Below are 567,795 nucleotides of genomic sequence, written 5' to 3'. Positions count from 1 at the left end.
TTTTTTCAAGTGTCGCCAATTTTTTTGTCGCCGCTGGATTTTGAAATGTTCAAAATCTTTTGCCGACCCTGATATGACGCCGGCAGTCTCGCCGAAAAAATATCGCCAAGTGGGAGACACAGGCCCTTTAAGGTTATAGACAATAGGAGCAGGAGTAGGCCATTCGACCCTTCGAGCCAGCACCGCCATTCATCCCCAATCAGTTCCCCATTCCTGCCTTCTCCCCATGTCCCCTGACTCCGTTATCTTTAAGAGCCCTATCTAGCTCTCTCTTCAAAGCATCCAGAGAACCGGCCTCCACCGCCCTCTGAGGCAGAGAATTCCACACTCACCACTCTCTGTGAGAAAAAGTGTTTCCTCGTCTCCGTTCTAAATGACTTACCCCTTATTCTTAAACTGTGGCACCTGGTTCTGGACTCCCCCAACATGTTTCCTGCCTCTAGCATGTCCAAACCCTTAACAATCTTATATGTTTCAATGAGATGCCCTCTCATCCTTCTAAACTCCAGAGTGTACAAGCCCAGCTGCTCCATTCTCTCAGCATATGACAGTCCCGCCATCCCGGGAATTAACCTTGTGAACCTACGCTGCACTCCCTCAATAGCAAGAATATCATTCCTCAAATCAGGGGACCAAAACTGCGCACAATACTCCAGGTGTGGTCTCACTAGGGGTCTGTTACAGAGAGAAAGCAGGAGAATTTGGCTGAGAGGGAGAGATGGATCAGCCACGATTGAATAGCGGAGTAGACTCGATGGGCCGAATGGTCTAATTCTGCTCCTATGTCTTGTGGCCTTATGGCCATCTCTGGAGAACATGGGACCTTCTTCAGGAACATGGATACCTGTATTTGAGTTTAGTTCATTGTCGCATGTACAGAGTTACAGCAATAAGACAAAACATGGTTACAATCGAGCCATCCACAGTGGACAGATACATGATCAAGGGAATAACGTTTAATGCAAGGCAAAGTCGCTAAATTCCAATCAAAGAAGGTCTCCAATGAGGTAGACTGCGCCCAGGACTGCTCTCTAGTTGATGACCTGATGATGGGGAAATTAGTATTGCAACTTGTCTAACTTTATAAAACCTCTTTAGAACTTGAGGTTGCTTCCAATCTTTATTCCTGAAAAAGGGTCTCGACCTGAAACGTCAGCCATTTCCTTCTCTCCAGAAATGCTCCCTGTCCAGCTGAGTTACACCAGCATTTTGTGTCTATCTTCAGTGTAATTCCCAGGATGGCGGGACTGTCATGTGCCGAGAGAATGTAGCGGCTGGGCTTGTACACTCTGGAGTTTAGAAGGATGAGGGGGATCTTATTGAAACGTGTATGATTATTAAGGGTTTGGGCACGCTAGAGGCAGGAAACATGTTCCCGATGTTGGGGGAGTCCAGAACCAGCCCAGTCCAGCCACAGTTTAAGAATAAGGAGTAAGCCATTTAGAACGAAGATGAGGAAACACTTTTTCTCACAGAGAGTTGTGAGTCTGTGGAATTCTCTGCCTCAGAGGGCGGTGGAGGCCGGTTCTCTGGATACTTTCAAAAGAGAGCTAGATAGGGCTCTTAAAGATAGCGGAGTCAGGGGATATGAGGAGAAGGCAGGAACGGGGTACTGATTGTGGATGATCAGCCATGATCACATTGAATGGCGGTGCTGGCTCGAAGGGCCGAATGGCCTACTCCTGCACCTATTGTCTATTGTCTATTATCAGAGGTCTGAAGAAACGTCGCTCATTCATTTGCTCCAGAGATGCTGCCTGGCCCGCTGAGTTACTCCAGCACTTTGTGTCTATCTTCGGTATTTACCAGCATCTGCAGTTCCTTCCTGCACTTTATTCCTTCACACTATTGGGGTTAAGATGTTGGTCTCTCCCCACAGGGTCGGATTATCCCAGCACTGCCAAGGACCAGACCCAGACTCTCAGCAAGACCAGGACTGGAACCTGACCCGCACTAACCCAGGTCTGCACGCTCAGCGGGACAGATCGGCACCCAGACGGGAACATGGACTTCATCGATTCAGGGCTGGCAGCTAATCAAGGCCAGGATACTGAGCCTCTCTTCCCCGGTAAGTAACGCACTCTAGCTCAGTGCAAACGTCGCCCTGTTATAATGGAACACATCCTGACCCACTGGCAATAACACCGTACAGTCACATGTCAATGAATGAATGAATGAATACTTTATTGTCACGTGACGATTCACAGTGCAATTCTTTGTTTTGCGTAACCGGGGTATGCAAAGGGCCGCCACATAAAGGGCACCCACAGTTACAAAGTAGGGAGCTAGATAGCGGAGTCAGGGGATCTTGTTGATTGGTGAGTCTGTGGAATTCTCTGCCTCAGAAGGTAGTTGAGGCCAGTTCATTGGCTATATTTAAGAGGGAGTTAGATGTGGCCCTTGTGGCTAAAGGTATCAGGGGGTATGGAGAGAAGGCAGGTACAGGATACTGAGTTGGATGATCAGCCATGATCATATTGCATGGGCCGAATGGCCTACTCCTGCACCTATTTTCTATGTTCCTATGTTTCTATGATATGGGGAGAAGGCAGGAACAGGCTACTGATTGGCGATGATCAGCCATGATCACATTGAATGGCGGTGCTGGCTCGAAGGGCCGAATGTCCTAATCCTGCACCTATTGTCTATTGACACAAAAAGCAGGAAGGTAGACAAAAATGCTGGAGAAACTCAGCGGGTGAGGCAGCATCTATGGAGCGAAGGAATAGGTGATATTTTGGGTCTCCATAGATGCTGCCTCACCCGCTGAGTTTCTCCAGCATATTTGTCAACCTTCGATTTTTCCAGCGTCTGCAGTTCGTTCTTAAACACAAAAAGCTGCCATAGCTCAGCGGGTTGTATATTGCCCAAGCGAAATATGAGATGCTGTTTCTCCAATGTACAAATCAGTGGTTTGAATATTGATCACCCTCCATGTCTCTCGTTTCTTTTTCCCCTGACTCTCAGTCTGAAGAAGGGCTCCGACCTCACTCATTTAGATGATCAGCCATGATCACATTGAATGGCGGTGCTGGCTCAAAGGGCCGAATGGCCTACTCCTGCACCTATTTTTTTGTTTTACACAGAGGGTGGTGAGCGCCTGGAACGCAGTTTTTTGGGGCGAGGGGGGTGAAATGATAGTGGTATTTATGTCTGAAGAAGGGTCTGTACCCGAAATGTCACCCATTCCTTCTCTCCAGAGATGCTGCCTGTCCCGCTAAGTTACTCCAGCATTCTGTGTCTATCCCCCAAGTCTATGTGGTTCAGAGCTTATTGGAGGTTGTTGTGTTTAATAGCCTGATGGCTGCAGGGAAGAAGCTGTTCCTGAACCTGGACGTTACTGTTTTCAGGCTTAGTTTTGAGTAGTTACAAAGTATCGAGCACCAGGTCCCCCTTTGTCCCCCCCCCCCCCCCCCCCCCGCCCCCCCCCCCCCCCCTCCACTCTCATGGCAGCCCTCCCCATACCAGGTCCTCCTTTGTTCTCTCTCCCCCGCCCCTCATGGCAATCCCCCCATCCAAAGCATCCAGAGAACCGGCCTCCACCGCCCTCTGAGGCAGAGAATTCCACAGACTCACCACTCTCTGTGAGAAAAAGTGTTTCCTCGTCTCCGTTCTAAATGGCTTACCCCTTATTCTTAAACTGTGGTCCCTGGTTCTGGACTCCCCCAATATCGGGAACATATTTCCTGCCTCTAGCGTGTCCAAACCCTTAACAATTTTGTATGTTTCAATGAGATTCCCTCTCATCCTTCTAAACTCCAGAGTGTACAAGCCCTGCCGCTCCATTCTCTCAGCATATGACAGTCCCGCCATCCCGGGAATTAACCTTGTAAATCTACGCTGCACTCCCTCAATAGCAAGGATGTCTTTCCTCAAATTAGGGGACCAAAACTGCACACAATACTCCAGGTGTGGTCTCACTAGGGCCCAGTACAACTGCAGAAGGACCTCTTTGCTCTTATATTCGATTCCTCTTGTTATAAACAAGTCAGAGCGTGGCACAGTACGGGAACAGCCAGACTTTGTCCATGCCAACCAAGACGTCCCATCCAAGCTAGTCTCATTCCCAGTGTGTGGTCAATATCACTCTAACCCTCGCCTATCCATGTACCTGTCCAAATGCCTTTTCAATGTTGTTCCAATACTTGCCTCAACTACCTCCTCTGGCAGTCTATTCCATCTATCCACCACCCTCTGTGTGGAAAAAGCTGCCACTCATGTTCCTGTTAATTCATTTCCATTTCACCGTGAACCTATGTCCTTGACTCCTCAACCCTGGGTTTAAAAAAAAGGCTCTGTGCTATTTATCACTTTATACACAATGGGGGAAAAAAACGTACTTTTTTGGGTTGTCTTTCACCGAGTATTCGAGTGGCACAGTGGGGCAGCTGGTAGAGTTGCTGCCTCACAGTGCCGGTTTCAATCCTGACGTCAGGTCCTGTCCGTGTGTGGAGTTTGCACGTTCTCCCCGTGACCTGCGTGGGTTTTTCTCCGGGTGCTGCGGTTTCCGCCCACGTCCCAAAGACGTGCGGGTTTGGCGTCTGTAAAATTGCCCCCTAGTGTGTAAGGGAGCGGATGAGAAAGTGGGAGAATGTTGATCTAGTGTAAAGGGGTGATCCATGTCCGGCGTGGACTCGGTGGGCCGAAGGGCCTGTTTCCGTACTGTATTACTAAACTAAACCAAACTAGACGTGGGAGTCACACATGCTTTGGGTTAATTAAGTATGGCACGGTGGCGCAGCGGTAGAGTTGCTGCCTCACAGCGCCAGTGACCCGGGTTCGATCCTGACTGCGGGTGTCGTCAATAGACAATAGACAATAGGTGCAGGAGTAGGCCATTCAGCCATTCAATGTGACCATGGCTGATCATCCCCAATCAGTACCCCGTTCCTGCCTTCTCCCCTGACTCCGCGATCTTTAAGAGCCCTATCTAGCTCCCTCTTGAAAGCATCCAGAGAACCGGCCTCCACCGCCCTCTGTGGCAGGGAATTCCACAGACTCACCACTCTCTGTGAGAAAAAGTGTTTCCTAGTCTCCGTTCTAAATGGTTTACCCCTTCTTCTTAAACTGTGGCCCCTGGTTCTGGACGTACGGAGTGTGTACGTTCTTCCCCGTGACCTGCGTGGGTTTTCTCTGGGTGCTCCGGTTTCCTCCCACACTCCAAAGACGTGCAGGGTTTGAAGGTGAATTAGCTTCTGTAAATTGTAACTTGTCCCCGGCGCGTGTAGGATAGTGTTAATGTGCAGGGATCACCGGTCGGCGCGGACCCGGTGGGGAGAAGGGCCTGTTTCCGCGCTCTTTATCTCTGAACAAAACTAGAGTACTGTCGGGGTGGAGTCTATCACCAAAGGATTGCAGACATTTGCTGACACAGCAAATTCCCACAAGTGGCAGGAAGACAATGTGGAGATGGTCTGGTTCATGTTATCAGTGAGTGGCGGAGACTGGCGGGAGCAGATGCAGACGAGGGAACAGCGGGGTGGGATGGGGGTGGGGGGTTGAACATAGGTTGTAGACTGCAGAGAATTGACATCCTACTGCGGCATACCACAGCGGTCCTCACCAGACCAGTCTGAAGAAAGGTCGCGATCCGAAACGTCACCCATTCCTTCAAGTCAGGTCACTTATATTTCTATAGCACATTTAAAAAACAACTCTCGTTGACCAAAGTGCTTTACATTGGTGGAGGTACAGTTGCACAACCTTTTATCCAAAAGCCTTGGGACCAGACACTTCTCGGATTACGGAATTTTTCGGATTTCCGAATGGAAGATTTTTAGCGTAGATTAGGTAGGTAGCGCGGGCGGCTTGAAAAGTCTGGAGCTGCTGCCTCCTCCCCGGAGACTGGGGAATCATTGTAAATCATTGCATAAATGTTAGTCCGTTAGTTTGGAGGGATTTTATGTGGTGGGGGGGGGGGGGGGGGTGAAGGGGGAAACTTTAATTCTTAGTCCCCTACCTGGTCGGAGAGGCGGGGAGCGGGCAATGCCTTACCGGGTCGCCGTGCAGTAAGCTCCGGAGCGCTGTGGCCGCCGACTCCCAACATCGCGGAGCTGGGGCTGCGGGCGTCCGGCCGCGGGCGGCGCCGGTTGGAGCTCCGACCCCGGCAACTCTACCCCTGGCTGCGCGGCGCTCCAAATCCAGCGCCGCCCGCGGCCGGATGCCCGCAGCCCAGCTCCGCGATGTTGGCAGTCGGTGGCGTCGCAGCGCTGGGATACCAGCGGGGAGCGGGCAATGCCTTACCGGGTCGCCGTGCGGTAAGCTCCGGAGCGCTGTGGCCGCCGACTCCCAACATCGCGGAGCTGGGGCTGCGGGCGTCTGGCCGCGGGCCGCGCTGGATTTGGAGCGCCGCGCAGCCAGGGGTAGAGTTGCCGGGGTCGGAGCTACAACCGGCGCCGCCCGCGGCCGGACGCCCGCAGCCCCAGCTCCGCGATGTTGGGAGTCGGTGGCCACAGCGCTCCGGAGCTTACTGTAATGGCGACCCGGTAAGGCATTGCCCGCTCCCCGCCTCTCCGACCAGGTAGGGGGCTAAGAATTAAAGTTTCCCCCTTCACCCCCCCCCCCCCCTTCACATAAAAGCCCTCCAAACTAACTGACTAACATTTAAGCAATGATTTACAGATGTTTAAGTGTCTCCCCGGTCTCCGGGGAGGAGGCAGCCGCTACAGTAGCACAGACCTGGGTTGACCGTGGGTCGTTTCGGGTCAAGTTTGGCGCCAAACGCGAGCTTTGGTGTGCAGACGACATCCTGGAAAAATTGTCCGGTTTTCGGAGCTTTTCGGTTTCCGGAACTCCGGATAAAAGGTTGTGCACCTGTACTAACATAGAAAACATAGAAACATAGACAATAGGTGCAGGAGTAGGCCATTCGGCCCTTCGAGCCTGCACCGCCATTAAATATGATCATGGCTGATCATCCAGCTCAGTATCCCGTACCTGCCATCTCTCCATACCCCCTGATCCCTTTAGCCACAAGGGCCACATCTAACTCCCTCTTAAAGATAGCCAATGAACTGGCCTCAACTACCTTCTGTGGCAGAGAGTTCCAGAGATTCACCACTCTCTGCGTGAAAAATGTTCTTCTCGTCTCGTTTCTAAAGGATTTCCCCTCTATCCTTAAGCTGTGACCCCTTGTCCTGGACTTCCCCAACATCGGGAACAATCTTCCTGCATCTAGCCTGTCCAATCCCTTAAGAATTTTGTAAGTTTCTATAAGATCTCCCCTCAATCTCCTAAATTCTAGCGAGTACAATCCGAGTCTATCTAGTCTTTCTTCATAAGAAAGTCCTGACATCCCAGGAATCAGTCTGGTGAACCTTCTCTGCACTCCCTCTACGGCAATAATGTCCGTCCTCAGATTTGGAGACCAAAACTGTACGCAATACTCCAGGTGTGGTCTCACCAAGACCCTGTACAACTGCAGCAGAACCTCCCTGCTCCTATACTCAAATCCTTTTGCTATGAATGCTAACATACCATTCGCTTTCTTTACTGCCTGCTGCTCCTGCATGCCTACTTTCAATGGCTGGTGTACCATGACACCCAGGTCTCGTTGCATCTCCCCTTTTCCTAATCGGCTACCATTTAGATAATAGTCAGCTTTCCTGTTTTTGCCACCAAAGTGGATAACCTCACATTTATCCACATTATACTGCATCTGCCATGCATTTGCCCACTCACCCAACCTATCCAAGTCACCTTGCAGCCTCCTAGCATCCTCCTCACAGCTAACACTGCCTCCCAGCTTTGTGTCATCCGCAAACTTGGAGATGTTGCATTCAATTCCCTCATCCAGATCATTAATATATATTGTAAATAGCTGGGGTCCCAGCACTGAGCCTTGCGGTACCCCACGTTATACAACAGCGGTTCATAGATTAAGTACATACATAAATACATACATATAGCCCTCCCTCAGAGGACGTCAAGAAATGGGAGAAGCCAGAGGGTAATGGTGGATGGCTGTTTGTCGGGTTGGAGGCAGGTGACTAGTGGGGTGCCTCAGGGATCTGTGTTGGGTCCTTTGTTGTTTGTCATGTACATCAATAATCTGGATGAAGGTGTGGTAAATTGGATTAATAAGTATGCAGATGATACCAAGATAGGGGGTGTTGTGGATAATGAAGAGGATTTCCAAAGTCTACAGAGTGATTTAGGCCATTTGGAAGAATGGGCTGAAAGATGGCAGATGGAGTTTAATGCTGATAAATGTGAGGTGCTACACCTTGGCAGGACAAATCAAAATAGGACGTACATGGTAAATGGTAGGGAATTGAAGAATACGGTTGAACAGAGGGATCTGGGAATAACCGTGCATAGTTCCTTGAAGGTGGAATCTCATATAGATAGGGTGGTAAAGAAAGCTTTTGGTATGCTAGCCTTTATAAATCAGAGCATTGAGTATAGAAGCTGGGATGTAATGTTAAAATTGTACAAGGCATTGGTGAGACCAAATCTGAAGTATGGTGTACAATTTTGGTCGCCCAATTATAGGAAGGATGTCAACAAAATAGAGAGAGTACAGAGGAGATTTACTAGAATGTTGCCTGGGTTTCAACAACTAAGTTACAGAGAAAGGTTGAATAAGTTAGGTCTTTATTCTCTGGAGCGCAGAAGGTTAAGGGGGGACTTGATAGAGGTCTTTAAAATGATGAGAGGGATAGACAGAGTTGATGTGGACAAGCTTTTCCCACTGAGAGTAGGGAAGATTCAAACAAGAGGACATGACTTGAGAATTAAGGGACAGAAGTTTAGGGGTAACATGAGGGGGAACTTCTTTACTCAGAGAGTGGTAGCGGTGTGGAATGAGCTTCCAGTGGAAGTGGTGGAGGCAGGTTCGTTGGTATCATTTAAAAATAAATTGGATAGGCATATGGATGAGAAGGGAATGGAGGGTTATGGTATGAGTGCAGGCAGGTGGGACTAAGGGAAAAAAGTTGTTAGGCACGGACTTGTAGGGCCGAGATGGCCTGTTTCCGTGCTGTAATTGTTATATGGTTATATGGTTATAAAGGCTTGAGAGTAAAGATGAGTTTTAAGTCTAGACTTAAAGGAGTCGATGGAGGGGGCAGTTCTAATGGGAAGAGGGAAGCTGTTCCACAGTCTAGGAGCTGCAACCGCAAAGTGCGGTCGCCCCTGAGCTTATGCCTAGTCCGCGGGGATGTTCAGTAACCCCAACTCCTTCTCTCCGGAGATGCTGCCCGTCCCGCTGAGTTACTCCAGCATTTTGTGTCTTTCGTCGGTGTGAACCAGCATCTGCAGTTCCTTCCTACGCATTTGAAAACCACAACATGCTGGAGTGACTCAGCGGGTCAGGCAGCATCTCTGGAGAGAAGGAATGGGTGACGTTTCTGGTCGAGACCCTTCTTGGTCACCCAATCCTTCTCTCCAGAGATGCTGCCTGATCCCGCTGAGTTACTCCAGCTTTTTGAGTCTATCTTTCCCACTTTCTTATCCACTCCCTACACACCAGGGGGCAAATATCACAGAGGGCCAATTAACATCCAAACCCACACGTTCAGTCTAGTTTATTGTCACGTGTACCGAGGTACAGTGAAAAGCTTTTGTTGCGCGCTATCCAGTCAGCGGAAAGACAATACATTATTACAATCGATCCATTTACAGTGTATAGATACATGATAAGTGAATAACGTTTAGTGCAAGGCAAAGCTCGATCAAGGATAGTCCGAGGGTCTCCAATGAGGTAGGTAGTAGTTCAGGACTGCTCTCTGGTTGTGGTAGGATGATTCAGTTGGGAATAGACAATAGACAATAGGTGCAGGAGTAGGCCATTCGGCCCTTCGAGCCAGCACCGCCATTCAATGTGATCATGGCTGATCATCCTCAATCAGTACCCCGTTCCTGCCTTCTCCCCATATCCCTTGACTCCGCTGTCTTTAAGAGCTCTGTCTAAAGGGCCTGTCCCACGAGCATGCAACCTGCAAGCGGCAAGCGCGACCAAACCGGAAGCGGGGGCCACGCGGAGGTCCAGTGAGTGACGTGAAGTTCGAGCGAAGTCCGCGGGAAGTTAGCGCGTGACGTACGGCGTCAAGACGCTACGTACGGTGTTGAGGCGGCTGCGGTCCGGCGGAATTTTTGGACAATGTCAGTTATTCGGAGCCCCGCGCGATGTCGGGACCAGCTCCGCACAACTCCATACGGCTCCGGCGATCGAAGTGGGACCGGCCCCGCGAGGCCGTACGGCTCAAGCGACCACGTTAGGTCGCGCTTGCCGCATGGAGTTGCATGCTCGTTTGACAGGCCCTTAACTCTCTTGAAAGTATCCAGAGAACCGGCCTCCACCGCCCTCTGAGGCAGAGAATTCCACAGACTCACAACTCTCTGTGTGAAAAAGTGTTTCCTCGTCTCCGTTCTAAATGGCGTACCCCTTATTCTTAAAAGTCTCTGGGATGTGGGCGGAAACGGGAGCACCCTGACGAAACCCGCGCAGGTGACGGGGAGAGCGTATAAACTCCATACATCCAGCACCCGTAGTCAGGATCGATCCCGGGTCCTGGCGCTGTGAGGCAGCAACTCTACCGCTGAGCCACCATGATGCCCCTAAACAACTGTCGAACACGAACATCGGAATATCAAACCCAGCATGGGAATACAGAACGGGACTGGAATGCAAAGTAGAGCGAGGGCTCGATGCCGTATGTGAGTAGGTGATAGGAGTAGAATTAGACCATTCGGCCCATCAAGTCCACTCTGTCATTCAATCGTGGCTGATCCATCTCTCCTTCCTAACCCCATTCTCCTGCCTTCTCCCCATAACCCCTGACACCCGCACTAATCAAGAATCTATCTATCTCTGCCTTGAAAATATCCACTGACGTGGCCTCCACAGCCGTCTGCGGCAATGAGTTCCACAGATTCACCACCCTCTGACTACAGAGGCAATAGGCAATAGGTGCAGGAGTAGGCCATTTGGCCCTTCGAGCCAGCACCACCATTCAATGTGATCATGGCTCATCATCCCCAATCAGTACCCCGTTCCTGCCTTCTCCCCACATCCACTGACTCCGCTATCTTTAAGAGCCCTATCTGAAAGGCAGCACCTGTGTTCAGGATCGAACCCGGGTCTCTGGTGCAGAGTTGGGCCCCATGACTGCTCGCAATGCTCCAAATGCCATCTGACCAGCGCCTTGTAAAGCAGCTTCAGAAACTACATCCCGTGTCTGGGCTCGAAGGCCTTGTGAATCAGGCGACTCTGCCAGGAACAAGGTCCTGCAACAGACCATGCAGGTAGAAGATCAGCGGTGTTGACTACTTCACACTTAACGAATTCAACGGGTTTGAAACACTGCAAATATATACGTTTAAATGTTTATAACTATCAATGGTAAGAGCAAAAATACATGCCTTCTTCAGACTGACCCGAAACGTCACCTATTCCTTCGCTCCATAGATGCTGTCTCACCCGCTGAGTTTCTCCAGCGTTTTTATCTACCAACAAAGATCCATTGATCTTTGGGGTGAGGCATCTTGGTCGGCGCGGGGCAGGGTGGGCATGTGGGCAGTTTCACAGCTGTATGACTCCATCTATATCAAACCGGTCCCACGTCCTCGCGTGGGAAAGAACGCCAGAGTTCTGTCAGCGCACCTTAAGGCAGCAACTCTACCGCTGCGCCACCGAACATAGCCACAAGAAGCTGGAGTAACTCAGCGGGACAGGCAGCGTCTGCGGGGAGAAGGAACAGGTGACGTTTCTGTTCGAGACCCTTCTTCAGAGTGAGAGTCAGGGGAAAGAGAAACGAGAGATATAGATGGCGATTAATATTCATACCACAGGGTTGTAAAATTGGAGGAACAGCACCTCATATTTCACTTGGGCAGTGGTAAGAGGTTTGATTTCTCTAATTTCAAGTTACCCTTGCATCCCCTCTCTCTCTCCATCTACTCTTGTGTAACAAGGTGTTCCAGCTTCAAAGTCGTCTTGTTCAGTCTCATTGTCTGTAACTTGTTTTCACCTAGATCACAGATAACAATGGCCTCTTTCCATTATCATTGCCACTTTTTTGCATATCTTTTATTTGTTCTATATCTCTGCATCACCGTCTGTATCTCTCGTTTCCCTTTCCCGACTCTCAGGCTGAAGAAGGGTCTCGACTCGAAACGTCACCCATTCCTTTTCTCCACAGATGCTGCCTGACCCACTGAGTTACTCCAGCACTCTGTGAAACGTCACCTATCCATGTTCTCCACAGATGCTGCCTGACCCACTGAGTTACTCCAGCACTCTGTGAAACGTCACCTATCCATGTTCTCCACAGATGCTGCCTGACCCGCTGAGTTACTCCAGCTTTTTGTGTCCCACACTAATGTGATTAGTTCATGATTGACCATAAACACAACTGCATATAAACTCTTTATCAGTGGATGAACAGTCATCCCTTTATAGACACAAAAAGCCGGAGTAACTCGGCGGGACAGGCAGCATCTCTGGAGAGAAGGAATGGGTGACGTTTCGGATCGAGACCCTTCTTCAGACTGAGAGTCTGGGGAGCGGGAAACGAGAGATATGGAAGGGTAAGGTGTGAATACGAGAGATCCCTTAGTGACTTTCTCAGAGGGACAAGTCAATGAGGGCCTTCACAAGGCTGTAGAGGCCAAGTCAGTGGATATTTTTAAGGCAAGAGATAGATGGATTCTTGATTAGTACGGGTGTCGGGGTTATGGGGAGAAGGCAGGAGAATGGGGTGAGGAGGGAGAGATAGATCAGCCGTGATTGAATGGCGGAGTGGACTTGATGGGCCGAATGGCTTAATTCTGCTCCTATCACCTAATCAGATTAACGGCATCGAGCTCTACTTTGCATTCCAGTCCCATGTTCTGTATTCCGGTGCTGGGTTTGATTTTCTGATGTTCTTGTTCGACAGTTGTTTAGGGGCATCATGGTGGTGCAGCGGTAGAGTTGCTGCCTCACAACGCCAGAGACCCGGGTTCGATCCTGACTACGGGTGCTCTCTGTACGGAGTTAGTACGTTCTCCCCGTCACCTGCGCGGCTTTCGCCCGGGTGCTCCCGTTTCTGCCCACATCCCAAAGACTTTTAAGAATAAGGAGTAAGCCATTTAGAACAGAGCTTGTACACTCTGGAGTTTAGAAGGATGAGGGGGATCTCATTGAAACATATAAGATTATTAAGGGTTTGGACACGCTAGAGGCAGGAAACATGTTCCCGATGTTGGGGGAGTCCAGAACCAGGGGCCACAGTTTAAGAATAAGGGGTAAGCCATTTAGAACGTAGACGAGGAAACAATTTTTCACACAGAGAGTTGTGAGTCTGTGGAATTCTCTGCCTCAGAGGCCGGTTCTCTGGAGACCGGTTCTCTGGATACTTTCAAGAGAGTTAGACAGAGCTCTTAAAGATAGCGGAGTCAGGGGATATGGGGAGAAGGCAGGAACGGGGTACTGATTGGGGATGATCAGCCATGATCACATTGAATGGCGGTGCTGGCTTGAAGGGCTAAATGGCCTACTCCTGCACCTATTGTATATTGTCTATTCCCAGCTGTTATCAGGCAACTGAACCATCCCACCACAACCAGAGAGCGGTCCTGAACTACTATCTACCTCATTGGTGACCCTCGGACTATCCTTGATCGGGCTTTACCTTGCACTAAACGTTATTCACTTATCATGTATCTATACACTGTAAATGGATCGATTGTAATCGCGTATTGTCTTTCCGTTGACTGGATAGCAAGCAACAAAAATCTTTTCACTGTACCTCGGTACACGTGACAATAAACTAGACTGAACGTGTGGGTTTGTATGTTAATTGGCCCTCTGTGATATTTGCCCCCTATTGTGTAGGGAGTGGGTGAGAAAGTGGGATAACACAGATCTAGTGGAGACACAAAATGCTGGAGTAACTCAGCGGGACAGGCAGCATCTCTGGATAGAAGAAATTCGTGACCAAGAAGGGTCTCGACCCGAAACGTCACCCATTCCTTCTCTCCAGAGATGCTGCCTGACCCGCTGGGTTACTCCAGCATTTTTGTGTCTTATCTTCGGTTTAAACCAGCGGCTGCAGTTCCTTCTGACATAGATCTAGTGTGAGAAAGAACTGCAGATGCTGGTTTAAATCGAAGGTAGACACAAAATGCTGGAGTAACTCAGCGGGTGAGGCAGCATCTATGGAGAGAAGGAATGGGCGACCGTTTCGGCTCGAGGCCCTTCTTCAGACTTAATGGGCGACGTTTCGGGTCGAGGGTAAATGGGTGATCGCTGGCCAGCGTGGACCAGTGGGCCGAAGGGCTTGTATATCGCGCAGTTTCGTCACACGCTCCAAAGACGTGCGGGTTTGTCGATTAATCGGTAAAATTGAGCGGCTGATGGGATTCGGAGTGAGATGCCAAACCTGGGCGGCTTCTGCTCGGAATGGCTCAGCGCCTCGTGGGACAAGGCTGAATGAAAACCAGCTTTGGTCGGCAGAGGCTGGAAGGGGGGGATGGGGGAGGTGACGAGGTGGGGGGGGGGGGGGGGACTGGGGGGGAAGGGGAAGGTAGGGGAGAGGGGATCACCTTCTGGCCCTGGGGCCAGGAACAACTCCACCTCCTCTAAGCAGCACAGATGGAACCCACCTTCGAGCCAGAGCTTAGACAGCGCTGGGCTTTGATGAGCTGCATAGTTACTGAATCAAGGCAGCATGCCAAGATGGAGTCATCTCGCTTTCGGGATAAACAATTGGAGCTTCCCTCCTAGTGAGATAATTATTCCCAGGACTTGGTTTTCAATGGAACGGCCTGTATGTATCGCCAATGCCCTGGTGTACTTCAGAAAAGTTTAGTGTAGTTTAGAGATACAGTGTGGAAACAGGCCCTTCGGCCTACTGGGCCCATGCTGACCTGTGATCCCCGCACACTAACACTATCCTACACCCACTAGGGGACAATTTTCACATTTACACCAAGCCAATTAACCTACAAACCTGCACGTCTTTGGAGTGTGGGAAGATCTCGGAGAAAACCCACACAGGTCACGGGGAGAACGTGCAAACTCCGTACAGACAGCACCCGTAGTCGGGATCGAACCGGGTCTCTGGCGCTGCATGGCAGCAACTCTACCGCTGCGCCACCATGACCCCCCCCCTTTATGGTGGTTTAGATTAGCTTCATGTACGGGATCACGTGCGGGGAGAGGTGATCAGTTTACCTTGGCACCGTGTTCGGCAGGGGCATTGTGGGCCGAATGGCCTGTTCTTGTGCTGTTCTCCCGTTCTCCCAGGGCAGTCACAGTGGCGCTGTGGTGGAGTTGCTGCCTTACAGCAAAATGCAGCGCCAGAGACCCGGGTTCGATCCCGACTACGGGCGCTGTCTGTACGGAGTTTGTACGTTCTCCCCGTGGCCTGCGTGGGTTTTCTCCGAGATCTTCGATTTCCTCCCACACTCCAAAGACGTACAGGTTTGTAGGTTAATTGGCTTGTTTAATTGGCTGGATAAAAATGTAAAATTGTCCCAAGTTGGCGATATGCAGAGTACTGCCCTGCCGAATACAACATTCAGAAGGTTGATACAGGAGCTTGAAAGCGCGCACCACCAGACTCAGGAACAGCTTCTTCCCCTCTGTTATCAGGCTTCTGAACGGCCCTTCCATAAGCTAGGGTGCTGTCCGATTCACCTCTACCCCATTGTGGACATTGGACTTTGTCTGTGGAACTGGTGCGCTACATTGCTGAGAACTATATCCTGCTCCCTGTATCTTCCCCTTTGCTCCACCTATTGTACTGTGTTGTATCTATGTATAGTGTTATCTGATCTAATTGGACAGTGTGAAAGAAAGCTTTCCCCTGTACCTCGTTACACATGGTGGTAATGACCCTAAACCTTTAGTTCTCTTATTGCCACGTTTACTGAGGTACTGTGAATAGGGTTTGTTTCGCATGTTCAACAAACAGATCAGATGATCATCTTTCTTAGGCCCCCTTCGGTCGTGGCTGACCAAGGGTGGCTCCAGGGTTGGTGGACGCCTGTGCGTGACTTTGTTTAACGTGGGGAGACTGGTGCACAGACAGCCACCACACACACGGTCCTTGACAGATTCAATTCAATTCAATGAAGTTTATTTATCCGTTAGGAACTTCATTTGTGCAACACATCAGTGCGTGGAACTTCATTTGTGCAACACATCAGTGCGTGTACAGTTCGTGTACCCAACAACACAACACAATATACCATACACATCACATACCAGCAGTCCCACAGTGGTCAGTAGGTAAAACTTGCAAAGCACAATGCATGAAGAATAGGCAATAAAATCATTAAAAGAATGTTGAAAATGTATATATGAATACATGAATAAATCAATAGATCAACTATTCATGAGTCTAATGGACGTAGGCACTAGACTCGACATGGCTCTCTTAGTCCTGAGTGTGAGTGACCTGGATCTCTGGCCTGAGGTTAGAAGACTCTATTGGCTGTGCAGTGAGTGAGTGGTGTCTCAGGCTATTTGTGTTCCTTTTAGTTTAGTCCTTCTGTTGTAAATACTGATTATTTTACTGCTCATTGATATGATTTTGTTGAGTGGGTTGCGATGGATGTTGGATAGTGACCCAAACCAGGCTGTCATATCGAAAGTTATTACTGATTCAATGAAATGTTTGTAAAAAGCTGTCAGGACTGACTGGTGAACCTGAAATCTGCGGAGTTTCCTCAGGAAAAAGAGGTGCTGCTGACACTTAGAAAAGATAGTTTCACTGTTTAGTTGGAAGGTGAGTTTGTGATCAATTATTGTCCCAAGGTGTCTGTGTGACTTGACCCTTTCTATTGGCTGGTTGTTGAGTAACAGAGTGGGGGTGATGGAAGGACCTGTACGGAAGTCAACAACCAACTCCTTTGTTTTGGAGGTATTGAGGTCAAGGCAGGATCCAGTGGCATGGAGTCCAAGACGACCGGAGACCCTTTTCTGCCGCAGCCTTCATCCGCCTTCCCAGCCGTTGTGACGCTCCACTAAGGTCAGCCATCGTCCTCCGCCGTTGAGGTCTTGGTTGGATTGTTCTTTGTCAGGGACCTCCCCCCTCGACCTTACCGCCATGGGTGGCCCTACCAGGAGCATAGCTCCAGACGGCATCGCTCTCAGGATCTCAGGTCCACACAAGCTTCTCCACCACGACAAGGTGACAATCCACGGAGAAGGATCAGAAAATAACGTACATAAATAATAATCGAGTCAAACTCAAGTACAATAGGTAGAGCAAAGGGGAAGAGCAAATGATCCAGAGACAAAGACCAATGTCCGCAATTAGAACGGAGACGAGGAAACACTTTTTCTCACAGAGAGTGGTGAGTCTGTGGAATTCTCTGCCTCAGAGGGCGGTGGAGGCTGGTTCTCTGGATGCTTTCAAGAGAGAGTTAGATAGGGCTTTTAAAAATAGCGGAGGCAGGGGATATGGGGAGAAGGCAGGAACGGGGTACTGATTGTGGATGATCAGCCATGATCACATTGAATGGCGGTGCAAGCTCGAAGGGCCAAATGGCCTCCTCATGCACCTATTGTCTATTGTCTATTGTCAATGGGGTAGAGGTGAATCGGACAGTATCTAGCTTATGGAAGGGCCGTTCAGAAGCCTGATAACAGAGGGGAAGAAGCTGTTCCTGAGTCTGGTGGTGTTGCCAGCCGGGAGCGGGGAGAAGAAGGAATGACCGGGGTGGGACAGGGACAAGTCTTGGAATATGCCGGCTGCTCTCCGGGGCAGCGTGAAGTGTCGATGGAGTCGATGGTCGGGGAGTCTGGCCCTTGTGATAGACCGGGCTACATCCACAACTCTGGAATTTCTTGCGACCTTGAGCAGAGCCGATCCCAAACAGGGTGGTGAATCTGTGGAATTCTTTGCCACAGACGGCTGTGGAGGCCAAGTCTATGGACATTTTTTAAGGCAGAGATAGATAGATTTGTGATCAGTACGGGTGTCGGGTTATGGGGAGAAGACAGGAGAATGGGGCTAGGAGGGAGAGATAGATCAGCCACGATTGAATGGCGGAGTAGACTAGATGGGCCGAATGGCCTAATTCTACTCCAATTCTACTCCTATCACTTAATGAACTAATGAAACCACGGTATGCTTTCTATGGCCAAGTCGAGTTTATTTGTCACATACACACATACAAGATGTACAGTGAAATGAAAGTGGCAATGCCTGCGGGATTGTACAAAACACCAGAACAGAACTGAACCAGTATTTACATTTTGTTTTAAATACAACAGTAAATGAGTTCCTGGTGAGATCAGAGTTTACAGTCCTGACGGCCTGTGGGAAGAAGCTCCGTCTCATCCGAAGGATATGGGTGCATCCATAGGGGTTTGCCCACTTAGGAAACCTGAACGGAAACCTCTGGAGACTTTGCGCCCCACCCAAGGTTTCCGTGCGGTTCCCGGAGGTTTTTGTCAGTCTCCCTACCTGCTTCCACCACCTGCAACCTCCGGCAACCACCTGCAACCTCCGGGAACCGCACGGAAACCTTGGGTGGGGCACAAAGTCTCCAGAGGTTTCCGTTCAGGTTTCCTAAGTGGGACAGGGGGCATTTATTGGAGGCATGTCGAATGAGGAAGTCGAGACGTTGGTGTGGCTTCTCGACTGCCCCATCAATGTGGTCGCTCCACGACAGATCATTGGTAATATTAACTCCAAGGAACTTGAAGCTGTCGGCCATTTCCACTTCGCCACCATTGATGTTGACTTCTTCCTTGATTTGATGTAGTCGGGTACCATGCTGGGGGCATCATGAGCTTCTGGGCTGCGTAGACCATTAGACAGAGGAGGAGAATTAGTTGTGAATTTGTGGAATTCCCTGCCACAGAGGGCAGTGGAGGCCAAGTCACTGGATAGATTTAAGAGAGAGTTTGATAGAGCTCTAGGGGCTGGTGGGATCAAGGGATATGGGGAGAAGGCAGGCACGGGTTATAGATAGGGGACGATCAGCCATGATCACAATGAATGGCGGCGCTGGCTTGAAGGGCCGAATGGCCTCCTCCTGCACCTATTTTCTATGTCTATGTCTATTCGGCCCATCTAGCCTACTCCACCATGCAATCCAGAACCAGGGGCCACACAGTTTAAGAATAAGGGGTAAGCCATTTAGAACGGAGACGAGGAAACACTTTTTCTCACAGAGAGTGGTGAGTCTGTGGAATTCTCTGCCTCAGAGGGTGGAGGCAGGTTCTCTGGATGCTTTCAAGAGAGAGCTAGATAGGGCTCTTAAAGATAGCGGAGTCAGGGGATGTGGGGAGAAGGCAGGAACGGGGTACTGATTGTGGATGATCAGCCATGATCACATTGAATGGCGGCGCTGGCTGGAAGGGCCGAATGGCCTACTCCTGCACCTATTGTCTATTGTCTATTGAATATCAGACACACACACAAGGAGCTGGAGTAACACAGTGGGTCAACAAACCTCTCTGGAGGACGTGGGAAGATGGCGTTTCGGTTCAGGACCCTTCTTCAGACTCCTGACCCAAAATGTCACCTAACCATGTCCTCCAGAGATGCTGCCTGACCTGCGGAGAAATACTCCAGCAGTTTGTATTTTTTCTGTAGAGCAGCACCTACATCAGACACACAGTTTTGTTGCAGCTGCTGCTGGGTGTAGAACAGTTACCTGCCTAACATTCTCAGTCTTTAGCCACTGTGTGGACAAGGTGGTTCACCCCGAAGAGAGACACAAAATGACAATAGACAATAGGTGCAGGAGTAGGCCATTCAGCCCTTCGAGCCAGCACCGCCATTCAATGTGATCGTGGCTGATCATCCCCAATCAGTACCCCGTTCCTGCCTTCTCCCCATATCCCCTGACTCCGCTATCTTTAAGAGCCCTATCTACCTCTCTCTTGAAAGCATCCAGAGAACCTGCCTCCACCGAGGCAGAGAATTCCACAGACTCACAACTCCCTGTGTGAAAAAGTGTTTCCTCGTCTCCGTTCTAAATGGCTTGCCCCTTATTCTTAAACTGTGTGGCCCCCTGGTTCTGGAAACCCCCAAAATGCTGGAGTAACTCAGCGGGACAGGCAGCATCTCTGGAGAGAAGGAACGGGTGACGTTTCGGGTCGAGATCAGTGATTTGGAATCACTTTGGGATTCAGCGTTAGAACTTCATCCATTTAATACCCCAACCTAATCTAGGCCTGCCTGTAATTAGTGGTTAAAGTACAAACCTTTATTCCCTCCCATATTGATTCTCCCAGCTGGTCCGCTGCTAATCTCTGCAATTTACACTTTTGATTAGTTTTTAGTCTGTGGTGTCTTTACCACGACCAGCATTTATTGTTCATTCCTTAGCTTTCCATGAGATGATGCAAGCGTGCCAAGGTTAAGTTATGACCGATTCGCTGGGCCAGTACTCGCTGGAGTTTAGAATGATGAGGGGGTGACCTCATTGATACTCACCGAACAGTGAAAGGCCTGGATAGAGTGGATGTGGAGAGAATGTTTCTACTAGTGGGAGAGTCGAGGACCAGAGGCAGTCAGCCATTCAATGTGATCATGGCTGATCATCCCTAATCAGTACCCCGTTCCTGCCTTCTCCCCCTGACTCTGCTATTTTTAAGAGCCCTATCTAGCTCTCTCTTGAAAGCATCCAGAGAACCGGCCTCCACCGCCCTCTGCCACAGCCGCAGAATTAAAGGACGTTCCTTTAGGAAGGAGACGAGGGGGAATTTATTTAGTCAGAGGGTGGTGACTCTGTGGAATTATTTTCCACAGGGGGCTGCGGAGGCCAAGTCAATGGACATTTTTAAGTCTGAGATAGATTCTTGATTAGTACGGGTGTCGGGGGTTATGGGGAGAAGGCAGGAGAATGGGGTTGAGAGGGAGAGATAGATCAGCCATGATTGAATGGTGGAGTAGACTTGATGGGCCAAATGGCCTAATTCTGCTCCTATCACTTATGGACATATCCATCCCATTAGAGACATTGGACTTTGTCTTTGCAACTCTCGATTGTAATCATATATAATATTATTTTTCTTTGACTGAAAAGCGCGCGGACAAAAGGTTTTCGCCGTACCTTGGTACATGTGACAATAAATTAAACTGTGATGCTACAATGCTGAGAACTATATATATTTTAGTTTAGCTTAATGATACGTGTACCGAGGTGCAGGGAAAATATATTTTTGTTACGTGCTATCTAGTCAGTGGAACGACTATACATGATTGTAGAGGTAGACAAAAATGCTGGAGAAACTCAGCGGGTGAGGCAGCATCTATGGAGCGAAGGAATAGGCGACGTTTCGGGTCGAGACCCTTCTTCAGACTGATGTGTGGGGGGGGGGAGGGAAGAAGAAAGGAAGAGGCGGAGACAGTGGGCTGTGGGAGAGCTGGGATGGGGAGGGGAAGGAGGGAGAAAGCAAGGACTACCTGAAATTGGGAGGCGGGAGGAAACCCGTTGGAAACCCACGCGGTCACGGGTAGAACATACAAACTCCACACAGACAGCACCCGAGGTGAGGATCGAACCCGGGACTCTTGCGCTGTGAAGGCTGCGGCTCACTGTACTGGCCACATTGTGGGCCGAAGGGCCTGTTCTTGTGTTGCGTTCTGTTGTATTGGATCTAGGTTGGAGCAGAAGCATTGTACCTAGGCTAGACTGGGCTGTAATGCACAGAACTGGGATAGTTCTGATATTTGGGGACAGGGTGGATTTGTTCAGCTCCCCACATCGTCACACAGATGCCAGAATTGTAACGTGTAGGAAGGAACGGCAGAGGCTGGTCTAAACCGAAGATAGAGACAAAAAGCTGGAGTAACTCTGCGGGTCAGACAGCATCTCTGGAGAGAAGAAATAGGTAAGGTTTCGGGTCGAGACCCTTCCTCAGACCCAAAACGTCACCCATTCCTTTTCTACAGAGATGCTGTCTGAGCCGCTGAGTTAATCCAGCACCTTAGATAGATAGATAGATAGATAGATATAATTTATTGCCACACAACCAGGGTTGGTGGAAATTTGGGTTGTCAGCAGCAGTACAATAATAAAGAACACACAATAAAACTGTAACACAAACATCCACCACAGCATTCATCACTGTGGTGGAAGGCACAAAAATTTGGCCAGTCCTCCTCCATTTCCCCCCTGTGTACAGGACCAGAGTCCAGTCAGTCCAGGATCGGCTCTTCCTCACCGGAGACCACGGCTTTAGATTGTTGTAGGCCGCAGGCTGGCGGTCGAGATTTAAAGTCCCCGCCGCAGCCAGAAGCACCGTAGACTGCAGGGCCGGCAGTCGAAGCTCCCCTCCAGGGGTGATGGTAAGTCCATGCCGGCCCCGCGGTAGAAGTTGGCCGCGGGCCGGCAGTGATGGCTTCTTCTTCCCCCGGGTCCCCCACGAGGGATCCCGGGCTGTAGACGCCGCACCAGCTGGAGCTCTGCAGACCGCGACTTCAGGCCGCGACTTCAGGCCGCGACTTCAGGCTGCCGGCTGCCCCGGGCCAGCGAAACGGAGCGCTCCCCTCCAGCGAGCCCCAGCGAGGGTCGCCCGCTCCACGCCGAGAGTCCACGCTGCGCCCGCCGCTTAAGCCCCGGGCGTGTCTCCGGGAAAGGCCGCGTCGATCCTTGATGTTAGGCCACGGGGGGAGGCGACCTGGAAAAAGTCGCCTCTCCATGGAGGAGGCGACCGAAGCGGTTTCCCCCTTACCCCCCCACACCACCCCCCACACAAAACACACAAAGAAACACAAAATACACACTTTAAAACATACTAAAAAATAAAAAAAAAAGCTGGAAAAACTGACGCGCTGCTGACATGGCTGCACACAGAGGAACGCCCCCTACACCTTGTGTCTATCTCCAGAATTGTGACTGTCCTGGATGAGTTAAGGGGCTGTCCCACTGTACGAGGTAATTCAAGAGCTCTCCCGAGTTTAAAAAAAAATCAAACTCGTGGTAAGCAAGTAGAATGTACGTAGCGGGTACGTCGGAGCTCGGGGACGTCTCTTAGCGGCTCGTAACGCTAACGGCAGGTACTCGGAAAACGCGGCAAGCTCGTGAAGACTCGTGAAGATTTTTCAACTGGTTCTGGACTCCCCCAACATCGGGAACATGTTTCCTGCCTCTAGCGTGTCCAAACCCTTAACAATCTTATATGTTTCAATAAGATACCCTCTCATCCTTCTAAACTCCAGAGTGTACAAGCCCAGCAGCTCCATTCTCTCAGCGTATGACAGTCCCGCCATCCCGGGAATTAACCTGGTGAACCTACGCTGGGCTCCCTCAATGGCAAGAATGTCCTTCCTCAAATTAGGGGACTGTGTGAGGGAGAGAGACAGAACACAGCGATGTTTCTGTGATGCTACTCATCTCCTGCCTTGCGCAGTGTGCTGGGGTGATCGGGGGGGGACGCAGGCTGGAGGACGCAGGAGACACACACAGTGTCCATGTTGGAAATGGGTATCAGAGAGACGGGACCCCCACAGCTGCTCCCACCCTCCCCACTGTGCTCACACTAAAGATATCAACACACAGCTTGCTTGCAGCTGTAAATAGTCTGAGGCAGCTTCAGACAGGGGTGACAGATTGGTCTTTTGTCGAGGGGGCAGTGAAATTCCTTGTTCACATAAAGACCACAGAGTTAATGGTAGACAAAAATGCTGGAGAAACTCAGCCGAAACGTCACCTATTCCTTCGCTCCATAGATGCTGCCTCACCCGCTGAGTTTCTCCAGCATTTTTGTCTACCTTCGATTTTTCCAGCATCTGCAGTTCCTTCGTAAACAGGAAATGTAGAATGGTTGAAACATATAAGATTATTGTGGGTTTGGACACGCTAGAGGCAGGAAACATGTTCCCGATGTTGGGGGAGTCCAGAACCAGGGGCCACAGTTTAAGAATAAGGGGTAAGCCATTTAGAACGGAGACGAGGAAACACTTTTTCTCACAGAGAGTGGTGAGTCTGTGGAATTCTCTGCCTCAGAGGGTGGTGGAGGCAGGTTCTTTGGATGCTTTCAAGAGAGAGCTAGATAGGGCTCTTAAAGATAGCGGAGTCAGGGGATATGGGGAGAAGGCAGGAACGAGGTACTGATTGGGGATGATCAGCCATGATCACATTGAATGGCGGTGCTGGCTCGAAGGGCCGAATGGCCTACTCCTGCACCTGTTGTCTATTGTGAGCTGAGGGGAAGGTGACAACGACACATACAGTCAGTAATATTGAAACTAGTCGGAGGACTAGGGTGGGGGAGGGACGGAGAGAGAGGGAAAGTAAAGGTTACTTGAAGTTTGAGACGTTAATGTTCATACCGCTGGGGCGCAAGCTACCATGAGGTGCTGCTTGCGCTGGGCCTCACCCTGACAGTGGAGGAGGCCCAGGACTGAGAGGTCAGTGTGGGAGGGGGAGTTAAAGTGTTTGGCAACTGGGAGATCAGGTAGGTCTAGGCGGACTGAGCGGAGGTGTTCAGCGAAACGATCGCCGAGCCTGCGCTTGGTCACGCCAATGACTGCGAAGCTCCAGAATGGTGTAAGATGATGGTGACATTTGAAGTCACGTAACCAAATGTTTTGTTTAGTTTAGAGATACAGCGTGGAAACAGGCCCTTCGGCCCCACTGAGACCACGCCAATTCTGTGCTATATCCCACTTTCTCATCCACTCCCTACACACTAGGGGGCAATTTACAGAGGGGCAATTAACGGAAAATCCCGCACGACTTTTGCAGTGTGGGAGAAAACTGGAGCGCCCGGAGAAAACCCATGTGGGTTGCCGGGAGAACGAGCAAACCCCGCACACACAGCACCCCTAGTCAGGATCGAACCGGAGTCTCTGACGCTGTAAGGCAGCATCTCGGGTTGTGAATCTGTGGACTTCATTGCCACAGATGACAGTGGAGGCCAAGTCAATGGATTTGTTTTAAGGAGGAAATTGACTCTTGATTAATGCGGGTGTCAGGGGTTATGGGGAGAAGGCAGGAGAATGGGGCTAGGAGGGAGAGATAGATCAGCCATGATTGAATGGCGGAGTAGACTTGATGGGCCGAATGGCCTAATTCTGCTCCTATCACTTATGAGTTTATGGACTATCCTACACACACTAGGGACAATTTACAATTTTACCAAACCAATTACCCTACAAACCTGCACATCTTTGTAGTGTGGGAGGAAACCCACGCAGGTCGCGTGGGGAGAATGTACAAACTCCGTACAGAAAGCACCCGTAGTCAGGATCGAACCCGGGTCACCGGTGCTATGAGGCAGCGAGTCTACTGCTACGCCATTGTGCTGCCACATCTACCAGAGATGAGGGTTCGATCCCGACCACGGGCGCTGTCTGGACGGAGTTTGCACGTTCTCCCCGTGACCTGCGTGGGTTTTCTCCGAGATCTACGATTTCCCCGCACACTCCAAAGACGTGCAGGTTTGTAGGTTAATTGGCTTGGTAAAATTGTAAATTGTCCCTAGCGTGTGTGGGATAGTGTTAGTGTGCGGGGATCGCTGGTCGGCGCGGACTCAGCGGCCTGTCACCGCGCTGCGCCATTTCTGAACTAAAGTAAGCTAAACTTAAAGATTGTTAAGGGTTTGGACACGCTAGAGGCAGGAAACATGTTCCCGATGTTGGGGGCGTCCAGGACCAGGGGCCACACAGTTTAAGAATGAGGAGTAAGCCATTTAGAACGGAGATGAGGAAACACTTTTTCTCACAGAATGTTGTGAATCTGTGGAATTCTCTGCCTCAGTGGAGGCCGGTTCTCTGGATGCTTTCAAGAGAGAGCTAGATAGGGCTCTTAAAGATAGAGGAGTCAGGGGATATGGGGAGAAGGCAGGAACGGGGTACTGATTGGGGATGATCAGCCATGATCACATTGAATGGCGGTGCTGGCTGGAAGGGCCGAATGGCCTACTCCTGCACCTATTGTCTATTGTCTATTAATGTAACGCCGATGGAACTAAGCTGGTGTTTTGTTTTCTGCTGCAGACAAGAATGCGTCGCTGGTGCGGAGAGCGGAGGGCGTCACTTTCCCCGGCACGGTGGAGCCCCCGTACAGCACGGCCATGGGGGCGGTGAACTTCACCGACTATGACACGGGCCGTGACATCATCCCCGTCTACTGCTCCCTGCTGGCCGCCATCATCGTCGGGCTGGTCATCTACGTGACTGTCAAATGGTGAATATCCCATCCCCGCTCTCTCCATCAAAGACCCTCCGCCCTCCCCCCCCCGCTCCCTGAAGCTGTGGGATCCACCCAATACTGGGGGGCCTGGATAGAGTGGATGTGGAGAGGAAGTTTCCACCAGGGGGAGAGTCTAGGATCAGAGGGCACAGCCTCAGGATTGAAGGAAAGAGATGAGGGGGAATTTCTCATCAGTCAGAGGTGGGTAAATCACAGGGATTCATTGACACAGACGTCTGTGGAGGCCACGTCACCCTATCACTCACACACACGCTCACACACACACACACTCACACACACACGCTCACACACACACACGCTCACACACACACGCTCACACACACACCCACACACACCCTCCACCTCACACACACACACTCACACACACACACACGCACACACCACACACGCTCCCACACACTAACGCTCACACACACCACTCACAGCACACACCGCTCAGCACACCACCCTCACAACACACAGATAACGCTCACACACACCACCACCCCCCACACACAGTCCACCACACCACGCTCACACACACACGCTCCACAACCCCGGCTCCACACCCGTCTCCCTACCCCCGCTCACACACCCCGTCTCACACACACGCTCCCCACACCACACGTCATCCACCCTCCCGCTCCCCCACACCCAACACCTACGCTCCCCACACCGCTCACACACACACGCTCACACATACACACACACACACGCTCACACGCACACGCTCGCGCACACACACGCGCACACACACGCTCACGCGCACACACACGCTCACACACGCGCTCACACTCACGCTCACACACCCGCTCACACTCACGCTCACACACTCACACGCTCACACACACGCGCTCACACACACACACGCGCGCTCACACACGCGCTCACACACGCGCTCACACACACGCTCACGCACACGCTCACGCACGCACGCAAAGTCTGCCTAAACCTTACACACACCTTATCACCCACATATTCTCATAAACATTCTCACACACTCTCACACACATTCTTATACGCACACTCATGCACACACACACTTACACGCACATGCACACTCACGCACACTTACACGCACACTCTCACGCACACACACACACATGCATACACACACACACTTACATGCACACTCTTACATACACATGCACAGACTCTCACACCCACCCCACTCACACATACACATACTCACACATGCACACACACTACCCCCCCACACACCCCCCCCCCCCCCCCCACACACACACACACACACACACACACACACACACACACACACACACACACACACACACACACACACTCCCACACACTCCCACACACTGCCACACTCACACCCACTCCCCCACACTCCCACACCCCCCCCACACACACACCCCTTCTCTAACCTCATCTATTACATCCAATATTTTTAACTTAACGAATAGTGAAAGGCTTGGATACAGTGGATGTGGATAGGATGTTCCCACTGGTGGGAGAGCCTAGGACTAGAGGTCACAGCCTCAGAATTAATGGACGTTCCTTGAGGAAGGAGATGAGGAGGGATTTCTTTAGTCAGAGGGTGGTGAATCTGTGGAATTCTTTCCCACAGAAGGCTGTGGAGGCCAAGTCAGTGGATATTTTTAAGGCAGAGATAGATAGATTCTTGATTAGTACGGGTGTCAGGGGTTATGGGGAGAAGGCAGGAGAATGGGGCTAGCAGGGAGAGATAGATCAGCCATGATTGAATGGTGGGTTAGACTTGATGGGCCGAATGGCCTAATTCTGCTCCTATCATTTATGAGCCTGGAAACTCGCCCTTCGGCCCAACTCGTCCATGCTGGCCCACATGCCCCGTCTACGCTAGTCCCACCTGCCCACTTTTGGCCCATATTCCTCCAAATCACAGAAACAGTCCATTTGGCCCATCTCATCCATGCTGGCCAAGATGCCCCATCTAAACTGGTCCCAATTGCCCACGTTCAACTAATACCCCTCTAAGCCTTTGCTATCCATGTACCTGTCCAAGTGTCTTTTCAATGCTATTACAGTCCCTGCCTCAGCTACCTCCTCTGGCAGCTCGTTCCACAGACCCACCGCCCCCTGTGTGGACAGATTACCCCCCCTTGCCCCTCTCACCTTAAACCTCCGTCCTCTCCTTCTTGTCTCTGGGGAACCCGGGTCTCTGGCGCTGTAAGGCAGCAGCTCTACCACTGTGCTACCCTGATATATGTGACATGTGCAGGAAGGAACTGCAGATGCTGGTTTACACCGAAGATAGACACAAAATGCTGGAGTAACTCAGCGGGTCAGGCAGCGTCTCTGGAGAGAAGGAATTGGTGACGTTTCGGGTCGAGACCCTTCTTCAGACTGAGAGTCAGGGGAGAGGGAAACATAGAAACATAGACAATAGGTGCAGGAGTAGGCCATTCGGCCCTTCGAGCCAGCACCGCCATTCATTGTGATCATGGCTGATCGTCCCCAATCAATAACCCGTGCCTGCCTTCTCCCCATATCAATAGACAATAAATAATAAGTGCAGGAGTAGGCCATTCGGCCCTTCGAGCCAGCACCGCCATTCAATGTGATCATGGCTGATCATCCCCAATCAGTACCCCGTTCCTGCCTTCTCCCCATATCCCCTGACTCCGCTATCTTTAAGAGCCCTATCTAGCTCTCTCTTGAAAGCATCCAGAGAACCCGCCTCCACCGAGGCAGAGAATGCCACAGACTGATAACACTAGCCCCTTGACTCCACTAGCCCCTGGTGCTCTATCTAACTCTCTCTTAAATCCATCCAGTGACTGGGCCTCCACTGCCCTCTGTGGCAGGGAATTCCACAAATTCTCAACTCTCTGGGTGAAAAAGTTTTTTCTAACCTGTCTTAAATGACCTCCCCTTTATTCTAAGACTGTGGCCCCTGGTTCTGGACTCGCCCAACATTGGGAACATTTTTCCTGCATCTAGCTTATAACCATATAACAATTACAGCACGGAAACAGGCCATCTCGGCCCTACAGGTCCGTGCCGAACAACTTTTTTCCCTTAGTCCCACCTGCCTGCACTCATACCATAACCCTCCATTCCCTTCCCATCCATATGCCTATCCAATTTATTTTTAAATGATACCAACGAACCTGCCGCCACCACTTCCACTGGAAGCTCATTCCACACTGCTACCACTCTCTGAGTAAAGAAGTTCCCCCTCATGTTACCCCTAAACTTCTGTCCCTTAATTCTGAAGTCATGTCGTCTTGTTTGAACCTTCCCTATTCTCAAAGGGAAAAGCTTGTCCACATCAACTCTGTCTATCCCTCTCATCAAAAGCTTGTCCAGTCCTTTTATCATTTTAAGGAGAGATATGGAAGGGTAAGGTGTGAAAACAAGAGATCAGATCCAGGACGGAGGTAATATTGGACATCCTGTATTTATCCTGGTCCCTGCCCATCTGAGACCTCCAAAATTATCCAAAAGGGGACAAAGGCCAAGGGAGATGCAGAATAGATCATTGATAGCTGAGGGGAAGGTGACAACGAGGTGTGCAAAGTAACTTATCAGTTCAGTTTAGTTTATTGTCACGTGTACCGAGGTACGGTGAGAAGCTTTTGTTGCGAGCTAACCAGTCAGCGGAAAGACAATACATGATTACAATCGAGCCATTCACAGTGTATAGATAGATACATGATAAGGGAATAACGTTTAGTGCAAGGTAAAGCCAGCAAAGTCCGATCAAGGATAGTCCGAGGGAAAAATTTAATCAGGGGGGCAATCGGACGGGTCGGAGAACAAGGATGGGGGAGGGATGGAGAGAGAGGCAAACCTGACTGTAATAAACCTGAACCTGTAAGACTCCCGATTAGTACGGGTGTCGGGGGTTATGGGGAGAAGTCAGGAGAATTGCGGGACTGTCATATGCTGAGAGAATGGAGCGGCTGGGCTTGTACACTCTGGAGTTTAGAAGGATGAGAGGGAATCTTATTGAAACATATAAGATTATTAAGGGTTTGGACACACTAGAGGCAGGAAACATGTTCCCGATGTTGAGGGAGTCCAGAACCAGGGGCCACAGTTTAAGAATAAGGGGTAAGCCATTTAGAACGGAGACTTTTTCACACAGAGAGTGGTGAGTCTGTGGAATTCTCTGGTGGAGGCACGTTCTCTGGATGCTTTCAAGAGAGAGCTAGATAGGGCTCTTAAAGATAGTGGAGTGTCAGGGGATATGGGGAGAAGGCAGGAACAGGGTACTGATTGTGGATTAAGAAGGAACTGCAGATGCTGGAAAATCGAAGGTAGACAAAAGTGCTGGAGAAACTCAGCGGGTGCAGCAGCATCTATGGAGCGAAGGAAATAGGCAACGTTTCGGGACGAAACGTTGCCTATTTCCTTCGCTCCATAGATGCTGCTGCACCCGCTGAGTTTCTCCAGCACTTTTGTCTACCTACTGATTGTGGATGATCAGCCATGATCACATTGAATGGCGGTGCTGGCTCGAAGGACCGAATGGCCTACTGTACCTATTGTCTATTGTCTATAATGGGTTTGGTTAGGAGGGAGAGATGGCTCAACGATGAATGAATGGCGCAGTAGACGTCAAGATTCAAGAGAGTTTATTGTCATGTGTCCCAGATAGGACAATGAAATTCTTGCTTTGATTTGAAATTCTTGACTTGATGGGCCGAATGGCCTAATTGTGACCTTGTATCCCTTGGTGTGTGCAGCTGGAGCACCTGCAAGCAGAAGCAGCAACTGGCCAAGGCTCGGGCGGGCGAGCTGGACGGAGGAGGTGAAGGGGAGAAGCTCCACAGTGACAGCGGGGTGTTTGTTGACACCCACAGCCTCCACGAGCCGCAGATGGCCAAAGGTACGTCCGCACCAGCGCAGCGGGTAGAGCTGCTGCCTCCTCACCGTAGCACCCGCTTCCATCCTCGCCTCTCCCGGACGCTGCCCGTTACCGGGTCTGTACGTTCTCTCCGTGACCCGCATGGGTTTTCCCCGTTCCTCCCACGCTCAGGTTTGCAGGGGAATTGGCTCCGGTAACGTTGACAATAGACAATAGGTGCAGGAGTAGGTCATTCGGCCCCTCGAGTCTACTGTGCCATTCAATCATGGCTGAGCTATCTCTCCCTCCTAACCGACCCCATTATAGACAATAGGTGCAGGAGTAGGCCATTCGGCCCTTCGAGCCAGCACCGCCATTCAATGTGATCATGGCTGATCATCCCCAATCAGTACCCCGTTCCTGCCTTCTCCCCATATCCCCTGACTCCGCTATCTTTAAGAGCCCTATCTAACTCTCTTGAAAGTATCCAGAGAACCTGCCTCCACCGCCCTTTGAGGCAGAGAATTCCACAGACTCACAACTCTCTGTGTGAAAAAGTGTTTCCTTGTCTCCGTTCTAAATTGCTTACTCCTTATTCTTAAACTGTGGCCCCTGGTTCTGGACTCCCCCAACATCGGGAACATGTCACACTGCCACCCAGCTTTGAGTCATCTGTAAATTTGCTAATGTTACTTTGAATCTCTTCATCAAATCATTGATGTATATTGTAAATAGCTGCGGTCCCAGCACCGAGCCTTGCGGTACCCCACTAGTCACTGCCTGCCATTCTGAAAGGCACCCGTTAATCCCTACTCTTTGTTTCCTGTCTGCCAACCACTTCTCTATCCATGTCAGCACTCTACCCCCAATACCATGTGCCCTAATTTTGCCCACTAATCTCCTATGTGGGACTATATGATCAGGCCGCATTTGGAATAATGTGAGCTATTTTGGGCCCCATATCTGAGGAAGGATGTGCTGGCTCTGGGGAGGGTCCAGAGGAGGTTTACGAGAACGATCCCAGGAATGAGCGGGTTAACCTATGATGAGCGTTTGTCGGCACTGGGCCTGTACTCGCTGGAGTTTAGAAAAATGAGGGGGGACCTCATTGAAAAGTACAGAATAGTGAAAGGCTTGGATAGAGTGGATGTGGAGAGGATGTTTCCACTAGTGGGAGAGTCTAGGACTAGAGGTCACAGCCTCAGAATTAAAGGACGTTCTTTTAGGAAGGAGATGAGGAGGAATTTCTTTGGTCAGAGGGTGGTGAATCTGTGGAATTCTTTGCCACAGACGGCTGTGGAGGCCAAGTCAGTGGATATTTTTAAGGCAGAGATAGATAGATTCTTGATTAGTACGGGTGTCAGGGGTTACGGGGAGAAGGCAGGAGAATGGGGTTAGGAGGGAGAGATAGAACAGCCATGATTGAATGGCGGAGTAGACTTGATGGGCCGAATGGCCTAATTCTGCTCCTATCACTTAAGACCTTATGACCTAAACTCAACTAAACTTAACTAAACCAATGTAAACTAAACTAAAAACTCAACGTAACTAAAGTAAATAAAGGTTCCCAGTGTGATAGTGCCCGGCCTTCAGTGGGGTGAGCAAGTCTGAGCTGACTGTAGCCAAAAATGCTGGAGAAACTCAGCGGGTGAGGCAGCATCATTGGAGCGAAGGAATAGGGTCGAGACCCTTCTTCAGACTGATGTGCAAAGATCCTATAGCGGAGCAAGATAGACCACTCCTGCTAAATGCAATGGCCTGACGTGTAGTACGCAACGGAGCGGAACGTGGGCCTTTTTTTCATCCATTTCCGTAACCCGACCCGACCCGACCGGACTCGCAGTGTAATCAACGTTGCGGGGGAACAGTTTGTGTTAATCAATTATAATTCTGAAAATGAGAAGAAGATTTTTACCAAAGAACTTTTATTTTTACGAGGATGTTTCCGTAACCGGCTTCCGTCTCCGCACTAGTATCTTTGCTCCGCTACGGGATCTATGGTGCGGAGACGTGAGCAAGTTACGGAAATGGGGCCGAAAATGACCCATGAATCTGCCCATGGCCGTACTACGTCTGTTTTGTCGAGTGATCAATCTTGCTCACTTTAGCATCTTTGCTGATGTGAGGGTGGGGTGGGGGGTGCGGGAAGAAGGAAGGATGAGGTGGAGACAGTGGGCTGTGGGAGAGCTGGGAATGGGAGGGGAAGGAGGGAGAAAGCAGGGACTACCTGAAATTGGAGAAGTCAATGTTCGTACCGCTGGGGTGTAAACTACCCGAGCGGAATATGAGGTGCTGCTCCTCCAGAAGTCAATGTTGATACCGCGGTCTCTGAGCTGACGTTGTCTTCTTGTTTCTCTCGCTGCCCCCAGCTGCCCGCATTGACCCCGGCCTCTACAGCAAGTTGCCGGTGCAGAAGCGGCAGGAGATTGAACGCCTGCTGGTCGGGCAGGCTGGCGGGACGGTGCGCGGCGATTGGCGTAGCCTGGCGCACCTGCTGGGCTACGAGGAGGAGCGTGTGGCCACCATCGGCCGCGGCGAGGATCCGCCGCACACCTTGCTCTCCGACTGGTCGGCTCGGTCGGACGCCACCGTGGACCTGCTCTGCAAGGCCCTGGCGCGGATGGAGAGGGAGGACATCGTGGAACGTCTAAAGCCAGAGCCCGCAGTCACCTCCATGGTGTGAGGGGGCAACCCTGCACCCCCCCCCCACCTGCCCCCCCCCCCCCCCCCCACCGCGCTGCGAGACTCAGACAAGACGCAGAAACGCACATCCTGTAAGAAACATGTGGGCAGGTACACGGATCGGACAGGTTTAGAGGGATATGGGCCAAACGCAGGCAGGTGGGACCAGTGTAACTGGGACATGTTGGTCGGCACGGGCAAGTTGGGCTGAAGGGCCTGTTTCCACGCTGTATCACTCTGTGACTCCAACTGCAGATGCTGGTTTATGATGAAACATAGAAACATAGAAAATAGGTGCAGGAGGAGTAGGCCATTCGGCCCTTTGAGCCAGCACCGCCATTCAATGTGATCGTGGCTGATCATCCACAATCAGTACCCCGTTCCTGCCTTCTCCCGATATCCCCTGACTCCGCTATCATTAAGAGCCCTATCTAGCTCTCTCTTGAAAGCATCCAGAGAACCGGCCTCCACCGCCCTCTGAGGCAGAGAATTCCACAGACTCACAACTCTCTGTGTGAAAAAGTGTTTCCTCGTCTCCGTTCTAAATGGCTTACTCCTTATTCTTAAACTGTGCCCCCTGGTTCTGGACTCCCCCAACATCGGGAACATGTTTCCTGCGTCTAGTGTGTGCAAGCCTTTAGCAATCTTATATGTTTCAATGAGATATCCTCTCATCCTTCTAAACTCCAGAGTGTATAAGCCCAGCCGCTCCATTCTCTCAGCACATGACAGTCCCGCCATCCCGGGAATTAACCTTGTGAACCTACGCTGCACTCCCTCAATAGCAAGAATGTCCTTCCTCGGTGCGGGCAAGTTGGGCAGAAGGGCCTGTTTCCACATTGTATCACTCTGTGACTCTTAACTGCAGATGCTCGTTTATGATGAAGATAGATACAAAGTGCTGGAGTAGCGATCTGGACAGTCGGCATCTCTGGAGCAAAGGAATAGGTGCCGATTCTCATCTGCAGACTCCGCAGCGTCGGAGAGAGGAGGAGAGATTCTTCAAAGTAAAAGTTTCACCTTGAGGAGATTTCGCGGGGGAGTCTGAAGAAGGGTCCTGAAGACCCGAAACTATCGCCCTCCTCCAGAGACGCTGCCTGTCCCGCTGAGTTACTCCAGCACTTTGTGTCTGTCTTTACTAAGTGGGGCCCCACAGCTTCCGAGCTCCACATAGCTTTTTCCAATGCATCTCGAAGGAAACGTCTTGGTTGGAATATTAATGGTACCATCTGGGAAACTTATCACCGAATAGAATGTAGAACAGGGCATGGGACAGAATCATACGGTGATACAGTGTGGACATAGACACATCCACCCAACGTGCCCACACTGGCCAACATGTCCCAGCTGCACCAGTGCATAGGAGCAGAATCAGGCCCATTCATCCTAATCTGCCATTCAATCACGGCTGATCGACAGTAGGTGCAGGAGTAGGCCATTCGGCCCTTCGAGCCAGCACCGCCATTCAATGTGATCGTGGCTGATCATCCCCAATCAGTACCCCGTTCCTGCCTTCTCCCCTGACTCCGCTATCTTTAAGAGCCCGATCTAGCTCTCTCTTGAAAGTATCCAGAGAACCGGCCTCCACCGCCCTCTGAGGCAGAGAATTCCACAGACCCACCACTCTCTGTGTGGAAAAAGTGTTTCCTCGTCTCCGATCTATCTTTCCCTCTCCTCCTCCTCCTCCCCGTTACCTTTGACAGCACAGGAGCAGGCCCTTCGGCCCACAATGTCTGTTCCGTACACGATGCCAAGAGCAACTCTCCTCTGCCTGCACGTCATCCATGTCCTTCCATTCCCCGCATATCCACGTGACCCGTAAACGCCACGATCGTACCTGCCTCCACCTCCACCACCACCCTGGCAGCGCGTTCCAGGCACCCACCACCCACAAAAAAAAATTGCCCTGCGCATCTCCTTTGAATTCTGCCTCTTTACATCTTGCATTTGGCCCATGTCTGTTAATTTAAGCGTGTAATGTGTGTGGAGGATTTTAATTTGACATCGAGGTATCACGTTTCTCAGACGGAGCAACCGGACGCAGAGCTCACGTTTCAGAGTTACAGTGCCGGGAAACAGGCCCTTCAGCCCGACTCACCCGTGCCGACCGTGCCTTGCCGAGCTCATTGATCACTCGTACACGAGTTCCCCGAGTCCGCGCCGACCAGCGATCACCCGCACACGTTTTATCCTACACAATGGGGACAATTTACAGAAGCCAATTAAATTCATGTCTATAAGTTATAGCAGCAGTATTAGGGCCATTCGGCCCATCTAGTCTGCTCCACCAAGTCAATAGACAATAGGTGCAGGAGTAGGCCATTCGACCCATCAAGTCTAGTCCACCGGGTCTCCTCAATCATGGCTGATCTACCTCTCCCTCTCAACCCCATTCTCCTGCCTTCTCCCCATAACCCCTGACACCCGCACTAATCAAATTAACCTGTACGTCTTGGGAGGAAACCGGAGCACCCGGGGAAAACCCACGCAGGTCACGTGGAGAATGTACAAACTCCGTACAGACAGCGCCCGTAGTCGGGATGGAACCCGGGTCACTGGCGCCGTGACACAGCCAGTCCTACCGCTGCGCTATTGTGACCGCCCCTGCCCGTGTTTGGTCCCGTTTGTGGACAGAAAAACAGTGTAGTACCAAACATTATAGATTGTAGACCAGTACAACACAGCAGCAGGCCATTCGGCCCACAATGTCTGTGCCGAACATGACACCAAAAGCTTTTCACTGTACCTCAGTACACGTGACAATAAACTAAACTAACTAACTAACTCTTATCTGTCCGCATGTAAACAATATCCCTCCATTCATGGTGGCTCAGCGGTAGAGTTGCTGCCTCACAGCGCCAAAGACCCGGGTTCGATCCCGACTACGGGTGCTGTCTGTACGGAGTTTGTACGTTCTCCCCGTGACCTGCGTGGGTTTTCTCCGAGACCTTTGCTTTCGTACAGGCTTGAAGGCTAATTGGCTTCGGTAAAAATTGTAAATTGTCGCTGGAGTGTGTAGGATAATGTTAGTGTGCGGGTTGGGGGGATCGCTGGGCGGTGCAACCCGGTGGACTGAAGGGCCTGTTTCCACGTTGAATCTCGAAACTAAACTAAAGATTCCTTGCATATCCGTGTGCTCATCGGAAAGTCGTGATTCACAGGCTGCTCAATCAGTCTGAACAAAGCCAGGGCTGTGTAAAGTTGTTACATTGGTGAAAGTAAATCAAAACAGACCGCACATGAACTAAAATGGCAGCCAGCATCAAATATTATGCAGTATTTACTAATTGATGCCAATTTGTCGGTGCAGTTCGCTGGCATTTATTTGTATTGTTTGTAGTTTTTGTCAATTAAATATTGAAGCCAGATGGAAAGGAGCCAATCTCCACAAAGGTATATGTGTAGGAAGGAACTGCAGATGCTGGTTTACACCGAAGATGGACACAAAATGCTGGAGTAACTCAGCGGGACAGGCGGCATCACTGGAGAGACAGGAGTAGGTGACGTTTCGAGTCGAGACCCTTCTTCAGACCGAGAGTCAGGGGAAACATAGAAAATAGATTCAAGTTCAAGAGAGTTTATTGTCATGTGTCCCTGATAGGACAATGAAATTCTTGCTTTGCTTCAGCACAAATAGGTGCAGGAGGAGGCCATTCGGCCCTTCGAGCCAGCACCGCCATTCATTGTGATCATGGCTGATCATCCTCAACCAATAACCCGTGCCTGCCCTCCCCATATCCCCTGACACCACTAGCCCCTAGAGCTCTATCTAACTCTCTCTTAAATCCATCCAGTGACTTGGCCTCCACTGCCCTCTGTGGCAGGGAATTCCACAAATTCACAATTCTCTGGGTGAAAAGGTTTTTTGGCCTCCCCTTTATTCTAAGAGGGAGAGGGAGACAGAGATATACAGTAGACGACAATATGAATATTGATTTCTCTAACTTCAAATAACCCTTGCATCCCCCCCTGTCTCCGTCCCTCCCCCACCCAAGGCGTACCAGCTTCAAAGTCATCTTGTTGCGTCTCATTGTCTGCAACTCGTTTTCACCTAGCACACAGCTAACAAAGGCCTGATTCCTTCATTATGGTTACATTTTTGCATATCTCTCACTCATTTGTTCTACATCTCTCTGCACCACCGTCTATATCCCCTGACTCTCTGTCTGAAGAAGGGTCTCGGCCCCAAACGTCACCCATTCCTTCTCTCCAGAGACGCCGCCTGTCCCGCTGAGTTACTCCAGCTTTTTGTGTCTGTGTCTCCAAGAAAGTTTTGTATTGGCCAATTTCATTTTCTGGAACTTGTACATAAAGAAGTGAACAGTCACAAATATTATTACCTTGCCCCTGTTCTGTAATTGCATCGTTTGTGTTTTACAATCAATACATGTCATTTAAAAAATCATCGATTTTTACATTTTGCCAAATAAATATTTGGATGTTCCATCCCTCTGGTGTGCTTGTGGTTACTTTTTGTTGTTGACCTGTGATACACAAAATTTAGTCAGTGATCAGCTAATAGGCATAGAGACATACAGCAAGGAAACAGGCCCTTCGGCCCAACTAACCTATTTCGAACAACATGCCCCAACTATAATAGTCCCAACTGGCCATATCCCTCTTAAACCTGCCCTATCCATGTACCTGCCCAAATGTCATTTTAAATGTTCTAGTCCCTGCCTCAACGACCACCTCTGGCAGCTCGTTCCATTTAGAACGGAGACGAGGAAACACTTTTTCTCTCAGAGAGTGGTGAGTCTGTGGAATTCTCTGTGGAGGCCGGTTCTCTGGATGCTTTCAAGAGAGAGCTAGATAGGGCTCTTAAAAATAGCGGAGTCAGGGGATATGGGGAGAAGGCAGGAACGGGGTACTGATTGGGGATGATCAGCCATGATCATATTGAATGGCGGTGCTGGCTTGAAGGGCCGAATGGCCTACTCCTGCACCTATTGTCTATGTTTCTAAGTGAAACTGAAATATAATCGAGTCAGACTCCAGTACAATAGGTGGAGCAAAGGGGAAGTTGCAACAAAACCTGGGTGTCATGGTACACCAGTCATTGAAAGTGGGCATGCAGGTGCAGCAGGCAGTGAAGAAAGCGAATGGTATGTTAGCATTCATAGCAAAAGGATTTGAGTTTAGGAGCAGGGAGGTTCTACTGCAGTTGTGCAGGGTCTTGGTGAGACCACACCTGGATTATTGTGTACAGTTTTGGTCTCCTGATCTGAGGAAAGACATTCTTGCCATAGAGGGAGTGCAGAGAAGGTTCACCAGACTGATTCCTGGGATGTCAGGTCTTTCATATGAAGAAAGACTGGATAGACTCGGCTTGTATTCGCAAGAATTTAGAAGATTGAGGGGGGATCTTATTGAAACGTACAAAATTCTTAAGGGGTTGGACAGGCTAGATGCAGGAAGATTGTTTCCGATGTTGGGGAAGTCCAGAACAAGGGGTCACAGTTTAAGGATAAGGGGGAAATCTTTTAGGACCGAGATGAGAAAAACATTTTTCACACAGAGAGTGGTGAATCTGTGGAATTCTCTACCACAGAAGGTAGTTGAGGCCAGTTCATTGGCTATATTTAAGAGGGAGTTAGATGTGGCCCTTGTGGCTAAAGGGATCAGGGGGTATGGAGAGAAGGCAGGTACAGGATACTGAGTTGGATGATCAGCCATGATCATATTGAATGGCGGTGCAGGATCTAAGGGCCGAATGGCCTACTCCTGCACCTATTTTCTATGTAAGATACAGAGTGCAGAATATAGTTCTCAGCATTGTAGCGCATCAGTTCCACAGACAAAGTCCAATGTCCGCAATGGGGTAGAGGTGAATGGGACAGTACCCTAGCTTATGGAAGGACCATTCAGAAGCCTGATAACAGAGGGGAAGAAGCTGTTCCTGAGTCTGGTGGTGCGTGCTTTCAAGCTTCTGTACCTTCTGCCGGACGGGAGCGGGGAGAAGAAGGAATGATCGGGGTGGGACAAGGACAAGGCTCTGATTGAATGTAAATCGATGATCAGATAGTCAGTGGTTGCTTTAACTGTGTGGGGATGGCTAGACTGGTCTGCTATATCTGGTTCTCCTTAACTTAGTGCTTTCCCAGCTGAGGTTTCAGTACAAGTGCATGTTCCCATCCATCACAAACAGAAAAATATGTCTTTAATTGAGATCAAAGTGATTGATGGAAAATTTGATACTCTGGCTAAAAAGAACTTTGAGTTGACAGAGGTGAGGGGTGAAGGGTTATACCCTCACAAGTGGCATTGCCAGCTGCCTGTGTGGAATGCACAAGCTGACAGGGATAATAATGCCAGAAGGAATAGGAGCAGATTTAGGCCATTCAGCCCATCCTTGGTTCTTGGTTTCCTGGTCCTCCATAAATATTCAAAATGGAATTTAAACTGGAGGTGGTGAATAGAATTGAATTTATTTTTTATTTTTGTCATTCAGACCTTTTGGTCTGAACGAAATATCGTTGCCTTGCAGTCATACATATAATAAAATGACAAAAACACACAATAAACACAAATATAACATCCACCACAGTGAGTTCACCAGGCACCTCCTCACTGTGATGGAGGCAAAAATCTTAAAGTCTTTGTCTCTCCCCCCCTTGTTCTCCGTCTGGTGGAGGGTGGACTTAAGCAAAAAAGGTTCAAGTTCAAGTGAGTTTATTGTCATGTGTCCCTGTATAGGACAATGAAATTCTTGCTTTGCTTAAGCACACAGAAAATAGTTGGCATTTACTACAAAACAGATAAGTGTGTCCATATACCATTATATAAATATATACACACATGAATAAATAAACTGGTAGTGCAAATAACAGAAAGTGGTTGCTAATAATCAGAGTTTTGTCCGAGCCAGGTTTAATAGCCTGATGGCTGAGGGGAAGTAGCTATTCCTGAACCTGGTTGTTGCAGTCCTCAGGCTCCTGTACCTTCTACCTGAAGGTAGCAGGGAGATGAGTGTGTGGCCAGGATGGTGTGGGTCTTTGATGATACTGCCAGCCTTTTTGAGGCAGCGACTGCGATAAATCCCCTCGATGGAAGGAAGGTCCTTGGAAAAAAGAGCTACCTACCCCACCATTCAATCATGACTGATCTATCTCTCCCTCCTAACCCCATTCTCCCCCATAACCTCTGACACCCGTACTGATCAAGAATCAACCAATCTCTGCCTTAAAAATATCCACTGACTTGGCCTCCACACAGCCTTCTGTGGCAAAGAATTCCACAGATTCACCACCCTCTGACTAAAGAAATTCCTCCCCATCTCCATTCTAAAGGAACGTCCTTTAATTCTGAGGCTGTGACCTCTGGTCCTAGACTCTCCCACTAGTGGAAACATCCTCTCCGCGCTCAATGCTGGATTCTCCTCGAATGTAAAACAAAAGCCACAGAACGGCCAAGGAAGGCACACCAATGCCTCGACTTGGGCTTTAGGGACGACAGATGGCACAATGGGCTAAGTGTTCGGCTGGCAACCGGAAGGTAGCCGGTTCGAATCCCGCTTGGAGTGCATACTGTCGTTGTGTCCTTGGGCAAGACACTTCACCCACCTTTGCCTGTGTGTGAATGTGTGTGAGTGATTGGTGGTGGTCGGAGGGGCCGTAGGCGCAGATTGGCAGCCACGCTTCCGTCAGTCTGCCCCAGGGCAGCTGTGGCTACAGGAGTAGCTTACCACCGCCGAGTGTGACTGAGGAGTGAATGAATAATGCGATGTAAAGCGCCTTGAGTATTAGAAAGGCGCTATATAAATCCCATCCATTATTATTATTATTATTAGGATGTTCGTCTCGTCCCCTAAAACTCACCGGCTGCTACAGATGCGGCGTATGAAGCAATTCATCGGGATGCATCACAGCATGGTTGGGGAACAAAGGGTAGGAAGGAACTGCAGATGCTGGTTTATACAGAAGATAAGACACAACATGCTGGAGTAACTCATCTCTGGACAAGCAGCATCTCTGGAGACAAGGAATAAGTAAGTAAGTAAGTTTATTGGCCAAGTATTCACATACAAGGAATTTGCCTTGGTGCTCCGCCCACAAGTGACAACATGACACACAGTGACAGTTACGAATGACTCAGAAAACACTAAACATTAATAATAATAAAACATTAATGATAAAACACCATTGATCAAGCATGTGAACCAACAAAATACCAGATCAAAGGGAGGCTACAGATTTTTGGCTGTTGAGTAGAGCAACTACTCGTGGATAAAAACTGTTTTTATGTCTGGCTGTGGCAGCTTTGACAGTCCGGAGTCGCCTTCCAGAGGGAAGTGATTCAAAGAGTTTGTGGCCAGGGTGAGAGGGGTCAGAGATGATCTTGCCCGCTCGCTTCCTGGCCCTTGCAGTGTACAGTTCATCAATGGAGGGAAGGTTGCAGCCAATAACCTTCTCAGCTGATCGGACGATTCGCTGCAGCCTCCGGATGTCGTGCTTGGTGGCTGAGCCAAACCAGACCATGATGGAGAAGGTGAGGACAGACTCTACGATGGCCGTGTAGAATTGGACCATGAAGTCAATGGACCATTAGAATGGGTGACATTTCGGGTCAGAAAGGAACCTGGAGATAGATTCCAACCCAGAACGTCACCTATTCCTTTTCTCCGGAGATGCTGCGATGATCCGCTGAGTTACTCCAGCCCTTTAAGTCTATCTTCGGTATAAATCAGCATCTGCAGTTCCTTGCCACACATTGTTCCCAAACCATGCTGTGATGCATCCCGATTACTCCAGCATTATGTGTCTCTGTTTTGGTTTGGGAACAGCTCCATTCAAGATCGCAAAAAAAAACGCAGAAAGGTGTGGACGCAGCCCAGACCGTCGCACAAACCAACCTCCCTTCCATTGACTCCATCTACACCTCACGCTGCCTCGGCAAGGCCAGCAGCATCATCAAGGACCAGTCGCACCCCGGCCACTCCCTCTTCTCCCCTCTCCCATCGGGCAAGAGGTACAGAAGTGTGAAAACGCACACCTCCAGATTCAGGGACAGTTTCTTCCCAGCTGTTATCAGGCAACTGAATCATCCTACCACAACCAGAGAGCGGTCCTGACTTACCATCCAACTCATTGGAGACCTTTGAACTATCTTTAGATTGACTGTACTGGACTTTATCTTGCACAAAACGTTATTCCCTTTACCCTGTACGCTGTGTATGGCTCGACTGTAATCATGTGTTGTCTTTCTGCTGAATGGATAGCACGCAACAAGCTTTTCACTGTACCTCGGTACACGTGACAATAATCTGAACTAAACTGAACTGCACAGCACCTCATCTTTCACTTGGGCAGCTTACAACCCAGCGGTATTGATTTCTTGAACTTTAAGTAGCCCTTGCTATCCCCCTCTCTCTCCACACCTCCCCCTCTCTAGTTCTCCGATCAGTCTGACTGTCCTCCTGATTAAATTTTATCTTTGCACTCCTCGTTGTCAGCTTCCCCTCAGTGAACAGTGATGTATTCTACATTTACCGTGAACTTCGACCCCTTTGATCCCTCGTTTTCACGCCTTACCCTTCCCTATCTCCGTGTCTCCCTCTGCCCTGACTCTCAGTCTGAAGAAGGGTCTCGACCCGAAACGTCACCCATTCCTCCTCTCCGGAGATGCTGCCCGTCCCGCTGAGTTACTCCAGCATTTTGTGTCTATCTGAACTAAGAGCTAAACTATGTGAGAATAATAACCTCAATTCTACTAAACAATAAACACAACATTTGGATTTCTGATTCGTCTTCTGAACCGTGGAGAGTGTTTCATATTTCAGGAAACATGTTCCCGATGTTGGGGGTCCAGAACCAGGGGTCACACAGTTTAAGAATAAGAGGTAGGCCCATTTAGGACTGAGATGAGGAAAAAATATTTCACCCAGAGTTGTGAATCTGTGGAATTCTCTGCCACAGAAGACAGTGGAGGCCAATTAACTGGATGTTTTCAAGAGAGAGTTAGATTTAGCTCTTAGGGCTAAGGGAATCAAGGGATATGGGGAAAAAGCAGGAACGGGGTACTGATTTTGGATGATCAGACATGATCATATCGAATGGCGGTGCTGGCTGGAAGGGCCGAATGGCCTCCTCCTGCAACTATTTTTCTATTTCTCTAAATGGATTCTCACTATCAGCCGTGGCCAGGATTGTTGGGATTCATCTCCGACAAAGAACGAGTCGGGTTTTATTAAAACCTGCTGTGGATCGGCAACTCTCAGCTTGGATTTCTGCTGAATTCCTTGCAGCAAATGTCAGACTGTTTTGGAAAGCAGATGTTGAGTAAGAAGAGAAGGAAAAAAAACTGGAGAGAAAAAAAAGATCAAAGGCATGAATCATAACTTCAAGTAACCCTTGCTTTCCCTCTCTCTACACCCCTCCCCCATTCTAATTCTCCGACCAGTCTGACTGTCCTCCTGATTAAATTTTATCTTTACACGCCTCGTTGTCAACTTCCCCTCAGCTAACAATCTATTCTACAATTTCCTTGTAACGTTGTGTCCTTTGATCTCTCGTTTTTACGCCTTACCCTTCCCTATCTCTGTGTCACCCTCTCCCCTGACTCTCAGTCTGAAGAAGGGTCTCGACCCGAAACATCACCCATTCCTTCTCTCCAGAGATGCTGCCTGTCCCGCTGAGTTACTCCAGCATCTTGTGTCTATAACCAGAGAGCTGGCTGCTTAAACTTCTGGCGGTTCGGCTTTTATCTGGAGTTTGTGGATCGCCCCGAATGCTCTAGGGAGGTTATGAATTTAATCACCCCTATTGTACTAAACCTCCCTGTTAGCAGTCGCTCCCAGCTCTAGAGCTGATCACACTGAATGTGCACACAAAATGCTGGAGTAACTCAGCGGGACAGGCAGCATCTCTGGAGCCATTAGGGGTGCTGCATTGAAGGCGCCTCTGCCTAGTCTGTCTGTTTTCCCCCCATCTTTTTGTAATTTTAGTTTGTCTAACCAGTTTGTTTTGGGGATTCTTTAGTTTTTCTATGTGGGGGAAGCGGACGATTTGGAGATCCAAGCCGTTGAGGTTGGCCTCCCGTTCCGACGTCGGAGTTCCAACTTCCCGGCGAGCTGCCCGTAGCGGCGACTGCGGAGGGCTCCGGAGGCCCCGACCACGGGTGAACATCAGAGGAAGAGACGGAATTTGATCCCTTCCCTCACAGTGGGAAACTTTTGATTCTGCTGTGTGGGGATGTTTTATGTTGAACTCTTATCGTGTGTTGTGTTCTTTATTTTATTGTATGGCTGTGTGGTGATCACATTTCACTGTGCCAACTGGCACATGTAACAAATAAATGTATCTTGGAGAGAAGGAATGGGTGACGTTTCGGGGGGTGACGTTTCGGGTCGAGACCCTTCTTCAGACTGAGTGTCGGGGGAGAGGGAAACGAGAGAAATAGACGGTGATGCAGAGAGATACAGAAAGATATGCAAAAACGTGATGATAACAAAGGAACCAGGCCACAGTTAGCTGTGTACTAGGGGTAAACGAGTTACAATGAGGCTCAACAAGATGGCTTTGAAGCTGGTACAACCTGGGTGGGCAAGAGATGGAGATAGAGGGGGATGCAAAGGTTAAGGGCCGACTAGGAAAAGGGGAGATGCAGCGAGACCTGGGTGTCATGGTACACCAGTCATTGAAAGTAGGCATGCAGGTGCAGCAGGCAGTGAAGAAAGCGAATGGTATGTTAGCTTTCATAGCAAAAGGTTTTGAGTATAGGAGCAGGGAGGTTCTACTGCAGTTGTACAGGGTCTTGGTGAGACCACACCTGGAGTATTGCGTACAGTTTTGGTCTCCAAATCTGAGGAAGGACATTATTGCCATAGAGGGAGTGCAGAGAAGGTTCACCAGACTGATTCCTGGGATGTCAGGACTGTCTTATGAAGAAAGACTGGATAGACTTGGTTTATACTCTCTAGAATTTAGGAGATTGAGGGGGGATCTTATAGAAACTTACAAAATTCTTAAGGGGTTGGACAGGCTAGATGCAGGAAGATTGCTCCCGATGTTGGGGAAGTCCAGGACAAGGGGTCACAGCTTAAGGATAAGGGGGAAATCCTTTAAAACCGAGATGAGAAGAACTTTTTTCACACAGAGAGTGGTGAGTCTCTGGAACTCTCTGCCACAGAGGGTAGTCGAGGCCAGTTCATTGGCTATATTTAAGAGGGAGTTAGATGTGGCCCTTGTGGCTAAGGGGATCAGAGGGTATGGAGAGAAGGCAGGTACGGGATACTGATTGTGGATGATCAGCCATGATCATATTGAATGGCGGTGCAGGCTCGAAGGGCCGAATGGCCTACTCCTGCACCTAATTTCTATGTATCTATGTCTCACTTGCCGATTTTGTCAGCGACTGCCGGCATCATTGATTGACGTATCAGATCACCGCAAAATACGCAGCTTGATGACGTACCACGTTTTTTCAAGTGTCGCAACATTTTTTTTGTCGCTGCTGGATTTCAAAATGTTCAAAATCTTTTGGCGACACTGATGTAACACCGGCGAAATTGGCAAGTGGGACAGGCCCTTTACTTGAAGTTAGAGAAATCATACCACTGGGTTATAAGCTGCCCAAGCGAAATATGAGGTGCTGTTCCTCCAATTTACAAGCCAGCGGTATGAATATTAATCACCATCTATATCTCTCGTTTCTTTTCCCCCTGACTGCAGAAGGGTCTCGACCCGAATCGTCACCCATTCCTTCTCTCCAGAGATGCCGCCTGTCCCACTGAATTACTCCAGCTTTTCAAGAGTCAAGTCCAGAGTGAAGAGAGTTGCGTTGGGGGACCAGGCCTCCCGTGTGACTGGGACCCAACGGGTCCCACTTTGTCTAGTAGAACAGAAAATTGAACAAAGAGAACAGTACAACATTGGAACAGGCCATTCGACCCCAAATATCTGTGGAATTCTTTGCCACAGAAAGGAGGCCAAGTCTGCGGATATTTTTTAAGGCAGAGAGATAGATTCTTGATTAGTGCGGGTGTCAGGGGCTATGGGGAGAAGGCAGGAGAATGGGGTTACGAGGGAGAAATAGATTGAACGGCGTAGACTTGATGGGCCGAATGGCCAAATTCTGCTCCCATCACTTAAGAACTGAACATGATGCCAAGACCATCTCTTATCTGCCTACATGTGATCATATCCCTCCATTCCCTGTGTGTCTAAGTGTCTATATTTAAGAGGGAGTTAGATGTGGCCCTTGTGGCTAAAGGGATCAGGGGGTATGGAGAGAAGGCAGGTACAGGATACTGAGTTGGATGATCAGCCATGATCACATTGAATGGCGGTGCAGGCTCGAAGGGCCGAATGGCCTACTCCTGCACCTATTTTCTATGTTTCTATGTCTCTTAAATACCACCGATAGACACAAAAAGCTGGGGTAACTCAGCGGGACAGGCAGCATCACTGGAGAGCAGGAATGGGTGACGTTTCGGGTCGAGACCCTTCTTCAGATTTAAATACCATTATCATTTCACCCTCCACGTCAGAAACTATGGCCTCACTGTACGCTCTTGGTATATTTTAATTTAGTAGTTTCCAGAGACCGCACAGAACCAGGCCCTTCGGCCCACTGGGACCGTGCAGGTCAGCGATCCCCGCATATTAACATTACCCTACACACACTTGCTCAGTTATTTCATTTAATTCACATGTTTAAGCAATAATGTTTTAATATTAATGTTTTAACGTTTTATGTGTCATTCCTAACTGTCACTGTATGTCATGTTGTGGGCGGAGCGCCAAGGCAAATTCCTTGTATGTGAATACTTGGCCAATAAACTTATCCATTCATTCATACATTCATTCTAGGGACAATTTTTACATTTACCATGGCAATTAACCTACAAACCATGTTCTCCACAGATGCTGCCTGATCCGCTGAGTTACTCTAGCACTCTGTGAAACGTCACCTATCCATGTCCTCCAGAGATGCTGCCTGACCCGCTGAGTTACTCCAGCACTTTACATCCACACGGTGGCCAGTTTAAAAGCACAGTTTAAAAATAAGGGGAAGGCCATTTAGGACTGAGATGAGGAAAAACCTTTTCACCCAGATAGTTATAAATCTGTGGAATTCTCTGCCACAGAAGGCAGTGGAGGCTGATTCACTGGATGTATTCAAGAGATATAGTTAGATAGATCTCTAAAGGCTAAGGCAGGGGTCCCAACCTTTTTCGTCCCGTTTACCCCTGGCATCTTTAATAGCACATAACAATGTTACTTCACTTATTTATGAGCAACTAATGATGAACAGATACCGGTATACCAGAACCAAACACAATCAGTCAATGAGAAAAAATATGTACAAATCCAGAATCAACAAATTTACCCCCTGGGTAGGTGGAATTTACCCCAGGTTGGGAACCCTCGGGCTAAGGGAATCAAGGGATATGGGGAGAAAGCAGGAACGGGATACTGATTTTGGATGATCCAGCCATGATCATATTGAATGGCGGTGCTGGCTCGAAGGGCCGAATTGAATTGAATTGCCTTCCGTCACAGTGAGGAGGTGCTTGTAGATTCACTGCGATGGATGTTTGTGTTAAATTGTGTTAAGTGTGTGTTTTGTTGCTTTTTTCTGTCATGACTGCAAGGTACGAAATCTCGTTTGAACAGGTTTGAATGACAATAAAGGAAATTCAACTCAATTCAATGATCAGCCATGATCATATTGAATGTCGGTGCTGGCTCGAAGGGCCGAACGGCCTCCTGCAGCTATTTTCAAGATTCAAGAGAGTTTATTGTCATGTGTCCCTGATGGGACAATGAAATTCTTGCTTTGCTTCAGCACAACAGAACATAGTAGGCATGAATACAGAACAGATCAGTGTGTCCATATATCATTATATACGTATATACACACACACATTGTGTGTATTGTGCAGCTCCTTGTTTCTACATAGAAGAATTGCGGATTGTGAAGCTGGAGGAAGGAATGTGGGCGTAGGTTTGAAAAGGAAGACTCCAAAGCAGATTTCAAACAAGGTATATTTTTTTTTTTTACTTTTAAAAATACACAACATTCATCCCTGCAAATTTCCAGCTCCTAGCACCAAGTGAAATCTCTGCAAGTTATAAATTTACAGATGCACAAGCCACTGAGCAGAGAGCACCCACTGAAACCAATTTTCCAGCAAGTCAGAGACTGTAGACATTCAGCAGCCGTTCCCGTCCCCGTCTATCGGTGTCTGAACATCTCCTCGCGCGTCTGTTTCCCAAATGCATTACTCGAGGAATTGTTCCATTTAAAAAAAAATTCATCGTCTATAGTACAGAATCAAATTGCCTTTTGCAGTCTGGAGATTTCCTTCAAAGCTTTTACTACTGGCCACTAAATAATTCATGGTTCCACTCTGCCACCTCTCTTCCCCCCCCCCCCCCCCTCCACCCCCCCCCCCCCCCCCACCACACCCTTCCCTTAGTCGGGGTTTTTAATTGAATTAATAAATTAAAAAAACAAAAATCCGTGGTAAATCAAACACTTGTTTTTAAATAGCATATTGGGTCATGCAAGGGTTAATAAATGTGGGTCGGAACTGGCGGTGAGCAGGGACGGCCAAGTTCGGCCGCTCGTTCCAAAGTCAACCATGAGGGGGAAGGCTGTAGGAACGAGCACCAACTCCCACAGTGGGTGCCGGGGGAGCTGGAAGCTCGCTCCCCCTCTCTGGTGGAAGTGGAAGTGGCCGCTGCTTTGGGTTGGGGGTGGGTGAGCGATGGTCGTGGATTCTCAGTCGTGCCGTCTCCTACTGGAGTGCTCAGAACCACGACCCCGCACGTTGCCGGGAGCAAAAAACGACAAGACCGCACCTTCTCGAAGTAAATCTGCCGTGGATGGCTCCCACTCCCCAGATCCCAGCTACCACCCCCGGTCTCCGTGCCCAGAATCTCTCCCGATTTGGGGGCAGGGTTTTTTTTGGGTGTCCCGTTATAAAAGAAATGGCGGCTCTGGCGCTGTCTCTAGAGGCCATTAACGTGCGCGGAGGGGGGGGGGACGGGGCTCTGGATTGTCAGTGCTGACAGCGTATTCGTCGGTCGGGGGGGTGGCATGCGAAGGGGGGACATTGCTAGTCTCACGTAATCTCCTTCTGGCTGAAGACGGGAGGGTGAGGAAGGAGTGCGCAGAGGAAGAGAGTGACCGAGAGCCAGAAGCCACCTCGAGCATTTGCCAATTCCTCAACTCCAATTACAAGGCAATATCCGCACCAACTCCACACCAGGGCCAGTGGAGAGGGTCCACGTTCCTGACCTTCCTCTCACCCGTTGCCTTTCGGGTTTTGAAAGGGGGGGGTGGGAAGAGAATTTAAAATATGTTTTTGTTGTGTGTGCGCGTGCGTGCGTGCGTGCGTGTGTGAGTGTGCGCGTTTAACCAGACACTTTACTTTAAGCTTTCTTTACTTAGTGAATTAACACCACCGCCTGCTCTCCAAACAGAAAAAAAACATCAACCTTTAAGTCAGTACTAGTCACAGATCATTTTTGCACAAGTTTTAAAAAAACAAAAAAAAAAACAGTTTTAAAACTTTTTTCCAAAACACTTATTGTCACAATTCTCTTTTTGCTGACATTAAATTGTAAGCAAAAAAAGTTTTTTTTAAACATTTTCTTTACATAAAAAAGTCCGTAAAAATTTAATACAGTAAAATGATTCTTTTTTTTTTTTAAAGTACGACAGCTTTTTTGTTTCTGACTGTCGGCGATATACTCAGGGCAAGTTGATCTCTAACCAATATTATAGTATTTACACAGTTAAAGAGGGAGAATGATGAAATTCATCCAGACCCCCACAACCTTTCCCCCTCAAAAATGTAATTCATCAGAGTGAATGGGGGGGGGGGGGGGGAAGTTAACTACAAGTGGTTTTTGCTTTCTCAATATATTCACATATGCATTAAAACAGTATAATACAGATAGCTATGAGGAGATTGAGAAGCTCAGTATAGATTCACATGGTTTTTGCGCTAGGTTAGGGCACACCTGTGGGAGGGAGAACTCGGGGGTTGGGGGGGTGGGGTTCACTACTCAGTCGACGTCTGGCTCTTCCTTAGGCTTGTAAATGGCTCCAAATTTCTGCATGTACTTCTTGATGTACTCCTTGGTTTTATGCTTCACATTTTCATTGCACTCCAGGTCCTCAGGGTTTTTGCACTGCTTCAGCTCTTTGTTCATGACACCGTGAGTCAGCTGTACGTGAGTGAGAGAGAGAGAGAATGAGAGAGAGATCAAGAGACAATAGGTGCAGGAGCAGGCCATTTGGTCCCACGAGCCAGCACCACCATTCAATGTGATCATGGCTGATCATCCCCAATCAGTACCCCGTTCCTGCCTTCTCCCCATATCCCCTGACTCCGCTATTTTTAAGAGCCCTATCTAGCTCCCTCTTGAAAGCATCCAGAGAACCGGCCTCCACCGTCAGAGAATTCCACAGACTCACCACTCTCTGTGAGTAAAAGTGTTTCCTCATCTCCGTTCCAAATGGCTTACTCCTTATTCTTAAACTGTGGCCCCTGGTTCTGGACTCCCCCAACATTGGGAACATGTTTTCCGCCTCTAGTGTGTCCAAGCCTTTAACAATCTTATATGTTTCAATGAGATTCCCTCTCATCCTTCTAAACTCCAGAGTATACAAACCCAGCTGCTCCATTCTCCCAGCATATGACAGTCCCACCATCCCAGGTATTATCCTTGTAAACCTACGCTGCACTCCCTCAATAGCAAGAATGTCCTTCCTCAAATTAGGGGACCAAAACAGCACACAATGCTCCAGGTGTGGTCTCACTAGGGCTCTGTACAACTGCAGAAGGACCTCTTTGCTCCTATATTCGATTCCTCTTGTTATAAAGGCCAACATGCCATTCGCTTTCTTCACTGCCTGCTGTACCTGCATGCTTACTTTCATAGACTGATGAACAAGGACCCCCAGATCCTGTTGTACTTCCCCTTTTCCCAACTTGACGCCATTTAGATAGTAATCTGCCTTCCTGTTTTTGCTACCAAAGTGAATAACCTCACATTTATCCGCATTAAACTGCATCTGCCATGCATCTGCCCACTCCCTCAACCTGTCCAAGTCACCCTGCATTCTCATAGCATCCTCCTCACAGTTCACACTGCCACCCAGCTTTGTGTCATCTGCAAATTTGCTAATGTTACTTTGAATCCCTTCATCCAAATCATTGATGTATATTGTAAATAGCTGCGGTCCCAGCACCGAGCTTTGCGGTACCCCACTAGTCACTGCCTGCCATTCTGAAAGGGACCCATTAATCCCTACTCCTTGTTTCCTGTCTGCCAACCAATTTTCTATCCATGTCAGCACTCTACCCCCAATACCATGTGCCCTAATTTTGCCCACTAATCTCCTATGTGGGACCTTATCAAATGCTTCCTGAAAGTCCAGGTACACTACATCCACTGGCTCTCCCTTGTCCATTTTCCTAGTTACATCTTCAAAAAATTCCAGAAGATTAGTCAAGCATGATTTCCCCTTCGTAAATCCATGCTGACCTGGACCGATCCTGTTACTGCTATCCAAATGTACGGCTATCTCATCTTTTATAATTGACTCCAGCATCTTCCCCACCACTGATGTCGGGCTAACTGGTCTATAATTCCCTGTTTTCTCTCTCCCGCCTTTCTTAAAAAGTGGGATAACATTAGCTACCCTCCAATCCACAGGAACTGATCCTGAGTCTATAGAACATTGGAAAATTATCACCAATGCATCCACGATTTCTAGAGCCACTTCCTTAAGTGCCCTGGGATGCAGACCATCAGGCCCTGGGGATTTATCAGCCTTCAGTCCCAACAGTCTATCCAACACCATTTCCTGCCTAATGTGGATTTCCTTCAGTTCCTCTGTCACCCCAGATCCTCTGGCCACTACTATATCAGGAAGATTGTTTGTGTCCTCCTTAGTGAAGACAGATCCAAAGTACCTGTTCAACTCATCTGCCATTTCCTTGTTCCCCATAATAAATTCACCTTTTTCGGTTTTCAAGGGTCCAACTTTGGTCTTAACTAATTTCCTCTTCAGATACCTAAAGAAGCTTTTACTATCACTGTGATCATGGCTGATCATCCCCAATCAGTACCCCGTTCCTGCCTTCTCCCCATATCCCCTGACTCCACAATCTTTACGAGCTCTATCTAACTCTCTCTTGAAAGCATCCAGAGAACCGCCCCTCCACTGCCTTCTGAGGCAGAGAATTCCACAGATTCACAACTCTCTGGGTGGAAATGTTTTTCCTCATCTCTGTTCTAACTGGCCTACCCCTTATTCTTAAACTGTGGCCCCTGGTTCTGGACTCCCCCAACATCGGGAACATGTTTCCTGCCTCTAGCGTGTCCAATCTCTTAATAATCTTATATGCTTCAATAAGAATCCCTCTCATCCTTTGAGAACGAGAGAATGAGAGCAGGCGAGAAGATGCACGCGAGGGATGAGGGGACTCTTTAGACTTTAGAGATACAGCGTGAAACAGGCCCTTCGGCCCACCGAATCCATGCCAACCAGTGATCACCACGTACACTAGCACTATCCTACAAACTAGGGACAATTTACAGAAGCCTATTAACCTACAAATCTGCACGTCTTTCGAATATGGGAGGAAACTAGAGCACACGGAGAAAATAAACTTTAGACTTTAGAGATACAGGGTTTAAACAGGCCCTTCGGCCCGCCGAATCCTCGCCGACCAGCGATCACCCCACACACTAACACTATCTTACACACACCAGGGACAATTTACAATTTTGCCTAAGCCAATTAACCTACAATACCCGCACGTCTTTGGAGTGTGGGAGGAAACTGGAGCAGCTGGAGAAAACCCACGCAGGTCACGGGGAGAACGTACAAAGTCCGTACAGGCAGCACCCACAGTCAGTATCCAACCCGGGTCTCTGGCGCTGTGAGGCAGCAGCTCTACCGCTGCGCCACCGTGCTGCCCGATACAAATCTCTACGCACCCGGTGAGGCCTCCATCACACCGATCACCGAGACCAAGCGGAGACTCGGTGACCGTTTGGTCGACAGCGTGAGCTCGGTCCGACAAGGCCTGCTGGATCTCCCGACTGCTAACCATTTTAATCCCCCTTCCCATTCCCACACTGACCTTTCTGTCCTGGGCCTTCTCCATTGTCAGAGTGGGGGGACACACACACACACACGCAAACTGGAGGAACAGCACCCCACCCTGAACTGATGGTATGAACTCTGAATTCTCCAATTTAGCCCGCTACGTCCTTTCTTTCTGTGGCCTCCCATTTCTCCCACCCTCCCAGTCACCCCACTTCTTTCCTCTGTACAATCATCTCCCATTTCTAAGAACAATGTCCCTTTCACCCCCCCACAGCCCCCCGACCCCCTGCTGCACTATTCCACCTAAAGTCTCTCCCTCCAATTTTACATTGCATTCTGTCTTTTCCATATCTGGCATCTTTTTGTCTCCTTTTCACCTCCAGCCTCTGTCTCTTACTCCACCCATCTGCCCCTTTTCACCCCTCACCCACCCCCCCCTCAACTGTATCCACCTATCACTTGCCAGGCTTTGCCCCACCCCCACCTCTTTTCCTGCTTTCTCCCCCCCCCCCGACTAAAATCAGTCTGAAGATGGGCCCCTACCCAAAATACTTGGGCATTCATTGCCACAGACAGCTGTCAGTGGATATTCTTAAGGCAGAGGTAGATAGGTTCTTGATTAGTACGGGTGTCAGGGGGTTATGGGGAGAAGGCAGGAGAATGGGGTTGAGATGGATCAGACATGACTGAATGGCGGAGCAGACTTGATGGGCAGAATGGCCTAATTCTGCTCTTATCACCTATGAACCTATCGACCGCCCGTTACCTCCACACATGCTGTCTGACCCGCTGAGTTCTTCCAGCACTTTGTGTTTTGCTCGAGATTCCTAACAAATCATTTCACTGAACCGAGGTACATGTGACAATCGAGTGTCATTGAATGTTGGAGGAATCCGGAGCACCCGGAGGAAACCCACGCGGTCACAGGGAGAACGTGCAAACTCCACACAGGCAGCACCCGAGTTCAGTATTGAACCTAGGTCTCTGGCGCTGTGTGGCTGCGGCTCTTAAGTTCATAGGTTCTAGGAGCAGGAATGGGGTCATTCAGCCCATCAAGTCTACTCCACCATTCAATCATGGCTAATCTATCTCTCCCTCTCAACCCCATTCTCCTGCCTTCTCCCCATAACCTCTGACACCCGTACTAATCAAGAATCTATCTATCTCTGCCTTAAAAATATCCACTGACTTGGCCTCCACACCCTTCTGCACCTGAGGAGGAAAGGCACAAAGTGCAGGAGTAACTCAGCAGGTCAGGCAGCATCTAGTCATAGAGTGATACAGTGTGAAAACAGGCCCTTTGGGCCAACTTTCCCAAACCGGCCAACATGTCCCAGCTACACTAGTTCCACCCGCCCGCGTTTGGTCGTTATCCCTCCAAACCTGTCCTATCCATGTACCTATCTAACTGTTTCTTAAACGTTGGTATAGTCCCAGCCTCAACTACCTCCTCTGGCAGCTTGTTCCATACACCCACCACCCTTTGTCTGAAAAGGTTACCCCTCAGATTCCTATTAAATCTTTTCCCCTTCACCTTAAACCCATGTCCTCTGGTCCTCGATTCCCCTACTCTGGGCAAGAGACTCTGTGCATCTATCTACCCGATCTATTCCTCTCACGGAGTAAAGTAAAGGGCCTGTCCCCCTTACGCGACTTTTTCGGCGACTGCCGGCACTCGTCATAGATGTTTGTTGAAAATCCAGCGGCGACCAGAAAGACGCTACGACTCGTTGGGCGACTGAGGAGACGACTCACGACCATACAGGCGACACCCTGGCGACATGTCGCGGGATGAAGGCTGCATGGTCGTGAGTAGTCGCCCAAAGAGTCGTACCTTGTTCTGGTCATCGCTGGATTTTCAACAAGTTGAGAATTTTCGGCGACCTGTAACGACCTATGTCAGGCGCCGACAAGTCACTGAAAAAGTCACGTAAGCGGGACAGGCCCATAATAGGTGACGTTTCGGGTCGAGACCCTTCTTCAGACTGAGTCTGAATCTAGTTTCACTGTGGTGCTGCTGAGTTTCACTGACTGAATCAAAGTCTTCCACCTTGTTGCCCAACAAGCTGCGCCGTTACCTTCCGAGCCAGGTGCTTAAAGTCCTCTGTCGCCACGATTCTTCCTAGTTTACAGTCAGGTTTCCGGTACGGATTCAGGCACAGGACGATGAACTGGGAGATCTGCAAGAGAAGGTAAGCGTTCAAACCGGACTGAAGAAAAAAAGCCCCCCCACCCCACCTCCCAGTCACTAAGCCTTCACAGTATCGGGTGGTGCAGCGGCTAGAGCTGCTGCCTCACAGCGCCACACACCCGGGTTCCATCCCGACCTCGGGCGCTGTCTGTGTGGAGTTTGTGCGTTTAGTTTAGAATTTATTCATGAGATCATAAGTGATCGGAGCAGAATCAGGCCATTCGGCCCATCAAGTCATTCAATCTAACTCTCCCCCTCAGCCCCATTCTCCTGCCTTCTCCCCATAACCCCTGACACCCGCACTAATCAAGAATCTATCAATCTCTGCCGTATAAATATCCATCAACTTGTCCTCCACCGCCGTCTGTGGCAATGAATTCCGCAGATTCACCACACTCTGATTAAATAAATCTCTTCTCATCTCCTTCCTAAAGGAACGTCCTTTTATTCTGAGGCTTTGAGAAGGCAGCAACGGGATACTGATTGGAGATGATGAGCCATGATCACATTGAATGGTGGTGCTGGCTCGAAGGGCCGAATGGCCTACACCTGCACCTATTGTCTACGACTAGTCCTAGACTCTCCCACTAGTGGAAACGTCCTCTCCACATCCACTCTATCCAAGCCTTTCACTATTCCAAAGGATGGAAACAGGCCCTTCGGCCCACTAAGTCCATGCCGGCCAACTGTTCACCAATAGTTCTATATGATCCCACTTTCACATCCACCCCCTACATACTAGGGGGAATTTACATAGGCCAATTAACCAACAAACCCGCACATCTTTGGAATGTGGCAGGAAACCCATGCGTCACAGGGAGAACGTACAAACTCCACACACACATCATCCGAGGTCAGGATTATACCCAGTGGGCCGAGATACCGGCCCGGAAAGTCTGCCTTGGAGGTCGGCTATGGGAACAGATCTGCCTGTTCCAGAGCCCCGGCTGCAGGGGCCAAATTCCACCCGTTAATCGGCCGCGGAGGTCCCGATGAGGTGAAGATCAGGGGCCTCACCCAGCCTGACATTTACGGGGGGGAGGGGGGATATCCGCAGGTGATTCCAAGTGCTCTCTCGTAAACTTGTCCAGATTAAAGGAGATGCCAGACCTCCAGCTGCCGGAATATCGACGGTGGACCCGTACAATTTTAGTTTAGAGATACAGCGCGCAAACAGGCCCTTCGGCCCACTGAGACTACACTGACCAGCGATCCCCGCACATTAACATTATCCTACACACGCACTAGGGGCAATTTTGACACTATACCAAGCCAATTAATAGACAATAGACAATAGGTGCAGGAGTAGGCCATTCGGTCCTTCGAGCCAGCACCGCCATTCAATGTGATCATGGCTGATCATCCCCAATCAATACCCCTTTCCTGCCTTCTCCCCATAGGGTGGAGGCCGGTTCTCTGGATGCTTTCAAGACAGAGCTAGATAGGGCTCTTAAAAATAGCGGAAACAGGGGATATGGGGAGAAGGCAGGAACGGGGTACTGATTGGGGATGATCAGCCATGATCACATTGAATGGCTGTGCTGGCTCGAAGGGCCGAATGGCCTACTCCTGCACCTATTGTCTATTGTCAACAAGATACGAGATCACGAGATACGAGTCAACGAGATTGTCAACCAGACAACGAGATAAATGACAGATTCTTTTTTTTTTGGGGATGTTTTGCAACCAACTGAAAGAGTCGTAGGGAATTTCTCCTGACGGAATACTTGGGAACACCAGGAAGCGTGGGGGCAGCGGAGAACGAGGGAGGGAGCGGAACCTCCCGCTGGGCACTTACCTCCTTCCTAAACATCTCTTTACTTCTCTTGGCGAGCTCGCTCGAAGTGTCTGCCTCTGCCGTTTTGGCCTTTATCTTGGATGACTGTAATGGGAAAACGAGCAATGTTTGGTGACTTCTTCAGCGAAAATGCAGCGGGATAGATAAATGCAGCTCTAGGTGGATTGTCAGATTACACTGGAATCACACCAGTAACGTCAAGTGGATATTTTTAAGGCAGCGATAGATAGATAGATTCTTGATTAGTACGGGTGTCAAGAGGTCATGGGGAGAAGGCAGGAGAATGGGGTTGAGAGGGAGACATAGACAGTGTAGATTGGTTATTGTATGTGAACCAATCATAGTAGAATAGCATCACTAACCCCACCTTACTGTATAATTCATACTAACACCCACTTCCTACACTGGTCAGTCTTGGAAGCGGTAACGATGAACTAACAACTAACGACCTGTTGTACTGCTATAATATGTGTACTGATTAAAGATGATCTTGAACTCCAGATTGTGCAGCTTGCTTATTTACAGATAGAAACATAGAAAATAGGTGCAGGTGGAGGCCATGTGGCCCTTTGAGCCAGCACCGCCATTCAATGTGATCGTGGCTGATCATCCACAGTCAGTAACCCGTGCCTGCCTTCTCCCCATATCCCCTGACTCCACTAGCCATGATTGAATGGTGGAGTAGACGTGATGGGCCGAATGGCCTAACTCTGCTACTATCACTAATACTTGTCAGCTGGGGGCAGAAAGGAGATGTATAACGTGCGGTATGTGTATTTCTTTGTCAGTCTATTCTGCGTAGGCGTTTCCCAGTTTTATGGGAGGTTGATATTATTGGCGTCACGGGTTTAATGATGGTCAGGATAAGTGGAAGATAGCGTGCGAGTGTTTAGCAGTGAATGAATCATCTGTAGTTTCCTTTATAGAGTGGATACTGGTAGCATAGGTGGTGAGAGCAGGAATGGACGAGGGTTGTTCTGGGACACCAGAACTAAGTGTAGAGGCTTCCCCATGTGTCGTGGGCCTAACTCAATGAAACACCAGTGAAGGGAGGTGTCCACTAAATAACCCCAATGGCATACTCCCATATACACGATTAGTTTTTACGTGCTTCTTAACATGTAGATAGCTTATTATTGCATATGGAGTTTGTTATTTGTTATTGTCCGTAGCATAAATATGTATAGGTAGTTTAGATAGTGATTTGCGTTGGGCTTTCTGTCCTGGGCCTCCTCCATGGCCAGAGTGAGGCCCACCGTTAATTGGAGGAGCAGCACCTCATATTTCGCTCGAGTAGTTTACACCCCAGCGGTATGAACATTGACTTCTCCAATTTCAGGTAGTCCCTGCTTTCTCCCTCCTTCCCCTCCCCTTCCCAGCTCTCCCACAGCCCACTGTCTCCGCCTCTTCCTTTCTTCTTCCCGTCCCGCCCCCCCGGAGTAACTCAGCGGGACAGGCAGCATCTCTGGAGAGAAGGAATAGGTGACGTTTCGGGTCGAGACCCTTCTTCAGACTAGTTAGGGATAAAGGAAACGAGAGATGTGGAAGATGATGTAGAGAGATAAAGAACAATGAATGAAAGATATGCAAAAAAGTAACGATTATAAGGTCTTCAGTTTAAACCAGCACCTGCAGTTCCTTCCTAAACTAAACTAAATTTGCACAAGTTCTTTATGTTTTAATTGTAATGTAACACCCTGCAAATAAAATAAAAAAATCACCAGTGCAAACAATGCTTTAACCCTTTGTTGTTCACCAGAACCCCCTCACCATCTTTGTTGAACAACAGACAGCCAACCATGTCATCTCTGTGTGCCCGCTCTACCACCCACCAAATGGAGCTTCTAAAGAAGAAGAAGAAGAAGACCATCTTTGTTGTCACCAGAACCCCATCTTTGATTCTAGCCCTGTAGAATTTTGAACATTTTGTTTGTGTGTGTGTGTGTATATATATTATAATTTATATAGATAGATAGATAGATAGATATGCCTTTATTGTCATTCAGACCGAAGTCTGAACGAAATTGCAGCAGTCATACATATAATACAATAAAAACATCAATAAACACATATTAACATCCACCACAGTGAGTCCACCCAGCATCTCCTCACTATGATGGAGGCAAAAGTCTTAGGTCTGCAGTCTCTTCCCTCCTCTTCTCCCTCTGCGCTGAGGCGATACCCCCCGGGCGATGTTATAAATCAGTCCCGCGGCTCAAACACCGCAGCCCGGGGTGGTTGAAGCTGCCGCCCACCAGTCCTGCAGACGCAGCCGCTGGCCCGTGGCCGAACCCCGGACTCAGGCCACCACCGCCAGAACACCGTCCCAGCCACCCTCACGTGAGTACCGTGCCGTCTTCAGCCTCGGGCCGGGCCGCCCCCGACATGGGCGCCGAACCTCCCCCGGGCCGGGCCGCCCCGACATGGGCGCCGAACCTCCCCCGGGCCGGGCCGCCCCGACATGGGCGCCGAACCTCCCCCTGGCCGGGCTGCCCTGACTTGGGCGTCGCTTCTCCCCCTGGCTGGGCTGCCCCAACTTGGGCGTCGCTTCTCCCTCCGGCCGGGCCGCCCCGACTTGGGCGTCGCTTCTCCCCCCAGCCGGGCCGCCCCGACTTGGGCGTCGCTTCTCCCTCCGGCCGGGCTGCCCCGACTTGGGCGTCGCTTCTCCCCCCAGCCGGGCCGCCCCGACTTGGGCGTCGCTTCTCCCTCCGGCCGGGCTGCCCCGACTTGGGCGTCGCTTCTCCCCCCAGCCGGGCCGCCCCGACTTGGGCGTCGCTTCTCCCTCGGGCCGGGCCGCCCCGACTTGGGCGTCGCTTCTCCCTCGGGCCGGGCCGCCCCGACATGGGCGCCGCTTCTCCCCCCGGCCAGGCCGCCCCGACTTGGGCGTCGCTTCTCCCCCCGGCCGGGCCGCCCCGACATGGGCGCCGAACCTCCCTCGGGCTGCGAGCGCCGCACCTCCCCGAGCTCAGCCACTCCAACGGGAGCCTCGTTCCACCCTCGGGGCTGGCCGCCCACACGAGAGCGCCACAGCCTCTCACGGGAGCACTGTTCCAGCCCTGAGCCGGACCACCCTCACGGGAGCGAGCTCAGGGCAAGTCCTGACGGGCTCTGCCTCCGGAGCCTCGAGGTCATCAGCTCCATTAGGCCTCAGCGCAGACGGAGACAGAGAAGGGGAATACGACAAAAAAGTCGCATTCCCCCGCAGGGAGAGACTGCAAACCCCGTTTCAACCCCCCCCCCCTCCCAAAACACAAACTAAAAATCAAAAACTAGATTAACCAAAACAAAATAAACAACACAAAAAACACAAACAAACGGGACTGCCGGTGAGCCGCTGCAGCCAAGGCCGCGCCGCCACTCCGAATATACATATATATTATATGTATATATAATATATTATATATATATGTGTGTGTGTATATATATACACAAAATATATATGTGTGTGTGTGTATATATATTATAATATAATTTATATATGTATATATATAGATTTGGAGGGATATGGACCAAACGTGGGCATAGAAACATAGAAAAATAGGTGCATAGAAACAGAAAAATTGAGCCAGCACTGCCATTCAATAGGATCATGGCCGATCATCTAAAATCAGGACCCCATTCATGCTTTTTCTCCATTTCCTTTGATTCCGTTAACCCAAAGAGCTAAATCTAACTTCCAGTGAATTGGCCTCCATTGCCCTACTGTGGAGATTCCACAGATTCACAACTCTCTGGGTGAAAATGTTTTTTGTCATCTCAGTCCTAAATGGCCTACCCCTTATTCTTAAACTGTGACCATCTCCAGTTTAAATTCCATTCGGAATGTTTTGGATGACCAAGTTCTCGACTGAACATTGGGAACATGTTTCCTGCATCTAGCCTGTCCAATCCTTTAAGAATTTTATATGTTTCTATAAAATACCCTCTCATCCTTCTAAATTCCTGTGAATACAAGCCCAGTCGACCCATTCTTTCATCATACGTCAGTCCCGCCATCCCGGGAATTAACCTGGTGAACCTACACTGGCACTCCCTCAATAGCAATCATGGCTGAGTAGACTCGATGGGCCAAATGGACTAATTCTGCTCCTATCACTGAAGAACCTATGACCATCGATGGCCCATTCACATATAGTGTGAATATTCCCATAGTGTGTCCTCATCCACTCTCGACACACCAGGGGAAATATAGAGACCGGTTCACCTACAAACCGCATGTCTTTGGGGCACGGGAAGAAACCAGAGCACCCGGAGAAAAACCCACGTGGTCACGTGCAAACTCCACCCAGACAGCACCCGTGGTCACGATCAAACTCAGGTCTCTGGCGTGTGAGGCAGTGCTCTACCAGCTGTGCCACTTTGCTGCCCTCTAAGGTTTAATAGCTCTTGAAGTTTCATATTATGAATAATGTATATTGGGAGATTGATTATATCACCATCTAAATCTCTCGTTTCCCTATCCCCTGCCTCACAGTCAGAAGAAGGACCTTGACCTGAATCGTCACCTATTCCTTTTCTCCAGAGATGCTGTCTGACCCGCTGAGTTACTCAAGCTTTTTGTGTCTATCTTTGGATTAAAAAAGCATCTACAGTTCCTCTCTACATATAAAGACAGCTTGTGGTGCGTTAAAACTATGAAATGCAAGTGAAATTAGTTATAGGAGTAGAATTAGGCCATTCAGCCCATTAAGTCGACTCCGCCATTCAATCATGGCTGATCTATCGCTCCCTCCGAATCCCATTCTCCTGCCTTCTCCCCATAACCAGACACCCGCACTAATCAAGAATCTATCTATCTCTGCCTTAAAAGTACCCATTGGCTTGGCCTCCACAGCCTTCTGTGGCAATGAATCCCACAGATTCACCACCCTCTGACTAAAGAAATTCATCCACATTCCTTCCGAAAGGAACGTCTTTTAATTCTGAGGCTATGGCCTCTGGTTCTAGACTCTCTTGAAGGAGTGCAGCGTAGGTTTACAAGGTTAATTCCCGGGATGGCGGGACTGTCATCTGCTGTGAGAATGGAGCGTCTGGGCTTGTACACTCTGGAGTTTAGAAGGATGAGAGGGCATCTTATTGAAACATATGATTATTAAGGGTTTGGACACACTAGAGGCAGGAAACATGTTCCCGATGTTGGGGGAGTCCAGAACCAGGGGCCACAGTTTAAGAATAAGGAGGAAGCCATTTAGAACGGAGACGAGGAAACACCTTTTCTCACAGAGAGTTGTGGGTCTGTGGAATTCTCTGCCTCAGAGGGCGGTGGAGGCAGGTTCTCTGGAAACTTTCAAGAGAGAGCTAGATAGGGCTCTTAAAGATAACGGAGTCAGGAGATATGGGGAGAAGGCAGGAACAGGGTACTAATTGTGGATGATCAGCCATGATTACATTGAATGGCGGTGCTGGCTTGAAGGGCCGAATGGCCTACCCCTGTGGACCCCGAATGGTCTCTCACTAGTGGAAACATCCTCTCCACATCCACTCTATGCAGGCCTTACGGTATTCGGTAAGTTTCAATGAGACTCGTGCTGTTTCCATGCTGTACGTTTCAGTCAATGAGGCGCAATAGTATGATGAGGACTTGCACACACCTGGCTGTAAGAGTTGGGAGTCCCGTCTCCACTACCGTCTGCTCCGTGACAATCCGTCAGCATCGGATCCTAAGGTGCACCAAGACAAAGGCAGTGAGATATCTTCTCAAAGATGGACACAAAAAGCTGAGGTAATTCAGCGGCTCTGACGGCATCACTGACTCTGACTAAGGATCTCGACCCGAAACGTCACCCACTCCGTTTCTCCAGGTCTGAAGAGGGGTTCACAAGGGCCTTTGTTTTGTTTATGCACTATATATTGGGCTTTTTAAATGTAACTTCTTACCTCTTTGTTTATTATTATTTTATACAATGGAGCACTGTGTTTACACCCTGTTATCCTGCCGCAAGTTCCATTATCTGCCTTTGTTCATTTTTAGGTGCAGTGAGGTACGCACACCGAGGTACAGTGAAAAGCTTTGGAAACTATCCCTGAATCTGGGAGGTGTGCGTTTTCACACTTCTATACCTTTTGCCTGATGGGAGAGGGGGAGAAGGGGGAGTGGCCAGGGTGCGACTGGTCCTTGATTATGCTGCTGGCCTTGCCGAGGTATAAATGGAGTCAATGGAAGGGAGGTTGGTTTGTGTGATGGTCTGGGCTGCGTCCACAATTCGCTGCAATTTCTTGCGGTCTTGGATGGAGCTGTTCCCAAACCAAGCTGTGACGCATCCTGATAAAACTGAGCCTGGAGATGTGGGCCAGCGGGACTGGGGAGGTCATGGTACGGCCATACAAAGGCAGTGCGACCGGATGGGAAACACACCCCATGGAGTAACATCCGTGCCGACACTAAGTGACAAATGCTTGCTGTGTAAAGTTCCCAGGCCAGGCCGTTGCCCCTCAGTGGAGCAGTGAGCGAGGTTACCTTGGCCGGATGTTCATCGTACGTGGGCGTCCCCAGGTCCATCTCCGCCTCGTGACCCACACTCATGTCATCGCTGCCTCCGTCCCACAGTGGTGGGTCCCACTGCGTTTGCCTAGGAGAAGATTGAGCAAATCCGAGTGAGACCAGATCTTCAGTAACCTGGAGATACATATTCAGGTTTGTAGTTTAATTGGCTTCTGTAAAATTGTCAATTTTGTGTGTAGGATAGTGCTAGTGTACAGGGCACAGTTTCGGTGGGCCGAAAGGCCTGTTTCCACGCTGTGCCTCTAAAGTCTAAAGACCTGGAGTATTGTGTGCAGTTTTGGTCTCCTCCCCAAATTTGAGGAAGGACATTCTTGCCATTGAGGGAGTGCAGCATAGGTTTACAAGATTAATTCCCGGGATGGCGGGACTGTCATATGCTGAGAGAATGGAGCAGCTGGGCTTGTACACTCTGGAGTTTAGAAGGATGAGAGGGGATCTTATTGAAGCATATAAAATTATTAAGGGTTTGGACACGACACGCTAGAGGCAGGAAACATGTTCCCGATGTCAGGGGGGTCCAGAACCAGGGACCACAGTTTAAGAATAAGGGGTAAGCCATTAGAACGTAGACGAGGAAACACTTTTTCTCACAGAGAGTTGTGAGTCTGTGGAATTCTCTGCCTCAGAGGGCAGTGGAGGCCGGTTCTCTGGATACTTTCAAGAGAGCTAGATAGGGCTCTTAAAAATAGCGGAGTCAGGGGATATGGGGAGAAGGCAGGAACGGGGTACTGATTGGGGATGATCTGCCATGATCACATTGAATGGCGGTGCTGGCTAGTCTGCCTTCCTGTTTTTGTACCAAAGTGGATAACCTCACATTTATCCATATTAAACTGGTTGTACTTGAGCTATAGGGAGAGGTTGGGCAGAATAGGACTTTATTCCTTGGAGCGCAGGAGACTAAAGGATGATCCTATTGAGGTGTAAAAATCACGAGGGGAATAGATAGAGTGAGTGCACAGAATCTTTTTCCCCAGGGTAGGGGAATCAAGAACTACAGGACATAGATTTGGGGTGAGAGGGGAAAGATTGAGTAGAAACCTAAGGGGCAACATTTTCCACACAGAGGGTGGTAGGTGTATGGAACGAGCTGCCAATGGAGGTAGATGAGGCAGACACAATGACAGGTGCATGGACAGGAAAGGTTTAGTGGGATATGGGGTCAATGCAGGTAAATAGGGGCTAGGTTAGATGCGGCATGGGTGAATTAGGCTGAAGGGCCCGTTTCTGTGCAGAATAACTCTGTGACTCCAAGTCTTGTGCTTCAGTAAGTGTTCTGGAGATTTGCAAGAATTGGGAATGATCAAGTGTAGCCAGTACCCCAAGCTCGACTCCATAGACCCACAGGCATCTCGTCTTGATGAATCTCATTGCCTGCAACTCATTTTCACCTAGTTTTTTTGTTGTTGTCTACCTTCTAACAATGGCCTTTCCTTTATCATCATTACCTTTGTACATATCTTTAATTCATTTGTTCTGTATCACCATCTATCTCTCTCATTTCCCTTTCCCCTGACACTCAGTCTGAAGAAGGTTTGTTGACCCGAAATGTCACCTATTCCTTTTCTCCAGAGATGCTGCCTGACCCGCTGAGTTACTCCAGCTTTTTGTGTCTATCTTTGGTTTTAAACCGGCATCTGCAGTTCCTTCCAAAATATAAAGACAGCTTGCAGTGACCCACAATGAATTCCACAGATTCACCACCCTCCAGCTGGTTCATGTTCATGAGTGTGTAAGACAGAACCGCAGATGCTGGTAAATTCGAAGATAGACACAAATTGCTGGAGAAACTCAGCAGGTCAAGCAGCATTTCTGGAGAGAAGGAATGGGCGACGTTTCGGGTCGAGACGCCTGAAGAAGGGTCTCGACCCGAAACGTTGCCCATTGCTTCTCTCCAGAGATGCTGCCTCACCCGCTGAGTTAATCCAGCATTTTGTGTCTATCTTCATGCTCATAAGCGATAGGTGCACAATTAGGCCATTCTGCCCATCAAGTCTACTCCGCCATTCAATCATGGCTGATCTATCTCTCCCTCTTAACCCAATTCAGAGCCTTCTCCCCATAACATCTGACGCCCGTACTAATCAAGAATCTATCCAACTCTGCCTTAAAAATGTCCATTGACTTGGGCCTCCACAGCCTTCTGTGGCAATCAATTCCACCCTCTGGCTAAAGAGGTTCCTCCTCGTCTCCTTCCTAAAGGCACGTCCATTTATTCTGACCCTCTCTGGTCCTGGCCTCTCCCACTGGTGGAAGCATCCTCTCTACACCCTCTCTACCTGGACGGGGAGATTCCTGGCAAAGACCAACCTGGTTATCACGTGGTAATAGTAAATCTTTCCCTCGGGATCCCGCGCCGTCTTCCAGTTGTTGGGGAGCACGATGGTCTTTGGCTTTGGCGGTGAAGGCGGCGGCAGGTCGAGAAGGTTGTTGACGATGATCAACTCCTGCGGGAGAATACAGACACAGTCGAACAATTAAAACACAAGCTAAAGACAGTCTGCATCCTCTCTCCATCCCTCCCCATCTGTGCCGTTGTACTTGTTTCAGTCTTCTTGTTGAGTCTCATTGTCTGTAACTCATTTTCACCTAGCCCACCTAACAATGGCATGTTTCCTTTATCATCATTACTTTTGTACATATCTACAATGTCTATATCTCTCATTTCCCTTTCCCCTGACACTCAGTCTGAAGAAGGTTTGTTGACCCGAAATGTCACCTATTCCTTTTCTCCAGAGATGCTGCCTGACTCGCTGAGTTACTCCAGCTTTTTGTGTCTATCTTTGGTTTCTTCCAAAATATAAAGACAGCTTAAAACTAGTGTTAAAACTAAGTAATGCAAGTGAAGTTAAAGGTCATAAGTTATAAGAGCAGAATTAGGCCATTCGGCCCATCAAGTCTACTCTGCCATTCAATCATGGCTGATCTATCTCTCCCACCTAACCCCATTCTCCTGCCTTCTCCCCATAACCTCGGAAACCCGTACTAATCAAGAATCTGACAATCTCCACCGTAAAAATATCCATTGACTTGGCCGCCACAGCCTTCTGTGGCAAAGAATTCCACAGATTCACCACCCTCTGTCTAAAGTAATTCCTCCTCACCTCCTTCCTAAAGGAACGTCCTTTGATTCTGAGGCTGTGACCTCTGGTCCGAGACTCTCCCACTAGTGGAAACATCTTCTGCACATCCACTCTATCCAGGCCTTTATTCGGTAAGATCCAACAGAGTTAAAACAGAGTGTCCTCCACCCAGTTGACTCAGAAACTGACCTCACTGCAACAGAGGAATCCGATTCCATTGTGTGGTCTGGATAGTCAGGACTCTCGCTTCTGAAGTGTGAATACGCACACCTCCAGATTCAGGGAGTTTCTCGTCCCAGCTGTTATCAGGCAACTGATTCATCCCCCTCACCAACTAGAGAGTGGTCCTGACCTAGCATCTACCCCATTGGACACCCTCGGACAATCTTTAATCGGACTTTTTCTTGCACTAAACGTTATTCCCTTTATCCCGTATCTGTACACTGAGGATTGTAATCATGCATAGTCTTTCCGCTGACTGGTTAGCGCACAACTTCTTTAGTTAGAGGGTGGTGAATCTGTGGAATTCTTTGCCACAAAAGGCTGTGGAGGCCAAGTCAATTGATATTTTGAAGGCAGAGATAGTTAGATTCCTGATCAGTATGGGTGTCAGTGGTTATGGGGAGAAGGCAGGAGAATGGGGTTAGGAGGGAGAGATAGATCAGCCATGATTGAATGTTAGAGTAGACGTGATTGGCCGAATGGCCTAATTCTGCTCCTATCACTTGTGACCTTATGAACAAAAACATTTGACTGTACCTCGGTACACGTGACAAGAAACTATACTAACTAACTAATGAAACGGTAACTCCCTTTGGAATGTCCTCTTACATGGCTGTACAACACGGCGACAGGCCCTTCGGCCCACCTAATCCGTGCTGACCAACGCACACCCACCTGTGCACGTATTATTTACCCCTCCCAGCTCTCCCACAAACCTACTGTCTCCGCCTCTTCCTTTCTTTTTACCCCCCCCGACATCAGTCTGAAGAAGGGTCTCGACCCGAAACGTCGCCTATTCCTTCTCTCCATTGATGCTGCCTCACCCACTGAGTTTCTGCAGCATTTTTGTCTACCTTATGTATTATTTAGAGGGATCCGGTCATCATTTGATGTCAGGAGCATAAACAAAGAACAATAACACGAGTGAATGTTATTCCCTTCTCATGTTTCTATACACTGTAAATAGACCTTCAGCCCAGAGACATTAGGCTAGACGAACTAGGTACTAATGTCTGACTATGGGAGTGTGTAGGGGGTCACCTGAAATGAACGGAATTGGGAGTCTGCCGGGTACCAGGCACCGCGTTTAGACCTGGGGGACCCCCCCAAGGGGCCAAATAATGGGGGCTAAAAAGATGTGAGGCACTACTTCAATCCGCTACCATGGTGTGCTCATTGCCACGCCTAGATCAACAACACAAATGGCAGACATTCTTCCCGCTGCAAAAGGCCCGCCAGACTCCCCACAGAGGGCCTGAAAAATGGGCTAGCATATAGACGAGCAAGGTACCACTAAAAAATAATGCCAAATGTACAAGATGAGTTCATAGAGTACAAAATGGGTTAGGCCAGACAGATAGCCCGCTACACTACAGGTACCAGACACCCCAAAAATGGACCCTGCTGTCCTACTAGGCTAGCCTAGATATTGTGGGAACCAGTTGAAACCAAGTTTAAATGATCTACCACACCTTGGGGGATATAAAATGACCTATGACAGAACAATTATCTGCTGCCTTGGGCCTACCAGACCCCTGAAATGGGCCCTTGGGCCAATCTAGGCTAGCCTAGATATTAAAGGTACCAGCTAAAACCAGGTTTACATGATCAATCACAGCCTAGGAAATACAAAATCACCCATGCCAGAATAGCAGATGACACGAAGCTGGGGGACAGTGTTAGCTGTGAGGAGGATACTAGAAGGCTGCAAGGTGACTTGGATAGGCTGGGTGAGTGGGCAAATGCATGGCAGATGCAGTATAATGTGGATAAATGTGAGGTTGACTATTATCTGAATGGTGGCCAATTATGAAAAGGGGAGATGCAACGAGACCTGGGTGTCATGGTACACCATTCATTAAAAGTAGGCATGCAGGTGCAGCAGGCAGTGAAGAAGGCGAATGGTATATTAGCATTCATAGCAAAAGGATTTGAGTGAGGAGCAGGGAGGTTCTACTGCAGTTGTACAGGGTCTTGGTGAGACCACACCTGGAGTATTGCGTACAGTTTTGGTCTCCTAATCTGAGGAAGGACATTCTTGCCATAGAGGGAGTACAGAGAAGGTTCACCAGACTGATTCCTGGGATGTCAGGACTTTCATATGAAGAAAGACTGGATAGATTCGGTTTGTACTCGCTAGAATTTAGAAGATTGAGGGGGGATCTTATAGAAACTTACAAATTCTTAAGGGGTTGGACAGGCTAGATGCAGGAAGATTGTTCCCGATGTTGGGGAAGTCCAGAACAAGGGATCACAGTTTCAGGACCGAGATGAGGAAAACATTTTTCACACAGAGAGTGGTGAATCTCTGGAATTCTCTGCCACAGAAGGTAGTTGAGGCCAGTTCATTGGCTATATTTAAGAGGGAGTTAGATGTGGCCCTTGTGGCTAAAGGGATCAGGGGGTATGGAGAGAAGGCAGGTACAGGATACTGAGTTGGATGATCAGCCATGATCATATTGAATGGCGGTGCAGGCTCGAAGGGCCGAATGGCCTACTCCTGCACCTATTTTCTATGTTTCTATGTTCAATAACCCATTGCCTTGGTCCTACCAGACTCCCCAAATAGTCCCTTAATTGCCCAGCTGGGGGTCTGATAGGCACGAGGCAGCAGATAGTTCCTCTGGCATCGGCCATTTTGTATTCCCCAAGGTGTGATTGATCATTTGAAGCAAACATTCAGCCCAATGGCAAACATGTGGTCCAAATTTGACATCTTGGTTCCAAGCTCATTCGTATATGGCCCAATTTATTTTTAAAGATAATTATGAATGTACTTGCATAAGGAATGATTCATTAAAGAATAAGGCTCTAATGTTAACCCAACCCCTAAGAAAAATGTACTTCGTTATGTTACATAGTTACATTAAACCTTTAAACCATTAAATCCGAAAGCTATTAACTCAAAATTGTGTAACATATTCTGTACTTCAACCTGAGAATAATTCTGAAAAGAAAACTGGGTCTACCGTTACTCAGATCTTGGATGTGGCCATTTCAAAACAAACAGTATGCACCAAAAGCACTCTGAAGTTGTCATTAGCAAAACTGGCAAAAAGTGAACAGCTGGGACATTTTTTGCAATGAGAAAAAAATTAGCTTGATAACTGTTTCTAAGTTTTATATATGTTTTAATATAGATGATATGACCGAAAGGTCTGAATGACAAATAAAGGATTCAATTCAATTCAATTCAATATGATCTTCATAACCATGTGGAAAATTTAGTGGGTTGCGCATCGAGATGTTAAGAAAAATCACAAATATGGCCCCAAAAAGCTCATTTTTGCGTTTAATTCTAGCTCATTGCATGCTATGATTTGCTGGGTGCGTAATGGAATGGTAAATCATCATTAGTTTACAGGAGCCTCCGTGTACATTGTCTTACTACTAGTACTAGCTAGGTTTGGTCATTTGCCCAGGATAATATTAGCCTGAACTGCACTAAAAAGCTTCTAATGGGAGAACAATGTGGACTAAAAATACTCTCCTTCAAAGCTTGTTCTTCCATTTGAATGCAGAAAACTTTAAAAACCTAGGTCATCAAATTATTTTATTTATTAGTTTGGTTCAGGGTGGTAAATCTAACAAACATAAATAACAAATTATCAATTTATGAATCACTAAAAAAAAATAACATTATTGTCAGGGGATATGGGGAGAAGGCAGTACTGATTGGGGATGATCAGCCATGATCACATTGAATGGCGGTGCTGGCTCGAAGGGCTGAATGGCCTACTCCTGTCTACTATTGTCTATAAAGTACAGAACAAGTATCTTCAAACTATTGCTGACCATGCCATAGATAAAACATCCTATAATGGCACAAATTAAGCCTGACAATCAACAACATGATTGAGTTTAATATTTTAAGCATAAACTCACTGCATCTCCACTGATATTGCAATTATGTCCATACTATAGGATGTCTGATACGGCGTTCCGTCGTTTTTCTTAAAGACGGGGGATGACTCTGTAAGCTTATCAAATTAAAGTCCATCCCTATTTAAGATAAATCACCATCAAATAACATGATATTCCAGCTTAAATTGTACTTAGGCCTATTAGGCATAGTTTATTGCACAAATTCCACAGGGCTTCTATATGCACTTGCTGATACTTGATCCTAACCATGTGTCTGTCATTGTACCTCTCTGCAGGACATGTGCTCTGGCCATGGCATTGCCCCATGGCATTGGTTTCAACGTAAATTATCAACTGGACACTATAACTGAATCATGTATGATATCCCTGAATTGGCCAAGATAGACTGGCGATTGATTGAGACGTGAATTGGCCAAGATAGACTGGCGATTGATTCTTAATGGGTTGACGGAAGGCATTTAAAGACTGCATGGATGAACTACAACAATTGTTCATCCCAGTTTGGCAAAAAAATAAATCAGGGAAGGTAGTGCATCCGTGGATAACAAGGGAAATCAGGGATAGTATCAAAACAAAAGATGAAGCGTACAAATTAGCCAGAAAAAGCAGCCTACCAGAGGACTGGGAGAAATTCAGAGACCAGCAGAGGAGGACAAAGGGCTTAATTAGGAAAGGGAAAATAGATTATGAAAGAAAACTGGCAGGGGACATAAAAACTGACTGCAAAAGCTTTTATAGATATGTGAAGAGAAAAAGATTAGTTAAAACAAATGTAGGTCCCTTGCAGTCAGAAACGGGTGAATTGATCATGGGGAACAAGGACATGGCAGACCAATTGAATAACTACTTTGGTTCTGTCTTCACTAAGGAAGACATAAATAATCTGCCGGAAATAGCAGGGGACCGGGGGTCAAATGAGATGGAGGAACTGAGTGAAATCCAGGTTAGCCGGGAAGTGGTGTTAGGTAAATTGAATGGATTAAAGGCCGATAAATCCCCAGGGCCAGATAGGCTGCATCCTAGAGTACTTAAGGAAGTAGCCCCAGAAATAGTGGATGCATTAGTGATAATTTTTCAAAACTCTTTAGATTCTGGAGTAGTTCCTGAGGATTGGAGGGTAGCTAATGTAACACCACTTTTTAAAAAGGGAGGGAGAGAGAAAACGGGGAATTACAGACCAGTTAGTCTAACGTCGGTAGTGGGGAAACTGCTAGAATCAGTTATTAAAGATGGGATAGCAGCACATTTGGAAAGTGGTGAAATCATTGGACAAAGTCAGCATGGATTTATGAAGGGTAAATCATGTCTGACGAATCTTATAGAATTTTTCGAGGATGTAACTAGTAGAGTGGATAAGGGAGAACCAGTGGATGTGTTATATCTGGACTTTCAGAAGGCTTTCGACAAGGTCCCACATAAGAGATTAGTATACAAACTTAAAGCATACGGTATTGGGGGTTCAGTATTGACATGGATAGAGAACTGGCTGGCAGACAGGAAACAAAGAGTAGGAGTAAACGGGTCCTTTTCACAATGGCAGGCAGTGACTAGTGGGGTACCACAAGGCTCAGTTCTGGGACCCCAGCTATTTACGATATATATTAATGATTTGGACGAGGGAATTGAATGCAACATCTCCAAGTTTGCGGATGACACGAAGCTGGGGGGCAGTGTTAGCTGTGAGGAGGATGCTAGGAGGCTGCAAGGTGACTTGGATAGGCTGGGTGAGTGGGCAAATGCATGGCAGATGCAGTATAATGTGGATAAATGTGAGGTTATCCACTTTGGTGGCAAAAACAGGAAAGTAGATTATGATCTGAATGGTGGCCGATTAGGAAAGGGGGAGATGCAACGAGACCTGGGTGTCATGGTACACCAGTCATTAAAAGTAGGCATGCAGGTGCAGCAGGCAGTGAAGAAGGCGAATGGTATGTTAGCATTCATAGCAAAAGGATTTGAGTATAGGAGCAGGGAGGTTCTACTGCAGTTGTACAGGGTCTTGGTGAGACCACACCTGGAGTATTGCGTACAGTTTTGGTCTCCTAATCTGAGTAAAGACATTCTTGCCATAGAGGGAGTACAGAGAAGGTTCACCAGACTGATTCCTGGGATGTCAGGACTTTCATATGAAAAAAGACTGGATAGACTCGGTTTGTACTCGCTAGAATTTAGAAGATTGAGGGGGGATCTTATAGAAACGTACAAAATTCTTAAGGGGTTGGACAGGCTAGATGCAGGAAGATTGTTCCCGATGTTGGGGAAGTCCAGAACAAGGGGTCACAGTTTAAGGATAAAGGGGAAATCTTTTAGGACCGAGATGAGGAAAACTTTTTTCACACAGAGAGTGGTGAATCTGTGGAATTCTCTCCCGCAGAAGGTAATTGAGGCCAGTTCATTGGCTATATTTAAGAGCGAGTTAGATGTGGCCCTTGTGGCTAAATGGAGAGAAGGCAGGTACAGGATACTGAGTTGGATGATCAGCCATGATCATATTGAATGGCGGTGCAGGCTCGAAGGGCCGAATGGCCTACTCCTGCACCTATTTTCTATGTTTCTATTATAATAGCAAATGATAACTATATAGCAAAGCAAAGCAACTCACCTCCAACAACCGTAAACTGTGATTCTTTACGGCAAAAACTTCCATCCAATCCAATGTTGATATACTGTTTGGCGGCAGCTAAGGAGAGCTTGTCACCGCACTCAGCCAAATGGGCAAATATATAGAAAGCCAAATAGGACACTCCAACAGTTTATACCCACTACTTGCCTCTTGTCCCTCTTGTCTCATTGAAATGGGTTGTTGTGGAAATGGTCAATAAAGTGGTTAATTTTTTGACGAGTCACTTTGTATTCACTCGCCGAAAGTTGTGGTTGATCATATAAATCTGGTTCAGCTCATATCTTTAATACCTAGACTTGCCTACATGGGCCCAGGGACTTATTAGGGGGAGTCTGGTAAGGCCAAGGCAATGGATTACTATTCTGGCATGGGTCATTTTGTATTTCCTAGGCTGTGATTGATCATCTAAACCTGGATTTAGCGGGTACCTGTAATATCTAGGCTAGCCTGGTAGACCCAATGCAGCAGGTAATTGTTCTGTCATAGGTCAATTTATATCCCCCAAGGTGTGATAGATCATTTAAACTTGGTTTCAACTGGTACCCACAATATCTAGGCTAGCCTAGTTGGACAGCAGGGTCTAGGGTGTCCATGTTTGGGGTGTCTGGAACCTGTAGTGTAGCGGACTATATGTCTGGCCTAACCCATTTTGTACTCTATGAACTCAACGTGTTCATTTGCCGTTATTTTTGAGTGGTACCTTGCTCGTCTATATGCTAGCCCATTTTTTAGTCCCTTTGTGGGGGGGTCTGGCGGGCCTTTTGCAGCGGGAAAAATGTCTGCCGTTTGTGTTGTTGATCTAGGTGTGGCACAGAGCACACCATGGTAGTGGATTGAAGTGGTACCTATTTAGCCCCCATTTTTTGGCCCCTTGGGGGGACCCCCAGGTCTACACGCAGCGGGTGGTATCCGGCAGACTCCCAATTCCGTTCATTTCGGGTGACCCCCTACACACTCCCATAGTCAGACATTAGTACCTAGTTCGTCTAGCCTAATGTCTCTGGGCTGAAGGTCAAAAAGGTCTGTGGAATTCTCTGCCTCAGAGGGAGGTTCTCTGGATACTTTCAAGAGAGAGCTAGATAGGGCTCTTAAAAATAGCGGAGTCAGGGGATATGGGGAGAAGGCAGGAACGGGGTACTGATTGGGGATGATCAGCCATGATCACATTGAATGGCGGTGCTGGCTCGAAGGGCCAAATGGCCTACTCCTGCACCTATTGTCTATCGTCTGATGGTAATCATGTATTGTCTTTCCACTGACCAGATAGCATGTAACAAAAGCTTTTCACTGTACCTCGGCACACGTGACAATAAACTGAACTGAATTTTCGAACCTTTCGCTCGTGTCAAATCTTCCAGAGGTTTGGGAAGAGAGGCAACCAAAGTGACTTGCCGTTGAAATCCTACACACACTAGGGACAATTCACAATTTTAACCAAAGCCAAATAACCTACAAACCTGCACGTCTTTGGAGTGTGGGAGGAAACCAGAGCACCTGGAGAAAACCCACGCAGGTCACGGGGAGAACGTACAAACTCTGTACAGACAGCAACCGCAGTCGGGATTGAACTGGGGTCTTTGACGCTGTGAGGCAGCAACTCTACCGCTGCGCCAATGTGCCGTCCCTAATTGCCCAGTCCTTGGCCTACAGTGCTCGGCATAGCCAGCATTTTCAGCTTGGGCGGCACAGCGGTAGATCTGCTGCCTTACAGCACCAGAGACCCGGGTTTGATCCTGTCTACGGGCGCTGCCTGTACGTTCCCCCCGTGACCTGCATGGGTTTTCTCCCAGATCTTTAGTTTCCTCCCACCCTCCAAAGACGTTTTTAATTGGCTTGGTATAAATGTTAACTGTTGTGTTTATGTGTGTGCGCGCGTGGGATAGTGTTAGTGTGCGCGGAGGGGGGGGCTCGATGGTCGGCTCGGAATGGGTGGGATGAAGTGCCCGTTTCCATGCTGTATCTCTAAACTAAACCCCGGGTTTGTGCGGACTGTGACGTTTTGTTCCGGGCACCGCTCCGTACCTGCTGCACAGTCTGTGGCTGCCCAGGCTGTTGGTAGGACTGGGCAGACGTGGTCACCAGCATCCCCGCGGCGGGCTGTGTGACGGAGCTCTGCGGATGAGCCAGGAAACACTGCTGCCCCTGAGCACATTCTGGACTCGACTGAGGGTAACTCTGCAACGAGCACACACACATACACAAGAAAGGATTTGGAGAGCGGCGCAGAAAAAACACAGGCAGACAAACACCACAGACTATCTGAAGGAGGACAGGTCTACATTCATATTCACCTCATCGCTTAGCGTCAAATAGCAGGGAAACAGGCCCTTCGCGTCCATGCTGATCAAGATGCCCCATCTATGCTAGCCCCATTTGCCTGCATTTGGCCCATATCCCTCTTAACCATCTTTATTTGCCAGAGTGTCTTTTAAATGTTGTTTATAATACTGCGGCCATGGTGGCACAGCGGTAGAGTCGCTGCCTTACAGCGAATGCAGCGTAGGAGACCCGGGTTCCATCCTGACTACGGGCGCTGTCTGCACTGAGTTTGTACGTTCTCCTCAGGTTCCTATTAAATCTTTCCATCCTTATCGTAAAGCCTATGTCATCTGAGTCAAGAGAGAGTCTGAAGAAGGGTTTCGGCCCGAAACGTTGCCTATTTCCTTCGCTCCATAGATGCTGCCTCACCCGCTGAGTTTCTCCAGCACTTTTGTCTAACTTTGATTTTCCAGCATCTGCAGTTCCTTCTTGAACAGTCATCTGAATCTTGATTCCCCTACTCTGGGTAAAGGACTCTGCGCATTCACCATTATCAATTCCTCCGCTTTTCCCCTTCCTGGAACGACTGACAAGAGTCATTAGCATGGAAACATGCCCCAGGGCCCAACTCAACCATTCCGTCTGAGGTGCCATATCGAAGAGTCCCATTTGTCTGAATTTGGGACTCTGCACCTTTCCTATCCATGTATCTGAGTTTAGAGTTACAGAATGGAAACAGGCCCTTCGGCCCACACCGACCATCGATCACCCGTTCACACTAGTTCCACGTTAGCCCCCTTTCTCATCCACTCCCTGCAATCCATGCTAGGTACAATTTACAGAGGGGCCAATTAACCTGCAAACCCGCATGTCGTTGGGATGTGGGAGGAAACCGGAGCACCCGGAGGAAACCCACGCGGTCACAGGGAGAACGTGCAAACTCCACACAGACAGACAGCACCTCAGGTCAGGATGGAAGCCGGGTCTCTGGCGCTGCGTAAGAATAAGGGGTAGGTCATTTAGGACTGGGATGAGGAAAAACCTTTTCGCCCAAAGAGTTGTGGATCTGTGGAATTCTCTGCCACATAAGGCAGTGGAGGCTGATTCACTGGATGTATTCAAGAGATATAGTTAGATAGATCTCTAAAGGCTAAGGCAGGGCTCCCAACCTTTTCCGTCCCGTTTGTGGAAATCTCTGCCACAGAAGGCAGCGGAAGCCAATTCACTGGGTGTTTTCAAGAGCGAGTTAGATTTAGCTCTAAGGGCTAACGGCATCAAGGGATATGGGGAGAAAGCAGGAACGGGGTACTGATTGTGGATGATCAGCCATGATCACATTGAATGGCGTTGCTGGCTCGAAGGGCCGAATGGCCTACTCCTGCTACTCTCTATGTTTCCATGTTTCTCTACCCGCTGCACCACTGTGTGCCGCCCTGTCCATGGGAGCGTGAAGGGTAACGGCGTTACCTGGACGATTTGTTGCGTGGCCTGTCCGTAGGGCGAGGAGATGCTGTAGACGGCCTGGCACGGCTGCCCCTGGTAGTAGATGGGAGCCTGCGACTGCCCGCTGGCGTATTGCTGGTGCACGGCGAGAGACTGCTGGCTGGGGTCCCACACGCCGTAGTTCTGCCCGGTGGTCGGGGGTGCCGGCACTTGGATGACCGCCGCGCTGGGGTCCTGGGGAATGACGGCGGGGGTGGGTGCCAGGTACTGCGGGCCCGGCATGTCCACCGGTGGGGAGAGGTGCTGCGCGGCGGGGTGCGCAGCGCCCATCGACTCCCCCAGCAAGGGCTGCTCGTAGCCCATCGGTGGCTGGCACAGCGACTCCAAGTTGGGCGTGGGCAGGAGCACTTTGCCCGCGTTGGGGTTGACCGGGTCGACGTACGTCTGCAGCGGGTAGCCCGGGGGGTAGAGGGCAAAGTTCTGGTGGGAGTTGGGGTAGGCGGCGCTGCCGTCGTAAGGCACCGGCGGGCCCACACCGATGGGCTGGATCTGTTGCTGCTGTTGTTGTTGCACCAGGTACAGGTTCTGTTTCTGGGCTTCCCGCTGAGCCACCTCTTGCTCAAAGAGTTTCCTCCGCTCCTCAGTGGAGAGTTTGCTCCTGGTTTTCTTCTTCTTGGCTGGTGTTGCTCCCTCGTACCTGCTCGACACAGAAAATACAATCAATCGCAGCTCAGTAACCCCTCTCACCCTGGCCACAAACGGCGACTCCGGACTGTCAAAGCTGGCACAACCAGACATAAAAACAGTTTTTATCCACGAGTAGTTGCTCTACTCAACAGCCAAAAATTTGTAGCCTCCCTTTGATCTGGTATTTTGTTGGTTCACATGCTTGATCAATGGTGTTTTATCATTAATGTCTTATTATTATTAATGTTTAGTGTTTTCTGAGTCATTCGTAACTGTCACTGTATGTCATGTTGTTACTTGTGGGCGGAGCACCAAGGCAAATTCCTTGTATGTGAATACTTGGCCAATAAACTTACTTACTTAAAACTTTGTGATGTTCACAGGGACTATTAGAACGGGCAAGCGATCAACTTCAGGAAGTGAAGCGGTTCACATACCTCAGTTTGCATTGACGGCACCAAAGTGGAGATGGTTGAACAACTTGCCAATATCACCAACAACATCTTCGGCACCACCCACATTGAAGCAACGACCAAGAAAGCACATCAACACCTCTACTTCCTTAGAAAGCTTAGGAAGTTTGGCACGTCCCCCGACAGTTCTCACCAACTTCTACAGATACGCCGTGGAGAGCATTTTATCGGGACAATAGACAATAGGTGCAGGAGTAGGCCATTCGGCCCTTCGAGCCGGCACCGCCATTCAATGTGATTATGGCTGATCATCCCCAATCAGTATCCCGTTCCTGCCCTCCCCATATCCCCTGACTCCGCTATCCTTAACAGCCCTATCTAGCTCTCTCTTGAAAGCATCCAGAGAACCTGCCTCCACCGCCCTCTGAGGCAGAGAATTCCACAGACTCACCGCTCTCTGTGAGAAAAAGTGTTTCCTCGTCTCCATTCTAAATGGCTTACCCCTTATTCTTAAACTGTGGACCCTGGTTCTGGACTCCCCCAACATCGGGAACACGTTTCCTGCCTCTAGCGTGTCCAAACCCTTACCAATCTTATATGTTTCAATAAGATTCCCTCTCATCTTTCCAAACTCCAGAGTGTACAAGCCCAGCTGCTCCATTCTCTCAGCATATGACCGTTCCGCCATCCCGGGAATTAACCTTGTAAACCTAAGCTGCACTCCCTATATAGCAAGAATGTCCTTCCTCAAATTAGGGATGCATTAGTGATCGGTTTGGGAACAGCTCCATCCAAGACCACAAGAAATTGCAGTGAATTATGGATGCAGCCCAAACCATTGCACAAACCACAATCCCTTCCATTGATTCCATTTACACCTCACGCTGCCTCGGCAAGGCCAGCAGCATAATCAAGGACGTGTCGCACCCTGGCCACTCCCTCTTCTTCACTCTCCCATCAGGGAAAAGGTATCTTAGTGTGAAAACGCACACCTTCAGATTCAGGGACAGTTACTTCCCAGCTGTTATCAGGCAACTTTATCATCTAGCACAACCAGAGAGCAGTCCTGAACTACTATCCACCTCATTTGGAGACCCTTGGACTATCCTTGTACGGATTTTGCTGGCTTTACCTTGCACTAAATGTTATTCCTTTATCAAGTATCTATACACTGTAAACGGCCCGATTGTAATCATGTATTGTCTTCCCGCTGACTGGTTAGCACGCAACAAAAAACTTTTCACATGTGGCAATAAACTGAGCGAACGTGCGGGTTTGTAGGTTAATTGCCCCTCTAGTGTGTAGGGAGTGGACAAGAAAGTGGGATAACACTGAGCTGGTGGCTCGTCTATGCCTCAGGCATAAGGAAACAGAGAAGAAGCTTGCCTCTCATCTGGGACCGGTCTCTTCAGGCCTTCTCTCTCGTACGCCGAGGGAGGAGGGGAGGTGGTGGGCCTGCGCTTCTTCCGATCTTTGCTGAGTGATTTGTCGGCATCCTTCTCTTTGCCGGAGTTGACTGGAGTCTTTGGCGTTTGGGAAGCATCCTTCTGTGACGTCCCGTCCCTGCCGCGCTCTGTAACACAAGGCACGTCAGCACAACCTTGCCGCCTTTCTATTGCAAGAGCCATCCGTAAATGGCACTAAAACCCGTCGGGCCGGCAAAGAGCTGGCATAAATATGATGGGCCGAATGGCTTCTTCTCAGGCCCGGTTTTGATGAGTAATCAGATCATAGATCTGGGGGGAGTCCAGAACCAGGGGGCACAGTTTAAGAATAAGGGGTAAGCCATTTAGAACAGAGACAAGGAAAAAACATTTTCTCACAGAGAGTTGTGTGGAATTCTCTGCCTCAGAGGGCGTTGGAGGCAGGTTCTCTGGATACTTTCAAGAGAGAGCTGGATGGGGTTCTTAAAGATAGCGGAGTCAGGGGATATGGGGAGAAGGCAGGAACGGGTTACTGATTGTGGATGATCAGCCATGATCACATTGAATGGCAGTGCTGGCTCAAAGGGCCGAATGGCCTCCTCCTGCACCTATTGTCTATAGATCAGTTTACAACAGGAACAGGCCGGTAGTAACTCAGATGCTCAGGCAGCAACTCTGGACTCATTTCGGATCAGAACACTGCTTCAGTCTGAAGGCCAGAGGAAGGATTCCGACCCAAAACATCAGCTATTCTTTTCTCCAGAGACGCTGCCAGACCTGCTGCAGTACTCCAGCATTTACTGTCTGTCTTCGGAATAAACCAACATCTGCAGTTCCTTCCTACACAGGAACAGGCCATTCGGCTCATAATGTCTGTGCTGAGCATGATGCCAAGATACACCAATCTCATCCAATAGACAATAGGTGCAGGAGAAGGCCATTCAGCCCTTCGAGCCATATCGGGGTACGGGGTACTGGATGTGGATGATCAGTCATTAACTGTGATCATGGCTGATCATCCACATTCAGTACCCCGTTCCTGCTTTCTCACCATATCCCCTGACTCCGCCATCTTTAAGAGCTCTATTTAACTCTCTTGAAAGCATCCAGAGAATTAGCCTCCACAGCCCTCTGAGGCAGAGAATCCCACAGATGCACAACTCTCTGGTAAAAAGGTTTTTCCTCATCTCCGTTCTAAATGGCTTGCCCCTTATTCTTAAACTGTGGCCCATGGTTCTGGACTCCCCCAACATCGGGAACATGTTTCCTGCCTCAATCCATTAATAATTGTATATGTTTCAATAAGATTCCCTCTCATCCTTCTGGATTCCAGAGTATAAAAACCCAGCCACTCAATTCTATCAACATATGACAGGAATGAGTAGGTTAACCTGTGATGAGCGTTTGTCGGCACTGGGCCTGTACTCACTGGAGAATGAGGGGGGACCTCACTGAAATATACAGAATAGTGAAAGGCCTGGATAGAGTGGATGTGGAGAGAATGTTTCCACTAGTTGGAGAGTCTAGAACTAGAGATCATAGCCTCAGAATTAAAGGATGTTCTTTTAGGAAGGAGATGAGGAGACATTCCTTTAGTCAGAGGGTGGTGAATCTATGGAATTCTGCAAAGAGGTCCTCTCATCTTCAAATTAGGAGACCAAAACTGCACACAATACTCCAGGTGTGGTCTCACCAGGGCCCCGTACAACTGCAGAACCCGTAGAAGGAGCCCTGGTGAGACCACAACATGGAGTATTGTGAGCAGTTTTGGTCTCCTAATTTGAGGATGAGAGGACCTCTTTGCAGAAGGACCTCTTTGCTCCTATACTCAACCCTCTCGTGATGAAGACCAACATGCCATTCGCTTTCTTCACTGCCTGTTGTACCAGCATACCGCTGGGTTGGAAGCTGCCCAAGCAATTGATGAGATGATGTTCCTCCAACTTGCGTTTGCCCTCAACGCTCAGACCAATAAAGTTAAGCGTACAGTACGCATTAAATAGAAAACTAGACGTCCGAAAAAAGGAAATATAAAAAGGGTCCTAATTGATTAATTGTTTGAAAGGGGAAGCACATATGCACAGGAACCAAGTAGCACAAAATTCTATGCTTCCAAATGTAGTGGAGAAACAAATAAATTGCAAGATGGACATAAAAAGCGGGTCAGGCAGCATCTCTGGAGAAAAGGACTAGGTGATGTTTTGGGTCGAGACCCTTCTTCAGATTTAAACCAGCATCTGCAGTTCCTTCCAACACAAATAAATTGCAGTTACAGTATATCTACAATCTAACTGCACAGAAAGCTGAAACACAGTGCCCTCCATAATGTTTGGGACAAAGACCCGTCATTTATTTATTTGCCTCTGTACTCCACAATTTGAAATTTGTAATAGAAAAAAATCACATGTGGCTGAAGTGCACATTGTCAGATTTTAATAAAGGCCATTTTTATACATTTTGGTTTCACCATGTGGAAATTACAGCAGTGTTTATACAAAGTCCCCCCATTTCAGGGCGCCATAATGTTTGGGACACAGCAATGTCATGTAAATGAAAGTAGTCATGTTTAGTATCTTGTTGCATATCCTTTGCATGCAATGACTGCTTGTAGTCTGCGATTCATGGACATCACCAGTTGCTGGGTGTCTTCTCTGGTGATGCTCTGCCAAGCCTGTATTGCAGCCATCTTTAGCCTATGCTTGTTTTTGGGGGCTAGTCCCCTTCAGTTTTCTCTTCAGCATATAAAAGACATGCTCAATTGGGTTCAGATCGGGTGATTGACTTGGCCACTCAAGAATTCACCATTTTTTTAGCTTTGAAAAACTCCTTTGTTGCTTTAGCAGTATGTTTGGGATCATTGTCTTGCTGTAGAATGAACCGCCGGCCAATGAGTTTTGAGGCATTTGTTTGAACTTGAGCAGATAGGATGTGTCTCTACACTTCAGAATTCATTCTGCTACTACCATCAGCAGTTGTATCATCAATGAAGATAAGTGACCTTCAGCAGCCATACATGCCCAGGCCATAACACCCCCACCACTGTGTTTCACAGATGAGGTGGTATGCTTTGGATCTTGGGCAGTTCCTTCTCTCCTCCATACTTTGCTCTTGCCATCACTCTGATATAAGTTAATCTGCATCTCATCTGTCCACAAGACCTTTTTCCAGAACAGTGGTTGCTCTTTTAAGTACTTCTTGGCAAACTGTAACCTGGCCATCCTATTTTTGTGGCTAACCAGTGGTTTGCATCTTGTAGAGTAGCCTCTGTATTTGTTCATGAAGTCTTCAGCGGACAGTGGTCATTGACAAATCCACACCCGACTCCTGAAGAGTGTTTCTGATCTGTCGGACAGATGTGTCTGGGGATTTTTCTATATTATAGAGAGAATTCTTCTGTCATCAGCTGTGGAGGTCTTCCTTGGCCTGCCAGTCCCTTTGCGATTAGTAAGCTCACCAGTGCTCTCTTTCTTCTTAATGATGTTCCAAACAGTTGATTTTGGTAAGCCTAAGGTTTGGCTGATGTCTCTAACAGTTTTACTCTTGTTTCTCAGTCTCATAATGGCTTCTTTGACTTTCATTGGCACAACTTTGATCCTCTTGTTGATTAACAGCAATAAAAGTTTCCAAAGGTGATGGAAAGACTGGAGGAAAGACTAGGTGCTGAGAGCTCTCTTATACCTGCATTAAGGAGGCAATTAAAAACACCTGAGCAATTACAAACGCCTGTGAAGCCATGTGTCCCAAACATTATGGTGCCCTGAAATGGGGGGACTATGTATAAACACTGCTGTAATTTCTACATGGTGAAACCAAAATGTGTAAAAATACCCTTTAATAAAATCTGACAATGTGCACTTTAACCACATGTGATTTCATTTCATTACAAATCTCAAATTGTGGAGTACAGAGGCAAATAAATAAATGACGGGTCTTTGTCCCAAACTTTATGGAGGGCACAGTGACTTCTGCAAAGCCAAACTCCAAGCTGCTTGCCACTTTCTCCCATCTCAGGAATTGATCCCACTTTTATACATACAGTAATAGAGTGAGTACAGAGGAGATTTACTAGAATGTTGCCTGGGTTTCAGCAACTAAGTTACAGAGAAAGGTTGAACAAGTTAGGTCTTTATTCTTTGGAGCGCAGAAGGTTAAGGGGGGTCTTGATAGAGGTCTTTAAAATGATGAGAGGGATAGACAGAGTTGACGTGGACAAGCTTTTTCAATTGAGGGAAGGGAAGATTCAAACAAGAGGACATGATTTAAGAATTAAGGGACAAAAGTTTAGGAGCAACATGAGGGGGAACTTCTTTACTCAGAGAGTGGTAGCTGTGTGGAATGAGCTTCCAGTGGAAGTGGTGGAGGCAGGTTCGATTTTATCATTTAAAAATAAATTGGATAGGTATATGGATGGGAAAGGAATGGAGGGTTATGGTCTGAATGCAGGTAGATGGGACTAGGTGAGAGTAAGTGTTCGGCACGGACTAGAAGGGCCGAGATGGCCTGTTTCCGTGCTGTAATTGTTATATGTTATATGGTTATACGCACCAATACTTTCTCTTTCTGTTTGGCTTCTGTCCTTCTTGGGAATTCTGTACACCTCCTGATGAACGAAAATTGCACAATTAGACACCAGCATTTACAATCAAACGTTCACATCTCCAGTTCCCTCACGCACTGCAAGTCACCAGGCTCATGGCAAGAGCTCATGACATTGGGATTGAGGACTCGTTATCGCTAGGGGCGGCACAGCACCAGAGACCCGGGTTCGATCCCGACAACGGGTGCTGTCTGTAACGAGTGTGTACGTTCTCCCCGTGACCGCATGGGTTTCCTCCTGCATTCCAAAGATGTGTGGGTTTGTAGGTGAATTGGCTTCTGTAAATAAGGATAGAACTAGTGTACAGGGTGATGGGTGGTTGGCATGGACCCGGTGGGCCGAAGGGCCTGTTTTCACGCTGTATCTCTAAAGTCTAAAAGGACACCCATGTTAGACTCCTATTTGTTGACTACTGCTTCACCTTCAACACCATAAATCCTATCCAAACCTATCTCCAATCTCTTGGACATAGGTAGACAAAAGTGCTGGAGAAACGCAGCGGGTGCAGCAGCATCTGTGGAGCGAAGGAAATAGGCAACGTTTCAGCCCGAAAAGCTGCCTATTTCCTTCGCTCCATAGATGCTGCTGTACCCGCTGAGTTTCTCCAGCACTTTTGTCTACCTTCGATTCTCCAGCGTCTGCAGTTCCTTCTTAAACTCTTGGACATAGGAATCAACTTTACTCTATGCAAAAGGTTCTTGACTTTCCGACCGGTCCCCCGCAAGGAAGTGCGAGCCCGGTGGGCTGAAGGGCTTGTGTCCGCACTGTGTGTCTAAAAGTCTAGTTTATCATCGTCATGTGTACCGGGGTACAGTGAAAAGCTTTCAGTTTAGTTGAGAGGTACAGCGTGGAAACAAGCCCCTTGGCCCAGGTCCACGCTGACCAACGAACACCCATAAACAAGTTCTACCCTACGCTCTGGGGACAATTTACAGAAGCATATTCAACTGCAAACCTGCACGCCTTTGGGAAGTGGGTGCAAACTGGAGCACCCGGAGAAAACTCACACTGGATCTCTAAACTAAACTAAATCAGATGGAAGTCAGAGTTGGAATACATGAGTCTTCTTCAGTTTGGAAGAATGGAACGTGGAGTACCCCTGAAGATTATTCAAGGCCTCTCATTGTTAACTATTGATATTAATGACCTGGAAAGTGAGGTATCCAAACCTGCTGAACCATAACAATAGGCAATAGGTGCAGGAGGTGGCCATTAGGCCCTTCGATCCAGCACCGCCATTTACCGTGATCATGGCTGATCATCCACAATCAGTACCCCGTTCCTGCCTTCTCCCCATATCTCCTGACTCCGCTAGCCCCACTAGTGGAAACATCCTCTTCACATCCACTTCATCCAGACTATTTAATAAGTTTCAATGATGTGTCCCCTTATCCTTTTGAAGAATTTGTCAATCTCTGCCTTAAAAATATCCATTGCTGGTGCCACAGGTAGGCAAATGGCCTATTGGCCTTCATTGTAAGGGAAATGGAGTTTAGGAATAGGAAGAATTATTGCAACTGAACAGGGCATTGGTGAGTTCACACCTGGAGTTCACACCTGGTTTAGTTTAGAGATTCAGCGTGGAACTAGGCCCTTCAGCCCAGTGAGTTTATGTTGGCCATTGATCACCCGTTCACACTAGTTCTGTGTTATCCCACTTTCTCATCCACAAACTAGAGAACAATTAGAGGTCAATTATCCCACAAACCCGTTTGTCTTTGGCATGTGGAAGGAAACCGGAGCCCCCAAAGCAAACCCACAAGGTCACATGGAGAAGGTAAAACTCCACACAGACAGCACCCATAGTCAGGATCGAACCGGGATCTCTGGCGCTGTGAGGCAGCAACTCTACCGCAGTGCCACAGAGCCGCCCAAATCTGCTGTATGATTTTAGCTGTAGCTAGGTAGATGTGACAATAAAGTATATTTGATCATTGATTGATTATTGATCAAGAGTGGACTCTGCCCTCTCACAGGGTATGTATGCGGCCAACACCTACCTTCAGGTCCTTCCAGACGTCGAGCAGCTTTGTGGCCAGCTCGCTCACGTCCTCCATCTTGCACGACTGCTCCTGGCTGCGTTCGCTCTCCACGTCGGACACGCCTTCCTCCTCGTCCTGCGACGGCGTCTCTGCCACGGCCCCCTCCTCCAGCTTGCTGCCGATGGCGGCTTTCACCGCCGCGTCCTGTGGTTCCGTCTCGTCCACCGCCACCTCGCTCGGCACCGCCTCCTCCTCGTCAGTGGCGGGGGCGGCGAGGCCCGGCGATGGCTCCACCGTCACCGCCGCCGCTGCCGTCGCCTCCTCCTTGGCCTCCTTCACCTCGACCTCCCCGTCGGAGGCTTTGCTGGTGTCTGACAGCCCGCTGTCCATGCTGTTCTCGCTCATGATCTTCAGCCGCCGCATGACCAGCTTCTTGGGCGTGTCCGCCTCGGCCTCGCCGCTCTGCTTCAGCCCGGAGGACTCCTGCGTGTTGAGCGGCGTCTGGGCGCGCGACGTGTTCTCGCTCGAGTAGCCGTCGGCCTCGCTGACCTGCGGAGCGGACACCTTGGTCTGGGCCCAGCGCTGAATGATGGGCAGCAGCTTGCTCTCCTCCAGCATGTTCTTGGTGGCAATCGGCAACAGCTCCAGAGTCCTCATCATCTGCAAAGACAAAAACGGTTCACCGCTCAAAACCAGGCATCCTCTCTGTGTCTCACTACACTGAGCCCGTGGGCTGAATGGACTTTGGAAATGGCGCCAAAACATGTGTGTGTTAATATGCAAAAATAATCTGGCTGTGCAGTTGCAGGTGTGACAAATAAAACACCACTGAACAATTCTACATTCTGGCTGTTTTTCGCTTTGACCTGCCTGCTGCACTTATGCACAGTTTGACTGTACTTGTTCATGACAGCTGTCCAAGATGGTGCCCAACCCAGGTGACTCACTCCGCGCGCCGTTCACAGACGTGGGTCTGCAATCATGCATTACACTAATGCCCCTGTCCCACTTAGGAAACCTCTGGTGACCTTGTGCCCCACCCAAGGTTTCCATGAGTTGCCAGAGGTTTTGGTCACTCGCCTGGAAAGCCTCGACCGAAGCGTGAGCTGCATCTACTGACCACAGATCCCACAGGACCTTTGCTACCGACCACACACACACACATCGCCAAGGTGGGGGCCAGGGACAGCAGAGGAGCGCTGTCTGCGCGATGAAGAGGAAGGTAAACGGCTGTCACAGAGCACGGTAAGTCCTTTAGAGAGTGCGGGAGGTTGGGAGAGAAGGGGAAAGAAGGGGAGAGAAGGACAGAGAAGGGGAGAGAGAGAAGGGGAGAGAGAGAAGGGGAGAGAGAAGGGGGGAGAGAGATGGGGAGAGAGAAGGGGGGAGAGCAGGGGGAAGAGCAGGGGAGAGAGCAGGGGGGAGAGAAGGGGAGAGAGATGGGAGAGAGCAGGGGGAGAGAGAGCAGGGGAGAGAGCAGGGGGAGAGAAGGACAGATTAAGGGGAGAGAGAAGGGGGAGAGCAGGGGGGAGAAGGACAGATAAGGGGAGAAAGGGGGAGAGCAGGGGAGAGAGCAGGGGAGAGAGCAGGGGGGAGAGATGGGGAGAGAGCAGGGGAGAGAGAGCAGGGGAGAGAGCAGGGGAGAGAGCAGGGGGGAGAGCAGGGGAGAGAGCAGGGGGGAGAGAAGAGGAGGGGGGGGGGGTTTAAAAATAATCGCAGGAACATAGAAGCCTCGACTACGCGGAAACCACTTGGGAGAGTGACCAAAACCTCCAGGAACCTCACAGAAACCTTAGGTGAGGCGCAAGGTCTCCAGAGGTTTCCGTTCAGGTTTCCTAAGTGGGACAGGGGAATTACTCCACTCTTTTAAACCTCTACTCCTACAGCAGCATTTTTTACTTTCACCTCTCATCGATCGTTATTCACGTTATTCTCTTTATCATGTATCTGTACACTGTGGTCGGCTCGATTGTAATCATGTATTGTCTTTCCGCTGACTGGTTAGCGCGCAACAAAAGCTGTTCACTGTACCTCGGTACACGTGACAATAAACTAAACCTGGTCCATCATGGTTAGTGAGCTCTCCGCTATTGAAGGGATTCAGAGAAGGCGCTGCCTCAGAAAGCAGCCAAATTGAACAAAGACCCACAACACCCTGGCCACGCTCTCATCTCGTTCCTGACAAAAAGAGAAGAAAGTACAGGAGTCTGAAAACCATGAACACCTAATTCACAAACAGCCGCTTCCCAGCAAACTATCAGGCTCTTGAACACTGGACAACACCAAGTTCAACTATGTTTTTTTATTAAACATGTAAATATGTAAATATGTAACCTCAACTATGCACTAGGCCAGGAAAAGAGTGGATGTGGAAAGGATGTTTCATCTAGTGGGAGAGTCTAGGACCAGAGGGCACAGCCTCAGAATCAAAGGGCATTCCTTTAGAAAGATGAAGAGGAATTTATTTAGCCCGAGGGTGGTGAATCTGTGGAATTTATTGCCACAGACGGCTGTGGAGGCCAAGTCAATGGATTAAAAAAAAAAGTGAGATTCTTGATTAGTGCGGGCGTCGAGGGTTATGGGGAGAAGGCAGGAGAAAGGGGTTGAGAGGGGGAGATAAGTCAGCCATGATTGAATAGCAGAGTAGACTTGATGAGCCGAATGGCCTAATTCGTCTCCTCCCATTTATGAACTTCCACGGACTGTCTTTGCACTAAGTACTTGCGCTAGTATTGGTTATTAATTTGTAGAATGTTTTTGTTTGTTATATCGTATCTATGTGTAATGTGTTGACAGGCCTGTGAAGCTGCTCCGTGAGAAGTTAATTATAGACAATAGACAATAGGTGCAGGAGTAGGCCATTCAGCCCTTCGAGCCAGCACCACCATTCAATGTGATCATGGCTGATCATCCCCAATCAGTACCCCGTTCCTGCCTTCTCCCCATATCCCCTGACTCCGCTATCCTTAACAGCCCTATCTAGCTCTCTCTTGAAAGTATCCAGAGAAAGGCAGAAAATTCCACAGACTCACAACTCTGTGAGAAAAAGTGTTTCCTCGTCTCCGTTCTAAATGGCTTACTCCTTATTCTTAAACTGTGGCCCCTGGTTCTGGACTCCCCCAACATCGGGAACATGTTTCGATGTCGGCACGTATGACAATTAAAGACTCTTGACTCTCTCTGCTGTAATGTGACCGGTTAGCACTCAAAACAACATTGTGTTTATGTGACAAGAATGTCATTGTTCTATCTGGGACATATGACAATAAAACACTCTTGACTCACGATAATAAACCGATATCGAGGAGAAATACAGAGAGGGGCAGACAGACGCAGAGAGAAATAGTCCATCCTCAAATCACTAGAACCAAGCGTTCATTTTTCCAGCAGAGTGCTGAAGTAACTCAGCGGGTCAGGCAGCATCTGTGGAGAACACGGATGTCCAGAGATGCTGCCTGATCTGCAGTCACTCCAGCACACAGTTGTTTTTTGTAAACCAGCATCTGCAGTTCCATGTTACTTCATTTTTCCAGCGCTGGGATACACTTTTTTTGTTGAAATCCCAGCGCCCAAAGAATATCCGATCAGCCATTTGACTTTTTCTGCGGTGATGTTGGAGCGCCAGCTGGTGGTGGAAGGCACATATTGCGGCACCAAGTCATGGTCAAAAGACTTCACTCTGAACAAAGAACGACAAAGTGCTGGAGTAACGCAGCAGTTCAGGCAGCATCCCTGGATAACGTGGAGTTTCGGATCGGAACCCTTCTTCAGACTGATTGTGGTGCGAGGGGGGGGGGGGGTGGAAGTTTTATGAGAGGCAGGGGCAGAACAAACACTGACAAGTAATAGCTGGATTAAGGCAAGGGTGGGTTTTTGATAGGCAGATGGTTGGACAAGGGCCAGAGACAAAGAGACAAAAAGTGTGAGGTATGGATAGAAGAGTAGAAAATTGTGAAGCCAGAGAATGGAATATTAGTGAAAAGGAACGAGGGGGAGGGGAAGAGGATAAATAGGTGAGGAGGAATTCCTTTAGTCAGAGGGTGGTGAAACTGTGAAAGCTGTGTAAGAAGGCTGTGGAGGACAAGTCAATGGATATTTTTTAGGCAGATAAATAGGTTCTTGATTAGTACGGGTGACAGAGGTCATGGGGAGATGGCAGGAAAATTAGGTTAGGAGGGAGAGATGAATGGTGAAGTAGACTTGATGGGCTGAATGGCCTAATTCTGCTCCTATCACTACATGAAATTGAGGTGGGGCACGGGGAGATGAAAGGATGGGTGGAGATGTTTGTGGCTTAGTTACCCAGCCTGGCTTTGTCCTGCCCCCACCTCTCTTCCAGCCCTTATCCCCACCCCCAATCAGTCTCAAGAAGGGTCCCAACCCGGAACGTCACCTATCCACGTTCTCCAGAAATTCTGCCTGACCCGCTGAGTTACCCCAGCAGTTTGTGTCCTTTTTATTGCAAGTTCACATCTGCAGTTCCTTGCGTCTCCATTTGACTCGGAACAATCCCGGCAGGAATGTAAGGCACCTTAGCACAACGTACTTCCGTCTGCAGCTTGATGTTATGGCTGGAATTCCCCCGGCTATCGCCCAGCTCTGTCATCCAGATCCACAGCAAGGACAATCCGTGATACTCCAGGAAGGACTTCAAGCAACTCTGCGAATGTGTGTTCTGCAAAATGAATACACGATGCAGAACTGTTTAGTTGTGAGATACAGCGGGAAAACAGGCCCTTCTGCCCACTGAGTCCGTGCCCACCAGCGATCCCCGCACATTAACACGACCCAACACACACCAGGGACAATTTTACATTTATCCTTTGTCATTCAGACTTTTCAGTCTGAACGAAATTTCGTGCCTTGCAGTCATAACATAGAATAAAAGAACAAAACACACAATAAACACAGATTTAACATCCACCACAGTGAATCCAGGCCCTCCTCACTGTGATGGAAGACAAAACTCTTAAAGTCCTTGTCTCTCCCCTCCTTCTTCTCCCTCTGCATTGAGGCGATCCAGGCTTCCGATGTTGCGACCCCGCCGGGTGATGGTAAGTAAGTCTCGCGGCCGAATCCGAGCTCCGCAAACCTGTACGTCTTTAGAGTGTGGGAGGAAACCGAAGATCTCGGAGAAAACCCACGCAGGTCACGGGGAGAACGTACAAAATCCGTACAGGCAAGCACCCGTAGTCAGGATCGAACCCAGGTCTCTGGCACGGTGAGGCAGCAACTCTACCGCTGCGCCACCATGCCATCCACTAAACAAATACCTCTACAGTCCATAAAAATTTCAATGGTGGACACAAAGTGCTGAAGTAACTCAATGGGTCAGGTCGAAGGCCCGACCCGAAAAGGTGTCTGAAGAGGGAGCCCGACTTGAAATGTCACCCATCTTTTTTCTCCAGAGATATTGCCTGAGTTATACTCTCAGTCTGCCCTGTTGAATTACTCCAATATTTTGTGTCTACAAAATCTCAGTGGTGCTCTCTTTATCAAATCAAAAATTATCTTTAGGAACACACCAGAAGTGGCAATGTTAACCAACTTTGTGTGACTTTTCTGCTGTTAGCTTATCCAAACTCGATGCTCAACATGCTTGTGAGATTTGAACTGGTATTCTGAGAAGTATTTTTAGGTGAATTCATTTCGAAAAGTGCTAACGAGCTGTCTTCTGGAGAAGGTACCTCCAGCGAGCTGTTGGAAAGACAGTCCAGGTATGGATCAAATGACAAAGGTGGATAGAAAATTGGCTCCATGGAAGGAAGCAGAGGGTGATGGTGGAAGGTTGCTTCTTGGAATGGAGGCCTGTGACTAGCGGTGTGCCTCAGGGTTCAGTGCTGGGCCCATTACTGTTTGTCATCTATAAGCATTGATTTGGATGAGAACATACATGGCAAGATTAGAAAGTTTGCAGATGATACAAAAGTGGGTGTTTTTTTTTGCAGATAGTGAAGATGGTTGTGAAAAATTGCAGCAGGATCTTGATCAGTTGGTCAGGTGGGCTGAGGAATGCTTGAAATGTGAGGTATAGCTCTTTGGGAAGTCTAACATGGGCAGGACCTACACAGTGAATGGTTGGCTCTGTGGAGTGTTGTAGAGCAGAGGAGATCTAGGAGTGCAGGTGCATGGTTCCTTGAAGTTGGAGTCGCAGTTAGATAGGGTGGTCAAAAAGGCTTTTAGCACTTTGGCCTTCATCAGTATTGTGTGTAGAAGTTTGGAGGTCATGTTGCAGTTGTAGAAGACGTCGGTGAGGACGCATTTAGAGCATTGTGTTCCGCTCTGGGCATCGTGTTATAGGAAAGATGTTGCCACGTTGGAAAGGCTACAGAGAACATTTACGAGGATTTTGCTAGGACTCGAGGTCTGAGCTGTAGGGGGAGGTTGAGTTGTTTGAATAGGCTGGGACTAAGCAGGAGGATGAGGGGTGAACTTATAGAGGTGTAGAAATTCCATGAGAGGAATAGATCGGATAGGGGAATCAAGGACCAGAGGACATAGGTTTATGCTGAAGGGGAAAAGATTTAATAGGAATCTGAGGGATAACATTTTCACACAAAGCGTGGAAATGGTGTATGGAACAAGCTGCCAGAGGAGGTGGTTGAGGCAGGGACTATCCCAACATTTAAGAAACAGTTAGACGGGTACATGGATAGGCCAGGTTTGGAGGGATATGGGGCAAAGGCAGGCAGGTGGGACTAGTGTAGATGGGCCATGTCGGCCGGTGTGGACGTTGGGTCTAAGGGCCTGGTTCCACGCTGCAACACTCTATGAGGTGCGATGTGGAGGGAACCTGCAGTTAATGATCTTCCCGAGTGCCAGCTTGGATGAAGGATGTGCTGTACATGCTACCCACAGCACCCATTGCCAAAGATACACACATACACCTAATCCACAACGCACATAATAGGCAGGCAGTCATCCTCTCTGGAATGAGGTCTACTTAAATCTTAGCTCTAGCTAGACTGGAGCTTACAGCATCCCGGAGCCCCACACCATCCAACCATGCTTCCAAGATGGATATAGAAATAGATAGAAAAGAAAATAGGTGCAGGAGGAGGCCATTCGGCCCATCGAGCCAGCACCGCCATTCATTGTGATCATGGCTGATCGTCCCCTATCAATAACCCGTGCCTGCCTTCTCCCCATATCCCCTGACTCCACTAGCCCCGAGAGCTCTATCTAACTCTCTCTTAAATCCATCCAGTAACTTGGCCTCCACTGCCCTCTGTGGCAGGGAATTCCATAAATTCACAACTCTCTGGGTGAAAAAGTTTTTTCTCACCTCAGTCTTAAATGACCTCCCCTTTAATCTAAGACTGTGGCCCCTGGTTCTGGACTCGCCCAACATTGGGAACATTTTTCCTGCATCAAGCTTGTCCAGTCCTTTTATAATTTTATATGTTTCTACAAGATCCCCCCTCATCCTTCTAAACTCCAGTGAATACAAGCCTAGTCTTTTCAATCTTTCCTCATATGACAGTCCCGCCATCCCAGGGATCAATCTCATGAACCTACGCTGCATGACGCATGAACCTATGCTACCTACGTGAACCTATGCTGAACCGCCTCATATCTTAGATATCAATGGATATTTTTAAGGCAAAGATAGATAGAATCTTGATTAGTATGGGTGTCAGGGGTTATAATAATAATAATAATGGATGGGATTTATATAGCGTCTTTCTAATACTCAAGGCGCTTTACATCGCATTATTCATTCACAATCCTGGATTTATATAGCGTCTTTCTAATACTCAAGGCGCTTTACATCGCATTATTCATTCACTCCTCAGTCACACTCGGTGGTGGTAAGCTACTTCTGTAGCCACAGCTGCCCTGGGGCAGACTGACGGAAGCGTGGCTGCCAATCTGCGCCTACGGCCCCTCCGACCACCACCAATCACTCACACACATTCACACACAGGCAAAGGTGGGTGAAGTGTCTTGCCCAAGGACACAACGACAGTATGCACTCCAAGCGGGATTCGAACCGGCTACCTTCCGGTTGCCAGCCGAACACTTAGCCCATTGTGCCATCTGTCGTCCCAGGAGGAGAAGGCAGGATGAATGGTGTTAGGAGGAAGAGATAGATCAGCCATGATTGAATGGCGGAACAAACCTGATGAGCTGAATGACCTAATTCGGCTCCTATCACTTATGGCGTCCAACCCAGGTGACTATCTGCGTGCTCGCCACAGAAGCAGATCTACAAACACATATTAGAATCGCTCCGCACTCTTAAATCTCTATTCCCTTATCATGTAAATGCAAATGGCTTGATTGTAATCATGTCTTGCAGAGCTGCCAAGTTTTGTCAGAGCATTTCAGTATTCTAGTACCTGAAAATCAGTATTTTGCTGAGGAAATCAGTATTTTTACGCTGTGCCATTTTGCGGGAAAATTTTTTTTTTTTTAAATGTGCGGTCATACCCATGTATGAGTACAGGAATGCATAACTTTGCTACCAATTCACATGTCTTCTACGCACCTTACTTGACAGTGCATTCATTGCCATCTCTTTGTATACTGCTGTCTGAACGGCTGCTTCCTGATCAGATGATGATGTAGAGCCATTTTGGAAGCCTCCCTCTCTCTCCCTCCTTCCCCTCTTTCCCTCCCCCTCCCTCTAACTCCCACTTTTCCTCCCTCTCTCCTTTTTTTCTCCCTCCCTCTCACTCCCTCCCCGAACAGTCTGTGACCCATAGCGCTATGTGTAAAGCCCATAGCGCTATGTGTAAAGGCAATAGCGCTCCAGCTGGTAGCGCTATAATTAGAACCCATAGCGCTGTTCGTTTAAATTCCCACGCGTTGAACTGACAGCGCTGTTTAAACCTGTAGCGGGACAGACAGATCAAAGCTTACAAAAATACTCATCCAGATCTTGAAATGTAAAATACTAATAGATTTAATCAGCTATAATTTTTAGAGTTACAGTATGACTTTTTATATCCTTGCATTTTTTAAGCAAGATGAAACAGGAAGTCGGGCCAATTTAAAACAAATCTGTATTTTACAAAGCAAAACCGTACATCCGTATTCTTATCGCATTTCCGTACAAAATACGGAAAATCCTTACTACTTGGTAGTTCTGGGATTGTCTTTCCGCCGGCTGAAGAGCATGTAACGGAAGCTTTTCACTGCACCCCAGTACACGTGACAATAGACTAAACTGATAACAGATAACCTGGCGTTCCATGGCCTTCCCATTACCTGTATGATCTTGAGGCAGGTAAACTTCTGCTCCATTGTCTCGATGCGTACCATCAACCGGGTTAAGCTGAGCACTTGGTCCGAGTCACACAAGCCGTCGCCATTTTCCAAGAAGGCCTCCAGTTCTTCATCCACCTGACAAGCAAGCAGAAAGATGGAGGTTTGACCATTTGGTTTGGACAGCTATGAGGTCCCCCCCCCCCACCTCATCCTTCTAAACTCCAGCGAGTACAGGCCCAGTGCCGTCAAACGCTCATCACAATTTGCGGGCTGTACCTCCAAACTAGACCAAAGATGGATTTCACACTATGCTCACCGAGTCCTTCTTCCGGGACCGATCCTTGTCCTTCAGCTTCACCTTGCCACCGGCGGCACGAATGCTGACCCGGTTCTCACCGCCAATGTACCCGCGGCAGTTCGCCGACCCACAGAAACATTTCTGAGCTTCCTTCCTGCGTTCGGTGAGATGACAGAAAAACTTAAGACAACTGGTGAAAAGTTAGGGTCCTTTATGCAATCATTGGTATTATCATGGCTAAGTCATCAGCAACCAGTGTGAAGAAGGATCCCGACCCGAAACGTCACTATTCGGAAGAAGACACATAGTGCTGGAGTAACTCTTAAAGACCAAAAACAACCTGGTACTAAACCCATCAAAGACAAAAGAACTTCAGGAGGAAGAGAGAGGAACCTGCTCCCTTATACATCAAAGGAGACATGGTGGAGAGAGTCAACGACTTTAAGTTCCTGGGAATAAACATCTCCCAGGACCTCAAATGGCAAATGAACACCGTCACTCTCTTGAAGAAGTCTCATCAGCGGCTGTATTTCCTGAGGTCTCTACGGAGAGCTAACGTCTCACAGCCGCTGCTGCTGTCCTTCTATCGATGCGCCGTGGAAAGTATCCTCTCCTATGGAATCCTGGTGTGGTTTGCCAGCTGTACTGTGGCTGAGAGGAGGGCGCTGCAGGGAATTATAAAAACTGCGCAGCGCATTACAAACGCTAACCTGCCCTCCTTGGATGACATATATAGGGCCCGATGCTTGCGCAGGGCCATAAATATCAAGAAGGACACATCCCACCCTGCCAACCACCTTTTTACTCTGCTACCCTCGGGGAGGCGACTCAGGTCTCTGCAGGCTCGCACCGGTAGACTAAAAAATAGTTTCTACCCATGTGCGATAAAAGAGCTTAACTCTAATAGTGAACACTGGGAAGCAAGAAGTAACTTCGAGGAATACCGCTAAATTCTTTTAAACTCTTTTAAAAATGTATTTATTATTTTACTATTAACTGTACATATGTGTATTGGTTGTTGTGTTGTATTTCTTTTAACGGAGGAGAAGCAAATGGAATTTCGTTGCTCAGTTTTGTGCAATGACAATAAACATATTCAATTCAATTCAATTCAAGTAAAGACATTTTAAAGAAGTGATTAGACGGGTACATGGATGGGACAGGTTTGGAGCTACATGGGCAAAATGCAGGTAAGTGGGACTATTGTAGTGTAGACGACACAAAGGGTGGTGGCGGTGGGTATATGGAACAAGCTGCCAGAGGAGGTAGTTGCGACAGGGACTATTCCAACATTTAAGAAACAGTTAGAGAAGTACATGGATAGGGCAGGTTTGGAGGGATATGGGCCAAACGCTGGCTGGTGGGACTAGTGTAGCTGGAACATGTTGGCTGGTGTGGGCACGTTGGGCCGAAGGGCCTGTTTCCACACTGTATCACTCTACGACTCTGACTCATCGGGTCAGGCAGCATCTCTGGAGAGATTGGATAGATGACGTTCTACTTCTGTGGAAGAGGGTCATTAATCTACAAGTTAGTACGTCTTTGGGATGTGGGAGGAAACCGGAGCACCTGAAGGAAACCTGTGCGGTCACAGGGAGAAGGTGCAAACTCCACGCACAGACAGCACCCGATGGATGTGTCACCATGCTGCTCTAAAGTGAGGAAGGCTTGCTGAAGAATCTTACCCATATCGCTGAAACTGGTAATCGAAGGTGAGCTCTGCACCAGCCGCGACTGTCTTGGTGGTAAAGAATCCAACCCGCAGTTGTCCATTCACCGTCCACTGTAAAGAAGAAATACACATTCACAGCTTCTTTATAAAAAGTACCACTTTAGTTTAGTTTAGAGATACAGTGCGGAAGCAGGCCCTTCGGCCCATCGAGTCCGCGCCAATCAGCGATCCCAGCACACTAACACTATCCTATACACACACACACACACTAGGGATAATTGTTTTTACATTTATACCAAGCCAATTAGCCTACAAACATGTACGTCTCAGAGTGTGGGACGATCTCGGAGAAAAGCCACGCAGGTCACGGGGAGAACGTACAAACTGCGTACAATAGACAATAGGTGCAGGAGTAGGCCATTCGGCCCTTTGGGCCAGCACCACCTTTCAATGTGAGCACGGCTGATCATCCCTAATCAGTACCCCATTCCTGCCTTCTCCCCATATCCCCTGACTCCGCTATCTTTCAGAGCCCTATCTAGCTCTCTCTTGAAAGCGTCCAGAGAACCGGCCTCCACCTCCCTCCGAGGCAGAGAATTCCACAGACTCACAACTCTCTGTGTGAAGAAGTGTTTCCTCATCTCCGTTCTAAATGGCTTACCCCTTATTCTTAAGCTGTGGCCCCTGGTTCTAGACTCCCCCAACATCGGGAACATGTTTCCTGCCTCTAGCTTGTCCAAACCCTTAATAATCTTATATGTTTCAATAAGCCTACAAACATGTACGTCTTTGGAGTGTGGGAGGATCTCGGAGAAAACCCACGCAGGTCACGGGGAGAACATACAAGCTGCGTACAGACAAACACCCGTAGGTCAGGATCGAACCTGGGTCTCTGGCGCCGTGAGGCAGTAGCTCTACCGTTGCGCCACCGTACCGCCCTAATTAACTAGACAATTCCAGGTCAGTAAAGTCACCAGGGATCACACTAACTGTGAACTCTTGTTGGGTTAATTCCCACCTCAGAGAATTAAACCATTAATCTATTCTGATGTCCCAGAACAGGTGGAGGGACAGGAAGTGTAGAGAAAGCAGGGACTCTGCAGAAGGACCTGGACAGGTTGGGAGAGTGGGCAGAGAAGTGGAAGATGGAATATAGTGTAGCAAAGTGTGGAGTCATGCATTTTGGCAGTAGGAATAAAGGCGTAGACTATTTTCTAAATGGGGAGAGAATCCAGAAATCGGAGGTGCAAAGGGACTTGGGAGCGCTGGTGCAGGATTCCCATAAAGTTAATCTGCAAGTCGAATAACTAGTAAAGAAAGGAAATGCATGTATTTCGAGAGGGCTTGTATACAAAAACAGGGATGTAATGCTGAGGCTCTATAAGGCGCTGGTCAGGCCGCATTTGGAATATTGTGAGCAATATTGGGCCCCATATCTGAGGAAGGATGTGCTGGCTCTGGAGAGGGTCCAGAGGAGGTTTACAAAAATGATCCCTGGAATGAGTGGGTTAACTGAATGACTGGGCGCTCCCGTGAGGGGCTGTGACGCTCCCGTGAGGGCGGCCTGGCGCGTGGCTGAGACTCTCCCGTGAGGGGCTGTGGCGCTCCCGTCGGGGCGGCCCAGCTCAAGGGTGGAATGGCGCTCCCGTCGGAACGTCCCAGCTCGAGGGAGGTACGGCGCTCCCGTCGGAGCGGCCCAGCTCGAGGGAGGTACCGCGCTCCCGTCGGAGCGGCCCAGCTCGAGGGAGGAACGGCACTCACGTGAGGGCGATCCGGCTAGGGGCTGGAACGGTGCTCCGGTGGCTGGGACGGCGTTCTGGCGGCGGTGACCTGAGACCGGGGTTCAGCCGCGGGCCAGCGGCTGCGTACGCTGGACTGGAGGGCGGCAGCTTCGACCACCCTGGGCCGCGGTGTTTGAGCCGGCCCGTTTGCGGGGTTCGGTGAGCCGCGGGACTGTTTGTGCCATCGCCCGGTGGGGAATCGCCTCAGCGCAGAGGGAGAAGAGGAGGGAAGAGACTGCAGCCCTAAGATTTTTGCCTCCACCACAGTGAGGAGGTGCTTGGTGGACTCACTGTGGTGGATGTTAATTTGTGTTTGTTGTTGTTTATTATTGTATTATTGTATGCATGACTGCAGGCACGAAATTTCGTTCAGACCGCAAGGTCTGAATGACAATAAAGGTAATTCTAATATATGATGAGCGTTTGACGGCACTGGACCTGTACTCGCTGGAGTTTAGAAGGATGGGGGGGACCTCATTGAAACAGACAGAATAGAGAAAGGCTTAGATAGAGCGAATATGGAGAGGATGTTTCCACTAGTGGGAGAGTCTAGAACTAGACATCAGAGCCTCAGAATTAAAGGACGTTTTTTTTAGGAAGGAGATGGAGGAATTTCTTTTTTCAGTGGGTGGTGAATCTGTGGAATTATTTGCCACAGAAGGCTGTGGAGGCAAAGTCAATAGACAATAGGTGCAGGAGTAGGCCATTCGGCCCTTTGAGCCAGCACCACCATTCACTGTGATCATGGCTGATCATCCCCAATCAGTACCCCGTTCCTGCCTTCTCCCGATATCCCCTGACTCCGCTATCTTTAAGAGCCCTATCTAGCTCTCTCTTGAAACTATCCAGAGAACCGGCCTCCACCGCCCTGAGGCAGAGAATTCCACAGACTCACAACTCTCTGTGAGAAAAAGTGTTTCCTCGTCTCCGTTCTAAATGGCTTACTCCTTATTCTTAAACTGTGACCCCTGGTTCTGGACTCCCCCAACATCGGGAACATGTTTCCTGCCTCTAGCATATCCAAACCCTTAACAATCTTATATGTTTCAATAAGATATCCTCTCATCCTTCTAAACTCCAGAGTGTACAAGCCCAGCCGCTCCATTCTCTCAGCATATGACAGTCCCGCCATCCCGGAAATTAACCTTGTAAACCTACGCTGCACTCCCTCAATAGCAAGAATGTCCTTCCTCAAATTAGGGGACCAAAACTGCACACAATACTCCAGGTGTGGTCTCACTAGGGCTCTGTACAACTGCAGAAGGACCTCTTTGCTCCTTTACTCGACTCCTCTTGTTATTGGCTTTCTTCACTGCCTGCTGTACCTGCATAGATTGATGTACAAGGACCCCCAGATCACGTTGTACCCCTTTTCCCAACTTGACGCCATTTAGATATTAAACTGCCTTCCTGTTTTTGCTACCAAAGTGGATAACCTCACATTTATCCACATTAAACTGCATCTGCCATGCATCTGCCGACTCCCCCAACCTGTCCAAGTCACCCTGCATTCTCATAGCATCCTCCTCACAGTTCACACTGCCACCTAGATGTTCCAGATTTCAAGTACATGGATAGAACAGGTTTGGTGGGCTCTTTCCCTCCATTGTACATTCCCTTCACTCATCTTCCTGCCCCATCCCACTGACATACAGTGCCCTCCATAATGTTTTGGACAAAGACCCATCATTTATTTATTTGCCTTTTACTCCACAATTTGAGATTTGTAATGGAAAAAAAATCACATGTGGTTAAAGTGCACATTGTCTCTGAGTGAAAAAGTTTTCCTCATCTCACTCCTAATGGCCTACCCCTTATTCTTAAACTGTGACCCCTTGTTCTGGACTCCCCCACCATCGGGAACATTTTTCCTGCATCTAGCCTGTCCAATCCCTCAAGAATTGTATATGTTTCTATCAGATCCCCTCTCATCCTTCTAAATTCCAAGGAATACAAGCATGTCAGTGCCGCCAACCCGGGAATTAACCTGGTGAGCCTAATCTGCACTCCCTCAATGGCAAGAATGTCCTTCCTCAAATTAGGAGACCAAAACTGCAAACAATACTCCAGGTGTGGTCTCACCAGGGCCCTGTACAACAGCAGTAGGACCTCCTTTCTCCTGTACGCAAATCCTCACCAATCTGACACCATTCAGATAATAATCTGCCTTCTTGTTTTTGCCATCAAAGTGGATAACCTCACATTTATCCGCATTAGACTGTATCTGCCATGCATCTGCCCACTCACCCAACCTATCCAAGTCACCCTGCAGCCTTATTTCTTCCCCACAGCCATCAGGCTATTGAACACAACGTCAAACAAGTTCTGAACAATAACAGTCTAATATTACTATTGCATTTTATCTGTTTATTTATTGTGTATGTATATGGTCTATGGTATATAGACACACTGAACTTTTATCTCCTGTTCTGTATTTATGCATACAATATTCTGTTGTGCTGCAGCAAGCAAGAATTTCATTGTCCTATCTAGGACACATGACAATAAAACTCTGACTCTTGACTTCTTAAACGATGGGATAGTCCCAGCCTCAACTACCTCCTCCGGCAGCTTGTTCCATACACCCACCACCCTTTGTGTGAAAAAGTTACCCCTCAGATTCCTATTAAATCTTTTCCCCTTCACCTTAAACCTATGTCCCCCTGGTCCTCGATTCCCTCAATTTGGGCAAGAGACTCATTGCGTCTCATGTGAAAGAGAGATTCATTTCACTTGCATTTTATGTGCAAGTGACGAATAAAACTTGACTTGAGAGAGGGACATTAGGATCACATTTGACGATTTGTTTCTGTTCTCACCTTTTGAGTTTCACAGTTGGGTTCACAGCTGTGGTTCATGAAACGAGAGCAGTTTCCTTTCAGAGTCGCATCAATGATCTAGTGACAAGTGAAGCATAAACACAAGTGAGGTTTGCATCAACAGATATAGCAAGTGGTTTTCATAATAGCCAGTGCAGTGGCAGCTGACCCGTGACTGGTTTTAGTCCCAGGCTGCCCTGCACCATCTAAGCGCACGTCACTCGGGTTAAACGAGCAACTAATAAGAGTCATACAGCGTAAAACAGGCCCATCTGCCCAACTTACCCAGACTAGCCAACGTGCCCCATCTACTAGCCCACACCAGACAACACAACCCATTTACTTGCCCACGCTGGCCAACATGCCCTATCTACTTGCCCACACCGGCCAATATGCCCCATCTACTAGCCCACACCGGCCAACATGCCCCATCGACTAGCCCACACCGGCCAACATGCCCCATCTACTTGCCCACACTGGCCAACATGCCCCATCTACTTGCCCACACCGGCCAATATGCCCCATCTACTAGCCCACACCGGCCAACATGCCCCATCGACTAGCCGACACCGGCCAACATGCCCCATCGACTAGCCCACACCGGCCAACATGCCCCATCGACTAGCCGACTCCGGCCAACATGCCCCATCTACTTGCCCACACTGGCCAACATGCCCCATCTACTTGCCCACACTGGCCAACATGCCCCATCTACTTGCCCACACTGGCCAACATGCCCCATCTACTTGCCCACGCGGGCCAACATGCCCCATCTACTTGCCCACACCGGCCAACATGCCCCATCGACTAGCCCACACCGGCCAACATGCCCCATCGACTAGCCGACACCGGCCAACATGCCCCATCTACTTGCCCACACCGGCCAACATGCCCCATCTACTTGCCCACACTAGACAACATGCCCCATCTACTTGCCCACACTGGCCAACATGCCCCATTTACTTGCCCACACTGGACAACATGCCCCATCTACTTGCCCACACTGGCCAACATGCCCCATCTACTTGCCCACACCGGCCAACATGCCCCATCTACTTGCCCACACTGGACAACATGCCCCATCTACTTGCCCACACTGGCCAACATGCCCCATCGACTAGCCCACACTGGACAACATGCCCCATCTACTTGCCCACGCCGGCCAACATGCCCCATCTACTTGCCCACACCGGCCACCATGCCCCATCTACTAGCCCGCACTGGCCAACATGCCCCATCTACTTGCCCACACTGGCCAACATGCCCCATCTACTTGCCCACACTGGCCAACATGCCCCATCTACTTGCCCACATCGGACAACATGCCCCATCTACTCTAGTCCCACCTGCCTGCGTTTGGCCCATATCCCTCTAAACCTATCCAGTCCTCATTGGTGACCATCGGACTATCTTTGATTGGACTTTACTGGCTTAACCTTATTCCCTTATCATGTATCTGTACACTGTAAATGGCTCGATTGTAATCATGTATTGTCTTTCCGCTGACTGGTTAGCACGCAACACAAGCTTTTCACTGTACCTCGGTACACGTGACAATAAACTAAACTGACTGAACTATCCATGTACCTGCCCGAGTGTTTCTTAAACATTGCGGTAGTCCCTGCCTCAACTATCTTCTCTGGCAGCTCGTCCCATACACCCACCACCCTTTGTGTAAAGGTGCTGGCTCGAAGGGCCGAATGGCCTACTCCTGAACCTATTGTCTATTGTTCCTATCCCCCCCCCCCCCCCCCCCCCCCCCCCCCCCCCCTCACCTTATACCTATGTCCTCTGGTTCTCGATTCCCCTACTCTGGGTAAAAGGTTGTGCGTTTACCTGATCTATAGGGAGAGGTTGAGCTGGAACGCAGGAGGCTATTCAACCATGGACAAGCTAGATGCAGGAAAAATGTTCCCAATGTTGGGCGAGTCCAGAACCAGGGGCCACAGTCTTAGAATAAAGGGGAGGCCATTTTAAGACTGAGGTGAGAAAAAACGTTTTCACCCAGAGAGTTGTGAATTTGTGGAATTCCCTGCCACAGAGGGCAGTGGAGGCCAAATCACTGGATGGATTTAAGAGAGAGTTAGATAGAGCTCTAGGGGCTAGTGGAGTCAAGGGATATGGGGAGAAGGCAGGCACGGGTTATTGATTGGGGACGATCAGCCATGATTGCAATGAATGGCGGTGCTGGCTCGATGGGCCGAATGGCCTCCTCCTGCACCTATTTTCTATGTTTCTATCTATCTAATAAAGTCCTAGCCTGCTCAACCTCTCCCTATAGCTCAGGCAGTCGAATCGTGGGAACACCCGATCTATCTATAGTGCTACTTTCAATGAAATATGTGCCTGCACTCCAAGATCCCTCCGCTCTTCAACACTCCCCAGAGCCCTAGCATTCACCCTGTAGGTCCCCGCTAACGTTAAGACGTCCCAAAAATGCAACACCTCACGTTTCGCTGTATTAAATTCCTCAGCCCACCTGGTCTAGTTCGTTGTCACGTGTACCGAGGTATTGTTGATGTCAAAAATTGCAGCAGAAATATGTCAGGTGACCCTCGGACTAACCTTGATTGGACTTTGTTGGATTCAAGTTATTCTCATGTATCTGTACACTGTAAATGGCCCAATTGTCATCCGCTGACTGGATAACACGCGACAAAAGCTTTTCATTGTACCTCGGTACACGTGACAATAAACTAAACTGTAAACTTTGTCTCTGGAGCTGGTGCGCTACAATGCCGAGAACTATATTCTCCACCTAACGTGCCCAGTTATTCCAGCACTTTGTACTTTTCCTTTACAAAGGAGATGGGTGTCAGGGGTTATGGGGGGAATGGAGGAGAATTGGGTTAGAGAGAAAGATTGAATGGCGGAGTGATGGGCCGAATGGCCTACGTCTTCTCCTACTACTTATGATCAAAAGGCACAGAAATAAGGGGATTGACAATAGGTGCAGGAGTAGGCCATTCGGCCCATCGAGCCAGCACGGCCATTCAATGTGATCATGGCTGATCATCCCCAATCAGTACCCCGTTCCTGCCTTCTCCCCATATCCCCTGACTCAGCTATTTTTAAGAGCCCTATCTAGCTCTCTCTTGAAAGTATCCAGAGAACCGGCCTCCACCGCCCTCTGAGGCAGAGAATGTCACAGACTCACAACTCTCTGTGAGAAAAAATGTTTCCTCGTCTCCGTTCTAAATGGCTTACCCCTTATTCTGTGGCCCCTGGTTCTGGACTCCCCCAACATCGGGAACATGTTTCCTGCCTCTAGCAGGTCCAAGCCCTTAACAATTGAGCAGGGAAGGGGATGGGAAGGCCAGAGGCCACATTGGTCATTCTCTCACCTCGTCGTTTTTCAGTGCCATAAAGTAGTAGTGGATATTCTTGTTGCGGGCGTACTCCTTAACACGGTTCTTGAACTCCTTGTGGTCCAGCACTTCCCCGCAGTACTCCAGGACAAAGCTATTCCTGCAGATACAAAGGCCACCATTATTGCAGTAATGTTTCACTGCCTTACCCCCTCTCAACCAACGACGTCTGCAAATACACACAGTTTCAACTTGAGGTTGACCAGAAAATGCCGGGTATTTGCATTTTTCCACAGTCTTCTCCTTGCGAATGAAACATAAACCAAAGGAATAGTTAGATCTCAGGCCGGGTGTTGAGCAGCCAGGTCGTTGTCTCTGTTGGCGTCAATGTCTGCCATGCCCTGACACAGCTCCATTTGGTGGGTGGTGGAGCGGGCACCCAGAGATGACATGGTTGGCTGTCTGTTGTTCTGTGTGAATGGCAGAGTCCAGTGAGTGTTGTTGAACACATGGATCACTGGTGTTGAGAGGGTTAGATCAGCCATGATTGTATGGTGGAGTGGACTTGATGGGCCGAATGGCCTAAATCTGCCCCTTGAACTTACGATCTAGCAGTGCAACCACATAGTGGCGTCACGGGTAGATCGGGTGGTAGACAGCTCTCTGCCACAGAAAGTAGTTAAGGCCAGCTCATTGGCTATATTTAAGAGGGAGTTAGATGTGGCCCTTGTGGTGAAAGGGATCAGGGGGTATGGAGAGAAGGCAGGTACAGGATACTGAGTTGGATGATCAGCCATGATCATATTGAATGGCGGTGCAGGCTCGAAGGGCCGAATGGCCTACTCCTGCACCTATTGTCTATGTTTCTATGTTTTGATACATTGGCCTTCATCAATCACGATAATGAGTATAGAGGTTGGGATGTTTTCTTGCAGTTGTACAAGGAGCTGTATTGGGAGCGCTGCGTTCACTTTTGGTCACCCTGCTTTGGGAAGGATGTCGTCTCGCTGGAAAGAGCGCAGAGAAAATTGACGAGGATGTTGCCAGGACTCGAGGGCTGGTGCTCCAGGGAGAGGTTGGGCAGGCTACGACTTTATTCCTCAGAGCGCAGGAGACTAAGGGGTGATCTTACAGAGGTGTACAAAGTCATGAGAGCGATAGGGTGAATACACTTTTTTTGTTTACACGGAGCAGGGGGAATCAGGAATCCGAGGACATAGGCTTGTGAACATGAGGGACAACCTTTTCACTCAGAGGGTGGAGGGTATGGAACGAGCTGCCAGAGGAGGTAGTTGAGGCAGGAACTAGAACAACATTTAAAGGACATTTGGGCAGATTCATGGATCCGACAGGTTTAGAGGGATTTGGCCCAAATGCAGCTGAAGGGGACTGGCTAAAATGGGGCATCAATTAATACGGACAACATTATGAAATCCCCGCCATAATTCCCTCCAGAAATGTGGTGTCCAGGCGGGTGAGGCGGCCGATCTCCACCTCACCGGGACTTCCGCGTCTGATGGGCGGGTGGAATTTGCTATGGAACTCCGACCTGGCTGGAGCCGGCAGGTCCGTTCCCATAGCCGACTTTGCGGTGGCTGGTTCCGGTATCGATAAGACTCCTCTCGGAGGCCGTGACCTCTGCAGGCCCGGCAACAGGGATAATCCAAAAAGGCTCTGGGACTAAGGGTGCCGGATCACCAGTGATGCACCTGGACCATAGAGGCAATGGACAGTATGGCTTCACTCACACTGACAGTTCTTTATCGGCTCGTAGTCCCCAGCCTTTCCTCTCAGTCAGGATAACATCCACATCTGCGTACTGCCGTCTCTGAAACCTCCGGTTAGTGCAGTACTCCCCGTGTAAGCATCTTGACGAACTGTGGAGGCAAGAACACGTGTCAGCTGCCGCTGCACAAAGATGCACGCCTCAAGTTTCCCCCTCCCCCGACTCTCAGTCTGAAGAAGGGTCGCCACCTGAAACGTCACCCATTCCTTTCCTCCAGAGATGCTGCCCGAGTTACTCCAGCAATTTGTGTCTATCCATCCTCTAGCCACAGTACTGCATTGACAATAGACAACAGGTGCAGGAATAGGCCATTCGTCCCTTCGAGCCAGCACCGCCATTCAATGTGATCATCCCCAATCAGTACCCCGTTCCTGCCTTCTCCCCTGACTCCCCTATTTTTAAGAGCCCTATCTAGCTCTCTCTTGAAAGCATCCAGAGAACCCGCCTCCATCGCCCTCTGAGGCAGAGAATTCCACAGACTCACCACTCTCTGTGAGAAAAAATGTTTCCTCGTCTCCGTTCTAAATGGCTTACTCCTTATTTTTAAACTGTGGCCCCGAGTTCAGGACTCACCCAACATCGGGAACATGTTTTCTGCCTCTAGCGTGTCCAAACCCTTAACAATCTTATATGTTTCATTGAGATCCCCTCTCCAGAGTGTACAAGCCCAGCTGCTCCATTCTCTCAGCATATGACAGCCCCACCATCCCGGGAATTAACCTTGTAAACCTACGCTGCACTCCCTCAATAGCAAGAATGTCCTTCCTCAAATTAGGAATGTCCTTCCTCAAAACTGCACACAATACTCCAGGTGTGGTCTCACTAGGGCTCTGTACAACTGCAGAAGAACCTCTTTGCTCTTATATTCGATTCCTCTTGTTATAAATGCCAACATGCCATTCGCTTTCTTCACTGCCTGCTGTACCTGCACGCTTACTTTCATAGACTGACATACAAGGACCCCCAGATCCCGTTGTACTTCCCCTTTTCCCAACTTGACACCATTGAGCATTCTACTTCTCACTCCCCACTCCACTGAACCTTTCATTACTTGCATGAATCTGCCTTAAGCATCTTCATTTAGTTTAGAGATATAGCATGGAAACAGGCCCTTCGGCCCACAAGTCCGGGCCAACCAACGATCACGCTAGTTTTAGCGTGCAAAATTAACGTGCCAATCAACCTACAAACCTGCAGGTCTTTGGAGTGTGGGAGGAAACCGGAGCACCTGGAGAAAACCCACGCAGTTACAGGGAGAACATACAAACTCCGTAGAGACAGCACCCGTGGTCAGGATTGAACCCAGTCTTTGGCGCTGTAAAGCAGCAACTCTGTGGGTGCGCCACCAAACCTCTTGACTTTTCGACACAGGGTGCTAACGTGCTTTGTTCCACCCCCTTCACTTCTGCAGCTTTCTCCTCTCTACTATAGTCAGACAGTCCGAAGAAAGGCTCTGTCCATGTCCTCCCAAGATGCTGCTTGACCCACTGAATTACTTCAGCAGTTTTGGTAAACCAGCATCTGCAGTTCATTGGTACACAAAATTGCTGGGGAAACTCAGCGGGTGCAGCAGCATCTATGGAGCGAAGGAAATAGGCGACGTTTCGGGCCGTAACCCTTCTTCAGACTGATGACTGCAGTTCATTGTCTCTTCTAAATATATTGACCAGTTCACCAGTCAATAACTGGTATCTTTTAATGTGTCAATTGAAAGTCTTATCATCAGTCAGGGAGGCACAGCGGTAGAGTTGCTGCCTTGCAGCGAATGCAGCACCGGAGACCCGGGTTCCATCCTGATTACGGGTGCTGTCTGTACGGAGCTCGCACGTTCTCCCCGTGACTTGCGTGGGTTTTCTCCAAGATCTTCGGTTTCCTCCCACGCTTCAAGGTCGTACAGGTTTGTAGGTTAATTGGCTTAGTAATTGTCCCTATTGGGTGTTGATGTGCGGGAATCGCTGGTCGGCGCGGACCCGGTGGGCCGAAGGGCCTGTTTCCGTGCTGTATGTCTAAACTAAAGATGGCATCTACTTTTGTCTGACACACCCACAATTAAGACTTGGCTTTGAGGACCTTCTTCAGCTGACAAAACTCTCGTTTTACTTTAAGAAGGAACTGCAGATGCTGGTTTAAACCGAAGATGGACACAATAAGCTGTAGTGACTCAGCGGGGCAGGCAGCACCTCTGGAGAAAATGAATGGGTGACGTTTCGGGTCCCACCACCTATTCCTTTTCGCCAAAGATGCTGCCTGACCTGCTGAGTCACTCCAGCTTATTATGTCTATTCTCCATTTACTGGCATCTCAACTTGATATTCAATTTCTTCCCCGGCTGTAGGTCACAATCATGGCAGGGTCAGATCCTTGGGGAAAAAATACTAACCATTTAATCCCATTCCTTAGTTTTCCCCTTTAGCATTGTTTCCTGGATGACAAAGGTGATTTGTGCTCGGCAAGGCCAGCAGCATAATCAAGGACCAGTCGCACCCTGGCCAGAAGTGTGAAAACGCATACCTCCAGATTCAGGGACAGTTTATACCCAGCTGTTATCAGGCAACTGAATCATCCCACCACAACCAGAGAGCAGTCCTGAACTACTATCTACCTCATTGGTGGCCCTTGGACTATCTTTGATCGAGCTTTACTGGCTTTACCTTGCACTAAAAGTTACACCCTTATCATGTATCCGTACATTGAAAACGGCTCGATTGTAATTAGGTAATATCTGTCCGCTGACTGGATAGCGCGCAACAAAAGCTTTTCACTGAACCTCAGTACGCGCGACAATAAACTAAACTGATCTGTGAAGTGGCTGTAAGTTAGCTTGATGAAAGCCAGGCACACTGAAGGCGACCCTTGCTCGAGTTACTGGGGTCGCTTCTCCAGCACCTCACCGAAAGGTCTGAATGACAATAAAGGATCTATCTATCTATCTATCAGCAAGGAAAATTTATGATGTTGCCAGGACTCGAGGGTCTGAGCTTCAGGGAGAGGGTGAGCAGGCAAGGGCTCTATACCTTGGAAGCGCAGGAGGATGAGGGGTGATCTTATAGAGATGTATAAAATCCATGAGAGGAATAGATCAGGTTGATGCACAGAGACTTTTGCCCAGAGTAGGGGAATCGAGGACCGGAGGACGTAGGTTTAAGGTGAAGGGGAAAAGATTTAATAGGAATCGGAGGGGTAACTTTTTTACACAAAGGGTGGTGGGTGTGTGGAACGAGCTGCCAGAGGAGGTAGTCGAGGCTGGGACTATCGCAACATTTAAGAAACAGTTAGGTGAAATGTGTAAGAAGGAACTGCAGATGCTGGTTTAAACCGAAGATAGACAAAAAAAGCTGGAGTAACTCAGCGGGACAGGCAGCATCTCTGGAGAGAAGGAATGGGTGACGTTGCAGGTTGAGACCCTTCTTTCGGTACATGGATAGGATAGGTTTGGGGGGGATATGGGCCAAATGTGGGGCAGTTGGGACTAGTATAGCTGGGATATGTTGGCCGGTGTGGGCGAGTTGGGCCAAGGGCCTGTTTCCATGCTGTATTACTATATGACTTTAAATAGTAACTGACCGTAAGTCAGAGGGTGGAGAATCTGTGGAATCCCTTGCCACAGAATTCTGTGGAAGACAAGTCAGTGGATATTTTTAAGGCAGAGAAAGTTAGATTCTTGATTAGTACGGGTGTCAGAGGTTACGGGGAGAAGCCCCCCGTGATTCCATGATAAGGGAATAACGTTTCGTGCAAGGTAAAGCCAGCAAAGTCCGATTAAAGACATGGGGAAAAGGCAGGAGAATGGGGTTAAGAGGGAGAGATAGATCAGCCATGATTGAATGGCTTAGTCTAGATGGGCCGAATGGCCTAATTCTACTCCTATCACTTATGACCTTAGGTAAGGAGTGGGGAGAAAGTGTTTATCCGTGGCCGAGGTATTTTCAGAAAGCCATTTACCATTCTATCATGAGTAAGCGGTTGAGGCAATCCTCGCCACAGGCCAGCTCTCCGCGCTCTCGATCCTCCCGCGGCAGCACACACTCACACTGCATACGTTTGATGTCCCGGTGAGACTTGCTCTTCTTCCTGTGAAAGATAAATCACTCCAGTTAGGGCTGAGGAAAGGCAATAGACAATAGGTGCAGGAGTAGACCATTCGGCCCATTCGAGCTAGCACTGCCATTCACTGTGATCATGGCTGATCATCCCCAATCAGTACCCCGTTCCAGCCTTCCCCCCATATCCCCAGACCGCTATTTTTAAGAGCTCAATCCAACTCTCTCTGGAAAACATACAGAGAATTGTAATACAGAGCATACAGGAATTACACAAACCTGGCTATGTTACACAAATGTTGCCGACTTTAAAAAAAAAAAAAACACAAATTACTGCAGAAAAAGTAAACAAACATTTCTCTAACTGTTTGATACAAAGTTTTTAGGACATACTTTTTGATTAACCTCGCTGGAGACCATCAGACTATCTTTAATCAGATCAATTCCTGGTCAATTCGTCCCTTCCCACCCGAACCACCCCCTCTCCAGGCACTTTCCCTTGCAACTGCAAGAAATGCTACACGTGTCGCTTTACCTCCCCACTTGACTCCATCCAAGGACCCAAGAAGTCTTTCCAGGTGAGGCAGAGGTTCACCTGCACCTCCTCCAACCTCATCTATTGCATCCGCTGCTCTAGGTGTCAGCTGCTCTACATCGGTGAGACCAAGCGTAGGCTTGGCGATCGCTTCGCCCAACACCTCCGCTCGGTTCGCAATAACCAACCTGATCTCCCGGTGGCTCAGCACTTCAACTCCCCCTCCCATTCCGAATCCGACCTTTCTGTCCTAGGCCTCCTCCATGGCCAGAGTAAGGCCCACATTAAATTGGAGGAGCAGCACCTTATATTTCGCTTGGGCAGTTTGCACCCCAGCGATATGAACATTGACTTCTCTAATTTCAGGTAGTCCCTACTTTCTCCTCCCCTTCTCAGCTCTCCAACAGCCCACTTGCGCCACCTCTTCCTTTCTTCTCCCCCCCCCCCCCCCCCCCCCAACCCTCACATCAGTCTGAAGAAGGGTTTCGACCCGAAACGTTGCCCATTTCCTTCCTGCCATAGATGCTGCCTCACCCGCTGAGTTTCTCCAGCATTTATGTCCAGCTATCTTTAATCGGACTTTAGTTTGGAGATACAGCGCGGAAACAGGCCCTTCTGCCCGAGTCCACCCCGACCAGCGATCCCCGCTTATTAACACTACCCTACACACACGGGACAATTTTACATTTACACCAACCAATTAACCGACAAACCTGTACGTCTTTGGAGTGTGGGAGGAAACCGGAGCACCCGGAGACAACCCACACAGGTCAGAGGGAGAACGTACAAACTCCGTACAGACAGCACCCGTAGTCAGGATCGAACCCGGGTCTCCGGCGCTGTAAGGCAGCAGCTCTACTGCTGTGCCACCGGCCGCCCCAACTTTACCCTGTACTAAACGTTATTCCCTTTATCCTGTATCTGTATACAGCGACTGGCTTCAATGTAATCATGTATCGTCTTTCTGTTGACTGGATAGCACACAACAAAGAAAGCTTTTCGCTGTACCTCCGTACACGTGACAATAAACGACACTAGAAAGAACTCTGATAGAAAAAGAGAGCAAACAAATATTGCCCAAAAAAAAGACACAAAGTGCTGGAGTAACTCTGTGAGTCAGGCAGCATCTCTGGTGAACATGGAATGGCGACGTTTTGGGTTTGAGAAACGCCTGAAGATTGGTCTCGACCTGAAACGTCACCTATCCATGTTCTCCACAGATGCTGCCTGACTCACTGAAATACTCCAGCACTTTGTGCTTTTTTTTGTGTAGGTGGCATCTGCAGTTCCTTGTGTCTCTAAACAAATATTATCCGTGGGTTGAACTTTACATTCACTCCACGCTGTTCTGGAGTTCCCCATCATTTTAAAGACCTTGATTGGACTAATTCCTAACGCAGAGAATACAGAACAAACTAACTAACTTCGGATACAACTTCCCTTAAAAACCCAGAGAGTTGTGAAATTGTGGAATTCCCTGCCACAGAGGGCAGTGAAGGCCAAGTCACTGGATGGATTTAAGAGAGGGTTAGATAGAGCTCTAGGGGCTAGTGGAGTCAAGGGATATGAGGAGAAGGCAGGCACGGGTTATTGATTGGGGACAATCAGCCATGATCACAATGAATGGCGGTGCTGGCTCGAAGGGCCGAATGGCCTCCACCTGCACCTATTGTCTATGTTTCTATGTAAAAACCTCTCTGAACAAACAGTGTGAAGATCCAAAACACTGACAGTACGATGCTCGAGGCCAGGTAAAGGTAAATGTAGATCATTGTCACGTGTACCGAGGTACAGTGAAAAGCTTTTGTTGCATGCTATCCAGTCAGCAGTAAGACAATACATGATTACAATCCAGCCAATTACAGTGTACAGATACATGATCAGGGAATAACGTTCAGTGCAAGGTAAAGCCAGTAAAATCCGATCAAAGATAGTACGAGGGTCACCAATGAGGTGGCTAGAAGTTCAGGATAGGATAGATTTATAGACAATAGACAATAGGTGCAGGAGTAGGCCATTTGGCCCTTCGAGCCAGCACCGCCATTCAATGTGATCATGGCTGATCATCCACAATCAGTACCCCGTTCCTGCCTTCTCCCCATATCCCCTGACTCCCCCTATCTTTAAGAGCCCTATCTCTTGAAAGCATCCAGAGAACAGAGAACAAAGCAAGCATCCACCCCCCTCTGAGGCAGAGAATTCCACAGACTCACAACTCTCTGTGAGAAAAAGTGTTTCCTCGTCTCCATTCTAAATGGCTTACCCCTTATTTGGAGGGATACGGGCCCAAAGGAGGCAGGTAGGACTAGTGTATGTTGGTCGGTGTGGGCAAGTTGGGCAGAAGGGCCTGTTTCCACGTTGTATGAGTCGACATCTCTACCAGTTCTGCGTTCAGATGGTGCAGATGATGTACATGATAAGGGAATAACGTTTAGTGCAAGCTAAAGCCAGCAAAGTCCGATCAAGGATAGTCCGAGGGTCTCCAATGAGATGGATAGTAGTTCAGGACTGCTCTCTGGTTGTGGTAGGATGATTCAGTTGCCTGATCAACAGCTGGGAAGAAACTGTAGACAGACACAAAAAGCTTGAGTAACTCAGCAGGTCAGACAGTGCTGCAGAAAAGGAATAGGTGACATTTTGGGTCAAGACCCTTCTTGAGAAACTGTCCCTGAATCTGGAGGTGTGCGTTTGCACATTTCTATACCCTTTGCCTGATGGGAGAGGGGAGAAGAGGGAGTGGCCGGGGTGCGACTGATCCTTGATGATGCTGCTGACCTTGCCGAGGCAGCGTGAGGTGTAGATGGAATCAATGGAAGGGAGGTTGATTTGTGTGATGGTCTGGGCTGTGTCCACAATGCGCTGCAAAGGTCAGCAAATGGTTTCATGTCTTTTGAAAGGTATTATGGTGACAACAGTGTTGAAGAGTAGAGAAACAGGGCAAGCCAAATATTGCAAATAAGGATAGAAATTAGTGGATAACAAAATCAGCATCCATGATAAAAAAAAACAGGTCATCTATCCTGTAGACATAAAAAGCCGGAGTAACTCAACGGGTCAGGCAGCATCTCTGGAGAAAAGGAATGGGTGAAGGTCTGAAGAAGGGTCCGACCCAAAATGTCACCCATTCCTTCTCTCCAGAGATGAGAACTGAGCTACTCCAGCTTTTTGAGTCTATCTTCGGTTTAAATCATCTTTCCTACACAGGTCAACTATCCTTGTCTTCCAGGGGTCCATTTTGACCGTGATCCCTAATCTAAACTCTCGCACTAATGGACCACAGGGGATGGGGAAGAATTGTGTCCGTTGTTGCCGATTGTCCGCTATAACCAAATAAGGGATTTTGTCTAGACACCTAGCAGTCACTCCGTGACACAACAAGTTCAAACACAAAATTCTTTATCTATATATACCTATAAAAGTCTCATCTTGTGTGTCTGTCTGTATGTTTTGTATCTTCCTCAAAACGCTACGCGCTAGCACTTCAATTTTTACATATTCTAACACATTATTGCCCACCATGCCATAATCAGGTTCACCAGATTTCATGCTGTATTTCAAAAGTTATTGATGATTAAAGCTTTAAAAAAGCCAAATTTAGCATGATTTTTTACTGTTAAAATCCTTCCTGCCAGCTTCCAACACACTTCGATACAAAGTTGCAAGACAGGAACCCTCTGAACTTTTCACCTCAATGGGATATTACAGCAACAGGAGGGGGAGGGTGAATTGGTATTGCAATTGGAACTGTTGCGGCAGGCAGCAATTGGAATCTTTTTTTAAGTCCGAAGTGCAATTGGACATTTTTTTTAAAGTCCACTGCTGAAGGGAGGCAGGGGAGTGCTGGAATCTTACGTTGGGGAACAGGTTGCGTTTAGGGACCATGCCTCCCGTTTGACAGGGACCCAACGGGTCCCAGTTGGTCTAGTAACAGCTAAAAAAAAATTTTTTGTTGCTGCAAGCAGAAAATACTAAAGGCTCTTTGTTATATTCATTAATAGAATTGGGCCCCATATCTGAGGAAGGATGTGCTGGCGCTGGAGCGGGTCCAGAGGAGGTTTACGAGAATGATACCAGCAATGAGTGGGTTAATATATAGTGAGCATTTGACGGCACTGGGCCTGACCTCGCTGGAGCTTAGAGGGATGAGGGGAGAACCACAGGGAAACTTAGCGAAGTGAAAGGCTTGGATAGTGACAATAGACAATAGGTGCAGGAGTAGGCCATTCGGCCCTTCGAGCCAGCACCACCATTCAATGTGATCATGGCTGATCATCCCCAATCAGTACCCCGTTCCTGCCTTCTCCCCATAGCCCCTGATTCCGCTATCTTTAAGAGCCCTATCTAGCTGGATGTGGAGAGGATGCTTCCACTAGTGGGAGAGTCTAGCTCCAGAGACCCATCTTCGATTCTGACTACGGTGCTATCTGGACGGAGTCTGTACATTCTCCCTGTGACCGTGTGGGTTTTCTCCGAGTGCTCTGGTTTCCTCCCACACGCCAAAGATTTACAGGTTTGCAGGTTAATTGGCTTGGTATAATGTAAATTGTCCTTGGTGTGTGCAGGATAGTGTCGGTGTGCGGGGATCGCTGGTCGGTGCGGACTCGGTGGGCCGTAGGGCCAGTTTTGGGCTGTATTTCTAAACTAAACATAGAACAGCACAGGAATAGACCATTCGGCACACAACGTTAGTTTCAACAATCATGCCCAGTTAGGCCTGCACATGATCCATATCCTTATATTCCTTGCATATCCATGTCCCTTTCCAAAAGACTTTTAAACGCCACCAACATATCTGCCTCCACCACCATCCCTGGCAACACATTCCAGGCACTCATCACTCTCAGAGTAAAAAAAAAAACTTGCCCCGCTCATCTCCTCTAAATTGTGCTCCTCTCACTCTAAAGCTATGCCCTGGTGTCTTTGACATTTCCACCCTGGGAAAAAGGTTCTGTCTACGCTATCTATACCTCTCATCAATTTATACACTTTAATCAGGACTCCCTTCAACTCTGGCATTCCGGAGAAAACAATCCAATTTTGTGGAAGTCTCTGCCTCAGAGGGCGGTGGAGGCAGGCTCTCTGGATGCTTTCAAGAGAGAGCTAGATAGGGCTCTTAAAAATAGCGGAGTCAGGGGATTAGGGAGAAGGCAGGAACGGGGTACCGATTGGGGATGATCAGCCATGGTCACATTGAATGGCGGTGCTGGCTCGAAGGGCCGAATGGCCTACTCCTGCACCTATTGTCTATTATTTTGTTTTTGTTACAAATACCCCCTAATTTGAGAGTGTCCCCTTCGCTGACTCTTTGTCTGATGAAGGGCTTCGACCCGAAACATCACCTATTCCTCTCCTCCAAAGATGCTGCCTGACCCACTGAGTTACTCCAGCATTTTGTGTCTAACCCCTAATCTGGATAGCATTCTGGTAGACATAGGCTTTCCGAGTACCTCCATAAATCTCCTCCCAGAGGACATTGGTTAAAGGTGAAAAGATTTAATAGGAATCTGAGCGATAACTTTTTCCAAAAGGTGGTGGGCGGGTGTATGGAACAAGCTGCCAGTGGAGGTAGCTGAAGCTGGGACTATCCCAACGTTGAAGAAACAGTCAGGCAGGTCCACGAAGGGATATGGGCCAAACGCGGGCAGGTGGGACTAGTGTAGCTTGGATATGTTGTCCGGTGTGGGCAAGTTGGGCCGAAGGGCCTGTTTCTACGCTGTATCACTCTGCGACTCTCTCTCTGTGACTCGAAAATGGAGGTCTCTCAGTTCTGCCATTATTCTGGCAAATCTCCTCTGCATCTTCTGCAAGCCCACCAGTAAATAAAATGCTGGCTCAAGTATTGAACACAATACTCTAGCTCCACCAGGTACGTTTCGCATACCCAGGACGTAAATTTGTTGATTCTGGATTTGTACATATTTTTTCGACTGTGTTTGGTTCTGGCATATCTGTTCATCATTAGTTGTTCATAAATAAGTGAAATAAAATTGTTATGTGCTATTAAAGTTGCCAGGGGTAAACGGGGCAAAAAAGGTTGGGACCCAATAGACAATAGGTGCAGGAGTAGGCCATTTGGCCCTTCGAGCCAGCACCGCCATTCAATGTGATCATGGCTGATCATCCCCAATCAGTACCCCGTTCCTGCCTTCTCCTCATATCCCCTGACTCAGCTATTTTTAAGAGCCCTATCTAGCTCTCTCTTGAAAGCATCCAGAGAACCTGCCTCCACCGCCCTCTGAGGCAGAGAATTCCTCACCCACCACTCTCTGTGAGAAAAAGTGTTTCCTCGTCTCCGTTCTAAATGGCTTACTCCTTATTCTTAAACTGTGGCCCCTGGTTCTGGACTCCCCCAACATCGGGAACATGTTTCCTGCCTCTAGCATGTCCAAACCCTTAACAATCTTATATGTTTCAATGAGATTCCCTCTCATCCTTCTAAACTAGAGTGTACAAGCCCAGCTGCTCCATTCTCTCAGCATATGACAGTCCCGCCATCCTGGGAATTAACCTTGTAAACCTACGCTGGACTCCCTCAATAGCAAGAATGTCCTTCCTTAAATTAGGGGACCAAAACTGCACACAACTGCTCGGGCGGTTGAAAACTTGGCGCGACTCCCATTTAAAATCCATGGTTTAATTACAGTTTAATTTAAAAAAAAACACTCAAATAGTCACCTCTCTGTCAGGTACAAGTTTTCATCAATTAATTCGAAGTAAGGTGGCATCATTGCCAACTTTGACTGCTCCTTCCACCACTGAGAGCTTTTGAATGTCTCCATCTTGCAGACGAGAGTGACCCACTCCGTGGTGGGCGTTGTGACCAGCGGATGGGGATGGGTGTGGACCTGCTCAAAGTACCGGGTGTCCGCGTCGCACTCCAGGTCCGTGTCCACCTCTTCCGCCTGCGGCTTGTGGCACTCCCCCCGCTGCTCGTCGTCAGACTTCTTCTCCAGCTCCTTGACCCTCGACTCCTTCTCCGCCGTCGAGTCGCTGGCCTTCAGCACCAGGGTGGTCCCCTTGCTGGAGTTGCTGGTGATTTCGTGGGCCTGCAGGGAGCTCACGCCTTTGGGGACGCAGCGCGGGTCGCGGTTGACCGTCTCCCAGTTGTTGTAGCTGGCAAAGTCGTCCGTCATGGAATCGGGTTGTACCTGACCTTGAGCATCCGAGCCGGAGATGTCTTGAACCAACTGGTAGTTATTGTAGATGACCGATTTCGCGCTCAGCCTGGGGTCCCAGTAAGCTGCTCTGTTGCCGTGCCAGCTTTCGCTCCTGTTTGGCAGGTCCGCCTCCTCGGTTTGGAAGCGGTACTTGCGGTACAACCCGTAGCTGCTGTCTGGCTGCTGACAACTGCTGCTGGGAGCTTCAGCCTGAGCCGGGTCCCAGTCGAGGCGTTCCAAGTACTCTGGGCTGCGATATGATCTCCGCTCCTGGGCCTGCTCTTGGGGCCACGGGGCAGCCTGCCGGCTGTCCGGCTTCTCTCCGGCACCTATCACCACCGCACGAAACGGCTGGGCGCTGTTCTGTGCCGCCGGTAAACCAGGCAAGTGGCCGCCGGCCGATTGCTGGTGCCTCTCCGCCGTGGCGGCCGCGCTTGCCGACTCCGCCGAGCCAAGTCCCTCGCTTGAGGGAGGGAGCTGGTTTTGGACGAGGGGGAACCTCTTGGGTTGGCTGGTGCTGTCGGCCTTGTCCGTCGACAACTGCTGCTTGCAGCTCTTGTGGCTCTCGCTCACCGGTGAAAGTTGGCTTGAGGAAGCTTGGGGTTGGTCCTCCGATACTGGCGGTGGTGATGATGAGGGGGAGTGGACCCCATGAACGACGTCGCCACCCTGACCAAGGTCACCGTCCAGTACCTGCGGGACACTCCCAAGTTCAACACCATTTGGCTGATGTCCCTGGCTGGGCTTGCTGCCTTCCATGCCCAAATGCCTCTTCTCTTGTTGATTAACTCGAGTGGACGAGGACGGAGAGGACATCAGGACCCTCTCCTCCAAAGTCAGGGAGGAATTCTTCGGGACGATCACAACAGACTGCAAGCGGTTCCTGGGGACGCTGCCATCGTCCGAATCCGAGCTGGTTTCACTCTCCTCGCTCTCCTGTTCGCTGCTGCTCTTGGCATCCTCCGAACAGTCTCCGTTTCCGGAGCTCACACTGTTGCACTCGACCTTCATGCAGCTACTGTCGCAGTCGGACTTGGTCTTGTAACTCTGGGAATTGCGTTCCACTTCATTCGAGCTGGTAAGGTCGGCCGGGCTCAACGGCGGCGGACCTTCAGTCACCATCTCCACAATTAAATCGTCTTCCGTTCCTTCCTCGTCTTCGGAGATGTCCATGGGTGGCTCTAGCTCGACCTTCACGGAACTGTCCGGTCTGGCAATGAAAGAGGTCTCTCCGTTATTTGATGACGGGCTCTCGATCTTCACCGCTGCAGACTCTTTAGCTTCGGAATTAAGGCGACTTGCCAAATCCATGTAGAGTCTAACTTTCTCGACCGAATCCCAATTCTGGTGGCTGGACATGGCATTCTGTAGACTCACGCAACTGCTAAAGCTATTTGTGTTGTAATACAGTTTATCATTCCTCAGTTCAGAGCCACCTCCTTCATTGACGTGTTGACTGTCCACCGCGCGGCTTTCCGTTGGCTCTCTGCCCGTGAGCTTCACGTCTCTCGTGCAACCTTCGGGGTCGGCTGTGATGATCACCGTCTCTTCCAAGTTGGAGCGGGAGACGGATGTGAACTCACCCAGGTTGGGGTAGACCAATATCTGTTCCCTCTTGGTGTAGTGTGAAGGGTGAAATTCCTCCACTTTATGGTGAGCCGAGTACTGGACCTCATCTGGGCTGGAATACGGCGGTGTCTTCAAAGTGTTATCCATGAAACGAGGTGGGGACGGCATGTCATCTGTTAAGTCATGAGACGAGACCATCAAAGTAGTCTCACGCTGAGATAAAGCTTTATGTTCTTCATCTGACTTCTGAGCAAGATGAAGCTTTTGCCCGAAGTCCGTCTAATTTGGAACTAGCCGTTTCAACAGTGGGTCTGAAGAGGCAACACGCCCTTGAGCAATCCGACGTGGGATACGGGGAAGTGCTGACGGAATTGTTAGGTTGGTGGTCAAGTGAGGAACAAACATGGTCTGATCGATGAACATGTTGTGTTGTCCCCGACTCGCGCAGTTCAGCAACTTCACCAAAGTCATCGTTTGACTCGGAGAACAAAGTCCTTCTTAATTCCCTGTCAGACGGAAATAGAGGCAAAGTCCGTATCTTATGCGGTCGAGAACTCGACACATTTATTCTCGCCTTCCGATCTGACCGACTGCATTCCCAAGGGTCTAACTCGGTTTCCGGATCAGAAGAGTCCACTTTAGTTAACGTAATTTCCAAAGAAGGATGCGACTCCGAATGGGACGGGGTGACGACTGAGTTCTTATCTGACCGACTGTTTGCCCACGAGTCCAGTTCAGCCTCCGCAGAATCCATTGCAACCACCTCCATCTCACAAAACGCACTCGATTTAGCGCGAGATCGCGTCACCATTACGTTCTTGTCCGACGTGCTGTTGGCCCACGAATCAAACTCTGGTTCGGAAAAGTCCATTCTGACCACCTCCATTTGATGACAATTGGTAGATTTAGAATTATGCGGAGATATCCGTAAATTAATATCTGGCTTGAGACTTCTCCGAGAATCGGCTTCCAGCTCCGGGGAATCGCCTGGAGTTGCTCCTGTGCCGCAACAAGTGGGAATCTGGGAATGAGATGGAGCTGCCTGTGAGTTACTGTCGAGCTTGGAACATTTCAAGTCCACCTCTGGTCCTGGGGAGGCCTTCTTTAATGAACCCTCATGGCAAGAGATTGGGGATTTGGAATGAGATGAAGTAGTCCTCGGGTGGCCCTCGGATTTGGAGAGCTTCCTGCAGTCCGATTCCAGATCAGACAAGTTGGTTCGGGCCGCCTCAGCTTTATGACAGGAAGCCGATGATTTTGAATGACACAAAGGGATTTTTGAATGACAGTCCGATTTGGACAATTTTTTAGAATCTGGCTCTAGTTCGGAAGAATTAACTTTAGAGCTTTCCGAGTCGACACACGACGCAGGTACCCTGGATACTTTAGAATGAGACTTAGTCCTTCTGGTCTCTCTCTCTGATTCAGAGCAGGATGACGTTGCCCTCACATCTCTATCTGGCCGTGACTGGTATTTCCTCAAATCTCTGTATGATTTAGAACGCAATGAAGTCCTTCTCAGGTAATTTGACCGCGGGTGATACCTTCTAGAATCTTCCTCAGTATCAGAACAAGAGGAAGCGTCTCTTAAATCGGCGCACAGTTTGGTTCGGGAAGATTTGCTCCTTTCCGAGTGAGGGGAACCGCGGCGATGTCTGTCCTTCTCAGAATGGTGCGAGCTCCTCGACCAGTCTGACTTGGAGTAGGAAGGAGGTGCCCTTGAATCTCTGTCGGAGCGAGATCGAGACGAAGTGAGCCTCTCTTCTCTTCCATACTTTGAGTGGGATGAAGTCCTCCTTGTATCTCGATCAGACTTGGAGCGGCCACTGCTTCTCCGGTCTCGCTCGGACTTGGAATGGGAAGACACCTTTTCCACCTCGTCGGTTCTGGAAGCCACTGGATGTTTCTTAACCTCTCGACCCGATTCAGCATTCTTCGCATCGTGCGACTTCAAACTAGGCGACTTCCTCAGCAAATCCACCTCAGAGTCAGAGTCGGCCGAGACTGCTTGTACAACCTCCTCTGCCTGAACAACCTTCGTCGGTTCGTCATTTTCAGAAGACGAGGAGGCATTCCTGAACTCCTCCTCGTTCTCACCTTTCCCAAGGTGGGCCGTGCCGAGATTCTGAATGGATGGTGTTGTTTCATCAGCTGCCTTTATCATAGTTTCGGTTCCTCCTGAACACAATGTCTTGATGGATGTGTCCATTGGTTCGTCCACTGATGAGCTGCACTGCTCCCTGTCCGAGACGCTCAGAGGTTTGGCTGCATCGTTCAGATGCTTCTTCTTGAAGTGCACCTTGCTCCATTCGACCTTCGACTTGGGTGACGGCGATTTTGCAGTCTCCTGAACATCGGCAGAGTCCGAATCACTTTTACTATCCTGGCTCCCTCTCATGGACAGCGGGGGCAATGACGGAGGTGAAGTCTTGACCTCGTCCAACTCGGACCCAATGGCACTTTGGAACCTATTGCGCAAAGTCTTTGTCACATTGAAGGTGAAAGACACCTTCTGACGCCCCTGGTCCTCAAGGTTGACCTTGGCCTTGGTGCCCTTCGGGAGAAAGCGACTGCAACCTTTCGATGCTTGGGCCTTGAGTGCACTCAATAGGGATAGATTGTCCGATTTGACCTGGAATGGGATTGGAGAAGCTTTAGGTACGGTTTTTGCAAAGTTCATATTAGTACAAACAAATCTCTCAATTAAATGCAAATCAAAGCAACAATTTTTAACATTAGAACTAAAGTTAGGGGGTTGGTTTTTTCCTTTTTTCTTTTTTCTTTTTTTATATACAAGTTTTCTTTTAAACATTTAACTATATTTACATAGAGACCGGGGGAGGTCTATATTCAATGTGTATTTTGACACTGGAATCATATTTAGGTTATACCTGTTATTAATGTAATCCTGATCCCTATGTATCAATATCATTGTTAGGTTCATCACTATTCTTTTTTGTTGTTGTTTTGTTTTTGTTTTTGAAAAAAAGCTAATAAAAAGATTTTAAAAGAAAAAAAGAAAAGAGCTAAAGTTAGACAACACAGGGTACAGGGTACAGAAGCTTGATAGCGCACACCACCAGACTCAAGAACAGCTTCTTCCCCTCTGTTATCAGGCTTCTGAACGGCCCTTCCATAAGCTAGGGTACTGTCCGATTCACCTCTACCCCATTGCGGACATTGGACTTTGTCTGTGGAACTGGTGCGCTACAATGCTGAGAACTATATTCTGCACTCTGTATCTTCCCCTTTGCTCTACCTATTGTACTGGAGTTTGACGATTATATTTATGTGTAGTATTATCTGACCTGATCGTGTAGCATGCAAACTAAGCTTTTCATTGTACCTCGGTACACGTGACAATAATAAACCTCAATCTGTAACCATTATAAACGGTTCTTAAGAAACCTTAAAGTCTCTAATCATTGGAAATCTATCAAAATGAAACTTAAAAGCAACAATTGATCAAAGATTTTATATAATCTTTGAAAATATGTTCCACATTTATATCAGCCTCTACATGAGGATACATTGCCCCCCTCAAACCCTTGGCTCTAACTCCCCGCTAACTGTAAGCTCCAAAATTAGCTCCTCTCGAAGCACCCTATCATTCTCCATGACATCCTAATGACTTTGAATCCAGTCTGGTATAAAATCGTCAAGAGTGTTTTAATGTCATATGTCCTGGATAGAACAATGAAATTCTTACTTGCTGCAGCACAACAGAATATGTAAACATACTACACTGTAAACAATATGATAAACGAGAGAAAAAAAAGTTCAGTGTATAACATACACACATATACACGCACACACATATACACACACACACATATACACACACACACACACATATATACACACACATATACACATATACACACACACATATATATATACATACACACACACATATACACACACATATATATATATATATATATACACACACACACATACACACACACACATATACACACACACACATACACACACATATACACACATATACACACACACACATATACACACACACACACACATATATATACACACACACACACACATATATACACACACACACACACACACACATATATATACACACACACACACACACACACACATATATATACACACACACACACACATATTAAAAAAAATAGTGTAATAATAATAATAATGTCTATTGTAGTTCAGAGCTTATTTGAGGTTGTTGTGTTTAATAGCCTGATGGCTGTAGGGAAGAAGCTGTTCCTGAACCTGGACGTTACAGTTTTCAGGCTTCTGTACCTTCTTCCCGATGGCAGTGGTGAAATGACCATGTGGTCAGGATGGTGTGGGTCTCTGAGAGGAATAGGTCGGGTAGATGCACAGAGTCCCTTGCCCAGAGTAGGGGAATCGAGGAGCAGAGGACATAGGATTAAGGTGGAAAAGATTTAATAGGAATCTGAGGGGCAAGTTTTACACACAGAAAGGGTGGTGGTTGTATGGAACGAGCTGCCAGAGGAGGTAGTTGAGGCTGGGACTATCCCAATGTTTAAGAAATAGTTAGACAGGTTCAGAAGGTGCAACTCCAGAGCCAACATGGGAGACCCCTTCCACCCCAGCAACGGACTGTTCCAGCTGCTACGGTCAGGCAAACGCCTCAGTTGCCATGCTGTGAAAACGGAGAGGATGAGAAGGAGTTTCTTCCCAGAGGCCATTAGGACTGTAAACTCCTATCTCTCCAGGGACTAACTTTACTGGACCATTTTACTGTTGTGTGGTGTCTTTTTAAAATTGCTGTTTTTTTCTGTTTTCTGCCCTCCCTCCCACAAATATGTAATATGTGAATATGTCATTCTGTTCCATTCTGTTTGTAGTTTGTTGGTTTATTTTTTTCACAATTCGCGAGCATTGCCACTTTTCATTTCACTGCACATCTCGTATGTGTATGTGACGAATAAACTTGACTTGACTTGGATAGGACAGGTTTGGAGGGATTTGGACCAAACACAGGCAGGTGGGACTAGAGTAGCTGGGACATATTGGCCGGTGTGGGCAAGTTGGGCCGAAGGGCCTGTTTCTACGCTGTATCACTCGATGACGCGCCATCTCTAAAACTTCCAAATATCAAGAACACCACTGTAGTTTGTGAATTATCTGCCCCATTGTGGACATTGGACTTTGTCTGTGAAACTGGTGCGCTACAATGCTGAGAACTATATTCTGCACTCTGTATCTTCCCCTTTGCTCTACCTATTGTATTTGAGTTTGACTTGATTGTATTAATGTAAAGTATTGTCTGGTGTTTTGGTTTAGTTTAGAGATACAGTGTGGTAATAAGCCCCTCTGCCCATGCAACTGCAGGAGATGCAACAACTGTTGCAGCTCATTGTCCCACCACCCAGCAAGTCAAATAGGCCTTTCGGGTGAAGCAGCAACATGGAAGGATGAGTGGGAACCTCACTGAAAAATGAAAGGCCTGGATAGAGTGGATGTGGAGAAGATGTTTCCACTAGTGGGAGAGTCTAGGCCCAGAGGCGGAAGCCTCAGAATAAAAAGACAAACCTTCAGAAAGGAGATGAGGAGGAATTTCTTTAGCCAGAGGGTGATGAATCTGTGGAATTCATTGCCACAGACGGCTGTAGAAGTCAAGTCAATGGATATTTTTAAGGCAAAGAGGATGTCAGGGGTTATGCAGTAGAGGCAGGAGAATGGGGTTGAGAAGGAAAGATAGACCAGCAATGATTGAATGACGGAGTAGACTTGATGGGCTGAATGGCCTTATTCTGCGAGTAGAATATATGAAATCTCTTGACTTCTAATCTAGCATACCGCACTCAGGGCGCACAGTGTGGTCTTCTCTGCATTGGAGAAATCAATAGCAGTTTGCAGTGTTGTTTTGCTGTGTGCCCGTGATCCATCCACAAGACTTGTCCCCGGGTTTGCTAGAGCTCTCCACTCTTGATTCTCCATCTCACTTCCACAACAACCCTGCCCTGCCAGTGGCCTCCCGCACGGCTACAAGTCCTTCCTGAGCTCAGACGACAACACCTCGTCCTTCATCTGAGCAGTGCAGCCTTCCCAATTCAACATGCATTAAGAGAACTCCAGGGTGCACTGTGGTGCAGCGGTAGAGGTGCTGCCTCACAGCTCCAAATCGCCCATCGTTGTTCTGAAGAAGGGTTCAGACCTGAGACCTAGTGAGACTAAACCTGGAGTATTGTGTGCAGTTTTGGTCCCCTAATTTGAGGAAGGACATTCTTGCTATTGCGGGAGTGCAGCGTAGGTTTACAAGGTTAATTCTGGGGATGGCGGGACAGTCAGATGTTGATGGAATGGAGCGGCTGGGCTTGTATACTCTGGAGTTTAGAAGGATGAGAGGGCATCTTATTCAAACATATAAGATGATTAAGGGATTGGACACGCTAGAGTCAGGAAACATGTTCCCGATGTTGGGGGAGTCCAGAACCAGGGGCCACAGTTTAAGAATAAGGGGTAAGCCATTTAGAACGGAGACTTTTTCTCACAGAGAGTTGTGAGTGTGGAATTCTCTGCTTCAGAAGGCGGTGGAGGCCGATTCTCTGGGTACTTTCAAGAGAGAGCTAGATTGGCCTCTGTTAGATCGCGGAGTCAGGGGATATGGTGAGAAGGCAGGAACGGGGTACTGATTGTGGATGATCAGCCATGATCACATTGAATGGCGGTGCTGGCTCGAAGGGTCAAATGGCCTACTATTGCATCTATTGTCTATTGACCCGGGTTCGATCCTGATGATGGTGCTTGTCTGCACAGAGTTTGTACGTTCTTCCCGTGACCCGTGGGGGTTTTCTCCGTGATTTCCGGTTTCCTGCCACACACCAAAGGCGTACAGGTTTGTAGGTTGGTTGGCTTGGGTAGTAGTGTTAATGCGTGGGGATTGCTAGTCGGTGCGGACTCAGTGGGCAGACGGGCCTGTTTCCACGCTGTATCCCAAAACTAAATTTGGGTTCCATCCTAATCTCAGGTGCAGTCTGCGTGTGGAGTCTGCACGTTAACCCATGGGTTTCCTCCACGTGCCCTGGTTTCCTCCCCCAACCCACAGATGTGCAGGTTTGTAGATTAATTGGCCCTAGTGCGTAAGGAGTGGATGAGAAAGAGGGATAACGTTGAACTAGTGCCAGCGGGTGATCTATGATCAGTGGACGGAAAATGCTGGAGAAACTCAGCGGGTGAGGCAGCATCGATGGAGAAGAGAAGTCGGCGACCTTTCGGGTCGAGACCCTGCTTCAATGTGATCGATGGTCAGCGTGGATTGGTGGGCCTGTTTCCGTGCTGTATCTACAAAACTAAAAGAGGTATTCTTTCTTTGTGTGTGTGTGTGTGTGTGTGTGTGTGTGTGTGTGTGCGCGGGCGTGTCAGTGTGCGCGGGCGTGTGTGTGTGTGTGTGTGTGTCTGTGTGTGTGTGTGTGTGTGTGTGTGTCTGTGTGTGTCTCTGTGTGTGCGCGCGGGCGTGTCAGTGTGTGTGTGTGTCTGTGTGTGTGTGTGTCTCTGTGTGTGCGCGCGGGCGTGTCAGTGTGTGCGTGCGCGCGCGTGTCAGTGTGTGCGTGCGTGTGTGTGCGCGTGTCAGTGTGTGTGTGCCAGTGTGTGTGTGTGTCAGTGTGTGTGTGTGTGTGTGTGTCTCTGTGTGTGTGTGTGGCTCTGTGTGTGTGTGTGTGTGTGTGTGTGTGTGGCTCTATGTGTGTGTGTGTGTGTGTGCGCGCGGGCGTGTCAGTGTGTGCGTGCGCGCGCATGTCAGTGCGTGCGTGTGTGTGTGTGCGCGCGTGTCAGTGTGTGTGTGTGTGTGTGTGTGTGGTTCTGTGTGTGTGTGTGTGTGTGTGTGTGTGTGTGCGCGCGGGCGTGTCAGTGTGTGCGTGCGCGCGGGCGTGTCAGTGTATGCGTGCGTGCGTGTGTGTGTGCGCGCGTGTCAGTGTGTGTGTGTGTGTGTGTGTGTGTGTGTCTGCGCGCGCGTGCGTGCGTCAGAATTGGCCAGTTTACTGTTGGTCACCCTCAAGGGTAAATCTCAGGAATCAGCAATGGGAATTTAGGAGATGGTAGAGAATTTGAACAAATTGTAACATAAATGATTTTGTGCAGCAGACAATAAAAACATCCCAACAATAAGAGGGCAGGAGGGTTGGAGGAACTTAAAAAAAAGGATGAGGCAGATGAAAGGCAGACAAATTGACTGGATTAAACTTGACTGATTCCTTCCTCTATTCCCACTGTAGGATTAAGTTGCAATGAACTGAACAGGTCTAAAAGACATACGACAGAAGAAGAACTGAACGTTTAAATCCTTACTGAATTCTCGTCTTCTCTGTTGCCGATGACGAAGCAAGCCACGAAAGAAAAGAATAAAACACAAGGTTAGAAACTTATTTTAATACTTTAATAGTTTAAGAAAGTTGGACAGGTACATGGATAGGACAGGTTTGGAGGGATACGGACCAAACGTGGGCAGGTGGGACAAGTGTAGCTGGGACATGTCGGCTGTTGTGGGCAAGTTGGGATGAGGGGCTTGTTTCCACTACTATATGACTCTGTGACTCTGAGACAAAACAAGGAACACCAAACACAGAGGGAGAGATTCATTGTATAACACAGATGACTTGGCTCTGTCACTCATTGTTCCAATGGTGCCCTCAAGGGAACAAAGTTTCTTCAGGTTGCTTTGAGGGGACGGTAATGTAGTAATATTATGGTAAAACATTCATTAGCAAACTCGAGGGAAGGAAATGCTGGCTGCCTTTCTATCTGTAAAGGGAGCAGAGAAGATTTACGAGGATGTTGCCAGGACTCGAGGGCCTGAGCTATAGGAAGAGGTTGAGCAGGCTAGGAGTCTATTCCTTGGAACGCAGGAAGATGAGGGGTGATCTATAGAGGTGTACAAAATCACGAGAGAAATCAGGTAGACAATAGACAATAGGTGCAGGAGTAGGCCATTTGGCCCTTCGAGCCAGCACTGCCATTCAATGTGATCATGGCTGATCATCCCCAATCAGTACCCCGTTCCTGCCTTCTCCCCATATCCCCTGACTCCGCTATTTTTAAGAGCCCTATCTAGCTCTCTCTTGAAAGTATCCAGAGAACCTGCCTCCACCGCTCTCTGAGGCAGAGAATTCCACAGACTCACCACTGTCTGTGAGAAAAAGTGTTTCCTCGTCTCCGTTCTAAATGGCTTACTCCTTATTCTTAAACTGTGGCCCCAGGTTCTGGATGAACATAGGTACATGGTAGGAACGTAGGTAAATGAACATAGCCTCTTGCTTAGAGTAGCGGAAACTTTTTGCCTCCCCAAGTCAGAAAAATCAAATACTAGAGGACAGCTTGAAGGTGAGTGTGGCAAAAGTTAAAGATATGTGGGGGCGTTTTTATTTTTGGTTCTGGACTCCCCAACATCGGGAAAATGTTGAAGAAGGGTTTCGGCCCGAAACGTCGCCTATTTCCTTCGCTCCATAGATGCTGCTGCACCCGCTGAGTTTCTCCAGCAATTTTGTGTACCTTCGATCTTCCAGCATCTGCAGTTCCTTCTTGAACACATCGGGAAAATGTTTCCTGCCTCTAGCGTGTCCAAAGTCTGAAGAAGGGTTTCGGCCCGAAAGGTTGCCTATTTCCTTCGCTCCATAGATGCTGCCTCACCCGCTGAGTTTCTCCAGCACTTTTGTCTACCTTAATAATCTTATACGTTTCAATAAGATACCCTCTCATCCTTCTAAACTCCAGAGTGTACAAGCCCAGTCGCTCCATTCTCTCAGCATATGAGTCCCGCCATCCCGGGAATTAACCTTGTAAACCTACGCTGCACTCCCTCAATAGCAAGAATGTCCTTCCTCAAATTTGGGGACCAAAACTGCGCACAATACTCCAGGTGTGGTCTCACTAGGGCTCAGGTCGGAACCCTTCTTCAGGACGACGATGGGCCCTGACCCCAAACAACGGCGATATATTTTCTCAAGATTCCAGCACCTGCAGTTCCTTGCGTCTCCGTGAAGACTTTACTTGACTTGCTGATTACCTGAGCAAGATATTCAGTTGCCAGCAAAATTATAAAGACCACCGCCATAATAGGACAACTAAAAGTGGAGAATACATGCCTTTTTTAAGGCAATGTTGGGTCAGATAACCATAAGGTCATAAGTGATAGGAGCAGTCTTAGGCCATTCGGCCCATCAAGTCTACTCCGCCATTCAATCATGGCTGATCTATCTCTCTCTCCCAACCCCATTCACCTGCTTTCTCCCCACAACCCTCGACACCAGTACTAATCAAGAATCTATGATCATCATGGATAATCCCTAATCGGCCTCATCCCAATCCCCCACACAGATGTAATTTTCACCCAGGAATGACAGGACAGCATTCCTAATGTATCAGGATTCTAATGTTTACAATTAATTTGGATGATGTACGTTTCCAAACTCTTCATCCAGACCCGAGTGTAACTGTATTATAATTACATTAAAAAATGTGCTGCAGAAATGTACCACGGTTGCTGACACTGTGTCTCCCTTCCCCACAGCTTCTAACATTGAGGACTGGGCATTAAACTGATCGCTTTGTAAGACAACTGCTTTCACTATGCCAAGGCAAGATGCTGAAGTCACATGCAGGCCAAGACTTATTAAAAGTGTCATATTCTCTTTTCAAAGGACATTAATCAGCGAGATGGAACTCAATAGCAATCAGCTGCTGCCTACAAGAACCAAGGTTCATCGAGGAGGCAGCAAACTGAAGAAGATTATAGTTGCAGCTGAGCTTTTAGTTTTAGAGATACAGCGTGGAAACAGGCCCTTTGGCCCACCAAGTCCACACCATCCAGCAATCTCCTGTACACAACCACTAGCCTGCACACTAGGGACAATTAATTAAAAAATATATATATGCCAGCTAATTAACCTACAAATCTGCGCATCTTTGGAGTGTGGGAGGAAACCGGAGCACCCCTGCGGAGTTTGCACGTTTTCCCTGTGACCACATCGTCCAACATCCCAAAGACGTGCGGGTTGTGAGTTAATTGGCCCTCTGTAAATTGCCCCTAGTGTGTCGGGAGTGGATGTGAAAGTGGGATAACATCGAACCAGTGGGAACGGGGGATCGATGGTCGGTATGGACTCGGTGGGCCAAAGGGCCTGTTTCCATGCTGTATCTTACAACTAAACTAAGACAAGTTTGTAGTTCAGGCAGGTGCTATAACACATTTAAAATACTCTTGGACAAGTACATGGATAGGAAAGATTCAGAGGGATATCTGGCAAATGTTGGCCACTGGGACCAGCATAGATAAGGCATCTTGGTCGGCATGGACGAGATGGGCCGAAGGGCCTATTTCTCTGCTGTGGCTCCGTGACAGGAAGCATTCATTTTAGCAAATTAAAACATCAAGTTGTTTCCAGGTTAAGGAGGAACTAAACAAGTTGTTGAGTTACCAGACATCCTGCCTATACTCATGTTACTACTTTTATGAAAGATTTATGATGGGAATTGGCAAGAGTCATGTTTTTGTTTATAAAGCCCTGCAGTGCCTCCAAGTGGGGCGGCACGGTGGTGCAGTGGTAGAGCTGCTGCCTTACAGCACCAGAGACCTGGGTTCATTCCTGACCTCGGGATGTGGCTTCGGTAAAATTCTAAATTATCCCTAGTGTGTAGGATAGTGCTAGTGTACGGGGTGATCGCTGGTCTGTGCAGACTCGATGGGCCGAAGAGCCAGTTTCCACACTGTATCTCAAAAGTTTAAAGTAAGAATTTAGAAATAGAGAGTAATTATCTTTGAAAAGACACAAAGTGCTGGAGTATTTGTTTAAGAAAGAATTGCAGATGCCGGAAACATCGAAGGTAGACAAAAATGCTGGAGAAACTCAGCGGGTGAGGCAGCATCAATGGAGCGAAGGAATAGGTGACGTTTCGGGTCGAGACTGATGTGGGGGTGGGGCGGGAAGAAGAAAGGAAGAGGCGGAGACAGTGGGCTGTGGGAGAGCTGGGAAGGAGGGAGAAAGCAAGGACTACCTGAAATTGGAGAAGTCAATGTTCATACCGCTGGGGTAAGTGCTGGCGTAACTCAGCGGGGTCAGGCAGCATCCATGGAGAACATTGATAGGTGACACTTAGGGTCGGCACACATCTTCAGTAATTATGAATCAATTCAAATTAACAATAATTGTGTTGAGTTGTTTGGTTTGTTGGTAGGATTTCAGAAAACAGAACAAATCCATTAACAAAATGACGGGCACGGTCTAGTCATTAAGCCTAGACTAGCACTTCCCTCCACTTCAGTACCCGAAGATCACTTTTAGGGCTAACTTCACGAACAAACAAATAGAGTAAACATATGACGCTGACTTACATGCCCCATCTCCACTAGTCCCACCTGCCTGCGTTTGACCCATATCCCTCTAAACCTATCCTATCCATGTACCTCTCCAAATGTTAAAAGTTCTGATAGTACCTGCCTCAACTACCTCCTCCAGCAGCGCGTTCCATGATAGTACCAGCCTCAACTACCTCCTCCAGCAGCTTGTTCCATGATAGTACCTGCCTCAACTACCTCCTCCAGCAGCTTGTTCCATGGTAGTACCTGCCTCAATTACCTCCTCCAGCAGCTTGTTCCATGATAGTACCTGCCTCAACTACCTCCTCCAGCAGCTTGTTCCATGATAGTACCTGCCTCAACTACCTCCTCCAGCAGCTCGTTCCATGCACCCACCAACCTTTGTGTCAAAATGTTACCCATCAGGTTCCTGTTAAATCTTTCCATCCTTACTTTAAACCTATGTCCTCTGGTTCTCGATTCCCCTACGCTGGGTTAAAGACTGTGCATTTCCTCAATCTCATGATTTTGTACACATACGGGTAAATAAAGTTAAGACCCATAACCCTGGAGTAACTCAGCGTGACAGGCAGCATTTCTGGAGAGAAGGAATGGGTGATGTTTCAGGTCGAGACCCTTCTTCAGACTGTTCTTCCGATAGCAATTAATATTTATACAACTTTATAGAAATAAATGCAGAAAAAAAAATGCCAGGGCTCTTCACATTGTTCTAGGTTTCATAAAGTTTGAACATCCATCCCAGTTTGCCATCCTGTCCTTTACCTCATTTTAGACATTGGACTTTGTCTCTGGAACTGTTTAGTTTAGAGATACAGCGCAGAAACAGGCCCTTCGGCCCACGGAGTCCGCTCCGACTAGCGATCCCCGCACACTAACACTATCCTACACACACTAGGGACAATTTACATTTACACCAAGCCAGTTAACCTAAAAAAACATGTATGTCTTTGGAGTGTGGGAGAAAACTGGAGATCTCAGAGAAAACACACGCAGGTCACGGGGAGAACGTACAAACTCTGTATAGAGCACCCGTAGTCGGGATCGAACTCGGGTCTCTGGCGCTGTGAGGCAGCGACTCTACCTCTGCGTCACCAACCTGCCCGTTATGCTGCAATGCTGAGAACTATATTCTGCACTCTGTATTTCAGATTCAGATTCAGATTCAACTTTAATTGTCATTGTCCTTGTACAGTACAGAGACAACAAAATGCATTTAGCATCTCCCTGGAAGAGCGACATAGCATATGATTTGAATAAATATTTACATTAGCATATATACAGACCTATGCTATGCTCTACCTACTGTACTTGGGTTTGACTTGATTGGTACTTATGGTATTAAGAATAAGGAGTAAGCCATTTAGAACGGAGACGAGGAAACACTTTTTCTCACAGAGAGTGGTGAGTCTGTGGAATTCTCTGCCTCAGAGGGCGGTGGAGGCCGGTTCTCTGGATGCTTTCAAGAGAGAGCTAGATAGGGCTCTTAAAGATTGCGGAGTCAGGGGATATGGGGAGAAGGCAGGAACGGGGTACTGATTGGGGATGATCAGCCATGATCACATTGAATGGCGGTGCTGGCTCGAAGGGCCAAATGGCCTACTCCTGCACCTATTGTCCATTGTCATAATGTTATCTGATTTGAATAGAAAGCGTGCAAAACAAAGCTTTTCTCTGTACCTTCTCTGTACCAGGTGACAATAATAACACTCAAAGCAGAATTAGAGGGTAACACGGGGAAGTCAATGGAAGAAAAAAATAAGCCGTCCATCTCACCCCATTGCAAGCAAGTCTCCCATGGTCTGAGGTTGGAGAGGCGTGGAGAGTTCTGGCGACATCTGTAGTTCAGTCCAGCCTTCCCTCGTGGGCGACGGAGGGAGTGGGGAGGCATAAGCCCTGAGGTGAGAGGAACAGAAAAAAAGTTATTACAAAAAAAGGCAGACAGACAACAAATGGAATGTGACAATGGACCACAGGCAAAGCCTTGCGCATCACAGCACTTTCATGCTTCATAATACAGCACAGCACAGGAACAGACCCTTCAGCCCACAATTTCTGTGCTGAACATGATGCCAAGATGAATCCATATCCGAAGATAAACAAAAAATGCTGAAGTAACTCAACGGGTCAGGCAGCATCTCTGGAGAAAATGGGTAGGTGATGTTTCAGTTTGGGACCCTTCTTCAAACGAGACCCAAAATATCATCTATCCATTTTCTCCAGAGGTGCTGTCTGACCCGTTGAGTTACTCCAGCATTTTGTGTTTATCTTTGGTATAAACCAGTATCTTCAGTTCCTTTTCATTACCTGTCTTAAAATTCCTTGGAGTCAATATCACCAACAACATCTCCGGCACCACCCACATTGAAGCAACAGCCAAGAAAGCACACCAACACTGCTACTTCCTTAGAAGGCTTAGGAAGTTCGGCATGTCCCCAACAACTCTCACCAACTTCTACAGATGCGCCGTAGAAAGCATTTTATCGGGAAGCATCATAGTTTGGTTTGGGAACAGCTCCATCCAAGACCGCAAGAAATTGCAGCAAATTGTGGACGCAGCCCAGACCATCACACAAACCAACCTCCCTTCCATTGACTGCATTTATACCTCATGCTGCCTCGGCAAGGCCAGCAGCATCATCATGGATGAGTCGCTCCCTGGCCACTCCCTCTTCTCCCCTCTCCCATCGGGCAAAAAGTATAGAAGTGTGAAAACGCACACCTCCAGATTCAGGGACAGTTTCTTCCCAGCTGTTATCAGGCAACTGAACCATCCTACCACAACTAGAGAGCGGTCCTGAACCTGACTGGTGACCCTCGGACGGTACACAAAAATGCTGGAGAAACTCAGCGGGTGCAGCAGCATCTATGTAGCGAAGGAAATAGGCAACGTTTCAGGCCAAAACCCTTCTTCAGAAGTCTGAAGAAGGGTTTCGGCCTGAAACGTTGCCTATTTCCTTCGCTACATAGATGCTGCTGCACCCGCTGAGTTTCTCCAGCATTTTTGTGTACCTTCGATTTTCCAGCATCTGCAGTTCCTTCTTAAACACTGGTGACCCTCGGACTATCTTTGCTGGCTTGACCTTGCACTAAACGTTATTCCTTTATCATGTATCTGTAGACTGTGAATGGCTCGATTGTAATCATGTATTGTCTTTCTGCTGAATGGTTAGCACACAACAAAGGCTTTTCACTGTACCTCAGTACACGACACCATAAACTAAACTAAGGTTTAAAGGACTATGTGCGGCACAGTTGCTGCCTTATAGCGCTTGCAGCGCCGGAGACCCAGGTTCGATCCCGACTACGGGTGCTGCATGTACTGAGTTTGTACGTTCTCCCCGTGACCTGCGTGGGTTTTCTCCGAGATCTTCGGTTTCCTCCCACACTCCAAAAACGTAGAGGTTGGTAGGTTATTTGGATTAGTACAAGTGCAAATTCTCACTGGTGTGAGTAGGATAGGGTTAATATGTGGGGATCGCTGGCCGGTGTTGACTCGGTGGGCTGAAGGGCCTGTTTCCGCGCAGTATCTCTAAAACTAAAAGTGCCAAACGTAGGTGAATGGAAGGAACTGGATGACGGAAGGAACTGCAGATCATGGGTAAATGTAATAGATATCAAACGCTGGATTTACTCGGTGGGACAGGCAGCATCTCTGGAGAAATGTAACGGGTGACGTTGGAAAATGGTAAACGGCTTAGATGGGGCATTTTTGCCGACATGGACAAGTTGGGTCAAAGGGATTCGAGGAATTTGCTGGGTGGAGGAATTTACTGGTCGCCCCCATTTGTAATTTTCTTTCGGGTGGCTTCAGTAAAACATTTTTAAGTCTGCGCTTCTTAATTTATCTAAAGCTCCTTTTGTAAAAGATACTTATTCTTGACCTTCAATAGATTCCAGTGCTCTTCTTGACTGTCTTAAAACCGGTATACTGCATTTAAATGTTGTAAATTTAGAGTGAAATAGAAACTGGGACACCAAGAATAAGTCCATTGGCCTCCGTTGAAGTGCCGCTGGATCTTATCAGCTAGTTCCGCATCTCATCTAAGCGACTCAACGGTCATTACTCTAGCATTTCGTTGACTGTCAACCTAGCGTGCGTGAAACCATCTTTGAAAAGGGACTACCCCCACGAGCTTCTGACTAGAGATCGAGAGTGCTTCTGAATCTGATACCGAAATAAGAAACAGATCTGCAACTAAAAGATCCAAGCATCCAAGATAGCGACAGACATTTATAACAGGTCACAAATTAGTTGTCAACAACATCTATTTTTAATTTGTTTCAGTATTTATTTCTCTGTATGTTTAAGAAAGAACCGCAGATGCTGGTAAAATCGAAGGTAGACACAAAATGCTGGAGTAACTCAGCGGGTGAGGCAGCATCTGTGGAGAGAAGGAATTGGCGACGTTTCGGGTCGAGACCCTTCTGAAGAAGGGTCTCGACCCGAAACGTTGCCAATTCCTTCAGAAGGGTCTCGACCCGAAACGTCACCAATTCCTTCTCTCCACAGATGCTGCCTTACCCGCTGAGTTACTCCAGCATTTTATGTCTACCTTTCATTTCTCTGTATTCAGATATGTTTTTGCTTTAAGTGCTTGACTAATTTGTGGAGAAGGTCACATTGACTGTTCGATGAGACATTTCAAGCCCTTTCACATGAACACAAAAAGCGTTTTTTTAAAAAAAGTTTAGAAATACAGCGCGGAAGAAACAGGCCCCTCGGCCCAACGAGTCCGCACCGATCAGCGATCCCCGCACATTAACACAATCCCACACATGCTAGGGCCAATTTACATTTACACCAATCCAATTAACCTACAAACCTGTACGTCTTTGGAGTGTGGGAGTGAACGGAAGATCTGGGAGAAAACCCACGCAGGTCATGGGGAGAACGTACAAACTCTGCACAGACAGCGCCCGTTGTCGGGACGGAACCCGGGTCCCCGGTGCCGCAAGTGCTGTAAGGCAGCAACTCTACCGCTGCGCCACCGTGCCCGCCCTTAATTGTGAAGGTTCCTCCTCACTATCATCCCCAGGTTACTCCTGTGTTCAATTCTCCCTGTCCATCAGTACACTGCTTACATCCTGCAGCACAGTACTTGGAAGCATGTACCCCTGGATAACATGGGAATGAAATATGAAATTGGCAGTCCCATCTACTGGGTGAAAACACTGCATTCATTTGCCACTTAGACAGGTATTTAAGATCTTACAACACGAGGTGAAGAGAGAAGAAATAACAATTATTTTGACCAATTTGTTGTATTTCACATAACGTCAGGACCTAAGGATTTAAATTAAGCTCGATGCTCACCTCTACCCCATTGCGGACATTGGACTTTGTCTGTGGAACTGCTGCGTTACAATGCTGAGAATTATATTCTGCACTCTATATCTTCCCCTTGCTGCTCTCACCCCAGCCACAGACTGTTTACCCTCCTCCCATCCTGGAGGCGCTACAGGTCTCTCTGTTGCCGGACCAGCAGGTCCAGGAACAGCTTCTTCCCTGCGGCTGTTACACTACTTAACTCTGCATCTTGGTGATTGTCAGTCACCCCACCCTCCCCCCCCCCCCCCGGACACTCCTTCCCCCAGAAACATTGCACTACTACTACTGTTTGTACATATATATATTTTACTGCTCATTATTCTATGTTCCCTCTTCTGGGGGAGATGCTAACTGCATTTCGTTGTCTCTGTTCTGTACACTGCACAATGACAATAAAGATTGAATCTGAATCTGAATCTTGCTCTACCTATTGTACTGGGTTGTATTTATGTGTAGTGTTATCAGATTGGTTAGCATGCAAAACAAACCTTTTCATTGTACCGTGATACACGTGACAATAATAAACCTGAACCATCACACGCTTTCACTATTTGTGGCTGTCTTTGGTGTAAACCAGTATCTGCAGCTCTACCTTACACACCCTACGACTTGCCGATTCATGCTACCCACCACATCTCTCTTCCTCATTCAGACACCTGCTGGTGTAAACATTCACAGAAATTATGTTGGATTTCACACGCAACGTACGAAGCTCCGTCCACGTCGATACAAACACAGGAGATTACTGGAATCATTCATTTATTTAAACTGGGTCAGGGAATATCTGTGGAGAAATACAGCCAGTAGTTTGCGGTTAAGAGAGGCACGAAATGCTGGAGTAGCTCAGCGGGTCAGGCAGATTCGTCGCAGAAAAGGAATAGGCAACGTTTTGGGACGCAACGCTTCTTCTGAAGAAACGAGTCCGCGCGGACCAGCGATCACCCCGTACACCAGCACTATCCTACACACTAGGGGCAATTTACAATTTACAGAAGCCGCAGATACGAACGTCTTTGGAGTTCATAAGTGATAGGAGCAGAATTAGGCCAAGGGAGGCCCGGTTGCACAGCGGTAGAGTTGCTGCCTTACAGCGCTTTCAGCGCCAGAGACCCGGTTCGATCCTGACTACGGGTGCTGTCTGTACGGAGTTTGTCCCTTCTCCCCGTGACCAGCGTGGGTTTTCTCCGAGATATCCGGTTTCTTCCCACACTCCAAAGACGTGGTTTGTAGATTAATTGGCTTGGTAAAATTGTCCCTAGCATGTGTGTGTGCGCCATAGTGCTAATGTACGGGCTGGGGATCACTAGTCGGCGTGGGCTCGGTGGGCCGAAGGGCCTGTTTCCGCGCTGTATCTCTAAACTAAACTAAAAACACGGGACACAATGAAAAATATGATGAACCAGCTCCAGCCTTTGGCTTGTTCTGACTTGAATGAAGATATACAGGACGGAAAGAGAGAAAGAGCTAGATAGGGCTCTTAAAGATAGCGGGAGATGCGGGGGGGGGGGGGGTGGGGGAGAAGGCAGGAACGGGGTACTGATTGGGGATGATCAGCCATGATCACATTGAATGGTGGTGCTAGCTCGAAGGGCTGAATGGCCTACTCTTGCACCTATTGTCTATTGTCTAAACCCCACTGTAGACAAATGTGCAAGTGCAGCTCTGGCTCCAGCTTCTGGGTTAATGTTCAGTGGAATACCAAAGTTCAGTGTCTGGCAGTGCCCTCCCTCCTCCTCGCTCTTGCTTTGTACAAGCTGTTGAAAGTCTGAAAGCATGCGAGTAGCACTTAGCTTGTGAGCAGCCAGACCATTAATTCAGCTTGCTACTCCTCCTTCTGTTATCTCCTTCTGCAAGTCGAATCGGCAGTAAGAAAGGCAAATGCAACACCAGCATTTATTTCGAGACGACTTGAATACACAAACAACGATGTCATGCTGAGTCTCTAGAAGGCGCTGGTCATGTCGAATTTGGAATATTGTGAGCAATGTTGTGCCCCATATATAAGGAAGGATGTGCTGACTCTGGAGAGGGTCCAGAGGAGGTTTACGAGAATGATCCCAGGAATGAATGGGTTAACATATGATGAGTGTTTGTCGGCACTGGGCCTTGTACTCGCTGACACCTCATTGAAACTTACCGAATAGTGAAAGGCCTGGATAGAGTGGATGTGGAGAGGATGTTTCTACTAGTGGGAGTCTTGGACTACAGGTCACAGTCTCGAAATTAAAGGAAGTTCCTTTACGAAGGAGATGAGGAGGAATTTCTTTAGGCAGAGGGTGGTGAATCTGTGGAATTATTTGCCACAGAAGGCTGTGGGGCAGTTAGATAGATTCTTGATTAGTACGGGTATCAAGGGTTATAGGGAGAAGGCAGAAGAATGTGTTTAAGAGATAGTTGAATGGTGAAGTAGACTTGATTCTGCTCCTACCACTTACGAACATATCTCACACTGACAACATGAAAACATTTACAATGAGAAATCTGTACGGTTTTACTTTCTGATTGCTTGCACCACTGCTTAGGAATTTATTGTCCAATGTTTGACTGTCAGTAACCCTCCCTGATGAGAACAAAGTGAGCAAAGCAAGTTTTTTCTTTAAATTGATTATACCCTGTCCAAACAATTCCTATTGCACCAACTTATGCTCAAGTTTAGGATCAGTGTTCAGAAGAATGAGAGGGGAAACCTCATTAAAACGTACAGAACAGTGAATTTAGTCAGAGGGTGGTGAATCTGTGGAATTCTTTGCCACAGAAGGCTGTGGAGGCCAGGTCAGTTTAATAGCCAATAGATGCAGTAGGCCATTCGGCCTTTCGAGCCAGCCATTCAATGTGATCATGGCTGATAATCCACAATCAGTACCCCGTTCCTCCCTTCTCCCTATATCCCCTGACTCCGCTATTTTTAAGAGCCCTATCTAGCTCGCTCTTGAAAGCATCCAGAGAACCGGCCTCCACCGCCCTCTGAGGCAGAGAATTCCACAGACTCACCACTCTCTGTGAGGAAAAAGTGTTTCCTCGTCTCCATTCTAACTGGCTTACTCCTTATTCTTAAATTGAGTCATCAGAAAAATAATCTGCGGATTAATAATCTGAATATTCTTAAAACAGATATTAAGATCAATAATCTTAAAACGACAAGCTCAATATAAATTGAATGAAAATGTGCTCAGTCCCTGCCATGCCTGTGTGGGTTGTTCCTGCCAGCAGACTGTTGCCATGGTCCTGTTTGCAAGTATCCGTGCACTGTGTACTCATAGTCTTTGTGTCTTACACCGATCCTGGCTTCCTAGAATGATCCCAGAGCATTTACTTGCGGAATGCAAACTACTGCCTTTTGTAAAATACTTTAAACTGAAGCCTCGTTTCCTCCCACTCCCTCTTCTCCACTCTCTTGTCGGGCAAGAGGTACAGAAGTGTGAAAACGCACATCTCCAGATTCAGGGACAGTTTCTTCCAAAGATCCTATAGCGAGCAAGATAGTCCACTCGACGAAAAAGACGTAGTACGGTCATGGGCAGATTCATGGGTCATTTTCGGCCCCATTTCCGTAACCGGCTTCCGTCTCCGCACCAAAGATCCCGTAGGATAATAGTGCGGAGACGGAAGCCGGTTACGGAAACATCCTCGTAAAAATAAAAGTTATTTGGTAAAAATCTTCTCCTCATTTTCAGAATTTTAATTTATTAACACAAACTGTTCCCCCGCAACGTTGATTACACTGCGAGTCGGGTCGTGTCGGGTTATGGAAATGGATGAAAAAAAGGCCCACGTTCCGCTCCATTGCGTACTACACGTCAGCCCATTGCATTTAGCAGGAGTGGTCTATCTCGAAGGGCTGAATGGCCTACTCCTGCACCTATTGTCTATTGTCTAAAACCGTGGCCTGATTTTAACATGATGCACCATTCTCAAAAAAGGCCAATAAGCAAGTATAGCACTTGTGAGACACAAGAAATTGCAGACAGTCATAGTCTTAGTGTGGAAACAGGCCCTTCGGCCCAACTTGCCCACACCGGCCAACGTCCCGTCTACACAAGTTCCACATGCCTGCGTTTGGCCCATATCCCTCTAAACCCGTCCTAAATAGTTCTTAAACGTTGCGATAGTACCTGCCTCAACTACCTCCTAAGACAGCTCATTCCATACACCCACCACTCTTTGTGTGAAAAAGTTACCCCTCAGGTTCCTATTAAATCTCACCCCCCCACCTCACTTTAAACCTATGACTCCTGGCTTCTCGCTTCCCGTACTCTGGGCAAAAGACTTTGTGCGTCTACCCATTCCATTCCTCTAATGATTTTGTACACCACCAAGGAATCCTGGGCAAAACACAAAAATCCTGGAGGAACTCAACGGGTCAGGCAGCATCTGTGGAGGGAAATGGACTGACGACGTTTCAGGTCAGGACCCGATCAGATTAGTACAACCCGATCAGTCTGACCCTAAATATCATTACTTTAAACTTTATAGAGATACAGCGCAGAAACAGGCCCATCAGCCCACCGAGTCCGAGCCGACCGGCGATCACTCCATACACTAGCACTATCCTACACGAGGGACAATTTACAGAAGCCAATTAACCTACAAACCTGCAGGGCTTTGGAGCATGGGAGGAAACCAGAGCACCTGGGGAAAACCCACGCAGGTCACAGGGAGAACGTACAAACGCCATACACACGGCACCCGTGGTCAGGATGGAACCCGGGTCTCTGGCGTTGTAAGGCAGCAACTCTACCGCTGCGCCATTGTACCGCCCCTCTGTCCAGTCCTTCCACAGATGCTGCCTGGTCCACAGGAGTTCCTTTAGCACTGTGTGTTTTGCTCAGGGACAAGTTATCAGGAAAGTTAACAGCTAGATTAAAATGCTGGAGAAACTCATACGTCTCGACCCAAAACGCCACCTTTTCCTTCGCTCCATAGATGCTGCCTCACCCGCTGAGTTTCTCCAGCATTTTTGTCTACCTTAGAGTTCCTTCTTAAACAGGAAAGTTAACAGGATGTTATTGGTTATTGCGTGAGGGACTGAACAGGAGAGAGCGCTGGTGAGGCCGCATCCAGAATACTGGAGTCTCCTTATTTAAGGAAAAATGTAAATGCTAAATGTGAATAAATTGAAAGCATTCACTGAATTACAAGCTGAAAGCTGGAATGCATGGATTGCTTTACGAAGGAAAATGAGAAAAAGCCGGTTTGTATCTGCTAAAATTTTCAGATTAGTGCAAACTTAACTGAAACACACAAGCTTCACAGACGGACGACATGGTGGCGCAGTGGTAGAGTTGCTGCCTCACAACGCCAGAGACCCGGGTTAGATCCCGACTACGAATGCTGTCTGTGTGGAGTTTGCACGTTCTGGTTCCGGTTTCCTCTCACATTCTGAAGACGTGCAGGTTTGTAGGTCAATTAGCTTCTGTAAATTGTCCCTAGTGGGTAGGATAGAACTAGTGCACAGGTGATCGCTGGTCGGTGCAGACTCGTGGGCCAAAGGTCACGTTTCCACGCCGAGTCCCTAAAGCTAAAAATACAGTCGTACAACATGGAAACAGGCCTTTCTGACAAACTCGTCCGTGCCAGACATGACGCCCCATCTAAGCCAGTTTAGTTTAGAGAAACAGGCCCTACTGCACACCAAGTCCGCGCTAACCAGCGATCCCCGCACACTCAAAGCCCTGTCCCACTGTACGAGTTCATTCAAGAGCTCTCCCGAGTTTAAAAAAAAAAAAAAAACTTGTGGTAAGCACGTAGAATGTACGTAGCGGGTACGTCGGAGCTCGGGGACATCTCTTAGCGGCTCGTAACGCTAACGGCAGGTACTTAGGAAACGCGGTAAGCTCGGGAAGACTTGTGAAGATTTTTCAACATGTTGAAAAATGTCCACGAGAGCCCCGAATACCTATGAGCGGCTATTACCGTAATTCTCCGAGTTCGAATCAGGGCAAACTCGGGAGAGCTCTTGAATGAATCCGTACAGTGGGACAGGGCTTTAACACCATCCTACACACACACACACACACACACACACTAGGGACAATTTACAATTATACCAAGCCCATTAACCTACAAATCTGTACATCATTGGAGTGTGGGAGGAAACCGGAGAAAACCCACGCAGGTCACGGGGAGACCATACATTGAGCACACTTCAAAATTCCTCTAGAACATACCATGTATTCACAAAGCACAATACAAGTTCTTGCTTTCCACATGAAACTATGTAGCTTCTGTGGAAGTGCAATGTCAAATGTATTAATAAGGTGTGGATAATGATAGTGACTTGGTTTTCCTATCCATCACTAGGAGGTGTCTCCTACATCCACAATAGTCCAATTGTAGGTTCTGCAGCTGTCTTGTAATGGCAGCACGGTGGCATAGCGGCAGAGCTACTGCCTTATAGCACTAGAGACCCCGGTTCGATCCCGATTACCGTCGCTTGTCTGTATGGCATTCTCCCCGTGGGTTTTCTCCGATCTTCGGTTTCCTCCCACACTCCAAAGATGTACAGGTTTGTAGGTTACTTGGCTTGGTATAAGTGTAAATTGTCCCCAGTGTGTGCAGGATAGTACATTTGTGTGGGGATTGTTGGTCGGTGCGGACTGGGTTGGCCGAAGGGCCCGTTTCCGCACTGTATCTCTAAACTAAACTAAGATAGAAAGTATCCCAAAGGAATGGCAAGCAATTCCCAAGTCAGAATGGGAGGCACCTGGGAGGTTGACCTTGCAATGATTAGTGCCCCATGGCTGTCTTGTACTTCCATGTGGCAAGGTTACAGAATGAGCCATGGCAATGCACTTTGTAAATGCCCCATATAATAGTCATGGTGTGTTTGTGATGAAGACTTACAAAGCAAGCACCCTGCATTGCCCAGGGTACTGGCTCACTTATCTTCAGCATCAATGAAGATAAGTGAGCCAGTACCTTCAGCAGCCATACATGCCCAGGCCATAACACCCCCACCACCGTCTTTCACAGCTTTGGATCTTGGGCAGTTCCTTCACTCCTCCATACTTTGCTCTTGCCATCACTCTGATATCAGTTAATCTGCATCTCATCTGTCCACAAGACCTTTTCCAGAACTGTGGTTGCTCTTTTAAGTACTTCTTGGCAAACTGTAACCCGGCCATCCTATTTTTGCGGCTAACCAGTGGCTTGCATCTTGCAGTGTAGCCTCTGTATTTCTGTTCATGAAGCCTTCTGCGGACAGTGGTCATTGACAAATCCACACCCGACTCCTGAAGAGTGTTTCTGATCTGTCGGACAGGTATTTGTGGATTTTTCTTTATTATAGAGAGAATTCTTCTGTCATCAGCTGTGGAGGTCTTCCTTGGCCTGCCAGTCCCTTTGTGATTAGTAAGCTCACCAGTGCTCTCTTTCTTCTTAATGATGTTCCAAACAGTTGATTTTGGTAAGCCTAAGGTTTGGCTGATGTCTCTAACAGTTTCATTCTTGTTTCTCAGTCTCATGATGGCTTCTTTGACTTTCATTGGCACAACTTTGGTCCTCATGTTGATAAACAGCAATAAAAGTTTCCAAAGGTGATGGAAAGACTGGAGGAAAGACTAGGTGCTGAGAGCTCTCTTATACCTGCATTGAGGAGGCAATTAAACACACCTGAGCAATTACAAACACCTGTGAAGCCATGTGTCCCAAACATTATGGCGCCCTGAAATGGGGGGACTATGTATAAACACTGCTGTAATTTCTACATGGTGAAACCAAAATGTGTAAAAATGGCCTTTATTAAAATCTAACAATATGCTCTTCAACCACATGTGATTTTTCTATTACAAATCTCAAATTGTGAGTACCGAGGCAAATAAATAAATGATGGGTCTTTGTCCCAAACATTATGGAGGGCAGTGTAGTGCTCAGCATGGTGATGCTTCAGTTCCACAGACAATAGAGTCCAATATCCACAATGGGGTAGAGGCCATGTCTGAACAGTTCCTTAGCTTATGGAATGGCCGTTCAGATGCCTGGGAAGGTGGGATGAGGAACGAGGGAAGATCATTGATAAAGAAGCTAAATCCAGTTGGGCAAGTGGACACTTGGAAACAAAATCTTCCTTTGAGCTCTGAATGGCAGCAGCGAGAACGTTTCTGGCAATTCCATTTTTTTCTTAAATGCCGTTTGGATCAGACGCTCGCACTTCACCTGTATAGTTCAGTTCTGCTCGCTTATCTGCGATTAGTTTAGATTATTGTCACGTGCACAGAGGTACAGTGAAAAGCTTTTTTTCTTTATTGCGTGCTAGGCAGTCAGTGGAAAGAATATGCATGATTACATTCCACAGTGTACAGATACATGATAAAGGGAGTAACGCTGAGTGCAAGCTATAGTCAATGTAGCTTGGAGCCAAGAGGCCCAGGTGGAAGTCTAAATTAGATTTGGTAAACGGGTTATTGGGTGTTAGTGCTACTGAGCAGCACTACGACCAACATCTTCCATCAAATATAGACACAAAATACTGGAGTAACTCAGCAAGACAGGCAGCATCTCTGGATAGAAGGAATGGATGATGTTTCGGGTCGAGACGAAACAACTAAACCCGAAACGTCGCCCATTCCTTCGATCCAGAGTTGCTGCCTGACCCGCTGAGTTACTCCAGCGTTTTGTGCCTCACAACTGTAACCCAGCATCTGCAGTTCCTTCCTACACATCTTCCACCGAACGGCTGATGATTTAGTTGAACAGAGTGGCGTAACAACTGCACGGATTGGAGCTGCTTTGCATTCTGTGGGCAATCTCCACAGGTTTTGGGTAATGCTTCGTTGCAGTTTATCTTTAGCAGGTTATCGGGAGTTTGAGGCTCATTGGCTTTGGGCTATTTCTTGATAATCAAAACGAGTGGATCAAAGGGTGCAGGCCGGTTCTGGTGATGGTGTGGGTCTCGGGAGATGGAGATGAGAGGTGGGTCTATCACTCAACGTATCTGGGTGATGATTGCTGCAAATACTTCAGCTTTGCAGGGCTCCACCGTCTTTGGGATCGAGGATGTTCAAGGTCAGGTCGGGGGGAGTTTCCCCCTGCCACGGGCACTCACTGATATGATATGTTCTGTATTCGTGCTTACTATATTCCGTGTGCTGATGCAAAGCAAGAATTTCATTGTCCTATCTGGGACATATGACAATAAACTCTCTTGACTTGACTTGCTACCTGCTCCATGGGTGGATAGTCGGCGACTAAACCGTCTCCCCCACCTGGTTTGCCAGGTGAGGAGGGGGGCTGTGGACCCTCAGCAGGACCAAAGACAAGACCTGTCAAAGGGCGGATGAGCTCCTAGCCAGCCAACGGCTATCCACCCTTCAGTAGAAGGTGCGATCACTGTGGTACACAGCATCGTAAGGAATGATGATAAAGCACACACACACCAAAATCCTAGACTTCCAGCGGCGGAAGTCGGCAGGAACTGGAGGACAGAGATGTGTGGTGCTTCCGTCACCGCTCCCGTTGGAAACCAGCACCACTGCATCGCTAATGTTTTCAACGACGATGAATGAATGATGAATGTTCAAGGAGCCTCCTCCTCCTCCTCCCAGTGGTCGTTTAACGCTACACCGCTGTTTATGACTGGATCTTGCAGAAGGTTGATCTGTTGTTGTGAGATTGCTTAACTCTGTACACATTGCCGCTGTCTTTGGTCTTCTGAGAGGATGCTGCTGATCAATGTTGCTTTGAGGTTGGACGTCATGGTAAATCTAATGGTAGTTTTCCCCCCATATTCTTCTGCACCACACTGTGCTAGAATTAGTCTTGGCTTGGTGACAATGGAAGACCAGCCCATGTGGTGGGATCCAGGTTATTGCTCATAGGCCTCACGAAGGTGCAGCTTTGAACTGATGTGTCTGTGTGTTGGTGACAGCGCAGCACTTTATCTCCGTAAAACCTGTGCAGTGCTCACTCCTAACCAATCAGTTGCAACAGATGTATCTGCAATCACTAGATTGAGGGCAGATAGACTGGCGAGGAGGTGGTATTTTGGTAAGGTTACAGAGCGAGCCATGGCAATGCATCCTGCCGATGCCCCGTACAGTAGTCATGGTATGTTTGTGGAGCTGCAAGAGTTCAGATCTGCTTAGTTTATCGTCACGTGTACTGAGGTACAGTGAAAAGCTCTTGTTGCCTGCTAACCAGTCAGCAGAAAGACAATACATGATCACAATCAAGCCATATGTGTATAGATACATGATAAGGGAATAACGTTTAGTGCAAGGTAGTGCCAGCAAAGTCCGATCAAGGACACCAATGAGGTAGATAGTAGTTCAGGACTGTTCTCCAGTTGTGGTAGGATGAGTCAGTTGCCTGATAACAGCCGGGAAGAAACTGTCCCAGAATCTGGTGGTGTGCGTTTTCACACTTTTACACCGTTTGCCCGATGGGGGAGGGGAGAGGCCAGCGTGCGACTAGTCCTTGATTATGCTGGTGACCTTGCCGAGGCAGCGTGAGGTATAAATGGTGTTAATAGAAGGGAGGTTGGTTTGTGCGATGGCCCGGGCTGCGTCCACAATTTGCTGCAATTTCTTGCGGGTCTTGGATGGAGCTGTTCCCAAACCAAGCTGCGATACCTGATAAAATGCTTTTTACGGTACGGTTCTTTACCACCTGCCCCATGTGCCACTTTGGGCTTGTTACTTTGTCTCTTTCCCCATAGATAATCCCAGTGACACCTGCAAGGAATGAGGAGAAAACAAAGTGTATTTATCTCGTCACCACCATTCCTTGATATGTCCAACAGCATCCCACACAAGCGATTTCCAAGAAGTGACCAGTCCACTTCCCTTCATTCGGAACAACACAGCGACCATGACAAGGCTCCACATATATCAGCCAATTTCTCCGACAACATTTATGTTTTACAATGCTGTTGTTGGGCTACAGTCATCACTGATATGGCCGGCATGTCAAAGTGATGGCTTCTCTATTTGCCCAGAGCACGATACCTCACTGCAGAAACCAGTTAAATCACATTGACGCAGAACGGAGACGAGGAAACACTTTTTCTCACAGAGAGTGGTGAGTCTGTGGAATTCTCTGCCTCAGAGGGCAGTGGAGGCCGGTTCTCTGGATGCTTTCAAGAGAGCTAGATAGGGCTCTTAAAAATAGCGGAGTCAGGGGATATGGGGAGAAGGCAGGTGGTGGAAGGGAGAAAACTGATTGGGGAAGATCAGCCGTGATCACATTGAATGGCTCGAAAGGCCTACTCCTGCACCTATTGTCTATTGATTGCATTTCCACTAAAGGCCTCGCCGGATAACGTTGGAAGGTTTCCTTTTCCAAAAGGCATTACTAAAGCAGGTGTACATTTCCAACAACCCGATTGCTTAATGATCGATTTTCCTGACGGTAGTTTCCTATTACTGCATTTTTAAAACTCTCAGGCAACAACGGCAGTATCTGAAATCAGTTCCCCTGCACTTCCAGAGGAGTAAATTAACCAGAGATAGACACAGAGTGCTGGAGTAACTCAGCGGGTCAGGCAGCATCTCTGGGGAAAAGGAATAAGTGATGTTTCAGACGGAGACACTTCTTCAGACTGGTCCGAAACGTCACCTATCCATGTTCTCCACAGATGCTGCCTGACCCGCTGAGTTACTCCAGCACTCTGTGAAACGTCACCTATCCATGTTCTCCACAGATGCTGCCTGACCCGCTGTGTTACTCCAGCACACTGTGAAACGTCACCTATCCATGTTCTCCACAGATGCTGCCTGACCCGCTGAGTTACTGCAGCATTTTTTGTTTACAGTGCATTCCAAGGTGCAGACACCTTGGTTGTTGCTACACATCTCCTGTCTTTGAAATCAGCGGCAGGCAAATCTTCAATGAGAAGGAACTGAGTGGTGTACTATTTGTTTTCAATATTCACAGGATTCAAAAGGTACATTGATAGGAGTGATTTAATCTACAAATGCATGGTGGTGCAGTCTTAAAATTAGGCTAAGCTCTTCGTCAGTGAAGTTGAGAAACATTTTTCCCCACATAGAGTATCATGGAAAATTGGAATTCCCTTCAGAAAGATTCAGTTGAAGTACGAGATTGATAATCTTTTTTTAGGCAAGGACCAGAAGGGTTAAGGATCAACGTTGTTTAAATAGATGAGGTACGGATTTAATAGAATGACACTGTACCGAGTTACTGAAACATTTGTAAAACATTGAACATTACTGAATAACAGCGCTGTCAATTGTGTTTAAACTGATTAAAAGGCAATCATTTTTTCCTGATTTACATTCGGGATATGGTGGATACGGACAAGTTTAGGATTTATTTCTCATTGCTGTGTATCCACTCAAGTGGAATTAAGATACACATCAGTCGAGATAGAGTCAGTGAGTGATACAGTGTGGAAACAGGCCCCTTAGCCCAACTTGCCCACACCGGCTAACGTGTCCCAGCTGCACTTGTCCCACCTGCCCGCGTTTGGTCCCTATCCCTTCAAGCCTGTCCCGTCCATGTACGTGTCTAACAGTTTCTTAAACGTTGGAAAAGTCCCAAGCTCAACTACCTCCTCTGGCAGCTTGTTCCATACACCCACCACCCTTTGTTTGCAAAGGTTACCCCTCAGATTCCTATTAAATCTTTTCCACTTCACCTTAAACCTGTCTTCTGGTCCTCAATTCACCTACTCTGGGCAAGAGGTGTAATGTGAAGAAGCATCTCAGACAATAGACAATAGACAATAGGTGCAGGAGTAGGCCATTTGGCTCTTCGAGCCAGCATCGCCATTCAATGGCTGATCATCCCCAATCAGTACCCCGTTCCTGCCTTCTCCCCATATCCCCTGACTCCGCTATTTTTAAGAGTCCTATCTAGCTCTCTCTTGAAAATGAGATGTCACATGAAACATGAAATGTCACATGTCCATGTTCTCCAGAGATACTGCCTGACCTGCTGAGTTACTCCAGCACTTTTTGTTCTGTAGGATGTAAGGCAATGGTGGAACAAGCCTGAGGAACTGAATGGACGGACTATTCTCTTTCTTAATTTAGTTTAGAGATACAGCGCGGATGCAGGCCCTTCGGCCCACCGAGTTCACATCGACCAGCGATCACACACACACTAGTTCTATGTTATGCCTGTGTTTGCATCCTACGCACTCGGGACAAGACAATTAACCTACACATCTTTGGAATGCGAAAAGAAACCGAAGCACCAGGAGAAAACCCATGCGGTCGCAGGGAGAACGTACAAACTCCGTTCAGACAGACAGGAAAGTCGGTTTGTCAAGGAGGACTCTCTCTAACTTCTACAGGTACACAGTAGAGAGTATGCATTGTGGCGTGGTTCGGCAACTTGAGCGCCCTGGAGAGGAAAAGACTACAAAAAGTAGTAAACACTGCCCAGTCCATCATCGGCTCTGACCTCCCTTCCATCGAGGGGATTTATCGCAGTCGCTGCCTCAAAAAGGTTGGCAGCATCATCAAGGACCCACACCATCCTGGCCACACACTCATCTCCCCGCTACCTTCAGGTAGAAGGTACAGGAGCCCGAAGACTGCAACAACCAGGTTCAGGAATAGCTACTTCCCCACAGCCATCAGGCTATTAAACTTGGCTCGGACAAAACTCTGAACATTAATAACCCATTACCTGTTATTTGCACTTTTATCAGTTTATTTATTCATGTGTGTATATATTTATATAATAGTATATGGACACACTGATCTGTTTTGTAGTCAATGCCTACTATGTTCTGTTGTGCTGAAGCAAAGCAAGAATTTCATTGTCCTATCAGGGACACATGACAATAAACTCTCTTGAATCTTGAACCTATAGTCAGGATGGAACTCGGGTCTCTGATGCTGTAAGGCAGCCAGTTTATCACTGCACCGCCCTACAAAGGACCACTGTTCCGTCTGATCTCCAAAAGCAACTGACCGCTTCATATTGCAAACAGGCAACGTTCCACAAACACCACACCGAGGGACAGAGCCACAACTGCTCAACACCATCAGGTACCAACCGGTGAAGGCAAATATCCCGATGTCAACTCTCACAATACCACAGGCAATACATGGCAAAGGACGCACGAGACTGTTCACTCAGGTGTGGATGACGGACGGCTTTGGGGGAGAGTGGAGATGGTGCAGTGTGAACACAACCCTGCTGGGCTTTATTCACCCCCTGACTCAGTGATGGCGGCAGTCGTGAAGTGCAAGAATAGGAAAGAACTAACATGGGTTCCCAACTCGGTGCCATGATCCTGTGAAAGATAGGCATGCGTGCACGTTAGGCTAAAGCTACATTTTTTAGCTATAGGTTTATTATTATCAGGTGCACCAAGGCTGAGTGAAAGGCATGGGAGGGGTCTGCAGATGTTGGTGAAAACAGAAGATAGACTCAAAAAGCTGGAGTAACTCAGCGGCTCAAGATGGCATCTCTGAAGAAATGGAATTGGGTCGAGACCCTTAATCAGATTTTGTGCTGCATGCTATCCACACAGATTAACTGTGTTAAGTGTGGGTCTTGTTTTTTTTTGTAATGTTATGACTGTAGAAAGCAATTTCGTTCAGACCACGTTGTTTGAATGACAATAAAAGGCATTCTATTTTATTTTATTAAATATATTACAGAGAACTTTTGTTATAACGGACCATACAGGCAGATGATGTCCATTATGGCTGATTGTCCGCTAAATAGGTACAGTATTCAAAACACTGCCAATAATCGTACACTAAACAGGACACGCCATAAATAGGCCTATTTCCTTCGCTCCATAGATGCTGCCTCAACCGTTGAGTTTCTCCAGCATTTCTGTCTACCTTCGATTTTCCAGCATCTGCCGTTCCTTCTTAAACACGCAATAAATTGGAAAGGAGAATGCAGACTGAAACATGATTCACTCCAAACACCTAGCGGTCACTCCGTGAACCAACAAACTTGGCCCTTCATCCCCGATACGAACATACGGGAGTGAGTAGGTTAACATATGATGAGTGTTTGCCGGCACTGGGCCTGTATTCGCTAGAGTTTAGAAGAATGAGGGAGGACCTCATTGAAACGTACATAGTAGTGAAAGGCTTGGATAGAGTGGATGCCGAGAGGATGATTCCATTAGTGGGAGAGTCCAGGACTAGAGGCCGTAGCCTCAGAATTAAAGGACATTGTTTTAGGAAGGAGATGAGGAGGAATTTCTTTAGTTAGAGGGTGGTGAATCTGTGGAATTCTTTGTCAGAGAAGGCTGTGGAGGCAAATTCAGTGGATATATTTAAGGCAGAGATAGATAGATTCTTGATTAGTACGGGTGTCAGGGGTTATGGGAAGGAGGCAGGAGAATGGAGTTAGGAGGGAGAGATAAATCAGCCATGATTGAATGGCGGAGTGGACTTGATGGGCCGAATAGCCTAATTCTACTCCCATCACTTATGATACACCTCGGTTACAACAGGCTTTGACCACTACAACCAAAACCCGTTATAAAGAGGTCTGTAATAACGAGGGTGGACTGTATACACAAATACAAACACAAGCACAGTAGGTAGAGCAATAGGGAGAGATAACAAGTGAAGAATATTGTTCACATAACCTTAGCACATCAGTCACACTGCCCTCCATAATGTTTGGGACAAAGACACATCATTTATTTATTTGCCTCTGTACATGTGGTTAAAGTGCACATTGTCACTTTTTATTAAAAGGTATATTTATACATTTTGGTTTCACCATGTAGAAATTACAGCTGTGTTTATACATAGTCCCCCCATTTCAGGGCACCATAATGTTTGGGACACATGGCTTCCCTAGTGTTTGTAATTGCTCAGGTGTGTTTAATTGCCTCCTTCATGTAGGTAGAAGAGAGCTCTCAGCACCTAGTCTTTCCATCACCTTTGGAAACTTTTATGTAAGTAAGTTTATTGGCCAAGTATTCACATACAAGGAATTTGCCTTGGTGCTCCGCCCACAAGTAACAACATGACATACAGCGAGTTATGAATGACTCATTAATGATAAAACACCATTGATCAAGCATGTGAACCAACAAAATACCAGATCAAAGGGAGGCTACAGATTTTTGGCTGTTGAGTAGAGCTACTACTCGTGGATTAAAACTGTTTTTATGTCTGGCTGTGGCAGCTTTGACAGTCCGGAGTCGCCTTCCAGAGGGAAGTGATTCAAAGAGTTTGTGGTCAGGGTGAGAGGGGTCAGAGATGATCTTGCCCGCTCGCTTCCTGGCCCTTGCAGTGCACAGTTCATCAATGGAGGGAAGGTTGCAGCCAATAATCTTCTCAGCTGATCGGACGATTCGCTGCAGCCTCCAGATGTCGTGCTTGGTGGCTGAGACAAACCAGACCATGATGGAGAAGGTGAGAACAGACTCTACGATGACCGTGTAGAATTGGACCATCATTGCCTGTGGCAGATTGTGCTTCCTCAGCTGCCGTAGGAAGTACATCCTCTGTTGTGCCTTTTTGACTGTGGAGTCGATGGTAGCCCTCCACTTAAGGTCCTTGGAGATGATGGTTCCCAGGAGCTTAAAAGACTCCACAGATGTGACTGTCTTAAGAGCATTGAGCTCCAGGTTAAGAGCATTGAGCTCCAGGTTGTTGCGACGGCACCAGGACGCCAGCTGTGACACTTCCTTCCCATCCTGGATCAGTCCAATCAGGGTTGTGTCGTCCGCAAACTTGAGAAGCTTGACAGAGGTGTCTGTGGAGGTGCAGTCGTTGGTGTCGAGAGAGTAGAGAGGAGAGAGTACGCAGCCTTGCGGTGCTCCTAGGCTGAGCGTTTGCGGGTCCGAGATGTGCTTTCCCAGCCTTACATGCTGCTTCCTGTCTGTCAGGAAGCTGATGATCCACCGACAGAGGGGTTCAGGCACAGTCAACTCGGAAAGTTTGGAGTGTAGTAGCTCTGGCACAATGGTGTTGAATGCAGAGCTAAAATCAGCAAACAGGATCCTCGCATAGGTCCCCTGGCGGTCTAGGTGCTGTAGGATGAGGTGCAGGCCCAGGTTGACTGCATCATCCACAATTTTATTGCTGTTTATCAACATGAGGACCAGAGTTGTGCCAATGAAAGTCAAAGAAGCCATTATGAGACTGAGAAACAAGAATAAAACTGTTAGAGACATCAGCCAAACATTAGGTTTACCAAAATTAACTGTTTGGAACATCATTAAGAAGAAAGAGAGCACTGGTGAGCTTACTAATCGCAAAGGGACTGGCAGGCCAAGGAAGACCTCCACAGCTGATGACAAAACAATTCTCTCTATAATAAAGAAAAATCCCCAAACACCTGTCCGACGGATCAGAAACACTCTTCAGGAGTCAGGTGTGGATTTGTCAATGACCACTGTCTGCAGAAGACGTCATGAACAGAAATACAGAGGCTATACCGCAAGATGCAAACCACTGGTCAGCTGCAAAAATAGGATGGCCAGGTTACAGTTTGCCAAGAAGTACTTAAAAGAGCAACCACAGTTCTGGAAAAAGGTCTTGTGGACAGATGAGACGAAGATTAACTTATATCAGAGTGATGGCAAGAGCAAAGTATGGAGGAGTGAAGGAACTGCCCAAGATCCAAAGCATACCACCTCATCTGTGAAACATGGTGGTGGGGGTGTTGTGGCTTGGGCATGTATGGTTGCTGACGGTAGTAGCATAATGAATTCTGAAGTGTATAGATGCGTCCTATCTGCTCAAATTCAAACAAATGCCTTAAAACTCATTAGCCGGCTGTTCATTCTACAGCAAGGCAATGATCCCAAACATACTGTTAAAGCAACAAAGGAGTTTTTCAAAGCTAAAAAATGGTCAATTCTTGAGTGGCCAAGTCAATCACCTGATCTGAACTCAATTGAGCATGACTTGTGCTGAAGAGAAAACTGAAGAGGACTAGCCCCCAAAATAAGCATAAGCTAAAGATGGCTGCAATACAGGCCTGGCCGAGCATCACCAGAGAAGATACCCAGCAACTGGTGATGTCCATGAATCGCAGACTTTAAGCAGTCATTGCATGCAAAGGATATGCAACAAAATACTAAACATGACTACTTTCATTTACATGACATTGCTGTGTCCCAAACATGATGGTGCCCTGAAATGGGGTGGGGGGGACTAAGTATAAACACTGCTGTAATTTCTACCAAACGTGTAAAAATACCCTTTAATAAAATCTGACAATGTGCACTTTAACCACATGTGATTTTTTTCTATTACAAATCTCAAATTGTGGAGTACAGAGGCAAATAAACAAATGATGGGTCTTTGTCCCAAACATTATGGAGGGCACTGTACATCTGAGCTGGTTTCTGTAGTACAATTGATTGTTAATTGGATTTATTATTGTCACGTTTACTGAAGCAGTGAAAAGCTTTTGTTTGTGTGCCATCCATTCAAATCAGATTATACTATATATGAATATAATCAAGCCAAACTCAAGTACTATACTCTTTGAATCACTTCCCTCTGGAAGGCGACTCCGGACTGTCAAAGTCGCCACAGCCAGACATAAAAACACCTTTTTTCCACACGAGTAGTAGCTCTACTCAATAACCACAAATCTGCAGCCTCCTTTTGCTCTGGTATTTTATTTCATTCACATGTTTAATCAATAATGTTTTATTATTAATGTTTACTGTTTTATGTATCATTCTTAACTGTCACTGTATGTCATGTTGTCACTTGTGGGCGGAGCACCAAGGCAAATTCCTTGTATGTGAATACTTAGCCAATAAACTTATTCATTCATTCATTCATAAGTAGTGTGAAGAGAGAGATACAGTTGTTGTGTTTTTGGTACATATGACAATTAAACACTATTGATTCTCGAGGTCAAATTCGTGCCGTGGAACCCTCAGCCAGACATGCTGAATTCCCCTAGAAGTTTGCTTATTGAAACATATAAGATTATTAAGGGTTTGGACACGCTAGAGGCAGGAAACATATTCCCGATGTTGGGGAGTCCAGAACCAGGGGCCACAGTTTAATAATAAGGGGTGAGGTGAGGAAACACTTATTCACCCAGAGAGTTGTGAATCTGTGGCATTCTCTGCCTCAGAGGGCGGTGGAGGCCGGTTCTCTGGATACTTTCAAGAGAGAGCTTGACTCTTAAAGATAGCGGAGTCAGGGGATATGGGGAGAAGGCAGGAACGGACGATTGTGGATGACCAGCCATGATCACATTGAATGGCGGTGCTGTCTCGAAGGGCTGAATGTCCTACTCCTGCACCTATTGTGTATTGCTTCTTTTAATCTACAGGCCCATTCTTTGTCACATCTTCTACATGGCAACAACATTACCTGTGAGGTGCATAGGGACCAGGTAAGATGGTGAAACGCAAAAGTTCCTTCTAAAAGTCCATGTTACACCAGGCTTTCAATTAAGCATTGAAAGCTCTCCTCCTTGACCAAGAATATTTGTTCCAAATAGTTTAGTTTTTACTTTAGAGATACAGCACGGAAACAGGCCCTTCGGCGCACTGAGTCAACGCCGACCAGAGATCACTCCGTACACTAGCACTCCCCGACACACTGGGGACAATTTACAATCTTACAGAAACCAATTAACCTACAAACCTGGATGTCTTTGAAGTGTGGGCGGAAACCAGAGCACCTGGAGAAAACCCATGTGTCACAGGGAGGATGTACAAACTGCGCACTGGAAGCACCTATAATCGGGATCGAACCCGGGTCTCCGGCGATGTAAGGTAGCAACCGTACCGCTGCACCACCGTGCCGCCCAAAGTAGTTGCAGTACTTTGCTCCAGATTAACAGCTCAAGACACAACCTGGTTCTCTGCATGGCCACAGACTACAATAGTATTGCTTGGTGAAGCAGAATGTAACAATGTGTGATAATGATAGCAGGGCTTAATATAACTGCAAACACACAGTCAATCAACAAGTAGTGCTCTGGAAAAGTTGATGGCAAATATTAGCCTCAATCTCTCAATCTCTTTGCAATTTCCTGAATACAGCTTCAGAAACCATCTGTAAAAAATGTAGCGCAAAACACAAGGTGCTGGAGTAACTTTACTCAGCGGGTCAGGCAGCATCTGTGGAGGTAATGGTCAGGCGGCATTCGGATCTGAAGAAGGGTCCCGACCCGATACGTCACTCATTCCTTCTCTCCAGAGACGCTGCCTGTCCTGCTGAGTTACTTCAGCTTTTTGTGTCTACCCTCCACTTTGTTTAGTTTAGTTTAGAGATACAGCGCGGAAACAGGCCCACCGAGTCCACACCGACCAGCGATCACCGCACACTAGCACTATCCTACACACACTAGGGACAATTTACAATTTTTGTTTACCAAAGCCAATTCACCGAAAAATCTGTAAGCCTTTGGAGTGTGGGAGGAAATGGGAGCACCTGGAGAAAACCCACACGGTCACGGGGAGAACGTACAAACTCCGTACAGACAACACCCATACCCATACAGCGTGGAAACAGGCCCTTTGGCCCAACGAGTCCGTGCCGACCAGCGATCCCCACATATTAACATTACTCTACACACACTTTGTGTGTTGCTGAAGATAGACACAAGCAAGTGCAGATGTTTGTGTGTAAAATGCAGCCTCAGTTGCCCACGTATTCTCCCCTAGGGAATTCCCCAGGGGACAGAGATGATCAGGGTAAAGTACACAAAATGCTGGAGTAACTCCACAACAGTCGGAATCCTTCCTCAGACCCTCTGCAAAGGTCTCAACCCAAAACGTCACATATTCCTTCTCTCCAGGGATGCTGCTTGTCCCGCTGAGTTACTCCAGCATTGTGTGTCTATCTTTGGTGTACACCAGCACCTGCAGCTCCTTCCTACTCAGGGCAAAGCATAGTTTAGTTCTGAACGGTGCAAGTTCGAATAGGCCCAAGACTCAGAATTCAATTCAATTTACTTGATTACAGCAAGAAAGACAATTGATCCCAATGTTATTCAACAGAATGAGCAACAGTGGTAGTGGAGGAGATAGATCAGCCCATTTCAGCACCATTTTGTTTGAACGTGTGGATGCCGCTGGCAAGGCTGGCACCCAATGTCATATCCTTTATAGACAATAGACAATAGATGCAGGAGTAGGCCATTTGGCCCTTCGAGCCAGCACCGCCATTCAATGTGGTCATGGCTGATCATCCCCAATCAGTACCCCGTTCCTGCCTTCTCCCCATATCCCCTGACTCCGCTATCTTTAAGAGTCCTATCTAGCTCTCTCTTGAAAGTATCTAGAGAACCTGCCTGCACCGCCCTCTGAGGCAGAGAATTCCACAGACTCACAACACTGTGAGAAAAAGTGTTTCCTCGTCTCCGTTCTAAATGGCTTACTCCTTATTCTTAAACTGTGGCCCCTGGTTCTGGACTCCCCCAACATCAGGGGACATGTTTCATGCCTCTAGCGTGCCCAAACCCTTACCAATCTTATATGTTTCAATAAGATTCCCTCTCATCCTTCTAAACTCCAGAGTGTACAAGCCCAGCTGCTCCATTCTCTCAGCATGTGACAGTCCCGCCATCCCGGGAATTAACCTTGTAAACCTACGCTGCACTCCCTCAATAGCAAGAATGTCCTTCCTCAAATTAGGGGACCAAAACTGCACACAATACTCCAGGTGTGATCTCACTAGGGCTCTGTACAACTGCAGAAGAACTTTGATGGAGGTGGTGGCGTATTTTCTTGACCCATTGTAATCCATCCATGTAGCGGTTGATACGACTGAAGATAGACGCAAATTGCTGGGGCAGCTCAGCGGGACAGGCAGCGTCTCTGGAGAAACGGAATGCGTGACATTTCGGGTTGGGACCGTTCTTCAGACAGAGTCTGACGGATACAACTGAAAGGCTGTAAAAAAGAGCCCAGCCCATCACACAAACCAACCTCCCTTCCATTGACTCCATCTACACTCCAAGCTGCCTCGGCAAGGCCAGCAGCATAATCAAGGACTGGTCTCACCCTGGTCATTCTCTCTTCTCCCCTCTCCCATCAGGCAAGAGGTACAGAAGTGTGAAAACGCACACCTCCAGATTCAGGGACAGTTTCTTCCCAGCTGTTATCAGGAAACTGAACCATCTCATCACCAACTAGAGAGCAGTCTTGAGACACCATCTACCTCAATGGAGACCCTCGGACTATCTTTAATCGGACTTTACATCCCACGAAAGATTGTACCTGTCATCTGTACACTGTGTTCAAGAAGGAACTGCAGATGCTGGAAAATCGAAGGTACACAAAAAAGCTGGAGAAACTCAGCGGGTGCAGCAGCATCTATGGAGCGAAGGAAATAGGCAACGTTTCGGGCCGAAACCCTTCTTCAGACTGTGGACGGCTCGCTTACAATCATGTATGGTCTTTTCTTTAATTGGATAGCACGCAACAAAAGCTCTTTCACTGTACTTTCGTACACGCGACAATAATAAAATTTAAAAAAGAGTTGTTTAGAATTGAAGTCACACACAGGGCAAAACTGATGTCCTCTGGAAAGGAAGTGTCACATAGTTATCAGCTTTAGGAACAACCCAACTGTTTAATAGACCACGTGCCAGCATCATTTTTGTTTTGTATTTTCCAGAATTTGGTTAAAACAAGTTGGAACCTGGATTCCTATTTCACAAATTAGTCTAAGCTTTTGAGTTATTTATCTGGTAACAAAGGTACAACTTCACCAATAATTAGTCAATATATCGAGCTACCGCAGATGGGAACAGCAAGTGACTGCTTGGCCAGGCCGACTCTGCAACGTAGCCAGGACAACGGGCCTGTGTAGCCAGCTGCACTTAGACCACCCTGGACTTTGAAAATGGCACCAAAAACATGGTGACTCTTTATTGTCTCAGTGGACTATACATTTTATACTTAATCCAAGGTAGATAAAAGTGCTGGAGAAACTCAGCGGGTGCAGCAGCATCTTTGGAGCGAAGGAAATAGGCAATGTTTTTCGACCCGTAACGTTGCCTATTTCCTTCGCTCCATAGATGCTGCTGCACCCGTTGAGTTTCTCCAGCACTTCTGTCCACCTTCGATTTTCCAGCATCTGCAGTTCCTTCTTAAATACTTAATCCAAGATTGTGTTTATATATTATAATATTTTACTGAACTGAGGGCAAAAACTGTACCTCATTATACGTGACAATAAAGTTATCAGGCAACTGAATCATCCAACCACAACCAGAGAGCAGTGCTGAACTGCTATCTACTTCTTTGATGACCCTCGGACTATCCTTGATCGGACTTGGTTGACTTTACCTTGCACTAAACGTTATTCCCTTATCATGTATCATTTTGTACACTGTAAATTGATTGATTGTAATCATGTATTGTCTTTCTTTCAAGCATGCAACAAAAGCTTTTCACTGTACCTCGGTACATGTGACAATAAACTAAACGGAACTAAAACCATGGAGACTTAGGACACACACAAAAAGCTGAAGTAACTCAGTGGGTCAAGCAGCGTCTTTGGAGAAAAGGAATAGGTGACATTTCGGGTCAAGGCCCCTCTTCAGACTGAGAATCAGGGGAAAGGGAATGGGGAAAGTTTCTTAGTCTGAAGAAGGGTCTTAACCCGAAATGTCAGCTATTACTTTTCTCCAGAGATGCTGCCGCCGACGACACCACTGTGGTTGGACGAATCAGATGGGGACGAGTCAGAGTATAGAAGTGAGATCGACCGACTGACCAAATAGTGCCAGCACAACAACCTGGGTCTCAACATCAATAAGACCAAGGAACTGATTGTGGACTTTAGTAGGGGAAGGATGAGGACCCACAATCCTGTTTATATCAACGGGACAATGGTGGAGAGGGTCAATGACTTCAAATTCCTGGGCGTGCATATTTCCAAAGATCTTTCCTGGACCCAACACACTGATGCAATTGTAAAGAAGGCACATCAGCGACTCTACTTCCTGAGAAGGTTACGGAGATTCGGCATGTCGAACAGGAGTCTCCTAAACTTCTACAGGTGCACGGTAGAGAGCATACTGACTGGTTGCATCGTGGCCTGGTTCGGCAACTTGAACGTCCAGGAGCGAAAAAGACTGCAAAAAGTTGTGACCACTGCCCAATCCATCACCGGCTCTGACCTCCCCACCGTCAAAGGGTCCTATCGTAGTCGCTGCCTCAAAAAGGCAGCCAAAATCATCAAGGACCCACACCATCCTGGCCACACACTCATCTCACCATTGCCATATGGAAGAAGGTACAGGAGCCTGAAAACTGTAACATCCAGGTTCAGGAACAGCTTCTTCCCTACAGCCATCAGGCTATTAAACACAACAACGAATAAGCTCTGACCTCTGTACTGCAAAAGACTATGTTATTACTGCGCTATATCTGTTATTTATTGAACTTTTTCTTTTTTTCTCTTCCCCCGTAATGTACTATGTCTACATATTCACATATTCTGTTGTGCTGCAGCAAGTAAGAATTTCATTGTCCCATCCGGGGCATATGACAATAAAACACTCTTGACTCTTGACCCGCTGAGTAACTCCAGCACTTTGTGTTTACCTTCGGTATAAACCAGCACCTGCAGTTCCTTCCTGCACTCCTTAACATACAATGAATTCTGTCTAGTCAGTGGTGCCTTCATCTGCTCTCTCAGGTGGTTGTAAATGATTTTTTAAAAAAAGCTTTGCGCAGTAGCCCTGTCCAATAGTTTTCTTTCACATAAGGAAGCATGTTTATAAGACCATGACAGGAACAGATAAGGCGAATGCATAGTGTCTTTCACTCAGAAACAGAGGACATAGGCTTAAGAGAAGGGAAAGATTTATTAGAAACCCGAGGAACAGGTTGTTGACACAGAGGGTGTATGGAACGAGCTGCCAGAGGAGGTGGTTGGGGCAGGTACTATCACAACATTTCAAAGGCATTTAGACAGGTACATGGATGGGAAAGCTTTGGATGGATATGGGCCGAACGTGGGCAGGAGGGACTAGTGCAGATGGGGCATCTTGGTGGGACGGATGAGTTGGACTGAAGGGCCTGTTTCTGTACTGTATGGCTCGATGAAAACATTATCTGGATATTTCTGTCAATGTTGTCAGATCTTGTTGTGTGAAAATTGCCTGCTGCATTACCTTATGAAATGACCATAACTAATGCTTGGAACTATTTAATAAATATATAGCCTTTCAGGGATACGCTTTGGCGATGAAATACACTAAGTGTGTTTCCTCAGAAATAAACTTAGTCATGGTCGACATGATTGGATTCACGGGAGGTGGTCTGGGAGGGGAGGATGCTCCTCAAACTGTGGAGCATCTTGGACAGTACAGCTCACCCCCTCCGTGACGCACTGGTCAACCTGAGGAGCTCCTTCAGCAACAGACTGGTTCCACCAAGATGCAGCACAGAACACAACAGGAGATCCTTCTTCCCTGTGGCTATCACACTGTACAACCCCTCCCCCTTCTGTTGTGGGGTAGACTGAGACTGACTCCCCAATGGGGTGGGAGGTTGCAACCTTCACGCGGTCTACCCTGTTTCAACAAATGCAATCAACCTGGTGTGCACAAACAGAAGATCAAACAGAACATGTTGTCTTACAACTTTAGGCTGTGCACGCCATATGCAAGAAGAAGAAGACTCCACAATCTTTGCACATCCCCAATCCTTTCCACTCGTCACTTTAATTTCATGTACCTTGTGTTTTATGACTATGGGCAGATCAATTTCCCTCCTGGGATAAATAAACGTTTTATCAGAGACGGGCATTGGGTTACAGATTCTATAACTGATTTTGTAACGACAACGTACACCACCTGAGAAAAGACTCAAAGTGCTGGAGTAACTCAGCGGGTCAGGCAGCATCCTTGGTGAATGAACATTGATGACGTTTCAGGTCAGGGCCTTTCTTCCCCCCTCCCCTCGTCACATATCCTTGTTCTCCGGAGATGATGCCTGACCCGCTGAGGTGCTCCAGCACTCTGTGTGTCTTTCCATGGTAAAGCAGCATCTGCAGTTCCTTGTTTCTACATGCATGCTGCATGACAAGTGAAAGTAGTATGCAAGAAAAGAGACAACATTTGAAAGCTAAATAAACTTTGCAATAGCTAGAAATCTAGATTATGACGTGGTAGCATGTTCAAAGATTATTATTTGCAATCTATTATTTGGTGTAATCTCCTTAACATACATGTTCACGTATGATGAAGGGTCTTCACCAGTAACACAAAACCACTTGAACAGCTATTAATGCGCTTATTATTACCAGAATGTTCCACAGGTTTCTCATTTTAAAATGATGTGGTGTCAAAATCTATAATGTGCACACAGGACTTCCTCCTGCAAAAGGGTCTCTCTTTATATGAATAACGTGTTTCCAAATGTAAAAAGTAACATTCTTCCTGTTGCACACATGCAGATTTAGAGAGGTGTGTGAGGCTGATTTGTAAAGGCAAAATGTGTGTGTGGGTGGGGTTGGGGGGGGGGGGAGAAACCTTGCTCATTATAACATTGATAATGAAAATGTTCCTTGATGGTTTGTGTGAATTTCTGATAACAGCTTTAAGTGAATCAAGATGGCATCCAACTGTCTTCATGGGTAGTGATGGTCACCACTGTGTATTTGTTTTTTTTGTGTGTGGCCTGGCTGTTGCTCAGTCTGCTGTTAATTGCTCGTGTTTCTGCCCTACTGTGTTCAATGAGATGGGTGTGTTGCTTATCTGGTTTACACCAGCACTTTACCAAGCCTGCTGAATATACTCCCCACTACTAGCCCTTCCCCGTGTTCGCTCTCCACCCGATTCTCCCTCTTTCACCCCCCTCCCCACCCCCAAACCCCCACTGCCCAGTGAATCTAACCGAGGCTGTGATCAGCGCCCTTCAAAACACCATCCCTCCCGTCGCCCTGAACAGCCAGGTTCGACACCCGCCCATTGCGAGTACGCGAGCGCCGTGGATTTCAGGCCTTCTACCGTCTCTTCCCCCCACCCCCCAAGCTATCTTGTATGTGTATGTGTATATATTTATTCTCCCCTTTTCAAAGTTTACCCGCCATTTAATCTCCCTTCGAGCCACACAAAATGGGTTTTAGTCCAAATGGGAATGAAATTAACACAGGAGGAAGAATGCCCATCACAGGGGCCTGGGCTTCCTTCAGTCGTTCAGAACCTGACGCCGAAACACAGGTTCCCCAAACAATCTAAAGTCCTCGTTTTTTAAATTAAATAAGATAAATAAAACTATACTCTTCTCCCAGGCCACATTTTAATTTTCTGACATCAAGCAAGTTTCATTGGAGTCGGGCGACAATGAAAAGAATAAACAGGTTACTTACTCGGTCGGGTGCTCGGGGTCATAAGCGTCCCCCATCTTCGGCGAGCGGCGCGACTTTGCTCAAAACGTTCAGCATGAAAAAAAAATTAAAAAAATGAAAATAATAAAACGTGGAGAGAGAAAGGGGGAGGGGGGGGGGTTAAAATGTTTTTTTGTCCTCCTCCAGCGAGGCGGCGTGGGGTCGATTTCTTTTTTGGAAGCTTGAGACTTTTAGCTCCGGGTGTGACAACTTCGACGCTCCAAAAAATCCGACCCTCTTTTTGTATCAATTCTCCCGATCCTCGATCCGATACAAATGTTGCCCTTCAGCTTCACTCCATCCTGCTCCGGCCGGCCTGCCTGCCGCTGCTCGCAGTCCCCACACACACGAACACACTATCTCCCTCCTTCTTAAAACATCCTTCCCATGTTTAAATATATTGTACCTTGTGTGTATGTGTGTACACACACACACATAAAAAAAAATCTCCAACCAGGCACGCGATCTATTTAATCCCCGCTCAGCCCCTGCAAAACAGAATGAACGCAAAAAAATCCTTCCATCGGAAAATAATGCATTTTTTCTATAGTTGTAGACATTTAAATTTGTCTTCCGTCTGGTCCCCCTTCCTGCTTTAAGCACACATTATATTTTGTGTGTAAGTGTGTGTGCGCGTCCGTGTTGTATTTTTTTCCAGCCCTCGAGAAAGAACAGTACGTCGCTCCGTAACAAACGGAAATGAACCGAGGAGGGGTGTTTTTTTCCTTCGATGCGACTGGGAGTTTCCTGTGCAATTGACAGTCACCCGGGCCAACAGAAAGTGATTTGCTTGCTTGTGAGAGTGACACCAGAACCGTTTTATTATTACTCGTTTAGGAACTGCTGCTACTGCCGCCGCCGCCGCCGCCGCGAACCATCAGGTTCCTATTTGTTTTGTTACATTTGTTTTTGGGCATAATTCCTGTTCCAAATTTTAATCTATTTAGAATAAAAATCTGCAGCAGACTTGACGCTTGCCAATAATTTGTGTGGAACACATGGAACATTAGTTTGTTAATTCGATTCGTGAAGATATATTTTTGTTTTTGAAGTCCCGCTGCAATTCTTTGTTAAAGGAATCGAGTTCAACGTGAGCTTTATTTTATTTATTCCGATGTAGATTAGAATGACGAGGAGCAATTTCATAAATCGTCAGGCACTACCCCCTGGTACTATACCCGGGCAACAGGCTGTGACCAATTGGGTTAATATATAACACGTTAGTATGATAAGGTACACGGTGCATGTTGAGTTTTAAGACACAGCAACAAGTTAACCTGATTTGGGATTCCTCCAGGATTTACTGAAAATTGAATAATCGAATATTACAGAACAGGAAGAGGCCATTTATTATTTCACGTTCGTGCCAGCTCTTTGAGACATCTTTTAAATTTAAGTATAAACATTATGAGAGGTATAGATAGGGTAGACAGTCAGAGCCTTTTCCCTGCAGACTGAAGGGCAGAGCTTTAAGGTGAGAGGGGCAAAGTTTAAAGGAGATACGTGGGGTAACTTTTTTTACATAGGTGGGTGCCTGGAACGTGCTGCCAGGGGTGGTGGTGTTTAAGAGGCTTTCACATGGATATGAAGGGATATGGATCATGTGCAGACAGAGGAGATTAGTTTATCTAGGCATCATGTTCAGCACAGACATTGTGGGCTGAAGGGCCAGTTCCGTGCTGTGTTCTATTTTCTAATGCCAATACTTTTTGTTTCATTTAGAGACACGGCGTGGAAACAGGCGCTTCAGCCCATCGAGTCCGAATCGACCAGTGTCTGTGGAATTCTCTGCCTCAGAGGGTGGTGGAGGCAGGTTCTCTGGATGCTTTCAAGAGAGAGCTAGATAGGGCTCTTAAAGATAGTGGAGTCAGGGGATATGGGGAGAAGGCAGGAACGGGGTACTGATTGTGGATGATCAGCCATGATCACATTGAATGGCGGTGCTGGCTCGAAGGGCCAAATGGCCTACTCCTGCACCTATTGTCTATTGACACTCGCACACTAACACTATCCTACACACACTAGGAATAATTTACAATTTTACCAAGTCAATTAGCCTACAAACCTGGACTTCTTTGGAGTGTGGGAGGAAACCGGAGCACCCGGAGAAAGCCCACGCGGTCACAGGGAGAACGTACAAACTCTGTTCAGACAGCAACCGTGATCAGGATCGAACCTAGGTCTCTGGCGCTGTAAGGCAGCAATTCTACCGCTGCGCCACCGTGCCCCCCTTCTTTTGCTCATAGCCCTATCTATATTTTTTGACCATGTATTTAATTTTTATTTTGAAACTGAAGTAATGGGTAATATTAGGATGTATATTCAATACTCAATGTGTAAAACAAGTTTTCCTCATCTCATCTTATTGGTCCTAGTGCCCTGTTTCAAAAATGTAATTCATAAAAACATGCAAAGGAAATACAAGAACAAGGCAGCAGCTGAGGAGGGAATGGACAGGTGCGTTTCAGGTCTAGATGCTTCTTCATACTGATTGTAGTGACTTTAGACATACAATGCGGAAACAGACTTTTCGGTCCACTGTCCGTACTAGCACTATCCTACACACTAACACTAACCTACACACTAACACTATCCTACACACTAGCACTATCCTACACACTAAAGGGCCTGTCCCACTTTCACGACCTCTGCCGAGTTTGCCCTTGACTCATACTTGCAGCATGGTCGTAGCAGGCCGTGATGCTAGTCGTAGGTACTCGTGGCATCAAGTAGGTCGGGGCGTTTTTCTAGCATGATGAAAAATGTCCACAAGTAAAAAAGGTCGAGAATTAGGTCGTGAAAGTGGAACAGGCCCTTAACTCTATCCTACACACTAGCACTATCCTACACACTAGCACTATCCTACACACTAGCACTATCCTACACACTAGCACTATCCTACACACTAGCACTATCCTACACACTAGCACTATCCTACACACTAACACTATCCTATACACTAGCACTAGCACTATCCTACACACTAGCACTATCCTACACACTAACACAATCCTACACACTAACACTATCCTATACACTAGCACTAGCACTATCCTACACACTAGCACTATCCTACACACTAACACTATCCTACACACTAACACTATCCTACACACTAGCACTATCCTACACACTAACACTATCCTACACACTAACACAATCCTACACACTAACACAATCCTACACACTAACACTATCCTATACACTAGCACTAGCACTATCCTACACACTAGCACTATCCTACACATTAGCACTATCCTACACACTAGGGACAATTTTACAACTTACCAAAGCCAATTAACCTAAAACCTGCAAGTCTTTGGCGTGTGGGAAGAAACCGATGCACCAGGAGAAAACCCACGCTGGTCATGGGGAGAACATACAAACTCTGTACAGAAGCACTTGTAGTCAGGATTGAACCCGGGTCTCTGCCACTGTGAGGCAGCAACTCTACCCTCTGTGCCACCGTGCCAGTAGTGGGGGGGGGGGGGGATGAAAGTTGGAACAGAGGTGGGGGCTTAGGAAAGCCTTTCAAGTGATAGGTGGATACAGGTGACAGGGTAGAAACAAGGAACTACAGATGTCGGTATAGACAAAAGAACACCAAGTAATAGAGTAGCTCAGCATCTCTGGAGGACATGGATAGGTGACGTTTCTGGTCGAGACCCTTCTGCAGACTACCGGTGAGGGGGCTTGATTGGCAGATGCTTTTAGACAATAGGTGCAGGAGCAGGCCATTCGGCCCTTCGAGCCAGCACCGCCATTCAATGTGATCATGGCCATACATCGGTACACGTAACAATAATAAACCCAAACCTGAAGGTTCAAAGGTTCAAATTTATTTGTCACATGCACCATAAGGTGCCCTTTAATGAATTGAACTAAAGTTGGATGAACAAAGGCTGAAGATGATGAGAAGAGTGAAATGCATTTGCTGAGTTCCCCCACTGTACCTCAATACATGTGACAATAAACTGTTTAAGAAGGAACTGCAGATGCTGGAAAAATTGAAGGTAGATAAAAATGCTGGAGAAACTCAGCGGGTGAGGCAGCATCCATGGAGCGAAGGAAAAGGTGACGTTTCGGGTCGGGACCCGAAACGTCACCTTTTCCTTCGCTCCATAGATGCTGCCTCACCCGCTGAGTTTCTCCAGCATTTTCTATCTACCTGTGACGATAAACTAATCACTTTGTGTTTTGCTCAACATTCCAGCATGTGAAATTCCTTGTATATCCTGCCATTTGTCCCATCAGTGTACACACAAATCAAAAACATTCCTGCATAGCATCAATGGTATATATATATATATATTTCCTCTTTAAATACACCTATCATGTGTTTAAGGGCCTGACGCACAGGGCCTGCGGCTCAGGGGCTTTAGACTGTGGACCATCTCCACAGCGTCAAAGATAGACACAAAAAACTTGAGCAACCCAGCGGGACAGACAGCATCTCTGGTGACATTTTGGGTCGAGACCCTAATTCAGACTTAGAGTCAGGGGAAAGGGAAACGAGAGATATAGACAGTGATGTGGAGAGATATAGAACAAATAAATGTAAGATATGCAAAAAAGTAACGATGATAAAGGAAACATGCCGTTGTTAGCTGTGGGCTGGGTGAAAATGAGTTACAGACAATGAGACTCAACAAGACGACTTTGAAGCTGGTACGACTTGGGTGGGGGAGGGATGGAGAGTGGGAGGATGCAAGGGTAACTTACAGGGGCACATTAAGATATAGTAAAGATAGAAGATACATATTTGATTAAAGTTTTGCTTGCAGCAAGTAAGAAGGCCATTACCAGGCAGTGGCATAATGAAAAAAGTCCTAAACAGGAACAGTGGTTAGAAATTGTGCGAGATCTTTAATATGGAGAAACGGACACATTCCTTGAGAGTCAAGGAGAATTCATTTGAGAAGATCTGGGAAAAATGGACCGTTTATTTGAGCCATGACACCAACTAGATAAATGCCGAGCTAGATATGGGAAGATTGTGTTATATAGAACTAGATGGTATGTTTGTGTGAATATTGAAATATCTCCAGATAATGAATCAATGTAATGTTTTTTTTTAATTTGGTAAGTGAACCACACGGTCTTATTCCATTTTTCTATTTATTTACTTATTTTTTCCCCCTATCTATTTATTTTTTTATTTTGATTGTTGTTTTTCTTATTTTGTTTATTTATGGTGATGGTGTTGCACTGTTTTGTATATATCTCTTAAAAATCAATAAACATTTAAGTGAAAAAAAAGGGTAACTTAATCAATATTCATACCCTGGGCTGTCTAGATTTCTCGTTTCCCTTTCCCCTGGCTCTCAGTGTGAAGAAGGTTCTCGACCCTTAACGTCACCTATTCCTTTTCTCTAGAGATTATGTCTGACCCGCTGAGTTACTCCAGTTCTTTGTGTCTATCTTCGGTTTAAACCAGCATCTGCAGTTCCTTCCTTCACCTCTCCACAGAGCTTCTGCACTGGGTGCATCAAGCTTCAGTGTGTGTCCCTTAGCACGGAGTCCTGCACCCTAGAAGAGGGGTCTGAAGAAGGGTCTCGACCCGAAATGTCACTCATTCCTTCTCTCCAGAGATGCTGCCGGTCCTGCTGAGTTACTCCAGCTTTTTGTGTCTACCCTAGAATGCTTCACTTGGCAACATGTGACCATCTCCATTCACTGGAAACCCAACACATGGCAGGCACACAGTGGCGCAGTGGGTAGAACCGCTGCCTCACAGCGCCAGAGATCCAGGTTCGATCCTGACCTCCATGTTTGCGTGGAGTTTACATACTCTACCCTTGTTGTCAACTTCCCCTCAGCTTATACTAAACCACTCTACATTTCCTTAACATCGTCTGCGTTGATCTGCTGTTTTCACACCTTACCCTTCCAATAGACAATAGACAATAGGTGCAGGAGTAGGCCATTCGGCCCTTCGAGCCAGCACCGCCATTCAATGTGATCATGGCTGATCATCCCCAATCAGTACCCCGTTCCTGCCTTCTCCCCATATCCCCTGACTCTGCTATCTTTAAGAGCCCTATCTAGCTCTCTCTTGAAAGTATCCAGAGAACCGGCCTCCACCTGAGGCAGAGAATTCCACAGACTCACAACTCTCTGTGAGAACAAGTGTTTCCTCGTCTCCATTCTAAATGGCTTACCCCTTATTCTTAAACTGTGGCACCTGGTTCTGGACTCCCCCAACATCGGGAACATGTTTCCTACCTCTAGCATGTCCAAACCCCTAATAATCTTATATGTTTCAATAAGTGTTCCTCTCATCCTTGTAAACTCCAGAGTATACAAGCCCAGCCGTTCCATTCTCTCAGCATATGACAGTCCCGCCATCCTGGGAATTAACCTTGTAAACCTACGCTGCACTCCCTCAATAGCAAGAATGTCCTTCCTCAAATTAGGGGACCAAAACTGCACACAATACTCCAGGTGTGGGCTCACTAGGGCCCTGATCTTCCATTATCTCTAGACTCCTTCTCCCCTGACTCTCCTTCTGAAGAAGGGTCTCGACCCGAAACATCATCCATTCCTTCTCTCCAGAGATGCTGCCTGTCCTGCTGATACTCCAGCATTTTGTGTCTATCTTCTTTAAAATAATAAGAGACTTTGTTTAGCTAATGAAAAAAAGAATGAGAAATGTACGTTGATGTTCAAGTATGAGAGAGGACAAGTTTCAGGTATACAAGGACTAAGGTGAGCACAAGGAAATGAGGTACTGATGTGATTACTCCCTCTCCCAATGTGAAGTGTAGAGTCATAGTGATACAGCGCGGAAACAGGCCATTCATCCCAACTTGCCCACATTGGCCAACATGTCCCAGCTACACTAGTCCCTCCTGCCTGTGTTTGGCCGATATCCCTCCAAACCTGTCCTATCCATGTACTTGGCTGAAGGCTTCTTAGACGTTGGGATAGTCCCAGCCTCAACTACCTCCTCTGGCAGCTTGTTCCATACACCCACCACCCTTTGTGTGAAAAAGTTACCCCTCAGATTCCTATTAAATCTTTTGCCCTTCAACTTAAACCAATCTCCTCTGGTCCTCGATGCACCTACTCTGGGCAAGAGACTCTGTGTATGGTTTCCTTCAGTGCCATTATGCGATGCTGGATGTACTACCCTTTGGATAGAATAATGAAGTGAGTTACCCCACATATCATGACCCCTATATATAAAAGATAACAGAGATTTTCTCTCTACGATCCTGGTCATTAGTCATCCTCAAGCCTGAAGATTTAACATTGTGTTACCTGATCATCCATCTCCCTGTCTTTTCTATACTTTCTCTTCTTATCCCATCGTTTAAGAAACAGTTGGACAGGTACATGGATAGGACAGGTTTGGAGGGTTATGGACCAAGTGCAGGCAAGTGGGACTAGGGTAGATAGGACATCGTTGGCTGGAGTGGACGAGTTGGGCCGAAGGGACTGTTTCCACGCTGTATCGCTCTATGACTCTCATGATTTAGTCTGAGTTTTAGTCCGAGTCCAGCGTAGGTTCACGAGATTGATCCCTGGGATGGCGGGACTGACATATGAGGAAAGATTGAAAAGACTAGGCTTGTATTCACTGGAGTTTAGAAGGATGAGGGGGCATCTTATAGAAACATATAAAATTATAAAAGGACTGGACAAGCTAGATGCAGGAAAAATGTTCCCAATGTGGGACGAGTCCAGAACCAGGGGCCACAGTCTTAAAATAAAGGGGAGGTCATTTAAGACTGAGGTGAGAAAAAACCTTTTCACCCAGAGAGTTGTGAATTTATGGAATTCTCTGCCACAGAGGGCAGTGGAGGCCAAGTCACTGGATGGATTTAAGAGAGAGTTAGATAGAGCTCGAGGGGCTAGTGGAGTCAAGGGATATGGGGAGAAGGCAGGCACGGGTTATTGATATGGGACGATCAGCCATGATCACAATGAATGGCGGTGCTGGCTCGAAGGGCCGAATGGCCTCCTCCTGCACCTATTTTCTATGTTTCTATGTTTTAAGTTAACGCACCAGGAGGTAATTGGATGGGTTTGAGCTGGACACCCATTTTAGACACTGACCGTGAAGAAAGGCACGACGTGCTGGAGTAACTCAACGGGTCAGGCACACATCTCTGGAACAAAGAAACAAAGGTGACGTTTCAGGTTCGGGACCCTTCTTCAGTCTGTGTTTTTGTGTCATTCTTCGGTTGTTCAGTTTAGTTTAGACATACCACGCGGAAACAGGCCCTTCGGCCCTCCATGTCCCTACTGACCAGCAGTCCCTGCGCATTAACACTACCTTACACATACTGTACAAGGGACAATTTTACATTGATACCAAGCCAATTAACCTTGAAAACCTGTGCTTCTTTGGAGTGTGGGAGGAAACCGGCCAACCCATGCATTTACGGGGAGCACGTACAAACGCCTTACAGACAAGCACCCCTAGTCAGGATCGAACCCGGGTCTCTGGCGCTGTAATGCCCCTGTCCCACTTAGGGAACCTGAACGGAAACCTCCGGAGACTTTGCGCCCCACCCAAGGTTTCCGTGCGGTTCCCGGAGGTTGCAGGTAGTGGAAGCAGGTAGGGAGACTGACAAAAACCTCCGGGAACCGCACGGAAACCTTGGGTGGGGCGCAAAGTCTCCAGAGGTTTCCGTTCAGGTTTCCTAAGTGGGACAGGGGCATAAGGCAGTAGCTCTACCGCTGCGCCACCGTGACCACCCTATAAACCAGCATCTGCGGTTTCTTCCTAGACACTGACCAATTTTGTCAATATGAAATAGTATATAATAAAAAGGAACTGCATATTCTGGTTTTATACTACCAAAGAAGTAAGGATTTCATTGTTCTGTTTTTGGTACGCATGACAATAAAACACTCTTGAAATAGATACAAAATGCTGGAGTAACTCTGCGCGGCAGGCAGCATCCCTGGAGAGAGGAATGGGTGATGTTTCGGGTCGAGACCCTTCTTCAGACGGAAGAATTTATTGGGGACTATAGGCTTAAAAAAAATATATATAATTTCTTTCAAGATTTGTTGTTAGCGAGTCAACTGTGCCGTAAGCAGCCGGTCTGGATAAGGTTACGGATTTGGGAAGCTCCTCGTTGCTCCATTGGGAACAAATATAATCTGAAAATAGATCTAATCCTTGAACAAGCAAAGTATAACCCCGGGCACATGCTTTTAATGATTGGGGGGGGGGGGGGGGGGGGGGTTGTTTTATTTTATTCACTATCTGTTACTCATTTTTGGTTATTAAAGATTAATTAACAAACAGGGATTCCAAGGAATTATTTGTGAGTTGGGAATTCAAGGATGGCGTTTCCAGACAAGAATGAAAAATCCCAAATCCTTCTCTCCATCACTCACAAATATATTACTTGCCCTGAAGCAAACTTAGTTGCCAAAGCATAATGTAGTTAAAATGCAAAGAATGTACATTCAGATAATGCATTTCAAGACTTTCGAGATACAGCTTAGAAACAGGCCCTTCGGCCCACCGAGTCCATGCCGACCAACGATAACCCTGTACACTGGCACTATCCTACACACTAGGGACAATGTGATAACTGATAAACATTATAGGGATAGAGTGTAGAAACAGGCCCTTCGGCCCACCGAGTCCGTGCCGACCAACGATCACCCTGTACACTGGCACTATCCTACACACTAGGGACAATGTGATAAACATTATAGAGTCATAGAGTGTGGAAACAGGACCTTTGGCCCAACTTGCCCACACTGACACTCATGTCCCATCTACACTAGTCCCACCTGCCTGCATTTGGCCCATATCCCTCTAAACTTGTCCTATCCATGTACCTGTCTAAATATTTCTTAATTATGTATGACGTTGGATTTTAAAAAGACATCTACAATCTCCAGCTTTGATTACAGATGTTGCAGAGTTGGCTGCAGTTACCCTGGCAACGGCCCTTTGCGACAAGAGTCCAACTGAATCTAGAAATTGATACAAACTTCATTAGCTGTTAATTAAATCACTGCAAGCTTTATTCTGGGCTGAGGCTGTCAGTTTTCGATATCGTACGAACCCTGGCAACAAGGCAGGTATGTTCTTTGCAAAGTAACACACCAAAGCTTCCTTTCAACATAAATGAATTGAATGGACTGAAATATTCACAATTAAGAAGTATAATTTACATATTCACATATTCTGTTGTGCTGTTGCAAGTAAGAATTTCATTGTTTTATGTAGGACATATCAGTTCAGTTTAGTTTAGTTTATTGTCACGTGTACCAAGGTACAGTGAAAAGCTTTTGTTCCGTGCTATACAGTCAGCAGAAAGACAATACATGATTACAATCGAGCCATTCACAGTGTATAACAATCTGAAGAAGGGTCTCGACCCGAAACGTCATCCATTCCTTCGCTCCATAGAATCTGCCTCAACTGCTGAGTTTCTCCAGCATTTTTGTCTACCTTTGATTATTCCAGCATCTGCAATTCCTTCTTAAACAGTGTATAACATGATAAGGGAACACAAAATTGCTGGAGAAACTCAGCGGGTGCGGCAGCATCTATGGAGCAAAGGAAATAGGCAGGCTGAAGAAGGGTTTCGGCCCGAAACGTTGCCTATTTCCTTCGCTCCGTAGATGCTGCCGCACCCGCTGAGTTTCTCCAGCAATTTTGTCTACCTTCGATTTTCCAGCATCTGCAGTTCCTTCTTGAACATGATAAGGGAATAACCTTTAGTGCAAGGTTAAGCCAGCAAAGTCCGATCAAGGATAGTCCGAGAGTCACTGATGAGGTAGATAAGTAGTTCAGGACTGCTCTCTGGTTGTGGTAGGATGACTCAGTTCTCTGACAACAACAGGGAAGAAACAAAGAAGAAAAAGGAATGGGTGATGTTTCGGGTCGAGACCTTTCTTCAGTCTGATCGGCAAGTGTTGGCAAGGGAGGCTAATAAAGGTGAAATTAAAACGCAGCCCAGACCATCACGCAAACCAACCTATCTTCCATTGACTCCATTTATACCTCACGCTGCCACGGCAAGGCCAAGAACCAGTCTCACCCTGTGGCCACTCCCTCTTCTCCCCTCTCCCATCAGGCAAAAGGTATAGAAGTATGAAAACGCAATTTCAAAGACGCTTCCTTAATTATGCCCTGATCACGGCGAAAAAACGAATACTTAAATTTTGGACACAAAAGAACAGTCCCTACTCTTAAAATGTGGATTATAAACATGTCCGAGACACTACATCGTGAAAATATCAGACTTGTCTTGGCAGAAAAACCAGATCACTTTTCCAAGACATGGACACCCTTCATTGATTTCTTACAAGGATAGTATGGTGCAACACAACTTTGGATTTAAATCTAACTATGGGTTGGGTGAGGTGGGTGGGGAGGGATGAGAGGCAGGTTTATCACCACTTTTCTTCCTCTTTTTCTTTTTGTCCTTTTATTTTTTTCTATTCTTCTTTCTTTCTTTCTTTTATTCACTCTTTGGCGACACTACTTTGGTAGTCTAGGGGTCCTATCTTTGCACATCTCACTCTTTCTTGCTTTTTCTCCTTTCTTATCTTCTAATTCAAAGCTAAAATGTTAAAATTGAAGCTGTACAATAACTGTATAATTTTATATGCCGTTGGTTCTACTTTTGTACATTTGCTTCTAATAAATAAAAATTAAAAAAAGTATGAAAACGCACACCTCCAGATTCAGGGACAGTTTCTTCCCAGTTGTTATCAGGCAGCCAGAGAGCGGTCCTGACCTCCCATCTACCTCATTGGAGATCTTTGAACCATCTATAATTGGACTTCCCTGGACTTTATCTTGCACTGAACATTATTCCCTTTATCTGTACACTGTGGACAGCTTGATTGTACACATGTATAGTCTTTTCATTAACAAGATAACACAAGCCAAAAAGCTTTTCACTCGGTACACGTGACAATAATAAACTAAACTGAAATCTATCTCAATCCTCAATTTACTTAATAACCTGGTGTGCAAAATTCCAAAGAACCAGAAGCTTCTGAGAGAAGAATTTCCTCCTCTGTTGCTTCTCAGGTTACAATCTCCAACTCTGTAATTATGTGCCCTAGTTGCAGATTCCCCAGTGAGAACCAACATCCTCTCAGCATCGATCCTGACAAGCCCTCTCCGAATGCTTCAATAAGACCACTTCTTGTATTCCAAAACCTCAATGAGCAGAAACCAAATCTGCTCAATGTTTGTCCTAAAGACACACTTCTTCAATCCAGGAATTAATCTGGAATTAAACTGGCGCCAATGCAAATATTTTCCTTTTTAAGTGAGGAGGCACGGTGGCGAATCGGTAGCATTGCTGCCTGGCAATGGGTGCTGTCTATGTGGAGTTTGCACACAGCCTACTCCTGCACCTATTGTCTATTGTCTATTGATTCCTCCCACACTACAAAGATGTGCAGGCTAAAGAGCCTGTCCCACTTTCACGACTTAATTCAAAACCTCTGCCGAGTTTAAAGGACCTAAAAAAAAAAATCAAGATCGTGATAATCTACGAACTCCTACGACCTTCCACGACTATGTTCACGAACTCCTACGAGTGTGTCTACGAATTCCCACGACTATTTCGATGCCCTCCTTACGAGTAAAAAGTTGCAATTTCTCTCATCCCAACCATTTTTTTTCATCATGGACATTTTTTATCGGGTTGGAAAAAACGTCCCGACATACCTGATGCCACGAGTACCTACGGCTAGCATAATGAGCCGCAACAATATATCTACAAACTCCTACGACCTCCTATGGACTCGTTATGAACATTCTGTGAGTTTGAATCAAGAAAAAAAACTCGGGAGAATTCGTGAATTACCTCGTGAAAATGGGACAGGCCCTTTAGACAATAGACAATAAGTGCAGGAGTAGGCCATTCGGCCCTTCGAGCCAGCACCGCCGTTCAATGTGATCATGGCTGATCATCCCCAATCAGTACCCCGTTCCTGCCTCCTCCCCATATCCCTTGACTCCGCTATTTTTAAGAGCCCTATTTTAAGGAATAGGTGACGTTTCGGGTCGAGACCCTTCTTCAACTGATGTGAGGGTGGGGGGGTCGGGAAGAAGAAAGGAAGAGGCGGAGACAGTGGGCTGTGGGAGAGCTGGGAATGGGAGGGGAAAGAAGGAGAAGGCAGGGACCACCTGAAATTGGAGAAGTCAATGTTCATACCGCTGGGGTGTAAACTACCCAAGCGAAATATGAGGTGCTGCTCCATCCAATTTACGGTGGACCTCACTGGCCATGGAGGAGGCCCAGGGCAGAAAGGTCAGATTCGGAATGGGAGGGGGAGTTGAAGTGCTGAGCCACCGGGAGATCAGGCTGGTTAATGCGAACTGAGCGGAGGTGTTCGGCGAAACGATCGCCAAGCCTACGCTTGGTCTCAACGATGTAGAGCAGCTGACACCTAGAGCAGCGGATGCAATAGATGAGGTTGGAGGAAGTGCGGGTGAACCTCAGCCGCAACCTGGAAAGACTCCAGTACTCCAGGTGTAGTTTCACCCATCACAGTAACAGTGATAGCTCTCAGTGACTTGTATGCAAGGACACACTGGTCCCTTTGAATAGCATACTTCCAAATCAATCACTATTGAAAGAAAATCCTTAGCTTTTTTTGCAAAGTAGATGAGCTCACATTGTTCCACACTAAACTCTGTCTGCATTTCTGTACAGCACCATCTGTAGCCTGTCATCATTTAAACAGTATTATGTTTTTCCGTTTCCAGCAAGATGGATAATTTCACCTCTGCTTGCTTTCATAGGGGGGCATTGAGTAGAAGAATCAGGAAGTCATGATGCAGCTTTAATGCACTTTGGTTAGGCTGCATTTGGAGTATTGCATGCAGTTTTGGTCGTCCCATTGCAGAAAGGATGTGGAGGCTTTACCAGAATGATGCCTGGATTAGTGGGGGTATTAACTGTATGAGGAGGTTGGACAGACCTGCATCATTTTCTCTGGAATGCCAAAGGGTATCGGGGAGGCCTAATAGCAATAAATAAAAGAATGAGAGACATAGGATAGGGTAGACAGTCAGAACTTACGTCTCAGGATGGAAAAGTCAAATACTAGCGGGCATAGCTTTAAGGTGAGAGAGGCAATGTTTATAGAGATATGCAAATCACGTTTTGAGGCAAAAACACATAATGCAGGAAAACTTCAAGATAGACATAAAATGCTGGAGTAACTCAGCGGGTCATGCAGCTTCTCGGGAGAACATGGATAGTTGACGTTTTGGGTTGGGACCCTTCATCAGACAGACCTTTGGGGCAGCACAGTGTCGAGGCTCATAGAGCCGCTGCCAGGCAGTGCCAGAGACCAGGGTTCGATCCTGGCCTCCTGTCTGTGGGTTTCCTCCGGGTGCTTGGGTTTCCTCCCACATCCCAAAGACGTGCGGGTTTGTAGGTTAATTGTCCCTCTGTAAATTGCCCCTAGTGTGTGTAGGGAGTGGGTGTGAAAGTGGGATAACATAGAACTAATTACAAGGGGTGATCGATGGCCGGTGTGGACTCGGTGTGCTGTAGGGACTGTTTCCATGCTGTAACTAAACCAAACTCAACTTGTGAAGAGGATAACTGAAGATTTCAATCCTCATGAGGCTTGTACAAAAAGCATTAGAATGATCCATGGTAGACAAAAATGCTGGAGCAACTCAGCGGGTGAGACAGCATCTTCAGAAGGGTCTTGACCCGAAACGTCGCCTATTTCCTTCGCTCCATAGATGTTGCCTCACCCGCTGAGTTTCTTCAGCATTTTTGTCTACCTTTGATTTTCCAGCATCTGCAGTTCCTTCTTAAACAAGTCATTTTAACCCTATTATAAGCTAATAAAGCAACCTCTAGACTTCCTTCAAAGAAGAACATTTTATTAACCATAGTACCTGGTCAATATCGATCCATTAATTGACATTATTAAAAATTGCAATTTATGGGAGTTAGCTGTGCACAATTTAGGTGATACAATTCCTACATCATAGAAACATCGAAAATAGGTGCAGGAGTAGGCCATTCGGCCCTTCGAGCTAGCACCCCACCATTCAATATGATCATGGCTGATCATCCAAAATCAGTACCCTGTTCCTGCTTTTTCCACATATCCCTTGATTCCTTTAGCCCTTTAGATTGAGTCCTTTATTCCTTTAGATTGAGCTAAATCTAACTCTCTTGAAAACGTCCAGTGAAGTGGCCTCCACTGCCTTCTGTGGCAGAGAATTCCACAGATTCAAGGCAGCACTGCTTATCAAAAAGTAGAAACCACTTTGGGACAAGAATACTATTTTATAAATGCATTTGTTTTGTTACTCATGTTTGACTCGGACACGTTGCAATTGCAAAGCCCTCATACCAATCAGTATAGCAGATTTCCACTTTATTTAATAGAGGGAACGCCACAGAGAATCAACATACACTTTATAGTTTTATTAGTTTTCTAATCATTTAAAATCAACAGAAGTGTCTTAAACCCAGCGGCTGACTCGCTATCACTTACATTGGTGTATAAACTCATGAGGTGAATAGACAAAGTAAATGTTTAAGAAAGAACTGCAGCTGCTGGAAAAATCGAAGGTAGACAAAAAATGTTGGAGAAACTCAGCGGGTGAGGCAGCATCTATGGAGAGAAGGAAATAGGTGACGTTTCGGGCTGAGACCCTTCTTCAGACTGAAGAAATAAATTAGTCTTTTCCCAGAGTAGGGGAATCAAGAACCAGAGGACATAGGTTTTCGGTGAGAAGGACAAGATTTTATAGGAGTCTGAGTAGGAACCTGTTGAGGCAGGTTCTATCGTAACGTTTAAGAAACATTTAGACAGGTACATGGGTAGGATATAAAGGTATATGAGCCAAACGCAGGCAGGTGGGACGTGTAGATGGGACACATTGGTCGGCATGGGCAAGTTGGGCCGATGGGCCTGTTTCCATTCTGTATGACTCTATGACTTTAGGAACACAAGAGGCAGCTTTTTCACACAGAAGATGGAACGAGCTGCCAGAGGGGGTAGTTGAGGCAGTTACCATGACAATAATTAAAGGGCATTTGGACAGGTACGTGGATAGTAAAGGTTTAGAGGGATTTTGGCCAAACTTGGGGAAATGGGAATAGATTAGATCAGGCATCTTGGTCGGCATGGAGGGTCTAAGGGCCTGTTTCTGTACTATATGACTCGATATTACTACGCAAACATGCAAATTCAAAGTTGATCTCACTTAAGAGGCTCACTTATAACAATGGACAAATTTAGTAGAGTAAAGATACAGCATGGAAACAGGGCCTTCGGACCACCAAGACCATGCTGACCATCGATCACATGTTCACTCTAGTTCTATGTTATCGTACCTTCTCATCCACTCCCTACACACAAGGGGTAATTTACAGAGGCCAAATAACCTACAAACCCGCACAGATGTGGAGGAAACCGGAGCACCCGGATGAAAAACTTGCATCATAGGGAGAACGTGAAAACTCCACTCAGACAGAACCCGGAGGTTGCTGTGCATGTTGGCACAAATGATATAGCTAGGAAGAGGAAGGAGTGTTTAAGAAGGAACTACAGATTCTGGAAAAATCGAAAGTAGACAAAAATTCTTGGAGAAACTCAGCAGGTGAGGCAGCATCTCTGGAGAGAAGGAATAGGCGATCTTTTGGATCGAAACCCTATTTCAGACTGATGTTGGGGGGGGGGGCGGGAAAAATAAAGGAAGTAGTAGACAGTAGGACTATGGGAGAACTGAGAAAGGGGAGGGGAATGAGGGAGAAAGCAAGGGCTATCTAAAATTAGAAAGGTCTATGTTCATACCGCTGGGGTGTGAACATAGACTTCCAAGCAAAATATGAGGTGCTGCTCCTCCAATTTACACTGGAGGTTCTGCAACACGAGTTTATGGAATTGGGTAAAAGACTTAAAAGCAAGACCTCCAGGGTTGCTTCAAGTACCTTTTGCTAGTGAAGATAAGAACAGGAAGATTGGGGAAATGAATGTATGGCTGAGGAGTTGGTGCAGGGGGCAGGGATTCAGGTTTCTGGATCATTGGCATCTCTTCTGGAGCAGTGGTGACCTGTACAAAAGGGATGGGTTGCACCTTAACTGGAGGGGGACCAACATCCTAGCGGGCAGGTTTGCTAATGCTACACGGGAGGGTTTAAACTAGATTGGCAGGGGTTGGGATCTCGTGCAGGGCAGAGGCACGTAAAAAGGCTAGATGGTGGTATGGAGGGTGGTGTGGGAAAGGTTAGTTGACAGAACAGGCAGGTGAAAGGCGGAGAGCGAGGAAGGAGGGTTGGTTAAAACTGCACGTATTTTAATGCAAGGGGCCTGACGGGTAAGGCAGATGAGCTTAGAGTGTGGATATGTACGAGCGACTGGGACGTTGTAGCCATGACTGATACCTGGTTAAGGGTGGGGCAGGACTGGCAGCTCAATGTTCCGGGGTACAGGAGCTTCAGGAGAGACAGGGGTGAAGGGAAAAGAATGGGGGGGGGGGGGGGGGTTGCATTGTTGGTTACTGTCGGTACCTGTAATCCGTGTTGGGGTCGGAACTGGGATGTCTGGAACCGGAGCTGGAATCCCCGAGGTAGAAGACGGAGGCGCAGGCAACACACGTGGGTTAAAACGTGGTTGTGGAGTCGGGGAGCAGGAAGAATCACAGAGGGGGAGCAGCAAGAAAGGATGTTGCAGAACCCTCGTCAGAGAGAGGAGGAAAACTTCTTCAAAGTAAGCATACCTTGATGAGATTTCATAAAATGTGTAGGAAGGAAGTGCAGATGCTGGTTTATACTGAAAATAGACACAAAATGCTGGAGTAACTCAGGGGGACAGTGGGATTCCTCCTGCTCTGCGACCACGTTTTAATCCAGACTTTCTACCACAGCCAGTGTTTAAGGAAGAACTGCAGAAAAAATGAAAGGTAGACAAAAATGCTGGAGAAACACAGCGGGTGAGGCAACATCTATGGAGCGAAGGAATAGGTGACGTTTCGGGTGACCCGAAACGTCACCTATTCCTTCGCTCCATAGATGCTGCCTCGCCCGCTGAGTTTCTCCAGCATTTTTGTCTACCCTCTACCACAGCCGGTGTGTTTTCTCAGTGCTTGCCTGCGCCTCCATCTTCTACGTCGGTGATTCCAACTCCGGTCCCAGTTCCGACCCCAACTCTACCATCAGGCAAGAGGTACAGAAGTGTGGAAACGCACACCTCCAGATTCAGGGACACTTTCTTCCCAGCTGTTATCAGGCAACTGAACCATCCTAACACCATATAACCATATAACAATTACAGCACGGAAACAGGCCATCTCGGCCCTACAAGTCCGTGCCGAACAATTATTTTCCCTTAGTCCCACCTGCCTGCACTCATACCATATCCCTCAATTCCCTTCTCATCCATATGCCTATCCAATTTATTTTTAAATGATACCAACGAACCTGCCTCCACCACTTCCACTGGAAGCTCATTCCACACAGCTACCACTCTCTGAGTAAAGAAGTTCCCCCTCATGTTACCCCTAAACTTCTGTCCCTTAATTCTGAAGTTATGTCCTCTTGTTTGAATCTTCCCTATTCTCAAAGGGAAAAGCTTGTCCACATCAACTCTGTCTATCCCTCTCATCATTTTAAAGACCTCTATCAAGTCCCCCCCCTTAACCTTCTGCGCTCCAGAGAATAAAGACCTAACTTATTCAACCTTTCTCTGTAACTTAATTGTTGAAACCCAGGCAACATTCTAGTAAATCTCCTCTGTACTCTCTCTATTTTGTTGACATCCTTCCTATAATTGGGCGACCAAAATTGTACACCATACTCCAGATTTGGTCTCACCAATGCCTTGTACAATTTTAACATGACATCCCAGCTTCTATACTCAATGCTCTGATTTATAAAGGCTAGCATACCAAAAGCTTTCTTTACCACCCTATCTATATGAGATTCCACCTTCAAGGAACTATGCACGGTTATTCCCAGATCCCTCTGTTCAACTGCATTCTTCAATTCCCTACCATTTACCTATTTTGATTTGTCCTGCCAAGGTGTAGCACCTCACATTTATCAGCATTAAACTCCATCTGCCATCTTTCAGCCCATTCTTCCAAATGGCCTAAATCACTCTGTAGACTTTGGAAATCCTCTTCATTATCCACAATGAATAATTATCTTGGTATCATCTGCATACTTACTAATCCAATTTACGACACCTTCATCCAGATTATTGATGTACATGACAAACAACAAAGGACCCAACACAGATCCCTGAGGCACCCCACTAGTCACCTGCCTCCAACCCGACAAACAGCCATCCACCATTACCCTCTGGCGTCTCCCATTCAGCCACTGTTGAATCCATCTTGCTACTCCTGCATTTATACCCAACAGTTGAACCTTCTTAACCAACCTTCCATGAGGAACCTTGTCAAAGGCCTTACTAAAGTCCATATAGACAACATCCACTGCTTTACCCTCGTCAATTTCCCTAGTAACCTCTTCAAAAAATTCAAGAAGATTAGTCAAACATGACCTTCCAGGCACAAATCCATGTTGACTGTTCCTAATCAGACTCTGTTTATCCAGATGCTTATATATATTATCTCTAAGTATCTTTTCCATTAATTTGCCCACCACTGAAGTCAAACTAACAGGTCTATAATTGCTAGGTTTACTCTTAGAACCCTTTTTAAACAATGGAACAACATGCGCAGTACGCCAATCCTCGGGGACTATTCCCGTTTCTAATGACATTTGAAATATTTCTGTCATAGCTCCGGCTATTTCTACACTAACTTCCCTCAATGTCCTAGGGAATATCCTGTCAGGACCTGGAGATTTATCCACTTTTATATTTTTCAAAAGTGTCAGTACTTCTTTTACTTTGAAACTCATATTATCCATAGCTACTAGTTTCCCTTACCTCACATAATTTAATATCCTTCTCCTTGGTGAATACCGAAGAAAAGAAATTGTTCAATATCTCCCCCATCTCTTTTGGCTCTGCAGATAGCTGTCCACTCTGTCTCTCCAATGGACCAATTTTATCCCTCGTTATCCTTTTGCTATTAATATAGCTGTAGAAACCCTTTGGATTTACATTCACCTTACTTGCCAAAGCAACTTCATGTCTTCTTTTAGCTTTTCTAATTTCTTTCTTAAGATTCTTTTTACATTCCTTATACTCCTCAAGCACCTCATTTACTTCATGCTGCCTATAATTATTGTAGATCTCCCTCTTTTTCCGAACAAGATGTCCAATTTCCCTTGAAAACCAGGGCTCTTTCCAATTTTTACTGTTTCCTTTCAACCGAACAGGAACATAAAGATTCTGTACTCTTAAAATTTCCCCTTTAAATGTCCTCCATTTCTCTTCTACATCCTTCCCATAAAACAAAATGTCCCAGTTCACTCCTTTTAAATCATTTCGCATCTCATCAAAGTTAGCCTTTCTCCAATCAAAAATCTCAACCCTAGGTCCAGTTCTGACCCTCTCCATAATTACATTGAAACTAATGGTATTGTGATCACTGGACCCAAAGTGCTCCCCAACGCATACCTCCGCCACCTGACCCGTCTCATTTCCTAACAGGAGGTCCAGCACCGCCCCTTCTCTAGTAGGTACCTCTATGTATTGCTGCAAAAAACTATCCTGCACACATTTTACAAACTCCAAACCATCCAGCCCATTTACAGAATGTGTTTCCCAGTCTATGTGTGGAAAGTTGAAATCTCCCACAATCACTACCTTGTGCTTACTACTAATATCTGCAATCTCCTTACATATTTGCTCTTCCAATTCTCGCTCCCCATTTGGCGGTCTATAATACACCCCTATAAGTGTTGCTACACCTTTCCCACTTCTCAGTTCCACCCAAATAGCCTCCCTAGATGATCCCTCCAATCTATCCTGCCAAAGCACTGCTGTAAGTGTAAAACACAACCAGAGAGCAGTGCTGAACTACTGTCTACCTCATCAGGGGCCCTCAGTCTATCTTTAATCGGACTTTACCGGCTTTACCTTGCACTAAACGTTATTCAATCGACAATAGGTGCAGGAGTAGGCCATTCGGCCCTTCGAGCCAGCACCGCCATTCAATGTGATCATGGCTGATCATCCACAATAAGTACCCCATTCCTGCCTTCTCCCCATGTCCACTGACTCCGCTATCTTCAAGAGCCATATGCAGCTCTCTCTTGAAAGTATCCAGAGAACCTGCCTCCACCGCCCTCTGAGGCAGAGAATTCCACACACTCACAACTCTGTGAGAAAAGGTGTTTCCTCGTCTCCATTCTAAATGGCTTACCCCTTATTCTTAAACTGTGGCCCCTGGTTCTGGACTCCCCCCAACATCGGGAACATGTTTCCTGCCTCTAGCGTGTCCAAACCCTTATCAATCTTATATGTTTTAATAAGATATCCTCTCATCCTTCTAAACTCCAGAGTGCACAAGCCGAGCTGCTCCATTCTCTCAGCATATGACAGTCCTGCCATCTCGGAATTAACCTTGTGAACCCTCCCTCAATAACAAGCACTCCCTCAATAGCAAGAATTCCCTTATCATGTATCTGTACACTGTGAATGGCTCAATTGTAATCGTGTATTGACTTTCTGCTGACTGGATAGCACGCAACAAAAGCTTTTCACTGTACCTCGGTACACCTGACAATAAACTAAACTAAACTGAATACATTACGCTCAAAACTTGAATTCCGTGTGATTTACAGGGACATTATTTTAGTATTTTATAAATTCCACCACCTCCCCCACACACACACATCTATCAGTCATTTTAATGTAAAAAAGTATTTGATTGCAGCCTGAATACTGACTGATCTTGGTCATAAATGGTTCAATCTCTATAAATGGTTCAATCTCTGATCTGGAATTTGATGCTGCCTCATCTGTAACCCATGGTACAGTTGCCTCGCTCTCTGTGCCATGGGTTCTATCTGGAGGTCAGTACACTGGTACTCCCTTTCTTTCGTTTTTGATTGAAAGATACCACTTGGATACTGCCCCTTCTGCCCACCGAGTCCACGCCCACCGTCGATCGCCTGTTCACACTCGTTCTACGTTGCCAAACTTGTTCTATCCATGTACCGGTCCGACTGTTTCTTAAATGTTGGGATAGTCCCTGCCTCAATTACCTCCTCTGGAAGTTCGTTCCATACACCCACCACCCTTTGTGGGGTGGAAGATTGCAACCTTCATGTGGTCCGCCCTGTTTCGACAAATGCAATCAACCTGGGGTGCACAATCAAATAAGATCAAATAGAACAAGTTGTCCAACAACTTTAGGCTGTGCACACCATACGCAAGAAGAAGACCACTCTTTGTGTGAAAAAGTTTCCCCTCAGATTCCTATTAAATCTTTTCCCCTTCACCTTAAACTTATGTCCTCCGGTCCTCGATTTCCCTACTCTGGGCAAGAGGCTCTGTACATCTACACGATCTATTCCTCTCATGATTTTATACACCTCTATAAGATCACCCCTCATCCTCCTGCGCTCCATGGAATAGAGACCCAGCCTACTCAACCTCTCCCTGTAGCTCACACCCTCTAGTCCTGGCAACATCCTCGTAAATCTTCTCTGTACAACAACGGACTTTGCCCCCACACATCTCCAAGGAGACGGGACACTGGTTTGTGGGACCGGGAAGGTGGAATTTGGGCTCCAGCGAGCGGGAAGGGGAGTGTGGGAACTGCAACCCCGCACGTAGGAGGTGCGCGGGATATATTGGGATTTATTTTAATGTTTTAATTTTTATTATTATTTTTTAAATCTCTTTATTTTTTATTTTTTTATTTATTTCCTTTATTTATTCTCTTTGTTTTAATTATGTATTTATAATATCATCTATCATGTTATTTATTTATTTATTTTAAAATATATGTTTATATACATAGAGGTTTTATTCAAACAAGCACAAATACAGAGTAGTAACAAGATCAAGACTGCCATTTAGGAACCATTGGGATTTCTAAATAGCGTGTTGGGTCTCGGTCGTTACTGGTTTCACCTTGCACTAAGCGTTATTCCTGATCATGTATCTGTACACTGTAAATGGCTGGATTGTAATCATGTATTGTCTTTCTGCTGACTGGTTAGCACGCAGCAATTGCTTTTCACTGTACCTCGGTACACGTGACAATAAACTGAACTAATAAACTAAAAGGTGCCCTGCGGCAGTGTTCCAGGCTCCGTCTAACAATGTGATCTGAATCCTCCTGAGGGTCACTGACGTGAAACGTTAACTCTGGTTCACTCTCCACAAATGCTTCCTGACCTGCTGTGTATTTCATGTCTTTGGCACTGTTTCTTATTAAGTGGGATTCAAGGATCACTTCTTAAGTCATAGGAGCAGTAGTAGGCCATTCAGCCCATCAAGCCTACTACACCATTCAATCATGGCTGTTCTATCTTCTCTCAACCCCATTCTCCTGCCTTCTCCCCATAACCCCTGACACCCGTACTAATCAAGAATCTATCTCTGCCTTAAAAATATTCATTGACTTGGCCTCCACCGCCATCAGTGGCAATGAATTCTACAGATTCACCACCCTCTGGCTACACAAATTCCTCCTCATCTCCTTCCTAAAGGTACGTTCTTTTATTTTGAGGCTTTGTCCTCTGGTCCCAGACAGGTCCCTGCCTTCTCCACATAATCCTTGGCAACTTTACTAAGCAAGAATCTGTCAATCTCCACCTTAAAAAGACTCGATGACTTGGCCTCCACAGCCACCTGTGGCAATTAATTCCACAGATTCACCAACCTCTGGCTAAAGAAATTCCCCCTCATCTTCCTAAAGGAAGGTCCATTTATTCTGAAGCTATTCCCTCTGGTCCTAGACTCTCTCGCTAGTGGAAACATCCTCTCCACATCTACTCTATCCAGGCCTGTCACTATTCGGTAAGTATCTTTGAGGCCCCCCTCATCCTTCTGAAACACCAGCGAGTACAGGTCCAGTGCCGTCAAACGCTCATCATATGTTAGATAGACACAAAATACTGGAATTACTCAGCGGGACTGGCAGCATCTCTGGAATGGGTGACATTTAGGCTCGACCCTTCTTCATACTGACAGTCAGGGGAGAGGGAGTCTAGAGATATAGAAGGATATGGTGGAAAATCGACAGATCAAAGCAGACGATGATAAGGAAATGAGGAATGGTTCATTGTTAGCTGAGGGCAAGGTGACAAGGAGGGATTCAATCAGTAAATTTAATTAGAAGGACAATGAAACTAGTCGTAGAATGAGGATGAGGGAGGAACAGAAAGCAAGGGTTACTTGAAGCTCACAAAGTATAGTAGAATTAGGCCTTTCGGCCCATCGAGTCCACTTCATCATTCATTCATGGCTGATCTCTGCCTCCTAATCCCATTTTCCTGCCTTCTCCCAATAACACTTGACATCCGTTCTAATCAAGAATTTGTCTACCTCTGCCATAAATATATCCACTGACTTGGCCTCCACAGCCCTCTGTGACAATGAGTTCCACAGATTAACTACCCTCTGACTAAAGAAGTTCCTCTTCATCTCCTTTATAAAAGAGCGCCCTTTAATTCTGAGGCTGTGACCTCTGGTCCTAGACTCTCCCACCAGTGGAAACATCCTTTCCACATCCAAGCCTTTCATTATCCTGTAAGTTTCAATGAGGTCCCCGCTCAACCTTCTAAACTCCAGCGAAGGTACAGGCCCAGTGCTGTCAAGTGCTGTTAGAGAAATCAATATTCATACCGCTGGATTGTAAGCTGCCCAAGCAAAATATGAGGTGCAGCCTCAAAGCTCATCATACTTTTGCCTGCTGACCAGTGTAGATGGGGCATCTTGGTCATAGGTTTAAGGTGACAATAGACAAGTTGTGCTGGTCAGTTGGTTATATAGTTCATTCCAGCAATGAAAGATCCATGCTCATGCAGATAGGTCTAACAAGCCACAAAATACTTACAGGGCATCGTGGAAATAGCTTGGTCTGCTGCACCTTGGAAAACCTCTGGAAAGAGAAGGAACAATGGTGGTTACATTGGGAACATACTAATGCATATACTGTCAAATTGATCTACTTATCTATGGTACAAGATGATTCATGTCTCAAGCCAGAAAAAATTTAGTCATCACATGAAGACGTAGAATTAATGTAGATTCCTTGGAGCACAGGAGGATGAGGGGTGATCTTACAGAGGGGTAAATTTTGAGAGGAATAGATGGGGTGAATGCACATTCTTTTCCCCAAAGTAGGGGAATCGAGAACCAGAGGACATAGGTTTAAGGTGACAATAGACAATAGTTACAGGAGTAGGCCATTCAGCCCTTCGAGCAAGCACTGCCATTCAATTTGATCGTGGCTGATCATCCCCAATCAGTACCCCATTCCTGCCTTCTCCCCATATCCCCTGACTCCGCTATCTTTAAGAGCCCTATCTAACTCTCTCTTGAAAGTATCTAGAGAACCTGCCTCCCCCGCCTTCTGAGGCAGAGTATTCCACAGACTCACAACTCTCTGTGTGAAGAAGTGTTTCCTCATCTCCGTTCTAAATGGCTTACCCCTTATTCTTAAACTGTGGCTCCTGGTTCTGGACTCCCCCAACATCAGGAACATGTTTCCTGGGGGTGAAAGATTTAATGGCAATCTTTTTACACAAAGGGTGGTGGGTGTACGGAACGAGCTGTCGGAGGAGGTAGTTGAGGCTGGGACTAACGCAACGTTTAAGAAGCTAGGGGCTAGTGGAGTCAAGGGATATGGGGAGAAGGCAGGCACGGGTTATTGATAGGGGACGATCAACCATGATCACAATGAATGGCGGTGCTGGCTCGAAGGGCCGAATGGCCTCCTCCTGCACCTATTTTCTATGTTTCAAAGCATGGATAGGATAGGTTTAGAGAGATATGGGCCAAACACAGGCAGTGGGACTCGTGTAGATGGGGCACGTTGGTCGGTGTGGGCAAGGTGGGCTGATAGGTCTGTTTCCCAAACTGTATCACTCTATGACTAGAGAAGGGTGGGTGCTGAGGGGATGGAAGGTTGGAAAGGAAAGTGGAAAAAGAGTAGGGGAGTGGAAGGAAAAGTGTGCAAGGATGTGAGATGCTGGGCTGATGAGAAGGAGAGGTTGGGGGAACCCCTGTGGAACAGGGGCTGTAGAGGGCCAGGCATGGAGAGGGGCATCTGATGGCAGGACGACTGGAATGGAGGCGAGGGTTGCAACGGGCCTTTATGGCCAGCTGCAGCTGGAATGTAAAATAGCACCTCTTGCATATGGACTCAGTGGGCTGTTCAGTGTAGACTGTACTGACCGGGGCATTCGTGTTTATGTACGGGGATAGTCTTAGAAACATAGAAAAATAGATGCAATAGGCCATTTGGCCCTTCGAGCCAGCACCACTATTCAATATGATCATGGCTGATCATCTAAAATCAGTACCCGTTCTTGCTTTTCCCCCCATATCCCTTGATTCCTTTAGCTCTAAGCGCTGAATCTTGAAAACATTCAGTGAACTGGCCTCCACTGCCTTCTGTGGCAGAGAATTCCAGTCTTGCTGAGCTGTATGCAAAAAATGTATTTAATTCCCAAATGTTATATCTGTTTGCTTCATTGTCACCTTCCCTAAGCTAACACTGATCTATCTATTCTCCATTTTTCTTGAACCTCATCCCCTTTGATGTCTCGTTTTCACACCTTACCCATCCTTATCTCTGTGTCTCCCTCTCCCCTGACTCTCAGTTTGAAGAAGGGTCTCAACCCGAAACGTCACCCATTCCTTTTCTCCAGAGATGCTGCCTGTCCCGCTGAGCTACTCCAGCATTTTGTGTCAATCAGCATCTGAAGCTCCTTCCTGCACACTATGTATTTCACCGTAGCTGGCATACATGACAATGAGGAAACTATTAGGGGTGTTACATGATATGGGAGAATTCAAGTGTTGGGTTGGTGGCCCACAATTAAATCTTCCCTCCCCTCACCTTAAACCTATGTCCCCTGGTTCTGAATTCCCCTAGACACAAAAAGCTGGAGTAACTCAGGGATAAGGGAAGCGAGAGATATAGACAGTGATGTGGATAAAGACCATTGAATAAAAGATATGCAACAAAGTAACGATGCTCTCCACATCACCGTCTATATCTCTCATTTCCCTTATCCCTAACCAGTCTTCTTGTTTTTGCATATGGCGTGCACAGCCTAAAGTTGTAGGGCAACTTGTTCTATTTGATCTTATTTGATTGCGCATGCCAGGTTGATTGCATTCGTCGAAACAGGAAGGCTGTAATCTCCCACCCCCCTAACCAGTCTGAAAAAGGGTCTCGACCCGAAACGTAACCCATTCCTTCCCTCCAGAGATGCTGCCTGTCCCGCTGAGTTACTCCAGCTTTTTGAGTATATTCGGTTTAAACCAGCATCGGCAGTTCCTTCCTACACATTTCATCTGAATTCCCCTACTCTGGGCAAGAGACTCTGTTATTTCTCTCATGATTTTGTACACCTTGAAAAGATCAGCCCTCATCCTCCTGCGCTTCAAGGAATAAAATCCTAGCCTGCTCAACCTCCCCCTGTAGCTCAGGCTCTCGAGTCCTGGCAACATTCTCGTAAATCTTCTCTGTACCATCCTACTAAATCTCTTCTGCACCTTCTTGGGGATCGTGACATTCTTCCTAGAGTGATCCAGAAATAAAATCATATTATTCCTCTCTGATGATAAAGAACTGGAAATCTCAAAAGGCTTTTCCAAAATGTAAAAAGGCCAGTCTGAAGATGGGTGGCATGGTGGCGCAGCGGTAGAGCTACTGCCTTACAGCGTCAGAGACCCAGGTTTGATCCGGGCGCTGTCCGTACGGGGAGTTTGTATGTTCTCCCTGTGACCTGCGCTTTCTCCGGGATCTTTGGTTTCCTCCCACACTCCAAAGATGTACAGGTTTGTAGGTTAATTGGCTTGGTATAAGTGTAAAATTGTACCTAGTGTGTGTAGGATAGTCTTAATGTGCTGGTCGTTACGGACTCGGTGGGCCGAAGGAACATGCCAACACCCGCCGGGGGCTGCAACTTTGAGACATTAAGACCTGGAGCGGGGCCTTAACGACGATGGGACTTACCATTGCCCGCCTGGGGCTTCAACATCGGGAGAAAAATGGTACACAGAGGAGAGAAAAGACTTTGCCTTCCATCACAGTGAGGAGGAGATTCACTGTGATGGATGTTTGTGTGAATTGAATTGTTTGTGTATCTTGTAGAAATTGTTTTGTTTGTATGGCTGTAGAAACAGAGTTTCGTTTGAGCCTCATTGAGGTTCAAATGACAATGAATAAATATTGTATATTGTTTCCGCGCTGTATCTTGAAACTAAAAGGGTCCTGACCAGAAACATTACATATCCATGTTCTCTAGAGATGCTGCCTGACCTGCTGCGTTACTCCAGCATTTTGTGTCTTGCCAGTTTCACAGATTTGTGAACTGAATTTCCATATCTTTATTAGACAATAGACAATAGGTGCAGGAGTAGGCCATTCGGCCCTTCGCGCCAGCACCGCCATTCAATGTGATCATGGCTGATTATCCCCAATCAGTACCCCGTTCCTGCCTTCTCCCCATATCCCCTGACTCCGCTATCTTTAAGAGGCCTATCTAGCTCTCTCTTGAAAGCATCCAGAGAACCGGCCTCCACCGCCCTCTGAGGCAGAGAATTCCACAGACTCACCACTTAACGCTGCTCCATGCAGTTCATGTGGCATCACTATCTAATGGTGGTGACGTACTGGTTAGCAAACAGTACAGCCACGCAGCATTTAGTGTCAAAAAAAAAGAACTGCAGATGCTGGTTTATACTAAAGATAGACACAAAATGCTGGAGTAGCTCAGCTTGTCAGGGGAGAACATACATACAGACAAGCACCCGTAGTCACGATCGAACCCCGGTCTCTGGCACTGTAAGGCAGTAGCCACCGTACTGCCCAAATGGCTGGTTGAAATGCCAATAGGTGCAGGAACAGGCCATTTGGCCCTTCGAGCCTGTATACTACACTGTATGGGAAATGATGACAAAAATCATCTCCCTCCACCACCACTCCTGGCAGCACGTTCCAGGCACCCACCATCCTCTGCCCAGCATGTCTCCTTTGAACTTTCCTCCTATGACCTTAAAGTTGTGCCCTCTAGCTTTTGGCTTTTCCATCCAAGGAAAAAAGGTTCTGACTATCATCAGAGATCTGACTGACCAACTTGAAACTTGCCACTTGAATTCAAACGGCTTTTACTGATCAGTGATCAAAAGCCTTAATTTCTTGTGAATTACATCAAACGCAATCTGATCATTCCTCTTCCCTGCCAGCTCCTTAATTCAAAGACATGGGCTTCCTTCAGTACATCCAAGTTGATTTCTCCATAATTAAATTGTACCGCACGGTGGCGCAGCGGTAGAGCAACTGCCTCACAGCGCCAGAGACCCGGGTTCGATCCTGACTACGGGTGCTGTCTGTACAGAGTTTGTACGGTCTCCCCGTGACCAGCGTGGGTTTTCTCCAAGATCTTCGGCTTCTTCCCGCACTCCAAAGATGTGCAGGTTTGTACGTTAATTGGCTTGGTATCAATGTAAAATTGTCCCAAGTATGTGTAGGATAGTGTTAGAGTGCGGGGATCGCTGGTCAATAGACTATAGGTGTAGGAGTAGGCCATTCGCCCCTTCGAGCCAGCACCGCCATTCAATGTGATCATGGCTGATCATCTACAATCAATACCCCGTTCCTGCCTTCTCCCCCCATCCCCTGACTCCGCTATCTTTAAGAGCCCTATCTAGCTCTCTCCTGAAAGTATCCAGAGAACTGGCCTCCACCGCCTTCTGAGGCAGAGAATTCCACAGATTCACAACTCTGTGTGAAAAAGTGTTTCCTCATTCTCCGTTCTAAATGGCTTATCCCTTATTCTTAAACTGTGGCCCCTGGTTCCGGACTCCCCCAACATCGGGAACATGTTTCCTACCTCTAGCATGTCCAAACCCCAAATTAAATCTTATATGTTTCAATAAGATACCCTCTCATCCTTTTAAATTCCAGAGTATACAAGCCCAGCCACTCCATTCTCTCAGCATATGACAGTCCCGCCATCCCGGGAATTAACCTTGTGAACTTACGCTGCACTCCCTCAATAGCAAGAATGTCTTTCCTGGAGACCAAAATTGCACACAATACTCCAGGTGTGGTCTCACTTGGGCCCTGTACAACTGCAGAAGGACCTCTTTGCTCCTATACTCAACTCCTCTTGTTATGAATGGCAACATGCCATTCGCTTTCTTCACTGCCTGCTGTACCTGCATGTTTACTTTCATTGACTGATGAACAAGGACCCCCCAGATCCCGTTGTATTTCCCGTTTCCCCAACTTGACACCATTTAGATAATAATCTGCCTTCCTGTTTTTGCTGCCAAAGTGGATAACCTCACATTTATCCACATTAAACTGTATCTGCCATTTTCATAGCATCCTCCTCACAGTTCACACTGCCACCCGGCTTTGTGTCATCTGCAAATTTGCTAATGTTACTTTGAATCCCTTCATCTAAATATTTAATATATATTGTAAACAGTTGTGGTCCCAGCACCGAGCCTTGCGGAACCCCACTAGTCACTGCCTGCCATTCTGAAAGAGACCCGTTAATCCCTACTCTTTGTTTCCTGTCTGCCAACCAATTTTCTATCCATGTCAGCACTCTACCATGTGCCCTAATTTTGCCCACTAATCTCCTATGTGTGACCTTATCAAATGTTTTCTGAAGGTCCAGGTACACTACATCCACTGGTTCTCCCTTGTCCAATTTTCTAGTTACATCCTCAAAAATTCCAGAAGATTAGTCAAGCATGATTTCCCCTTCATAAATCCATGCTGACTCGGACCGATCCTGTTACTGCTGTCAAATGTGCCGCTATTTCATCTTTTATAATTGACTCCAGCATCTTCTCCACCACTGATGTCAGGCTAACTGGTCTATAATTCCCTGTTTTCTCTCTCCTGCCTTTCTTAAAAAGTAGGATAACATTAGCTACCCTCCAATCCACAGGAACTGATCCTGAGTCTATAGAACATTGGAAAATTATCACCAATGCATCCACGATTTCTAGAGCCACTTCCTTAAGTACCCTGGGATGCAGACTGTCAGGCCCTGGGGATTTATCAGCCTTCAGTCCCAACAGTCTAACCAACACCATTTCCTGCCTAATGTGAATTTCCTTCAGTTCCTCCATCACCCCAGATCCTCTGGCCACTACTATATCAGGAAGATTGTTTGTGTCCTCCTTAGTGAAGACGGATCCAAAGTACCTGTTCAACTCATCTGCCATTTCCTTGTTCCCCATAATAAATTCACCTTTTTCAGTCTTCAAGGCTCCAACTTTGGTCTTAACTAATTTTTTCTTCTTCACATACCTAAAGAAGCTTTTACTATCCTGCGTTATATTATTGGCTAGCTTACCTTCGTACCTCACCTTTTCTCCCCCTACTACCTTTTTAGTTATCTTCTGTTGCTCTTTAAACGTTACCCAATCCTCTGGCTTCCCGCTCATCTTTGCTATGTTGTACGTCTTCTCTTTTATTTTTATACCGTCCCTGACTTCCCTTGTCAGCCATGGTCGCCCCTTACTCCCCTTGGAATCTTTCTTCCTCTTTGGAATAAACTGATCCTGCATCTTCTGTATTATTCCCAGAAATACCTGCCATTGTTGTTCCACTGTCATCCCTGCTAGTGTATCTTTCAAGTCAACTTTGGCCAGCTCCTCCCTCATGGCTCCATAGTCACTTTTGTTCAACTGTAATACCGACACCTTCAATTTACCCTTCTCCCTCTCAAATTGTAGATTAAAACTTATCATATTCGAGTCGGTGCGGACTCGGTGGGCCGCAGAGCCTGTTTCCGTGGTGTATCTCCAAAAACTAAAAACTGAAGCTGAGTAATGTTGTTCTTCAGAATGGCTTCCAATAATTGATCAAATTCAACAGGGCCCTTCCAGGCACGCTAGGCCCCTGAAGACCTCGCCGGGCCATTTCCGACCTCACAGTGGCCCCACCTGGTATGCCAGCCCCTGCCCCCCCCCCCCCCCCAAGTCTTCACGAGGGCCCTTTCAGGCCTCACAGGGGCCCTACCAGACATCACCGGGCAATTCAGACAATCCAGGTTCCTTCCAGGCCTCACCTGGGCCATCGCAGTCCTCACCAAACCCATGCCGGAATGCCAGGACCCTCCAGACCTCAATGGGTCATTCCGGACCTCACAGGGGCCCTTCCAGGTCTCAGCAGTAAAATTGGGACCTCCCCATGCCAGTCCAGACATCACCTTAGCATTTCCAAGCACGCGGGTCCCTCAAAGCCTCACCGGGTCATTCCAGACCTTACTGGATCTACCCAGACCACACGGGGGCCCTTCCAGACAATTCAGCTCCCTGAGGGGCCTTGGTGAAGCCCGTCTAGATCTCACCGGGCCATTCCAGATCTTCTTGGGGCCCTTCTGGACCTCTCCAGGTTATTCCACCCGGGACACTAGGCCACATGAGTCCTCAACAGGGCCCTCCCAGGCCTCACTGGGGCCCTCAAGGCCTCACTGGGGCCCATCCAGGCCTCACATCAAGGCTTCTGGGGCCCATCCAGGCCTCACTGGGCCCTCAAGGCCTCACTGGGCCCTCAAGGCCTCACTGGGCCCATCCAGGCCTCACTGGGCCCTCAAGGCCTGACCAGGGGCCCATCCACACAACCCAGGGCCCTCAAGGCTTCTCGGGTCCCCCTGAGGCCTCGCCAACCCTTGTGGTGGGGGCTCCAGGCCCGGTGACGGGGACAGGGCCCCTCTCCCCACCCACCCCCTCGACACACCCTCGCCCCGGGACACCGACACCGACCCCGGTACCGGCCCCGTGTCGGGGGAGCGGCCGCGCCTCCAACCCCCGCGTCGCGTCTCCCCCCCCCCCCCCCCCCCCCGGTACCCACCTGTCGTCGTCTCCCGCTCCCGCTCCCGCTGCCACTGAGGGCCGACGGTGCGGGACTCGGGAGGACCCGCTCCTCCCCCCCCCTCCCCCCCCGGCCCGGCCCGGCCCGCGCGCCCACCGCCGACATCATCAGCTGGAACCACGTCTGCTGCACCCACACCTGCTGCACCCACATCTGGTGCACCTACTTCTGATACACGTCTGCTGCACCCACATCTGTACAAACATGTGCTGCACCCACACCTGCTGCATCAACATCTGTAGAAACATCTGCTACACCCACACCTGTACCAACATCTGCTGCACCCACTTCTGCTGCACCCTCACCTGTACAAACACCTGCTGCATCCACACCTGTATCAACATCTGCTGCACCCACATCTGTACAAACATGTGCTGCACCCACATCTGCTGCACCCACTTCAGCTGTACCCACATCTGCTGCACCCACTTCTGCTGCACCCTCACCTGTACCAACATCTGCTACACCCACATCTGTAGAAACATCTGCTGCACCCACATCTGCTGCACCCACTTCAGCTGCACCCACATCTGCTGCACCCACTTCAGCTGTACCCACTTCTGCTGCGCCCACATCTGCTGCACCCACTTCAGCTGCACCCACATCTGCTGCACCCACTTCAGCTGTACCCACTTCTGCTGCGCCCACATCTGCTGCACCCACTTCTGCTGCACCCTCACCTGTACCAACATCTGCTACACCCACATCTGTAGAAACATCTGCTGCATCCACACCTGTACAAACATCTGCTATACCCACACCTGTACAAACACCTGCTGCACCCACACCTGTACCAACATCTGCTGCACCCACATCTGCTGCACTCACATCTGCACCAATCCAGCTCTCCCTGCAAACAACTGCCTGTCAATGAGGGCAGATGTGCCACCCTCCTCACTGATCCTGTCTTTAGCAAAGGTCAGGTATTGGAGTAAAAAAGAAGCCGGGGGGGGGGGGGGGGGGGGAGAGAGAGGGAGGAATAATTCAAAAATACCCACTTTTTTTGGAAATTGCAATTAATTATTGATAAAAAAAGACACAGAATGCTGGAGTAACTCAGGCAGCATCTCTGGAGGACAAGGATAGGTGACGTTTTTCAGGTTGTGACCTTTCTCCAGACCTCACATCTACATTCTGAAGTCTGAAGAAGGGTTTCGGCCCGAAACGTCGCCTATTTCCGTCGCTCCATAGATGCTGCTGCACCCGCTGAGTTTCCCCAGCAATTTTGTGTACCTTCTACATTCTATCCTCTGATTAAGAGCAGAATTAGGCCATTCGACCCATCAAGTCTACTCCGCCATTCAATCATGGTTGATCTTTCTTTCCCTCTCAATCACAATCCCCTGCGTCCTCCCTGTAATCTTTGACATCCTGAGTAATCAAGATTAGTCAACTTCAATCCTTTTGTCTCACACATTCTGTTTTAATCTCTCCCCTCCCTCCATTCTTCCCCACATCTCCCCTTTCCATCTCCCCGCAGGAAAGTGGGACAGGCCCTTTAGGGCTTTTGTTTAGTTCTGCACTATATTATGTTTTTTTATTTATTGAACATTTTTTTGTTTGTCTATTATGTTATCTGCTGAGTACCATGTTTACAAACCTGCGGCAATTAAACTATGTTTCACAATGGGTGGCAGGGTGGCGCAGTGGTAGAGTTGCAGCCCTACAGGGCTTGCAGCGCTGGAGACCCGGGTTCCATCCTGACTACGGGTGCTGTCTATTCGGAGTTTGCACGTTCACCCCGTGATCTACGTGGGTTTTCTCCAAGATCTTCAGTTTCCACCCGCACTCCAAAAAACGTACAGGTTTGCAGGTTAATTGGCTCGGTATAAGTGTAAAGTGTGTAGGATAACGTTAGTGTGCAGGGATGGATCGCTGGTCGGTACGGACTCGGTGGCCCGAAGGACATGTTTCCACGCAATATCTCTAAACTAAACTGTTGTTGACTCTTGTCTTGAGTACAGATTATTCCTTGAACTGGAACATAGAATATAGGAAAGTACTGTGGGTCACCCTAATACTTGGAGTATTGTGTGCAGTTTTGGTCCCCTAATTTGAGGAAGGACATTCTTGCTATTGAGGGAGTGCAGCATAGGTTTACAAGGTTAATTCCCGGGATGGCGGGACTGTCATATGCTGAGAGAATGGAGTGGCTTGTACGCTCTTGAGTTTAGAAGGATGAGAGGATATCTCATGAAACATTTAAGATTGTTAAGGGCTTGGACACGCTAGAGGCAGGAAACATGTTCCCGATGTTGGAAGAGTCCAGAACCAGGGGCCACAGTTTAAGAATAAGGAGTAAGCCATTTAGAACGGAGATGAGGAAACACTTTTTCTCACAGAGAGTGGTGAGTGTGTGGAATTCTCTGCCTCAGAGAGTGGTGGAGGCAGGTTCTCTGGATGCTTTCAAGAGAGAGCTAGATAGGGCTCTTAAAGATAGCGGAGTCAGGGGATATGGGGAGAAGGCAGGAACGGGGTGCTGATTGGGGATGATCTGCCATGATTACATTGAATGGCGGTGCTGGCTTGAAGGGCCGAATGGCCTAATCATGCACCTATTGTCTATTGTCACACGGCATCTCTGGAGGTCTGGATAGAGTGGACGTGGACAGGATGATTGCACTCGTGGGAGAGTTTAGGACCAGAGGCCACAGCCTCAGAATTAAAGGACGTTCTTTTAGGAAGGAGACGAGGAGGAATTTCTTAAGTCAGAAGGTGGTGAATCTGTGGAATTCATTGCCACAGAAAGCTGTGGAGGCCAAGTCAGTGGGTATTTTTAAGGCAAAGATAGACAGATTCTTGTCTGAAGAAGGGACTCGCACCCGTTCCTTCTCTCCAGAGACGCTGCCTGTCCCGCTGAGATACTACAATTTTTTGTGTCTATCTTCGGTTTAAACCAGCATCTGCAGTTCCTTCTTACACACAGACAAATGCTTCATTAGTACGGGTGTCAGGGATTATGGGGAGAAGGCAGGAGAATGAGGTTCAGAGGGAAAGATAGATCAGCCATGATTGAATGGCGGACGGAGTAGACTTAATGGGCCGAATGGCCTAATTCAGTTTCTATCTTTTATGAACTCATCAGTACATGGATGAGTAACATTTTGGGTTGGGACCCTTCTTCAGACTGATTGTAGTGAAGGGTAGAAAGCTTGGAAAAAATAGGTTGGATTTGTATAATTGGCCTCTGTAAATTATTCCTATTGTATAGGATAGATATAGTATATCAGGATCTCTGGTTTGCACGGATTGGGTGGGCCGAAGGTCCTGTTTCGGCGCTGAATCTGGAAAACTAAAAACGAAAACAGTGTCTTATATTCTGCTAAGGGTGCATTACTTACTTAGACTTAGTTCCTCCCGCACTGTTGAGTGCATTGGGCAGCAAGCTTTGGCCATTCTGTTTGGTCATGTGCGACGTCTTCCACCCTCGATAGGCTTGCGTCCCGGACTTCCAAATCCTACCGGAATGTTCGCCTCCATGTGAGTTTTGGTCGGCCTCTTTTCCTTATTCCGTCAGCTTGCCGTGTCTTTGCCATCTTAGGTGCACGTTCTGGTGACATGCTGAGTACATGTCCTGCAGATTTCATCCTGCGTCCCGCTATGTCCTGGCTGAGATGCTTTGTCGCAGTTTCCCGGTAGATCTCCTCGTTTGTGATGTGGTCTTCAGGATCTTCCTCAATCAGCGTTGTTGGGATGCATCCAATTCTTGTTCATCTTCACATTGATTTTCCATGTCTCACTGGCATAGTGCATACGTAGGCACAATGTGCATGCATGTGTGAATCTGTGTGTACATGTCACAGTGTGTGTATGAACAATTTTTATTTTTCTCACTTTTTTGCTGTTATTTTATTGTTGTTTTGTTATCTTGTACATTCGAGCTCCGCTCAGGCAGTGCGCCTGAATTTCGTTGGAGGAACCACTACAATGACAATAAGTTCAAGAAAGAACTGCAGATGCTGGAAAAATCAAAGGTAGACAAAAATGCTGGAGAAACACAGCGGGTGAGGCAGCATCTATGGAGCGAAGGAACAGGTGATGTTTCGGGTCGAGACCCTTCTTAAGTGTGACATTTTTGTCTACCTACCATGACAATAAAGTAATCAAGTCAAGTAATGGGCCTGTTCCTCTTAGGCGACTGCAGGAGACTTTGCGGTCGCCACATGTTCGCGGGTGGTTGCCGGGGAGTCGCCTTCATGGTCGTGAGGTGTTCCCACATTTTGGGAACTAGTCGCGGCCTCATTATAGTCGCCGAGAATTTTTCAACATGTTGAAATATTAGCAGTGACTAGAATGAAGCCGCCATGGAGAGCAGCGAGAATCTTCGTGCCGTAGGTGGGTCGCCAGGAGGTCCTAGTGGGTTGCCAGGTGGTTGGAGGTTCTCGGAGGTTCTCATAGGTTGTAGCCGGTGCTGACCGGTGAATTTCATTGGCTCATTGGGGGGAAAAAACAAGGTAAGCAGTAGTTTTCAGAACCAAGGATAACCGACCGGTAATGTTAAATGTCCGCCGAGCTTCACAGCCGTGTATCTCTGGCTTCTTAAAGGTTGTCTCCACTCCTTCTCTCCCCTTCTCCCTCCCCCCCTCTTTTACAGGACTTACCGTACACTGTGCTTTAGCCGTCTTAATTACAGCGCCAACCTTCCTGTTCATCGCGGTGTGTGTCTGGATCACCTTGGGCTTTGCACCGTGGGAATTGTTTAGACAGCGGTTCCCCCGCTTGCCCTGGCCCCCGCCTTTGCTTTGTGTGTGTGTGTGTGTGTGTGTGTGTGCGTGCGTGCGTGCGTGTGTGTGTGTGTGTGTTCCACTCTGACAGTCGCCGTTCCAGTTCCCGGTTTTTCAGGCGAGTGATGGCAACTTGATGGTCGCCGGCAGTGCGTGCGCTGAGAACTCGCCTAAGTGGGACAGGCCCGTCAAAATAAATCACGTTAAAGGCCTTTCTATTGACCAAGTTGATTTATTTAACTTTATACAATACTTATTCTAGGAAGGGCTTGGCCTTAACATTTCAGTTTCTTTTTCAAAACTGTAACTAAATAGTAACTTTTCTTCATGAAGATGACACTGGTGGGTTGCTTTTGGCATTCCTTTGTGGTAACTGGTAAGTTAGCTGCACTGCAGACTAGTGGGTGGTTTGTTTTTGATGGATGGGGTGATCATTCCCGGCTTCTTGTGTATGGTTATGGGCTGCGGCTGATTCATGGCTCGAGTATAATTTTGCTGAAAGGAAGGTGAAAAAAAAAATCACAGAGTGAAACAACAGGCCAATGTTCTGTGGCACCGAGCACTTCCATAACTTCATGGGTGGCACAGCGGTAGATTTGCTGCCCTACAGCGAATGCAGCGCCGGAGACCCGGGTTCCATCCCGACCACGGGTGCTGTCTGTACGGAGTTTGTACGTTCTCCCCGTGACCTGCGTGGGATTTCTCCGAGATCCTCCGTTTCCTCCCACACTCTAAAGACGTGCAGGTTTGTAGATTAATTGGCTTGGCAAATGTAAAAATTTGCCCTAGTGTGTTGTAGGGTAGTGTTCATATACGGGGATCGCTGTTTGGTGCAGACTCGGTGGGCCGAATGGCCTGTTTCCGTGCTGTATCTCTAAACATAAACTAATGTCCATAAGTGATAGGAGCAGAATTAGAACATTCGGCCCATCAACTCTGCCATTCAATCATGGCCGATCTATCTCTCCCTTCTCTAGCATGTTGAAACCCTTAATAATCTTATGTTTCAATAAGATTCCCTCTCATCCTCCGAGTATCAACTTCCTCTCCCCCTTCACCTCTATCCATTTATGACCTCCACCATTGGCAGCGTTAGGCCACACGCGTACTAGAGGAGCAGCACTTTATATTCCACTTGGTTATCTTACAACCGGCCCCATAGCAGAAGCGTCCACGTGGCCGGGCTGGAGACTGGAAGTATCCGGAGCTAATTCTGCTTCCACCATCATCTATTGCGACAAGTGACGGCTCCCACTGATTGTCGCCGGAAGCTCGTGTCCTTGTCAGGACGGACGATGACAGCGATGTCCATATTTGAAACGTGGAAGATGGACACGGAAGAAGAGGCTCTTACAACCCAGAGGTGTGAGTAGGAAAGAACTGCAGCTGCTGGTTTAAACCAAAGGTAGCCACAAAAAGCCTGAGTAACTCAGTGGGACAGGCAGCATCTCGGTAGAGAAGGAATGTCTGAAGAAGGGTCTCTTGACCCGAAACGTCACCCATTCCTTCTCTCCAGAGATGCCGCCTCGTCTGCCTGTCCCGCTGAGTTGCTCCAGCATTTTGTGTCTAAGCCAGCGATATGAACATTTTCTCCAGTTTTAGCTGACTAAACCCACTCATATTCCACCCCCTCACTTCCCTGTACCCTACCTAGCAATGATTGAATGGTGGAGTAGACTCATAAGTTCATGTTCAAGAGTTATAAGAGCAGAATGAGGGCATTCGGCCCATCAAGCCTATTCTGCCATTCAATCATGGCTGACGCGATGGGCCGAATGGCCTACTTCTGCTCCTGTGACTTATAAACTTGTGACTCGCACCTATTTCAATCCTCCCCCTCCATTTCCACGTACATTCCTTTCTCAGGGTGCACAATTTGCAACTTGTTTAGTTTAGTCTAGTTTAGAGATACAGCACGGAAACAGGCCCTTCGGCTCACCGAGTTCACACTGACCAGCGATCCCCGCGCATTAACACTACCCTACACCCACTAGGGAGAGTTTTTACATTTACCAAGCCAATTAACCTACAAACCTGTACGTCTTTGGAGTGTGGGAGGAAACCGAAGATCTCGGAGAAAACCCACGCAGGCCACGGGGAGAGCGTACAAACTCCGTACAGACAGCGCCCGTAGTGGGGATCGAACCCGTGTCTCCGGCGCTGCATTTGCTGTAAGGCAGCAACTTTACCGCTGCACCACCGTGACCACTCTAACTCTTCAATCCTTTTGTCTCACACCCCCTGTGCAGATGTAGAGGGCTCCTTCAAGGAATTGCTACAAAGCTTGCAACCAGAGTGAGAGTTAAAGAGGAGACCTGAGTGGATGTCACAGAAGCATTAAAGCATTAAATTGTGTCAGGTATAAAGGTCCTATTAGGATACAATAATTTACGGTATTTTATATATTCCTCAAAAGTTTCATTTTAATCAATCAATCAGTTTTATTCGTCACATTGCACATAATGTCACTATTTTTGGGCTTGCCTTTATATTTATGCGTTCACGTTCTTAGGTGATAGGAGCAGAACATAGTGGACTCCTCCCTTGACTGTGCCCAGGGACCCCGACAGTCCTTTCAGGTTAGGCAGAGGTTCACTTGCACCTCCTCCAACCTCATCCACTGTATCCCTTGTTCAAGATGTGGACTCTTATACATCGGCGAGACTAAACGTAGACTGTGCGATCGTTTCGCTGAACACCTTCGCTCAGCCCGCATGAACCAACCTGATCTCCCGGTTGCCAAACACTTTAATTCCCCTTCCCATTCCCACACTGACCTTTCTGTCCTGGGCCTCCTCCATTGTCAGTGTGAGGGCAAACGCACATTGGAGGAACAGCACCTCATATTTCACTTGGGCAGATTACACCCCAGCGAGTTGATATTGATTTTGCTAATTTCAAGTAAGTTGCAGCCCCCCCTCTCTCTCCATCCCTCCCCCACCCAAGGTGTCTCATTGTCTGTAACACGTTTGCACCTCACCCACAGCTAACAATAGCATGTTTCCTTTATCGTGGTTACTTTTTTGCATATCTCTCATTCATTTGTTCTATATCTCTCTGTCTGTATCTCTTATTTCACTTTCCCCGACTCTCCGTCTGAGGAAGGGTCTCGACCCGAAACGTCACCTATTCCCGTACTCCAGAGATGCTGCCTGACCCGCTATTTGTGTCTATCTAAAAGACTCTGTGCATTCATCCAATCCATTCTCCTCATGATTTTGTACACCTCTATCATGTCTCCTCTCAGCCTCCTGCGCTGCAAGGAATAAAGACCGAGCCTGGTCCTACGTAGCCCATGCACACAATATTTCTGTTAACTGCACTTTTTCAGTGCCTCCTCCCACGGCTACAGGCCAGTGGCCTTGCAGATTACTGTTATTTAAGTGATTGGACAGATACATTATTTGTTAATTATATGTTGAGATCTGACAACTGTATCTTGACATTCCAAAGGGAAACTAGGGATAGGCTTGGCAGCACTGCACACACATTTATAGTAGAGATTCTACTGCCTTAGAAAATAGTTTTCCCTTAGTAAATTTAATTGCAAAAAAACGTTTAAATATTCTCAGCGTTTCCTTAATTCCACATTCCGGCAGATTATAGTATAATAATTGGGAAAAAAATTAATATTGACATTTTGGAAAAACCCAACAACCCCCACAATTAAAATGTGGATTATGGAAATGTCTGAGACCTTACATTTGGAAAAAATTAGACTTGTCTTAATTGACAAATCAGAACTATTTGCTCGAATATGGTCTCCATTAATTTTTTTCTGAAAGAGTAATCTGGTCCAACACAGAAGCTGGACTGAAACTTGAATCCAGGATTGGATGAATAATTACACTCTATAATCTACGGACCTATCTCCAAAATTGTGTTATTGGTATTCTCTTTTATATATATACTAGACCAAGTGCGTGGTCCTCCAACTGAAGATGCGAACACTGAGCAGTGCGGCTGTTTTTAAATGGCATCTTTGAGGCGAGAGGCGGGCGCCAGCAGCCGTTATGGTCGCTGGCCAGCAGGAGGCGACAAAATGAGTGAGTGGGGGGGGGGGGGGGGGGGGGGGGGGGGAGAAGGATTTTATTAAAAATGTGTAAATAAAGACGACAAAATTTAATGAGTGGATACTTGGAATGAAAAGTGAAATCTTTACCGAAATGGAAAAAATCTGGGCGTTTGTGGGTCTGGTGTTGGCGTAGCAACGAATCAAAGGCTGGCACCCACAGGCTGGCAACCACAAGCCAGGCAGAAACACACACACACACACAGTTTTAAATATAGATAGATAGATTATTTTTTTTCTCCCTCCCCTCTCTACTAGCTTATAGTTTCCTTTTTCTCGTCTCTTATTTCTTTTCTCTCTATAGCTCTATCTTTCGAAAAAAAATATTTAAAAAAACAGAAGCTGTGTTAATATGTAACTGGTAAACAAATCCTGTTTTAGTTATGTATATGCTTCTAATAAATATATTTAAAAAAAAAGAAAATAGTTTTCGCTTAATAAATTTAATTGCAAAAAAACGTTTAAATATTCCCAGCGTTTCCTTAATTCCACATTCCAGCAGCAAAATCAAGGACAAGTCTCACACCAGACACTCCCTCTTCTCCATTGTCCCCTCAGGTACAGAAGTGTGAGAACACACACCTCCAGATTCAGGTCTGAAGAAGAGTTTCGGCCCGAAACGTTGCCTATTTCCTTCGCTCCATAGATGCTGCCTCACCCGCTGGGTTTCTCCAGCATTTTTGTCTACCTCCAGATTCAGGGATAGGTTCTTCCCTGCTCTTCGAGAGCCGTCCTGACCTCCCATCTAACTCATTGGAGACCCTCGGACTATCTTTAAACAGACTTTACCGGATGTTATCTTGTGCTAAACGTTATTCCCTTTATTCTCTGTATCTGTACACTGTGGCCGGCTCGATTGTAATCGTGTATAGTCTTTCCGAGGACTGGTTAGCACGCAACAAAAAAGCTTTTCACTGTACCTTGGTACACGTGACAATAAACTAAAAACACTGAACATTGGGGTCAACATGTGATATAAGGGTCTGTCCCACTTGGTGATTTTTTCGGAGACTGCCGGCATCATTGATTGACGTATCAGGTCACTGAAACAATTGCGGTGTGATGCGGCGTGATGGCGTATTGACACGCGGTGTTTTTTCAAGTGTCGCAACATTTCATTGTCGCCGCTGGATTTTGAAATGTTCAAAATCTTTTGGCGACCCTGATATGACGCCGGCAGTCGCCGAATAAAATCGGCAAGTGGGACACAGGCCCTCTACGCCACAGAGTTCTGGATAAAAACTAAAGACTGCATTATCACATTGGAAAGTTTGTTTGATGTAAATATTGTCCATAGTTGGAAAACAAAGAAATGATAATTAAGCTCATAAAGCACAAGGGAAATATAAACAATCATTATTCTGTAAAATGGAGCAGCCTCTTCTTACCTAAGGAGTAAGCCATTTAGAACCGAGACGAGGAAACTTTTTCTCACACAGAGTTGTGAGTGTGGAATTCTCTGCCTCAGAAGGCGGTGGAGGCCGGTTCTCTGGATACTTTCAAGAGAGAGTTAGATAGGGCTCTTAAAGATAGCGGAGTCAGGGGATAAGGGGAGAAGGCAGGAACGGGGTACTGATTGGGGATGATCAACTATGATCACATTGAATGGCTCGAAGGGCTGAATGGCCTACTCCTGCACCTATTGTCTATTATCTCACAGCTTTTGTCCTTTCATCCCTGGCATTTGTCCAACCATCTGACAATGAGAAACTCCCCTTGCCTGTAAACACCTAACACTTAAGGTAGACACAAAATGCTGGAGCAACTCAGCGGGACAGGCAGCATCAGTCTGAGGAAGGGACTCGATCCGAAACGTCACCCATTCTCTCACTCCAGAGATGCTGCCTGTCCCGCGGAGTTACTCCAGCATTTTGTGCCTGTCTTTGGTGACGACCAGCATCTGCAGTTCTTTCCTCCACTCGCCAGGCTTTGTCCCACTCCCACCTCTCTTCTAGCTTTCTCCCCTCCACTACAATCAGTCTGGAAGAAGGGGTTGCCTACCCATGCTATCCCGAGATGCTGCCTGACCCGCCGAGGTACTCCACCCACTCTGTCTTTCTTTACATTGTCCTGTAAGAAAGTTTTTGCTTGCTGGGGGGTAGAAAAGTCTTACTTTCCATCAGTACCTTCGGAAGCAAAGCAGGGAATTTGCAGGCTGGTTTCCTGAATTAAAGCTTGCGGATGACCTCCAGAAATGCCGCCTGACCCACTGAGTCACTCCAGCACTGTGTGTCTATCTTCAGTCTAAACCAGCATCTGCAGCTCCTTTCTGCACTTACTTACGTACTGCCTATTATGCCTCCTGGCATGTAGGGCAGCAACGAAGGTTCTCCACTCAGTAATGTTGATTCCTTCAGTTGCTATTTCCGTAACATATTTGTTTTACGAGACAGGGTTGTTAGCCCTGTGCTCAACCTCCAACCTGGAGGACCAGTGGATCGCTCTTCGTCTCCCCTCTACCCTCCACCTGTCCAGCATGGGAGACCCTAACAGGAGACGAATCTCCCGCTGGTATAGCTCTAGTGGTCACTGAGACACACAAGCTCCCCGACCACGACAATGTTGCAATCCAATGGGGAGCCCTTCTGCACAGAATACCATTATTTTCATTTTCCCATTTATAATAACGTCCACAATTTCAACCCTGTACTGCCACAAGAATAGCGGGGCTTTGTAGCCAAGCTAAAGCCCAGCAATATTAATAACTTTGATGGAAACGTGACAACTCTCATTTACTGTCTCAGTCCAAACTACTATCCCTATACTCTTGTGCTTAAGTATGATTGTGCTTATATATTGTAAGATTTTTACTGAATTGCCAAAGTACCTAAATACCTAGGAGTCAATATCACATCACACAGTCAATAACAACATCTCCGGCACCACCCACATTGAAGCAACAGCCAAGAAAGCACACCAATGCCTCTACTTCCTTAGAAGGCTTAGGAAGTTCGACATGTCCCCAACAACTCTCACCAACTTCTACAGATGCGCCGTAGAAAGCATTTTATCGGGAACAGCTCCATTCAAGACCCGCAAGAAATTGCAGCGAATTGTGGACGTAGCCCAGACCATCGCATAAACCAACCTCCCTTCCATTGACTCCATCTACACCTCACGCTGCCTTGGCAAGGCCAGCAGCATCATCAAGGACGTGTCCCTCCCTGGCCACTCCCTCTTCTCCCCTCTCCCATCGGGCAAGAGGTATAGAAGTGTGAAAACGCACACCTCCAGATTCAGGGACAGTTTCTTCCCAGCTGTTATCAGGCAACTGAACCATCCTACCACAACCAGAGAGCGGTCCTGAACTACTATCTATCTCATTGGAGACCCTCGGACTATCTTTGATTGGACTTTACCTTGCACTAAACGTTATTCCCTCATCATGTATAGATACACTGTAAGTGGATCGATTGTAATCATGTGTTGTCTTTCCGCTGACTGGTTAGCACGCAACAAAAGCTTTTCACTGTACCTCGGTACACGTGACAATAAGCTAAACTGATCTGAAAGGAATTTCATTGTACCCACATACATACAACAAACCAATACCATTAAACCATTGAATATTAACAATTGCCTTACCCTGTAAGCCAGCGCTTGTGATTCCATGTATTTCATGTAGTTAGCTTTGTTAAATGGCCTTAGTTTTGCTTATGTTCTCCACATGGAAGATCACCAATGTGCAAACTAGTCACATCATTTTAACTTGTATGGTGTTTTCGTGTACAGTTTGTGCCCCATATCTGAGGAAGGATGTGCTGGCTCTGTAGAGGATCCAGAGGAGATTTACGAGAATGATCCCAGGAATGAATGGGTTAACATATGATGAGCATTTGTCAGCATTGGGCCTGTACTCGCTGAAGTTTAGAAGGATGAGGGGAGACCTCATTGAAACACACCGAATAGTGAAAAGCCTGGATAGAGTGGATGTGGAGAGGATGATTCCACTAGCGGGAGAGTCTTGGACCAGAGGGAATAGCTTCAGAATAAATGGACGTTCCTTTAGGAAGATGAGGGGGAGTTTCTTTAGCCAGAGGGTGGTGAATCTGTGGAATTCATTGCCACAGGCGGCTGAGGAGGCCAAGTCTTTTTAAGGTGGAGATTGGCAGATTCTTGCTTAGTAAGGATGTCGGGGATTATGAGGAGAAGGCGGGAGAATGGTGTTGAGAGGGAAAGATAGACCAGCCATGGACCTAGGGTTGAGATTTTTGATTGGAGAAAGGCTAACTTTGATGAGATGCAAGATGATTTAAAAGGAGTGGACTGGGACATTTTGTTTTATGGGAAAGATGTAGAAGAGAAATGGTGGACATTTAAAGGGGAAATTTTAAGAGTACAGAATCTTTATGTTCCTGTTCGGTTGAAAGGAAACAGTAAAAATTGGAAAGAGCCCTGGTTTTCAAGGGAAATTGGACATCTTGTTCGGAAAAAGAGGGAGATCTACAATAATTATAGGCAGCATGAAGTAAATGAGGTGCTTGTGGAGTATAAGGAATGTAAAAAGAATCTTAAGAAAGAAATTAGAAAAGCTAAAAGAAGATATGAGGTTGCTTTGGCAAGTAAGGTGAAAGTAAATCCAAAGGGTTTCTACAGCTATATTAATAGCAAAAGGATAACGAGGGATAAAATTGGTCCATTGGAGAAACAGAGTGGGCAGCTATCTGCAGAGCCAAAAGAGATGGGGGAGATATTGAACAATTTCTTTTCTTCGGTATTCACCAAGGAGAAGGATATTGAATTATGTGAGGTAAGGGAAACGAGTAGAGTAGTTAAGGATACTATGAGTTTCAAAGTAAAAGAAGTACTGACACTTTTGAAAAATATAAAAGTGGATAAGTCTCCAGGTCCTGACAGGATATTCCCTAGGACATTGAGGGAAGTTAGTGTAGAAATAGCCGGGGCTATGACAGAAATATTTCAAATGTCATTAGAAACGGGAATAGTCCCCGAGGATTGGCGTACTGCGCATGTTGTTCCATTGTTTAAAAAGGGTTCTAAGAGTAAACCTAGCAATTATAGACCTGTTAGTTTGACTTCAGTGGTGGGCAAATTAATGGAAAAGATACTTAGAGATAATATATATAAGCATCTGGATAAACAGGGTCTGATTAGGAACAGTCAACATGGATTTGTGCCTGGAAGGTCATGTTTGACTAATCTTCATGAATTTTTTGAAGAGGTTACTAGGGAAATTGACGAGGGTAAAGCAGTGGATGTTGTCCATATGGACTTTAGTAAGGCCTTTGACAAGGTTCCTCATGGAAGGTTGGTTAAGAAGGTTAAACTGTTGGGTATAAATGCAGGAATAGCAAGATGGATTCAGCAGTGGCTGAATGGGAGAAGCCAGAGGGTAATGGTGGATGGCTGTTTGTCGGGTTGGAGGCAGGTGACTAGTGGGGTGCCTCAGGGATCTGTGTTGGGTCCTTTGTTGTTTGTCATGTACATCAATGATCTGGATGAAGGGGTGGTAAATTGGATTAGTAAGTATGCAGATGATACCAAGATAGGGGGTGTTGTGGATAATGAAGAGGATTTCCAAAGTCTACAGAGTGATTTAGGCCATTTGGAAAAATGGGCTGAAAGATGGCAGATGGAGTTTAATGCTGATAAATGTGAGGTGTTACACCTTGGCAGGACAAATCAAAATAGGACATACATGATAAATGGTAGGGAATTGAAGAATACAGTTGATCAGGGGGATCTGGGAATAACCGTGCATAGTTCCTTGAAGGTGGAATCTCATATAGATATGGTGGTAAAGAAAGCTTTTGGTATGCTAGCCTTTATAAATCAGAGCATTGAGTATAGAAGCTGGGATGTAATGTTAAAATTGTACAAGGCATTGGTGAGACCAAATCTGGAGTATGGTGTACAATTTTGGTCGCCCAATTATAGGAAGGATGTCAACAAAATAGAGAGAGTACAGAGGAGATTTACTAGAATGTTGCCTGGGTTTCAACAACTAAGTTACAGAGATAGGTTGAATAAGTTAGGTCTTTATTCTCTGGAGCGCAGAAGGTTAAGGGGGGACGATAGAGGTCTTTAAAATGATGAGAGGGATAGACAGAGTTGATGTGATCAAGCTTTTCCCTTTGAGAATAGGGAAGATTCAAACAAGAGGACATGACTTCAGAATTAAGGGACAGAAGTTTAGGGGTAACATGAGGGGGAACTTCTTTACTCAGAGAGTGGTAGCGGTGTGGAATGAGCTTCCAGTGGAAGTGGTGGAGGCAGGTTCGTTGGTATCATTTAAAAATAAATTGGATAGGCATATGGATGAGAAGGGAATGGAGGGTTATGGTATGAGTGCAGGCAGGTGGGACTAAGGGAAAAAAGTTGTTCGGCACGGACTTGTAGGGCCGAGATGGCCTGTTTCCGTGCTGTAATTGTTATATGGTTATATGGTTATGATTGAATGGCGGTTTAGAATCGATGGGCCGAATGGCCTACGTCTGCTCCTATGACATAAACTTTAAAGTGTGTCTGTTTTGGCTGCATGTGTTGCATGCAGAATTAATAAGTCACTGCCTCAGTGTACACTTCTACTCGAACCACCGGGTGGAGCCACCAGCAGTGCCTGCCTCACCAACAGTCTGTGTGTTGGGAGCCGGTCCCACACAACTTGAGCTGCCTTTCCTCGACACCCTTCACCTCCCTCCGAGACGCAGGGAGGCGTGTCCTGTACGGGCTCCTCCTCCACATCCTGCACTTCCTCACCCTGGTACACCGTCCAGACACCAAGTGGCGGTGGGTGTTGCCTTCTGGTCGCGAGGGGGCCCCCGGTGGGGGTCCCTCTACGCAGGGATTCTACCCCTCTATATTGGGGACTTGGGGTGGAGGGTATTGCACCGAGGTGTTCCCTGCAACCTGTTTCTCTCGCGGTTCACAGACTCGCCAGCCACCCGCCACAGTTGCGGGCTGGAAGAGTCTGTGTACCACGTGTACACGGAGTGCGTGAGGCTGCAGCCACTGATTGAATACCTAAAGGGGCTGCTCCTTTGCCTTCTGGCTGCACTTCACACCCAACATCCTCATCTTCAGACCACCTGTGCATAGGGGAGTGGGCAGGGCTGAAGATGTCCTGGTTGGGTTGCTCCTGGGCCTGGCCAAGCTGGCCATCCGCGAGTCAAGGCACCAGGCAGTGGAGGGCTCTGCCCGAGCCGACTGCCTGCCCCCTTTTCCGGGGATACGTCCGTGCCCGGGTGCGGTTAGAAAGGGAATATGCACTGTCTACGGGCACCCTGAGGGAGTTCCGTGACCGCTGGGCACCGCAGGGTGTTAAATGTATCCTCAATAAGGATTGTAACACAGTTTATGAAGTATATTTATTTGTATTATATTATGGTGGTGGGTTCTGGTTTGTTTTATTGTAGTAAAAAACAATAAAAAAAAGTCTGTGGGACCTTTCCTCTTCTTTGTTATTTTTAGTATGTGTTAAAAAGTATGTTTTAGTGTTCCCTGCTTTGTTTTATGTGTGGGGGGGGGGGGAAGAGTTGGGGGAAACTTTTTTTTCCAATCTCTTACCTTGACGGAGATGCGATTTTTTCCCGCATCGTATCTCCGTCCCCACTGCGGCCTAACATCGTGGAGTTGGCGGCCTTTCGTGGAGACTGACGGGCGCTCCAATCCACGGGAGTCTGCGGGACTTTAACATCGCGGAGCTTGTGATCCCTTTGCCGGGGATCGAAGCTCCAACCGCGGGGCCTGTGGACTTTGACATTGTGAAGCCCAGGGTCTCTAGTAAGAGGAGGCCGACTCGGGAGCTCCGTGCCGCGGAGAGTGTTTCAACCGCCCCGACGTGGGTGTTTCGAGCACCCCGACGCGGGCTTCGATCATCGGCTGCGGGGGCTTTGATCGCCCCTGACTGCGGATGGTTTGACGTCCCCGACTGCGGGAGAACACGAGGAAGAAGATGGAACTTTATTGCCTTCCATCACAGTGAGGAATGTGGAATCCACTGTGGTGGATGTTTATATTAACTTTTATGTGGGTGTGCGTCTTGTTGCTTTTCACTTAGTATGGCTGTAAGACAACTCAAATTTCACTGTACCTTAATTGGCACATGTGACAATAAACTGACCTTGAAACCTTGGATCTCAGATGCTTATCTAAGTACTTGTATATAGTTATCTATGTATACTTATGTATATCCAACGGGATCCCACTACTGACCACATCTTCCCATCTCCACCCCCTTCTGCTTTCCGCAGAGGCCTTTCCCTCCGTAATCCCTGGTCAACTCATCCCTTTCCACCCAAACCACCCCCTCCCCAGGTACCTCCCCTGCAACCGCAGAAGATGCAACACCTGTCCCTTTACCTCCCACCTCGATTCCATCCAAGGACTCAAACAGTCTTTCCAGGTGAGGCAGAGGTTCACTTGCACCTCCTCCAACCTCATCTACCACATCCGCTGCTCCAGGTGTCAACTTATCTACATCGGCGAGACCAAGCGCAGGCTCGGCGATCGTTTCAATGAACACCTCCGCTCAGTCCGCATTAACCAAGCTGATCTCCCGGTGGCTCAGCACTTCAACTCCCCCTCCCATTCCCACACTGACCTTTCTGTCCTGGGCCTCCTCCATTGTCAGAGTGAGGCCCATCGCAAATTGGAGGAGCAGCACCTCATATTTCACTTGGACAGCTTACACCCCAGCGGTATGAACATTGACCTCTCTAACTTCGTAACCCTTGCTTTCCCCCTCCATCTCCTCCCCCTTCCCAGTTCTCCCACCAGTCTTACAGTCTCCGTCTACATTCTATCTTTGTTCTGCCCCCTCCCCTTGACATCAGTCTGAAGAAGAGTCTCGACCCGAAACGTTGCCAATTCCTTCTCTCCATCGATGCTGCCTCACCCGCTGAGCTTCTCCAGCATTTTGTGTCTACCTAATGTATAGTGATACTTGCAGTGAATTGCAGACAAAAGATGAATTTCACTGCACCTCAGTACAGGTGGGAAATAAAGTAGCAAACCATACCGAGGGCCATACTGCCTCACTTCCCTCAGCCAGTACAATGAGTGGTTGCCAGTGTGAATCAGCTGCCGTGGACGATCCACCCTTTCACCTACCCGCTGTTGCAGCTTCATCCGGGCTCTGTAAAACGACACTGATTCTGGGCACTCCATCAGGATCTCCTGCTGTAGGCGTTGGAACTTCTCCTTGTCATCTTCTTCCTGAATGAATGTGATGCAGAGGACATGTCAGTGGTTGGTAGACCTGCTGTCCCACCAGCATTCTCGACAGCGATTAATTTTGATGAGGGATGAGGGCGGCGCTGAGGTAGAGTCGCTGCCTCACGGCGCCAGAGTCCCGGGTTCCATCCTGACTACGGGTGCTGTCTCATGTACACGGGTTCTCCCCGTGACCTGCGTGGGTTTTCTCCGGGGTCTTCCGTTTCCTCCCACACTCCATAGACATGCCGGGGATATGGGGGAGAAGGCAGGAACGGGGTACTGATTGGGGATGATCTGCCATGATCACTGAATAGCGGTGCTGGCTCGAAGGCCCGAATGGCCTACTCCTGCACCAATTATCTACTGTCTATTGTCACCCCGTACACTAGTTCTATCCTGCACACTAGGGACAATTTACCGAAGCAAATCAACCTTGATTAGTATAGGTGTCAGAGGTTATGGGGAGAAGGTGGTGGGTGTATGGAACGAGCTGCCAGAGGAGGTAGTTGAGGCTGGGAATATCCCAACGTTTAAGAAACAGTTGGACAGGTACATGGATAGGACAGGTTTGGAGGGATATGGAACAAGCGCAGGCAAGTGGGACGAGTGTAGCTCGGACATTGTTGGCCGGTGTGGGCGAGTTGGGCCGAAGGGCCTGTTTCCACACAGTATCACTCTATGACTAAGGCAGGAGAATGGAGTTAGGAGAAAGAGATAGATCAGCCATGATTGAATGGTAGAGTAGACTTAATGGGGCGAATGGCATAATTCTACTCCTATCATATAACCATATAATCATATAACAATTACAGCACGGAAACAGGCCATCTAACTATCCAATTTATTTTTAAATGATAAAATCGAACCTGCCTCCACCACTTCCACTGGAAGCTCATTCCACACAGCTACCACTCTCTGAGTAAAGAAGTTCCCCCTCATGTTACCCCTAAACTTCTGTCCCTTAATTCTGAAGTCATGTCCTCTTGTTTGAATCTTCCCTACTCTCAATGGAAAAAGCTTGTCCACGTCAACTCTGTCTATCCCTCTCATCATTTTAAAGACCTCTATCAAGTCCCCCCTTAACCTTCTGCGCTCCAAAGAATAAAGACCTAATTTGTTCAACCTTTCTCTGTAACTTAGTTGCTGAAACCCAGGCAACATTCTAGTAAATCTGTACTCTCTCTATTTTGTTGACATCCTTCCTATAATTGGGCGACCAAAATTGTACACCTATGTTCCATGTTTCTATGTTTCTATCACTTATGACCTTATGAACCTGCAGGCCCGCCCGGGCTGGAGCACCCGGAGAAAACCCACGTGGTCACAGGGAGAACATACAAACTCCGTACTGATGTCAAACCCGTGTCTCTGGCGCTGTGAGGCAGCAACTCTACCGCTGCGCCACTGTGAGTCCTGGGAAACTTACCAACGCTGTCATTCTGGAGAAGGGGACCAGCCCTCTTCGGATGCTGTCCCCTTGTGGAACTTGCTGAGTATCGTCAGCAGTCAGGAAGGATTCATTGTACCAAATTTCAAACTCTGTATGGAAAAAAATAAATCAAGATTGAAATTTTGAATATTTCTTTAATTTTTTTTAATTACATTTTTTTAATGTATTCTCCTCTTTCTCCTTTCATTTCTTCTTTCAATCTTTTTTGACAACTTGCTGGGGTTCCTTGTGCTTTAGATAGACACAAGTTTCTGGAGTAACTCAACGGGCCAGGCAGCATCTCTGGTGACCCTTTGCCTGACCAATCGAGATACTCCAGCACTTTGTGTTTATTTACCAGCATCTGCAGTTCCTTTCTACACATTCCTTGTGCTTTTGCTCCACTGTGCTATATGTTGAAACACTTTATCTGTGAACAGAACTGATCACCATGTGCATTTACTTCAGGATGACTCGTAACAGATTTAACAGATAATCCTCCGACATTTTCGCAACCTCCAACGGGATCCCATCACTGACCACATCTCCCCTTTCGGCTTTCCGCAGAGACCGCTCCCTCCGTAACTCCCTGGTCAATTCATCCCTTCCTTCCCAAACCACTACCTCTCTGGTACTTTCCCTTGCAACCGCAGGAAATGCTACACTTGTCACTTTATCTCCCCCCTTGACTCCATCCAAGCAGTCTTTCCAGGTGAGGCAGAGGTTCACCTGCACCTCCTCCAACCTCATCTATTGCATCCGCTGCTCTAGGTGTCAGCTGCTCTACATCGGTGAGACCAAGCGTAGGCTTGGCGATCGCTTCGCCCAACACCTCCGCACAGTTCGCAATAACCAACCTGATCTCCTGGTGGCTCAGCACTTCAACTCCCCCTCCCATTCCCAATCTGACCTTTCTGTCCTGGGCCTCCTCCATGGCCAGAGTGAGCACCATCGTAAATTGGAGGAGCAGCACCTCAGTGGTATGAACATTGACTTCTCCAATTTCAGGTAGTCCTTGCTTTCCCCCACCTTCCCCTCCCCTTCCCAGCTTTCCTACTGTCTCTGTCTCTTCCTTTCTTCTTCCTGCCCACCCCCACATCAGTCTGAGGAAGAGCCACGACCCGAAACGTCACCTATCCCTTCGCTCCATAGATGCTGCCTCACCCGCTGAGTTTCTCCAGCATTTTTGTCCACCTCAGGATAACTCTTGATCTGGAATGCTTTTTCCCAATACAGAAGACACGAAGAGTCTAGTGCGCTTATTGAAATATATAAGATTATTAAGGGTTTGCACACGCTAGAGGCAGGAAACATGTTCCCGATGTTGGGGGAGTCCAGAACCAGGGGCTACAGTTTAAGAATAAGGGGCAAGCCATTTAGAACGGAGACAAGGAAACACTTTTTCTCACAGAGAGTGGTGAGTCTGTGGAATTCTCTGCCTCAGAGGGAGGTGGAGGCCGGTTCTCTGGGTGCTTTCAAGAGAGAGCTAGATCGGGCTCTTAAAGATAGCGGAGTCAGGGGATATGGGGAGAAGGCAGGAACGGGGTACTGATTGTGGATGATCAGCCATGATCACATTGAATGGCAGTGCTGGCTCGAAGGGCCGAATGGCCTACTCCTGCACCTATTGTCTATTTCTCCAATAATCTTCATGAGGAAACATGCATGAGGATTTTCCTTCCAAGCCAAACCAGGATTAGGGAGAATAATGGTCGCAGAGGAGCATGTTTGGGAAGGAAGCATGGAGACAGGCCCTTCGGCCCAACTTGCCCGCACCGACCAACATGCCCCATCTACACTTGTCCCACCTACTTATGTTTGGCCCATATCTCTCTAAACCTATCCTATCCATGTACCTGTTCACATGTCTATTAAGCGTTGTGATAGTCCCTTGCCTCAACTGGCAGCTTGTTGCATACACCCACCACCCTTTGTGTAACCAAGTTACCCCTCAGCTCCCAATTAAATCTTTCCCTCTGCATGCAGAGTGGATTAGTTTAATCTGGCATTATGATAGGCACAAAATGCTGGAGTAACTCAGCGGGACAGGCAGCATCTCTGGAGAGAAGGAGTAGGTGACTTTTCAGGACATGACCCTTCTTCAGACTAATCTGGCATTATATCTGACATGGACATTGTGGGCTGAAGGGCCTGTTCCCATGCTCTATTGGCTACTCCCTCCTTCCCCCCTCTCCCATCGGGAAAAAGGTGTAGAAGTGTGAAACCACACGCCTCCGGATTCAGGAACAGTTTCTTCCCAGATGTAATTAGGCAACTGAACCATCCTACCACAACTAGAGAGTGGTCCTGAACTGCTGTCTACCTCATGGAAACATAGAAAATAGGTGCAGGAGGAGGCCATTCGGCCCTTCGAGCAAGCACCGCCATTCATTGTGATCATGGCTGATTATCCCCAATCAGTACCCCGTTCCTGCCTTCTTCCCACATCCCTTGATTCCACTAGCCCCTAGAGCTCTATCTACCTCATTGAAGACCCTTGGACTGCCTTTGATCGTTATTCTCTTTATCATACAACTGTACACTGTGAACGGCTTGACTGTAATCATGTATTTTCTTTCCGCTGGCTGGCTAGCGTGACAATTAACTAAACTAAACTAATGTAGTGAAGATAGACACAGAATGCTGGAGTAACTCAGCGAGACAGGCAGCATCTCTGGATCGAAGGAATGGGTGATGTTTCAGGTCGAGATCCTTCTTCGTCTTGCCACGAAACGTCCCCCATTCCTTCTCTCCAGAGATGCTGCCTGTCCCGCTGAGTTACTCCAGCATTCTGTGTCTATCTTCGGTGTAAACCAGCATCTGCGGTTGCTTCCTCAGCTAATGCAGTGGATGTCATCCCTTGTTGCCAATAGACAATAGACAATAGGTGCAGGAGGAGGCCATTTGGCCCTTCGAGCCAGCACCGCCATTCAATGTGGCTGATCATCCCCAATCAGTACCCCATATCCCCCGACTCTGCTATTTTTAAGAGCCCTATCCAGCTCTCTCTTGAAAGCATCCAGTGAACCTGCCTCCACCGCCCTCTGAGGCAGAGAATTCCACAGACTCACCACTCTCTGTGAGAAAAAGTGTTTCCTCGTCTCCATTCTAAATGGCTTACCCCTTATTCTTAAACTGTGGCCCCTGGTTACCCCAACATTCTGTGTCTATCTTCGGTGCAAAGCAGCATCTGCAGTTGCTTCCTCAGCTAATGCAGTGGATGTCATCATCCCTTGTTGACGAATGAAGCTTGGTTTTGTTTTGCCGGCGTAATGTGGGTCCCGCGGCTGAATGGGAGCACGCGTCGAGCTTACCGGTGAGCAGCCGCAGCCTGCACTGATCCACCAGCCTCTGGCAGTACTGCACCTCCACCCGCAGGTCCCGCAGGGCGTTAAAGTCGCAGCGGTACTGCCGCTTCAGGTCCTTCAGCTGAATGATCAGGTTGAACTCGTCCTCGTCAACCACCGGCTCGTCGTGTTCATTCTTGTACTCGCCTGTCACAATGTGCACAAGGGTCAAGTCAGGTTTTGAATTTAGTTTATTAGAAGCAATTGTACAAGAATAAAGCAATCGACGTGAAAGTTAATCAATTTTCGTACAGCCTGATTTTTAACATTAATACATCAAACAAAAAAGAAAAAGAGAAAAAAGGAAAAATGAAGAAAAAGAAGAAAAATGAAAAAGAGAGAAGAAAAGACCCCTAAACTACCAAAGATGTGCGAGAAGAAAGAAGAGAAATGAGAAAAAAAAGACGGAGATATGCCCCGCTGTACCCCCCCCCCCCCCACCCCCCCCACCCCCCCACCCCCCCCACCCCCCCTCACCCATCCCTAACATCGGTTTTAAATTTGTGTTCAAACATTCTGTTGTTGAAGAAATTCAGTGAAAGGAGACCATGTTTTGGAGAATTTATATGCTTTTTCCAGCCAAAACAAGCCTAATGTTTTCTAAATGTAGTGTCTCGGACATGTCAGTAATCCACATCTTCACTGTGGGAACTGTTGTCTTTTTTCCAGAATTTGAGTATGTTTTTTTGCAGTTATTAGGCCGTAGTCAAGGACAAGTTCAAGTTATTGCCACCAATTGAGGTACAGGTGAATTTGACTTACCATGCAGCCAGTCACACAATCTAAAAGAGCACAATACACAATAGAATACAACATGAACATCCACCACAGTGGAATCAACATTCTTCACTGTGGTGGAAGGCAATAACAATAACATTGCTATTGAGGGAGTGCAGCGTAGGTTTACAAGGTTAATTCCCGGGATGGCGGGACTGTCATATTCTGAGAGAATGGAGCGGCTGGGCTTGTACACTCTGGAATTTGGAAGGATGAGAGGATATCTTATTGAAACTTATAAGATTACTAGACCAAGTGCAGACCCGTTGGGTCTGTTCCCCCAACGTGCGGTTGTGGGGGGGGGGGGGGGGAGGCGGCATGCATCGTCACACACACTAATTATCCCATCCCCCCCCGCACTCACGCTAATTACCCCCTTGATATTATATTAATATTATTAATTTGCTCCTTTTACCCCATAACCACACTATCTACTGACGCACAGCCCCCAACTTGCAGTCACATCTAGAGAGGGGGGAGGGGGGGGGGGCGGGGTAGAGAGGGAGGGCAGAGAGAGAAGGGGCAGAGACAGAGAGAGAGACAGAAACATAGAGAGAGGGACAAGAGGGAGAGGGGGTGGAGAGGAGGAGAAGAGGAAGGGTGGGTGACGTGGAAAGGTTGGGGAGGAGGGGGGGAGTAGCGAGAGAGGGTGAGAGTGAGGTGGGGAGGAGTTGGGGAGCAGGAGGGGAGGGGGGGTGGGGGGGGGAGAGGGGGGGGAAGAGGGGGGGAGAGAGGGGGGGAGAGAGGGGAGGGAGAGAGGGCGGGAGAGAGGGAGAGAGGGGGGGCGGGAGGGGGAGGGAGAGGGAGAGAGGGGGGAGAGAGGGGGGGGGAGAGGGGGGGGAGAAGGGGGGGGGAGAGGGGGGTGGGGGAGTGAGAGGGGGGGGGACGAGGGGGGAGCCAGGGGGGGGACGAGAGGGGGGGGGAGAGAGACGAGACGGTGGGGGGGACCTGAGATGGGGGGGAGGGGGGGGGAGAGAGGGGGGGAGAGACGGGCGGGGAGGAGGGGGGGATACAGAGAGGGGGGGGGAGGACGGGGGGAGAGGGAGGCGGGGGGAGAAGAGGGGGGGGAGAGGGAGGCGGAGGGAGAGAGGGGGGGGGACCGAGAGGGCGGGGGGGGGAGGGGACCAGAGGGGGGGGGGAGAGAGGGGGGGGTGAGAGCGAGGGGGGGGAGAGAGGGGGGGGACAGGAGAGCGAGGGGGGAAGAGCGGGGGGGATGAGAGGAGGGCGGAGAGATGGGATCGCGAGGGGAGGGGGCTGAGGAGAGAGGGGGGGCGGAGGGGGGGGAGGGGGGGGGGGGGACGAGAGCGGGGGGGGGCGAGAGGGGGGGAGAGAGCGGGGGGAGAGGGGGGGGAGGAGGGGTGGGAGGGGAGGGGGGAGAGAGGGGGGGAGAGGAGGGGGGAGAGGAGAGGAGAGGGGGGGGAGAGGAGAGGGGGGGGGAGAGGAGAGGGGGGGGGAGAGGACGGGGAGAGGGGGGGAGAGGAGCGAAGAGGGGGGGGAGAGGAGAGGAGAGGGGGGGAGGAGAGGAGGGGGAGAGGAGAGGAGGGGGGAGGAGAGGAGGGGGGAGAGGGAGGAGGGGGGAAGGAGGGGGGAGAGGAGAGGAGGGGGGAGAGGAGGAGGGAGAGGAGAGGAGGGGGGAGAGGAGAGGAGGGGGAGAGAGGAAAGGAGAGGGGGGAGAGGAGAAAGAGAGGGGGGGAGGAGAAAGAGGGGGGGGGATGGAGAGGGGAGAGGAGAAGGGGGGGATGGGGAGAGAGGTGGGGAGAGAGAGGAGGGGAGAGAGAGAGAGAAAGGGAAAGAGATGGGGGGGAGAGAGAGAGAAAGAGAGAGGGATAGGGAGAGAGAGAGGTGGGGAGTGAGAGGAGGGGAGAGAGAAAGAGAGTGCCTTTGTACTTCAACCCAAACCCCTCAAACAACCATTTGCAGGCAGTGCTTTTTTATTTCAAACTAACCATATTTTCATTTCCAAACCACATTAAGGGTACTTACTCACAGGTGTGACGACATTTGTTCAGTGTCATTCAGAGCTCAGAGTGACAGAGACTAATTGACAGAGCTCCATCTTGATGAGAGACTGATTGAGGCACACCACTTCCTGGTTTTATAGTCCCTCCCTTTCCCTCCAGCAGGGGCAGCAGAGAGAATGGGAATTTAAAAACATTAATATCTCCGTCATTTTTCATCGACGGGAAAAATCATCGGCACACATGTGACGGAGGGGGGCTCTGAGCAAGGTGGCCAAAAATAACGGCCGTAGGTGGCGGCGTTCCCTCGGAAATCGCAGCACAGAAGGCCAAAAGCGGTCAAGAACAGAGATTTAGTAATATAGATTAAGGGTTTGGCCACGCTAGAGGCAGGAAACATGTTCCCGATGTTGGGGGAGTCCAGAACCAGGGGCCACAATTTAAGAACAAGGGGTAAGCCATTTAGAACAGAGATGAGGAAACACTTTTTCTCACAGAGAGTGGTGAGTCTGTGGAATTCTCGGTGGAGGCCGGTTCTCTGGATATTTTCAAGAGAGAGCTAGATGGGGCTCTTAAAGATAGCGGAGTCAGGGGATATGGGGAGAAGGCAGGAGCGGGGTACTGATTGGGGATGATCAGCCATGATCACATTGAATGGCGGTGCTGGCTTGAAGGGCCGAATGGCTACTCCTGCACCTATTGTCGATTGTCTATAACGTTCAGTAAGTCCTCCTCCTTTGTTCATCCGTGGTCGGGACCATGAACCCTCACCAGTCGCTGCTACGGATGGCTGCGGAGAGTTCATGGCCCTGTAAAGACTACAAAGACTATGAGTTGTTTAAGAAAGAATTGCAGATGCTGGAAAAATCGAAGGTAGACAAAAATGCTGAATAAACTTAGCGGGTGAGGCAGCATCTATGGAGCGAAGGAATAGGTGACGTTTCGGGTCGAGATCCTTCTCCAGGCTGATGTGGGGGGGGGGGGGGGGGGGGGGGGGAAGAAAAAAGGAAGAGGCGGAGACAGTGGGCTGTGGGAGAGCTGGGAAGGGGAGGGGAAGGAGGGAGAAAGCAAGGACTACCTGAAATTGGAGAAGTCAATGTTCATACCACTGGGGTGTAAACTACCCAAGCAGGATATGAGGTGCTGCTCCTCCAATTTACGGTGGGACTCACTCTGGACATGGAGGAGGCCCAGGACAGAAAAGTCGGATTCGGAATGGGAGGGGGAGTTGAAGTGCTGAGCCCCTGGGAGATCGGGTTGGTTATTGCGAACTGTGCGGAGGTGTTGGGCGAAGTGATCGCCAAGCCTGCGCTTGGTCTCACCCGATGTAGAGCAGTTGACACCTAGAGCAGCGGATGCCGAAACATGCCCTTCGGCTCACCGAGCCCGCACTGCCCAGCAGTCCCCACACATTAGGGACAATTTACAATTTTTACAGAAGCCAATTAATCTACAATCCTGTACATCTTTGGAGTGTGGGAGGAAACCGAAGCACCTGGAGAAAACCCACGTGGGTCACATGGAGAACGTATAAACTCCGTACAGACAGCACCCGTAGTCAGGATCGAACCTGGGTCTCTAGTGTTGTAAGGCTGCAAGTCTACCGCTGCGCCACAGTGCCGCACTTTACAGAGATATGGCACGTAAACAGGCCCTTCGGCCCATCAAGTCCGTGCCGGCCCACGATCCCCACACACTAACACTACACTACACACGCTAGGGACAATTTACACATACACCAAGCCAATTAACCTACAAACCTGTACGTCTTTGGAGTGTGGGGAGAAACCGGAGCACCCGGAGAAAACCCACGCAGGTCACGGGGAGAATGTACAATCTCTGTACAGACAGCACCCATAGTCAGGATCGAACCCAGGTCTCTGGCGCTGTAAGGCAGTACCTCTACCGCTGTGCCACCGTGCCGTTCAACAATATTTGAATCCAGCTTTAAAAAGTTAGGGCAATGAGATGGAGCAATGGAGCAATAATGAAAATGAAGGCAGCAGCAAAGGCAGACGCTGGTTTATAAAAAAAAGGCACAGAGTGCTGGAGTAACTCAGCGGGTCAGGCAGCATCCCTGGAGAACATGGATAGGTGATGTTTCAGGTCAGGACTCCACACAGGGAGAACGTGCAAACTCCACACAGAGAGAACGTGCAAACTCCACACAGTGAGAACGTGCAAACTCCACAAAGTGAGAACGTGCAAACTCCACACAGGGAGAACGTGCAAACTCCACACAGGGAGAACGTGCAAACTCCACAAAGTGAGAACGTGCAAACTCCACACAGAGAGAACGTGCAAACTCCACACAGAGAGAACGTGCAAACTCCACACAGAGAGAACGTGCAAACTCCACACAGGGAGAACGTGCAAACTCCACACAGGGAGAACGTGCAAACTCCACACAGAGAGAACGTGCAAACTCCACACAGAGAGAACGTGCAAACTCCACACAGAGAGAACGTGCAAACTCCACACTAGGAGAACGTGCAAACTCCACACAGGGAGAACGTGCAAACTCCACACAGGGAGAACGTGCAAACTCCACACTAGGAGAACGTGCAAACTCCACACAGGGAGAACGTGCAAACTCCACACAGAGGGAACGTGCAAACTCCACACAGGGAGAACGTGCAAACTCCACACAGAGAGAACGTGCAAACTCCACACAGAGAGAACGTGCAAACTCCACACAGGGAGAACGTGCAAACTCCACACAGGGAGAACGTGCAAACTCCACACTAGGAGAACGTGCAAACTCCACACAGAGAGAACGTGCAAACTCCACACAGGGAGAACGTGCAAACTCCACACAGAGGGAACGTGCAAACTCCACACAGGGAGAACGTGCAAACTCCACACAGGGAGAACGTGCAAACTCCACACAGAGGGAACGTGCAAACTCCACACAGGGAGAACGTGCAAACTCCACACAGGGAGAACGTGCAAACTCCACACAGGGAGAACGTGCAAACTCCACACAGGGAGAACGTGCAAACTCCACACAGAGGGAACGTGCAAACTCCACACAGATTACCACAGAGGGAATGTGCAAACCACAAAGTTGTTTTACCAGGTGTTTCAGGTAACTATGGTGCGGGCATTGGCAAAGGTGCGTACAACAGAAGAATGAAGAATTGTAATTTTTAGTTGGTTCAACAGGTCAGTGATGAGGTGTAGGGTGAATGTGGAATCATACCACTGCCATTCCCTAAGTTCACAAGTTCTAGCAGCATAATTAGGCCATTCGACCCATCAAGTCTACTCCGCCATTCAATCATGGTTGATCTTTCCCTCTCAACCCCATTCTCCTCCTTCTCCCCATAACCTCTGGCCCGTACTAATCAAGAATCCGTCAATAGAAACAAAAAGCTGGAGTAACTTAGCGGGACAGGTAGCATCTCTGGAGAGAAGGAATGGGTGACGCAACCGGATGTTCAGCACTTCAACTCCCCCTCCCATTCCCAATCTGACCTGGGCCTCCTCCATTGTCCAGAGTGAGGCCCAGCGCAAATTGGAGGAACGGCACCTCATATTTTGCTTGGGCAGCTTACACCCCAGCGGTATGAATATTGACTTATCTAACTTCAAATGGCCCTTGCTTTCCCTCTCTCCCCATCCCCTCCCCCTTCCCAGTTCTTCCACCAGTCTTACTGCCTCCGACTACATTCTATATCTGTCCCGCCCACTCCCCTGACATTAGTCTGAAGAAGGGACTCGAAGAAGACCCATTCCTTCTCTCCAGAGATGCCGCCTGTCCCGCTGAGTTACTCCTGCATTTTGTGTCTACCTTCGATTTAAACCAGCATCTGTAGTTCTTTCCCACACTTAAAATTATCCAGTGACTTGGCGTCCACAACCCTCTGTGGCAATGAATTCCACAGATTACTTGGTTTCCTGGTCCTCCAAAAATATTCCAAATTGAATTTAAACAGGAGGTGGCGGAGGGTGGACTTAAGCAAAAAAGGGTTCTTGGAGAAAAAGAGCTACCTTAAATTTAGTTGCATCTGGTTGGGTAACTAAGGTAGGGTGAAGACTATTCCATGCTTTAACTGTGTAAAGAAATTCCTCCTCATCTCCTTTCCTTGTTCTGGACTCCTTGGGGGAGTCCAGAACCAGGGGCCACAGTTTCAAGAATAAGGAGTAAGCCATTTAGAACGGAGACGAGGAAACACTTTTTCTCACAGAGAGTGGTGAGTCTGTGGAATTCTCTGCCTCAGAGGGCGGTGGAGGCCGGTTCTCTGGATGCTTTCAAGAGAGAGCTAGATAGGGATCTTAAAGATAGCGGAGTCAGGGGATATGGGGAGAAGGCAGGAACGGGGTACTGATTGGGGATGATCAGCCATGATCACATTGAATGGCGGTGTTGGCTCGAAGGGCCGAATGGCCTACTCCTGCACCTATTGTCTATAAAAGAACGTTCCTTTAATCTGAGGCTGTGGCCTCTGGTGATAGACTCTCCCACCAGTGGAAACTCATTCACTCTATCCGGGCCTTTCCCATGGACTAGCTCGTCACAGAGTGTGGAATTCAATTAAGTTTGTGCCTCGGAGAATCTGCGCGTTGTCCTTACGACGTTACCTTGAACGTGTCGCTCCCGTTTCTTGATGTTGAGTGAGCGATTGGTAATATCAATCTCTTCCTTGACGTTGTTGATGCGATCAGTTAAGTCCTTCATGTTTGCCTTCTTCTCAATGAGAATACGTTTATTCTCAATAAGGATACGATTAATCTCAGATCCTTTCTCTGCTTTGAACATGTCAAATATCTCCGACCTTCCTGGAGGAGTGCTGAGCCACGGAAATGAAAAACAGAAATCAGGAGAAAAACCAGAGCATAGAACAAACTCATGCCGTATAAAACTCTCTCTGCTAACTATTATGTTTAAGGTTCATTATGCTGGAAAGAAAATCGAAGGTAGACAAAAATGCTGAAGAAACTCAGCGGGTGAGGCAGCATCTATGGAGCGAAAGAATAGGTGACGTTTCAGGTCGAGACCCGAAACATCGCCTATTCCTTTGCTCCAAAGATGCTGCCTCACCCGCTGAGTTTCTCCAGCATTTTTGTCTACCTGCTGACTGTTATGTTTCCTTAGCTTTGAAGAATAGAAGAAAGAATAGAATGCAATTTATTGTCATTCAAACCTAGGTTTGAACGAAATATAATTTCTACAGTTTTTTACATTACAAAACAATCCAAGACCCACACTTAACATAAACATCCATCACAGTGAGTCTCCAACATCTCCTCACTGTGATGGAAGGTAAAGTCTTTATCACTTCCCTTTGTTCCTTCTCCCGTGGTCCAGCAGTCCAACTGCAGTGTCGAGGCCAACTGGGGCTCCGATGTTAAAGCCCCCGGCGGGCGATGGTAAGTCATGAGGCCGTTTAAGCCACGCCGGGCCATGTTAGGCCCTGGCTCCATGTCCTTAAACCCGCGATTCCAGCGGGAGAAGTCGTTCCATTGTGCTTCCCTTATCTCCAGAAATTCTGCCCTTACTTGGATTAGTTTAGTTTAGAGATACAGCTCTGAAACAGGGCCATCGGCCCACCGAGTCCGCGCTGACCAGCGATCCCCGCACGCCAACACTATCCGACACATGCCAGGGACAATTTACAATTTACAATTTAACCAAGCCAATTTAGGGTGACAATTTAGGGTGACTATTTTAATGCCGGTAATGAATAGAGAAGTAATTTCTTGGGATTTTGCACCCAGATTTTCCTTACAGCGTGGAAACATGCCCTTCGGCCCAACTTGTCCACATCGGCCATCGTCCCTTCAACACTATTCCCATCTGCCTGCGTTTGGCCCCTATCCCTCGAAACCTATCCTATCCATGTACCTGTCTAAATGTTTCTTAAACGTTGCGATAGTACCTGCCTCAACCTCCTCCCTCGGCAGCTCATTCCACACACCCATCCTGTGTGAAAAAGTTACCCCTTCAGGTTCCCATTAAATTCCCGCCCCCCCTCACCATAAACCTATGTCCTCTGCTTCATAAGGTCATTCGGCCCATCACATCTACGCCATTCAATCATGGCTGATCTATCTCTCCCTCCTAACCCCATTCTCCTGCCTTCTCCCTATAACCCCCGACACCAATCAAGAATCTAACTGTCTCCGCATTAAAAATATCCACTGACCTGGCCTCCACAGCCTCCACGCAATGAATTCCACAGATTCACCACCCTCTGACTAAAGAAATTCCTCCTCATCTCCTTCCTGAAGGAACATACTTTAATTCTGAGGCTGCGACCTCTAGTCCTAGACTCTCCCGCTAGTGGAAACATCCTCTCCACATCCACTCAATCCAGGCCTTTCACTATTCGATACGTTTCAATGAGGTCCCCCCGCTCACCCTTCTAATCTCCAGCGAGTACAGGCCCAGTGCCGACAACACTCATCATATGTTAACCCATGGTACACAAAATGCTGGGGAAACTCAGCGGGTGCAGCAGCATCCATGGAGCGAAGGAAATAGGTGACGTTTCGGGCCGAAACCCTTCTTCAGACTGATGGGGGGTGGGGGGGAGAAGGAAGGAAAAAGGGAGGAGGAGGAGCCCGAGGGCGGGGGGGATGGGAGGAGACAGCTCGAGGGTTAAGGAAGGGGAGGAGACAGCAAGGGCTAGCAAAATTGGGAGAATTCAACGTTCATGCCATCCGGACGCAAGCAACCCAGGCGGAATATGAGGTGCTGTTCCTCCAATTTCCGGTGTTGCTCACTCTGGCAATGGAGGGAGACCCAGGACAGAGAGGTCGGATTGGGAATGGGAGGGGGAGTTGAAGTGCTGAGCCACCGGAAGTTCAGGTAGGTTATTGCGGACCGAGCGGAGGTGTTCGGCGAAACGATCGCCCAACCTCCGCTTAGTCTCCCCGATGTAAATCAGCTGACATCTAGAGCAGCGGATGCAGTAGATGAGGTTGGAGGAGATACAGGTGAACCTTTGTCGCACCTGGAACGACTGCTTGGGTCCTGCGATATGTTAACCCATTCTCTGCCTCAGAGGGCGGGGGAGGCCGGTTCTCTGGATGCTTTCAAGAGAGAGCTAGATAAGGCTCTTAAAAATAGCGGAGTCAGGGGATATGGGGAGAAGGCAGGAACGGGGTACTGATTGTGGATGATCAGCCATGATCACATTGAATGGCGGTGCTGGCTCGAAGGGCCGAATGGCCTACTCCTGCCCCTATTGTCTATTCTCCATTCTCCTAATCTGGGCAAGAGACTCTACGTTTAGCCGATCTATCCCTCTCATGGTTTTATACACCAGTCTTAAATTGTACTTACGTAGGTCTGGCCTCCTCCATTTTGCCAATCGACTCGGAGCGTACAGAATCAATTATCGATGCCATGATCACTCTCGATCCGGTAGGTTTTGGAGAAACATCTTGTGCAGAATCTTTCGGTTGCTGCAACATTTCAGCATCTTTTCCCGAAACTGGAGGACGGTCCTTCTTGGTCGTACTAAAGTAAACACAGAGCGGGAGGGATTAGTCAACGCAGAGCAATACCTGCAGCTGCTGGTTAAAAACAAAAAAGGACAAAGTGCTGGAGTAACTCGGTGGGTCAGGCAGCATCTCCGGAGAACACAGCGCGGTGGCGTCGCTGCATCACAGCGCCAGAGGCCCAGGTTCGATCCCGACTACGGGTGCTGTCTGTACAGAGTTTTGTACGTTCTCCCCCGTGACCCGTGTGGGTTTTCTCCGAGATCTTCGGTTTCCTCCCACATTCCACACCTCCCACACATGTTTAATTGGCTTGGCATAAATGTAGAAAATTCCCCCTAGTGTGTGTAGGATGGTGTTAATGTGCGGGGATCGTTGGTCGGCGCGGACACAGTGGGCCGGAGGGTCTTTTTCCGTGCTGTATCTCTAAACCAAACTAAACTAAACAGCACAGTAGACACAGAGTGCTGGAGTAACTCAGCGGGTCAGGCAGCATCTGTGGAGAACATGGATAGGTGACGTTTCACAGAGTGCTGGAGTAACTCAGCGGGTCAGGCAGCATCTGTGGAGAACATGGATAGGTGACGTTTCACAGAGTGCTGGAGTAACTCAGCGGGTCAGGCAGCATCTGTGGAGAACATGGATAGGTGACGTTTCACAGAGTGCTGGAGTAACTCAGCGGGTCAGGCAGCATCTGTGGAGAACATGGATAGTTCGGGTTGGGAGGCTTGAGAGTCATACGCTGAGAGAATGGAGCAGCTGGGCTTGTACACTCTGGAGTTTAGAAGGATGAGAGGGCTAGATAGGGCTCTTAAAGATAGCGGAGTCAGGGGATATTGGGAGAAGGCAGGAACAGGGTACAGATTGTGGATGATCAGCCATGATCATATTGAATGGCAATGTTGGCTCGAAGGGCCGTATGGCCTACTCCTGTACCTATTGTCTATTGGGGGGGGGGGGTGAAACGTACAAACTCCAAACTGCAGGCAAGATGGCGCCCAACCCAGGCGACTCTATACGTGCTCGCCACAGAAGCAGATCTACAAACTCATCTTACACTCGCTCCACACGTAAATCTCTATTCCCTTATCATGTATCTGCACACTGTAAACGGCTTGATTGTAATAATGTATTGTCTTTCCGCTGACTGGTTAGCACGCAACAAAAGCTTTTCGCTGTGCCTCGGTACACGTGACAATAAACTAAAGTGAAACTGTGACTCCGTACAGACAAGCGCCCGTAGTCAGGGTCAAACCCGGGTCTCTGGCGCTGTAAGGCAGCAACTCTACCGCTGCACCACCGTGCTAGCCTGATGACTAGAGCGCATAGATTTAAGGTCAGATGGGTAATGTGTGCAGGGCAATATTTTTTGTACACAGAGCGTGGTGGGCACCTGGAACGTGCTGCAGGGAGTGCTGGCGGAAGCAGATATAATAATGGTTTTGAAGAGGCTTTTAGACAGGCACTTGGGTATGCGGGGAATGGGCGGAGGTGGATGACGATCAGAGAGAGACAACGTGGCATTGTGTTTGGTATAGACATCGTGGGCCAAAGGACCTGTTCCTGTGCTGTCCCGTTCTACATTCAGTGTTCAATAACCTTGTGTCGAGAATAGACAAGGAAAGTTCACAATCCATATCGCCAGCTGTTTGGTGGCAGCTGAGCATTAGGAAGGATGTTAAGGGCTGGGCGTCATTTGCACGTAATTTATGCAACATCATTTACGCATCACGACACACGGACGCGCGCATTACGCACGCATGGTGCGTGGTGACGTACGCAGTGACCCAGGATTTTGGGATGTACAAAATCTTCGTGCACAAATGACGCCCAAGTGTGACAGGGCCATGAAGGTCAGCATGAAGTTGGTGGAGAGCAAAGATCCTATAGCGAGCAAGATTGATCACTCGACGAAAAAGACGTAGTACGGTCATGGGCAGATTCATGGGTAATTTTAGGCCCCATTTCCGTAACCGGCTTCCGTCTCCGCACCAAAGATCCCGTAGCGGAGCAAAGATACTAGTGCGGAGACGGAAGCCGGTTACGGAAACATCCTCGTAAAAATAAAAGTTATTTGGTAAAAATCTTCTCCTCATTTTCAGAATTATAATTTATTAACACAAACTGTTCCCCCGCAACGTAGATTACACTGCGAGTCGGGTCGGGTTATGTAAATGGATGAAAAAAAGGCCCACGTTCCGCTCCGTAGCGTACTACACGTCAGCCCATTGCATTTAGCAGGAGTGGTCTATCTTGGATCTTTGGTGGAGAGTACCAGGGAAGCTATTTCATATTAGTTTGTACAGTTCCTTGATTGTCGCCTTTTCACACCGTACATTCTCTTTGTCCCCTCCTATCCGTCTCTCCCCTGACTCTCAGTCTGAAGAAGGGTCTCCCACTCGAAACGTCACCCATTCCTTCTCTCCAGTGATGCTGCCTGTCCCGCTGAGTTACTCCAGCTTTTTGTGTCTATCTTCATCACAGTTTATAGTTACACGACAAGTAACTTAGAGTCACCAATTCACATCCTATCTTGGGATGTGGGAGGAAACCAGAGCAAGGCAAGCCAAGTTTAGTTTAGAGATACAGCGCAGGTATAATACAGCGCAGTATAATACCAGGGACTCAAAGAATAAAATCTCATTATATGCAGACGATATACTTTTATATATTACAAAGTCACAAACGAGCATACCAAATTTATTAAATTTAATAGAGGAATTTGGGTCTTTTTCTGGATATAGAATAAACTGGAATAAAAGTGAAATCATGACATTAAAACCTCAAGAACCTACACACTTATTGAAGTTCCCCTTTAAAATCGCAACAGAAAAATTTAAATATTTGGGTATTCAGATTACTAGAAAATATAAAGCATTATTCAACACTAATTTCATACCTTTATTAAATAAACTTAATACGCTGATCAAATTTTGGAAAATACTTCCCTTATCATTATTAGGTAGAATAAATGCAATAAAAATGATCTTCCTACCACAATTACTATACCTATTTCAGTCTATACCGGTATATATACCAAAATATATATTTTTTAAATTAGACTCTAATATTACTAATTATATTTGGGACAATAGATCACATAGAATCACAAAAAAACACTTATGTAAACCAAAAGAGGTCGGGGGACTTTCACTTCCGAATTTTATGTATTATTACTGGGCAGCGCATATTAAGAATATGATTTATTCGTTGGATAGTTCTACCCAACAGACAGAATGGATAAAAATGGAGAAGGAGGATTGCCATCCTTGTAATATAGGAACGATCCTCTTCTCCCCAAAAAAACTGAATAACACAATATATAAGAAGAACCCAATTATATATGGTACAATAAGAATTTGGAAACAAATAAAATTATCTTTAAAATTAAGAGATCTATCATTGCTAATGCCAATAGCGAATAACCCTTTATTTAAACCATCTCTTATTGATAAAACATATAACCAATGGGAAAGTCTTGGAATTAGGATCAGGGATATGTACGAAATGGGAAACCTATCATTCCAACAATTACAATTAAAATTTAAACTGAAAAACAACCAATATTTTAAATATCTTCAGATTTGCGATTTCATGAAAAAATATATACAAGGATATCAAAAAATAATTCCTGAATTATTGGAAGAAGCAATGAATATTGAAGCTGACTCACAAAAATTAATATCATATTTATATAATAGTATTCTAAATATAGATCTACCATCGACAGAGGTACTTAGAGAAGAGTGGGAACGGGAACTAATGATAAAAATCACGAAGGTTACATGGGAAAAATACTTGATATATATTCACAAATGTTCGATTAATGTAAGACATAATCTAATTCAATTTAAAATTGTACATAGATTATATTATTCAAAAACAAGATTGAACAAATTCTATCCAAATATATCCGCCACTTGTGATAAATGTCTAGCCCAAAATGCAACTATAACACACTCCTTAGTTTCCTGCATAAAACTTTATAGATTTTGGAATTATATTTTTGAAATATTTACAAAATTATTCAAGGCAAGAATGGAACCTAATACTGAAATGATTATATTTGGCGTAATGGAAGATGGGAATAAATTGAACACATCTCAAAATCTATTCTTTAACTATGGTTTAATAATAGCAAAAAAATTAATACTTAAATTTTGGAAAAATACATCAATACCAACGCTTAAAATGTGGATTGCAAGTATGTTGGACACCGCTCATCTTGAGGAAATGCGATTCCTCCTAATGGATAAATCAGACCAATTCATAACGAGTTGGTCTCTATTCGTCGTTTTTTTGGAATCATATGGTGCAACACAGGGTCCCTACCTGGTCGGAGAGGCAGCTTTTCTCCGGGCTGCAGCTTTGACCCGTCCTCGCGGCCTACCAGCGGGCCTGGAGTGGCGTTTCCTGTCGGGGACCGCCCAGAACCTCGGCTTCGGCGGCGGCACAGCGCTGGAGCGCTATCGCAGAGCGGAGCGGGTGATGCCTTACCCGGGTCGCCGCGCTGGAGCACCGGTGAGCTGGAGATCACTGAGGAAAACATCACGGAGCTGCGGGACTGTGGAGCGACCAGCTGCGGGCGGCGGCGCTGACTTTACACCGGGAGCCTGGGATCTCTAGATGAGATCGCCAGTTGTGGAGCTCCAACCGGCGTGGCCTTGTTGGCTTCGGAAGCCGTGGCCTCCAGTACGGAAGCGGCCATTCCAGGGTTTCCAAGCCGCTGAGAGGACTCTCCCGACGCCGGAGCAACATCACCCAGCGAGAACGGCCAGGAACATCGGGCCTCCGTAGAGGCAACTGTGGAGGCCTCAATGGGCCCGACTATGGGTGAACTGGGGTTGGGGACTGGACTTTGTGCCTTCCCTCATGGTGGGAACCATTGTGGGGGGGATGTTCTTTATGTTTAAAACTCTTATTAATGTTATGTCTGTATTCCTTCTTTATGTGCTGCAAAATGGCAAGAAGCATTTCACTTCAATACACCTAGGTGTATGTGAATGTGACCAATAAAATACCTTTGATACCTTTGAATTGTAAAAAATAACTGTTTCAGGACTGGACGAGGGTTGGTCAAGATTATAAATAATGATCTCCTTTTTTTATTTTATTTTATTTTTTCTATTTTCTCTTTCTCAACTTTCTTCATTCACTCGTTTTCTTTCTTCCCACACTATATATTTCACATCTTTCTATCCTTTACTATCTAACTTCTTTTTCTTATTCTAATCTTTTTTCAATGTAACAAAAAAAAAAAAAAGAAGTTGTACATAAAATGTATTATGAAAATATATATTAGGCACTTTGGTGCCATATGATTGTACTTACTTCTAATAAAATAAAAAATTAAAAAAAAAAAGAGATACAGCACAGAAACAGGCCCTTCGGCCCACTGAGTCCGTGCGAGGGACAATTCACAATCTTTACCGAACACAATTAACCTACAAATAACGTATAAAAGAACACAAAAAAAGCCTAGCATCTGGCATATGTGATAGCTACAGAGAATACCAAAGCAAAACGCTTGCAAATCTATCTAGATCCAACTTTCATGAGCTTTGCAGTTTCTTAAAAGCCGACAGCATTGAAATAAGGAATTGACAATATTGAATAATAACTTTCGCAGCCCAGCCCATCACACAACCAACCTCCCTTCCATTGACTCCGTTTATACCTCACGCTGCCTCGGCAAGGCCAGCAGCATAATCAAGGACAAGTCGCACCCCGGCCACTCCCTTCTTCTCCCCTCAGGCAAGATGTACAGAAGTGTGAAAACGCACACCTCCAGATTCAGGGAGAGTTTCTTCCCAGCTGTTATCAGGCAACTGAATAATCCTACCACAATCACAGAGCAGTCCTGAACTACTATCTACCTTATTGGTGACCCTCGGACTATCCTTGATCGGACTTTGCTGACTTTACCTTGCAGTAAACGTTATTCCCTTATCATGTATCTGTACACTGTAAACGGCTCGATTGTAATCACGTATAGTCTTTCTGCTGGGGGGTGGGAGATTGCAACCTTCACGTGGTCCACCCTGTTTCGACTGAATGCAATCAACCCGGCGTGCACAATCAAATAAGATCAAATAGAACAAGTTGTCCTACAACTTTAGCCTGTGCACGCCATACGCAAGAAGAAGAAGAATAGCATGCAACAAAAGTTTTTCACCGTACCTTGTACACGTGACAATAAACTAACCTGAACTGTACAGCAATATTTAGGAGAGGTAGAAATCCTAAAGGAATGAAGATTATTGCCTCTGTGAAGCTTGTGTTTTATTGGCATTGTAATTACAAGCAATTTCCAGAGAATGATTTGTTAAACATGGAAATATAAGGAAGCATGGATTAGTTTAGTTTAGTTTATTGTCACGTGTACCGAGGTACAGTGAAAAGCTTTTGTCGTGTGCTATCCAGACTGTACATGATTGCAATTGAGCCGCCCACGGACACAGGATAAAGGGAATAACGCTTAGTGTATGATAAGATAGTCAGAGGGTCTCCAATGAGGTAGATGGAAGGTCAGGACTGCACTATAGTTGGTGACATATTGGTTCAGTTGCCTGACAACAGATGGGAAGGCACTGTCGCTGAATCTGGAGGTGTGCGCTTTTATTCTTCTGTACCTCTTGCCCGGATGGGAGAGGGGAGAAGCGGGAGTGAAGGATTTGGGAGAAGAGGGATGAGACTGGTCCTTGATTATGCTGGTGGCCTTGCTGAGGCAACTTGAAGTGTAGATGGAGTCAATGGAAGGATGGAAACCAGCCCTTCGGCTCAACCTGTCCATGCCAACTAAGACACCCTGTGTAAGGTGGTCCCATTTATCCGCGTTTGACCCATATCCCTCTCGCCAGAAAGAGGAGAGTTGAACCAGTGACCTGTGGAGGATGATGTTTCCACTACAGTCTTCCACAGTCTTCCACTCTACCAGCTGAGCCATCGAAGGAAAGACAACATTTTTTCAGCTTTCCAGAAACCCGGAGTGTTTCACCTCGTCTCTTTAGAGTCATAGAGGGATACAGTGTTGAAACAGATCCTTCGGCCCAACTTGCCCAAACCGGCCAACATGTACAGTTACATTAGTCCCACCTGCCAGCGCTTGGTCCATATCCCTCCAAACCTGTCCTATCCATGTAACTGTCTGCTTCTTAAACGATGGGATAGTCCCAGCCTCAACTACCTCCTCTGGCAGCTTGTTCCATACACCCACCACCCTTTGTGTGAAAAAGTTACCCCTCAGATTCCTGTTAAATCTTTTCCCCTTAAACTAAGGTGTGAGTGGGACAACATGGAATTATATACCAGCAAATCAAGCATTTGTTATTGAAGAAATGACACAAGTTTGTAAGTATGGATGAAATGACAGAACACTGTGGAAGGTAGACAAAAATGCTGGAGAAACTCAGTGGGTGAGGCAGCATCTATGGAGCGAAGGAATAGATGACGTTTCGGGTCGAGACCCCTCTTCAGACCGCATGGACATCGTTTCCAGCCTCAGGATTGTAAACAAGAGGTCATATCGGATGAAATGTGTAGGAAAGGACTGCAGATGCTGGTTTAAACTGAAGATGGACACAAAAAGCTTAAGCGGGTCAGACTGTATCTCTGGAAAAAAGGAATAGGTGACCTTTCAGAGTGAGATCCTTCTTCAGACCTGAAAAGTCACCTATTCCTTTTCACAAGAGATGCTGTGTGACCGGCTGAGTTATGTGTCTTTTTGTGTCTATTGTCATGTTGGATGAACCTGCTACTTTTCTGTCAAATACGTTACTGAAGAAGAATATGTAAATATGTTAACATTTTCACACACAGAGTTGGGATGCAAGCAGAAGCCTCCACGTGGCGCATCCCGGGCAATGCTGACGACAGCATCTGTACCACAGTGACCGACTGAAGAAGCCAACCACCTGCAACCACCGACCGTCAACCGTCACTGACCGACCGGAAAGACGTGATACAGAAGATGGACGGACACGAGGAAGAACACAGAGAGTTGTGAGTCTGTGGAATTCTCTGCCTCAGAGGGCAGTGGAGGCCGGTTCTCTGGATGCTTTCAAGAGAGAGTTAGATAGAGCTCTTAAAGATAGCGGAGTCAGGGGATATGGGGAGAAGGCAGAAACGGGGTACTGATTGTGGATAATCAGCCATGATCACATTGAATGGCGGTGCTGTTCCACTTGTGAGGTCCCTCCCAATCAGATTGAGATGAAGATGGAGATTGACAGACAGAGAGAGAGAGATAGAGAGGGGGGCCCGCCCAGAGTTGAACGGCAGTTGTCCTGCCTTGGCCGGAGGCCGCCTAGATTTCGAGGCCTGAGGCTTCAGCCTATGAAGCCTAGCGGTAAATCCAGCTCTGCGAGGCCCCCCTGGAACTCGAGGCCCTAAGCTTAAGCTTGTCAAGCTTATACGTAAATCCGGCTCTGCACAGCTGGTAGAGCCGCTGCCACACAGCCCCAGAGACTCGGGTTCGATCCAGAGCTCGGGTGCTGTCTGTGTGGAGTTTGCATGTTCTCCCTGTGCATCTCATTTTCACCCAACAAACAGCTAACAATGGCCGGCTTCCTTTATCATCGTTACTTTTTTGCACGTCTTTCATTCATTTGTTCTGTATCTCTCCACATCACTGTCTATATCTCTCGTTTCCTTCATCCCTAACCAGTCTGAAGAAGGGTCTCGACCCGAAACGTCACTCATTCCTTCTCTCCAGAGATGCTGCCTGACCCGCTGAGTTACTCCAGCATTTTGTGTCTATCTTCCTGTGGCCACATGGGTTTCCCCCGGCTGCTCCTCCCACATCCCAGAAAGATAGTGGAGTCAGGGGATATGGGGAAAAGGCAGGAATGGGATACTGATTATGGATGATCAGCCATGATCACATTGAATGGTGGTGGTGGCTCGAAGGGCCAAATGGGCTACTCCTGCACCTATTGTCTATGTTTCTATGCGCACTTTTCCCACCCAGTTTTTAAGAGGTTAGAGTTTAAAGAAGATATTAAAGAATATAACTCAGCGGGACAGGCAGCATTCCTGGAGAGTAGGAATCGTCTATTGTCTATTGAATGAGCATGTGCGTAGGCTAATTGGCCCTTTGTAAATGTAGGGAGTGGGTGGGGAAAGTGGGGTAACCAGAAACTAGTGTGAATGGGTGATCGATGGTTGGCATAGACCCGGTGGGCCGAACGGCCTGCTTCGATGCTGTACACTATAGTTTAGTTTATTGTCACGTGTACAGTGAAAAGCTTTAGTAGCGTGCTATCCAGTCTAAATACTGGGGATAAACTATTGGAATGCTGACTTTATTACACAAGGGTCTAGCAGCATGTTATAGAAATAATATTTTAGTTCACACCAGTGGGGAGGGAACACACAATAGATTAACACCAACAATATCTAGGAGGATTATCCAGATTAGGGCGATGTTCACAGGAATCTGATATTAAGGGGCAGTTTGTTTGATATTAAGAGGAACATAGAATAAGTAAGTAAGTAAGTAAGTAAGTAAGTAAGTAAGTGTATTGGCCAAGTATTCACATACAAGGAATTTGCCTTGGTGCTCCACCCACAAGTAACAACATGACATACAGTGACAGTTACGAATGACTCAGAAAACACTAAATATTAATAATAATAAAACATTAATGATAAAACACCATTGATCAAGCATGTGGACCAACAAAATACCAGATCAAAGGGAGGCTACGGATTTTTGGCTGTTGAGTAGAGCAACTACTCGTGGATAAAAACTGTTTTTATGTCTGGCTGTGGCAGCTTTGACAGTCCGGAGTCGCCTTCCAGAGGGAAGTGATTCAAAGAGTTTGTGGCCAGGGTGAGAGGGGTCAGAGATGATCTTGCCCGCTCGCTTCCTGGCCTTGCAGTGTACAGTTCATCAATGGAGGGAAGGTTGCAGCCAATAATCTTCTCAGCTGATCGGACGATTCGCTGCAGCCTCCAGATGTCGTGCTTGGTGGCTGAGCCAAACCAGACCATGATGGAGAAGGTGAGAACAGACTCTACGATGGCCGTGTAGAATTGGACCATCATTGCCTGTGGCAGATTGTGCTTCCTCAGCTGCCGTAGGAAGTACATCCTCTGTTGTGCCTTTTTGACTGTGGAGTCGATGGTGTCCCCCCATTTAAGGTCTTTAGAGATGATGGTTCCCAGAAACTTAAAAGACTCCACAGATGTGACTGTTAAAAGACATTTGGAAATATACATGGATACTAAAGGTTCAGAGGGCATTGGACCAAATGCAGGACTAGGACTTTAATAGGACTAACCCAGTATGCCGACTTGGTCGACATAGACAGGATGGGCCGTCGGGCCTGTTTCCGTTCTGTACAGCTCGATGATTCTAATGTGTTGGGAAGCCAAGATGCCAGAGACACCGGTCCAATCCTGAACTTGGGTGCTGTGCGGAGGTCGTAAGTTCTACCTGTGACCGCAGGTTTCCTCCGGGTGCTCCGATTTCCTCGCATAATCCCAAAGGTGAGCAGACTTGTAGGTTATCAATGACCTCTGTAAATTGCCCCTGGTGTGTGTGTGTGGGAATGAATGTAACACAGAACGTGTGTGAACAGGTGATCGGCGGTCCATGTGTATTTGTTGGGCTGAGGGACCCGTTTCCGTGCCACACCAACAAACTCAACTCAAACTCATTTTGATTGCCACATGTAGTTAATGATGTTAAATGCAACACGCGCTGATTGATACTCACCCTGCTATGTCTTTGCTCTTTTTAACTTTTAATTTTTTGGCTTTAGCGGAGGTGGGAGCCAGTCCAATTCCAAATCCTTCCCCCATAAGTTCTCCAACTTGCGATTCTTCAGAATTCAAAAGCCCCGTCTGTGAGCATCAGATGACAAGATATTAAAAATTGCCAGACAATAATAAAACGGAAAGGCTGAAGAGATGTTTTGCCCATTGTAAAATGTTCTCTCACAGCAGAATCAGAGCATTGCTTCAGAGCATCTAGTCTTCACCCCGGTCACACCCTCTTCTCCCCTCTCCCATCAGGCAATAAGTATAACCTTCCACCCTACCAGCCTTCACATACAACAGATAATCCTCCGACATTTTCGCCACCTCCAACGGGATCCCACCACTGGCCACATCTTCCCATCTCCTCCCTTTTCGGCTTTCCGCAGAGACCGCCCCCTCCATAACTCCCTGGTCAATTCGTCCTTTCCCACCCAAACCACCCCCTCCCCTGGTTCTTTCCCTTGCGACCGCAGGAAATGCTACACTTGTCACTTTACCTCCCCCCTCGACTCCATCCAAGGACCCAAGCAGTCTTTCCAGGTGAGGCAAAAGTTCACCAGCACCTCCTCCAACCTCATCTATTGCATCCGCTGCTTTAGGTGTCAACTGCTCTACATCGGGTCAGACCAAGCGTAGGCTTGGCGATCGTTTCGCCCAACACCTCCGCTCTGTTCACATTAACCAACCTGATCTCCCGGTGGCTCAGCACTTCAACTCCCCCTCCCATTCCAAATCCGACCTTTCTGTCCTGGGCCTCCCCCATGGCCAGAGTGAGTCCCACCGCAAATTGGAGGAGCAGCACCTCATATTTCACTTGGGTAGTTTACACCCCAGCGGTATTAACATTGACTTCTCCAATTTCAGGTAGTCCTTGCTTTCTCCCTCCTTCCCCTCCCCCTTCCCAGCTCTTCCACAGCCCAGTGTCTCCGCCTCTTCCTTTCTTCTTCTCGATCCCCCCACTCCCACATCAGTCTGAAGAAGGGTCTCGACCCGAAACGTCACCCATTCCTTCGCTCCATAGATGCTACCTCACCCGCTGAGTTTCTCCAGCATTTTTGTCCACAACAGAAATTGTGGAGTTGGTTAAAATTACTAAATCGTATGATGGAACTTTAGACCTGGCCCGCCCATATTGAAGCAACGACCAAGAAGGCACACCACGCCTCCACTTACTGAGAAAGCTTAGGACGTTCAGCATGTCCCCGACAACACTCACCAACTTCTACAGATGCAACATTGAAAGCATTTTATCGGGATGCATCACAGCACGGTTTGGGAACAGCTCCATCCAAGACCACAAGAAATTGCAGCGAATTGTGGACGCAGCCCAGACCATCACACAAACCAACCTCCCTTCCATTGACTCCATCTACACCTCACGCTGCCTCGGGCAAGGCCAGCAGCATAATCAAGTTCAACCTCAGTCACTCCCTCTTCTCCCCTCTCCCATCGGGCAAGAGGTACAGAAGTGTGAAAACGCACACCTCCAGATTCAAGGACAGTTTCTTTCCAGCTGTTATCAGGCAACTGAGCTGTCCTCTCACCAACTAGAGAGCGGTCCTGACCTCCCATCCACCTCATTGGAGACCCTCGGACTATCTTTAACTGGACTCTACTGGACTTTATCTTGCATTAAACGTTGTTCCCTTTATCCGGCTTGATTAATAATAATAATAATAAATTTTATTTATGGGCGCCTTTCAAGAGTCTCAAGGGCACCTTACAAAAATTTAGCAGGTAGAGGAAAAACATGTAAGTGGAATGAAATAAATAGTAGAGACATGAGTAGTACACAAAGTAAAGACAGAATACAATTCAAAACACAATACGAGGCAATTAATGCACAGATGAAAAGGGAGGGGGACGTGGGGCTAAGGATAGGCAGAGGTGAAGAGATGGGTCTTGAGGCGGGACTGGAAGATGGTGAGGGACACGGAATTGCGGATCAGTTGAGGGAGGGAGTTCCAGAGCCTGGGAGCTGCCCTGGAGAAGGCTCTGTCCCCAAAACTGTGGAGGTTGGACTTGTGGATGGAAAGGAGACCGGCTGATGTGGATCTGAGGGACCGTGAGGGTTGGTAGGGGGAGAGGAGGCCAGTGAGATATGGGGGGGCCAGATGGTGGAGGGCTTTGTAGGTGAGGATCAGGATTTTGTTGGTGATCCGGTGGGAGGTGGGAAGCCAGTGAAGTTGTTTCAGGACTGGAGTGATGTGATGCCAGGATTTGGTGTGGGTGATGAGTCGGGCGGCTGCGTTCTGGACCAGTTGGAGTCGGTTGATGTAGGTGGAGCTGATGCCAAGGAGAAGTGAGTTGCAATAGTCCAGTCGGGAGGAGGTGAAGGCATGGATGAGTCTTTCAGCAGCGGGAGGTGTGAGAGAGGGTCTGAGTTTGGCGATGTTGCGGAGATGAAAGAAGGAGGTTTTAGTGACATGGCGGATGTGAGGCTCAAGGGAGAGGGTGGAATCAAAGATCACGCCAAGGTTGCGGGCCTGGGGAGATGGGGAGACAGTGGTGCCGTCGATGGTGAGAGCGGGGTTATTGATTTTGCTGAGTGTGGCTTTGGAGCCTATGAGGAGGAATTCTGTCTTATCGCTGTTGAGTTGTAATCATGTATAGCCTTCCGCTGATTGAATAGCTCGCAACAAAAAAAGCTTTTCACTCTACTTTAGTGCCTCGGCAGGGCAAGGGGGACGTCGATCATGAGTACTTTTCTAACTTTGACGGCCAGATATGTTGCAACTCTTTGCGTATTGTACGCAAAAACAGCGAATTTCACTGTACCTAGCTAGGTACATTTGACAATAAAGTATGTATAGGAAGGAACTGCAGATGCTGGTTTAAACCCAACATCGATACAAAAAGCTGGAGTAACTCAATGGGTCAGACAGCATCTCTGGAGAAAAGGAATGGGTGACGTTTCAGGTCGAGACCCTTCTTCAGACTGAGGGGATGTAATGTTAAAATTGTACAAGGCATTGGTGAGGCCAATTCTGGAGTATGGTGTACAATTTTGGTCGCCTAATTATAGGAAGGATGTCAACAAAATAGAGAGAGTACAGAGGAGATTTACTAGAATGTTGCCTGGGTTTCAGCAACTAAGTTACAGAGAAAGGTTGAACAAGTTAGGGCTTTATTCTTTGGAGCGCAGAAGGTTAAGGGGGGACTTGATAGAGGTTTTAAAATGATGAGAGGGATAGACAGAGTTGACGTGGAAAAGCTTTTCCCACTGAGAGTAGGGAAGATTCAAACAAGGGGACATGACTTGAGAATTAAGGGACTGAAGTTTAGGGGTAACATGAGGGGGAACTTCTTTACTCAGAGAGTGGTAGCTGTGTGGAATGAGCTTCCAGTGAAGGTGGTGGAGGCAGGTTCGATTTTATCATTTAAAAATAAATTGGATAGTTATATGGATGGGAAAGGAATGGAGGGTTATGGTCTGAGCGCAGGTATATGGGACTAGGGGAGATTATGTGTTCGGCACGGACTAGAGGGGTCGAGATGGCCTGTTTCCGTGCTGTAATTGTTATATGGTTATATGGTTATAGACGGTGATAGAGAGGGATATAGAACAAATGAATGAAAGATATGCAAAAAAGAAATGATAATGAAACCATTGTTAGCTGTGGGCTAGGGGAAAATGAGTTACAGACAATGAAACTCACCAGGATGACATTGAAATTATACAACGACTAGGGTGGGGGAGGGTCGGAGAGAGAGTGGGGATTCAAGGGTTACTTGAAGTTAGAGAAATCAATATTCATTGGGGTGTAAGCTGCCCAAGCGAAATATGAGGTGCTGTCCCTCCAATTTGCACTGGGCCTCACTCTGACAATGGAGGAGGCCCAGGACAGAAAGGTCAGTGTGGGATTGGGAGGGGGAGTTAAAGTGTTTGGCAACAGGGAGATCACATGGGCCCAGGGAGAAGGTATCATTCAATCATTGAAGCTGAACATTGAAGTGTTTTTTGTGATAATATTCAGGAGAGCAAGCAGAAAACTATCTCTGTTAATAATACTCACGTCTCTTGCTTTTAGCACACGGGGAATTCACGTTTTACGCGGGGGTTACGAATTTGAAAATCAAATCAAAAATCGTGTAAATCAAACATATGCCAGGCACCGCACACACTCCGTTGCCAGGCATATATTTGAGTACGTTTAGTCCGAAAATAGGCGGGCACAAATTAGACAAGCGCGTTATTTTTAAAACGTGTAAGTCAAGTACGCGTAAAATGCGGTGTGCCTGTATTATCAAATATACTTTGAGGCATGTGGGGATATACTTCGAGTCAAGCTGGAACGGTTACAGAGAAGATTTACGAGGATGTCGCCAGGTTGGAGCAGAGGGATCTAGGAGTACAGGTGCATGGTTCCTTGAAGGTGGAGTTGCAGGTGGATAAAGTGGTCAAAAAGGCTTTGGCACATTGGCCTTCATCAGTCAGAGTATTGAGTATAGACGTTGGGAGGTCATGCTGCAGTTGTATAAGACATTGGTGAGACCGCATTTAGAATATTGTGTTTTGTTCTGGGCACCATGTTATAGGAAAGATATTGTCAAGCTGGAAAGGGATCAGAGAAGATTTACGAGGATGTTGCCCGGACTAGAGGGTGTGAGCTACAGGGAGAGGTTGAGTAGGCTGGGTCTCTATTCCATGGAGCGCAGGAGGATGAGGGGTGATCTATAGAGGTGTACAAAATCATGGGAGGAATAGATCGGGTAGATGCACAGAGTCTCTTGCCCAGAGTAGGGGAATCGAGGACCAGTGGACATAGGTTCAAGGTGAAAGGGGAAAAGATTTAATAGGAATCTGAGGGGTAACATTTTCACACAAAGGGTGGTGGGTGTATGGAACAAGCTGCCAGAGGAGGTAGTTGAGGCAGAGACTCAACCAGAGATTTGAATAGTAAAGAAGGTGATGCTAAATTTGTCTATAACCTTGTTCTACCACACATTGGAAATGCTGAACATTTTTGATGCCCGCATTACAAGAAAGAAAGAGCACTTGAAAAGTAGTCAAAGGTTTTGTGGGGTAACTCAACTGGTCAGGCAGCATCTCTGGAGTGAGGTTATCCACTTTGGCGGCAAAAACAAGGGGGCAGATTATTATCTCAATGGGGTTAGGTTAGGTAAGGGGGAGGTACAGCGAGACCTGGGTGTCCTTGTACACCGGTCACTGAAAGTTGGCGTGCAGGTACAGCAGGCAGTGAAGAAAGCTAATGGAATGTTGGCCTTCATAACAAGATGATTTCAGTATAGGAGTAAAGAGGTTCTTCTGCAGTTGTATAGGGCTCTGGTGAGACCACATCTGGAGTATTGTGTACAGTTTTGGTCTCCTAATTTGAGGAAGGACATCCTTGTGATTGAGGCAGTGCAGCGTAGGTTCACGAGATTGATCCCTTGGATGGCGGGACTGTCATATGAGGAAAGATTGAGAAGACTAGGCTTGTATTCACTGGAGTTTAGAAGGATGAGGGGGAAACTTATAGAAACATATAAAATTATAAAAGGACTGGTCAAGCTAGATGCAGGTAAGATGTTCCCAATGTGGGGCGAGTCCAGAACCAGGGGCCACAGTCTTAGAATAAAGGGGAGGTCATTTAAGACTGAGGTGAGAAAAATCTTTTTCACCCAGAGAGTTGTGGATTTGTGGAATTCCCTGCCACAGAGGGCAGTGGAGGCCAAGTCACTGGTTGGATTTAAGAGAGAGTTAGGTAGAGCTCTAGGGGCTAGTGGAGTCAAGGTATATGGGGAGAAGGCAGGCACAGGTTATTGATTGGGGACGATCAGCCATGATCACAATGAATGGCGGTGCTGGCTCGAAGGGCCGAATGGCCTCCTCCTGCACCTATTTTCTATGTTTCTATGATTCTATGAGAACATGGATAAGTGACATTTCACAGAGTGCTGGAGTAACTGGGCGGGTCAGGCAGCATCTCTGGATAACATGGATAGGTGATGTTTCGGCTCGGGACCCTTCTTCAGACACAGGAGAGGGGTCCGGACTCATCCTGTCCTCCAAACAAAAGTAGAAACAAGGAACTGCAGATACTGGTTTATACCAAAGATAGACACAAAGTCCTGGAGTAACTCAGCGGGCCAGGCAGCATCTCTGGAGAAAACGGAAGCGTCTCGACCCGAAACATCACCCATCCTTTTTCTCCAGAGATACTGCCTGATCCGCTGAGTTACTCCAGCACTTGTGTCTATCATGTCCTCCTGAAATTCTGCCTGTCTCTCTAAGTTACTTCAGCACTTGGTGTCTTGGTGGATTGTCTTTAAAATTGTTTCTATGCTGTTGGAGGGGTTTCACTTTTGGCAGAGGCTGTATTTACTGGTTCTACAACAGAATACAAATGGTTCCAGTTTGATACAGTGAAAAGCTTTTGCTGCGTGCTATCCAGTCAGCAGAAAGACAATACGTGATTACAATCGAGCCATTAACAGTGTACAGATACATGATGGGGGAATAACGTTTAGTGCAAGATAAAGCCAGCAAAGTCCGATCAAGGATAGTCCGCGGGCCACAAAGATGTAGTTCAACAATCACGTTCTGAAGTAACGTTATGTCTTATGGGCCTGTCCCACTTAGGCGATTTTCTGGGCGACTACAGGTGACTGCTGCAAAATTTTCAACATCTTAAAAAAATTTCAGTGACAGTGGCGACCATTTTTGCTGTCGTAGGTTGACGTAGGTGTCGAAGGTGAATTCCATTAAAACTAGTCCCTGGCAGTCGCCTGAAGAGTGGTCTAAGTGGGACAGGCCCATTAGGGTTCCGCACACACACACACACACACTCACCGCGTCTGCTATAAAGCTGGTTTCTCTATTCACTTTATCAATAAGGATGTACTTCTTCCTCAACGTGGCCTCTATTTCCTGTTCCTGTTCCCTTTGAGTAATAAAGAGAAAGGTTGTTTTTGACAACAAACTGAATTTTGTTGGGAATTGTCAAAACGTTCACTGTCCCAGATAGTGTTACGCGCAAGGTTAATTTATACATGCATCTCCTTTTGCTACTTGTTCCTTACCTCAACAGCGAAGCTAAAAGAATATATTTCAACAGAAAAATTAAACGGGTGGTACTGTGGCGCAGTGGTAGAGTTCCTGCCTTACTGCGCCAGAGACCTGCATTTGATCCTGACTACGGGTGATGTCTCTACAGAGTTTGTACATTCTCCCCGTGACCGCATGGGTTTTCTCCGGGTGCTCCGGTTTCCACCAACACTCCAAAGTCGTGCAGGTTTGTAGGTTAATTGGCTTCTGTAAAATTGTAAATCGTCCCTAGTGTGTGAGATAGTGCGAGTGTACAGGGCCAACGTGGACTCGGTGGGCTGAAGGTGTTTCCGAGCTGTATCTCTAAAGTCTAAAGTAAATGTAATGTCTAAAGAAGACGAGTTTACCTTAGAGGGGAGGAAACTACTGACCAGATGTGTTTTGTTTCATGTTGGCCAAAGAGAGTCATAAGTTCAAGTGATAGGAGTATAGGCCATTCGGCCCATCCTGTCTACTCTGCCATTCAATCATGGCTGATCTATCTAAAAGACTGCAAAAAGTTGTAAATACTGCCCAGTCCATCATCGGCTCTGACGTCCCTACCAACGGGGGGATCTACCATAGTCGCTGCCTCAAAAAGGCTGGCAGCATCATCGAGGACCCACACCATCCTGGCTACACACTCATATCTCCGCTGCCTTCAGGTAGAAGGTACAGGAGCCTGAAATCTGCAACAACCAGGTTCAGGAATAGCTACAGCCATCAGACTATTAAACTCAACAAACAAAATCTGAACTTTAATTAGCCTACTGCACTTTATATGCTTATTTATGTGTATATATATATATATTCAATGGTATATGGACACACTGATCTATTCTAGATTTATTTATGCCTGCAATATTCTGTTGTGCTGAAGCAAAGCAAGAATTTCATTGTCCTATCTGGGACACATGACAATAAACTCTCTTGCATCTTGAATCTATCTCTCCCTCTCAACCCCATTCTCCTGCCTTCTCCTCACAACTGCTGACACCCGCACTAATCAAGAATCTATCTATCTCTGCCTCATATGCGTCAGAGACAGCTGCAAGGACAGAAGGGTAAACAGAATAAACGGGGACAGGGGAAACTTCGGCAGGGGTGTCAGGCAGATGTGGTTGCAGCATCTACACGGACGTCTGAAGCGTGGGCAGCACATGTATTGATGGAAATAGTGGCAGGGTTAAAGGTCAGCCGTAGGCATGGAGAAATACACTAATCTATTTTAAAAGGACAGCAGTGGGTGCATAGATTCCAGGGTGAGTGGAAAGATGGGGGTGGGTGCAGAGGGGAGAGATTTTCTTGTAGTTTTTAAGTTTAGTTTAGAGATGCAGCACGGAAACTTTCCCTTCTGCCCACCGAGTCCGCGCCGACCTGCGATCCCCGCACACTGACGCTATCCTATACACACTGGGGACAATTTACAATGATACCAAGTCAATTGACCTACAAACCTGTGCATCTTTGGAGCGTGGGAGGAAACCGGAACACCTGGAGAAAACGCACGCAGGTTACGCAGAGTATGTGCAAACTCTGTACAGACAGCACACGTAGTCGGGATCGAACCCGGATCTCTGTCGCTGTAAGGCAGCAGCGCTAGTGCTATGCCACCTTACAGGGGGTGGGTGCAGAGAAAGATGGTGAGGGCGGTACGGGGGGGGGGGGGGGGGGGTGATGGGGGTGTTTGGCAGTCATTGTGGGCCAAAGAGCCTGTTCCTGTGCTGTTCCATATTCTAACTCTAACTGTGTTGAATGGCCTCCAAATAATTAATGGTAAAGTGCGCTAAATGTATCAGTGCTGTTCACTCACGCCTCATCTGTTGTCACCTTCCCCTAGCTAAAAATGGCCTATTCTACATTTTCCTTAATCTACGTCCCCTTTGATGACTTGTTTTCACACCTTGCCCTTCCATATCTTCCTCTCCCCTGACTCCCAGTCTGAAGATGGGTCATCTTCTTCTTCTTGCGTATGGCGTGCACAGCCTAAAGTTGTAGGACAACTTGTTCTATTTGATCTTATTTGATTGTGCACGCCAGGTTGATTGCATTCGTCGAAACAGGGCGGACCACGTCAAGGTTGCAGTCTCCCAAGAGGAAGAAGACTCATTCCGTCTCTCCAGAGATGCTGCCTGTCCCGCTGAGTTACTCCAGCATTGTGTATCTATCTTCAGTGTTTGCTGGAGGTTTTCCATAGCTTCCCTGCTGGAGTGTTTTATACGCAGACAATAGACAATAGGTGCAGGAGGAGGCCATTCGGCCCTTCGAGCCAGCACCGTCATTCAATGTGATCATGGCTGATCATCCCCAATCAGTACCCCGTTCCTGCCTTCTCCCCATATCCCCTGACTCCGCTATCTTTAAGAGCCCTATCTAGCTCTCTCTTGAAAGCATTCAGAGAACCGGCCTCCACCACCCTCTGAGGCAGAGAATTCCACAGACTCACCACTCTCTGTGAGAAAAAGTGTTTCCTCGTCTCCGTTCTAAATTGCTTACTCCTTATTCTTAAACTGTGGCCCCTGGTTCTGGACTCCCCCAACATCGGGAACATGTTTCCTGCCTCTAGCGTGTCCAAACCCTTAACAATCTTAGGGAACCATTAAACGTAATAAGCATGTAGTTATTAGGAAATGAGGAACATACATCAAAACTTACAGCAGAATAATCTTGAATTGTGCAAAGGTCTCACGGAGTTGCCTGATATTTGTAATCTATTTAAAAAAAAGAATTGGAGCAACGTTAACTTTCACATAATCAGCATCAACAATTACTTCATTATCTGTTTACGGTTATCATTTCATTCCCTGCCACAAATATTTTTTAAAGTAATCTTTTCGAACTGAATTCATATATTTGTCCGAAGATAGACACAAAAAGCTCAGTGGGTCAGGCAGCATCTCTGGGGAAAAGGAATGAATGACGTTTCGTGTCGAGACCCTTCTTCAGACAAAATGTGTAGGAAGGAACTGCAGATGCTGGTTTAAACCGAAGATAGACACAAAATGCTGGAGTAACTCAGCGGGTCAGGCAGAATCTCTGGAGAGAAGGAATAGGTGACTTTCAGGTCATGACCTTTCTTCAGACTGAATTCTCTGTTCAGTTCAGTCGAGTCGATCGAGACCCGAAACGTCACCTATTCCTTCTCTCCAGAGATGCTGCCTGACCCGCTGAGTTACTCCAGCATTTTGTGTCACCCTTTGGACCCCAACAAACATTTACATATTTGTGGCTGCATGGTGGCACAGCGGTAGAGCTACTGCCTCACAGCGCCAGAGACAAGGGTTCGATCCCGACTACGGGCGCTGTCCGTACGGAGTTTGCACGTTCTCCCCGTGACCTGCTTGGGTTTTCTCCGAGATCTTCGGTTTCCTCCCACACTCCAAAGACGTACATGTTTGCAGGTTAATTGGCTTGGTGTAAATGTCAATTTGTCCCTAGTGTGTGTAGGATGCTGTGTGTGTGTGTGTGTGTGTGTGTGTGTGTGTGTGTGTGTATGTGTGTGTGTGTGTGTGTGTGTGTGGATATCGCTGGTCGGTGCGGACTCGGTGGGCCAAAGGGCCTGTTTCCACACTATCTCTAAACAAAACTAATTTGTCCCGCTGCCTGTCCCACTGCCTGTCCCGCTGAGTTACTCCAGCATTTTGTGTCTATCTTCGGTATAAACCAGCATCTGCAGTTCCTCCTTCAAATATTTGTAACTGCGTTCATGGCTATATACACTTCTTTACTCATGCTAATTGGATTCACATTGGAAATGTGCGATCATTTATCCTATTCAATATTAAAGATCTCTCTTCTGAGACTGGACTATGTTCTAAAACAAGTAATAGACCATCCTAAGACAGAAAATCTAATGAAGGCTAAATCCTTTTGCATCAATGCCGTTCGTTTTAATGTCAAACACTTGTAGATTTATTAATTATTAAACATGATTTTCCTGTCATAAATCCATGCTGATTATCCAATTATCTCACGACCTTGATAACAGACTCCAGCATTTTCACACTCATTGATGTTAGGCTTAAGGACCTGTCCCACTTACATGATTTTTTCGGTGACTTGCCGGCACCCGTCATAGTCGCAGCAGGTTGCCGAAACTTTTCACCATGTTGAAAATCCAGCGGCGACCAGAACAAGGTACCACTCTTTGGAAGAGTACTCACAACCATACAGACATGTCGCGGAGTGAAGCCTGTATGGTCGCGAGTGGTCGCCCAAAGAGTCGTACTTTCTTCTGGTCGCCGCTGGATTTTCAACATGCTGAAAATTTTCGGCGACCTGCTGCGTCTATGACGGGCACCGGCAAGTCGCCGAAAAAAATCGCCTAAGTGAGACAGGCCCTTAACTGGTCTATATTTTTTCTTCTCCCCCTTCATAAATAGTGGGGTTACACTCCCAGGTTGTAGAATCGATAGTTTTGGAAGATGCCGACCACAAAACCATGGATGCAGATCTTCAGAATTTCCCAGTGGTGCTGGCTCGAAGGGCCGAATGGCCTACTCCTGCACCTATTGTCTATTGTCTACCATCAGGCAACTGAATCATCCTACTGCAACCAGAAAGCAGTCCTGAACTACTATCTACCTCATCGGACAATGTTTGATCGGACTTTACCTTGCACTAAACGTTATTCTCTGATAATTTATCTGTACACTGTGAATGACTCGATTGTAATCATGTATTGACTTTCCGCTGACTGGTTAGCACACAACAAAAGCTTTTCACTGTACCTCGCTACACGTGACAATAAACTAAACTGAACTGAACAGAGAGTTTATCAGCTTTCATACTCATTTTCACAATACTCTTGTTTTCTTGACCTGTGCTAATTCCTTTCTGCTATTCATTGACTTTAGACCATTCTTATTTACTGTGTATCTTTCCCTTCGCTCTCCCTATTGTGCTTTGAGGAGATTCGGAGCCCTCCCCCACCCTATTCATTGCCCTTCTGATGAATTTTACTGATTGAGTGCCTCCTTGTCACCTTGCCCGCAGCTAACATATGAACTATTCTGCATTTCCTGAACATCGTCTGCTTTAATCTGTCGTTTTCACACCATATCCCTCCATATCTCAAGTCTCTCTCTCCCCTGACACTCAGTCTGAAGAAGGGTCTCGACCCGCAACGTTGCCCATTCCTTCTTTCCAGAGATGCTGCCTGTCCCGCTGGTGGAGGCCGGTTCTCTGGATACTTTCAAGAGAGAGCTAGATAGGTCTCTTAAAGATAGCGGAGTCAGGGGATATGGGGAGAAGGCAGGAACGGGGTACTGATTGATTGGGGATGATCAGCCAATGATCACATTGAATGGTGGTGCTGGCTCGATGGGAAGAATGGCCTACTCCTGCACCTATTGTCTACTGAGTTATATGACCATATAACCATATAACAATTACAGCACGGAAACAGGCCATATCGGCTCTTCTAGTCCGTGCCGAACCCGTATTCTCCCCATGTCCCATCTACTTGCACTCAGACCATAACCCTCCATTCCTTTCCCGTCCATATAACTATCCAATTTTTAAATGATAAAATCGAACCTGCCTCCACCACCTTCACTGGAAGCTCATTCCACACAGCTACCACTCTCCGAGTAAAGAAGTTCCCCCTCATGTTACCCCTAAACTTCTGTCCCTTAATTCTCAAGTCATGTCCTCTTGTTTGAATCTTCCCTACTCTCAGTGGGAAAAGCTTATCCACGTCAACTCTGTCTATCCCTCTCATCATTTTAAAGACCTCTATCAAGTCCCCCCTTAACCTTCTGCGCTCCAAAGAATAAATACCTAACTTGTTCAACCTATCTCTGTAACTTAGTTGCTGAAACCCAGGCAACATTCTAGTAAATCTCCTCTGTACTCTCTCTATTTTGTTGACATCCTTCCTATAATTAGGCGGCCAAAATTGTACACCATACTCCAGAATTGGCCTCACCAATGCCTTGTACAATTTTAACATTACATCCCAACTTCTATACTCAATGCTCTGATTTATAAAGGCCAGCACACCAAAAGCTGTCTTTACCACCCTATCTACATGAGATTCCACCTTCAGGGAACTGTGCACAGTTATTCCCAGATCCCTCTGTTCAACTGCATTCTTCAATTCCCTACCACTTACCATGTACGTCCTATTTTGATTTGTCCTGCCAAGATGTAGCACCTCACACTTATCAGCATTAAACTCCATCTGCCATCTTTCAGCCCACTCTTCCAACTGGCATAAATCTCTCTGTAGACTTTGAAAATCTACTTCATTATCCACAACACCACCTATCTTAGTATCATCTGCATACTTACTAATCTAATTTACCACACCATCATCCAGATCATTGATGTACATGACAAACAACAGTGGACCCAACACAGATCCCTGTGGCATCCCACTAGTCACTGGCCTCCAACCTGACAAACAGCCATCCACCATTACTCTCTGGCATCTCCCATTCAGCCACTGTTGAATCCATCTTGCTACTCCACCATTAATACCCAACAATTGAACCTTCTTAATCAACCTTCCATGAGGAACCTTGTCAAAGGCCTAACTGAAGTCCATATATACAACATCCACTGCTTTACCCTCATCAATTTCCCGAGTAACCTCTTCAAAAAATTCAAGAAGATTAGTCAAACATGACCTTCCAGGCACAAATCCATGTTGACTGTTCCTAATCAGACCCTGTTTATCCAGATGCTTATATATATTATCTCTAAGTATCCTTTCCATTAATTTGCCCACCACTGACATCAAACTAACAGGTCTATAATTGCTAGGTTTACTCTCAGAACCCTTTTTAAACAATGGAACAACATGCGCAGTACGCCAATCCTCGGGGACTATTCCCGTTTCTAATGACATTTGAAATATTTCTGTCATAGCCCCTGCTATTTCTACACTAACTTCCCTCAATGTCCTAGGGAATATCTTGTCCGGACCTGGAGACTTATCCACTTTTATATTTCTCAAAAGTGTCAGTACTTCCTCTTCTTTGAATCTCATAGTTTCCATAGCTACTCTACTTGTTTCCCTTACCTCACATAATTCAATATCCTTCTCTTTGGTGAATACTGAAGAAAATAAATTGTTCAATATCTCCCCCATCTCTTTTGGCTCTGCAGATAGCTGTCCACTCTGACTCTCTAATGGACCAATGTTATCCCTCGTTATCCTTTTGCTATTAATAAGCTGTAGAAACCCTTTGGATTTACTTTCACCTTACTTGCCAAAGCAACCTCATATCTTCTTTTAGCTTTTCTAATTTCTTTCTTAAGATTCTTTTTACATTCTTTATACTCAAGCACCTCATTTACTCCATGCTGCCTATAATTATTGTAGATCTCTCTCTTTTTCCGAACCAAGTGTCCAATTTCCCTTGAAAACCATGGCTCTTTCCAATTTTTACTATTTCCTTTCAACCGAACAGGGACATAAAGATTATGTACTCTTAAAATTTCACCTTTAAATGTCCTCCATTCTCTTCCACATCTTTCCCATAAAACAAAATGTCCCAATTTACTCCTTTTAAATCCTTTCGCATCTCCTCAAAGTTAGCCTTTCTCCAATCAAAAATCTCAACCCTAGGTCCAGTTCTGACCCTCTCCATAATTATATTGAAACTAATGGTATTGTGATCACTGGACCCGAACTGTTCCTCAGCGCATACCTCTGCCACCTGACCCGTCTCATTTCCTAACAGAAGGTCCAGCACCGCCCCTTCTCTAGTAGGTACCTCTATGTATTGCTGCAAAAAACTATCCTGCACACATTTTACAAACTCCAAACCATCCAGCCCATCTACAGAATGTGTTTCCCAGTCTATGTGTGGAAAATTGAAATCTCCCACAATCACTACCTTGTGCTTACTACTAATATCTGCTATCTCCTTACATATTTGCTCTTCCAATTCTCGCTCCTCATTTGGCGGTCTATAATACACCCCTATAAGTGTTGCTACCCCTTTCCCATTTCTCAGTTCCACCCAAATAGCCTCCCTAAACGAGCCCTCTAATCTATCCTGCCAAAGCACTGCTGTAATATCTTCCCTGATAAGCAATGCAACACCTCCACCTCTTGCCCCTCCAATTCTATCACACCTGAAGCAACGAAATCCTGGAATATTTAGTTTCCAATCACAGCCCTCCTGCAACCATGTTTCACTGATCGCCACAACATCATACTTCCAGGTGTCAATCCAGGCTCGAAGTTCATCCACCTTTCTTACAATGCTCCTAACTCCATAGAGTTACTCCAGTTTATCTTCTATTGGACTTTGTTTGGCTTGATTATATGTATGCATTGTATTATCTGATTAGATTGGATAGCATACAAACAAAAGCTTTTCACTGTACCTCAGTACATGTGACAATAATAAGTGTTAAACCTCAAAAAATGCTGACTACAACAAGCAGGCATAGCACACAAAACAGAGTGTGCATTGGAGAATCTCTGCTTGCTTATCTTTAAGCTTTGCTGTGAGAGAGATGGTTTAGTTCAGTTCAGTTTATTGTTGTCACGTGTACTGAGGTACAGTGAAAAGCTTTTGTTGCGCGCTATCCAGTCAGCGGAAAGTTCACGTTATAGTAGAATTAGGCAGTTCGGCCCATCGAGTCTACGCCGCCATTTAATCGTGGCTGATCTCTGCCTCCTAATACCATTTTCCTGTCTTCTCCCCATAACCCTTGACAGCCGTTCTAATCAATAAGTTGTCTATCTCTGCCTTAATTGTCGTTGGGGCCTAACACCGTGGAGCGGCCTCCAGCCGGAACGACCTGGGGACTCCAGTCGCGGAGCCTGCGGACTCACCATCGTGGAGCTGGCCGGCTTTGGAGCGTGGAGAGCTGCGGTGGCGCGCTACTGTGACCCGACCGTAGCTTCGGAGGCTCCAGCTGCAGGCCGGGTGGACGGTGACATCGGGAGCTCGCAGGTCCCTGGTGGGAGACGGCTTTTCGGAGCTCCCGCAACAGCAGCTTCTCCCGCCTGAGTTGCGGGGTTGAAGGCGACCCGGAGCGGGGCCTTACATCGCCCGGCATGGCTTTAAAGGCCTCTGGACTTGCCGGCACCTGCCGGGGGCTTCAACATCAAGACCCGGGCAGGGCCTTACATCGCCCGGCGCGGCTTAAACGGCCACGGGACTTGCCATCACCCGCCAGGGGCTTTGACATCGGGAGAAGAATGGAGAGCAGGGGAGAGACAAGACTTTGCCTTCCATCACAGTGAGGAGGAGATTCACTGTGATGGATGTTTGTGTAAATTGTGTTGGTGTGTGTCTTGGTTCTTTTCTTGTTGTATGACTGCAGTAACCAAATTTCATTTGAACTTCATTTGAGGTTCAAATGACAATAAATAACATTGTATTGTATTGTATTTACTGTGTAGATAAGATCAGGGACATAACCTTTAGTGCAAGGTAAAGCCAGCAAAGTCTGATCAAGGAAGGACTGCAATATTGGTGTCATTTTTGGCAAACTATATTTAGTAGTTTTAGTCACTCACATTAATCTCGTCGACCGTCCCTTCCAAGTACCTACAGATTTGAGCTTTAATGTCTCGGATCTGATTTGCAGTTAAGGTTTCGTAGCTGACCTGCCGACGGTTGCCCTATGAGAGAAAAGGTAATATTTCATTTGACGGGATAAAATACAGGAATATTTAATTAGACAAAAAAATACCAGGATAGGGCAATATTCTGTTACTCGAGTTTATTTTGAGAGCATATAATTCGATATTCAAAGATCCATTACCCAATAACCAGCAAGAACAGTTGGTCGCCCACACGATACACAACCTGATATCGAGGGGTGAGATCGCCGCACAGAAATACTGGATATGTTACTCAATATCCAAAGAGAATTACAGGAATGGGGTCAAGGAGGAGAGCGTTCACGTCGCGGCCCTGTTTCCACCAATCTTTCCACCACCACACACAAGAAGCACAAGAAGCGCAACTTACAAAATTCTTAAGGGGTTGGACAGGCTAGATGCAGGAAGTTTATTCCCGATGTTGGGGAAATCCAGAACTAGGGGTCACAGTTTAAGGATAAGAGGGAAGTCTTTTAGGACCGAGATGAGAAAAACATTTTCCACACAGAGAGTGGTGAATCTGTGGAATTCTCCGCCACAGAAGGTAGTTGAGGCCAGTTCATTGGCTATATTTAAGAGGGAGTTAGATGTGGCCCTTGTGACTAAAGGGATCAGGGGGTATGGAGAGAAGGCAGGGATGGGATACTGAGTTCTATGATCAGCCATGATCATATTGAATGGCGGTGCAGGCTCGAAGGGCCGAATGGCCTACTCCTGCACCTATTTTCTATGTTTCTATGCAAGACGCCATTGCATGCAGATGCCAAGAAGTGTGTTCAGCTCTGGCTGAACAATTTCTAATCGTGTGAGGTGGACTCGATAAGAAGATTATAGGGAATAAGTCCACAGAGCTGTAAAGAAACATGATTTGATAACTAGATTGGGCATCCAGTGAAAACGTAAAGACCAGACATAATTACTGGAAGATAGCATTTTATATCCAGGATGTATCGTTTGTGTATAGACTACAAAGTTAAGTGGATGACACAATGCGCTGGAGTAACTCAGCGGGTCAGGCAGCATCTGTGGAGAACATGGATAGGTGACGTTTCACAGAGTGCTGGAGTAACTCAGCGGGTCAGGCAGCATCTGTGGAGAACATGGATAGGTGACGTTTCACAGAGTGCTGGAGTAACTCAGCGGATCAGGCAGCATCTTTGGAGAATATGGATAGGTGACGTTTCACAGAGTGCTGGAGTAACTCAGCGGGTCAGGCAGCATCTCTGGAGAACATGGATCGGTTGATATTTCGGATCGGGACCTTTCTCAAAGGTTTCCAACCCAAAATGTCAACCTATCCATCTTCATAAAGTCACAAGTGATAGGAACAGAATGAGGCCATTCAGCCCATTAAGTATACTCCGCCATTCAATCATGGCTGATCTATATCTCCCACCGAACCCCATTCTCCTGCCTTCTCCCATTAACCTCTGACATCCATACTAATCAAGAACCTATCTATCTCTGCCTTAAATATATCCACTGATATATTTGTTCTCCACTGTTCTCCACAGATGCTGCCGGACCCACCGAGTTACTCCAGCACTTTGTATCCTTCTCTGTAAACCAGCATCTGCGGTTACTCTCTAAAGAGAATGTCTCGAATATATCAGTCAATATCTAGAACATATCTAAAGGTATATTAATCACATGTGGTTAAAGTGCACATTGTCAGATTTTATTAAAGGCCATTTTTATACATTTGGTTTCACCATGTAGAAATTACAGCTGTGTTTGTTCAGCTTAAAGATAGCAGAGTCAGGGGATATGGGGAGAAGGCAGGAACGGGGTACTGATTGGGGATGATCAGCCATGATCACATTGAATGGCGGTGCTGGCTCGAAGAGCCAAATGGCCTACTCCTGCACCTATTGTCTATTACAGAAATATACTTCAAGGTAGTCAGTGGGATTTACCAGAATATATCATTCAAGCAGCAAACATGTAACAATAGACAATAGGTGCAGGAGTAGGCCATTCAGCCCTTTGAGCCAGCACCGCCATTCAATGTGATCATGGCTGATCATCCCCAATCAGTACCCCGTTCCTGCCATCTCCCCATATCCCCTGACTCCGCTATTTTTAAGAGCCCTATCTAGCTCTCTCTTGAAAGCATCCAGAGAACCGGCCTCCACCGCCTCGTCTCCTCGTCTCCGTTCTAAATGGCTTACTCCTTATTCTTAACTTCTTATTCGTAACAATGAATATCCTGATATAATATTGAAATGATTGAAGAAAATATTGATGTTCAAATGTTATCACACAGCTGCTGTGAGTTGTAAAGAATAGAATAAAATCAATGTATAATAAGCACTCTGCAAACAAGCTTTATTAACTTCAAAGATCATACTCTCAATCATATTGAAAACCAATCATACTCAAACCTTCTTAACTATTACTTGCACTATCAAACATGATACAGAGGCTTGAAGGATATAACGTGAAATATCTCACCAGAATGTTGTACATAGCCAGCTCATCCTGAAGCACCTGGATATCATTCTGAAGCTTATGAATTAGTTTCTGGAAAGAAAGAAATAGGGATGAGATATTACATTTCCTTCTACTCATTTATTTTAGTTTAGTTTAGAGATAAACTAGTTTTAGTTTAGTTTAGCCCACTGAGTCCACACCAACCACCAACCCCCGCACATCACCACCATCCGACACACACTGGGTACAATTTACATTTCTACCAAGCCAATTAACCTACAAACCTGTGCGTCTTTGGAGTGTAGGAGGAAGCCGCAGATCCTGGAGAGGTCACGGGGAGAAGGTACAAACTCCGTACAGACAGCACCCGCAGTCAGGATTGAACCCCTGTTCGATCACCTGTTCATGAAGATAGACGCAAAATGCTGGGGTAACTCAGTTGGTCAGGTAGCATCTCTGGAGAAAAGGAATAGGTGATGTTCTTTTCGGAAGAAGGTTTCCAACCCAAAACGTCGCCTACCCATGTTCTCCACGGGTGATACCTGAGCTGCTGAGTTACTCCAGTGTTTTGTGCCTATCTTCGGTATAAACGCATCAGCAGTTCCTTTCAACACATTTTGTGCGATTACCCGTTCACACTAGTTCTATGTTATCCCACTTTCTCATCCACCCCCTACACACTAGGGGCAATTTTAAACCTGCAGGTCTTTGGGATGTGGGAGGAAAACCAGAGTACGAGGAGGAAACTCACACAGTCACAGGGAGAAGGTGTAAATTACAATAAGACAACTTCAAGAGCAGGACATAACACACCCCAACATGCTTTTGCCTCAACTGGATCACCAATGAACATTAGATACATTGCCCTCCATAATGTTTGGGACAAAGACCCATCATTTATTTATTTGCCTCTGTACTCCATTATTTGAGATTTGTAATAGAAAAAAAATCACATGTGGTTAAAGTGCACTTTGTCAGATTTTATTCAAGGCCATTTTTATACATTTTGTTTTCACCATGTAGAAATTACAGCTGTGTTTATACATAGTCCCCCCATTCCAGGGCACCATAATAGACAATAGACAATAGGTGCACGAGTAAGCCATTCGGCCCTTCGAGCCAGCACCGCTGGCGAAAGTAGTCATGTTTAGTATTTTGTTGCATATCCTTTGCATGCAATGACTGCTTGAAGTCTGCGATTCATGGACATCACCAGTTGCTGGGTGTCTTCTCTGGTGATTCTCTGCCAGGCCTGTATTGCAGCCATCTTTAGCTTGTGCTTGTTTTGGGGGCTAGTCCCCTTCAGTTTTCTCTTCAGCATATAAAAGGCATGCTCAGTTGGGTTCAGATCGGGCGATTGACGACCACTCAAGAATTGACCATTTATGAAAAACTCCTTTGTTGCTTTAGCAGTATGTTTGGGATCATTGTTTTGCTGTAGAATGAACTGCCGGCCAATGAGTTTTTGAGGTATTTGTTTGAACTTGAACAGATAGGATGTGTCTATACACTTCAGAATTCATTACGCTACTACCGTCAGCAGTTGTATCATCAATGAAGATAAGTGAGCCAGTACCTTCAGCAGCCATACATGCCCAGGCCATAACACCCCCACCACCGTGTTTCACAGCTTTGGATCTTGGGCAGTTCCTTCTCTCCTCCATATGTTGCTCTTGCCATCACTCTGATATGTTAATCTGCGTCTCATCTGTCCACAAGAACTTTTTCCAGAACTGTGGTTGCTCTTTTAAGTACTTCTTGGCAAACTGTAACCCGGCCATCCTATTTTTGAGGCTAACTAGTGGTTTGCATCTTGCAGAGTAGCCTCTGTATTTCTGTTCATTAAGTCTTCTGTGGACAGTAGTCATTGACAAATCCACACCTGACTCCTGAAGAGTGTTTATGATCTTTCGGAAAGGTGTTTGGAGAGTTTTCTTTATTATAGAGAGAATTCTTCTGTTATCAGTTGTGGAGTCTTCCTTGGCCTGCCGGTCCCTTTGCGATTAGTAAGCTCACCAGTGCTCTCTTTCTTCTTAATGATATTCCAAACAGTTGATTTTGGTAAGCCTAAGGTTTGGCTGATGTCCCTAACAGTTTTATTCTTGTTTCTCAGTCTCATAATGGCTTCTTTGACTTTCATTGGCACAACTTTGGTCCTTATGGTGATAAACAGCAATAAAAGTTTCCAAAGGTGATGGAAAGACAGGGGGAAAGACTAGGTGCTGAGAGCTCTCTTATACCTGCATTAAGGAGGCAATTAAACACACCTGAGCAATTACAAGCACCTGTGAAGCCATGTGTCCTAAACATTATGGTGCCCTGAAATGGGGGGACTATGTATAAACACAGCCTTAATTTATACATGGTGAAACCAAAATGTATAAAAATACCCTTTAATAAAATCTGACAATGTGCACTTTAACCACATGTGATTTTTTTCTATTACAAATCTCAAATTGTGGAGTACAGAGGCAAATAAATAAATGATGGGTCTTTGTCCCAAACATTATGGAGGGCACTGGAGTCTTTTATGCAACGGCTATTTGTGTTTGATGGAAAGATCAGTTGCCTTGTGAACAATAATCACCATGAACAATGAGATGTACTTGGAAATGTTCTGAGAGAAAGCAAGAGTCTGATGGGATCCAATTATACATGTGGGTAGAAACTGCAGATGCTGGTTTAAACCGAAGGTAGACACAAAGAGCTGGAATAACTCAGCAGGTCAGACAGCATCTCAGAATAGGTGACATGACCCGAAACGTCACCTATTCCTTTTCTCCAGAGATGCTGCCTGACCCGCTGAGTTACTCCAGCTTTATGTGTCTATCCAATTATATATAATTATCCAATTATATATATGTACGATACAATACGATATTACTTTATTGTCAGAACAAAGTCTGAAATTTGTTTTGCATCGCAGCAGCTCCATTTACAGCATCACATAAAAGACAAAAGAGACTTGAAAAGTCATGCATTAAGACATCAAGACAGGACCCAAAATTACATACATTCAACACAACATTACAATAACAGAAGACAACATTTAGCATGCATATCCGATTATATATATTGGGTGCACGCTAGATATATCATCAAACGCTTGGACGGGTCAGATGAGCCTGTGCCTCCAAGGTGGACAAAAATGCTGGAGAAATTCAGCGGGTGAGGTACATATATGGAGCGAAGGAAATAGGTGACGTTTCGGGCCTATTCCTTCGCTCCATAGATGCTGCCTCAACCGCTGAGTTTCTCCAGCATTTTTGTCTACCTTTGATTTTTCCAGCATCTGCAGTTCTTTCTTAAACATCCATAAACTAGTTCTATTTTACATATTAGGGACAATTTACAGAAGCCAATTAGCCTACATATAACCTACAAACCTGAAAGAAACGTATAACCTACAAACCTGCACGTCTTTGGGCTGTGGGAGGAAACCGGAGCACCCGGAGAAAACCCATGTGGTTACATGGAGAAAGTACAAGCTCCGTACAGGCAGCCCCCGTATATAGGTTGAGTACCTAAGAGTAATAATGTTGAATAACACAGAGAAGGATCCATTGGCCCAAAACGTTTAGGCGGACATTTCTGCCCATCTACACTAATTTATTTGGAGACCATCAGCTTTACATCTCAAACCCAATTTGATCTCTCTGGGTTATCATAGTCAGACTTGTAAAGCATGTGTTCATGTTGACATCAGCGGGGCATCATAGTGGCAGCAGCACATCACAGTGTTGCAGCTGGTAAAACCCCTGCCTTACAGCGCCAGAGACCAGGGTTTCATATGGAGTTTACACGTTCTCCCTGTGACAGTGTGGGTTTTTGTGTGGGTTGCATAGGGCTCTGGTGAGACCACATCTGGAGTATTGTGTCCAGTTTTGGTCTCCCAATTTGAGGAAGGACATCCTTGTGATTGAGGCAGTGCAGCGTAGGTTCACGAGATTGATCCCTGGGATGGCGGGACTGTCATATGAGGAAAGATTGAAAAGACTAGGCTTGTACTCACTGGGGTTTAGAAGGATGAGAGGGAATCTCTTTGAAACATATAAAATTATAAAAAGGACTGGACAAGCTAGATGCAGGAAAAAAGTTCCCAATGTTGGGCAAGTCCAGAACCAGGGGCCACAGTCTTAGAATAAAGGGGAGGCCATTTAAGACTAAGGTGAGAAAAAACGTTTTCACCCAGAGAGTTGTGAATTTGTGGAATTCCCTGCCACAGTGGAGGCTAAATCACTGGATGGATTTAAGAGAGAGTTAGATAGAGCTCTAGGGGCTAGTGGAGTCAAGGGATATGGGGAGAAGGCAGGCACGGGTTATTGATTGGGCACGATCAGCCAATGATCATAATGAATGGCGGTGCTGGCTCGAAGGGCCGAATGGCCTCCTCCTGCACCTATTTTCTATGTTTCTATGTTCCTCCGGGTGCTTTGGTTTCCTTCCACGTCCCAAAGACATGCAGGCTTCTAGGTTAATTGGCCCTCTGTAAAATTGTCCCTAGTGTGCAGGGATTGGATGCAAAAGTGGGACAACATAGAATAGTATCAATAGGCAGCGTGGACTCGGTGGGCCGAAGGGTCTGTTTCCATGCTGTATCTGTAAACTAAATTAAACCGTTCATTTATATTAATTCCACACTAATCTCAGTTTATTCTATTTTTCCTAATTATCCATTACTGATCACAGATTCCACCAGTCACCTGCTCACTCAGGGAAATGTACTGTGTGGCTGATTAAGCTGCCAACCTGTGTGCTGAGGGAGGAAACCAGAGCACCAGTCACTGGGAGAGACAATAGACAATAGGTGCAGGAGGAGGCCATTCGGCCCTTCGAGCCAGCACCGCCATTCAATGTGATCATGGCTGATCATCCCCAATCAGTACCCCGTTCCTGCCTTCTCCCCACATCCCCTGACTCCGCTATCTTTAAGAGCCCTATCTAGCTCTCTCTTGAAAGCATCCAGAGAACCTGCCTCCACCGCCCCCTGAGGCAGAGAATTCCACAGACTCACAACTCTCTGTGAGAAAAAGTGTTTCCTCGTCTCTGTTCTAAATGGTTTACCCCTTATTCTTAAACTGTGACCCCTGGTTCTGGACTCCCCCAACATCGGGAACATGTTTCCTGCCTCTAGCGTGCCCAAACCCTTAATAATCTTATATGTTTCAATAAGATCCCCTCTCATTCTTCTAAACTCCAGAGTGTACAAGCCCAGCCGCTCCATGCTCTCAGCATATGACAGTCCTGCCATGTAAACCTACGCTGCACTCCCTCAATAGCAAGAATGTCCCTCCTCAAATTAGGGGACCAAAACTGCACACAATACTCTAGGCGTGGTCTCACTAGGGCCCTGTACAAGTGGAGAGTCACTGGGAGGGACTGTGCAAACAGGCAGCATCCAAGGTCAGGATTGAGCCTGGATCACTGGAGCTGTGCGGCAGGAGGTCTACCACGTGTGCCACTGTGTTGCTCTGTGTTGGGTATAAATTTGGTGTGTTATCAAAAAAAAAGGTCCTCGGCTGAGCATGATTGCCATGCTGGATTCGGGCGCTCCAAGCGTGTGTTCGACCGTCCCGACGTCGGAGTTTGGATCATCCCATCGAGAGGGCCTGTACATCCGGAGGGTTTATGGCCCCGACCACGGATGAACTAAGGAGGAGGACTGACTGAACTTTGTTGCCTTCCACCACAGTGAAGAATGCTGTGGTGGATGTTTGTGTTAAATTCTATTGTGTATGGTGTGTTCTTTTTTCAAGGGTATCGCTGCTGGCAAATTCATTTCACTGCACCTTTGGGTGCATGTGGCGAATAAAATTGACTTTGACTTTGGGTTCAGTTGTCATCATGTTTAAGAAAGAACTGCAGATGCCAGCAGATCAAAAATAGCGGAGTCAGGGGATATGGGGAGAAGGCAGGAACGAGGCACTGATTGGGGATGATCAGCCATGATCACATTGAATGGCGTTGCTGGCTCGAAGGGCTGAATGGCCTACTCCTGCACCTATTGTCTATTGTCTATTTTCTAAATGTCACCAATTCCTTCTCTCCAGAGATGCTGCCTCACCCGCTGAGTTTGTCCAGCATTTTGTGTCTACCTTCAGTTATCATAAGTTCATAGGAGCAGAATTAGACCATTCGGCCCATCAAGTCTACTCCGCCATTCAATCATGGCTGGTCTATCTCTCCATACTAGCCCCATTCTCCCCCTTTAACTTTACATTCGAACAGCTCTCCAAAAGAACTTGGAGAAGAACTTTTTGAACAATAGTCTAATTTCTTCTATTTCTTATTAAAGGTCAGACTTCTTGGCACCTTCACAGATGCCGCCCGATTTGCTGAGTATTGCCGGCAGACTTTAAAAAAAAGGAAACTAAGCATTCGGTCATAGAGTTTTTCAACTCAATATCAATCACGGCATATTATACTCATAATCAGCTTACATGGTATGTGGAAGGAATTTGAGTAAGAAATAATTTTTTGAAGGGCAGCACAGTGGAGCTGCTGCCTTACAGCGCCAGAGACCCGGGTTCAATCCTGACTATGGGTGCTGTCTATATGTAGTTTGTTCGTTCTCCCTGTGACTGTGTGGGTTTTCTCCGGCTGCTCCGGTTTCCTCCCGCACTCCAAAGACGTACAGGTTTGTAGGTTAATTGGCTACAATTAAAAGAGGTGATGCAGACATATAAATACCTTGGAGTGCACCTGGATAACAAACTGGACTGGTCTGTCAACTCTGACGCCCTCTACAAAAAGGCCAGAGCAGACTCTTTTTCCTCAGAAGGCTCAAATCCTTCAATGTGCATAATGATATGCTGCACATGTTTTACAACACTGTGGTTGCAAGTGTTATTTTCTACGCGGTTGTCTGCTGGGGCAACAGCATTAGTGCAAAAAACAGCAAGAATCTGGACAAGCTGGTTAAACGAGTTAGCTCAGTGCTGGAGGGGAGAGTGGACTCTGGGTTGGATGTGCTTGAGAGGCTTATGAGGCACAAGGTGCAGGTCATCCTGGAAAACCCCGGGCATCCCCTCCATTTAATTCTGGAGGGTCAAAAGAGCACCCGGAACAACAACCGGCTCTCCCTGCCTTGTAGAACGGAGCGGTTCAGGAGATCCTTCACCCCTGCAGCCATTAGATTTTATAATTCGGACCGCTAGGGGGATGCATTTTTGCATTTTTTAATTTTTAATTGTTTATTGTTGGTCTTTTTAAGTATTTATTGCTCTCAGGTAGTGTCAACATTGTAGTTTATGTATTTTCTGTCTGCGTTTGTTTTGAATGTGTGGGTTTGTTGGTTGTGGGCTTCTGGACATCTGAATTTCCCCGAGGGGATCAATAATTTATTATTATTATTATTATTACTGTGAATTATAAATTGTCCCTAGTGTGTAGGATAGTGCTAGAGTGCGGGGTGATCACTGATCGGACCAGATACAGTGGGGGCTGACGGGCCTGTTTCTACGCTGTAAACATGATCAACGAGTCATGCACTTACCATAGGGTCAGTATAGATATTAGCTACAGGCTCAGCTGGTATACACTTCATTCTTGATGCAAACCGGAGCGTAGATAGCTGAAATGAAAGAACAATATTGTCAGCTGCAAAGGTTAATTTACAGAGTTATGAAGTCACACAGCACAAAAACAGACCCTTCAGCCTGACTCCTCCATGCTGGCCAAGATGCCCCATCTAAGCAAGTCCTATTTGCCTGTGTTAAACCCATATCCCTCTAGGTTGTTTACCTATATTTTCAGAAAGCCATCGATAAGGTGCCGCACGTCAGGCTGCTCGGGAAGATGTGCCCGTGGTATTGAAGGGCAGATACTAGCATGGATAGCGGGTTGGCTGGATGGCAGAAGGCAAAGAGTTGCAATCAAAGGTGTTTTTTCTGGTTGGCTGCCAGTGACTAGTGGAGTTCCGCAAGGGTCGGTGCTGGGGCCGCTACTCTTCACGTTGTATATTAATTATTTGGATAAAGAAAAAATAAGGCTTTGGGTTCAGTTATCATCATGTTTAAGAAAGAGCTGCAGATTCCGTCTGATAAACCAGATCAATTTTCCAAAATATGGTCTCCTTTCATTGAATTTCTTCAACAACATAATGGTTGAACACAAATTCAAAACCGACACTAGGGTCGGGTAAGCGGGCGTAGGGAAGGGTAGTGGGATATATCTCTGCTTTTTTCGCTTTTTCATTAATTCAAGGGGTTTTCTTTTTTATCTTTCGTGTCTTTTTCGAAATTCTTTCTTTTCTTTTTCTTTGCTTCTTCCTTTCCTTTCTTTTCATTTTCATATTTTCCGATTTAGTTTTTAGTTTATAAAATGTTAAAACTGAAGCTGTACGAAAATTGTATAATTGTTATGTCGATTACTTTCTCCTTGTACAATTGCTTCGAATAAAATAAATAGTAAAAAATAAATAAAAATTTGGATAAGGGGATTGAAGGCTTTGTGGCCAAGCTGATGCTAACATAGGTGGAGGGGCAGGTAGTGTAGAGGAGGCAAGGACTCTGCAGAAGGACTTGGACAGGTTAGGAGAGTGGGCAGAGAAGTGGCAGATGGAATTCAGCACAGCAAAGTGCGGAGTCATGCATTTTAGTAATAAGAATAAAGGCGTAGATTATTTTGTAAATGGAGAGAGAATCCGGAAATCGGAGGTGCCAAGGGACTCAGCTGGTCCAGGACTCCTAAAAAGTTAATTTGCAAGTCGAATCGGTAGTAAGGAAGGCAAAATCAATGCTACCATTTATATCAGGACTGGAATACAAACATAGAGAGCGCATGTCATGTCTATAAGGCGCATGTCAGGCCGCATGTGGTGTACTATGAGCAAATTTGGGCCCCATACCTGTGGAAAGATGAGCTGGCTCTGGAGAGGGTCCAGAGGAGGTTTACAAGAATGATCCCGGGAATATCCTCATGGAAAATTACCAAATAGTGAAAGGCTTGGATAGAGTGGATGTGGAGAGGATGTTTCCACTAGTGGGAGAGTCTAGGACCAGAGGGCACAGCCTCTGAGTTAAAGAACATTCCTTTAGGAAGGAGATGAGGAGGAATTTCTTTAGTCAGAGGGCAGTGAATCTGTGGAATGCATTGCCACAGAAGTCTGTGGAGGCCAAGTCAATGGATTATTTTAAGGCAGAGATAGATAGGTTCTTGATTAGAACGGGTGTCAGGGGTTATGGAGAGAAGGCAGGAGAATGGGGTTAAGATGTAAAGATCGATCAGCCATGATTGAATGGAGGGGTAGATGATGAGCCGAATTGCCTAATTCTGCTCCTATCACTTGTGAAGCAGCTTCTCTGGAGAACTTGGATAGATGACGTTTCGGGCCGGGACCCTTCTTCTATGTAAACTAGTAGATGTAGTTCCTTGTTTCTACATTTTGACTGCTCTACTGTGAAAGCTCCTCGAGGAATGCCTGCTTTGAGGAAGTTCTCCTCCTGTCTCCGGGGATCTAGAGATGCTGCCCGACGGGCTGGGTTAGGAAAGTTATTCCAGCGTTTTGTGTCCTATTGTGTAAAGTAGCATTTGCAGTTCCTTATTTCTACATGAATTGTCAATGCTTGCCCAGCGAGTTCTCCCAAATGCACAGAGTGGACTGGCAGTGCTGCTCCTTAACTGCTAGTTCATCATGTCATAGGGGCAGAAGTGGACCATACGGCTCATCGAGTCTACTATTCAATCATGGCTGATCTATCTTTCCCTCTCAACCCCATTCTCCTGCCTTCTCCCCATAACTCCCGACACCGTACCCACAAGAACAAGAAGGCAGATTATTATTTGAATGGTGTCAGATTAGGAAAAGGGGAGGTGCAACGAGATCTGGGCGTGCTTGTATATCAGTCACTGAAAGTAAGCATGCAGGTACAGCAGGCAGTGAAGAAAGCTAGAGGATTTGAGTTTAGGAGCAAGGAGGTCCTACTGTAGTTGTACAGGGCCCTAGTGAGACCGCACCTGGAGTATTGTGTACAGTTTTGGTCTCCTAATTTGAAGTGGGACATTCTTGCTATTGAGGGAATGCAGCGTAGGTTCACCAGGTTAATTCCCGGGATGGTGGGACTGACATCTCATGAAAGAATGGATCGACTGGTCTTAAATTCACTGGAATTTAAGATGAGAGGGGATCTTATAGAAACATATAAAATGTATAAGGGATTTAACAGGCTATATGCAGGAAAAATGTTCCCGATGTTGGGGGAGTCCAGGACCAGGGGTCACAGTTTAAGAATTAGGGGTAGGCCATTTAGGACTGAAATTAGGAAAAACTTTTTCACCAAGAGAGTTGTGAATCTGTGGAATTCTCTGCCACAGAAGGCAGTGGAGGCCAATTCACTGGAAGTATTCAAGCGAAAGTTGGATACAGCTCTTGGGGCTAACGGAGTCAAAGGATATGGGGATTCTGGATGATCAGCCATGATCATATTGCTTGAAGGGCCGAATGGCCTACTCCTGCAACTATTTTAAACTAAATAGGGGGGGGAGGGGTTGACAAATTAGGAGTATAAAGATGGAGCTAAAGGGGAAGTGTGTACAGGAAAAGTTACAAAAGACTCCCGAATTAATGGGAAGGAAAGTTGGAGAGGGGATTAGAGAGTAAGGTCAGGGCCAATAGTGACCGGTGTGGGAGGGGAGGTGAATACCGAAGTTAAAGTGTTGTATATGAATGTGCGAAGAATAAGAATTAAAGTGGACGAGCTTGAGGCTCAGTTAGAAATTGGCAAGTATGATGCTGTGGGAATTACAGAGACATGGCTGCAAGAGGGCCAGGGCTGGGAACTGAATATTCAAGGGTATACGTCCTATCGAAAAGACAGACAGGTGGGCAGAGGGGGTGACGTACCTCTGTTGGTGAGGAATGAAATTCAGTCCCTTGCAAGGGGTGACATTGAAACAGGAGATGTAGAGTCAGTATGGATAGAACTAAGGAATTGTAAGGGTAAAAAGACCCTAATGGGAGATCTACAGCCCCCCAAACAGTAGTCTGGTGATAGGGTGAAAGTTGAATCAGGAGTTAAAATTGGCATGTCGTAAAGGTAATGCTGTGGTTGTTATGGGAGATTTCAACATGCAGGTAAACTGGGAAAATCATGTTGGTACTGGACCCCAAGAAAGGGACTTTGTAGAGTGCCTCTGAGATGGATTCTTGGAGCAGCTTGTATTGGAGCCTACCAGGGAGAAGGCAATTCTGGATTTAGTGTTGTGTAATGAACCGGATTTGATAAGGGAACCCGAGGTAAAGGAACCATAATATGATGCTTTAATCTAAAATTTGAGAGGGAGAAGGGAGAATCCAAAGTGTCAGTATTAAGTTGAGCAAAGGGGACTATGGAAGCATGAGGGAGGAGCTGGCCAACATTGACTGGAAAGATACCCTAGCAGGGATGACAGTGGAACAACAAGGGCAGGTATTTCTGAGAACTAAAAAGGCAATACGAGGAGAAAAGATGAAGTACGAAGGTAAGCTAGCCAAGAATATAAAACACAGAGAGTTGTGAGTGTGGAATTCTCTGCCTCAGAGGGCAGTGGAGGCCAGTTCTCTGGATGCTTTCAAGAGAGAGTTAAGGCCCTGTCCCACTTTCCTGAGTTACTCACGAACTCTCCCGAGTTTTCCCCTTGATTTGAACTCGGAGAATTACGGTAATAGCCATTCGTAGGTACTCGGGGCTATTTTTTTCACTCGTGGACATTTTCCAACATGTTGAAAAAATGTCCCAACTTACCTGATGCCCCGAGTTCCTACGGCTTGCATTACGAGCTGCTACGAAACATCTATGGACTCCTACAGCCTCCTACGAGCTCGCTACCGACATTCCCCAAGTTCGAATCAAGGGGAAAACTCAGGAGAGTTCGTGAGTAACTCGGGAAAGTGGACAGGGCCTTGAGATAAAGCTCTTAAAGATAGTGAAGGGATATGGGGAGCAGGCAGGAACGGGGTACTGATTGTGGATGGTAGACAAAAGTGCTGGAGAAACTAGGCAACGTTTCAGGCCAAAACCCTTCTTCAGACTGAAAGGTAGTTTCAGCCCGAAACATTGCCTATTTCCTTCGATCCATCGATGCTGCTGCACCCGCTGAGTTTCTCCAGCAGTTTTGTCTGCCTTCGATTTTCCAGCATCTGCAGTTCCTTCTTAAATACTGATTGTGGATGATCAGCCATGATCACATTGAATGGCGGTGCTGGCTCGAAGGGCCGAATGGCCTACTCCTGCACCTATTGTCTATTGTCTATGTTTCCACGTGTCTGTTAATCTCCACTTTAGAACTATCCAATGACTTGGCCCCCACAGCCATCCGTGGCAAAGAATTTCACAGATTCACCACCCAATTCCTCCTCATCTCCTTCCTTAAGGAACCTGCTAAAGGCATCTTGGGATTCCCCGGCAAGCAGCATTGTACAAGACGGAAATCTCACTATCACATCGCTGAAGCACAAAAAGTGAAGGCCATTACATGCTGGCTCTCAAATGTTTTTCACATTTTGATGATTAGTTTAAAAGCAAACACCCAGAGGAACAATCACGCGTCCACATTCTCCAATACGGTCGGACCTTACCGTTTCATCGATTTGAGAAGCCTCTCCATAGATGTTGGCCACCAAGATGGTGTTGCAGGTCCCACCTAGAGGGTGTTGACAAGTGAGCTGCTTTAATATGGCAGGTTAAAACTGAAAGCTTACACATTGTGTGGTAATTTATGGGCCTGTGCCACTTAGGCGACTCTTCAGGCGACTGCCAGGGCCTAATTTTAATGGAATTCACCTACAACACCTGGCGACAACCTATGACAACACCTACATCAACCCACGACAGCAAAAACTGTCGCCATTGTTGCTGAAAGTTTTCCAACATGTTGAAAATTTTGTGGCAGTCGCCCAAAAAATTGCCTAAGTGGGACCGGCCCATTACTATTGTTCTTATCCAGTCCACACACAAGATTAGAAGTTGTTCAGCCAGAGTTGTTCAGCCACTTCTCGGCATCTGCATACAATGGTATCTGTCTTGTCGCTTCTTGTGCCTCTTGTGCGTGGTGGTGGAAAGATTGGTGGAAACAGGGCCGCGACGTGAACGCTCTTTCCTTGACTCCCAATTTACGATTAGCAGGTTGGGAGATGAATGTAATTTACTGCCCACTCACTGAGCGATGAAAAAGTGGCTGAACCAATTACATAAATGGATAATAGAAATGCACAAAAATATAACATGGAGGAAGATAGTCACAAAAAGCTGGAGTAACAGCGGGACAGGCAGCATCTCTGGAGAGAAGGAATGGATGACGTTTTTGATCAAGACCCTTCTTCAGACTAGAGTCAGGGGAAAGGGAAACAAGGGAAACAAAACATGTAGGAATATTGCCTAGAAATTGACAGGTACCTACTCTGTCCAACTGTCATACTTTGCCCAACACCTCAGCTCAGTTCACAATAACCGACCTGATCTTTCGGTGGCTCAGCACTTCAACTCCCCCTCCCATTCCGAATCCGATCTTTCTGTCCTGGGTCTCCTCCATGGCCAGAGTGAGTCCCACTGCAAATTGGAGGAGCAGCACCTCATATTTCTCTTGGATAGTTTACACCCCAGCGGTATGAACATTGACTTCTCCAATTTCAGGTAGTCCTTGCTTTCTCCCTCCTTCCCCTCCCCTTCCCAGCTCTCCCACAGCCCACTGTCTCTGCCTCTTCCTTTCTTCTTCCCGCCCCCCACCCCCCCCCCCCCGCACCCCCACATCAGTCTGAAGAAGGGTCTCGACCCGAAACGTCACCTATTCCTTCGCTCCATAGATGCTGCCTCACCCGCTGAGTTTCTCCAGCATTTTTGGGTACCTACTCTGAAGTCGTCTGTTCGATGGTGTGTTACTGGGAAATTAAATAGCAGATTAGGTGGATTTAGGGCAGAACAGTGGAGCTGTTGCTGCCTTACAGCGCAAGAGACCCGGGTTCGATCCTGAGTTTCTACTTTAGACTAGAGATACAGTGCGGAAACAGACCCTTCGGCCCACTAACACCACGCCAACCAGCGATCACCCCGTACACTGGCACTATCCCGCACATATTTATTTTACAGAGGCCAATTAACCTACAAACCTGTATGTCTTTGGCGTGTGGGAGGAATCTACACTTTGGAGTGTGGGAGGAAGCATCTAATGTTGTAGTAGATGCTTAATGTCTATCACAGCTTGATGCATCTACATCCTAGGAATAAGGGGTAGGAACTGAAACTTTTTCACCCATTGAGTCGTGAATCTGTGGAATTCTCTGCCTCAGAAGGCAGTGGAGGCTAATTCACGGGATGCATTCAAAAGAGAGTTGGATAGAGCTCTTAGGGCTGGAGGAATCAAGATATATGGGGAGAAGGCAGGAACAAGGTACTGATTGTAGATGATCAGCCGTGATCATATTGAATGGCGGGGCTGAGAAAACATTAGGCTTGTCTTGGCGGAAAAAACAGATCAATTTCTTGAGACATGGACACCCTTTAATGAATTCTTACAACAATAGTATGGTGAAACACAAATTTAAGTTTAAATCCGAAGTTAGGTTGGGTGAGGCGGGGGGGCGAGGGGCAAGGTATATCTCCATTTTTAATTTTTTTTTTAAATTCCTCTATCTTTCTGCTACACTGCTTTGGTAGTTTAGGGGACTTTTTCTTGTTCTCCTCTACTCTATCTTTTCACTTTTTCCTTCCTTCCTTTCTTGCTTTTTCTTTCTTTCCTTTTTTTCATTCTTATAATTTAGGTTATAAGGTTAAAAATGAAGCTGTACAATAATTGTATAATTCTAGATGCCGGATGTTTTATCTTTGTACAATTGCTTCTAATAAAAATAAAAAATTAAATTAAAACAAAGAATGGCTGTGCTGGGTCGAAGGGCCGAATGGCCTACTCCCGCACCTATTGTCTATTGTTTCTATGAGACAGCAAATCTACAATGCCGCCCCAAAGTTCATTCCATTATTTCCCAATGTTTCTATGTCAGCAAGCTTACCGATGGAATCCTTGAGTGCGTGTGTGAGTTTGCTCTGCCTAAAGGGAATATGCCCTCTCTTCGAGTCACCAAGAGCAATAATGGTCTGCTCAAGGAAGGAGAGTGACTTATTGATGTACATGGCCTCACGCATCACCTGCCCTTCAGACTGTAATCACAAAAAAGATGTCAATGCAAGTTAAAAGCATTCTATATTTAAAAAAAATCTGTTTTTTCAATGGGAGGGAAATCAAACATTCTACGATTTTGTCATTCATAGAAACAGGCCCTTCGGCCCACCTCTTCCATGCAGACCAAGATGCACCTCCCATTCCCACACTGACCTTTCTGCCCTGGGCCTCCTCCACTGTCAGAGTGAGGCCCAGCGCAAATCGGAGGAACAGCACCTGATATTTCGCTTGAGCAGCTTACACCCCAGCAATATGAATATTGACTTCTCTAACTATATGTAACTCTTGTTTTCTCTCTCTCTCTCCGTCTCTCCCCATCCTAGTTCTCCGACCAGTTTGACTCTCCACCTGATTAACTTTTATCGTTATACGCCTCGTTGCCACTCCCCCCCCCAGCTAACAATAATAGACAATAGACAATAGACAATAAGTGCAGGAGCAGGCCATTCAGCCCAAAGATCCTATGTTCTCAACCCAACCCCTGCTAAATGCAATGGGCTGACGTGTAGTATGCAACGGAGAGGAAAATGGGCCTTTTTTTCATCCATTTCAGTAACCCGACCCGACCCGACCCGACCCGACTCGCAGGGTAATCAATGTTGTGGGGGAACAGTTTGTGTTAATAAATTAAAATTCTGAAAATGAGGAGAAGATTTTTCCCAAATAACTTTTATTTTTACAAGGATGTTTCCGTAACCGGCTTCCGTCTCCGCACTAGTATCCTATGGGATCTTTGGTGCGGAGATGGAAGCCGGTTATGGAAATGGGGCCTTAAATTACCCATGGATCTGCCCATGGCCGTACTACGTCTTTTTCGTCGAGTGGACTATCTTGCTCGCTATAGGTTCTTTGATTCAGCCCTTCGAGCCAGCACCGCCATTCAAAATGATCATGGCTGATCATCCCCAATCAGTACCCCGTTCCTGCCTTCTCCCCATATCCCCTGACTCTTTAAGAGCTCTATCTAACTCTCTCTACATTTTCCTTGAACTTCATCCCCTTTGATCTCTCATCTTCACACCTTACCCTTCCATATCTCTGTCTCCCCCTTCTCTGACTCAGTCTGAACAAGGGTTTCGACCCGAAACGTCAATCATTCTTTCTGTCCAGAGATGTTGCTGGTCCCTTTAACGGGACATTTCAGAATTGCAGGCAGTGACTAGTGGGGTACCGCAAGGCTCGGTGCTGGGACCGCAGCTATTTACAATATACATTAATGATTTAGATGAAGGGATTCAAAGTAACGTCAGCAAATTTTCAGATGACACAAAGCTGGGTGGCAGTGTGGACTGTGAGGAAGATGCTGTGAGAAAGCAAGGTGCCTTGGACAGGTTGGGTGAGTGGGCAGATGCATGGCAGATGCAGTTTAATGTGGATCAATAAGAGGTTATCCACTTTGGCAGCAAAAACAGGAAGGCAGATTATTATCTAAATGGTGTCAAGTTGGGAAAAGGGGAAGTACAACGGGATCTGGGGCTCCTTGTTCATCAGTCAATGAAAGTAAGCACGCAGGTACAGCAGGTAGTGAAGAAAGCGAATGGCATATTGGCCTTCATAACAAGAGGAGTTGAGTATAGGAGCAAAGAGGTCCTTCTGCAGTTGTACAGGGCCCAAGTGAGACCACACCTGGAGTATTGTGTGCAGTTTTGGTCCCTTAATTTGAGGATGGACATTCTTGCTATTGAGGGAGTGCAGCGTAGGTTTACAAGGTTAATTCCCGGGATGGCGGGACTGTCATATGATGAGAGAATGGAGTGGCTGGGCTTGTATACTCTGGAGTTTAGAAGGATGAGAGGGAATCTTATTGAAACATATAAGATTATTAACGGTTTGGACACGCTAGAGGCAGGAAACAGGTTCCCGATGTTGGGGAGTCCAGAACTAGGGGCCACAGTTTAAGAATAAGGGGTGCCATTTAGAACGGAGACGAGGAAACACTTTTTCACCCAGAAAGTTGTGAGTCTGTGGAATTCTCTGCCTCAGAGGGCGGTGGAGGCCGGTTCTCTGGATACTTTCAAGAGAGAGCTAGATTGGACTCTTAAAGATAGCGGAGTCAGGGGATCTGGGGAGAAGGCAGGAACGGGGTACTGATTGGGGATGATCAGCCATGATCACATTGAATGGCGGTGCTGGCTCGAAGGGTCGAATGGCCTACTCCTGCATCTATTGTCTATTGTATCTCCAAACTAAACTAAGCTAAGCTAAAGAAAGGGGTCAAGTCCTACCATCTACCTCATTGGAGACACTTGGACTATTTTTATTCGGACTTTACTGGACTTTATCTTGCACTAAACATTATTCCAGTTATCTTGCATCTGTCGACTCTGGACGCCTTGTTTGTAATCATATATAGTCTTTCCGCTGACTGGTTACCATGCAACCAAAAATCTGTTCACTGTACCTCAGTACAGGGGGCAATAAACTAAACTAAACTATATAAACACAAAAAGCTGGAGTAACTCAGCGGGACAGGCAGCATCTCTGGAGAGAAGGAAAGGGTGACGTTTTGGGTCGAGACTCTTCTTCAGACTGAGAGCCAGGGAAGAGGGAGTCTAGAGATATGGAAGGGCCAGGTGTGAAAATGACAGATCAAAGCAGATGATTATAAGGAAATGGAGAATGGAGAATGTTTCATTGTTAGCTGAGAAGAAGGTGACACGAGGCATAATAATCAGTAATATTAAATCAAGAGGACAATAGAACGAATCGGAGAACCAGGATGGTGCGAGATAGGGCCCTTGAAGATAGCGGAGTCAGGGGATATGGGGAGAAGGCAGGAACGGGGTACTGATTGGGGATGATCAGCCATGATCACAATGAATGGCAGTGCTGGCTTGAAGCGCCGAATGGCCTACTCCTGCACCTCTTGTCTATTGGGGGAGGGATGGAGAGGGAGCATCAGCAAGGGTTACTTGAAGTTAGAGAAGTCATAATGTCCATTCCCTCCCCAGAAGCTGCCTGACCTGGCAGAGTTCCTCCACCACTTTGTGTTTTGCTCAAGATTCCAATATCTGCAATTCCTTGTGTCTCCTGCGAATGGCATGTTGGCCTTTATAACACAAGGAATCGAATATAGGAGCAAAGAGGTCCTTCTGCAGGTTTACAGAGCCCTAGTGAGACCACAGCTGGAGTATTGTGTGCAGTTTTGGTCCCCTAATTTGAGGAAGGTCATTCTTGCCATTGAGGGAGGTTCACCAGGTTAATTCCCGGGATGGCGGGACTGTCATATGCTGAGAGAATGGAGCAGCTGGGCTTGTACACTCTGGAGTTTAGAAGGATGAGAGGGGTTCTCATTGAAACATATAAGATTGTTAAGGGCTTGGACACGCTAAAGGCAGGAAACATATTCCCGATGTTGGGGGAGTCCAGAGCCAGGGGTCACAGTTTAAGAATAAGGGGTAAGCCATTTAGAACGGAGACGAGGAAACACTTTTTCACACAGAGAATGTGGAATTCTCTGCCTCAGAGGGTGGTGGAGGCAGGTTCTCTGGATGCTTTCAATAGAGAGCTATATAGGCTCTTAAAAATAGCGGAGCCAGGGGATATGGGGAGAAAGCAGAAACGGGGTACTGATTGGGGACGATGAGCCATGATCACATTGAATGTTGGTGCTCGAAGGGCCAAATGGCCTACTCCTGCACCTATTGTTTATTGTCTATTGTCTATTGTCCTTGTGGGTTGATTGGTTGGTGGATCACAAATATCCACCCCAGCAAACTACGAGATGAGCCAAAGCCAGAATGATGCGTTTGATAGTCACTCACTCCTGTCTTTCCCAGCCGCTCAGAGCCTGCTAGATCAACCAAGTTGAGCTTTGAGGTCAAATACTTGACTTCTGCAGTCTGCCTCCATCGGGTCTGTCAACAAGGAGAAAAATTAAAGTATATTTTAACAGTGTATTTGATAAGACACAAAATGCTGGAGTAACTCAGCGGGTCAGGCAGTATCTCTGGGGAAAAGGAATAGGACATTGAACATTGACTTCTCCAATTTCAGGTAGTCCTTGCTTTCTCCCTCCTTCCCCTCCCCTTCCCGGCTCTCCCACAGCCCACTGTCTCCGCCTCGTCCTTTCTTCTTCCTGCCCCCCCTCACCCCTCACCCCCACATCAGTCTGAAGAAGGGTCTCGACCCGAAACGTCACCTATTCCTTTTCTCCAGAGATGCTGCCTGACCCATTTTGTTTCCAACTATCACCAGCATCTACAGTTCCTTCCTACACAATATATTTGATTGATTTGTAAAGATACAGCATGGAAACAGGCCCTTCGGCCCACCGAGCCCACTCCGACCATCGATCACCGTCCACATTAGTTCTATGTTAACCCACTTTCTCATCCACTCCCTACGCACTAGGGGCAATTTATATGTGGGGGGCGGGGGGGGGAGGGGGAAACCGTTTAAAATCTCTTCCCTGTTTGGGAGACCCGACCTTTTCCCTGTCGGGTCTCCGTTGTCGTTGGGGCCTAGCACCGTGGAGCGGCCTCCAACCTGAACGACCCGGGGGCTCGGGAGACTGTGGAGCTGCGGACTACTCACCATCGTGGGGCTGGCCGGCCTCGGAACGTGGGGAGCGGTGGTGACTCGCTGCTGCGACTCGACTCCTGGGGCTCGGAGGCTCCAGCGCCGCAGCCGCAGGTCCGGTGGACTGGGACATCGGGAGCTCGCGGGTCCGGGGGGAGAGAGAGACCGCTTCCCGGAGCTCCCGCAACGCGACTTCTCCAGCCCGTGTCGCGGGGTTTGGAACGACCCGGAGCGGGGTCATACATCGCCCGGCACGGCTTCGTGGCCGTGGGACATTACAGCGCCCGCCGGGGGCTCCAACTTCGAGACTTCTAGACCGGGAGCGGGGCCGTAAATCGCCCGGCACGGCCTAAAATGGCCGTGGGACTTAGCAACGCCCGCCTGGGGCTTGGACATCGGGAGAGACATGGAGAGCAGGGGAGAGAAAAGACTTTTGCCTTCCATCACAGTGAACCCACTGTGATGGATGTTTGTGTGAACTTAATTGTGTGTATGTCTGTAGGACATTGTTTTTGTTTGTATGGCTGTGGAAACAAAATTTCGTTTGAGTCTCACTGGGGCTCAAATGACAATAAATTTGTATTGTATTATTGTATTGTATAGAGGCCAACTAAGCTACAAACCCGCACGTCTTTGGGATGCGGGTGGAAAGCGGAGCAGCCGTAGGAAACCCACGTGGTCACAGAGAGAACGTGAGAAGAACCAGGCAGCACCCGGGGTCAGGATCGATCCCGTGCTGTCAGGCAGCAGTTCTTCCAGCTGGAAACATGGAGCCGTACAGCCAAGGAACGCGCTCTTTGGCCAACGCTGTTTGTGCTGAACATGATGCCAAGCTCCATCTCTTACCTTGCCGGAGATACGATTGTTTTCCGGGTCGTATCTCCGGTCGCTCTGCGGCCTAACATCATGGAGCTGGAGGCCTCGCTCGGGACTGACTTTGAGCCCCACCGCGGGGCCGTGGACTTACCATCGGAGCCTGCGATCCCTTGCCTTGCTCCAACAGATTTCACCATCGAGGGGCTCGCAGTCTCGGGTAGAGACCGATGTCGGGAAGCTCCAATGACGCAGAAGGTTCGACCAGCCCCGACCTGGGGTCCGATCGCCTGGTGCGGGGGAGCTGAGAATCCCGCCCCCGCCCCCCCCACGATGCAGGATCTTGATCACCCCGACACGGAGGGCCCGTCTGTCGGCTACGGGAGCCAAGATCGTCCCGTCAACGGAAGGCTCGAGGCCCCGGACCGCGGGAGAACAAAGAAGGGAAGAGACTGAACTTTTTTTCACCTTCCATCACAGTGAGGAATGTGGAGGAGTCACTGTGGTGGATGTTTGTGTTAAAATGTATTTGGTGTGTTCTGTTGCTTTTTATTGGTACGACTGTATGGCAAATTAAATTCCTCGTGTGTTGCAAAACATACTTGGCTAATAAAGTATGATTATTATTATTACGAAGTTAAACTGAACTCATCTGCCTGTACATGATCCATGTCCCTCCACACCTTGCACATCCATGTGCCTCGCTATGTGTGCCTAGATTTCCTGAATACATAGTTTAATGTGCTGCTGGTAAGGACCTACGCATAGCCTGAGGAGTTGCAAGTTGATTTGGACAGTCTGTGATTTTACGATGGAAGACAGTTCATTAATGAAGTAGTTAGAAACATAGAAACATAGAAAATAGTGCAGGAGGAGGCCATTCAGCCCTTCGAGCCAGCACCGCCATTCATTGCGATCATGGCTGATCGTCCCCAATCAATAACCCGTGCCTGCCTTATCCCCATATCCCTTGATTCCACTATCTAACTCTCTCTTAAATCCATCCAGTGATTTGGCCTCCACTGCCCTCTGTGGCAGGGAATTCCACAAATTCACAACTTTCTGGGTGAAAATTTTTTTTCTCACTTCAGTCTTAAATGGCCTCCCCTTTATTCTAAGACGGTGGCCCCTGGTTGTGGACTCGCCCAACATTGGGAACATTTTTCCTGCATCTAGCTTATCCAGTCCTTTTATAATTTTATATGTCTCTATAAAATTCCCCCTCATCCTTCTAAACTCCAGTGAATACAAGCCTAGTCTTTTCAATCTTTCCTCATATGACAGTCCCGCCATCCCAGGGATCAATCTCGTGAACCTACGCTGCACTGCCTCAATCACAAGGATGTCCTTCCTCAAATTAGGAGACCAAAACTGTACGCAATACTCCAGATGTGGTCTTACCAGAGCCCTATACAACTGCAGAAGAACCTCTCTACTCCTAAACTGAAATCCTCTTGTTATGAAGATTGTTGGGCTTAATTGTGAGGTATTTATGATTTCTTGAAATCATAGTGATACAACGTGGAAACAGGCCCATCGGTCCAACTTACCGACACCGGCCAGCATGTCCCAGCTACACTAGTTCCACCTGCCTGTGTTTGGCCTTCCAAACCTGTCCTATCCATGTACCAGTCTAACTGTTTCCTAAATGTTGGGATTTAAGAAACAGACAGGTACATGGTTTTGAAATTGGCTAATAATCTTTTTTGAACCGTTTATTACCTTGCGAATTTGTCCATTTTTATTGCAAACATTAAACGAACTGCATTTTACCACACGCCAGCCCAGCTTGTGAATTTAACCGGTTGGCTCAGGTGGGGTGGGAGATTGCAACCTTCACGTGGTCCGCCCTGTTTCGACGAATGCAATCAACCCGGCGTGCACAATCAATTAGAACAAGTTGTGTAACAACTTTAGGCTGTGCACACCATACGCAAGAAGAAGAAGAAGAAGTTGGCTCAGGTCTTGGATTGTATATCACTAACTTTTAGGATTAGTTCAGGTGGCGTTGAGGTTACAAGAATGAATATATGATTGCATCAATTAATAAAGGCTGCAATCCAAAGCGATGGCAACCCAGCTTATCTCAGCGAGACAAGCGTCATCTCTAGATAGGAATGTGTGACGTTTCGGGATGAGGCCCTTCTTCAGTCTCGACCCGAAACGTCAGACATTCCTTCTCTCCAGAGATGCTGCCTGTCCCTCTGAGTTACTCCAGCATTTTGTGTCTCTCTTCGGTTCAAACCAGCATCTGCAGTTCCTTGCTACAACAACCAAGCTTACCTCCACGTATATTGTAAAGATGCAGTGAGATCGGGAAGAACTCTTATTCATTGTGTGGGATGCAATAATCCTGTTGGTTTCACCCTGTGACGGGAAAGAATCACACATTCAATAAAGGCTCAAGGTCCACAGATTAAATAAAGCATGTCAACAATGCTGCTACATATCTACGCATACAACGCCTAGTGAAGATAATGAAAAGAGTGATTTTTAATTATTTCTATCAACATTATTTCTATCTTGAGTTGGAAAGAGCTCTTATGGATAGCGGAGTTAAGGGATATGGGGAGAAAGCAGGAATGGGGTACTGATTGGGGATGATCACCATGTAGGGGGCGCTGCTCTGGCAGCAGCCATGTCATGCAGCTCGTCAGTTTTTCAACCTTTTTTTATTTTTTTAGTATGTTTTAAAGTCTGTATTTAATGTTTCTTTGTGTGTTTTATGTGGGGGGTGGTGTGGGGGGGGGTGAGGGGGAAACCGCTTCGGTTGCCTCCTCCACGGAGAGGCGAGTTTTTCCAGGTCACCTCCCCCGTGGCCTAACATCAAGGATCGGCGCGGCCTTTCCCGGAGACACGCCCGGGGCTTCAGCGGCGGGCGCAGCGTGGACTCTCGGCGTGGAGTGGGTGAGCCCTCGCTGGAGGGGAGCGCTCCGTTTCGCTGGCCCGGGGCAGCCGGCAGCCTGAAGTCGCAGCCTGAAGCCGCGGTCTGCAGAGCTCCAGCTGGTGCGGCGTCTACAGCCCGGGATCTCACGTGGGGGACCCGGGGGAAGAAGAAGCCATCACTGCCGGCCCGCGGCCAACTTCTACCGCGGGGCCGGCATGGACTTACCATCACCCCTGGAGGGGAGCTTCGACCGCCGGCCCTGCAGTCTACGGTGCTTCTGGCTGCGGCGGGGACTTTAAATCTTGACTGCCGGCCTGCGGCCTACAACAACTTAAAGCCGCGGTCTCCGGTGAGGAAGAGCCGATCTTGGACTGACTCTGGACTCTGGACCTGACCACGGGGGGGAAATGGAGGAGGACTGGCCAAATGTTGTGCCTTCCACCACAGTGATGAATGCTGTGGTGGATGTTTGTGTTACAGTTTTATTGTGGTTGTGTGTTCTTTATTATTGTATCGCTGCAGACAACCCAAATTTCCACCAGCCTGGCTGTGTGGCAATAAATTATATCTAATCTAATTAATCTAATCACAGTGGATGGCGGTGCTGGCTCGAAGGGCCGAATGACCTACTCCTGCACCTATTGTCTATTGTCTATAACGCATATATATATATATATATATATATATATAATATATATTACAATCTACAAACAATTGATCAGTGATGACATTTAGTTTAGTTTATTGTCACGTGTACCACATGAAATGATTTATTGTAGTGTGCTATCTATATATATATATATATATATATAAACAGACACAAAATGCTGGAGTAACTCAGCAGATAGGCAGCATCTCTGGAGAGAAGGAATGGGTGATGTTTTGGGTCGAGACCCTTCTTCAGACTCTCTGGACTCGACCCGAAACGTCACCCATTCCTTCTCTCCAGAGATGCTGCCTGTCCCACTGAGTTACTGCAACATTCTGTGTCTACCTTCGATTTAAACCAGCATCTGCAGTTCTTTCCTACATATGTAAATAAACTATTCCAATCTACCGACAATTGATCTGTGATGAAATTTAGTTTAGTTTATTGTCAAGTGCACCCAGGTACAATTTTTCTTAAAGGCTCATTGGATGTCAGACACTCCCTCCTCACCTGTGCAGTTCAGCTCTGCTCGCTAAACTTTCATTAGTTTAGTTTATTGTCAAGTGTACCGAGGTATTGAGGGAGTGCAGCGTAGGTTTACAAGGTTAATTCCCGGGATGGCGGGACTGTCATATGCTGAGAGAATGGAACAGCTGGGCTTGTACACTCTGGAGTTTAGAAGGATGAGGGGATATCTCATTGATACATATAAGATTGTTAAGGGCTTGGACACACTAGAGGCAGGAAACATGTTCCCGATATTGGGGGAGCCCAGAACCAGGGGCCACACAGTTTAAGAATAAGGGGTAAGCCATTTAGAACGGAGACGAGGAAACACTTTTTCACACAGAGAGTGGTGAGTCTGTGGAATTCTCTGCCTCAGAGGGCGGTGGAGGCCGGTTCTCTGGATGCTTTCAAGAGAGAGCTAGATAGGGCTCTTAAAGATAGCGGAGTCAGGGGATATGGGGAGAAGGCAGGAACGGGGTACTGATTGGGGATGATCAGCCATGATCACATTGAATGGCGGTGCTGGCTCGAAGGGCCAAATGGCCTACTCCTGCACCTATTGTCTATTGAGTGAAAAGCTTTTTTTTATTGCGTGCTACACAGTCAGCGAAAATACTATGCGTGTTCATAATCAAGCCGTCCACAGTGTACAGATACAGGATGAAGAGAGTAATGTTTAGTGCAAGATAAAGTCCAGTAAAGTCTGATTTAAAAATATTTTAGAGTCTCCAGTGAGGTAGACAGTAGCTCAGGACCACTCTCTAGTTGTTGGTAGGATGATTCAGTTGCCTGATAACAGCTGGGAAGAAACTGTCCCTGAATCTGGAGGTGTGCGTTATCATACTTCTGTACCTCTTGCCTGTTGGGAGAGGGGAGAAGAGGGAGTGACCGAGGTTAGACTGGTCCTTGATGATGCTGCTGGCCTTGCCGAGGCAGCGCGAAGTGTAGATGGAGTCAATGGTAGGGAGGTTGGTTTGTGCGATGGTCTAGGCTGCGTCCATAATGCTCTGCAATTCGCTCTGATGCCCTGGGCTCTCATCTTCTTGAGCAGCCTCACGTGTGGCACCTTATCCAAGGTCTTCTGAAACTCCAGGTAAACAACATCCACTGACTCTCCTTTGTCTATCCTGCTAGTTACTTCCTCGAAGAATTCCAACAGGTTCATCAGGCAAGATCTCTCCTTCACAAATCCATTGCTGTTCTATGTTGCATGACACCATAAAGAACCAAATTGTTACATTCTCAATTCAAAGTGTTTCTTTCCCATAGGGAGCATGAGAGTTTAAATTGTCATATGTACGGATAATGGACAATGAAATACTTAGTTGTAGCTGCTTAACAGGTTTGTAACACAATACAGTAGGAGGCCCCCAGACTGACCATGGGTGATGCATCCTAGTTTGCGCATGTGATGTGTGGTCGGATGCAAGCCTGGGAGATGTCATATGGAGGACAGGCTGTTGCCCATGCAGCACGTCCCCCCTCTCCACGTCGCTGATCGATCCAAAGGAACAGCAGGGCCGTTACAGTTTGGCACCAGCGCCGTCGCAGGAGCTGCCAGAGCGAGGTTGTAGACAACGACAAACTGCCTTTGGGGCTCCGACTCCGGGTTTTCTTGAGGTTTACTCCTGGAGCCTTTTCCATGACTGGATATGGCCACAAGGCAGTGGAGGTTTTAATTCAGAGTTTTCCCTCTCCTAGATGGACCGCCTTCCCAGGCTGACGAGCCCCGTCTGCCCGAGACTGGTGGGGGCGGGAGCGTCTACCTTCCCGTGCAGGTCTATAGCACCTGCCCACTGCCCACGACACAATACATAGAGATGGTATTTAATAATAAACAAAAACTCAATAAATTAATAACCAGAATACTAGTGCAAAAGAAATAGCCTCAAGTCCATAGTGCATCCAAAGACAGTCAGCAGTTCAATGGTTAGTGTTCAAAAGCCTGATGGTTGTTGGGAAGAAACTGTTTCTGAACCTGGACGGTACAGTGTTCAGGCTCCTGTACCTTCTTCCTGATGGCAGGGGTGAAATGAGAGTGTGGCCAGGGTGGTGTGGGTCTCTGATGATGCTGGCTGCCTTTTTGAGGCAGCAACTCCTGTAGATCCCTTCGATGGTGGGGAGGTCAGTAGTTTAGTTTACTGTCACGTGTACCAAGGTATAGTGAAAAGCTCCTTCTGTTGCGCGCAATAGAACATGACCAGCACATTTATAGATGGCACATGGTGCTGAGCTCACAGTTGCTCTATCATTCATGAGCTGTCGGCTGGGAAGTGGGTCAACTCAGCTGAAGTGTCCTCTCCCTGGCGGTCAAACACATTGCTGTGGATAGGAAGCTATATCGCAGGAGGTAGAGGGAAGAGGAGGGTAGGGGTGAGAGAGGAGGGAGAGGGGGGATGGGGGAGAGGAGGGGAGGGGGGAGCAGGAGAGTGAGAGTGAAGAGGGGAGAGGGGGGAGGGAAGAGGGGAGGGGGTGGGAGAGGAGGGAGATGGGGGGAGGAGAGGACAGGGGAGAGGGGAGAGGGGGGGAGGAGGGGACATGGGGATAGGGGTGAGAAAGGGGAGAGGGGGGTGGGGGGAGGAGAGAGGGGGAAGAAGGAGGGAGAGGGAAGAGGAGGGGAGGGGGAGAGGAGGAAGAGGGGGGGTGGGGTGGGAGAGGAGGGGTGGAGGTGGAGAGGAGGGGAGGAGGGGACAGGGGGAGGGGGAGGAGGTGGAGAGGAGGGGAAGAGGGGACAGGGGGTGGAGGGAGAGGGGGGAGAGGGTAGAGGTGAGAGGGGAGAGTTGCAGCACTCTGAAACGTGACGATAAAAATGAGCAGTAAAAATGGGAGCGTGGCCAGGGCGGTGTGGGTCTCTGATGATGATGCTGGCTGCCTTTTTGATGCAGCTAAGAGCTTTTCACAACACTTCGGTACATGTGACAATAAATTAAACTAAATTAAGCAGAACATGGGCAAGTCAGTGCTTAAAAACATGCTCCCTCGAGGACCCTACAATTCACCAATGTCATCCATATCTCAAATTTTGCTTGGGTACCTTATAGCTCAGCAGTATTAAAATTCTCCAATTTTAAATACCCCTCCCCATCTCTCCTGGAGCTTCCACCCCACTCTGGTGTGCACATATTTTACCCACCATCCCTCTCCCCCTCTTCTGTGCCCTTCCACCTCTACCCCACTTTACATTTCACGCCTCTTCTCTCCTTATCTGACACCCTTTTCATCTCGAGCCTTTGCCAATCAACCCCCCTCCCTCACCTGCCACTTGCCAGGCTGCATCCTGCCCCCACCTCTCTTTTCCTTCTTTCCACCGCCCGACCACAACAGACTGAAGAAAGAACTCTGACTCGAAACGTCACCTATCCATGTTCTCCACAGATGCTGCCTGACCTGCTGAGTTACTCCAGCACTCTGTGAAACGTCACCTATCCATGTTCTCCACAGATGCTGCCTGACCCGCTGAGTTACTCCAGCACTCTGTGAAACGTCACCTATCCATGTTCTCCACAGATGCTGCCTGACCCACTGAGTTACTCCAGTACTCCGTGAAACGTCACCTATCCATGTTCTCCACAGATGCTGCCTGACCTGCTGAGTTACTCCAGCACTCTGTGAAACGTCACCTATCCATGTTCTCCACAGATGCTGCCTGACCCGCTGAGTTACTCCAGCACTCTGTGTTTTACTCAAGATTCAAGCATCTGCAGTTTCTTGTCTCCTAAGTTGCTGTATGGCTTGATCTTTGTATCAGTGAGTTCATAGATCATAAACTTTATTTCCCAATCAGAAATCCACATATCAATAACATGATATGTGAGGCGTTGCTTTTTGGAAAGTCTAACATAGGCAGGACCTACACAGTGAATGGTAGGGCTCTGGGTAGTGTTGTAGAGCAGAGGAGATCTAGGAGTACAGGTGCATGGTTCCTTGATGGTGGAGTCACAGGTGGATAAGGTGGTCATAAAGGCTTTTGGCACTTTTGCCTTCATTGAGTATAGAAGTTGGGAGGCATGTTGCAGTTGTATAAGATGTTGCTGAGATCGCATTTAGAGTATTGTGTTCAGTTCTGGGCACCATGTGATAGGAAAGATGTCGTTGGAGCAGGTACGGAGAAGATTTATGAGGACGTTGCCAGGACTAGAGGGTCTGAGCTATAGGGAGAGGTTGAGTAGGCTGGGTCTCTATTCCTTGGAGTGCAGGGGGGTGAGGGGTGATCTTATAGAGGTATACAAAATCATGAGAGGAATAGATTGGGTAGATGCACAGAATCTCTTGCCCAGAGTAGGGGAATCGAGGACAGAGAACATAGGTTCATGGTGAAAAAAGATTTAATAGGAATCTGAGGAACAACTTTTTCCACACAAAGGGTGGTAGGTGTGAGGAAGTAGTTGAGGCAGGGACTAGCGCATCATTTAAGAAACAGTTAGACAGGTACATGGATAGGACAGATTTGGAGGGATATGGACCAAACGCAGGCAGGTGGGACTAATGTAGCGGGGACATGTTGGCCGGTTTGGGCAAGTTGGGCCGAAGGGCCTGTTTCCAAACTGTATCACTGCGGCCGGCGGGCATGAACATTGAATTCTCCCAATTTTGCTCGCCCTTGCTGTCTCCTCCCCTTCCTTAACCCTCGAGCTGTCTCCTCCCATCCCCCCGCCCTCGGGCTCCTCCTCCTCCCCTTTTTCATTCCTTCTCCCCCCCCCACCCCCTATCAGTCTGAAGAAGGGTTTCGGCCTGAAACGTTGCCTATTTCCTTCGCTCCATAGATGCTGCTGCACCCGCTGAGTTTCTCCACCATTTTTGTGTACCTTCGATTTTCCAGCATCTGCAGTTCCTTCTTGAACATTGTATCACTCTATGACTCTGACTCTATGACTTGAAATACTTCATCCACCCACAAGGTGGCAGTGGGTTACTTTGGTACAGTCATAGAGTGACAGATTCAGGGCCAGTTTCTTCCCAGCTGTTATCAGGCAACTGAACCATCCTACCACAACCAGAGAACAGTCCTGAACTACTATCTACCTGATTGGTGACACTTGGTCTATCCTTGTTTGGACTTTGCTGGCTTTACCTTGCACTAAACGTTATTCCCTTCTCATGTATCTTTCCTCTGTGAATGGCTCGATTGTAATCATGAATTGTCTTTCCGCTGACTGGATAGCATGCAACAAAAGCTTTTCACTGTACCTTGGTACATGTGACAATAAACTAAACTAACTTTTACCTATACTTGGCCCATATCCCTCCATAACTTTCCTATCCATGTATCTGTTCATATTGTACCTGCTTCAACTATCTCCTCCAGTGGTTTGTTCTATATTACCACCACTGGTAATTATCTTAACTTATTTCCCTGGTTCATAGCCGACTCACTAATGGAAACTTTTGCTTAGCTTAATATTTTCTGTGATGGGATGAACAATTCCGTTTTAAACAAAAAATCTTGTTTCAGCATTGAGAACAGGGTGATGAAAAGAATGGCAATGTTAAAAAAACTTCAAATGCATGATACACTACATTCGTAAATATGTTTTATATATTAAACCCCCGATTACAATAGACAATAGGCGCAGAAGTAGGCCATTCGGCCCTTCGAGCCAGCACCGCCATTCAATGTGATCATGGCTGATCATCCACAATCAGTACCCCCCGTTCCTGCCTTCTCCCCATATCCCCTGACTCCGCTATCTTTAAGAGCCCTATCTAGCTCTCTCTTGAAAATATCCAGAGAACCGGCCTCCACCTGTGGCAGAGAATTCCACAGACTCACAACTCTCTGTGTGTACATCTCAATAAATAATTTGTTTTTTAAAAGTTTGTTTTGAGATGCAGCATGGGAGCAGGCCATTCGGCCCACCGAGTCCACACCGACCAGCGATCACCCGTACATTCGTTCCAACTTACACGCCATGGACAATTTATAGAAGCCAATTAACCTACAAACCTGCACGTCTTTGGAATATGGGAGGATACCGGAGCACCTAACTTAACCAGGCAGGTGGGACAAGTGTAGCTGGGACATGTAGGCCCGTGTGGGCAAGTTGGGCTGAAGGGCCTTTTTCAACACTGTATCATTCTCTATCTCTATCAACCTCCAACCTCCGCAGTTTTGGGGACAGAGCCTTCTCCAGGGCAGCTCCCAGGCTCTGGAACTCCCTCCCCCAACTGATCCGCAATTCCGTGTCCCTCACCATCTTCCAGTCCCGCATCAAGGCCCATCTCTTCACCTCTGCCTATCCTTAGCCCCACGTCCCCCTCCCTTTTCATCTGTGCTTGAATTGCCTCATATTGTGTTTTGAATTGAATTCTGTCTTTAATTTGTGTACTAGTCATGTCGCTACTATTTATTTCATTCCGCTTACATGTTTTTCCTCTACCTGCTAAATTTTTGTAAGGTGTCCTTGAGACTCTTGAAAGGCGCCCATAAATAAAATGTATTATTATTATTATTATCAAGACTCTATGACCCGGAGAAAACCCACGCGGTCTCAGGGAGAACGTACAAACTCCGTAAAGACAGCACCGTAGTCAGGATCGAACCCCAGGCTCTGGCAAAGTGAGGCAGCAACTCTACCGCTGCATTACTGTGCTGCCCTCGTTCTATTAGCTGATGAACAAGTGTTCTTGCATTCTAATTACTGTAGATAAAAGGAGGGTTCATGGCCAGCAAAGTTTAGAGACAATCTAAAGTGTTTCAAAGGAGAAAATAGAAACATAGACAATAGGTGCAGGAGTAGGCCTTTCGGCCCTACGAGCCAGCACCACCATTCAATGTGATCATGGCAGATCATCCAAAATCAGTACCCTGTTTTAGGAGGCAGCTGAAGAGTTTTAGAAGGCAGCTGAAGAGAAAACAGGTTAGTTAGGAGATGTCATTTTTCAGTTCTTTAATTTTGTGAATGTCCAAACCCAAGAATTGAGTGATAGTAGATATAAAATGCTGGAGAAACTCAACGGGTGAAGCAGCATCTATGGAGCAAAGGAAATAGGCAACGTTTTGGGTCGAGACACTTCTTCAGACTCATTTGAGTGATAGTTATGTGACTGGACTAAGTTAAAACAAACAGTGTAGAAAGTGAATGTTCATACTACAGAATGGAGGTTTGAGAACATACATGCCTTAAAAAAAGTGGCTATGATGCTGCTGAATTGTAAAAATCTTTTTTTGGGTAAGAAACCTGTAAATCTTTTGCAGTCTGGACCATGTATGAATCCAGACCCACAGCAGCATGGTTAACCTTTAACCGCCCTGTGAGATAGCTGCAAGTTACTCATTTGTACTAAAACGTAGCAATTAGAGTGAGTTCACAACACTACAGTCTCAACACTACAGGCCCGGATAGAGTGGATGTGGAGAGGATGTTTCCACTAGTGGGAGAGTCTAGGACCAGAGGTCAAAGCCTCAGAATTGAAGGACGTTCCTTCAGGAAGGCGATGAGGAGGAATTTCTTTAGTCAAAGGGTGGTGAATCTGTGGAATTCTTTGCCATAGAAGGCTGCGGAGGCCAAGTCAATGGATATTTTTAGGGCAGAGATATAGGTTCTTGACTAGACTAAGTGGGACCCGTTGGGTCCCAGCATCACACGGGAGGGCTGGTCACCAACGCAATATTCCACCTCTCCACCAATTCCAATACTGCTCGCCAGTGGGGGGGGGGAGGGGGGCTGTCTGTTGCGCTAGTATGGGTGTTGCGGGCTGAAGGTACTGGTTTCCAGAGGGCTAGTATAGACATTGTGGGCCGTATGGATGCTTGGGCAGGCATCCAACTGTTGCAACGATTTTAAAAGCCAAGCCAAGGCAAACAATTGGGCTGCAACCACCTGACAACCAGAATTCATTTTGTGAACACAAACTTGTTAAATAAGGCGAGGCAAACAATTGGGCTGCAGACACCGACAACCATAATTCATTTTGTGAACACAAACTTGTTAAAAAAAGGCTGCAGCCGCTTTACAGCCGCATCAAGGGGACTCACCGTGGAGTAGACATGCGTTCAGTGTTATTCGCAGCTGTCTCTGCCAGACCCTCTCGCTTCCTGGGTCTGGCAGAGACTGAGTGAGGCACGACACTTCCTGGTTTTATAGTCCCTCCCCCTGCCGCCAGCGGGGGCAGCAGAGAGAATGGGGAATTTTGTAAAAACATTAATATCTCTCTCATTTTTAATCGACGGGGGCTCAGAGCGAGGTGGCCAAAAATGATGGCCGTAGGTGGCGGCGTTCTCTCGGAAATCGCAGCACAATCGGCTAAAAGCGGTCAAGATCAGAGATTTAGTAATATAGATTAGTACGGGTGTTAGGGGTTATGGGGAGAAGGCAGGAGAATGGGGTAGGGAAGGAGAGATAGATCAGCCATGCTTGAATGGCGGAGTAGACTTAAGGCCCTGTCCCACTTTCCCGAGTTACTCACGAATTCTCCCGAGTTTTCCCCTTGATTCAAACTCAGAAAATGTCCGTAGCGAGTCCGTAGGTGGCCGTAGGAGTCCATAGATATTTCGTAGCGGCTCGTAATGCCAGCCATAGGTACTCGGGGCATCAGGTAAGTCGGGACATTTTTTCAGCATGTTGAAAAATGTCCACGAGTGCCAAAAATAGCCCCGAGTACCTACGGCTGGTATCTCCGAGTTTGAATCAAGGGGTCAAACTCAGGAGAATTTGTGAGTAACTCGGGAAAGTGGACCAGGGGCTTTAATGGGGCCAAATGACCTAATTCTACTTCATCACTTATGAACATGAACTTATGATGGCATTCAAGGGAAATTAAAGTTGGGTAATATACAATAATGCAGTATACTAAAAGAGAAGTCAACAGGCCAAGCAGTGTCTGACAAGAATTAAAGTTGTTGGGCGTCATAGTGACACAGCGGGTAGAGTTGCTGCCTCATAGCACCCGAGACCTGGGTTTGATCCTGACCTCGGGTGCTGTCTGTGTGGAGTTTGCACATTCTCCCCTGTGACCATGTGGGTTTCCTCTGGGTGCTCCGGTTTCCTCCCACACTCCAAAGATGTGTGAGCTTGTAGGTTAATTGGTCCTCTGTAAATTGCCCCTCGTGTGAATGGAGAGGATGAGAAAGTGGGATAACATAGGCCGGTGTGGACTCGGTGGGCCGAAGGGCCTGTTTCCATGCTGTATTTCTGAAATAAATAGACAATGGACAAAAGGTGCAGGAGTAGGCCATTCGGCCCTTCGAGCCAGCACCGCCATTCACTGTGATCATGGCTGAAAGTCAATGACTTTCTATCAAAACCTATCAGATATATCTATCAGTGGGACGACAGATGGCACAATGGGCTAAGTGTTCGGCTGGCAACCGGAAGGTAGCCGGTTCGAATCCCGCTTGGAGTGCATACTGTCGTTGTGTCCTTGGGCAAGACACTTCACCCACCTTTGCCTGTGTGTGAATGTGTCTGAATGTGTGTGAATGTGTGTGAGTGATTGGTGGTGGTCGGAGGGGCCGTAGGCGCAGAATGGCAGCCACGCTTCCGTCAGTCTGCCCCAGGGCAGCTGTGGCTACAGAAGTAGCTTACCACCACCGAGTGTGACTGAGGAGTGAATGAATAATGCGATGTAAAGCGCCTTGAGTATTAGAAAGGCGCTATATAAATCCCATCCATTATTATTATTATTAGATATTGTAGATAATAAATACCAGTAACTGAGCCTGTAGCAATTATATAGCAATTTTTGTTTAGTTTAGAGCTACAGCGCGGAAACAGGCCCTTCGGCCCATTGAGTCCATGCTAACGAGTGACTAGTACACTAGCACGATCCTACACACACTAGGGACAATTTACAATTTACAGAAGCCAATTAACCTACAAACCTGTACATCGTTAAGATGTGGGAGGAGACCAGAGCACCCGGAGAAAACCCACGAGATCACATGGAGAAAGTACAAACTCTGTACAGATAGCCCCCGGAGACAGGTTGAGTACTTAAGAGTAATAGTGTTTGACCCGTAGTCAGTCTGGTGCTGTATGGCAACAACTCTACCGCTGCGCCCAAAATGATTTACAATAAAATTACAATCCAAATCCAGCCCCTTCCTTAAGCCTACCCACCAATATGTTCTTCGGGAGAAGGCAGGAGAATGGATATAAGAGGGAAAGATAGATCAGCCGTGATTGAATGGCGGAGTAGACTTGATGCGACGAATGGCCTAATTCTGCTCCTATATCACATATGAACAATTATATTCCTCAACTTCAGCAATTCCACTCACCTCAAAGAGATAGTTGAGGGCATCTTCCTCGGTGCTGACCATGTGGATGGAAAGCCCCTTGATACGCACGCCGTGGTTGTCCTCCACTATTATCATCTGTGTGTCAGGTGTTGAGCTGTCCGACATGGTGGACAGGAGGTCGTAGAGAGTCTCATTGTAAATCTCCAGGTAAGAAACGTACACAGTGAGGGCGAGATCAGCCTGTTCTTCCACCTCTTTAAAAATCTGCAGACAAACACAGTGCATCGTTTTTCTTTGTGTTTCTGTTCCAGTTTATCCATCTTCTTAAGTCATGGAGTGGTACAACAAGGAAACAGGCCCTTCAGCCCAACTCGTCTATACCAACCAAGATGCCTCGTCTAAGCTCATCCCATTTGCCCGCGTTTGGCCCATATGTCTCTGAACCTTTCCTATCCATATACCTGTCCAAATGTCTTTTAAATGTTGTTACAGTACCTCCTCTGGCCGCTCGTTATATATATCACCAACTTTCCATATATCACCAGACATATAAGACTATCAAGGGTTTGGACACGCTAGAGGCAGGAAACATGTTTGCGGAGTCCAGAACCAGGGGCCACAGTTCAAGAATAAGGGGTAAGCCATTTAAAACGGAGACGAGGAAACACTTTTTCACCCAGAGAGTTGTGAGTCTGTGGAATTCTCTGCTTCAGAGGGGGATGGAGGCCGGTTCTCTGGATACTTTCAAGAGAGAGCTAGATAGGGCTCTTAAAGATAGCCGAGTCAGGGGATATGGGGAGAAGGCAGGAACGGGTTACTGATTGTGGATGATCAGCCGTGATCACATTGAATGGCCTACTCCTGCACCTATTGTCTATTGTCTATTTACAAGTTGGCATTGGAAACGTGGCGACTTTCTGTGGCACTACCTCAGTGAAATCTATACTTACGCTACTGCTCTTGCACTTTTGGATTTAAGTACGGTCGTACTTATGTCATAAATCTCATGTGATAGGAGCAGCATTAGGCCATTTGGCCCCACGAGTCTACTCCGCCATTCAATCACAGCGGACTTGGCCTCCACAGCCCTCTGTGGCAATGAGTTCCACAGATTAACTACCCAATGAATAAAGTTCCTCCTCACCTCCTTTCTAAAAGAGCGCCTTTTAATTCTGAGGCTGTGACCTCTGGTCCTAGACTCTCCCACCAGTGAAAACATCCTCACCACATCCACTCTCTCTCTGCTTTTCATTACTCTGTACTTTATTGTCACATGTTGCAATGAGGTGCCCCCTCATCCTTCTAAACTCCAGCGAGTACAGGCCCAGTGCTATCAAGCGCTCATCATATGTTAACCCACTCATTCCTGGGATCATTCTCGTAAACCTCCTCTGGACCCTCTCCAAAGCCAGCACATCCTTCCTTAGATATGGGGCCCAAATTTCCTCATAGTACTGCAAATGCGGCCTGACCAGCGCCTTATAGCCTCAGCATTACGTCTCTGTTTTTGTATTTCAGTCCTCTTGATATAAATTGAATAGCATTGAATTGGCCTTCATTACTACAGATTTGACTTGCAAATTAACATTTTGGGAATCCTGCACCAACACTTCCAAGTCCCTCTGCTCCTCCGATTTGTGGATTCTCTCACCGTTTAGAAAATAATCTACAACTTTATTAATTCCCAAAATACATGACTCTGCACTTTGCTACACTGAATTCCATCTGCCGCTACTCTGCCCACTCTCCTAACCCGTCCAAGTCCTTCAGCAGAGTCCTTGTTTCCTCTACACTACCTGCCCCACCACCTAAGTTAGCATCAGCTGCAAACTTGGCCACAAAGCCTTTAATCCCCTTATCCAAATCATTAATAAATACTTAAATCATCAAAAAATGTTGTTGTAGTGCCTTCCTTAACTACCTACCTCCTCTGGCAGCTCATTCCATATATCACCAACTTTACAAGTTGGCATTGGAAAGGTGCTGACATTTTGTGTACTACCTCGGTGAAGTCTATATATGTAACGGCAATTTCTTATTCCCATACAAATTGTAATTTTTTGTTCTTACTAACTGTTCCATCCGTGTCGTGTGATGAAAACTGTTGTCTCATCCATCCCCCGAGGCTTAACTGACTCGCCCGCTCTATGTAGACACACCCATCCACGTATCAAATCCCACCCACACGCATACAAAAAAGGCACAGATAAAAGTCTACGTACAAAATGCCATAATATACTAACAATAACTAACCAGGGGCCACAGTCTTAGAATAAACGGGAGGCCATTTAAGACTGAGGTGAGAAAGAAAATGGTGTTCTATGCAAGATTCCAGCATCTTGTGGCGGCACCTTGGGGTTGGGCCACTAGCTGCAGGAACGCCAGGTAATTGGGCAATGGCAGGGAGGAGTTGTCACGTGGTACAGGGTATATATAACGAACTACGGGGCAACCCTCTCTCTCTCTCTCTCTCTGACTTCGAGCTGACCAGCTCTCTTCTCTCTAGCGGTGAGTGTCCTTTCAGCTCAGCTCGAGCCCACGAGGCTTTATGTAGAGGACCAACGTGCATGTATAACAAACCTTTTATGCCTGAATAAAGTAACTAATTTGTCACCACGTTTGGTGCCTCTACAATCTGCAGATTAGTTTAGTTTATTGTCACGTGTACCGAGGCACAGTGAAAAGCTTTTTTTTTTGCGTGCTACCCAGTCAGCGGAAAGACAATACGTGATTACAATCAAGCCGTCCGCAGTGTACAGGTACAGGATAGAAACATAGATAGAAACATAGAAAATAGGTGCAGGAGTAGGCCATTCGGCCCTTCGAGCCAGCACCATCATTCAATATGATCATGGCTGATCATCCAACTCAGTATCCTGTACCTGCCTTCTCTCCATACCCCCTGATCCCTTTATCCACAAGGGCCACATCTAACTCCCTCTTAAATATAGTCAATGAACTGGCCTCAACTACCTTCTGTGGCAGAGAATTCCAGAGATTCACCACTCTCTGTGTGAAAATGTTTTCCTCATCTCGGTCCTAAAAGTTTTCCCCCTTATCCTTAAACTGTGACCCCTTGTCCTGGACTTCCCCAACATCTGGAACAATCTTCCTGCATCTAGCCTGCCCAACCCCTTAAGAATTTTGTAAGTTTCTATAAAGGGAATAACATTCAGAGGAGATTAGGAATATAAATGCTGGTGTTGGAGTAGAGGTTTAAAAGAGTGGAGCGATTACAATGAGCGATTGCTGATCCGGTTAGGGGTGGGCAGGGAGTCGCCTGGTGTCCGAGTGTCTCCACATGATCCAAGTGAAAGGCCTGGATAGAGTGGATGCAGAGAGGATGTTTCCACTAGTGGGAGAGTCTAGGACCAGAGGGCACAGCCTCAGAATTAAAGGACGTTCCTTTAGGAAGGAGATGAGGAGGAATTTCTTTAGTCAGAGGGTGGTGAACTGTGGAACTCAGTGTCACGGACGGCTGTGGAGGCCAAGTCAATGGATATTTTTAAGGCAGAGATAGATAGATTCTTGAATAGTACGGGTGTCAAGGGATATGGGGAGAAGGCAGGGGAACGGGGTTATGAGGACGAGATAGATCAGCCATGAATGAATAGCAGAGTAGACTTGATGGGCTGAATGGCCTAATTCCACTCCTATCACGTATGAACTTATGAGCATGAATAAACCTAATGTCTTTATTTTGCACCCTGATGCATATGGGGTCAGGACAGATAGATCAGCCATGAATGAATGGCAGAGTGGACTTGATGGGCCGAATGGCCTAATTCTGCTCCTATCAGTAATGACTAGAGCCAGGGTGTTTAGGCACTAAAAAACTCTGAAATAGGCAGGCAAAAAGGCATAATAAAATTACAAAGAAAGGCACGAAAGGCATTTATTGAGCAAAAAAGCATAAAAAGGCATGTATTTCCACCACCAAAATATGGTTTAAAATGATAATGTGAAACGAATACTACATTAAATGACCAAAGTTGCCTAATTGCATATAATTACTAGCATTTTTTTCAAATTATCTGGTGTTAAACTATGCCGTCTGTCAGACAGAATATGCTTCAATTGTAAAAAACTTCTTCCTACCTCAACTGAGGACACTGGTGCATACCCAGAACAAGCTACAGACTCTATATTCATGTCAATATCTTGTGCATTACAACTACCTTTGAGAACTTTAGCTATGTTTTGTATTTCTTCAAGATCTTTGTCACATTTTCCTTGTATGTCTTTACCTACATCGCCAGGAACTTTACGAATATCGTCAGTTACTCTGTGGAAAACCTGCAAGTTATTCATTAATGTTTCGCCACCTTTCTCAAGGGAAGTGGTAGCTTGTGGGAAGTTTGCAAAATTGGAAGCAATAAATAGATGTTGGAGATGACTGAACCAGCGGGCAGCGGCATGAATGAATGAATGAATGACCGACGGTGGCGCCCTTGGTTTCGCCCCGGTGGTGGAAATTTTCTTGTAATTTATACTGTTAACACGTTAATAATAACATTAATAATAACGTGTTAATATAGAAAACGTCATTGTAATCATGGTACAACTAGAGAAAATAGCATGACCTTTTAGCAAAACGACAAAAAAAGGCTGATTTAGGCACTCAATCGTGAAAAAGGCATTATCTTGGTAAACATCAAAAAAGGCATGCAAAGGCACTTGTCATTTATGGCAAAATCCTGGCTCTAGTAATGACCTTATAACCAAAGATCTTAAAGCAGAGCAAGATAGGCGACTCCTGCGAAATACAATGGGCTGACGTGTAGTACGCTACGGAGGGGATCCTGGGCATTTTTCCCCGCCCATTTTAGTAACCGGAGCCTACCTGACCCGACCCGACCCGACTCGCAGTGTAATCAATGTTGTGGGGCAACAGTTTGTGTGTGTGATATAGGGTTAGATTCATAAAAGTTCGTACTTCTTGTCAACAATAAAATTTGACTCTGGTAATTGTCTTTTTTAATGTTTTTTAAATCATTTCTTTTTAAATGGCTCACAAGCAGTGTTTGAGTTGATTTTGTAGTAACCGGAACCGACCCGACTCGACTCGCAGAGTAATTGACATTGCGGGGGAAGTGTGTGCGTGATATAGGGTTAGATTCATAATTCTGTTAGTTCATAATTCTGTTAATTCTTGTTAAAGAATAAAATGTTTATAAACACACATACATGAATGTGATATAAATGTATATAATCATGTAACACACACAATTATATTTCTTCTGATCCAATGATGAACTTTATTTCAGACTAGACAAGGGACATTAAATAAGAAACATTGTAAACCTCCCCGCAACTTCACGCACACACCTTATCCCACCCCTCAACTCCCCCCCCGGCACTCCCTCGCCTGCCCCCACACTACAATGTCTCCCCCCCCTATGCCCCTCTCCCCGCTGCCCCGGGCCCCACACCCCCTCTCCCCACACCCCCTCTTCCCGCTGCCCTGGGCCCCACACTCCCTCTCCCCGCTGCCCCGGGCCCCACACCCCCTCTCCTCCCCCCGCTGCCCCGGGCCCACACCCTCCCTCTCCCCGCTGCCCCGTGCCCCACACCCCTCTCCCCTCTGCCCCGGGCCCCACACTCCCTCTCGCCTTCTTCCCCGGGCCCCACAACCCCCTCTCCCCTGTTCCCCCCCCCCCTCTCCCCTCTGCCCCTGCCCCCCACAGCCCCTCTCCCCTTTCCCCCACCCCCCTCTCCCCTTGTCCCCACCCCCGTCATCCCCTTCCCCACACCCCCCCCTCTCCCCCACACCCCCTCTTCCCTCTTCCCGGCCCCACACCCCCTCTCCCCTCTGCCCCGGCCCCCACACCCCCTCTCCCCGGTCCCCACACCCCCCTCTCCCCGGCCCCACACCCCCCTCCCCCCCCACACCCCCTCTTCCCGCTGCCCCGCCCCACACCCGCCCTCTCCGCTGCCCCGCCCCACACCCCCTCTCCCCTGGCCGCTCCCCTCCCTCTCCCCCCCTGGCCCCGGCCCTACACCCCTCTTCCCTCTGCCCCGATCCCCACACCCCCTCTTCCCCTCTTCCCGCTGCCCCGATCCCCACACCCCCTCTGCCCCGCTGCCCCGGGCCCACACCCCCTCTCCCCGCTGCCCCGGGCCCCACCCCCCTCTCCCCGTGCCCCACACCCCCTCTTTCCCGCTGCCCCGATCCCCACACCCCCTCTCCCGCTGCCCCCGATCCCCACACCCCCTCTTCCCGCTGCCCCGATCCCCACACCCCCTCTCCCCGCTGCCCCGGCCCCCACCCCCCTCTCCCCGCTGCCCCGGGCCCCACTACACCCCCTCTCCCGCTGCCCCGGGCCCCACACCCCCCTCTCCCCGCTGCCCGGGCCCCACACCCCCTCTCCCCCCTGCCCCGGGCCCCACACCCCCTCTCCCCGGCCGCTCACTCCCTCTCTTTCCCGCTGCCCCTGTCCCACCCCCTCTCCCGGTCCCCCACCCCCCCTCTTCCCGCTGCCCCTGGCCCACACCTCCCTCTCCCCGCTGCCGGGTCCCCTCTTCCCCCCCCCTTCCTCTCCCCGCTTCCCGTCTCCTCCTCTCTCCCTCTCCCCTCTTCCCCGGCCTCTCACTCCTCCCTCGTCCCCGCTGCCCTGCCTGTCTCACGTCCCTCTCCCTCCCTCTCCCCCGCTGCCCCGGGCCGCTCACTCCCTCTCCCCGCTGCGGAAACAAAGATCCGATCTTTGGCCGGAAGCAAGATGGCGGAGCAAGATGGCGGAGCAAGATGGCGGAACAAGATGGCGGGGACTGGTCGCTAAAATGGGTCCTATAATCACCCATGAATCTGCCCATGAGCGTACTACACGTTTGCGTGAGAGTAACCCATCTTGCTCTGCTCTACGATCTTTGCTTATAACGATGGTGTACTTGTGGCCAAAGTGAACAGGAGGAGAAATCATAAAATCACTACTGATTTTTGTTCAGTCGCTGGAAATCAGTACCTGTTGAATTGCCCGAGGAATGATTCCACGGTATTCATATTTCTCCGTGGCTCCAGTCATCGTGTGTGTTTTTCCAGCCCCAGTTTGTCCGTAACACATTATTGTACCTGCGGGAAAGGTGGTACAGTCTTGTCATTTATACATGCCGTTTCTTCCCCGGCCTCTCACGTTCTCTGTAATTTCTCTGTAATTTTCAGATTGAAAAGACTAGGCTTGTATTCACTGGGGTTTAGAAGGATGAGGGGGCATCTTATAGAAACAGAAAAGGACTGGACAGGCTAGATGCAGGAAAAATGTTCCCAATGTTGGACGAGTCCAGAACCAGGGGCCACAGTCTTAGAATAAAGGGGATGTCATTTAAGACTGAGGTGAGAAAAAAACGTTTTCACCCAGAGAGTTGTGAATTTGTGGAATTCCCTGCCACAGAGGGCAGTGGAGGCCAAATTACTGGATGGATTTAAGAGAGAGGTAGATAGAGCTCTAGGGGCTGGTGGAATCAAGGGATATGGGGAGAAGGCAGGCACGGGTTATTGATTGGGGACGATCAGCCATGATCACAATGAATGGCGGTGCTGGCTCGAAGGGCAGAATGGCCTCCTCCTGCACCTATTTTCTATGTTTCTATCCTACACACAATGGATAATTTACAATTTTACCAAAACCAATTAACCAACAGACCTGCACGTCTTTGGAGTGTGGGAGGAAACTAGTGCACCCGGAGAAACGAGTAGTAGCTCCACTCAATAACCAAAAATCTGTAGCCTTCTTTTGCTCTGGTATTTTATTTAATTCACATGTTTAATCAATAATGTTTTATTATTAATGTTTAATGTTCTATATGTCATTCCTAACTGTCACTGTATGTCATGTTGTCACTTGTTGGCAGAGCACCAAGGCAAATTCCTTGTATGTGAATACTTGGCCAATAAACTCATTAATTCATTCATTAATTCAAAAAACCCACGCGGCCACTGGGAGAACGTACAAACTCCGTATAAACCGCCCTTTAGTCAGAGAGTAGTGAATCTGTGGAATTCTTTGCCACAGAAGGCTGTAGAGGCCAAGTCAGTGGATATTTTTAAGGCAGCGATAGATAGACTTTTGATTACTACTGGTGTCAGAGGTTACGGGAAAAAGGCAGGAGAACGGGGTTAGGAGGGAGAGGTAGATCAGCCATGATTGAATGGCGGAGTAGACTTCATGGGCCAAATAGCCTAATTCTACTCTTATCACTCTGACCCGTAGTCAGGATCGAACCCGGGTCTCTGGCGCTGTAAGACAGCAACTCTACCGCTGCACCACTGTGCCATCTCAAACATGTTAGCAGTTCTAATACTTCATATCACTAATCATCGACGGGCTGGTCTCCACAGATAGCAACTGCACTGCCAACTAAAACGTTACTTCCTCATTCACACACCAGGAACGGATGTCACTTTCATTGTTGTCAGTTATGGGTTCTATGCCCTTTGAGATTTCCCAACAAGAGATGAACAACAAGATTCCTATCCTCGTGCAACTGGATAGTATGCAAATAGTCTGCAGAAGGGTCTCGACCCGATACGTCACCTATTCCTTTTCTCCAGAGATGCTGTCTGACCCACTCAGTTACTCTAGCTTTTTGTGTCTATCTTCGGATTAAACCAGCATCTGCAGCTGTTTCCCACACAGTGTGAAATTCCTGATGTATTAGAACTTAGGACCTGGCCCTTCAGCGTACAATGTCTGTGCCAAACATGATGCCAAGACCAACTCTTAAATACATGCACATAATCCATATCCCCATATCCAAAAGTCTCTTAAACACCACTATCGTATCTTTCTCTTCCACCACCCCTGGCAGCGCGTTCCAGGCACCCGCCATAGATCAGGAAAATATTTTTCACCCAGAGAGTTGTGAATCTGTGGAATTCTCTTCCTCAGAAGGCAGTGGAGGCCAATTCTCTGGATGCTTTCAAGAGAGAGGTAGATAGAGCTCTTAAAGATAACGGAGTGAAGGGGAAATGGGAAGTAGGCGGGAATGGGGTACTGATTGTGGATGATCAGCCATGATCACAGTGAATCTGGCTCGAAGGGCCGAATGGCCTACTCCTGCACCTATTGTCTATTGTCACCTAGAAACATATAAGATTGTTAAGGGTTTGGACACGCTAGAGGCAGGAAACATGTTCCTGATGTTGGGGGAGTCCAGAACCAGGGGCCACAGTTTAAGAATAAGAAGTAAGCCATTTAGAACGGAGACGAGGAAACACTTTTTCTCACAGAGAGTGGTGAGTCTGTGGAATTCTCTGCCTCAGAGAGCGGTGGAGGCAGGTTCTCTGGATGCTTTCAAGAGAGAGCTAGATAGGGCTCTTAAAAATAGCGGAGTCAGGGGATATGGGGAGAAGGCAGGAACGGAGTACTGATTGGGGATGATCAGCCATGATCACATTGAATGGCGGTGCTGGCTCGTAGGGTCGAATGGCCTACTCCTGCACCTATTGTTTATTGTCACCTTCACGCTACGCCCACTAGTCTTTGACATTTCTACCCTAGGATCATAGGTCTGTCTACCCCATTTGTGCTTCTCATAATTTTATTTACTTCCATCATACATCTGCTCAACCTCTGGCATTCCAGCAAAACAAATCCAAGTCTATCCAACCTCTCCTTGTACCTTGACACAAAATGCAGGAGTAACTCAGCGGGACAGGCAGCATCTCTGGAGAGAAGGAATGGTTGACTTTTCAGGTGGAGATCCTTCTTCAGACTGTCACCCAGCATCTGCAGTTCTTTCCCTTCTCTCCAGAGATGCTGTCTGTCCCGCTGAGTTACTCCAGTATTTTGTGTCTACCTTCGATTTAAACCAGCATTCGCAGTTCTTTCCTACACACTGTCCTTGTACCCAATAGTTTAGTTTAGTTTGTCACGTGTACATAGCAAGGTACAGTGAAAAGCTTTTGTCATGTGCTAACCAGACAGCGGAAAGACAATCCATGATTATAATCGAGCCGTCCACAGTGTACAAGATACACGATAAAGGGAATAATGTTTGGTGCAAGACAAAGTAAGGTCTGATTACAGTGGTCTGATCGGTGATCGGTGCGGACATCGGTGGGCCAAGGGGCCCGTTTCCACGCTGTATCTCGAAAGTTAATTTGAGGAAGGACATTCTTGCTATTGAGGGAGTGCAGCGTAGGTTTACAAGGCTAATTCCCAGGAAGGCGGGACTGTCATATGCTGAGAGAATGGAGCGGCTGGGCTTGTACACTCTGGAGTTTAGAAGGATGAGATAGCTTCTTGATTAGTGCAGGTGTCAGGAGTTATAGGGAGAAGGCAGGAGAATGTGGTTGAGAGGGAAGGATTGATCAGCCATGATTGAATGGCGGAGTAGACTCAGTGGGCCTAATGATTTAATTCTACAATGGAGCGGCTGGGCTTGTACACTTTGGAGTTTAGAAGGATGAGAGGATATCTCATTGAAACATATAAGATTGTTAAGGGCTTGGACACGCTAGAGGCAGGAAACATGTTCCTGATGTTGGGGGAGTCCAGAGCCAGGGGCCACAGTTTAAGAATAAGGGGTAAGCCATTTAGAACGGAGACGAGGAAACACTTTTTCTCACAGAGAGTTGTGAGTCTGTGGAATTCTCTGCCTCAGAGCGCGGTGGAGGCAGGTTCTCTGGATGCTTTCAAGAGAGAGCTAGATAGGGTTCTAAAAAATAGCGGAGTCAGGGGATATGGGGAGAAGGAACGGGGTACTGATTGGGGATGATCAGTCATGATCACATTAAATGGCAGAAGGGCCTACTCCTGCACCTATTGTGTATTGTCTATTGTCGAAGTCCAAAACCCTATCTAAATGCAGTTAAATTCTGATTAATAGGTTGAAATAGTGAAAGGCCTGGTTAGAATGGATGTGGAGAGGGTCTGTCCGCTAGTGGGAGAGTCAAGAAGTCGTAGCCTCAGAATTAAAGGACGTTCCTTTAGGAAGGAGATGAGGAGGAATTTCTTTAGTCATCTCCAATGAGATAGATAGTAGTTCAGGACCGCTCTCTAGTTGGTGAGAGGATGGTTCAGTTGCCTGATAACAGCTGGGAAGAAACTATACCTGAATCTGGATTCTGTGCGTTTCCACACTTCTGTGCCTCTTGCCTAATGGGAGCGGGGAGAAGAGGGAGTGACCGGGCGTGAGAATGGTCCTTGTACCTTTATGGGGTTAGGAGGGAGAGATAGATCAGCCATGATTGAATGGAGTAGACTTGATGGTCCCAGTGATCTGGTTCTGCCCCTATCGCTCATGACCTATGACATGACCTAATACCCTCTAGTCCTGGCTTCATTGCAGTTAAATAGAAGACTTAGACCTACGATAGACACAAAAAGCTGGAGTAACTCAGCCAGACAGGCAGCATCTCTTGAGAGAAGAAACAGGTGACGTTTCTGGCTCAGGGGTCACAGTTTAAGGATAAGGTGGTAGTCTTTTAGGACCAAGATGAGAAAAACAAAATTCACACAGAGAGTGGTGAATCTGTGGAATTCTCTGCCACAGAGGGCGGTTGAGGCCAGTTCATTGGCTATATTTAAGAGGGAGTTAGATGTGGCCCTTGTGGCTAAAGGGATCAGGGGGTATGGAGAGAAGGCAGGTACAGGATACTGAGTTGGATGATCAGCCATGATCATATTGAATGGCGGTGCAGGCTCGAAGGGCTGAATGGCCTCTACTCCTGCACCTATTTTCTATGTTTCTATGTTTCAGTCTAAAGAACTGTCCGGCTGAGTTACTCCAGCATTTTGTGTCTATCTGCGGTTGAAACCAGCATCTGCGGTTCCTTGCTACACGCTTAGTCCCCACGTACTGCTGAAGCCGTTGATCGTGCTGGCGACGGCTTTCTTTGCCACGGCAGCGTACATGACCTCCTGTGGTACATCGTGGAGAATCCCATCCACCTTGAACATCCAGTCGCTATGCTGATTGTTGACTGCCTCCTTACGCTGGTCCCGTTTGGTGTGAATCTTTATTGTCTGCAAACAGAGAAGGTAGACAAAAGTGCTGGAGAAACTCAGCGGGTGAGGCAGCATCTATGGTGCGAAGGAAATAGGTAACGTTTCGGGCCGAAACCCTTCTTTAATACAGGCTATTACAATTGTTAATATCCCACACGTTAATCTGCTGAAGTTATAAATTGGCCTGAATGCACAGGTACAAAAGTCAATAGACAATAGATAATAGACAATAGGTGCAGGAGTAGGCCATTCGGCCCTTCGAGCCAGCACTGCCATTCACTGTGTTCATGGCTGATCATCCCCAATCAGTACCCCGTTCCTGCCTTCTCCCCATATCCCCTGACTCCGCCATCTTTAAGAGCCATCTAGCTCTTTCTTGAAAATATCCAGAGAACCGGTCTCCACCGCCCTCTGAGGCAGAGAATTCCACAGACACAACTCTCTGTGTGAAAAAGTGTTTCCTCATCTCTGTTCTAAATGGCTTACCCCTTATTCTTAAACTGTGGCCCCTGGTTCTGGACTCCCCCAACATCAGGAACATGTTTCCTGCCTCTAGTGTGTCCAAACCCTTAATAATCTTATATGTTTCAATAAGATACCCTCTCATCCTTCTAAACTCCAAAGTGTACAAGCCCAGCCGCTCCATAGTAGAATTAAACCATTAGGCCCACTGAGTCTACTCCGCCATTCAATCAATCCTTCCCTCTCAACCACATTCTCCTGCCTTCTCCCTATAACTCCTGACACCCGCACTAATCAAGAATCTATCTATCTCTACCTTAAAAATATCCACTGACTTGGCCTCCACAGCCCTCTGTGGCAAGAAATTCCACAGGTTCACCATCCTCTGACTAAAGACATTCCTTATCCTTCTTAGCTACGTCCTTTTATTCTGAGGCTGTACCTGCTGGTCCTAGACTCTCCCAGTAGTGGAAACATTTCTCTCCACATCCACTCTATCCAGGCCTTTCACTATTCGGTAAGTTTCAATGAGGATTCCCTTCATCCTTCTAAATTCCAGCGGATAGAGGCTCATTTGACATGTGATGGGCTGAGAGATATTTTGTACTAATAATTGATATATTCTCCAATGTTAATTGGATTTTCACCATTTTTTTCCTCCATTAAAATGAAAGTCACTGTGCTCTTCCCCAGTAATCTTACTTACATTATCGTCAAGGGAACACTCGATCATATCTGGTGCAAAGTTAGTTGTCGTCCTGATTCTTACGAGCACTTTCACACCCATCCTTTTGATGACCTTGTTCGACTGAAAGTGCAAAGAACATTCGAGAACAACGTATTAGGTACAGTGAAATAAATTATTTGTTTTAGCATACAAAATACACAAAAGAGTCACCACAAAGTTACAAAAAGTAGTACTCATCCCCTCTCCGGCGTGACCTCCCCACGGCGGGTCCCCCTAAAAGTTCTCGGGTTCAATCCTGACCTTGGGAGCTGCCTCTGCAGAGTCTTCTAGTTCTTCCTTTGACGGCATGCGTATCAACCGAAAGCTTCGATTTCCTCCCATATCCCTAAAGGTTTGGAGGTTAATTTGTCACTGGTATCAGATATTCCTCCAGCTCGAAGCCTTGATGATTCTGGCAATGCCATCATCGCATTATTGGGATGCATTTGTCATCATTACCCATTCCTTTGTGATGCTCCCAGACTAAGGTTCTGTTGATTTATCTTGAGTGCAGGCCAGCACAGTGGTGAAGCTGGAGACCCGGGATCGACCCTGACCTCGCCAGCTGCCTCTGTGGAGTTTGTACGTTTTCCCTGTGGTCGCATGGGTTTCTTCTGGGTGCTCCAGTTTCGTCCCACACACCAAAGAGTTTAATTTTAGGTTAATTGGCCCTCTGCAAATTGCCCTGGTGTGTAGGGAGGATGGGGGAGGGGGAAGTGTGGGGGAGAGGGGGTGTGTGGGGGAGGGGGTGTGTGGGGGAGGGGGGTTGTGCGGGAGGGAGGGGGGGGGGTGTTGGGGGGAGGGGGGTTGTGCGGGAGGGGGGTGGGGGAGGTGTGGGGGAGGGGGGTGTGGAGGAGGGGGGTGTGTGTGGGGGAGGGGGTTTGTGGGGGTAGGGGAGGGTGTGTGTGGGAGGGGATGAAGTGTGGTGGGGGGGGAGAGGAGAGGGGTGGGGAGAAGGGAGGGGGGGGGGGGAGAGGGGTTGGGGGTGCGTGGGCTCCGACCGCACTCACTGGCTCCAGGACCTGGTGCCTGTCGCACTCAGTGGCTCCCAGCCCCGGCTGCACTCATCGGCACCCGGCTCGTCGTGGTAGTCACCGCCCCGCCCGCAAACACAGCAGCCCCCGCCCCCGAACACTGCAGCCCCCGCCCGCACTCCGCTCCTTCAGCTTTATTCTCGCAGCCGGTGGTTAACTAGGAATGTTACAAAATTTTGAGATTTTAAAAGTCAAGCCTGCAAATAAAACAAGTCAATCAGATAAAGCATAAAAAGAACTTTAATTTGATACCAAATTCAATTCCATATCTTCAGTATTAAAGTTATGGTCATTTTCATACTCGGAAATTAGCATCTTGTTCCCTATTGCTTTTCCATTGACTTAACACAAAAGCTGTGATCGAGGAAGAGAATTGAATGAAATTTTCAGTTATTATAGACTGAAGCATTCTGAAACAAATATGAAACATCTTACTTGGATGACCTGAAATTAAAGCATATAATTAGTTAGTTACCTAATTGTAGCTAATTACAAAATTGACCGTTGTGACGGAAATAGTAATAAACACCCAGACTGCCTTGAAAATTCAAAAGTGTGATATTCTCAAGATCAGAACTTTAATATTATTGTATTATATGCTGTAAGTCCGTAACAGACAGGTAAAGAAATTACAATTTCTATCAAAAGACCAAGTCTTTATGGAGAAGATCAGTTGCTAGCTGGTACATTGGCATATCATAATCAGTAACATCATCATACTCCTCAGATTGTAACCAATAAGCAACTCTGTACACCTTGTTTTTCCTCAACTTTTCAATTTTGGCATTGTAAATTACAGGTTTTTGCTCTTCAAAGTGATCATTAGTTATCTATTAGTGATAATTTTTCAAAACTCTTTGGATTCTGGAGTAGTTCCTGAGGATTGGAGGGTAGCTAATGTAACCCCACTTTTCAAAAAGGGAGGGAGAGAGAAAACGGGGAATTACAGACCAGTTAGTCTAACATCGGTAGTGGGGCTAGAGTCAGTTATTAAAGATGGTATTTGGAAAGTGGTGAAATGATTGGACAAAGTCAGCATGGATTTATGAAAGGTAAAACATGTCTGACGAATCTTATAGAATTTTTCGAGGATGTAACTAGTAGAGTGGATAAGGGAGAACCAGTGGATGTGTTATATCTGGACTTTCAGAAGGCTTTCGACAAGGTCCCACATAAAAGATTGATACATAAATGTGACTTGACTGACTTGACTTGAATATTAACACTGTGTATGGAATAAGTGGTTCTGAATATAATAGTAATAACTGTGATAAATATATTAACTGTGATAAGTATATGAGAAATTGGGTAACAAACAATGGCCCGTGGGCAGTTCTAGAAATCCAGATCTGGTAAAACAAGTCCAAGAATTAATATGGAAAAGAAATGCGAGTAAGAAGAGTAAGAAATTGATTGAATTATGGTGAAAGTGGCGAGAGGAGGAACGAGATAAAACCATTTTGGCCAGTTGGCAAGATAATAGTTAAATTAGATATAAATATAATAAGTGGAGGTATTGAGACGAGAGTGTGCATTCGAGAAGAATAAGCAACAGGAGGAGAGGGAAAGAAAGGAGAAAGATAAGACAGGAGAATCTGAGGAAGATAAAAAAGGACTGTGCAGTTCAATGGTTGACCTTCAGTTAGCAGAGGGAGACGAAGGGGAGGCATGGGGAAATGATTGGAATTTGGCTCCTAGCTCCACCCACACCACAGTCCGAGCCCCAGTCAGTGGTGACAGGAATTTACCCACGTTTACCCAAGGCAGAGTCAGGAACCGACCGTGCATCCACCTCAGGCGTCTGATCCAAGAGGAAGAAGTAGCCCCAGTTTTCAGACCCCGTAGCATGGCATACTAGGTCCCAGTCTAGAGACCAGGCGCAAGACGGATAACAATCAGCACGGGAGCACCTCAAGGCTGAGTGCTCAGCCCCCTGCTGTACTCACTCTATACTCATGACTGCGTAGCCGGTCACAGTGCGAACTCCATCATCAAGTTCGCTGACTGTTGTGGGACGTATCACTGATAGGGATGAGTCAGAGTATAGATGAGAGATCGAGCAACTGTCCATATGGTGCCAGCACAATAACCTGGCCCTCAACACCAGCAAAACCAAGGAACTGATTGCGGACTTCGGAAGGAGTAGGATGGGGACCCACAGTCCCGTTTATAACAACGGGTCGATGGTTGAAAGGGTCAAGAACTTCAAATTCCTGGGCGTGCACATCTCTGAAGATCTTTCCTGGTCCGAGAACACTAATGCAATTATCAAGAAAGCTCATCAGCACGTCTATTTCCTGAGAAGATTACGGAGAGTTGGTTTGTCAAGGAGGACTCTCTCTAATTTCTACAGGTGCACAGTAGAGAGCATGCATCGTGGCTTGGTTCGGCAATTTGAGTGCCCTTGAGAGGAAAAGACTACAAAAAGTAGTAAACACTGCCCAGTCCATCATCGGCTCTGGCCTTCCTTCCATCGAGGGGATTTATCGCAGTCGCTGCCTCAAAAAGGTTGGCAGTATCATCAAAGACCCACACCATCCTGGCCACACATTCATCTCCCTGCTACCTTCAGGTATAAGGTAGGAGCCTGAAGACTGCACCAACCAGGTTCAGGAATAGCTGCTTCCCCACAGCCATCAGGCTATTAAACCTGGCTCGGACAAAACTCTGATTATTGGTGGCCCATTATCTGCTATTTGCACTTTATCAGTTTATTTGTTTATGTGTGTATATATTTATATTGTGGTATATGGACACACTGATCTGTTTTGTAGTAAATGCCTACTATGTTCTGTGTGCTAAGCAAAGCAAGAATTTCAGTGTCCTATCAGGGACACATGACAATAAACTCACTTGAACTTGAACTTGAAGAAGGACTGGAGGAAAGGAGGTCACACAGTTGGGACTGTAGAAGGGAGCACTTGGCTGAGAAAGCCAAACTCCAGAAACACCAGGAGAAGGTGCTGAAATAGACGGAATAAGAAAGCATCCTCCTGGCACCAATATCCTGTCAGAACGGCCCCTAACCCCAGAGCCCTATTACCTCCTCCACCCAACCAACAAGACAACGGCGAAACAGCCATGAATAATGTGTGGCTGCCGTGGAAACCACATGAGATGATGGCAATTTTATTGGGAGTGCCTAATAAGAATCAGAATCCACAAGCTTTCATTGAATTTTTAAGAAAAACGATATCTGTATATCACGCCGATTCCAGAGATTTATTGGCACTACTTCAGCAAGTATTAACAGCAATTGAGTATATCAGATTCTTGGTTCACTTAACCTATGACAACCACGTAGCCCTATAGGCGGCGCACCCAGGGGCCGGTAACAATGAGGATCGATTACAGCTTATGTTGGCAGTCGTGGGCCTCACTCTCCAGCAGCCAATCGATATATCAAAGGTTTTGGATATGAAACCAAAATTAGTTCTGCAGCCATACTATAGGCCAAAGCCCCAGAGACATAGGAAATTGCCTTGCCAATGAGGCAGCTAAGAAAGCTTTTAGGAGTCACCAAATTGTTGTGCCCCACATGATGAGGCAGACTAAAAATTCTACTAGGAATAAGTCTCCCTTGAAAAAAGGAATGCCAACCATCCAGGAAGTACTTTAAATGCAGGAGGACGCTCCTGCACAGGTAAAACAGCTGTGGCAGGACCAGGGTTGTGTGTACGATCCTGTCACTAGCTTATAGGTTATGCCTGCCGGACAGACTTGTATGTCTGACGAGCTTGCGTTGTGGGTTATTGAATGTGTACACTTTGCAACTCAGTGTGGTGCCAAGGCCGTAAGTGATATGCTTTTAGAGATCTGGTGGCATCCGAAACTTCTGGACTTGTCCCAATGTATCAGCCAGCGATGTCTGATTTGCCAGCAGCATAATCCAGATAAGGGCTTGTCCAGTGAACCAGGTAAGACCCCTTTACCAGCAGGTCCCTTTGAGACCTTGCAAATGGACTACATTGAGTTGAAAAGATGTCAGTGTTATAAGTATGTTCTTGTAATTGTCGATGTTTTCAGTAAATGGATTGAAGCATGCGCGACCACTGACAATAAGGCCTCTACCATTGTAAAAATATTGTTACGCGAAATCATACTGCGATTCGGTGTTCCTGCGCGTTTAAGTTCAGTTAATGGTCCTCATTTTATTGCTGCAGTAAACAAAGAAATGTGCCAAAAATTACAGATACATCAACAGCTCCATTGTGCGTATCGACCTCAGGCCACCGGATTGGTGGAACGGGCAAATCAGACTTTGTAAACCAAATTAGCAAAATTAGTGGCACAGACTGGCTTATCATGGTTAAAACTGCTTCCTGTAGCTCTTTTTCAGGATACGGACCACTCCTTCTGGTACGGCACGACTAACGCCTGTGGAAATCATATATGGTCGACCTTTATGGACGCCATGGTATGACCTTGCCCCTGCAACGGTTCATTTCCACCCGATGACTGAGGAAATGACATCCTATGTATTAACTTTAACCCGTGCTTTGCGAACTTCTCATTCACAGGTCAAGGCTGCATATGGTGAGGATCCAACGGTCAAAGTTCCATCTAATATTGAGCCATGTTGCTATGTGCTGGTCAGGAACTGGACGCGTAAGATGGAATTCTTTTTTGAGACCAATGATACTCCAGGTATTTTGCCCTCGTTATTATGGGAATCTTTTAAGGCTTTTATTAGAGGTTCTATCATTTCATATCAAGCATATCAAAACAAAAAGAATAGGATGGAACAATTGCAACTAGAAAAACCTCTAATAAAAGCCTTAAAAGATTCCCATAATAACGAGGGCAAAATACCTGGAGTATCATTGGTCTCAAAAAATAATTCCATCTTACGCGTCCAGCTGGACTCAGAAAACGCGACAGATCCGTCTATGGATAAACATAATATGATAGCAGTATTAAAATTCAAGCTAAATCAAATTCTCTCTGCAAGAGTTATCAGATTATTTCAAATTACTAAACAGGAACATTTTGAATTTGGCGACAAACCACACAAACCTCTAGCACGCCAGTGGAGAAAAGTGGAAAAGGACCATACTATTCAAAATATCAGATCAGATAAAGGTGAATTGTTTACACTTCCAAGAGACATTAACGAAAGATTTGCCCAATTCTATCAAAACTTATATACATCCAAAACATCAACAGAAATTAGAAAAACTACAAACTTTCTTGATAACTGTAATCTTCTGACAGTTAATGCGGTGGAACGAGAAGAATTAGGAGCACAGATTTCAATTAAAGAAATAGAAGGGACTATATCAATTCATTAAAGAATGGTAAAATACCAGGCCCAGACAGGTTTAGTAATGAATTTTATAAAAGATTTTACGAGATAATCTTCCCGCATTTACATAACCTTTATATACACGCATTTAAAGAACTGACGCTAGCACAAACCGAAGCCGAATCAACTATTACACTTATACCCCAAAAAGATAAAGATCTGGAAGATCCGGGATCATACAGAGCAATTGCCCTGTTAAATACAGACCAGAGAATATTAGCAAAGCTCTGGCAAGAAGATTAAGTAAATACGTTAATAAATGAATACACTCTGATCAAACTGGGTTTATACCCAAGAGACACTCGCTTAATAATTTGAGACGCCTGTTTAACATAATGTACTCACATAGAACGATAAAAGAAGATTTGTCAATTAATTCATTAGACGCAGAAAAAGCATTTGATCAAGTAGAATGGAAATATCTTTTTACAGTATTGCAAAAATTCCAGTTGGGAGAACATTTCATTTCATGGATAAAATAGTTATATGATAGGCCGACTGCCAGAATACTGACTAATCATATATTCTCACCTAAATTTCAGCTATCCAGGGGCAATAGACAGCATTGTGCATTATCACCCCTGTTATTTGCCCTTGCGATTGAACCTTTGGCGGAAAGTATAAGAGTACATCCGAATATTCATGGCTACAACACTAAATACTCCAATAATAAAATATCATTACATAGAAACATAGAAAATAGGTGCAGGAGTAGGCCATTCGGCCCTTCAAGCCTGCACCGCCATTCAATATGATCATGGCTGATCATCCAACTCAGTATCCTGTACCTGCCTTCTCTCCATACCCCCTAATCCCTTTAGCCACAAGGGCCACATCTAACTCCCTCATATAGCCAATGAACTGGCCTCAACTACCTTCTGTGGCAGAGAGTTCCAGAGATTCACCATGTTTTTCTCATCTCGGTCCTAAAGGATTTCCCCTCTATCTTCAAACTGTGACCCCTTGTCCTGGACTTCCCCAACATCGGGAACAATCTTCCTGCATCTAGCCTGTGCAACCTCTTAAGAATTTTGTAAGTTTCTATAAGATCCCCCCTCAATCTTCTAAATTCTAGCGAGTACAAGCCGAGTCTATCCAGTCTTTCTTCATATGAAAGTCCTGACATCCCAGGAATCAGTCTGGTGAACCTTCTCTGTACTCCCTCTATGGCAAGAATGTCTTTCCTCAGATTTGTAGACAAAAACTGTACGCAATTCTCCAGGTGTGGTCTCACCAAGACCCTGTACAACTGCAGTAAAACCTCCCTGCTCCTATACTCAAATCCTTTTGCTATGAATGCTAACATACCATTCGCTTTCTTCACTGCCTGCTGCTCCTGCATGCCTACTTTCAATGACTGGTGTACCATGACACCCAGGTCTCATTGCATCTCCCCTTTTCCTAATCGGCCACCATTTAGATAATAGTCTACTTTCCTGTTTTTGCTACCAAAGTAGATAACCTCACATTTATCCACATTATACTGCATCTGCCATGCATTTGCCCACTCACCCAGCCTATCCAAGTCACCTTGCAGCCTCCTAGCATCCTCCTCACAGCTAACACTGCCCCCCAGCATCGTGTTATCCGCAAACTTGGAGATGTTGCATTCAATTCCCTCGTCCAAATCTATATTACTAAAAGTCCGCATTTGGCCCACGGTGCTGCGATTTCCGAGAGAACGCCGCCACCTACGGCCGTCATTTTTGGCCACCTCGCTCAGAGCCCACGTCTGCCTTCCTGGACCAGAGGATTTTTCCCATCGATGAAAAATCAGAGAGATATTAATGTTTTTTAAAAATTCACCATTAACCATATAACCATATAACAATTACAGCACGGAAACAGGCCATCTCGACCCTTCTAGTCCGTGCCGAACACATAATCTCCCCTAGTCCCATATACCTGCGCTCAGACCATAACCCTCCATTCCTTTCCTATCCATATAACTATCCAATTTATTTTTAAATGATAAAAATGAACCTGCCTCCACCACCTTCACTGGAAGCTCATTCCACACAGCTACCACTCTCTGAGTAAAGAAGTTCCCCCTCATGTTACCCTTAAACTTCAGTCCCTTAATTCTCAAGTCATGTCCCCTTGTTTGAATCTTCCCTACTCTCAGTGGGAAAAGCTTTTCCACGTCAACTCTGTCTATCCCTCTCATCATTTTAAAAACCTCTATCAAGTCCCCTCTTAACCTTCTGCGCTCCAAAGAATAAAGCCCTAACTTGTTCAACCTTTCTCTGTAACTTAGTTGCTGAAACCCAGGCAACATTCTAGTAAATCTCCTCTGTACTCTCTCTATTTTGTTGACATCCTTCCTATAATTAGGCGACCAAAATTGTACACCATACTCCAGAATTGGCCTCACCAATGCCTTGTACAATTTTAACATTACATCCCAACTTCTATACTCAATGCTCTGATTTATAAAGGCCAGCACACCAAAAGCTTTCTTTACCACCCTATCTACATGAGATTCCACTTTCAGGGAACTGTGCACAGTTATTCCCAGATCCCTCTGTTCACCTACATTCTTCAATTCCCTACCATTTACCATGTACGTCCTATTTGATTTGTCCTGCCAAGATGTAGCACCTCACACTTATCAGCATTAAACTCCATCTGCTATCTTTCAGCCCTCTCTTCCAACTGGCATAAATCTCTCTGTAGACTTTGAAACTCTACTTCATTACCCGCAACCCCACCTATCTTAGTATCATCTGCATACTTACTAATCCAATTTACCACACCATCGTCCAGATCATTGATGTACATGACAAACAACAGTGGACCCAACACAGATCCCTGTGGCACCCCACTCGTCACTGGCCTCCAACCTGACAAACAACCATCCACCATTACTCTCTGGCATCTCCCATTCAGCCACTGTTGAATCCATCTTGCTACTCCACCATTAATACCCAACCATTGAACCTTCTTAACCAACCTTCCATGAGGAACCTTGTCAAAGGCCTTACTGAAGTCCATATACACAACATCCACTGCTTTACCCTCATCAATTTCCCGAGTAACATCTTCAAAAAATTCAAGAAGATTAGTTAAACATGACCTTCCAGGCACAAATCCATGTTGACTGTTCCTAATCAGACCCTGTTTATCAAGATGCTTATATATATTATCTCTAAGTATTCTTTCCATTAATTTGCCCACCACTGACGTCAAACTAACAGGTCTATAATTGCTAGGTTTACTCTTAGACCCCTTTTTAAACAATGGAACAACATGCGCAGTACGCCAATCCTCCGGCACTATTCCCGTTTCTAATGACATTTGAAATATTTCTGCCATAGCCCCTGCTATTTCTACACTAACTTCCCTCAATGTCCTAGGGAATATCCTGTCCGGACCTGGAGACTTATCCACTTTTATATTTCTCAAAAGTGTCAGTACTTCCTCTTCTTTGATCCTCATAGTTTCCATAGCTACTCTACTTGTTTCCCTTACCTCACATAATTCAATATCCTTCTCCTTGGTGAATACCGAAGAAAAGAAACTGTTCAATATCTCCCCCATCTCTTTTGGCTCTGCAGATAGTTGGCCACTCTGACTCTCTAATGGACCAATTTTATCCCTCTTTATCCTTTTGCTATTAATATAGCGGTAGAAACCCTTCGGATTTACTTTTACCTTACTTGCCAAATCAACCTCATATCTTCTTTTAGCTTTTCTAATTTCTTTCTTAAGATTCTTTTTACATTCTTTATACTCCTCAAACACCTCATTTACACCATGCTGCCTATAACTATTGTAGATCTCCCTCTTTTTCCGAACCAAGTGTCCAATTTCCCTTGAAAACCATGGCTCTTTACAATTTTTACGATTTCCTTTCAACCGAACAGGGACATAAAGATTCTGTACTCTTAAAATTACACCTTTAAATGTACTCCATTTCTCTTCCACATCTTTCCCATAAAACAAACTGTCCCAATTTACTCCTTTTAAATCCTTTCGCATCTCCTCAAAGTTAGCCTTTCTCCAATCAAAAATCTCAACCCTAGGTCCAGTTTTGTCCCTCTCCATAATTATATTGAAACTAATGGTATTGTGATCACTGGACCCGAACTGTTCCCCAACGCATGCCTCTGCCACCTGACCCATCTCATTTCCTAACAGGAGGTCCAGTACCGCCCCTTCTCTAGTATGTACTACTATGTATTGTTGCAAAAAACTATCCTGCACACATTTTACAAACTCCAACCCATCCAGCCCATTTACAGAATGTGTTTCCCAGTCTATGTGTGGAAAATTGAAATCTCCCACAATCACTACCTTGTGCTTACTACTAATATCTGCTATCTCCTTACATATTTGCTCTTCCAATTCTCGCTCCCCATTTGGCGGTCTATAATACACCCCTATAAGTGTTGCTACCCCTTTCCCATTTCTCAGTTCCACCCAAATAGCCTCCCTAGACGATCCCTCTAATCTATCCTGCCAAAGCACTGCTGTAATATCTTCCCTGATAAGCAATGCAACACCTCCACCTCTTGCTCCTCCAATTCTATCACACCTGAAGCAACGAAATCCTGGAATATTTAGTTTCCAATCACAGCCCTCCTGCAACCATGTTTCACTGATCGCCACAACATCATACTTCCAGGTGTCAATCCAGGCTCTAAGTTCATCCACTTTTCTTACAATGCTCCTAGCATTAAAATATACACATTTAAGAAACCCACCCTCTCTTATTCTCTGATTATTTTCTTTTTCTTCTCTCTCCCCTACATTTTGGGTCAGAGTGCTACCATTCTCTGACCCCTGCTTCACACACTGACTGCTAGCTTTCCCAATTTGAGTCCCTCCCCCCAACCATACTAGTTTAAAGTCTCCCCAGTAGCCTTCGCAAATCTCCCCACCAGGACATTGGTCCCCCTTGAGTTCAAGTGCAACCCGTCCTTTCTGTACAGGTCGCACCTTCCCCAAAAGAGGTCCCAATGATCCAGAAACTTGAATCCATACCCACTGCACCAGTCCCTCATCCACGCATTTATCCTCCACCTCGCTCCATTCCTACTCTCACTGTCGCGTGGCACAGGCAGTAATCCTGCGTGGCACAGGCACCATTCTCTCTGCTGCCCCTGCTGGATGGAGGGGGAGGGACTAGAAAACCAGGAAGTGGTGTGCCTCAATCAGTCTTTGCAAGATGGAGGTCACGTCTCTCTGAGCTCTGAATAACACTGAACATATGTCTACTCAACTGTGAGTGCCCTTAATGTGGTTTGAAAATGAAAATATGGTTGGTTTGAAGTAAAAAGGCACTGCCTGCAAATGGTTGTTTGGGAGGTTTGGGTTGAAGTAAAAAGGCACTCTCTCTCTCTCCCTCCTCTCTTCCCCACCTCGGCCTCCCTCTCTCTCCCCCTCTCTCTCCTTCCCCCCCCCCCTCCCCCCCCCCTCCCCCCCTCCCCCCCCCCCCCCCCCCTCGCTCTCCTCTCTCTCTCTGCTCCCCCCTCCTCCCTCCTCCCCCCCCCACCCTCTCTCCCGCTCACTCCCCCCTCCCCTCCCCCACCCCTCCCCCACCCCTCTACCCCCTCCCTCCCACCCTCCCCCCCCCCCCTCCCTGCCACCACCTCTCCCCCCTCCCTCCACCTCCCCCCCCTCTCACCACCCCCTCTCTCTCTCCCCACTTTCTCCCCTTCTTCCCCTCACCCTCCCTCCCCTAAACCCCCCTAACCCTCCCCCACACCCCTACCCTCTTCCCCTCTTCCCTCCACCCTGATCCCCAACTCCCCGCACCCCCTCTCATGCACCCCCTCTCTCTCCCCCTCACTCTCACCCCCTCTCCTCCCCTCCCCTCTCTCTCTCCTCCCCTCCCTCTCTCCCCTCCTCCGCCACGTTTTCCCCCCTCACCCACCCTCCCTCTTCGCCTCCCCTCCACCCCCTCTCCCTCTTGCCCCTCTGTCTCTGCCTCTCTCTCTGTCTCTGCCCCTTCTCTCTCTGCCCTCACTCTCTACCCCCGCCCCCCCCCTCTCTAGATGTGACTGCGTTGGGGGCTATGCGTCAGTAGATAGGGTGGTAATGGGGTGAAAGGAGCAAATTAATAATATTAATATAATATCAAGGGGGTAATTAGCATGTGTGCGGGGGGGGGATGGGATAGTTAGTGTGTGTGACGCTGCATGCCGCCTCCCCCCCCCACAACCGCACGTTGGGGGAACAGACCCAATGGGTCTGCACTTGGTCTAGTCATTAATATATATTGTAAATAGCTGGGGTCCCAGCACTGAGCCTTGCGGTACCCCACTAGTCACTGCCTGCCATTCTGAAAAGGACCCATTTGCTCCTACACTTTGCTTCCTGTTTGCCAGCCAGTTCTCTATCCACACCAATCTGAACCCCCAATACTGTGTGCTTTAAGTTTGTATACTAATCTCTTATGTGGGACCTTGTTGAAAGCCTTCTGAAAGTCCAGATATATCACATCCACTGGTTCTCCCTTACTACTAGTTACATCCTCGAAAAATTCTATAAGATTCGTCAGACATGATTTACCTTTCGTAAATCCATGCTGACTTTATCCAATGATTTCACCACTTTCCAAATGTGCTGCTATCCCATCTTTAATAACTGACTCTAGCAGTTTCCCCACTACCGATGTTGGACTAACTGGTCTGTAATTCCCCGTTTTCTCTCTCCCTCCCTTTTTAAAAAGTGGGGTTAAGAATAGCTACCCTCCAGTCCTCAGGAACTACTCCAGAATCTAAAGAGTTTTGAAAAATTATCACTAATGCATCCACTATTTCTCTGGCTACTTCCTTAAGTACTCTGGTATGCAGCCTATCTGGCCCTGGGAATTTATCGGCCTTTAATCCATTGAATTTACCTAACACCACTTCCCGGCTAACCTGGATTTCACTCAGTTCCTCCATCTCATTTGACCCGCGGTCCCCTGCTATTTCCGGCAGATTATTTATGTCTTCCATAGTGAAGACGGAACCAAAGTAGTTATTCAATTGGTCTGCCATGTCCTTGTTCCCCATGATCAATTCACCCGTTTCTGACTGCAAGGGACCTACATTTCTTTTAACTAATCTCTTTCTCTTCACATATCTATAAAAACTTTTGCAGTCAGTTTTTATGTTCCCTGCCAGTTTTCTTTCATAATCTATTTTCCCTTTCCTAATTAAGCCCTTTGTCCTCCTCTGCTGGACTGAATTTCTCCCAGTCCTCAGGTAGGCTGCTTTTTCTGGCTCATTTGTACGCTTCATCTTTTGTTTTGATACTATCCCTGATTTCCCTTGTTATCCACGGATGCACTACCTTCCCTGATCTATTCTTTTGCCAAACTGGGATGACCTACCCGGCATCGCCGCCGGACCGGGGCTCCCCCAACATGGCCGCCGCAACGCACCAGACTCATCTCGCCGCCCCACCGCTATGGCCGACCTGCGCCGCCCCGCCGACTATCCACCCACCGGGACCTCCCACGCATCGCCTGCGGACCCCAACTCAATTGCCACGGGACTCTGACCGTCGGGTCCGGTGACCCGCGCCACTGGACTGCGACCGTCAGGTCCGGTGACCCGCGCCACTCCACCCCCCTCCAGCAACCCACAGCCGTCGCCTTACCTGGAGCCTGGACTCTGCACTGGGCCTGGAGCCTCCACGCTGCTTACTCCCACTCTCCTGGGCTTAACTCCACTGGGTCCTAGCGCCCGTCTGCCCAGCCTTGCTAACCTCAGTGGCTGTTCCACTGACTCTCCCCCATCCCCCTCCAACTATGTCACCCCCGCTCTTCCCCACCCACATTACAGCCCTCTCACCCCCCCACCCCCTGACCACCCACCACCCCTCCAACACCCACAACCCCCCCCCCTACACATCGCCCCGTCCCCAGTCCACCCACCTGCCTTCCTCTGGCCCCAACTCCCATCCCTGCCGGGTGTTCACTATCCCCCCCGACCTCCCCCTCTCCCACACCGAACGGTCTGTCCTCAGCAGAGGTCTTACCTTTGTCCCCCTCCGTCCCCATCTCAATGAGTTCCGCGCCCTCCATGACTTGGAACGCTTCTACCGTCGCCTCCGCCTCACAGCGCACTTCCATGGGAAGGAGTCCTCGCCCCCCAATGATGACCCCTTTTTCCCGTCTCCAACGGTGCCCCTCCTCGTGGAACCCCTCTCATAACGTCCCGGCTCTGGAACTCTTTATCCAGAACTGCCGCCGCGACGTCAACCGCCTCAACTTCTCCACTCCCCTGTCTCACTCCAATCTCTCCCCCCCTGAACGCACTGCCATTGAATCACTCCGCAAAAACCCAGATTGGGTTATCAAACCAGCCGACAAGGGAGGTGCCGTGGTCAGTCTGGCACGTCGATCTCTACAAAGCTGAGGCCACGCGCCAACTCTCGGACACCTACCTCGCTACTTACCCTTGGACCATGACCCCACTGACGAGCACCAGGCCACCATATCTAGCACCATCACCGACTTCATCAATTCCCACGCCCTGCCCGACCAAGCTTCCAACCTCATCGTTCCCCAGCCCCGCACGGCCCGTTTTTACCTTCTCCCCAAAATCCACAAACCCGGCTCTCCCGGCAGACCCATTGTCTCTGCGTGTTCGTGCCCCACCGAACTCATCTCCACATACCTTGACTCCATACTATCCCCCTTGGTCAAATCCCTTCCCACCTATGTTCTAGACACCTCAGACACTCTCCGCCGCCTCCACGCATTCCACTCTCTAGGCCCTCACCCCCTCATCTTCACCATGGATGTCCAGTCACTCTACACCTCCATCCCCCACCAGGAAGGCCTCGGAGCCCTCCGGTTCTTCCTCGACCAGAGGAGCAACCTATACCCAGCCACTGACACTCTCCTCCGCCTAGCGGAGTTGGTCCTCACCCTCAACAACTTCACGTTTGACTCCTCCCATTTCCTCCAAACACAAGGCGTAGCTATGGGCACACGCATGGGCCCCAGCTACGCCTGCCTCTTTGTCGGGTACGTTGAACAATCCTTGTTCAATACATACCAGGGCCCCATCCCCGACCTCTACCTCCGTTACATTGACGACTGCTTTGGGGCCACCTCCTGCACCCACACACAACTCACTGACTTCATCCACTTCACCACCAACTTCCATCCGGCACTCCAATACACCTGGACCATTTCCGACACTTCCCTACCATTCGTTGACCTCACCATCTCCATCGCAGGGGTCAGACTTCTGACCGACATACACTACAAACCAACTGACTCACATGGCTATCTGGACTACACGCCTTCCCACCCTGCCCCCTGTAAAGACTCCATCCCCTACTCCCAATTCCTCCGCCTACGCCGCATCTGCGCCCAGGATGAGACGTTCCACACCAGGGCATCGGAAATGTCCTCGTTCTTCAGGGAACGGGGATTCCCCTCCGCCACCATAGATGAGGCTCGCACCAGGGTCTCATCCATACCCCGCAACACTGCTCTCTCTCTCCATCCCCGCACTCGCAACAAGGGCAGAGTCCCCCTAGTCCTCACCTTTCACCCCACCAGCCGGCAAATACAACAAATAATCCTCCGCCATTTCCGCCACCTCCAACGTGACCCCACCACTCGCCACATCTTCCCATCTCCCCCTATGTCTGCCTTCCGCAAAGACCGCTCCCTCCGCAACTCCCTTGTCAATTCTTCCCTTCCCTCCCGTACCACCCCCTCCCCGGGCACTTTCCGTTGCAACCGCAAGAAATGCAACACCTGTCCCTTCACCGCCCCCCGCGACTCTATTCAAGGACCCAAGCAGTCGTTCCAGGTGCGACAAAGGTTCACCTGTATCTCCTCCAACCTCATCTACTGCATCCGCTGCTCTAGATGTCAGCTGATTTACATCGGGGAGACTAAGCGGAGGTTGGGCGATCATTTCGCCGAACACCTCCGCTCAGTCCGCAATAACCTACCTGAACTCCCGGTGGCTCAGCACTTCAACTCCCCCTCCCATTCCCAATCCGACCTCTCTGTCCTGGGTCTCCTCCATTGCCAGAGTGAGCAACACCGGAAATTGGAGGAACAGCACCTCATATTTCGCCTGGGTTGCTTGCATCCGGATGGCATGAACCTTGAATTCTCCCAATTTTGCTAGCCCTTGCTGTCTCCTCCCCTTCCTTAACCCTCGAGCTGTCTCCTCCCATCCCCCCGCCCTCGGGCTCCTCCTCCTCCCTTTTTCCTTCCTTCTCCCCCCCACCCCCCATCAGTCTGAAGAACGGGGGTGGGGGGGAGAAGGCCCGAAACGTCGCCTATTTCCTTCGCTCCATAGATGCTGCTGCACCCGCTGAGTTTCTCCAGCATTTTTGTGTACCTGGGATGAACAATTTTTTTAGTTCATCCATGCAGTCTTTAAATGCCTTCCATTGCATATCCACCGTCAACCCTTTAAGAATCAATTGCCAGTCAATCTTGGCCAATTCACGTCTCATACCCTCAAAGTTACCTTTCTTTAAGTTCAGGACCCTTTTTTCTGAATTAACAATGTCACTCTCCATCCTAATGAAGAACTCAACCATATTATGGTCACTCTTGCCCAAGGGGCCACGCACAACAAGACTGCTAACTAACCCTTCCTCATTACTCAATACCCAGTCTAGAATAGCCTGCTCTCTCATTGGTTCCTCTACATGTTGGGTTTAGAAAACTATCCCGCATACATTCCAAGAAATCCTCTTCCTCAGCACCCCTGCCAATTTGATTCACCCAATCTATATGTAGATTGAAGTCACCCATTATAACTGTTTTATCTTTGTTGCACACATTTCTAATTTCCTGTTTGATGCCATCCCCAACTCCACTACTACTGTTAGGTGGCCTGTACACAACTCCCACTAGCGATTTCTGCCCCTTAGTGTTTCGCAGCTCTACCCATATCGATTATATGCAGATGATGTGTTAATCTATATCACCAATTCCCAAGTTAGCATTCCAAGTATATTAAATCTTATAGAGGAATTCGGTTCCTTTTCAGGATATTGAATAAATTGGAACAAAAGTGAAATTATGTCAATAAAACCTCAAGAGCCGACACACCTCCTAAAATTCCCTTTCAGAATTGCTACGGAAAAATTTAAATATCTTGGTGTTCATGTAACCAGAAAATACACTTCTTTATTTCAAGCGAACTTTCCTCCTTTAGTTACTAAACTAAATGTCCTTACTCAATTTTGGAAAACACTTCCGATGTCTCTCATAGGCAGAATAAATGCCATAAAGATCTTCCTCCCACAAATCCTGTACTTATTTCAATCAATACCGATTTACCTTCCTAAATTTAAAAAAAAAAACTTGATTCTCTGATCACAAACTTTATTTGGGATTATAAAACACATAGAATCCATAAACGGCATCTATGTAAACCCAAAGAAATTGGTGGACTGGCTCTCCCCAATGGAGAGAGAGGATTGCTCGCCTTTTAATGTAGGCGCGATCTTTCTCTCTCCAATAAATTTGAAGAAACCACAATATGAGAAAAATCAGATTATCGACAGTACCCTACGAATCTGGAGACAAGTGAAGTCAACCCTTAAACTGAGAAATGTATCTCTTCTCTCACCAATTGCCAGCAATCCTTTGTTCAAGCCATCTATTTTAGACAAAACGTTCACAAATTGGGAAAGATCAGGAATCAAAAAATTCTGAGATCTTTATGAGATGGGAACTCTTCTCTCATTTCAAGAATTACAGTCGAAATATCATCTGAAAGGTAGTCAATATTTTAGATACCTTCAAATTCGAGACTATCTGAAATCATATACCCAAGACTATCAATCTATGTTGCCAGACACACTAGACGAATGTTTGAATAGAAACCCGGAGTCAAATAAGTTAATATCACATCTGTATAACACTCTTTTAAATATAGAAATCCCATCGTCAGAAGTATTTAGAAGAGCTTGGGAGGGTGAACTTGGCCTAAAAAATTTTCAAGACAGATGGGAGGAAAATCTTCTATATATACACAATTGTTCGATCAACGTTAGGCATTCGTTAATTCAATTTAAAATACTGCACAGACTATATTATTCAAAGTCTAAACTGAATAAGATCTTTCCAAATGTATCTCCCATTTGCGATAAATGTCTTCTTCAGGAAGCAACTATAACCCATTTTTTTGTCTCTTGTATAAAGTTACATCATTTCTGGAGAGGAATTTTTGAAATTTTTTCAAAAACGCTAAAAATAAAATTTGATCCTGACACAGAACTGATCATTCTAGGTACTTCAGAAGCCTGCTCTGAGCTATCATTATTTCAAAGACGTTTCCTTAATTATGGCCTGATCAAGGCGAAAAAACTAATACTCAGATTTTGGAAACATACATTAGTCCCTACTCTTAAGATGTGGATTATAAACATGTCCGAGACGCTACATCTTGAAAATATTAGACTTGTCTTGGCAGCAAAACCAGATCATTTTTCGAAGACATGGACACCATTCATTGATTTATTACAAGGATAGTATGGCACAACACAACTTTGGATTTAAATCTAATTACGGGTTGGGTGAGGTGGGTGGGGAGGGATGTGAGGCAGGTATATCACCACTTTTTTCATTCTTTCTCTTTTTGTCCTTTTATTTTATTTTTTCAATGCCTCTCTTCTTTCTTTCATTTATTCACTCTTTGGCGACACTACTTTGGTAGTCTAGGGGTTCTATCTTTGCACATCTCACTTTTTCTCTTTCTTGCTTTAAAAAAAATAAAAAAAGAACTGGACGCATAAGCACTTGGACCCACGTTGGGATGGTCCCTTCCAGGTCCTCCTCACCACTCCGACCGCTTCCAAGGTCGAGAGTCGTGCTGCATGGGTTCATCTGCACCACTGCAAATTGATTGGGGAGCCCAATCAAAAGGGGGGGAGAAGAGTAATTTTATTTTTAACTTAGAGTTTTTTAGTTTTTATATTCCTGCTTTGCTTGGGAGTTGTATCCTTATAAGTTTAGTTGTATTCTTATAAGTTTAGTTGTATCCTTATAAGTTTAGTTTTGAATCGTAATGTTTAGTTTTGAATCCTTATTTTGTTACATGGTTAAGAATATGCGACTGATTACTGGACTGAGGCGATTCATCCTGCTATGCATCCTGATGCTACTACAGATGGAGGGAAATGAAGGAAAAATTCGACAGTGTGTCCAGGGACAAACAAGCAGAATCTTTCACCTCTGCAAAGGAGATGTGGTACAGTGCAATGGCCCGTATGGCTTTGAATTCTGGAACGTCACCAAGATTGACTATTGCAATGGGATATTGCGTCTGCACGATCGGCAGGTACACTTAGATAACCGACACCTGTGGGAATTATCCTGTTGGTTTTGGAAGTGCAAATTTGACTTTTTCTGCAGACGGAATCCCTATGAAGACAACTCAGCAAAGGAACATTTGTATGATGGACTATGCTATTGAGAAGCATTAGAGGTCTACCCTTGTTTACAGGAGAAAGAACATCGAAAAAAGCACGGGAAAAAACGGACATTGGAAGAAACAGACTATAACATGTTTATACAAGCCCATAATGAACTAATGGGCTGGTGGGACTGGACTAGATGGGGCATGTTTGTCGGCATGGGTAAGTTGGACCGAAGGGACTGTTGCTGATCTGTATGACTCTACGACTATGAATAAACAATGGATAGCAAGCAAAGCAAAGCTTTTCCCTGTAACTCGGTACACGTGACAATAATAAACCAAATGTAAACTAGGTACACCGAAGAAAGACACAAAATGCTGGAGTGACTCAACAGGACAAGCAGCATCTCTGGAGAGAAGGAATGGGTGACGTTTTGGATCGAGGTATGGAAGAGTAAGGCGTAAAAACGAGAGATCAAAGGGGACGAAGGTCAAGGAAAATGTGGAAGGTGACAACGAAGCAAACAAGGAACAGTCTGAAGAAGAGTCTCGGCCCAAAACATCACCCATTCCTTTTATCCGGAGCTGCTGCCTGACCCGCTGAGTGACTCAAGCATTTTGTGTCTATCTTGGGTGTAAACCAGCATCTGCAGTTCCTTCCTTCAAAGGACACTAAACTGGTTGGGTTGGAATGCAGAGCAAAGCTATTCACTGTAGCTCAGTACACATGACAAGGATAAACCTAAAACACACAAAGTTTTGAAGATAGAAAATACAGTAGATGCAGCAGTAGGCCACTCGGCACTTCAAGACAGCACCACCGTTCAATATGATCATGGCTGATCATCCAGAATCAGTAACCTCCAAGTCCAAGGCGTAGTTATGGGCATCTGCATGGGCCCCGGCTATGCATGCCTCTTTGTAGGGTACGTTGAACAATCCATGTTCCAGGCGAACACTGGCCCTATCCAAAAAACTATATCTCCGTTACCTTTCTTCCTTCCGCAGAGACCGTTCCCTCCGCAACTCCCTGGTTAACTCATCCCTTCCCACCCTTCCCACTCCCTCCCCAGGTACCTTCCCCTGCAACTGCAGAAGATGCAACATCTGTCCTTATACCTCCTCCCTCGCCTCCGTCCAGGGACAGTTCTTTCAGGTTAGGCAGAGGTTCACTTGCACCTCCTCCAACCTCATCCACTGCATCTGTTGTTCAAGATGTGGACTCTTATACATCGACGAGACCAAACGCAGACTGAGCGATCGTTTTGCAGAACATCGTCGCTCAGCCCACATGAACCAACCTGATCTCCCGGTTGTTGAACACTTTAATTCTCCTACCCATTCCCACACTGACCTATCTGTCCTGGGTCTCCCCCATTGTCAGAGTGAGGCTAAATGCAAATTGGAGGAACAGCAGCTCATATTCTGCTTGGTCAGCTTAATTTTGATTTCTCTCACTTCAGGTAGCCCCGGCATTCCCTCTCTCTCTATCCCTCCCCCACCCATCACATTAGCTTCTGGTTTTCACCCAACAAACAGCTTACAATGTCCTGTTTCCTTTATCATCGTTACTTTTTTGCATATCTTTCATTCATTTTTCTATATCTCCACGTCACAGTCTATATCAAAGATATTAGAGCAAGAGCCTTCTATGATCTTTGGTCTATATGTCTCATTTCCCTTATCCCCAACCAGTCTGAAGAAGAGTCCCGACCCGAAATGTCACCCATTCCTTCTCTCCAGAGATGCTGCCTGTCCCGCTGACTTATATTCTTCTTTAAACTCTAACCTCTTAAAAACTGGATGGGAAAAGTGTGCACATAAAACATAGACCGTAGTTGCAGGAGTAGGCCATTCGGCCCTTCGGAGCCAGTACCGTCATTCAGTCCCACTTTCTAGGTATGTTACAATACTTACCTTCAGCGGCGCTGCAGTTCTGCCACCGGCCGTGTGCGCGACTGTGGCGCCTTTGAGGGGGGGGGGGCGGGATTTAAATGCCATTTTCCCCTGCCTGTCGGAGTCAATCTTTCTCAGGCTGCTAAGCTGCTGCTGGACAATTTAATCGTTGGAGTAAAATAAAAATCTACTAATGCCGTCAACGCCGACAACGGGACGGATCTCACGTCGGGGACAAAACATAAGGTAAGTCTTTTATTTACATATAAACTTGCTTCTTAGGATTACTTTAATCCAAATTTCATTAGCAAAATGTGATTATGGCCCCATACGAACCGGAAGTGTTTTTCCTGCCGATATGGGGTTCAAATTCACCGCAACCGCAACGTTCCAAACGATCGCGATCCACAAAATCTCACTCGCAAGATGATTTAAATGCCCATTAATTTACGGGAATTAAACATAGAAACATAGAAAATAGGTGCAGGAGTAGGCCATTCGGCCCTTCGAGCCAGCACCGCCATTCAATATGATCATGGCTGATCATCCAACTCAGTATCCTGTACCTGCCTTCTCTCCATATCCCCTGATCCCTTTAGCCACAAGGGCCACATCTAACTCCCTCTTAAATATAGCCAATGAACTGGCCTCAACTACCTTCTGTGGCAGAATATTCCACAGATTCACCACTCTCTGTGTGAAAAACACTAAATTCCTTCCATTTGGCCTATAAATTCATGACAATGCAATTTAAAAATCATGTTATATTGTGAATTCTTGTGTGAATGTTATTTGGACACTTAAGCTATTTAAAAATGTTAACCTTTTCTTAAGAAATGGATAGATGTTTAGATCTAGTAATTGAATTTTGTAATTAGCTACAATTTGGTAACCAACTAATTATATGCTTTAATTTCAGGTCATCCAAGTAAGATTGTTTCTGAAGAAGGGGTTCGGCCCGAAACGTTGCCTTTTTCCTTCGCTCCATAGATGCTGCTGCACCTGCTGAGTTTCTCCTGCTTTTTTGTGTACCTTCGATTTTCCAGCATCTGCAGTTCCTTCTTAAAAAGATTGTTTCATATTTGTTTCAGAATGCTTCAATCTATAATAACTGAAAATTTCATTCAGTTTTCTTAACTTTTGAGAAAGTTATGGGCTTTTGACTGTCCTCGATCACAGCTTTTGTGTTAAGTCAACGGAAAAGCAATAGGGAACAAGATGCTAATTTCCGAGTATGGAAATGGCCATAACTTTAATACTAAAGATATGAAAGTGAATTAGGTGTCAAATTAAACTTATTTTTATGCTTTATCCGATGGAATAAATTGCAGACTTGATTTTTTAAATCTCAAAATGTTGTAACATTGCTACAGTGTGATCATGGCTGATCATCCACAATCAGTACCAACTTTCTCCACATATCCCTTGATTCTGTCAGCCCTAAGAGATAAATCTAACTCTCTCCTTGAGGTATTGCAGCTTGTTTTGTGCGTTGGCCGGATGGTTGGGTTTGTGGGGAGGGTGTGAGTGTGATGTTGTAGACTTACTGTCCCGGGACCTCGTCCTCCCTGCTCTGCTCTGCTCTCCTCTGCTCCCTCAATCACAGCAGCCTAGACCGGGGCCCGGCGTCTCCCTGTCGACACCGTCGCCATGGCAACCGCGCCAGGCTTCTCGGCGCCCACTAGGCCGCGCCGCTGCCGGGAGGCCTCCCCCGCTCACCCCCTGTTGCTGTTTCTTTTCCCTCGTAGTCCCGTTCCTCCCGCTCGCATGGTGAGAGGCGGGAGGGGGCGGGGAGAGTTGTCGTCAAGGCGCCATGCCGCGGAGACGGGCGCTAGGCCCTGGGTTGCCGCGGTAGCGGGAGCTCGGCCTCGGGTTGCTGTAGCGACGAGCGCTAGGCCTCGGGTTGCCGGGGAGACGGGCGCTAGGCTTCGGGTTGCCGTGGTGACGGGCGCTAGGCCTCGGGTTGCCGTGGTGACGGGCGCTAGGGCTCGGGTTGCCGGGGAGACGAGCGCTAGGCTTCGGGTTGCCGTGGTGACGGGCGCTAAGCCTCGGGTTGCCGTGGTGACGGGCGCTAGGGCTCGGGTTGCCGAGGTGCGAGTGCTAGGCCTCGGGTTGCCGTGGCGACGAGCGACGTTGAAAGGGTCAGAGGGATCTTGCACAGCGCACTGTCATTGTAATCCATGCCCCTGGATTTTCCAGTCGGGGTATTATAACCCATTTATTGTTATATCTGCTACACTTATAGTCATAGAAACATAGAAACGTAGACAATAGGTGCAGGAGTAGGCCATTCGGCCCTTCGAGCCTGCACCGCCATTCAATATGATATCCCATGGCTGATCATCCAACTCAGTATCCCGTACCTGCCTTCTCTCCATACCCCCTGATCCCTTTAGCCACAAGGGCCACATCTAACTCCCTCTTAAATATAGCCAATGAACTGTGGCCTCAACTACCTTCTGTGGCAGAATATTCCACAGATTCACCACTCTCTGTGTAATAAATGTTTTCCTCATCTCGGTCCTAAAAGATTTCCCCCTTATCCTTAAACTGTGACCCCTTGTCCTGGACTTCCCCAACATCGGGAACAATCTTCCTGCATCTAACCTGTCCAACCCCTTAAGACAATAAGTCAATAGACAATAGGCGCAGGAGTAGGCCATTCGGCCCTTCGAGCCAGCACCGCCATTCAATGTGATCATGGCTGATCATCCCCAATCAGTACCCCGTTCCTGCCTTCTCCCCATATCCCCTGACTCCGCTATCTTTAAGAGCCCTATCTAGCTCTCTCTTGAAAGTATCCAGAGAACCGGCCGAGAATTCCACAGACTCACAATTCTCTGGGTGAAAACGTTTTTCCTCATCTCTGTTCTAAATGGCCAACCCCTTATTCTTAAGTGCCTGCGTACATCGCAGCAGAATGTATCAGCGTGGAAGCAGGCCCTTTGGCCCAATTTGCTCCTGCTGACCAGGATGCCCCATCTACACATGTCTCACCTGCCAGCATTTGGCCCATATCCCTCTAAATCTTTTTTATCCATCTACCTGTCCGAATGTCGTTGAAATGTTATTCTCTTCACCATGTATCTGTACACTGTGGATGACTCAATTGTTGTCCTGAACTACTATCTACCACATTGGAGACTCTCGGACAATCTTTGATTAGACTTTACTGGACTTTATCTTGCACTGAGTGTGAATCACGTTATTCCCTTATCATGTAACAATAAAAGCATTTCACTGTACCTTAGTACACGTGACAATAAACTAAACTGAGCTAAGTTCGTTCCATATACTACCACCCTCTGAGTGAAAAAGTTACCCCTCAGGTTCATCAAAACGTACAAGTGAGAAAATGTAATTTATAACATTTTACCACCCCTTCACCTTAATCTAATCTGTTCAGTTCAGTTTAGTTTATTGTCACGTGTACCGAGTTACAGTGAAAAGCTTTCTGTTACGCGGTAACCAGTCAGCAGAAAGACCATACATGATTACAATCAATTCATTTACAGCAAAGGTCGGCAAAGGTCAGGCCAGATCCGGCTCATAACCCGAAATCATCCGGCCCGCAGGTGTATTATTTTTAAATTTGCTTTTACGACCTGGGAACTGTAGCCAGTCCCGGGGATGCGAGCTGATCTGGGAACTGCAGCTAGTCCCAGGGCACGCAGACGACCTGGGAACTGCAGCCAGTCCCAGGGCACGCCAGCTGATCTGGGAACTACAGCCAGTCCCGGGGATGCGAGCTGATATGGGAACTGCAGAAAAATAATTGAAAAACACGTGAAAACTAATGCGAAAAACAACACCAAGTGTCACACTATGGCGATATATGTGGCCCGCCATCCACTCACAGACATGGGTCCTGACCCCTATACAAGGTTGCCGACTCCTGATTTTCGGTGTACAGATACCTGATAAGGGAATAACGTGGTTCTTGATTACCCTACTCATTAGTTAATCAGTTGAATAGCTAATCTTATCGAAGGGGAGGAGATTTGTCTTTGGCTTCGTAGCACCGAACAAAGCTGCACAGATGTGTTTCTCTGTACATTTTTCATGTATTTTTTAAAGAAAAGGAGGAAATGAGAGAGCGGGCGCTGGAGATGGAATCATAAATTACACTAAAAGAGGAAAAGAAACGCTAAAAATGAGGAATTGGGAGGGAGGAGCAAATGGAAATGAATTTCACCAGCTTTAGAAATCTGCCCAGTCTGTGCACAAACTTTAAACTCAACATTATAGCTTCTCATTGAAACACGCCAATGCCTCTACTTCCTCATGAGACTAACGGAATTTGGCATGTCTCCAGTGACTCTTACAAACACCCGCAGAAAGCATACTGTTAGGTTGAGTCACAGCTTGGTCTGGCAACAGTGGTGCCCAAGACCGCAAGGAATTGTAGAGAGCTGTGGATGTAGTCCGGTCCATCACACAGACCAGACTCCCCACCATCGCCTCCATCTACACTATATAAGTTCATAAGTGATAGGAGCAGAATTAGGCCCTTCGGTCCATCAAGTCTATTTCGCCATTCGATTATGGCTGATCCATCTCTCCCACCTAACCCCATTCTCCTGCCTTCTCCCCGTAACCCTTGACACCCACACTTCACATTGCCTCAGGAAAGCATCCAACGTAATGAAATACTTGTTTAATCGTTCATTCCCTCTTCTCCCTGATCCCGTTGGGCAGGAGACACAGAAGCTTGAAAGCGCAAACCACCAGATTCAAGAGCAATTACTTCCCCTCTGTTCGTACAAAAAGCAGTGAACACGGTGGCACAGCGATGGAGTTGCTGCCTCACAGCGCCAGAGACTCAGGTTCGATCCTGACTACGAGTGCTGTCTGTACAGAGTTTGCACATTCTCCATGTGACCGCGTGGGTTTCCTCTGGGTGCTCTGGTTTCCTCCCACATTCCAAAGACATGCAGGTTTGAAACACAGAAGCATAGCAAAATTGGTGCAGGAGTAGGCCATTCAGCCCTTCGAGCCAACACCGCCATTCAATAAGATCAAGGCTGATCATCCAATATCAGTTCCTGCTTTTTCCCCATATCCCTTGATTCCCTTAGCCTTAATAGCTCAATCTAATGCCCCTGTCCCACTTACGCAATTTTTTTAGGCCACTAGGCTGTCGCCACGTGGACGCCGGGGTGTTGCCTGTACGGTCGTGAGTCGTCTCCTCAGTCGCCCAAAGAATCGTAGCGTTTTTCTGGTCGCCGCTGGATTTTGAAATGTTCAAAACTTTTCGGCGACAGTCGGCGACCGTTGGCTTGTCGTAGGCTGTCGCCAGGATGACGTAGGTTGTCGCCGGTGCTGACTCCAGTGAATTCCATCGGCGACTACCTACGTCAACCTTCGTCAACCGGCGACAGGTACCGGCGACTGTCAGCTGTCGCCAACAGGGTCGTACCTTGTCGTAGCTTGTTACTGGAGGACGTAGGTTGTGGTAGGCGTGGTCGTAGATGGATATCCTAATGGGTCGCCAGATGTCGGTAGCTTGCCGTAGCTTGACGTCGACTGGGTGGTAGGTTGTCGTGATGGGGTTCCAGTCGCCGTTTTTTCAGCGACCTGCTACGACTGTGACAGTCGCTGGCACACTAACACTATCCAGCACACACTCGGGACAATTTACATTCATACCAAGCCAATTAACCTACAAACCTGTACGTCTTTGGAGTGTGGGAGGAAACCGACGATCTCGGAGAAAATGCACGCAGGTCACGGGGAGAACGCACAAACTCCGTACAGACAGCACCCGTAGTCGGGATCGAACCCGGGTTTCTGGCGCTGTGAGGCAGCAACTCTACCGCTGAGGCATCGTGCCGTCCTAATTTTATGTCATGTCATGTAATGTTAAGGGTGTCCGAGGTTATGGGGAGAAGGCAGGAGAATGGGGTTGAGAGGGAGAGATAGATCAGCCAGGATTGAATAGCGGTGTAGACTTGATGGTCAGAATGGCCTAATTCTGCTCCTGGAACTTACGAACTTATTGTCTATATAGTGCTGTGTTTACGAACCTACTGTGCTGCTGCAAGTAAAAATGTAATTGACAATAAACACTGTTGACCCCTATCAGGTTTCTGAACGGCCCTTCCATGAGCCAGGGTTCTGCCCGATTCACCTCTAACCCATTGCGGACATTGGACTTTGTCTCTGGAACTGGTGCGCTACAATGCTGAGAACGATATTCTGCTCCCTGGTAATTTTTCTCTTTATTTTTCTATCTATCTGTTGTACTTGTGAATGGGTTGATTGTAGACAATAGACAATAGGTGCAGGAGTAGGCCATTCGGCCCTTCGAGCCAGCACCGCCATTCAATGTGATCATGGCTGATCATCCCCAATTAGTACCCCGTTCCTGCCTTCTCCCCATATCCCCTGACTCCGCTACCTTTAAGAGCCCTATCTAGCTCTCTCTTGAAAGTATCCAGAGAACTGGCCTCCACCGCCCTCTGAGGCAGAGAATCCCACACTCATGGACAGTGTTATCCGATTTATTTGGATGCCAAGCAAACAGAAGATTTTCACTGTAGCTCAATACTAAACCAATACCGAGGAATGAAAAGACGATCAAACACTGGCATTTTAAAATACATTATTTTCTCGTTTATTTTCAGTGTTTTTCTCCAAAACAAAAGTTCAAGTCACAAGCAGTAAGAGAACAAATGCAAGTCAATAAAAGGCCATTGATTTATATATTTAAGGCAAGTTCTCCCTTTTTAAACAATATCTCTCACTCTCTCTCATTCTCTCTCTCGCTGACATACGCACAAACACCACACACACACACACATATATAAAGTAAGGAAATTATCTCACCTCTATACAGATTCACTGAGATTCAAAAAAACTTGATCTCTTTGGAATGTATTCAGTAAAAGGCTTCTTTGCAGTCAGGCAGTGGAATAAAGACAAATAGATGCATTTGAAAAAAAATAAACTTACAATCCAACTTGCTGTTTTAACTCACCCTGTTTCAAACATAATTCAGTGAAATTTGCCCTACTGCTTCTTGTCTGATGTTCAATGCAGTCCAATACCTCCCCCTCACATAAAGTGACAACTTTCAAACCACATTTTACTCCCCCAGTCCCCTCCCAAGCTGTTCTACTTTGTTGAGGTGTAATCTCATGCCTGCATCAATTATTGAATTGATTGCACGAAGGAAACAGAGCCTTCAGCCCACCGGGTCCACGCTAACCATCGATCACCCGTTCACACACGTTCTATGTTGGCCCACTTTCTCTTCCCCCCGGACACTTGAGGGGCAATTAACCTACAAACCCACACATCTTTGGGACGAAACCGGGAGAACCAGGAGGAAACCCACACAGTCACAAAGGGAGAACGTGCAAACTCCACACAGATAGCACCCGAGGTCAGGACGGGGACCCGGGTTTCTGGCGCTGAGAGGCACTCTGCCCGTTGCACCACCCAAGCCAACTGTGATCCCTACTCCATCTGAGCACATGGTCCAAGCTTGCCACCATCTCTTTGTCACAGGCTGGATGCTAAATGCCTAGATCCCATTGTCCACTTGGATGGGGAGTCTTTGTGGCAATGATCATTTAAATTTACGAGAATGACCCCAGGAATGAGTGGGTTAACATACGATGAGCGTTTGACGGCACTGGGCCTGTACTCGCTGGAGTTTAGAAGGATGAGGGGACACTCATTGAAACTTACCGAAGAGTGAAAGGCTTGGATAGAGTGGATGTGGAGAGGATGTTTTCACTAGTGGGAGAGTCTGGGACCACAGGTCATAGCTCAGAATTAAAGGACATTCCTTTAGGAAGAAGATGAGGAGGAATTTCTTCAGTCAGAGGGTGGTGAATCTATGGATTTAATTGCCACAGACGGCTGTGGAGGCCAGGTCAGTGGATATTTCTAAGGCAGAGATAGATAGAATCTTGATTAGTTCGGGTGTCAGAGGTTATGGGGAGAAGGCAGGAGAATGGGGTTAGGAGGGAGAGATAGATCAGCCATAATTGAATGGCGGAGTAGACTTGATGGGCCGAATGGCATAATTCTACTCCTATCACTTATGAACGTATGATTGGGCACTAGAAATCACGGTGAACTTTACCCAACATCCAATGCAGGAGCACTGAGGTCGATCTTAGTGTCTCCTAACCTTAACTGAAAGGAACATCTCTGGGCAAAAACATCTCTATTCCTTAAAAAAAATACACAAAATGCTGGAGTAACTCAGTGGGTGAGGCAGTATCTGTGGTGAACATGGCTAGGACTGAAGAGGCATCCTGAACCAAAACGTCACCTATTCATGTTCTCCACAGATGTTGCCTGACCCGCTGAGTTACTCCAGCACTTCAGCACCTTTCCCATCCTGAATCATTTTTACCCTAACTTTCGCCTTAGAAATCCACAAGCCCAAGGTAATCTTTGTTAAAACTCTACCTGCAACTTAAAGTGGGGGCTATGAATTAGGTTGACATAATTGAAGATCAGAATCTGCGTTAATACACAGAGAATGCCGTAGTAACTCAGTGGGTCAGACAGCATCTCTGGAGAAAAGGAATAGGTGACGTTATGGGTCGAGACCCTTCTTCAGATGTCTGCTTTATTCTTTTGGTGGTAGAGCTCCAATCAACAAGGGAGTGATTCCGAAGGTCAGGTATTCCCTTGGATACCAGGGGATTGATGACCCGTGGCTGGTCTTGAGTGATGTACAGGTAATCGAGGATGGTGAGTTCTGAGGCCCACCACTAGTCACCTCAGTTCTGCTGAAGAGATATTGGCGGCAGGCCTTGATGAACACTGCTGGGGCAGATGGTTGAGCTACAGACTAGAATGCTATTAGATGGAGATGTCCAGGATTTTGACCACAGTGGCGCAGCGGTCGAGTTGCTGCCTTACAACACCAGAAACCCAGGTTCGATCCCGACTGCAGGTGCTGTCTACACGGAGTTTGCACGTGACCGCGTGGATTTTCCCTCTGGAAGGTCCAGTTTCCTCCCACATCCTAAAGACGTGCAGGTTTGCAGGTTAGTTGGCTTCTGTAAATTGTAAACTGCTCCTAGTATGCAGAGAGTGGATGAGTAAGCGGGATAACATAGAACTAGTGTGAACGGGTGATCGCTGGTCAGTGTGGACTCAGTGTGGACTCTCTAAACTATCTCTAAACTAAACTCAACTCAATGAAACAATTGTCTATGTACAAACCAGGATGATAATGAACTGGGAGTTAAAGTCAGAGGTGATGATATTCCCCAAGCCATGATACTATTGGCCTTCTGCCTGTGGAAGATCGGAGGATTGGTGAAGAATGGGGTAGAAGGATTGCTGTTAAATGAAGCTATGAAACCAAATATTGTACGTGGACCTTACCTCATTTCCCACCAACCTGATTGAAATTGAAAAAAAATAAAAATTATTGTCCCTCGAACTTTAAAAGTTGAAATGTACTCAAAATACTCCTTGGAACTAACGGGTTAGCAGGCCGCACAGATCTATCACGGCAAAGTAGAAACAGAAATGCTTTGATGGTGTTGGTGTGGGGGTGCAGCTGCAGAGACTGTGCCAGAGAGAGGTAACAAATGGGGGAGACATGACAATATTAGCTAGTGCCCCTGGGAAATGAAGAGGACCTCATTTGGATTTATGGCTTATATGTACAATTCCTCGGCTCAATCTCAGAAGCATTTACAATCAATGTAAAGTGGAGGACTAAAATATAGTAACCCCTTGCTATAACAGACCATGGGGGGGGGGAGATTGGTGTCCATTATTGCCGTTGTCCACTAAAACTGAGTAAGGGATTTGCTCCAGCCACCTAGCAGTCTCTCCGCGAAACTACGAGTTGTTTTCAAACACAAAGGTATTTTTAAACAGCTAAAAATGTATTTTTGTTACTGCAAGCTAAAAACACCAAAGGCTGTTAGTTACCATGTTTTATAAAGTGCCGATTGAGGCGATTGCTTGGCAATTTCAATGCCTTGGCAATGTCAACGCCTTGGCAATTTCAATGCCTTGACAATATCAATGCCTTGGCAATTTCAATGCCTTGACAATTTCAACGCCTTGGCAATTTCAAGGCCTTGGCAATTTCAAGGCCTTGGCAATAGCAATGCCCTTGTTATTTAAATGCCTTGGCAATATCAAGGCCTTGACAATATCAATGCCTTGGCAATTTCCATGCCTTGTCAATGTCAATAGCCTCCACAGTGTAACTAGTAGCCTGTGTTCTTAAACAGGCGGTCTGCTATAACCAAAATCCGTTATTAAGAGGTCTGTAGTAACGAGGGTTTACTGTACATTAAGGCACTCATTATCTTGCAACTTTCACTCTTTCATTTCTCTGTTGTAGATGCGGATACAGTGGCTTGTGACTCCAATCTCAGCCCAATGTCCATCCGTTTTATCTGAGCTGCATTAGTGGGCATTAGAACTTCGTTTAAGCTCAAGGCTTCCCTGATTAGTCCAATCCCATCCTCAAGTATATTCGGAAAGGGGAATATCGCAAAATCTCCCCTCACCTCCCTAACTGATCAAGATAGTTGGGGTAACAATGTAATTGCACTTAGTCCTGATTCAAATTAATCTGTACAAATTATATATTTCCCTGTAACCATTCAGTCTGGATCCTATAAGAGTCAGGAAGTTATGTTCACATTTTTTGGTCCATTTTTTTCAGTTCCTAAAATCTACTTAATATTTTTATTTAGAGATTACAGCGCAAAAACAGGCCCTTCTATGGACCAGCAACCCCCCCCCCCCCCCCCCCCCGTACACTAGTACTATCCTACACACACACACACAAACACAATAGGGACAATTCACAATGTTACTGGTCAATTACCCTACAAACCTGTACGTCTTTGGAGTGTGGGGGAAAACTGGAGCACCCAGAGAAAGCCCACGCAGGTCATGGGGTGAACGTACAAACTCCGTACAGACAGCACCCTTCTCCCACCCAGCACTCTTTAGTCAGAGGGTGGTAAATCTGTGGAATTCTTTGCCACAGAAAGGCTGTGGAGGCCAAGTCAATGGATATTTTTAAAGCATGGTTAGATTCTTGATTAGTACGGGTGTCAGGGGTTATGGGGAGAAGGCAGGAGAATGGGGTTAGGAGGGAGAGATAGATCAGCCATGATTTAAATGAGGGAGTAGACTTGACGGGCCGAATGGCCTAATTCTGCTCTAATCACTAATGACCTTATGAATAATGTTGCCTTTGAGAGGGGCCAGAGCAGAGGCACAGATAATCGAGTACGCGGCATTGAAACTATGGTAAACAATCCAAATTCTGGGCTTGTTTGGCAAGCGATGACAGTCAGGTTTCATAGTTTGGAATAAATCTGGGTGGTGAATCTGTGGAATTCATTGCCACAGAAGACTGTGGAGGCAAAGTCAATGGATATTTTTAAAGCATAGTTAGATTCTTGATTTGTACGGGTGTCAGAGGTTATGGGGAGAAGGCAGGAGAATGGGGTTGGGAGGGAGAGATAGATCAGCCATGGTTGAATGGCGGAGTAGACTTGATGGGTTGAATGGCCTAATTCTACTCTTATTCCTTACGACCTTATGGCCACCCGTAGTCAGGATCGAACCTGGCGCTGTGAGGCAGCAACTCTACCGCTGTGCCGCCATGTTGACCATTTATATTTTAAATGTTGCATATCCCTCCCAAAGGTCCTTAACGGAGCAGTGAAATATCGACAGCAGCATTGTTGACAGCAAGAATGAGAAGAAAATAAAAGTAAATCATGAAATCGTGATGGAATGGTTTAGTTCTGAAAGAAAGTGGATTCCAACATGGACAGAGAGTTGGAACTTCCAGAGGTCTCCAGCCTTTGATGAAACGCATCGCATGAGAATAGGGGCCAGTGTCCTTAGATGTAAGGCGACCATTTTAGGAAGGTTGAGAGAAAATTGTGTGGTTTTAGATTAAAGATCAGGGAAGGAAAAGAAGGGAATGGTGGCACGGTGGCGCAGTGGTAGAGTTGCTGCCTCACAGCGCCAGAGACCCGGGTTCCATCCTGAGTACGGGTGCTGTCCATACGGAGTTTGCACGTTCTCCCCGTGACCGTGTGGGTTTTCTTCGGGTGCTCCGGTTTCCTCCCCATACTCCAAAGATAGACAGGTTTGTAAGTTAATTGACTTTGATAAAAATTGTAAATTGTCCCTAGTGTGTGTAGGATAGTGCTAGTCTACGGGGTGATCGTTGGTCAGCGCGGACTCGGTGGGCCGAAGGGCCTGTGTCCCTGCTGTATCGCTGAAGTCTAAAGGACTATTTAGAAAAATGTGTGGCAGAATTGAATGGTGAGGAACTGGAAACCCGATGGAAGGGACGAACTGCCATCTCTGATCTAAAACTGGGAAAGGCAATGCTGTAGTAATAATTACCTACTATGGATATGTGTAGGAAGGAACTGCAGATGCTGGTTTACACCGAAGGTACACACAAAATGGTGGAGTAACTCAGTGGGTCTGGCAGCAGTTTAAGAATAAGGGCTAAGCCATTCAGAACGGAGATGAGGAAGCACTTTTTCACCCAGAGAGTTGTGAGTCTGTGGAATTCTCTGCCTCAGAGTGGAGGCCCGTTCTCTGGATACTTTCAAGAGAGAGCTAGATAGGGCTGTTAAAGATAGCAGAGTCAGGGGATATGGGGAGAAGGCAGGAACGGGGTACTGATTGGGGATGATCAGCCATGATCACATTGAATGGCGGTGCTGGCACGAAGGGCCGAATGGCCTACTCCTGCACCTATTGCCTATTATCTAGCTCTGGAGAAAATGAATAGGTGACGTTTCAGGTCGGAACACATCTTCAGACTCAGAGTAAAAAAATAAGACGACCTATTCTTTTTCTCTAGAGATGCTGCCTGACCCATTGAGTTGCTCCAGCATTTTGTGTCCATTTTACAGATAATTCTACATTTTGATACTGGTGAAAAACCCATCTAGAGGGGATAATGCAGACAATTCATCCTTGCCACAAGGGAGGGATGGACGTCGGTCAATATACTAACACCTTGCTTGTAGCTTCCAAAGGAACTAAAAGGGAAGAAAGTGACAGATGGTAAACGCGCGTTCTTTGGTGAAGTTGCAATGTAAAAAAAAAAGGGGGTAGGTTTCAAACAAACACAAGAACAATATTGTCACAGCACCAATGTTGTCCTCCCTGGTAATATCTTTTCCCAATCCAAAACTCACTTCTATCAAGCAGGAAGGGAGCGTAGATCAGCTCTGGAGATCAATGACAGCGAGTTCCATTCAGTCCCCAACAAGAGATATTCACAGTGGGCAAATTCACAGCGGGGACATGGACAATGCAAGAACAATCCTTGTGTGACAAACTCCATCCTGTCACAGAATGGATTCAGAATCTCCAGCACATTTAGACTGGAATGATGCGACTCGATTGTGTTTATAACATTCCCAATGTGATCAAAAATAGACAGAGATACAGATCAATGATATAAAATAAATCTCCCGCCTCTCAAAAAAAAAGAATGGAGTTATTAACTTCTCCATTCCCTCGTAGCCACATCATACTACAAATTACAGTAGGCTGCACGGTGCAGATGGAAGTTGCCAAAGATGGACAATTCCATGTGAAAAAGGTTTAAAAATCCTTGACGTTAAGGCATCTGACCCTTTCCCACTTTTCTTGTAAACATAGAGCCCTTTAAATCTTTCCGATTCATACAGGTGCTTTGGTTGGTGAACACAGCTCGCCATGTTAATGAACAAGGCACAGAACCTGCCTCTTCTTCCCGCCTTCCAGCTCCGCTGAATTATTTCTTCTTTAAATAAATAGAAAAAAGTTTTTTGTTTTGTTTTGCTGAATGTAACAGGAAGTAGATTCGTGGTGGAGTTCAGCTCACGACTGACGTGGAGTTTTACTTTGCGCCCATGTCCGTCTTGTTGTATTCCGTTTCCCCGGATGACACTTGGGAAATGCGCTTGGTGGAGCCCCACAGCCTCCTGGTGAACTGACCCGAACGCATCTGAAACAAAGAAAGTGAATGAATGAATAAGTTTATTGGCCAAGTATTCACATACAAGGAATTTGCCTTGGTGCTCCTCCCGCAAGTGACAACATGACATACAGTGACAGTTAGGAATGACACATAAAACATTAAACATTAATAATAAAACATCATCGATTAAACATGTGAATTAAATAAAATACCAGGGCAAAAGGAGGCTACAGATTTTTGGTTATTGAGTAGAGCTACTACTCGTGGAAAAAAAGCTGTTTTTATGTCTGGCTGCGGCAGCTTTGACAGAACGGAGTTGCCTTTCAAAGAGTTTGTGGCCAGGGTGAAGAAAGTCGAGACACAGGTAAATGATCCTGAATTGGACTCTCCTTCAGAACCACAACCTCAACTACTCAGGAGATCCCGACTACGGGCGCTGTCTGTGCGGAGTTTGCACGTTCTCTCTGTGTGGAATGTCTCCAAGGTCTTCGGTTTCCTGCCACACTCAAAAAAACGTACAGGTATGTATGTATGCAAATTGGCTTTGTAAATGTAAAAATTGTCCCTAGTGGGTGTCGGATAGTGTTAATGTGCGGGGATCACTGGTTGGCATGGACCCGGTGGGCCGAAGGGCCTGTTTCTGCGCTGTATGTCTAAAACTAAACCTAAAACTAAGATCAGAAAGAGTGTGTAAACCAGGCTTCAGATTAAATTTATAAAATTATTCTTGTTTAGCTAATTTACAAGTTATTTACTTTTCTAAGTGGAGAGCAGGGTGGTGTGTATAATAGTGTATATAATGGCAACTGTATCTTTAAGAACTGAGTACCAGAACGGTGTGATTTATGTCATTGATATATTCATTATCTTATCAATCTGGTGAATGTGTGTGAGTATGCACCGTGTACATTTGTGAAACCCGGCCACACTGGCAACAGCATGTACTGAATCCCTGCGCTTGTTTCTATCTACATGCTGAAGCCATAATATCGTACACAAAGGTACAGCAAATTGGAGGAACGGCACCAAATATTTCACTTAGGTACTTACAACCCAGCGGAATGAACGTGCAGGAAAGAACTGCAGATGCTGGTTTACACCAAAGATAGACACAAAACGCTGTAGTGATTCAGCAGGACAGGCAGCGTCTCTGGAGAGAAGGAATGGGCGACGTTTCGGGTCGAGACCCTTCTTCAGACTGGAGTCAGGGAAGAGGAAGTCTAGAACAGAGTTTTCGTCGGCGAGAGGAGGAGAATGAAGGCATACCTTGAGGAGATTTCGCAGTGGAGCGGACTAAATGTGTAGGATGCAACAGCAGATGCTGGTTCACACTGAAGATAGACCGAAAATACTGGAGTAACAGCAGGACTGGCAGCATCTCTGGAGAGAAGGGATGGGTGATGTTTCGGGTTGAGACTCTGCTGCTTCAGACTGAGAGTCAGGGCGTTTATGAATGTTGATTTCTCCAATTATATTTTCCTTTTACAAACACTCCCCTCCCCTCCTTGCACCCCCACCACCCCCGAAAATCTGTGAACCAGTTTCACACTTCACAACGATGAATCGCTCCTGGGACCACACCAATCTCACCATCCAAATCGCCTAACAGGGAACCACCTGGAGACCTGAGATCATCTGTTGCCAGCGTGGCCTTTTCTTGCTTCCAGTTCCCGCTCCTCACAATTACTGTAGAAAGGTCCCGTGCTGAAACATCACCTGTAGATCAATCACTATTGCTGATTTGATCCATGTCTGGTTTTGCTGTTGCTGACCCGATCCGTACACCATGTCGGGTTTCCCACTATGCCACCTTGTGGAATGCGAGCAGCCAAAATGCTTTCAATTTAATCTACGCCTTCAAGCCTGCAGGACCTATGGTTCCTGTATGTATTCTTATTAAAGTACTTATTATGGAGTTTTATGAATCGGTGTCAATAGCACTTTATACATGGTGTCAGAAGTGAACTTCGGTTAGACTCCGGCTGCTATTTTTACATTTTCACACTCTCAGAGATGGCTGAAGCTCTCCGAAAACCGCAACCTCTCGTGTTCGATAGCAGAATCGGAGAGCGTTGGCGTCTCTTCGAACAACAGCACGATGTCTTCATCGCTGCATCCATTTTCTCCAGAGATGCTGCCTGAACCACCGAGCTACTCCAGCACTTTGCGTCTATCTTTAGTACAGGAAATTGTTCGGTTTAGTTTATTGTCACCTGTGCCGAGGTACAGTGAAAAGTTTTCGATGGGTTCTAACCAATCATCGGAATGACTACACATGATTACAATCGAGCCGTCCACAGTGTACAGATTCAGGATAAAGGGAATAACTTTTAGTGCAAGATAAAGTCCAGTCAAATCCGATTAAAGATAGTCCAAGCGTCTCCAATGAGGTAGATGGGAGGTCAGGACCGCTCTCTAGTTGGTGAGAGGATAGTTCAGTTGCCTGATAACAGCTGGGAAGAAACCGTGGAAACAAAGAACAGCAAATGCTGGTTCATACCACAGATAGACACAAAGTGCTGGAGTAACTCAGCGGGTCAGGCAGCATCTCTGGAGACATAGAATGGGTGACATTTTGTGTAGGGACCTTTCTACAGAGTTAAGGCCCCGACCTGAAACGTCACCTATTTTTCTCCAGAGATGATGCCTGACCCGCTGAGTGACTCCTGCACTTTGTGTTCACCAGACTGATTCCTGGGATGGCAGGACTTTCATATGAGTAAAGACTGGATAGATTCGGCTTGTACACGTTAGAATTCAGAAGACTGAGGGGGGATCTTATAGAAACTTACAACATTCTTAAGGGGTTGGACAGGTTAGATGCAGGAAGATTGTTCCCGATGTTGGAGAAGTCCAGAACAAGGGGTCACAGTTTAAGGATAAGAGGGAAGACATTTTAGGACCGAGATGAGGAAATCATTTTTTACACAGAGAGTGGTGAATCTGTGGAATTCTCTGCCACAGAAGGTAGTTGAGGCTAGTTCATTGGCTATATTTAAGAGGGAGTTAGATGTGGCCCTTGTGGCTAAAGGGATCAAGGGGTATGGAGAGAAGGCAGGGATGGGATACTGAGTTGGATGATCAGCCATGATCATATCAAATGGCGGTGCAGGCTCGAAGGGCCGAATGGCCTACTCCTGCACCTATTTTCTATGTTTCTATGTGTCTATCTTTGGAAGAAACTGTACCTGAATTTGGAAGTATGTATTTTAGTTTAATTTAGTGATACACCATTGGAAACAGGCCCTTCGGCCCACCAGGTCCACGCCGACCAGCGATCCCCGCACATTAACACTATCCTACACACACAAGGGGCAATGTACTTGTACACCAAGTCAATGAACCTACAAACCTGTACGCCTTTGGAATGTGGAAGGAAACCGAAGATCTCGGAGAAAACCATCACCTGCTTCTGCTTTGTAGTTGGACTCACCTCAGAGGGTCTTCCTGAAGCCACCACGATCAGTTTCCCATCGCTCAAACCAACGAGAATATGGCTGTTGTCTTTGGTCACAGAGACACAGTGGATGGGCACCTTCATGACCATTGGTTGCATTGCACTCTTCAAACTGGGAACAAAACAGGAATTAAGTCACCTCATCGCACAGAGCTAATGTCACTTATTTTTGTTTACATTATTAGGAGCATTAGTAGGCAGGCATGTCACTCCCTCAACCCTGTACTACCATTCAAAATGATTCACAGCCTAGTTCTATTCATTCAGGTTTGGTCCACAGTCCTTTAGGCCTGGATAGAGGGTAGACAATAGACAACAGACAGCACGAGTAGTCCGTTCGGCCCTTATTCTTAAAGTGTGTCCCTGAACTAAACTAATGTGCAGCACGGTGGCACAGGGGTAGAGTTGCTGCTTTACAGCACTCACAGAGCTAGAGTCCCGGGTTCCCGACTATGGGTGATGTCTGTACGGAGTTTGTACGATCTTATTGAAACATATAAGATTATTAAGCAATTATATTAGCAAATTACATTAGCAAATTTGCAGATGACACAAAGCTGGGTGGCAGTGTGAACTGTGAGGACGATGCTTTGAGAATGTAGGGTGGCTTGGACAGGTTTTGGGGAGTGGGCAGATGCATGGCAGATGAAGTTTAATGCGGATAAATGTGAGGTTATCCACTTCGGTAGCAAAAACAGGAAGGCAGATTACTATCTAAATGGCGTCAAGTTGGGGAAAGGGGAAGTACAACGGGATCTGGGGGTCCTTGTTCATCAGTCTATGAAAGTAAGCAGGTACACAAAATTGCTGGGGAAACTCAGCGGGTGCAGCAGCATCTATGGAGCGAAGGAAATGGGCGACGTTTCGGGCCGAAACCCTTCCTCAGACTACGCAGGTACAGCAGGCAGGAATAAAGCGAATGGCATGTTGGCCTTTATAACTAGAGGAATCGAATATAGGAGCAAAGAGGTCCTTCTGTAGTTGTACAGGGCCCTAGTGAGACCACACCTGGAGTATTGTGTGCAGTTTTGGTCCCCTAATTTGAGGAAGGACATTCTTGCTATTGAGGGAGTGCAGCGTAGGTTTACAAGGTTAATTCCCGGGATGGCGGGACTGTCATATGCTGAGAGAATGGAGTGGCTGGGCCTGTACACTCTGGAGTTTAGAAGGATGAGAGGGTATCTCATTGAAACATATAAGATTGTTAAGGGTTTGGACACGCTAGAGGCAGGAAACATGTTCCCGATGTTGGGGGAGTCCAGAACCAGGGGCCACAGTTTAAGAATAAGGAGTAAGCCGTTTAGAATGGAGACGAGGAAACACTTATTCACACAGAGAATTGTGAGTCTGTGGAATTCTCTGCTTCAGAGGACGGTGGAGGCCAGTTCTCTGGATACTTTCTAGAGAGAGCTGGATAGGGCTCTTAAAAATAGCGGAGTCAGGGGATATGGGGAGAAGGCAGGAACGGGGTACTGATTGGGGATGATCAGCCATGATCACATTGAATGGCGGTGCTGGCTCGAAGGGCCGAATGGCCTACTCCTGCACCTATTGTCTACTGTCCCCGTGACCTGCGTGGATTTTCTCTGGGTGCTCCTGTTTCTTCTCACACTCCAAAGACGTACAGGTTTGGGGGTTCATTGGTTTGGTATAAGTGTAAATCGTCCCGAGTGTGTGTAGGATTGCGTAAGTGTGCGGGGATCGCTGGTTGGTGTGGGCGCGGTGAGCCGATGGGGCTGTTTCCGCGCTGCGTCTCTAAAACTAAACTAAACACGCGCCAATAATAAACTTAAGGTAGACAAAAATGCTGGAGAAACTCAGCGGGTGAGGCAGCATCTATGGATCTATGGAGGAATAGGCGACGTTTCAGGTTGAGACCCTTCTTCAGACTGATGTGGGGGGGGGGGCGGGAAGAAGAAAGGAAGAGGCGGAGACAGTGGGCTGTGGGGGAGCTGGGAAGGGGAGGGGAAGGAGGAAGAAAGCAAGGACTACCTGAAATTGGAGGTCAATGTTCATACCGCTGGGGTGTAAACTGCCCAAGCGAAATATGAGGTGCTGCTCCTCCAATTTACGGTGGGACTCACTCTGGCCATGGAGGAGGCCCAGGACAAAGGTCGGATTGGGAATGGGAGGGGGAGTTGAAGTGCTGAGCCATCGGGAGATCAGGTTGGTTATTGCGAACTGTGCGGAGGTGTTGGGCGAAGCGATCGCCAAGCCTACGCTTGGTCTCACCGATGTAGAGCAGCTGACACCTAGAGCAGCGGATGCAATAGATGAGGTTGGAGGAGGTGCAGATGAACCTCTGCCTCACCTGGAAAGACTGCTTGGGTCCTTGGGTGGAGTCAAGGGGGGAGGTAAAGCGACAAGTGTAACAATTCCTGCGGTTGCAAGGGTAAGTACCCGGGGAGGGGGTGGTTTGGGTGGTTTATTTATCTTAATAATAAGCCAAACTACCTTTGAAGATCCCGTACATGTAGAGAGCACTGGTCGGTGCCCAGAACCACAAACTCCTCGACGATACTCATGGTGGACACCTGCTCGTCCATCGTCACGGATGCAAGGTGCTTGCCGTTCACAGAATAAAGATGCAGGAAGATTTTATCCTTGAGTAACAACGACAAAACAGAAGCACAGGGCCAATGAACAAAGGAGACGGCAGGCGAATGACACCAAGGCCCACAATCGGCACGGTGGGTGGCACAGTGGGTAGAGCCTTCTGCCTCACAGCGCCAGAGACCCGGGTTCGATCCTGACCTCGAGTGTTGTGTGTGTGTGTGTGTGTGTGTGTGTGTGTGTGTGTGTGTGTGTGTGTGTGTGTGTGTGTGTGTGTGTGTGTGTGGTTTGCACCTTCACCCTGTGACCGCGTGGGTTTCCTCCTGGTGCTCTGGTTTCCTATTCCCCTCATGGTTTTATACACCTCTATAAGATCACCTCTCACCATCCTGCGCTCCAAGGAATAGAGTCCAAGATGTATTCAAGAGAGGGATTGGACGGTCTAGCCGCAAGAAAAATGTTCCCGATGTTGGGGCGAGTCCAGAATCAACTGCGAGAAAAAGTGTTTTCTCGTCTCTGTTCTAAATGGCTTACCCCTTATTCTTAAACTGTGGCCCCTGGTTCTGGACCTTGCAACATCGGGAACAAGTTTCCTGCCTCTAGCGTGTCCAAACCCTTAATAATCTTATATGATTCAATAAGATCCCCTCTCATCCATCTCATCCTTCTAAACTCCAGAGTGTACAAGCCCAGTCGCTCCATTCTCTCAGCATATGACAGTCCCGCCATCCCGGGAATTAACCTTGTAAACCTACGCCCAACAGCAAGAATGTCCTTCCTCAAAATAGGGGACCAAAACTGCACACAATACTCCAGGTGTGGTCACATGAGGGCCCTGTACAACTGCAGAAGGACCTCTTTGCTCCTATACTCCTCTTGTTATGAAGGCCAACATGCCATTCGCTTTCTTCACTGCCTGCCGTACCAGCATGCTTACTTTCATTGACTGATGAACAAGGACCACCAGACCCCTTTATACTTCCCCTTTTCCCAACTTGACACCATTTAGATAGTAATCTGCCTTCCTGTTTTTGCTACCAAAATTGGTATTGCCAACTGTCCCGTATTAGCTGGGACATCCCGTATTTTGGGCTGAATTGGTTTGTCCCGTACGGGACCGCCCTCGTCCTGTATTTGACCGCTACTACTCGGGTCGAGGGGACTGTCGGGTCGGAGCGCCACGTCCGGCCCCGCCTCGCCCGTCCCGACGTAGTGCAGCCCTTGGAGTGCAGCAGCAGCAGCAGCAGCGCCTCGCCCGTGGTCACGTCGGTCGGAAACCCGGCCAGCTGTCCGACCTTCGGACCTTCGCTTACCGCCGACACCACCACCACCCCTCCTTCTCACAGCCGATCACCGGTTCATGAGTTGGATGGGGTGCCGGACTGGGCCAAAACTCCTCAGCTGGCCCGCCAGCTGGGCTTTGTGTGCAGTCCAGCACCCGGGCCAACTCATCTTTCACCCAGCCACGGCCCAGTCGGTCAACGAATTGCCGTGGGGAATTTGTCCCTTATTTTGACCTTTATTCCCTTATTTGGGAGTGAGGAAGTTGGCAAACCTAGTTTCTATGCATCTATAAATAAAGTCCTGGCCTGCCCAACCCTCTCGCTACAGCTCCGGGCCTGGAGAGCTGGCATCATGTGAGGCAGGCATCTCTGCCGCTGTGCCACCCCCAATCAGTCCCCAATCAGTAGTTACCTTTGGTGCGGGCCTGCTCTCGATGGTGCTGTGGATGACAATCTGGCCTTCACATCCAATGACCAGGGTGTTGATGGTGACGGGGAGGGTGGTCTCACAGGGGGGTCTCAGGGTCCGGGTGAACTGCCCACGCCGGATGGTGTGCACGTTCACCGTTCCGTCCTGCGGAACAAAACAAAAGCTGAACTTCATCTTTGATGGTTCCGAAAATCCAAATTCAGTGAAAAGACACAAAATATTTACCGGTAGTTTAGTTTAGTTTATTGTCAGGTTTCTTCCAGGTTTAGTTTAGTTTAGATATACAGAGCGGAAACAGGCCCTTCGGCCCTCCGTGTCCGTGCCGCACAGCGATCCCCGCACACTAACACTATCCTACACACACTAGTTTAGATATACAGCGTGGAAACAGGCCCTTCAGCCCTCCGTGTCCAAGCCGTCCAGCGATCCCCGCACATTAACACTATCCTACACACACTAGTTTAGAGATACAGAGCAGAAACAGGCCCTTCCGCCCTCCATGTCCATGCCGCACAGTGATCCCAGCACACTAACACTATCCTACACACCAAGGGACAATTTACAATCTTTACCAAAGCCAGTTAACCTACAAACATGTACGTCTTCGGAGTGCTCATGTTTCCTCTCACATCTCGAGGACGTTCGGGTTTGTAGTTTAATTGGCTTTTGTAAATTGCTCCGTGTATAGAATAGAACAAGTATAGGTGATGTTGACTGGTTGACGTGGGTATGGGCAGTGCTTAGTGTAGTTGATTGTCCGTGGTACAGTGAAAAGATTTTTGTTGTGTGCTATCCAGTCAGCGGAAAGACAATACATGATTACAATCGAGCCGTTCACAGTGTACAGATACATGATAAGGGAATAACGTTTAGTGCAAGGTAAAGCCAGTAAAGTCCGATCAATGATAGTCCGAGGGTCACCAATGAGGTAGATAGTAGTTCAGGACCGCTCTCTGGTTGTGGTAGGATGATTCAGTTGCCTGATAACAGCTGGGAAGAAACTGTCCCTGAATCTGGAGGTGTGTGTTTTCACACTTCTGTACATCTTGCCCGATGGGAGAGGGGAGAAGAGGGAGTGGCCGGGGTGCGACTGGTCCTTGATGATGCTGCTGGCCTTGCCCGAGGCAGCGTGAGGTGTAGATGGAGTCAATGGAAGGGAGGTTGGTTTGTGCGATGGTCTGGGCTACGTCCACAATTCTCTGCAATTTCTCGCGGGTCTAGGATGGAGCTGTTCCCAAACCAAGCTGCGACGCATCCCGATTATGCATATTAAAGACAGAAATGGTGGTGGGACAGCACGGTGGCGCAGCGGTAGAGTCGCTTCCTCACAGTCCCAGAGACACGGGTTCGATCCTGACTATGGGTGCTGACTGTACGGAGTTTGCACGTTCTCCCCGTGACCTGCATGGGTTTTCTCCAGGCACTCCGGTTTCTGCCCACACTCCAAAGACGTGCAGGTTTGTAGGTTAATTGGCTTCGGTAAAAATTGTAAATTGTCCAAAGTGTGTGTGGGATAGTGTTAGTATACAGGGTGATCGCTGGTCGGCGCGGACGGGGGCCGGAAGGGCCTGTTTCTCCGAAGTCTATGGAATTTCTTTAGTCAGAGGGTGGTGAATCTGTGGAATCCTTTGCCACAGAAGGCTGTGGAGGCCAAGTCAATGGCTATTTTTTAACGCAGAGGTAGATAGATTCTTGATTAGTACGGGTGTCAGGGGTTATGGGGAGAAGGCAGGAGAATGGGGTGAGGAGGGAGAGATAGATGATTGAATGGCGGAGTAGACTAGATGGGCCAAATGGCCAAATACTGCTCCTATCACTAATGATCTTACGATACAAGGTTTAAGAAAGAACTGCAGATGCTGGAAAAATCGAAGGTAGACAAAAATGTTGGAGAAACTCAGCGGGTGAAGCGAAGGAATAGGTGACGTTTCCAGTTGAGACCCTTCTTCAGTTTGAACTCGAACAGAAACGTCACCTATTCCTTTCCCTCCACAGATGCTGCCTCACCTGCTGAGTTTCTCCAGCATTTTTGTCTCTCTTATGATAAAAGGGAAGAATTTTACCTGTCACTTATGAATATCTGTACAGCAAACTAAACTAAACTTAGTGGTGTATTGTGGTGTGATTAGAAATGGGGGATAAAGTCAAGTATCCTTTATTGTCATTCAGACTTTACAGTCTGAACGAAATGTCATGCCTTGCAGTCATAACATAGAATAAAATAACAAAACACACAATAAACACAGATTAAACATCCACAGCAGTGAGTCTACCAGGCACCTCCTCACTGTGATAGAAGGCAAAAGTCACAGACAAGCTGTCTCTGGGTTGTGAGATGGATGGGGTCTGGGTATAGATGTGACACCAGGCTGATCTTCGGGGCAGTAAATGGAATTGATTTCATGAATTTCGTGCCCTAACTGGTTCACGTCAGTGTTGAGGCTGAGTACACCTTACCTTGGAGCCTGATACTGCCATGTCCAGCTCCGTGCTGATGGCCACGCAGTTCACCGCATCATCGTGTCCGTAGAGCACTTGTACGGGCTTCTGGGCCAAGCCGCTCGCAAAGCCACCCTGACAACACACGCAGAGGGGGATCAACAGATTATTGAATTGAATTGAATACTTTATTGTCACATCGGATGAGTCAAAGTGAAACTCTTTGCTTGCATACACAAGGTATGTCAATAGCCGCCACATAAAGGGCGCTTACAACTTTACAATCCCCCCCCCCCCCATTGTTCATTGTCCACCCCCCTCCCTCACATCAGTCCCCCCCCCACATCGACTGCCGCGCCGACCTCTCCGCTAATGCAGCCGGGTCCTCTCCGGACGCCTCCGTAAGGCAGTAGCTCTCCTGCTATGCCACCATGCCGCCCCCTTGGGTAAAAGGTCCTGACCGCTCACCCCTATGCCTCACGATTTTATATTCATCTATCAGGTCTCCCCGTAAACCTCCGGGGTTCAAGAGAAAACAATGCTAGTTTCTCCAACCTCTCCCTGTAGCTAATGAATGAATGAATATGTTTATTGGCCAAGTATTCACATACAAGGAATTTGCTTTGGTGCTCCGCCCGCAAGTGACAACATGACATATACAGTGACAGTTAGGAATGACATATAGAACATTAAACATTAATAATAAAACGTTATTGATTCAACATGTGAATTAAATAAAATACCAGAGCAAACGGAGGCTGCAGATTTTTGGTTATAGATTAGAGCTACTACTTGTGAACAAAAGCTGTTTTTATGTCTGGTTGTGGCAGCTTTGACACCCCCTAATCCAGGCATCATTCTGGTAAAGCTCCTCTGCACCCTCTCCAAGTCCTCCATTATCCTTCCTGCAACAAAGTCCTTAAAACCTCCAAATCAAATAACCATTATCTCATCCTAATGAGATTAAAGTGGGTTGCATCATTTCTCCCGATGCTACAATTCTTGGTGAAATTATGTAATACATCTGATAAACCTGCATTGCGATATTTCTATTGCCAATTTATCCTTCCCAACACATCACAGGACATAACAGGAACAGCTTCTTCCCCTCTGTCATCAGGCTTCTGAACGGCCCTTCCATAAGCCAGGGTTCTGCCCGATTCACCTCTACCCCATTGCGGACATTGGACTTTGTCTGTGGAACTGGTGCGCTACAATGCTGAGAACTATATTCTGCTCTCTGTATCTTCCCCTTTGCTCGACTTATGATACTGGAGTTTGACGATTGTATTTATGTATAAAACCTGCAGGAAGGAACTGCAGATGCTGGTTTATACCGAAAATAGAGACAAATTGCCGGAGTAACTCAGCGGGCCAGGCAGCAGCTCTGGAGAAAAATCGGTGACTCTTTGGGAAAAGGCCAGAACAAATCAGGGCTGGTAACAAATGACCTTACGAAGGGTGGAGTTCATAATGGTTGGAGACCACCCCTAGACAAAGCTGTTCACTGTACCTTGGTACACGGGACAATAATCTAAACTCAAACCCAAACATCTGACAAGAATGATCCCTAGAATGAGTGGGTTAACATATGATGAGCGTTTGACGGCACTGGGCCTGGAATCGCTGGAGTTTAGAAGGATGAGGGGGGGGACCTCATTGAAACGTACCAAACAGTGAAAGGCCTGGATAGAGTGGATGTGGAGAGGATGTTTCCACTGGTGGGAGAGTCTAGGACTAGAGGTCACAGCCTCACAATTAAAGGACGTTCCTATAGGAAGGAGATGAGGAGGAATTTCTTTGGTCAGAGGATGGTGAATCTGTGGAACTCATTGCCACAGAAGGTTGTGGAGGCCAAGTCAGTGGATATTTTTAAGGCAGAGATAGATAGATACTTGATTAGTATGGGTGTCAGGGGTTATGGGGAGAAGGCAGGAGAATGGGGTTGAAAGGGAGAGATAGATCAGCCATGATTGAATGGCGGAGTAGACTTGATGGGCCGAATGGCCTAATTCTGCTCCTATCACTTACGAACGTGAATAAATGTAAAACCAAACCCTAAAATGCCCTTATTTCTCATCCTGACGCGTAGCCGGGAAGCATTTTACCTGCTGTATGACCTGCCACACCATGCAGGTGGTGTCTCTTGATCCAGAAATCAGGTAAATACCACAGAGGTCCAGTGCGAGGCAGGTCACTATATCTGTAGGGAGAAAATGTGTGATTCAGTACAATGCATCCGATGCCGTTTAACTGACGTGTTTGTCACAGAGTGAGTGGGGTGGCATCGTGGCACAGCAGTAGAAATGCTGCCTCATGGTAACCTCATCTGAGGAAGGACATTCTTGCTATTGAGGGAGTGCAGCGTAGGTTCACAAGGTTAATTCCCGGGATGGCGGGACTGTCATACGCTGAGAGAATGGAGCGGCTGGGCTTGTACACTCTGGAGTTTAGAAGGATGAGAGGGTATCTTATTGAAACATATAAGATTGTTAAGGGTTTGGACACGATAGAGGCAGGAAACATGTTCCCGATGTTGGGGGAGTCCAGAACCAGGGGCCACAGTTTAAGAATAAGGGGTAAGCCATTTAGAACGGAGACGAGGAAACACTTTTTCTCACAGAGAGTTGTGAGTCTGTGGAATTCTCTGCCTCAGAGGGCGGTGGAGGCTGGTTCTCTGGATACTTTCAAGAGAGATAGATAGCTCTTAAATATAGCAGAGTCAGGGGATATGGGGGGAAGGCAGGAACGGTGTACTGATTGGGGATGATCAGCCATGATTACATTGAATGGCGGTGCTGGCGCGAAGGGCCGAATGGCCTACTCCTGCACCTATTGTCTATTGACTCACAGCGTCAGACACTCAGGATTGATCAAACTGTGTACGGGTTTGTGCGTTCACCTCGTGGCCTCTTTTTCTCCGGATGCTCTAGTTTTTCCCAGACTCCAAAGACGTGCAGGTTTGAAGGGTAATGGCTGATCTATCTCTCCCTCTCAACCCCATTCTCCCCGTAACCCCTGACACCCGCACTAATCAGGAATCTATCTATCTCTCCCGTACAAAAATATTCATCGAAGGTCTCCATAGCCGTCTGTGGCAATGAATTCCACAGAATTCCACAGATTCACCACTCTCTGACCAAAGAAATTCCTCCTCATCTCCTTCCCAAAGGAATCATTTGCAATCAGTGTGTAGGATAGTGCTATTGTGTGGGGTGATCACTTGGTCAGTGGGCCTGTTTCGACTCTGCAGTCTAAAGATATGGCTTAAAACTCTGGGCTACCCATTCCACATACATCATCTACCACCCACTGACTCTAATCCTACACGCCTCTAATCTATCTTTATTGTCACCATATTGTCACCAATTCCCCATATATTCTACCGCTCACAGGAACCACCACTCACAAGGACCATCAGCCGCTTGAACACGACAAAGTCAAAGATAGAATCATAGAGTGATACAGCGTGGAAACAGGCCCTTCGACCCAACTTGCCCACACCGACCAACATGACCCAGCTACACTAGTCCCACCTGCCTGCGTTTGGTCCATATCCCTCCAAACCTGTCCCAGCCTCCACTACCTCCTCTGGCAGCTTGTTCCATACACCCACCACCCTTTGTGTGAAAATGTTACCCCTCAGATTCCTGTTAAATCTTTTCCACTTCAACTTAAACCTATGTTCTCTGGTCCTCGATTCACCAACTCTGGGCAAGAGACTCTGTGCATCTACCCGATCTATTCCTCTCATGATTTTATGCACCTCAATAAGATCACCCCTCATCATCCTGCGCTCCAAGGAATAGAGTCCCAGCCTACTCAAAGTCTCCCTGTAGCTCAGACCCTCTAGTCCTGGCAACATCCTCGTAAATCTTCTCTGTACCCTTTCCAGCTTGGCAACATCTTTCTTATAACATGGTGCGATGGATGGAGGCCCCGCAGCAGCCTGGGGCTCGCCTGGCTCGAACCCCGCTCCAGGAGAGCCAGCGGGCGGACTGGACTATGTAAACGGTGCCAAAATCTGGCGACTCGTGCAAGCGGTCTCAGTGGACTATTTATATACACTTTCTGCTCGTCTGAGGACCCGAAACGTCTCCCATTCCTTCTCTCCAGAGATGCTGCCTGTCCCGCTGAGTTACTCCAGCATTTTGTGTCTACCTTCAATTTAAACCAGCATCTGCAGTTCTTTCCTGCACATTTTGTACTAGTTTTTAGTTTCGTTTAGTTTAGAGATACTGAGCAGGAACAGGCCCTTCGGCCCAGCGATCCCCGCACACTAACACTATCCTACACACACTAGGGATAGTTTATAATTCTACCAAAGCCATTTAACCTACAAACCTGTACGTCTTTGGAGTGTGGGAGGAAACCGGATCACCCGGAGAAAACCCACGCAGGACATGGGGAGAACGTGCAAACTCCGTACAGACAGCAGCCGTCGTCAGGATGAAACCCGGGTCTCTGGTGCCATGAGACAGTGACTCTACTGCTACACCACCATGCCGCCCATAGGAGATTGTGCTTGAGTATGAACTGAATGGACTTGGAGGGATATGGACCAGGCGCAGGCAGGTGGGACTAGTGTAGCTGGGACATGTTGGCTGGTGTGGGCAAGTTGGGCCGAAGGGCCTGTTTCCAAACTGTATCTCTCTATGACTGGGGTTTTCTCTGTAACTCATATTTAGTTTAGAGATACAGCGCGGAAACAGGCCCTTCGGCCCACCGGGTCCGTGCCGACCAGCGATCCCCACACATTAACACTATCCTACACCCACTAGGGACAATCTTTTCATTTACCAAACCAATTAACCTACAAACCTGCACGTCTTTGGGATGTGGGAGGAGGCCGAAGATCTCGGAGAAAACCCACGCAGGTCACGGGGAGAACGTGCAAACTCCGTACGGACAGCACCCGTAGTCGGGATCGAACCCGGGTCTCCGGCGGTGCATTCGCTGTAAGGCGGATGATGAAGAAGCACTGAGCCGTGGTGTTTGGCCATTACTCACCGATGTGCCTGGTGATGTGTCCCGTCACTTTGCCTTTACTCAAGGATGTTACCCGGAGACTGTTGTCCCAGTGACCGCCGCTGAATAGCAGCTTCCCGTCGTGGGAAACGGCCAGGATCTTTGGCGATAAATCGATACCAGGAGCGAGCGGGCCCGACAGGAATCGCTGAGTCCTGCAGCAAGTGTCCAAGGTTAGTTTATTGTCACGTGTACCGAGGTACAGTGAAAAGCCTTTGTTGCGCGCTATCCAGTCAGCGGAAAGACAATACATGATTACAATCACAATGTACAGATACATGATAAAAGGAATGATGTGAATCATTGGTAATGAGGTCTTAAGGGATAGGAGTAGAATTCGGCCATTCGGCCCATCAGACCCCATCCATCTCATAACCCTCCATCTCTAATCTCACCGCAATGCACCACTAAGTTTACTTTAGTTTGCTTTACAGATATTCATGTTCATAAGTGACAGGAAAATGCTTCCCTTTTATCATTAGTGATAGGAGCAGAATTAGGCCATTCGGCCCATCGAGTCTACTCCGCCATTCAATCATGGCTGATCTATCTCTCCCTCCTAACCCCATTCTCCTGCCTTCTCCCCATTACCCCTGACACCCGTACTAATCAAGAATCTATCTTAAAAATATCCACTGATTTGGCCTCCACAGCCTTCTGTGACAAAAGAATTCCACAGATTCACCACCCTCTGACTGAAGAAATTCCTCGTCATCTGTTTCCTAAAAGAACGTCCTTTAATTCTGAGGCTGTGATCTCCAGTCCTAGACTCTCCCACTAGTGGAAACATCCTCTCCACATCCACTCTATCCAGGCCTTTCACCATTCTGGATGTTTCAATGAGGTCCCCCCCTCATTCTTCTAAACTCCAGCGAGTACAGGCCCAGTGCCGACAAACGCTCATCATAGGTTAACCCACTCATTGCTGGGATCCTGGAATATAGTTGAGTACAAGATAAAGTCCGATTAAAGATAGTCCGAGGGTCTCCAATAAGGTAGATAATAGCTCAGGACAGTGTAGTTTATTGTCACGTGTACCGAGGTACAGTGAAAAGCTTTTGTTGCGTGCTAACCATTCAGCAGAAAGACAATACATGATTACAGTCGAGCCAATTACAGTGTATAGATACATGATAAGGGAATAATGTTTAGTGCAAGGTAAAGCCAGTAAAGTCCGATCAAGGATAGTCCGACAGTCACCAATGAGGTAGATAGTAGTTCGGGACCGCTCTCTGGTTGTGGTAGGATGATTCAGTTGCCTGATAACAGCTGGGAAGAAACGGTCCCTGAATCTGGAGGTGTGTATTTTCACACTTCTGTATCTCGTGCCCATTGGGAGAGGGGAGAAGAGGGAGTGGCCAGGGTGCGACTGGTCCTTGATTACGCTGCTCTCTAGTTGTTGGGAGGGTGGGTTCGCTGTAAGATGGGTTGTGGTGGCGTTGTGTAAGACAAGAAGATAACTTACTTTACATTGGAGATGACGGGGTCCTTGGTAAAGGTGAAGTAATTTGAAATGTTTTTGTCGTAAGGCAGCCAGCCATGAGTTCCTATCAGACCGTTCATACTCACTGTTACCTGAGAGAAATTAAAACAAAATGAGTCACATTTCAGTGAAACAGGCCCTTCGGCCCCATTTGTCCATGCTGACCAAAATGCCCCCATATTGCCCACGTCCCTCACGAGCTTTCCTGTCCATGTACCTGCCCAAGTATCTCTTAAACCAGGGGTCGGCAACCTACAGCCCCCGGGCCGAATGCGACCCGTAATAAAAATCATCCGGTCCGCAAGATAGACACGAAAAGCTGGAGTAACTCAGTGGGACAGGCAGCATCTCTGGAGAGAAAGAATGGAGACGTTTTGCGTCCTCAAACGAGTTCAGAGTGTACATAAATAGTCCACTGAGACCGCATGCAAGAGCCGCCAGGTTTTGGCGCCGTTTACATAGTCCAGTCCGGTCCGCACGCTGGGTCTCCTGGAGCAGGGCTCGCTCCAGGCGAGCCCCAGGCTGCTGCGGGGCCTTCATCCCTCGCCTCCATTAATTGTTGGTTAATTGGCTTGGTAAATGTAAAAATTGTCCCTGGTGTGTGTCGGATAGTGTTAATGTGCGGGGATCGCTGGTCGGCACGGACACAGTGGGCCGAAGGGCCTGTTTCCGTGCTGTATCTCAAAACTAAACTAAAACACTATTTACTCACCAGTACATCTGGGGATCCCTGTGTGATGAAGGTATGGGCTTGGTTTTTTGGCACCACAGCCTGTACCAATGGAATAGCATCGCTGATGCCCTGCAAGAAAACACATTGTGTTTAAGAAAGAACTGCAGACGCTGGAAAATCAAAGGTAGACAAAAGTGCTGGAGGAACTCAGCGGGTGCAGCAGCATCTATGGAGCGAAGGAAATAGGCAAAGTTTCGTCCTGAAACGTTGCCTATTTCCTTCGCTCCATAGATGCTGCTGCACCCGCTGAGTTTCTCCAGAAAACACATTTTGTTGTTCAGGCACATGCTCATTCTACTATTACATAGACCAGAACAACACAGCAACAGGCCAGAGGACATAGGTTCAAGGTGAAGGGGAGAAGATTCAGTAGGAATCCGAAGGGTATCTTTTTCACACAATGGATGATGGGTGTATGGAACAAGCTGCCAGAGGAGGTAGTTGAGGCTGGGACTATTCCAATATTTAAGAAACAGTTGGACAGGTACATGGAGGAATATGGACCAAACGCGGGCAGGTGGGAATAGTGTAGATGGGACATTGTTGGCCGGTGTGGGCAAATAGGGCCGAAGGGCCTGTTTCCGCATGTTATCACTCTATGACTCTAACAGGCCCTTTGGCCCACAAAGTCCATGCTGAACACGATGCCAAGTTAAACTCATCTCCTCAGCCTGCATGTGATTCATATCCCACCATTCCCCGCATATCCATGTGCCTATCTAGAAGCCTCTTGGATGCCTCTAACGCACCTGCCTCCCCCCCTGGCAGCACGTTCCAGGCACCCACCGCCCTCTGTGGGAAGAAAACATGTGCCCCGCACATCTCATTTAAACTTGGTCCCTCTAATCTTAAACATAGAAACATAGACAATAGGTGCAGGAGTAGGCCATTCGGCCCTTCGAGCCAGCATTGCCATTCAATATGATCATGGCTGATCATCTAAAATCAGTTCCCCATTCCTGCTTTCTCCCCATATCCCTTTCTACCCCTATCCGTTAGCCCCAAGCGCTAAATCTCTCTTGAAACCATCCAGCAAATTGGCCTCCACTGCCTACTGTGGCAGAGAATTCCACAGATTCACAACACTCTGGCTGAAAAGGTTTTTCCTCGTCTCAGTTAAGCTATGCCCTCTAGCCCTTGACATTCCCATCCTGAGAAAAAAGGTTCTGGCTATCCACCCTGTCTATGTCACTTATACCTTTATACACTTCTATCAGGTTTCCCCTCAACCCCTAACATTCCAGTGAAATCGATCATAAGTTCATGTGATAGGAGCAGAATTCGGCCATTCGGTCCATTAAGTCTACTCTACCATTCAATCAGTCCCGATCTATCTTTCCCTCTCAATCCAAGTTTGCAGGTTCACAAGTAATGGGGAAGAATTAGGCCATTCGGCCCATCGAGTCTACTACGCCATTTAAACATGGCTGATCTCTGCCTCCTTATCCCATTTTCCTGCCTTCTCCCCATAACCCTTGACACCCGTTCTAATTAAGAATTTGTCTATCTCTGCCTTAACAATATCCTCTGACTTGGCCTCCACAGCCCTCTGTGGTAATCTTAGGCCCCCTTCGGTCGTGGCTGACCATGGGTGTGTCCAGGGTTGGCAATCCACGGAGTTCCACAGATTAGTTTGTCCAACCTCCCCTTATAGCTGAAACCCTCGAATCCTGGCATCATTCTGGTCAAGCTCCTCTGCACCCTCTCGAAAGCCCCCACATCCTTCCTGTGATAGCGTAGGTTCACAAGGTTAATTCCCGGGATGGCGGGACTGTCATATGCTGAGAGAATGGAGCAGCTGGGCTTGTACACTCTGGAGTTTAGAAGGATGAGAGGAGATCTCATTGAAACATATAAGATTGGTAAGGGTTTGGACACGCTGGAGGCAGGAAACATGTTCCCGATGTTGGGGGAGTGCAGAACCAGGGGCCACAGTTTAAGAATAAGGAGTAAGCCATTTGGAACGGAGACGAGGAAACACTTTTTCTCACAGAGTGTTGTGAGTGTGTGGAATTCTTTGCCTCAGAGGGCGTTGGAGGCAGGTTCTCTGGATGCTTTCAAGAGAGAGCTGGATAGGGCTCTTAAAAATAGCGGAGGCAGGGGATATGGGGAGAAGGCAGGAACAGGGTACTGATTGGGGATGATCAGCCATGATCACATTGAATGGCGGTGCTGACACGAAGGGCCGAATGGCCTCCTCCTGCACCTGTTGTTTATTGTCTATTGATGGGGCGACCAGAACTGTACGCAACACCAAGCAATGGACAACCACTTACCTCAACAAAGAATGACTTAAGTTGGCCCAGCTGTTCAAAGACATTGACGGTGTAGCTGTCGAACTTTGCGGCTCGCCTGACAGAATTCTCAGCGGTAAGACGTGGCGGGTGAGGCTCCTGCACGACGAAAGATGAATCAGGTAAATAATTACGGGGACGATCGCATCTGCTGTTGAGAACATAGACTGCTCTTGCTTTACATAATCTTCCATTGACTAAACTCCGCTCCTGCTAGGATTCGTTGAAGTTATTTATTGTCACATGTTTCAGAGCAGGGGTCGGCAACCTCCGGCCCCCGGGCCGAATGCGGCCCGTGATCCGAAATCATCCGGCCCGCAGGCGTATTATTTTTCCCGTATTCATCCGGCACGCAGACTTCCGTCATCTCCGGACTTCCCGGGCCTGAGGCCGCGTGACGCAAGGAGGCCTGCGCTGGCGGCCGCAATTGTGGAGCCGCCGAGCGCCGAGCTCTGGCTGTACCGCATCCTGCGCAAAGCCGTCGGCACGGCCGTGCACCTTCTGTGTCTAGGCTTCACTGTCGGGATCGGGGTTGTCAATTGGCCGGGGGCGAGTGAGTGTGAGTATTTGAGCCACCGCCTTCAGGACAGAGCCAGGACAATGGTCCATAGGTACGCCATGTTGGTGAGCGCCCGTAACTAGGTACGCCATGTTGGTGAGCGCCCGTAACTAGGGACGCAATGTGGGTGAGCGCCCGTAACTAGGGACGCCATGTTGGTGAGCGCCCGTAACTAGGGACGCCATGTTGGTGAGCACCCGTAACTAGGGACGCCATGTTGGTGAGCGCCCGTAACTAGGGACGCCATGTTGGTGAGCGCCCGTAACCAGGGACGCCATGTTGGTGAGCACCCGTAACTAGGGACGCCATGTTGGTGAGCGCCCGTAACTAGGGACGCCATGTTGGTGAGCGCCCGTAACTAGGGACGCCATGTTGGTGAGCGCCCGTAACTAGGGACGCCATGTTGGTGAGCGCCCGTAACTAGGGACGCCATGTTGGTGAGCGCCCGTAACTAGGGACGCCATGTTGGTGAGCACCCGTAACTAGGGGCCAGTGCTCTGGGTGGCGTCCTCGAAGGGGCTAGGATCCAGGTCTACACGTGATAGATGTGGCCCGCCATCCGCTCACAGACACGCGTCCTAGCACCCTATGCAGAACAAGGTTGCCCACCCCTGCTTTAGACTCAGACAGTGCTACAGTGTGGAAACAGGCCCTTTGGCCCAACATGGTCAACATGTCCCAACTACACTAGTCAACCTGCCTGTGCTTGGTCATATCCCTCCATACTTGTCCCATCCATAATTTCTTCCATATTTCATATTATTCCATAATCCATATTTCTTCTATGACTAACAAATTTCTCCTCAACTCAACCTTAAAGTGACAACCCCTCTCAATCCTCTGAGCCAAACAGCCCTAATCTTCCAACCTACCTCAATGTGGACATTTTCTCTGGAATTGGTACGCTACATTGGTGAGAAACAATATTCTTCACTCTGGTATCTTTTGTTTCGCTGTAACTACTGTACTGTGTCATGGCATGATTGTACTCAAGTTACTCAACGGGTCAGACAGCATCTTTGGAGACAAGCAACAGTTGACTTTTCATGTCGAGACCCTTAACTTCATCAAAGTAGGCATAACTTGAGGAGATTTGAGGTCATAAGATCATAAGTGACAGGAGTAGAATTAGGCCATTCAGCCCATCAAGTCTACTCCGCCATCAATCATGGCTGCTTTATCTCTCCCTCCTAACCCCATTCTCCTGCCTTCTCCCCATAAACCCTGACACCCGTACTAATCAAGAATCTATCTGTCTCTGCCTTTAAAATATCCACTGACTTGGCCTCCACAGCCTTCTGTGGCAATGAATTCCACAGGTTCACCACCGACTAAAGAAATCCTTCATCATCTCGTTCCTAAAGGAACGTCCTTTAATTCTGAGCTATGACCTCTGGTCCCAGACTAGTGGAAACATCCTCTCCACATCCACTCTATCCAGGCCTTTCACTATTCGTTTCAATGAGGTCTCCTCTCATTCTTCTAAACTCTAGCGAGTACAGGAACTGTGCTGACAAACGCTCATCATAGGTTAACCCACTCATTCCTGGGGATCATTCTTGTAAACAAGGGTTTATTTGGCAGATGCCTGGTGATATACAGGGCAGAAGCAGCCCCGTCAGCCCACCAAGTCCGCGCCGACCAGCGATCTCCACACACTGACACTATCTTACACACACTAGGGACAATTCACAATTATACCAAACCAATTAGCCTGCAAACCTGTACATCTTTGGAGTGTGGGAGGAAACCGGAGCTCCTGAAGAAAACCCACCCAGGTCTCGGGGAGAACGTACAAACTCCGTACAGACAGCACCTGTGGTCAGGATCGAACCCGGGTCTCTGGCGCTGTGAGGCAGCAACTCTACCCGCTGCGCCATTGGGCAGCCTTGGTATGTGTCGCGATTTGCGTTTACCTTGAGGAGTTGGCATGGAGTTTGCCCGAAGTTACTGATGATCCCTTCCAAGGCCTTCCGTTCCGTTTCATCGGCGATTGCGTCCAGATCCACGGCCCCTGTGCAGCAAGGATCGCATTAATACCGAAGCCAATGCTGGTTACGAGTTATAAAACCAATACTCACACACACAAGATGTAACCGTTTAATCTATATTATCGTCTATATCAGGGGTCAGTAACCTGGCCGAATGCGGCCCATAGGCCCTCAGGCGTATTTATCCAGCCCGCAGACTTCCGTCATCTCCGGTACCTCCCGGGCCCGAGGCCTCGGCGCCCAGGCACGGTGACGCAAGGACGCAAGGTGTCCTGCGCTGGTGGCTGCGATGGCGGAGCGGCCGAGCAGTGAACTCTGGCTGTACCGCATCCTGCGCAAAGCCGCCGGCACGGCCTTCTGTGTCTGGGCTTCACAGTCAGGATCGGGTTGTCAATAGGCCGGGGACGAGTGAGTGCGAGTATTTGAGGCACTGCCTTCAGGACAGAGCCAAGGCAATGGTCCGTAGGTGCCATGTTGGTGAGCGCCCGTAACTAGGGACGCCATGTTGGTGAGCGCCCGTAACTAGGGACGCCATGTTGGTGAGCACCCGTAACTAGGGACGTCATGTTGGCGAGGGCCCGTAACTAGGGACGCCATGTTGGTGAGCACCCGTAACTAGGGACGCCATGTTGGTGATCGCCCGTAACTAGGGACGCCATGTTGGTGAACACCCGTAACTAGGGACGCCATGTTGGCGAGCACCTGTAACTAGGGGCCAGTGCTCAGGGTGGCGTCCTCGAAGGGGCAGGATTCACGTGTACACGTGATAGATGTGGCCCGCAGTCCGCTCACAGACATGCGTCCCGGCTCCTATGCACAACAAGGTTGCCGACCTCTGGTCTATATTAACGATTTAGACGAGGGAATTAAATGTAACATCTCCAAGTTTGCAGATGACACAAAGCTGGGTGGCAGTGTGAGCTGCGAGGTGGATGCTATGAGGCTACAGGGTGACTTGGGTGAGTGGGCAGATGTATGGCAGATGCTGTATAATGCGGATAAATGTGAGGTTATCCACTTTGGTGCAAGAACAAGAAGGCATATTATTATCTGAATGGTGTCAGATTAGGAAAAGGGGAGGTGCAACGAGACCTGGGTGTGCTTGTACATCAGTCACTGAAAGTAAGCATGCAGGCACAGCAGGCAGTGAAGAAAGCTAATGGCATGTTGGCCTTCATTGCGAGAGTATTTGAGTTTAGGAGCAAGGAGGTCGTACTGCAGTTGTACAGGGCCCTGGTGAGGCCACACCTGGAGTATTGCGTGCAGTTTTGGTCTCCCAGTTTGAGGAAATACATTCTTTCTATTGAGAGAGTGCAGCGTAGGTTCACCAGGTTAATTCCAGGGATGGCGGGACAGACATATGATGAAAGAATGGGTCGACTGGGCTTGTATTCGCTGGAATTTAGAAGGGATCTTATAGAAACATATAAAATTCTTAAGGAATTGGACAAGCTAGATGCAGGAAAAATGTTCCCCATGTTGGGGGAGTCCAGAACCAGTGGTCACAGTTTAAGAATAAGGGGTTGGCCATTTAGGACAGAGATGAGGAAAAACTTTTTCACCGAGAGAGTTGTGAATCTGTGGAATTCTCTGCCACATAAGGCAGTGGAGGCCATTTCACTGGATGTTTTCATGAGAGAGTTAGATTTAGCTCTTGGGGCTAACGGAATCAAGGGATATGGGGGAAAAGCAGGAACTGATTTTGGATGATCAGCCATGATGATATTGAATGGCGGTGCTGGCTTGATGGGCCAAATGGCCTACTCCAGCACCTATTTTCTATCTTTCCAAGATCGCCAGTTTGCTTCTAGGCGCGGACACAGTACAATGAGGAATGGCACATTATAGAGTCATTGACATTATAGAGTCACGCAGCACGGAAACTGACCCTTCAGCCCAAATCAGAATTAAAGGACGTTCTTTTAGAAAGGAGATTGGGAGAAATTTATTTGGTCAGAGGGTGGTGAATCTGTGGAATTCTTTGCCACAGAAGGCTGTGGAGGCCAAATCAGTGGATATTTTTAAGACAGAGATAGATAGATTCTTGATCAGTACGGGTGTCAGAGGTTATGGGGAGAAGGCAGGAGAATGGGGTTCGAGGGAGAGATAGATCAGCCATGATTGAACGGTGGAGTAGACGTGATGGGCCTAATTCTACTCCTATCAATTATGACCTTACGACCTGAATCCAAGATGCCCCTCCTGAACTAGCCCCATTTGCCCGCGTTTGGTCTTTATCACCCTAAACCTTTCCTATCCTTGATCCCGTCCAAATGCCTCCTTTACATTTTATAGACAATAGACAATAGGTTCAGGAGTAGGCCATTCGGCCCTTCGAGCCAGCATCGCCATTCAATGTGATCATGGCTGATCATCCCCAATCAGTACCCCGTTCCTGCCTTCTCCCCATATCCCCTGACTCCGCTATCTTTAAGAGCCCTATCTAGCTCTCTCTTGAAAGTATCCAGAGAACCGGCCTCCAGAGAATTCCACAGAATTCCACAGATTAGAGATTAGAACTTTGTTTTGCACTCTGTATCTTCACTCTTCAAGTTGTACTTGTACATGACTTGATTGTATTTATGTATAGTATTAACTTTAGACTTTCGAGATACAGCATGCAAACAGGCCCTTGTGCCCACTGAGTCTGTGCCGACCAGCGATCATCCCGCACACCGACCCTATCCTAGGCACTTGGGACAACTTACCATTTTTACCAAAGTCAATTAACCGACAAACCTGTACGTCTTTGGAATGTGGGAGGAAACCGCTGCACCCGGGAAAAAACCCCATGCGGTCACAGGGAGAACGCGCAAACTCCATACAGACAGCACTCTAGGTCAGGATCGAACCGCTGCACCACTGTGCCACCCATTGTTATTGTACCTGCCAGAACTACCTCCTCTGGCAGCTCAGTCCATATACCCACCACCCTCTGTGTAAAAAAAGTGCCCCTCAAATTCCTATTCCCTCTAACCCTACTCACCTTCAACCTATGTCCGCTGGTTTTTGATTCCCTTACTCTAGGTAAAAGTAGCTCGACCTGGTACCTTCCCCTCATCTATTCCCCTCGTAATTTTATACACCTCTATATGATCACCCCTTAGCCTCCTGCGCTCCAACGAATAAAATCCAAACATGCCCAATCTCTCCCTATGGCCCTCGAGTCCTGGCAACGTCTTCGCACTCTTTCCCAGTTGAATGGATTCTTGCAATTGACAGGACTTCTATTCTGATCTTTTCAATTCAATAGACAATAGACAATAGGTGCAGGAGTAGGCCATTCGGCCCTTCGAGCCAGCACCGCCATTCAATGTGCTCATGGCTGATCATCCTCAATCAGTACCCCTTTCCTCCCTTCTCCCTATATCCCCTGACTCCGCTATCTTTAAGAGCCCTATCTAGCTCTCTCTTGAAAGTATCCAGAGAACCTGCCTCCACCGCCCTCTGAGGCAGAGAATTCCACAGACTTACAACTCTCTGTGAGAAAAAGTGTTTCCTCGTCTCTGTTCTAAATGGCTTACTCCTTATTCTTAAACTGTGGCCCCTGGTTCTGGACTCCCCCAACACCGGGAACATGTTTCCTGTCTCCAGCGTGTCCAAGCCCTTAATAACCTTATATGTTTCAATAAGATAACCTCTCATCCTTCTAAACTCCAGAGTATACCTCCAAACTCAACGAGCAAGAAATCTATTTCAAACCTAGTCAGTGTAAAAATCTCATTCATTCATTCGTCCGAGCCGGCATGGTGGCTCAGCGGTAGAGCTGCTGCCTCACAGCGCCATAGACCCAGGTTTGATCTTGACTACAGATGCTGTCTGTGCGGAGTTTGCATGTTCTCCCCGTGACCTGCGTGGGTTTCCTCCGGGTGCTCCGCTTTCCTCCCAGATCCCAAAGTCGTGCAGGTGTGAAAGGATAGAAATAGCTCATGGGGGGGATCGCTGGTCGGCGCGGACACCGTGGGCCGAAGGGTCTGTCACCGCGCTGTATCACTACGATGCCACCAATCTGGGAGCCAGCCAGATCAGGAAGTCAAGTGGGAAATGCGGCAGGTAGATGAATGAAGCTTCCATGAGCGCCAATTCAGTTCCAATTAGACAATAGACAATAGGTGCAGGAGTAGGCCATTTGGCCCTTCGTGCCAGCACCGCCATTCAATGTGATCATGGCTGATCATCCCCAATCAGTACCCCGTTCCTGCCTTCTCCCCATATCCCCTGACCGCTATTTTTAAGAGTCCTATCTAGCTCTCTCTTAAAAGTATCCAGAGAACTGGCCTCCACCGCCCTCTGAGGCAGAGAATTCCACAGACTCACCACTCTCTGTGAGAAAAAGTGTTTCCTCGTCTCCGTTCTAAATGGCTTACTCCTTATTCTTAAACTGTGGCCCCTGGTTCTGGACTCCCCCAACATCGGGAACATGTTTCCTGCCTCTAGTGTGTCCAAGCCCTTAACAATCTTATATCCCTGAAGGTGGAATCTCATGTAGATAGGGTGGTAAAGAAAGCTTTTGGTGTGCTGGCCTTCATAAATCAGAGCATTGAGTATAGAAGTTGGGATGTAATGTTAAAATTGTACAAGGCATTGGTGAGGCCAATTCTGGAGTATGGTGTACAATTTTGGTCGCCTAATTATAGGAAGGATGTCAACAAAATAGAGGGAGTACAGAGGAGATTTACTAGAATGTTGCCTGGGTTTCAGCAACTAAGTTACAGAGAAAGGTTGCACAAGTTAGGGCTTTATTCTTTGGAGCGCAGAAGGTTAAGGGGGGACTTGATAGAGGTCTTTAAAATGATGAGAGGGATAGACAGAGTTGACGTGGATAAGCTTTTCCCACTGAGAGTAGGGAAGATTCAAACAAGAGGACATGACGAGAATTAAGGGACAGAAGTTTAGGGGTAACATGAGGGGGAACTTCTTTACTCAGAGAGTGGTAGCTGTGTGGAATGAGCTTCCAGTGAAGGTGGTGGAGGCAGGTTCGATTTTATCATTTAAAAATAAATTGGATAGTTATATGGGCGGGAAAGGAATGGAGGGTTATGGTCTGAGTGCAGGTAGATGGGACTAGGGGAGAATACGTGTTCGGCACGGACTAGAAGGACCGAGATGGCCTGTTTCCGTGCTGTAATTGTTATATGGTTATGGTTATATATGTTTCAATGAGAGCCCTCTCATCCTTCTAAACTCCAGTGTACAAGCCCAGCAGTTCCATTCTTTCAGCATATGACAGTCCCGCCATCCCGGGAATGAACCTTGTAAACCTACGCTGCACTCCCTCAATAGCAAGAATGTCCTTCCTCAAATTCTTATAATAATAATAATTGATCTGCTCATGATTGTATACATGGGTGTTCTGATGCCCCCACCATCTGACCGCCCCTTACTAGAGATGGTACACTTGTCCTACCTTCATATGTGCAGTAATAAAATACATTGAGAGCTTCAACTGCTGCAGGCCCCCTCTGCTTGTAGCCAAAGATCAGGTCAATCCAATCATGGAGGTTTGCTGAGACATGTTCAGACTCCTGTGGACAAAATCAAACACAGACACATCATTGTCCAGGTTACAGGGCGGCACGGTGGTGCAGCGGGTAGAGCAGCTGCCTTCCAGCCTCAGTAGGGTCGCCAACTTCCTCACTCCCAAATATGGGACAAAAGGTCAAAATACGGGACAAATTCCCCACAGCAATTCGTTGACCGACTGGGCCGTGGCTGGGTGAATGATGAGTTGGCCCCGGGTGCTGGACTGCACACAAAGCCCAGCCGGCGGGCCAGCTGAGGAGTTTTGGCCCGGGCCGCGCGCAAAGTCCGGCGCCCCGTCCAACTCATGAACCGATGATCGGCCGTGAGAAGGAGAAGGGGGCGGTGGTGGTGTCGGCGGTAAGCGAAGGGCCGAAGGTCGGACAGCTAGGCCAGGCTGCCAACCGACCGACGGGGCCACGGGCGAGGCGCTGCTGCTGCTGCTGCTGCTGCACTCCATGGGCTGCACTACGTCGGGACGGGTGAGGCGGGGTCGGACGCGGCGCTCTGACCCGACAGTCCCCTCGACCCGAGTAGTAGCGGTCAAATACGGGACAAGGGCGGTCCCGTATGGGACAAACCAATTAAGCCCAATATACGGGATGTCCCAGCTAATACGGGACAGTTGGCGACCCTAACCCTAAACCCGATTTGACCCCGACTACTATTAAACTGTCTGTACGGAGTTTGTACGTTCTCCCCGTGGCCTGCGTGGGTTTTCTCCGGGATCTTCGGTTTCCTCCCACACTCCAAAGCCGTACAGGTTTGTAGTTTAATTGGCTTGGTACGAATGTCAAATTGTTCCCAGTATGTGTAGGATAGTGTTAATGTGCGGGGATCGCTGGTCGGTGCCGGCACGGTAGGCCGAAGGGCCTGTTTCCGCGCTGTATCTCTAAACTAAACTAAATGATTAGATCAGATCCATAGGAATACCTGACCTTTGCAACCACTTCCTTAGGGCCAGAAGCTCCATCACCAAAAGAAGAGGGAAGCTCAAGACAAATTTGTTTGTTGACCATTTGTCGGCACTGGGCCTGTACTCGCTGGAGTTTAGAATGATGAGTGGGGACCTCATAGGAACGTACAGAATAGTGAAAGGCCTGGATAGAGTGGATGTGGAGAGTATGTTTCCACTAGTGGGAGAGTCTAGGACTAGTGGTCATAGCCTCAGAATTAAAGGAACTTCTTTTCGGAAGGAGATGAGGACAATAGACAATAGACAATAGGTGCAGGAGTAGGCCATTCGGCCCTTCGAGCCAGCACCGCCATTCAATGTGATCATGGCTGATCATCCCCAATCAGTACCCCGTTCCTGCCTTCTCCCCATATCCCCTGACTCCACTATATTTAAGAGCCCTATCTAGCTCTCTTGAAAGTATCCAGAGAACCGGCCTGCACAGGCAGAGAATTCCACAGACTCACAACTCTCTGTGAGAAAAAGTGTTTCCTCGTCTCCGTTCTAAATGGCTTACCCCTTATTCTTAAACTGTGGCCCCTGGTTCTGGCCTCTTGAAAACATCGGGAACATGTTTCCTGCCTCTAGTGTGTTCAAACCCTTAACAATCTTATATGTTTCAATGAGATACCCTCTCATCCTTCTAAACTCCAGAGTGTACAAGCCCAGCTGCTCAGCATATGACATGAAGAAAGCATTGCGTGATACCAAGAGCTGGAATAACTCAGCGGGTCACGCAGCATCTCTGTGGAACATGGAAAGGTGACCGGAAACGCCATCTATCCATGTTCTCCAGAGGTGCTGCCTGACCCGCTGAGTTATTCCAGTACTTGTGTTCTGCACAAAATTCCAGCATCTGCACTTCCAGCGTCTACCCTGGCCACTCCCCTCTTCTCCCCTCTCCCATCGGACAAAAAGTACAGAAGTGTGAAAACGCACACCTCCAGATTCAGGGACCGTTTCTTCCCAGCTGTTATCAGGCAATTGAATCATCCTACCACAACCAGAGAGCGGTCCTGAACTACTATCTACCTCATTGGTGACCCTCGGACTATCCTCGACCGGACTTTGCTGGCTTTACCTTGCACTAAACGTTATTCCCTTGTCATGTATCTGTACACTGTGAACGGCTCGATTGTAATCATGTATTGTCTTTCCCCTGACTGGTTAGCGCGCAACAAAAAGCTTTTTACTGTACCTCGGTACACGTGACAATAAACTAAACTGAAACCCTCTACGGACTGGGCTCGGAATGGGATCCAGGGGGTTTAAATGTAGAATGATGGATCCCTCAGTATATTACAGACTGGGAATTAATCAATGGGCCTAACTTACGAGAGATAGGCACAGAATGCTGGAGTAACTCAGCGGGACAGGCAGCATCTCTGGACAGAAGGAATGGGTGACGTTTCGGGTCCAGACCTGAAGAGGGGTCTCGACCCGAAACCTTACCCATTCCTTCTCTCCAGAGATGCTGCCTGTCCCGCTGAGTTACACCAGCATTTTGTGTCTGTCTTCGATGTGAACCAGCATCTGCAGTTCTTTCCTAATAAGAGTATGAGAGACCTTGTTCGCCCATGGACGAGATGGGCCGAAGGGCCTGCATAACCCTCAGGGCTGTAGTTACCAGTGCTTTCCTGTGCTTGTAAATGAAGTCTTCAGGAGACGATGCCCACTTGGGAAGGACGATGTCAGCCACGTTCTCGTTGGTCATCTGGAGGCAGCCGAGATCGAACCCTGGAGAGACGAAGGGGACATAGTGTACAAGCGTTGGTGATAAAGGCACCGAGAGGGTTAAACAGAGATACAGAGACACGGGCATGGAGGGAAGAACATATGGTCATGTGATAGGAGCAGAATTAGGCCATTCAGCCCATCAAATCTACTCCGCCATTCAATCATGGTTGATCTATCTCTCCCTCCGAACCCCATTCTCCTGCCTTCTCCTCATAACCCCTGACACCCGTACTAATCAAGAATCTATCTATCTCTGCCATAAAGATATCCACTGACTTGACCTCCACAGCCGTCTGTGGCAAAGAATTCCACAGATTCACCACCCTCTGACTAAACAAATTTCAAAAGGAACGTCATTTAATTCTGATGCTGTGACCTCTGGTCCTAGACTCTCCCACTAGTGGAAACATCCTCTCCACATCCACTCTATCCAAGAGTTTCACTATTCGGTAAGTTTCAATGAGGTGTCCCCTCATCCTTCTAAACTCCAGCGAGTACAGGCCCAGTGCCGTCAAACGCTCATCCTATGTTAACCCACATATTCCTGGGATCATTCTTGTAAACCTCCTCTGGACCCTCTCCAGAGCCAGCACATGAATGAATGAATGAATGTATGAATGAATGAATGAATGAATGAATGAATGAATGAATGAATGAATGAATGAATCCTCAGGTATGATCTTAAATAAATCTTTTTGTTGTACCTCAGCACACGTTACGATAAACTAAACTGAAGTGATATGGTGCCCAAAATTGCACACAATAAACCAAATGCGGTCTAACCAGCGCATCAGAGAACCTTGGCATTACTTCCCTGTTTGTGTATTCTAGCCCTCTTGATATAATTGCTAGCATTGCTTGCTCACAACAGATTCGACTTGCAGATTGTGTAAGAAAGAACTGCAGATGCTGGTTGAAATCATTGGGCAGTGGGCAGGTGCTATAGACCTGCACGGGAAGGTAGACGCTCCCACCCCCACCAGTCTCGGGCAGACGGGGCTCGTCAGCCTGGGAAGGTGGTCCATCTAGGAGAGGGAAAACTCTGATTTAAAACCTCCACTGCCTTGTGGCCATATCCAGTCATGGAAAAGGCTCCTGGAGTAAACCTCAAGAAAACCCGGAGTCGGAGCCCCAAAGGCAGTTCGTCGTTGTCTACAACCTCGCTCTGGCAGCTCCTGCGACAGCGCTGGTGCCAAACTGTAACGGCCCTGCTGTTCCTTTGGATCGATCAGCGACGTGGAGAGGGGGGACGTGCTGCATGGGCAACAGCCTGTCCTCCATATGACATCACCCAGGCTTGCATCCGACCGCACATCACCTGCGCAAACTAGGATGCATCACCCATGGTCAGTCATGACCGAGAGGGGGCCTACTGGTTGAAATCGAAGGTAGACACAAAATGCTGGAGTAACTCAGCGGGATGGGCAGCATCTCTGGAGAGAAGGAATGGGTGACGTTTCAGGTCCAGACCCTTCTTCAGACCCGAATCGTCACTGTCTTTACAGGGGGGCACGGTGGTGCAGCAGTAGAGCTGCTGCCTCACAGCGCCAGAGACCTGGGTTCGATCCTGACTGCGGATACTGTCTGTGTGGAGTTTGTACGTTTATCCTGTGACCGCGTGGGTTTTCTCTGGGTGCTCCGGTTTCCCACCTTTAGAGATAAGAGTGTGGAAACAGGCAAGATGGGCCAAAGGGCCTGTTTCCACGCTGTATCACTCTCAGTCTGAAGAAGGGTCTCGACCCGAAACGTCACCCATTCCTTCTCTCCAGAGATGCTGCCTGTCCCGCTGAGCTTTTTGTATCTACCTTCGGTGTAAACCAGCATTTGCAGTTCCTTCCTACACAGCCTATTGTCCTGTTGCTGTTCAATTCCTGCCACGGGTCGTTAATTGGGTCGCTATTGATAAATGAAAATTCCTTCCTGCTTCACAGTTTCCCCACTAATGCATCACCTGCGATAATGTCGGTAAGACTCCACAGCATTTTAACAGCCCACTGAATGAAAGGCCAGGGTGTAAAGTTGGTAAGGAGGCAGGGACAGGGAGAGAAGGAGAGGGGAGGGGAGCGAAGGGGAGGAGATGAGGTGGAGAGGGGATACAGGTTGGTGGTAGGTGATGGGATGGCACAGTGGCTCAGCGATAGAGTTGCTGCCTCACAGCGCCAGAGACCCGGGTTTGATCCTCTATGCAAGAACTTTCAAGAGAGAGCTAGACATTAGACAATAGGTGCAGGAGTAGGCCATTCGGCCCTTCGAGCCAGCACCGCCATTCAATGTGATCATGGCTGATCATCCCCAATCAGTACCCCGTTCCTGCCTTCTCCCCATATCCCCTGACTCCGCTATAAAAGCCCTATCCAGCTCTCTCTTGAAAGTATCCAGAGCCATGATCACATTGACTGGCGGTGCTGGCTCGAAGGGCCGAATGGCCTACTCCTGCACCTATTGTCTATTGTCTAGCCCCCAGCGTTGATCCCTGGGATAGTGAGCCTGTCGTGTCGCCTACCATTCTGGTTCTCCAGAAACTCCGGGAAGTAGAAGAACTCTGGAGTTAGTTCCTTCACATCGACGGGGTTGTCCACCCGGACCTGCCAGGCGGCGGGGATGGAGTGGAACTGGCGGTCGGCACAGTCAAACCTGTAGGGACACAAACATTCAACAATATCACAGTCGGGGCCAAACGCAAATTGGAGGAACAGAGTCATAAAAACCACACTCACAGACACAAGATCGCCACTTAGCTCCGACTGTTTAATCTCTCAAAGGTTCATTTATTGTCACATAGACAATAGACAATAGACAATAGGTGCAGGAGTAGGCCATTTGGCGCTTCGAGCCAGCATGGCTGATCATCCCCAATCAGTACCCCGTTCCTGCCTTCTCCCCATATCCCCCGACTCCGCTATCTTTAGGAGCCCTGATTGGTATAGTGAAATTCGAGTTGCCATTGCAGCACATTAATAAGAATACAACACAACATTATCAAGGAATTTAACATAAAACATAAAAACATCCCCCCACAATGGTTCCCACTGTGAGGGAAGGCACAAAGTCCAGTCCCCATCCCCATGTCCACCAATAGTCGGGCCTATTGAGGCCTCCGCAGTCGCCACTACAGGGCCCGATGTTTCAGGCCCTTCTCGCCGGGTGATGGTGCTCCGGTGTCGGGGGAACCCTCTCAGTGGCTTGGGGTGCCATGAACGGCCGCCTCCTTACCGGAGACCGCGGCTTCCGAAGCGGACAGGCCGCGCTGGACGGAGCTCGACCACTGGCGATCTCGGCGAGAGATCCCGATGTTAAAGTCAGCGCCGCCGCCCACAGACGCGCAGCATCCGCAATGTTCCAATCGGCGGTCCCAGCATTCCGGAGCTCCCGGGCAAGGATGCAGAATGTCGCCGCACGAGGGCACAGTACAACGATGGACGATACAATACAGAGAGCTCACGCAAGCAGGGAAACTGACCCTTCGGCCCATCTACAAGATGCCCCTCCTAAACTAGCCCCATTTGCTCATGGGGCAATTATACGTTGCCTATATCACCCTTGAGCGCCACCTGATGGTCAGACCACTTACTGTCGAACCCTTGCCGGTGGTTACAAGGTCTGTCACGTGACGTCATGGGTTAAGGGGAGTGTCCTGATGCATCAGCAGATCTCACCTTGAGATCACCAGTCGACAGGTAGCTGAGCTTGAGTCAACACCCTCGTTCAGCTGCAGCAGCAGCAGTGACAATATGTTAGAGGCCCAAACTTGCATGTACACCATCTGTGTGATGTCTGTTTGCTCACCACGTTTGGTACTGCCTTCCCTGCCACAGAGGGCAGTGGAGGCCAAGTCACTGGATGGATTTAAGAGAGAGTTAGATGGAGCTCTAGGGGCTAGTGGAATCAAGGGATATGGGGAGAAGGCAGGCACGGGTTATTGATTGGGGACGATCAGCCATGATCACAATGAAGGGCTCGAAGGGCTGAATGGTCTACTCCTGCACCTATTTTCTATGTTTCTATGTTTCTACACCCTAAACCTTTCCTACCGTATCTGTCCAAATGTCTTCCTAAGACTTTAGACTTTAGAGATACAAGGCAGGTACAAGGCCCTTCGGCCCACCGAGTCCGTGCCGACCAACGATCACCTCGTGCGCTAGCATTATCCTACACCCAACCTTTTTGGTCCCGTTTACCCCTGGCAACTTTAATAGCCCATAACAATGTTATTTCACTTATTTATGAACAACTAATGATGAACAGATCCAAACCAAACCAGTCAATGAGAAAAAATATCTACAGATCCAGAATCGACATATTTACTCCCTGGGTAGGTGAAATGTAAATGTACCCCCAGTGGGGTAAATTTACCCCAGGTTGGGAACCCTTGCATTAGGCACAATTGACATAAGCCAATTAACCAACAAAACTGTTGAAGGGTCTCGACCTGAAACGTCGCCAATTCCTTCACTCCATAGATGCTGCCTCACCCGCTGAGTTTCTTCAGCATTTTTGTCTACCTTCGATTTTTCCAGCATCTGCAGTTCTTTCTTAAACAAACCTGTACGTCTTTGGAGTGTGGGAGGAAACTTGAGCACCCGGAGAAAACCCACGCAGGTCACGGGGAGAACGTACAAACTCCATATGGACAGCAGGATCAAACCCAGGTCTCTGGCACTGTAAAGCCCCTGTCCCACTTAGGAGACCTAAACAGCAACCTCTGGTGACCTTGCCCGACACCCAAGGTTTCCATGAGGTCACCGGAGGTGTTGGTCACTCTCCCTAATGGTCGAAAGTTGTTTCCGCGTGGTCAAGGCTTCATCTAGGTTGCTGCTGTTTTTTCATCATGATTAAAACCGGCCTCGACTAAAAATATGTTGCCGTTTTAAAATCGATAATTTTTTAGTTGCAGGTCTAGTCGAAGTCGAGGAAGGTTTTCAACATGTGCGTGGGAGGTGGTAGGAGGTTGCAGGTCACCTCGACCTTGATTTTTTTTTCTCGGTGGCGGGCAAGGTCACCAGAGGTTGCTGTTTAGGTCTCCTAAGTGGGACAGGGGCATAAGGCAGCAACGTTACCACTGCGCCACCGTGCCCGTTCTAATGTTGAGGTTTGTTATTGGGAGTGTGCTTACCTGCTGCTCTGTAGCTGGATGTGTAAGGTGGTGAAAGGCTCGGTGCGGATCATGTAGTGCATCACTCCAGCCGCATTGGAATAGTGGGTGCCGTAGTGGAACTTATCAATGTTGCCTGTCGGGTCCTCAAAGCTTTCAAATCTGAGTGGTGGGAGAGAAAGAGTCACGTTCCACACTGCAGTCGCCAACAACTCTCACCAACTTCTACAGATGCGCTGCAGAAAGCATTTTACCGGGACGCATCACGGCTTGTTTTAGGAACAGCTACGTCCAAGAAATCACAGCGAATTGTGGACGCAGCCCAGACCGTTGCACAAACCAACCTCCCTTCCATTGACTCCATCCACACCTCATGCTGCCTCGGCAAGGCCAGCAGCATCATCAAGGGTGATTCGCACCCTGGCCACTCCCTCCTCTACCCTCTCCCATCGGTTTCAGTCTAGTTTATTGTCACGTGTACCGAGGTACAGTGAAAAGCTTTTGTTGCGTGCTAACCAGTCAGCGGAAAGACAACACATGATCACAGTCGACTGATGCAAGCGTACAGATACATGATAAAGGGAATAACGTTTAGTGCAAGGTAAAGTCAGTGAAATCCGATTAAAGATAGTCTAAGGGTCACCAATGAGGTGGATAGTAGTTCAGGACTGCTCATCAGGCAAATGGTACAGAAGTGTGAAAACGCACACCTCCAGATTCAGGGACAGTTTTTCCCCCAGTTGTTATCAGGCAACTGAATCATCCTATCACCAACCAGAGAGCGGTCCTGAACTACTATCTACCTCATTGGTGACCCTCAGACTATCTTTGATCGAACTTTACTGGCTTTACCTTGCACTAAACGTTATTTCCGAATCACATATCTATACACAGTAAATGGCTCGATTGTAATCATGTATTGTCTTTCCGCTGACTGGTTAGCACGCAACAAAAGCTTTTCACTGTACCTCGGTACACGTGACAATAAACTAAACAAAACTGAAATTAATGAGCCACATTCATACAGTGTGGAAACAGACCATAAATGCCAATATTGCTTTGCCTTCCTTACCACCGATTTAATGTGCAAATTAATCTTTAGACAATAGACAATAGGTGCAGGAGTAGGCCATTCGGCCCTTTGAGCCAGCACCGCCATTCAATGTGATCATGGCTGATCATCCCCAATCAGTACCCCGTTCCTGCCTTCTCCCCATATCCACTGACTCCGCTATCTTTAAGAGCCCTATCTAGCTCTCTCTTGAAAGTATCCAGAGAACCGGCCTCCACCGCCCTCTGAGGCAGAGAATTCCACAGACTCACCACTCTCTGTGTGAAAAAGTGTTTCCTCATCTCCGTTCTAAATGGCTTACCCCTTATTCTTGAACCAACACTCCCAAGTCCCTTTGTACCTCCGATTTCTGATTCTCACCCCATTTAGAAAATAGTCTACGCCTTTATTCCTACAACCAAAATGCATGACTCCACACTTTGCTACACTGTATTCCATCTGCCACTTCTCTGCCCACTCTCCCAACCTGTCCAAGTCCTTCTGCGGAGTCCCTGCTTTCTCTACACTACCTGCCCCTCCACCTATCCACGATGGCTGTCCAAGCAAATAAAGAAAGGGAACTCACTTCTCCTTCACATCCCTTGCATGCTTGTCGTTCACCACGCCAATGGGGCGAGTGAGATCTCGGAAGACGCTTGGGTTATTCACATCTAACTCCTCAGATGTGTAGTCACAGATGATCCACGGAAACTGAGTGAAATAGAATGTAGCTCATCAAAAAAAAAATTAAATAATATCCGCACAGATCACAGGGGCGGCACAGTGGCGCAGGGGGTAGAACCAGAGCCCGATCCCACCTTTGGGTATTGTGTGGAGTTTGCACGTTCTCCCCGTGACCACGTGTACTGGGCACCATATCCGAGGAAGGATGTGCTGGCTGTGGTAGCTATTAAGTTTAACTCAGTATGTTATAACTATAACCAGTTACCTTTAAGTTTTACCTGCCTGTAATTATGTGGGTGGGATTTATATGCAGTCTGAGGCGTGTTTGCGGCTGAGATTCTCGTGCAGAATCGCTAGTAGTTTTTAGTTTTAGTTTTGAAGAAGCGTGGGGGATGTCGCAGCTTTCAACCATGCACCAGGTTCTACCATGCACCAGTTCTACCATGCACCAGGTTCTACCATGCACCAGGTTCTACCATGCACCAGGTTCTACCATGCACCAGTTCTACCATGCACCAGATTCTACCATGCACCAGGTTCTACCATGCACCAGGTTCTACCATGCACCAGGTTCTACCATGCACCAGGTTCTACCATTCACCAGGTTCTACCATGCACCAGGTTCTACCATGCACCAGGTTCTACCATGCACCAGTTCTACCATGCACCAGGTTCTACCATGCACCAGGTTCTACCATGCACCAGTTCTACCATGCACCAGGTTCTACCATGCACCAGGTTCTACCATGCACCAGGTTCTACCATGCACCAGGTTCTACCATGCACCAGGTTCTACCATGCACCAGTTTGACTACAAGTAAGATCAAAATGTACTTAAAAGAGAAGAAGTTTGGATGAATAGAGAGAGTACAGAGGAGATTTACTAGAATGTTGCCTGGGTTTCAGCAACTAAGTTACAGAGAAAGGTTGAACAAGTTAGGTCTTTATTCTTTGGAGCGCAGAAGGTTAAGGGGGGACTTGATAGAGGTCTTTAAAATGATGAGAGGGATAGACAGAGTTGACGTGGATAAGCTTTTCCCACTGAGAGTAGGGAAGATTCAAACAAGGGGACATGACTTGAGAATTAAGGGACAGAAGTTTAGGGGTAACATGAGGGGGAACTTCTTTACTCAGAGAGTGGTGGCTGTGTGGAATGAGCTTCCAGTGAAGGTGGTGGAGGCAGGTTCATTTTTATCATTTAAAAATAATTTGGATAGTTATATGGACGGGAAAGGAATGGAGGGTTATGGTCTGAGCGCAGGTAGATGGGACTAGGGGAGAATACGTGTTCGGCACGGACTAGAAGGGTCGAGATGGCCTGTTTCCGTGCTGTAATTGTTATATGGTTATATGGAATATCTTACTCTTTTTACTACGCCAATAAAGGAACTATTAATTAAGAGATGGTGTTTTGAAGATTTATCTTTGGACAGGTTTGAATGTCTCGTGGAGAGCTCGCGTGCGTAACAAAGCTACCCCTGTCTTCAATCATAGTGGCTAGAGGAAAAAATTCCTTGAACGATATAATAATCTGCCACTACACTAGCTCTGGAGAGGGTCCAGAGGAGGTTTACAAGAATGATCCCAGGAATGAGTGGGTTAACCTATGATGAGCGTTTGTCGGCACTGGGCCTGTACTCGCTGGAGTTTAGAAGGATGAAGGGGCACTTCATTGAAACTTACCGAATAGTGAAAGGCCTGGATTGAGTGGATGTGGAGAGGATGTTTCCACTGGTGGGAGAGTCTAGGACCAGAGGGCACAGCCCCAGAATTAGAGGATGTTCTTTTCAGAAGGAGATGAGGAGAAATTTCTTTGGCGTGGCGAATCTGTGGAATTCTTTGCCACAGAAGGCTGTGGAGGCTGTCAGTGGATATTTTTTAAGGCAGAGATAGAGGCAGCGATTAGTACGGGTGTCAGAGGTTATGGGGAGAAGGCAGGAGAATGGGTTAGGAGGGTGAGATAGATCAGACATGATTGAATGGCGGAGTAGATTTGATGGGCCGAATGGCCTAACTCTACTACTATTCCTTATGATCTTACGACCACATGGGTTTCTACCTCTCGGGTGTTTCCTCCCATACCCCAAAGGCCTGCAGGCTTGTAGGTTGTGTAGGAAGGAACTGCAGATGCTGGTTTACACCGAAGATAGACACAAGATGCCGGAGTAACTCAGCGGGACAGGCAGCATCTCTGGAGAGAAGGAATGGGTGACGTTTCGGGTCGAGACCCTTCTTCTGAAGAAGTGTTTGACCCAAAACGCCACACACACACACACACACACATATATATATATATATATATATAAAAAAAATAAAATATATATATATATTTTGTGTGTGTGTGTGTGTAGGTAGATAGGTAGATAAGTAGATAGGTAGATAGATAGCTAGGTAGATGGATAGATGGATAGATGGATAGATGGATAGATGGATAGATGGATAGATGGATAGATGGATAGATGGATAGATGGATAGATGGATAGATGGATAGATGGATAGATAGATAGATGGATAGGTAGATGGATAGGTAGATGGATAGGTAGATGGATAGGTAAGTCAAGTCAAGTCAAGTTTATTTGTCACATACACATACGAGATGTGCAGTGAAATGAAAGTGGCAATGCTCGCGGACTTTTGTGCTGGATAGGTAGATGGATAGGTAGATGGATGGATGGATGGATGGATGGATGGATATATACACACACTGAACTTTTCTTTCTCGTTTATTATATTGTTCATAGTGTGCTATGTTTACATATTCTGTAAGAATAACTAAGAATGTTATTGTTCTGTCTGGGACACATGACAATAAAACACTCTTGGTTTTGTTGTTCCATTGCCGGTACATCTGACAAATAAACTCTCTCTCTCTCTCGCTGAGGTGACTAGTGGGGGGCTAGAGTGGAAGGGTTACTGCAGCTCCCCATCCCTCGGGAGTGGACTTACCACTGGGTACTGAGACAGGTCGTTGTACGTTCTCCCTGCAATGGTGTTCAGTTGCATCAAGTACTCAAAGTTGGAGATCTTTCTCTGAACCCATTTCTGAAAGAGAAAACACTGCATTTACTACGCGCTCATAAGTGGCGGGAGCAGAATTAGGCCATTCGGCCCATCATATAACCATATAACCATATAACAATTACAGCACGGAAACAGGCCATCTCGGCCCTACAAGTCCGCGCCGAACAATTTTTTTCCCTTAGTCCCACCTGCCTGCACTCATACCATAACCCTCCATTCCCTTCTCATCCATATGCCTATCCAATTTATTCTTAAATGATACCAACGAACCTGCCGCCACCACTTCCACTGGAAGCTCATTCCACACCGCTACCACTCTCTGAGTAAAGAAGTTCCCCCTCATGTTACCCCTAAACTTCTGTCCCTTAATTCTGAAGTCATGTCCTCTTGTTTGAATCTTCCCTATTCTCAAAGGGAAAAGCTTGATCACATCAACTCTGTCTATCCCTCTCATCATTTTAAAGACCTCTATCAAGTCCCCCCTTAACCTTCTGCGCTCCAGAGAATAAAGACCTAACTTATTCAACCTATCTCTGTAACTTAGTTGTTGAAACCCAGGCAACATTCTAGTAAATCTCCTCTGTACTCTCTCTATTTTGTTGACATCCTTCCTATAATTGGGCGACCAAAATTGTACACCATACTCCAGATTTGGTCTCACCAATGCCTTGTACAATTTTAACATTACATCCCAGCTTCTATACTCAATGCTCTGATTTATAAAGGCTAGCATACCAAAAGCTTTCTTTACCACCCTATCTATATGAGATTCCACCTTCAAGGAACTATGCACGGTTATTCCCAGATCCCTCTGTTCAACTGTATTCTTCAATTCCCTACCATTTATCATGTACGTCCTATTTTGATTTGTCCTGCCAAGGTGTAACACCTCACATTTATCAGCATTAAACTCCATCTGCCATCTTTCAGCCCATTTTTCCAAATGGCCTAAATCACTCTGTAGACTTTGGAAATCCTCTTCATTATCCACAACACCCCCTATCTTGGTATCATCTGCATACTTACTAATCCGATTTACCACCCCTTCATCCAGATCATTGATGTACATGACAAACAACAAAGGACCCAACACAGATCCCTGAGGCACCCCACTAGTCACCTGCCTCCAACCCGACAAAAAGCCATCCACCATTACCCTCTGGCTTCTCCCATTCAGCCACTGCTGAATCCATCTTGCTATTCCTGCATTTATACCCAACAGTTTAACCTTCTTAACCAACCTTCCACGAGGAACCTTGTCAAAGGCCTTACTAAAGTCCATATAGACAACATCCACTGCTTTACCCTCGTCAATTTCCCTAGTAACCTCTTCAAAAAATTCAAGAAGATTAGTCAAACATGACCTTCCAGGCACAAATCCATGTTGACTGTTCCTAATCAGACCCTGTTTATCCAGATGCCTATATATATCAAGTCCACTCCGCCCTTCAATCATGTCTGCTCTATCTCTCCCTCCTCACCCCATTCTCTTGCCTTCTCCCCATAACCCCTGACACCCGTACTAATCAATAATCTATCAATCTCCGCACTTCAAATATCCATTGACTTGGCCTATACAGCATTCTATGGCAAAGAATTCCACAGATTCACCACCCTCTGAATAAAGAAATTCCCCATCTTCTCATTCCTTTAATTCTGAGGCTATACCCTCTGTTCCTAGACTCTCCCACGAGTGGACACATCCTCTCCACATCCACTCTATCCAGGCCTTTCACTATTTGGTAATTTTCAATGAGGGTTCCTTCCCCCTCCCTCCCTCATCTAAACTCCAGCGAGTAGAGGCGCAGTGCCTATGTAGTTCGCAAAGTCACAAGCACTTGAGTTGGTGTTCAGTTCTTTTTAACAGCTAAAATGTATTTTTGTTTACTGCAAGCTAAGAATACCAAATGCTTTTTGTTACATTGTTCAAAAAAGTTTAGTGTCCATTCAAGTGATTGCTTGTCAATGGCAATTCCGCATCATTGTCAATTGCTTGTCAATTTACATGCCTCGTCATTGTCAATTGCTTGTCAATTTCAATGCCTCATCATTGTCAATTGCTTCTCAATTTCAATGCTTCATCATTGTCAATCGCTTGTCAATTTCAATGCCTCGTTAATATCAATTGCTTGTCAATTTCAATGCCTCATCATTGTCAATTGCTTCTCAATTTCAATGCCTCATCATTGTCAATTGCTTGTCAATTTCAATGCCTCGTTAATATCCTCATTAATATTAATTCCTTATCAATTTCATTGCCTCTTCAATGTCAATTTCAGTGCCTTATCAATGCCCAATTCCATGTCAATTTCAGTGTCTTGTCAATAGACAATAGACAGTAGGTGCAGGAGTAGTCCATTCGGCCCTTCAAGCCAGCACCGCCATTCAATGTGATCGTGGCTGATCATCCACAATCAGTACCCCGTTCCTGCCTTCTCCCCATAATCCCTGACTCCGCTATCCCTAAGAGCTCTATTTAACTCTCTCTTGAAAGCATACGGAGAACCAGCCTCCACCACCCTCTGAGGCAGAGAATTCCACAGACTCACCACTCTTTGTGTGAAAATCTTTTTCCTCATCTCCGTTCTAAATGGCTTACTCTTTATTCTTAAACTGTGGCCCCTGGTCTTAAACATGTTCCCAACATGTTTTGTACCTCTAGCGTGTCCAAACCCTTAACAATCTAATATGTTTCAATAAGATATCCTCTCATCCTTCTAAACTCCAGAGTGTACAAGCCCAGCTGCTCCATTCTCTCAGCATATGTTAGTCCCGCCTTCCCGGGATTTAATCTTGTAAACCTACGCTGCACTCCCTCAATAGCATGAATGTCCTTCCTCAAATTAGGGGGCCAAAACTGCACATAATACTCCAGGTGTGGTCTCACTAGGGCCCTGTACAACTGCAGAAGGACCTTTTGCTCCTATATTCGCTTCCTCTTGTTATAAAGGCCAACATGCCATTCTCTTTCTTCACTGTCTGCAGTACCTGCATGCATTGACTGATGAATAAGGACACCCAGATCCCGTTGTACTTCCCCTTTTCCCAACTTGACACCATTCAGATAATAATCTGCCTTCCTGTTTTTGCCACCAAAGTTGATAACCTCACATTTATCCGCCTTAAACTGCATCTGCCATGCATCTGCCCACTCCCCAAACCTGTCCAAGTCACCCTGCATCCTCATAGCATCCTCCTCCCAGTTCACACTGCCACCCAGCTTTCTGTCATCTGCAAATTTGCTAATGTTAATTTGAATCCCTTCATCTAAATCATTGATGCACCTCTAAAAATTTACCCCTCAGGTTCCTATCAAATCTTTCCCCCTCACCTTGAACCTATGTCAATTGATAATACCTCGTCAATATCAAATCCTTGTCAATTTCAATGCCTTGTCAATGTCAACAACCTCCTCAGTGTAACTATAGTAGACTTGGTTTTTTAACAGGCAGTCGACTACAATCAGAATCCGTTATAAAGAGGTCTGTAGTAACGAGGGTTTACTGTACGGAATGATCTGCTTTGACTGGATAGCATGCAAAACAAAGCTTCTCCCTGTGCCTCGGTACACGTGACAATACTAAACATAACTGTGACTGTCACTGGCATCGTATCGCCCAGCAACTTACTTGAGTTAATCCAGATGCTTTCAGCAGTTCCTGGGGTGAGCGGCTGTCGAAGTAGAAGAGGTTGGGTGGCCGGGCGGCCAGGATTAGCGAGTACACTTTGTTTCGGACCTGAACCCGGAAACAGGAGAAACCGCGTCAAACAGGGAGTCATAGAGCGATACAGTGCGTGAACAGCCCAAGTTGCCCACACCGGCCAACAATGTCCCAGCTACACTAGTCCCACCTGCCTGCGCTTGGTCCATAGCAATGGGCAAGAGACTCTGCGCATCTACCTGATTTATTCATGATTTTATACACCTCTATAAGATCACGCCTCATCCTCCTGCGCTCCAAGGAATATGTTTTTTTCAATGACTGCCGATGTTTGCTCATTCCACACACCCAAAAATGTACCCCTCAGGTTCCTATCAAATCTATCCCCCTCACCTTGAACCTATGTCCTCTGGTTTTTGATTCCCCTACTCTGGGCAAGAGACCCAGCCTGCTCAACCTCTCCCTTTAGCTCACACCCACTTGTCCTGGCAACATCCTTGTAAATCAACGGGTCAGGCAGCATCTCTGGAGAATATGGATCAGTGATGTTTCGGGTCAGAACCCCTCATTAGACCCCGACTCGAAACGTCACCTATCCGAGTTCTCCACAAATTTTGCCTGACCCGATGAGTTACTCCAGCACTTTGTGTCGGTTTTTCTCCGCAGCATGAGAAGCCTGCTAGAGATACAGGAAGAGATTGGTGACATGGACATGGTAGGCAGTCAGAATGTTTTCTCAGAGTGGACATGCCAAAGACCACAGGGCACAGCTTTGAGTTGAGGAGCAAATTTTAAAGGAGACGTGCAGTACTAGTTTTGTTTTTAGTCAGAGGGTGGTGAGTGCCTGGAACGCACAGCCGGGGTGGTGGTGGAGGCTGATACGATAGTGGCGTTTAAGGGGCTTTTCGCTCGGCACGTGGATATGCAGGGAATGGAGGGATATGGATCACGTGCAGGCAGAGGAGATTAGTTTAACTTGGCATCATATTCGGCACGGACTTCGACAGGCACCCTCCATTGAAGAAGCGTCTCGACCCGAAACGCCACCCATTCCCTCTCTCCAGAGATGCTGCCCGTCACACTGAGTTACTCCAGCTTTTTGTGTTTGTCTTCAGTTTAAACCAGCATCTGCAGTTCTTTCTTCCACACCCTCCCACAGTCTGGTGTCCATGGTAGATCTTCATTCAATAAGCTACTTCGGCTACTTCAGGGCTTGACCACCTCATTTAATGAATGCATTTTGTTTTTTAAACTAGCTAATCTATTTGTAATGTTACACTTCAGAATATGTGAAACTCTAAACTAGAGGTCCTGGAGCCTAGCATCACTAAAATAAGCACTAGCTCTCCAACCCACATCCCTATCGATCATAGAGAGGGCACTGCTGAGTAATAATGTGAACGCTGCCCAGTCTATCTACACACACATGGAAACATACACACGCACACACACACACACACATTCGCACACGTATGCACACACACACATTCGCACACACACACACACACATTCGCACACGCATGCACACACACATAGAAACATACACACACTCGCACATGTACACAAACACACGCACACATGCATGGACACACACACGTGCACACACATGCATATATACACACACATATATATATATACACATACATATGCATACACACATATACATAAATATATATGCATATATACACATATTTACATATATATACACACATATAAATATATACATACACACACACACAAATATATACATACATATACACACACACGGACATACACACATACATACATATGTATACACACAAATATACATGCACACTCACACACTGAACTTTTTCACATTTATTATATTGTTTACAGTATACTATGTTTATATATTCTGTCGTGCTGCTGCAAGTAAGAATTTTGTTGTCCTATCTGGGACACATAAAACTCAATAAAACACTCTCGACTCTTTGGAACACCATACCTTCTTCTTGAAGTTGACAAAGTAGTTAGACTGATCAATGAAGAAGAACTCCAGTGCCGATCTCCGCAGGTTATAACGCCGGAGATGTACCTCTCTCAGATGACAGAGGGGACGTTTGAAATCGTACCCAATACCTGAAGGAATAACACCATAAGCAAGTGCTCAATGGGACCACAAGCAAACTCAATGCTAGCATTTATTTCAAGAGGACCTGTATACAAAAACAGGGATGTAATGCTGAGGTTCTATAAGGTGCTGCTAAAGCCGCATTTGGAATATTGTGAGCAATTTTGGGCCCCATATCTGAGGAAGGATGTGCTGGCTCTGGAGAGGATCCTGAGGAGGTTTACAAGAACGATCCCAGGAATTAGTAGGTTAACCTATGATGAGCGTTTGTCGGCACTGGGCCTGTACTCGCTGGAGTTTAGAAGAATGAGGGGGTGACCTCATTGAAACTCACCGAACAATGAAAGGCCTGGATAGAGTGGATGTGGAGAGGATGTTTCCACTAGTGGGAGAGTCCAGGACTAGAGGTCACAATTCACAATTAAAGGGCGCTCTTTTAGTAAAGAGATGAGGAGGAATTTCTTTAGTCACAGGGTGGTGAATCTGTGGAATTCTTTGCCACAGACGGCTGTGGAGGCCAAGTCAGTAGATATTTTTAAGGCAGAGATAGATAGATTCTTGATTAGTACAGGTGTCAGGGGTTATGGAGAGAAGGCAGGAGAATGGGGTTAGGAGGGGGAGATAGATCAGCCATGATTGAATGGCGGAGTAGACGATGGGCCGAATGGCCTAATTCTACTCCTTTTCCTTATGACCTTAAATAAAATCTTGTTTTTTTTTGCAAGAGATACAGCAAGAAAACACAGAGTCTGTGCCGCCCGACAGTGAGTGGATGTTTACATAGTTGGCTGCTTAGTCGTGCATACTGGTAGCAGAGGTGGTGAGAGCGGGTATTGAGGGGGTGGTTCTGGGACACCAGAACTAACTGTGGAGCCTTACCGAGGTGTTTTGGGCCTAACTCAACGAAACACCAGTGAATGGAGGTGTCCACTAGATAATCCCAATGATATACTCGCATCTGCACCAACAGTGTAGGTAGCTTCTTTAGTCAGAGGGCGGTGAATCTGTGGAATTCTTTGCCACAGACGGCTGTGGAGGCCAAGTCAGTGGATATTTTTAAGGCAGAGATAGATAGATTCTTGATTAGTGCGGGTGTCAGGGGTTATGGGGAGAAGGCAGGAGAATGGGGTTAGGAGGGAGAGATAGATCAGCCATGACTGAATGGCGGAGTAGACTTGATGGGCTGAATGGCCTAAATCTGCTATCACTTTTGACCTTATGACCTTATTATTGAATATGGCGTTAGTTATTGTCCTCGGCATAAGTGCGTGTAAGCTGTTTAGATGGTGCTAAACTGCAGGCCCAGCCCACCCGCTGCAGACGGGTCCGGATCGCCCGCCGCGGATCGAGGGCCCACTGGAGCCCACCTGGAGGGCCGGTGAGCAGACCGGCTGTGGGAGGGAGCGCGCTGCCTCGACGAGGTGAGTGGGCCGCTGGAGGCCCTACAGCAGCCTGGGGCTGGGCTGGACCGGGCGCTGCTCCAAGAGGCCGAGCACGTGGACCGCACGCGGCCGGCAGCGGTGGAGCAGCAGCGGAGGACACCGCGGCCGACCCTGCAACGTCGCCATGCCAACGGGCCTTCACCGTCAGGTCGAGATCCCTCCACTTACAACAACTGGGACTTGGAAATGGCCCCAAACTGGCGACTCTGTACACTGTCTCAGTGCACGACTGCTGTACACTTGTACTGTATCTGAATGAATCAATATGTTTATTGGCCAAGTATTCACATACAAGCAATTTGCCTTGGTGCTCCGCCCGCTAGTGACAACATGACATACAGTGACAGTTAGGAATGACACATAAAACATGAAACATTAATAATACAAGATGCAGGACTGAGATGCGGGACTGTCATATGAGGAAAGATTGGACAGACTGGGCTTGTATTCACTGGAATTTAAAAGGATGAGAGGATGTCTTATAGAAACATATAAAATTATAAAAGGACTGGACAAGCTAGATGCAGGAAAAGATTTCCCAATGTTTTTGGGAGTCCAGAACCAAGGGGGTCACAGTTTAAGAATATGGGTTAGGCCATTTCAGACTGAGATGAGGAAAAACGTTTTCACCCAGAGAGTTGTGAATCTGTGGAATTCTCTGTCACAGATGGCAGTGAAGGCCAATTCGCTTGATGTATTCAAGAGAGAGTTGGATTTAGCTCTTAGGGTTAATGGAATGAAGGGATATGGGGAGAAAAGCAGGAACGGGGTACTGATTCTGGATGATCGGCCATGATCATCTTGAATGGCGGTGCTGGCTCGAATGGCCTACTCCTGCAGCTATTTTCTATGTTTCTATGTTTCTACACTTGCATTGTATCTGAGTTGCTTATCTAAGATGTATCTTAGTGCTTATGTATATTGAAAGGTACTGAACCGCATACAAAAATGAATTTCACTGCACCTCGTACATGTCACTAACGAAGTACTGTACCATACTTTGGCATTATGCTTGGTGTTCTTGGTAGAGCACTATCCTTGTGTTTTAAGGGCCTGTCCCACTTGGCTGTCTTTCGCGCGACATTTACGCGCCCTGCTAGCGTGTGGACGGGCGCATGGAGTGGCGTGGAGAAGTGTTGGACTTCGTCCTGAACTAAATCTTCGCTCGCCACCGGCCTGTCGCGTAACTGACGGCCAAAGTGGGACAGGCCCAAGACCCTGGCGCGACGCAACGTCTCACCTCCAACAGCAGCAGAAGCAGGCAAACGATCGTCGAACTCAGCCTGGGGCTCACGGCCGTTGCGGTCCGGATCCGCCCCCACTTCTACTCCCAGAGCGGGGCCAAGAAAATGAAAGATGGACACAAAATGCAGTAGTAACTCAGTGGGACCGGCAGCATCTCTGGAGAGAAGCAATGGGTGACGTTTCGGGTCAAGACCCTTCTTTCGGACTGAAGAAGAGTCTCGACCCGAAACATCACCAATTGCTTCTCTCCAGAGATGCTGCCGGTCCCACTGAGTTACTCCAGCTTTGTGTCCATCTTCAAATAACGTCACACGCTCCAGGCGGCTGTGCGGGCGCATGATGACGCTGGTGACTCTCGTGGGACCGTCGCGTGACCGTCACTACTGGTCTGTCGCGTAAGTGACGGCCCAAGTGGGACAGGCCCTTTAGCACAAGTATTGTGTGGTTTAATAGTAATCAGCTTTGCACAGTGAGAACTGAAGTGGGCGGATGGATTTGGGGGAAACCTCACCCTCCTCTGTCTCTTCTTTCTCCGAGCTGCCGTCGTAGAAGTAGATGTGCTGGGTGGTGACCTCGAGTCGCCCCGGGATCACCGCCACCACCGTGATCAGCTCGCACTCCTCCGATATCACCAGCTTCTCCTTCAGGCTGGGCTCCTCCGGCTCCACCCTACGGAAACACCACCGGCCAAAGAGATTTCATAATTAAAACGTGGAAATTAAAAACACTCCCAGAGGCAGAGGACTGAAGAGGAGGGAGAGGGAGGGGGAGGGGGAGGGGAGGAACTAACCCAGAGAAATTACTGGAGAAATAACCCGGTGAATTACATTTCACTGCACCTTATGGTGCATGTGACAAATAAAGTTGAACTTGAACTTGATTAGACAGAACACACAGCCGCCTGGCAGTCTGACCCTGATGGGTCAGGTGTATTAAATGCATTTTCGACTTACGATCATTTCGACTTACGATGGGTGTATCGGAACGTAAACCCCATCGTAAGTTGAGGAGCGCCTGGTAGTAGCAGTCAAATACGGGACAAGGGCGGTCCCGTACGGGACAAACCAATATAGCCCAATATACAGGATGTCCAGGCTAATACGGCACAGTTGGCAACCCTCCTCCTTTCTCCACGCCCCTCACACAGAGGAACAGCAACTCATATTTCACTTGGGGAGCTTACACCCCAGCGGTATGAACATTAACTTCTCTAGTTTAGTTTAGTTTAGTCTAGAGATACAGCATGGAAACAGGCCCTTCGGCCCACCGAGTCTGCGCCGACCAGCGATCCCCGCACACTAGCACTATCCCACATACACTAGGGACAATTTACACATACACCAAGCCTGCACGTCTTTGGAGTGTGGGAGGAAACCGAAGATCTCGGAGAAATCCCACAAAGTCACAGGGAGAACGTACAAACTCCGTAGAGACAGCACCCGTGGTCGGGATCGAACCCGGGTTTAAGCGATGTAAGGCAGCAACTCTACCGCTGCGCCACCGTGCTGCTGAGTCTCTCACTCAGTTCAGTTTAGTTTATTGTCACGTGTACCGAGGTACAGTGAAAAGCTGTTGTTGCGCGCTAACCAGTCAGCGGAAAGACAATACATGATTCCAATCAATCCATTTACAGTGTGTAAATACATGATAAGGGAATAACGTTTAGTGCAAGGTAAAGCCAGTAAAGTCCAATCAAGGATAGTCCGAGGGGCATCAATGAGGTAGTTAGTAGTTCAGCACTGCTCTCTGCTTTCCCTCTGTCTCCATACATGCCCCATCCCAGTTCTCAGCCCAGCCTGACTGTCTTCAAACATGTTATCTTTGTATCCCCGAGCAAACAATGATCCATTCTGCATTGTCCTTGGACTTTGTCTCCTTTGATCTCTTGTTTTCACACCTTATCCTTTCATATCTCTGTGTCTCCCTGTCCGCTGACTCTCAGCCTGAAGAAGGGTCTCGACCCGAAACGTCACCCATTCCTGCGCTCCAGAGATGCTGCCTATCCCGCTGAGTTTTGGTCCCCTAATTTGAGGAAGGACATTCTTGCTATTGAGGGAGTGCAGCGTAGGTTCACAAGGTTAATTCCCAGGATGGCGGGACTATCATATGCTGAGAGAATGGAGCGGCTGGGCTTGTATACTCTGGAGTTTAGAAGGGATCTTATTGAAACATATAAGATTATTAAGGGATTGGACACGCTAGAGGCAGGAAACATGTTCCCGATGTTGGGTGAGTCCAGAACCAGGGGCCACAGTTTAAGAATAAGGAGTAAGCCATTTAGAACGGAGATGAGGAAAAACTTTTTCACCCAGAGAGTTGTGAATCTGTGGAGGGCGGTGGAGGCCAATTCACTGGATGTTTTCAAGAGAGAGTTAGATAGAGCTCTAGGGGCTAGCAGAGTCAAGGGATATGGGGAGAAGGCAGGAACGGGGTACTGATTGTGGATGATCAGCCATGATCACATTGAATGGTGGTGCTGGCTCGAAGGGCCAAATGGCCTACTCCTGCACCTATTGTCTATTGTCTATTGTTACTCCAGCATTTTGTGTCTATCTTCAATGTAAACCAGCATTTGCAGTTCCTTCCTGCACTTGGCGCCCAGTCCTGGCGACAACATGCATGCTGGTCACAGAAGCAGATCTGCAATCACGCATTACAATCGTTCCACACTTTTAAACCTCTACTCATGTATCTGTACACTGTAAATGGCTCGATTTGTAATCATGTATTGTCTTTCCGCTGACTGGATAGTACGCAACACAAGCTTTCCACTGTACCTCGGTACACGTGACAATAAACTAAACTGCAATAAACTGCAGGAAGATACAGAAGCTTCAGAGCACATACCACCAGACACAGCAATAGTTTCTTCCTGAGTCTCAACCAGGTCCACAGGTTACAGAACTGCAGATATAGGTTTAGACCAAAGTGAGATAATCAACCTCAACTATCTCCAACGGCAGTTCGTTCCTTCACCCACCAGCCTTTGTGTGAAAAAGTTACTTCTCAGGTTCAGAGAGTTGTGAGTCTGTTGAATTCTCTGCCTCAGAGGGCGGTGGAGGCCGGTTCTCTGGATGCTTTCAAGAGAGAGCTAGATAGGGCTCTTAAAGATAGCGGAGTCAGGGGATATGGGGAGAAGGCAGGAACGGGGTACTGATTGGGGATGATCAGCCATGATCACATTGAATGGCGGTGCTGGCTCGAAGAGCTGAATGGCCTACTCCTACACCTATTGTCTATTGTCTATTAAATCTTTCCCCCCCTCACCTTAAACCTACGGTTCTCAATTCCCCAACTCTGGGCAAGAGACTGTGCGTTTACCCAATCTATTCCCCTCTCGTGGGAGAGCCTAGGACCAGAGGGCACAGCCTCAGAATAAAAGGACGTTCCTTTAGGAAGGAGATGAGGAGGAATTTCTTGCCAGAGGGTGGTGAATCTGTTTCAAATCATTGCCACAGAAGGCAGAGATAGAGGTTTGATTAGTGTCAGGGGTTATGGGGTGAAGGCTGGAGAATGGGGTTGCGAGGAGATAGATCAGCCATGATTAAATGGCAGAATAAATTTGATGGGCCGAATGGTCTAACTCTGCTCCTATCACTTATGAACATTGATCTTACAAAATCACACCTCATGCTCCTGCACTCCAAGGAATAGAGTCCCAGCCTACTGAACCTCTGCCTATAGCTCAGACCCTCATGTCCTGGCAACGTCCTCCTAAACCGTGAGTGGGTGGGAGATTGTGACTCGTGAATGTAATGGAATTTGCTGAGGAAGTGACCGAGAAGGCTGGGAGGGTTTCCAATGTTAAAGAGCACCTCATTCTACAAACACCGTGGCTAGGGGTCGCCAACTTTCCCACTCCCAAATGAGGGACAAAAGATCAAAATACGGGACAAATTCCCCACGGCAATTCGTTGACCGACTCAGCCGTGGTTGGGTGAATGATGAGTTGGCCCGGGTGCTGGACTGCACACAAAGCCCAGCCGGCGGGCCAGCTGAGAAGTTTTGGCCTGGGCCACGCAATGCCGCGCGCAAAATCTGGCGCCCTGTCCAACTCCTGAACCGATGATCGGCCGTGAGAAGGAGGAGGGGTGGTGGTGGTGTCGGCGGTAAGCGAAGGCCCGAAGGTCGGACAGCTGGCTGGGCTGCCGACCGACGGGGCCACGGGCGAGGCGCTGCTGCTGCACTCCATGGGCTGCACTACGTCGGGACGGGTGAGGCGGGGCCGGACGTGGCGCTCCGACCCGACAGTCCCCTCGACCCGAGTAGCAGCGGTCAAATACAGGACAAGGGCGGTCCCGTACGGGACAAACCAATTTAGCCCAAAATACGGGATGTCCCGGCTATTACGGGACAGTTGGCGACCCTAGTGTAGCTGAGATCACAGGGGCAGGGAGGGGCCGGGTGGTCAGCTTTTAGTTTAGTTTAGTTTAAAGATACAGCGCAGAAACATGGCCGCCGGCCCGCGCCGACCAGCAATCCCCGCACATTAACACGATCCTACACACACTAGGGACAATTTCTACCGTTACCAAGCCTATTAACCTACAAGGTAGACAAAAGTGCTGGAGAAACTCAGCGGGTGCAGCAGCATCTATGGAGCGAAGGAAATAGGCAACGTTTCGTCCCGAAACGTTGCCTATTTCCTTCGCTCCATAGATGCTGCTGCACCCGCTGAGTTTCTCCAGCACTTTTGTCTACCTTCGATTTTCCAGCATCTGCAGTTCTTTCTTAAACAATTAGCCTACAAACCTGTACGTCTTTGGAGTGTGGGGAGGAAACGGAAGATATCTGAGAAAACCCACGCAGGTCACGGGGAGAACGTACAAGCTCCGTACAGACAACACCCGCAGTCGGGATGGAACCGGGTCTCTAGGGGGGGGGGGGCTGCAAGAGCTGGAAGGCGGCAACCCTACCGACACAACACTCACTGGTTGTCGAGGAACATCAGGTCTTCATCCCCCAGCTGGTCGTCCGCCTGCTCACTCACTCTCGCCTCCTTGGCCACGGAGAGAGGGGGCGAGTCCGCGGGGACCCGGCTCTGCTCGCTGCCTGCAGACAATCAAAGCAAGTCGGTCAGTTCACCGCCCACCAACGCTTGTACCTCCGTCGAAGGCTCACGGGCGTTCGGGCACAACTCTCACCAACTCCGACAGATGCGCTGTTCTGCAGGAAGCATTTTATCGGGATGCGTCACAGCTCGGTTTGGGAACAGCTACGCCCAAGACCGCAAGGAATCGCAGCGGCCCAGACCATCGCGCAAACCAACCTCCCTTCCATTGACTCCATTCACACCTCACGCTGCCTCGGCAAGGCCAGCAGCATCATCAAGGACCAGTCGCACCCCGGCCACTCCCTCTTCCCCCCACTCCCATCGGGCAAGAGGTACAGAAGTGTGAAAACACACACCTCCAGATTCAGGGACAGTTTCTTCCCAGCTGTTATCAGGCAACTGAATCATCCTACCACAACCAGAGAGCGGTCCTGAACTACTATCTACCTCTTTGGTGACCCTCGGACTATCCTTGATCGGACTTTACTGGCTTTACCTTGCACTAAACATTATTCCCTTATCATGTATCTATCTGTACACTGCGAATGGCTCGATTGTAATCATGTATTGTCTTTCCGCTGACTGGTTAGCACGCAACAAAAGCTTTTCACTGTACCTCGGTACATGGTCAGGTCAGGGGGAGATCCCCCCCCCTACACGGGTACCATGTAATCCCCTGCTATGGTCGGATAATCGGCGACTGAACCGTCTCCCCCACCTGGTTTGCCAGGTGAGGAGGGGGCTGTGGACCCCCAGCAGGACCAAAAACAAGACCTGTCAAAGTGCGGATGAGCTCCTAGCAAGCCAACGGCCATCCACACTTCAGTAGAAGTTACGATCACTGTCGTACATGGCATTGTAAGGCACCGTTGACATTTTCACTGACATGTGACAATAAACTAAACTGAATTAAAACTAAACATTGCCTGTGTGATGTGTCTCAGATGTAACACCGAGAGTTTGCCTTAATTAAGGATGTGAGTCTTTCTGCCACAGTTTCCATTTGCTTCAGTTTCATTTTCTTTTATTAAAAAGAAATATATATATTTTTTAGATACAGGCCCTTCGGCCCACAATGTCCATGCTGAACATGATGCCAAGTTAAACTAATCTCCTCTGCCTGCACATGATCCATATCCCTCCATTCCCTGTCTAAAAGCCTCTTAAACACCACTATCATATCTGCCTCCTCCACCACCACCCCTGGCATCGCGTTCCAGGCACCCACCACCCTCTGTGTAACTAACTTCTCCCACACATTTCCATTGAAGTTTCTCCCTCTCACCTTAAAACCATGCCTCCCAACCAGTGACATTTCCACCCAGGGGAAAAGGTTCTGACTGTCTACCCTACTTTTGAGTTGTGAATCTGTGGAATTCTCTGCCTCAGGTGGAGGCAGGTTCTCTGGATACTTTCAAGAGAGAGCTAGATGGGGCTCTTAAAGATAGCGGAGTCAGGGGATATGGGGAGAAGGCAGGAACGGGGTACTGATTGTGGATGATCAGCCATGATCACATTGAATGGCGGCGCTGGCTCGAAGGGGCGAATGGCCTACTCCTGCACCTATTGTCTATTGTCTACGCCTCCCATAACTTCATATACCCACAGCCTCTGAACGCCCCAGAGAAAACTTTTTTGCGTCTGTTCAACCTCTTATACCTAATACCCCCTAATGCAGGCAGCGTTCTGGTGAACCTCCTCTGCACCCTCTCCAAAACCTCCACATCCTTGCTGTAAAGGGGCGATCAGAACTGCACGCTAGACTCCAGATGTGGCCTCACCAAAGTCCTATGTCTAAGGTCCAGCAAGTTTTCAGTCTTAAAATAATTGGTTCTGGTTGTACGGCAAGTATAGTTTCTGAGATTCTGGAACTAATAGCTTCATAGTTTCTGCCAATCTGGAACTAATTTGGAAAATAATCTTGAGTTGAAACTTCTTAGGCCCCCTCGGTCATGGCTGACCATGGGTGTTTCCAGGGTTGGAGGACGCCAGTGCGCGACTTTGTTTAACGTGGGGAGACTGGTGCACAGACAGCCACCCCACGGTCCTTGACAGATCTGGGTCGGGATCCAGTGGCATGGAGTCCAAGACGACCGGAGACCCTTTTCTGCTGCAGCCTTCATCCGCCTTCCCAGCCGTTGTGACGCTCCACTAAGGTCAGCCATCGACCTCCGCCTGTTCCACCGTTGAGGTCTTGGTTGGATTGCTCTTTGTCAGGGACCTTCCCCCTTGACCTTACCGCCATGGGTGGCCCTACCAGGAGCATAGCTCCAGACGGCATCGCTCTCAGGATCTCAGGTCCACACAAGCTTCTCCACCACGACAAGGTGACAATCCATTGAAACTAGGTTCAGTTCAATTGATTGCTATGTTTCCTGCATGACTGCCGATGTTTGCTCCCCACCGCCCTTTGTGTGAAAAAGTTACCCCTCAGGTTCCTATCAAATCTTTCCCCCTCACCTTAAACCTGTGCTCTCTGGTTCCTGATTCCCCTTGTCTGGGCAAGAGTCCCAGCTTCTTCAACCTCTCCCTGTAGCTTAGACATAGAAACAGAGAAAATAGGTGCAGGAGTAGGCCATTCGGCCCTTGTAGCCTGCACCGCCATTCAATATGACCATGGCTGATCATCCAACTCAGTATCCTGTACCTGCCTTCTCTCCATACCCCCTGATCCCTTTAGCCACAAGGGCCACATCTAACTCCCTCTTAAATATAGCCAACGAACTGGCCTCAACTACCTTCTATGGCAGAGAATTCCAGAGATTCACCACTCTCTGTGTGAAAAATGTTTTCCTCATCTCGATCCTAAAAGATTTCCCCCTTATCCTTAAACTGTGACCCCTTGTTCTGGACTTCCCCAACATCGGAAACAATCTTCCTGCATCTAGCCTGTCCAACCCCTTAAGAATTTTGTAAGTTTCTATAAGATCCCCCCTCAATCTTCTAAATTCTAGCGAGTACAAGCCGAGTCTATCCAGTCTTTCTTCATATGAAAGTCCTGACATCCCAGGAATCAGTCTGGTGAACCTTCTCTGTACTCCCTCTATGGCAAGAATGTCTTTCCTCAGATTAGGAGACCAAAACTGTACGCAATACTCCAGGTGTGGTCTCACCAAGACCCTGTACAACTGCAGTAGAACGTCCCTGCTCCTATACTCAAATCCCTCGAGTCCCGGCTATAAACCCTCTCTGCACCCATTCCAACTTGACAACATCTTTCCTATAACATGACTTAGTTTGGAGATACAGCGCAGAAAAAGGCCCTTCGGCCCACAGGGTTCGTGCCGACCAGCGATCCCCACACGCTAACACTATCCAACACACACGGGACAATTTACATTTTTACCAAGCCAATTAACCTACAAACCTGCACATCTTCGGAGTGTGGGAGGAAACCGAAGAACTCGGAGAAAACCCACGCAGGTTTTGGGGAGAACGTACAAACTGCGGACAGAAACGCACCCGTAGTCGGGATCGAACCCAGGTCTCCAGCGCTGGGAGGCAGTATTTCGACCACTGTACCACGGTGACGCCAGACCTGAACACAATACTCTAAATACCTTTCGTTACAGTTGGTGGAACATCCTTGAGAGATAAAAGAGCTGGTCAAAAAACAGAGAGGAAGTTTGGATTACCTAAATTATCTCTTAAGGCACTGGCATCCAAATGCTTGTCAAAGTTGTAGTTTGGAACCAACTTGAGTCTCATTCTGGAGTAAGTCTCCACACTTGCGAGTTTCCATTTTATTTCAGAGGGATTGCTGTAGAGTGATGACAATACGTAACTCATGTTAGTTGCAAGGTAAACTCCACATATGCACAAACAGGGATACGTCCATTAGCGATAGGAGCAGAATTAGGCCATTCGGCCCATTAAATCTACTCCACCATCCAATCATGGCTGATCTATCTCTCCCTCCTAACCCCTCCTAGCCTTAGACAATAGACATTTAGAACGGAGATGAGGAAACACTTTTTGGTGAGTCTGTGGAATTCTCTGCCTCAGAAGGTGGTGGAGGCCGGTTCTCTGGATACTTTCAAGAGAGAGCCAGATAGGGCTATTAAAGATAGCGGAGTCAGCGGATATGGGGGGAAGGCAGGAACGGGGTACTGATTGGGGATGATCTGCAATGATTAGATTGAATGGCGGCGCTGGCACGAAGGGCCGAATGACCTACTCCTGCACCTATTGTCTATTGGGGATGATCAGCCATGACTACATTGAATGGCGGTGCTGGCTCGAAGGGCCGAATGGCCTACTCCTGCACCTATTGTCTATTGTCTATTGGGGATGATCAGCTATGACTACATTGAATGGCGGTGCTGGCTCGAAGGGCCGAATGGCCTACTCCTGCACCTATTGTGGATGATCAGCCATGATCACATTGAATGGCGGTGCTGGCTCGAAGGGCCGAATGGCCTACTCCAGCACCTATTGACTATTGTCTATTGGGGATGATCAGTTATGACTACATTGAATGGCGGTGCTGGCTCGAAGGGCCGAATGGCCTACTCCAGCACCTATTGACTATTGTCTATTGTTATGGGGAGAAGGCCGGAGAATGGGGTTAGGAGGGAGAGATAGATCAGCCATGATTGAATGGCGCAGTAGAGTGGATGGGCCGAATGGCCTGATTCCCCTGCTGCAACCTGTGATGGTGTGGGCTTACCGATGGGCCCAGGCACCCCGTGGGCAGGTGAGGAGACGTCGGAGGGAGCTCCACTGGCGAAGCACGGCATGGTGGTGGCTGTTGATCTGCTTCAGCACGTTGGCGTACCGCGCATTCTCGCTGCGCGCCCGCTTCAGGAACGGCTGCAGCATCAGCTCCTGCCGGAGGCAAGGTTCACCACAAGTCATTATCTTTAACAACAGCAAACCTCTACGCCTTTGGAGTTCAGTTTTATGTTTAGAGCAACAACTGCTGGGAAACAGGGTCCATCGGCCCACCGGGTCCGCGCCGACCAGCGATCCCCGCACACTAACGCCACCCCACACACACACACACACACACACACACACACACACACACACACACACACCAGGGACAATTTTACATTTACACCAAGCCAATTAACCTACAAACCTGCACGTCTTTGGAGTGTGGGAGGAAACACTTTTTCTCACAGAGAGTGGTGAGTCTGTGGAATTCTCTGCCTCAGAGGGCGGTGGAGGCAGGTTCTCTGAATACTTTCAAGAGAGAGCTAGATAGGGCTCTTAAAGATAGCGGAGTCAGGGGATATGGGGAGAAGGCAGGAACGGGGTACTGATAGGGATGATCAGCCATGATCACATTGAATGGTGGCGCTGGCTCGAAGGGGCCGAATGGGCCTACTCCTGCACCTACTGTCTATGTCATTGAAACTGGAGCACCCGGGGAAAACCCAGGCAGGTTAACGGGACGAACGAAAACTCCGTACAGACAGCACCTGTAGTCGGGATCGAAGCCCGGGTCTTCTGGCGCCTGTAAAGCGCGCAAGGCAGCAACTCTACCGTGCCCACACCGTGCCGTCTAGATCTAAAGGACCTGACCTGCACAAATGTGTCTATGTGCCTTGTATTGTATACGTAACGGGCGATACGGTGGCACAGTGGCAGAGCTACTGCTTTACAGCGCCAAAGTCCCGGGTTCGATCCTGACCTCGGGTGCTGTATGTACAGAGTTTGCACTTTCTCCCTGTGACCTGCATGGGTTTTCTCCGGGTGCTCCGGTTTCCTCCCACACTCCAAAGGCGTGCAGGTTTGTAGGTTTTGAGAACCCGACCTGCCCAAATGCGTCTATTGTGTGTTGTATTTTGTATATGTGTAGCCGTAGAGCTACTGCCTCACAGCACCAGAGACTCAGGTTCGATCCTGACTACGGGTGCTTGAGTGTACGGAGTTCTATGTTCTAGAATCATAGCATCATCGAGTCAGACAACGTGGAAACAAACCCTTTGGTCCACCCTGCCCACACCGACCAATGAGCAGTGAAAGGCCTGGATAGAGTGGATGTGGAGAGGATGTTTCCACTAGTGGGAGAGTCTAGGACCAGAGGTCGTAGCCTCAGGATTAAAGGACGTACCGTTATAAAGGAGATGAGGAGGAATTTATTTAGTCAGAGGGTGGTGAATCTGTGGAATTCATTGCCACAGACGGCTGTGGAAGCCAAGTCAAGGGATATTTTTTAAGGCAGGGCTAGATAGATTCTTGATTAGTACGGGTGTGAGGGGTTATGGGGAGAAGGCAGGAGAGTGGGGTTAAGAGGGAGAGATAGACCAGCCATGATTAAATGGCAGAGTAGGCTTGATGGGCCGAATGGCCTAATTCTGCTCCTATTACTCATGAAAATGCTGGTGTATCTCAGCGGGTCAGGCAGCATCTCTGAAGAAAAGGAATAAATACAGTGTAGGTGATGTTTTGTATCTGACCCAATGAGTTACTCCAGCATTTTGTGTCTTCTGTATGAACCAGCATCTGCAGTTCCTTCCTACCCATCTACGCTGGTCCCACATGCTTGCCCATATCCTTTGGCCCATATCCCTCTAAACCTGTCCTATCCACGTACCTGTCCAAATGTTTTTTTAAAGTTGTGATAGTACCTGCCTCAACTACCTCCTCCAGCAGCACGTACCATACACCCACCACCCTTTGTGTAAAAAAGTTGCCTCTCAGGTTCCTATTAAATCTGTCCCTCCTCATCTTAAACCGATGTCCTCTTGTTCTTGATTCCCCTACCCTTGGTAAACGACGTTACCCGATCTAATCCTGTCATGATCTTGTATACCTCTATAAGATCACCCCTCATTGTCCTGCGCTCCAAGGAATAGAGTCCCACCTCCCCCAGTCTCTTGCCCAGAGTAGGTGAATCGGGGACAGAGGAATTAGGTTTAAAGTGAAGGGGAAAACATTTAATAGGAATCTGAGGGGTAACCTTTTCACACAAAAGGTGGCGGGTGCATGGAACAACCTGCCAGAGGAGGTAGTTGAGGCAGGGACTACTCTAACGTTTAAGAAACAGTTAGATAGGTATATGGATAGGACAGGTTTAATATAACATGAATCTGAATGAAACGTGTAAAATATAACATCAATCTGAACAAAACTTGTTTCATTTACATCCCAGGACAATGGTGAGCAAGGTGGGCCAACAATTGTAGCACTATCGTGTCCCTTTTTGGCGGGGTTTTCGCACGCATACAAACAAACAAGATGAGAGTTGTAGTAATATATAGATGGAGCAAACGCAGTCAGGTGGGACGAGTGTAGCTGGGACATGTTGGCCGGTGGGGGCCGAAGGGCCTGTTTCCACGTTGTATGACTCTATGATGCTAAGGGTCCCGACCCTGAACATCACCTGTCCGTGTTCCCCAGAGAAGCTGCCTGAGTTACTCCAGCACTCTGCATCTTTTTGTTTTGAACCGGCATCTGCAGTTGCTTGTTTCTACTGCTGAACGGGCGATTGGGTGTTGGCAATGTTGGCCGGTTGTAACGTTACCTGAAACTTGGAGCGGCTCTCTCCCCGCTCATGCTCCCTCCGTAGAGCGCTACTCATCAGAGAGTCGTAGCAGGAGTTCCAGAAGTCGGACATCAATTTATGGCTTGCGTCAAACGTGTCCGACTCATATTGAGCCATGGCTTTTAAAACCTGCGGGAACACAGTGGCAAGAAATCACACCCGATACAACACGTTCACCACTGAAAGAGAGCAAGACCTCTCTCGGGGCGCTCACAGTGGGGCAGCGGTACAATTGCTGCCTTACAGCGAATGCAGCGCCGGAGACCCGGGTTCGATCCCGTCTACGGGCGCTGTCCGTATGGAGTTTGTACATTCTCCGAGATGTTCGGTTTCCTCCCACACTCCAACAACATAAAAGTTTGTAGGTTAATTGGCTTGGTAAGTGTAAAAAAAATGTCCCTAGTGGGTGTAGGATAGCGTTAGTGTGCGGGGATCGCTGGTCGGCGCGGACCCCGTGGGCTCAAGGGCCTGTTTCCACGCTGTATCTCGAAACTAAACTAAACTAAAAAATGGTGCAGCTGGTAGAAGTTTTGGGCAGTTTTGGCCACCATGTTATAGGAAAGATGTTGTCAAGCTGGAAAGGGTTCAGAGAAGATTTACGAGGATGTTGCCAGGACTAGAGGGTCTGAGCTACAGGGAGAGGTTGAGTAGGCTGGGTCTCTATTCCCTGGAGCGCAGGAGGATGAGGGGTGATCTTATGAAGGTGTATAAAATCATGAGAGGAATAGATCGGGTAGATGCACAGAGTCTCTTGCCCAGAGTAGGGGAATCGAGGACCAGAGGACATAGGTTTAATGTGAAGGGGAAAAGATTTAATAGGAATCTGAGGGGTAACTTTTTCACACAAAGGGTGGTGGGTGTATGGAACGAGCTGCCAGAGGAGGTAGTTGAAGCAGGGACTATTCCAACATTTAAGAAACATTTAGACAGGTACATGGATAGGACAGGTTTGGAGGGATATGGACCAAATGCGGGCGGGTGGGACTAGTGTAGCTGGGACATGTTGGCCAGAGTGGGCAAGTTGGGCCGAAGGGCCTGTTTCCACGCTGTATCACTATGAATCTGGCAAGGCTTAATACAAACCCGAGGGGAACCTTTTTCACTCAGAGTTTAGTTTAGAGATACAGTGTAGAAAGGCCCATAGCAAAAGGATTTGAGTATAGGAGCAGGGAGGTTCTACTGCAGTTGTACAGGGTCTTGGTGAGACCACACCTGGAGTATTGCGTACAGTTTTGGTCTCCAAATCTGAGGAAGGACATTATTGCCATAGAGGGAGTGCAGAGAAGGTTCACCAGACTGATTCCTGGGATGTCAGGACTTTCTTATGAAGAAAGACTGGATAGACTCGGCTTGTACACGCTAGAATTTAGGAGATTGAGAGGGGATCTTATAGAAACTTACAAAATTCTTAAGGGATTGGACAGGCTAGATGCAGGAAGATTGTTCCCGATGTTGGGGAAGTCCAGGACAAGGGGTCACAGCTTAAGGATAGAGGGGAAATCCTTTAGAACCGAGATGAGAAAAACATTTTTCACGCAGAGAGTGGTGAATCTCTGGAACTGTCTGCCACAGAAGGTAGTTGAGGCCACAGTTCATTGGCTATATTTAAGAGGGGGTTAGATGTGGCCCTTGTGGCTGGAGGGATCAGGAGGTATGGAGAGAAGGCAGGTACGGGATACTGAGTTGGATGATCAGCCATGATCATATTGAATGGCGGTGCAGGCTCGGAGGGCCGAATGGCCTACTCCTGCACCTATTTTCTATGTTTCTATGTTTCTATGAGACCGTGCCGACCAGCGATCCCTGCACACTAACACCAGGGACAATTTTACACTTATACCAAGCCAATTAGTCTTTGGAGAGTGGGAGGAAACGGAAGATCTCGGAGAAAACTCACGCAGGTCATGGAGAGAACGTACAAACTCCGTACAGACAGCACCCGTAGTCAGGATCGAACCTGGGTCTCCGGCGCTGTGAGGCAGTGACTCTACCCGCTGCACCACCATGCAGAGCGTAGCGGATTGATGGAACAAGTTGGCAGAAGAGGTAGTTGAAGCAGATACTATAACAGCATATAAAAATTCATTTGGACAGGTACACAGACAAGACAGGTTTAGAGGGATACGAGTCAAACACAGGCAGGTGGTGAATCTAGTTTAGTTTATTGTCACGTGTACCGAGGTACAGTGAAGCTTTTTTGTTGCATGCTATCCAGTCAGTGGAAAGACTATACATGATTACAATTGAGCCGCCCACAGTGTGAAGATACATGATAATGGGAATAATTAGTGCAAGGTAAAGTCCAATTCAAGATAGTCCGAGGGTCTGCAATGAGGTAGATGGGAGGTCAGGACCACCCTCTAGTTGATGATAGGATGGTTCAGTTGCCTGATAACAGCTGGGAAGAAACTACCCCTGAATCTGGATCTTGGACGGCATGGGCAAGTTGGGCCGAAGGGCCTGTTTCCACGCAGTATGTCTCTATGTGGGAGGAAACTGGAGCACCCAGAGGAAACCCACGCGGTCACAGTGAGAACGTGCAAACTCCCTACAAACAGCACCTGAGGTTGGGATCGAAGCCGGGTCTCCGGCGCGGTGAGGAAGCAGTGCTACCGCTGCGCCATCGTGCTTAATATACGCATGGAGACACAGCACAGAAACAGGCCCTTCGGCCCGGAGTCCATGCTGACTGTAAACCACAGTCTGCACATTCTCTCGGTGACCTGGTGGGATTCTCTGCCACAGAAGGCAGTGGAGGCCAATTCACAGGATGTTTTCAAGAGAGAGTTAGATTCATCTCTCAGGGCTAAAGGAATCAAGGGATATGCGGAGAAAGCAGGAACAGGGTACTGAGTTTAGATGATCAGCCATGATCATATTGAATGGGGTGGGAGATTGCAACCTTCACGTGGTCCGCCCTGTTTCGACAAATGCAATCAACCTGACGTACACAATCAAATAAGATCAAATAGAACAAGTTGTACCACAACTTTAAACCCCTGTCCCACGGTACGAGTTCATTCCAAGAGCTCTCCCGAGTTTGCCCTGATTCCAACTCGGAGATTTACGGTAATGGCCGCTCGTCGGTACTCGGGGCTCTCGTGGACATTTTTCAACATGTTGAAAAATCTTCACGAGCCTTCCCGAGCTTACCTGCCGTTAGCGAGTCTTCCCGAGTACCTGCCGTTAGCGTTACGAGCCGCTAAGAGACGTCCCCGAGCTCCGACGTACCCGCTACGTTCATTCCCGTGCTTACCACGAATTTGATTTTTTTTTAAACTCGGGAGAGCTCTTGGATGAACTCGTACAGTGGGACAGGGCCGTTAGGCTGTGCACGCCATACGCAAGAAGAAGAAGAAGATATCATATTGAATGGCGGTGGCTGACTCGAAGGGCCGAATGGCCTATTCCTGCACCTATAGAAACATAGAAAATAGGTGCAGGAGGAGGCCATTCGGCCCTTTGAGCCAGCACCGCCATTCATTGTGATCATGGCTGATCGTCCCCATTCAATAACCCGTGCCTGCCTTCTCCCCATATCCCTTGATTCCACTAGACCCAAAAGCTCTATCTAACTCTCTCTTAAATCCATCCAGTGATTTGGCCTCCACTGCCCTCTGTGGCAGGGAATTCCACAAATTCACAACTCTCTGGGTGAAAAAGTTTTTTCTCACCTCAGTCTTAAATGCCCTCCCCTTTATTCTAAGACTGTGGCCCCTGGTTCTGGACTCACCCAACATTGGGAACATTCTTCCTGCATCTAGCTTGTCCAGTGTTTTTATAGTTGTATATGTTTCTATAAGATATCCCCTCATCCTTCTAAACTCCAGTGAATACAATATGTTTCTATGTTTGGTGTGACTGTAATGGACGGAGAGAGGGGAACACTCACGTGCTTCTCCATGAAGGACCTCCATTCGTCCGTGACGCAGAAGCGCTGGAAGTCCTCGTAGAAGGTTGGGCTGCCGTTGGTGGGCGGCAAGGAGGGCAGCTGGTACTGGAGCTCCAGCAGCTGGTAGCACTGGTCCATCAATGTGCGTACGATGGGCATGAGATAGGAGAAGATGTCCGACCTCTGCTGGATGGATTGACGCAGAGGCAGGTCCAGCCTGCCCAGCAGGTAGCACGCCTCCTCCTTGTGTATGGGCATGGTTTGTAGCAGGCTGTGCAGCTTCACGCACGCCATGGCGCACACCTGTAGGGGGCGGCAGAGAACACGCTCAAACCAGCAAACACACACACTGGTCAACAACATAGATAGACACAATGCATTCAAATATATATTATGGTAAGATCTGGTAAAACCACATCTGGAGTATTGTGTACAGTTTTGGTCTCCGAATTTGAGGAAGGACATCCTTGTGATTGAGGCTGTGCAGAGTAGGTTCACGAGATTGATCCCTGGGATGGCGGGACTGTCATATGAGGAAAGATTGAAAAGACTAGGCTTGTACTCACTGGGGTTTAGAAGGATGAGAGGGTTCTCTTTGAAACATATAAGATTGTTAAGGGTTTGGACACGCTAGAGGCAGGAAACATGTTCCCGATGTTGGGGGAGTCCAGAACCAGGGGCCACAGTTTAAGAATAAGGGGTAAGCCATTTAGAACGGAGACGAGGAAACACTTTTTCTCACCTAGAGAGTTGTGAATTTGTGGAATTCCCTGCCACAGAGGGCAGTGGAGGCCAAATCACTGGATGGATTTAAGAGAGAGTTAGATAGAGCTCTAGGGGCTAGTGGAGTCAAGGGATATGGGGAGAAGGCAGGTATGGGTTATTGATAGGGGATGATCAGCCATGATCACAATGAATGGCGGTGCTGGCTCGAAGGGCCGAATGGCCTCCTCCTGCACCTATTTTCTATGTTTCTATGTTTCTATGTTTAAGAAAGAACTGCAGATGCTGGAAAATCGAAGGCAGACAAAAATGCTGGAGAAACTCAACGGGAGAGGCATCTGTGGAGCAAAGGAATAGGCGACGTTTTTGGGTCAAGAGTCTGGACCCGAAAATGTCGCCTATTCCTTCGCTCCATAGATGCTGCCTCACCCGCTGAGTTTCTCCAGCATTTTTGTCTACCAAAAATATATTATAGTCATTTAGAGAAACAGGCCCTTCGTCCCCACCGAGTCCGCACCGACCAGCGATCTCCATCGCTCACACTATCTATCCTACACACACACACACACACACAAGGGGTCATAGAGTCATACAGCCTTGAAACACGCCCAACTTGCCCACACCGACCAACATGTCCCATCTACACTAGTTCCACCTGCCTGCGTTTGGCCCACATCCCTCTAAAGCTGTCCTATCCACGTACCAGCCCAAATGTTTCTTAACCGTTGCAATAGTACCATCAACAGTATAGTCCCGAGTACCATGGCTAGTTATAGGTTAGTTGCTTAATCTTAGAGCAGTGTGAACTTAAATGAGATGTGCTGGAAGACAGCAACTCTACCGCTGCACCTCTATGCACTGGGCAGACTCGGTGGGCTGAAGGGCCCGTTTCCACACTGTATCTCAAAACTAAACTAAACTAAAATATGTAGGAGTGGACTTGCAGATGCTGGTTTACACTGAAGATAGGAGCAAAATGCTGGAGTAACTCAGAGGTACGGGCAGCATCTCTGGAGAGAAGGAATGGGTGACGTTTTGGGTCGAGACCCTTCTCCAGACTCTGAGACTGACTCTGGTCTTCAGACTCTGGGGTTAGCAGGGAGAGATAGGTCAGCCATGAATGACTGGTGGAGTAGATGATGGGCCGAATGGCCTAATTCTACTCCTATTCCTTATGACCTTATGACACCCGCACTAATCAAGAACCTATCGATCTCCAACTTTAAAATATCCACAGTTGCCTGTGGCAATTAATTCCACAGATTCACCGCCCTCTGGCTAAAGACATTTCTCCTCATCTCCTTTCTAAATATATATCCTTTGACCATCTGTTGATGGGGCGAATGGCCTAATTCTGCTCCTATCACTCGTGATAGAAGTAATAGGAGCAGATAAGATTATTAAGAGTTTGGACACGCTAGAGGCAGGATACATGTTCCCGATGTTGGGGGAGTCCAGAACCAGGGGCCACAGTTTAAGAATAAGGGGTAATCCATTTAGAACGGAGACGAGGAAACACTTTTTCACATAGAGTTGTGAGTCTGTGGAATTCTGTGCCTCAGGGGGCGCTGGTGGCCGGTTCTCTGGATACTTTCAAGAGAGAGCTAGATAGGGCTCTTAAAAATAGCAGAGTCAGGGGCTATGGGGAGAAGGCAGGAACGGGGTACTGATTGGGGATGATCAGCCATGATCACATTGAATGGCGGTGCTGGCTCGAAGGGCCGAATGGCCTACTCCTGCACTTTATTGACTATTGACCTTATGAGCTGAAACGTCACCCATTCCTTCTACCCAGAGACACTGCCTGTCCCGCTGAGTGACTCCAACATTTTGTGTCTGAGCTAGAAGATGTGGCGATGTTGGTGCGGGCTGAGGTGATGTACAAACCTGCATGTCGTCTTGTACCATGTAGCCCAGGATCAACCTGAGGCCGATCTGGGCCATTTCCTTCAGGTCTGGCGTGCCGTTGGCTGAATGGAACCAAACGGACAGTTTGTCCAGTAGGTTGATGCTCCCTTCTAAGATCTGGAAACAAGAAGGGTAGTTTAACATTCACACACCACGCCGTATGTTTCACCTGCTCCAGCATTCACCACACTGCATCTCTCAGTTGGCCTTCATAACGAGAGCATTTCCTTGTCTCCGTTCTAAATGGCTTACCTCTTATCTTAAACTGTGGCCCCTGGTTCTGGACTCCCCCAACATCAGGAACATGTTTCCTGCCTCTAGCGTGTCCAAACCCTTAATAATCTTATATGTTTCATTGAGATACCCTCTCATCCTTCTAAACTCCAGAGTGTACAAGCCCAGCTGCTCCATTCTCTCAGCATATGACAGTCCTGCCATCCTGGGAATTAACCTTGTAAATCTACGCTGCACTCCCTCAATAGCAAGAATGTCCTTAACCATATAACCATATAACAATTACAGCACGGAAACAGGCCATCTCGGCCCTACAAGTCCGTGCCGAACAATTTTTTTTCCCTTAGTCCCACCTGCCTGCACTCATACCATAACCCTCCATTCCCTTCTCATCCATATGCCTATCCAATTTATTCTTAAATGATACCAACGAACCTGCCGCCACCACTTCCACTGGAAGCTCATTCCACACCGCTACCACTCTCTGAGTAAAGAAGTTCCCCCTCATGTTACCCCTAAACTTCTGTCCCTTAATTCTGAAGTCATGTCCTCTTGTTTGAATCTTCCCTATTCTCAAAGGGAAACGCTTGATCACATCAACTCTGTCTATCCCTCTCATCATTTTAAAGACCTCTATCAAGTCCCCCCTTAACCTTCTGCGCTCCAGAGAATAAAGACCTAACTTATTCAACCTATCTCTGTAACTTAGTTGTTGAAACCCAGGCAACATTCTAGTAAATCTCCTCTGTACTCTCTCTATTTTGTTGACATCCTTCCTATAATTGGGCGACCAAAATTGTACCCCATACTCCAGATTTGGTCTCACCAATGCCTTGTACAATTTTAACATTACATCCCAGCCTCTATACTCAATGCTCTGATTTATAAAGGCTAGCATACCAAAAGCTTTCTTTACCACCCTATCTATATGAGATTCCACCTTCAAGGAACTATGCACGGTTATTCCCAGATTCCTCTGTTCAACTGTATTCTTCAATTCCCTACCATTTATCATGTACGTCCTATTTTGATTTGTCCTGCCAAGGTGTAACACCTCACATTTATCAGCATTAAACTCCATCTGCCATCTTTCAGCCCATTTTTCCAAATGGCCTAAATCACTCTGTCCTTCCTCAAATTAGGGGACCAAAACTGCACACAATACTCCAGCATATGACAGTCCTGCCATCCCGGGAATTAACAACCCCAACGACCCCCCAGCACTATCTCTAACCCTCCTGCCCCCGACCCCAATCTGCCAACCCACCCCCTCCTCACTCTTTACCTTTTCACTCCACAGCGCTGGATTGCTCTCTCCTTCTGAGAAGAGGAAGTCTTGAAGAAGTCGGAGCAGCTTCAGAGCGTTGTGGACGTGGCTGGTCAACATGTTACTGGCGGCGTCTTTAATGTCGGTGAACGCGGACTCCAACATCATCTCCAGCAGGCTGTGGGGTGGAAGAGAAGCGGTCACACACTCAGCCCAGCGGAAAGCCCAACCCAACCCAACGTCTGTGACTCACGGTGGTCTGGGCTTTGGTTGCATTAGGGACTTCCAACGTTTCTACCTCTTCCTCTCAACCCCACTCTCCTGCCGTCTCCCCATAACCCCACAAGGCAGAGAGAGAGAGAGAGAGAGAGAGATAGATTGTTTAAGAAGGAACTGCAGATGCTGGAAAACCGAAGGTAGACAAAAGTGCTGGAGAAACTCAGCGGGTGCAGCAGCATCTATGGAGCGAAGGAAATAGGCAACGTTTGAGAGATAGATTCCTGATTAGTACTGGTGTCAGAAGTTATGGGGAGAAGATGTCGAGGGGAACTGCAGATGCCGGTTTACACCGAAGATAGACACAAAATGCTGGAGTAACTCAGCGGGCCAGGCAGCATCCCTGGAGAGAAGGGATGGGTGACGTTTTGGGTCGAGACCCTTCTTCAACCTCTGGGGTTAGGAGGGAGAGATAGATCAGCCATGATTGAAATGCGGAGTAGACTTGATGGGCCAAATGGCCTAATTTTACGCCTATTCCTTATGACCTTGTGACCCCCGCACTAATCAAGAACCTATCGATCTCCAACTTAAAAATATCCACAGTTGTCTGTGGCAATGAATTCCACAGATTCACCGCCCTCCAGCTAAAGAAATTCCTCCTCATTTCAAACATAGAAAATAGGTGCAGGAGGAGGCCATTTGGCCCTTCGTGCCAGCACCACCATTCAATGTGATCATGGCTGATCATCCACAATCAGTAACCCGTGCCTGCCTTCTCCCCATACCTCCTGATTCCACTAGCCCCTATCTAACTCTATTTTAAATTCATCCAGTGAATTGGCCTCCACTGCCTTCTGTGGCCGAGAATTCCACAGATTCACAACTCTCTGGGTGGATCTGTGGAATTCATTGCCACAGACAGCTAAGGAGGCCATCGTCGGATATTGTCAGAGGGTGGTGAATCTGTGGAATTCTTTGCCACAGAAGGCTGTGGAGGCCAAGTCAATGGATATTTTTGAGGCAGAGAAAGATAGATTCTTGATTAGTGCGGGTGTCAGGGGTTACGGGGAGAAGGCAGGAGTATAGGGTTAGGAGGGAGAGATAGATCAGCCATGATTGAATGATGGATTAGACCTGATGGGCCAAATGGCTTGTTTCTGCTCCTTATGACCTTATAATTAGGGGGAAGAGATGACATCTAAAAATGAAAGGTTGACAAAAATGCTGGAGAAACTCAGCTGGTGAGGCAGCATCTAGATGCTGCCTCACCCGCTGAGTTTATCCAGCATTTTTGTCTACCTTCGATTTTTCCAGCATCTGCATTTCTTCCTAAAGCCCCTGTCCCACGATGCGAGTTTACCCAAGAGCTATCCCGAGTTTAAAAAAAAATCTAACTCGTGGTAGACTGTAGTGGTAAGTACGTAGACTGTTGGAGCTCGTGGATCTCGTAGCGGCTCGTAACGCTAACGGCAGGTACTGGGGAAACGCGGTAACTCGTGAAGTTTTTTCAACAGTGTGACAAAAGTCCACGAGTAAAAAAATACCCGTGATGAAGTACCACGAGTTTAGACAATAGACAATAGGTGCAGGAGTAGGCCATTCGGCCCTTCCAGCCAGCACCGCCATTCAATGTGATCATGGCTGATCATCCACAATCAGTACCCCGTTCCTGCCTTCTCCCCATATCCCCTGACTCCGCTATCTTTAAGAGCCCTATCTAGCTCTCTCTGGAAAGCATCCAGAAAACCGGCCTCCACCGCCTTCTGAGGCAGAGAATTCCACAGACTCACAACTCTCTGTGTGAAAAAGTGTTTCCTCGTCTACGTTCCAAATGGCTTACCCCTTATTCTTAAACTGTGTGGCCCCTGGTTCTGGACTCCCTCAACATCGGGAACATGTTTCCTGCCTCTAGCGTGTCCCAACCTTTAACAATCTTATATGTTTCAATGAGATCTCCTCTCATCCTTCTAAACTCCAGAGTGTACAAGCCCAGCTGCTCCATTCTCTCAGCATATGACAGTCCCGCCATCCCGGGAATTAACCTTGTAAACCTACGCTGCACTCCCTCAATAGCAAGAATGTCCTTCCTCAAATTAGGGGACCAAAACTGCACACAATACTCCAGGTGTGGTCTCACTAGGGCCCTGTACAACTGCAGAAGGACCTCTTTGCTCCTATACTCAACTCCTCTTGTTACAAAGGCATGTACGTAAGGCAGAGATAGATAGATTCTTGATTATTACGGGTGTCAGAGGTTATGGGGAGAAGGCATATAATGGAGTTAGGAGGGATAGATAGATCAGCGGAGCAGAATGACGGAGTAGACCTGATGGGCCTATTGGCTTGTTTCTGCTCCTAGAACTTATGATTAGGGGGAAGAGATTACAGCTAAAAATGAACGGTAGACAAAAATGCTTTTTGACCGGGGTTTTAAACATCTAAAAAATGAAGTGAAGTTGCCAGACCGACCTTCTCTTGATTTCATCCGGTGGACACACCAGCTCGCAGGCCGCGCCGAGCTTGGTCAGGACGGAGAAGACCTGTCCTCGTTCCTTCCACGCCACATCCTCGCACCCCTCCACCCCGCGCCAGGTGACGGAGAAGATGATGTTGGTCAGCAGGTTGCAGAGTTCCTCCTCGGGCGTTTGCTGCCAAAGCGGAAAGAGAATAAAATGAGCCGGCTGACGTCCAGATCCACAGCCGGACGGCGAGATCCATCTCCCCCAACCAGAGACCCAACCGGATCCGGCAGGACGGAGCTTCCGGAGACGGGACAACGTCTGGGTCGGGGAGAGGGTGGCGAGAGGAGGTGGAGGTGGTGGGGTCATGGGAGCAAAGAGTCAAAGGGTCACAGGGTCGCAGAAAGAGGGGGGCAGAAGAAAGGGGGCATAGGAAGGGGGGAAATGAGGGGAAAAGGGGGGGGGGCAAAATAAGGGGGGTGGGATAGACCTGGGGGGGGAAGAGGGTGGGAGAAAAGAGGGGGGAGAGAAGAAGGGGGGAGAGAAGAATGGGGAAGAAGATGTGGGGAGAAGAGGGGGAGAGAAGAGGGGGAGAAGAGGGGGAGAGAAGAGGGGGGAGAGATGGGGGAGAGAAGAGGGGGGAGAGATGGGGAGAAGAGGGGGGGAGAGAAGAGGGGGGAGAGAAGAGGGGGAGAGAAGAGGGGGGAGAGATGGGGAGAAGAGGGGGGGAGAGAAGAGGGGGAGAGAAGAGGGGGGAGAGAAGAGGGGGGGAGAAGATGGGAGGGAGAGAAGAGGGGGGAGAAGAGGGGGAGAGAAGAGGGGGGGAGAACAGTGGGAGAGAACCAGGGGGGGAATGGAAAGGGGGGCAAACAATAGTGCGAGGGGCAAAGGTGCAGAAGGCAATGGTGCAAGGCAATAGTGTAAGAGTAGAGCGAGGCTAGTTGTGTAGGAGTAGTGTAAGGCTGTTTGTGTAACAGTAGTGCGAGGCTGGTTGTGTAACAGTAGTGCGAGAGGGTTGTGTAAGAGTAGTGCGAGCTAGTTGTGTAAGAATAGTGTGAGCTAGTTGTGTAAGAGTAGTGCGGGCGGGTTGTGTCAGAGTCGTGTGAGGCTGGTTGTGTGAGAGTAGTGCGATGCTGGTTGTGTAAGAGTAGTGCAAGGCTAGTTGTGTAAGAGTAGTGTGGGGCTAGTTGTGTAAGAGTAGTGTGAGGCTAGTTGTGTAAGAGTGGTGTGAGCGGGTTGTGTAAGAGTAGTGTGAGCAGGTTGTGTAACAGTAGTGTGAGCGGGTTGTGTAAGAGTAGTGTGAGCGGGTTGTGTAAGAGTAGTGCGGGGCTAGTTGTGTAAGAATAGTGTGAGCTAGTTGTGTAAGAGTGGTGTGAGCGGGTTGTGTAAGAGTAGTGTGAGCGGGTTGTGTAAGAGTAGTGTGAGCGGGTTGTGTAAGAGTAGTGTGAGCGGGTTGTGTAAGAGTAGTGCGGGGCGGGTTGTGTAAGAGTAGTGCGAGGCTAGTTGTGTAACAGTAGTGTGAGCGGGTTGTGTAAGAGTAGTGTGAGCGGGTTGTGTAAGAGTAGTGCGAGGCTAGTTGTGTAACAGTAGTGTGAGCGGGTTGTGTAACAGTAGTGTGAGCGGGTTGTGTAAGAGTAGTGTGAGCGGGTTGTGTAACAGTAGTGTGAGCGGGTTGTGTAAGAGTAGTGCGAGTCTAGTTGTGTAACAGTAGTGTGAGCGGGTTGTGTAACAGTAGTGCAAGGCGGGTGGTCACCTGTGGGTTGCTGGTGTTGGAGGCATCGTCACTGGGCAGGTTGTCCTGGTAGCTGGTGTCGTCCAGGACGTTGGAGAGGCTGGAGCTCTTCCAGGTGCGGGCTCCAGGGAAGGGTTTGAAACTCTCGAGGGGGGAGGGCGTCTCCGACTTGCTGACGGGGGTGAGATTGCCGCTCTCCACGGTGGTGAACGAGCTGGCGCTCCCCAGCTCCGGCCCCAGGTCGAAGGTGGGAACGGTGAAGGGAGACAGGGGCTGGTAGAATGCCTCCTCCACAAGGTCGGCAGGGAGGGCCTCCCCCGAGCCGGGGATGTCTATGGGGTTGGCGTGCTCCAACGGGTCGAAGGACTTGAAGTTCAAGGACTCAAAGCCCTTCATCTTGCCCGGTTGGAAACCGGGAGACATGGAGAGGTCGGATTGTCCCTCGGAGATGTCGTCGCTGAGATCCATGGTGAAGGGAAGGAAGACGTCACAGTCCTGGTAGTCCGTCTGGCTACTCATGCGTTTCAGCGCCTCCTGGCCAGGCTCCTGCAGCGCCTCTTGGTTCTGGTAAGAGTTCTTCAGCAGGTCCATGGAGTAACTGGTCAGCGAACTGGACAGGCTGGCCTCCCGAGACTCGTACGACTCCTTGACGTACAGTTTGGTCAGGTTGTCCTGCCACCCAGCCTGCTTGGCCAATTGGCGGACAATATCGTGCTGGGAGTAAATCAGATGGAAAAGCTGCAGGAGGAAAGGAGAGGAACAACTCAACACTCCGAAACCAGGCTCAGGAACAGCTTCTTCCCCTCTGTGTTACCAGGCTTCTGAACGGCCCTTCCAGTAAGCTAGGGTACTGTCCCATTCACCTCTACCCCGCTGAGGACATTGGACTTTGTCTCTGGAACTAAACACAAAATGCTGGAGTAACTCAGCGGGTGAGGCAGCATCTCTGGAGAGAAGGAATGGGTGACGTTTTTGGTCAAGACCCTTCTTCACTCTGAGGAAGGGTCTCAACCCGAAACGTCGCCCATTCCTTCTCTCCACAGATGCTGCCTCACCCGCTGAGTTACTCCAACATTTTGTGTCTACCTTCGACTTAAACCAGCATCTGCAGTTCCTTCTTACACTTTTTGTCTCTGGATCTGATGCGCTACAATGCTGAGAACTATATTCTGCACTCTGTACCTTCCCCTTTGCTCTATCTATTGTACTGGAGTTTGACTAGATTATATTTATGCATAGTATTATCTGATTTGATTAGATACCATGCAAAACAAAGCTTTTCACTGTAAAAGTCACAAAGTCGCCTGGCTCTCGATTCCTCTGCTCTATTGGAGGAGCAGCACCTCATATTTCGCTTGGGTAGTTTACACCCCAGCGGTATGAACATTGACTTCTCCAATTTCAGGTAGTCCATGCTTGCTCCCTCTTTCCCCTCCCCTTCCCAGCTCTCCCACAGCCCACTGTCTCCGCCTCTTCCTTTCTTCTTCCTGCCCCCCACCCCCACCCCCACATCAGTCTGAAGAAGGGTCTCGACCCGAAACGTCACCTATTCCTTCGCTCCATAGATGCTGCCTCACCCGCTGAGTTTCTCCAGCATTTTTGTCTACCTTCGATTATTCCAGCATCTGCAGTTCCTTCTTAAACAATATTCTAAATGCGGTCTCACCAATGTATTATACAACTGCAACATGACCTCCCAGCTTCTAAACTCAATACTCTGACTGATGAAGGCCAATGCAGATGATACTAAGATAGGAGGGGTTGCGGGTAATGAAGAAGAGTTTCAAAGTCTACAGAGAGATTTATGCCAGTTGGAAGAGTGGGCTGAAAGATGGCAGATGGAGTTTAATGCTGATAAGTGTGAGGTGCTACATCTTGGCAGGACAAATCAAAATAGGACGTACATGGTAAATGGTAGGGAATTGAAGAATGTAGGTGAACAGAGGGATCTGGGAATAACTGTGCACAGTTCCATGAAAGTGGAATCTCATGTAGATAGGGTGGTAAAGAAAGCTTTTGGTGTGCTGGCCTTTATAAATCAGAGCATTGAGTATAGAAGTTGGGATGTAATGTTAAAATTGTACAAGGCATTGGTGAGGCCAATTCTGGAGTATGGTGTACAATTTTGGTCGCCTAATTATAGGAAGGATGTCAACAAAATAGAGAGAGTACAGAGGAGATTTACTAGAATGTTGCCTGGGTTTCAGCAACTAAGTTACAGAGAAAGGTTGAACAAGTTAGGGCTTTATTCTTTGGAGCGCAGAAGGTTAAGGGGGGACTTGATAGAGGTTTTTAAAATGATGAGAGGGATAGACAGAGTTGACGTGGAAAAGCTTTTCCCACTGAGAGTAGGGAAGATTCAAACAAGGGGACATGACTTGAGAATTAAGGGACTGAAGTTTAGGGGTAACATGAGGGGGAACTTCTTTACTCAGAGAGTGGTAGCTGTGTGGAATGAGCTTCCAGTGAAGGTGGTGGAGGCAGGTTCGTTTTTATCATTTAAAAATAAATTGGATAGTTATATGGATGGGAAAGGAATGGAGGGTTATGGTCTGAGCGCAGGTATATGGGACTAGGGGAGACTATGTGTTCGGCACGGACTAGAGGGGTCGAGATGGCCTGTTTCCGTGCTGTAATTGTTATATGGTTATATGGTTATAATGTGGCAAAAGCCTTTTTGACCACCTTATCTCCCTGCGACTCAACCTACAAGGGACCATGCACCTGTGCTCCTAGATCCCTCTGCTCTACAACACTACCCAGAGCCCTGCCATTCACTGTGTATGTCCTGCCCTTGTTAGACGTCCCAAAATTCCTCTCACGATTTTGTACACGACCTTGTTCAATGCATTAGCAGTGAGCACCTTGACTGCTGACTTTGGACAAAGAATTTGCGAAATGCAGGAAGATCCTGAGGTGATTGGAACCTTTCTATCACAGATCCAAATTGCGAAGGTTTCTCAGCCGTATCCGAGATTTTTGTTCATCAGTAAATCCAGAAGCGACATACAATCTGGTCTATGAAACAAGAACCGTTTCTGCAGGTAGACTGTGAAGGACTAGGCCCAGAGGCCATCGTCTCTGAATAATATAACCTCTTATATAACTACAATATGATTAGTCATAGAGTGTCATAGTGTGGAAACAGGTCCAACTTGCCCACACCGGCCCAGCTAAACTAGTCCCAGCTGTCTGCGCTTGGTCCATATCCCACCAAACCTGTCCTATCCATGTGCCTGTCTAACTGTTTCTTAAATTTTGGGATAGTCCCAGCCTCAACTACCTCCTCTGGCAGCTTGTTCCATACACCCACCACCCTTTGTGTGGAAAAGTTACCCCTCAGATTCCTATTAAATCTTTTCCCCTTCACCTTGAACCTATGTCCTCTGGTCCTCGATTCCCCTACTCTGGGCAAGAGACTCTGTGCATCTACCCGATCTATTCCTCTCATGATTTTGTCCACCTCTATAAGATCTCCCCTCATCCTCCTGCGCTCCATGGAATAGAGACCCAGCCTACTCAACCTCTCCCTGTAGCTCACACCCTCTAGTCCTGGCAACATCCTCATAAATCTTCTCTGCATCCATTCCAGCTTGACAACATCTTTCCTAAGACATGTTGCCCAGAAGTGTCGCTGGTGTTTACGTCTCCCAGCAGCGCCACGTGCAAAGGTCTTGCTATCTTTTTGTGTGAACGTGTGTTATCGGGTGTGATTCCCCTACTCTGGGCAAGAATAACTGTGCATCTGCCTGATCTGGGTGGTCATGGTGGTGCAGCGGTAGAGTTACTGCCTTATAGCGCCGGAGACCCGGGTTCGATCCCGACTACGGGTGCTTGTCCGTATGGGGAGTTTGTACGTTCTCCCCGTGACCTGCGTGGGTTTTCTCCGAGATCTTCGGTTTCCTCCCACACTCCAAAGACGTGCAGGTTTGTAGGTTAATTGACTTGGTAAATGTAAAAATTGTCCCCAGTGTGTGTAGGATAGTGTCAATGCGTGGGGATGGCTGGTCGGCGCGGACCCGGTGGGCCGAAGGGCCTGTTTCCGCGCTGTATCTCTAAACTAAACTAATAAACGAATCTAATCCTCTCGTGATTATATACACCCCTATTAGATCACCCCTCATCCTCCTGCGCTCCAGGGAATAGAGACCCAGCCTGGCCAACTTTTATACTCCATACTTTGGGACTGGCCGTGTAGAGTTTGTTGTTTCACTTGCCTTCCGACACACATCCAGACGTACGGTCAGCTCCGCTCTGTGGGACAGGTAGACCACGGCAACCAAGTCTTTGTAGTTTGGGACAGGGTCTAAACATAAACAAACAAAAGCAACATGAAGCAGAGGTGGAGATGGCCATCACAGTTCACCACGGCGACTGACCTCCCCACCACTGAAGGCACCAGTTTCACTCTAGTTTATTGTCACATGTACCGAGGTACACAGTGAAGACCTATGTTGCATGCTGTCCAGTCAGCGGAAAGACAATAAACAATTCCTATCGAGCCGTTCACAGTGTGTAGATACATTGATCTTCTGATCGACTCCACACACGAGATTAGAAGTTGTTCAGCCACAGCTGAACACACTCCTCGGCATCTGCATACAATGGTGTCTGTCTTGTTGCTTCTTGTGTGTGGTGGTGCAAAGATTGGTGGAAACAGGGCTGCAACGTGAACACTCTTTCCTTGACCCCCAGATACATGATAAGGGAATAACGTTTAGTGCAAGGTAAAGCCAGTAAAGTCCGATTAAAGAGAGTCTATGGGTCTCCAATGAGGTAGATAGTAGTTCAGGACCGCTCTCTGGTTGTGGTAGGATGATTCAGTTGCCTGATAACAGCTGGGAAGAAACTGTCCCTGAATCTGGAGGTGTGTGTTTTCACACCTGTACATCTTGCCCGATGGGAGAGGGGAGAAGAGGGAGTGGCCAGGGTGCGACTGGTCCTTGATGATGCTGCTGGCCTTGCCGAGGCAGCGTGAGGTGTAGATGGAGTCAATGGAAGGGAGGTTGGTTTGTGTGACGGTCTGGGCTGAGTCCACAAATCTCTGCGATTCTCTCTTTAGTTTTGCACGAAAACATTTTTTAATTGAACTTTAATTAGTTATTTTATTATATGATCTATTGCGCACTGTATTTGCAAAGCTGTTGTGCCCCTGCAAGTAAGAGTGTTTCGGGACGTATGGCAATAAGACACTCTTGACTCTTGGCTCTCCTGACTGCTTTGGATGAGATCACACAGTCATAGAGTGACACAGTGTGGAAACAGGCCCTTCTGCCCAACTTGCCCACACCGGCCAACAACGTCCCAGCTACACTAGTCCCACCTGCCCGCGTTTGGTCCATATCCCACCAAACCTGTCCTATCCATGTTCCAGTCCAACTGTTTCTCAAACGTTGGGATAGTCCCAGCTTCAACTACCTCCTCTGGCAGCTTGTTCCATACACCCACCACCCATTGTGTGAAAAAGTTACCCCTCAGATTCCTATTAAATCTTTTCCCCTTCACCTTGAACCTATGTCCTCTGTTTCTCGATTCCCCTACTCTGGGCAAGAGACTGTGTGCATCTACCCGATCTATTCCTCTCATGATTTTGTACACCTTTATAAGATCTCCCCCTCATCCTCCTGAGCTCCAAGGAATAGTCCCAGCTTGCTCAACCTCTCCCGATAGCTCAGACCCTCTAGTCCTGGCAACATCCTCGTAAATCTTTCCTGAACCCTTTCAAGCTTGACAACATCTTTCCTATAACATGGTGCCCAGAACTGAACGCAATACTCTAAATGCAGTTTCACCAACGTCTTGTACAACTGCAACATGACCTCCAATTAAAGTGTGATAAAGTGCCTTCTCTGTTAGATCCTTCAGTGAACACTAATGATCCCATTACTGCTTAGACACAAAATGCTGGAGTAACTCAGCGGGACAGGCAACATCTCTGGAGAGAAGGAATGGGTGACGTTTCGGGTCAAGGCCCTCCCCAGAGATGCTGCCTGTCCCGCTGAGTTACTCCAGCTTTTTGTGTCTATCTTCGGATTAAACCAGCATCTGCAGTTCCTTCCTACACATTTTTGCCTTCTCATTGCTGCTTGCCTGCCCGCATTGTAAACACATTGGCTAGTGGTTTTAGTAATGTAGTTAATACACAGTGTCACGTTGGCACAGCCAGCTAGTGGAGCCGTTGCCTCAGAGACCCAGTTTCGACTACGGGTGCTGTCTGTACGGAGTTTGTTTGTTCTCCCCGTGACCTGCGTGGGTTTCCTCCATGAGCTCCAGTTTCCACCCACACTCCAAAGACGTAAAGATTTGTATGTTAATTAGCTTGGTATAATTATAAATTGTCCCTTGTGTGTGTAGGAGTGTTAGTGTACGGCGATCCACTGACTTGGCCTCCACAGCCTTCTGTGGCAATGAATTCCAAAGATTCGCCACCCTCTGACTAAAGAAATTCCTCCTCATCTCCTTCCTAAAGGAACGTCCTTTAATTCTGAGGCTGTGACCTCTGGTCCTGGACTCTCCCACCAGTGGAAACATCCTCTCCACATCCACTCTATCCAGGCCTTTCACTATTCGGCAAGTCTCAATGAGGGTCCCCCTCATCCTTCTAACCTAACAGCAAGTAGTGTCCCAGTGCCGACAAAAGCTCATCATACAGTATGTTAACCTATTCATTCCTGGGATCAGTCTCGTAAACCTGTGCTCAGGGCTGAAGCAGCACGATGACTGCTAATCCATGACGTTACTTACCAGAACACAGCACTTGCTCGGAGAGGCATCGAATGAGGGAGACTGAGGCGGGGAAATCGTTCAGGAACGAGGTCAGACCCAGGTAGCCGATATCCTTCAGTTTCAGCCGCAGTTTGCTTCGCTCGTTAATTTTCTCGTACTTCAGCATCTTGTACATCAGCTGGCCAGAGCAAAATAAAAATCAGCATCAGACGTTTCCTACCAGTGGAACTCAGATCGGCTTGCACCTCTGTCAAGACGTTTGCTTGGGTTTGGCTGAGTTTAGCTGAGATTGGCTGGGTTTGGTTGGGATTGGTTGGTTTGGCTGAGTTTGGCTGGGTTTAGCTGAGATTGGCTGAGTTTGGCTGAGTTTGGCTGGGATTGGTTGGTTTGGCTGAGTTTGGCTGGGTTTAGCTGAGATTGGCTTAGTTCGGCTGTTTCGCTGAGATTGGCTGAGTTTGGCTCAGTTTGGTTGGGTTTGGCTGGATTTAGGTGAGTTTGGTTGAGTTTGGTTGAGTTTGGTTGGGTTTGGCTGGGTTTGGTTGGGTTTGGCTGGGTTTGGTTGGGTTTGGTTGAGTTTGGTTGAGTTTGGTTGGGTTTGGTTGGGTTTGGTTGGGTTTGGTTGGGTTTGGCTGGGTTTGGCTGGGTTTGGCTGGGTTTGGCTGGGTTTGGCTGGGTTTGGCTGGGTTTGGTTGGGTTTGGTTGGGTTTGGTTGGGTTTGGCTGGGTTTGGCTGGGTTTGGTTGGGTTTGGTTGGGTTTTGTTGGGTTGGGTTGGGTTGTGTTTGGTTGTGTTTGGTTGTGTTTGGTTGGGTTTGGTAGAGTTTGGTAGAGTTTGGCTGGGTCTGGCCTAAACACTAGGGCCAATTTACAATTTTACCGATGCCAATTAACATACAAACCTGTACGTCTTTGGAGTGTGGGACGGAAACCGAAGATCTCAGAGAAAACCCATGCAGATCACGGGGAGAACGCACCTGTAGTCAAGATCTGGGTTTCTAGGTTGGTAAGGCAGCAACTCTACCGCTGCACCACCGTGCCGCCCCTAATAATCCTGCCCATGTGCATTAATCAGCACGTGATAGTGATAAGGCCACTCTGCCCTTCAAGACTGTTCTACCATCTGTAATTAAATCCAAGCTGCTTTGGAGCAGTCATAGGATCAGGAAGCTGGCCAACAGGCCCTTCGGCCCAATTTGTTCATGCTGACCATTATGCCCCATCTAAGCTAGTACAATAGGTAGGGTGATGAGGATGATACAGAATGCATAATATAGTTAATTTAGTGTAGTTTAGAGATACAGCATGGAAACGGGCCCTTTGGCCCACCGAGACCGCACATACCAATAATCCCACATACTATCCTACATGCCGGGGACAATTCAAAGAATTGGAGTAGCAGAGTGGTAGAGCCTCTGCCTCGGGGTCTCTGGTGCCGTAAGTCAGCAACTCTACCGCTGCTCCACCGTGCCGTCCCTTCTTGAAAGGTGACATCTAACTTATGTCCCGCAACCCCTTTCTTCCAACGTCAACATTTGATGCACGTTTTGTTCAGCAGCAACTCACCCTGAAGACTTTCTCCCGGACTTCGTCCGAGTACTTCTTCTGCAGGATCAGGGAGTAGAAGACTTCCACGTAGCCAGGGTCAAAGAGCAAGGCGTAGAGCTGGTCCCGAGACTGACCTCCCTTCAATAGGCTGAGCAGCACGTCCAGAATACCACAGAGCTGCAAGACAAATGCGGCTTAGTGCGGGGGTCGGAGGTTAATGGGGAGAAGGTTAGGAGGCAGAGATAGATCAGACATGACTGAATGGCGGAGTAGACTTGATGGGCTGAATGGCCTAATTCTGCTCCTATCACTTATAACCTTATGACTTTATGATAAGTTCATGTTCATAAACGATAGGAGCAGAATTAGGCCACCTGGACCATCGGCATTGAACGAATAGGTTTATTAGCCGAGTATTCACATAGAAGGAATTTGCCTTGGTGCTCCGCCCGCAAGTGACATCATGACATATACAGTGACAGTTAGCAATGACACATAAAACATTGAACATTAATAATAATGAATAATTGTGAGCAACCTTTGGCCCCGTATCTGAGGAAGGGTTATTGATTGGGGACGATCAGCCATGATCACAATGAATGGCGGTGCTGGCTCAAAGGGCCGAATGGCCTCCTCCTGTACCTATTTTCTATATTTCTATGTTTCTATGAAGGATGTGCTGGCTCTCGAGAGGGTCCAAAGGAAGTTTACAACAATGGTCCCAGGAATGATGGGGTAGCCTTGATGGGCCGAATGTCTTAATTCTGCCCCTATCACATCTGACCTTATGTCTACTGCGCCATTCAATCATGGCTGATATATCTCTCCCTCCAAACCCCATTCTCCTGCCTTCTCCCTATAACCTCTAACACCCGTACTAATAAAAAATTTATTTAATCCCCAACTTAAAAAATATCCATTAACTTGGACACCACAGTTGTCCGTGGCAATGAATTTCACAGATTCACCATCCTCTGACAAAAGCAATTCCGCCTCATCTCCTTCCTAGAGCTGCACCCTTTAATTCTGAGGCTGTGTCCTCTGCTCCTAGACTCTCCCACTGGTGGATCCATCCTCTCCGCATCCACTCTATCCAGGCCTTTCACTATTCATAAAGTCCAAGAGTGCACAACCTCTCCCTATATCTCAGGCCCTCGAGTCCCGGCAACATACTCGTAAATCTTCTCTGCACTCGTTCCAGCTTAATAACCATGCCACGACCATTTGAGATCCTAATAGAAAGGACATGTTGGACTAGCTCTGTGTTAGTGGTCTTACCCTTGGGAACATTGTGGTTCTGGGCCCAAACATTTGAGATCCCCAGTACGCTATTGGTAGAGCAAAGGGGAAGATACAGGGTGCAGAATATAGTTCTCAGCATTGTAGCACACCAGTTCCACAGACAAAGTCCAATGTCCGCAATGGGGTAGAGGTGAATCGGACAATACCCTAGCTTATGGAAGGGCCGTTCAGAAGCCTAAAGGGCTGCACAGTGGCGCAGTGGTACAGTCGCTGCCTCACAGCGTCAGATTCCCGGGTTCGATCCTGACTACGGGTGCTGTCTGTACGGAGTTTGTATGTTCTCCCCGTGATCGATAATGTTTTATTATTAATGTTTAATGTTTTATGTGTCATTCCTAACTGTCACTTGTGGGCAGAGCACCAAGGCAAATTCCTTGTATGTAAATACTTGGCCAATAAACTTATTCATTCATTCATTCATTCATTCAGTGATCTTTAGCTTCCTCCCACACTCCAAAGATGTACAGGTTTGTAGGTTAATTGACTTGGTGCGAATATAAGTTGTCCATAGTGTGTGTAGGACAGTGTTAATGTGCGGGGATCGCTGGTCTGCGTGGACTCGGTGGGCCGAAGGGCCTGTTTCCGTGCTGTATCTCTAAACTAAACTATACTAAACTACATGACACTACACTACACTACATGAAACTAAACAGAGGGGAATAGGAATAGGATGACTTTATTGCCACTTGTGAGATTCTTGCTTGTTTACCCAATGTATCCAATGAGCGGACACCTACGGTGCTGACAGTTACAAAGCCTGCCGGCTCCTCCTCCCCCACAGCGGTCCCCCCACACTGGGTCCCCATTGTCCCCCACAGAAGCTGGGTTCAGCTGTTGCTTTGGCTCCATGAAGGGCAGCAAACGTGTGGGATGCCTCGTGAGCAGAAGCCGCCTCCACCCCCTCTCACCTGGTCCTCATCGTTGACTGCCGCCATGTAGGAAACAATGCTGTGCAGCTCCTCGGCTGAAACTGTCTTGGAGATGAAATCCTTCAGCAGGTTGAAGATGGAGAGCTGCACCGTTTTAATCTCGGCCGTGACCTGACGATCCTTCTGTGCCCTGGGGAAAACAAGGAGCCGGCGTTAAAGAGATCGCTAAACTGCCCCATCCTTCATCCATGCTCATTCATCGAGAGAGAGGGAGTGCAGCGTAGGTTTACAAGGTTAATTCCCGGGATGGCGGGACTGTCATATGCTGATAGAATGGAGCGGCTGGGCTTGGATACACTGGAGTTTAGAAGAATGAGAGGGGATCTTATTGAAACATATAAGATTATTAAGGGTTTGGATACGCTAGAGGCAGGAAACATGTTCCCGATGTTGGGGGAGTCCAGAACCAGGGGCCGCAGTTTAAAAATAAGGGGTAAGCCATTTAGAACGGAGATGAGGAAACACTTTATCACCCAGAGAGTTGTGAGTGTGGAATTCTCTGCCTCAGAGGGCGGTGGAGGCAGGTTCTCTGGATGCTTTCAAGAGAGAGCTAGATAGGGCTCTTAAAGATAGCAGAGTCAGGGGATATGGGGAGAAGGCAGGAACGGGATACTGATTGTGGATGATCAGCCATGATCACATTGAATGGCGGTGCTGGCTCGAAGGGCCGAATGGCCTACTCCTGCACCTATGGTCTATTGTCTGTCTATCGAGCATCGAACTGTACAGCATAGAACAGGCCCTTCAGCCCACCGAGTCCACGCCGACCAATGAGTAATTCAGCAGGACAGGCAGCATCTCTGGAGAGAAGGAATGGGTGATGTTTCGGTTCGAGACACTTCTTCAGTCTTCAGGTCTGTAGAAGGGTTTCAACCCGAAACGTCACCCATTCCTTCTCTCCAGAGTTGCTGCCTGTCCCGCTGAGTTACTCCTGCTTTTTGTGTCTATCACACTAGTCCCATGTTATCCCTCTTTCCCTTCCACTCCCTACGGACTCAGGCGCTGTCTGTGTGGAGTTTGCACGTTCTCCCTGTGACCGCGTGGATTTCCTCCGGGTGCTCCGGTTTCCTCCCACATCCCAAAGACGTGCGGGTCTACAGGTTAATCGGCCCCTCAGTGTGTGTAGGGAGTGGGTTAACATAGAACTAGTGTGAACGGGTGATCGATGGTCAGCGTGGACTCGAAGGGCCGAAGGGCCTGTTTCCGAGCTGTATCTCTAAACTGAACTAAGACTAAATGTCTAAGTCGAACATGACGCTAAGAGATGCTCATCCCGTCCTGCCTACCACAAGATCACTCTGTACAACAACGCTATCAACCTAACAACCTGCTTACAACAATTAATCTACAAAACTGGGATGTGGGAGGAAACCGGAGCAACCGGAGAAACCCGGGTATCAGGGGGTTACGGGGAGAAGGCAGGAGAATGGGGTTAGGCGGGAGAGATAGATCAGCCATGATTGAATGGCAGAGTAGACTTGATGGGCCGAATGGCCTAATTCTGCTCCAATCACTTATGAGCTTATGATCTCATGAAAACCCACGCAGGTCACGGGGAGAACGTACAAACTCCGTACAGACAGCACCCGTAGTCGGGATCGAACCCGGGTCTCTGGCGCTGTGAGGCAGCGACTAAACTCTCTGTGCCATTGTGCGACTCCCCCCCCCCCCCCCCCCAAACCTAAGTAGGATTGTGTTTATGTGCGGCAATAGACAATAGGTGCAGGAGTAGGCCATTCGGCCCTTCGAGCCAGCACCACCATTCAATGTGATCATGGCTGATCATCCCCAATCAGTACCCCGTTCCTGCCTTCTCCCCGTATCCCCTGACTCCTATCCCCTGACACCCTGAGCCCTATCTAGCTCTCTCTTGAAAGTATCCAGAGAACGGCCTCCACCTCCACCTGAGGCAGAGAATTCCACAGACTCACCACTCTCTGTGAGAAAAAGAGTTTGTGTTTGAAAAAAAAGAACGTCAGTGTTTCCAGGTACATGTGAGAATTAAGTACCCAATAGGCAGTCACGGTGGCGCAGCGGTAGAGTTGCTGCCTACTGCACGTACAGCACCCGAGACCCGGGTTCGAACCCAACTGCGGGCGCTGTCTGTGCGGAGTTTGTACATTCTCCCCGTGACCTGCGCGGGTTTTCTCCGAGATCTTCAGCTTCCTCCCACACACTAAAGACGTGCAGGTTTGTAGGTTAATTGGCTTGGTGTAAATGTAAATGGGCCCCAGTGTGTGTAGGGTAGTGTTAGTGTGCGGGGATCGCTGGTCGGGCGCGGAGGGCCTGTTTCCGCGCTGTATCTCTAAACTAAACCACAAACTAGTGTTGAATCTTTCCACTCACCCATAATGTGTCCGGATCGAGTCCAGGAGGAATTGCACTCCGTATTTCTTTCGGGTACGCTGTTTGTGGTCTTTAGTGATGGTGGACAAGTACTGTATGTGTCCTGTGAACGTAAAGACAGTCAGATTGTTCACTCTCGCACTCCATACCGTGTTAACCTCAAATGATCAGGGCTGGACATTGAAGGCAGAGACTGATAGATTGTTGATTAGTGCGGGTGTCAGGGGTTATGGGGAGAAGGCAGGAGAATGGGGTTAGGAGGGAGAGAAAGATCTGCCATGATTGAATGGCGGAGTAGACTTGATGGGCCGAATGGCCTAATTCTGCTCCTATCACTTATGCCCTGATGAATTTAGCACTATTGGGAAGGCTGGGTTTTGGTTTAGTTTACAGCCTGGAAATAGATCCTTCGCCCCCACCCAGTCCACACCGACCAGCGATCGCCGCTCACACTGGTTCGATGTGATCCCATTTTCACATCCACTCCCTGCACACACCCAGGGGGCAAGTTACAGTGGGCAAATTAACCTGCAAACCCGGGATGTGGGAGGAAACCGGAGCAGCCGGAGAAAACCCCACGCGGTCACGGGGGAGAACGTGCAAACTCCACACAGACAGAGGTGAGGATCGAACTTGGGTCTCTGGCGTTGTGAGGCAACGGTTCGACCCGCTGCACCACTGTGCTGCCTGAAGCTCAATGTAAAAAGCCGATAAGCCTGGGTCTCGAGGCTTGGCAAAAGAATGGGTAATAATGACAGACTACACAGCCCATGGATTAACCTTGAGGGTTTATGCTCTCAGAGTGAAGGGGGGAATCAACAATGAAACATGCAGCATGTTCAGTTTCAAACATTCACATGTGGGCAGATATATAGAAGGGTTCAGTGGGCTGTGGGCCAAATGCAGGCAGTAGAATCAACTTGGACAGCAGGAACAAGATGGGCCGAAGGGCCTGTATCCCTGCTGCACATCTCTACGGCTGTGTTGCATGGTGGCGCAGCGGGTAAAGCTGCTGCCTCACAGCGCCGGAGACCCAGGTTCAATACCGACCACAAGTGCTGTCTGTACGGAGTATGTATTTTCTGCATGGGACCTGCGTGGGTTTTCTCCAGCGATCTCCGGTTTCCTCCCACAACCCAAAGACGTGCAGGTTTGTAGGCTAATTGGCCTTGGTATAATTGTAAATTGTCCCTAGTGTGTGTAGGATGGTCCTAGTGTGTGGGTGATCGCTGGTCGGCACGGACTCGGTGGGCCGAAGGGTCTGTTTGTATTCTGAGTTTAGAAGGATGAGAGGGTACTTTATTGAAACATAAGATTATTAAGGGTTTGGACACGAGAGAGGCAGGAAATATGTTCCCAATGTTGGGGGGAGTCCAGAACCAGGGGCCACAGTTTAAGAATAAGGGGTAAGCCATTTAGAACGGAGACGAGGAAACACTTTTTCTTACAGAGAGTGGTGAGTCTGTGGAATTCTCTGCCTCAGAGGGCGGTGGAGTCCGGTTCTCTAGATGCTTTGGATGGGGGGGATTGCCATGAGGGGCGGGGGGGAGAGAACAAATGAGGCGCAAGGCCCTACCTAATCGCACGGCAAAGTCGCTGTGGCTCCAGATGCGGAAATCGAAGAGCAGGTACTGGTGGAGGTAGTGGAGCAGAAGATTGTTGCCCTCGCTGGCGACCTGCTCCAGCAGGAGCTGACAGGCCATCAGCACGTTCATGTCCAACTTCTGCCGCGGGACCTGCGCCAAAGAAAAGCCCAGCCGTCAATACCGTTCCCGAAGACAGAGGCAAAAACGCTGGAGTAACTCAGCGGGTGACGTTTCTGGTCGAGACCCTTCTTCAGGCTGAATCAGCATCTGCAGTGCCTTCCTGCACATTAATACAGTTCCCTCTCGTCGCACGAGAGAGGCCCTTCGGCCCAACCCACAGCGAATTGTGGACGCAGCCCAGACCATCGCACAAACCCACTTCACTTCCATTGTGTAGGAAGGAACTGCAGGTGCTGGTTTACACCGAAGATGGACACATAAATGCAGGAGTTACTCAGCGGGACAGAGGGGAGGGAAGAGTTGAAGATGGAGAGTGAGAGAGACAGAGGGTGAGGGGAGAGGAAGGGAAGGGTGGGGGGAGTGTCCCGGGAAGGCTCGACCCACCCGCCGAACAACTGCGCCGCCGATGACCAGAGCGACGACCGAAGGCCGGAAGGCACCCAGGTAGGCCCGACTCACCCCATAGACCTCGCAGGGGACTGCGGTGAAGCTGGGCGGCGAGGCCTGTCTGACCGAAGGAGCCTGGCGGTGGCGTTGATGGGAGCCTCGGTGGCGATGAGAGCCTCAGCGGCAACGTGGGGCCACGCGGTCGATGAGCGTTGGGGGGGAGGGTGGGGGGTGGGGGAGAGGGAGAGAGTGGGGGTGGGGGAGAGGGAGAGAGTGGGTGTAGGGGCAGGGAGTAGTCACACATGGAGATGCAAGAGTCTGCTGATCATGACATGCTGACTGCATGGACATGATTGCCCGGAGGTGCAAGGCAGTAAAGGTCTCCAGAGCAAGTGTTTACCTTCTGGAGTAGAGCGCCCATGATGGCTGGCCCGTTGCACTGGATCAGACTCTCCTGGTTCATGGGATGATGTTGGATGAAGTTCTTAATCAGGAGCAGGAAAGCAGACACGCTATTTCTCTCCAATTTACTCTCTGTCAAGCAATCACAAGAACATCAGCATGAAGAAGACTCGTGGACCAACTCTAAAACCCGCCACAAATCAGACACAAAAAACTGGAGTAACTCAGCTGTTCAGGCAGCATCTGTGGAGAGAAGGAACAGCATCCAAGATGGCGTCCGGCCCAGGCGACTATCCGTGTGCCGGCCACAGAAGCAGATCTACAATCACGCATTACAATCGCTCCACACTCCTACAGCGACATTTCTTACTTTAACTAAGATGTGTAAACGGATCGCTTGTAATCAATTGATTACTTTCTGAGTGTTTTGTCTTGCTGCTGACTGGAAACATCCCCTCCACACCCACTATCTTAAGAGCCTGTCCCACTTTCATGACCTAATTCACAACCTTTTTTACTCGTGGACATTTCTCATCAGGCTAGAAAAAACGCCCCGACCTACTTGATTCCACGAGTACCTACGACTAGCATCACGGCCTGATACGACCTACCTACGACCAACCTACGACCTCGTGGCGACCATGCTGCGGGTACGAGTCAAGGGCAAACTCGGCAGAGGCCGTGAATTAGGTCGTGAAAGTGGGACAGGCCCTTTAGGCCTTTCACTGTTCGGTAAGTTTCAATGAGGTGTCCCCCTCATCCTTCTAATCTCCAGCGAGTACAGGCCCAGTGCCGTCAAACGCTCATCATATGTTAACCCACTCATTCCTGGAATCATTCTCGTACCGGATCTACAGGAGTAAGATGGTCCCGTTAACGGAAGGGCTCGAGGCCCCCGATCGCGGGAGAACAAAGAATGGAGAGATTGAACTTTTTTTTCGCCTTCCATCACAGTGAGGAATGTGGAGGAGTCACTGTGGTGGATGTTTATGTTAAAATGTATCTTGTGCGTTCTGTTGCTTTTTATTGATACGACTGTACGGCAAATCAAATTCCTTGCATATTGCAAAACATACTTGGCTAATAATGTATGATTATGATTATTATGATTATGAGTAAACCTCCTCTGGACCCTCCCCAGCATCAGCACATCCTTCCTCAGAGAAGGGGCCCATTGAGTTGGATTTGATTACTTTCATGAGTAGTATTATGGTTAGTGTTGTGTGGTGTTCAATTTAAGCCCCTGTCCCACTGTACGAGGTAATTGTCGAGTTCTCCCGCGTTTTCCCCTGATTCGAACTCGGAGAATGTCCGTAGGAGTTCGTGGATGTCCCGTAGCGGCTCGTAATGCAAACGGTCGGCACTTGGGAAATCCGGTAAACTCCTGACGTTTTTTCATCCTTGCAAAAAAATGTCCACCAGTAAAAAAATGTCCACGAGATTAAAAAAATGGTTCCTTTTTATACCTACCTACGTTAGCATTACGAGCCGCTACGAGACATCCACGGACTCCTACGGACCCGCTACGGACATTCTCCGAGTTCGAATCGGGGGAAAACTCGGGAGAACTCGTGAATTACCTCGTACAGTGGGACAGGGGCTTTACAGTCACCATGTGTACCGAGGTATAGTGAAAAGCTTTGTTCTGCATGCTATCCGATCAGATCACATAATACCACACATAAATACAAGCGTTATTCCCTTATCATGTATCTCTAAACATTCTGCCCTAATCCCTTATCGTGTATCTGTACACCGTAAATGGATCGATTGTATTCATGTTTAAGAGTGAGGAAACATCTCCTAATCCGATTTCACACAGCCATCATCCAAAGCACGCTCACTTCATCAATAACAGTTTGGTACAGCAGTTTGGACACTCACTCCCGTAAATAACTACAGCGCATTGTCAACAAAGCATCCAAAATCATCAGCACCCCCCTCCCATCAATAGAATCACTCAATCTCAAACGGTCCGTGTCAAGGGTGAAGAAAATCATTTCTGAGCCCTCCCACCCAGCTCACCACATCTTCCACCTGCTGCCCTCAGGGAGGCGCTTCAGCTCACTGCCTGCCAAAACATCACGATTCAAAAACAGTTTCTACCCATATGCAATTCGAACTCTGAACACTCTATGATAATATCACAAAGCCACCTCGTGCATATATTGTATACTGTATGTTGTCTGTGTTTTATGTTATGTTATGTTCTGCTTACTGTGTTCTTCTGTACCAGAAACTGTATGTCTGCATGACTGGAATCAGCTTATTGTGTAAAATCCTGTACTGAATATGAATTCCACCAGCTTGACTGTGTGGTCATTAAATAATCTTGAATCTTGAATCTTGAAGAAGGAACTGCAGATGCTGGAAAAATCGAAGGTAGACAAAAATGCTGGAGATACTCAGCGGGTGAGGCAGCATCTATGGAGCGAAGGAATAGGTGACGTTTCGGGTCGAGACCCTTCTTCAGACTGATGTGGGGGTGGAAAGAATCACGTATTGTAATCATGTATTGTCTTTCCGCTGACTGGTTAGCGCGTAACAAAAGCTTTTCACTGTACCTCTGTACACGTGACAATACAACTGAACTGAACAGTCAAACTCCAGTACAATAGGTAGAGCAAAGGGGAAGATACAGAGTGCAGAATATAGTTCTCAGCATTGTAGCGCACTGATCCATTGCAGAGCTGGTGAAGATAGACACAAAAAGCTGGAGTAACTCAGCGGGACAGGCAGCAACTCTGGCGAGAAGGATTGGGTGTCGTTTCGGATCGAGACCCTTCTTCAGACTGAGACTCTGGGTAGAGGGAGTCGAGAGATATAAGGTCATAAGTGATAGGAGTAGATTTAGGCCATTCGGTCCATCAAGTCTACTCCGCCATTCGATCATGGCTGATCTACTTCTTCCTCCTAACCCCATCCAGAATGGGGTCGAGAATGGACTGAAGAAGGGTCTCGACCTAAAACGTCACCCATTCCTTCTCTCCGGAGATGCTGTCTGTCCCGTTGAGTTACTCGAGCATTTAGTGTCTATCTTCGGTGTAAACCCAAAACTGAAAACTTCAACGGCAACTTATTTTCCTGCTTATGTTTACTTTCTCCCTCCCTGGGGCAGATAGTTTATTACTGAATATGGACTTATTGTTCTATAGGATAAGTGTAGAGGTAGTTTAGATATTACTTTGGCATTCGGCTTGGTTCACTTGGCTGAGCACTTATCCTGGTGTTTAGCGGTTAGTTAGTTAGTTAGTTAGTTAGTTAGTTAGTTAGTTAGTTAGTTAGTTAGTTAGTTAGTTAGTTAGTTAGTTAGTTAGTTAGTTAGTTTGCTAGTTAGCAAGTTAGTTGGCTAGTTAGTTGGCTAGTTAGTTAGTTGGATGGTTAATAGCTAGTTGGTTGGTTAGTTAGTTAGTTAGTTAGTTAATTAGTTAGTTAGTTCGTTAGCTGGTTAGCTAGTTGGTTTAGTTAGTTAGATAGTTAGTTAGTTAGTTAGTTAGTTAGTTAGTTAGTTAGTTAGTTAGTTAGTTAGTTAGTTAGTTAGTTAGTTAGTTAGTTAGTTAGTTAGTTAGTTAGCTAGTTAGCTAGTTATCTGGTTAGTTAGCTAGTGAGTTCATTAACTAGTTCGTTATTTAGTTGGTTGGTTGGTTAGCTAGTTAGTTAGTTGGTTAGTTAGTTAGCGAGTTAGTTAATTAGTTAGCTAGTTTGTTGGTTGGTTAGCTAGTTCATTAGCTAGTTATTTAGCTAGTTGGTTTAGCTAATCAGTTAGTTAGTTAGTTAGTTAGTTAGTTAATTAGTTAGTTAGTTAGTTAGTTAGTTGGTTAGTTAGCTAGTTATCTGGTTAGTTAGCTAGTGAGTTCATTAACTAGTTCGTTATTTAGTTGGTTGGTTAGTTAGCTAGTTAGTTAGTTGGTTAGTTAGTTAGCGAGTTAGTTAATTAGTTAGCTAATTTGTTGGTTGGTTAGCTAGTTCATTAGCTAGTTATTTAGCTAGTTGGTTTAGCTAATCAGTTAGTTAGTTAGTTAGTTAGTTAGTTAGTTAGTTAGTTAGTTAGTTAGTTAGTTAGTTAGTTAGTTAGTTAGTTAGTTAGTTAGTTAGTTAGTTAGTTGATTACTTAGTTAGCGAGTTAATTAGTTGGTTGGTTGGTTGATTGGTTAGTCAGTGAGTTAGTTAGCGAGTGAGTGAGTCAGTTAGCTAGCTAACTAGTTGCACCTGCAGTTCCTTCTGAAGCAGAGTTGGTGAGTGTGAGATGACGGCAGCGACAGTGGACTTACCCGAGGACCGTCCCAAAGACAGCACCATGCTCTGGATGTTCTGAGAAGATGTCAGCTCAGGTCCCACCAGGTCCGTTGTCTCCTGGTTCTCCTGCAGCTCCTCGCTGTTGGATGCCAGTTGCTCCAGGAGGGGGAGGAAAGCCCCCATTCCTCCAACACAGCTGATCACATCCTGCACAACCAACCAGGAAAAACCCCCATTAGAGGCAAGTGAACGAATGAATGCATGAATGAATACTTCATTGGTACAAGTCACAGTGAAAGTCTTCACTTGCAAACCCAATGCAGACAAATAGTCACAATGTCATAACGAATAGACAATTCATTTTAGGCCCCCTTCGGTCATGGCTGACCATGGGTGTCTCCAGGGTTGGAGGATGCCTGTACGTGACTTTGTTTAACGTGGGGAGACTGGTGCACAGACAGCCACCCCACGGTCCTTGACAGATCTGGGTCAGGATCCAGTGGCATGGAGTCCAAGACGACCAGAGACCCTTTTCTGCTGCAGCCTTCATCCGCCTTCCCAGCCGTTGTGACGCTCCACTAAGGTCAGCCATCGTCCTCCGCCTGTTCCACCGTTGAGGTCTTGGTTGGATTGCTCTTTGTCAGAGACCTCCCCCTCGACCTTACCGCCATGGGTGGCCCTACCAGGAGCGTAACTCCAGACAGCATCGCTCTCAGGATCTCAGGACCACACAATCTTCTCCACCACGACAAGGTGACAATCCACGGAAAATAGACAATAGACAATAGATACAGGAGTAGGCCATTCGGCCCTTCGAGCCAGCACCGCCATTCAATGTGATTATGGCTGATCATCTACAATCAGTACCCTGTACCTGCCTTCTCCCCATATCCCCTGACTCCGCTATCTTTAAGAGCTCTATCAAACTCTCTTGAAAGCATCCAGAGAATTGGCCTCCACTGCCTTCAGAGGGAGAGAATTCCAGACTCACAACTCTGTGGGTGAAAAAGTTTTTTCCCATCTCCTTATTCTTAAACTGTGGCCCCTGGTTCTGGACTCCCCCAACATTGGGAACATGTTTCCTGCCTCTAGCGTGTCCAATCCCTTAATAATTTTATATGTTTCAATAAGATGCCCTCTCATCCTTCTAAATTCCAGAGTATACAAGCCCAGCCGCTCCATTCTCTCACCATCCGAGGAATTAACCTGGTGAACCTACGCTGCACTTCCTCAATAGCAAGAACGTCCTTCCTCAAATTAGGGGACCAAAACTGCACACAATGCTCCAGGTGTGGTCTCACTAGGACCCTGTACAACTGCAGAAGGACCTCTTTGCTCCTATGCTCAACTGCTCTTGTTATAAAGGCCAACATGCCATTCACTTTCTTCACTGCCTGCTGTACCTGCATGCTTACTTTAAAGGGCGGGGTCAGACCACCAGTTTCCAGCAAGTCGGTGGTGGACCTGCACTGTAACACCATTTAAAAGACGTTTGAACATGGTTTGGAGGGAAATGGGCCAAACACGGGCAAGTGGGACGAGCGTAGTTGAGTTTAGTTTCAAGAAACAGCGCGGAAACGACCCTCCGAGTCCGCGCCGACCAGCGATCGCCGCACGTTAACACTATCCTACACACGCTAGGGACAATTTACATTTATACCGAAACCAATTAACCTGCAAACCTGTATGTCTTTGGAGTGTGGGAGGAAACCAGAGCACCCGGTGAAATCCCACGCAATAACGGGGAGAACGTACAAACTCCGCACAGACAGCACCCGTAGTTGGGATCGATCCCGGGTCTCTGGCGCTGTGCGGCAGCAACTCCACCGCTGCGCCACCGTGCCGCCCTTGATGAAACATTTTGGCCATCACGGGCAAGTTAGACAATTGACAATAGGTGCAGGATCAGGCCATTCAGCAGGGTCTTTGATAAGGTTCCGCATGGCAGTCTGCTCTGGAAGGTTGGAACGTATGGGATCTAGGGAGGGGCAGCTGAATGGATGGAGAATTGGCTTCATGGAAGGAAGGTGATGGTGGTAGTTTGCTTTTTTTGGACTGGAGGCCGGTGACGAGTGGATGGAACGGGAGCGCGGTTGACACACCCGCTCTACCCGCTGTGCCACTGTGCGTTGACTTGATGGGATGCGCCAATGTGAGGAACTGTGTTCGACCAAGATAGACACAGACCGCTGGGGTAACTCTGGCAGCATCTCTGGAGAGAAGGAACAGGTGACGTTTCGGGTCGAGACCCGCGAGTCGGGGAGAGGGAGACACTGAGATGAGGAAGGGCAAGGCGTGAAAACGAGACATCAAAGGAGATGTGAATAGATCAAAGGAACATGTAGAATAGATCATCATTAGCTAGGGGAAGGTGTCAACGAGGCACACAGTGATAAGAGCAGATTTACAGTCAAATGAGAGACATGGAAACATAAAAACATAGACAATAGGTGCAGGAGTAGGCCATTTGGCCCTTCGAGCCAGCACCGCCATTCAATGTGATCATGGCTGATCATCCCCAATCAGTACCCTGTTCCTGCCTACTCCCCATATCCACTGACTCTGCTATCTTTAAGAGCCCTGCCTAGCTCTCTCTTGAAAGTATCCAGAGAACCGGCCTCCACCTGAGGCAGAGAATTTCACAGACTCACAACTCTCTGTAAGAAAAAGTGTTTCCTCATTTCCGTTCTAAATGGCTTACTCCTTATTCTTAAACTGTGGCCCCTGGTTCTGGACTCAAATGTATCCTCATTAAACTGCATCTGCCATGCATCTGCCCACTCACCCAAACTATCCATGTCACCCTGCATTCTCATAGCATCCTCCTCACAAATCACACTGCCACCCAGCTTTGTATCATCTGCAAATTTGCTAATGTTACTTTGAATCCCTTCATCCAAATCATTGATGTATATTGGGCCGAAAGGGCCTGTTTCCACGCTGTATGACTCCATGACCATGAGGTTTATACCCACCTTAATATCCCAGTTGATGGTGTTGTGCCCCGTCAGTCTCCCATCATACGAATGATTCGAAGATAGGTCCAAGCAAATGTGATTTCTGCAGGCCTAAAGGCAAAGCAACAGTCATTAATTGTAGATACACACAGAATGCTGGAGTAACTCAGCGGGACGGGCAGCATCTCTGGAGAGAAGGAATGGGTGACGTTTCAGGTCGAGACCCTTCTTCAGAAATAGGGAAATGTCCATTTAGCTTCTGTAGTCAGAGGGTGGAACTCATTGCCACAGAGGGCTGTGGAGGCCAAGTCAGTGGATATTTTTAAGGCTGAGATAGAAACATTCATGATTAGAACGGGTGTCAAGGGTTATGGGGTGAAGGCAGGAGAATGGGAGGCAGAGATCAGCCATGATTGAATGGTGGAGTGGACTTGATGGGCCGAATGGCCTAATTCTACTCCTATAACTTGTGAATTTATCTACTTATAGTCGATAATGTTTTTATTATTTATTATTAATGTTTAATTTTTTGTGTGTCATTCCTAGCTGCCACTGTATGTTATGTTGTCACTTGCGGGCGGAGCACCAAGGCAAATTCCTTGTATGTGAATACTTGGCCAATAAACTTATTCATTCATTCATTCATTCATTCATTCATTCATTCATTCATTCATTATGAACATATTTAGTTTTCAACCATCTCCTGTTTCACCATTCCTTTGGAACGACTATTTCTTTTCAGTTTAGTTTAGTTTATTGTCACGTGTACCGAGGTATAGCGAAAAGCTTTTGTTGCGCGCTATCCAGTCAGCGGAAAGACAATACATGATTACATTCACGGGCCATTCGCAGTGTACAGATACATGATAAGAGAATGTGCAGGAACTGCAGATGCTGGTTTAAACCAAAGATGGAGTGACTCAGCGGGTCAGGCAGCATCAACATCGAGAGCCTCGATCGCCTCGACGCAGCGGGAGAACAAGCAAGGAAGAGATAAGACTTTGTGCCTTCCACCGCAGTGAGGAGGTGCCTGGAGATTCACTGTGACGGATGTTTGTGTTAATGTTTAAGAAGGAACTGCAGATGCTGGAAAATCGAAGGTAGACAAAAATGCTGGGGAAACTCAGTGGGTGAGGCAGCATCTATGGAGCGAAGGAAATAGGCAACGTTTCGGGTCGAAACCCTTCTTCAGACATTTGTGTTAAATTGTGTTAATTGTGCGTTTTGTTGCTTTATTTTCTGTCATGACTGCAATTCCGTTCAAACTATTGTTTGAATGACAATAAAGGAAATTCAATTCAATCTCTGGGGAAAAGGAATGGGTGATGTTTCGGGTCAGAGTCTGAAGGAGGGTCTCGACCCGAAACGTCATCTATTCCTTTTTCCAGAGATGTTATCTGATCCGCTGAGTTACTCCAGCTTTTATTTGTCTATCTTTCATGATGAGGGAAAGATATGTAGTTATGTTTCGGTCATGGTTTGAGAGCAAACTCAATGAACAGCTCACCTTGGGGGAGTAGTATAGGAGTAATTTGCTGCTCAGATCGGAGAGTTCACTGTCCGGCTTAAAGGGCAACAGGTTGTTTGGACCTAAGGACGAAACACAAACACAAGGTGAGTTAGTTTTGTTTTTAGTCTTGAAGTTTCAGTTTAGTTTATTGCCGCAGGTTCAGTGAAAGGTTTTTGCTGTGTGCAAGCCAGTCAGCAGAAAGACCGTACACGATTACGATCCAGCCATTAAAGGGCCTGTCCCACTTGCCGGGTTTTTTCGGCGACTGCCGGCATAATTGACTGACGTATCATGTTATCGAAAAAGTCGTGCCGTGGTGCGGCGTGATGACGTATCGACGCGCGGCGTTTCCTCAAGTGTTACAACATTTTTTTGTCACCGCTGGATTTTGAAATGTTCAAAATCTTTCGCCGACCCTGATACGTCAGTCAATGATGCCGTGGGACAGGCCCTTTACAGGGGAAGATAGTTTATTACTGAATGTGGACATTGTTCTGTAGGATAAGTGTAGAAGTAACTTAGGTATTACTTTGGCATTTGGCTTGGATTACGAGGCTGAGCACTTATCCTTGTGTTATAGCGGTTAATTAGTTAGTTAGTTAGTTTGTTTGTTTGTTAGTCAGTGAGTGAGTTAGTTAGCGAGTGACTGAGTCAGTTAGCTAGCTAACTAGTTAGTCGGTCGGTCGGTCAGTCAGTCAAGGGCCTGTCCCACTTGGGGGTCATTTGCGCGTCATTTACGTGACATCATTTACGCGCCAAGACACACAACGCGCGCGCAAGGCGTGCATTAAGCACCTACCGTGCGTGGTGACATAACCAGTGACGCCCAGTCGCTTGCGGAGCCCCAGGATTCTGGGATTCACAAAATCACTGCGCGCCACCTGCGTGAGGCCCAAATGACGCCCACGTGGGACGGGCCCTTTACTCAGTTATTTAGTTCAGTTTAGTTTATTGCCACGTGTACCGAGGTACAATGGAAAGCTTTTTGTTGCGTGCTATCCAGTCCGCAGAAAGACAACACATGATTACAATCGAGCCATTTACAGTGTACAGATACATGATAAGGGAATAACGTTTAGTGCAAGGTAAAGGCAACAAGGTCCGATCAAGGATAGTCCAAGGGTCATCAAACAGGTAGGTTCAACATTTCTCATCATCTGTGGGTGTGAGGGGATAATTCAGCAAACTGGACTCCAGCTGAGATCCAGCGCTCACTGATGTATCATTCAGCTGGCACGGGGTTCGGAGAAGATTTACGAGGATGTGGCCAGGACTCGAGGGACTGAGCTATGGGGAGAGGTTCAGCAGGCTAGAGAGCCTCTCCCACTTGCTGATTTTTTCGTCGCGATTGCCGGCGTCATTGACTGACGTATCAGGGTTTCCAAAAGATTTTGAACATTTCAAGACCCAGCGGCGACAAAAACAATGTTGCGACATTCGAGGAAACACCACACGTAAATACGTCATCACGCCGCATCACGCCACGACTTTTTTGGTTTACCTGATTGGTCAGTCAATGATGCCGACAGTCGCTGAAAAAAATCGGCAAGCAGGATGAGCCCTGAGGTCTCTATTCCTTGTAGCACAGGAGGATGAGGGGTGATGCTACAGATGTGTATAAGATCATGAGGGGAATAGATCGGGTAGATGCGCAGAGTCCTTTGCTCAGGGTGAGGGGAATCGAGAACTAGGGGACATAGGTTTAAAGTGGGGGGGGGGGGGGGGGATATTAAATTGTAACCTGAGGGGTAACTTTTTTTACACAAAGGGTGGTGGGTGTACGGAACGAGCTCATAGAGGTGTAAAAAATCATGAGGGGAGTAGATACGACGTGGATATGGAGAGGATGTTTCCACTAGTGGGAGAGTCTAGAACGAGAGGTCACAGCCTCAGTATTAAAGGACGTTCTCTTAGGAAGCAGACGAGGAGAAATTTATATGGTCAGAGGGTGGTGAATCTGTGGGATTCTTTGCCACAGAAGGTTGTGGAGGCCAAGTCAATGGATATTTTTAAAGCAGAGATGGATTGATTCTTGATCAGCGCGGTTGTCAGGGGTTATGGGGAGAAGGCAGGAGAATGGGGTTAGGAGGGAGTGATAAATCAGCCATGATTGAATGTCGGAGTAATCCTGATGGGCCGAATGGCCTAATTCTACTCCTATTCTTTATGACCTTAAGTCCAAGAGCAGGGGAATCAAGAACCAGAGGATATAGTGTCATAGAAACGTAGACAATAGGTGCAGGAGGAGGCCATTTGGCCCTTCGAGCCAGCACTGCCATTCATTGTGATCATGGCTGATCGTCCCCAATCAATAACCCATGCCTGCCTTCTCCCCGCATCCCTTGATTCCACCAGCCCCTAGAGCTCTATCTAACTCTCTCTTAAATCCATCCAGTGATTTGGCCTCCACTGCCCTCTGTGGCAGGGAATTCCACAAATTCACAACTCTCTGGGTGAAAACGTTTTTCCTCACCTCAGTCTTAAATGGCCTCCCCTTAATGTAAGAAGGGGAAAGATTTAATAGGAGCCTAAAGGGCAACGTTACCACACAGAGGGTGTATGGAACGAGCTGCCAGAGGAGGTAGTTGAGGCAGGGACTCTAACACCATTGAAAAGACATTTGAACAGGTACATGGATTGCAAATGTTCAGAGGGATACGGGCCAAACGCAGGCAGATGGAACTAGCTTAGATGGGGCATCTTGGTCAGCATGGATGAGTTGGGCCGAAGGGCCTGTGTATGTGCTGTGTGAATCAGTTCATCCTTGTGTCCCAGAGATAGCGGTGGAGAACCATGCAGAGGCACGGTGGCGCAGCGGTAGAGTTGCTGCCTCGCGGCGTGAAAGAGCCGGGTTCGATCCCGACTGCGGGTGCTGTCTGTGCAGAGTTTGCTTGTTCTCCCCGTGACCTGCGTGGGTTTTCTCCGGGTGCTCCGGTTTCCTCCGCACGTCTTCGGAGTTTGGGAGGAAAACAGGAGGAAAACCCACGCAGGTCACGGGGAGAACGTGCAAACTCCGCACACGGACAAGCACCCAGAGTCAGGATTGAACCTGTATCTCTGGCGCTGTGAGGCAGCGACTCTACCGCGGCGCCACCGTGCCGCCCTAACTATGTTCACCATGACAACGGCGGGGGAGTCCCCAACGGTCCAGCCAATAGAACTGTGGAGTAACTGAACCATCCCATCACCAATTTGAGAGACGTCCTGACCTCCCATCTACCTCATTGGAGACCCTCGGACTATCCTTAATCAGACTTTACTGGTAGCCCCGGCATTCCTCCTCTCTCTATCCCCCCCCCCCCCCCTTCCCAATTCGCACCAGTTTCTCATTTTCAGCTAACAATGGCCTGTCTCTTTTATCATCGTTATTTTTGTGCATTTCTTTCATTCATTGTTCTTTATCTCTCCACGTCACCGTCTATATCTCTCGTTTCCCTTATCCCTAACCAGTCTGAAGAAGGGTCTCGACCCAAAACGTCACCCATTCCTTCTCTCCAGAGGTTGGACTTTGTCCCTGGAACTGGTGCGCTACAATGCTGAGAACTATATTCTGCACTCTGCCTCTTCCCCTTCTTCAGACATGACCCGAAACGTCACCTCTCCATGTTCTCCACAGATGCTGCCTGACCCGCTGAGTTACTCCAGCACTCTGTGAAACGTCACCTATCCATGTCCTCCCCAGATGCTGCCTGACCCACTGAGTTACTCCAGCACTCTGTGAAACGTCACCTATCCATGTTCTCCACAGATGCTGCCTGACCCGCTGAGTTACTCCAGCACTCTGTGAAACGTCACCTATCCATGTTCTCCACAGATGCTGCCTGACCCGCTGAGTTACTCCAGCACTCTGTGAAACGTCACCTATCCATGTTCTCCACAGATGCTGCCTGACCCGCTGAGTTACTCCAGCACTCTGTGAAACGTCACCTATCCATGTTCTCCACAGATGCTGCCTGACCCGCTGAGTTACTCCAGCACTCTGTGAAACGTCACCTATCCATGTTCTCCACAGATGCTGCCTGACCCGCTGAGTTGCTACAGCTCTTTGTATCTATCTTCGGTGTAAAGCATCTGAAGTTTCTAAGTCTGAAGGGTCTCGACCCGAAACATCACCCATTCCTTCTCTCCAGAGATGCTGCCTGTCCCACTGAGTTACTCCAGCATTTTGTGTCTAACTGTTAAACGATGTGATAGTCCCAGCCTCAACTACCTCCTCTGGCAGCTTGTCCATACACCCACCACCCTTTGTGTGAAAAAGCTACCCCTCAGATTCTTATTAAATCTCTTCCCCTTCACCTTAAACCAATGTCCTCTGGTCCTCGATTCACCTACTCTGGTCAAGAGAGTTTGTGCATCTAATCTGAACCTAATTCATAGTTGGACACCGAGATATATTTGGGTCACACCTGCATACTACACATCCTCCCTCATGCCTTGGGACTCCACAATACAACAGCAGAATCAGCTCTTTACCCCAGCAGTGAAGTTCACACTGACGTGTGGGAAGCCTACTACCTCCAGTAAAGAGTGCCTTGATGTGTGTTTAGTTTAGTTTAGAGATACAGCACGGAAACAGGCCCTTCGGCCCAATGGGTCCGCGCCGACCAGCGATCCCCGCACACTAACACTATGCTACGCTCGCTAGGGCCAATTTTTACATTTACCAAGCCAATTGACCAACCAACCTGTATGTCTTTGGAGTGTGGGAGGAAACCGAAGATCTCGGAGAAAACCCGCTCCCCTTCCCCGGTGGCTCGAAGGGCCGAATGGCCTACTCCTGCACCTATTGTCTATTGTCTATTGTGTGGGAAGAACACCTCCATTGAAGAGTACCTTGAATTGAGGGAAGTCAACGACCTCCATTGAAGATCGCACTGATGCGTGAGACGTCCACTCACCTCCAGTGAAGAGTGCCTTGACGTGGATGGGCTGCAGGGCGTCGTGGAAGACAAAGACGGAGCCCAGCTGTCCCTGCAGGGAGGTGGGCGAGCCCCAGTCCGTGTCCTGGGACCCCGCGGAGATGGTGTTGACGATGGCGGGCATGAGGACGGGGTCCCGGTGGTGGGCGGCGGGGAAGGAGAGCGAGCGGCCGAAGGAGGGGTGCTGGGCGAAGGGTGCCTCCGCCGTCGGGCTGGGCGATGTCACCACGGTGGTGGTGGTCCTGTGGCCAGCCGAGCCGATGCAGCAATAGATGAACGACTGTGGGAGGGGGAACACACAACGTTAAACCAGCAGACATTGACCCCAACAGAGACAACGACCTGGCTGCTCAACACCCGGCTTGAGATCTAACTATTCCTTGGGTTCATGTTTCATTCGCAAGAAGAAGACACAGTGCCATAGAAAGCATTTTACCGGGATTTGGGAACAGCTCCATCCAAGACAATAGACAATAGACAACAGGTGCAGGAGTAGGTCATTCAACCCTTCGAGCCAGCACCGCCATTTAATGTGATCATGGCTGATCATTCCCAATCAGTACCCCGTTCCTGCCTTCTCCCCATATCCCCTGACTCCGCTATTTTTAAGAGCCCTATCTAACTCTTTCTTGAAAGTATCCAGAGAACCAGCCTCCACTGCCCTCTGAGGCAGAGAATTCCACAGACTCACAACTCTCTGTGAGAAAAAATGTTTCCTCGTCTCCGTTCTATAAGGCTCACCCCTTATTCTTAAACTGTGGCCCCTGGTTCTGGACTCCCCAACATCGGGAACATGTTTCCTGCCTCTAGCGTGTCCAAGCCCTTAACAATTTTATATGTTTCAATAAGATGCCCTCTCATCCTTTTAAACTCCAGAGTATACAAGCCCAGCCGCTCCATTCTCTCAGCAGATGACAGATCTCAACCCGAAACATCACCTATTCCTTTTCTCCGGAGATGCTGCCTGACCCGCTGAGTTACTCTGGCTTCTTTGTGTCTATCTACAATTTTAATCTGGTTAGTTTTTGTTCGGAAGGAAAACGTAGCCAAGTTGTATCTGGTGGGTGAAACGTACCTCGTTGAGGGACGGGAACCGTAACTGGGCGGTCTTTCTCAGGTAACCGTCGGCGTAGATGTTGACCACGTTCTGTCCAAACGGTCGTCGGCCGGCGATGTGGACAATGTCCACACAGTGCTGTGGATCAGACACCAACCGGGGACGTTAACTTAGACACAGCGCGGAAACAGGCCCCTTCCGCCCACCGAGTCCCCGCCGTACCAGCGATCACTCATTCACACCAGCTCCACGTTCTCCCACTTCCTGCACAACCAGGGACAACTTATAGAAGCCAAGTAACCTGCAAACCTGCACGTCTTTAAGGATGTAAACGGAATCCACAGCAAGGGAGAGGTTGAGTAGGCTGGGTCTCTATTCCTTGGAGCGCAGGAGGATGAGGGGTGATCTTGAATGAGGAATGAGCTTCCAGTGGAAGTGGTGGAGGCAGGTTCGTTGGTATCATTTAAAAATAAATTGGATAGGCATATGGATGAGAAGGGAATGGAGGGTTATGGTATGAGTGCAGGCAGGTGGGACTAAGGGAAAAAAGTTGTTCGGCACGGACTTGTAGGGCCGAGATGGCCTGTTTCCGTGCTGTAATTGTTATATGGTTATATGGTTATATGATTATATGGTTATCTTATAGAGGTGTACAAAAACATGAGAGGAATAGATCGGGTAGACGCCCAGAGTCTCTTGCCCAGAGTAGGTGAATCGAGGATCAGAGGACATAGGTTCAAGTTGAAGGGGGAAAGATTTAATAGGTAGACAAAAGTGCTGGAGAAACTCAGCGGGTGCAGCAGCATCTATGGTGCGAAGGAAATAGGCGACGTTTCGGGCCAAAACCACTCTTCAGATTTAATAGGAACCTGAGGTAGACAAAAATGCTGGAGAAACTCAGTGGTTGAGGCAGCATCTATGGAGCGAAGGAATAGGTGACGTTTCAGTCTGAAGAAGGGTCTCGACCCGAAACCTCACCCATTCCTTCGCTCCATTGATGCTGCCTCACCCGCTGAGTTTCTCCAGCATTTTTGTCGACCTTCGATGTTTCCAGCGTCTGCAGTTCTTTCTTAAACATAGGAATCTGAGGGGTAACTTTTTCACACAAAGGGTGGTGGGTGTATGGAACAAGCTGCCAGAGGAGGTAGTTGAGGCTGGGACTATCCCAGCATTTAAGGAACAGTTAGACAGGTGCATGGATAGGACAGGTTTGGAGGGATATGGACCAAGTGCGGGCAGGTGGGACTAGTGTAGCTGGGACATTGTTGGCCAGTGTGGGCAAGCTGGGCCGAAGGGCCTGTTACCATGCTGTATCACTCTATGACAATGACAATGACTCTACAATCTTAAAGTTCAGATAAGATGAAGATTTGACATACAGTTTGGACAGGTACAAGGATAGGAGTGGTTTAGTAGGCTATGGACCAAACACAGAATGAGTGGGTTAATATACGATGAGCGTTCGACGGCCCTGGGTCTCTACTCGCTGAGATCATAGCCTCGGAATTAAAGGAGATGAGGAGGAATTTCTTTAGACAATAGACAATAGACAAATAGGTGCAGGAGTAGGCCATTCTCCTTTTTTTAAGAGGGAGTTAGATGTGGCCCTTGTGGCTAAGGGGATCAGAGGGTATGGAGAGAAGGCAGGTACGGGATACTGAGTGGATGATCAGCCATGATCATATTGAATGGCGGTGCAGGCTCGAAGGGCCGAATGGCCTACTCCTGCACCTAATTTCTATGTTTCTATGTTTCTATTCGGCCCTTCGAGCCAGCACTGCCATTCAATGTGATCATGGCTGATCATCCACAATCAGTATTTAAGAAGGAACTGCAGATGATGGAAAATCGAAGGTACACAAAAATGCTGGAGAAACTCAGCGGGTGCAGCAGCATCTATTCGCTCCATAGATGCTGCTGCACCCACTCAGTTTCTCCAGCATTTTTGTGTACCATCCACAATCAGGACCCCGTTCCTGCCTTCTCCCCATATCCCCTGACTCCGCTAACATTAAAAGCCCTATCTAACTCTCTCTTGAAAGTATCCAGAGAACCGGCCTCCACTGCCCTCTGAGGCAGAGAATTCCACAGACTCACCACTCTCTGTGTGAAAAAGTGTTTCCTCATCTCCATTCTAAATGGCTTACCCCTTATTCTTAATCTGTGGCCCCTGGTTCTGGACTCCCCCAACATCGAGAACATGTTTCCTGCCTTGCGTGTCCAAACCCTTAATTATCTTATATGTTTCAATAAGATTCCCTCTCATCCTTCTAAACTCCAGTGTATACAAGCCCAGCCGCTCCATTCTCTCAGCATATGACAGTCCCGCCATCCCGGGAATTAACCTCAGCCAGAGGGTGGTGAATCTGTGGAAGTCATGGCCACTGTAGGCTGTGGAGCCCAAGTCCAATGGATATTTTTAAAGCGGAGATTGGAAGATTGTTGATCAGTACGGGTGTCAGGGGTTATGGGGAGAAGGCAGGAGAATGGGGTTAGGAGGGAGAGATAGATCTGACATGATTTGAATGGCGTAGTACACTTGATGGGCCGAATGTCCTCTTTCTGTACCTAGCCTGTCCAATCCCTTAAGAATTTTATATGTCTCTATGATGCCCGCTCATCCTTCTGAATTCAAGTGAATACAAGCCCAGTTGACCCATTCTTTCATCAGATGTCAGTCCTGCCATCCGGGGAATGAACATACCCAGGTTGAATCGCTGAAGGTGAAGTCAGGGACAGCCACGGTCATGTATTCTCTCTTGGTGCAAACGGCGACAACCAACATCCCGTCCACGGTGAAGAAAGCCTCGAAGCCTGTGCCACTGGCTGTGAAGAAACTGCAGGAGAGAGGAGGAGAGAACAAGGCAACCAGCTTGTTACACAGAGACACCAGGAACGACAGCGGCAGTCACGGGGCGAATACGGTGGTGCAGCATCACAGCGAATGCAGCGCCGGAGACCCGTGTTCGATCCCCACTACGGGTGCTGTCTGTACGGAGTTTGTATGTTCTCCCCGTGACCTGCGTGGGTTTTCTCTGAGATCATCAGCTTCATAGGAAAAGGGGAGATGCAACGAGACCTGGGTGTCATGGTACACCAGTCATTGAAAGTAGGCATGCAGGTGCAGCAGGCAGTGAAGAAAGTGAATGGTATGTTGGCATTCATAGCAAAAGGATTTGAGTATAGGAGCAGGGAGGTTCTACTGCAGTTGTACAGGGTCTTGGTGAGACCACACCTGGAGTATTGCGTACAGTTTTGGTCTCCAAATCTGAGGAAGGACATTATTGCCCTAGAGGGAGTACAGAGAAGGTTCACCAGACTGATTACTGGGATGTCAGGACTTTCTTATGAAGAAAGACTGGATAGACTCGGTTTGTACTCGCTAGAATATAGAAGATTGAGGGGGGATCTTATAGAAACTTACAAAATTCTTAAGGGATTGGACAAGCTAGATGCAGGAAGTTTGTTCCCAATGTTGGGGAAGTCCAGGACAAGGGGTCACAGCTTAAGGGTAGAGGGGAAATCCTTTAGAACCGAGATGAGAAAAACATTTTTCACGCAGAGAGTGGTGAATCTGTGGAATTCTCTGCCACAGAAGGTAGTTGAGGCCAGTTCATTGGCTATATTTAAGAGGGAGTTAGATGTGGCCCTTGTGGCTAAAGGGATAAGGGGGTATGGAGAGAAGGCAGGTACAGGATACTGAGTTGGATGATCAGCCATGGTCATATTGAATGGCGGTGCAGGCTCGAGGGGCCGAATGGCCTACTCCTGCACCTATTTTCTATGTTTCTATGTCTATGTTTCCTCCCACACTCCTAAGATGTGCAGGTCTATAGGTTATTTGGCATGGTGTAAATGTACAAATTGTCCCTAGGAGGGTGCAGGGTAGTGTTAATGTGCGGGGATCGCTGGTCAGCACGGACCCGATGGGCCAAAAGGGGCTGTTTCCGCGCTGTATCTCTAAACTAAACTCTGTAGAGACAGCACGTGTAGCCAGGGTCGAACCCAGGTCTCTGGCGCTGTGAGGCAGCAACTCTACCGCTACGCCACCTTGAGTCTTGCTGCGTGGATTAATCAGGTTGTACGCAAAGCAAAGCATTTCACTGTGGCTAGGTACAGTGCAAGTGACAATAAAGTATCATATCATTCCCGGTGGCTCAACACTTCAACTCCCCCTCCCATTCCGAATCCGACCTTTCTGTCCTGGGCCTCCTCCATGGCCAGAGTGAGGCCCACCGCAAATTGGAGGAGCAGCACCTCATATTCCGCTTGGGCAGTTTACACCCCAGCGGTATGAACATTGACTTCTCCAATTTCAGGTAGTCCCTGCTTTCTCCCTCCTTCCCCTCCCCTTCCCAGCTCCCCCACAGCCCACTGTCTCCGCCTCTTCCTTTCTTCTCCCCCCCCCCCACATCAGTCTGAAGAAGGGTTTCAACCCGAAACGTCACCTATTCCTTCGCTCCATAAATGCTGCCTCACCTGCTGAGTTTCTCCAGCATTTTTATCTACCTTAGTTTTTTCCAGCATCTGCAGTTCTTTCTTAAACATCGAACCATTGATCCTTGGTGTAGATTCGTTTAGAGATAGAGCGTGGAAACAGGCCCTTCGGCCCACCGAGTCCGCACTGACCAGCGATGCCCACACACTGACACTATCCTACACACACACACACACACACACACACACACACACACACACACACACACTAGGGATAATTTACAATCTTCACTGAAGATAATGGGCCTACAAACCTGCACGTCTTTGGAGTGCGGGAGGAAACTGGAGCACCCGGAGAAAACCCACACAGGTCACGGGGAGAACGTACAAACTCCGTACAGGCAGCACCCATAGTCAGGATCAAATTCAGGTCTCTGGCGCTGTGCGGCAGCAGCTCTACCCGCTGCGCCACCGTGTCGCCCCTTGTCTACTGCCAAGGTGAGGTCTGTTGTATGGTTTTTAATCGAGTGATACAGCGTGGAAACTGACCCTTCAGCCCAACTTGCCCACACCGACCAACATGTCCCATCAACACTAGTCCCTCTGAAACGATATCATATTTAAATTTAGAAAAAATGAGGAGTGACATTGTTGAACCCTCGGTTAAATTTGATAGGACTTGGGATATGATATAAACTGTCCCCTCTCCAACTGTTATAATAATTTTTTTTACTGGTATACGGTGGAACGGACTTGACGACAAACAGGGACTTAAGTTGGTGAAACTTTTTGCAGCCCAGATTCTGTTTTTCTTTTTTTTTTTTTTTTTTTTTTTTTTTTTTTTTTTTCTTTTTGTTTTTTTTATTTCTTTTTTCCTTTTTTTTTCTCTTTAGTTTTGTTTTTTAGTTTTTTCTCTTATTTTCTCTTTTTTCCTTCTCTTTATCTTTTAGTTTTTCTACATACAAGTTTTCTTTTAAACACTTAACTATATTTACATAGAGACCGGGAGATCTATATTCAATGTGTATTTTGAAACTGGACTCATATTTAGGTTGTATCTGCCATTAATGTAACCCTGATCCCTATGTATCAATATCACTGTTAAGTTTATCATTACTTTTTTGGTGTCTTGTTTTTGCTTTTGAAAAAAAAACGAATAAAAAGATTTTATAAGAAAGAACACTAGTCCCACTTGTCTGCGATATCCCTCTAAACCTGTCCTATCCATGTACCTGTATAGTTGTTTCTCAAATGTCGCGATAGTCCCTGCCTCAACCACTTGTTGTGTTACCTGCAGCCCGTTCCATACACCCACCGCCCGGATTGAATGCCAAACAAAACGCATCACTGACCCGCTGAGTTACTCCAGCTAGTCGGACATTGTAGCTGGGACCAAGTTGGGCCGAAGGGCCTGTTTCCACGCTGTATTACTCTATGACTCTGTGACTATGGGGCCCCATGGCCCGCTCCAGGACTGTCCCCAGCTACAAGGAACAATAAAGTATGAAGATAGACACAAAAGGCTGGAGTAACTCAGCGGGACAGGCAGCATCTCTGGAGAGAAGGAATGGGTGACGTTTCATGAAAGGGTCTCAATCCGAAACGTCACCCATTCCTTCTCGCCAGAGATGCTGCCTGTCCCACTGAGCTACTCCAGCATTTTGTGTCTATCTTCGGCTTAAACCAGCATCTGCAGTCCCTTCCTGGACAATAAAGTATCATTGGTCACTGGTCAATAGACAATAGGTGCAGGAGTAGGCCAGTCGGCCTTTCGAGCCAGCACCGCCTGTCAATGTGATCATGGCTGATCATCCACAATCAGTACCCCGTTCCTGCCTTCTCCCCATATCCCCTGACTCCGCTATCTTCAAGAGCCCTATCTAGCTCTCTCTTGAAAGTATCCAGAGAATTGGCCTCCACCAAGGCAGAGAATTCCACAGACTCACAACTCTCTGGGTGAAAACATTTTTTCTCATCTCTGTTCTAAATGGCTTACCCCTTATTCTTAAACTGTGGCCCTGGGTTCTGGACTCCCCCAACATGCTTATTGATGTGTGTATAGACTGATCTGTTCTGTATTTATTTCTGCCTACAATATTCTGTTGTGCTGAAGCAAAGCAAGAATGTCATTGTCCTATCTGGGACCCATGACAATAAACTCTCTTGAATCTCTTGAGCGTGTCCTATCCCTTAACCCCTGTTTCAATAAGATCCCCTCTTTTCCAATTCTTACCTGTAAAGTTGTTTCCTCTTGGGTCTGTGTTTCAACAGGTAGAGGTCGTCTTGTTCCTGGTTGAGGCAGAGCCAGGTGTGGAAGGCAAAGCTGTTCCCTGGCCACTTGTGGATGGTGGGAACCATTATCCCGGCCATGCTGGGCGTCAGGTCGAAGTACTGGAGCGCGCTGTCGGAGCCGTTGCTGTCGGCCATGGCGGACAGCGCCCGGACCACGCGGGCGGTGTAAGGGTGCGCCGCGCCCCCCCCCTCCTCCTCCTCCTCCACCCGCAGGAGTTTGACCAGCTGCCGGAGCTCGGCCGGCTGGATGGAGAGGCTGCCGAGCGACTGGAGCAGGTCGACCAGGTTGTCCCCGCACTTGCGGTCCAGCCGCGGGTGGTGGCCGAGGGAGGCCAGCGCGGCCGGCAGCATGCCCGCTTTCACGCCCGTCATCCGCGCCCGCAGCGAGGCGCCGCACACCTTCTTCAGCCACTCCGACACCAGGATCTGCCGCTCACGGGAGGTCAGCTCCGGCAGCCACTGGGCCAACATCAGCAGCGGCTGCTCATTGCTGATCACCGTGTGCTCGCATGTACTCTCATCCTCTACAGCCTGGCGCCAAGTGGGGACATAATCAGGACACTTACTGTACCCATACACAGTTACAGTGTACACACATACACCAGCAATTACAGTATACACACAGTATACACACAGTATACACACACACACAGTATACACACACACACACAGTTACAGTGTACACACATACACCAGCAATTACAGTATACACACAGTATACACACAGTATACGCACATACACAGTATACACACACACACACACAGTTACAGTACACACACAGTTACAGTGTACACACATACACCAGCAATTACAGTATACACACAGTATACACACAGTATACACACATACACAGTATACACACAGTTACAGTGTACACACATACACCAGCAATTACAGTATACACACAGTATACACACAGTATACACACATACACAGTATACACACACACACACAGTTACAGTGTACACACATACACCAGCAATTACAGTATACACACACACACACAGTATACGCACATACACAGTATACACACACACACACACAGTTACAGTGTACACACATACACCAGCAATTACAGTATACACACAGTATACACACAGTATACACACAGTATACACACATACACAGTATACACACACACACACAGTTACAGTACACACACACACACACACACACACACACACACACAGTTACAGTACACACACACACACACAGTTACAGTACACACACACACACACACACACAGTTACAGTACACACACACACACACACAGTTACAGTACACACACACAGTTACAGTACACACACACACAGTTACAGTACACACACACACACACACAGTTACAGTACACACACACACCAACTAGTTACACAGCCATACACCACTAGTTACACACCTATACACCAACTAGTTACATACCCGTACACCACTAGTTACATATACATAGAAACAATGAGCAAATGTGCAGGAGTAGGCCATTTAGCCCTTCGAGCCAGCACCACCATTCAATGTGATCTTGGCCGATCATCTAAACTCAGTACCCCGTTCATGCTTTCTCCCCAATCCCTTGATTCCGTTAGCCCCAAGAGCTAAATCGAACTCTCTCCTGAAAACACCCAGTGAATCGGCCTCGCAGGCGCCCACACACCCACCACCGGAGTTGCCCACCCAGTTATCCCTCTGTTCTACAACATTCCCTGTCTACCTGTGGGGCCACTGGCAGGTACCTGTGTACCTGGATCCCTCTGCTCTACACCGCTCCCCAGGGCCCTGCCGTTCATGGTGTTGGTGCTGCCCCCAGCGTAGTGAGCCCCGAGCAACGGAGACGAGGAAACACTTTTTCTCACAGAGAATGGTGAGTCTGTGGAATTCTCTGCCTCAGTGGAGGCAGGTTCTCTGGATGCTTTCAAGAGAGAGCTAGATAGGGCTCTTAAAAATAGCGGAGTCAGGGAATATGGGGAGAAGGCAGGAACGGGGTACTGATTGTGGATGATCAGCCATGATCACATTGAATGGCGGTGCTGGCTCGAAGGGCAGAATGGCCTACTCCTGCACCTATTGTCTATTGTCACGTACCCTCCACTTACCATGTTCATCAGCTCCTGGAGGAGACGTGTGGTGGGCTCCCCCTGGCTCTTTAGTACCTCGTACAGGTGGGGATACCCAATGCGCTCCTTAAATACCTCCTGTTGGGGGAAGGAACAGGTCAGCTGGCGTTTAAAGCAGAGGTGAGTGTTGTACGAACACAACCATCCTCTCTATCCCTCCCTCCCTCCCTCCCTCCGTGCTCCCCCCTCTCTCTCTCCCTCCCTCCCTCTCCCTCTCTCTCCCTCCCTCCATCCCCCTCCCCCTCTCTTTCTCCCTCCCTCCCTCCCTCTCCCCCTCTCTTTTCTCTCCATCCCCTCTCTCCCTCTATCCCCCTTCCCCCTCTCTCTCCCTCCCTCCCTCCCTCCCTCCCTCACTCCTCCTCCCCCCTTTTTTTTCGCCTCACTCTCCCTTTCCCTCTCTTTCCCTCTCGTCCGCCCTCACTCCACCTCTCCCCCCCTCTCCCCCCCCCTCTACCTGCTCTTTCCTCCCTCCTGCACTCCCCCTCCCCCCTCCCTCCCTCTCTCACCCTCCCCCTTCTCTTCTCTCCCCCCTCCCTCTCCCCCCCCCCATCCCTCTCCCTCCCTCCCAACCTCACTCCCTCTCTCCCCCTCCCTCTCTCCCCCTGACTCCCCCCTCCCCTCACCCCCTCAATCCCACTCTCACCCTCCCTCTCTCCCCACCCCTCTCTCTCCCACTGGCTCACTGTCATCAGGCAACTGAACCGTCCTCTCACCAACTGGAGGGCGGTCCTGACCCATCTACCTCATTGGAGACCCTCGGACTATCTTTGAATGGGACTTTACTGGACTCTATCCTGCGCTCTATATTCCCCTCATCCTGTACCCGCATGCTGTGCACGGCTCGATTGTAACCACGTCTAGTCTTACCGCTGAAGATAGACACGGAAGGGGAGAAGGCAGTAAAATGGGATTCGGAGGCAGAGATCGGCCACGATTGAACGGTGTAGTGGACTCGATGGGCCGAATGGCCTAATGCTACCCCTATAACTTGCGAACTCATGAAAAGGATCTGCAGTTTCTTGTGTCTGCATTTTACAGTTCAGTCATCTGGTTTGTTCAGGCTGAAATATATTCACCTTATATATATATATACACAGTGGCGGACTGACCAGGGTGTCAGCTTCCCGATGGCAAGTGGGCCCCTGATGAAGTGGGCCCCCTTTGTCTCCAGGTAACCAATATTTTTATACCCAGTCCGCCACTGTATATACATATGTGTGTGTGTGTGTGTGTGTGTGTGTGTGTGTGTGTGTGTGTGTGTGTGTGTGTGTGTGTGTGTGTGTGTGTGTGTGTGTGTGTGTGTGTGTGTGTGTGTGTGTGTGCGTGTATATATATATATAATTAATCTCACAATAAGGGAAAAGGGGAAGTACAACAGGATCTGGGGGTCCTTGTACATCAGTCTATGAAAGTAAGCATGCAGGTACAGCAGGCAGTGAAGAAAGCGAATGGCATGTTGGCCTTGATAACAAGAGGAATCGAATATAGGAGCAAAGAGGTCCTTCTGCAGTTGTACAGAGCCCTAGTGAGACCACACCTGGAGTATTGTGTGCAGTTTTGGTCCCCTAATTTGAGGAAGGACATTCTTGCTATTGAGGGAGTGCAGCGTAGGTTCACCAGGTTAATTCCCGGGATGCCGGGACTGTCATACGCTGAGAGAATGGAGCAGCTGGGCTTGTACACTCTGGAGTTTAGAAGGATGAGAGGGTATCTTATTGAAACATATAAGATTGTTAAGGGCTTGGACACGCTAGAGGCAGGAAACATGTAATAGGGGGAATAGACAAAGTGCTGGAGTAACTCAGAGGGTCATCTCTGGAGAGAAGGAATAGGTGACGTTTCGGGTGGGAACCCTTCTTCAGACTGAAAGATAGAGGTGGGGGGGGGAGGGGGGGAGTTGAGGCAAGAATAGGCCAGAACAAAGCATGGCTAGCAACCAATGACCTCAGGAAGGAAGGGTGGAGCCCACAATGGCCCATTGTTGGCTGTGGGGGTGACACGGAGGGTTTGTGGGAGGAAGGTGATGACGTCTCGGCTCTGGGCCACGTACCTTGGCGGAGGGGGAGTTCTTCATGATGGCCGTCAGGACTCTGATGGCGTGCACAGTGACGGAGCCAGTCTCCTTCTCGAATACCTGCGACAGTGCAAAATTATTACACTCACGCCCACGCCACCAGGAGTTGGACAGTAGGGAAACAAGACAACGCACCACACAGACACACCCACAGAGAAACAGAGACAATAGGTGCAGGAGTAGGCCATTCGGCCCCTCGAGCCAGCACCGCCATTCAATATGATCATGGCTGATGATTCCAAAATTCCTGCTTTCTCCCCATATCCCTTGATTCGGTAGAAGGGCCTGTCCCACTTTGGCGATTTTTTAAACCCCTGTCCCACGGTACGAGTTCATTCCGAGAGTTCTCCCGAGTTTGCCCAGATTCGAACTCGGAGATTTACGGTAATGGCCACTCGTCGGTACTCGGGGCTCTCGTGGACATTTTTCAACATGTTGAAAAATCTTCACGAGTCTTCCCGTGCTTACCTGCCGTTAGCGAGTCTTCCCGAGTAACTGCCGTTAGCGTTACGAGCCGCTAAGAGACGTCCCCGAGCTCCGACGTACCCGCTACGTTCATTCTCCGTGCTTACCACGAGTTTGATTTTTTTTTAAACTCGGGAGAGCTCTTGAATTAACTCGCACCGTGGGACAGGGCCATAAGGTGACTGCCGCAAAACTTTCAACATGTTGAAAATATTTTGGCGACAATGGCGACGTTTTATCTGTCGTAGGTTGTCGCCAGGTGTCGTAGGCGAATTCCATTAAAAACAGTCCCTGGCAGTCGCCTAAAGAGTCGTCTAAGTGGGACAGGCCCTTAACTCTCTCTTGAGAGCATCCAGTGAATCGGCCTCCACTGCCTTCTGAGGCAGAGAATTCCACAGATTCACAACTCAACCAACATCAGGAACACATTTATGTGGAATCAAGTCATGAACATCATAACCTTAATAATCATCATTGTAATTTAGCAACAGACAAGGTTTGCCATGCAGTCATACCAAGAAAGCACCAAGACGCACAACTACAAATACATTTGACACAAACATCCACCACAGCGGCTCCTCCACATTCCCCACTGTGATGGAAGGCGATCAAGTCTTATCTTATCACACCACAACATAGACGCCAAATGCTGGAGTAACTCAACGGGACATCAGAAGGGTCTTCTTCAGAACGTCGCCCATTCCTTCTCTCCAGAGATGCTGCCTGACCCACTGAGTTACCTAAACTGAAGGGGTGGGAGATTGCAACCTTCACGTGGTCCGCCCTGTTTCGACGAATGCAATCAACCCGGCGTGCACAATCAAATGAGATCAAATAGGACAAGTTGTCCTACAACTTTAGGCTGTGCACGCCATAAACAAGAGGAAAAAGACCTAAACTGAACTGAATTCTCCAACTTGTATACGGAGTACTCTGACTGATGAAGGCCAATAGCCTGCCTCAACACCCTGTCACACAAATGATCTGGACTCATTTTGGGTGAAACTATTCTGCACTCCCTCCTAAGCATGATACGAGACCCAAGGCTCCACATCATACTCTGTATGAGGCCGACTTTAAGACAATAGACAACGGACAATAGGTGCAGGAGTAGGCCATTCGGCCCTTCGAGCCAGCACCGCCATTCAATGTGATCATGGCTGATCATCCCCAATCAGTACCCCGTTCCTGCCTTCTCCCCATATCCCCTGACTCCGCTATCTTTAAGAGCCCTATCTAGCTCTCTCTTGAACGCATCCAGAGAAACTGCCTCCACCGCCCTCTGAGGCAGAGAATTCCACAGACTCACCACTCTCTGTGAGAAAAAGTGTTTCCTCATCTCCGTTCTAAATGGCTTGCCCCTTATTCTTAAACTGTGGCCCCTGGTTCTGGACTCCCCCAACATCGGGAACACGTTTCCTACCTCTAGCGTGTCCAAACCCTTAATAATCTTATATGTTTCAATGAGATCCCTCTCATCCTTCTAAACTCCAGAGTGTACAAGCCCAGCCGCTCCATTCTCTCAGCATATGACAGTCCCGCCATCCCGGGAATTAACCTTGTGAACCTACGCTGCACTCCCTCAATAGCAAGAATGTCCTTCCTCAAATTAGGGGACCAAAACTGCACCCAATACTCCAGGTGTGGTCTCACTAGGGCCCTAGACTTCAGGCTTTAGAGATGCAGCGGGGAAATAAGCCCCTCGGCTGACCGAATCCGCTCCGACCAGCGATCATCCCACACACTAACACTGTCCTACACACACTAGGGACAATTTACAACTTCACCAAAGCCAATTAACTTACAAACCTGCGCGTCTTTGGAGTGTGGGAAGAAACCGGAGCACCCGGAGAAAACCCACGCGGTCTTCTTAACTGACTCATTAAAGTTGCCCGTGTCTTTGAAGCATTCTGCTCTTATACACAACATGTCAACAGGCTTTGGCACATTGGCCTTCATCAGTCGGAGTATTGTGTACAGACGTTGGGAGGTCATGTTACAGTTGAACAAGACCCAATCTGACCTTTTTGTCCTGGGCCTCCTCCATTGTCAGAGTGAGGCCCAGCGCCAATTGGAGGAACAGCACCTCATATTCCGCTTGGGGCAGCTTACACCCTAGTGGTCTGAACATTGACTTCTCTAACTTCAGATAGCCCTCTCTCTCCATCCCCTCCATCTTCCCAGTTCTCCCACCAGTCTTACTGTCTCCGACTACATTCTATCTCTGTCCCCTGACGTCAGTCTGAAGAAGGGTCTGGATCCGAAACGTCGCCCATTCCTTCTCTCCATAGATGCTGCCTGTCCCGCTGAGTTACTCCTGCATTTGGTATCCACCCACATTTAGAGTATTGTGTTCGGTGTTGGTCACACTGTTGTGGGAAGGATGGTGTTCATGTGGAACGGGTGCTGTGAAGATTTACGAAAGATGTTGCCAGGATCCGAGGGCCTGAGCTATAGTGTTGGACATATTAGGACTCTATTCCTTGGAGCGCTGGAGAATGTGGGGTAATCTTAACTATTCCCCTCGTGATCCATGTCATGAGAGGAATTCATAGGGTGAGTGCAGTCTCTTGCCCAGAGTAGGGGAATCGAGGACCAGAGGACATAGGTTTAGGGTGAGAGGGGACAGATTTAATAGGAACCTGAGGGGTAACTTTTTCAGACAAAGGGTGATGGGTGTATGGAACGAGCTGCCAGAGGAGGTAGTTGAGGCTGGGACTATCCCATCGTTTAAGAAACATTTGGACAGGTACATGGATAGGACATATTGAAACATATAAGATTATTAAGGGATTGGACACGCTAGAGGCAGGAAACATGTTCCCGATGTTGGGGGAGTCCTGAACCAGGGGCCACAGCTTAAGAATAAGGGGTAAGCCATTTAGAACGGAGACGAGGAAACACTTTTTCACACAGAAAGTTGTGAGTCTGTGGAATTCTGTGGTGGCCGGTTCTCTGGATGCTTTCAAGGGAGAGCTAGATAGGGCTCTGAAAGATAGCGGAGTCAGGGGATATGGGGAGAAGGCAGGAACGGGGTACTGATTGGGGATGATCAGCAATGATTACATTGAATGGGGGTGCTGGCTCAAAGGGCCAAATGGCCTACTCCTGCACCTATTGTCTATTGTCTATTATGTTCAAGAAGGAACTACAGATGCTGGAAAATCGAAGGTACACAAAAGTGCTGGAGAAACTCAGCGGGTGCAGCAGCATCTATGGAGCGAAGGAAATAGGCAACGTTTCGGGCCGAAACCCTTCTTCAGATTGGTCTATTGTCTATTGTCTGTTGACAGTTTTAGAGGGATATTGACCAAACGCAGGCAGATGGGACCAGTGTTGGCAAGTTGGGCCGAAGGGCCTGTTTCCTCGCAGATTCACTCTCTGTGAAATATATGTTTTCAAAGCATTGAACCTTTGTCAAATCCACCTGACCATCCATTACCAGCTTATACCCGTTGATTGTAATAATGTACTGTGATCAAGAGTTATATATTTTCCAGCTGCACTTGAGCTAAGTAAATGACGTTTTGGTTGTGGTGTGATATTAATGATTTCAATCAACCTAGTCGAGATATACGGACGATTGTCAGACATATAAGCAGGCACAGCCAGACACAGAATGCTGGAGTAACTCAGCGGGTCAGGCAGAATCTCTGGAGAAAAGGAACGGGTGACCAACAAAGATATTGATTTTTCTAACTTCAAATAACCCCTTGTATCCCGTCCCTCCCCCACCCTAGTCATCGCACTAGTTTCACTGTCATCTTGATGAGTCTCATTGTCTGTAACTCATTTTCACCTAGCACACAGCTATTAGACAATAGACAATAGACAATAGACAATAGGTGCAGGAGTAGGCCATTTGGCCCTTCGAGCCAGCACCGCCATTCAATGTGATCATGGCTGATCACCCCCAATCATCCCATAATACTTGGCCTTTCCTTTTATCATCGTTACATTTTTGCATATCTTTCATTCATTTATATCTCCCTGCATCGCCATATTTAGTTTAATTTAGAGATACAGCGCGGAAACAGGCCCTTCGGCCCACCGGGTCCGCGCCGACCAGCGATCCCCGCACATTAACACTATCCTACACAACCTAGAGACAATTTTTACATTTACACCAAGCCAATTAACCTACAAACCTGCACGTCTTTGGAGTGTGGGAGGAAACCGAAGATCTCGGAGAAAACCCACGCAGGTCACGGGGAGAAGGTACAAACTCCGTACAGACAGCGCCCGCAGTCGGGATCGAACCCGGGTCTCCGGCGCTGCATTCGCTGTAAGGCAGCAACTCTACCGCTGTGCCCTATATCTCTCATTTCCCTCTCCCCTGACTCTCAGTCTGAAGAAGAATCTCGACCCGAAACGTCGCCCATTCCTTCTCTCCAGAGATGCTGCCTGTCCCGCTGAGTTACTCTGGCATTCTGTGTCTATCTTCGGTGTAAAGCAGCATCTGCAGTTGCTTCCCACACAAGTATGCAAGCAAGTGAGAAATAGAAGCAGCAATTCCAGGTAGTATCAGCAAGCAGCAGGTCTCGTTAGATTTAATTCACCGGGTCTTTGCTCCTGGAATAATTTTGTTTTTAAGGATTTTCCTGCAGTACAGGCCCACCATCGATTTTCCGGCACCTTTTGGTTCTGGGGACCTCTCTGGGTTATCCGTTTTGCCGGCCCAACGGAGGTCGCGGCCACCGAGAGGCCGGGATACCGGCCGGCCAAGTCACAGGGGGCAGATTCCACCCGCCGATCGGCCGCGGAAGTCCCGATGAGGTGGAGATCGCCCACCTCACCCGGCCTAGGGGACACAGTTTCGGGGGGATTACGGGGGGGGGGGGGGGGGGGGGGGGTTGCAAGTGGAGGTGATTTTCCACGCCTGCATCGTACTGACACCAGACCCTGGCCCTTCTTTCCCCATCGGTTCAGTGGCAGCGACTGTACCTTGCTGAGATTGATTTCAGTCAGCAACTGGGTGGCAAGATCTGGGCCCCCCTTTCCGTCATCCTGAGATGCACTGCCGACATAGAGCTGTCAGAGAGAGGGGGGAGAGGGGAGAGGTGGGGGGAGAGGGGAGAGGGGAGGGGGGAGAGGGGAGAGGTGGGGGGAGAGGGGAGAGGTGGGGGGAGAGGGGAGAGAGGAGGGGAGAGAGGGGAGAGAGGAGGGGTGAGAGGGGAGAGAGAGGGGCGAGAGGAGGGGGGAGAGGGGAGAAAGGAGGGGGGAGAGGGGAGAGAGGAGGGGGGAAGGAAGGAGAGAGGAGGGGGGAGAGGGTGGGGGTGAAATAAGGAGAGGGGAGAGAGGAGGGGGAGAGATGGGGGTGAAGGAGAGGGGGAAGAGGGGAAGGGTGGAATAGGAAGGGAGAGGGGAGAGGGGAGAGGGGAGAGGGGAGAGGGGAGAGGGGAGAGGGAGAGAGGGATAGAGGGAGAGGGGGGATAAGTAGGAAGGGGGAGGAGAGGGGGAAGAGGGGGTGGAATAGGAAGGGAGAGGGGAGAGGGAGAGGGGGGATAAGTAGGAAGGGGAGAAGGGGGAGGAGAGGGGGAAGAGGGGAAGGGTGGAAGAGGGGGAGGAGAGGGGGAGAGGAGAGGGGAAGGGGAGGGGGGGGGCGAGGGCAAGGGGGGGAGAGGTTGAGTGGGGTTTTACAGGAAGGGATGGGATAGCGACAAGAAAAAAACAAAATGCATAAAATACATGACATTTGAACTGACACGAAGCTCACAAAACAGGACAATGCCACATAAACTCATTCTTTTACCTCACCGCTCAGGTCAAACAAGTAAAGTGTTATCGGTTTGGTCCATGGGTGGAGAGACACAGCGTGGGAAAAAAGGCCCTTCGGCCCACCGGCTCCGCGCCGACCAGCGATCACCCGTTCACCCCAGTGCGATGTTATCCCGCTTTCTCACCCTCTCCCGACACGCTCGGGGCAGTTGGCAGAGGGTTAATTAACCTACAAACCCGCACGTGGGAGGAAACCGGAGCACCCGGAGGAAACCCACGCGGTCCCAGGGAGAACGTGCAAACTCCACACACACAGACCGCACCCGAGGTCGGGATCGAACCGAGGTCTCTGGCTCTGTGAGGCAAGCAAGGTTTTATAACGTCTGATTTATTTTTTGAAGTTTGTCTTTTGATAACGAAAATAGCTTTGACCTACTTTCTTTGAAGAATGCACAGAGGGTGACCCTTGTTGACGAACTGGGTCACACACACACACTCCTCACACTGACACAAGCACAATCCACTGGACCAGATCAATTCACACACAGACACAAAGTGCTGGAGTAACTCAGCGGCTCAGGCAGCATCTCTGGAGAAGAGGAATAGGTGATGTATCGGTAGGGTTGCCAACTGTCCCGTATTAGCCGGGACATAGCGTATATATTGGGCTAAATTGGTTTGTCCCGTACGGGACTGCCCTTGTCCTGTATTTGACCGCTACTCTCGGGTCGAGGGGACTGTCGGCCCCGCCTCACCCATCCCGACGTAGTGCAGCCCGTGGAGTGCAGCAGCAGCAGCAGCACCAGCGCCTCGCCCGTGGCCCCGTCGGTCGGCAGCCCGGCCTAGCTGTCCGACCTTCGGACCTTCGCTTACCGCCGACACTACTTCTTCTCACGGCCGATCATCGGTTCATGAGTTGGATGGGGCACCGGACTGGACTTTGGCCCGGGCCAAAACTCCTCAGCTGGCCCGCCGGCTGGGCTGTCCGCTGGGCTTTGTGTGCAGTCCAGCACCCGGGCCAACTCATCATTCACCCAGCCACGGCCGAGTCTGTCAACGAATTGCCGTCGGGAATTGCCGCCGTCAAAAGGTCCCTTATTTTGACCTTTTGTCCCTTATTTGGGAGTGAGGAAGTTGGCGACCCTCTGTCTCGGGTCGAGACCCTTCTTCAGTTTCAGTTTAGTTTATTGTCACGTGTACTGAAGTACAGTGAAAAGCTTTTGTTGCCTGCTAACCAGTCAGCGGAAAGGTTTGGAGGGATATGGACCAACGCGGGCAGGTGGGACTAGTGTAGCTGGGACATGTTGGCTGGTGTGGGCAAGTTGGGCCGAAACCTGAACGCACGCACCACTAGACTCAGGAACAGCTTCTTCCCCTCTGTTATCAGGCTTCTGAACGGCCCTTCCATAAGCTAGGGTGCTGTCCGATTCACCTCTACCCCATTGCGGACATTGGACTTTGTCTGTGGAACTGGTGCGCTACAATACTGAGAACTATATTCTGCGCTCTGTATCTTCCCCTTCTTCAGACATGACCTGAAACGTCACCTATCCATGTTCTCCAGAGATGCTGCATTACCTGCTGAGTTACTCCAGCTCTTTGTATCTATCTTCGGTATAAACCGGCATCTGCAGTTCCACTGTACACATATTAATAAAATAGTTTAGTTTAGTTTAGAGACACTGTGCGGAAACAGGCCCTTCGGCCCACCGTGTCCGCGCCGACCAGCGATCCCCGCACACTAACACTATCCTACACCCACAAGAGACAATTTTTACATTTACACCAAGCCAATTAACCTACAAACCTTTGGAGTGTGGGAGGAAACCGAACATCTGGGAGATCTGGGGGAAGACCACGCAGGTCACGGGGAGAACGTACAAACTCCGTACAGACAGCGCCCGTAGTCGGGATCCAACCCGGGTCTCCGGCGCTGCATTCGCTGTAAGGCAGCAACTCTACCGCTGCGCCACCGTGACCGGTGATCCGAAGATTCTAAGTCCAAAGAAGGGTCTCGACCCGAAACGTCACCCATTCCTTCCCCCCAGAGATGCCGCCTGTCCCGCAAACTCACTCCGGCACTTTGTTAATTCCATTCATTACAGAATTGAAGCTAATTTTCTATTTAAAAAAAAAAAATTTCACGTTATTTCCCCCAGGTGTTTAACCTTTAAGAGTTGATGAGAATACAGGCTGGTAGCAAGCGAGAGGAGATGTCTACGCAATGCAAGGTGCGTACCTTGCTGTTCTGGATGAGTCTAATGATGTGTTCAAAGCAGTTATTATTGAGGAAGATGGCCTGAAGAGCAGGGCGGTCCTTGCAGTTTAACATGTCCGAGATAGCACCTGTAACAGAGAAGTCACTCCTTTAGTTTAGAGATACAGCGCGGAAACAGGCCCTTCAGCCCACCGAGCCCTCGCCGACCATCGATCCCCGCACACTAATGCCCCTGTCCCACTTAGGAAACCTGAACGGAAACCTCTGGAGACTTTGCGCCCCACCCAAGGTTTCCGTGCGGTTCCCGGAGGTTTTTGTCAGTCTCCCTAATGGTCGAAAGTGGTTTCCGCTTCTTCTATGTTCCGGCCATTATTTCAAAAAATTCAAAAACGTCCGCGACTAAAAATAGGTTGCCGTTTTTTAAATCGCTAATTTTTTAGTCGACGCCGGTTGCGATGCTAGTTGAAGGTGGTTGCCGGAGGTTGCAGGTAGTGGAAGGTCTTACCTCCGGCAACCACCTGCAACCTCCGGCAACCACCTGCAACCTCCGGCAACCACCTTATATGTTTAGGCTCGAAGGGCCGAATGGCCTACTCCTGCACCTATTTTCTATGTTTCTATGATCTAAGTTCTATCCCCACTTACTGAGCATGTTGATGCGTAGTGAGATGAAGACGTCATCCAGAGAGCTCTGTGTTGCCTCCGCCAGCAAGGCCACTGGCCTGTCCGCATTCAGCAGCTTGAAGTAACCTTCCAGGATGGCCTTGATGTCTACCTGCCGCTGGTCCAGGTTGCTGGCGTGCAGGATGTGTATCATTGAGATCAGGCACTTCAAGGCAACGTGCAGCAGCCTGCTCTCCCTCCGCTCCAGGCTGCCCACCTCGCCGGAGACCCTGAGAACCGTCATGAGAGCCTGGACCGAGGTCGGGGTGATGGCCACAAGAGCACTCTTCTGCAGGGAGGAGACCAGGGGGCAGGGTTCAGTCACACCGCCGGCCAATTACACTTAACCCAATGAAGAGATCAACGCCAACACACAAAGTACATGGTCGCACCCCGGCCACTCCCTCTTCACCCCTCTCCCATCCACGACTACAAGGACTACAAGGCCCAGAGCATCACACAAACCAACCTCCCTTCCATTGACTCCATCTACACCTCACGCTGCCTCGGCAAGGCCAGCAGCATCATCAAGGACCAGTCGCACCCCGGCCACTCCCTCTTCTCCCCTCTCCCATCGGGCAAAAGTTACAGAAGTGTGAAAACGCACACCTCCAGATTCAGGGACAGTTTCTTCCCAGCTGTTATCAGGCAACTGAACCATCCTACCACCAACCAGAGAGCGGTCCTGAACTACTATCTACCTCTTTGGAGACCCTCGGACTATCCTTGATCGGACTTTACCTGCTTTACCTTGCACTAAACGTTATTCCCTTATCATGTATCTGTACACTGTAAATGGCGGGATTGTGTTGTCTTTCCGCTGACTGGTTAGCACGCAACAAAATCTTTTCACTGTACCTCGGTACACGTGACAATAAACTAAACTGAACTAAATAACTGAGTAACTAGCGAAGTAACTAACTAAGTAACTAACTAAGCAACTAACCAACTAACTAGCTAACTGACTAACTGACTGACTAACTAGTTAGCTAGCTAACTGACTCACTCACTCGCTAAATAACTCCCTCACTGACTAACTAACAAACTAACAAGCTAACAAACAAACTAACAAGCTAACTAACTAACTAACTAACTAACTAACTAACTAACTAACTAACTAACTAACTAACTAACTAACTAACTAACTAACTAACTAACTAACTAACTAACTAACTAACTAACTAACTAACTAACTAACTAGCAAACTAACTAGGCGCTATAACACCAGGATAAGTGCCCAGCCAAGGGAACCAAGCCAAATGCCAAAGTAATATCTAAACTACCTCTACACTTATCGTATAGAACAATGTCCATATTCAGTAATAAACTATCTTCCCCAGGGAGGGAGAAAGTAAACATAAGCAGGAAAGAAGTTGCCGTTGAAGTTTTCAGTTTTAAGTTGTTTATTCCGAGCTTACTTTACTGCCACTGATAATTGCTCCGTAAAGATACATCAGCCGCAGTTGAATTGTCTTCGGTAAGGTCTGGCAGCTCTGGAAACTTTCTACAAGGTCATGAAACAAAAACACAAGATGCTAAAGTTAGAATAATTGAGAGTCTTTGTATAAAGTCTCCACATAATTAAGCTCTCTTCAATAAAGTGTCTTCAATGCTCGGGTGGCGCATGGTAGAGTTGCTGCCTCACAGCGCCAGAGACCCGGGTTTGATCCCAACTACGGGTGCTGTCTGTACGGAGTTTGTACGTTCTCCCCGTGACCTGCGTGGGTTTTCGCCGAGGGCTCCAGTTTTTCCCCACACTCTAAAGACGTGCAGGTTTCCAGGTTAATTGGCTTCTGTAGTGTGTAGGATAGTAGTAGTGTTTGAGAGATCGCTGGTCGGTACGGACACGGTGGGCTGAAGGGCCTGTTTCCATGCTCTAACTCTTAACTAAACTAAACTTATTCAACTAGCTTATTCATCTGGAACAAATGAGCCACCCAATTAGAAAAGAGAGATGTATAGAGGATGTTTCTATTAACCATATAACCATATAACCATATTACAGCACGGAAACAGGCCATCAACAATTATTCTCCCCTAGTCCCATCTACCTGCAGTCAGACCATAACCCTCCATTCCTTTCCCATCCATATACCTATCCAATTTATTTGTAAATGATAAAATCGAACCTGCCTCCACCACTTCCACTGGAAGCTCATTCCACACAGCTACCACTCTCTGAGTAAAGAAGTTCCCCCTCATGTTGCTCCTAAACTTCTGTCCCTTAATTCTGAAGTCATGTCCTCTTGTTTGAAACTTCCCTACTCTCAATGGAAAAAGCTTGATCACATCAACTCTGTCTATCCCTCTCATCATTTTAAAGACCTCTATCAAGTCCCCCCTTAACCTTCTACGCTCCAGAGAATAAAGACCTAACTTATTCAACCTTTCTCTGTAACTTAGTTGCTGAAACCCAGGCAACATTCTAGTAAATCTCCTCTGTACTCTCTCTATTTTGTTGACATCCTTCCTATAATTAGGCGACCAAAATTGTACACCATATTCCAGAATTGGCCTCACCAATGCCTTGTACAATTTTAATATTACATCCCAACTTCTATACTCAATGCTCTGATTTATAAAGACTAGCACACCAAAAGCTTTCTTTACCACCCTATCTACATGAGATTCCACCTTCAGGGAACTATGCACAGTTATTCCTAGATCCCTCTGTTCAACTGCATTCATCAATTCCCTACCATTTACCATGTACGTCCTATTAGTCTAAAAATAAAGGACGTTCCTTTAGGAAGGAGATGAGGAGGAATTTCTTTAGTCAGAGGGTGGTGAATCTGTGGAATTCTTTGCCACAGAAGGCTGTGGAGGCCAAGTCAATGGATATTTTTAAGGCAGAGATAGATAGATTCTTGATTAGTGCGGGTGTCAGAGGTTACGGGGAGAAGGCAGGAGAATGGTGTTGAGAGGGAGAGATAGATCAGCCATGATTGAATGACGGAGTAAACTTGATGGGCCGAATGGCCTAATTCTGCTCCTATCAGTTATGAAAAAAAAAGGATTCCACAGAGTGTGCAGGACTAGAGGGCATCGATTTAAGAAGAGAAGGGTAAAGTTTAAAGGAGATGTGCGGAGTAATTTTGTTTTACACAGAGGGTGTTGGGTGCCTGGAACACACACCCTGGGATGGAGCTGGAAGCAGATACGACAGTGGTGTTGGTGGCTTTGAGGGATGCACATGGATATAGACAATAGACAATAGGTGCAGGAGTAGGCCATTCGGCCCTTCGAGCCAGCACCGCCATTCAATGTGATCATGGCTGATCATCCCCGTTCCTGCCTTCTCCCCATGTCCCCTGACTCCGTTATTTTTAAGAGCCCTATCTAGCTCTCTCTTGAAAGTATCCAAAGAACCTGCCTCCACCGCCCTCTGAGGCAGAGAATTCCACAGACTCACAACTCTCTGTGTGAAAAAGTGTTTCCTCGTCTCCGTTCTAAATGGCTTACCCCTTATTCTTAAACTGTGGCCCCTGGTTCTGGACTCCCCCAACATCGGGAACATGTTTCCCGCCTCTAGCGTGTCCAAACCCTTAATAATCTTATATGTTTCAATGAGAGTCCTCTCATCCTTCTAAACTCCAGAGTATACAAGCCCAGCCGCTCCATTCTCTCAGCATATGACAGTCCCGCCATCCCGGGTATTAACCCTGTGAACCTACGCTGCACTCCCTCAATAGCAAGGATGTCCTTCCTCGAGTTAGGGGATATGCAGGGAATGGAAGGATATGGATCATGAGCAGGAATATGTGGAACTCATTGCCACAGAAGGATGTGGAGGCCAAGTTTATAGCCATTTTTAAACTGGAGATTGTTTTTTGATAAGTGCGGGTGTCAGGGGTTATGGGGAGAAGGCAGGAGAATGGGGTTGAGCATGATATTTTAGCCATGATGAATGGCGGAGTAGACCTGATGAGCTGAACGGCCTCATTACTGCTCCAATAACTTATGGTCTTCTGATCTAATTCCAGCATCTGTAATTCCTTGTATCTCCTGAGCAAATTATACCCTCTTGGTTGGTAGACACAAAGTGCTGGAGCAACTCAGCGGGTCAGGCAGCATCTTTGGAGAAAAGGATGGGGTGATGTTTCTGGTCGGGACCCTTCTTCAGACGCCTGCATTTCCAGCATCTGCAGTTCCTTCCTACAGCTTCTGGGCCATTGGCTTCTTAGTTTAATGTAGTTTAGAGATTCGACACGGAAACAGGCCCTTCGGCCCACCGAGTCCGCGCCGACCAGCAATCCCCGCACACTAACACTATCCTACATAGTACAGGGATCATTTACATATACACCAAGCCAATTAACCTACAAATCTGTACGTCTTTGGAGCGTGGGAGGAAATCGAAGATCTCGGAGAAAACCCACGTGGGTCACGGGGAGAACGTGCAAACTCCGTACAGACAGCGCCCGTAGTCAGGATCGTACCCGGTTCTCTGGTGCTGTGAGGCAGCAACTCTACCGCTGCGCCACCGTGCCGCACCCGGCTTCTGTCAAAGTGAATTATTTTACTTACCGTGGAAGAACGTATTGAATTCTTGAGGTAGATCAGCTGGGGTAAACTTGTATTTACTTCTTTCCATCGAGCTGATGATCTCCCTAAAACCAAAGAGGACCTGTGCAGTTAAACATCGGGGTAAACAGACGGACATCACAAGCACGGCACCTTGGGCGCGGCGCGGCACCTTGGCGCAGCGGTAAAGTTGCTGTCTTAAGGGCCTGTCCCATTTAGGCCAATTTTTTAGGCGACTACAGGCGATTAGGCTGTCGCCACATGGTCGCCGGGGTGACGCCTGTATGTGGTCGTGAGTCGTCTCCTCAGTCGCCCAAAGAGTCGTGGCATCTTTCTGATCGCCGCTGGATTTTCAACGTGTTTTTGGAGACAGTCGGTGACAGTAGATTTGACGGCAAATTTTTAAAATCTCTCCCATCAACGGGATGCGACCTTTTCCTTGTCGTATCTCCGTCTCCGTCTGCACCGAGGCCTAATATTGTGGAGCTGGCGGCCTCCGACTGGAATCGGCCTGTGGCAGAGCCTGTGGACTCACCATCGCGGAGCTGGCCGACTTCGGAGTCTGTGGTGACGCTGTGGCTGCGACCCGGCTTCGGAGGCATCGACCGCGAGCCCTGCGGACGGGTAACATCGGGAGCTCGCAGGTCCCTGGTTGGTGACCGATTCTCGGGAGCTCCCGCAACGACAGCTTCGTCCGCCCCGAATCGCGGAGTTTGAACCGGCCCGTTCGCGGGCCTTAAAAACGACCGCGGGATTTACCATCACCCGGCGGGGGCTTCAACATCGAGAGCCTCGATCGCCTCGACGCAGCGGGAGAACAATCAAGGAAGAGATAAGACTTTTTGCCTTCCATCACAGTGAGGAGGTGCCTGGAGATTCACTGTGATGGGTGTTTGTGTTAAATTGTGTTCATTGTGTGTTTTGTTGCTTTTTTCTGTCATGACTGCATTGGACACAATCTCGTTCAAACTTGTTTGAATGACAATAAAGGAAATTCAATTCCAATTCAATTCAATTTAATTCTCCTGATGTAAGTGCTGTCCTAGTTGTTGCCAGGTTGTCGCCGGTACTGACTTTTTTTTGTGTTGTTAAAGTATTTCAAATTTTGTGTCGAAGGGGGAACCAGTTGCCGGTTTTTCGGCAACCTGCTACGACTGTGACAGTCGTCGGCAGTCGCCTAAAAATAGACGAAGTGGGAAAGACCCTTTACAGCGCTTGCAGCGCCGGAGACCCGGGTTCCATCCCGACTGCGGGTGCTGTCTGTACGGAGTTTGTACATTGGCCATGAGAGGATTTGAGTATAGATGCAAAGAGGTCCTTCTGCAGTTGCACCGGGCCATGGTGAGACCACACCCGGAGTATTGTGTGCAGTTTTGGTCTCCTAATTTGAGGAAGGACATCCTTGCTATTGAGGCAGTGCAGCGTAGGTTGACCAGGTTAATTCCCGGGATGGCGGGACTGTCATATGAGGAAAGATTGGAAAGACCGGGCTCGTATTCACTGGAGTTTAATGGACGGGATTTATATAGCGCCTTTCTAATACTCAAGGCGCTTTACATCACATTATTCATTCACTCCTCAGTCACACTCGGTGGTGGTGAGCTACTTCTGTAGCCACAGCTGCCCTGGGGCAGACTGACGGAAGCGTGGCTGCCAATCTGCGCCTACGGCCCCTCCGACCACCACCAATCACTCACACACAATCACACACATTCACACACAGGCAAAGGTGGGTGAAGTGTCTTGCCCAAGGACACAACGACAGTATGCACTCCAAGCGGGATTCGAACCGGCTACCTTCCGGTTGCCAGCCGAACACTTAGCCCATTGTGCCATCTGTCGTCCCAAAGTTTAGTAGGATTTGAGGGGTTCTTATAGAAACGTATAAAATTATAAAAGGGATGGACAAGCTAGATGCAGGAAATATGTTCCCAATGTTGTGCGAGTCCAGAACCAGGGGCCACAGTCTTAGAATTAAGGGGAGGCCATTCAAAACTGAGATGAGAAAAAACTTTTTCACCCAGAGAGATGGGAATTTGTGGAATTCCCTGCCACAGAGGGCAGTGGAGGCCAAGTCACTGGATGAATTTAAAAGAGAGTTAGATAGAGCTCTAGGGGCTAGTGGAGTCAAGGGTGTGGGGAGAAGGCAGGCACGGGTTATTGATTGTGGATGATCAGCCATGATCACATTAAATGGCGGTGCTGGCTCGAAGGGCCAAATGGCCTCCTCCTGCAACTATTTTCTACGTTTCAATCTAGACCGGATTGGGAGTGTGGTGGAACTGGGAGATTGGCAAGGACAGCATGAGAGAACATCTGTCAACGATCTGTCAATCTTTCCCTTACAGTCCCATTCTCCTGCCTTCTCCCCATAACCCCTGACACCCGTACAAATCAAGAATCTATCTATCTCTACTTTACAAATATCCATTGACTTGGCCACCACAGCTGTCTGTGGCAAATAATTCCACAGATTCACCATCCACCAGAAATTTCTCCTCGACAATAGGTGCAGGAGTAGGCCATTCGGCCCTTCGAGCCAGCACCGCCATTCAATGTGATCATGGCTGATCATCCCCAATCAGTACCCCGTTCCTGCCTTCTCCCCATATCCCCTGACTCCGCTATCTTTAAGAGCCCTATCTAGCTCTCTCTTGAAAGCATCCAGAGAACCTGCCTCCACCGCCCTCTGAGGCAGAGAATTCCACAGACTCACCACTCTCTGTATTTCCTCGTCTCCGTTCTAAATGGCTCACCCCTTATTCTTAAACTGTGGCCCCTGTTTATTGACTCCCCCAACATCGGGAACATGTTTCCTGCCTCTAGCGTGTCCAAATCCTTAAAAATCTTATATGTTTCAATAAGATAGCCTCTCATCCTTCTAAACTCCAGAGTGTACAAGCCCAGCCGCTCCATTCTCTCAGCATATGACAGTCCCGCCATCCCGGGAATCAACCTTGTGAACCTACGCTGCACTCCCTCAATACCAAGAATGTCCATTCTCAAATTAGGGGACCAAAACTACACACAATACTCCAGGCGTGGTCTCACTAGGGTCCTGTACAACTGCAGAAGGACCTCTTTGCTCCGATACTCAACTCCTCTTGTTATAAACTCCTCTCCTTCCTAAAGGATCGTCCTTTAATTCTGAGGCTGTGACCTCTGGTCCTAGACTCTCCCGCTAGTGGAAACATCCTCTCTATTTTCCAATTAGATGGCTCATTTGTTCTAGATGAAGAAGTTTAGGTTATAGATATAGCATGGAAGCAGGCCCTTCGACCCACCGAGTCTGCACTAACATGACCTCCACAGCCATCTGTGGCAATGAATTCCACAGATTCACCACCCTGGCCAGTGTTTGTCGCTGGTAGACAAAACTGCTGGAGACTCAGTGGGTGCAGCAGCATCTATGGAGCGAAGGAAATAGGCAACGTTTCGGGCCAAAACCCTTCTTCAGACTGATGTAGGGTGGGGGGGGGTGGGGAGGGGGGGGGGAGAAGAAAGGAAAAAGGAAGAGGAGGAGCCAGAGGGCTGTGGGAGAGCTGAGAAGGGGAGGAGACAGCAAGGGCTACCGGAAATTGGAGAATCCAATGTTTATGCCGCTAGGGTGCAGACTGCCCAAGCGGAATACGAGGTGCTGCTCCTCCAATTTCCGGTGGTCCTCACTCTGGCCATGGAGGAGGCCCAGGGCAGAGAGGTCGGATTCTGAATGGGAGGGGGAGTTGAAGTGCTGAGCCATCGGGAGATCAGGTTGGTTAATGCGGACCGAGCGGAGGTGTTCGGCGAAACGATCGCCAAGCCTGCGCTTGGTCTCACCGATGTAGATCAGCTGACATCTAGAGCAGCGGATGCAATAGATGAGGCTGGAGGAGATGCAGGTGAACCTCTGTCGCACCTGGAAACACTTTCCGAAGACAGTGTTTGACGCGACCGTGCCTGTACTCACCCGCCCAGTTGCCGCCTCCAGATTTGGTACGGGTCGAAGAGACATTCGCACAGGTGCACGGCGTACGTGGTTAACTGCTCCACCTTTGCCGTGTCCGGCAAAAGTCTCCGTGTTTCATTCTTCAGCTGAGGAGAGAGAAAAAACGTTCAGACAAACGGGCAGCAGATTGTGCGGGCATGGTGGCGCAGCGGCCTTTCAGCGCCGGAGACCCGGGTTCGATCCCGACTACGGCCGCTGTCTGTGCGGAGTTTGTACGTTCTCCCCGTGACCGGCTTGGGTTTTCTCTGAGATCTTCGGTTTCCTACCACAATCCAAAGACGTGCAGGTTTGTAGGTTCATTGGCTTGATCTGAATGTAAAAAATTGTCCCCAGTGTGTGTAGGATAGTGTTAATGTGCGGGGATTGCTGGTCGGCGCGGACGCGGTGGGCCGAAGGGCCTGTTTCACCGCTATATCTCTAAACAAATCTAAACTAAACAGATGACAACTCTTCCTATGGAACAATCTAATTTCATAGATTAAAGAACACAGAGTGCTGGAGTAACTCAGCGGGTCAGGCAGCATCTGTAGAGAACATGGATAGGTGACGTTTCACAGAGTGCTGGAGTAACTCAGCGGGTCAGGCAGCATCTGTGGAGAACATGGATAGGTGACGTTTCAGGTTTTGTTTACAGATATGCCAACCAGCGATCACCCCGTACACTAACACTATCCTACACACACTGGGGACAATTTACACTTTTTACCGAAGCCAATAAACCTACAAACCTGCAGGTCTTTGGAGTGTGGGAGGAAACCGGAGCACCCGGAGAAAACCCACGCGGTCACAGGTCGAAGGTACAAACTCCGTACATACAGCACCCGTAGTCGGGATCGAACCCGGTCCTCTGGCGCAGTAAGGCAGTCGCTCTACTGCTGCACCATCGTGCCGGCATCTCGGATGGATCGATGACAGGTATTGCAAATGAAACCGTAACACAACGTGTGAATGGTTCCCATCGTAAGTCAATGAGTGAAGGAGGGCTCACCTCAGATATACACACCGACAACAGTTCAATCACCTCCAGGATGACGGTCGGAGTGATCTTTGCCTCAATATTTTCAAAGTTTCTGCGTGATGAAGAAATGGAACCGGTTATTGGACATCCCTGTACGAGACGCAGTCACACACAGTACATCACAAGGCAAAATAAAATTGTTACGGGTTTGGACACGCTAGAGGCAGGGAACATGTTCCCGATGTTGGGGGAGTCCAGAACCAGGGGCCACAGTTTAAGAATAAGGGGTAAGCCATTTAGAACGGAGACGAGGAAACACTTTTTCTCACAGAGAGTGGTGAGTCTGTGGAATTCTCTGCCTCAGAGGGCGGTGGAGGCAGGTTCTCTGGATACTTTCAAGAGAGAGCTAAATAGGGCTCTTAAAGATAGAGGAGTCAGGGATATGGGGAGAAGGCAGGAACGGGGTACTGATTGGGGATGATCAGCCATGATCACGTTGAATGGCGGTGCTGGCTCGAAGGGCCGAATGGCCTACTCCTGCACCTATTGTCTATTGGACTGAAACTGGAACTGAACGACGTAATTCTGCTCCACATAAACTTATGCAACACAAATAATCAGGAGAGTGATGTGAATAGGACGCACCTGCAGATGATAATGAGGAACTTTATCAGGAGCAGTGCCTGTCCAAGGCCCGTCTCTGCCTCTTCAGTGGATAATTTCTTTACACATTGACTCAGCTGTTGGCTCAGAACCTGGAGCACGTTGTCCGGCAACAGTGGGATCTCTGCCGTCATCTCCTCTGGTCTAAGAAGCAAGAAAAGTCAGAGGGCTGAAACCACGGCAACAAGGCCTTCATCAGATCCGGCCTGGATAAAGGAACTCGTCCACCCCCTTCTCCTGTCACAGAGTCACAGAGCGACACAGCGTGGAAACAGGCCCTTCAGCCCAACTTGCCCACACCGACCCAACAATGTCCCATCTACACTAGTCCCACCTGCCTGCATTTGGCCCATATCCCTCTAAACGCTAATCGCTTTTTCACACAGAGAGTTGTGAGTCTGTGGAATTCTCTGCCTCAGAGGGCGGTGGAGGCCGGTTCTCTGGATGCTTTCAAGAGAGAGCCAGATAGGGCTCTTAAAGATAGCGGAGGCAGGGGATATGGGGAGAAGGCAGGAACGGGGTACTGATTGGGGATGATCAGCCATGATCACATTGAATGGCGGTGCTGGCTCGAAGGGCCGAATAGCCTACTCCTGCACCTAATGTCTATTGTCTATTGTGTAAACCTATCCTATCCATGTCGCTGTCTAAATGTTTCTTAAACATTGTGATAGTCCCAGCCTCAACTATCTCCTCTGGCAGCTTGTTCCATACACCCACCACCCTTTGTGTGAAAAGTTACCCCTCAGATTCCTATTAAATCTTTCCCCCTTCACCTTAAACCCATGTCCCCTGGTTCTTGATTCCCCTACTCTGGCCAAGAGACTGCGTGTCTTCCCAAACTACTCCTCTCATGATGTTATACACCTCTATTAGATCACTCCTCATCCTCCTGTGCTCCATGGAATAGAATCCCAGCCTGCTCAACATCTCCCTATAGCTCAGACCCTCTAGTCCTGGCAACATCCTCGTAAATCTTTGCATCCAGTCCAGCATGACAACATCATTCAAAACATTTGATGTTGACAACAATTTGTCTGAAACAAAATATTACAATAGATAGACAAGTATCTTTTATTTAAAGCAAAAATCAAGAGGTAATGTAAGAAAGGGGAGAGATAGATCAGCCGTGATTGAATGGCAAGTAGACTTGATGGGCCGAATGGCCTAATACCACTCCCATTCCAGCTTTCTCCTCCCTTCAGTTGCAAAAGAATCAAGAACAACGATGCTTGCTTAGCTTTTTCATAAGGAAAAAGCTGGAGTAACTCAGCGGGCCAGGCAGCATCTCTGGAGAGAAGGAATGGGTGACGTTTCGGGTCGAGACCCTTCTTCAGACTGAGAGTCAGGGGAAAGGGAAACGAGAGATATAGATGGTGATGCAGAGAGATATAGAACAAATAGAAAATAGACAATAGACAATGGTCTCCTCCATTGCCAGAGTGAGCAACACCGGAAATTGGAGGAACAGCACCTCATATTCCGCCTGGGTTGCTTGCGTCCGGATGGCATGAACGTTGAATTCTCCCAGTTTTGCTAGCCCTTGCTGTCTCCTCCCCTTCCTTAACCCTCGAGCTGTCTCCTCCCATCCCCCCGCCCTCGGGCTCCTCCTCCTCCCTTTTTCCTTCCTTCTCCCCCCCACCCCCCATCAGTCTGAAGAAGGGTTTCGGCCCGAAACGTCGCCTATTTCCTTCGCTCCATAGATGCTGCTGCACCCGCTGAGTTTCTCCAGCATTTTTGTGTACCAATAGACAATAGACAATAGGTGCAGGAGTAGGCCATTTGGCCCTTCGAGCCAGCACCGCCATTCATTGTGATCATGGCTGATCATCCCCAATCAGTACCTCGTTCCTGCCTTCTCCCCATATCCCCTGACTCCACTATCCCTAAGAGCTCTATCTAAAGGGCCTGTCCCACTTACGCGACTTTTTCGGCGACTGCCGGCACCCGTCATAGGTCGTTACAGGTCCCTCGAAAATGTTCAACATGTTGAAAATCCAGCGGCGACCAGAACAAGATACGACTCTTTGGGCGACTACTCACGACCATACAGGCTTCACCCCGCGACATGTCGCCTGTATGGTCGTGAGTCGTCTCCTTAGTCGCCCAAAGAGTTGTAGCGTCTTTCTGGTCGCCGCTGGATTTTCAACACGTTGAACATTTTCGAGGGACCTGCAACGACCTATGACGGGTGCCAGCAGTCGCCGAAAAAGTCACGTAAGTGGGACAGGCCCATAACTCTCTCTTGAAAGTATCCAGAGAATTGGACTCCACCGCCTTCTGTGGCCGAGAATTCCACACACCAGAAACGCCACCTATTCCTTTTCTCCAGAGATGCTGCCTGTCCCGCTGAGTTACTCCAGCTTTGTTTGTCTATCTTTGGTTGAAACCAGGGTCTGCAGTTCCTTCCTACACTGTACAAAAACCACAAAGGTTCACTCCCGCTCAAGATGACTGGGAAATGACAGCAAGTACTGATTAGTCTCCAAAGACTGAGCCCTTTAGTCTGTCTAAACCACCGCAGATCTGTTCCAACCTGTTTGAATTACATATAACCTTGTCAGAAGTGAGTCACTAAGTCAGTGCATTGCACCACCCAAGTAATCAAACAAACTAAATATCTACCCACTTGTCACCTGCCAGCTTTAGCCCTTTGTGCCAGAAAATAAAATAAATCTTGATCAGTACGGGTGTCAGAGGTTATGGGGAGGTGGCTGGAGAACGGGGTTAGGAGGGAGAGATAGATCAGCCGTGATTGAATGGCATAGACTTGATGGGCCGAATGGCCTAATTCCACTCCTGATGACGTTCCAGCTTTCTCCTCCCCTCAGTTGCAAAAGAATCAAGAACAATGGTGGCCTCACAGCGCCAGAGACACGGGTTCGATCCTGAGGACGGGTGCTGTCTGGGCGGAGTTTGCAAGTTCTCCCTGCATGGGGTTTTCTCCGGGTGCTCCGGTTTCCTCCCGCACTCCAAAGATGTGCAGGCTTGTAGGCAGATTGGCTTCAGTAAGGATTGTAAAGTGTCCCTAGTGTGCGTAGGATAGTGTTAGTGTGCAGGGATCGCTGGTCGGCGTGAACTCAGTAGGCCGAAGAGCCTGCCATAAGGAATAGGAGTAGAATTAGGCCATTCGGCCCATCAAGTCTCTGTCATTCAATCATGGCTGATCTATCTCTCCCTCCCAACCCCATTCTCCTGCTTTCTCCCAATAACCTTTGACACCCGTACAAATCAAGAATCTGTCTATCTCTGCCTTAAATATATCCACTAACGTGGCCTCCACAGCCTTCTGTGGCAAAGAATTCCACAGATTCACCACCCTCTGACTAAAGACATTTCTCCTCATCTCCTTCCTAAAAGAACGTCCTTAAATTCTGAAGCTGTGACCTCTGGTCCTAGACTCTCCCACTAGTGGAAACATCCTCTCCACATCCACTCAATCCAAGCCTTTCACTTTTATTTCCAGTGTTTCCATGCTTTGTTCCCGAAACTAAACTAATCTAAACAGAGGACAGAAGTTTAATGTTAGAAGGAAAAGATATAATAGGAACCGTAATAATAAGCTGTACAACTCGATGACTCTAAACGCAATGGCTCCACTTATAGAGAATTGTGGACACAGCCCAGACCAAAGATCCTGCTATAAGATCTTTGGCCCAGACCACCGCACAAACCAACTTCCCTTCCATTGACTGCTTTTAGACAGTAGACAATAGACAATAGGTGCAGGAGTAGGCCATTCGGCCTTTCGAGCCAGCACCGCCATTCAATGTGATCATGGCTGATCACCCACAATCAGTACCCCGTTCCTGCCTTCTCCCCATATCCCCTGACTCCGCTATCTTTAAGAGCCCTATCTAGCTCTCCCTTGAAAGTATCCAGAGAACCGGCCTCCACCGCCCTCCGAAGCAGAGAATTCCACAGACTCACAACTCTCTGTGTGAAAAAGTGTTTCATCGTCTCCGTTCTAACCTCACGCTGCCTCGGCAAGGAATATCTTTAGCCAAAGGGTAGTGAATCTGTGGAATTCATTGCCACAGACAGCTATGGAGGCCAAGTCATTGGATATTTTTAAGGTGGATGTTGACAGATTTTGATTATTAAGGGTGTATCTGCCTTAAAAATATCCATTGACTTGGCCTCGGCAGCCATTTGTTGCATTGAATTCCACAGATTCACCACCCTCGGGCTAAAGAAATTCCTCCTTATCTCCTTTCTAAAGGTGCGCCATTTCACTCTGAGACTGTGCCCTCTGGTCCTGGACTCATCCATCCAAGACTTCAAGTAATGGTCCACATTATACTGAGAGTCTAGAGAGCAGTCCTGAACTACTATCTACCTCATCTGGAAACCTTGGACTATCTTTGATCAGACTTGACGGCATGGCAGATGGACTTGTCGGCACTGGGCCTGTACTCGCTGGAGTTCAGATGAATGGAGGGGGGCCTCATTGAAGCGTACAGAATAGTGAAAGGCATGGATAGAGTGGACGCGGAGAGGATGTTTCCACTGGTGGGAGAGTCTAGGACCAGGGGCCATAACCTCAGAAGTAGAGGACGTTCCTTTGGGAAGGAGATGAGAAGGAATTTCTTCAGTCAGAGGGTGGAATTCTTTGTTACAGAAGGCTGTGGAGGCCAAGTCAGTGAATATTCTTAATGCAGAGATGGATAGATTCTTGATTAGTATGGGTGTAAGGGGTTATGGGGGGGAGGGCAGGAGAATGGACTTGGAGAGATAGATTGAATGGCGGAGTAGACTTGATGGGCCGAATGGCCTAATTCTGCTCCTATCACTTATGACATGACGTTAGTGACTTTACCTTGCACTAAACGTTATTCCTTTATCATGTATCTGTACATTGTAAATGACTCGATTATAATCATGTATTGTCTTTCTGCTGACTGGTTAGCATGCAACAAAACCTTCTCGCTGTACCTCGGTACACGTGACAATAAACTAAACTGAAACTGAAACTCGAAAAAATATATTGTGCCACTGCGCTGGAAACTCTTGGCAATCAGTCTTGAGATTCATTTATTGATAATTAGTCTCGAGCCGAAACGTCACCTATTCCTTCGCTCCGTAGGTGTTGCCTCACCCGCTGAGTTTCTCCAGCATTTTTGTCGACCTAGGTGAGGCCACATTGATAGTCATTGCCTTCAGCTTTGGCCGACATGTTCAAGGAAAGATGTTGTTAAACTGGAAAGGGTGCAGAGAAGATTTACGAGGATGTTGCCAGGACTCGAGGGCATGAGCTACAGGGAGAGGTTGAGGAGACTTTATTCCTTAGAGTGCAGGAGGATGAGGGGTGATCTTATAGAGGTGTACACATTCATGAGGGTAATAGACAGGGGTGAATGCACGGTCTTTCACCAGAGTGGAGGAATCAAGAACCAGAGGACATAGATTTGAGGTGAGAGGGGAAAGATGTAATAGGAACCTGAAGGGCAACTTTTTGTCCCCCACAATGGGTGGTGGCTGTATGGAATGAGCTGCCGGAGGAGGTAGTTGAAGCAGGTACTATGTTTAAAAAACATTTGGACAGGTACATGGATAGGACATGTTTAGAGGGATATGGGCCAATAGACAATAGACAACAGGTGCAGGAGTAGGCCATTCGGCCCTTCGAGCCAGCACCGCCCCATTCACTGTGATCATGGCTGATCATCCCTAATCAGTAGCCAAACGCAGGTGGGTGTGATTAGCTTAGTTTAGTTTAGAGATACACTGCGAAACAGGCCCTTCGGCCCACCGTGTCTGTGCCGTACAGCGATCCCCGCACATTAATACTTTCCCACACACTCTAGGGACAATTTACACATACACCAAGCCAATTAACCTACACCCGTACGTCTTTGGAGTGTGGGAGGAAATCAAAGGTCTCGGAGAAAACCCACGCCGGTCACAGGGAGAACGTGCAAACTCCGTACAGACAGCACCCATAGTCAGGATCGAACCCGGGTCTCCGGCGCTGCAACCGCGTCATGTGCCACCGTGCCGCCCACAAGCGATAGGAGCAGAATTAGGCCATTCAGCCCATCAAGTCTACTCTGCCATTTAATCACGGCTGATCTACTGTAACTCTCCCCCTCAACCCCATTCCCTTGCCTTCTCCCCATAACCCCAGACACCCGTACTAATCAAGAATCTATTTATCTCTGCCTTAAAAATATCCTCTGCCTTAAAAAATTGGCCTCCACAGCCATTTGTGACAAAGAATTCCACAGATTCACCACCATCTGACTGAAGAAATGTCTCCTCATCTTCTTCCGAAACTAACTTTCTTTTATTCTGAGGCTGTGATCTCTATTCCTAGACTCTCCCACTAGTGACAATAGACAATAGGTGCAGGACTAGGCCATTCGGCTCTTCGAGCCAGCACTGCCATTCAATGTGATCATGGTTGATCATCCCCAATCAGTACCCCGTTCCTGCCTTCTCCCCATATCCCCTGACTCCGCTATCTTTAAGAGCCCTATCTAGCTCTCTCTTGAAAGTATCCAGAGAACCGGCCTCCACTGAGGCAGAGAATTCCACAGACTCACAACTCTCTATGAGAAAAAGTGTTTCCTCATCTCCGTTCTAAATGGCTTACCCCTTATTCTTAAACTGTGGCCTCTGGTTTTGGACTCCCCCAACATCAGGAACATGTTTCCTGCCTCTAGCGTGTCCAAACCCTTAATAATCTTATATGTTTCAATAAGATCCCCTCTCATACTTCTAAACTCCAGAGTGTACAAGCCCAGCCGCTCCATTCTCTCAGCATATGACAGTCCCGCCATCCCAGGAATTAACCTTGTAAACCTACGCTGCACTCCCTCAATCGCAAGAATGTCCTTCCTCAAATTAGGGGACTAAAACTGCACACAATACTCCCTAGGGTCTCACTAGGGCCCTGTACAACTGCAGAAGGAACTCTTTGCTCCTATACTCAACTCCCCTTGTTATAAAGGCCAACATGCCATTCGCTTTCTTCACTGCCTGCTGTACCTGCATGCTTACTTTCATAGACTGATGAACATGGACCCCCAGATTCCATTGTACTTCCCCTTTTACCAACTTGACTCCATTTAGATAGTAATCTGCCTTCCTGTTTTTGCCACCAAAGTGGATAACCTCACATTTATCCACATTAAACTGCATCTGCCATGCATCTGCCCACTCCCCCAACCTGTCCAAGTCACCCTGCATTCTCATAGCATTCTCCTCACAGTTCACACTGCCACCCAGCTTTGTGTCATTTGCTAATGTTACTTTGAATCCCTTCATCTAAATCATTGATGTATATTGTAAATAGCTGCGGTCCCAGCACCGAGCCTTGCGGTACCCCACTAGTCACTGCCTGCCATTCTGAAAGGGACCCATTAATCCCTACTCTTTGTTTCCTGTCTGCTAACCACTTCTCTCTCCATGTCAGCACTCTACCCCCAATACCATGTGCCCTAATTTTGCCCAGTAATCTCCTATGTGGGACCTTATCAAATGCTTCCTGAAAGTCCAGGTACACTACATCCACTGGCTCTCCCTTGTCCATTTTCCTAGTTACATCTTCAAACAATTCCAGAAGATTAGTCAAGCATGATTTCCCCTTCGTAAATCCATGCTGACTCGGACCGACCCTGTTACTGCTATCCAAATGTGCCGCTATTTCATCTTTTATAATTGACTCCAGCAGCTTCCCCACCACCGATGTCAGGCTAACTGGTCTATAATTCCCTGTTTTCTCTCTCCCGCCTTTCTTAAAAAGTGGGATAACATTAGCTACCCTCCAATCCACAGGAACTGATCCTGAGTCTATAGAACATTGGAAAATTATCACCAATGCACCCACGATTTCTAGAGTCACTTCCTTAAGTGCCCTGGGATGCAGACCATCAGGCTCTGGGGATTTATCAGCCTTCAGTCCCATCTTCTTCTTCTTCTTCTTGCGAATGAAACATAAATAAACCAAAGGAATCGTTAGATCTCAAGCCGGGTGTTGAGCAGTCAGGTTGTTGGCTCTGTTGGCGTCAATGTCTGCCAGGCCCTGACACAGCTCCATTGGGTGGGTGGTAGAGCGGGCACCCAGAGATGACATGGTTGGCTGTCTGTTGTTCTGTTCCCACATTCACAGGCTGGGCTCTGGCGGAGGGAGCCCCCATCTCCACACGCTGGCGTTGAAACCCCCAACTCCAGTACCAAGTGTGTTGAGCTTCACCCATCCATGCTCCTCTGGGGAGCTCAGACCCTGGACAGCTTTTATCTGGTGAAGAGATGTAGCTGTGTAATGGAGATGAGGTTGCCTTCCACTCCTGTGACCACTTGGTGGCTATCCAGTGTGCTTTTGTCTCAGTTGGCTGGATGGATGCTAGGAGTTGTTTTCCATGTGGAGCAAAGGGGTGACGGGACTTCAGTCGGGGTGGCCTCTGCTCTCTGCTGATAGCCTGATAGAGAAGGTGATCTGGGTCCATGGCACGATGAGATAGTGCCAGAGTTGCTGCTTGCCTTCGGATCCCTGCAGGCGGAATGCCTGCAAGTATAGGGAGCTGCTCGACTGGATGAGGTTGAAGGCACCCAGTGATGGTTCACAAGGTGCTGTTCAGGCTCGTGTCTACCAAGCTAGTATGTCTGCTTCTACTCCATACGGGTGCGCAGTACTCAGCTGGGGAATACACAAGAGCTAAGGCAGAGGTGCAAAGAGTTGATGGACTGGCTCCCCAACTTGTTCTTGCCAGGCGTCGGATGAGGCCGCTACGTGCCATGACCTTGTCGCGTAGACCAGCCAGGTGTTGACGAAATGTATGCGACCTGTCCAGCTTTATGCTGAGGTAAGTGGGTGTTTGTTGGAAGTCCAAGCGCATATTGTTAATGAAAACAGCGAGCTCTCGCTTAGCTTCCTTGTTGTTTAGATGGACTGCTGTTGACATTGTTTTGCCTTCGCTCAGCTTTAGACGCCATTTTCCATGAGCGGAAATCCTGGGGGGGGGCCGGGGACAGGGGGGGCACGTCCGCCCCATGCTTTGAGAGGTGGGGGGACAATCCCCCCATGTTTTGTAATCCGGACTTTATCAGACGCTTTCTAAGGGCTGAATCGGCCAGTTCGCGGGGCCTTTCATCGCCCGGCGCGGCTTAAAATCAAACTGCTGCATCGAGGCGATCGAGGCTCCCGATGTTGAAGCCCCCGTCGGCCGATGAAAGGCCCCGTGAACGGGCCGATTGAAGCCCCACGATTCGGGACGGACGAAGCTGCTGTTGCTGGAGTTCGGAGTCGGTCACCAACCAGGTCAGCTCCCGATGTTACCGTCCACAGGGCCCACGGCCGAAGCCTCGCTTGTGTGCGCATGCGCGCGCAGCCGGCAAGAAATTTTGTCGTTCCCCCCCCCCATGTTTTGATAGCGATTTCCGTGCCATACTGTAAAAGTCTCCATGTCTTGACTCAAGGAGCTTTCGATTGTCTTCCACTATTTGTGTCTCATCAGGATGGCTAGATCTTCAGCATACCCATATTTTCCAGCGATGGTCAATAGACAATAGACAATAGACAATAGGTGCAGGAGTAGGCCATTCGGCCCTTCGAGCCAGCACCGCCATTCAATGTGATCATGGCTGATCATCCCCAATCAGTACCCCGTTCCTGCCTTCTCTGGGAGGTCATGGATGTACAGGTTGAAAAGCAGCAGAGCCAAGACGTATCCCCGTGGGACGCCATTCTTCAGTCTACGTAGCCTACTCTGCTGTCCATCACTGGTCTTAAGCACAAAGCTGCGGTTTGATATCAGCTCCATGATGTAGCATACCATGCGCCTGGATGGCAGCACCCGAAGTAGCTTTGCAGTTAGTCCCCAGTGCCACACGGTATCATAGGCAGCTGTCAGATCAATAAGACCTGCCTTCTCATTTGCCTCAAAGCCGTCCTCGATGTCTTGGGTGAGGAGGGTTGCCTGGTCCGCAGTAGATCGACCTTGGCGGAAACCAGCCGGCTCGTGGGGTAGTTGAGGGTCTATGATACGCCCATGGATCAGCCTCTCAAGGAGTTTGTATGGGATGCAGAGGAGCGAGATGGGCCGGTAGCTTTTAGGATCATCCTTTGGTCAGGCAGCAGTCTACCCAACACCATTTCCTGCCTAATGTGGATTTCCTTCAGTTCCTCCATCACCCCAGATCCTCTGGCCACTGCTATATCAGGAAGATTGTTTGTGTCCTCCTTAGTGAAGACAGATCCAAAGTACCTGTTCAACTCATCTGCCATTTCCTTGTTCCCCATAATAAATTCACCCTTTTCAGTTTTCAAGGATCCAACTTTGGTCTTAACTAATTTTTTCCTCTTCACACACATAAAGAAGCTTTTACTATCCTGCTTTATATTATTGGCTAGCTTACCTTCGTACCTCATCCTTTCTTCCCATATTGTCTTTTTAGTTATCTTCTGTTGCTCTTTAAACGTTACCCAATCCTCTTGCTTCCCGCTCATCTTTGCTATGTTGTACTACTCTTTTATTTCTATACTGTCCCTGACGTCCCTTGTCAGCCACGGTCGCCCCTTACTCCCCTTGGAATCTTCCTTCCGCTTTGGAATGAACTGATCCTGCACCTTCTGTATTATTCCCAGAAATACCTGCCATTGTTGTTCCACTGTCATCCCTGCTAGTGTATCTTTCCAGTCAACTTTGGCCAGCTCCTCCCTCATGGCCCCATAGCCCCCTTTATTCAACTGCAACACTGACACCTCCAATCTACTCTTCTCCCTCTCCAATTGTAGATTAAACCTGACCATATTATGGTCACTACCTCCTAATGGCTCCTTAACCTCAAGTTCCTTTATCAAATGCGGTTCATTACATAACACTAAATCCAGAATTGCCTTCTCCCTGGTAGGCTCCAATACAAGCTGTTCTAAGAATCCATCACAGAGGCACTCCACAAAGTCCCTTTCTTGGGGTCCAGTACCAACCTGATTTTCCCAGTCTACCTGCATGTTGAAATCTCCCATAACAACCACAGCATTACCTTTGCTACATGCCAATTTTAACTCCTGATTCAACTTGCACCCTATATCCAGGCTACTGTTTGGGGGCCTGTAGATAACTCCCATTAGGGTCTTTTTACCCTTACAATTCCTTAGTTCTATCCATACTGACTCCACATCTCCTGTTTCCATGTCACCCCTTGCAAGGGACTGAATTTCATTCCTCACCAACAGAGTTACCCCACCCCCTCTGCCCACCTGTCTGTCTTTTCGATAGGATGTATACCCTTGAATATTCAGTTCCCAGCCCTGGCCCTCTTGCAGCCATGTCTCTGTATTTCCCACAACATCAAACTTGCCAATTTCTAACTGAGCCTCAAGCTCGTCCACTTTATTTCTTGTACTTCATACATTCATATACAACACCTTGACTTTGGTATTCACCTCCCCTCCCACACCGGTCACTATTGGCCCTGACCTTACTCTCTAATCCCTTCCTATTAATTCGGGAGTCTTTTGTAACTTTTCCTGTACTCACTTCCCCTTTAACTACATCTTTATACTCCCAATTTGTCAATCCCTCCCAACATTTGATGTTCACCGACCCTGGATCGCTTTTTGTTCCACGATGGATATTTGTTTGGCGGTTGGACGTATGAGTGTAACTTGGACACGGAGTCTGAGCTGGGCTTGCTTGTGATGGGAACGGTTCATTGTGTAACGCTTCTGTGGCAATGTGGAGCCGGTTGAACCAGCAGCAGCAAGGGTGGGTATTGACTTTAGCTGCGATTGGGAAAGTCACAGAGACTTACTCACCAAGCCTTGGCCAAGCGTGGCTTTGTCTGTTTAGTTTAGTTCAATTCACTTTAGAGATACGGCGTTGGGTCAACCCCTCTCCCTCACTATTTAGTTTCAATCCACACATCCTCCCCACATCCACTCTATCCAAGCCTTTCAGATGGGGCCTATCAGTCGGCATGGGCAAGTTGGACCGCAGGGCCTGCTTCCGTGTTATTTGACTCTATGAATGTGTAATTGTGAGCAATTTTGTCAAGGAAAATAATCCTTGTAGTAATTTGGGTTGCAGGCCCTGTTCTTGCGGAAAGAGGCTGTGGACTCAAGGGCCTGAGCTGTATGGAGAGGCCTGCACAGGCCCAGAGTGTACTTCCCATCGCGGAGCGGGCGAACCCTTGCCGGGGATCACCAGAGAAGCGTGCTCCGATCGCTGGCCTGGTGACTTTGGCATCATGGGGCTGTGGTCTGCGGAACTTCTAGCCGCGGGCGTGGCGTGGGCTCACCGGAGAAGAGCTCCGACCACTGGCCTGTGGCCTATAACATCCTGAAGCCGCGGTCTCCGGTAGGAAAGTGCCGATTCAGGCGCTCCAAGCTGCACAGTGTGTTCGACCGTCCCAACGTCGGAGTTTGGATCATCCCGACGAGAGGGCCTGTACATCCGGCCGTCCATAGCGGCGACTACGGAGGGTTCATGGTCCCGACCACGGGTGAACAAAGGAGGACTGACTGAACTTTGTTGCCTTCCACCACGGTGAAGAATCCTGTGGTGGATGTTTGTGTTAAATTCTATTGTGTATGGTGCGTTCTTTTTTCAAGTGTATCGCTGCTGGCAAATTCATTTCACTGCACCTTCGTTGGTGTATGTGACGAATAAATTTGACTTTGACAGGACTTTATTCCTTGGAGCGTAGTTGGATGAGGGGTAATCTTATAGTGGTGTATAAAAGCAAGAGAGGACTAGATCGGGTAGACGCACATATTCTTTTACCCAGTGTGCAGGGAACATGCTGGTTTACACCGAAGATAGACACAAAATGCCGGAGTATCTCAGCGGGACAGGCAGCATCTATATCCCACTGAGTTACTCTGGCATTTTGCGTCTATCTTTGTGGATTTGAAAGTCTACACTGCATTAAATGATGTCATTTAGTTTAAGAAAGAACTGCAGATGCTGGAAAAACAGACGGTAGACAAAAAAGCTGGAGAAACTCAGCGGGTGAGGCAGCGTCTATGGAGAGAAGGAAACAGCGTAGGTTTACAAGGTTAATTCGCGGGATAGCGGGACTGTCATATGCTGAGAGAATGGAGCGGCTGGGCTTGTACACTCTGGAGTTTAGAAGGATGAGAGGATATCTCATTGAAACATATAAAATTGTTAAGGGCTTGGACACGCTAGAGGCAGGAAACATGTTCCCGATGTTGGGGGAGTCCAGAACCAGGGTCCACAGTTTAAGAATAAGGGGTAAGCCATTTAGAACGGAGACGAGGAAACACTTTTCCTCACAGAGAGTGGTGAGTGTGTGGAATTCTCTGCCTCAGAGGGCGGTGGAGGCCGGTTCTCTGGATGGTTTCAAGAGAGAGCTAGATAGGGCTCTTAAAGATAGCGGAGTCGGGAGATATGGGGAGAAGGCAGGAACGGGGTACTGATTGGGGATGATCAGCCATGATCACACTGAATGGCGGTGCTGGCTCGAAGGGCCGAATGGCCTACTCCTGCACCTATTGTCTATTGTCTATTGTCATAGGCAACATTTCGGGTCGAGATCCTTCTTAAGATACAGCGCAGAAACAGGCCCTTCGGCCCACCGAGCCCGCACTGACCTGCTATCCCCGCACACTAACACTATCCTACACACACTGGGGACAATTTACACACACACCAAGCCAATTAACCCACAAACCTGTAGGTCTTTCGCGGGAGTGCGGGAGGAAAACGGAGGTATCGCGGGTCACGGGGAGAACGCACAAACTCTGCACAGACAGCGCCTGTGGTCGGGGATCGAACTCGGGTCTCTGGTGCTGTGATGCAGCGCCTCTACCGCTGCGCCACTGTCAAGAAACGGGGAGAAAAGCGTTACCACTTGGTGAACTTACCTGCGCTGTAACGGTTCAAGGGAGCTGATGTCAATGAGCCGTTCAAAGGAGGAGACGAAAGCTTCAAGCCATTGCTGAAGGTAGTTGGGATCCTTCTGTAAGCAAAGGACAAGGACTGTTGAGTCAAGGGTCAAGAGTGTTTCATCGTCATGTGTCCCAGACAGAACAAAGACATTCTCATAACAATGACAGCAGAACAGGATGTGAAAATGTAGGTATTCACAAGATGCTGGAGTAACTCAGCGGGTCAGGCAGCATCTCTGGAGAGAAGGAATGGGCGACGTTTCGGGTCGGAGATGCTGCCTGACCCGCTGAGTTACTCCAGCATTTTGTGTCTACCTTCGATTTAAAACAGCATCTGCAGTTCTTTCTTACACAGGATGTGTAAACTTATTACACAGCGAATAATATAATAAACAAGAAAAAAAAGTTCAGTGTGCGTGTATATACACACACATATGCTCACACATATACATACACACACATACATCAATATATTCGGCATGGCTGTATGGCAAATCAAATTCCTTGTATGTTTTTACAATTATACACACACACACACACACATATAGATACACACACAAGCACAGATATACACAAACACACACAGATAATATATATATATATATATAGATAGACACAAAATGCTGGAGTAACTCAGCGGGACAGGCAGCATCTCTGGAGAGAAGGAATGGGCGACGTTTCAGGTCGAGACCCTTCTTCAGACTCGATCCGAAATGTCACCCATTCCTCCAGAGATGCTGCCTGACCCGCTGAGTTACTCCAGCATTTTCTGTCTACCTTCAATTTAAACCAGCATCTGCAGTTCTTTCCCGCGCAAAAAAATATACGTATATATACACACACATACAACTAAAAAATAAACAATTAAAGTCTATGTAGTTCAGAGCTTATTGGAGGTTGTGGTGTTTAATAGCCTGTTCCTGAACCTGGATGTTACAGTTTTCAGGCTCCTGTACCTTCTTCCTGATGGCAGGGGTGAAATGAGAGCGTGGCCAGGGTGGTGTGGGTCTCTGATGATGCTGGCTGCCTTTTTTAGGCAGCGACACCTGTAGATCCCATCAATGGTGGATGCCAGCATCTCTTTAGTGCTTTGATTCTTTCTCAGAGTTTCACATGAAGCTTACATAGGAAACAGCTTGGTTTGAGTTTGCCCGTTTGACGGGGTGCTGTCAGTACGGAGTTTGAACGTTCTCAAAGTCAATTTAAAAAAAAAAAAAAATTATTCGTCACATGCACCCGAAGGGACCGCGTGGGTTTTCTCTGGGTACTCTGGTTTCCTCCCACACTCCAAAGATGCACAGGTTTGTAGGTTTAAGAAAAATGCTGGAAAAATCGAAGGTCGACAAAAATTGCTGGAGAAACTCAGCGGGTGAGGCAGCACCTATGGAGCGAAGGAATAGGCGACGTTTTGCGTTGACACAAAACATCGCCTATTTCCTTTGCTCCATAGATGCTGCCTTGCCTGCTGAGTTTCTCCAGCATTTTTGTCTACCAGGTTTGTAGGTTAATTGGTTTCTGAAAATCGCCCCATGTGTGTGTAGGATAGTGCTAGTGTACAGCTGATCGTGGTCGGCACGGACCCGGTGGGCCGAAGGGCCTGTTTCTAGGCTGTATCTTGAAACTAAACTCATCTAAAAAAAAAAACAAATAGCTTTTTCCCCCATTTGATCTCCTTTTGGTCCTGTCAAAACAACATACATACCACTGAGCTCCCTTAACAGCTGCCCTGTGTACCCCTCCTTTTAGGGCAGTGATTCAGAGATCACGATGATTTTCTTATTGACAATGAAAACTGTATGAAGTCCATGAATCGATTGGTGCGGGTGTCAGGGGTTATGGGGGGAAGGCAGGAGAATGGGGATTGAGAGGGAGAGATAGATCAGCCACGATTGAATGGCAGAGTATATTCGATGGGCCGAATGGCCTAACTCTGCTCCTATCACTCGTGAGGTTATGAAATTGCCATGTAATCTGATACCGGTTTGTCCTGAGATTAGACAATGGACAATAGGTGCAGGAGTAGGCCATTCAGCCCTTCGAGCCAGCACCGCCATTCAATGTGATCATGGCTGATCATCCACAATCAGTTCCCCGTTCCTGCCTTCTCCCCATATCCCCTGACTCCGCTATCTTTAAGAGCCCTATCTAGCTCCCTCTTGAAAGTATCTAGAGAACCGACCTCCACCGCCCTCTGAGGCAGAGGGTTACCAGTCAACTAACCGGGATTTCACAACTAGCTGCCTGATCCCGCTGAGTTACTCCAGCACTCGGTGTCTCTCATCAGTCAGAACACTAGTTGTCAAATCCAGGTTCGTTCTCGTGTTAAATCTGCCACGCTGCACTAGTTTGCATGCATGCAAATAATCGCAAGGTTGTTGAATTTCTGGTTGGACGAGCTGTTCGGATTAGGAATTGGTTGCCGGCACAAATTTTGAGCGAAACATGAAGTGCTGGAGGAAGATTTAGAGACACGGCGCGGAAACGAGCCCCTTCGGCCCACTGAGTCCGTGCCGACTGGCGATCCCCGCACACTAACATCGTCCTACACACACACACACACACACTAGAGACAATTTACAATCTTTACCGAAGCCAATCCACCTACAAACCTGGAGGTTGTTGTAGTGCGGGGGGGATAACCGGAGCGCCTGGAGAAAACCCACGGGGTCACGGGGAAGAACAAAGGAGGATTCGACATGGGGGGAGGGAATGCCGTGAGGGGGGGAAGGGTTAGAACAAAGGAGGACCTGGCATGGGATATTCAGTAACTTTGTCGATGCCCTTTATATAGCGACCCTTAGCATACCTTGGGTTTACAAAAAAAGAATTTCACCGTGACTTGTCACATGTGACAATAAAGTATTCATTCATTCGTACAAACTCCGTACAGACAGCACCCATGGTCAGGATCGAACCCTGGGCCCTGGCGCTGTGAGGCAGCAACTCTACCGCTGCGCAACTGTACCACCATCTTCATATCACGCGCTGGAGCTTCGGTGAGCTGAAGACCGCCGGGAACAACATCGCGGAGCTGCGGGTCTGAGGAGCGACCAGCTGCGGGCGGCGGCGCCGAACTGTACACCGGGAGCCTGGGATCTCGCGACGAGATCGCCAGTAGTGGAGCTCCAACCGGCGCGGCCTTGTTGGCTTTGGAAGCCGCGGCCTCCAGTACGGAAGCGGCCGTTCCAGGTGTCCCAAGCCGCTGCGAGGATTCTCCCGATGCCGGAGCAACATCACCCGGCGAGAACGGCCAGGAACATCGGGCCTCCGTAGAGGCAACTGTGGAGGCCTCAATAGGCCCGACTATGGGTGAACTGGGGTTGGGGATTGGACTTTGTGCCTTCCCTCATGGTGGGAGCCATTGTGGGGGGGATGTTCTTTATGTTTAAATCTCTTATTAATGTTATGTCTGTATTCTTTCTTTATGTGCTGCAAAATGGCAAGAAGCATTTCACTTCACTACACCTAGGTGTATGTGACCAATAAATAACCTTTGAACTTTTTGAACTTTGAACTTTAATCCCCGGGATGGCGGGACTGTCATATGCTGAGAGAATGGAGCAGCTGGGCTTGTACACTCTGGAGTTTAGGATGAGAGGGTATCTTATTGAAACATAAGATTATTAAGGGTTTGGACACGCTAGAGGCATGAAACATGTTCTCAATGTTGGGGAAGTCCAGAACCAGGGGCCACAGTTTAAGAATACGGGGTAAGCAAATTAGAATGGAGACGAGGAAGGAAACACTTTTTCACACAGAGAGTTGTGAGTCTGTGGAATTCTCTTCCTCAGAGGGCGGTGGAGGCCGGTTCTTTGGATACGTTCAAGAGAGAGCTTGATAGGGCTCTTAAAGATGGGGAGAAGGCAGGAACAGGTACTGATTGGGGATGAGCAGCCGTACTAATCAAGTCAGAGCTACCGTAAAGCACGTGTGTAAGAAGGAACTGCAGATGCACCTTGTCCCCAACCAACAATGGACCATTGTGGGCTCCACCTTTCCTTGGCCATCGGTGGCGTCTCTGACTTGTTCTGTAACTTCCCATACCTCTCGTGTCCCTCTCCCCCTGGCTTTCAATCCGAAGAAGGGTCTCAACCCGAAACGTCGCCCATTCCTTCTCTCCGGAGATGCCGCCTGTCCCGCTGAGTTACTCCATGCGTTTTGGTGTCTACCTTCTGCTGGGGTTGTAAACTTTCTGCTGTGCGGGCTTTAAGATCTAAAGCAGTCAGTGACTTAGGAGACACAACGCGCCAGTGTGGACTGACATGGATAAAATCTCGAGGTTAGAATGGAAGTCCTTGTATACCTCGAGAAGCATGGCTTGGTTTATTAATAACTTCATCACTTGGGGCAACGTTTGGCCACTACATATTTCAGTGGAGGAATTTCACACTGAGAGGAGTGCGGAGAGGTTCATGAGGATGTTTCCATTACTCATAGGTCATGGGAGGAGAATGCCCCCATCTCTCCACCAGCATCCCGCAGGGCAAGGTCCTCCATTGGTTGGGGTGAAGAACCCGAGTGCTGGCGTGACTCAGGAGGCATCTCTGGAGAACATGGAGAGGTGAAACATAGAAACATAGAAAATAGGTGCAGGAGTAGGCCATTCGGCCCTTCGAGCCTGCACCGCCATTCAATATGATCATGGCTGATCATCCAACTCAGTATCCTGTACCTGCCTTCTCTCCATACCCTCTGATCCCTTTAGCCACAAGGGCCACATCTAACTCCCTCTTAAATATAGCCAATGAACTGTGGCCTCAACTACCTTCTGTGGCAGAGAATTCCAGAGATTCACCACTCTCTGTGTGAAAAATGTTTTCCTCATCTCGGTCCTAAAAGATTTCCCCCTTATCCTTAAACTGTGACCCCTTGTTCTGGACTTCCCCAACATCGGGAGCAATCTTCCTGCATCTAGCCTGTCCAACCCCTTAAGAATTTTGTAAGTTTCTGTAAGATCCCCCTCAATCTTCTAAATTCTAGCGTGTACAAGCCGAGTCTATCCAGTCTTTCTTCATATGAAAGTCCTGACATCCCAGGAATCAGTCTGGTGAACCTTCTCTGTACTCCCACTATGGCAAGAATGTCCTTTCTCAGATTAGGAGACCAAAACTGTACGCAATACTCCAGGTGTGGTCTCACCAAGACCCTGTACAACTGCAGTTTCAGGTCCAGACTCTTTCAAGGTTCATACGTGATAGGAGTAGTATTAGGTCAATCAGCCCACCAGGTCTACTTCGCCGTTCAATCGTGGCTGATCTATCCCTCTCCCTCTCTCAACCCCAATCTCCTGCCTTTTCTCCGGGTGCTCCGGTTTCCTCCCACATTCCAATTAAGATTGTTGAGGGCTTGGACACACTAGAGGCAGGAAACATGTTCCCGATGTTGGGGGAGTCCAGAACCAGGGGCCACACAGTTTAAGAATAAGGAGTAAGCCATTTAGAACGGAGACGAGGAAACTCTTTTTCTCACAGAGAGTGGTGAGTCTGTGGAATTCTCTGCCCCATCCATCCATCCATCCATCCATCCATCCATCCATCCATCCATCCATCCATCCATCCATCCATCCATCCATCCATCCATCCATCCATCCATCCATCCATCCATCCATCCATCCATCCATCCATCCATCCATCCATCCATCCATCCATCCATCCATCCATCCATCTATCTCTGCCTTAAAAATATCCACTGACTTGGCCTCCATAGCTGTCATTGGCAAAGAATTCCACAGATTCACCTCCCTCTGATTAAATAAATTCTGTAAGTTTCAATGAGGTACCCTCTCATCCTTCTAAACTCCATGGGAGTTAAGGCCCAGTGCTGACAAACGCTCATCATATGTTAACCCAATAATTCCTGGGATCATTCTCGTAAACCTCACGTGGCGTTGAAGGACGAGAAGACGAAGCAAAGAAGTGGAAGCCAAATAACCGAACGGAAACAAAGTCGAAACGCCAAATAACCGAAAGGGTGGGACGCCTAAATGCAAACTAACCGAAAGGGCGGGACGCCTAAAAGCCAACTAACAGAAAGGCTGCGTTGCCTAAAAGCCAACTCACCGAATGCCGCTCAGCCGACAAGTCAAATAACGGACATGATGTCGCCGGGGGGCGGGACTTGTCAGCGATTGGTTCAGACCCCCGTGTGCATCATATCACTGGCCGATGGAGATGGGAGGGTGGGGATCATTTTCCCACACAAGCCATAGGTGACTGGGCACTCTGAACCCCAGCACCAAGTTGTACGGACAGCACCTACCATCAATGAAACCAGCGGCTGCAAGCCTTTCCCACAGGACGGGGTTTTAACTCGGCATTAAAACTCAAAAAAGAGTTACATTGATTTAAAAACAAAAATGTTACATGCATAGATAGTTCTTCCATTCGGGAACTTGGTTAATGAAGTGGTGGGGTTATTTCCCTGTCCTAACTATGCCTTTGCTTTAGCCGGTGGTTACATCCATCCCATCCCTCCCTCACAAAGATGTGAGATTTCATTAAGAGCCCACTTGGATGAATAGATGCAAGCGGCATGTACAGCGTCTCTTCCATGCGCGCAGTACATGAAGCCGATGAAATCACACCAAAGGTAGACACAAAATGCTGGACTGACTCAGTGGGACAGGCATAACCTCTGGAAAGAAGGAATGGGTGGCGTTTCAGGTCGAGACCCTTCAGACTCTGAAGAATGGTCTGGACCCGAAATGTCACCCATTCCTTCTCTCCAGAGATGCTGCCTGTCCCGCTAAGTTACTCCAGCTTTTTGTGTCTATATTCGGTTAAAACAGTTTACAGATTATCTGGTGTTTTGTGCGTGGGAGCTTGTTGTGTGCGTTACGCAGGCAACCAGACGGTAATAAATAAAACGTGCTTCTTGTTGTCGGGGGGGGGGGGGGAAGTGGGAGGAGATAAAACACTGTCTGTCCCTGCGACCAGGGTGGGGTGGGGGTGGGGTCTGGGGGTGAATCACTCGGTGTGGGTGCCGGGGGGGTAAATCACTCCGTGTGTGGGTCGGGGTCTGGGGGTGAATCACTCGGTGTGGGTGTCGGGGTCCAATGGTCAGTGACTCTGGGTGGGTGGAGGGACCAGCCTGTCCCATACTCTGCTCCACCCGGCCCACAGCCCATCACAGTGCGTGTATATGGGGGAGATGAGGCGGAGGGCGGCCGTGGCCGTCGGAGAGCGGGGGCTGCCCCGAGGGATGCGCACCTTCGGCCGCTTACAACTTGGTGCTCGGGTTCAGACTGCCCAGTCACCTATTGCTTGTGTGGGAAAATGACCCCCACCCTCCCGTCTCCCCCGGCCAGTGATGTGATGGACGCGGGGGGCCGGACCAATCGCTGACAAGTCCCGCCCCCCGGCGACATCATGTCCGTTATTGGATTTTTCGGCTGAGCGGCCATTTGGTTCGTTGGCTTGTAGGCGACGCAGCCTTTTGAGTAGGTGGCGTTTCGGCAGAGCGGCCTTTCGGTGAGTTTGCTTGTAAGCGACGCAGCCTTTCAGTTAGTTGGCTTTTAGGCGTTGCGCCCTTTTGGTTAGTTGGCGTTTCGGCTTTGTACGCTTTCGGCTTCATTTCCGTTCGGTTATTTGACTTCCACTTCTTTGCTTCGGCTTCTCATCCTTCCACGCCACGTCCGGGTACCTCCTCTGGACCCTCTCCAGAGCCAGCACATCCTTCCTCGGATATGGTGCCCAAAATTGCTCACTGCCAGCACTAGCAGAGACAAAGAACTGCAGATGTTGGTTAATACACAAAGAGGCACAAAGTGCTGGAGTAGTTCAGTAGACCTTGAAGAAATGTCTCAGCCCAAAATATCACCTGCCCATGTTTTCCAGAGATGTTGCCTGGCCTGCCGAGTTACTCCAGCGTTTTGTTTCCTATCAGTAAAACTAGGTTGTCCTGAGACAGCCTCACAGCGCCGGAGACCCGGGTTCGATCCCGACTACGGGCGCTGTCAGTGCGGAGTTTGCACGTTCTCCCCGTGACCTGCGTGGGTTTTCTCCGAGATCTTCGTTTACCTCCCACACTCCAAAGACGTGCAGGTTTGTAGGTGAATTGGCTTGGTGTAAATGTAAAAATTGTCCCTAGTGTGTGTGGGATAGTGTTAGCATGCGGGGATGGGGTGGGGAGATTGCAACCTCCACGTGGTCCGCCCTGTTTCGAAGAATGCAATCAACCCGACGTGCACAAACAAATAGATCAGATAGAACAAGTTGACCTACAACTTTAGGCTGTGCACGCCATACAATAGACAATAGACGATAGGTGCAGGAGTCGGCCATTCGGCCCTTCATGCCAGCACCGCCATTCAATGTGATCATTGCTGATCATCCCCAATCAGTACCCCGTTCCTGCCTTCTCACCATATCCCCTGACTCCGCTATTTTTAAGAGCCCTATCTAGCTCTCTCTTGAAAGTATCCAGAGAACCGGCCTCCACCGCCCTCTGAGGCAGAGAATTCCACAGACTCACCACTCTCTGTGAGAAAAGGTGTTTCCTCATCGCCATTATAAATGCTTACTCCTTATTCTTAAACTGTGGCCCCTGGTTCTGGACTCCCCCAACATCGGGAACATGTTTCCTGCCTCTAGCGTGTCCAAGCCCTTAACAATCTTATATGTTTCAATGAGATTGCCTCTCATCCTTCTAAACTCCAGAGTGTACAAGCCCAGCCGTTCCATTCTCTCAGCATATGACAGTCCCGCCATCCCGGGAATTAACCTTGTAAACCTACGCTGCACTCCCTCAATAGCAAGGATGTCCTTCCTCAAATTAGGCAAGAAGAAGTAGTGTGCGGGGATCGCTGGTCGGTGCGGACTCGGTGGGGCCAAAGTGCCTGTTTCCTCGCTAGTGAATTGTATAGTGTGTCTCTAAAGTGAATTGAACTAAACTAAACAGACAAAGCCACGCTTGGCCAAGGCTTGGTGAGTAAGTCTCTGTGACTTTCCCAATCGCAGCTAAAGTCAATACCCACCCCTGCTGCTGCTGGTTAAACCGGCTCCACATTGCCACAGAAGCGTTACACAATGAACCGTTCCCATCACAAGCAAGCCCAGCTCAGACTCCGTGTCCAAGTTACACTCAAACGTCCAACCGCCAAAGAAATATCCATCGTGGAACAAAAAGCGATCCAGGGTCGGTGAACATCGAATGTTGGGAGGGATTGACAAATTGGGAGTATAAAGATGGAGTTGAAGGGGAAGTGAGTACAGGAAAAGTTACAAAAGACTCCCGAATTAATGGGAAGGGATTAGAGAGTAAGGTCAGGGCCAATAGTGACCGGTGTGGGAGGGGAGGTGAATACCAAAGTCAAGGTGTTGTATATGAATGTACGAAGTACAAGAAATAAAGTGGACGAGCTTGAGGCTCAGTTAGAAATTGGCAAGTATGATGTTGTGGGAATTACTGAGACATGGCTGCAAGAGGGCCAGGGCTGGGAACTGAATATTCAAGGGTATACATCCTATCGAAAAGACAGACAGGTGGGCAGAGGGGGTGGGATAGTACTGTTCGTGAGGAATTAAATTCAGTTCCTTGCAAGGGGTGACATTGAAACAGGAGATGTAGAGTCAGTATGGATAGAACTAAGGAATTGTAAGGGTAAAAAGACCCAAATGGGACATCTACAGGCCCCCAAACAGTAGCCTGGACATAGGGCGCAAGTTGAATCAGGAGTTAAAATTGGCATGTAACAAAGGTAATGCTGTGGTTGTTATGGGAGATTTCAACATGCAGGTAGACTGGGAAAATCAGGTTGGTACTGGACCCCAAGAAAGGGACTTTGTGGAGTGCCCTCCGTGATGGATTCTTAGAACAGTTTGTATTGGAGCCTACCAGGGAGAAGGCAATTCTGGGTTTAGTGTTATGTAATGAACCGGATTTGATAAAGGACCTCGAGGTTAATGAGCCATTAGGAGGTAGTGACCATAACATGGTCAGGTTTAATCTACAATTGGAGATGGAGAAGGGTAGATCGGAGGTGTCAGTGTTGCAGTTGAACAAAGGGGACCATGGGGCCATGAGGGAAGAGCTGGCCAAAGTTGACTGGAAAGATACACTAGCAGGGATGACAGTGGAACAACAATGGTATTTCTGGGAATAATACAGAAGGTGCAGGATCAGTTCATTCCAAAGAGGAAGAAAGATTCCAAGGGGAGTAAGGGGCGACCATGGCTGACAAGGGACGTCAGGGACAGTATAAAAATAAAAGAGAAGTAGTACAACATAGCAAAGATGAGCGGGAAGCAAGAGGATTGGGTGATGTTTAATGAGCAACAGAAGATAACCAAAAAGACAATACGGGGAGAAAAGGTGAGGTACGAAGGAAAGCTAGCCAATAATATAAAGCAGGATAGTAAAAGCTTCTTTAGGTATGTGAAGAGGAAAAATTAGTTAAGACCAAAGTTGGATCCTTGAAAACTGAAAAGGGTGAATTTATTATGGGTTACAAGGACATGGCAGATGAGTTGAACAGTTACTTTGGATCCGTCTTCACTAAGGAGGACACAAACAATCTTCCTGATGTACTAGTGGCCAGAGGATCTGGGGTGACGGAGGAACTGAAGGAAATCCACATTAGGCAGGAAATGGTGTTGTGTAGACTGCTGCCTGACATTGGTGATAATTTCCCAATGTTCGATACACTCAGGATCAGTTCCTGTGGATTGGAGGGTAGCTAATGTTATCCCACTTTTTATGTAAGGCACGAGAGAGAAAACAGGGAATTATAGACCAGTTAGCCTGACATCGGTGGTGGGGAAGTTGCTGGAGTCAATTATAAAAGATGAGATAGCCACACATTTAGGTAGCAGTAACAGGATCGGTTCGAGTCAGCATGGATTTATGAAGGGGAACTCATGCTTGACCAATCTTCTGGCATTTTTTGAGGGTGTAACTAGGAAAATTGACAAGGGAGAGCCAGTGGATGTAGTGTACCTGGACTTTCAGAAAGCATTTGATAAGGTCCCACATAGGAGATTAGTGGGCAAAATTAGGGGACATGGTATTGGGGATAGAGTGCTGACATGGATAGAGAAGTGGTTGGCAGACAGGAAACAAGGAGTAGGGATTAACGGGGCCCTTTCAGAATGGCAGGCAGTGACTAGTGGGGTACCGCAAGGCTCGGTGCTGGGACCGCAGCTATTTACAATATACATCAATGATTTAGATGAAGGGATTCAAAGTAACATTAGCAAATTTGCAGATGACACAAAGCTGGATGGCAGTATGAACTGTGAGGAGGATGTTATGAGAATGCAGGGTGACTTGGACAGTTTGGGGGAGTGGGCAGATGCATGGCAGATGCAGTTTAATGTGGATAAATGTGAGGTTATCCACTTTGGTGGCAAAAACAGGAAGGCAGATAACTATCTAAATGGCGCCGTTGGGAAAAGGGGAAGTACAACAGGATCTGGGGGTCCTTGTTCATCAGTCAATGAAAGTAAGCATGCAGGTACAGCAGGCAGTGAAGAAAGCGAATGGCATGTTGGCCTTCATAACGAGAGGATTTGAGTATAGGAGCAAAGAGGTCTTTCTGCAGTTGTACAGGGCCCTAGTGAGACCACACCTGGTGTATTGTGTGCAGTTTTGGTCCCCTAATTTAAGGAAGGATATTCTTGCTATTGAGGGAGCCCAGTGTAGGTTTACAAGGTTAATTCCCGGGATGGCGGGGGTGTCATATGCTGAGAGAATGGAGCGGCTGGGCTTGTATACTCTGGAGTTTCAAAAGAGTACAGTAACACCTCAAATCTATGCTGGAGCCAATTTGGGAAGATTGGTGATCACACATATTTTTTGGGATTGTCCCAAATTGTACCAATACTGGAGAGACATCCAGGTAGAGATTAAATTCTGGGAGTGGATCTACCTTTGGAACCGGCTTGTTTCATATTAGAAGATACTCCAGCAGAGACAGATATTCAAAATCAGAAATATTTGCTTGGGGTGATGCTGTTGATTGCTAAAAAGATGACAACAGTGCTATGGAGAAAGGAAATGCCACCAAATGTTCAACAGTGGAGGGAAAGATTGAAAGATGTATTCCTGATGGAAAGTATAACTGCTAAACTCCAGTAGAGGACTGATGCCTTTAATATTATATGGAAACCGGTACTATTACAAATGCCAAGATTGATTAAGGATATGAATGGATGAGCTTGCTCTGGTGCCTGTTAATAAGATGCTTTTATGATAGAATGTTAAGAGGATTTGATGCAATGCTAATAGAGGTTAGGTGATTGGTACGTTGTCATTTTGCGATTATCCTTTGTGAGTCTCTCTGTTTGGTCTATATGTGTATTTTATTTCATGTCAATAAATGTTGAGTTCAAAAAAAAAAAGAAAGATGAGAGGAGATCTTATTGAAACATATTAAGGGTTTGGGCACGTTAGAGGCAGGAAACACATTCCCGATGTTGGGGGAGTCGAGAACCAGGAGCCACAGTTTAAGAATAAGGGGTAAGCCATTTAGAACAGAGATGAGGAAACACTTTTTCACACAGAGAGTTGTGAGTCTGTGGAATTCTCTGCCTCAGATTGTGGATGATCAGCCATGATCACATTGAATGGCGGTGCATGCTCGAAGGGCCGAATGGCCTACTCCTGCACCTATTGTCCAAATGTAAGAACAATGAACTGCAGGTACTTCTTCATACCAGTGATAAACACAAAGTCCTGGAGTAACTCGGCAAGTCAGGCAGCATCTCTGGAGAAGATGGATAGCACGCAACAAAATCTTTTCGCTGTACCTCGGTACACGTGAGAATAAACTGAACTAGACTAAACGTCATTCCCTTTATGCTGTACCTGTACACTGTGGACGGCTCGAATGTAACCATGTAAAGCCTTTCCGCTGACTGGATAGAACGCGGAAAACAAAAGCTCTTCACTGTACCTCGGTACGCGTGACAATAAACTAAACTGAACCTGTGGAACTCATTGCCACAGACGGCTGTGGAGGCCAAGTCAATGGATATTTTCAAGGCAGAGATAGATAGATTCTTGATTAGTACGGGTGACAGAGGTTATGGGGAGAAGGCAGGAGAATGGGGTTAGGAGGGAGAGATGGATCAGCCATGATTGAATGGCAGAGTAGACTTGATGGGCCGAATGGCCTAATTCTGCTCCTATCACTCACGAATGTGAATTTATGAATTTATGACGATGAAGCATCAGGTTACCTCCCAGAGAATAACATTTCCACAAAAACAAAGTTATCCGACAGCATCGATACAGTCGCGTCTAAAACTGCTCACTCTGCGCAAAAACGCAGGTCTTATTAATGCCACATCCTCCATCAGTCACTTCCTGTGCCTTTGATCTGCTCCTACTGAAACAAGCAACTGACTTGATTGTGTAGGGAGGAACTGCAGATGCAGGTTTGCACCGGAGATAGACACAAAATGCTGGAGTGTCAAAGACGTTTCCTTAATTATGGCCTGATAACGGCGAAACAAAATGAATACTTAAATTTTGGAAACAGACAACAGTCCCTACAGTGAAGATGTGGATCACAAACATGTCCGAGACACTACATTTGGAAAACATTAGGCTTGTCTTGCCGGTAAAACCAGATCAATTTCTCAAGACACCCTTCACCGAATTCTTATGAATAGCATGGTGCAACATAAATTTAAATTTAAATCCGATGCCGGGTTGGGTGAGGTGGGGGGGGGACGAGGGGCAAGGTATGTAATCATGTAATCCCGTGCTACCTGCTCCGTGGTCGGATAGTAGGCGACTAAACCGTCTCCTCCACCAGGTTTGCCAGGTGAGGAGGGGGCTGTGGACCCCCAGCAGGACCAAAAGCAAGACCTGTCAAAGGGGGGATGAGCTCCTAGCGAGCCAACAGCCATCCACACTTCAGTAGAAGTTGCGATCACTGTCGTAGATAGCACTGTAAGGACAATAGACAATAGGCCATTCGGCCCCTCGAGCCAACACCGCCATTTAATGTGATCATGGCTGATCATCCCCAATCAGTACCACGTTCCTGCCTTCTCCCCATATCCCCTGGCTCTGCTATTTTTAAGAGCCCTATCTAGTTCTCTCTTGAAAGCATCCAGAGAACCTGTTTCCACCACCGCCTGAGGCAGAGAATTCCACAGACTCACCACTCTCTGTGAGAAAAAGAGTTTACTCGTCTCCGTTATAAATGGCTTACCCCTTATTCTTAAACTGTGGCCGCTGGTTCCGGACTCCCCCAACATCGGGAACATGTTTCCTGCCTCTAGCGTGTCCAAACCCTTAATAATCTTATATGTTTCAAAGGAATGATGATAAAGCACACACACACACACCATCATCCTGTACCTCCAGTGGCGGAAGTCCGCAGGAACTGGAGGACAGAGATGAGTGGTGCGTCCATCACCGTTCCCATCGGAAACCAGCGCCACCGCGTCGCTTATGTTTTCAACGACGATTAACGTTTGTCGCCAATTCCCTGAATGATGAAGGTCAAAATACCGAATGTCTTCTCAGCTAACCCACCTACCTGTGAGAACACTTTCAAGGGACTATCTACCTGTACTCCTAGATCCCTCTGCTCTACAACACTCCCAGAGAGAGACCTGCCATTCTCTGTAGTCACCACCCAGCTGTACGAACGTTGAATATAAGATTATTAAGGGCTTGGACACGCTAGAGGCAGGAAACATGTTCCCGATGTTGGGGGAGTCCAGAACCAGGAGCCACAGTTTAAGAATAAGGGGTAAGTCATTTAGAACAGAGATGAGGAAACACCTTTTCTCACAGAGAGTTGTGAGTTTGTAGAATTCTCTGCCTGAGAGGGCGGTGGAGGCCGGTTCTCTGGATGCTTTCAAGAGAGAGCTAGATAGGGCTCTTAAAAATAGTGGAGTCAGGGGATATGGGGAGAAGGCAGGAACGGGGCACTGATTGGGGATGATCAGCCATGATCACATTGAATGGCGGTGCTGGCTCGAAGGGCCGAATGGCCTCCTCCTGCACCTCTTGTCTATTGTCATGGTATCACATGTGGTGCAGACATTGTGGGCCGAAGGGCCTGTTCCTGTGCTGTACAGTTCTATGTGGGACCTTCGACAGGAGGGTGAAAGGTGGCGCTTTCACTCAGCATTGCCAAGGAGGTCAGACGTCCAGCCAGGCATCAAACCATGGGACAGACACGCGAGCTGCTTCCTGCCTGAAAGCCACAATGACCAGAGATCAAAAATAACCAGCAGTAAATGTGATCATGCAAAATGTCTTTCATTTTAGTTTAGTTTAGAGATACAGCGTGGAAACAGGTCCTTTTGCCCAATGGGAGAGGGGTGAAGAGGGAGTGGCCAGGGTGCGACTGGTCCTTGATGATGCTGCTGGCCTTGCCGAGGCAGCGTGAGGTGTAGATGGAGTCAATGGAAGGGAGGTTGGTTTGTGCGATGGTCCAGGCTGCGTCCACAATTCGCTGCAATTCCTTGCGGTCGTGGATGGAGCTGTTCCCAAACCCAGCTGTGATGCATCCTGATAAAATATCCAGAAAACCGGCCTCCACCGCCCTATGAGGCAGAGAATTCCGCAGACTCACATTTCGCTTGGGCAGTTTACACCCCAGCGGTATGAACATTGACTTCCCCAATTTCAGGTAGTCCTTGCTTTCTCCCTCCTTCCCCTCCCCTTCCCAGCTCTCCCACAAGCCCACTGTCTCCGCCTCTTCCTTTCTTCGTCCTGCCCCCCCCCCCCCCCCTCACCCCCACCCTCACATCAGTCTGAAGAAGGGTCCCGACCCGAAACGTCACCCATGGCGGGACTGTCATATGCTGAGAGAATGGAGCAGCTGGGCTTGTACACTCTGGAGTTTAGAAGGATGAGAGGGTATCTCATTGAGACATATAAGATTGTTACGGGCTTGGACACGCTAGAGGCGGGAAACATGTTCCCGATGTTGGGGGGAGTCCAGAACCAGGGGCCACAGTTTAAGAATAAGGAATAAGCCATTTAGAATTGAGACAAGGAAACACTTTTTCTCACAGAGAGTGGTGAGTCTGTGGAATTCTCTGCCTCAGAGGACGGTGGAGGCCGGTTCTCTGGATGCTTTCAAGAGAGAGCTAGATAGGGCTCTTAAAAATAGCAGAGTCAGGGGATATGGGGAGAAGGCAGGAACGGGGTACTGATTGGGGATGATCAGCCATGATCACATTGAATGGCGGTGCTGGCTCGAAGGGCCAAATGGCCTACTCCTGCACCCATTGTCTATTGTCTATTGTCCTTCTCTCCAGATATGCTGCCTGTCCCGCTGAGTTACTCCAGCGTTTAGTGTCTATTGCAGGATGACACAATGCATGTGCAGCTTTGGCAATCAGCCTTGAGACATCGTTGATTCATTGTTCAACTGACAAGTTGGACCATTAACCAACGTTGGCAAGGTTTGGTCAGATTATTTGTCACCAGATGAATTGATGGCCTTCTGCCAGGCTTATTTCTGCCACCGCAGAACATAGATCGACACAGAGTGCTGGAGTAGCTCAGCGGGTCAGGCAGCATTTTCTTTGCGACGAAAAAGAATGAGTGACGTTTCTGGTCGGGATCCTTCTCCAGTCTGACGAAGGGTCCCAACATGAAATGCCACCCCTCCTTTTCCTCCAGACTTGTCACCTGACCCGTTGAGTTACTCCAGCACTTTGTTTCGTTTCGTTTAAAGATACAGAGCGGAAACAGGCCATTCGGCCCACCGAGCCCGCGCCGATCACACTAACACTATCCCACACACACACACACACACTAGGGACAATTTACACTTCTGCCAAGCCAATTAACCTACAAACCTGCCTGTTTTTAGAGTGTGGGAGGAAACCGAAGATCTCGGAGAAAATGTACGCATTTCACGGAGGGAACCTGCAAACTCCGTGCAGACAGCACACGTAGTCAGGATCGAACCCGGGTCTCTGGTGCTGTAAGGCAGTTGCTCTACCGCTGAGCCACCCGTGCCGCCTTGTGTAAACCAGCATCTGTAGTTCCTGGTTTCTACATTTTGTCTGGCGTTTGATGAAGGTCTTGACCCTAAACGTCACCCGTCTTGTTTCTCCAGAGAGGCTGCCTGACCCGCTGAGTTTCTCCAGTGCTTTGTGCCTATCTTTGGTATAAACTAGCATCGGCAGTTATTTGTTTCCACTTCTAGTCTGTGCATTAAATGTCTGTGCAGGACATGATGATTGGTTAAGCAAATCGCCTCCGTATTCGTTAAGTTTAGTTCAGAGATACAGAGCGGAAGCATGCCCTTCAGCCCACCAAGTCCGTGCCGACCAGCGCACTAATACTATCCCTCAAACACCAGGGACAAATGACAATTATATCACGCCAATTAACCTACAAACCTGTACGGTTTTGGAGTGTGTGAAGAAGCCGGAACACCCGGAGAAAACCCCACGCAGGTTACGGGGAGAACGTACAAACTCCGTACAGACAGCACCAGTAGTCAGGATCGAACCCGGGTCTCTGGCGCTGAAAAGGGCATGTCCCACTTACGCGATTTTTTCGGCAACTTGCCGGCACCCGTCATAGGTCGTTACAGGTTGCCGAAAATTTTCAACATGTTGAAAATCCAGCGGCGACCAGAACAAGGTACGACTACACACGACCATACAGGTGAAGCCTGTATGGTCGTGAGTAATCGCCCAAAGAGTCGTACCTTTTCTGGTCGCCGCTGGATTTTCAACATGGTGAAGATTTTCGGCGACCTGCTGCGACTATAACGGGTCGCCGAAAAAGTTGCGTAAGTGGGATAGGCCCTTTAGGCAGCAACTCTACCACTGCACCACCGTACAAAACTAATCTTGCCATTCCATTCGCTGCAACTGACTGGCAAACAGGAGCAAACCATTCGGCCCTTTGAACCTGTTCTACCATTCAATAGAATCAAGACTGATCCTGTGTCCGTCAGGAGTGACAAATCGAGTTTAATGCAGATAAGTGCGGGGTGGTGCATTTTGATAAGTTGAGCCAGGGCAGGAACCTTCACGGTGGATGGCTGGGCCCTGGGGAGTGTAGTAGAACAGGGAGATATCGGAGTGTAGGTAGATCTCTCCTTGAGAGTGGCGTTGCAGATAGATAGGTTGGTGAAGAAGCCTTTAGGCACGCTGGCCTTCAGCAGTCAAGAAACGGAGTGTAGAATGTAGGAAGAAGGAACTGCAGATGCAGGTTTATACCAAAAACAGACACAAAGTACTGGAGTAACTCAGTGGGTCAGGCAGCATCTATGGAGAACATGGATAGGTGACGTTTCACAGAGTGCTGGAGTAACTCAGCGGGTCAGGCAGCATCTCTGGAGAACATGGATAGGTGATGTTTCACAGAGTGCTGGAGTAACTCAGCGGGTCAGGTAGCATCTATGGTGAACATGGATAGGTGACGTTTCACAGAGTGCTGGAGTAACTCAGCAGGTCAGGCAGCATCTGTGGAGAACATGGATAGGTGACGTTTCACAGAGTGCTGGAGTAACTCAGCGGGTCAGGCAGCATCTGTGGAGAACATGGATAGGTGACGTTTTACAGAGTGCTGGAGTAACTCAGCGGGTCAGGCAGCATCTGTGGAGAACATGGATAGGTGACGTTTCACAGAGTGCTGGAGTAACTCAGCGGGTCAGGCAGCATCTCTGGAGAACATGGATAGGTGATGTTTCACAGCGTGCTGGAGTAACTCAGCGGGTCAGGCAGCATCTGTGGAGAACATGGATAGGTGACGTTTCACAGAGTGCTGGAGTAACTCAGCGGGTCAGGCAGCATCTCTGGAGAACATGGATAGGTGATGTTTCACAGCGTGCTGGAGTAACTCAGCGGGTCAGGCAGCATCTGTGGAGAACATGGATAGGTGACGTTTCACAGAGTGCTGGAGTAACTCAGCGGGTCAGGCAGCATCTCTGGAGGACATGGAGTATAGAAGTTGAGAAGTTATGCATTAGTTGTGCAAGACATTGGCGAGGCCCCACAGAGTCTTGCGTACCGTTTTGGTCGCCTTGCCATGGGAGAGATGTCATCAAGCTGGCAAGAGGGCGGAGAAGATCTAAGAGGATGTGAGAACTGCAGGTTGAAGAACAGCTTCTTCTCAACAACCAACTTGAACACCACACCACACTCACCCTCACACAACCATGACCGACTCCAGCTTTTAGTGTCTATCTTCGGTTGCAACCAGCATCTGCAGTTCCTTCCTACACACATGATGTACTATGAACTTTGTGCATGGTTGCATGAGAGTCTGGTTTTGCACTGCGATGATCTGGTTACCTGGATTTAATGGTTATTCATTTATTCTATTGTTACTTATTATATATTTTTAGGTATAGTGTGATACAGAGCGGAAACAGGCCCTTCGGCCCAACTTGCCCATACTGGCCAACAATGTCCCAGCGACACTAGTCCTGCGTTTGGTCCATATCCCTCCAAACTAGTCCCAGCCTCAACTACCTCGTCTGGCAGCTCACCGCATTCCCTCACCACCCATTGTGTGAAATAAATGACCCCTCAGATTCCTATTAAATCTTTTCCCCTTCACTTTATGTTCCCGATGTTGGGGGAGGCCAGAACCAGGGGCCACAGTTTAAGAATAAGTGGGTAAGGCATTTGGAACGGAGATGAGGAAACACTTTTTTCACACAGAGAGTTGTGAGTCTGTGGAATTCACTGCCTCAGAAGGCGGTGTAGGCCGGTTCTCTGGATACAAGAGAGAGCTGGATAGGGCTCTTAAAGATAGCGGAGTCAAGAGATATGGGGAGAAGGCAGGAACGGGGTACTGATTGTGGATGATCAGCTATGATCACATTGAATGGCGGTGCTGGCTGGAAGGGCCGAATGGCCTACTCCTGCACCTATTGTCTATTGTCCATAATACCTATATCATCTAAATGGCTTACCCCTTATTCTTAAACTGTGGCCCCTGGTTATGGACTCCCCCAACATGGGGAACATGTTTCCTGCCTCTTGTGTGTCCAAACCCTTAACATTCCCACGCCCTACCTGACCAAGCTTCCAACCTCATCGTTCCCCAGCCCCGCACGGCCCGTTTTTACCTTCTCCCTAAAATCCACAAACCCGGCTCTCCCGGCAGACCCATTGTTTCTGCGTGTTCGTGCCCCACCGAACTCATCTCCACATACCTTGACTCCATACTATCCCCCTTGGTCAAATCCCTTCCCACCTATGTTCTAGACACCTCAGACACTCTCCGCCGCCTCCACGCATTCCACTCTCTGGGCCCTCACCCCCTCATCTTCACCATGGATGTCCAGTCACTCTACACCTCCATCCCCCACCAGGATGGCCTCAAAGCCCTCCGGTTCTTCCTCGACCAGAGGAGCAACCTATACCCAGCCACTGACACCCTCCTCCGCCTAGCGGAGTTGGTCCTCACCCTCAACAACTTTACGTTTGACTCCTCCCATTTCCTCCAAACACAAGGCGTAGCTATGGGCACACGCATGGGCCCCAGCTACACCTGCCTCTTTGTCGGGTACGTTGAACAATCCATGTTCGAGGCGTACCAGGGCCCCATCCCCGACCTCTACCTCCGTTACATTGACGACTGTTTTGGCGCCACCTCCTGCACCTACACACAACTGACTGACTTCATCCACTTCACCACTAACTTCCATCCGGCACTCCAATACACCTGGACGATTTCCGACACGTCCCTACCATTCCTTGACCTCACCATCTCCATCGCAGGGGACAGACTCCTGACCGACATACATTACAAACCCACTGACTCACATGGCTATCTGGACTACACGTCTTCCCACCCTGCCCCCTGTAAAGACTCCATCCCCTACTCACAATTCCTCCGCCTACGCCGCATCTGTTCCCAGGATGAGACATTTCATACCAGGGCATCGGAAATGTCCTCGTTCTTCAGGGAACGGGGATTCCCCTCCGCCACCATAGATGAGGCTCACACCAGGGTCTCATCCATACCCCGTAACACTGCTCTCTCTCCCCATCCCCGCACACGCAACAAGGGCAGAGTCCCTCTGGTCCTCACCTTTCACCACACCAGCCGACAAATACAACACATAATCCTCCGCCATTTCCGCCACCTCCAACGTGACCCCACCGCTCGCCACATCTTCCCATCTCCCCCCATGTCTGCCTTCCGCAAATACCGCTCCCTCCGCAACTCCCTCGTCAATTCTTCCCTTCCCCCCGCACCACCCCCTCCCCGGGCACTTTCCGTTGCAACCGCAAGAAATGCAACACCTGTCCCTTCACCTCCCCCCTCGACTCCATCCAAGGTCCCAAGCAGTCGTTCCAGGTGCGACAAAGGTTCACCTGTATCTCCTCCAACCTCATCTACTGCATCCGCTGCTCTAGATGTCAGCTGATTTACATCGGTGAGACCAAGCGTAGGTTGGGCGATCGTTTCGCCGAACACCTCCGCTCAGTCCGCAATAACCTACCTGACCTCCCGGTGGCTCAGCACTTCAACTCCCCCTCCCATTCCCAATCCGACCTCTCTGTCCTGGGTCTCCTCCATTGCCAGAGTGAGCAACAGCGGAAATTGGAGGAACAGCACCTCATATTCCGTCTGGGGACCTTGCGTCCTTATGGCATTAACATAGAATTCTCCCAATTTGGCTAGCCCTTGCTGTCTCCTCCCCTTCCTTAACCCTCTAGCTGTCTCCTCCCACCCTCCCATCCGCCCGCCCTCGGGCTCCTCCTCCTCCTCCCCTTTTCCTTCTTTCTTTCCCCCACCCCCCATCAGTCTGAAGAAGGGTTTCGGCCCGAAACGTCGCCTATTTCCTTCGCTCCATAGATGCTGCTGCACCTTTGCAATTTTGTGTACCTTAACAATCTTATATGCTTCAATAAGAATCCCTCTCATCCTTCTAAACTCCAGAGTGTACAAGCCCAGCTGCTCCATTCTTTCATCATATGACAGTCCCGCCATCCTGGGAATTAACCTGTAAACCTAAGCTGCACTCCCTCAATAGCAAGAATGTCCTCCCTCAAATTAGTGGACCAAAACTACACACAATACTCCAGGTGTGGTCTCACTAGGGCCCTGTACAACTGCAATACTCCTATACTCAACTCCTCTTGTTATGAAGGCCAACATGCCATTCGCTTTCTTCGCTGCCTGCTGTACCTGCACGCTTACAATCTTTGACATTTCCACCCTTGGGGAAAAGGTTCTCACTGTCTACCCCATCCACGCCACTCGTAAACCAGTCTGTGAGGTTGACGTTATCAAAGCACAAACACTTCCTTCTTGCTTCAGTTTTAAAAGCTGTGCATTGCCGATTTTGCAATCAGGTCAAACACATTGTAAAATGCCGCTGAAACGAAAAGCGGCCAGAATCTAAAATACCTCGTCTGGGTCGGCCATCGGTCCCCGTTTCCCCCCTGTAAACATCTGGAGAGGCTGCTCCCAGCATCGGGCGGCTTCACGCTGACATTCCCTGGTCTCCGCTCTTCCCCGTAACAGGGGACGCTTTGTGCCGAGCGCAAGAGGCATCATTTGCGAAATTGTGTCTGCAACACCCTGACACAAATGCAACATCCTTCTCGTGTTACAACACCTCAAATCCTTACTTGTGGCACTGCTGCGGGGGATCTTATAGAAACCGTATAAAATTACTAAAGGACTGGTCAGGCTAGATGCAGGAACAATGTTCCCAATGTTGGGGGAGTCCAGAACCAGGGGCCACAGTCTAAGAATAAGAGGTTAGCCATTTAGAACAGAGATGAGGAAATACTTTTTCACCCAGAGAGTGGTGAGTCTGTGGAATTATCTGTCTCAGAAGGCGGTGGAGGCCGGTTCTCTGGATGCTTTCAAGGGAGAGCTAGATAGGGCTCTTAAAAATAGCGGAATCAGGGGTTATGCGGAGAAGGCAGGAATGGGGTACTGATTGGGGATGATCAGCCATGATCACATTGAATGGCGGTGCTGTGTAAAGAGTGTAAAAGCCCCTGTCCCACTTAGGAAACCTGAACGGAAACCTCTGGAGACTTTGCGCCCCACCCAAGGTTTCCGTGCGGTTCCCGGAGGTTGCAGGTGGTTGCCGGAGGTTGCAGGTGGTGGAAGCAGGTAGGGAGACTGACCAAACCTACCGGGAACCGCACGGAAACCTTGGGTGGGGCGCAAAGTCTCCAGAGGGTTTCTGTTCAGGTTTTCTAAGTGGGACAGGGGCATTAGATGGAGCTCTAGGGGCTAGCGGAATCAAGGGGTATGGGGAGAAGGCAGGCACGGGTTACTGATTGGAGATGATCAGCCATGATCTTATTGAAACATATAAGATTATTAAGAAGGTACACAAAATTGCTGGAGAAACTCAGCGGGTGCAGCAGCATCTATGGAGCGAAGGAAATAGGCGACGTTTCGGGCCGAAACCCTTCTTCAGACGGGGTTTGGACGTGCTGGAGGCAGGAAAATGTTCCCGATGTTGGGGGAGTCCAGAACCAGGAGCCACAGTTTAAGAATAAGGGGTAAGCCATTTAGAACGGAGACGAGGAAACACTTTTTCTCACAGAGAGTTGTGAGTCTGTGGAATTCTCTGCCTCAGAGGGAGGTGGAGGCCGGTTCTCTGGATACTTTCAAGAGAGAGCTAGATAGGACTCTTAAAAATAGCGGAGTCAGGGGATATGGGGAGAAGGCAGGAACAGGGTACTGATTGGGGATGATCAGCCATGATCACATTGAATGGCGGTGCTGGCTCGAAGGGCCGAATGGCCTACTCCTGCACCTATTGTCTATGTTTTTATGTTTCCATGTCTCTCATTTGACTGTAAATCTGCTCTCATCACTGTGCGCCTCGTTGACACCTTCCCCTAGCTAATGATGATCTACACTACATGTTCCTTTGATCTATTCACATCTCCTTTGATGTCTGGTTTTCACGCCTTGCCCTTCCTCATCTCAGTGCCTCCCTCTCCCCGACTCGCGGGTCTCGACCCGAAACGTCACCCGTTCCTTCTCTCCAGAGATGCTGCCAGAGTTACCCCAGCGGTCTGTGTCTATCTTGGTCAAACACAGTTCCTCACATTGGCGCATCCCATCAAGTCAACGCACAGTGGCACAGCGGGTAGAGCGGGTGTGTCAACCGCGCTCCCGTTCCATCCACTCGTGACCGGCCTCCAGTCCAAAATGGCAAACTACCACCATCACCTTCCTTCCATGAAGCCAATTCTCCATCCATTCAGCTGCCCCTCCCTAGATCCCATACGTTCCAACCTTCCAGAGCAGACTGCCATGCGGAACCTTATCAAAGTCCACACGGACAACATCTCCAACCCAACCCTCATCATCCTTCATAGTCACCTCTTCAAACAAACCCAATCAAAGGCCGGCACGGTGGCGCAGAGGAAGAGTTGCTGCCTACACAGCGTCAGAGACGCAGGTTCGATCCCCACAACGGGTGCTGTCTGTACGGAGTTTGTACGTTCTCCACGTGACCAGAGACATGCTTTCCACATCCACTCTATCTAGGCCTTTCAAGTGGGATAACGTAGAACTAGTATGAATGGATGATCTGTGATGGGTATGGATTCAGTGGGCCGAAGGGCCTGTTTCCAAATTGCTATATCTCCAAAAATAAAGCACTGGTATTGAATAGGTCCACCTACAATGTATTTCAGTTCATCTTAACCCTCTTACCTGTTTTAGTCATGATATGGCGTGGAAACAGGCCCTTCGGCCCAACTCGCCCACACCGGCCAACATGTCCCAGCTACACCAGTCCCACCTGCCTGCGTTTGGTCCATATCCCTCCAAACCTGTACTATCCATGTACCTGTCTAACTGTTTCTTAAACATAGTCCCAGGCTCAACTACCTCCTCCGGCAGCTCGTTCCATACACCCACCACCCCTTTGTGTGAAAAAGTTACCCCTCAGATTGCTATTAAATCTTTTCCCCTTCACCTTAAACCTGTGTCCTCTGGTCCTCGATTCCCCTACTGTGGGCCGGAGACTCTGTGCATCTACCTCATTGGAGACCCTTGAACAATCTTTAATCGGACTTTACTGGACATTATTCAATAAACAATAGACAATAGACTATAGGTGCAGGAGTAGGCCATTCGGCCCTTCGAGCCAGCACCGCCATTCAATGTGATCATGGCTGATCATCCCCAATCAGTACCCCGTTCCTGCCTTCTTCCCATATCCCCTGACTCCACTATTTTTAAGAGCCCTATCTAGCTCTCTCTTGAAAGCATCCAGAGAACCTGTCTCCACCGCCCTCTGAGGCAGAGAATTCCACAGACTCACCACTCTCTGTGAGAAAAAGTGTTTCCTCATCTCCGTTCTAAATGGCTTACCCCTTATTCTTAAACTGTGGCCCCTGGTTCTGGACTCCCCCAACATCAGGAACATGTTTCCTGCCTCCAGTGTGTCCAAGCCCTTAATAATCTTATATGTTTCAATGAGATCCCCTCTTATCCTTCTAAACTAGAGTGTACAAGCCCAGCTGCTCCATTCTCTCAGCATATGACAGTCCCGCCATCCCGGGAATTAACCTCTGTGCATCTACCTCATTGGAGACCCTTGGACAATCTTTAATCAATAGACAATAGACAATAGGTGCAGGAGTAGGCCAATTCTCTCAGCATATGACTTTGCTGGACATTATACCCTTTGTCCTGTACCTGTACACTGTGGTCAGCTTGGTTGTAATCACGTATCGTCTTTCTGCTGACTGGATAGCACGCAACATAAAGGCTTTTCCCTGTACCTCGGTCCACGTGACAATAAACTGAACTAACGTTCTACATTCTGCAACTATCCCCACTTCAAACCACCATCATCCACGGGACAGTCCGCCTTAAACAAGCCAAAAGCACCTATCTTTCCACCATTTAAAGTGCTTCGATTATTTTATATATATATAGACTTCTTGGTTTCAGTTTTAAGCAATGAAACCCCCTTCAATCCCAAACGTTACACCTTCAGAATTATTTTTGCAGCCAATTTAAACGACCAAGGTCAGATGAAAGAAAACATCCTTTCCATTGATGGATGTATTTAAGGCAGAGATAGACAGATTCTTGATTAGTGCGGGTGTCAGGGGGTTATGGGGAGAAGGCAGGAGAATGGGGTTAGGAGGGAGAGATAGATCAGCCATGATTGAATGGTGGTGCCGGCTCGAAGGGCTGAATGGCCTACTCCTGCACCTGTTGTCTATTGTCTATTGAACGGCGGAGTAGGCTTGATGGACCGAATGGCATAATTCTGCTCCTATCACATGAAATTATGACTAGCATAGAATGGGGCATCTTGGCCAGCATGGATGAGTTGGGCCGAAGGGCCTGCTGCCATGCTGGGTCTCTAAAAGTATAGTATAAAAGAAACATTTGAGAAGATACTGCAGGCCTGAAGTATCTTTGCCCAAGGCACGTGGACCGGAGCCAAAAGGGTTCGCGACCCCTCAGGAGCGACCCAGCCGCCTGCCCCCTCTGCAGTTGCCCGTGACAACACTGTCCAAACATCCCATAACCTTCAACAGGTTATCCAGGTGAAAACAGTACACCTCGTCTCTACCCAAAACAGGCGATCAATTATTGATAAGAGTAGGCCTTTGTTGTAGATTTAGCCACAAGATGAAACCATTCTCCACACAACCACTTTGGCAGCACCTCCCACAACCCTACGTCATTCAATCAAGTCACCTCCAACATGGTGGCGCAGCGGCAGAGTTGCTGCCTCACAGCGCCGGTGACCCGGGTTCGATCCCGACTACGGGCGCTGTCTGTACAGAGTTTGCACGTTCTCCCCGTGAACTGCGTGGGTTTTCTCCGGGCACTTCGGTCTCCTCCCACTCTCCAAAGACGTGCAGGTTTGTAGGTTAATTGGCTTGGTATTAAAAAAATGCAAAATTGTCCCTAGTGTGTGTAGGATAGTGTTAGTGTGCGGGGATCACTGGTCTGCATGGACTCGGTGGGCCGAAGGGCCTGTTTTCGCGCTGTATCTCTAAACTAAACTAAACCTTGAGCACAGGGACTACTGCAGACATAGTTGCACACATCTCTGGGCCGGCTTACACACAGGGTACGCATCTTTCCTTGAGGGTGGCGTCACAAGCGGGTAGGGCGGCCAAGAAGGCTCTCGGCACATTGGCCTTCATCAGTTTAGTTCAGTTTAGTTCATTGTCACAAGTACCGAGGTACAGTGAAAAACTTTTTTTGCGAGCTAACCAGTCAGCAGAAAGATGTTCCCGATGTTGGGGGAGTCCAGAACCAGGGGCCACAGTTTAAGAATAAGGGGTAAGCCACTTAGAACGGAGACGAGGAAACACTTTTTCTCACAGAGAGTTGTGAGTCTGTGGAATTCCCCGCCTCAGAGGCCGGTTCTCTGGATACTTTCAAGAGAGAGCTAGATAGGGCTCTTAAAGATAGCGGAGTCAGGGGATATGGGGAGGGCAGGAACGGAGTACTGATTTGGGATGATCAGCCATGATCACATTGAATGGCGGCGCTGGCTCGAAGGGCCAAATGGCCCACTCCTGCACCTATTGTCTATTGTCTATTGTTATAAGACAATACATGATTACAATCGAGCCATTCACAGTGTACAGATACATAAAAAGGGAATAGCGTTTAGTGCAAAGTCAAGCCAGTAAAGTCCAATCAAAGATAGTCCGAGGGTCACCAATGAGGTAGATAGTAGTTCAGGACCGCTTATAACAGCTGGGAAGAAATGCTGTGTAATGAACGGGATTTGATAAGGGAACTCGAGGCAAACGAGCCATTAGGAGGTAGTGACCATAATATCGTTAGTTTAAAACAGGAAGGAAGATTATTATCTAAATGGTGTCAAGTTGGGAAAAGGGGATCTGGAGGTCCTTATTCATCAGTCACTGAAAGTAAGCATGCAGGTACAGCAGGCAGTGAAGAAAGCGAATGGCATGTTGGCCTTCATAACAAGGGGAGTTGAGTATAGGAGCAAAGAGGTCCTTCTGCAGTTGTACAGAGCCCTAGTATGACCATACCTGGAGCATAGATGGGGTAAAGGCAGAGGCTTTTAACCAGAATAGAAGAATCAAGAATCAGTAAATGAAGAATAAGGTTAATTTCTGGCATTTATTTCAAGAGGACTAGAATATATAAACTAGTCAATATAAAAATTGTTGAGTCTCTATAGGGCACTGGTCCGTTGGAATATTGTGAGCAATTTTGGGCCCCATATCTGAGGAAGGATGTGCTGGCTCTGGAGAGGGTCCAGAGGAGGTTTACGAGAATGATCCCAGGAATTAGTGGGTTAACCTATGATGAGCGTTTGATTGCTCTGGGCCTGTACTCGCTGGAGTTTAGAAGAATGAGGGGGGACCTTATTGAAACTTACTGAATAGTGAAAGGCCTGGATAGAGTGGATGTGGAGTGGATGTTTCCACTAGTGGGAGAGTCTAGAACTAGAGGTCACAGCTTCAGAATTAAAGGATGTTCTTTTAGGAAGGAGATGAGGAGGAATTTCTTCAGTCAGAGGGTGGTGAATCTGTAGAATTCTTTGCCACAGACGGCTGTGGAGGCCAAGTCAGTGGATATTTTTATGGCAGAGATAGATAGATTCTTGATTAGTACGGGTGTCAGGGGTTATGGGGAGAAGGCAGGAGAATGAGTTGAGGGGGAGAGATAGATCAGCCATGATTGAATGGCGGAGTAGACTTGACGGGCCGAATGGCCTAATTGAGCTCCTATCACTTATGAAGATGAAATTGGCATAATGTATCACAAAATGTTGCAGGCATGGGTCAGACGCTCTGGAACTGTGCGTGCCTACGAGAGATAGATCAACAGTAGATGTTTTGACCCTATTTGGAGTGCTTCCACCACCACTGCGAGAATCCCCCGTCGAAGTTGCCAAAAATGTGTGCTATTAATAAACATAAACTTTCACATCGGTCAAGCAGAACTATTCTAAACTCATGAAGTTTCCCAAGCCGATGTTCGATGCGAATTAAAATATTGGTGACATTGAAAGCTCAACAGGAAGAACGAGTGGAACTTGCAGGAAGTGGGAACTAGCTCGGAGATTTTTAGTTCGGAGATACAGCGCGGAAACAGGCCCTTCGGCCCACCAGGTGCGCACCGACCAGCGATCCCCGCACACTAGCACCATCCTACAACAGGGACAATTTATACATGTATACCAAGCCAAATTACCTATAGACCCGCACGTCTTTGGAGTGTGGGAGGAAACTGAAGATCTTGGAGAAAAATCCACGCAGGTCACGGGGAGAAGGTACAAACTCTGTACAGACAAGCACCTGTAGTTGGGATCGAACCCGGGACTCTGGCGCTGTAAGCGCTGTAATGAGGCAACGTTACCGCTGCGCCTCCGTGCTGCCCTAAATTGCAAGGATTTTAATATTTGAACCAATAAATTTCCCGCGCATTCAGTTAGAAGTCAGTTTCCATATTTTAAGTTACTAGAGAAATTATTTTTTTAAGACAGAACTGCAGATGCTGGAAAAATCGAAGGTAGACAAAAATGCTGGAGAAACTCAGCGGGTGAGGCAGCATCTATGGAGCGAATGATTGGGTAACGTTTTGGGTCGAAACCATTCTTTTGTAACTGGCAGATCCCGCCGGATCCTGACTCGTCCAATCTCACCACGTTCAGCACCCCCTTTTGGCCACTACAAATTTCTGCGGATGCCCTTGGGCATCAACTCTGCCAGTGAAGTAACCAATCTGCAGTAACCTTGTCCCTCTCCCCTTAATGTCCCAATACTGGACTTTCCACCCAGGGAAAAGGTTCTGACTGTCTACCCTATCTATGCCTTTCATGATTTTACATACGTCTATCAGGTCTCTCCGCAACCTCTGACGCTGCAGAGAAAACAATCCACACTTGTCCGACCTCTCCTTCTAGAGTATGTAATACCCTGTAGTCCGGCCATCAGCCTGGTAAACCTCCTCTGCATCCTCTTCAATGCCCCCATATCAGGCGGCATAGTGGCGCAGCACTAGAGTCGCTGCCCCAGCGGCAGAGACCCAGGTTCGATCTTAGGTCCTGGTGCAGACAGAACATGTGTCTTAGACTCATAGGGTGATACAGAGCGGAAACATGCACTTTGGCCCACACCAGCCAACGTGTCCCATCTACACTAGTCCCACCTGCCTGCATTTGGCCCATATCCCTCCAAACTTGTCCTATCCTAACCCGGGGTTAGGAGGGAATGATTGATCAGCCATGATTGAACAGCAGAGTAGACTTGATGAGCTGAATGGTCTCATTCTACTTCTAACACTTATGATCTTATAATCTATTCATGTACTTGTCTAAATGTTTCTTTAACCTCGCAATAGACCCCGCCATAGCACCACACACACATTACAGATACAACAAAGATGTTAATATGTAAACCTATTAACTTAGTAAAACACTTCCGAAAGTGTTTGACAGGAGGGTAATGTGTCATAAGTTGACACCAGGCCAAAGTCCTTCTGCAGTTGTACAGGGCCCTAGTGAGACCACACCTGGAGTACCGTTTTGTTTACAGTGTGAGAAGAAAGGAAAAAGGAGGAGCCCGAGGGTTGAGGGAGAGCTAGGAAGTGGAGGAGACAGCAAGGGCTAATGGAATTGGGAGAATTCAATGTTTATGCCACTAGGATGCAGACTACCCAAGTCTGCATCCTATGAGGTGCTGCTCCTCCAATTTCCGGTGTTGCTCACTCTGGCCATGTAGGAGGCCCAGGACAGAAAGGTCGCATTCAGAATGGGAGGGGGAGTTGAAGTGCTGAGCCATCGGGAGGTCAGGTTGGTTATTGCGGACCAAGCGGAGGTGTTGGGCGAAACGATCGTCAAGCCTACGCTTGGTCTCACCGATGTAGATCAGCTGACATCTAGAGCAGCGGATGCAATAGATGAGGTTGGAGGAGATGCAGGTGAACCTCTGTTGCACCTGGAACGACTGCTTGGGTCCTTGAATGGAGTCGAGGGGGGAGGTAAAGCGACAAGTGTAGCATCTTTTGCGGTTGCATGGGGAAGTGCCCGTGGAGGGGGTGGTGCGGGAGGGAAGGGTGGCTCGAAGGGCCGAATGGCCTGTTCATGCACATATTGTCTATTGTTTACCACAAATGCACCCTTCTGTTAGCAACAGCAACAGGTTGGAGAGACTCGGATTGTTTTTCACGCTATAAAAACTAAAAACACCGGGTGGAGCCACCAGCCGTGGCTGCCTCGCAAACAGTCTGTCTGTCCTTTCTTCTTTTTGTTATTGTTAATAGGTGTTAAAAAGTATGTTTTAGTGTTCCTTGCTTTGTTTTATGTGGGGGGTGGGGTTGAGGAAGGGCGGGGGGGGGGTTGGGGGAATTTTTTTTTTCAATCTTTTACCTCGATGGGGATGCGATTTTTTCCAGTATCGTATCTCCGTCCCCACTGCGGCCTAACATCGTGGAGTTGGCGGTCTTTCATGGAGACCGATGGGCGCTCCAAGACGCGGGAGTCTGCAGGACTTCAACATCGCGGAGCTTGTGATCCCTTTGCCGGGGATCGAAGCTCCAACCTGTGGATTTCAACATCGTGAAGCCTGCGGTCTCTGGTAAGAAGAGGCCGACTCGGGAGCTCCGTGCTGCGGAGAGAGTTTCAACCGCCCCGACGCAGGAGTTTCGAGCACCCCGACGCGGGCTTCGATCGTCAGCTGCGGGGGCTTCGATCGCCCGACTACCCCGACTGCGGGAGAACACGAGGAAGAAGATGGAACTTTATTGCCTTCCATCACAGTGAGGAATGTGGAATCCACTGTGGTGGATGTTTATATTAACTTTTATGTGGTCGTGTGTGTCTTGTTGCTTTTCACTTAGTATGTCTGTATGGCAACTCAAATTTCACTGTACCTTAATTGGTACACGTGACAATAAACTGACCTTGAAACCTTGTATAGGTGACGTTTCGGGTCAGGATCCTTCTTCAGACTGATTGTGGGGAGGGCGTGAGAGGGGCTGGAAGAGAGGAGGCAGGGCAAAGCTCGGCGAGCGATAGGTGGACACAAAATGCTGGAGTAACTCAGCGGGTCAGGCAGCATCTCTGGAGAGAAGGAATGGGTGACGTTTCGGATCGAGACCCTTCTTCAGAATTAGAATCTTCAGAATTAATTAATATGTGTACAGTGGAACTGCAGATGCCGGCTTACACCGAAGATAGATACAAAGAGCTGGAGTAACTCAGCGGGTCAGGCAGCATCTCTGGAGAACACGGATAGGTGACGTTTCACAGAGTGCTGGAGTAACTCAGCGGGTCAGGCAGCATCTGTGGAGAACATGGATAGGTGACGTTTCACAGAGAGCTGGAGTAACTCAGCGGGTCAGGCAGCATCTCTGGAGAACACGGATAGGTGATGTTTCACAGAGTGCTGGAGTAACTCAGCGGGTCAGGCAGCATCTGTGGAGAACACGAATAGGTGATGTTTCGGGTCACGTCTGAAGAAGGGGAAGATACAGGGAGCAGGATATAGTTCTCAGCATTGTAGCGCACCAGTTCCCCAGACAAAGTCCAATGTCCGCAATGGGGTAGAGGTGAATCGGACAGTACCCCGGCTTATGGAAGGGCCGTTCAGAAGCCTGATAACAGAGGGGAAGAAGCTGTTCCTGAGTGATAGGTGGATACAGGTGAGTGGAGTTTTGATAGACAGATGACTGGACAAAGGCCTGAGATGAAAGGACAGGAGGTGTGAGTTCAGGATGGAAGATTCAAGATTCAATTTCCGTTACACATACCGCCATACTAAGTAAAAAGCGAAAATACACACAGCACATAAAATAAAATTTAACATCAACATCCACCACAGTGGAATCAAACGTTCCTCACTGTGATGGAATGCGATAAAGTTCAGTCATCTTCCTCCTTCAGGGCCTTTGAACGGGGCCGTTGCCGATGGTCCGATGTTCAGGCCGTCTCGTCGGGATGTTGAAAACTCCGGCGTCGGGACGGATCGGAACTCTCCGCGGCTTGGAGCTCCCGAGTCGGCCGCTTCTTACCGGGGACCGCGGGCTTCACGGTGTTTAAAGTCCACAGGCCCCCGCGGTGGGAGCTCCAACACCGGCGATCCTCGGCAAAGGATCCCAGGCTCCGCGATGGCTTGAAGCTCCGGGCCCGTCTCCAGGAAAGGCCGCACCACTCCACGTTGTTAGGGGGGGGGGGGGGGGGTGGAGAGGCGACACGGTGAAAAATCGCATCTCCGTCGAGGTAAGCGACTGGAAAAGGTTTCCCCCGATCCCCACACCCCCCCCCCCCCCCCACACACCCCCCCACATAAAACAAACTAAGAGACAATAAAACAAATATTTAAGACATGCTTAAAATAATAAAAACAGAGAAGGGACAAGACAGACTGCTGGCGAGGCAGCCATTACGGGCGGCACCCGGTGATGTAAATTGGGATGCCGGAGGAAAGAATGTCGATGGAAGGGGAGGGGAGGAAAAACAATCAACGTTCTTCCCATTAGATTATATAAACCATAAGCTAAATTGTCCCTAGTGTGTGGGATAGAACTAGTGTATGGAGATTGCTGGTCGGCGCGGACTTGGTGGGCCGAAGGGCCTGTTTCCGCGCTGTATTTCTAAAATCTAAAACTGAAAAAAACCCTAAAAAATTGACAAGGATTTTGTTGCCAGGACACGAGGGCCTGAGCTATAGGGAGAGGCTGAACAAGCTCGGACTTTATTTCTTGGAGCGCACTCCTACTCTTTGCTTCCGGTCTGCCAACCAATTTTCTATCCATCTCAACACCCTACCCACAATACCATGTGCTCAAATTTTAGTCACCAGTCTCCCGTGCGGGACCTTATCAAAGGCTTTCTGAAAGTCTAGATACACTACATCCACTGGCTCCCCTTCATCCGTTTTACTTGTCACATCCTCAAAAGATTCCAGAAGATTAGTCAAGCATGATTTCCCTTTCATAAATCCATGTTGACTTGGACTAATCCTTTTACTGCTATCCAAATGCCCCATTATTACCTCTTTAATAATTGACTCCAGCATCTTTCCCACCACCGAAGTCAGGCTAACTGGTCTGTAATTCCCCTTTTTCTCTCTCGCTCCTTTCTTGAAAAGTGGGGTAACATTAGCTATCCTCCAATCCACAGGAACTGGTCCTGAATCTATTGAACATTGGAAAATGATCACCAATTTCTAGAGCCACCTCCCTGAGGACCCTGGGATTCAGACCATCAGGCTATTAGTTAATTATTTTTTGTATTCTTGGTTATGATATATTTATCTTACGGTGTTGCGTTACTGGGGCTGTTACAGCATGGAAACAGGCCCTTCGGCCCAACTCGCCCACACCGGCCTACATGTCCCAGCTACCCAAGTCCCACTTGCCAGCACTTAGTCCAAACCTATACTACCCACGTACATGTCCAAATGTTTCTTAAACGATGGGATAGTCCCAGCCTCAACTACCTCCTCTGGCAGCTTGTTCCATACACCCACCACCCTCTGTGAGAAAATGTTACCCCTAGGATTCCTATTAAATCTTTTCCCCTTCACCTTGAACCTGTGTCCTCTGGTCCTCGATTCCCCTACAAGGGTAAAAGACTCTGTGCATCTACCCGATCGATTCCTCTCATGATTTTGTACACCTCTATAAGATCTCCCCTCATCCGCCTGCGCTCCATGGAATAGAGACCCAGCCTACTCAACCTCTCCCTACACCCTCCACATATGCCACTGTTCCGTCATTGGTACGGATGAGAATTAAACACATTTGCCACCCTCGACCTTCCTCTCGTGTCTGTGGCAAGAATGAGATTTTCTGTTGCTCAACAATCTCACATCTTCATCGCATTTTAGAGATTGAAAGATTTCTCCATTTCCCTCCTCCTCCGACTTCCTGCCTGTCGCCACAAAGCATTGGGTTCAGTCGAGAGTGAGGAGCGGGGGGGGGGGGGGTCAGAGAAGAGAGTTATAGATGTTGCCCAGACTCAACACCATTGTAGATGTGGCCCAGTCCATCACACACACCACACTCCCCACCATTGACTCCATCTTCAATAGACAATTGGTGCAGGAGTAGGCCATTCGGCCCTTCGAGCCAGCACCGCCATTCAATGTGATCATGGCTGATCATCCCCAATCAGTACCCAGTTCCTGCCTTCACCCCATATCCCCTGACTCCGCTATCTTTAAGAGCCCTATCTAGCTCTCTCTTGAAAGCATCCAGAGAACCGGCCTCCACCGCCCTCTGAGGCAGAGAATTCCACAGACTCACCACTCTCTGTGAGAAAAAGTGTTTCCTCGTCTCCGTTCTAAATGACTTACCCCTTATTCTTAAACTGTGGCCCATGGTTCTGGACTCCCCCAACATTGAGGTCGACAGATGGCACAATGGGCTAAGTGTTCGGCTGGCAGCCTGAAGGTGGCCGGTTCGAATCCTGCTTGGAGTGTGTACTGTCGTTGTGTCCTTGGGCAAGACATTTCACCTACCTTTGCCTGGGACTAGCTACTGATTGGCTACAATCTCGCATATTTACATGTAAAATGTTCATTAATATGCACTGTCCCTATAAACAAATTATTATTATTATTATTATTATATTGGGAACACGTTTCCTGCCTCTTATAAAAAATACACAAAGTGCTGGAGTAATTTAGATGCAGCCTGACCCACTGTACTCCAGCACTTTGTGGCAAAATGTAACCAGCTTAGAGAATGGTGTAATATATAACAATTGTTCTGCTGTTAATAATGATGTGTAGGGGCCTATTCATGAATAGTGAGATTAGTTGCCTTATCTCTGCATGAGTCAAACTTTCAACCTTCCTGAGAAATGCAATCTGGCAACAGCTTCATCCAAGACTGCAAGAAATATCAGAGTTGTGTACGCAGGCCAGACCATCGCACAAACCAACCTCCCTTCCATTGACTCCATCTACACCTCACGCTGCCTCGGCAAGGCCAGCAGCATAATCAAGGACCAGTCTCACCCCGGTCACTCCCCTCTTCTCCCCTCTCCCATCGGGCAAGAGGTACAGAAGTGTGAAAACGCACACCTCCAGATTCAGGGACAGTTTCTTCCCAGCTGTTATCAGGCAACTGAACCATCCTCTCACCAACCAGACAGCGGTCCTGAGCTACTATCTACCTCATTGGTGACCCTCGGACTATCTTTAGGGAGACAAAAATGCTGGAGAAACTCAGCGGGTGAGGCAGCATCTATGGAGCGAAGGAATAGGTGACGTTTCGGGTCACCTATTCCTTCGCTCCATAGATGCTGCCTCACCCGCGGAGTTTCTCCAGCATTTCTGTCTACCTTTGATTTTACCAGCGTCTGCAGTTCTTTCTTAAACAACTCTGACTATCTTTAATCGGTCTTTACTAGATTTTATCTTGCACTTAACGTCATTCACCGTATCCTGTATCTGTGTACTGTGGATGGCGAGATTGTAATCAAGTGTTGTCTTTGATAGCGAGCAGCAGAAAACAAGCTTTCGGCTGTGTACCTCGGTACATGTGACAATAAACATGTGACAGCAGACTGAACTAGAATCAAATACACAGGACAAGATGTTAAGAAGTCCCTTGTGCCAATAGGTGGGGAGCATTTCACGACATTCGTTGATTGTTGAGAGTGGTAGACGCTCAACATCGGTGGGGGGGGGGGGGGGGGGGGCGGGGGGGGGGGGGGAGGGGATACGTATATCTTGGCCTGGGTAACCTTCAGGACAGTTGGGCACAGGACACATCATCAGTAGTGTACCCTTGCATCACTGGGTGTTTTGGCCTTTTAACACTATACACCCTCCACAAGGGCGGCCCGCTGCAGGATGATCAGCCCTCAGCGCGTGTCCCGTGTCAAACCGTCCCAAAGATTCACCCTGAAATACTTGGGGCCCAGCATGGGTCTTTCCGCTTGATCCAAATCCACCGGCTGCTTCCTTCAGCCGCCTCTGAGAGTGATCTTATGGTCTTCCGCAGAGCCTGACCGTGGATTCCAAGCTCCTTCAGCAGTCTGATGGTAGATGACCCAACAAATCCTCTGCATCCCACTTCAACTGGATAGACTTTGGTGTTCCAGCCACGCTGCGTTGCCTCTGCTGCAAGCTCTGCGTAGCGCAGCTTCTTACGCTCATAGGCCTCCTCAACAGAGTATCTGAACACGAAACCAGTAAATCAAAACAAAGATATTTGAAAAAGTGTTGTCTGTCCATGTTCTCCACAGATGCTGCCTGACCCGCTGAGTTACTCCAGCACTCTGTGAAACGTCACCTATCCATGTTCTCCACAGATGCTGCCTGACCCGCTGAGTTACTCCAGCACTCTGTGAAACGTCACCTATCCATGTTCTCCACAGATGCTGCCTGACCCGCTGAGTTACTCCAGCACTTTGTGAAACGTCACCTATCCATGTTCTCCACAGATGCTGCCTGACCCGCTGAGTTACTCCAGCACTCTGCATGTGCAAGTTCAAGGTCACATGTATTGACACATGCACCAATTAAGGTACAGTGATATTTGAATTACCATGCAGCTATACAATGAAAGGAACACAACACACAATAGAACTTAATATGAACATCTACCATTTACTGTGATGGAGGCAATAACGTCCAGTCAGCCTTCTTCATTTTGTTCACCCATGTTTGGGGGCCTTGACCCACCGTGGTCGCCGTTACAGATTGTACAGGCACTCTCGTTGGGATGATCACAGCTCCGATGTCGGGACGGATGGAACACATTCCGCGGCTTAGGAGTGCCCGAATCGGCCACTTGGTCACCGGGGACTGCGGCTCCACGTTCGTGTCTGTCCCGTGTGTCAACTAACATCAGCAGTTCCTTCCGACATGCAGAGTTACTCTAGCACTTTTTGTCAGATCTTGCCCTTTTACCCCAGAGTGCTTCGCCTCCACATGGAATCCAGTGCATCTCTAGTCTAGAGATACAGCATGTAAACAGCTGCCGATGGCCTCCACTGCCTTCTGAGGCAGAGAATTCCACAGATTCACAACTCTCTGGATGAAATGTTTTTCCCTCATCTCTGTCCTAAATTGGCCTACCCCTTATTCTTAAACTGTGACCCCTGGTTCTGGACTCCCCCAACATCGGGAACATTCTAGCCTGTCCAATCCTTTAAGAATGTTATATGTTTCGATAAGATTCCCTCTCATCCTTTTAAATTCCAGTGAATACAAGTCCAGTCGACCCATTCTTTCATCATATGTCAGTCCCGCCATCCCGGGAATTAACCTGGTGAACCTACGCTGCATTCCCTCAATAGCAATAATGTCCTTCCTCAAAAAAGGAGACCGAAATTGTACACAATACTCCAGGTGCGGTCTCACCAGGGCCCTGTACAACTGCAGTAGGACCTCCTTGCTCCTAAACTCAAATCCTCTCGCAATGAAGGTCAACATGCCATTAGCTTTCTTCACTGCCTGCTGTACCTGCATACTTACTTTCAATGACTGATGTACAAGCACACCCAGGTCTCGTTGTACCTCCCCTTTTCCTAATCTGACACCATTCATAATCTGCCTTCCTGTTCTTGAACCAAAGTGGATAACCTCACATTTATCCACATTATACTGCATCCGCCATGCATCTGCCCATTTACCCAACCTATCCAAGTCACCCTGCAGCCTCATAGCATCCTCCTCGCAGCTCACACTGCCACCCAGCTTTGTGTCATCCGCAAACTTGTCCATGTCAATGCCCTACCCCCAATACCATGTGCTCTAATTTTGCACACTAATCTCTTGTGTGGGACCTTGTCAAAGGCTTTTTGAAAGTCCAGATACACCACATCCACTGGCTCTCTCTTATCCATTCTACTAGTTACATCCTCAGATAATTCCATAAGATTAGTCAAGCATGATTTCCCCTTCATAAACCCATGCTGACTTTGACCGATCCTGTCACTGCTTTCCAAATGCGCTGCTATACCGCCTTTAACAATCAACTCAAGCATCTTCCCCACCACTGATGTCAGGCTAACTGGTCTATAATTCCCTGTTTTCTCTCTCCCTCCTTTCTTAAAAAGCGGAGTTACATTGGCTACCCTCCAGTCCACAGGAACTGATCCAGGGTCGAGAGAACATTGGAAAATGGTCACAAATGCATCCACGATTTCTAGGGCCACCTCCTTGAGTACTCTGGGATGCAGACCATCAGGCCCTGGGGATTTATCTGCCTTCAGTCCCAACAGTTTACCTAACACCATTTTCTGACTAATGTGGATTCCCTTCAGTTCCTCCCTCCCACTATATCCTTGGTCCCCTAGTATTTCTGGGGGATTGTTTGTGTCTTCCTTGGTGAAGACAGAACCAAAGTACTCATTTAACTGTTCTGCCATTTCCTTGTTTCCCATTATAAATTCACCTGTCTCCGACTGTAAGGGACCTACATTTGTCTTCACTAATCTTTTCCTTTTTACACACCTATAGAAACTTCCTTTACATACCTAAAGAAAAGTCCGTTTTTATATTTCCCGCATGCTTTCTTTCATGCTCTTGTTCCCCCTCTTAATTAACCCCTTTGTTGAGATCTAAATTTCTCCCAGTCCTCTGGTTAGCCGCTTGCTCTGGCCAATTTATATGACTCTTCCGTGGGTTTAACACTATCCTTGACTTCCCTCGTCAGCCACGGTTGAGCCGCCTTCCCAGTTTTATTTTTTCGCCAGACAGGGATGAACAATTACTGCAGTTTATCCATGCGGTCTTTAAATCTTTACCATTGCATCTCCACCATCAACCCTTTATGTATAATCTGCCAGTCTATCCAACCCAATTTCCGTCTCATACCTTCAAAGTCTCCATTATTCAAGTTCAGGCCCCTAGTCTCTGAATTATCCGTGTCGCTCTCCATCCTAATGCAGAATTCCACCATATTATGGTCACTGTTGCCCAAGGGGCCTTGCACAACAAGATTGCTAACTAATCCTTCCCCGTTACACAATAACCAGTCTAGGATGGCCTGCCCTCTAGTCGGTTCCTCTATATATTGGTTTAAAAAAACATCCCAGGAAATCCTCCTCCTCAGCGCTGTCACCAACTTGGTTGGCCCCAATCTATATGTAGATTAAAGTCACCCATGACAACCGCTGTACCTGTGCTACATACATCCCTAATTTTCTGCTTGATGCTATCCCCAACCACCCTACTGCTGTTTGGTGGTCTGTATACAACTCCAACAAGGGTTTTCTGCCCATGGCTATTTCACAGTTCTACCCATACCGATTCTACAGCATCCAAGCTTCTTGCTGTTGCATTAATCTCCTCTTGAACCAGCAATGCCAACCCCACCTCCTCTTCCTTTCTGTTTATCCTTCCTGAATATCGAATACCCCTGCATGTTTAGCTCCCAGCCTTGGTCACCCTGGAGCCATGTCTCTGTAATTCCAACTATATCATATTCCTTCGGCCCACCGAGTCCACGCCGACCAGCGATCCCCGCACATTAACACCACCCTACACACACTAGGGACAATTTTACATTCAATAGACAACAGACAAAGGACAATAGACAATAGGTGCAGGAGTAGGCCATTCGGCCCTTCGAGCCAGCACCCAATCAGTACCCCGTTCCTGCCTTCTCCCCATATCCCCTGACTCCGCTATCTTTAAGAGCCCCATCCAGCTCTCTCTTGAAAGCATCCAGAGAACCGGCCTCCACCGCCCTCTGAGGCAGAGAATTCCACAGACTCACCACTCTCTGTGTGGAAATTACCAAGCCAATTAACCTACAAACCGGCACGTCTTTGGAGTGCGGGAGGAAGCTGAAGATCTCGGAGAAAACCCACGCAGGTCACGGGGGAGAACGTACAAACTCCATATGGACAGCACCCGTAGCCGGGATCGAACCCGGGTCTCCGGCGCTGCAAGGGCTGTCCCACTGTACGAGCTAATTCTATAGCTCTCCCGAGTTTAAAAAAAAATCAAACTCGTGGTAAGCACGTAGAATGTACATAGCGGGTACGTCGGAGCTCGGGGACGCCTCTTAGCGGCTCGTAACGCTATCGGCAGGTACTCGGGAAACGCGATAAGCTCGTGAAGACTCGTGAAGATTTTTCAACATGTTGTAAAATGCCCCCGACTACCTACGAGCGGCCATTACCGTAAATCTCCGAGTTCGAATCGGGGGAAAACTCGGGAGAGCTCTCGAATTACCTCGTACAGTGGGACGGCCCCATTAGGCAGAGCTCTACCGATTACCCATTGTCTTCCCGCTGAGTGGATAGCACGCAACAAAAGCTTTTCACTGTACCTCGGTACACCTGACAATAAACTAAACTGTAAGTATTTACATTGCTTTTACCTCAGTTGCAGGGAGAAGTGGCGGGGGAAGGGACGAGTCCATTATGTGTAGGCTTGCAGCTGCTCAGCTGTTGACCGAGCGAGGAGAGGAGGGGGTGGGTTGAGTCCCAGCGATGGGTGCAGATTCGGGGCACCGTGCGTTCTCGGCAGACTCCCCCGCGGCGCAGGGGTCCATGATACACAGAGCAGCTCGCCAGATCAGCCAGGAAGTGGCGGCTTGCAGTTCACCTCTTCCTCCCTCCCTTGCTCGCCCGCTCTCAGCGCTCGGCTCAACCTCGCAGAGATCGACGCGCCCCCGGGAGGATGTGGCAAGTTGTCTGCCCCCTTGCACACACAGCGCAAAACCACGGAAGGCATTTTCACGTCCTCGTCCCTCCGGGCTGGACTAGAGGCAAGAGAGAGGGCAGCACGGTGGCTCAAAGGGGTAGAGTTGCTGCCTCACAGCGCCAGAGACCCGGGCTCCATCCTGACTATGGGCGCTGTCTGTACGGAGTTTGTACCTTGTGTGGTGAGTCTGTGGAATTCTCTGCCTCAGAGGGCGGAGGAGGCAGGTTCTCTGGATGCTTTCAAGAGAGAGCTAGATAGGGCTCTTAAAGATAGCGGAGTCAGGGGATATGGGGAGAAAATTGTCCCTAGTGTGTGCGTAGGAGAGCATTAAGGGCCTGTCCCACTGTACGGGGTAATTCAAGAGTTCTCCCGAGTTTTCACCTGATTCAAACTCGGAGAATGTCCGTAGCGGGTCCGTAGGAGTCCGTGGATGTCTCGTAGCGGCTCGCACGAGTAGAAAGTAACAATTTGTTTCATCACGAGTATTTTCTTTACTTGTGGACATTTTTCACAGTGTTGAAAAAACGTCACGAGTTTACCGGATTTCCCGAGTACCGACCGTTACTCGTATGAGCCGCTACGGGACAACCATGAACTCCTACATAGATACATAGAAACATAGACAATAGGTGCAGGAGTAGGCCATTCGGCCCTTCGAGCCTGCACCGCCATTCAATGTGATCATGGCTGATCATCCAACTCAGTATCCCGTACCTGCCTTCTCTCCATACCCTCTGATCCCTTTAGCCACAAGGGCCACATCTAACTCCCTCTTAAATATAGCCAATGAACTGGCCTCAACTACCCTCTGTGGCAGAGAGTTCCAGAGATTCACCACTCTCTGTGTGAAAAAGTTTCTTCTCATCTCGGTCCTAAAGGATTTCCCCCTTATCCTTAAACTGTGACCCCTTGTCCTGGACTTCCCCAACATCGGGAACAATCTTCCTGCATCTAGCCTGTCCAACCCCATAAGAATTTTGTACGTTTCTATAAGATCCCCTCTCAATCTCCTAAATTCTAGCGAGTATAAGCCAAGTCTATCCAGTCTTTCTTCATATGAAAGTCCTGCCATCCCAGGAATCAGTCTGGTGAACCTTCTCTGTATTCCCTCTATGGCTATAATGTCCTTCCTCAGATTTGGAGACCAAAACTGTACGCAATACTCCAGGTGTGGTCTCACCAAGACCCTGTACAACTGCAGTAGAACCTCCCTGCTCCTATACTCAAATCCTTTTGCAATGAAAGCTAACATACCATTCGCTTTCTTCACTGCGGACCCGCTACGTACATTACACGAGCTCGAATCAGGGGAAAACTCGGGAGAACTCTTGAATTACCTCGTACAGTGGGACAGGGCCTTTAGTGTGCAAGGATCGCTGGTCGGCGCGGACTCAATACACAATAGACAATAGGTGCAAGAGAAGGCCATTCGGCCATTTGAGCCAGTACCGCCATTCAATGTGATCATGGCTGATCATCCACAATCAGTACCCCGTTCCTGCCTTCTCCCTATACCCCTTGACTCCTTGAGCTATTTTTAAAAGCTCTATCTAACTCTCTCTTGAAAGCCTCCAGATAACCTTCTGAGGCAGAGAATTCCACAGACTCACAACTCTCTGTGTGAATATTTTTTCCTCATCTCCGTTTTAAATGGCCCGCCCCTTATTCTTAAATAAGATGGGCCGAAGGGCCTGTTTCTGCTCTGTATCCCTAAACTAAACTAAAACATATTACACTCTCAAGACAGACACAATAAGCTAGTAACCAGAAGGGGCTATGGGGAGAAGGCAGGAGAATGGGGTTAGGAGGGAGAGATAGATCAGCCGTGATTGAATGGTAGAGCAGATGGGCCGAATGGCCAAATTCTGCTCCTATCACTTATGAACTTATGAATAGTGTCACCCATTCCAGAGATGCTGCCCGTCCTGCGGAGTTACTCCAGCTTTTTGTGTCTGTCTTCGGTTTAAACCAGCATCTGCAGTTCCTCCTGACACAAGTGTTTCAATTATAGACAATAGTCACCTGGATTCTTTTATTTAAGAAGGAACTGCAGATGCTGGAAAATCGAAGGTAGACAAAAGTGCTGGAGAAACTCAGCGGGTGCAGCAGCATCTATGGAGCGAAGGAAATAGGCAACGTTTCGGGCCGAAACCCTTCTTCAGACTGATGTAGGGTGGGGGAGAAGAAAGGAAAAAGGAAGAGGAGGAGCCCGAGGGCTGGGGGAGAACTGAGAAGGGGAGGAGACAGCAAGGGCTACCGGAAATTGGAGAAGTCAATGTTTATGCCACTAGGGTGCAGACTGCCCAAGCGGAATATGAGGTGCTGCTCCTCCAATTTGCACTGGGCCTCACTCTGACAATGGAGGAGGCCCAGGACAGAAAGATCAGCGTGGGAATGGGAGGGGGAGTTGAAGTGCTGAGCCACCGGGAGATCAGGTTGGTTAAGACAGACTGAGCGGAGGTGTTCAGCGAAAAGTTCGCCGAGCCTGCGCGTGGTCTCGCCGATGTAGAGAAGTTGACACCATCAACAGCGGATGCAATAGATGAGGTTGGAGGAGGTGCAGGTGAACCTCTACCTCACCTGAAAAGACTGTTTGGGGCCCTTGGATGGAGTCAAGGGGGGAGGTAAAGAGACAGGTGTTGCATCTCCTGCGGTTGCAGGGGAAAGTACCCGGGGAGGGGGTGGTTTGGGTGGGGAAGGGACGGGTTTCGGAGGGAAGCGGTATCTGCGGAAAGCAGAAAGGGGTGGAGATGGGAAGATGTGGCCAATAGTGGGATCCCGTTGGAGGTGGTGAAAATGTTGGAGGATTATCTGTTGTAGGTGACGGCTGATAGGGTGGAAGGCGAGGACAGAGGGGGACTCTGCGCCTTGTTACGAATGGGGGGGGGGGGAGGGGGAGTAAGAGCGAAGCTGTGGGATATCGAGGAGACCCCAGTGAGAGTCTCATCGATAATGGAAGAGGGGAACCCCCGTTCCCTAAAGAATGAAGACATCTCCGATGCCCTGGTGTGGAACACCTCATCCTGGGAGCAGATGCGGCGTAGATGGAGGAACTGGGAGTAGGTGATGGAGTCTTTACAGGAAGCAGGGTGGGAAGAAGTGTAGTCAAGATAGCTATGGGAGTCAGTAGGTTTGGTGGTAGTCACGGTGGTGCAGCGGTAGAGTTGCTGCCTTGCAGCGAATGTAGCGCCGGAGACCCGGGTTCGATCCCGACTACGGGTGCTGTCGGTATGCAGTTTGTACGTTCTCCCCGTGACCCGCGTGGGTTTTCTCCGAGATCTTCGGTTTCCTCCCACACTCCAAAGATGTACAGGTTTGTAGGTTAATTGGCTTGGTGTAAATGTAAAAAATGTCCCTGGTGGGTGTAGGATAGTGTTAATGTGCGGGGATCGCTGGTCGGCGCGGACCCGGTGGGCCGAAGGGCCTGTTTCCGCGCTGTATCTCTAAACTATACTAATCTAGTAGATGTCAGTCATTGTTTAAGAAAGAACTGCAGATGCTGGAAAATCTGAGGTCGACAAAAATGCTGGAGAAACTCAGCGGGTGAGGCAGCATCTATGGAGCGAAGGAAATAGGCGACGTTTCGGGTCGAGACCCTTCTTCGGTCAATAGTCTGTTTCCTGTGATGGAGACGGTGAGATCTAGAGACAGCAGGGAGACGTCGGAGACTTGGATCACCTCCATTCCTGGGTCCAATGCACAATAGACAATAGGTGCAGGAGTCGGCCATTCGGCCCTTCGAGCCAGCACCGCCATTCAATGTGATCATGGCTGATCATCCCCAATCAGTACCCCGTTCCTGCCTTCTCCCCATATCCCCTGACTCCGCTATTTTTAAGAGCCCTATCTAGCTCTCTCTTGAAAGTATCCACAGAACCTGCCTCCACCGCCCTCTGAGGCAGAGAATTCCACAGACTCACCACTCTCTGTGAGAAAAAGTGTTTCCTCGTCTCCGTTCTAAATGGCTTACTCCTTATTCTTAAACTGTGGCCCTTGGTTCTGGACTCCCCCAACATCGGGAACATGTTTCCTGCCTCTAGCGTGTCCAAGCCCTTAACAATCTTATATGTTTCAATGAGATATCCTACGCTGCACTCCCTCAATAGCAAGAATATCCTTCCTCATATTAGGGGACCAAAACTGCACACAATACTCCAGGTGTGGTCTCACTAGGGCTCTGTACAACTGCAGATGGACCTCTTTGCTCCTATATTCAATTCCTCTTGTTATAAAGGCCAACATGCCATTCGCTTTCTTCACTGCCTGCTGTACCTGCATGCTTACACAATTGCGCCATTTAGTTTAAATGGCCTCTTGCTAATTGTTTCTTGCCAAATAATGTTTCTGCTTTCCATTCCCCCCGCCCTCCGAGCGTATTGTTAATCAGTTCCGTGCCCTCCAAATATCAGTGGCGTTCTTCCTCATTGTTTATAACAGAGCTGTGTTAAGTGTCATGTACAAACTTGGTGATAACACTCTGTTTACCAAAGTCAAGGTCACCGACACAAACTGGCAAGAGCCGTCGGCTTTTTTTTTCAACACTTTCTGAGGAAGTTTCATTTACGACAAAAAAACCTTTGGCTTCCTGTAATGAAACCAGTTTATATTTTTAATCTACAACAGTGCCCTTCACTATCGCACGGAATATTTTGTGTCGGAAGGAACCGCAGATGCTGGCTGAGACCAAAGATAGACGCGCAAAACTGGAGTAAAGGGCCTGTCCCACTTGGCCGACATTGGCGCGCCATTTACGCAGCCTCCAAGAATGTGGTTGTCGCGTTGTGACACACGGGTAACGTGGAGAGGCGTGGAGGAGTGTGGAGTTGCGCGCGGTATCGTGCAGCGCCACAGAATTTCGTGCTGCATGGAATCCTCTGGCGCCACCTGTGTGACGTATCGCGTATTGGGTACGCACGCTGCCACATTGGCGACGGACGCTGGCATCCCGACATCTCACGTGTATGCGTGGTGACACATAGTCACGTGACCGTGCGTAACCATGCGTCGCCACATCTGCAGGGTATTGTAATGACGTCACGTGCAACAGTCGGCTGTGCTGACGCATGATGACGTGTGATTTGTGCGCGACATCCCGCGTAACGACACGTCGACCTATTTTACATATGACGCGTAAATGAGGCGCAAATGACGGCCAAGTGGGTCAGGCAGCATCTCTGGAGAGAATGAATGGGTAACGTTTCAGAAGAAGGGTCTCGACCCGAAACGGCGCCCATTCCTTCTCTCCAGAGATGCTGCCTGTCCCGCTGAGTTACTGGACTATTGTGTGCAGTTTTGGTCTCCAAATGTGAGGAAGGACATTCTTGCTATTGAGGGAGTGCAGCGTAGGTTTACAAGGTTAATTCTCGGGATGGCGGGACTGTCATATGCTGAGAGAATGGAGCGGCTGGGCTTGTACACTCTGGAGTTTAGAAGGATGAGAGGGTATATTATTGAAACATATTAGATTATTAAGGGCTTGGACACGCAAGAGGCAGGAAACATGTTCCCGATGTTGGGGGAGTCTAGAACCAGGGGCCACAGTTTAAGAACAAGGGGTAGACAAAAATGCTGGAGAAACTCAGTAGGTGAGGCAACATCTATAGAGTGAAGGAATAGGTGATGTTTCGGGTCGAGACCCTACTTCAGACCCAGAATAAGGGGTAAGCCATTTAGAACGGAGATGAGGAAACACTTTTGAGTCTGTGGAATTCTCTGCCTCAGAGGGCGGTGGAGGCCGGTTCTCTGGATACTTTCAAGAGAGAGCTAGATAGGGCTCTTAAAAATAGCGGAGTCAGGGGATATGGGGAGAAGGCAGGAACGGGGTACTGATTGGGGATGATCAGCCAAGATCACATTGAATAGCTCGAAGGGCTGAATGGCCTACTCCTGCACCTATTGTCTGTTGTCCAGCTTTTTTTGTGTCTAACTTTTCCTGATGGTCGGGGACAATGGGAAGCACCTGCAGCAGCGGCGTTACTGAATGAGAGAAAACAGCGGCGCTTGGTGCTAACATTGGCAGGAGAAAATGGTGCTGTTATTCCCCTTTCTCTCTCAAGCCGGATGTGGCTGACAGCACTGAGACGTGAAGACCGATTGCCACAGGCAGCAGTAATTCAAGAGCTCCGTCAACAATTGCCAAAGAGCGGCAAAATAAAAAGTTTAAGTAGAAATTAGCAACCGAGTTGAAATGGAATTCAGAATCGCAACCTGAGGGTTGAATCCTCCAACATCAGCTGATCCCCCCCCAGCTGCCCTCCACCCCCCCCCCCCCCCTCTCCTCTGCACTCCATCCACCCACGAGAGTGGATGTGGAGAGGATGTTTCCACTGGTGGGAGAGTCCAGGACCAGAGGTCATAGCCTCAGAATTAAAGGACTGCAGTGGCCTGGATGAGGTCTAGAAAAGGCCAGACTCCAGGCAGGTTCAGAAGTCATGTAATGAATCATGGCAATAGACAATAGACAACAGGTGCAGGAGTAGGCCATTTGGCCCTCTAGCCAGCACTGCCATTCAATGTGATCATGGCTGATCATCCCCAATCAGTACACCGTTCCTGCCTTCTCCCCATATCCCCTGACTCCGCTATTTTTAAGAGCCCAATCTAGCTCTCTCTTGAAAGCATCCAGAGAACCGGCTTCCACTGAGGCAGTGAATTCCACAGACTCACAACTCTCTGTGAGAAAAAGTGTTTCCTCGTCTCCGTTCCAAACGGCTTACTCCTTATTCTTAAACTGTGGCCCCTGGTTCTGGTCTCCCCCAACATCGGGCACATGTTTCCTGCCTCTAGCGTGTCCAAACCCTTAACAATCTTATATGTTCCAATGAGATACCCTCTCATCCTTCTAAACTCCAGAGTATACAAGCCCAGCTGCTCCATTCTCTCAGCAAACACACAGAACGCCCGTGAACAGGCACCCGGGAAACCCCGTGGGCAGACAATCGCCCCCGTCCCTCAAGAGCCGAGGGGGGTGACTCAAGGATTGGCCTGACCCCCAGGGACCGCCATTGGAAGGAGATGTGGAGGAATTTCTTTGGTCAGAGGGTGGTGAATCTGTGGAATTCTTTGCCGTAGAAGGCTGTGGAGGCCAAGTCAATGGATATTTTTAAGGCAGAGATAGATAGATTCTTGATTGGTACGGTGTAGTTGAGTGTCACTCATGCTGTGGCTCCGCCCACAGGCTAATTAGAGAGCTCTCTCTCAACAACCAGGTTCAGGAATAGCTACTTCCCCACAGCCATCAGGCTATTAAACTTGGCTCGGACAAAACACGGAACATTAATAACCCATTATCTGTTATTTGCAGTTTATCAGTTTATTTATTCATGTGTGTATATATTTATATAATGGTACTAGACCAAGTGCAGACCCGTTGGGTCTGTTCCCCCAACATGCGGTTGTGGGGGGGGAGGCGGCATGCAGCGTCACACACACTATCCCCCCCCCCCCCCGCAATCACGCTAATTACCCCCCTTGATATTATATTAATATTATTAATTTGCTCCTTTTACCCCATAACCACCCTATCTACTGACGCATAGCCCCCAACTTTCAGTCACATCTAGAGAGGGGGAGGGGGGGGGGTTAGAGAGTGAGGGCAGAGAGAGAAGGGGCAGAGACAGAGAAAGAGAGAGGGGGGGAGAACCTAAAAAACATTTTAGAACCAAAAGAGACACATTCTGCAAACATTGTGGAACCAAAAGAGACACTTTTTGCAAACATTTTAGAACCAATAGACACTTTTTGCAAACATTTTAGAACCAATAGACACATTCAGCAAGCGTTTTAGAGGAGAGGGGGGAGAGAGGGGAAAGGGGGAGAGAGATGGTGTGCTGAGAGGGGAGGGGGAGAGGTGGGGAGCAGGGAGGGGGAGGGGGTGTGGAGGGAAGGGGGTAGGGAGTTGTGTGGAGGGAGGGGGTTTAGGGAGGGAATGGTGGGGGAGGGATGGAGGGAGGGGGCAGAAAAGAGGGGAGGAGAGAGAGGGGGGAGAGGAGAGGGGGGGGAGAGAGAGGAGGGGAGGAGCGGAGAGGGGGAGAGGAGAGGGGGAGAGGAGAGGGGGGAGAGGAGAGGGGGAGAGGAGATGGGGGGAGAGGAGGGGGGGGAGAGAGGAGAGGGGAAGGGGAGAACCTAAAAAAACATTTTAAAACCAAAAGAGACACATTCTGCAAGCATTGTAGACCCAAAAGAGACACTTTTTGCAAACATTTTAGAACCAATAGACACATTCTGCAAGCGTTTTAGAACCACTAAGGGCACTTACATTTGAGTAGACATGTGTTCAGTGTTATTCACAGCTCAGAGAAACGTGACCCTCTACCTTCCTCCATATTCCTGGTTTTATAGTCCCTCCTCCCTGCCGCCAGCGGGGGCAGCAGAGAGAATGGGGAATGTTGTAAAATCATTAATATCTCTGTCATTTTTCATCGATGGGAAAAATCCTCGGCACACATACGGCAGAGGGGGGCTCTGAGCAAGGTGGCCAAAAATGACGGCCGTAGGTGGCGGCGTTCTCTCGGAAATCGCAGCACAGAATGCCAAAACCGGTCAAGAACAGACTTTTAGTAATATAGATATGGACACACTGATCTGTTTTGTAGTCAATGCCTACTATGTCCTGTTGTACTGAAGCAAAGCAAGAATTTCATTGTCCTATCAGGGACACATGGCAATAAACTCTCTTGAATCATGAATCTTGAATCTCTCTCTATTAGACTATGTATGCTGAGATGAAAGCTCTTTGAGTCACCTCCGCAGAGTTGCTAATAAAAGACTATGGATTCTAATCACTTTGTGTGACCTGATCTTTATCCAACATGTTGTCGGAAGTAGAATCTTGTGCAGTACGCAACAGGTTGGCACCGCACCAACAAAGGCAACCACTTCTCTCACACCCAGTTCCTGCCCTTCCGTGGCCCACAGTGACAACTGACATATTTGAGTGGTGTCAGGGGTTATGGGGAGAAGGCAGGAGAATGGGGTTAGGAGGGAGAGATAGATCAGCCATGATTGAACGGCAGAGTAGACTCGATACATAGATACATACATAGAAAATAGGTGCAGGAGTAGGCCATTCGGCCCTTCGAGCCTGCACCGCCATTCAATATGATCATGGCTGATCATCCAACTCAGTATCCTGTACCCACCTTCTCTCCATGCCCCCTGATCCCTTTAGCCACAAGGACCACATCTAACTCCCTCTTAAATATAGCCAATGAACTGGCCTCAACTACCTTCTGTGGCAGAGAGTTCCAGAGATTCACCACTCTCTGTGTGAAAAATGATTTTCTCATCTGGGTCTTAAAGGATTTCCCCCTTATCCTTAAACTGTGACCCCTTGTCCTGGACTTCCCCAACATCGGGAATAATCTTCCTGCATCTAGCCTGCAACCCCTTAAGAATTTTGTAAGTTTCTATAAGATCCCCTCTCAATCTCCTAAATTCTAGCGGACCCAGCACGATGGGCCGAGTGGCCTCATTCTGCTCCCATAACTAATGAATTTTCGAAGTTTATAGGCGGCATGGTGGCGCAGTGGTAGAGTTGCTGCCTCACAGCGCCGGGGTCCCGGGTTCGACCCTGACCGCGGGCGCTGTCTGCACGGAGTTTGTACGTTCTCCCCGTGACCCGCGTGGGTTTTTTACCGGGTGCTCCGGTCTCCGCCCACACTCCAATGACGTGCAGGTTTGTAGTTTAATTGGCTTCCGTATCAGGTGTGGCAAGTGTGTACGGGATAGTATCAATGTACGGGAAGGGTCATCGATGCTCGGCGCGGACTCGGTGGTCCGGGCGGCTTGTTGCCGTGTTGTACCTCTCGTCTAAACTCCAAATCAAGGACTTAGGGGAGACCTGATAGAAGCATAGAAAATAGGTGCAGGAGCAGGCCATTCGGCCCTTCGAGCCAGCACCACCATCGTGGCTGACCATCCAAAATCAGTACACCTGTTCCAGCTTTTTTCCCCCATATTCCTTGATAGAAGTCAATAAATTTTTCAGAGGCATAGATAGGGTCGACAGTCATAGTGGAAATATCAAAGAGGTCAATAGACAATACACAACAGGTGCAGGAGTAGGTCATTCGGCCCTTCGAGCCAGCACCGCCATTCAATGTGATCATGGCTGATCATCCACAGTCAGTACCCCGTTCCTGCCTTCTCCCCATATCCCCTGACTCCGCTATTTTTAAGAGCACTATCTAGCTCTCTCTTGAAAGCATCCAGAGAACCGGCCTCCACCGCCCTCTGAGGCAGAGAAGGCTGAGGCTGTGGTCCTAGCATTAAAGTGCAAGGGGCAAGGTTCGAAGGAGATGTTTTTACACAGAGGGTGGTGGGTGCCTGGAACGCGCTGCCAGGGGTGGTGGTGGAGGCAGATAGGATCGTGGCATTTAATAGGCTTTTGGATGGGATAGCGGATATGCAAGGAATGGAGGGATATGGATCATGAGCAGGGAGAAGAGATTAGTTTATCTTGGCATCATGTTCAGCATGGACATTGTGGGCCGAAGGGCCTGTTCCTGTGCTGTACTGTACACAAAGTGCTACAGTAACTCAGCGAGTCAGGTAGCATCTCGGAGAAGTGAAATGGACAGTCTGAAGAAGGGCCCCGACCTGAAACGTCATCTATCCATGTTCTCCACAGATGCTGCCTGACCCGCTGAGTTACTCCAGCACTCTGTGAAACGTCACCTATCCATGTTCTCCACAGATGCTGCCTGACCCGCTGAGTTACTCCAGCACTCTGTGAAACGTCACCTATCCATGTTCTCCACAGATGCTGCCTGACCCGCTGAGTTACTCCAGCACTCTGTGAAACGTCACCTATCCATGTTCTCCACAGATGCTGCCTGACCCGCTGAGTTACTCCAGCACTTTGTGTTTTGTTCAAGATTGCAGCTCCTGCAGTTCCTTGTGTCCACTCTGGACTCTAGAAACATCTTTGCTGCTTGAGCCAGCGTTTGGTGAAGGTTGAAGAGAAACAAGAGGATCGGAAACGAACAGGGTTGAACTAATTACTTTTATTCACTGTGTAACATCTATCCAGGAACTAGACTGTAAACATTGCTTGGGACCAGAGAGCATCTTGGAGATACAGCATGGAAACAGGTCCTTTGGCCCCACAAGTTAACACCCTCCATCGATCACCCGCTCACAATAGTTCCATGTGTAGGAAGGAACTGCAGGTGCTGATTTAAACTGAAGATAGTCACAAATCGCTGGAGTAACTCAGCGGGACAGGCAGCATCTCTGGAGAGAAGGAATGGGTGACGTTTTGGGTCGAGACCCTTCTTCAGACCTACTGTCCAGAGATGTCGCCTGACCCACTGAGTCACCCACTAGTTCCATGTTATCCCAGTCTCTCATCCACTCCCTACACACTTGGGGGATAATTTACAGAGGGGCAATTTACCTACAAACCCGCACGGCTTTGGGATGTGGGACGAAACCGGAGCGCCCGGAGAAAACCCACGTGGGTCACGTGGTGAAACGCGCCCATGGTCAGGATCGAACCCGGGCCTCTAGCGCTGTGAGACAGCAACTCTAGGCCGTGAGCTTCTGTCTGCGGCAGAAACATCGAACTTTGACCCCGCGCCCCTCTTCCTTGTCTCCAAAACCGCACACTCAGCGTTGCGACATCTCCGTTTGCAAAATGAATCACAAAGCTTCCTTGCAGGCTTCTCCCTTTTGGCATCCCCAGTGAACGATGCTGGCTGCACCTTGTTGGGAAGGAACTGCCCGTTTTGGGTTCACGCCGGAGATAGGCACAAAGCGGTGGAGTAACGCAACGGGCCCGGCAGCAGCATCTCTGGAGAAAAAGGAGGGACCCTTCCTCAGACCCATGTGCTGCAGTGTTGATTTAACCCACGTGGGTTTTCCCAGAGAATCTAATCCTTGTGACGTCCATTGCAAAAATGTTTTATTATTAATGTGTAAAGTTTTATGTGTCATTCGTAACTGCCACTGTGTGTCATGTTGTCATTTGCGGGCGGAGCACCAAGGCAAATTCCTTGTATGTGAATATACCCGGCCAATAAACTGAAACTTATTCATCTATTATTATTCGCTTATCCTCGTAAATGGAGAACGGGTCAGAAGAAGGGATCCCGACCCGAAACGTCAACCATCCCATCTCTCCGGAGATGCTGCCTGGACTGCTGAGTTACTCCAGCATTTTGTGTCTATTCTCGCAACTGGAGGCAGCTATGACAGTGGAGAGCCCCATGGATATGCAGGGAATGGAGGGATATGGGTAGGGTTGCCAACTGTCCCGTATTAGCCGGGACATCCCGTATATATTGGGCTAAATTGGTTTGTCCTGTACGGGACCGCCCTTGTCCCGTATTTGACCGCTACTACTCGGGTCGAGGGGACTGTCGGGTCGGAGCGCCGCGTCCGGCCCCGCCTCACCCCGTCCCGACGTAGTGCAGCCCGTGGAGTGCAGCAGCAGCAGCAGCAGCAGCAGCGCCTCGCCCGTGGCCCCGTCGGTCGGCAGCCAGGCCTAGCTGTCCGACCTTCAGACCTTCGCTTACCGCCGACACCACCACCACCCCTCCTCCTTCTCACGGCCGATCATCGGTTCATGAGTTGGACGGGGCGCCGGACTTTGCGCGCGGCCCCCGGGCCAAAACTCCTCAGCTGGCCCACCGGCTGGGCTTTGTGTGAAGTCCAGCAATGTTTTAATATCCTGAACTTAGTGACCGAGTACCACAGTAATAAATGCCCATGATCCTTTAAACCAAGTTTATCAAATTCTTAAGGGATCGGACAGGCTAAATGCAGGGAAAATCTTCCCCGTGTTGGGGAAGTCCAGAACCAGGGGCCACAGTTTAAGAATAAGGGGTCGGCCATTTAGGACTGAGACGAGGAAAAACTTTTTCACCCAGAGAGTGGTGAATCTGTGGAATTCTCTGCCACAGAAGGCAGTGGGGGATAATTCACTGTATGTTTTCAAGAGAGAGTTAGATTTAGCTCTTGGGGCTAACGGAATCACGGGATATGGGGAGAAGGCAGGAATGGGGTACTGATTGGGGATGATCAGCCATGATCACATTGAATGGCGGTGCTGGCTCGAAGGGCCGAATGGCCTACTCCTGCACCTATTGTCTAGTGTATTTTCTCAAAGTCCTGTTGGCTTGTGCAGCACTCATTAAAACACATGCTTTGAATCCCCTTATCAAGATCCTTGTGAAAGGTTAACAGCGATAGTCCGTACAAGGCAACGTTAAAGTGGTCGAGGTTCGCAGGGAGCTCTTTACAGTAGTGTTAGTAAACAACACACCACACAATGTCACACAAGGACGCATTGTACCGGATGGCAGCGAAAATACTGGTGAATGGGGAACAATTGTAGCTGTGACTTAGAGGATGGAACGAGGGAGAGAGATATTCTTTAGTCATAGTGAATTCAGATTCAGGGACCAGTTTCTTCCCAGCTGTTATCACGCAACTTGAATCATCCTACCACAACCCGAGAGCGGTCCTGAACTACCATCGACCACATTGGAGTCATAGAGTGATACAGCGTGGAAACAAGCCCTTCGGCCCAACGTGCCTACACTGGCCAACATGTCCCAGCTACACTAGTCCAACCTGCCTGCGTTTGGCCCATATCCCTCCAAACCTGTCCTATCCATGTACCTGTCTAACTGTTTCTTAAATGTTGGGATAGTCTAAGCCTCAACTACCTCCTCTGGCAGCTTGTTCCATACACCCACTGTGTGAAAAAGTTACCCCTCAGATTCCTATAAAATCTTTTCCCCTTCACCTCTGGTCCTCAATTCCACTACTCTGGGCAAGAGACTCTGTGCGTCTACCCGATCTATTCCTCTCATGATTTTATACACCTCTATAAGATCACCCCTCATCCTCCTGCGCTCCATGGAATAGAGACCCAGCCTCTACTCAACCTCTCCCTGTAGCTCACACCCTCTAGTCCTGGCAACATCCTCGTGAATCTCACCCTCATTGGTGACCCTCAGACTATCCTTGACCGGACTTTACTGGCTTTACCTTGCACTAAACGTTATTCCCTTATCATGTACCTGTACACTGTAAATGGCTCGATTGTAATCATGTATAATGGATGGGATTTATATAGCGCCTTTCTAATACTCAAGGCGCTTGTATGACCACCAGAGGCGTCGGGGAGATGGCTGCCCTGCCGGCAGTCTGTTCGTTTTTTCATCCTTTTTGTTATTTTTAGTTTGTTAAAAATTTTGTTTTAATGTTCTTCGGTCTGTTTTATGTGGGGGGAGGGTGGGGATCGGGGGAAACTTTTTTTCAGGTTCCTACCTTCCCGGAGATGTGATCAATTTTCGGATCACATTCTCCGGGCTCTGCAGCCTACCATCGCTGGAGCTGGAAGCCGCCTCGGACTGTCGTGAGCCCCACATCGGAGCGGATCCCTTGCCTGGGATCGCTCCCACTGCAACCACCGTGGACTTTAACACCAAGGGCTCGCAGTCTCGGGAGAGGCCAGTCGGGAGCTCCAACGCCGCGGAAGGCTCGACCAGCCCTGATGCGAGGTTTGATCGCCCAGCGCAGGGGAGCTGACATTTCCCCCGATGCAGGAGCTGAACGCCTTGATCAGGAGGTCCAAAACGCTGCCGGCTATGGGAGTTAAGACCATCCCGTCAACGGGGGCTCGAGGCCCCCGACCGAGGAAGAACTAAGGGAAGGACTTGAACTTTATTTCGCCTTCCATCACAGTGAGGAATGTGTAGGAGTCACTGTGGTGAATGTTCATGTTAAAATGTGTTTTTGAGTGATCTGTTGCTTTTAATTGTATGACTGACCTGGCCAATGAAATTCCTCGTATGTTGCAAAACATAATGGGGAATAAAGTCTGATTCTGATTCTGATGTATTCTTTTTCCGCTGACTGGATAGAAAGCAATAAAAGCTTTTCTCTGTAGCTCGATATATGTGACAATAAGCTAAACTAACTGTGGAATTCATCGCCACAGATGGCTGTGGAGGCCATGTCAATGGATATTTATAAGGCAGAGATTGATAGATTCTTGATTAGTACGGGTGTCAGAGGTTATGGGGAGAAGGCAGGAGAATGTGATTGTGGATGTACAGCCATGATCACATTGAATGGCGGTGCTGGCTCGAAGCCTACTCCTGCACCTATTGTCTATTGTCTATAATGGGGTTGAGAGGGATAGTTCAGCCATGGTGGAGTAGACTTGATGGGCCGAATGACCTAATTCTGGTCGTATCACATGAACTATTCGATAGATTGGGTCCTGGCAGCTGAAGGCACATCAACCTTTAGTGTTCTTGGAATGGCAGTAGGTTTAGGTACATTATTGTCACGTGTACTGAGGTATAGAAAAATGTTTGAATTTGCATTAGATACGAGCTCCAGACTGATTAGATACATCGTACATGGATACAATCAGTTCAAACTCAAGTTCAATAGATCCAAGAGGATACAGTGCAGAATATAGACCACTACCACCAGGGGGCGCCACACGATGGCAGCCTCGCCAACAGTCTGTCTGTCTGTCTTTTCGTCAATATTTTCGTTATTTTTAGTGTGTTTTAAAAGTTTGTGTTAATGTTCTCTGGTTTGTTTTATGTGGGGGAGGGGGTCGGGGAAAACTTTTATCCAATCTCTTAGCTTGCCGGAGATACGATTGTTTTCCGGATCGTATCTCCGGTCGCTCTGCGGCCTAACATCGTGGAGCTGGAGGCCTCGCTCGGGACTGACTTTGAGCCCCACCGCGGGGCCGTGGACTTACCATCGGAGCCTGCGACCCCTTGCCTGGGATCGACGTTCCAACCGTGGGCCTGCGGATTTCACCATCGAGGAGCTCGCAGTCTCGGGTAGAGACCAATGTCGGGAAACTCCAAACGACCCCGGGGCCCGATCACCCGGCGCGGGGGAGCTGAGATTCCCCCCCCCCCCTTGTTGCGGGAGCTTGATCGTCCCGAACGCGGAGGGCCCGAGGCCCCCGACCGCGGGAGAACAAAGAAGGGAAGAGATTGAACTTTTTTTCCGCCTTCAATCACAATGAGGAATGTGGAGGGGTCACTGTGGTGGATGTTTATGTTAAAATGTATCTGGTGTGTTCTGTTGCTTTTTATTGATACGACTGTACGGCAAATCACAATTCCTCGTATGTGGCAAAACATACTTGGCTAATAATGTATGATTGTGATTATGAAAGTGCTGAAATAACTCAGGAGGTCAGGCAGCATCTCAGGGGGTTAGGCCTGGATAGAGTGGATGTGGAGAGGATGGTTCCACTAGTGGGAGAGTCTTGGACCAGAGGTCACAGCCTCAGAATTAAAGGACATTCCTTTAGGAAGGAGATGAGGAAGAACTTCTTTAGTCAGAGGGTGGTGAATCTGTGGAATTCTTTGCCACAGACGGCTGTGGGGGACAAGGCAGTGGATGTATTTTGGCAGAGGTAGATAGATTATTGATTAGTATCAGCTCAGGGGTTATGGGGAGAACATATGAACTTACCTCTGGAGGACAAGGATGCGTGACGTTTCGGGTCAAGACACCTTCTTCAGACCGTTCGCCCGGCCCGAAAGGCCACGCATCCTTTTTCTCCTGAGATGCTGCCCGTCCCGCTGAGTTACTCCAGCATTTAGTTTCTATCTGCAGTTCCTTTCTACAGAGTGCAGAATATAGTTCTCAGCATTGTTGCGCACAAGTTCCACAGACAAAGTCCAATGTCCGCAATGGGGTAGAGGTGAATCGGACAGTACCCTAGCTTATGGAAGGGCCGTTCAGAACCATATAACCATATAACCATATAACAATTACAGCACGGAAACAGGCCATCTCGACCCTTCTAGTCCGTGCCGAACACGTATTCTCCCCTAGTCCCATACACCTGCGTTCAGACCATAACCCTCCATTCCTTTCCCGTCCATATAACTATCCAATTTATTTTTAAATGATAAAAACGAACCTGCCTCCACCACCTTCACTGGAAGCTCATTCCACACAGCCACCACTCTCTGAGTAAAGAAGTTCCCCCTCATGTTACCCCTAAACTTCTGTCCCTTAATTCTCAACTCATGTCCCCTTGTTTGAATCTTCCCTACTCTCAGTGGGAAAAGCTTATCCACGTCAACTCTGTCTATCCCTCTCATCATTTTAAAGACCTCTATCAAGTCCCCCCTTAACCTTCTGCGAAGCCTGATAACAGAGGGGAAGAAGCTGTTCCTGAGTCTGGTGGTGCGCGCTTTCAAGCTTCTGTACCTTCTGCCGGACGGGAGCGGGGAGAAGAAGGAAACTGAACACAATAGCCCAAATGTATTGTTCCTCAAACACAAGGCCTACGTTGCTAACTACAGGTGATGTCACCTGAACTCACAACAGAGGGGAAAGATTTTTGAAAAAACATATCCTGTTCTTGCAAGGGCTTCCACTATTGCTGTTGACACAACATACAGGATAAACATGAGTCACCTACCTGTAACAATGGGTGTACAGGCCAACCTGCGCTGGAGAATATTAATCCCCATTTACTCAAAGCCCAGCTGTTTTTTAAGCAGGAAAAACGGACAGAGCTGTAATAGTCACTCTCTCTCTCCAAGTTTATTACCATACTCAGAAGGACATAAAATGTTCCCCAAGGTGAGGGGGGACAGATTAGTTTATTGTCACGTGTATCGAGGTACAGTGAAAATCTTTTGTTGCGTGCTAACCAGTCAGCGGAAAGACTATACATGACTATACATGATTACAATCGAGCCGTTTACAGTGTACAGATACATAGGAATCTAGTTCTGGACTCCCCCAACATTGGGAACATGTTTCCTGCCTCTAGCGTGTCCAAACCCTTAATAATCTTATATGTTTCAATAAGATATCCTCTCATCCTTCTAAACTCCAGAGTGTACAAGCCCAGCCGCTCCAATCTATCAACATATGACATGGAACATAGAAACATAGAAAATAGGTGCAGGAGGAGGCCATTCGGCCCTTCGAGCCAGCACTGTCATTCATCATGATCGTGGCTGATCGTCCCCTATCAATAACCCGTGCCTGCCTTCTCCCCATATCCCTTTATTCCTCTAGCCCCTCGAGCTCTATCTAACTCTCTCTTAAATCCACCCAGTGATTTGGCCTCCACTGCCCTCTGTGGCAGGGAATTCCACAAATTCACAACTCTGGGTGAAAACGTTTTTTTTCACCTAATGACAGTCAATAGACAATAGACATTAGGTGCAGGAGCAGGCCATTCGGCCCTTCGAGCCAGCACTGTCATTCAATGTGATCATGGCTGATCATCCCCAATCAGTACCCCGTTCCTGCCTTCTCCCCATATCCACTGACTCCGCTACCTTTAAGAGCCCGCCCTCCCGGGGATTAACCCTGTGAACCTCTGCTGCACTCCTTCAATAGCGAGAATAGCTGGTCGGTGTGGACTTGGAGGGGCGAAGGGCTTGTTTCCGTGCTGTGTCTCTAAACTAATCTAATCTACTCCATACAACAGCAGTCAGTCAGATGGGCGGCATTATCGACGGCTACAAAGTGACGGAAACACAAGTCATTAAAATTTCAAAAAGAAAATAAAGTCAATTAATTAAATGATTAAGAAATCAATGTTCAGAGCTCATGATGAGACTAAGTGAAAACAATCCCAATCTAGTCTGTGCAAGACCAGACACAGCTTCCTTATCACGGGCCGATTTTAGTGTCTTGTTTTGACAGAGTTACCAGCTTCGACTCAGACAGCGTAACGCAATAGAACTTGTTATGGGAAAGGCGATGTCAAGCTGGAAAGGGTGCAGCGAAGGATGCTGCCAGGACTCGAAGGCCTGAGCTGTAGGGCGAGGTTGGGCAAGAAACATAGAAACATAGAAAATAGGTGCAGGAGGAGGCCATTTGGCCCTTCGAGCCAGCACCGCCATTCATTGTGATCATGGCTGATCGTCCCCAATCAATAACCCGTGCCTGCCTTCTCCGAAAGGTTTCGGCACAAACCGTTGCCTATTTCCTTCGCTCCGTTGATGATGCCTCACCCGCTGAGTTTCTCCAGCATTTTTGTCAACCTTCAATTTTCCAGCATCTGCAGTTCCTTCTTGAACATTCTCCTCATATCCCTTGACTCCACTAGCCCCTAGAGCTCTATCTAACTCTTTCTTAAATCCATCCAGTGATTTGGCCTCCACTGCCTTCTGTGGCAGGGAATTCCACAAATTCGCAACTCTCTGGGTGAAAAAGATTTTTCTCACCTCAGTCTTAAATGGCCTCCCCTTTATTCTAAGACTGTGGCCCCTGGTTCTGGACTCGCCCAACATTGGGAACATTTTTCCTGCATCTAGCTTGTCCAGTCCTTTTATAATTGTATATGTTTCTATTAAATATCCCCTCATCCTTCTAAACTCCAGTGAATACAAGCCTAGTCTTTTCAATCTTTCCTCATATGACAGTCCCGCCATCGCTGGGATCAATCTTGTGAACCAACGCTGCACTGCCTCAATCACAAGGATGTCCTTCCTCAAATGCCAGGACTTTATTCCTTGGAGCGCAGGAGGATGGGGAGTTGATCGAGTAGAATAGATCGGGTAGACGCACAGAGTCTCTTGCCCAGAGTAGGGGAAATCGGGAACCAGAGGACATAGGTTTAAGGTGAGGGGGGGGGGAAGATTTAATAGGAACCTGAGGGCAGCTTTTCTTTTACAGCACACATACACGATCCTACACGCCAAGGCCAATTTACATCTATATCAAGCCAATTAACTTACAAACCTGTACGTCTTTGTAGTGTGGGAGGAAACCGGAGCACCCGGAGAAAACCCACGCGGTCACAGGGAGAACGTACAAACTCCGTACAGACAGCGCCCGTAGTCAGGATCGGACCTGGGTCTCTGGTGCTGGAAGGCAACAAGTCTACCGCTGCCGCCCTATAATAACATGGAACTAATATGAAGGTACGAAGCATCTAGTATGAAAAAAGACACAGAGTGCTGGAGTAACTCAGCGGGTCAGGCAGCATCTGTGGAGAACATGGATAGGTGACGTTTCACAGAGTGCTGGAGTAACTCAGCGGGTCAGGCAGCATCTGTGGAGAACATGGATAGGTGACGTTTCACAGAGTGCTGGAGTAACTCAGCGGGTCAGGCAGCATCTGTGGAGAACATGGATAGGTGACGTTTCACAGAGTGCTGGAGTAACTCAGCGGGTCAGGCAGCATTTGTGGAGAACATGGATAGGTGGTGACATTTCAGGTCGAGATCCTTCCTTGACCTTCGAACACCTGCTGCGCTCAGCTTACCAAGTACACAATACTAATATTGTTAGTGTTCTGGAACGACACGGAGACCAGACCAATCCTTCTTTATGCTGTTCTACTCATTTCCCCTCCTCTCTGTACAATTCATGTGCCGTAGTTCAGATTTTAATGAAACAAATTAAGACAATCACATTTACAATCCTCCTGTGTAAATGTGTTAGGCTCAAAATACCATGCCCCGCAGCTAAAAATATATATCAATGGTTTTCATCTCCAGTGCAGGTATTTGTTTGAATTTTATTTTAATACATTCCTTGTTTTGAGAATTATTGGCGAGTGAGAGGTCGGGTCTAGCGGATATGGGATGTCCCATTTTGAACTTACACCCCCACCCCCACCCTCCCCCCCCCCCCCACCCTCCCCCCCCCCCTCACCCCCCCCCCCACCCCCCTCCGGAATACACATCGTTACTTAGTTAGCTGACCAGAGGGAGGGAACTCGAGATGCCAAAATATAGACCATAGACAATAGACAATAAGTGCAGGAGTAGGCCATTCGGCCCTTCGAGCCAGCACCGCCATTCAATGTGATCATGGCTGATCATCCCCAAACAGTACCCCGTTCCTGCCTCCTCCCCATATCCCCTGACTCCACTATCTTTAAGAGCCCTATCTAGCTCTCTCTTGAAAGTATCCAGAGAACCGGCCTCCACCGCCCTCTGAGGCAGAGAATTCCACAGACTCACCACTGTCTGTGTGAAAAAAGTATTAAGTATAAGAGTCAGGAAGTCATGATGCAGCTTCTCTCAGACATTAGATAAGCCACATTTGGAGAATTGAGTGCAGTTCTGGTCGCCCCGTTACAGGAAGGATGTGGAGGTTTTTGAAAAGAAACGCAGAGGAGGTTGACCAGCTTGCTGCCTGTGTCAGAGGGTTTCAGCTACAGGGAGAGGTTGGAGTAGGGTCGCCAACGTTCTCACTCCCAAATAAGGGACAAAAGGCCAAAATAGGGGACAACTTCCTGACGGCAATTCGTTGACCGACTGGGCCGTGGCTGGGTGAATGATGAGTTGGCCCGGGTGCTGGACTGCACACAAAGCCCAGCCGGCGGGCCAGCTGAGGAGTTTTGGCCCGGGCCCCAAAGTCCGGCGCCTCGTCCAACTCATGAACCGATGATCGGCCGTGAGAAGGAGGGGTGGTGGTGGTGTCGGCGGTAAGCGAAGGTCCGAAGGTCGGACAGCTAGGCCGGGCTGCCGACCGACCGACGGGACCACGGGCGAGGCGCTGCTGCTGCTGCTGCTGCTGCTGCACTCCATGGGCTGCACTACGTCGGGACGGGTGAGGCGGGGCCGGACGCGGCGCTCCGACCCGACAGTCCCCTCGACCCGAGTAGTAGCGGTCAAATACGGGACAAGGGCGGTCCCGAACGGGACAATCCAATTTAGCCCAATATATACGGGATGTCCCGGCTAATACGGGACAGGTTGGTCAGATATGGATTGTTTTCTCTGGAACACTGAAGAATGAGGGGAGATCTGATAGACGTATAGACAAAATTATGGGAGGCATAGATAGGATAGACAGTCAGAACATTTTATCGAGGGGGGAAATATGAAAGACAAGGGAACAGGGCTTCAAGGTGGGAGGAGCAAACTTTAAAGGAGATGGGTGGGGCAAGATTTTGTTTTAAGGTCATAAGTGAAAGGAGCAGATTTAGACCATTGGCCACATCAAGCCTCGTAGCCTCAGAATTAAAGAACATTCCTTTAGGAAGGAGATGAGGAGAAATTTCTTCAGTCAGAGGGTGGTGAATCTGTGGAATCATTTGCCACAGACGGCTGTGGAGGCCAAATCAGTGGCTATTTTTAAGGCAGAGATAGATAGATTCTTGATCTATCGGGTGCGGGTGTCAGAGTTTATGGGGAGAAGGCAGGAGAATGGGGTTCGGAGGGAGAGATAGATCAGCCATGATTGAATGACAGAGTAGACTTGATGGGCCGAATGGCCTAATTCTACTCCTATCACTTTTGACCTTAACTCTACTCAGCCATTCAATCATGGCTGATCTATATCTCGCTCCTAACCCCCTTCTCCTGCCGTCTCCCTGCACTAATCAAGAATCTATCTATCTCTGCCTTAAAAATATCCACTGACTTGGCCTCCACAGCCGTCTGTGGTAAAGATTCCACAGATTCACCACCCTCTGACTAAATAAATTCCTCCTCATCTCCTTCCTAAAGGAACGTCCTTTAATTCTGAGGCTGTGACCTCTAGTCCTAGACTCTCCCACTAGTGGAAACATCCTCTCCACATCCACTCTATCCAGGCCTGTCACTATTCGGTAAGTTTCAATGAGGTCCCCCCCTCGTCCTTCTAAACTCCAGCGAGTACAGGCCCAGTGCCGACAAACCCTCATCGTTTGTTTACACAGAATCTGGATTAATTTATTTGCTTAGTTTATTGTCACATGTACTGAGTGGGGTCTCAGAACGAGCTGCCAGGGGTGGTGGTGGAGGCAGATAGGATAGTGGCGGAGTGCAGCGTAGGTTTACAAGGTTAATTCCCGGGGTGGCCGGACTGTCATATGCTGAGAGAATGGAGCGGCTGGGCTTGTACACTCTGGAGTTTAGAAGGATGAGAGGATATCTTATTGAAATATAAGATTATTAATGGTTTGGACACGCTAGAGGCAGGAAACATGTTCCCGATGTTGTCCAGAGTCCAGAACCAGGGGCCACAGTTTAAGAATAAGGAGTAAGCCATTTAGAACGGAGACGAGGAAACACTTTTTCACACAGAGAGTTGTGAATCTGTGGAATTCTCTGCCTCAGAGGGCGGTGGAGGCAGGTTCTCTGGATGCTTTCAAGAAAGAGCTAGATAGGGCTCTTAAAGATAGCGGAGTCAGGGGATATGGGGAGAAGGCAGGAACGGGGTACTGATTGGGGAAGATCAGCCATGATCACATTGAATGGCGGTGGTGGCTCGAAGGGCCGAATGGCCTACTCCTGCACCTATTGTCTATTGTCTAAGAGGCCTTTCGATAGTTACACGGATATGCAGGGAATGGAGGGATGTGGATCACGTGCAGGCAGAGGAGATTAGTTTAACTTGGCATCATGTTCCCCGTACACAATGTGGGCTGAAGGGCATGTTCCTGTGCAGTGTTGGGATAAATATTCAACTATTGGCACAGCAGTCAGCAGCTCACACAAACCTGCTGGGCAGGATAGACGTTGCACATGAGAACTCACATGATGCACACATCATATTGTTCTCCAGGTCCTTTTGAAAGGGAAACACCTTTGTGCCTTAAACAGATTATAGCATTAGCAATGGCCCCACAGCAGAAGCTTCCACGTGGCGGGGCTGGAGACTGGAAGTATCCCGAGCTAATTCTGCTACCACCATTATCTATTGCAACCAGTGACGGCTTCCACTGATTGTCACCGGAAGCTCGCGTCCTTGTCAGGATGGACGATGATAGCGATGTCAACATTCGGGACATGAAAGAAGAAGTATTAGCACCCACAGAGTGACTGACCAGAGACCCCGGTTCAATCCTGACTTCAGGTGCTGTCTGTACGGAGTTTGTACGTTCTCCCCGTGACCTGCGTGGGTTTTCTCTGGGAGCTCCAGTTTCCTCCCACACTCCAAAGACGTGCAGGTTTGTAGGTTAATTGGCTTTGGCACAATTGTAAATTGTCCCTAGTGTGTGCAGGATAGTGCTAGTGTACGGGGTGATTGCCAGTGGGCTGAAGGAGAAAGCCATGCGGCCCTTCGAGCCAGCACCGCCATTCATTGTGATCATGGCTGATCATCCCCAATCAATAACCCGTGCCTGCCTTCTCCCCATATCCCTCGACTCCACTAGCCCCCAGAGCTCTATCTAACTCCCTCTTAAATCCATCCAGTGATTTGGCCTCCACTGCCCTCTGTGGCAGGGAATTCCATAAACTCACAACTCTCGGGGTGAAAACGTTTTTTTCTCACCTCAGTCTTAAATGACCTCCCCTTTATTCTAAGACTGTGGCCCCTGGTTCTGGACTCGCCCAACATTGGGAACATTTTTCCTGCATCTTGCTTGTCCAGTCCTTTTATAATTTTATATGTTTCTATAAGAACCACCCCCTCATCCTTCTAAACTCCAGTGAATACAAGCCTAGTCTTTTCAATCTTTCCTCATATGACAGTCCCGCCATCCCTGGGATCAATCTCGTGAACCTACGCTGCACAGCCTCAATCACAAGGATGTCCTTCCTCAAATTAGGAGACCAAAACTGTACACAATACTCTAGATGTGATCTCACCAGAGCCCTATACAACTGCAGTCTAACTACTGTACGTGGTGCTGCAAAGCTTTCCCACTGTTTTTTCCGTTGACTGGTCAGCACCCAACAAAAGCACTGTTGCAACTTAAAACTTAATTGAAAGAGAATGGGGACTGACAAAACTGCTCTGGTGGGAGCCAGCACGGACTTGATGGGCCGAATGACCACATTCTATGTCACAGGCAAGCATGTAAACTCTGTCAAGCATACACTCGTAACAGTGCTTCCTGTATTACCACAACTCTGTCATTTAAAAACGATTTATTTGGTGGTAATGTGCTTTGAGGCATTTCGATGTTGCGAAAGACTTAGACGTTAGAGATACAGCGCGGAAACAAGCCCTGCGGCCCACCGAGCCAACCCTGTACACTAGCACTCTCCCACACGCACTGGGAACAATTTACAGTCTTTACGGAGGCCTACAAACCCACACATCTTTGGGGTGTGGGAGGAAACCGGAGAACCCGGGAAAATCCCGACAATAGGCGCAGGAGTAGGCCATTCGGCCCTTCAAGCCAGCACCGCCATTCAATGTGATCGTGGCTGATCATCCCCAATCAGTACCCCGTTCCTGCCTTCTCCCCATATCCCCTGACTCCGCTATCTTTAAGAGCCCTATCTAGCTCTCTCATGATAGTATCCAGAGAACCGGCCTCCACCGCCCTCTGAGGCAGAGGGTTCCACAGACTCACCACTCTCTGTGTGAAAAAGTGTTTCCTGGTCTCCGTTCTAAATGGGTTACTCCTTATTCTTAAAATAGGTCACGGGGTGAACGTACAAACTCCATACAGACAGCACCCGTAGTCAGGATTGAACCCGGGTCTCTGGCGCTGTGCGGCAGCGACTCTACCCGCTGCACCACCCTAGATACAAACCCCTTGCAATTGTAATGCAAGTCAGTTTCCACTTTCCCCGTAAGCTGGGCGAGAATCCTTGTTTGCCCTGTCAGAGGAGTTTACTGAGACCAACACTTGTATGCACATGCTTTATTTAGCCTCTCCACAACACTGCTCTCAACCACTCAGCGAGGCTCATTTATTCACTTCCAACAGCAGCCCACTGCCAAGTTGGGAAATCCAGAACTTAACCCTTTCACTGACAATTTCACTTCAACCCACAGTGTCATAGAGTGAAACAACGTGGAAACAGGCCCATTGGCCCAACTTGCCCACACCGGCCAACAATGCCCCATCTACACAATCTACACTTGGCCCACCTGCTTGCACCTGACAATAGACAATAGACAATAGGTGCAGGAGCAGGCCATTCCACAGACTCGCAACTCTCTGTGTGAAGAAGTGTTTCCGCGTCTCCGTTCTAAATGGCTTACCCCTTTGCCAATATCCCTCTAAACTTGTTCCGTGTACCTGTCTCAGGGACGGATTTAGATGAAGGGAGACCCTAGGCTATTCCACTTGTGAGGCCCCTCCCAATCCCCCACCCCCACGACGAGAGGAAGATGGAAGAGTCCACCAGATTGACACTGATGTGCAGCCGAGCGTGGCCAATGAGAAAAGGGCTGGAAAGCTGCGCTTTTTATTTATTGCCAGTACTAGTGTCGAGTTATCGGCTTAAAACACTTTTATTCTGAAATGGAGGGCAAGGAAAATTAATGAAGTGTTGTTTAGAGACTACAGTGCGTTGTGACAGCATATGTAAGAAAGGCCTATGACAGTCAAAAATATTATACACCAGGCCCGTACGAAGCTTTTCAAAAATGGGGGTGGCATGGCTAGATTACAAAAATTTAATGCGAAATAAGTGCACGCAGCGCATATCACAAGCGTGAAGCTCAAAGACCCTTACGGCAGGGGTCCAGGGCCTGCTTAAGGGCACTGGAAGCTCTGGGGTTTTAGATGCTCTCTGGTGCATTCTGAGCCTTATTTTGGAGCATTTTTGCACCAAATCTATGACCAATATTTCAGAAATAAGTTTGGTTGAGTCAAAAGTAATGAGTGGTTGGAATGGGATGATTGGGTTCATTGTTGTATACATTTTATTTAAATCAAGAATTGAAGCTGTCCTTGTTTTAATAATCAAGTTGTACTGTAAAATGTTATGTAAAATGTTATAAAGGAGCATGCAAACACTGCAAATAAAATACTGTAAGTTTTTGCAGTAAATAAAACCTTTTTTTAGGAAATGTTTTGTGTGTTGATTTGATTGCCTGTTACTGTTCGACTGTGTTAGTGTGTGCACATTAAAAATAAGATACAAAATGAAAGTCGCAAACTATGGAATACATATTTTTCAGTATTGTTATCAAGGAAAAGAAAGCAGTTCCAATTGTTTTGATATTATTCATATGGAGGAGAAAATATAATTGCCCTAAAGCCTACCTTAATTTTCCAATCTCACTAAAGATAATCCCCCTTTCCCGCCACCCCCTCCTCCTTCCCCCTTCCCCCTCTCTCTCACTGCACACGCACGGAGAGACAGCGTAATTTTGCGTCGCTACTGTGTCACCGGCTTCCCCCAACTGCGCAGGCGCGGATGGTCGCAATTCTTTCCCCAAAACTTCTAGCGGGCCGGAACCAGAATTTCAGGTAATTTCCGTCAAAGTGGAAACGCTGATAGCGCTCCAATTTTTTTTTTCTTGGGATTTTTTTTACTCTGGGGAAAAAAAAACACCTTGGCCAGAGGCCCCCTAGATTTTGAAGCCCTAGGCTTCAGCCTATAGGTAAATCTGGCCCTGCCGAGGCCCCCCTAGATCTCAAGGCCCTTAGCTTAAGCTTGTGAAGCTTATACGTAAATCCAGCCCTGTGTGTGTTATCCAACTAAGGGCAGAAGTCAGAATCATGTGTACATCTTTATTGACGTGGCAGCATAATAAATATATTACAGAAAAAGTAATTTTATGTGTGGCACGGTGGCGCAGCAGTAGAGTTGATGCAGCACCAGAGGCCCAGATTGGATCCTGACTATGGGTGCTGTCTGTACAGTATTTGTACATTCTCCTTATGACCACATGGTTTTCTCTGGATATTCCGGTTTCTCCCACATCCAAAAGAAGGTTTGTAGGTTAATTGGCTTCTGTAAATTGCCCCTGGCATGTAGGATACAACTGGTGTATGGCATATTGCTGGTCAGTGTGGATTTGGTGGGCCGAAGGGCCTGTTTCCATATATATGTTTTACATATATATCTTAATTTCATTGAACCATATGTGACATTATTTGAGTCTTGTTTCTATAGTCAAAGTGTAAGGTTAATTGATTTATTTGTGCAGAACAGTGATGGAAGTCTGACTCCTCTTGCCTTGTTTCTATGTTTTTGTTTTTCTATATATATGCATAACAGCATGAATTATAATCTGATTTCCATACATGAATATACTAAGGTCATTCATGTGCTGCACCTGTTGATCAGAGCCTGGCTCTACTGTGGAATGTAATTAGAAATGTAATTTAGCCTAATCTTATACCTAATCCAATTTGAAGCATAAATGTTGCATTCAAGTGTAAATTAAAAGACTCAGTACAGTATGCACCAGATTGCACAATTTCAAGCTGAAAAATGGAAAAGCTCCCTACCGGGGAGAGGGGACACCCCCTTCCCACACCCTCCCCCCCTCGATCACCACGCTCCCTCGCAATTTCTCACTCTCAACTCTCACCCAATGTTGGCAGCCTTGTACAACGTGGAAACAGGCCCATCGGCCCAACTTGCCCACGCCGGCCAACATGCCCCATCTACACTTGTCCCACCTGCTTGCATTTGTCAATAGACAAGATACAACAGACAATAGGTGCAGGAGTAGGCCATTCGGCCCTTCGAACCAGAACCGCCATTCAATGTGATCATGGCTGATCATCCCTAACCAGTACCCCGTTCCTGCCTTCTTCCCATAACCCCTGACTCCGCTATCTTTAAGAGCCATATCTAGCTCTCTCTTGAAAGTATCCAGAGAACCCGCCTCCACCGCCCTCTGAGGCAGAGAATTCCACAGACTCACAACTCTCTGTGAGAAAAAGTGTTTCCTCGTCTCTGTTCTAAATGGCTTACCCCTTTGCCAATGTCCCTCTAAACTTGTTCCGTGTCTAATTCTTTCTTAAACGTTGTGATAGTGGGCGGCACGGTGGCGCAGCGGTAGAGTTGCTGCCTCGCAGCGCCAGAGACCCGGGTTCGATCCCGACTACGGGCGCTGTCTGTACGGAGTTTGTACGTTCTCCCCGTGACCTGCGTGGGCTTTCTCCGGGATCTTCGGTTTCCTCCCACACTCCAAAGACGTACAGGTTTGTAGGTTATTTGGATTGGTGTAAATGTAAATTGTCACCAGTGCGAGTAGGATAGTGTTAATGTGCGGGGATCGCCAGTCGGTTGACTGAAGTGCCTGCTTCCGCGCTGTATCTCTAAAACTAAAACTAAAAGTACCTGCCTCAACGACCTCCTCCGGTAGCTCATTCCATGCACCTACCACCCTTTGTGTAAAAACGTTACCCCGCAGGTTCCTATTAAATCTTCCCCCCCTCATCTTAAACCTATGTGCGCTGTTTCTTAATTCCCCTACTCTGTTTAATCAAACTAATGGCGTGTTGGCCTTCACAACAAGAGGAGTTGTGTACAGGAGCAAAGAGGTCCTTCTACAGTTGTAGAGGCCACTAGTGAGACCACACCTGGAGTATTGTGTGCAGTTTTTGTCCCCAAATCTGAGGAAGGACATTCTTGCTATTGAGGGAGTGCAACGTAGGTTCACAAGGTTAATTCCTGGGATGGCGGGACTGTCATATGCTGAGAGAATGGAGCAGCTGGGCTTGTACACTCTGTGGAGTTTAGAAGGATGAGAGGATGTCTTATTGAAATATATAAGATTATTAAGGGTTTGGACACGCTAGAGGCAGGAAACATGTCCCCGATGTTGGGGGGAGTCCAGAACCAGGGGCCACAGTTTAAGAATAAGAGGTTAGCCATTTAGAACAGAGATGAGGAAACACTTTTTCACCCAGAGAGTGGTGAGTCTGTGGAATTCTCTGTCTCAGAAGGCGGTGGAGGCCGGTTCTCTGGATGCTTTCAAGAGAGAGTTATGGGCCTGTCCCACTGAGGCGATTTTTTTAGGCGACTAGTTTGACGCCACATGTTCACCGGTGGTCGCCGGGAGTCGTCTCCTCAGTCGCGCATAAAGTCGTAGCGCCTTTCTGGTTGCCGCTAAATTGTCAACATGTTGAAAACATTTCGGCCTTAGTGGGTTTGACGCCAGTGAGCGTAGCTTGACTTCTCCTGACATAGGTGCTGTCGTAGGTTGTCGCCAGGATGGCGTAGGTTGTCGCCGGTTTTTTCGGCTACCTGCTACGACTATGACAGTCGCCGGCCTAAACAATCGCCAAGTGGGACAGGCCCATTAGATAGGGTCTCAAAGATAGTGGAGTAAGGGGATATGGGGAGAAGGCAGGAACGGGGTACTGATTGGGGATTATCAGCCATGATCACAGTGAATGGCGGTGCTGGCTCGAAGGGCCAAATGGCCTACATTGTCTATTAAACTATTCCTCTCATGATTTTATACTCAGGACAGCAAGAAACCGACCTGCACTGTGCTGCTGGCTTTGCACCAAAAGATACAGCATGGAAACAGGCCCTTCGGCCCACCGAGCCCATGCCGACCATCGATCACCCGTTCACACTAGTTCCATGTTATCCCTCTTTCTCATCCACTTCCTGCACAGTAGGTGCAGTTTAATTCACAGACGGCCAATTAACCTACAAACCTGTGGGTCTTTGGGATGTGGGAGGAAACCGGAGCACCCGGAGGAAACCCACACGGTCACGTGGAGAACGTGCAAACTCCACACAGACGGCACCCGAGATCAGGATCGAACCCGGCATCTCTGGCGCCGTGAGGCAGCGGCTCTACCCGCTGTGCCATTGTGCTACCCGCCCACAATCTGCCAACATCTCAGTATAACACACAGAATCTGATTTGCATGTTGCCAAACCCATTTTATGTTTTTGTGTAGGAAGGAACTGCAGATGCTGGTTTAAACCGAACATAGACACAAACAGCTGGAGTAACTCCACGGGACGGGCAGCATCTCTGGAGAAGAGGAATGGGAGACATTTCATAATAGATAATAATAGATAAATAGACAACAGGTGCAGGAGTAGGCCATTCGGCCCTTCGAGCCAGCACCGCCATTCAATGTGATCATGGCTGATCATCCACAATCAGTACCCCGTTCCTGCCTTCTCCCCATATCCCCTGACTCCGCTATCTTTAAGAGCCCTATCTAGCTCTCACTTGAAAGCATCCAGAAAACCTGCCTCCACCGCCCCCTGAGGCAGAGAATTCCACAGACTCACAACTCTCTGTGAGAAAAAGTGTTTCCTCATCTCCGTTCTAAATGGCTTACTCCTTATTCTTAAACTGTGGCCATTGGAATGTGGGGGGGGGGGGGGAATTCTGCTCCTATCAATTATGAACCTGCATAAAGCCAGTCCCTCGGTTACATCATCAGGTTCACAAGTGATAGGAGCAGAATTAGGCCATTTGGCCCATCAAGTCTACTCCGCCATTCAATCTGACCTCTTCAGACTCGGTCACTCTCCCTTGGGTCTGACGAAGGGTCTCGACCAGACACTCCACCCATTCCTCCTCTCCAGAGATGCTCAGTTACTCCAGCTTTTTGTGTCTACCTTCGTTCAAATATCCCACGGCAACCAACCAAAAAAATAAACACCTTGAGGAAACAGTCACTCGGATGGAAAGTAGCAAACGACCAACTTCAAAGCAGCAAACAGGTCAGGTCAACTTTCCTCCAAACTTCCTGCAGTTCCAAATGCAAATTTAAACTGATTAAAATCGAAAATAAATGAGACTTTTCTTTCAAGGCAGTGCCATTGCGGTTACATTGAATCTCACCCTATCAACATGGACAAATAGGTGCAGGAGTAGGCCATTCGGCCCTTCGAGCCAGCGCAGCTATTCAATGTGATCATGGCTGATCATCCCCAATCAGTTCCTGCCTTCTCCCCATATCCCTTGATTCCTTTAGCCCTAAGAACTATATCTAACTCTCTTGAAACAATCCAGTGAATTGGCCTCCACTGCCTTCTCAAGTTCAAGTGAGTTTATTGTCATGTGTCCCTGATAGGACAATGAAATTCTTGCTTTGCTTCAGCACAACAGAACATAGTAGGGCATGACTACAGAACAGATCAGTGTGTCCATATAACATTATATAAATATATACATACATATTTATATAATGGTATCTGGACACACTAATTCTGTGGCAGAGAATTCTACAGATTCACAACTCTCTGGGTGAAAAAGTCTTTCCTCATCTCAATAGACAATAGGTGCAGTTCTAAATGGTCCTCAGTTCCAAATGGCCTACCCCTTATTCTTAAACTGTGACCCCTGGTTCTGGACTCCCCCCCCCCCCCCCCCCCCCCCCCCAACATCGGGAACCATTTTTTTTCCTGCATCCAATCCTTTATGAATGTTATATGTTTCTACAAGATACCCTCTCATCCTTCTAAATTCCAGTGAATACAAGCCGCGCCGACCCATTCTTTCATTCTTGCTATTGAGGGAGTGCAGCGTAGGTTTACAAGATTAATTCTCGGGATGGCGAGACTGTCATATGCTGAGAGAATGGAGCAGCTGGGCTTGTACTTGTGGCTAAAGGGATCAGAGGGTATGGAGAGAAGGCAGGTACAGGATACTGAGTTGGATGATCAGCCATGATCATATTGAATGGCGGTGCAGGCTCGAAGGGCCGAATGGCCTACTCCTGCACCTATTTTCTATGTCTATGTCTATGTCTATGTACACTCTGGAGTTTAGAAGGATGAGAGGCGATCTCATTGAAACATATAAGATTGTTATGGGCTTGGAAACGCTAGAGGCAGGAAACATGTTCCCGATGTTGGGGGAGTCCAGAACCAGGGGCCACAGTTTAAGAATAAGGAGTAAGCCATTTAGAGCAGACGAGGAAACACTTTTTCTCACAGAGAGTGGAGAGTCTGTGGAATGCTCTGCCTCGGTGGAGGCAGGTTCTCGGGAGACCTATAGAATTAGCTCGTACAGTGGGACAGCCCCTTTACAGCGCTTGCAGCGCCGGAGACCCGGGTTCGATCCCGGCTACGGGTGCTGTCCATATGGAGTTTGTACGTTCTCCCCGTGACCTGCGTGGGTTTTCTCCGAGATCTTCAGCTTCCTCCTGCACTCCAAAGACGTGCCGGTTTGTAGGTTAATTGGCTTGGTAATTTCCACACAGAGAGTTGTGAGTCTGTGGAATCCGGTTCTCTGGATGCTTTCAAGAGAGAGCTAGATAGGGCTCTTAAAGATAGCGGAGTCAGTGGATATGGAGAGAAGGCAGGAACAGGGTACTGATTGGGGATGGTCAGCCATGATCACATTGAATGGTGGTGCTGGCTCGAAGGGCCGAATGGCCTACTCCTGCATCTATTGTCTATCATATGCCAGTCCCACCATCCTGGGATTAACCTGGTGGATCAAGTTCAGGACCTGACACCAGAGGTACAAAGACATTGACGTTCTCGCAATAAACACGCTCCTATATCACTCATAAACCTGCCACTTTAACAAGCCCTCTCGATAGCACGCCCTCTTAATTTCCGTCTAAACTCACCGACTTATTTCCAAATAACTCTTTCAAAAAAAAAACCAAATGGCCACAAACATAACAAAAACATCACGGACTTTAAAAAAGAAGTAAATGTCATTTTAAAACCCAAGCAGATTTAAATCCCATTTTAAGAACAATTCTCCAAGGGGAACTGAAACATATTTTACAACGTTCCTGTATAAACACGGAAGAATCAACCTTTTTTCTTCATCAACAGATAGCGAGTTGAAACCCGTGCAAGGAGGTGTCCAAATGAACATTGCATAACGCGGTATAGACATTGGGGACACCGCTTACATTATATTTACAAATGTCCTTGTAAGGGAATTAAAATGGGATTGTAATCGCAAACTGAATATCACAACACGATCTACACACACACACTGCGACCTGTCGCTTGGCTCGGTTTGTTGTAGGCTCCGTTTGTTTGGGGCAAGAGAGAGAGAGAGTGTGGGACAGGGGGAGAAGGGAGGAGAGAGTTGGGGAGGAGAGGGGAGGGGAGGGGATGTTGT

General features: G+C 47.9%; 4 protein-coding genes across 5 annotated transcripts; 1 reads left to right on the top strand and 3 right to left on the bottom strand.

Moving 5' to 3' along the window:
- Positions 1-1,858: 1,858 nt before the first annotated feature.
- On the top strand, positions 1,859-33,794 carry LOC116972517 (tumor necrosis factor receptor superfamily member 16-like). The gene is made up of 4 exons (XM_033020299.1): positions 1,859-2,068; positions 25,899-26,088; positions 30,792-30,934; positions 33,262-33,794. Exons 1-4 carry the CDS (start codon positions 2,005-2,007, stop codon positions 33,573-33,575), a joined length of 711 nt encoding a protein of 236 aa, XP_032876190.1. The 5' UTR covers positions 1,859-2,004; the 3' UTR covers positions 33,576-33,794.
- Positions 33,795-49,026: 15,232 nt separating this feature from the next.
- Positions 49,027-166,514, bottom strand: setd2 (SET domain containing 2, histone lysine methyltransferase). Its single transcript, XM_033020298.1, is given in 25 exon segments — positions 49,027-50,754; positions 55,729-55,830; positions 57,640-57,723; positions 63,231-63,299; positions 64,097-64,208; positions 66,452-66,588; positions 73,934-74,011; positions 75,977-76,129; positions 77,681-78,353; positions 80,143-80,329; positions 84,726-84,780; positions 86,778-87,419; positions 91,303-91,431; positions 95,970-96,104; positions 96,286-96,421; positions 97,953-98,050; positions 102,540-102,617; positions 105,884-106,007; positions 107,596-107,724; positions 111,576-111,704; positions 118,884-121,168; positions 121,170-123,566; positions 129,242-129,257; positions 135,039-135,158; positions 165,804-166,514. Coding segments are annotated over 25 exon segments (8,265 nt in total). The 5' UTR covers positions 165,839-166,514; the 3' UTR covers positions 49,027-50,592.
- A 37,178-nt stretch (positions 166,515-203,692) lies between these two features.
- kif9 (kinesin family member 9) lies at positions 203,693-332,757 on the bottom strand. Of its 2 annotated transcripts, XM_033020296.1 has the most exons (22): positions 332,466-332,757; positions 309,317-309,409; positions 308,001-308,166; positions 303,163-303,269; positions 296,240-296,464; positions 284,261-284,344; positions 280,408-280,500; positions 276,474-276,621; positions 274,047-274,111; positions 268,986-269,063; positions 261,512-261,580; positions 258,971-259,075; positions 252,139-252,194; positions 249,250-249,340; positions 242,410-242,537; positions 231,532-231,708; positions 228,825-229,033; positions 221,473-221,652; positions 218,156-218,268; positions 216,625-216,729; positions 203,822-203,975; positions 203,693-203,789 (listed from the first exon to the last, which is right to left on the bottom strand). In XM_033020296.1, the coding sequence occupies exons 2-21, from the start codon at positions 309,395-309,397 to the stop codon at positions 203,862-203,864; spliced, it is 2,394 nt and encodes a 797-aa protein (XP_032876187.1). In that variant the 5' UTR covers positions 309,398-309,409; positions 332,466-332,757; the 3' UTR covers positions 203,693-203,789; positions 203,822-203,861. The 2 variants fall into 2 exon arrangements, with proteins under 2 accessions (XP_032876187.1, XP_032876188.1); XM_033020297.1 differs by lacking the exons at positions 249,250-249,340; positions 252,139-252,194.
- Positions 332,758-344,769: 12,012 nt separating this feature from the next.
- On the bottom strand, positions 344,770-522,537 carry nbeal2 (neurobeachin like 2). The gene is made up of 55 exons (XM_033020421.1): positions 522,468-522,537; positions 492,626-492,740; positions 478,774-478,935; positions 478,159-478,240; positions 477,132-477,256; positions 473,189-473,271; positions 470,080-470,165; positions 468,644-468,950; positions 468,020-468,126; positions 465,007-465,093; positions 459,574-459,657; positions 457,503-457,601; positions 455,356-455,945; positions 451,390-451,522; positions 448,704-448,823; positions 447,608-447,908; positions 442,707-442,789; positions 441,218-441,310; positions 438,278-438,449; positions 434,005-434,138; positions 433,028-433,187; positions 431,452-431,554; positions 429,085-429,235; positions 426,893-427,051; positions 425,350-425,509; positions 422,823-422,911; positions 418,627-419,343; positions 416,884-417,062; positions 414,214-414,373; positions 412,674-412,811; positions 410,064-410,366; positions 406,151-406,300; positions 403,346-403,503; positions 402,312-402,436; positions 398,555-398,675; positions 394,135-394,292; positions 390,811-390,944; positions 388,812-388,919; positions 385,108-385,203; positions 382,064-382,188; positions 380,448-380,588; positions 377,838-377,968; positions 375,225-375,334; positions 372,530-372,647; positions 367,048-367,145; positions 364,555-364,671; positions 362,258-362,347; positions 361,528-361,637; positions 360,045-360,217; positions 357,143-357,237; positions 355,053-355,169; positions 352,578-352,739; positions 350,784-350,932; positions 348,306-348,441; positions 344,770-344,899 (listed from the first exon to the last, which is right to left on the bottom strand). The coding sequence occupies exons 1-55, from the start codon at positions 522,535-522,537 to the stop codon at positions 344,792-344,794; spliced, it is 8,382 nt and encodes a 2,793-aa protein (XP_032876312.1). The 3' UTR covers positions 344,770-344,791.
- Between the last annotated feature and the right edge of the window lie 45,258 nt (positions 522,538-567,795).

The sequence above is a fragment of the Amblyraja radiata genome, chromosome 4 (genome assembly GCF_010909765.2).
Source record: "Amblyraja radiata isolate CabotCenter1 chromosome 4, sAmbRad1.1.pri, whole genome shotgun sequence".
NCBI lineage: Eukaryota > Metazoa > Chordata > Chondrichthyes > Rajiformes > Rajidae > Amblyraja > Amblyraja radiata.
The sequence above is the reverse complement of the archived record's forward strand: the minus strand, read 5'-3'. Positions and strand labels throughout refer to the sequence as shown.

Coding starts and splice junctions, on each gene's coding strand:
- LOC116972517 (XM_033020299.1), top strand. CDS start 2,005: ATGGACTTCATCGATTCAGGGCTGGCAGCTAATCAAGGCCAGGATACT. Junction 26,089..30,791: donor ATCTACGTGACTGTCAAATG/GTGAATATCCCA, acceptor TGGTGTGTGCAG/CTGGAGCACCTGCAAGCAGA. Junction 30,935..33,261: donor CGAGCCGCAGATGGCCAAAG/GTACGTCCGCAC, acceptor CGCTGCCCCCAG/CTGCCCGCATTGACCCCGGC.
- kif9 (XM_033020296.1), bottom strand. CDS start 309,397: ATGGGTGTGAAAGTGCTCGTAAGAATCAGGACGACAACTAACTTTGCA. Junction 296,465..303,162: donor TTCCTCGGGCAATTCAACAG/GTACTGATTTCC, acceptor GTTTGTCTGCAG/ATTTTTAAAGAGGTGGAAGA. Junction 280,501..284,260: donor TCTTTACAATATACGTGGAG/GTAAGCTTGGTT, acceptor CCTTGTTGACAG/ACCCGATGGAGGCAGACTGC.
- nbeal2 (XM_033020421.1), bottom strand. CDS start 522,537: ATGCCGCCTGATATGGGGGCATTGAAGAGGATGCAGAGGAGGTTTACC. Junction 427,052..429,084: donor CAGTCAACGATGAGGACCAG/GTGAGAGGGGGT, acceptor TTTGTCTTGCAG/CTCTGTGGTATTCTGGACGT. Junction 406,301..410,063: donor GGTCCTTCATGGAGAAGCAC/GTGAGTGTTCCC, acceptor GTGTTCCCGCAG/GTTTTAAAAGCCATGGCTCA.